Source organism: Coturnix japonica, chromosome 37 (genome assembly GCF_054131305.1).
Source record: "Coturnix japonica strain WE chromosome 37, WE-NBRP24, whole genome shotgun sequence".
Taxonomy (NCBI): Eukaryota; Metazoa; Chordata; class Aves; order Galliformes; family Phasianidae; genus Coturnix; species Coturnix japonica.
The window spans coordinates 2,379,104-2,950,489 of NC_140699.1; the positions used below are offsets into that span (position 1 = coordinate 2,379,104).

Genomic DNA, 571,386 nt, shown 5'->3' on the forward strand with positions numbered 1-571,386 from the left:
ACTGTCTGACTGGCCGAGCTCAGAGGGTTTTGATCACCAGCACAGAGTCCAGTTATAGACCTGTGTTCCCCGGGGTTTGTTGATGTGTCTGGTCTTGTTCAGTATCTTCACTGATGACCTTGATGAGGGGATAGTGTCCACGCTCAGTAAGTACACCTATGATACAAAGCTGGGAGGAATGGCTGACACACCTGAAGTCTGTGCTGCCATTCAGCAAGACCTGGACAGACTGGAGAGCTGGGCACTAATAAACAAGAAGTGGTTTAACAAAAGCAAGTGCAGAGTCTTGAATCTGGGAAGGAATAGCAGCAATTATCAGTACAAGGGCATGCAATGTTGTGTGGGCACATGGGTGTGCAAAGGAAGAACAGTGCTGGGATGGGCTGTGGTGGGCCGAAGATGCATAGTGGACCGAAGATGGTAGATGCAACTCTGGACCAAAAGTCATGCAGCAGCTCATGGAGTGTCACTGGACAAATCAGGCCGTGCGTTCTTTGTGAATCTCTAATTGTGATGGTTTATTGATTGACTGCAATCAAACTACAAGTACTGAGTTGGGCAGCAACTGAAACACCACGCACTGCAGCCGCTGCCTTGTGATGTCTCTCCTCTCAGTCTTTCAGCTGCAGCTTCTGCATCATCTCTGCTAGGCTGTTCATCGCTGCGGAGAACTGGAAAGAAACAAAGCAAGCGTAGAAGTAGGACAGAAACAATCTAGGGATATCTCATGAAGAAACTCTGACCAGTAAACATCCAGAATGGCCCCGTGTGGAACAGCACGTTCCTTTCATTCAGGTCACTGACACTACTTCCCAGGACACACTGCCTATGCTCTGTCGTGGAAAGGCTGTTTCAAAGGTTGCAGTGCCCGGCATGGCAAGCTTCTTTATCACAGCAAAACCTTCTGGCTGTTACCAACCACATCCTTCTCAAGACAGAGGAAGGCGTCCAAGCTCCCCATGGCAGCTCTCACTGACAGTGTCATTTCCTCAAACACACAGCTGGCTGCTTTTCTATTCCATTGCTTCCCTCAGGATTTTACCATCTCTTTCATATCTGACAGATGGAGGCACTGAGACCAACAAGAGAATGTGTGTCTGTGTTCACCAAGGACTCACCTCTATATGTGCAGCTCTCTGAGAAGCCTTTTTCAATTCCCTTCTCCTTTCTTTTTGTCGTTGTCTTCTTTCTATAAAGCAAGAATACCAATGAATTCATTTTGTTAACAGCAAAACTGCAGAAACATGGGTGCTGTGAAAACAAATGGCAGTCCAAAGACAAAGCAAATGGGACTAGGAAGCCTCTCAGACATTTCCAGGGGGACATACAGAAGACCACTGTGAAGTTAAGAGAAAGAGATGCATTTAGGTATTCTGGCACCTCACTGCCTTTGGACTTTGTAGCCTTCAACTCTTATCCCCTCTACAGAGAAGGAAAAAGCAAGTCCTAAGCAAACTCAATATGTTGCACTTCACCAGGACGGTACCGCAGCACCTTCTTACCTCCTTGCTTGGAGCTCAGTGCTAGGGCAGGCCCAGGGTGTGCTGCTGTAGGGGTGGCACACTGTCTCTGTTCTGCCCCCTGGCTCTTTTGGTAGCAGGCAACTGCGCTGCAGTCTGTTTCTCTTTGTCCAAACCCTTGCGTTTACACCCAGCCAGGATCTTGGAGACAGAGCTGGGACCTGCTGTTACAGGAAGCCCTCCAGCCTGAAGATGAGCTCCCTCTGAAAGCACTTCCTGCACCGCTTTCACATAGATGTTTCCATTTGGCTCCTGGTGTACATCTGTTATAATCAAGAAAGGAGAAGCAGTAAGATTTAAAGAGTGACCAAGGCTAATTTCTGTAGCAAAATGGGCTACAATACTAGGAAATCTCATCTTGCGTGTTCACAGTAGCGGATCTTAGGATCTTAGCTGAAGGGTGGGTTTGCATTTCAAATCTGGACAGGGAAGGTAGTTGTAAATCCCAGGGATGAAGACCTCAAGCAACACGCAGCAAAAGGAGTATGAAGAAAGAATGGACAGAAAGCCTAACTAGAAAGACATTGAATTAAACCCTGATGCCTGTTGTGCATCTGTACCTCTCTTGGGTTCCACGTCACAGGCTGCAGTCCTCCCCAGACTTTCTGCAAGGCTGCGCTTGGCTGGAAGACCACTTCTGTCAGCTTCTGGCAGAAAGGAACAAGAAACACTTGAAGAGCATCTCCTGGGAGGAAGATCTGAGCGCAGCCAACCACCAACTTCCACTCTTCAAGTGTAGTTCCTACCATCTGCCTTTTTGCTGCTACAGCATGGTGCCATTTCTGCAGTCAGCACAGATCTGCAGTGGACTTCCTTCACTCTTCCATCACACACACACCCCTTCATGCAGCCCTATTTAGAAATACCCACATTCTGGAAAATACAGACAAAAAAGAAACAGGCAGAAAAGCGGCACTAATACTTTGTCACTGGTGGGAATCTCCACAGAAAGTGCTGTGCTAAAGGTGTGAGGTTAAGGGATCATCACTATCAAGATAAAAGTCACAGCATGGAAGATTTAGCGAGGGCGTGCTGACTAGAAGGAAAAAACAACACTTACCTTGGAGCTTGTTCATTTTCTCTCCTATCATCAGATATCTTCTCATCATCTACGTAGCTCTGAGGTTGGCCAAAGCCTGTTACCATGAACTTTGCTAAATGCAACAGTGCTGTGGTTCAGAGATTTACACCAGCACATAGCATAGGAGAACTCCATAACCCAAGTGTCATGGGAAGAAGAAAGAGTAACTGTTACAATTAATTACGTTCACTAAATTGATAATTGTAGGCTTCTTGTCACACACTACTGCCTACAGCAAAACAGCACAGATGTTGACAACTGTGATTTCTGCATACAAGCAACCACTCGAGGCTGAGCACACTCTCCTGTCTCTTTGCCATGTCTAGAAAGACCCAGAAGAGCTCAGTGTTCTCTTGCTGTTAGTTTACATCCTCCAAGCACTTCCAAAGGCATGCTGCTCTGTAGAAAAAGCTGAGCTGCCCAGAAAGTTTGTGCAGGAAGAAGGCAGCAGTGTCAGTGCACGTCATCCTGGGGGATCTGAAAGCATTTGTGAAGAGAACAGGGAAAGAAGAGGGAAGAGAGCAAAACCAACAGGCACTAGCACTGCTGCCCACAGGGGGCGGGGCTTGAGGCAGGGCCTGTGCCAGAGGGGGGCCTGGCACAGTTAGGGCCAGCTCAGGGCCCAGAGCAGAGGGGGAGCAGGCAGAGGCAGGGCCTTGGGGCCCAGGATGGAGGAGGACCAGGCACAGCTGGGGCCAGCTCAGGGCCCAGAGCAGAGGGGGACCAGGCACAGCTGAGGCCACTGCAGGGCCCAGGTGAGAGGGGAACCCAGCACAGTCGGGGCTGCTTTGTGGCCTGGGCCGGAAGGGGGCCCGGCACAGCCAGGGCCCATCCCCCTTTTTTGCACATATGAAATGCTCCCAGCTGTGCTGCACAGCAGAACATCTTTCAATGGAGATGAAAGCCTGTGAAATGAAAGAATCCTTTCTTATTTCTTTCACATTTGTGTTTGTTGACTGCAGTTCCAACCAGGTGGACTCGCAGTGTCTTGCAAGTGACACCTGGAAGCAGGTACAGACTGGAGACACAGCACCCTCAATGTCCAGGTGAGTAACAGCAGCCAAGGAGGCCTTTGGGCTCTGCAGGGTCCAAGTGTGGAGCATTACACACAGGAACAGCTGAGTATAAAGACAGTGGCAGAGCTGCAGAGCTTGCCATAGTAGGGAGGCACAGTGGCTCAGCTCATTTCCCACAGTAACACAGGAAATAAGAGCCATGAGGGAAATGCAGATGCCTTCTGCCCCCATCAGAGGGGAGGAATGAGCTGCACTTCCACAGAGACATTCCTCTCACAGCCACTCACACCTCAGGTGTGGAGGGACGAGCTGGGGCTGCTGGTGGCAGCTGTGGAACACTGCCATCTGTGGTGCTCCATCCTACCTTGGAGGTGGGCATGTAGAGCTGAGGACCTTTGTCACTGCACAAATGACTGCAAGCAGAGATGTAGCAGAGGGAACATAAAGCATTTAATAACTTATCATACAAAGCAATGAGTAATAGAAATGACAGTATTTCCAACCATGTATGTAATTGGGAACCAATGATGAGCTGCACTTTTGCAATATGTATGAGCTAATTATCCGTATTATAAAGGTACACGCAGCCAAGGAATAAATGAGATTCGCTGATCATATGTCAATGACAGGTGTGGTCGTCTGCTTTTCTCCTGCCGTTCTGCAACAAATACCTATATACAAATTTAAGAACACAACGGAGTAACTGTTACTGTTTATTAACAACCAGTTTTAATAATACGATAAAAGTATGTCCTGAGAAAGGGGAACAAACACGCTTCTTCAAGGTTTTTTAGCTGTTCTGGATCTCAGCCGTCGCTTGATGATCAGATGATCACTTTCCTTCTTTTGTTCCTCAGATTCCTGAAGAAAACATTTCAAAAGTTACTCATCTTTTCACACAAGACTGACAAGCTCTTCTTGACCCACGCAAACATATTTCTTCCCCTAAATGGATTTCAGAATGGCATTTGCTTATTATATTTTATTCAGAAAACTATGGGATACCGAGATCATTTTAATGCAGCTTAATCACTCTGCCAGCTTCCTCTGCTCCATATGTGCGCGTAGCAGTACCTGCTAAAGGAGCGCTGCCTCAACACCACGTGCGTGAAGGCCAAGCACAAACAGACATTTTCTGTTGGGGTGACCTTCAGTGAGAACTGACAACTGAGGAGTGAGTGCGAGAGCAAACCCGGGCTCTGTGGGAAAGCATCTGGCGTGAGTCTCTGCTGCCAGCCTGCACTGCAGCAAGCACAGCCGTGGCTGCCAACTCTCACAGAGGGTGGATTAGGGATTAGAAAGTGCAGGAAGAGAAGACAAAGGCAAGGGCTGTGTGCTTGCAAGCCCTTGCTGCCTGCTAGGGTGCAGTCTTGTGTAACTTAAGTCTTGTGATTGGAATAACACCCACTACAGAGGGGTGTAAGATCTAGGAATATAAAGGTATGCTAAAGGATTCAGTAACTTTCTAGAATGAGAAATATGAGTGCAGACGATCAGCATTTCTCTCTAATTAAGATAGGTGATCTGACCTGTCCTTTATCTGGCATGTAAGGCCATGAGAGGTAGCACAGTGGATTTTGCTGAAGAAATGGGCCAAATTTGGTTGTCTGCTCCACCTTTTATCTGTGAATTGCATGCATAGCAAGGCAAGAGACCCCAAAAGATGGGCAAAGAAGGAAGACGGACATCAGTTTTTATGTTGGTGCGCTGAGCCTTCACATGGGATTCTTGCACTTTCCCAGCGTCTGAACGGGAGTCTTGATTTCCAGACATGGGAGCAGATTTCCCATGGACATGTGGCTCACGGCTGACAGAAAGGCTGGTGTCCATGCGAGGATGAGCTTTGCTACAGAGGCTCAAGGAGATGCGGCAGTAATGGCATGGCCCACCTCTTGTTCCCCTCTTGGCAGGCTCTCTGCCCTCTGATGAGATTTCTTTGGCTGGGGAACTGCACAATCACTTCTTCCTTACCCAGATGCTCTCCCAGAACTGGTTGCATCTGGCTATCCGTGGAACTTCCAACTTTGCTGGCAAATACATTCAAAGCTTCAGGAGGTAGGAGGGAATGCATATACAAACATACACTTATGTATATCCATTTGCTGCCTTGCAGGACAGTATCATCACAAGTGCTGTTTCTGTGGAAACAAGACTAAAAATACAGAATAACAGAAATTAGAGACTCATCTAACAAGTGTTTTCTATCCTGGACAAGGTTATTCTCATTTATATACTGTGCCTGCACATGTTTGCATGGAGACGGGGTTTCATTTTGTTTTGTTGGTGCTCTCATCTGCTCTTACATGCAGAGCCTCTCAGCAATAGTCCTGCTGTTATTTCTTCTGAAAAGAAATGCTGCATTGCATCAATATGTGCTGCTGAAGCACCTCAATGAGATCAAGAATTGACGTTAAGGATTCTTCCCCATCTCAGCTGCTTTGCAGTTGCGTCTCCAGGGCACTATAGCAGGTGCCCAAAGCAGGCAGCTTTTGCCCTTTGGCTCAGGGCAGCCACCTGCTTTGCTCCAGTGCTGGTGGTGTCGGAAGGGCACTGCAGGCACTGATCTGCCCTCACCTCACAGCTTTCCCAAACAGGCCTTTGGGGCAGCAAAGCACTGAAGCACCAACAGTGTGTTGTGTGAACCCCGTGCCCTTCCCCACTTGAGCTGCCCGGGCCCACTAAAAGCTTTAAAAACCCATGAAAGTGCTCTTGCAATTTGCATATAAGCAAGACTGCACTTCAGAAAATCTTACATTTTACTTCATAAACATAGGCATCTGCTGCTAATTAAAGTAGCAGCGTATAATTATACCCTTTCTTATTAGTAGATATAGAGTCTGACAGTTGCTTAGATACAAAATAAGCAACCACGGATTGTCTTCTGCACTTTAACAAGCAGAGAGAGCAGGAACAATAGAAATGTAAACTTATTCTATATTATCTCTGGTAAGTGCGCCTGGGAAAAATGTTTAATCTCATTGGTAGCTTGTAATTTTAGCTGTAAGGTTCTTCAGCAACCCCTCTGTTTTCCACAGTAAAATACCAACCAGTTGGTTCCTTGCCCTGTCCTTGGAGGTGTTCAAGACCAGGTTGGACGGGGCCCTGGGCAACCTGATCTAGTAAATGTGTATGTTTGGTGGCCCTGTTAGGCAGGGGGGTTGGAACTACATGATCCTCGAGGTCCCTTCCAACCCGGGTCATTCTGTGATTCTGTGGTTCCTCTGGGGAGAGCAGTGAAGCTCCTTGGGGAAGGTGTCGGGCAGGAGGAGTGATAGTGGAGCTAGTAGACACCATTTTTCAGAGAGCCCATCTTCTGGCTTTTTATTTCCAGGGAAGTAATGTCTGCTTCCTGATTAAAATAAAACCAGTGCAATCCAGGATTGTCACTGTAGACAGAGGCAGATAAACAGGAGCAAAGTGAACTGTGTGCAGAGCGTAGGTAAGGTTTTTAAAAGGCGGTGATGTTGCCAAATGTGGTTGCCTTATTTTCTAATGGGTTAAGTTTGCAGCCAAAGCAGCCCGGATGTGACAAGATGGATCTTCAAAGTCCTTACTGCTTCTCGTCAAAATACTCATGACGCTGTAGTGAAAAATCACTTCCCTGCCCCACTGAATATGTCAGCTGCATCCTGAGAGGCACATTGCAGTGCGTGACCTTTTCTTTCCTCTTGTTCTGCTAATAACCCCCAACTTTCCTTGCTCGCAAATCTAAAACTCTGTTGATACACCTACAGTCTAAGTGCTCTTGTTATTAAACTGTAGGGAAGGTAATCAGAGCAGCTAATGCCACGATAATCCCCCTGATCCATACTGTTATCTTTGGAGATATCAGAAATGATGCTGCCTGTAAAAGCAATGATGTATGTTCTGGTTAATTCTGCACTGGGAAACATTTGAAGCTAACCTTCAGAGTGTTACATGCTGGAGGCTGCAATGGGATTTCAATTGCCTTTCTTATTGACTAACAAAAAGTGCAATATTTCTCAGCAGAAACCACTGGCTTATTTCTAAAAAGTCATAGTGATAATAAGAAAGTTCATTTTGGGAAAGGTCCTTCTTCCCTCTGCAGCACTGTGACACCTAGGCAAAAGGCCAAGGCTCATAGGGATGGGCAGCAGCCTCCCTTCCTTCTCCCTGTGTGGGGCGTTAGGAGTTGAAGAGAGACATGAAGCTTCCCTTTGCGATGTCAGCTGGAGCAGAATTTTGGGTATGGCTTCCCGTGCTCTGAAGACAGATTCGGTGGGCTGTTGCTGTTCTCTCTTTTCTGAAGCATCACCAGTTTTAGGTTCTGCGTTACTGTTTTGGCAATGATGCCAAGGAGATGGCACAAACACTTTGCCAGCCTACTTGGTGCTTTCCAAGCTGGCCAGATCTACAGCATGGGCATTGCTGGCACACCTTCTGGTTCAAAGTTTTTCTGCTATGGCAGCACTGGGATGCCAGTAGAGAAAGGCCAAGGCAACTCTTTCTCTCGCTGTGCCAGTCCCTGGAAACCACCTTGCCACCTCCTCCCAGCCTGCACACAAACCAATTGATTTGCTCCACTCTCTGAGCCTCCTGGCAGCCCACTGTGAGCTGACACAAAGGAAGACCCACAGATCAAAAGAAACCAGCACAGAGACAAGGGGAAAGCATTACAGGAAAGCAAAGTGCTGCAGTGAAGTTCTCTTAGCATCTTTTTCCATCTCTGTTTTTGTTACTGGGCGATTTCCTTTTCATTCCCAGTGTGATAGAAACTTTATCATCCCAGTAACATTAATTTGCTAGATCCACCCCTCTCTGAAAGACTCCTGACAAGAGGACTGCATGGCAAACTCCTGTGCTCTCTGCCTCCCCATCGAGTTTCTCAAATATTCTGATGTTGTCTCAGAAGTGCCTTTCTTCTGCTGTTTTTGTTTCTCAGCATGAACTTTATGGTCCCCAGAGGTAGATTCAGAGCTTAAAGGTAAGTGAAATGCAATGTCACTGGGTGTGCTTCAGGCTCTTCCGCATGAAACGCAGAAACAACAATCTCTTCACCTCCTTCCAAGCATAACTAAAGCCCTATTTTCAGTAGGACAAACTCATGCAAAAATTCCATAAGGTTCTTAATAGAGCCAGCTGAGTTTGCTGCTCACCCTTTCAATCCGTGGGCATTTGACAATTGTGAGATGATGTTATTTTAGCGAGTATCTGACAAAGCATCTGGTAAATTTTGCCCCCCTATTTTTCAGGAAACCAGATTTCAAGGTAAGGTGATCTTAGAGGTTGCCTATTGCAGCCGTGCTTGACATTTTGGCTGCAGGCAAGACATGCAAGTGCACGGCTGTGCTGTGCCAAAAAGGTATTTCTCTTTTGTTCTTGGTGTGAAGTCTCATCTAACTCAAGTACAGGTGAAGAGGTTACCCAGTGTTAACAACAGTGGGCTTTCTCCGTGCCTGCTTGCAGGTATAGGTTCTACTAACAAACCATGGGAGACTCACATGTGGTAAGAAAAGCAACCTCCAATGAGCTTGCATAGTTTCTCTGTTCCTTACTATCTTGTTTTTTTCATGCACTTTTCATTACAGCTCCTTTTTTTGTACTTCACTGATCCCTCATCCTTTTTAGAAAGACTTTTTTTTTTTAAATAACTTTTAAAAATACAGCTTATAAGATGGGCTCCTCAGGCAGCACGCCTCCCTCGAGACAACAAAGTAGGCATCTCACACAGAGCCCTGAGAGGCTGTGGATGTCCTGCCCATCAGTTCACTGTTTGCTTTCCCATCACCCTGCTGAGGATTCTGCTACTTCAGTGATGCTACAGCAGCAAATAGACTTTGTCTGTTTTAGGCCTTCGCAAGGCAAAGGGTGACAGCTCCCAGCTGTCTGCACAGGGCTGCAGGAGGAGGCTCTTCATATGAGCAAGTGCTGCCCATGGATCAGCTGGTGCAGAAACATTGCTTCCACAGGTCAATGAGCTCTCTGTGCTGGCCAGTGTCTGTGTGGGCTGAGGAAAGGGGCCCAGGGGAGAGAGGCTGTAAGGTGGTTCAGTACCAGAATAGGAAAGGACGTCAGGGAGCATCATTTTGGCTGCACCTGGGGGCTCCTGTGTGGGCTGGTATAGGGCTGATACCACTTCACCACATGAAGGGGCTAGGCTGAGAGCCCCCACAGCAGATGTCTCTCCTTACATACACATTACAAGTTGCTGTAGATCCAGGAATGAGTTCCTAGTGCAATGTGTATGGTCTGGGAAGGAAGGTATCTGAGAGGTGGAAATGTAATCCTCCAGCAAGAGTGGAGGTAAAACATCAGTGTACCAAAGGGGTTTTGTACATCCCCATATATGCTGAAGCAATATTTAATTTGTGCTCTCACGAATGCACAGAGCTCATCAAAGCTGTAAATGCAATCAGCTTTTGTAAACTGACTCACAAGAAAGGAGGAAAACTGGGGACCTGGGAACTGCTCTGGAGACTCGGCATATCATCTCGATAAACTGCCGTTAGCATCAGTGCATCAGAGAGCCTAGAGCAGGGTCCTGTTGGCAGTGTTTCTCTATTGGCTATGGGATATCTAAGAGCTACAGCTAACTGATTCCTTGCTGTACCTCAGTGTATCTAGCATCTCCAGCATTAGCAGTATGTCTGCTAAAAGGCGTCTTGGAACAATCTGAAATACAATAAGTGCTGTTGTACAGAAAGCTGTTTTTGTGTCTGCAGTCCAGGCAAAACGGGTAAACACCTATACTGTCACAATGGGGTCATGTTGTTCCCTCAATAAAAAATAGGGTTTTCGCAGCATAGGTTGCTAAAATTTGCTAGTCACAGCATATTTGAAAAAGAGCCTCCAATTTCCCTGTTAGCTAGTGCTCTTTCTCTGCCATAAACAGTAATGCTCGATCAAACATCTTGATGCTGTTATAATGAGCTGTACCTAATACCTTAACGAAAACATCTGTGTAGGCTAAAAGGGAGAACAGACTTTCTGGCTCTCAGCAGATTTAGAGCTCTGTATCTGATGCAGTCCAGCCAGATAGTCTCTGTTCATATCTTTCCCTGTTGGCTTTCTTCTTTTCCTACATCTGCTCAGGTAGCACTGGGTGTCCACGACCAGTCACAAGTCACCAACCTATACAGATGTTCTGCTTAGGGCTGTGCCACCTGTGGAGAGGAAATCCAGCAGTGATGGGAGTTAGTGGTTTCTTTGCAAGCCCACCCCATGTGCCATGTTGTCCTGTTTTCCCCTTGAGTAGACCTTTGATTTCTCTTTTTTGCAGGCTGCTTTCAATATTCTGTTTCTCCAGATACTGGTGCCCTTCTCTTGCATTCTCTGTGTACCCCCATGCATGTAGTACCTCATGTAGTAGCACGTAATACCTCATTCATAAAATTTCCCAGGCACGCTTCTAGACCCAGATAGCAAGGGCATTTGTTAACTGAGACAGGATTTCAACCTGTGTGATGCAGTATCTGTGGAGTTGACAGAGCCTGCGGAAAGCTGACAAGAGATGATTTCATTCAACTGTGAAGCCTTGAACCATGAAGATCGCAGCGCTACTCATCCTTTCAGAGCACTGTCATCATTTGATAGATTAATCAGGGTTACTTAGCAGGGATGCTTACCTGGCAAGGCAATTCCTTAGCTTTTGTACCCCTTGAGTAAAAAACTCAAGAGCAATGAGCAGCTGCATCTGGCTCCAGCAGCACTATTAAACTTCAATACCAATGGAGTATTCAGTGAAGGGTATGAGGGCTTCATGTCTTACAGTTGATTTTTTTCTCCCTTGAAGATACCTCTGTATTTTGTCTTCGGTGAGGTGAAAATTTCACTGTAACCCGCATTGTTGCATCTGATAATATTTTCAGAGCTTTCTGCCTTAGTAGCCTTGAAGAAATTCCTGTCTCTGGTTTATATTTGCTATGAGCAGACCAGTGCATGTTACCATTGTTGTTTAAAGGATATTTGTGCTTCAAGACCTTTTGTGTAGCATCTCTTTCCAGCTTTGGAGTCAGACTTTCTGCTCCTCCCCTGCAGGTCTTCATGCTTCCTAAAGCGTGCCCGTGGGCACAAGATGAAGCACACACGTACCAGTGTCCTGAGGCTCAAATGCTTTCTGTCCTCAGGAAAGATCCTGAAAAGCCTTTTCCTAAGTGAAGCTCTGGCCCTTGTTTGGGTTGGCTATGAGCTGGCAGAGACAAGATCCTTAATGCTACCTGCATGCATGCTTAGATTGGATTTTATGGCTTGTGAGCCTTCCTGCAGCCCTCTGTGTGGCAGCCTGACATTTAGGCTTCTTTCTTCTTCCATCTTAAAGAGGGGTCAAAAGCAAGTTAGCTTTTTGCCTTCTTTCTTATCTGATCTGGTCTTTGTACCATGATCTGAGCTTTTGTCACCTGCGTGGACAGCTTATATTAACACTGATTTTAGTTTCCAGTCTTTGATCTGCTCTCTTCTAGCTATTAATCGTCTTATCTCGTTCATCAGTAAGACTGCTTTTCCCCTGAGGGGAGATATTCTCTTCCTCTGCCCCGTTTTCCTTTATATTACTGCTACAGCATGTTTGCAGTGCCTGAACTTGGCTCTGCATTGTATTTTCTCTAACTTCTTGCTTACAGATGCAGATTATCAAATAACATCCCATCTGCAAATGGACTCTTAATTTAAGCTTCATAGTATCTGAATATCACCACGCTGCAATCACATCAAGACTGAAGGGAGAAACACGTTTTGCAGAATGGCAGTGTTGTATTTCAGATTGGAGTCAGCCTCTTGTGAAAGCAGCCAACACTTTTGCTCCAACTGGAGCATACTGATGCTTCTCTTCTGTGACTCACTTGAGGCTGCAAATCTAGCTCAGTAACATCTTATTCTTGGTAACAGTGGTCTTCAGAATCCCTCCAGTTTTGGAAGGCTTGTATCACATTTTTTTTTCCCCAAGGACTGAGCCATAGGTGGGCTATGGCTTCTAGGCTGCAGACCTTGTGTATGTTTTTATAAACCTAAAGGAAAGAACTAATATCTTTCCTAAACAACTTAGTACAAGCTGTGCTACGTTACTTGAATACCCTTTCCAATTAACATCTTCTGTGTACAATTCTTGAACGGCCACTAATTTGTGTTTGCTCCATTTTAGTGTAGCACTGTTTAAGACATCAGTTTATTCATTTGATTAGTTTAGCCACAGCAGTGGCACTCCCAAATATACTTTTGTTCCACTGTCCAGGTAGCTTGTCAATGTGCATATTGTTAATGCTTTTGTTTTCTTCTTTGCTTTCCCTTCTTTTTTTTCCCTCCTGCAGTTGTGCTGCAGTCAGCCCTAGAAATATCTTGAAGCATAGATTTCTTCTCTGTGCTAATTCTTTAAATGCCAAAAAGTCTTCCTGCTTCCATATGGAGGCTTTTAAGCTTTTTCTTATGCAGAAAACAAACATTTTCTGACAGCTGCAGAGGAATTCAGCCTGCTCTGGCATTTCAATACAGACACCTTTTTGCTTGCTAGATAACCACTTTGGGATGAGAGGTAGTCTTAAAAGTAGAATTTTATCGAGTATTTCCTTCCTTTCTCATAACAAAATTCAAAGCCTTTGGTCTACAAATACATATGACTTGTACCTGCCTCACTGCTGCTGAGTGTTAGCAGCAGGGTGCAATGAAGCCCTGTTTTCCTGAGTTACAGAAGGTCTTCTCCACCTGCACAGAGGCTTTTTCACCTCCCGCTAGTGCTGTGCAGTGGGAATCAGGGCTCATTTGGAGCAAGTGTAGGTGACCTCTGGGTGCTCACAATGCAATGAAAATACAGTAACCCCAAATACAGAGCTTGCTGTACCTAACACATTTACTTTGCAGATCCCTTTGTTCAGATTCCTGTTGCACAGAGTGATATGCTTTATCCTGCATAAAGATGGGTCACGCTGCTCTTGGGAGTGCAGGCTGTACAACTTTCCACTCTCTTCTGAGAGCATCGTGCCTGACAAGTCTCTCTTCGATCTCGCTAGACCCTCAGTAGCTTCCAGATATCCAGACAAGAATAAATGCCAGGATGTTCTTTCATTCTTCATTGTCAGAAAGGATTGCAAGATCATTTTTTCTACAGACTGACTGAACTTGCTCTATCTATCCAAGCCTTTTCCATCTTCATATTAAATTACTTCCTCATATTTCTACATCGGGCTATGATGAGTACAGCATATGGGAAAGTTAATAATGAAAAAGCAAAGAAGTTAAAAGTAAATCTGGAGTTTTAAATTTATTCACGTTAAAAAGCCAAGTGCTACTTTAAAAATTATTTCCTATGTTTTCACAGTGTTATTTCAAAAAATATCTCCACTAAGAAAGCTAAAAATCAAATGTGAGTTGAAACTTTTTTAGTTTCATATGATGTTAATGAAGAATCTGGGCAAAACAACAAACTCTGAACCCAGATTGCAAAGTCTGTACAACCAAAGGAAACAAGGGGGGGTACCTACTGGGGGTGATGGCTGACAGGCAAACCGAGAAGAACGTGAACCCCAAGTACTTCAGCCAATAGGAAAAGGGGGAAGGGCTCACTACTGTTGGGGTATAATGATAAAATAGAGGCTGTGTCCCTCGGTACTTTGAGACATTCCACAGGGGAATGCCCCAGTGAATTCAAAATGAGAGAGCTGAAGATTCGCCTCTGTCTCTTTTTGGGATGATTGAATAAGCCTGCTGGAGCAGAAATTTTCCAAACAACTGGTTCAATGGTTCACCCACAGGTCTTAGGAGAATGGGAGGAAACTGGGGAGAGGCTTATGCATTTCTTTCTGCCTTTCTCTTGCCTGTGACACAGAGGTAGTACTGCAGCATGCAGAAAGGCTGCTCTGCTGAAGAGTGCTGAGCACACTGCCAGCTGCAAAAAATGTCATAGTGTGAGATTTAAACAAGAAAAAACAAATTAGTTCTCCTCACCCTATCTTGGAATTTTGAGGTGTCTGTGGGACTATTTTCTAAGGGCTGGAGGGCTGGAGGTTTGTGTTCTCTTCTCTCCTTTTGCTTTTTAAAAGATAGCTAAATTTCCTGTGGGATTATGTGGCTTAAAAAGCCGTAAGAGAGGGAAGTCTGAATCCTCGGGAGCAGTCATTGCCCTGCACAATGCAGAATGTGCAGGAAGTGGGTAGGAAGGCTGTTAGTGTACAAAGATTTGTCTTCGTGCATTTTCATCCTGTGAGGACTGTTCAAAAGCTGCTCTTGTTTAAGGCAATTGCAGAGATTATCATTGATGAAGAGTGATTTAACAGTTCCTAGGTGCCATACATTCACTGTGCTGGCAATCCGGGCTCTCCAACAGCCTCCCCAAGGGCGGGCCTACAGCTGGTAAGGACATGCTTAGAGGCGGCATTTTTTCTGACTACTAACTTGAAAAAGTGGTGAACTACTCCTTGGTGTGAGCAAAGGAGGGACATCAGAGAGTGAGGGTGGCTGCAAGACCCCTCCCAGTGCCATGCTGGCCCCTCTGCCCCAACAGCTATGTGAGGCCTCACCTGTGGCCTTTACCCACCCCTGCCCAGGCCCTGTTTCAGCCCTTCTGAGGTCTGCATCAAAGGATAGCTGCTACAGCTCATGCAGGTATGTGTATGTATGCTGTTTTGGTGGGTACCTAGCTCTGTTTAACACAAGTTTGGTTGGCAAAAGATGTCTGGGTGCCTCCTCTCTCGTGCTCCACCATGCAAGACTTGCGCTATGCAGGACACATGGCTGGAACTTGCCTGCTTGATGTGCTAAAGCTAGCCAAGTCTCTGTTGTGTCAGCTTTACAAGTCAAGAGGAGCTCCACCTGAGGCTTTCTTTTCCTTTCTCTGGCCAAGATATCTCAGCCCTGGAGCTGCCAGCTGGGGTGTGGATGGTAGCCGGTGTGCAGGACTCCACCAGAGCTCGCTGCTTGCTTTTCCCAATGTTAGCAGGGTGAGCTGAAGAGTTTGAAAGGAAAGAGGATAACTTCCTCAGTTGGAAACTAGGGGTGTTGGTAACTCTGGGAGTCCTTTCTAGCCTTGTATTTCCCATCCCCTTCCCCTGTGGGAAACCTGAAGGAGCAGAAGTAATCTACTTCCCGCTGCTTAGCTGTATTTATTTTCCACTGCCTGCCTCTCTGCCTGCAGCACCACTAATGTTCCCAAAGCACCTGAAGTCATTTATTTTCTACCTCTGCCTATGGCAGTGGAATTGCACCCTAGAAGGTTTTTCTTGAAGCCTTCTGGGCTTTGTTGGGTGCGCTCTAGGCATGTGAGAAAATAAATGGGCATAGAAGCAGTATGTGTTAAATCCACAGCGGGTGTCTAGACTGCCAAGGCTTGTATATGTTTTCACTTTTAATAAGTGTACATAGATATATTACTAAGTATCTAGTAGACAAACATACTCTAGATGCTGGAAACTTGCTGCTCCTATGGTCCTCACAGGAGCAGTTTGAACAGCATCATCTTCCCTTTATAAACACTGTAACATTTCTCTAAGAACTTAGATTACTTTTGATGCTCTCCATTTAATTAGGAAAATCTCTGCTTGTTTTACAATTTTTCTGGGTCATCCAAAGCCCTGTGTGAGAAAAGATGCTTGGATGTTGCTGGGGTTGTGCGGGTCTCCCTGCTCTGAACTGAGCTATGCATGCATAGACCAAGGTTCAGCATTTTGGTTAAGAGGAAAGGAGCCAGTCAGCTGCTTTTTCAAAGAATGATGAGGTTTAGAGTGATTAAATGTCTACAAGCTTCTAAGGTAACAAGGCTTCAATTCTTCTGTGATTATAAATGGCTGAGAGTCAAAATGGGACTATTTATTTCCATGAGTGACTGAGTAGGAAGTGCCTAGTTCATGCTGTGAATAACTTGTGTTTTTCCTCTTCTTCATTCCCTCGGCTTCTGATGGTCTCTTGCAGACGAACTTAGACACATTTCTATTAGCTGTCCCCAGCTGGTGTCACTGGCATCTCCTAGATCTACACCAGCAGTTTTTTGGCCTCAGTCATTAAAAAATACATGAGTAAAAATACAAGTCACTGGCTCCAAGGTGGACATAGTGAGCTAGGCTGCTTTCCCAATATCTAGCCAGTCTGCATCTAATGGTGAGCCTGCAACCAATAAAGTCCTGAGGAAGGCACATAAGATGTAAAGCCTTTCCCCTCTTATTTCCCTTGGACTGTTTTTCCCATCTTTCCTCATGTGTTTTGCTAGCAGAAGCACCTGTTGTTTGTCAGACAGCTACTTAAGACTTAGGCTGGAACAGGCACATGATACAGTCAAAACTTTTGTAATTTGAACTCCTATGTAACTTTCCTACTTACCACAGGGGAGATAAATCCTCTTACCCACCTGTCAGGTAGGCCCAACAGAGCAGCTGGAAAGAAGAAAACAAGCTGTGCATGACCATCCAATCCCTGCTGACCATTGCGGGTGTTGCTGGGAGCATGCTTTGCTTTCTCCTGTGTAGGAGATATTACCTGGAGCTTTACCTCTGGGGTCTTCCTAGGCACTCTGGAGCTGAAAAGTCCATTCTGCTCAGCAAAGTCATCAGAGGTGAAAAAAGCAGTTTGAGCAATTGATAGAGCTTAAAGTTACAGATGAAAAGGGAACTTCTCATCAAAGGCTTCAACTTTTTCTATAATGTTGCTGCCCCCAGGCTTGCTCTGCTGATGACTCTCTGTTGGCCTGTGCTCCTTGGGGTCATAGGAAAACTGCTTTGTCTGTTGAAGATGGGGGTGGAGGATGAGAAAATAATAAGTTGGTCTTTCTTTTTTCTTATTTTTTTCCTCTCTGGAATTGAAAAACATGCAGTTTTAGAAGACATTATGCCAGTCTGTTCCTGCTACGGAGCAAGATTAGTGTTGTATACAAATGGAGATGTTAGGAGAAAAATGTAATGCAAAACAATGTCTTGTTCCCATGCAAGCTAGAGTGGCTGCATAATAAATACAAGGCATCCAGTCTGTGTTTAACATGCTTTTTTGAAGCCATGAAAAAACCTTCAGTAAAAGTCTCCTAAAAAGCTATGAAATGAAAAAGTAGCAGCTGATTCTTATAAATGTTTCTTCCTGGAGGTTTATGTTTATCTTCAGTATTTTTGCTTAGGATTGTTTGACCCTCACACAGCCCTGTGCAGAGGGCATATATAAAATCAGAACAGCTCCATTTTGAAACACGTGGGGTGGCTTCTGAGCTCACTGGCTCTGCTGTAACTAACACTGCAGCACCTCTCTATCTCTCTCTTAAAACTGAGACATCAAAAATGTTTTCTCCAGCCTCCTTCTCCTGGCCACAATTCACCAACCTTGCAGAAGATGAGGGATAGCAATCCATGAACTTTACGGCTTCAGTGCTGGGGTTGTTCCTGGGCCAGCTGCTCCTCTGGGTCCTGCTGATGGTCAAGGTATGCATCTCTGGAAAAAGCTGGCTTCTGAAGCAAGAGGTATAGCATTGAGACCTATTTGAGATCAGTTCAAGTGCACTGATGAGCTGCAAAGCAATAAGGCATCCAGTAGGAACACGTAAGGTGGTATTTCAGCACTTGCCAAGGAAGGGCATTTATCTGCTATTAAGTCAGCACCCATCAGGATAACAACTAATTGAAACCAAAGGGACCGCTCACAGCGTAATATACCAGGCAACGTGAATAATGATAATACTATTTGGCCCTCAGTTAGTCATCTACAGTTTCCTTCTAGAGCTAGAGAGCTCTGGCTGTATCTCCTGCTGCTGCACGTGGGCTCTGTGTGGATTAATTTGTGCCTCTGAAGAGGGGTGACTGCTGCTCATGTCTGCAGGTGTTTGGCCCAATCTTACCCCTTCCATTTAAGAACTGAAAAATCAGTTATTTTTTTCTTCCTCCTTTACCACAAACTATCTGGGGTCTCTCAAGTGTCTCAAATAAATCTTTCTGATTTCTCTTTGTGCCTGCTAAATTATGGCATCTTTACTGCAGGATAACAAGCCTGGCTGCCTCCCAGCTGGTTTCTTTGCTGGTTGCCCAGCTGTTAGCCTGACCAGAAAGGTGACATGGATGTCTGTCACAACGCAGGGTTTGCCTTTTCTTTCACATTACTTATGTTGCTGTAAGTATACTTGATGAGGTTCAAACACATGAAGTCTGTGGGAATGAAAATTCCTTGTTATTGCCCATTAACATCTATGCAGGGAGACTGGTACTCAACAGTACCAGTGGATGGGGATTTTTTTTTCTTACTGCTGGGCTTGTTTCTTTTTGTAATATATCTTCCTGGAAACTGATTTTGGTTCTCCCGTTGCTGTCTCTGAACTTTAACAAGTAGACAGACTACTGAGATGGCTGCTGCTGCTGAACAATATTGGATGAGCAGACAGGGTTAGTGCTAAGTTTGGAACACACTCAGCATGTGCCCCTTGAAGTCTGGATTCTTTCCTGGGACTTGAGGTCCTTCTGTGGACTGCTGCTGTGGCATTGCCTCTGCTCATTAGATTTGATACTTCTGTAAGTATAGAAAGGTGGCTTACTGTTAATAAGCTTCTCTGTTAATCTCAAGCGTGTCCCCTTACTGTGTAAAAGCTCCTTGCAAACATAGACTTCGAATCTCATCTTGGCTGTGCTTCTTCGTTTCTGTTTGTGCCATGCATTGCAGTAACGTATCATTTTCTGAATCCTGCCAGGAAGAATGTCTGCTATTCTTCATAGTCTTCTTTATAAGATGGCTTCTGTAGTGTTAGTCCTTGCCTGCTCTGGGAAACAAATACTTTGCTGACAGTGTTTTTCACTGATACATCTTGCTGTACTATTTTTGAAAGCTGGTCTCGTCTTTGCACTTGGGCAATTCTCCCTTTAGAAAATGTGACAATGAAACCCATGTGGCACCTTTTGTTTTCGCCATAGCTGCTGATGAGTCATTGGTAGGAGACGCTCTCAATGAATTTTAAGTTTGCACAGCACCAAATGAAAGTACTTATTTGGACACTTCCAGTCGATGTTGTGCTCAAGCACAATAGCAGCAATTAACTTGAATGTGATTATTGTGAGGTCTGGTTTTGATCCCACCAAAGATGTCCTCAAACACATCCTGCACTGTGAGCTACCAGATCTGAGGGTGGGAGGGCAAAGCACAAGGATGTGTATTTTGGCCACTTCTGAAAACAGAAGCATCTGGATGTAGATTCTGTCTAAAGGTCTCACCCTGCAAAAATGTCAGCCATCATAGTACCAGATTAGATCTTCACTTAGCTCCAGTATGTTTATCAAACTGCAAGGTTTTGCTTCCCCCATTCCCCTGCTTCTGCAGTCTAAAGCTGCTGAGGAGTTTCATAAGAATATGTAGCTGTAGTTCCTGTAAATGGGTGAGAAAAATGAACTGCCAACAGTCGTATACTTTATCAATTAGCAGACTGGAGCTGGAAAAAAGAATTATGCCCACCTGTCCTCAACAGTTTCCTGTTTACTGGATTTATTGAGCCCATTCATCTTGACTGAAACATACATCTGGATATGCAGGACTGCTGCTTAATATGTGTGAAGCGGGGGATTTAAAAATCAATCATATTGAGGAGCAACTATTTTCAATCCTTCACTCTTTCACATTTCTGCCTTTTCATTGTGTTCTCCAAGCTGTGAAAGCTTTTAATTTCAGTGTGTTTGACTGACACCCCAGAGGATGTGACTCATGAGTTAAGGGATGGACAGGAAGTGTTCAGTGGTTTCTCAGTAGGGATACATCTGTCCTGAGGCAATTCTCCTTTTTAAGTGGCAGGGGGCTTTAGTGGGAAGAAAGGAGGTTTTGACTAGGAATTATAAAGGGTATCTAGTAGAGGCTTCTAAGAAAAATGCTCACATAAATTCTTTTAATTCTGTGCTAATAGGGACTTGTCAGTGAGCATCCAAAGGTAAAGTTTGGCCAAGTTTGATCAGCACAGAGAGCAGAAAAGGATGTGGCAGCCCAGAGTGCCTTCTTTCCCCAAGTTTCTCTGGTTGGAAGAGCCACTTCTCTGGTCTTGACAAGAGGTCTAGAAAGAAAAAGACAGATTCTGCCTACACTAGAAATAAAGCTATGCAATATGCCTACGTTCTGACACAGAGCTCCATGGGCAGTTTTCTGTGGGCAATTTCTTATTCTTTCCTTGCTTCTTTATGCTGTTCTCTTTGTCATGGTGTCAAGATGTCCTGTGGATTTTATGACTTGAATTAGCTCATGCTAAGTAATTTACCTGAATGTTAACTATATAATAACACAGGGGAGGTTCAGGTTGGATATCAGGAAAAGGCTTCAGCCATGGGGAGGCTGGGCACTGGAACAGGCTCCCCAGGTCAGTGGTCATGGCTCCAGACTGCCAGAGTCTTAAAAAGGTCTATTGGTCAGTTTAATCCTACAGCCTAAGCTGACTAGAACAAGATATGTTGCAACTATAATGAGTCTATTTATTTCAGTGTATTCTTATTTATTTATCTTTCTGTTCCATGGGTTCAAACTCAGCTATAGCCCTAATCTATTTTATATATGGTTTTCCCTGGTTTCAAAGTTTTGGTTCAGACCCCTAGGAAAGTGCAGAGAGTTTCTCCAGACAGAAATCCGTTCAGCTTTCTGATGTGTCATGGAAAGACTTTTTTTGGGTGCTCATATGTGGAGCCAGTGAAGCGTTTTGAAGCGTCCCTCACCTGCAGACCACTCTTCTGACTGCTTTGTGAGGGAGACGCTGGGTAAGGGATCTGTGAAAAGTAAAGCAGCTTGAAGCTTTTCTTGTGATCTTGCCAAGCGGGATAAATGGCTTCCCCATTTAAACAGGTCAGCCTCTAGGAGGTTTCTTTTCCAATTGGCTGCTGTGTTAGGGCACTCTGGGAAGACATTCTGTGATGTCTCGGAAAAGTTCAGAAAATGCATATAATGTTTCTCAGTCTTAAATTCTTTCATTACCATTGAAGGAACTTCTGGGATTTTGCTTTTTAATAAAAGAAGACTACAGGTGTGTAGGAATCAAACTTCATAAGCTTATGAACTTGAAGCAAATGAACGCATTTCCTCCAGTTTCCTATGGCTCTAATCTCAATAGGCTTTGATAATATAAGAACAGGGAAAGGACAGCTTGTGGTGATGGACAGTTTAATCTCACCTGCCTGCTGTGAAATACACTGGTCGATCTAGAGAACTGCAAAGTATAAATTGCCTTTTTAATACTGATAAACAATAAAGGGGTAAACAAAAACTTAAGGAAATATTACATCCTAATTGTAGTTATCTGCTGGGATCAACAAATCTGGTTCATCCCACAGCTTCTGCTGTTTATTGAGTCTCTCAGCCCCACAGTAATTATTTCCTTAGCCCTTAGTTTGTTTGTGCTGTAACAATGGCTTGAGGATGAGAAATTCTGTCCATGTTTATTATGCAACCAAAGCAGCTGACCAGCTAAGTATCTGTCTGATTTTTTTTTATCAAGGAGTTTGTAAGCAAACTTATAATCTAAATAATGCCCTGATGTAATGTAAAGAAAGGGAGGTGATGGATAATCCTCTACCCCTCTCCATCCCATTCCTTACAAGTCAATAAGCTGCATTCCGTGCTACTTCAGGCTGTTTGCATGGAAAAGAGGTAAAGAGGGAATAGACTGAAATTATGTAACTTGTTTAATCGTAGAATTATAGGGCTGGCAGCAATGCTTCAAGTCTCCCTCACACCCAGCCTTTACTTGTGCCCTCAGAAGAAGCAGGATCCTTTCAGAAACTCCGAGCTGAGTCTCGCCTCTCTATCACAAGGCAGAGATGGATCTTACCAGATTTTCAGGCTGATCTGATGAAAGAGAGATGGAAAAATGCTACATCCTGTCAGTTTACAATCAGGCAGCCTCCAGGTGCCACAGCTTGGGAGTACAAACACCATGAAGAGCATCTGTTTGAGAAGATCTAACACAGGGAAAGAGAATGAAATTGAGACTGGGCAGAATATCAGAGCAATGTTTCACAGCAGTGAGGACTACTGAGTATGACTGGGAAAACAGCAGAAATGATCTTAAGAGTGGGGTGATAACTATGAACCAACCCATGCACACTGCCCTGTAAAGGAGGAGGAGCTTGTTATCTGCCTGGTGGGGAAACAGTACATCAATTGGTTGTTTGCAGTCTAATGAAGGATCCAAGTGTGCTGCCCAAAGGTGGACATTTTCACTGATTTATGCCAGAGGAAGACTCCTGGTAGCACTTCAGCTCAGTCTGATTTCAGTGTGTTGCACTCATGTCTTATTCTAGTGAATTAGGCCAGAGTGGAGTCCTTTGTTAACATAGGGTGGTCAATTGTATTTTGCCTGTAAAGCTTTATTTTTTATGCCTTTTTCTCCTTTTGCTTCAGGATCCCAAGTCCCGAAGCATTTAGAAGAGCAGGCTCAGTTAGAAGCACTGTAAGGGCGGTGGAGATGTGTGGCTGCTTACAACTGTCATGGACAGATGTCACGGGAGCTCAGCATTTTGAACAAGAGACAGGCAGAGCTGTGCTGTCATGTCTAAGGAATATGATCCCCGTAAGAGGAATGATATCTGCTATCCTGTAGGGCATCATGTTGATGGGTGATGTTAGCCTCTGAACTGCTTTTCATGACACTTGAGTGGGTCACTGGTAGCTCCCCAAAGAATTAACTGCTGTGGTGAGGTGGGAAAAGATGTCTGACCTTGGATAGCTGGCCTTTGTGCCTCAAGCACAGCAGCTGGTGCCCTCCCTCTGCAATTGTTTTGTGGGAGTCTGGGAGGGCAGGCAGGCAGGCATGGAGACATCCCTTTCACAGAGCAGAAAGGGGCTTGTCTGGCTGTGCTTGTATGCTTGAAACGTGGAATGAACTTAAATATCCCCTTTAACTTTCTTAGAAGAAATCCCATTTGCATGTTACACCATTATTAGCAGAGACAATGGGACAAACACTGGTATCCTGTTAATTATGGGCATGCTAATGATATATACTTCTGCAGTCAAATAGCTCTGTAATTCTATTTCCTGTCTTAATTTTTGCTTTGCTGTTTGAAATGTTAATGAAGCCAGAATTCTCAAAGGTCATCCTCTGAATATATCGGCTTTTTTATTTTTTTATTTTTAATTTTGTTTCAGAACAATTTAAATGAGGTTTTGTTCTTAATGTTGCTAACAGTGTTAACTTTTCTGTTTAATTAATGAAGGTGTAGGAATATGCCTTGGCCCTGGTCAGCGAGCTAAATGAGAACAGCTCTGTGTTCTTCTCTAAACCATTCCCTGCCATTTTCTGCCCTGATATGTGTCCTGTTGCCCTGTTTCCCCCAGCAGCCCCTGCCTCTTTCTCTTCAAAGATGACATGGAAGAATAGTTAAAGGAAAAAAGAAAAAGAAAAAACAAGAACAAAAAAAAAACAACAGAAAAGTGCAAATTTAGCAGAACTGAGCATTGCATTTTCCACGAGGCCATTTATCATCCTCAGAAAGTTTAGGTTCTTCACAAATAATAAAGCAAAGAACTGGTAATTGCAGTTTTCGGCTAATTGGCAGAACTGTGTCATGCAAAAAGGAGAATTTCTACACTGCCTTTGCTGACGATACTTGAAGGTTGTTTTAAACTTTCTACTAAATTAAGTGATCGTCCCTTGTCCGGGTTCAATGTTAATCCAACAGGTGGGGTTTTCATTTGTTTTTAATACTCTTAGATGACGGGGAAGTGGCAAGTGTAAGAGGTTGTTTCCACCAACTCGATTTGTGTGATAAAGCTCTCCAGGTCTGTTGTATGCACCTTCATATTGTAAGCTAGGTTCTGCTTTCTTTTTCACTGGAAAGCAAATGGAAGCTCTGGGTTATTTGGTGCTTTTGTACATGACCATACAGCTTTTTGGTGCCTTAAATACCTCTCATGCAGCCAAAGCTTCTCAGTGGTTAGAAAATGCAGGAGCCGTTTGTCTGGCTTTTTTCAGTCTGAACTGCTGACAGTTTCCAGCTTTAGGAAGCTCTCACCTGGCTCCCAGTGTTTAAGTCTCTGATACAGTGGGGCTGAAAAGGAACTGGCCAGGGGGAGGATATGCAGGTATTTGTTTCTAATGAATTAATCGAAACTGGATCAGAAGGGAGTGGTGGAATTTTTAGCTAGCTAATCTATCAGCTGTACTTGCATGTACCTACAAATCTGTGCATGAGAGGCAAGCCAAGAGCTTCTGCAGTAAACTTGCTATTTTTCACATATTTAGATAGCGTGATCATCCTGCATGTGGAGGGCAAATGTGTGAGGGGAATTTTACCTGCTTCTAATATAATCAACAGAGAGTTTGCTTACTTCTCTCATACACCGTGAAGGTGACTTTGGTCTACCTCTTACATTTCTCACTTTACAACTGAGATTGTCAGTGTCTTTTAGCTTCACTGCCTAGGGCTGGATAGTTCCTCAAATATTATTTTACAGCAAGTGTTTCCACCTACAGCGCTGAATTTGCATGTTAGAGCACTTCAAGGGCAGCTTCCCAGCCTACAGACCCTGCTGTTCAGGTAGATAGAGGACAGTTAATCAAGTGTCTGAATGGAGTTCAGCAAGCTTTGCACAGGTATTCCTGGTGTGTCTCAGTGTCAAAATGGGGCAGTATTTACCCTGTGGTGAACAACCCTGGATGCAGATATAACAGCTGCTTGGGGAGGAGTCTGTGGCATTTGTAGCTCAAGAATACCCACTAGCTTAAAACCAGGGTTGTGGCCACATAAACTTCTAATCTAACACAACTGGAGAGACTATAAGCCTCTTAAACCAGCTTTTCCTGGTTTGTGGACATCACTTGTCCATCAGCCGTGGTAGTAGAACTGCCCCAAAACTGGGGAGGAGAACCATGCTACTGGTTAATGTCTCCTGCAACACTGCTGTTCTGGGGGGTGAGGCAGTTCGATTATCTGAATGCTTACTACACTGATATTGCCAACTTTTCTTTTTTTCCTATACTATTATAGATCTAATCATAAAGTCCAGCTTGTACCCAAAGCACTAGCACATCCATCAAGACGCATTATGTTCTCTAGGGCTTTTTATTTTTATTTATTTTTTTTAAATAAAGACTGTATATTTGGCATTATATAAGAAATCAGTTTTGAGAGAAGATTGATGTTTTCAGCAGATTTTGGTATTTTATGATATTTACAAAGCCCAGAGAAGTGCAGAGGGAGAAAAATATGACTAACTTTTCTTGAGTACTCCAAATAGTTAAATTGAAGTGAAGCTCTTTGTTGTTCCCCAGCAAAACAAAAACAAAAGTCTCTTTTGTTTTGTGTGGTAATTATGGATTTTCATGAGCACTCCCTGGTAATCAGGTTTAATGACACCAAACCCAAATCACATTATAGTCATTTTCCAAGGCTGTGTTGGAGACATGCCACATTAACCCAAAAGAACAAAGCTTTCGACGACAAGAAGAGTAAAAAGACAAAGGGAAGCAGCAAAGAAGTAAGATTTTTCTTACCTGTGACTGTACCCTTTGCACAATGTGATGCTGCACTAGAGGAATAAGCACTGATATAAATATTGGAGAAATAATGTTGTCCTTGGATATCTTGGGAATCTAAGGGATAAACTTGTGTAAGGATTTACTCTTAATTTTATCTTCTTTACTATCATGTCTATTTGATTAAGCTAATAAAAAAACCGTGCTGCAGGTTGCATTATGTTATTTTAATATGCTCTTTTTCTTCTTGCTTGCTAAGCCTGACTTAGCTCAGTTGTCGAGTGCCAAGGGTTATGGGTTAGACTGTTCTGTGAGCTCATGAGCTGCAGAAAAAGGTTGGGGATTGGTGGGTTGGAGGAACTTTCTATAGGAAACTAATGGGGGAATCTCATGTCTGCTGTGATGAGTAATGCTTTAGCAGATGCGCATGAAATGATGGAAATAGATCAACTGTACCACCACATTGAGCACTGAAAATAATTTTGGAAAGCCTGTCTATCCAGGCTATCCAAATAAAAACTTGATAGGAATTTCATTGCTGAGCTGAGGAGGGGATGTGGTCAAGAAGTAGGTAACTTAAAATTCATACAGGGAACATGCTTTAACATAAATGCATGTTTTGAGTTCTGGTAAGATATGAAGTGTGCACACTGGCACACTTGTATCCATTTTTCTATTATGTCATATGCACTTATTAGTGAAAACCTCCATGTAATTTTTAATATGTGCTGAGTGAGTAAGATAACTCTCAGTGTGAATTTTCCTGCACTATAACTTTTGCTTTCTGGCTTCCACAAAGCACCGTAAGGACTTCATCTGTAATTAGTGAGTTGTTCGCATTGCTGTAAAGTGGTAACCTGCTGTAGCTATTGTCTTCTTGGCTGTACACAACTTTCAAAAATATGGTCTAGGATGTCATTATTCTTTTCTTTGTGGTTCAGAAAAGGAATCCATTTTCTTTGATAAAAGACCCATTGATCTTTGTGATCTATAAATCATTCTTTCAAAAGAAGCCCTTTGAAATATCAATTCAAGGTATTCTCACAGAATATAACTTTATAGCTTTTTCTAGTGATGGAAGATAATCCTTGCGCCTATCAAAAAGGAAAATCCATACTATTTTTCATTGAATTTTGTGACTTTAGTTGAAGCTTTCTGAAGGCCCAACATTACCATCTCTAGCCTTGTATACCATATGAAGTCAAAGCCTTTGTGTCAAAACAGCATTTCCTTACCTCCAGCAGAGCTTGAGATAATTGAATTAAAAACAGGACTGTACGAAACAGCACTCCTTGCAGCACTGCAAAGGCTTAGCACCTTTCATGAGGAACACTTGTGCTGTGTGTGATTTCTTCCTATTTCTATTTTATTTTATTTTATTTTATTTTATTTTATTTTATTTTATTTTATTTTATTTTATTTTATTTTATTTTATTTTATTTTATTTTATTTTATTGTCTTTTAAGGAACTGGTTTTCCATTACTGTAAACTGCTTTAGGAGCCCTGATAAACTCTCTCCATAGGATGCGTTTCTTAGATGCCAGCTTGAAAGTGTCTTACATCCAGTGGAAATACCTGATCTTGCATAAACCTGTCCTGGACAAATCTGCCTCTACCAAGGCTACAGGCCAGGGTCTGCTAAGACTGTCGTATTTGGTGAAACAACTGGAGGGGAGGTGGTGAGTGAGTGGTGTCATCATGCTCTCACACCAGCTGTCAGTCCTGTAGCTATCAAGTTTTTTGGCATAAGGGTGCATTCATGTTTCTCCTTATGCAATAAAGGACTGAGACTTTTCTTTGTATAATCTGAAAACCATGGCCACATCTTCAAGGAAAGCACAATGTACGATAACAATGCTGGCTCTATTGCTAGTGGAGGCTAGAGAGCGGGCCTGGGGTGGCTGCCTTTCAGTGCTATAAGTAATGAGCAGTCCTTAAGTGAACAGTTTAGAATTCCTCAGAGACGTTCAGAAACCTGCTGCACAAACCAAGGAATAAACGCAATGCAGCTCTTTTACATAAATAATCCTTTCTGTTTCTAATCTTCTGATTTATTCCCGTGGTGGCATATTGTTTGCGGTGTTTATCTCAAGGGATTGCTATTGATCTCTATTGAAGTGCTGAGGAAATGCATTTATCTGCATGAACCTGTGTCACTGTAGAGGCGCTCTCTGTCTGAGTGTACAGTTCTCCTCTTCGTGGTGATCACGCCTTATCTTTATTTCTCTTTTCCCTCCTCAGTTTATCTTTTGGGTGGCTGGCGCAGAGCAGTGGAATGCTTGGTGTGGTTTGTGAAACTGATTTAGGAAGTCAGCAGTGCTTCTAGTCCAGATCTTACCTCTTCAGTCTGTGACCTGACTGTGGATATAATGTGATTTGGTTTGTTTTTTTTTTAATAACTTTCTCACAGAGACATCTATACTTCAAGCATGTTCAGTGAAATTGGGGCACTCAGTAGAGGAGGGGAGAAGATGGTAGTGAGGAAATACTACCCAAACTGCATCCTTATTGAAGCTAAATAGGGTATTCCCAAAGGTTGAGAAAAGGACCAAGATCTGAAAGTAGCTGGAGTGCCATGCAGAAGGGGGAGGATTTTGTAGCAAATGTGTCCCTCTGTCTGTATTCTCCTCTGAGAATGTGAGGTCTGAAGGATTCTTCAAAGAGCAGAGCCTTCATCACAGGGTTGTCTCGTCTAAAACTGCAGAATAGAGTGAGAAACCTCTTAGGTCTGGTCCTCAAATGAGAAGATTAAAGAGAAAACCACACTTCTATTTTTGTTCATTTGTCCTTCAACATTAGAAACAAGGCAAATGTTAGATTTCTGTTAATTTTTTTTTTTTCCTGTTATTTTTTTTTTTTAACCTGGCTTGTATTATAGGAAATGTCAAGGTAACTGACCAAAGCTTTGGTATCATTCCTATGGGTTTTCCTGCCCCTTGAAAAAGGCAACTGAGCAGTTTTTGTGAGACCTAACATCCTGAAGATCCAGATCCAGAGCAATCAGATATGTCTTTGCCCCATTGCACAGGCTGTCACAGCAGCTGGCTTCAGGGCCTTAGGCAAAAAAATCTCCTTGGTCTTCAGCAGGATGCTGTGGAAGGAGTCTGAACTCAGATGAGTTCCTTAAAATCACCCGTAGAGTTCTCCTTCACATTTCTGTAAGGAGTTCAGATGCCATTTCACTGTTCCTTGGGATAAGTCAGCTTTGCTGTGGAAATCAGTGAGGCAGGCCATATCCTTGCTAGTTGTTCTGCAGAACCAACCTGCTTGTTCCTGTTGGCTGGGTGAATGGGATTTTGGAAAGATGCTTTATGTCTTTGAAGTATTTTTCTGGTTAAATATTGTTAATCGTCAGAACTATTCAGTTCTTAAGGTAATTTGTGGGTTTCTTTTTTTCTTTCTTTTTTATTTTTTATTTTCTTTAAATCCATTAAAGGCATGAAATGGAAAAAAATCTTTGGTTCAAGATTATTCAATGTAATTAGAACAGTGTCACTCATCTTAGTAAAATCCTCTATAAAAGTGTTTGTTTTTTTTTTCCCGCTCTCGTTAAAACTTAAATCCATGATACATAGGAAAAGATACAAGTTATTGTTCATTTACTCTGTACCTCGCCATATAATATATTCCTAGAAATAGGAGGCTCTTGGTTTTAGTTTTATAAGTTGAATGCAGCTACTGCTACTATAGGTTGCTGCATGTATGGGAGGCCTGGAAGTGCTTTCTGCTGGTATCGGATTAACTACCTCTGTAATGTATGAAATCCTCATGTAAAGGATGGCTGTGCAAGAAGTGTGGCTGGGATGTGAAATATGGATTCACTGGACACCATTAGGCAAGGCAAGCTGCAACGCTATTATCTGCTTGTAGATTGTCTTTAATACCGGAATACATGTTGAGCATCCTTCTGGCCATCAACCAGATGCTGATTGTGACTTGTTGATTTCTCGATTCCAGCTTCAGCCATGACATTCCAGGCTATGAAGAATAAGTTACTCTTACTACCAGTGCTCGAGATGATAAAGAAACTGTTATTGTTTTTCTTCTTCTCTGCTTTTGTCTTTAATTTGATTGCATAAAACCTTATTTTTCATTTTCTATTTTGTTCCTGTAGATCTCATGGTTCAGTGGAAAAGAAATCATGGGATGCTGCTTCCTTCTGCAAGCTCATCACTTTAAATTTTGATCATTCGAGTTAGTATTATTTCAAGGACTGTTCATTAATTAGGATTTGGATTGCCAAATGTGACATTGTGCCTTGTGTAATCATGTATCAACATATCAATGACTGTGCTGTTCAGCAAACTCTAATAGCCATTTTGGGCAGATAAAAATTACAATAGAAATTAAAAGCAGATTTAAGTAGTTTTATGCTTATGCTTTATGCTTATGGCTGCATATATCTAAATTTTCCAAGTGTTTCATTTGATTATTCTGGACTCATCTATTATTATTGAAAGATTTTTTCCCCCCTTTTCTATGCTTCTCATGACTTTTTTTTTTTTTTTTTTAAGTATCACAATTTGTTCCTCTCTCTGTGTGATGAAGAGACCTCCTCCTAGTTTTCTTCACAAAAGTTTGGCTTGCTCTCCACTTGAATCCTAGGAATGAATTTCATTTGTAGCCTGAAGATCCATAATCATTCTTTGTCTACATAGCTCACACCCTGTCAGAGGCTGCTGTTTCTTACAAATTGCTGAATACCTGCAGTGTTTTGCCTTCTTTCTGTTTGTAATGATTGTGTAACAGCTTCCACCATTCCCTAAGTGCTATTACTGTAGTCTGTTCTCAGTTTGCTGTGCTCAGTCTTGCACTTCAGCAAGCCTTTGATATTTCCAGTTGTCCCATGTGAAGTCTCCAACAGGCCTGATTTTACCTACCAAATACCCATTTTCCTTGGCTTTGTGAGTTACCACTCATCTGACAGTCTCTTAGATGGAACTCTATCCCTGTTCCTTAGTGAGGTTGGTGCACCTGGCTGGATTGCCAAAGAAGTTTAAAATGAAACTATTATTTGGAGACATTTCTCCCGCTGTGCCATAAACTGAGGTTTCCCGTGAGCCCATGAGAGGTTATTAACAACAGGCAGTCATGGAAAAGTTTGTTTTGCAGGACACAAATAAGTTCTATGAAATATAGTCCAGTACATTATTATTACTGTGGAGCAAAGGAATCAGGTTTTATTTGTATGATCTGGAAGCTTTGGTTTTTGGCTGGATAGAATGACTGGAAGATACTGGGAGAAGCTAAATACCAGTAATAAACACTCTTCTTTAGTGCTTTGAGCTTGTATTATATTTTTCTGTATGTTTGTCTGTTTGATATGATTGTCATAACTCAAATCCATTTGTTCTTAGGTGTTTAGGAACTGCTGTGAGCAGCTACAAGTATCATCCATTTATTTGCTCTCCCACAGGAAGATGTGTAAGAATACGAAGTTGCCTGAAAGAGACCTTTCCTGAAGTACTGATTTTGGTTCTCACTCTACAATGTGACAAAGCCACCTTCCTAAGACCTTCATCTACAGGTAATATAACACCAGCTGAGTCCATGGTGCTGCTGTTAGATGCAGCCAAATTGAAAATGTATCATAACTAACAATGCACATTGTACATCAGCATACTGAATACATGCATATGACACAGTCTGTAGCTTGGGATCTCTGGATTCCACAGGTTGGAGTATTGGGCACCATCACAGGTTGTTTACTCACCTGTATGTAATGTATGCTCACTATTTAGCAAATATGATAAATCTGGTATCAAGTTCAATGATATGGTTGGTTGAGGGAATCAGGCTCAAAGAAGAAGAAATGGTATCAAAACCAGCTGTATTCTGAAGTGCTTTTGGGGTCCTACAGTTGATAGTTTCGGAAGTGCCCAAGCAGCAGGTTGTTTTTGTTTACTTTAAAGCTTGTTGCCTTCTGATTATTTTCTTTCTCTGGTCACTTTTTCTTAAAGGGAAATAATCTGAGTACCAGGTTTACCCACTGTATTTGTTTGTGCGTAGCTTATTTGCCTTGTTCATGTTTTTGCTTGAGGGGAATGTTGTCTTTGGACTGACTAGGTACTTAGGTATTTCTCCTATGTTAGACAAAATATTGTATCCTTTACAGGGTGGGGAGTGCTACCATTTAAGACGATGGAATCAGTCTGTTCCAAAACTGTTTTATATGCATTAGGATCAAGTTAAAGAAGTTTTTTTTTCTGTTGCTATGACCAAACTGTTTCGGTAGCTTTGGACCATTTGCATCCTCATCTTTATATATTGTCATTCTGAAGTCAGTGTTTTTCTACTGCAACACTGGAGCTTTTACAGATTTTGTATTGAGAAACTCTTCCTCAGTCTGGGAACGTATTTCTTGTACAGTCCAAATTATATTCACAAATAACTTGCCTTTGTGTGAGCCCCTACCACCTCCGTGCCTCAGCATGCACCGTACTTTTACAGGATGAATACATTAAAATGCTTAGGCATTCGCGGCTAACATTTGTTCTGTTTAATTGAAATAATTTCATCACCTTCTAAACTAAGCTTTTATGACACATCAAAACTTTGGAACATTCTCTTTTCAATTATTCATAAGCCTTACAATATATTTCTAAATTTCTAGTTTAGTTGTCTCAAATCATGTTTTTATGTTTTCTCATAACAGACTGCTCTTCATCTTAAGAATGCTGTCTAACCTCTAGCTTTCTAGAAAATGTGTCTCCTATGAGCTGTAGGATGAATACACAACACAATCCACTCCATTAAAATGCACACACCATAACAATGCTAAGCTTTTGATGCAGGAGTGCTTTCAAGAAACCCGTGTTTCTTTGTGCTATAACATGTCCATTGCTGAAAGTGGTCTAGTACCTAGAGCTGCCTAAATGAAGATTGTGTTGTAGCTCGACTATATTACAATGACAGTAAATGAAGGACATATCTTGTATTCACTTACCGTGTTTTTTTTTCCAATTTACTGAAATCATGGAAGTATTTATGGTTAGGTTACCTTAACTGAATGGTATATAAGCCCACTATATGGTGGTACATCTATTCTAAGAGTCTGTAATTGAATAAAGTAGGAAAACAGGGTAAGAGTTTATTGACAGAAGAGTGGTTCTGTGTTCACAGACTTCTGCACCATCTTGTCTTATTAACTGAAATGTTGTTTCCCTAGCATATAGCTGTTCTATGGTTGTCTTAATCATTTTGCTCTGTAGCCTCTAACAGCACCCTCAATGTGCTATTAGCAGCAGGGTCGTTCTGTAAATGAATAAGACAAAATATCTGTTTTTTTTTCCTTTTTCCGGTGAAATTTCTCTGCCTACACAAGTTCTGTGTCCCTGGGAGCTGCAAGGAGTCAATCTTTGGTTCAGGTTGGGAGGAGTTTTATTTCTTTTTTTTTCTTCCTCCTTTTTAAATGTAGTTCAGCCAGCCACTTGGAAGGTGAAGATAAGATAGCACTGAGGTTGTCTGCAGACTCAAGTCACGAGGACTTGTAGGCTTCTCTCTCTGCTCACAATATAGTGTTGCAGCGGGCACTTCTTGGGATCCATGATGAAGGTGTATATTTGATTCTAGTTTCAGTGCTTTTCTCTTGGTTTCTGAAGCTGTGTTCTTGCTAAGCAGGAAGGTGTTTTTGTAGTGTTAGAATTAGCAATCAGTGTTGGAACTAATACCTTTGCTGTGAGCTGGGCAAGAGCGCTTCAGAAATAGCGCGTGGTTGTCATTAAATGCAGTGAAATGCGGCAGTGTCTTCTAAAAAAATTAACTTCCAGGATTTCCTGTGGAGCTGACTATTTTCTTGATCTTCATGTAAGTGCTCAGAATTAGTGCTCATAAAAAGATTTTAGTACTAATCCTCCTGTAGGTTCCTTTGAAATACAGTGTTAACTTTTTTTTTCTTTACTCCCGTAAAAGTTCTTAATGTGCCTCCTACGCTTCTTTCAGTGAACACACAGCCTCTGATTTATTAATGCACAACGTGTCCCAGAAATCAGTTTAACTGATTCCCATCCATCATTCAGCACCATTTCTTCTATTATGTTACAGTGCGGGTGTCTTTGAAGCCCTATTTTGTATACACTGGGTGATAGTTCCGTCTAACTTTTCTGAAAAAGAGATAGAACTCACCAGTTTTATTATTTATGATTGAAGGGTGCATTAGTAAGAGCAGAGCCAGAAACCTACTTTCCATAAAAATGTTGAATACTGTTTTTCAGAAGCTGCCTTTCATTTACGCTTCTTAAGTTTTAGGAAATAAATTTAATGATCAAGAAAGGACTGACAACACCAGTTCAAACAATGTTTAAGGCCAGGTCTGTGTACAAAAGCAAGGTCTGCAATCATACATTGTGCATTACGAATTAATCTAAACCGGAAATGTTATTTCTTGAAGGCCTGGAGCAAAGACGATATTTATTCCAGGCAAGTACCTTCTGTTCTGCCATGTTGTGTCTGTCCATTGCTCTTAGCTGCCTGTCATCTCTGCTGAATGCAAAATACATTGATTGTCACTTCTGCCCTCTGACATTATTGAAGCCTAAATAGAAGGATGTAGAGCTAGTATTTGTTATGCTACATCAGCCATAACATACTTCCTGTACCAAAACAGTCTCGTAGTCTCTGATGTTCAAAAGTAAGCAATGTCAGGGAAACAAAGACAAGCCCATCACTTGGGGACTTGTTTTATTAGCCTCCTCTAGCTAAATACTCCCTGACCTACATCTGGAGCTTGTCTGCAATTAGGAAATAACTATGTCTGCTGTGTTGAGCAAATCAGGAGAGAAGCTCTCAAAACAAGTGAGCAGTGGGTTATGCCTAAGCTGGGGATATTTAAGGCAGAATCCTGAAGTTCACATTCAAGCACGGAAAGTGAGTGACGTGGTAACTTTCTGGTGCGCAATCCTACACCCTGGTCAGAAAGGTGACTGAAAGCAGCCCTCTGTGGGTTTGCTGATGGAAAAGCTGAGTTACCAGACTTTGATCCATAATCAGCACCATTATTCAATGAGACGGTTGGGATGGCCCATGTTAGAGTCAGGCAGTCTCTAATCTTTAAGTAGGAAGTTTGCAAAGCCTTGGATCAGTTACATTCTGAGTAGGAATAAGCTCTGTTTTTTTGTGGGGATTGAATATCAGTAAGACTCCACCAGCAGGGCTCCCCTTTGCTCCCACAGTGAGGTGGTGTCCACAGCTCTGTACCTTTTCCCACATTTCATGGTGTCAGTGTGGAATTTTTAACAATCAGCAGCACTTAAGTTAGCTAAGAGGCAGGCAGTGTGTTGGCACTGCCAAGAATGTCAGCAAGCAGTTTGTGGCCACCCCACATAATTGACACATCAGTGCGTTATTCAGAGTTTGCTCCGTACAAACTGTTAAACAATGAGTTAGGATTGCCAGCAAGGATAGTCAGTTTGGGAGTATGAAAATGTGTGCATCAGCATCTCTAAAATAAGAGAAGAAGAAGCAGCTTTGAGTCTGGGAAAGATTTACAGGTAGGCAGCACCCACTTGCTTTAGTTAAGACTGAAAGAGAAGAGCTGAAGGTGACCTGTAGGGGTATAAATGAAGCTGGTGTGTGTAGTAGCAGAATAGGGATTAAAAGACCTGAGGAAGGGAACTGACTATCAGTGTTTGCTAGTGAGGAAGAGGAACCTGCAGCTTTTGGATGAGTACAGAGCTCTTCACTATTCAGTAAGAACCCAAACAGATTGAATGCAGTTTCCTCCTTTCTGGCTAAACAAAGACTGATGGAATATTACAATAAACTTCAGCCTTTTACTGCTTTAGTCAGTATAAAATTATAGAGAACAGGTCAGCCCTGTGAGTGCAGAGGAAATAGGTCAGGGGTAAAGCATATGAACAATAGCATCTCCATTTTCATAAGATATATTATTCCTGTTTTGAGGCAGATTCCGGTCTTTGTGAAGTGCCAGAGGGCATCTGTTGTGAACTCTGGAACAGGTAGATGAATGGTGGCTGAATTTAACTAATATAAGGAAGCCTTCATTAACTAATGAACTGAATAAGTACAAAGAGAAACTGAGCTTGAATAACTCAGCTTCTCCTCTGAAAAGAAGAACAATGGCATGGAAATCAAATAACATACTCCTTACGTGGGAATAAATTTCTGGCCAATCAGTCCTTGATTTGTTTTCCAGGTTGTACCCGTGCTGGCAAGCTTCATTTCTCATGAGTTGCTGGTAGTTGCTGGCTCTGGGATTCGTGGGTGGTTTATGCCAGAAGGTGAGTCCCAGTCTTGGCATTTGAGCTCTGTGTTCCACATGCAATGTAGTTGTCAGCATTTGGGCTCATGACCTTATTCTGACTGACATATCCTGTCCTATGCCCTGGAAAACCCATATGTGCACAATCCACTGTGAAACAGAGTTCATAGAGAGGACACGTTATTCATATAAACCTTGTTTTGAAATCTTTGGTCTTTGCCCTTTACCTGTTTATCTGTAAGTTTATTTACAAGACTGCTCTGTGTCCATTTGTGTCTAGATGATAAGTGACAAAATCAGATCTCACTTAAGGCTTACACTTGTTTACTTCTAGAAGATGGTGTGATATAGGTGCTAGGAGAGGTGAATCTATTGCAAAACAAAACAAAAATATTTCATTCAAAATTGAGCTTAGATACTTTCTTCTTGTAGTTCAGACTCTTTTACAAGGAATACAAATATGCAATCAGGTAATAGTGCAATCAGTGTCCTAATCAAAGTCAGGGGTCACTTGCTAGATGATCTCTTCGTTTGACACAAGTAGTAGGTGGCCAGATAGATAGTAGAGGACAGGCAATTGCTATAGATAAAGAAACAATACAACCAAAATAAATTCAAACTTTTTTACTCTTATGACAGCAATATGAGTCATGCTGAAAAAACCTTCACAGCACACCTTTGTTTTGTTTTTTTTCCCCTGGTAAATATTTCAAAGGCTGAATATGAAATTTGGGTACAATTATTATTCCATTAAAAATAAAGATGTACTGCATCTGATTTCACTGTGTATCCAAACAGTTTTTAACATTTTTTTTTTTTTTTTCCAGAACAAAATTGCACCAAGTAAATTTGTGCTAGAAACTTGCACTTAACACAGGAAAGAAACATTATTTTCTGGGCTGAGTGTACAGATGCTGCTGCTTTGGTACACGTGAAGTTCTTTTGTGTTTTATAGTCAAGTGTGTGATTTTTTTTTTTTCCACGTGGATGTACTTTTCTTTTGAAATGCCATAAAAATGTATTTTCTCCACTTCCAAACAAAGATCAACAAGTATGTGATGCACTGACATGTCAGCAGTTACACAGGATAATTTTCCATGAAAAGGATGCTAATTAACTTGAATCAAAATGAATTTGAACTAGAACTTGCCTTCTGGTGGGTGAAGCATGTAACCAAAGTAATAGCCTATGAAAAAATGGGACACGTGTATGAAGGTTTTTCTTTTGTGGTGTGGCACTCAGGAAAATACTCTTCATGTTGTGGAATTTCACGGTGCAGTGGTTGGTTTCTCTCTATTTCATTCCCCATAGATACTCTTGAAGCAGAACTGCTGAGTCACAGCCTGCACCAGTGACGGAGCTCCTGGTGGGAAGGCAGGGCCTACCCAGGGGAGCTTAAGTGCATGTAATGTGTCTGAGTGATTGGAAGGGCTGGAGCCAAGATCTACCCTTTCCAACACCTCATTTGAGGGTTGGTGGTGAAGGTGAGGATATCTTGTTGGAGATTCCTGTATACCTGAGGCCTTCTCAAAGTAAGTAGCTACTTTTCTTTATTTCTGTGTCTGCTGTGTTTGAGCAAATCCTCACTTGTTGCAGCCTGTGATCTTGCTCCTCTGCTGTTGTAGTTGTGCTTTCTGTTGTGTTACAGCCCTAAATTGTGCTCTTAGTCTGTGGTAGCTCTATGGGCTTTTTCCAGACCTTATTTAAAAACAAATGGAAAATGGGCAAAGTGGGTGTGAGAGTCAGACGAAAAAGTTTGGGTTTCACAGTGTCAACAACATGTATTGCCTCCTTTGGATTCCTTGACAGGTGACAAAAGATCAGAATTTCTATATTCTTCGCTGCACTATTTGTTACAAGGCTATACTACAAAAGGAGAACTGTGGTTTCTTTTTCCTATTTCCATTTCTTTTCTTCCTGTTCATTAAACTTCTCTTTGTAGAACACAGTTTATCAACTGGATGTATATGAAAGGATGCAGCCTTTTCAGCCAGAAATTTGACTCAAGCACTGCTGTTGAGAGGAGAATGCCAGTTGTGCTTGACAACTTAGTACTCTGTTGAGTGTGGAGTAGCTTTTGATTAGTTTTAGTTTTAATGTAGGCATTCTGCAGGTGAGAGGAGGTTCATGTAGAATCAAGGTAAATGTTTTTGAAAGGTTGTTTCATTTGATCAAGCAGCAATAATAAACTTGCAATTGTTGCATATATATTTCTAGGCAAGTCAGTAATTTGCTTCCAAAGTGATTTGGTTATGTTTGGCCACTCGTAATGAAAAGCCTTATTCTGATTAATCTACAGCACATGTCAATTAATCTCTTGTGTAAGACTGAACTATAGTGCCTAATGTGGTTCTTCAAAGTGATAACCCTCTTATGCTTTGCTAAAAAAGTACTTGTCTTTGCAGTTCTGAAATAGATTAAATTAAATTTCACATTGTTGCTGTGAAGAGAGGAGGTAGGAAGAGCCCAGTCTCATAGAATCATAACTGGAAAGCAGTTTTGCTCTTCATGAACACTCTTGTAACCTCACTGTACTAACCTATGGGCAGAACCTAAAGGAAATGACATAAAATCCAATTTAACTTCAGACTCTTTCATTTTATAAGCAAGAAGAATTTGTGAATCTGCATAGATGCAATTGAACAAAATATGTAATGCAAGCCCTTTTTCATTGACTTAATTTAACCAATTTCAGCCACGTGTCAAATCACATGAGGGGGATGCTCTAGAAACTAGTAAAGTCACAAACCTCTTAACTAATCTTGTTGATGCTAATTTAAATTCTTGTAATAAATTTCTATTATAAAAATATCAGAGGGAAATAGGAAATGCTGGTACATAATGCTCAGGAGATATGAAAACTAGTCTGATTGGCTGGGAAACTTGTGCCTTTCAAAATTCCACACTTACGAGCAGTCCTATGAATGTTTTGGTCAGTTGCTGGCATTTAATGAAACCTGCAGAATTCATGGCATCTGTAAGAGTCCCACATTGCTTTAGTTGATGATGGGGCTTGGGCCAACAGGCTCAGTGTCTCTGGATGATGGATCTCAGGTTGAAAATCACTGTGCTCGCTCACCCTTCTGATCATCCTGGACGTCAGATTCATGGGAAATCAAAGTTGCTTTGTTATGCTCATTTCTGAATGGAAACGCTTTGCATGCCTCTCATGTCTACATCTGGGCTTTGGGTCAGATGCTTTGCACACTCAAGATTTCATTCAGTAGCTGTGGCAGAGTGCATCATGTTAGGTTTTCATTCGTCAGTCCTGGGTGCTTGAAACTGTAAGGAAGAGCCATTCTCACAATATGAGTGAGAAACCTGAAGTTGTGGGGTCCTCAGCGCATCAGCTGCAGCTGACTAGCTAGTTAAAGATAATCTGGTCTTTCTAATTTAAAAATGTAGTGTAAGATGATAAGTTAAAGGGAACACTGTTACGGTTGTACATGACGCTAGAATAGATTTGTCCTCAGTGCTGTTACAAAACAAGTCTCCACAAACAAATTTTAGTGTCTCATTAAAGACTGCTTTATTGAGAGCATAGTGAACAATGGATATTTAAGGTTATTTTTTGAGAGCAGAAATAATTTACGTTTAAAGAAAACTTTGACTTTATTTCTTGACCATCTTAAGCTATAAATCTTAAGCTGTGTTTTACTTGCTCTGTTATTACCAGAAATGCAGTGTAGTAAAACATGAAGTACTCAAAAAAAACCCCGCAAACATTATTGAAGTCTTATATGGGCACTTAATGTTGAAACATCTTTACTACCAGTTTATAGACACTTAAAATATCATTGTCCTATAAGGTCAATTGCTCTTGCAACTTCACTAATGGCAGTTACACTGCCTACCCTGTATTGCATTAAATCTTCGTGTACTTATTTAGAGTCATGTGCTTCTTCCACTTTCAATGCTCTTACATATGTTATAGGAATCAGAACTTTTAAAGCAGGCTTTTAAAAATCGGATGTAACTTTTAAATCATATGTGCCTTCCTTTTGTTTATTTCTAGAGCTGTTAGAGACACAAATGAAAATGCTTTTGTAATATAATTGATGTCTGACTATAACATGAATCTTGTCATATTCAACTTTTACCTCTGTTCTTGTACTTGTATCATTCTGCTCTTTTAGCAGAATTGAAGAGGATAGTGTCTGGTCTTGATAGCTTGGGATACAAAAAGGGATCTATGGCGAGTCCTAAATGAAATCATTTATCTGCTTTAAAACTATACTTCAAGGACTGTTATGCCTTCAGCAGAGATTTGCAGGGGAGGGGAAGAGATCAGAAGGAAAAACTGAAGCGATGGGTCATCATGACATACTTGCGTACAAGCATCAATAAATACACTTCTTAGGGGCAGTTGCTGGTACGTCTTCCTCCCAAATATGAGTACAGAGGTATGGTGTCTGCCAGCACCCACTGGGCAGCTCAACACACAGCTACATGCCACACACACTCAGGAGAATGCACAAAAGGTAATTTGTGTAGGCATAAATATATGTACCGAGAATATAATTCCTTAGGAGCAGGCAAGCTGATTGTTTGATTCAAATTGTTTCTTAATTGAAACACAAAACAGCTCCTCTTTAATCTTCAGAGTACTTGAAATCATGTCTAGCTGGGAATATATGAACAACAGTATATGAACTGCATCTCTGAGGAATGATGTCTTTACTTTTTTCCAGTAACAGATGCCATTTGGATTAACAAATAGGGATTCTCCTCACAGCAGCAGTATCTGATGGGGTTATCAAATTCTCTGAAACTAAAGAGAATGTGACAGTGACATCAATCAGATGTTATTGCTGCACATACAAATTCATTTGCTAGCCCAAGTGGTAGTTCATTTTTGTGCAGCTGGGAAATTCCTTTCAAGATTTGGTAATAGCTCAGCAGTGTGTATGAGTGGATTTGTATACATAAATGACATATATGGGTGCTGTGGCAGCAGTACAAAGCCATACAAATCTGGAGCTGTTTGTTCCTGATTTGAGGCTTTCCATCATCAGAGCTTTGTCTTTTTGGCCTGTGTTAAACATGGGGCGCATAACATCAAGTTGAAACTTGCCGTGGTAGATTCACAGATGTTTCACCTATGTATTTGTTAAATTAAATGTAGGTCTGTAGTGACAAATTTCAGTCTTGATTAAACCTACGTCGGATTATAGTCTGGTGCTGCAGTTTTCACGTTCATTTTGTAGTGGAGTAGGTATCAGGCTTAAAACCTTAACTTATATCCATAATATTTAGAGGATGTTCAACACTAGACTTCTGTTATAACATTGCCTTTATGGTTTTAAATGGTAATTGCCCTAGTGGCTATTTTATGCACTCAAGTATAAGTGCTCTATATGTGTATAATACCTGGATTTAACAGTTGTCTTTGTTCAGAGCCATATCAGGCATAGCAACAGCTCCTATGGGTCAAAAGCTTTTGCCTTTTGAATACCCTCAGTGCCTCTCTGAGTTGACCTTCTCTTAGGAAATAGGTTCACAATAGGGCTGAAACGTCCTGAATGCATTTCTCATTTCGTAGTGGAGCATTGCAACTGCTATGTCCTCTTGGGCTTTGAGCTTTGAAGAGCTCCTCTTCCTTATGGCTGCTTTTAGACAAGAAAAAATATGCCAGCAGACTCTATATCTGTGCGTTAGCACTCCATGTACTGCATTCACTTTCTGGGCTGTTGCATTAATTTCACAGTGTTTTCCAATATCTAGTAGCTCTGAATCAAAAGAATCTTGGTCTTTTCTGTTTCTAGCAGTTCTGGATTTAGAACAGTCTAGAAATTAAACGATGTCCTAATCTTTCCTTAGTGGCAAATGAGGGAAGAGTACTTGTCTGTGTGGGCATGGCCAAATTGTGGCACTGGGACTTACAGTCCTGATGTTAATCCATGGAGAGAACATCCTCCTATCCACACTGTTATTGGGCCATGAGAAATTAGTTTATTATGAACAGGATTTAGGAAAAAAAAATTAATGAAGTGTCATTAAAATATATATATATATATATATACACATATATATTTTTTCTTAAAGCACCCTGTAAAGTAAAAGCATGAATTCAGTTTGTTTGTGGAGTCAGAGGCATCTCGATATGTATTCGCACTTGTTAATGAAGGGGGACAGCTGCCTGGAGATGCAGAAATTGTAGTTGAAAGGAACTCTGAGAAACACTTATAAGTGTATGTCTATGTATTTTTAGATAGTCTTTTGTACAGATTTGTATCTATTCACTGTAAGAGAAACGCTATCCTTTTACAGTCTCCATTGAGTGGTATTGGCTTTGAAAGGTATATTCCACCCCTGCTTTGTTCACATATGCACATTATTTCTATTTTAAGGTTTGCTGTGAGTAAAAGCAATCACTGGGTAGGATTCATCTCCTTACAAGTATGTCTCTTTAGAGTCAGTGGAGATCACATCAGGACAGTCAGTAGATTCTCGAGTGCAATTCCTGCTATCTTAAAGCAACACTTAAATAGGTCAGATTAATTGTGCCTGAGAGGTTTATTTCTTTCCACTGATTATGGAGGGAGAGTAGATGTTTGTATCACAGTCATCAGCTCTGAAGCTCAGTGATGTGCATCCCACCTGTGGTGTCAGCACAGAGTGGTTCCTGCAGTGAGGTGCTTCCCATCTACTGGCCTCCCGCTCTGCATTTCTGTGGTTCTGCTTTCCTGCACACCAGTATGATTTTTGCCTTGACATTAGAGTTCATAGATGTGAAAATGTAGTCTCCAGATGTTTTAATTCTGCCTGTCAGCACAAGAACCACATTCTAAAACACTTCATTTGACATAATGCATAGGAGAGAAGTGGAGGTGCTGTAGGAGACTTTGTCAAATGGGTCCTTTGCTGTTACAACTAGGGCAAGTTAGCCCTGTTTTGAGCATGGTTGGATTATGCAACCTCCAAAAGCCTCTTCCAGTCTGGTTAATTCTATGACTCTTCATCCAGAGTTTTTCAAATTCATGGTTATTAGTGGCAGGTTTTAAGTCAGGCAATCTGTCTTTTAACAGGTCATAACATAGCAGCCAGTCTTGGGCCTGTACCTTGCTATCTGACCTATTCCTGGGGCTGGATGAGGAGAGCTGCCTGGATTTTCTCCATGAAGTTAGGCGGGATCTTCTGTAGGTACTCAGCAGAGCATTGCTTGGCAAACTTTTTTTCCCCTTTCCTTCCTCTACAAAGAATAAGTATATAGAATAAAGTGAAAGAAGATATTTTTCTGTTCTGCTAAGGCAATTTTGTAAGACTTGGCGTGAGTATCCTGGGAGTCTAAGCTAAAGATGGTGAACATATGGGAAAGCCCAGGAGGAAGCACAGAGTTTTAGTTTTCAAACCTTACTCTTGGATTGCTACAGTAATGTAATGAAAGGACATTAAATGAGCTGAAGTTATTAAACCCTAAAGGTTACAGAGTCCTATTGGGGGCCACATTCAAAATGTAATTAAACCAAGTCCAGATATTTTAATTTCTAGCTGGAGATTTACACAACATAAGTAGATTCTTCTTCCAATTCTAAACTTTATTGAAAATAAGCTTGTTAACTTGTTTATTTCTCTCTAGCAGTAACTGAATAGACATTGTTTAGAGCCACTTGGCTCTAGTAAAACAGTAGGTACCAGTATCAAAGAGTCATGGTTCAAATCAGATCATGTATCTGGGAAAACAGATGCTTGCACTCTGCTATTAAAGTCTCACTCCCCCAAAACCATGTAGTGTGCAAATGGTTATCCATTCTGATCCTCCAAGGCTCTCCCTGCCTGTTGTTCCAGATGGTCCATTGCTGGTATAATGCTCTCCATTACAGTGTGTGAGAGAACAATGGTCCTAGAACTGTTAATTCTGCTTATTAGGAATATAGGGTTACACTTATAAGAGGTTGTTTCCATCTAAAACATTCCGATTTCATTGTAAAATGAACTTGAGTGAGTTTAACTCTTCAAGAACACTATCTTTAAAAAACAAAACACAAGAACAACAACAACAAAAAGTTCACCAAACATGAACACCACCGAGAAAAATCCTTAAAACAAGCCAAAATCCAAAACCAAGGACATATCTTTATGGATTTGACTTGGCTTCCTATTGCTGGATTGGCTCAGCTTTTAGTAGTCCCTTCTCTCCTTCTGTCTGACTAGCTGCTCTTCTCTGAAGGAGTCGGATTGGCTCTGCTATCTATTTTCCTCAGGGAGAAAGCTGGCATGTGGTTCAGGTGCCTTGTGCTGCAGTTTGCAGGTCTGTGCTGGAAAGCTGACTCTTGAGATGACCTGGGTGAAAAAGAAGACGTCACTCCCTCTGCCCCACATCAGTTTATTTCTTCGACTAATTCTGTGACCTGTTTGGGCATTGTGACTCCAAACAAGTTTATTCATGAAACACATCTTGAGTGTGTCCTGTGACTGCCTTGGAGCTGGGAAGATGATTTGAGGGGGCAAGAAGCCAGCAGTCTGCCTTGGTGAGTTGTGCGCACACTAGCTAGGGTTTGAGTGACCTGGAATAATCAGGCACTGGCAAGGTATACCTGGGTGCTGTGAAAAGGTGTGGATTAGAATTCTTAAGGTGAGGGGAGACTCAGTCCTAAAACTCGCTCCTTGGTTGTTTGTCTTGACTGTTGGAGGCAACGGGCTGGCACTGAAAAAATGCTTAAGTTTTAAATTCAGAACCAAAACCTGCAGCAAGCCAAATCACCTTATTTAGAACTTACTAATTGCTTATAACTTTGCTACATCAGTGAAGACATTAGTTAGAAGCAATTGTGGGGCAAGGAGGAAGATAAGAACATGTTTTTAAGACTGTCTTAATATTCAGTCGTACTAAACAAGGTTGCTATGCTTGAGACAACAAGAGTAGAGGAGAACTGCTGAGAGTTGCTCTCCTGCTGGAAGGTGTTTGTGTTTGGAAGTACAAGCACTCTGCCCAAGAGACAGCGGGCTGCAGGCTGGCGTAAAAGCTGCTTCAAGGACAGAATCCAGTGAGAATGGTTTGTATGCAGGTGGAGGAGAACATGAACCTTGGGCACCACTCTCCCTTTTTTGTTTTGTTTCTCTACTCTGATAGGGTTGTGTAGGGCTGGGCTTCTTAGAGGAGTAACTGTATTAAAGACAGCAATTCCTGAAAAGGTCAATTTAGGATACCTTCGTCTTGATCGGTAAACAGACAAAAAAATAGATGTGTGAGTTTTGCACTTGAATCTCGATGAGCAGGAGGCATGTGGTAATGTGTGAGAAGAGCCTCAATGTGCAGAGCAGCCCAGAGAGACCAGTTCAGCAGCAGATCTGGATGTGGGAGTCAGACAACGCTCCCACATTAATTAATGAGGTGAGGAAATAGAATCACACGTTTTCCAAGTTTGTTCTCCAGAGAAGATTTATCTGGAAAAGCTTCTGTGTTGATTTAATGGAGATGTGCACACTATGAGGTGTTTGTATGAACAGTTCTGAGCTATTTGGATGCATGTCCCAAAAGCAGAGTAGGGCAAGCGGTGAGAAACTTCTCCCCTGCTTTTTTATTTGCTTACCTTATTTCTCACTGAACGAAGGTGCATTGGGTCTGAGGGCAGTGTCTGAGCCAGTTACTCCTCTGTCCTTCCGGGGTACAGTGCCAGTCCCTGCCTGTTCCCTGCCGGGTGTTTCCTGAGGGAAAACTGAATGAGGAGTGGGGAGTGAAGAACCTGTTTCCCCCAGGAGAGCAGCTCAGGGATTTGTATTGAAACAGGCCAATGATTGAGCTTAGTCCTTAACCAAAGTGTTAATGCTGGCAGCTTGCCTGCACAGTATAAAAAAAGAAGTAAAAAAAAAGGTAGGGGGAAGGATGAGGGTGAAGATGTGGATGGAAAAGAAAACACAGCAGCCTGTACAACCCATGCAAAAGGAACAAAATGAATGTGCTACAAGGAAGGCAAGCTTCCTGGGTGAGGTCAGAATGGAGAGGGGAGCAGGTCACAGGCACAAGCTTGAGAAGGTTAGCTTTGAAAAGCACTCCAATGGCTTTTTTCTGTGCTAGGGAGCAGCAGCTGTTGGTTGTGCCTCTGCTGAGGTTGAATTTTGATCTACTTCAAGCTGCAGTAAAAAAGATGCAATATCCTCTGCAAAATGCCTGCTGAGCACAGAGCTGGGTTTGCAGGGATTGCATGGGTAGATCAATCTATTGGCTTATTAGCTAAAATGATCAGGAATTGCATCACAATGGACTATCGATGTCCCATAGCAGCTGATGGCTCTGAATTCTCATCTCTTCTCTTTGAATATCTATTTTATGTATGCATGTATATATATATATACATACATACATGTATATAAATATAGATTTAAGTTTCTTCATAAATTTTTAGGATACAGTGCACTCATACCTTGTAACAGTTGTATCTTCTGAGATAATTGTGCCCTTAATTTTTTCTGCTGGTTGTTTCTTCTAGGCTTGCCATCTGTGGGACTGGCAGTCCTCAGTGGCTTCAAACATCCCAGTGAAATTTGATCTGATCTTTCCTTTTTCTTTGTCTAAACAAGCATGGTCTAAACTAGTTGGTTCAGGGTGCATGGCACACAGAGCATGCTTGACTGAGAGTTTCCAGGCAGGGTGAGGATCCTTATGAGGAAAATCCATTCTCTTCAGTGAAAGCTGCCTTCAGAGCCTGGGAGCCCTGGGACAACTGCAGCCGTGCCTTGCAGTAATCTGGTAAGCAAGAGAAAGATGAGGCTGATTGGAAAATAAACCGAAATGATACAGTATTTGCAATGGATAGCTTTCCTCCTATCTCTGCATATATTGAAAGTTTGTGCTATTTGATGATGCCTCTCCTTTCCCTACCAAATGTTTTACTGTTTTGCTGCTTGCTCTGAAGCTCTAGCAGAGACCTGCTGTGGTACCTAACTTCTAATCTGAGGGTCAGCAGGTTGGGCTCATTCAACAGCAAACTCTGTGGTCACTAAAGTGTCACTGATGCCATGTCCCGAGATACATCCCAGTAAGGTTTTCCAGAAGTGAAAAGATGACAGTTCTGACAAAGGCCGATGAAGTGGGAATTATCAAAGCAATGTAAAAGGGGAGTGTGTTCAATGAAGAAAAGAGAAGTTTCCTTTTGGGATTGGGGGAAAGGACTGAAATGAAATGAAGCTTTCTTGTAAATATAATAGAGAAACTATTTGCTGGCTTGGCTGAAAGACAAAGTTAGCATGAAGTAAACCGGACAATGAATTGTACAGACAGTTGGATAGGCAGGCCTTGGATTTCTTCATAAAGACCATTTCCTGTGTGTTGTTAATCCTGTTGATTTAAAAACAAAACAACAACAAAAGGTTTCCTTAATTGTCCAGAAGTTTGCTGGACCCAAACCTTGATGGTTATTACGTATTTTCCACAGATTGCACAAATCTAAGTTTAGTTTGGATGTCATTCTAGCTGACTCTTTTTCAGCCATGCAGTGGAATTTGAATGTGGGTTATTATAGTGGGTCCCTTTTTCCTTTACTGACAATTTTCCCAGCGGTGTAATCAGTCTGTGATAAGTTTTGATTCTGCGTTAACTCTTGTGAGATTGTTTTTATGGATTCATAAGGAATCAGACCTTTGGAACCTGCGTTAGCAGAACAGAAAAACTTTTCCTCTTGTCCTCTGGATGCAGAAACGTCGTGTCACCTAGAAAAAGTGACACAGTAATCACAAGCTGAATGTGAATTTGCAGAAGAGGGCTGTTGTATGGTCCTTAGCTTAGAACTGCATGATGCTTCTTCAGAAGGGAGACCCTGAGGAGGCGTTCAAAATGGAGTACTTGATATGCTTCATGTAAAAACCAATGCCTTAGTGGAAATCATGTGTTGCATTTTAATATTTCTGGTTTTGCTAAGGGAGAGGAGAAAAAAATAATCCAGGTTGCTATTTCTAAATGAGTTCTAGCAGTGACCCATACAGTCCACCTTCTTCTTTTACACAGGCACACAAGGGATCTCTCACAGTAAAGAGTGCTAAGTTTGCATGCTTAAATTTAAAATCCTGCTTAAATAGAGTTTAACTAAGACCTTAACTCTCTTGACATTAGACCTAATAATTATTAGGCAAAGCAAGTACTGTCTTTTATTTAACTAATGGGTAGAGTTGGAAGGAAAAAAAAGACAAGCTCCTGGGTGTAAAAGAATTTGTCTTTTTTTTTTTTTTTTTTCCCTCAACATCTCTTAGCGAGAGGTGGGGAGAATGAAGTATTTTCTCTTTCCATTCAGTGCTTTTCTTGCCCATGTCCTTGATTGACCATAACTCTGTTATATACTACATTATGAACTATTGCTGTTCTGTGGTTGTGTGATTAAAAATGAGAGAGGTCCTATTGGGGGAAGCTGCAGTCTGACTGGGACTAGACTCCATGGTGAGGTGCAGTAAGCAAAGGAGCAGCATCCGGAAGAGACAGTGAAAAAAGCATGTTTACAAAGGCCAGTTCTCCATGTGGTTTTGGTTTTGAAGACCAAGTACGTAATGCAGTAAGCTTCAGAAGCTATCAGCAGCTTCTCCTAGCTGACAATTCAGGTACTGGGGATAAAAGAAGTGATTTTGAAGGAACTGATGAAACTTGTGAGGTTACATGTTAACATCCAGTAGATGTGAGCTCCCAATTGCCAAGCTGGCCTCTGTGTTCTTTCATTTTTTGAGGCCTGTGGCAGATGTAGGAAAACATGAGGAATTCTGACCTGTGAATTAGGTTGGGATCTTTAATTAGGCAGGGAACACTTAGGAAAAAAATTGGCCTGAATGGGGATTTTTGAGCAATGAGCTGATTTGAGAGGTTCAGGTTTGATATCCTGCCAACTAAAGTTTTGCATTAATACTCAGGCCTCTCTTGCTGCGTGAAGTAGGATGGAATCTGTTTGGGTTTGCCCAGTTTAGCAACATTTTAACTGGTACAAAGCACATATAAACTGTCTGCAGGCTGCTCAGTGTCCCTGACTCATGCTGGATACAAGCAGCAGTTAAAGTTACAGCATCCCATTCTCCAGCTATGCCTGGTCTAACAGGGCAATATCTGCTTGAGACTAAGAATGGTGTGGGTCTTCCTGGCCAGTTGGAAGAAAGCTTTAGCACGCAAGCCTGGATGTGGAAACAGTCTCGTCTGCAAGAGTCTCATTTCCATTGTTCTGAGACCTCATTTTCTATAATGATGTGGAAACACTGCTAATGAATTTCAATTCATGTTCATCAGATCTCTTGGATTTGATCAAATATAGGCAGGTCTAGTATAAGACTCAGTTAAAGGGGATTTAGTTTCTCAATAGCAGGAGTTATGTTCTCCCTATTGCCCTGTATTATCCAGCATCAGAACTAAGCTTGGTAGAGCCTGTTGCAAAGGTGGAATGTGCTTAGCTTAAAAACTAGGTCAGGGTCTGAGTAGGCAGTGATTAATATCAGGGTTCAGACCATGTGTAACCCATTTCTGTGAAATATTTATATTCTCAAGAAGGATTTTATCATGGGAGGATTTCCCAGCAGGTTAGGCATATACCAATGTAGCCTTCATTTTTCATGCTGTGATTTAACTGGGTCTATTCAAGAAATGAGTAATTGCTACATCATTGTGATTTTTTGCTTTATCTTAGAACTGCAAGTTTACCTGTTGCCTACAGGGTTCTAATATGAACCTGGTGAACCACGAACGAAATGCTGTTTTGGAATGTAGCTGAAATTAAATCTTGATGTGGATCCTTTGCATGATTTCTAGAATAATGTTCTGCAGGGTATCCCATAACACTGCTGTGATTCTAACACTTGCCTGTAAGAATGTTTCCAATGGCATCCCTAACAGCGACTGGGAATCACTGTATGTTTTCATCTGAGATGTGTACTGACAAAACTTTTAGAAGAGTGTTTTGAGAATGTGATCATTTTCTATCACTTCTATTTTCTTGGAGTGTTTGCTGCTAACTGTGATCATAAACATAATAATAAGAAAGCAAGAGGATGAAAACTGAGACACAGGCAAGATCCACGTACTCTACCTGGTGCTAGTATTGCCTCGCTATGAGAATCATTGTTCTCATCAGCCACAGAAAATGTAGTTTAGTTTTGTCTTCTCAAGCTTATCTACTTTACGCAAGCAGCTCTAAGACACCAGGCTCTGTCATGCCTGGTATGCCTGGTAGATAAGTCTACTTCATGCAGTCATTTAAATTACAGTGCTTATCCCTTTCATAGCATAACGAGTCGTTTTTTCATCTTTGAAGTGCTTTCAGACTGTTTGCTCTTAGTTCACCTAACACCTGAGAGACAGTGACTGAGAAACGGAGGTTAAGGGGCTTGCTTCAGGCACAGAAACAGTTGGTGTCTGGGCTAAATTCAGGTTTCTGTACACTTGATTCCCATTCCAGAATTAGGAGCCTCCATTTAAAAGCCAACTAAAGCTTATATCTCCTTTTTGTTTCTTTACTTTTTTAAAGGGTAAAAACTATTTTGTTGCTCCACTGCAGCAACGCTAATGCAAGTTTTAATGTGGTAGCTGTAAGAAGGTATTTGTTACAGGTGACAGCTTAGAGTTTCTCATAATGACAGCTCCACACAAATAATAATCCAGTAGTTCTGTGTTAGGGTTGTCCGATGGCAACAAAATTCTGAGAATCAAAGGTATGGATGTAATTAGGAATCTTGCTAATGATTCTGTGCGTTTTTGTTTTTTCCTTCTCAATGAAATGAGATTCACACAGATTAATTACTACCTGCTATAAATAAACCCTGAGAATGGCAATCTGCATCGCAGTGGCAGAGGGTAGCTGTCATTTAATATATCACAGCTTTCCACGCACCTGTTCACCCGGTACTGTTCCTATGGCAACTACACTGTCACGGTTTGAACTAAAAATCCACCTGCGTCCGTGACAGGGGCCGTGGGCCCCGGAGGGGCCCTAGGCCGAAAGGAAAAAGTTAATTAGGAAAAGAAAACAGCGGCAACGATCTAAGGAGGCACACTTATTTACTAAATACTATATCGAAATACAGGATAACACAATAGAATACAATATAATTGAAAATTGAGCTAACGAATCAAGCGAAATAGGAGAGAGAATGAGTCCCGTAACCGAGAGGCCTACTGTGAATCTAGGCGAACGGTTGAAGGCTCCCACACACTGCCCTGAACGCCAGAACTCGAAAGACGTCAGTATGTTCTGCGACTGAGTTAATATAGAGTCCAGGTCCCGTGACCCATCGTGTTGTTCCCTGGGAGATGTAGTCTTCTTCTGTAAGTTGCAGATTCAGTAAAATTATTCATGCTTAATATGATGTTATGATGTGGAATACTGATAGCAAAAATTACAAAATTATTAAACCATGACATTCCACCCCTTATTCTACATCATTACATTATGTTTATACATACATACACACTCATATGTATAATTGTGAATAATCAGCAACCTTATTTTCCTCAACAATTTATATTTATTCCATACAAATCCCTAAGTTGAGAACAAAACTCTATAACCTAACCTACTATTTATTAATTTTGAGAAAATGGCAAAACTGCCAGAAAAAGGAAAACATGTCAGCGGTAGAGGGGAAAGGCAGCGCTAGTAGGGCGTCCCCCACATCAAGGTGCACTCATCCTTTCCCAGCCACCACAGCAGATTTCCTTTTGACTTATACTTCTTTCCATGTGTGCTCTACACATGCATGGCCAGTGCAGGATATAGAGTCCAGATGGAAAACTTGCTTACAGAATGCCTAATTAAGGTATATAGAGAAAAAGTGTTTCCTTAACATTAATCCACTCTATCTTAAGTCCTATACCTAATTGAACTATTCTGTACCTAATTGAAATATTTTCTGAGACTCTACCTATATATCTACAGGAAAATCATTGGCTGCACTCCCCCAACATCAAATTCCCTTGTGGTACACATTGGACATTCCCATTTTTGTCCATCACCCACCACGTGCACCCAGGTCCCTGGGCAAAGACAGTACCCCGGAGAGGTTTGCCCTTTCCAGATGCTGGAAGGACCCAAACCGTCTTTCCCAACACGCTCTTTATGTGTACTACAGGAACCTTATCTCCCTCCACGGTACGTAGGGAGCTGGACTGGTTAGGACCATTGCGATTACTAGATCCTCGAGTGTTGACCAACCAGGTGGCTTCTGCTAAATGGTTCTCCCAATTTTTATACGTTCCGCCACCCATTGCTTTCAACATAGTTTTCAACAACCCATTGAATCGTTCAATCTTACCAGAAGCTGGTGCATGATAGGGAATATGGTAAATCCACTCAATGCCATGATTTTTGGCCCAAGTGGTTACAAGGGAATTTTTAAAATGGGTCCCATTATCTGATTCAATTCTTTCTGGAGTGCCATGCCGCCATAGGATTTGCTTTTCCAACCCTAATATGGTGTTTCGGGCGGTAGCATGGGGTACTGCGTATGTTTCGAGCCACCCAGTGGTTGCCTCCACCATGGTGAGTACATAACGCTTACCATTGCGAGATCGTGGCAAGGTGATATAATCAACCTGCCATGCCTCTCCATATTTATACTTTTGCCATCGCCCTTCCCCCCAAAGAGGTTTCATCCTCTTGGCTTGTTTAATTATGGCGCATGTTTCACAATCATGAATAACTTGAGCAATAGCGTCCATAGTTAAGTCCACCCCTCGGTCTCTGGCCCACTTATATGTTGCATCCCTTCCTTGATGACCTGAAGTCTCATGGGCCCACCGAGCTAGGAATAATTCACCCTTGTTCTGCCAGTCCAAGTCTATTTGAGCCACCTCAATTTTGGCAGCTCGATCAACCTGATGGTTATTTTTATGTTCTTCAGTAGCCTTACTTTTAGGCACATGAGCATCTACATGGCGCACCTTTACAACAATGTTCCTTATTCGGGCAGCAATGTCTTTCCACAGTTCAGCAGCCCAAACAGGTTTACCCTTTCGTTGCCAATTATCATCTTCCCACTGTTGCAACCACCCCCATAAGGCATTTGCCACCATCCATGAATCAGTATAAAGATGAAGCATTGGCCACCTCTCCCGTTCAGCCACATCTAAAGCCAGCTGAACAGCCTTTACCTCTGCAAATTGACTTGATTCTCCTTTACCTTCAGTGGCCTCTGCAACTTGTCGTGTGGGGCTCCATACAGCAGCTTTCCATCTGCGATGCTTCCCTACAATACAACATGATCCGTCTGTGAATAGGGCAAATTTCTGTTCGTTTTCTGGTAGCTCATTGTATGGTGGTGCCTCTTTAGCACGTGATACCTCTTCTGTAGGTGGTATTTCAATTTTTTTACTCTCAGGCCAGTCCATGATCACTTCTAGAATTCCAGGACGGATGAGTTTTCCCATTCGAGCTTGTTGAGTAATTAATGAAATCCACTTACTCCAAGTGGCATCAGTAGCATGATGGGTGGAGGGAACCTGTCCTTTAAACATCCAGTTTATTACTGGCAAGCGAGGTGCTAGAAGAAGCTGAACCTCTGTCCCAACTACTTCAGAAGCAGCCCGAACCCCCTCATACACGGCTAAGATCTCCTTCTCAGTCGGAGTGTAGCGCTCCTCAGACCCTTTATATGCTCGACTCCAAAATCCTAGGGGTCGGCCTCGGGTCTCTCCTGAGGCTCTTTGCCACAAACTCCAGGTGGGACCTTTCTCTCCAGCAGCAGTGTAGAGGATGTTCTTCACATCCTGTCCCGTCCGTACTGGCCCCAAGGCCACGGCACGGGCTATTTCTTGTTTTCTCTGCTCAAAAGCCTGCTGCTGCTCAGGACCCCATGAGAAATTATTCTTCTTCCGTGTTACCTGATAGAGAGGGCTCACTATGTGGCTGTAGTTTGGGACATGCATTCTCCAAAAGCCCACTACTCCCAGAAAAGATTGGGTCTCTGTTTTATTTGTGGGCGGAGACATAGCAGTGATTTTGTCAATCACATCTGCTGGGATGTGACGACGTCCATCTTGCCATTTTATGCCTAAGAACTGGATTTCCTGGGCAGACCCCTTCACCTTGCTGCGCTTAATGGCAAAACCAGCTTTCAAAAGAATTTGGATTATCTGTTTCCCTTTCTTGGAAACCTCTGCTGCTGTATGGCCCCACACCACAATGTCATCAATATACTGCAAGTGCTCAGGAGCATTACCCTGTTCCAAAACAGCTTGGATCAATCCATGGCAAATTGTTGGGCTGTGCTTCCACCCCTGGGGTAAACGGTTCCAGGTATACTGAATACCTCTCCAGGTAAAAGCAAACTGTGACCTACATTTTGCAGCCAATGGGATGGAAAAGAAGGCATTAGCAATATCAATGGTGGCATACCACCTAGCTTCTTTTGACTCCAATTCATACTGGAGTTCTAGCATGTCTGGTACAGCAGCACTTAATGGAGGTGTGACTTCATTCAGGCCACGGTAATCTACCGTCAGCCTCCATTCCCCACTGGTTTTACGCACTGGCCATATGGGGCTGTTAAAAGGCGAGTGCGTTTTGCTAATCACTCCCTGATTTTCTAATTGGCGAATTAGCTTTTGAATGGGGAGCAATGAGTCCCTATTGGTGCGGTACTGCCGTCTGTGAACCACTTTGGTGGCAATTGGTACCTCTTGGTCTTTTACCTGGAGCAACCCCACAGCAGAAGGATCATCTGACAGACCAGGTAAATCTGACAGCTTCTTAACACCATTTGTGTTTACAGCAGCTATCCCAAAGGCCCATCGATACCCCTTGGGATCCTTGAAATATCCCATCCTAAGGTAATCGATTCCCAGTATACATGGAGCCTCTGGACCAGTCACAATAGGGTGCCTTCGCCAGTTTTTACCAGTGAGGCTTATTTCGGCCTCCAACATAGTCAATTCTTGGGAACCCCCAGTCACTCCATGGATATATATTGGTTGTGTCCCTTGGTGACTTGAGGGCATTAGGGTGCATTGTGCACCAGTGTCCACCAAGGCTTTATATTTCTGTGGTTGAGATGTGCCAGGCCACTTAATCCACACAGTCCAGTATACTCTGTTGTCCCTTTCCCCCCCCTGGCTGGGGGCAGGGCCCCTCTATTGTTTACCTCGTTGACTTGCAGCAACTGGAACTCTCCCCTTCTTGGAAGAGTTCACCTTGGTAGTTGTTTCACCTTGTAATTCTTTCACTCGTGCCTGAAGTGCAGAAGTGGATGAATTACACCACTTCTTCATGTCCTCCCCATGACTACAGAGGAAAAGCAACAAGGCAAGACGTGTAGTCTCATTGTTGATTCGAGGTGACTTATCATCATCATTTGCTTGAATACGAGGACGTCTCTTTTTAATGGTTGAGATTTTTGATGATACAGGTCGAGAGGAACTCATGTTGTTTAGCTTCCTCAATAGGCGATTGTGGAAATCCTGGTTTCCATCATCTTGTACCACCGTGGATTCATCTACATCAGGCACATTAGCCAATTTGTCAATAATATCATTTTGTGTTCCCTCCACTTCGTTTAACCTTTCCACAATTTTGACAATGGCTGAAGTATACAGATTAACTTCTGTGGCGCTTATAAATAATTCAAGTTCCTGAAGTCTGCCAATTAGTTCATTCACAAAGGGTTTCCTGTCCCCTTTGCCATATACTAATGCAAGTGCACTGGCATGCTTTTCTGGAGCTGCTTTTGTAAAGTCACGCCACATTTGTCGTGGAACGCGGACTGCTTCAGGATCATGTAATTGGTTTGGATCGTTACGATTGAACTCGGGGCTGTATAGCATTTCCACCAGAGCACTTTCTCTCAAAAATTGGATACCTTTCTCAATATCAGTCCATTTCTTTCTCTCAGGCTCCAAGTCCCGTTTAAAAGGGAATCTATCTCTTACCGCTATCAACATCCGCTTCCAGAGGGTGTAGGACCGATTTTGGCATGTGCCAATACCTCTGTCCACACGTGGGTCCCTGGAAATGCTACCCAGTTGGCGAGCTTCACTGCCATCGAGCCATGCACTGTTGGCACCATTGTCCCAGCAGCGAAGTAACCAAGTGACCATATTTTCTTTTGGCTGACGTGTGTAATCCTTTCTTAGATCTCGAATTTCACTCAGTTTAAAAGATCGATCAATAATGGTCGTTATACTTTGCTCACCTTTTGCTCTATCAAGCGTCCCAGGTGTTGATGGTGGCAACTGTGTTGATGAGGCTGCCCCATCTACAAGTTTGGACTTGAGAAATTCTCGTAAAGAAAAAGTAGCTTTTGGCTCCTCTTCTGACTCTGACCCTGTCCCTGATGCTTGTGTTATTTCCTCCAGGTAACTCTCCTTCTTTTTCCTCTCTCCTAACTTTCTCTGCTCCTCTAACTTCTTCTGCTCCTCTATCATCTTCTGCTCCTCTATCATCTTCTGCTCCTCTATCATCTTCTTATACCCCTCTAACATCCTCTGCTCCTCCAACTTCTTCTGGTCTTCTGACTCCCCCTGCTCTCCCGAGTCCCCTGAGTCTCCTGAGTCCTGCTCTCCTAACTCCCTCCGCTCTTCTAACTCCTTCTGCATTTTCTCTAACTGAGTTGAAACTTGTTTTGTCTTTCGCCCTCTTACAGGGGCAACCAACACTGTATCTGGTGTCCCCGATGGTTGGTCCAATTGGACTACATGTGCCCCTGGTAGTTGGATAAATACATTCAACTCACCCTGGAGGGCACATAGCTGGTCTCGGAGAGCGTTCCGCTCAAACTGGACGGCACCGAGCTCAGTCTGGAGGCTGTTGTAGTTGGACTGGAGAGTGCTGTACCCGAACCGGAGGACGTTATGCTCGGCCTGGAGGGCAGTGTGCTCAGTCTGGAGAGTGTTGAGCTCGGTCCGGAGGGCATTGTGCTCAGTCTGAAGAGCGTTATGCTCGGACTGGAGGGCATTATGCTCGGACTGAAGAGTGTTGTGCTCGGTCCGGAGGGCATTGTGCTCAGTCTGAAGAGTGTTGAGCTCGGTCCGGAGGGCATTGTGCTCAGTCTGAAGAGCGTTATGCTCGGACTGGAGGGCATTATGCTCGGACTGAAGAGTGTTGTGCTCGGTCCGGAGGGCATTGTGCTCAGTCTGAAGAGCGTTATGCTCGGACCGGAGGGCATTATGCACAGACTGAAGAGTGTTGTGCTCGGACTGGAGGGTGTCACAGTTGGATTGGAAGGCATCATGCTTGGCCTGGAGGGTGCCGCACTCAGACTGGACGGCATCATACTTGGACTGGAGAGTGTTGTGCTCGGTCTGGAGGGCATTGTGCTCGGTCCGGAGGGCATCGCGCTCAGTCTGGAGAGTGTTGTACTAGGACCGGAGGGCGCTGTGCTCGGACTGGAGAGTGTCGTGCTCGGACTGGAGGCCGCCGTGCTCGGACTGGAGAGTGTCGTGCTCGGACCGGAGGGCGCTGTGCTCGGACTGGAGAGTGTCGTGCTCGGACCGGAGGGCGCTGTGCTCGGACTGGAGAGTGTCGTGCTCGGACCGGAGGGCATCGCGCTCAGTCTGGAGAGTGTCATGCTCGGACCGGAGGGCGCTGTGCTCGGACTGGAGAGTGTCGTGCTCGGACTGGAGGCCGCCGTGCTCGGACTGGAGAGTGTCGTGCTCGGACCGGAGGGCGCTGTGCTCGGACTGGAGAGTGTTGAGTTGGGATTGCAGGGAGCTTTTCTCACCCCAAAGTTTTTCTGCGTCAGCTCTAAGATTCTCTTTCTCGTACCAGATTGAGTCTCGTTGGTACAGGAGATCTTTTCTCTCAGCTTCAAAAACTTTTTCTCTCTCTACCTTCTCATCCCAAAGTTTTTCTGCGTCAGCTCTAAGACTCTCTTTCTCGTACCAGATTGAGTCTCGTTGGTACAGGAGATCTTTTCTCTCAGCTTCAAAAGCTTTTTCTCTCTCTACCTTCTCAGTCCAAAGTTTTTCTGCCTCAGCTCTAAGACTCTCCTTCTCGGCCCTGAGACTCTCTCTCTCAGCTTCAAAAACTTCCCTCTCAGGAATGGTATTGACTAAGGCCCGATAAGCATTAGCTAGGCCCAAAATCATTTGTGCCTCCTGAGATCTGCCTGAGCCACAACATTCCTGCCTCAAATATGCAATCAAACTCTCAGGATTCTTCAAGTGTTCAGGAGTGAAGCTCCATAACACTGAAGATGTCTGTCCTTTGAGAATCTCTTCAAAGCCTCTCCACACTCCCTGCCACTCAGTATTCTCTGGTTCTAGAGAAGACTTCCTCCGGATGTTATAAATCCAGATACTGAGTGAGATTATTACAATAATCAACAGTAAGATCAGGGAGATTGAGAGTGTGGCCCACTGATCATTCAAAAACTGCATAAAGGATTCATAGAAAGAAAGAGGAGCACGCTTAAAAATCACCATTTCTGTATAATTAGTTGCATTAGTTGCTCCTTCTGGAGCTGTATACAGATACGAAGTGAGCATTGCTAACCATGCATTCAATCCATTATACAATTGTATAGCTCCATAAGAAAAAGTGGCTAGCTTAAACATGACCCAATATGTTCGGAGCGTCTCAAAAAAGGAACCAATGGCACACAGTCCCTGGTAAAACAAATTTAGTAGAGAAAACATTTTTTTTTCCTCCAATAGAGAGAAAAAAAAGTAAAAGAAAACAAAGCTCAGCAGTATTTATAAAATATACCGGAGTATTGGCAGTCCGCCTGGACTTTCAAGGTCAAGCTCGCAGGTGCAGAATCGCAAACACGAGATAGCTCCTTAACAGGGAAAAAACTCGTAGCTCTGTTAAAAGCTAAAAGAGCAACAGAAGAAAACACAGAAAAACAGCAACTCAATTTGCCCGCATTCTCCACCAAAATCTGTCACGGTTTGAACTAAAAATCCACCTGCGTCCGTGACAGGGGGCCGTGGGCCCCGGAGGGGCCCTAGGCCGAAAGGAAAAAGTTAATTAGGAAAAGAAAACAGCGGCAACGATCTAAGGAGGCACACTTATTTACTAAATACTATATCGAAATACAGGATAACACAATATAATACAATATAATTGAAAATTGAGCTAACGAATCAAGCAAAATAGGAGAGAGAATGAGTCCCGTAACCGAGAGGCCTACTGTAAATCTAGGCGAACGGCTGAAGGCTCCCACACACTGCCCTGAACGCCAGAACTCGAAAGACGTCAGTCTGTTCTGCGACTGAGTTAATATAGAGTCCAGGTCCCGTGACCCATCGTGTTGTTCTCTGGGAGATGTAGTCTTCTTCTGTAAGTTGCAGATTCAGTAAAATTATTCATGCTTAATATGATGTTATGATGTGGAATACTGATAGCAAAAATTACAAAATTATTAAACCATGACAGCACTGTAGACAGCTGGACTGTGGACTGCACTAGAGTAAGTCCTCAATTCTCTTTAAAAATCAGTGGAGAGGAGCTGGTGGTTCTCAAGGGTGATTCCTCTCACCCAGACACATACATGAGGGTGAGATGACGTGCAGAATACAAGTACTGTTGTCTCTTTACTGTCTTTGCAGCCAGCAGAGGTGGCGTAGATCTCTGCGTTACCAACACATTAAGAATTAAGTGGATCCTGGCTGACATGCTTTCTGTTCCTCCCTGGAGTTGGTGGGATTTCAAAGCATTCCGTTTGAAGTGAGGGCTGTACAACACTCACCAAACCCATCCCGAGCTGCCAGCGAGATGTGAAAGCCGTTCCGCATTTGTCCTAAACTTCAGTGGGCGGCGAATTGCATTGCTTCCACTTGTCAGGTGGAAAAGCCTCACTTCTGGGGGCTCTGACAGGAAGGAAGAAATATATGCATTCTTTTGATCTCTGTATAGAAATGCAGCGTGGAGATTTGGAACGAGCTGCTGTCTGGTGACATCCCCAGCTCAGTGTATCAGCTTAAATGCTGACTCCATCCAGATATCCGGATGTTTTTAAAGATCTTTGTTGTATTCATTTTTGAAGCTTTTCTAGGGCAAGATAGTTGGTTCTTCTTGCATTTCGCATGCAAAGCATCCAGTTTAAAATACAAATCAGTTTGAAAACAATCCTCTTTTTGCTTTTTTTTTTATATTAAAGAACTTTTAAAGCTTGGATTTAGCTTTTTAGGCTCATTAATATTCACAAACACTGCTTAGTTAAGCTTGCTTTAATTTCTCTGTGTGCTTTCTTAATAGGGATTATAGTGATGTTTGCATTTGCATGTGAGACTTTTACTATTGTGTAAATTATGGTCCTTATTATGGGAAAAAGAAAACTAAATCTACTTTGCTCCCTTCAGTTCTTTAACTCTTAATACCCCATGGGTGTGTTTCTTTTGTGCTTTCCTTATTTATCAGGTGGGTTTTTCAGTTCCCTTTGGGGTTCTAAGCCATCTTTCAGAGGATGAGGAGACTTCTGGTCTCCAGGGAGGCCTGTGACAGGGACCGAAGGATGTCTACCTCTAGAAATTACTGCTTGCTGTCAACCCTGCAAGAGCAAGAGAGCATGTATGGACACTGGGCTGCCTTGTGCTCAGCTCTGCCTTGCTGGAGATCCATGTGGATAGGAGTCAGTGAGTGCCCTGTCAGCAGGGCACGTGGTTGTTGAATTAGAAGCATTAATGTTGGAAAGACCACTAAGGTCATCTAGTCTACCCCCAAACTGTTCACTTAGCACTGGTTCCTGTCATATACCTGCAGGCCATAGGTGTTTGGTCCAGAAGCTGTCAGTGCACCAATGCAGTGCTAGTGCTGAGCAAACACTGCCTCTCAGCTGGGCTTCTCACCTTGGACTTGGTGCATGTGGCTCTTGGCAAGCAAGGAAGGTGGAAGAGAGAATAAGTGATCATCTCTGGGTAGGACCCAGACCACTGTCTGAGGATGCACAGGATGAGCAGCAGCAGCAGTTCAGTGCTTGGGATAACCCTAGGAAAGCTGCAGAACTCTTCTGAGGTGTACCAGCACTCTTTAAGCACTACTGTTGCTTATCTGAGTCTCTATAGCTAGAGCATGAAGAGAGTATTCTCTTTCCTTTCCTCCTTGAAAACCCCAAACTAACAAATCAGACACAGGGAACTTGTACACCTAGGAACGTTTCAAACAAAAAGAGCTTCATTTCCACTGGCTGTTGTGAATGGATGCACTTTGCATCTTCGCTTGGCATCTCTGACAACGTGTACTCTGTAATTTCATGCATCCCTGTAATTTATCACTCACGGTGTGGCTTGTGTAGCAAGAGATGCAACCATCTATAAATCAAATAAAATACCTTGCATAAGTAGTCCTTATATCTTTCTCATGTTATGTTTTCAGGAAAAAAGATGGCTTTTGGTTGGGTTTGCTGGGAATGGGGTTGTTCAGGTTTTTGGAGGGGGAAGCTGTTCTCTGGCAGTCACGTGTGACTTCTTTTTGCATTAGGAGTTGGCAGAAGTAACACATTAATTCACTAAGCAGTTCAGAGCAGCAGGTTCAGCTTCCTTCTGCTGAGGGAGAGTTCTAGTGCAACTCCTTGGGATGTTTTCTTTCCTGCATCAGCTGGAATGGGCTGCATGCTCCAAGCTGCAGAGCATTGATAAGCCTTTCAACTTCAATAAATAAACCCTGTCTGATGGATTTGGGTTTTTACATCCTCCTCATCAATATCTCTTGTTCCATCAGTCACAGGATGCAGCTTGTGTTTGTTCTGACTTATTCCAGCTTAAGAAATCTTGGGAAATGGTGGGGAAGAAGGGGGGGGTAATGGTTTCTGTATATTTAGCATCATGGAGATCTTCATCTGAAGCATTATTAGACTGTGCTGTCCTACCTCTGAAGGCAGCCTTTGCTGATTAACTCAGCAAATAATTAAGCACACGCACCCCTTAAAACTTCAGTTGTATGAGAGTTCTGCACGTTTTGGGGCATTTTTCTGCCCTTATGGAAGAGTAGCACGAGTTTTTCTTCTGCCTGTTCAGATGCTTTATGAAGCCAATTTGTAATACATATTACTCTGGGGACACTTGTAAATTCGGGTAATGTCTGTCTGTATGAACAGAAATTGTAAGTTTAGGAAGTGCAGCTTAACAGTATTATCAGCTGATCTCTGCTAAACTCCCTTTCCTACCTCTGTTCCATAAAATAATAGATATCTGACAGAGGTTCTGATGCTGATTCATTCTGTTGTTTTTTTCCTTCTGGTTTGCTGTTTAAATAGGCTCCAGCATACAGTGCGTAAACAGCTGTGCTGGAAAAGGCAGATCACTCGATCCTGTCCAGTTAGCGTGTGCCTTGCTGCCTCAGATCAGAGTGCTTTAGACAACTAAGATGAATATCAATGTTGTTTGAAAGATTTGGAATCAAAAGTAGAGAATTTGCCATAGGTTACCCAAGGTGTCCCTGCCTATAGCAGGGGATTGGAGCTACATGATCTGAAAGGTCCTTTCCTACACAAACCATTCTGTCATTTGATGCTCCAAGGCAAAGTAAACCTGCCAGAAGGTACCAACATTCTGAGGCTTAGTGCTGAGGTTCTGAGGAAACGAGGCTTTCAGAATTGCCATGCCATACAACAGCAGAGAAATGAAAGTGATGGAAGAAGCAGAATTGCCACATCTTTGCCTCCTTGTCTCCCACCATGATTCTACAAATGCTGTCTGTAGACCACAGCTAAGCACAGATCAGTCCTGAAGCAATGGCTGTTTATTCTGGTTAGTGTTTCTCTAGGACCAGCGCTCTGTTTTCACTGTCCTTGTGACAGTGGGATTTCAAGGGGAGAAAAAGAAAGTGTGGTCACAGTGTTAAGGGATTAATTACCTGACGTTTAATTACTATGAATTTCTGTAAGCGTGTAAATTGTGTTATGGCTTCCAGGTGTTAACTGTACCCACAGCATCTGAGCATGTGAATGACCATGAGGCACGTGAGATCTGCTGGTGCTTCTGTGGAACTAAACATAGCATCAGGGTCTGAGAATTCCTCTTGTATAGCTGACACGTTCATTTGTTATCGTGAAAGAAAAGAAGGGATGTAAGAAAGTGACTAACGATCTTATAAGAGCCATAAAAACATTCAGTTGCACAGATGTATAAGCTCTAAAGCTCAGTGCTGGTAAAGATGAGATTATTGTTTCTGAAAGCATGCTGAAATAATGCACTGTTTGCTTCTGAGGCTGTGCTAAGTCCCTTTGTGCCGTCTTGTTTTAAGAGATGAGAACTACTAAGCAACAGAATATTTTAGCTTTGTACTGGCAAGATTTTTCTGATTATGTAGGAAGGTAATCGCAAAATGGCTTTTTTGTTTTTGAAAGCAACAGCAGTAAAACATGTATCCAAAACAAAATCGTACATGGTTTGTTTTTTTTTCCTACATAGAATATAATTTTAAAGCACTCATTCAATGTGGAATAGTTGTCTTGAACAAGTCCTTTTTTTATGTAATATGCTCAGATCTGTGCTACTCTGTGGAAGGATCATTGGTCCCAAACATATTGCTCTGAGCACACTGCAGCTCTGTTTTGTGGGTTGGCCTGGTGAAGAGAACAACTGCCCAGGTTAGATATGTAACCTTTAGGGATGGGAGAACTGGACATGAGACTTCATTTGGGGTGGTGATGGAAGCAGGAGCTGTGAGATTGAAACAATGTGGTTTTATTTCGTCTTATAGTTAGGTGAAGTTCTTACAGCTCTGGACTTGTGTATGGAAGATTGAACAGATTAAGTGCTTTATTGAAATCCTCTTTGCATTCCCAATCATGCCATGGCAGTCACTTCCGCTAGAAACAGAAGAATAGTTCAAACTCAATCTAGGGCTTGTCATACCATAGGAAATGTTTGTTAAGAACAGTAGTGTTACGTTATCTAAAATGAGGCAATTTTAACATCATGTGTCTCTGTAGACTTGACTTCTCAAGCCATTTCCACAAAATTCTTCCTCACAAAACACAGAAGCTGGATAAAATGGGTCTTCAGTTCTCTGAGAAGCAAACTCCCTTTTGTGGCCCACTGAACCACATTAACATCCTAAGGGAGATCTTGTAAAACGCGTGATGCAACATGCTGTGTAAAACCTCTGAGGCCAATGGGTGTCAATCTAGCCTTTGCATATGATAATTGTGCTATTTTTGGTTTAGGGGAGGAAACCATTGCATATTTTCAGCTTTAATAGATCTGCTGGTTTCCCTTCTCTTTTCCTTCCTTTCTCTGTACTCTTTGCCAACACTTGATTTTCCAGCTGGAAACCTTGACCATCCTCTAGAGATGGAGCATCATTTCTGTCAGATCACAATGTTTCTTCAAAGATCTTTTCTTGCTTTGCCTGTGATTGTTGCTACTCCAGTGGTACAGAGGAATTAATAGAAGAGTAACAATATTGGATGAATCAACAAGCATGCTCTTGTTGGTTTGTTTTCTTCTAGAAATAAATCCTGGCATGTGAACATATAAACAATATTAGTGTAGGTTTTGTCTATATTAATCTCAGCAATGGGTACACTTAATAGTCTGGTTGTTTTCATCAGCAACCTTATTAGAACTGTTTTATTAAGACTGCTTTTCAGCTTTTTGGGGGTCTCCCTTTCATGTGTTCCTCTAAATCAAGGAATGTAGTCATTTTCTGAAGGATTATTGATCTGTATCTTCTTGCTTCTCTTTGCTCTTCTGCTTGTTTATTAAATCTCATGGAGCTTCCTGCTTGAATGTTAAAGCTCTTCATCTAACCATCAGGTTTCAGTAAATACTTTCTCATATGAGTTTTCCTAAGCTCAGCCACTGCTCTGATTTTTATTGAAGCAGTCTATCCCAGGATGTTTGGCTTCCCGTTTTCCGCAACAGCAAATTTATTACCTTCCTCCTATTTGCAGTGTTGAAACCATGGGGCATTATGTGATGATTAAGGACCGAATCACCCAAGGATGCCGCTCAGCTTCAGCAGTTTCTTCTCGTCCTTTTAAGACACAAAGTTCAGAAGGCTGTAAAGTGAACCATGTACTGTAACCATCCCTATAACTTGTTGGTTCCCAGGAATGAGCTGTAGGAGAGGCCATCTGCTCCCACACCTCCTGACAGGCACTTCTGCTCCTTCTTTACTTATTTTCTCTCTCTTACAGCTTAGAAATGGACTGTGACTGTTATCAAACCGAACAGATTTTAGCTTGCGCGTGTCTTTAAGAGATTCATCTCAAACACAGAGATGCGGAGGATGCAGCTCTCCCCCATCGTGTTCTGCTACAGCGTTTAATCACCCTTACTGTTAAAAAATGTGTCCTTCTAATCTGAAATTTTCTGGAACAGCAGCTGTGCATCTGACAGAGCAGTGCTTCATGATCTTCCCCTAAAGTGATCTAATAGTGTTTAACATCTGTGGACCACTTGGGGTTGCCAAGGTTTTACACACCCGCTGTGAGAGTGTTTGCACACAAAGGATGCCCCGTTTCTCTGCTGCTCTCGTGCACATCATTCTGGCAACTTCTTAAAAACGAGCCAACATCGCGGTATCTGCACAGCTATGCAGCAGATTTACTGTGCTTTAGAGTACCAGTGTTGATACATGTTTGCAATACTACTCATTCTTCATCCTTGTATCCATTCTGACTCCATCCTCTGCACTGTAGCAGTGGGAAGTATGTAGGATTAGCTGGTGGCACCGTTTGGGCAGATGCTGAGGACTGTCAGTAGTAGAGAAGTGGAATCCACACACATTGTGTGTTCTGGCTGGTGCTTCAGCTCACAACTTTGGTGGGTTCTGTGTGCGTTTGTTTGGCTTTGTTTTCTTAAACAAAGATCTCTTGTTACTCTGAAACAGATTTGCTTCGTGGTTGTTTGTGCTGCTTTCTATTGCTTTTCATAGACGAGAGTTCTGTTGGTACTCTGAGCTTGTTATCCACGGAGAGCTGTGTGTGTTTGGAGGCAGAAGAGAGTCTGTGCCTGAAGGTTGTGTTGTGTCCCTATGGCTTTTTGCTGTGCTCCAAATGGACCCCAGGGCAAGGCTGCATGGGACAGCACTGCTCCTCCTGGGACAGCTATGGGGAAGGGGCATGAGGGATGTGGGTAACACTGACCTGGGGGACAAATCTGGGGCTGGAGGTGCCGGCTGTGTCTGTTTGGGAATGTGGGGTGCAAGGGGAGGGTGCTGTGCTCAGCGTGAGAACAAAAATAGTCTTGTTGGCCAAGCTGGGCTGATGTTCTCTATGGGCTGTGTGGGCCTGGCTGCTTGAAGTCTTGCTAATTACCTTTGTGTGGCTTTTGGGATAATGCTGCTTCTAGAAGCATGGCCTGTAGTCCTTTATACTAAAATTTCTCCCTTGGTTCTTGCATTCTGTGCAATCAAGAGCTGTGTGTGAGCGCACTTGATCACAAGCATCTCACTGCTCCTAACCTTTGGTTGCTTGGTTTCCACAGCAGCATCTGAAAGCTTCTCTTGTCTTTCATCTGAAAGTTCGGCTTTGTATGAAAACCTGGAGGTTTATATTCATGCTGCCCCTGGAGCAGTGGGCTACACACACAGATCTCTGGGGGAGAGGATGTTTCAGGGACTATAATGGACTTGGGGGACACTGTGAGGGGAGTGGATGCTTGAATTAATTTCATGTTGTTTCAGGATACTTACCAGCCCATGTTCTGCAATGCTGCAGTGCTTCAGTGGTTGTGGGAGGGATGAGATTAGAGGAGCAGAAATTCAGATTATCCTTTCCTCTTAATGCTGTTATTAATTCTGGTCTGTATCGGAGTGGTCACTGTAATTATCTCTATACGCTGAGATTGATTTCTCCTTGTGCTCCATGGAGTAGAAGCTGGGCTTTCATGTAAATACATTGCAAACGTCAGACAAACTCAATATTGGTTATGAGCTGAGAGGACCTTTCCTCAGGCGTTGGTGTAAGACTTTGTACTTTGTTTTTACTCAATCTATCTGCCTCTGGCCTTCAAGTGAAATATGCTTGTCCTTCCTGCTCTCCATCTCCTGTAATCGTTCTTCAAGTGGAATCAGTTTTTTCAGATTTAGAAGCACTGCTTTGTTGGATACCAGTCCAGAACGTATTTAACTTGAAATTATATTATATTAAAGTTTAGTGAAGCTGAATCTCTCTGTTTATTTCTCTGCCAGTCAAATCAATATCCTTCATCTATTTGCTGATGGGGAGGCAGCAAAAAAGGAATCGTTGTGTAGGTGGTAGCGACTTGATTGGCACATGGTAGAAACAAACAGGTGAGAGATGTTTTCTTCTTTTGTTTCCCCACTTTGGAACTTTCAAGGAAAGGAAACAAGTTTCCCAGTAGGGTTTGAAGTGGTTCTTGCAATGATGCAGTTCTATCCCATGGGATAGATGTGGGGCACGTGCTTGCCCAGCTGGTGCTACAGGAGGCTCTTCTGTAGTGCAAACACTCAGGAGGGCAGGATTCTGCCCTCCCCAAGTCATCCCAATCAGATACCATTCATTCCTTCAGTGGCATGTGGATGTATGTGGAAAAAGTAGTGAGTTAGCTTGGAAAGGGAAGCGTGAGTGCAATGGACTGCTTCAATCTATTCCTCCTCATAAGAAATGCTAAGAAAGCCACTTGAATTTTTAAAAATGGAGTTGTAGAATTTCATTATTGCTCTTTTTGAGTCAATTAAAGCTGAAATACCACAGGCTGTGGAGCAGGGAAGGAGCCAGGGTGGAACTGTAACATGTGGTGACTGCAGTCACAGCACCCAGTGGAAATATTAGCAGAGGTTAAGATCTCAGAGTTGTGCTCGTGGTGCCCTAATTCTGCTTCCACAGAGGTCAGTGGTGAAAGGCTCTCTGGTGTAATTTAGAGCCAATGTAAGCTAATGAAGAACATTTTGACAAGTCCACGCTGCAGACGTTGGCCCCTGTAAGGCTGCAGTCAGCTCTGTAAGGCTGCCGTCTCTGAAGAGCTTGCACTCAACCAGCACGACAGTGGCTCGATCTTTTTTTGCATCTTAATTTAGCGTTTTAATTAGAGTTTGTAATGATGAGTGTGAGCTGGTGTGCTGGATGTGGCCTTGCTTTGCTTTCCCAGGTAAGAGCTGATTCTCGGTGGATGAGAGATCTGCATGCTGAGAAGGTTAATGCAGGGTTCGGCCCTTCATAGCTATGGCTGCAATGTAGATAGGAGCATTAATGGAGCAGGTTTATGCTCTATATGGGTTTTTTGGTTGTTTTCTATATGTTTCTGCCATTGGGTGAATCATGCAGGTCCTCTTCATTAAATTTAGTTATTACTTTTGTCTGTGAGTGTTTGGTGTTCAAATAACTGGGGGGAGGGGGAAGGTTACTTAAATATTTAGGCGCATAAAGCTGTCTTTAATATGCAGTCTACAGAACAAGAAAGCAAGCTTACAAAAGTATTTTACATTTACAATGGATTTATCTGTGTAATGTAATGGTGTTTATCTACTTCATGCAAACTCAGCTCTAACTGCATTCTATTGGAGAAGTCAGGCATTTAGCGGCAGCCGTATGGAAGCTGAACAGCAGCTCTGCACTGGGCTACTGCTTCCTAAGTCCATGTTTATCTTAGCTGAAGTTGGTTTTGCTTCTGATCCACGTAAGTGCGGAGCCAGCAAACTTTGAAGTGAAAATCAATCCGTTAATGAGCTCAGTTCCTGGTCAGAAACAATTATTTGTTTCTATTTTGGAACAGACTAAAGCTTGCAACTGCCTTCCTGTATGTTTGAAGCGAAGTTGCTGAGGTGGATTATTTTGTACTTTGTGAACTTGCACCAAATGTGTTTAATGAAGTTATACCTGGCAGACACATCTGACAGTGGTTTTATGAAGTTGGTGTTCATATACTATTGAAAAAAATAGTATGGAAATGCCAGACGTGTTTTCCAGGCAGATTCAGACATGGCTATTGATTCATAGATGCAGATACCTTCAAGTTCTGAGATGAGCTTCTGGCATGGATAGAGCTGTGTTAGAGACAGAGCAGAGGAGTTTTGCCCTTTCATTGGCAAATACACAGCCGGTAACAGCTCAGGCTCACTTGTGGTCCAGAAATCAATTATCAGGCTTTTACTCAGCTCTTTTGTAACTTCCTTTTCCTTAATAAATGATGCAGCTGCCCTGATGCCAGGGTTCTCAATAAGGGTGAGCATCCCTCTGCAGCAGTGGCTGCTTTCCCCGTGCCCCCTTTTGTGGTAAAGCAATGCAAGTAAATCTTGGTGTGTGCAATGCAAAACCTGTACCCTCTAGAAATATTTCCTTATTCATATAGACGTCCATTAGCTGCTGGTGGTACTTCAGGGCTACTATCAAGCTCAGGGCTACAGTGAAAACTCCAGGGCTGCTGGTCCTGATGCTTTCACTAGTCAGAACAAAGCTGGTAAAGTTTCAATCTGGGCTCAGAACTGTTGTTTAATCAATTTCTTATGAAGTTTGAAGCTTGCACTGAGACTGTATGCTTGCATGCTTATGAAAGACTAAATTAATTATGCTTGGCTTTCTTAGGCTTTTCTTTCTTGTATGTCTGCACTCTGGGTCCCACCAATGGCTTTTTGGTATTCTGGCCATTGAAAACCGAGTTTAAGTTCGGTTACTGTGAAGAAGTTGTTTGTCAATGTAATTGCTGTTAGCAGCTGGAGAAGAGACTGAAGTATGGATTATAGCTGCAAAGAAAAATACAAAGCTGAGCTGTTCTACATTGCAAAATAACCAGCCAAACCTTCAAACCAGGGCTGCAAAACGGTGGCAGCTGCTGCACTGGCACTGTGCTGCAGAGTGGAGCCTGCATAGATGTTCCCATCACATCAGCTGAGGATGCAGCTCCACATTCAGCTCTTTGCTCCTGTGAACAGAAATGTTAAAGGCTGTGGGGTACCAGCTGCGTGGTGTTGGGGGCTGTAGGCACTAAGGGAGGGGATACCCATTAGATGCCTTGTTTTAAAAGAGAAAAACTTTAATTTAGTATGGTCATGGGAGGATCCTGGCTGGCAGCACTGCAGCCAAATCCTGTTCTGAAATGTGTTGGTACAGACATAGAGTCGCTGCTTAAAGAAATCTTGCCTTTAACCTTTGGGATTTGCAGACCTTGCAAAGAAGGTAGGCTGCTCTTGTTAGCTTCTTCTGGCTAACCTGTTTTACACTCAAGTCTTTGCTGTGCAGTGGAAGGATGCTGTGTGCCCGTGGTATTGTTATAGCCTTGTAGTGTGTCTGCGCTCTAGTGCAGAGCTGCTCAAGTTCTTTGAGATCTGAACAGATCTTGAGCATAAAAGTGGTTTGTAAAGACCCATTCATAATACTGAGATGGAAGATGGCTTATCTTGAAACAACAGGGAACAGCAGCTGCCAGAGTCTCCATAGAGCACTCAATGGAAGGATTCAGCGATGTGTATTTTGTTGCTGTTTGCTTCTTTAAGAAGGCTTGAGCATCGTTCCTGCACACTCCATGACATTCCCCACCAGAACTGATACTAATTCTTCAGCAGATGAATTAAGCTCACTCTCAACTCAAATTCTCTCACCTGAAAGCAGAACTGTGCAGTTAAGATCTGGGAAAGACTTTGTATGTGCAGATAATTTACATCTACTTAAATGTGTGTTTAGGAACTGATGCCATATATCAGTGTCTAAAATCTCTGCTTTGTAGAGCATCTGGGCCTGGCCGTCTTATTTGTGAGCAAGTCGAATTGAATTAAACACATCTTTGTGCTCATGCAACCCTGGGCCATCAGCATCTGGGAAGGAACTGCTCCATTCTGCTCATCCTAATGCAAACAGCCCCTCCTGCCCCATCAGCCAAAGGTAGGCTGGGGAGAAGCCATGACTAGGAGTGCTGCAGCTCCAGGCCATCCCCAGGGGGTGCACTGGGTTGTGCCCTCCTGTGTGTATTTGCTTCTCTGCTGTTTCAGGGCATGAGCAGAGAAACTAAGCAATTCCCAGGGGATCTGTCTGGTTTTCCTTTTAGCAGACAAAATGCTTAATTTTTTTTTTTCTCCTGAAACCCTGGGGCATTGCAGACTGTAATTTACAGAAATTAGTATCTTCAACCAGAATTGGTTTAAGTCCGTGAATTTTGCAGAGCTCAAGGAAGCCATAATGCCTAAACAAACCAGTGCTGAGCTGAAAGGGGTTGAGGTTGGGATCAGTGGTGAGGTTTTCTGCAGTGTTGTTTGGGTTGGTCTCTTTCAAAAGGAACAATTTGATAGTGCGTGGTGCGTTTGTGTTCAAAGTGCCCTGCACACATCCCAAGTTAACCCTGCCAAAATCCTTTGCAGTGCTGTGGAATGAGGTCTTCTGAGGCTCTGAATGAGGGACCTGTAGTGCAGTGTCAGGCTGGAAGTTGTAAGGAACAGCTGTACTGGAGATGGAGTATTTGAAAACTCATGACTGTGTGCTGAAGCCACATCCAGCCCAAACAGACTGATTAATTTCCTTAATTTTTTTGACGTAATACTGCTGATATGGATGAATTTTGGATCCAGCCCCAGAAAATATCTGATGCATCTTACTGAGTTGTCATTGGTTTTGTTTTTCAGATTTATGTTTTTAGGGATGTGTCAGAGATGTACATCTGTCTACACAGCAGTTTCTAAATGCTGTGTCTTTTTGGAAATGACCTCAGGTAACATTTGTATTAAGAAACAGCTCAGCTTTGCCTCGCTGGTTTTGAAAGCTGCCTGTGTTTTCTTGCAGTTTTAAAAGCCCCGACAAACCTATCAATCCTCTTTATAAAGGAAAGAAAGATTGAAAATACAAATAAATTTTGTATGCCAGCTCTGGCGAAGTCGTAACAAGAAATGAATGTAGCTATAGGAAATGTCACTGTTTCTGATTTCTCTGATGTAGCCGTGGCTTGTAGATATAAATGTGTGCCCTTTGCTTGTTTATCACCTTTTATTCTGTAATCAGAAACAATGCCAAGCGTGTAACACAGCTGCTCTTTGCTGCTCAAGTGGCACGGGCTTTGGGAGAGGCACTGCTGCAGCACTCTGTTCCTTTGTGCCTGAAGGAGGAGCGATGGCAAATTATTGCAGATAGAGTGTTTTGCAAGTACAAGGAATCCCGTCTAATCCATAATTTAACCTTTGCAAGAAGATTGCTTCTGTGAGGATGCTACCTGGGCCCATCTCTGAGTTCTTCCCCTAAATGAAGTGGATGTTGCAGGAGCTTTAGTTGTAGCTTCAGTTTTTGAGGAGAATCTCCACTGATCTCTCATGGCTGCAAAGTTTTGGCCACTCCCTCTGCACTGTGTGCTCAACCAAAGCCACCTCCTGATTCTTACATTGATTTTGGGCAGCGGCTTCATTGAGGAAGTGAACTTCATCCTAAAGTAAGGGCCTGCTATGCATATAGGATATTGTTCAGCTTCTGTGTGCATAACATCCCTGGAAGGTGCACACAGCACAGCAATGGGAGATGAACCCTATGCTGAGCTCTGTGTGCCATCTGGGGGTCTGGTGGCCATGGCAGCCTTTCCCACTGTGTGGTCCCAATGCAGCAACCTGAGCACCAGCAAGGTCACAAGCTGAGCATGGAGGTGTTTGGCAGCAGCTGGCACAGACTGCTCCTCTGATCCTCATTGCTGTTCGTTTGCTGTTGCCTAAAACTGGGAAATGAACCAGGGGTTTTTGTACCTGTGCATCAGTGAGCTCTTTCAGCCTACAGAACAGTGACAGTATTGTGGCACTTTGAACCTCTTGTTTAACACTGACTCTGTAAACAAACTGAAGATTTCCAGTTGTGTGTATCAGATTGTTACACCCGTGTTGCTGTGGCCTGTTCTGCTACTCGTCACCTTTGCATCCTGTTCCCACTCTCAGGAAAGCAGCCTTCTCCTTGCATTGTCTTATGACCCAGCAGAAGTGTTTTCTGCTGTGTCTGGCTTCCTCTGGCACTGTAGCATCCCCACCTGCCTCCCCAGCCCCTCGTGCTGAACATGAGCTTAGTTCTCTTCTCCAAATTAGCTTTTGTCCTTATCTTTGCCATGCATTCCATTGATTAATCCAGAATGAAAATACAAATCACTGATGTTGGGCTTTTTTGTGTGTGCAACTCACTTAAAATGCATAAAAATCCATCAGAGGCAATGCAACATCTGTGCAGTTCTTTGTTAATGGCTATTTGCTGCTCTTGCAGTGCAGGAACAAAGGGACATCCAAGGAGTTTGGAAGGTAGCACATTGTGCATTTAGAACTGATTGAAAAAGAGAAGTGCACATTTTACTTGTGCCGTTCTGTCTGGAGGCGTTTTTGGGGAAGTAACTTGGCTTGGCGAAAGATCAGACGCTTCCTTGAAAATCCATGGTTAAATTATGTAGGATGGAGTTGGGGAAGAGATACAAAGCCACTGCCCCAGGGCATCAGCCTGCGCTCTGCTGTGGGTCAGGAGTTGTGGAAGGGTCCTTGATGCATCTCCTTCCCCGCAGCACCAGGGCTGAGCACGGGGCAAGTTGCTCCGTTGCTTTCATCCGATGTGTTACTCTTGCTTTCGTTTACCTAAGTACACCAATTAATTGGTCATAAAGTTGTTCAGGCTTTTCATTAATAGGGAACGTGAGTGATTTACAGCCCCTGGGAATAATCCATCAGATGAGCCGTGGAGCTCAGGCTGGCTGTTTTCAGAGAGAGGCTACGCGGCGATGCTGCTTGCATAGCAAGGAGTCGTGCTGCAGCCATTGGTATTCAAGGAGTGCTGCCCAAAGGGAATTTTTTAAAGATAATTATGACGTTTTCCTTCCCCTCTTCCTACTGCACTTTGCCGACACGATGTGATGGAGACATAGCGGCGTGGGCTCCCTCCCCTCAGTGTGCGTAGGGTTACTGTTCCCGCAGCACAGGGAGGCAGCCGCTGTGGAAGGGAAGAGCCTTCCTGGATCACAGCACTCATAAATATCAGATGGAACCAGCAGGAAGGAATTTAGGTTGGGAGTAAAATGACACAAAGCCCCGTGTTGGTTTTACGCAGGTGTGGGGAAGCCTGAACAATTATTCTTTCTGCACTGACAGTTGAATATTTCTTCCCTTTGCCTTACTGTGGTATTTCAGTTTCCTTGGCAACCAGGGTGGGTTTTTTTTTTTTTGCAGGCTGGCAAACCCTCCCAAGAGCAAATACAGGGAAGCAGGTGTTGGCCGTGGCTTTGCACATTGCTTGGGCTCCTCCAGCTGTGGTTCTATAGGATGCTCCTTGGGCCATGCCATGAGCTGAGTTCTGCGCGGCATCGCCGCGTGCCACCAATAGTGTTACCTGAAGGACTTAGGCTGCAGACTGTGCTGAAGTTATCAGCATTCCATTTTTCAGAGGGTGAGTTAAGTGTGCAGAAGGGCTGAGGAAATCACACCTTGGTTTTCTCGCAGAACGTGGTGCTGTAGTGATATTTTAGGAAGGTATTATTTCTTACCCGTTACCTGTGAGTCACCGTGGTTGCGAGCTCAGCCACCTCATTGCCTTGTGTCTTCCAGATCGTCTCATTGATCCCAATTGCTTCTAATGAGCTGCAGTAATAACCAGCACACCTTATCTTTGGATGCTAAGGAGTATAAAAACTAGCTAATTTAGATCTAACCAGCTTTAATTTAGATCTGTGCTTTGCCACTGGAATAAAAAGAATCTGGGCAACTACAGGCAGAGCTGTGCAGTTGGTTTTTAGCATGGATTCTGTTAGGAAAAGAACCACAAGCTTTTCTTCTTTTCTGCCTGCAGAGGCAAGGCTGAGGTGTCTTGATGCTTTGACCAAAGGGAGATAAAGCTCCTGCAAGCACCATGCTTGGTGCCATGTATATGCAAGGAACTCTATTGCATTTATGTGATTGCTGTGTTTGCACTCTGCGAGTTTCAGTAGGGAAGTGGGTTGTCTGGCCATGTCTCATTGACCACAACTAAAAAAAGCACAAGAGTAGTCACTAAAGAAGTTGATGCTTTGCTGCCAGGTGTAACGTCCCATTTTCTTGCTGATGAAAGGAGGTAAAACCAAACTGCCAGAGTTTAAAAAGGGATTCTTTTTCTCCTAGTACTATATTTGGTAGTAAGAAGACATGAACTGTAATGGAAATGTAATATGGCTTTATAAGCAACAGGTGAAATTAAGGAATTTCAGTTCTTAGTTAAGTGCTCACATTTCTTATGTTCCCCAGTTCCCTTCAGAGTTGAGCTAAAAGCATCCCTAGATAAGCAGCTTTCCAGACTATGGTGGGATGGGAAGTGCTCCAGATAACCCTACTTGGTGAAGTTGGATGTATCTGTTTCTGCTCCCAGGTGGATTCTGGTGGCGCAGAGGCCAGTGGGTGGGTGAGCTTTAAGGTGCTCAGATGTGAATGTTCTTCTCTGTTCATGCCTGATTGACAGAGCAAAATCTTAAAGGTCACACACTGCCCAAATGTAAATGTCTTCACTGACAAGCACATGTAAGTGGGGCCCGTACTCAGTCTCTTGTGCAATACTTTCATCTCTCGGTACGGTTGCTGTTTTGAGTAGTTGGTGTGTTCTGCAGGTCAGACTTCAGAGGAGTACCCAACTGTGAACGATTCCTTTAAATCAGTGCACCTGTCTGCACACCATGCTGCTGAAGCAGTATTTGTTTCTGCTACACCTGGAGGGCTCCTTCAGAGCCGGGAGCTGAGTCCTTTCCAGCAGTGATCATCTGAGTGTGATCCTTCTGGATGGTCTCACTCTGCTGTGCCACTGCAGCAGGAATGAGAGCTGAGGAGACAGTTGTAGTGCTCATCTGAACTGAGTCCACGTGCAAAACAAATCAGCAGGGCCCGTGGCTTCTCCCTACTGAACAGAAAAGAGATGGATTCAGGTACGGTGCCACTTACCCTCTTCTTCTTGAGAAGCATTCTGGTGCTCTCTCTACTCCTTCAGAGATTAAAGTGCCCCAAAATGAGCCCAGTCTGAGCACTCAGAACTGTGGGAGGATGCAGTGCTTGTTGTGCTGACAGAGAAACACTAATACAAACTGCTCCGTGTCTGGTTTGGCCACCTGCACAGAGAGCTGCTGTGGCTGTTCCTTATATGAGCATTTATAAAACCACTTTTGGGTGATGAGAAAATGAAAGCTGGGAGTTCAGCACAGCATTTGCTGTGTCCCTCTCCCATCACAGATTATTAATCCTCATAGGAGCAGCCTACTCTTTTAAAATAAAACCCAAAGAACAGCAACAATAAAGAACAGTGAGTCAAGCAGATGTTACAAGGAACAGGAAGAAGGGGAACATGCTGCCCTTCACTAATTATTGGAGTAGTGCTTAATATCTCACTCTTCTGTGGGCGTATGTTAGGCAGTGAGCTAAGGAGTACTCAGGGCTTTGATTTTTACCTGGAAGATGAACGCCCTTATTCTCAAGAGCATCGCGTTGGTGTGACTGTGCAGGGGGGAGGATGCAGAAAACCTGGAGTCAATCAAAGGACCCCCCAGACATTGTTCTGCTGTCACCTCTGCATCCCATAATGGTTCTGGGATGCTCTCTGACCTGCTGGCACCAGGAATCTCTGCACACTCAGCTGACACACAGCTGGGATTACAGAAGTGCATTGCCTGACTGTGAGCAATAACGAACAGTGAGCTTCGGGAAAACCTGACTAATAAGAGACCTTAAGCACACGTGGGTTTTTAAAGCTCTGTTATGTACCTTTAATCTTCCTGAAGATTATAGGGTGACAGGATTTTCTAGAAACGGGCAGGATTGTTAAAACAGTGTGCGGAGATCAGCTGTGAAATGACTACTTTTATCATAACCTCTCAACGAGACCTCTCTTTATGCTGTTGGGAGATAAGCGTAGGTTGTACCTGGGAAGTTATAATAAATGCTAATTGAGTTTAAGAATCTGTTCTAAAACTGCTGCTTTTTCTATTTCTAAGGAGGGGGAAAGAAAAAAAGGAGGGGGAAGAGGGTAGAATTGTGACTCTTTTGAATGGTGACTGAGCTAATTGACAAAACACGTTATTAGACTGTGCGCTGGAATGCTTTTCTGTGCTCTGTAATGGATCCCCCTAGTTTACAGAAACATGCTTTGTTTAGAAACAACCATGGCTGCATGAGATCTGGATTCACCCACCCGTATGGTTGCAAACACAAATACGTGAGGAATGAGGAGAAAAATTGCTACTGCTCTGTTTTGTAGCTGGTTCCATAAAGCTCACCCTGCTTGCAGCGGACACCAAGCTGCAGCTGGATCCTGCTGTCACCCAGCAGCACCAGTTCTCCTGGCTCTGCAGTGCTGCTGAGATGTGATCTCACAATTGTCAGTATAAGGCTGCACCTTTCTCTGTTTCCTTGATTTTTTTTAATCTGGGTGATGGGCAACAACTCTGACTCTTCTACTGACCGGGTAAGCTGTGGTGGGTGGGTATGTAGGGTGTATAGATAGCCTTTATTTAAATAACAAACACCAACAAACCCCGTCTCCCCAAAAAATATCACTTCCAAGGAACTTTAAAGAATAAATCCTGGCTCACCCCTTGGCATAGGAGATCAAGGACTAAAAAAGTGGCCTAGACACAAATCCTACTTGTCTAAAAGCTTACCAGATGTAGCCCGGTGGGCTGACCTGGCTCAGCTTCTTTGATGCAGCCTGATGCCTTCAACTTGACTTTCTAATGCTGTCCCTTTGCTCCCCTGAGAGATGCTTGCTCTTCTTTTCATCTCGTTTTCAGCTGTGACAGAGTGCATCCTTACTTTGCTAGAGCCAAGGCAGGTTTGTCCCTCCTAATAAGCAACAGACTCTGTTGTCCTTCTGTCTGTTGAGGTGTTTTGTTTAAGGCATCATCTTTTCACACTCCTCTGCCTCCTGCAGCTTCTAATTAATTTTGATAATGAGATACTTATTGCCACAAGAGTATTCAAAATGTAGGTACAATTAACTATTGGGAAATTGGCCCTCCTCCTCCATGGAGGAATGGAATGGCATTGACTATTCCTGGCAGTGACTTCTGTTTTCCATCATGGATGGAGGTCATTGCCAGGAACTGCACAGCTTCTTCCCTTTGGGTTTTGTGGCTGTTTCTGGAGCAGGTCCTGCTCCTGTCTGCATTCTGCCCTGGCTAAAGTGAAAGGAGCTGTGCCAAAGCTGCTTCCTGATGAAAGGAGCAGCGACACATTCCCCTGTGGGCCCTTACAATAGGCAGGGGAAAAAGCACTTGTGAAGATTCAGTCTTGGCCGTGTGTATGTAACAGGCAGTGCTCCTGCTTCTGACCCTCCTTCAAGTCACCATGCCATCCAAAGAGCTCTAGTGAGGCTGAGATGGCACTGGAAGTGTGTCCTCAGGTTGTGGGCTCTTCTGCCAGCAGTGCCAATAGCAAAGGAGCATGCTGCCTGCTGAATTACCCGTTTGACAGCTTATATGCACGTAAGCTGGTACTGGTGATTTATTTATTTACTGTTGGCTCTCCATGACCCCTCTACTGCAAATGTTGTATGACTGCAGCCAAGCCCCTCTGTAGGTCCCCATGTCCCTAAGAGCTGTGTTGGCAGCTAAAGGTGAGAGCTGGTGCCTACCCTTGACCTAATTCTGGAGCTTGTGTGTACAAATCCATCCCATAGTATTCATTCCCCCGGAGCAGACTTCAAGTAGAACGTCATTACGCATAAAACAGCAACTAGGGAAGGGAGAAAATATCAAAGGGCTGATGTTAATGCATGATGCAAAGTGCCATGTGCCACAGAAATTTAAGTACTCTGTGTAGCTATGGGGATTGAACTCGGTGCTTCAAGGCACAGCAGCATCCAGAAGCCAAGTTGGATGAGATCATCAACAGTAATGCATTCAAACCTCTGTAGGTTGAAAGCAGAAGGTGATGGTGTTTCAGGGGTTGCACGCTTCTGCTATCAGTAGGAGAAGCCCAAAGTGTGTTTTGTGGGGACATAGAAACCCTTAACCCACCTGCCTGACTGGCTGGAAATGGAATTGTGAAAGTCCAGGTCACTGCTCAGGGTGAAAAGAGCTGTTAAGGCTTAACATAGCCTGAAGTTGTACCTTCTGTGTTTGTGTCGGATAAAGGTGGGAAGAATCTGAAATCCTGTGCCAATTATTCATAGTGGTTATTAATCACCGATGAGGGTTGGGATCAGATGATCTTTAAGTTCCTTTCCAACCAAAGCTGTTGTATGATTCAAGCCATGCTATTGCCAGGCTGTGTGCATGAATGCAGTTTTGGTGGGGTCCTCCTTCACACAGTTTATACCTACAGATCATCAACTCTGTCATTTGTTAATTATTAACGTGATATCAAAAGCTTTTGTATTTTAAAAGCCACAGAAACCTTTGCTATTAAGCAGTACCTACCGCAACTTTGAAGTTCTTTGGTTCAGGGATTAACCATGCATAATCCTTTGGGTTTCTTTCTTTTGATGGTTAAAATGTACTAAGGACTGCTTCAAAGAGAAAGCAATGACGTGGCATGATAAAACAGCCACATTTAACTGTTTTTCCTGGTACAAACAGCAAAAACCTGCAGATTTGAGGTTGTTTGGAAGGTGTAATAAACACTCTCTGATGACATATGAGGCTAAAGGTTACTCAGCTTTCTTATGATGTTACATTAGGAATCCTGATGAGCCATTTCCACAGAGGGAAACTACTCATTACACAGAAGAAAGTGCAAATATGGGAGGTAATTTCTTGCATGTCTGTAGGGAAAGACAGGTGGTCTGCATTGAACAGAGGGGGAGGGCTGTCTAATGGAAGGATGAGTGGGGATGTCTGCCATTCAGAGCTTATCGGGTCAATGACGGAAATACTTTCCTGTTTTCTTTCTTTTCTGTTCATGTGAAGAAAATAGCAATACAGAATTCTTCAGATGTAATACTAGGAGGGTGGATATGCTCACTGAGGTACAGGGCAGTGGAATCTATTTTTACCTTAAATTGCAAGTACCGGACCAGAAGCATAGTGCTTTTTCAAGCTTATAAGCTCTCTTACAGAACTGTTTGCCACAAAAGAAAATATGAGATCTGTAGGTAATTGTATTTTGGATGCAAGATGTAGAAATCATTTGCAATTTCACATTTTACATTTCCATATGTTTCAAATCACAAGACAATGAGAACCGTGTTTGTAACTTATAGCAACCGTGTGAGATCATATAGTTGCCTCCATTCTAGGACAGGCAGAACAATTGGGAACCTATGCGTTGCATGTTGGTACCTTTTCAGCTTTTATGGCATGTAAATCCAGACATCCTTAGCTGAATTTGGTAACTTCTGTAACCTAGTTCTTATCAATAAGTATAGGATCTTATATGTGTGAGTCTGTCTGTATGCCTGTAATCTATAGTCACAGCCTGAGATCCCTAAACTTCAGCCATCTCTACTAGTGTTGCTATATTCCTATTTTCCTGATAATTAGCAATTAGAAATAATTAGAAACTTCAGACAAATTCAAAATAGGAATTAGTCTCAAGTAAATTCTTAGCAGTGGAGAAGTAGGTAGGACTGAGATGCCCAGATGGGGGCTGCACTCAGTGCTTCTCTGTTCTGCTCCAGCTGGTTCAAGTTTCTGGGAGGGGACAGGGAAGTGCTGCAATGAAGTCGTGGGAATGTGAAGAGGTGCAAGGCCGCACGTTAGAAAGTTTACTTCTAAAACCTCAGACGTTTGACTTCAGACATAGTGAGGGCTTGAGCAGGGTGTACCCCCCATGCTCCAATTGCTCCAAAAAAAGTTTATTTTGGACAGAGCACTTCAGGCTTGAACTGCTGTTGTGAGTTTGTGCAAGCAGCAATATACAGATGAAGGGCTTTGGAAGACCTCCACCCCATCTCTAGCTTCTTGATGCAGGATTGCTCTGTTTTTGATGTATGATTCCTTATTTAAGGTCATTGAAGCTAATGCTGCAGTCAGGTCTTTCATGATGGATGTTTTTCCTAAGTCTATTTCACCCACCTGATTGCATGGCCTCAACCAAAGAGGAAATAAGGCAAATGAGGCAAGGAAGCTACTGGAGATGGTCCTTTGGGTTGTGCTGAGCCTTTGAGCTCCCATTTATAACCTGCTGAAGTCACATCGATACCACCTTCCACTACCAGTCCCTCCCCCCCAAAATCAAATGCCCACCTCTTTTCCTTTTGTCTCTCCACCAAAAATTAACAAAGAGTTAAGTGTTATTTGGAAGTTCTTCGTCTCAAAGTGTTCTCTTAGCCATTTGTCTGTATGTTTCCAGGGTATCTGTGGCTAGGGAGTTTTAAACGAGTAGAGAACAACTCTGGTTTGACAGCTGTGTGCTTTGAAACAAATCTAGTTGATTACTTCTGCTTTTTTTTTTAGCTGAAGTTGACTACAGACATCAGTCCTTAGTGCTTTTACTTCAAAATATATGTATTTATTTCAAAGCTCGTGCTTATTTGCAATCCCAGCTTTGTACACAGTTGATTATTTTCATATTATTTCCCACTTGAATGAAAATCATCTCAGGCAGTATTACAGATTCAATTTTCATTGCTAGTGCACATCTGTAAATATATTTTCAGTGAATATTTGTACACATAGTTGAATGTTTTCTTTCTGCAAAGTGTGTGCCAGGAATGACTGTATTTAAGAGTCGTACACCTGGTATCAGTGTGATTAGAGGTAAGATTGCTCCCCAGTTTTAGAAGGAATTTACACTGCTTGCTCACTTGTTGCCATGGTGCCACTGGTTTTGTTTCTGTAAATGTAGGACGTGCTTTCTTTGTAAAGGGCCTGTGAGTTCACTATTGGCTGCTTGGAGTGCAGATTGCTTTAATCCTCATAGTTTAAACAGGCAAGTGTGAGGATGTAAATAGAATAGGCAGAGAAACATCTAAGTGGCTTACCAGAAAGAATCCTATGGATGCATCCCCAAAAGTTTCAGTTGTTGGCTCCAATTTGTGTTCATTCTCACTGCTTTGCTTTCTTCAAACACACAAGGCTAACAAGGCAGGTCCTGAGCCTCTCAGAAGAGCAAGAAGCAGTGTGACTTACTCTGGATGAGTGGTAGGCATTAGAGAAAGCAAGAAAATACTTTTAACATTCTCTGTCATTGTTTCAGGGTCTGAATGATTTGGCTGAAACAAGGCATCTGTGTCATGGAGCAAATATTCATCTGGTTCTACTTGTTGTGGAGGTGATGGGGGCAACTGAGAAACAGTGGAATGCCAGCAGTGTGAAGCAAACCTTCAACTCTGTCTTATCCCCCTGACAGCACATTTAGGTGATCGTATTTGTGACAGTGGATGAGGAATGGTAGAGCCTGATTTGTGTACGTGCTCCAAATAAAGTGCTGATTTCGGCATCAGCTGAGATGTGTTAAAAGTAGTGGTATTTTTATTCCATCCTGCTTTAAGTCTGACCGTCAAGAGCACTTGGGTATTTTCTGCAGTGTTAGGAAAAACATTGTACTTTGTGCTACCTGCTGTCTGTGCTCCAGGGTCTATTAAGGGCTACCGAGCTCGAGGGCTTGAGGTTTGGTTTGCTGGTTGCAGAACAAAGTGAGAGAACAGCTGATGGTTCTGTGTGTGGTTGTTGCTCTGTGGCACAGAAAGGTTGGCACCTGTAATGAAGTATGGATGTCTAAACAGTACAGTGCACACAGTAAATAAACTTTGGTCATCTGAGGGTGAACTGACCAAAGCTCTGCAAAGCAGGAAAAAGTAGATTTGCTTTGGTTTTTTTTGTTTTTTGTTTTTTTTTTGTTCTTCTTTTGAACACACTATTGCATAATAGTTTGATTTGTGGGAAATGTTTGAGAAATAGAGAATCTTCCCTTTTCCAGGTACTTGTGGGCTGTCTGTGAGAAGCAGCAGCTATAGCACTCATGTCCTGTGGTGCAGAGCGGGCCCATATGTCTTCACCTCTGGGGGGAACTGATGCTGTTTACTGTGAAAGATAGTCTCTTGTTTTCCTCTAGAATAGTCAAATCCTCCTCTGAGGAATCCCTAAATTACAAGATCAAATCATTGCTTGGATGCACCGAGCGTGAGGATTCTGCTTGAGAAGCACAAGCTTCTTGAATTGCTGCATTGTGCAAAGGGAGAAGGAATCCTGGCTTTCTGAACTGTAGCTCAGGTAATAAGGGAAGATGATCCTGATGGCCACAGCTTTTCAGTGCACCTGGTGCAGGGAAGAGCACTGTGGGAGAAGAAGAGGAAGAAGGATCCAAATGCTTCAAATGGAGTAGGACAGGGAAAAAAGCACAGTTTTCTCAGTTTATGTTAGAATATTGCTGTATACCAGAAGCACCAATGTGTTAAAATGCCCAGGTATTGTGCAATGGTTGCAGAACGGGCTCAGATAAGGCCTGGTGCTTCTGGGTTCTGTTTCACAGCACTGGAGAGTTCATACTGCAGTATATATCTTGCTTGTTATTTACCAACCATCCTTTTTGCAGTCCTAGAAAATTTATCAAGTTAACTCCCCTCTCTCCCACACACAGTTTTAGTATGTCCACTTGTATGGGAGAGAAAATGCAATTAAACCCTTGCTTTTATCATGGTGTTATTAGGGTGAGAAAGTGCTGACAAGGCCTCTGCCTTCAAACTTGCTTCAATCTAATTGTTCTCCATTTGTGGTTCTATAGTTGACTTTTTAACTGAGCTTTTCCTCCCCTCAAATTCAACTTGAGCTGCATTTTTTCAACATAATAATGTTGCTTAAAAGGAAGGGGGGGGGGGGGGGCACAAACATGGCTCTGTAATTTTGTCTTCATTTGAACTCTTTATGATGTTGTTGGCATTGGGAAAGAAGATGGAGGAGTGTGGAAGGGGTTGATGGAGGAGGTGAAACTCAATGCAGCTACTCCTGTTGATAAAAGGTGGTAAAAGGTGGGCAGATCCAGGCTCTGGTCAGCTCAGCATAGCAGCAAGAGCTGGGGGGAGAAAATAATGGTTGTTGCAGTAGTAGATAACATCTTCAAGCAGTATTAATTCAATTGGAAGGCTGTAATAAAACCATTTATTTTCAAAAAATACCAGCAGAGGCCAGTTGTGTTTTCCTCATATGCAGAGCAGTTGTCAAAGGAGGTCATCAAAATGATGATTCCTCGTCTGCCCTGCTTCTTATGTCCTTGACTATTTTTATTCACTGTTTTCATAGCTAGCACATCCTGCTATGCAGAGTTCTCTGCAAATAAGCCCAAATTAAAAGTCTATAAATATTTATTTTTCTCCCCGTGAAGCAAAAAGATTTTGCGTTGCTTTTATTACAGCATTATCCTTGGTGTCAGGTAATCTATCTGAAAAGATATAAAAAGAGAGTCACACTTAGAAGGCTTTTTCACGTTCTTGAAACTGAAGGCAAATATTGACTCTGCTTTTCCCTCTAGAAGAGAAATCTGGTTGTTTTTGTATATAGGCTTCTTATCTAAGATTCAATTTGAAGGGGAAGTGACTTTGCTGCTTTTGTCAATTAGCAAGTCAGCAGTTTCAGAACTTACATGTGATTTTAACATAGTTACCCGAGGATGCATTTGAATTTGGTGTAGATACACTTATTCCACATTATGAAATTGTTTCTAACATCGTTTGCCTTTCAGAGAATTTCAAACCTAAATTGCAAGTGAAAGCTTTATAGTTACAGGCGCTGAAAGTTTGCTCACTCGTGAATGCAAACATGACGGCGGGGTGTGTGTGTGAATGCAATCTGATAGCAGAAAGCAAAGCATTGCATTCTGCAGTTGGACTCCGTTGTGTCAGAAGCGTGAACGGAGATGTGTGTTCCACCAAAGGGAGGACTTATGGTCTCTTTGCTAATCTGCAGAGCATTGAGTCCGCTTGGTGTGTCAGCTGCTGGGGAGTTCTGTTAGGAGTTCAGTGAAGGAAAAAAGAGGGAACACAGATGGATGGAAGTCTATGCTTGCTTCTATGTTGGAAATGCATCTGCCTAAAAAGAAAGTATATGAATGATACAGGATCATAGTGTTTATTTTGTTTCACATGCCCTGTGAAAAAGGGGAAACAATAACCCTTTCTTCGAAGGCAGTATTTATCTTGAAAGTGCCTGTTTGCTGTTGGACGGTGAGCATTTGAGGTCCCTAAAGAAGTTAAAGCATCCATTACTTTCTGGTTTTCCAAGAGTAGCTGCACAGAAAGTAGAACATTACTTTTATAACCTGTCTTCCTTTATAGATTGATGGATAATGGTGGTATTGTGAACTTTCAGTCAAGGTTTTGCTGAGCCTTTTGTGTTTTCCAGGTAAGGCAGATGTGCTGAATGAGAACAATGTTACAAAGAAAAATTAAAATACTGAATGTCCTAAAATAGCTTAACAGGGAAAGATGATACACAAGTCTTAGGACTCTAAGTTACTTCTATCTCTATTCAAGGATTGTCAAACTCTCTACAGTCTGCATCCCTGAACTGTGAAATATTCAAGGGGGAAGTCACCAAAGCAGATACTTGGAGCCAGGTGTTTAGAAAGCTGGCACCGTCGTGAATGGCCCAATTCAAATTGGGTGTATAGATAACAACAGATTTTATTTTTACTATACTGTAGAAGCTAAACCATATTTTAGAAACTGAATTATGCCTGTAGTCCTTCAGTTCTCCCCCTTTAGCCTTCTTACAAGGGCTTTATTCAGTGACCCTACAGGAAACCAACATTTTAGTAGATAAATTAGTGTTATTCTAGAAACAAATCTCAGGCTGGTATTTGGATTCCTAATTCTCAGCCTCCCAGCATACTACCAAACCTTGGTTATCTGGGGAACCCATTACTGATTCTTTAAAGCATGCAGTGTATTACAAATTCCAAAGAAATGAAGAGGTTTAGCACAATAACATGAATTTGTTCAAATCCTGACCATCATTTAAGTCTCTGGGGTGCTCTGATAATACAAGTGCATAGAAAGTTGCATATTCAGCTGGGTATAGTTTTCATCTCTGGCAAAATGAAAAGGGTTTGGATATTCATTCCAGGAGACATTTTTGAAAAGGACTTGTGATTGATATCTTAGTCAAAAAGACTTAAGGCTCTTGGAAAACACTTTATACTTGTCCAGAAGACACTGGTGCTGAAAGGCAGCAATTTTAATAATTTAGAACATTAAGAACATAATCATTTATAATCCAGCAGTGTCTTTGTACATGTCTGTGTTCTGAGGGGTTTCAAGCAGATAATACTTATTTGAAAGTCATACAGAAAAGGAACATGACTTAAAAATCTTAAGAAGAGATAATGATTAGCTCTGTAATCTGTTTTGCATCTCTTTTGAAAACGTTTTCAGTGTATCATGCTAGACAGTGGTGTGTGTGTGTGTGTGTGTATAAAATAGCTTAAGAGTTCATGAAGGCTGCAAAGGTCATTAAAATCAGGTGAAGCTTTCTCCATCTGCTGTAGGAAATCGCATGTTAATGGGCAGAATTAGGTGACCTTTGCAGGAGCCTGGAGATACGTGAAGCTATTTGGAAATTCTACAGCGAATGAAACAAACAAGATCACCTGCTAGATGTATTTATTTCTCTGTGTGCAATCTCTCTTTCTGAGAAAATCTTGAATGACTAATAGTTGTTTAAAACTGGGTCTAGAGGAGCCTTATAGAAGGTTTTAAGCTCACTGGACTGATTGTCCTTGCACATAAATGTAAGTACATTGTGGACCATTAAAGTGAGTAATCATCAGATGTGTCTTATGCTTCTTATTGACACCATCACAGTTGGTAAGCAATGGAAGTCTTGCTTGCATTAACATAGGCAGATGATATGAAGAATCTTGCAGTATTTTTATTGTAACAGGAGGACTGTGCTCCTCAGCAGAAGGCTTCATTTCCATCACGGTTCCCCAATTCTCAGTCTTCTATCCTGGGGGTGTTAAGAATAACCATTTAACTTGGACGGCTCTGTAATGGAGGACTGTGGAAATGGAGAGGATGATGATAATGCATTCCATTGTGATTTAGTAAAACAGCCTTAAAAAAGGGCTTGAGTTTCTGTGATGTGGTTTTGTTTCTCTTATAGAACACCCCAGATGTTACCATAGTACCATGTTGTTGTGCTATAAAACAAGGTAGATATTTAATGTTTTCAACAGGGTTCTGTGGCTTGCTTCCTAACCAAGCACTCTCACTTGGTGTCTTCAGCCAGTCGCTCTTACATGAAAAACAGGTGATTAAACTGTTACTTAACAGATGATTTCTATTTTCAAAACAGAAAAACAATACTTATTATCAATCCACATATAAAAGACGGGGAGTGAACTTCCTGACTTTTACAGTTAGCAAAAACAGGGTATTATGGGTATTCTTAACTATGTCTACATGTATTACATATACATATATATTATTATTTTATGTAAATGAACTTTTAAAGCCACTTTGAGAAATAACATGCTTTATAAACATAGTGCGTGTCAGCATTGTTGTAAAATTACACCCTAGTCTCCATGAATGAAGACCTAAGCTTGAAGTAGCTGATAATGTACTTATGAGTTACTAATTTCTAAGTCATTGATGTTTCATGTCAAAACAGTAACTTAAGATTTGAAAAAGTCAAATAGAAACTTGTTAAATGAAGGGTTTAGAGCAAGTATACTTGTTCCTTTGTTTCTCATTATTCCTTTCCTATCTATTAAATACTGCATCAATTTGACAGTACTGGAAATCAGAATCTATTAAATAATTACCCAGTTTTAGCAGTACCAGCGTGACAGTCCACTGACTTTATCTAAGAGATTAAATCAAGTAGTCAAAACCTTTACTGTCATAAACTCTGTGGGACTGGATGGGTGAAAGATTGGCTCAAGCTGGTACAAATTTTTTCAGTCACTACTGAATCGCGCAGTGTTGATTGCTACAGCCAGATAAAGATTTAATTTAGATCAGAAGTATTTGGAAACATTCATAAAGATCCTACAAGATAGAGTTTATGAGGGAACCAGTGCATGGGCATACTGTTAGACTGGATGTATCTTTAGAGAAGAAATATATTAAATGGCTGAGTCTGTGACTAACCTGAGTGTTGTTAACTTTGTGTATACCTTTCTTCTATATGAGGAGTTGGCTAAAGGAGTAAAGGATGATTCTTGAGATCTAACTTCTTTTCACTGATGCTCCTGATGTAAAAGCAATGGATGTGTAATCCATAAGCACTCACGGACGCGCAGTTGGAAGAGAGTAAATTAATCATACTGGAGGAACGAAAGCTTTGAAATGGGGTGAAATCTAAATTGGATGTAATTTAGTATTGCAGTGTGTAAGGTCATGCATGTCCGGATTAATTAGATTCTTACTTAAAGATAGAGAATCAGCTGAAAGTGACAAAAAACTGCTGGAGCATTAATAAAAGGAGATTGAGGTGAGTGAGAGATTTGTCCTAACGCAGGGAACGAATTCCTGTAAGGAAGGATGGTAAAATAAGAATGCTGTTATGCAGATAAAAAGTAACTTAATTTGGCATGTTCTGTACAACTTAGGTGCTCCTTTAGAGGAAGGATTAATTCAGAACATTACAGATGCAAAGAAGGGCTATGAGGATTATTGGTAAAACTGACAACTTTCCCTGTGAGAAGACCACAAGAGTGTGACTTTATTAATCCGGAAAGACAGTGGCTCCTCATGGAAATACACAGAAAGAAAGGAAAAATAACAGAATGCTCTAAACACTCCAGATTGCTCTATTTTTCTAATGGGCACCCCTTCACTGACCAGGTCACCAAGTTACACATCCAGAAGCATCGTGGTAGGATGGCTTAACATCTTGGTGCTTTCCTCTTGGTGAGGTAGCTCAGGTTTGCTTTCTCCCATCGTGTAGGTAAATGTAAACTTTGTTCTCACATCCCCATCTCTTGTGTTCAGGAGAGTGTAGCCTGTGCAAGTCTGAAGATACCATTCTCACAACAGTGTTTTTTGATGAGGTTTTTTTTTCTTGATGTGGAAGCCTCACTCTAGAGCAGTCTGAGAACTTTTACTGAAGTGAAACAGTGTTTTGTACAAACCCCTTGAGACTTAGAAGTATATTCTTTTCTACATCGTTTTGTCCTCCCTATGGTGCCCTCTGTCGAGCCTTAAAAGGCCACGTCAAGATGATCTCTGGTGACAGCAGCAAGAAAAAGTGATGATACCAATGGATGCCATGCCATTGGCTATAGTCCTCTTGAGAATGGCTTGATATTTTCTACCTCAATCAGTACAGGTAGAGATGATCAGGTAATTAAGCTGGATTTTCTGCTAATAGATGATGTAATTTTTATTCCTGGCACTTGACTCAAGCAATAATTGCTTAGTCCTTCATTAGTTGCTGCTGTCATGCATGCAGTATTCCCAGTGGCTACTGTCAACTCACTCTGAAGAAAGAAAAGGTCTCTACTTATTCTTGTTTTCAGTGTTGAGTGTAATCAAATTCACTCAGTGTTCGTGATGCCATCCAATCTGCAGAAGAAGCGTTACGTCAATTAGCTCTGTGTACAGCGTGAAGACTGTGTGATTCTGTGAGGAGTGGGATCGCTGAGGTTGGAGCAGTGTTTTTGGAAGTTGGTGACATAATTATAAGTCAGGTCAAATATATTCCATAAATCAATGTTCCCAGCTGTCCTGCACTTGAATGCAGATGATTTATGGATATAAAATCTCTCAGAGGAGGAGGGAAAAAAAAGAAGAAAGGGGAAAGATTTCATTAAAGTAAAACTTGAACTACTCAAAACGATTTGGTATGATCTTTACATTTGAAACCAAGCCCATCGCCTTGATTCTTTTTAGTCCTTATGCTAATAAAATGATAACTGCTAGTTAAATATTGCTCTTCAAAGTCCATGTTAATTGTGGTAACAGTTCTGGGAAATTCTATTAGTTTCTGCCACAGATAAGTGTTTTCAGAGGTAGTTAAATAACATCTTTATTCCAGCTGGGACCTCATTGTCAGGTTTCTCTTCATTAGATAATCTTAAAATAGCCTTAAACTACTAGAACTGCTGCAATACAGTCAAGTATACCGATTCTTTTTCTCCCTGAGAGACAGTTCTTCACAAGGAGAGGGAAAAAAAAAAAGTACTGTTGGCTGATAGCCTAGTGAGAAGTCTATCTTGTCCCAAAGTGCAGAATGTGATTTAAAACAGTTATGCCTCCTGGGTACAGCCCGACAAGCGCTGTCACTTACATGGGAAAACAATACGCTGTAATCCCTTTCTCATCACTAAAGTGTCAGTTCAGCACATGAGGTAAATGCCATCTCTGCAAAGACAGCGTCACTGTCCTGTGCTTGTATGGCTTTGTGTAAGGGCAAAAATCACCCCATCTCTAAGTATCCCCAGGAAAGTAGTAGCCAGCTGTCGGAGTGCGGTTCAGCTGTAGAAGCATCACAAACGTGAAGGTTCTGAAAATGGTTGGGTAGATTCATGGGGAAAGAACAACTGACTTGAGAGAGGCTTGTTTGGGGCTGGGAAGGAGTTTTGAAGAAGATCTGTTGTGTGCATGTCCTATTTCTGCATCTTTCCCAAGTGACGTCTAGCAGATGTCTGACCTTTGGTCTGACGTGCTGCTGTCACTCTTCTGTTTTGGAAGCAGCATGAAGTGCTCTGCTGTCTTTTCCTTCTGCCAACCTCAGATATGTGCAGGTTCAGGCGATTATGATGGAACCCAGGGGCATCAACAAAGGTCTGATACGGTACCATGCTTGTTCTCTTAGGCTAGGAAGTGCATGAATAACAAATGGAGATACCTGACTAGCTTATTTTTGTCACTATTGTGCTTGATGTGATATGCTAAAACCTGCATCTGAAGCCTGAAAGATCTTAAGTTGCTTTTTCTTAAGAGAAGGACCATGGGGCAAACGCCAAGAAAGCATTACCTTCATTTCTTACATTTTTGGCAGTAGTGCCTTACGTGTTCTTGCTAACTGAAGTATCAATGGAGTTACAATGTGGTTCTAATTTAATGGGTATATTTAGTACCAATTCATTTGATCAGAAACTGAATCTAATTTCTGAGTTAATATTATCATTGTAATGTTTTGAAGCATTATCTATTTAATGAATCAGATTCTACACAATTACTTTAAAATTACAGTGTCTGGCATGAAAATATTATTGAAGAACACTGAGTTGATTTGAATTTTTACACTCAATTTTAACTGCATAGCTGAGATCTTTAGGATGGCGCTTTCATCTCTGCTTCTGAGTATCTGCACTTTCACCTGGGGACACTGGGAATGCATTACATGTTAATGAGGTTGCCTGTGTCATCTTGTAAAGCGAGTGCATGCAGTTGTGTGCATAAATACCCTTTCCTCTACCAAAATCAAGTGGGAGAGAAATTTTTTAGGGCTTGATGGTGTATGGATAGAACAATATCGTAGAGTAAGTGTTTGTCTAATTAACAGAGGCAGCGTTGTTAGACCTCTACTGTAAAGAGAAATTCTGTAAGCAAAGGGATTTACTTTCTTAGAGTGATGCAAAGACTTCTTCCAGAATTAGACTTCAGCAAATGAGCTTTTTCTGCATCTGAGTCGCACCTGTGAGCCAGAACTATTTCAATGTAGGAACAGTGATGAAATCTTTGACTGCAGAATTGTTTTGTATTGCACTCTATGTAGAAAACGTCACAAAATCCTTGTAGGTTACTCAAAGGAAATATTGATGTATTGTGACCTACTGTATGTTAAATGCTATTCAGACCAGGTTCTAAACTTGGATCTTTAGGTGCCTTTCCCTGGGCCATCTCAGCTGTACCAAGTATGTTTGCACTAGAGCATGAAGCACAGGTTAGACCTGTGTGCACTTGGGATAAGAAGCTCAGGGTACCTGGTTCGTGTCTCTCAACTCAATGACACAAGGTTTAAACCGTGACCAAATATGACAGCAAAAGGTTTCCTGCTAGAAATTGGCTGTTGAGTATCTTGAAAAGTAATTGTGTTGATGTTCTGCCTTTCATATCTTGGGAAGAGGTGCTTTAAACATATAATGCTTCCTGGCATGGTTCAAACTGATGCTATTTTAAGAAGTAGGAACGGAGGAATTCAGAAAATCCTCCTTTAGAAATAGTTTCAATTTAAAACGTAGCATTCTAAGTTTCAGACTCAAAATGGAGAAGATCCATCCCAGAAATGGGAGGAAGGCTTTGGATGAGGGCATACTGTTTATTATTTTTCTGCTACCATTCAGGTTTTCTATAACAACAGCACAGCCGGAACCCATTTTGAAATGAAATGCGTAGTGAACTTAAAACATTACAAATGAGCCCATTTGTGCAGTTTGGAATTCCTCTAAAACCAAGGATCTGAGCGGATAGCATTGAACTGTTCTCAATCTTCTATTAGCAAATGATTTTCTGCATCAGAGGATGAAGGAGAAGCTGTTTTCTCCCTTAGTGGAACTGCCTTAGTATTACATGGCTGATGGTCATTATTTGAGATTACCTTTGCTTTGTCTCTGGTTGCAGCTGTTTCAGGACAACACTGTGCGGTGAGATGTGCTCTGGTGGCCTCCTTTTTAACACAATATGAGCTGCTATTAGAGAGTTGCATTTGTGTTAATGCCTTTAATTTTTTCTCCTTTCCCCTGCTGTCCTTCTCTAATACACAGTTTAGGAGCCAACAGCTGTGTCTCTGCTAAATGCGTGTTCTGGGTCTGGCACTGCAAGTTGAAGATTCAAAGCTGTAATTAGAGGGGCACTTTAGCATTTCTGCTCACATACCTAAGTTGGATATTTGGTTAAGCAGAAAGGGAGCTCTATATATTTTCAGGGACTCGTTTGCTATCAGGCAGGGATCTAGTCTTTCCTGGCACCTATCTGTGTTTTGCTCTTTGGACAAAGATATTTGTGCTACAGGCTAAAAGTAAGCAAATCTTCCCATGATTCCCATGTTTGCAGTGTGCTGCAGAGGATAACAAGGCTCCTGGTGCTGTTTGCCCCCACTGTACTATGATTCTGGAAGGCATTTCTGTTATTACAGTGCAATTGGGGCACTCAAGAACGTCAAAATGTGTGAAAAATAGAAAATAAATGGACTTAAAAAAGAAAACAAAAATCAAGTAACAGATAATTAACTTTTGAGTCCAGCTGATTGTTGGTGCCTTGGCCATCACTCAGCTGACCAGACTTTGCAAGGTCTTTCGCGTAGTCCATCCAGCATTTGACATCCTGCCCCCAGCCTGACTGCAGGGCACCTGAGAACAGAGCAGCTGGCTCACTGCTGTTATTTCAAGGCCTGAGTCTCTCCTGACACATTAAATGAAGATCATGATGCAACTGAAAACAGTTTTAAAAACACATCTCCTACTATCCTTGAACCCTGCACTTTACATGTAAATTGAAACTGCTGGCAACAAATAAGAGAGTATTTTATGGACCTCAGTCTATGGAAGGTGCAAACTCATAGCTGCAAAAATTGATAGACCTCAATAAAATTTATTTATGCAGCCAAACACTCGGAGTAACTTCCAATAAGCACAGAATTAAATTTAACAAGATATGTCAATTGCAACACTCATTGCAAGTTATTATTATTGTGATATGAGCCAATGAGATTCTGTCTGAACAGGTTATATCCATTTTTCTAGGTAACTCTCTGGTATTTGACTGGTATGCAGTTGAGCTATTACATTTTATATACACCAGCTTAAATATCAAGAAGCAATCTTTGGAGATCTATGCCACGCTGGATGCTTAAATTGCACGAGTGCTTCAGAAGCAGTTTAACAAAAAAAAATCAGTATTGATCAGAAAGAATCAAACTAGGATGTGGCTCTGGGCATCCTGGTCTGGTGGCTGGCGACCCTGCACATAGCAGGGGGGTTGAAACCGGATGATCATTGTGGTCCTGTTTAACCCAGGCCATTCTATGAATCTATTCAGTGAACCTATGAAACTATTGGATTTAAGTTTCTAGAGGAAAACTTTGAAACAGGTATTTTTAAAATTACCTGTATGCGGGCACAATCTGTAATCAAATCATGACTACCTTGTCTTTATGCATGCTGTATGTAGCTTTCTATGAGTATAAAATGGAGGGGTGGTCTTTGGATCATGCTAGGTGTTAGTGGAGGTTGGCTCTGGAAATGTGGTGAAGGATCAGTGAATGTCAGATGCAGAGAGAATTAGAGAGGTCATTGCAGACTGAATGACAGCAACTACCACAGAGAAAAGGAGTTATTTATTTCACTTGGGAAAAGCACTGAGGTAATAAAATGCCTTCTGAAAATCTCAGCTTAATTTTTTGCTCTCTAAAAGTGATAAAAATCTGTTTCAGTTACTTTTGATTGCAACCAGATTGCGTTTAACTGCTTTCCTTTTTCACTGTTGTGGCAGTTAACATGATTTCTGTTCCATTGCCAGAACTCACAAGGACAGTAGCTTAGAAGTCTTCAAAGAAAGCATCTCAGCTACAAGGAGATCCTCCTTGGGATTCCTGATAGTCCATCTTTTTGTTTTCATTCATCGCCATGCACAATATGAGTGAACCGATGACTGCTGCTTGTTTGAAGCTCTAACATACTAATTCTAGGCTTATTAAAAAAATTAAATAAAAAAGCTAGGGTTCATAATAGAATAAAGAAAATAAGTGCAAAAGAGCTACCTTCAGGCAGCTTTTCCGCTGCCTTAGTGGATGGGGAAAGTCATAGATATGTAATTTAAATGACTCTGCAGGCTGAATATCTAGCTATTCAATGTGACATTATAAAATGCTGAAATAAAGTCAGTCAGTAGAGCGTTCTGACTGATCCAAGAGCTCCAGTGGAATAGCTGATGTAGAATGTGGTTGTAATGCACCGTACACATAACATTAGATAACCCCATTCAGATTTACAGAGTTACCAGACCCAGCACTTTTCAGATGCTGGAAGGAAAGAAAAGCAACGTTACTGAATGTTGAATATTAATTTTGGAATATAAATCTGTATTAGGAGGAAAAAGGTGGCTGTGGAACTTAAAAAGCAGAAATTGGAGCCAAGTAAAACTTGGTTATATTTATGGTACAAAAATAAAGTCAAGTAAAGCGCTATGAATTTGCATTTTAAAAAAGGAATCTTAATTTTATCATACTGTGAATAGCACAGAAGCCTCCTACAGGAGTGGAAAGCTACCTGACTAATGAATTAAAAGGATATGATTAACTGGAAGTGTAACAAAAGCCATTGGGGAATGTCTATTTAAGAATGTTTCATGATTTTGAAAACCTGTGTTAATCTTGGAAGTTTAATTACATGAAGATAGGCCGGCCCGAAAACTTCCTGCAAGTTAATCCTGGTGTTTCAGCAGCCTGAAGCTAAGCTTCATTTGCAAAGCCTGGATTCCTTGAGAGCCAGCTCATGTGCCATGCTGGGTGAACTGACTTGGTGCTGTAGCTTAAAACAACATTGGGTTTATAAACGTGTATATATTTAAAGCAATTCAACGTTACAATTGGAGAATAGATAAAACCTCCCTTGCATATGTCCAAACCAACTAATACTTTGTGTTGAAAGTAAGATGGAAAGGAAGTTAATGGATCTCCACTGTGGCAGATGAATCCACCCCATGACAGTGAGGACTGATATGGCAGCAGAGAACCAACAAGTCATTGTACTTGTAGGGGAAATGAATGTGTTTGAAGCACTGGAGAAATCATTGGTGTTTCCTCCTGAAGCCCAAAATTTCTGGATAGCTTGAGAAATGCAGCTCTGTCAACACAAGACTTTGAAGGGTAAATGTGGATTTGCATTTCACAGTTGTGTTATCTGAATTTCTGTTAGGTATGAGCTCAAGCAACTGACATAAGAAAATTATACCTTGTTTTATGCTGGGGAATCTGCTCCTTAATTTCTTCTGGTGTAGACCCTCAGGTGACTGAGGGACAAAAGCTTTCCCTGCAGTTTAAAGAGAAGCATCTTCCTCATATTCTGAATATATGCAGCGAACACGTGGTAGGTTTTGAGATGGTAAAGGCAACTTTTCTCTTTACAAAAGTCTTTTTCTTGAAAAAACAGGTAATATAGAAGTAATTCAGGAAAATAAGGAGGTATTGATTGAAATTAACCAGTTACAACAGTAGATTGATAAGATGGCAGAAGGATGATTTTCTGAGGAATGAGCCTTTCTGAAACTTCCTATCTTGTACTATGCAGAATCACAAAGCTTATCACTTCTAGGCTGTTACACATGAAACTAATGATGACTCAAGTGACAAGCACCCTCTGCCTTCTCTTTGGTATGATGCCTGTTGAGAGCTGAGGTCACTGGACAGTGCTCATCAGAAATAGGTCTGTCGAAGTTGGATCTGTTCAGCTTAGCATTTCTGGTTGCTTGTACGTGTATTTCTGATGACTTCTGTGTTAACCTTTCTGGATGGAGTAGAAGGTATATGAAGTTGTAGCTACCATCCCTGATGAAAGAAAACTCAATAGCCCTTGAAAAGATTTACCCTGTCTTAAATGAAGTGGCTCAACACAAAGTTGATTTGCACACCCTGTGCTACATGAAGTCTGCAATCTTAGAAATTTATTACAAATGGATTCTTGTAAGACAAATCGTGTGGAATAAATTGTTTTTCTAAGGAGCCAAATGCAGCTCTTTCAGTGAAGTATAGACAAAAATTATTGATCAGAGAGCGTTGTTTGGTTTTGTTTTAATTTCTGGAGTCTTACAATTCCCAAGCACTGTCTCATTCTATGACCATCTGTTTCTTCCTGAACTCTCTTCTTATTTTGTGAGGCTAAGAATGAAATGAATCAATTTCAACCCATTTTCAGAACAAGTATTCCAGGGAAAAAGCATTGGTTGGAATGGTGTGTGCTGTTATAATTTCTATCCCCAAAGCAAAGGCATGGAAGGTGACAAACGGCACTATTGAGGTTCTTGCTCTCTTCCCCCCCTCCCCACACTGGGAATGTTGTAAATGCCTCATTGAACTGTCTGAGGGTGTGTTATTTTCAGTCTGTATCTAGAAATACAGGATAACCAACGAGGCTTCTCCCATTAGTATATTTCTTTATCCCTCTTTAGAAGTATTGTTTTTTATCTAGTGAGTCTGTGAGAGTTTGACATTGGATGACTTTATAAAACATTCTACTAATTGGATTTGTTAAAATAAATAAATCAAACACTAATTGGAATGTGCCCTGCCATTATTTTTGCTTACTGAATTAGATATAATGGTGTGAAGTCCTTTTTATCATATTTGTGCACTTATTTAAACACCCCCCTGGCGCACACTTCTGCAAATTCAATTATATATTCAAAGGAGGCACTCAATTTATGCAAGGCTGGTTTACATTTAATCCGGGGGCAAGACTCAGTAACTGATGATAGGTCTGTTCAAGATTAATTAGCATCACTCAGATGAGCAGTGGCATTGTTACAAGCCTGCAGTGTAAAACAAGGGATATTTAATCTGTCCTGTGTGAGCTGTTATTTGCTTCAATATGACCCTTTTCAGGAAGGGAACGACTTCATCCTTTTTTGGCTTTCATTTTGTGTGAAAAGAGATGGTCAACACCACATGCATTATCTTAACAGTATCAGAGTCATCTCAGTTTCCTTTCTTTTTTTGCCCTACTTAGCAATTGTATTTCTTCACTTAATTTTTAGCTGATTAATGGAAAGATTCTGGTTTGCATCCCGAAATCCTTAGCCCTGTTAATTATTAACGAAGACACCAAACCTTATTTTGGTTGGTGTGCAAGTGCTTTACTTTTCCTCTGAGCTGCTTTGTGACGCTGTGGGTAGAGCTGTGACGTGCAAACCTAGAATCTAAATTCACTTCATGATATCTTTTATAATGAATTATCTTCTCTCTGTTAATGAAAATCCCTGTTCTGCAGTCAAGCAGTTTTGTTTCAGCAGTGGCTGATTTTGTATTAAGATGGAACTTATCTATGTGGTTTTTCTTCTCTTGTTATGTTCCTGCAGAGCTGTAGCTTTTAGGTATCCATACAGGTGATGTCTTAGGAAATAGTAAATATTAAGCTTGTGCTGCTGCCAGTGAAAGGAACTCACCTGCAGGTTTCAGCCTACTATGCCATTTTGGAGTCGCTATCCCTACTTAAGTAGGCATTTAAAGTCCGTAATTACATTTTTTTGTTTAGACTGAAATTAATCAGTGGGGAGTAATTGAATTTCTAAGGACCTGGCAATGAGCTGCTCATGTAGCAGAGCGGATGGCTCCATCCCAGCAGGTTAGCGCTTGTGCAAATGCCACGTGTGCCTTCACCTTGCTGCCTTGCCATCTTGCTTGGGAGCTTGTTCTCACGCACACACACTTGAACATAACAGCACACTCATCAGTTGGGTCAGCAGTATTCCCCAGAAGAGGCAAGATGCTGTGCTTCTCTTTAAACTCTCTCTTCTCCCCTTATGCACGGTTTGCTCTGCTCAGAGCCTGCTGCAGCCTGGACCAGGCTGTGGGCTCCATGGGCAGTGGGGTGCTGCTGGTTGCATGGATGGGGTGATCCTATTTGATCTGGTGGCCATATGCATGGATTAAAGTAGAGTTTGGTGCTCTAAATATCTGCAGTGGGTGTCTATGAGTGGGGGCTGGCAGCAGGGCACCTCTGGGAGGAGAAGGCAGGGCTGTGCTAGGCTGGGCATGACCACTTCCACAGGGCACAGATTGTTTGAGAAAGAGCTTTCTTGCTCACGGGTGATCATGGCTGCGTCCCAACTAGGTCCACTTTTAGTTCTTGTCCCTTTTGCCACTCTCTAGCACAAAGCCGACAGGTGCTTTCCTCTTCTTGATCACCAGGATTGAGCCGTTGTGTGCTCCCTGTGCAGCCACTCTGCTTATCCGAGCATTGAGAATCGACTCCAATGCTTTTTTTCCCCCCTGTCCTCATTTCCTGCAAATTCACCTCTCCAAATTCCAATTCTGCTTCCAGTAAATTAATCCATCTGGTTTATTGCCTTGTCACTTTGCATTTGGTGGTTCCTCCACTAACTTTTCTTTCTTCAGAAATGTAGATGTGTTTGCAGCTGCTTTTAAGGCTCTCCATGGTTTATCCTTTCTTATCCAATCTCACCACACGGGTTAGCCTTGAATTTCATTCAAGGCACTTTCAAGCTTCTTAAGGTGTTGTCTCTTATCAGTGGAAACTCCCAATTAATTTCCAGAAGCTCTCACTATCCTTGTTCAGCTTGCCCTCCAACTTCACCCGCCTCTGTGTACATAAAACAATCTATTTGGCTAATTGTATCTGTATATCAGCAATTAGGTTCCCTGTTAAATAAGGACTTCTACCCTGTATTTTGTTGTCGTCTCATTTTGCTTCTGAGACTATCAGCACCTGCGTAATTTTCTCTGTACGCGAGTCCTCGTACAATTGCATGTCTTGATCAGAGTATTTATTTGCAACTCCTTCAAAGGAAGAGCTGAGAGACAGCACCACTTACTGTACTGTAGCGTGCTTTAGAGAGGTGTTGTGTAAATGGAGTTTGTCTGAAGTCCTCCTATTAGAGTGAATCTATTAAAACTAGAATGCCCTGCGTGGAGACGGAGAGCAGAGTATTTGATATTGTCTCTTGTGCCTGCTCGCTATGGGAGAAGGTGATTTTTGGCTGCATTGCATGCTTCTCACAGACAATCCAGAGCACCTGTTTTTTCTGTCAGACATTTTAATAAGCACATTTAATATTTTAAACTTGAACTTTTTCACCTAAATTAAATTAAAACTTGAGGGAAACAGCTGAAGTGCGGTCCTGCTCATTTTGACAGCTCTGAAAGCCTCACAAGAACTGTAAATTTAAAGCAAAAACTACTTTTAAATGCTGTAGGAAATACATTTGCAAGGTCTCTGCTGGAGCAGGCAAGGCTGCAAGGGTCATAAAATCTGCTAAACTCAGAACTATTTATATTAAAATTACACAACATAACAATTTTTTTCTGTTACAACAAGCTTAATCTTTAAACTTGAACAACACCGACTACGGTCAGGTACTCTATCCAACAAATCCTTCAAGCGTGTGCTTCAATAGGAATAATTTGTGTGAATTTTGACATGAATTTTTAGAAAATCATTTGTGGTTGGAGTGCACTTTAAGTCCTTTAGCAGAATAAGGATTGTATGAGGAATTTTGATGTAACTGAGATGGGTTTGGTCTTCCTTGGGACACGTAGAGAAAAAAAACACATGTTAAAACTAAAGAATGCTTAAATGACCCACTGCTGGGTAACGGTTATTGAATTGAAACCAGAGATCACTTGTGTACTTGCTATTCGTTGTGCATGTGTAGGGAATGCAGCCTGTGGGAAGGTAAAGAGCCGGGAACGTCTCTGTGCATATAACTCTGATTAGTGTCAGGAGCAATTGGCAGTTTGGCTGGCACAGCAAGATCGTGTAGCCCTGAGCAGTGCTCAGTCCCTGCAGCTCCAGAAGTGTTAGATATGTCCAGCTGACTTTGGAGTAACTGCCCAGAGATTTCTCCTTGCTTCTGTAAGAGAAAACAAAAGCAGAGCAGTGACACTGTTGTCATAATTAAGGTCAAAACCCAAACACCCAAATTACCTCATGTAATAGAGCCAGTACTACAATATGTTTGGCAAACCAAGATGGGGAGATGTGAGGAATGTACCTGAGGCAATGGAAGGGGAGGTTCAGCAGTGTAGTAATGATCCACTAGTACTAAATGGGGATAAACTAATTGAATTAGTTTGCCTGACACACGAGCATGTGTTGAAATATATATTTTTCCCCCACCGTCAATGCATTTATCTTGATTTGTAAGTGTTCAGGCAGCTGCCAGGTGGCAGTGAACCACATTCAAGTATTTCAGGAACCGGAGTAGGAAAGATCACTTAGTCAACAGTCTGGAAGGTGTGAATGCCAGTTTCTATCCACTTCTTGTTATTCTCCCATTGTAGAGAAATTAAAGGCTTACACTGTGAGGTCCAGTTCTGAAAGGCCTGGAGAAGTAGTCATGTGTCACATAGGACTTTGTGTTATTAAGCATAAGAGGTGGTTGCAAGGAAGGATGCAAGTTCTCAAAGTGCAACCCAACCCAGTGTAATTTGAATCTCAAGTGAAATCAAGCGTGTATTGCTGTAGTATAGGGATACTTTGCTTGTCTTTGCCATTTGGGTTCTTTCTTTCTCTTATTTCTTTAAAAAATCTGACCTGGAGGTTTCTGTAAATACCAGCACTGGGACCCAAATGCGTGTGCTTGTTATGTGCAATTGTCCGTGAAAATGTTAAGAAAATAGGTGGAAATAAAGGGAGCTGATGGAGGAGAAGAGCAGCAATGTGAGAAGAAAGACTTCTAAGGGATACAAAAAGGTTGAACGTTCAAAACTGTTTTCTGGATACCTTCTCTGCTCTCTGAAATATATTATACATGACTTGTTTGTTCCCCAAATTTCTCCCTATGTAAACCTAGGTGTGAGAAATTAAATGATTTTAGTGTCATGATTATGTATAATATTAATGCAGGAATGTATGTGTTTTTCTTGCTTTTAGGTGGTTGTTCCTTTGATGAGCACTACAGTAATTGTGGTTATAGCGTGGCCTTGGGAACCAATGGATTTACCTGGGAGCAGATCAATACCTGGGAAAAGCCAACGATGGATCCTGCAGTCCCAACTGGTGAGTGAGAAGCCTCAGCAGCAGCAGAGGTGTTACTCTGTGAGGATCAGCTGTTAGCCCTGAACAGATTACTGACATATATTGTGAGCACATCATAACACCACTGTCTTTTCAGTATTCTCTGAAGAGTTCACAATAATGATAACTTCCAGTGGTTTTATTTCTTAATGGAAACTAACATTATATGTTGGTGTATATGGCATAAATCCCACAGAATGCTTTGTTGACCCTGAAGAAAAGCATATTTTAGGAGAAGGCGCTATATTTTTCTGAAAACCATAGTTTGTGCTTTTTTGGCAGTTGAAATAGCTGAAGTCCCTGCTCTAAAGCAATTGACACAATGGCAAACAGAACTGGCCAGCCAACTTGACTGCAGTCTTAAAGTATTTGTTCCAGTTAATTGATTGCACTCTGACAAGCATGAACTACTTGGCAGAATTAACATCTTGTGTTGTTGTTGTGGTATTTATATGACTGTAAATTATTGGGCTAAGAAGCCTGAAATTGCCAGGTGCCTGTTAAGGGAAGCACAGAGAGCTGATGTAACAATAGTTCCCTGCTGTAGCCGTGGAGAGGCAGGCTGGTGTTCATCCCTGTGTGTTAAAGCTATTAAAAGAAACAAAACAATAAGAAAACTTGTTTGTTTGTTTGTTTTAATTACAGCCTAGATTGGAAACTGTTAGTAACTGAATCTTTCATAGCATGTGACTTGTAGGACTATTTGTTTAGACTCTGGTATCCCAAAAGTTAATTCTGAAAGTTACGTCTCTGGTCTTGTCTGTAAGAATGCATTTCATTATTCTGAATGTGTTCTCAATGAGGGCAGTTTTATTTCTACATCTCCTCACCTTCAGCTCTTGTGTGTGTCACAGTCCCTGTTCATGGTAGACCTAACTAGGGAGAGATGGCAGTTATTTGAATTTACAGATCTCAGAATGATCTGAAGGAATAGGAACAGACATAGCTGTGATGCCATCTGGAAGGCAAGGAATTAATGGGAGGGCTTGTACTGGAAAAGTTCAGTACTTTGCTAACTCCAGATGTGAAGGAAAAATCTATCTTCCTGGCTTCCATCTGAAAGTGTTTTATCATCTGAAGATGCTGGGTCTGTGGAGAAATTGATAGGCAGTCAACAGGCTGGGATGGCAAACAAACCCCAGAATAGTGCAGTGTGTTTCTTAACAAGGCCTTCAGAATTGATTTTCCCAATTAAGAAGTAGATAGAGATGTGTGTGGTTCTTTCTCTTAGTGCTGTGTTCCATATTATCAGGTAGCACTAATAGTTAGATCCATAAAAGTGTTAGAGCAACTGCAAATTAATGACAACGACAACAAAAAGCAACATAAAGAAATGCAGATATCTCAATTGTATGGAAATACAGAAGAGGGAAAGCTTCTAACAACTTATAGTGTGCTGATATTGAAACGCCATTTAAGTGAGCTTAAAGGGTATGAGGGGCAATGACAAAGTGCTTCGCTTTACTAATTGTTTTCTCAGTACTAGTCATGCAGAGCAGAAAGTCAAATCAGTAGGTAGGAAAATAAGGTTGACCACAGCAAATGTGTACAGAACACATTTCTCCACTAACAAAAATATGTTTTCAAAAGCTGTCCAAATGATGCTAACGTCGAGGTAAATTATGGTGGTCAATTAAACTGCCTTAAGCTTGCAGAGATGCTAGCGCTATTACTGGGAGTCTGTATTGCTGGATGGAATCTTAATGCATATGTTGTTTGTATTGGTTACTTGTTTGAAAGTCTGTTTTGTGAGAATAAAGGATTACTTAAAAATCATCTAGTGGCAAAGCCAGCCAAATAAACTGATGAACAGCATGTTCCACTCCTACAATCAGAGACATCTTTAAAGCCAGAGTACCAGAACATTTGGTGATTGACTTTCTATTTTGTTTAATTTATCCACAGCAGCTGAAAGCAGCAGGGTGGAAATCCATCGAGTTTGCAAGGGTGTCAAAGGTGGTAACAGTGGTTGGAATAAGCAACTGTGGCCAACTGGAGGCAGGAAATCTCTTTTAGCATGGGCAGGAGCAACAGGAGTGCAAGAATGCATAGAGTTGTGAGCAGTAATGTGTGTTTTCTTGATCAGGATGCTGTTTTAGGCACTATGCAGTTCTTGTGTGACTGGAAACAGCATAAAATACTGTATTGTGAAAGTGGTAAAGCATGAGTGAGCAGACATTAAATTGGTTCCACGATACTAAACAAGTCTGCAGCGCAACCTGCTGGGAGACGTTGGCAGAAAAGCGTGGCCTCACCCCATCCTGGTCAGCCCACATTAATGTTGCTCTCAGAGCTATTTCCTTGTTTAAAATGTCGGCTTTCATAAGCACCAGCTTATGAAAGCTGGTCCCTTTGAATTGAACTAAGTCACAGAATTCCATCCTCCTGAATACTAATGATAACATCTAGTGCTTTTTACAGTCCTTTTCATCGTTAGATCTCAGAGTGCTCTTCAGAGGAGGTCAGTATCATGAATGAGAGCCTGAGTCTGTTATACCATGTAATTCTCTGCTCAGACACTGCTGCAAAGGTCTCTGCTCAGGGATGACTTCCTATTTTTATTTATATTATTTTGAAATCCAAGTGTGCTCCTCAAAGGAGGGGGACAAAAAAAAGCACAATTAAACTGCTCTATTAGCCATGTAAAAGTTTGTAGGCAATTTGTTTTACACCACTGCTAGCAAATAAACTGTTTGTCGTGAATTCTGTGGTTAATTCCTTAGGGCTGGAAACTGTGTTAATTGGAGGATTAAGAACCAGATGTTTGTTGTTTCAAATAAACGTTTCAGACAACCTGAAATAAATGAATTTGTAGGTATCTAGTCCCCAGACTTTGGTGCAACTCTTTCCACCTCCTTGCACGATAGCAGGAGCGATTATAACAGAATATTCCATAACAGATGGGTGTTTACTTAAGCTTGAATTTCCTCAGTGATGAGTATTCTACAGCCTCTGGGCTACTTGTTCCACTCTTTGAGTTATAAAGGTTCTCAGTACTCATCTTCCATTTTCCCTTTTATGGCTTAATCTCATTATTTTTTTCTCTATCTATGACTAGGAAGAATAATCAGTTGTTGCTCTCTTTTATTATCTCTGACGTAGCTGTGTGAGGTTAAGTCTTTGTTTCCCAGGACTAAGTATGACCCAGTGCTTTTAACCTCTTTTAATTCAGAATGTTTTGCTTCCTTCTCTCTATTTAATGCCTTCAGTCATTACCTTCTTATCTTTTTTGGGTATTTGCCTAAAGCTCTCTTATCAAGCTGGGGTTTGATACACTGTATAAGAGTCTTGGCAGGATGTGTGGCTGTAATTCTGTTCCAGAAGTTTAGACTACAGTACGTAGTTATATCCTGCTCCTTGTATTTGCTTGATGCAGTTTTTATTCTTTCTTTCCCCGCAAATAACTAGTCTTTATGTGCTTATGTATTAGATGATTTGAGATGAACATGGGGGTCTAGTCTGTGTTGAATGACAGAAGATGCTTCCTTGCTGATAAAAAGGCCTGAGCTGTTGTGTATATCAGAGGCAAAAGCTTGGTTCATGGAACAAGTTCTTGTGTTAAAACTAAGAAAAACACTGGCTTTACTTTGCATGTTATGACACTGCAGCATTCCAGGAACCCTGCACCTGCCTACCCTTGCAGCATTTGTGAGAATATATTAATAATGGAAGTATTTAACATTTAGCATTTGCATGTTCAAAGTATTTTACTGGCATTTACTAATTAACTCCAATGGAGACCTTGCTGGGCTGACTAGACTGGAGCAATTACTTTAATTGTGTTAAATACAGTCGTCCTCTGAATGCAAAGCTATGGTACAATGTGCCTTTGTGCATCAGTGTTAGGCTGGCTGTTAATCTGCTGGTTTGGCTGTGTGAAGTTTGGTGGAAAGCAATCAGCACACAGCAGTTTGAAGGTCTGGCCTCATCTTCCCAACTGCTGATTTCCTTTCATTTATACAAACTGGCACTTAGTGTAAGTGCTAGTTTACTTTGTATGTATGTGTGTGTGTATATTCATAGTTATCCTGTAAAGATGAGCAATATCGCTGCTGTTTTGGGCTGAATCAAGTAGACATTGTGTTTATCTAAGAAACAAATTTAGATGAGCTTAGAGCTGAATTAAAAGGTTAGAAGAAATCAGAGCATTCAGAATTAGCACTGTGGCATTAGTGTGTCACTTACCGAGTGCAGGCAGCTTACCTTTCCTCACACCACAAAAATCAACAAGACCCATTATCAGCCAGCAGTATTTTCATGCTAGAAATGGATGCATTGTTATCTAAGGGTTGAACTCACTTGAAATGTGTAACCGACAGTTTGGAAGCTGCAAATGTTTGTGGAAAATGCCACGAGTACATAATTTTGTGGGTTTTCTTGTGTGTATTTATGTTGTGCTTCTCAAATAGCTGCTAAGTAGCATTGCACCACAGATATGGAAGTGTGCATGTACTGCATTTGCACTCTTGCTGTTTACAGCTGAGCTAAAGCATTTGAACTGTTTCACAGTGCTTCAGAAGACAGAGTATGGTAGTACCAAGAGACTGCAAGCTGCCCTATTGGTTTAAACCCTAATGGCAAGTGCAACATTGAAATAAGAGGTTCACTCTTCAGAGATGGCAGTCAGCATTTGTCCTATAGTCTTCACATGAATATGGAGAAGGGTTCTGTGCTGACACCTTATAATTGTGGATGTTTTGAGATAATGGTAAGGTTAAGACACAAACATGTCCTGTGAACTTCCGTATGTGAGTTGGTATTGCATGACACAATGAAATGAACCTAACTTGAGAGGTGCTTGGTGTTTGAATTGCATTGCTTCTCTTGAACTTGTGGATTTTTTCTTTTCTCTTGCAGCAGAGATAAGGGATGGGGACTCTTCTCTCATCTAATTGGGCGTGTACTTTTGTTCCAGTAGCTGGAGGGCTCACTAAGCTTCTCACTGAAAGAACAGAAGGGTTATCATCATTAGCATTGCTTCATGAAATAACCATTTAGCAAGTGAACATCATAGGCATGATGTATATCTGAATACCAGATGGCTAAATTCTACTCCACTGAACTGAGTGAAGTTTTATGTTTCTCTAATAGGCCAAATGCTTTCCTGTGTCACCTTCTTCTTTGCAGCGAGTGGCACTGTGAAGTTAGTGTGAATGAATAATTGTGGAACAGCTTTCTTTGGGGAAGATGATAAACTTTCCATCTATGCCTACACAGAAGACTGACAGGATTGTTCAGTTTCATTCAGAGAGGAGTGATGTGCAGTCAGTGTTAGCCTACCCAAAGAACAGAGGACCTCTGTACACACATCAGGCATTTCTAGTTTTATTTCTTCAAGGCTAGAGTAAACACCAACGTGAGTTAGACTCAGCTTTTTTAAGTTTGAAAGGCAGTGCAGTAGAATTAACATTTTCCTGTGTCAGAGTGGATTAATACTTGCTTACAAGAAAATAAACAAACTTGTTAAAGGAATAAATTAAAACCCAATTGTGTCTATGATGAATCATGATCCAATTTTGTCTGAGAGGGGAGAAGGAAAATTGGCTCAGCTGTCTATGTATTGTTTCTCCAAAAAGTATTTTTTGTGGGGGAAAATTACTAAGAATGAGTGAAATATGTTTGTTCCCACTCTCTGACTTCCATAGGAGTAAATAGATTAGCCTGGGGACTGGGGACTGAACTCAAAGTAATTTCTCAGCTTTTAAGGTCTGAGCAAAAAGGGATCTGTGGAGACTTTTCACAGTGCATTTTAATTCTGCTCTTTACCATCTCACTTAGTGTCTGTATTTTGGGGTTGGCTTTTATAGTAACAATTGTAAATAATTCTTCTGAATTTTCATCACTAACTTAAACTGACTTGAGTCTGGGGGGATGATTTACATCTTTCCCCTGATTTTATTTTAGGTAAGTGTACCTAAGAATGCTTAGAATTGGGAAAATGAATGATTTTCATCCATACAGCTGTTTATCCATACAGCTTTGGGATGGACAGAACATTGTAAACAACTAGAGGGAACTTACTTTGAACTGCACCTTTTAAATTGCTCACACTTATGCTATCTATCGGGTCTCCCCAGAAGCTATTACTGCAGCTGATTCTTTAATAGCCGCTTGCAGCCCAGTGTTAGTATTTAGCTTTCCCTCAGAGGAATATATTGTCATCCATATTTTTTTTATTTTCTCTGGTCTAGGTTATCTGTAAGTAAATCATACCTGCATTACTATATAATTTGCTTTTCAGCCAAGGGAAACTAGCAGTGAAGACCATGAGCAATTACTTCTGTTGCACACAATTGCTTTCAGGAAGGCAAATCTAAGCAATTAGTCTTGAGGGTGATTCGTACCAAATATTAGATTTCTATCTGGTGTTCCTGTATTCTAAAACCAAGTAGATTTCTTCTGTGGTTAGACCTACTGATTTTGGGTGGACCATAAATAGTAATGAATTAAAGTACGTGTGAAATTACAGACTTGTAAATTAACAATCTTGCGCTGAAAAATAATAAGCATAAGTCAGCCAACTACTCTGTGATGTTATATGCAGGAGAAGTTGATTTAATTAAGAACTCTTAGCTCTCCAGAGGCTCGCTTCTGAAGGAAGCTACATCCCGGTTATTAATGTTTTGTCAGTCCATTGTGAAATAGAATCTTTCCTTATGCGTCGTTGTGAGAGGTCAGAAGAAGCTTCCATGTAGTTGGCACTTTGGTACTGTCATCTTGCTTAGCAAGGGAGCGTAGTTTGCTCTGAACATGCACATATCAAGATAAATCAAAGAGGGTGGAAAGAATGACTTCTAGGAAGGCCTTTTAATGACCGTGAAGGAAACATGTAGGGAATGCATGTAGTTACTGCAACTTGATGTGTTAAATGGTACGTTTGAACTGTTGTGAGTCTATTTCTGATCCTTTTCAGTGGAAAAAGTCAGAAGTGGGACTGTTTGTGAGTGCCAGGACCTTTCCATTATCACCATTAGAGAGACCATGACACTTAAAAAGCAATGCCATAACATCGTTCAGCATCATGCTAGGAGGAAGGACAAGAAATCCATTGTTATACATGTTTATCTTCCATAGTTCCAGGCATATTCATTTTTCTCAGAACCTGTTGGCTCTGTCAGGAACTGATGTTTTTCAGCATCTTAGATTAGGAACAATGCAGACTATGAGGGCGTGCTGTCCACGTGCCATGGGGTAGTTGTTTGAGAGCCAAGTTAAGGCGCTGTATAACCAAAGTAATGGAAAAACGTTTCTAATTTAAAACTTGAAAATGTTAGAGAGTTGGAAAGAAATGTTTCTTTTCATGTTAGGTTTCTTCCAAGTGGATAAATACGATCTAGTTTAAATGCCACAGAAGTTAATATAGTTGTGTTAAAATAAGGCTAGCGTAGAAAACGAGTTTACTTATCCTGTGACTAAGATCTTTTGTTTTAAGTAGTTAATTCTATAGCTTCCTATAACAAAGGGAAGATTGATAGTTTTATACTCCACTTGTTAGAAGGTTTGGAGCAAGAAAAGAAGTGCGCTATAGGAAGACGAGCAAGATGTGTGAGTAGGAAGAGGCCCGGAGAAGGTCTTTCTGGTGAAGCTGGTATAGTAAAACTGATAAATGTGAAAGTAGTGGCTACTAAGGAACAGAGGAAAAACAATGACTAAGGTCATCTAGAGAAGGTAGACCCAAAAAGGAATAAGTCTGAGAGAAGAATGACCTGAGCAGTCTGTATGGACAGATGGCCAAAGTCAAGATAGATTAGATATGAATAAGATATCTTTGGATAAGATTGTGAATGAGGAGCGAACGTTGAAAGATAAGGATTTACGAAAGGAAATGCTGAGGAAACAGTAGGCAAAATTACATCTCAGAAGTGATCAGAAAGCAACAGAGGAAAACCTTGGAGGCATTCAGAGCAGAGACTGAATGGAATACAGGAAAGGCAAAAGGTTTAGTCAAGGTCCAGTCCATCATCTGCTTTTATAGCAGAGTCTTGGGCAGTTCTCTATGGGTGTTCAGCTCCTCGCAGCTGCTTAACACCAAGTCAGTGGAATTTTCCTGAAGTCCTTTGAATTTAGTGGATACTGGATACAGTCACTGAAGGGTACTGTATGTTGTAATGATTGTCTGACTAATGCAGTACTTTTCCTGTTTTATTTCTTCCCAGTAAGCTCATCTTTCTACTTTTATTATTACTATTACTTCTCTCACAAAACCAGACTCAGCATCAGAGCACAAAGCTGTATTGCGGTATCTAAGATTCCAGTGTCATTAATTATTTAACTTTACCATAGGCCTAATTTGTTGTGTAGTGAAATAAGTGAAAGCCTTTCCACCAACCTCAAAATAAATGAGATGAGATTTCATAATAGGCAGAGTACATAATCTAGGCTTTTAAATACTTCAGTCCTTAAAAGGATGCAGGTTGTTTGGATTGAATGGTAATAACCTCAGTTAAGTGATCCTGCTGAGAACTGTGACTACTAAGAGCCCTAAGTCATTTTTTGTTCTTAGGAAATACCAGCATTTCCCATTTCCAATAGTAAATCTTTAGTGCATGTAATTCAGCACATAAAAGGAAAAAAAAAAGAAAGGTCTGTTTTCCTGAAAGTCATTTGTGTGTGTACAAAAAGAAGCTGATAGCAACAGCTTTCGCATATTCTCATGAGAAAAAATAATGTATGCATCCCTTGCATTAGGCAATCCAATGCCTTCTATAGCATTCACCTCTTTCAGAAGGAGTGGGAACTGTTGCAGTTGTATTCCTTTGAGATGAAAGTTGTAATACTACAAATTATCGCTTGTTTTCAGTATGGACTAGAAAAATAAATGCAATTTATGCTTTTAAATGTGGAAAATTAAGCAAAATAAAGCAATTTTATATGTTTGAGGATCTTTTCAAATGAAAAGCTGCACTCAGTGAATTCTCATCAGTTCCTTTTCTCACTGTCGTGTTTCACGATGTGAACTCTGAATTGAATGAACAGCTGCAGTAAAATGGTACCAGTCAAGTCACAGGGAGTTGAGACATTTCAGGCTGTGACACAGCCCTTTGGAGCTCTCATTTACCTTGAGAAATGGTTGACTTTTAGCATAATGTCTTCAGTACAGCTCACAAATAGAGAGGTGCCAAGCCCTTATTTGCAGTACTTATACTTAGTACTAAGAGTCAGCCTTGTACAAACAGAACAAAGACTCTTACTATCACTATTAGGGGTTTATATTTCTAATTGTGGAAACAGATTTTTTTTTCTCCTGGTCTTCCCCTTCAGTCTTACTTACAGTGCAAACATGAGAGTTAATATGAAGGAAATGGCAGAGTTGATCTTAAGGGTGTTTTAGGGAAAGCAGAATAGGAAATGAAAGACATGGCTCAGGTGTCTAAAAGCCTTCTTAGTTCACCTGAAATAAGGCTATTCTTCACATTAAAGATCTGACTGTATCCCTTTGATCCTTGAAAATGCCACCTACTGCAGCGTATGGATGTTGGCTGAGCCAGGATGCAGTTTCAGCTGATGTCTTGGTCCAGTCTCATGGCTGTGCCTCTGTGCACACAACAGAAGCAGTGGGCAGAAACATGCTGAAAGCACAAACAGAGGGGCAGTGAGTGGCCGGCACTCCTCAATATCCTGAAATAACAGACCTGATTAATTTGAAGATTTTTCAGAACAGATCTTCTTTTAATCTGTACAATTACAGTGGTGAAGGTTGAGCTGTGAGGAATCTGGGCAGTACAGCTGAGGTTGCCTTCTTGCTCACCCTGAGCCAAACTGATCAAGCTACAATAACTTAAATTAAGTTCTTGTTATACTTGATGCAGCGTAGGCTGATTGAGTGAAGATGCACCACAGCCTTCATTACGTGCTCTCATGGCCAGTCTGATTACTCCATCTGACCATAGCAGACAAATATCTTTCACCCTTTCCATTTTATAGGTTTAAGCTGTTTAGTAATAGAGGGAATATTAAAAAGAGGAATCATAACCAGATCGTATTTTAGCTTAGTTCTCATTAGCTGTTCATCTAGAACACATTGCATAGGACAATCTTCTGGAGTGTGTCTAATTGCTGCAACATGGTAATTTAATGGGAACACATTTTTATAAGCTTGTTTAACCGCATCTGTGCCAACTGACCTCACAGCTTGGTGTGCAGTGATGCAATGCGAGCAACTAGCCTTTAAATGTAGGGTCTTATTTGTATGGCCCCTTTTGAACTTCATTCACTGTTGTGCCTTTTCTAATGTGGCATCTAGCATCACTGCAGTATCTGAATTCAAAGTGTTCATCCTCCATCCCACTCATCATCCACAAACGTTTGTTCTTCAAGATAACTTTTAGGTCCTTAGAGTCTTATCCCTTACATTTTTCCTTCTATTCTTTATACTGTGAGCGTTTCTTTTCCTAAAATGTTCTTTGTCATAATTTGTCTAGGAACCAAGTTTTCTTGTTGTCTGGAGTGTTTTTACATGGCAGCAAACAAAGCAGCTCTCAGAACTCTGTGGTCCTTCAGCCCATCCCAGGAAATACACCATTTCTGTGCATCTGTCTCAAAACCTTGTGACTGTTTCTGTTTTTCCCTCGATTCCTTCTTCATTGACCTCAGGCTTCCCTGTTACTCACAGCCTCAAGTCCAGTGGGCCACACTTGATTCTTGTAGGCTGCCTAGAAAAAAAGGTATGTGCATTCTGTTGCAGCTTGGCTGAATTGGTACAGAAATCATCCCTCAGCCTTTTACCCTTTAAGTGAGAAACAGGGTTTTAAAAGCTAATTTGCTTGTTTTCATGGCACGATCTTAATTCTACAAGGGAGAATAGATGATCTAATCTAATTTAATTTTGCTCTTTGAGAAGGAGGGAGATCACTTGGCCAGCTGCTGCTCTGAGCAAACATGGAGCATGTAGGCTACAAGATAAGCTTTGAACTCTATCAAGTCTCTCGGCAGTATATGCTAATGTGCGCTGTTGGGAGATTTCTGAAACTTTCTCTTCTGATTGTATTAATTAGCGTGCCACTCCAAACCAACAAAGCAGTTGGAATGAGCTGTAACTCTGTAAAACAAGTGAGTGCTGTTACACATAGGGCTTCCTCTGTCCCTGATGCTTTAGTGTGTTGGCAGTGTGGACTATGAAGATATATATTTGGCCTGATTTATGGAGTATATCTATTTCATCTCTTTCTAGAACTTTAAGCATATTTTAGCACTTTAATCTTTTCCATTCAAGCTGTTCATTTGTTAGAAAAGTGTACATGCCAATCTTGCATCAAAAGAGAAACCCTTTTCTTCGCAAATATTTAAACATTTAACATGAGGTAGGAAAGCATCTCTGAGTATCAATAGCAATACTAAATTTCTTTCTGCACTGTGACAAACCCCCTGAAAAACCAAGGCCTCTACAATTCAGGGCCTCAGAGTTCTTCAACTAATCTTCCCCAAGGTGGATTTGTTCTTTTTTGTAATCTGATGTTTGTCAGGGTGGAATAAGTTTATCAGTACTGGCTGTTGAATCTTTGTATGTAATAAGACACAGAGATGTTCCTGTATTCTTTTATCTTCCTCCATGCAGTAACGGTCCATGCAGTTGACAAAGACATGACTTTATTCCAAAAGACAGAGCAAACCAAGGCTTGGAATATAGGAGATAATTCCTATAACTTAAATGTATAGAAGTCCATGCTTGTGCCAGCAGAGGAGTTAGGGTTATAGCACTTGGGAGCTCATACTGCTTGCTGTGTATAGCAGCTTAAATAAGACATAAGATGAGAAGCAATAGTTTGTGAGATAATGTCAGGGAGTATCATAGTGTACAGTACATTAAAGCTGTATCCCCATTTGGGGAGTTTATTACTCTATGAAATTGTGAACTTTACCTGTTTCACTGTAGCCTTGTTTGTTTTTTTCCCCTTACATCATCTTTAAGATGTTATTTCACGTGTGCGGTCTAAATCAAGTCATTACCTTTCTCATCTCATGTGAGGTCTTGACAAGTGTAGGTTCTGCCTATGGCTTCACCTCTAGCCTGTCCTATTGCTGAACTTGAAATAGCAAAGTCTGCAGGTTTTAACTTCTGTTTCATACCCATAAAGAAAGAGATGAAAACATTTAGCTAAAATCATTATATCATTGCTGTGTGAACTGGTTACAAACTGTTGTTTGGATCTAAGTACAGTTCTGGGAGAGCCTTCCCTGTACTATTGCTAAAGAATTCTTTAGGCTTTCGTATTCTATTCAGCTCCCTCTTTAGCTTTGTTTCCCCTTGTCGGATAAGTACTGATAAAAACTCACCAACAGCCTCCCTTTGAAACAGAGGTCATACCTCCCATAGTTAAAATAAAGCATTGCATCAGTTCCTTCACAAGGACTCTATTCAAGCTACTTCTTTATGGGGGAGAAAGAAGCTACTAACATTGTTATCAGAAATCAACTCTTTCCTCATGTTGAAATTAACCTAATGATTCTCCCATATTACTTCAGTTAAAAGAATATGATCAATGTTGGGCTTCCTTGGTCACACTTAAAGCTTTATTTTTTTCCTCAGAATCTCAGATATCAGATTTAATCCTCCTACCTGCACTTCTTGAATACTTTTTCGTTATTCCCAAAGTAAAAGCAATAAATAATTTCCTTTATGTTAAATATATTTAAAGCTGCCTTAAGCTCAGATAGGAAATCTAAGAAACATCTCTTGGTGCCATATACGTACAGTATGACAGCCCATCCAGAATTCATCTGGCTATGACAAATTATTTCCACAGGCATGAATGCAGTGTCTTTTATGCATGTACTCACATACTACTGCTTAACTTGAGAAAATGATAAAAGCATATCAACTTTAGAGCCTACTCAATACTTTACATAGTAGATATTTATAGGGCATCAGCTATGCTTTTTCATTCACTTAACCTACGCTTACTTCTGGAACTGTGTTGCCTATGTAGTTGCTTATTTGCTTGATTTAAGAGATGTCACCCTTTTCTTTTGTACCTTGCTCACAAGGCACAGCTGGACCACAGCTGAGCTTTCTTGTGCATCTATGATAGGAGTGTCATCCCGCTGTAGAATGATTACAGGGCTTGTAGAACATGTACCCAATTTGCAACTAAATGATTTTTGTCTGCTATCACATCGTGCTGCAGCTTGAGATCCAACCACCAGTCTACATTTTTCCTCCCTATTTACATCGTCATAAATTATAATACTTATTTTGCCAACCAATTCCGTTATCAAAAATACACACATGTCATCTTTCTTGCCTTTGGATGTCTAACTGAAAGTTTGCTATGAAAACTGTTACCCTGGGCAGTGTGGTCATTTCTGCTATGTTTGTTTACTTTTGTTTCTATTGTTAAGGCAGTAAATCAGTAGTGTGGTGGCTGCTGTTATACTGCGAAATCCCCAAATCCTTAAACAGAAATGATGTAATCCCAACACAAGAAGTGCTAAGAAAAGAATGCGTAAGTGTGGGTAGGCACATTGGCTAATTAGCTCAAGTGCATAGGAGAATTCAGCTCACTTTTGAGTAGCTGGACATGTAGGGCTAACAGCGATTGGATGTTTTAGTGCAGAATCAAAATGCTTCATTGCAGAGTAAGCCATGTTTTCCATAGTCTTTTCACCACAACTTCAGGACACTTAATAGTTCAAAGCACTGGACTGTAAAAACTCTGTAAATGAGTCTTTAAAAGTTAGAATGAAAACAGGGGGATGGTGGTACAACCACAACAGTAGTCAGTCAACATTGCAGTAGTGCAGCCTTACTGAATTGCTGCCAAGGAATGTAGATTAGGAGCCATTCTGTTTTAAAAGCTTCAGCTAAGATAATTAATTGCATTTATTTTCAAGGTGATGTCGTGCTTGTTTGTGGGAATGAGCAACAGAGAATTAGAAAAAAAAACATGGAAATTTCATCAGTGATTACCAAAGCGATAGTGATTTACTAATTGCCTTTTGCTGTTTCCTGACAGTTTGTATCTCTTATAAGCGAAACAATCTGCCTCCAGTCACTGAAAACATTTGTGTGTTGAGAGATTAGGATAAATATACCACAAGTAATTGTTTAGTTGTAAATTTGTTCTTTTCCCTTTGTGGGGAGTTGGATTTGCCTCCTGTCTTCTGTGGGAAGTGCAAATACTTACCCTGTAACCCTTAAAGTGTGCTCAGAAGACCCTAAGCAAGATTTTGGCAGAACAGAATGTAGCCAGGAGCAAAAATCTCCTTCCAGATGTGGTGGAACGGAGCCCTGGCAAATTCTTTGCTCTCCTGGTTTTGGCTCTGGGAAATTCTTGAGAGCTGCGGTTAGCATCAGTTAAACAAAGACTGCAGACTGATGCAGGTTCTGTATGTTGTCCCCATGTTGCTGCTGTTGCTTCTTAAAGGTCTTTCCCCTCCATAGCCCTGTGTGCTTCAGCTGGGAGTTGGAAGGCAGATGCAGCTACATGACTGTATTTGCACTGTGTGAGCGGGGGCTGATCTAGGGCAGTATTTTCTGCATTTTTCCTTCTCTATGCTCTGGTATTTCTTTGCCAGCAGTGTGTGGATAGCACATTAATCAATATAATGAGATTTATGTGGTTCTGTTGAGTTCTGTAGGAAAACATATTGAACGTAGATTGAATGATGGAAATGAAGGCTCAGACAAATGTCTGACATATGCGTTTCTTCAGGCATTTCAGAGTTTAATACGCAAATGGGAAAGGTGTTGATTTTGTGACCCTTTGTGAATTGGCAGATCTAGATCCACAGAGGCAGAGATCCTTCTGCTGCCATCAGTAACTCAGTTCCTGAGTGTTTAATAAAGTGCAACCGAAACCTCTGGATAAATAAATAAGTACCTCGTACTGCAAATCAGTAACTTCTATAGTAAAACCATATTCACAGGTTTTTGCTATGTGACTGTATCCTTTTTTTCCCCCCATCCTGAAATAGTTTTTTTCTAATTAAAACTAATGTAAAAGTGCAGACAAAAGTAGTGAAATGCCATATGAAGCTGCCCCATAACCATGGGCCAGGCCTATCTTTCTCACTGCTGTAAGAACAATACGGTTCTGTGTTTGTGCTGATCTTGAAATCATCCTGCAGTACTTTGCAGTCTGAAACAAATGAAAATCACCATACATTGTTGCATGGCAGATCCCATAAACAGCAGGTCTGAACGACAAGTGTGTAGTGTAATGGGATAGGAATAATTCAGTGAGAAAGCAAAAAGCCTCCTTTAAGGAATGCTTTTTGGAATATCAAAAAACCCAACCAACCAACCCTACCCACAGCCTTTGTGCACAGCGTGTGGTTACTTTCATGCACAGAGCTGGGCTGTGTGAGCAGGGAGATGACAATCCTGAGCCTGGATGGACAACCTGGACACAGTCTTCCACTTTGGATGCTGTATGTGAACTGAACCTGGTCTGCTAGAGATGTTAATTAAGTTGTAAACCTGTGGAATGGATTCCAAAAAAGCCAGACAGTTGGAGCATATAAACAGGAGGGGCAATGGCTAATTACAAGGGTGGACAGTGATAGGACAGGGAGGAATGGTTTTAAACTGAGACAAGAGAGGTTTAGGTTGGATATTAGGAGGAGGTTTTTCACCCAGAGGGTGGTGATGCACTGGAACAGGTTGCCCAAGGAGGCTGTGGATGCCCCATCCCTGCAGGCATTCAAGGCCAGGCTGGATGTGGCTCTGGGCAGCCTGGGCTGCTGGTTTGTGACCCTGCACATAACAGGGGGTTGAAACCAGATGATCATTGTGGTCCTTTTCAACCCAGGCCATTCTAAAATTCTATGATAAAAAGGGGTATATTGATGGAAGACGGCTGGTAGATTTGCTTCATTTTCCCATGGTTCCTCTGCTATTGTTCTTGAGGAGCAGAAGGGAGTGAAATGGAAGTAGTCCTCTGGTTCTCTATTACAAGCCTGTGTATTGTCTGTGTCACCTTAAGTGGTGGAAGAAATCTGTAACTACTCAGGACACCCCCTAAACTCTGTATTCAGCACTTACTTGTTTTAATCCCAGCAGTTGCTTAGTTGCATTTAAAGCCCCCGGGCCCCATTGAGTTAACTGTTGTGACTGTCACCAGGTTGTTTTTCTTTCCTGCCCAAATGAGATGTCTCCCCTGAAAATAACATGAGTCTCACATGCAGAAAGCACAGCTTTCAAATGTTAAACCAGATGGCAATTATCCTGAATTAGTCTCTCATTTGCAATGCTCTCATTTTTTTTGAGGTCTTCTTTTTTTTTTTCCTTTTCTTTTCTTTCTTTTTTTTTTTTTTTAAACTTAAAAACAAAACAACAACTAAAACAACAGCAAAAGCAACCCTTCAGCCATTTGCGATTATTCTTGTTTGGTATTTAAAGACTTGTTTACTTTTAATTGGTTGCCAAAGTCACGTACTGTTTTTGATACAATGGAAAGGCAATAGAATCTTTCTGGGGACAAGATTTGTACTATGACATTCAATGGCAAGGATGTACATGAGGGACATGGTTCTAATCTATATGGAACAGTAAACATCAAGTACTTAACTGGAGAATACATGCTTTTACATTTGGACCATCTACATTATTTCCCTCCAAATACTATGTTGGCTATATACCATATTTCTCTGCTTTCAGAGCTTTTGTTTTCTAAATTACATTTAGAGCTATAAAACAGAATGCAAGCAGAAGGCAGGAGACTCCTTGTAAGCTTATTTAACTTACTGATATGGACTGAAGATGGGTTTGTGGAATTTCTAGCTCTGAAAATGGCCGTCAGAAAGCTTTGATCTCTCTCCCACCTTCAGTCAGGTCGTACTGTTCCAGGAGTAAATCTGAAGATACAAAGCAATTTCATTTTCATTTTGAAGTCATTTAAAACAGAATTGGGCCTTTTTTTTTTTTTTTTTTTTTTTTTGTGCAGTGAGATGAGTAATGTATAATTCTGAAATACAAATACTGATTTCTCATATGTGGGCTACTCCAAAAGTAATGCCTCCTATTTTATGATGCTGGCGTGCAACATCAGAGGTGTATGTTGGTGGGATGGCAGCAGAGGTTGAACCTTCCCACAAATATCCTGTTAAATTTTGTTGCTGTGTGACAGATGGCAGCAGAGGGTCAGTCTGACAGAACGGTGTTGACATGGGAGTATGTATGAAGCAGAGGTTTGGAACTGAATTCCTCCATGTGGAAGAAATGTTACCCATCAACATTCATTGACATTTGCTGAAAGTTTATGGAAATCAAACAGTGCATGTTGGCACAATGGGGTGTGGGGTAGAGCATATCAGCAGCATGGAAGACAAGCCTCATTCTGGACAGCTGTCACACCATGGAATGAAGAGTGTCTCCATCAGCTCATCTGCGTGAATGAGCAACTTGAGAACTGTGTACAGAGCTTAATATCATCTTCAGTGTGTTGGAAGTGATGGTGACTGTGTTAAAATATTGGAAAGCCTGTGCCAAGTGGGTCCCAGAAATGCGCACACAGGAACAGAAAGAGCACCATATGCAGGTTTGTCAGGACATATTGAACCACTGTGAGGATGAAGGTGACAGTTTTCTGGATCGCATCATTATCGGTGACAAGATGTGGCATCACTGCTACAAGCTAGAGTCAAAATGGCAGTCTGTGGAGGAGTGATGTGAATTCTGCATCGAAGAAAAAGCTCAAGATGCAGCAGCCCTCAGTGGGTAAAGAAACATACACTGTCCTTTGGAATAGGAAAGGGGAGGATCCTTCTGGAGTACCTGGAAACTGGACAAACCATCAATTCTGACCATTACATCATATCTGAATAAGCTGAAAGCTTCAACTTCTGGACTCTGCCAGAGACAGTCTCAGTTTTACAAGATAACACAAAGCCACATACCTGTTTAGGGACCATGGAATATGTTGCCCATCTTGGTTGGACTATCCTACTGCACTCACCATATAGTCTGGATTTGGCTCCCTCTGACTTCCATCTGTGCAGGGTGATGAAAGATGGGCTGTGTAGACAAGATTTTTCTAGCAGCAATGCCATCATAGCAGCTGGGAACCACTGGGCCATCTCTGCTGGTGCAGATTTTGACATGCATGGCATGCAGGCTTTTTCTTGTCCATCACTGGTGAAATTGCACAGTGAATGACTATGTTGAAAACGAATGTTTTATAGGTGAGAATTTGCTCTAACGAATGGTGATATTATGCTCTTTGTATCTGTTGTTGTTTCTGTGGAAATAAATAGGAGGCATTACTTTTGGAACAATCTCTACATAAAAAGTCCCAGGTATCCATATAGTTTCTTTGCAACGAAGTAATCTCTTATGGATCAGATAAGAAGAAAGCTGCTCCTTCCACAAAATCATTCTGCCTTTGGTAGTTGCTGTGTGACCACTTAGGGGTTTGGAGTGCAAAGTGAAACATTCAAGGATTGCTTTATTCCAGTATGTTTAGGATTACTTTTTCCAGCATGTAAAAGACACAGATATTCCTGTGTACATTCTGAGTTCTTTAAAAAAAAAATACAACCATGTATTCCGATGCTGAATATGCAGAATATACTGAATAGCTTTAGTTGATACTTGGAGGCAGTTAGAATTTTTTCTTTATCAGCTGAAAAATCTCATAGAAATCTGCAGAGTGTTCAAGGAATTCAGGTACTTCAATCCCACCCTCATATATATAACTCAGTGTTTTGAAATGTAAATCCTACTGGTATCTTAAATATACATATATATTAAGTACTTCAGAGAATGTTACCTATAAAGCATTTATTTGTAGCCATGGACTGTTTTAAGTATGTGCAATAAGATACCATGTACTGCTAACATAATTCCTAATCATATTGTAAGAGCCCGCAGACAGGTTTCTTATATCACAATCAGTGTGTTTTATAATGCATTGTTCCCCAGGGCTCGGTGCTGGGGATGCTTCTATTTAACATCTTTATTAATGATCTTGATGAGGGGGTTGAGTGCACCCTCAGTCTGCAGATGATGCCATGTTGGGAGGTAGTGTTGATCTGCCAGAGGGGAGAAAGGCACTACAGAGGGACCTGCATAGGCTGGATTGATGGGACAGGGTAAACTGTATGAGTTTCAATAGGGCCAAATGTCTGGTCCTGCATTCTGGTCTTAACAACCCCAGGCAACCCTGTGGGCTTTGGGAGGAATGGCTGGAAAGCTGCGTGATGGAAAGGGACCTTGGTGTGCTGATGGACAGTCAGCTGAATATGAACCAGCAGTGTGCACAGGTGGCCAAGAAGGCCAATGGCATCCTGGCTTGTATCAGGAGTGGTGTGATGAGCAGGACTAGGGAAGTCATCCTGCCCAGTACTCTGCACTGGTGAGGCCTCACCTCGAGTGCTGTATTCAGTTTTGGGAACCTCAGTAAAGAAAGGACACTCAGGTCCAAAGAAGGGCAACAAAGCTTGTGAGGGGTTTGGAGAACGTTGCCTACGAGGAGCAACTGAGGGAACTGGGGCTGTTTAGTCTGGGGAAAAGGAGGCTGAGGGGAGACCTTATTGTTCTCTTCCAATACCTGAAAGGTGACTTCCAATCTAGATGCAGAGGGAGATATTAAATGCAAGAAGAGAATAGTTGTTGAATTGAATCTTGAATCAGGACCGAGTAGGCAACATAAACAGTGTATTTAGTTCTGTATAAGGCTGGAGATAAAAGGATAATGACCGTAGGAGGAGGAAAGAGAATTGCATCAGCCTCTGGAATGAAGGTTCTTGTTTGTGTGCATTAAAGGAACTATTATTATTCCATAGAAATATCCATGGAGATCTGAAGTAACTATGTGAGCTGGGATTAAGTATATGTATTAGGTCTTCGTAGCATATGGAGTTGTCAAAATGATCAGTCCTAGAACTGGTCTATGGAATCTTCTGACATATGAAAATGTAGCAGGGTGCTGAAAATACAGACCCAGAGTGTTTAAAGAAAAGAAAAAATGGTATTTATAATCAAAAGAAGGAAAAAAGGATCAGAATTTGTTCCTGCCAAGAGATTAGGACAAGAATTGATTTGTGATTTCTGGACAAATGTAAGGAAATAAAACACAAAAAGCTGAAAAACAACAGTGTAAGTACAAGCACACAAAGGCAGTAATAGAAAAAAAAAAAAGGGGATTATAAAGGATAAAGCTGATGCCTTTAATGCGCTGCTTGGCAGTATTAAAAGCACAATGAAAAGCAAACAAATTCTGCAGTGGATACACAGAAGTAGTGAAAAGCCAAAAGGTATCTTCATAGCTGCTGGATGACTGTACTTAGTGGAGCTTACCCCATTATAGAGAAGCTGTTAGAAGAGAGATGAGGATTCAGCAAAGGTCAAACTGAAGTGGTCTGGGGTCCTGAGGATCTGAAAGTATTATGAGAGAACAGGAAAATAATATTTTAATAGCATTTAGAAAACAGAGAAGGAAAGTGATCAACAGAGGGCCTTGTTGAATTATAAGAATGTGCTTGGAATAAAATGAGCAGATGCTACAAGAATACTTGAGCTGGTGATGCATTTAGGAACAAGGAGCTGTGAACTAAAAGTGAGAGGGGGCCATGCACATTAATTTAACCACATTTCCTTAAAGAGTAATGCATCAAATAGACTTTCAAGAAGAGTAGGGTAAATGCTCCAAGCAATTTTAAAACATTAGCTAAGTTTTAACTTTCAGAGTGTGGGGAGAAAAGTGGTTTTCCAGCAGCCCTTCAGTCCCCCATAAAAATTTTCCAGACTTGCTTTGAAAAAGAGCTTTATACATCTAACTCCTCCTAACATCACTGGAATGGAGTTAGAGAGTAGAGAGTAACTGACTACTGGGATTGTTCATGAAAGTCCAGGCTAAAGAGTGAAAGAAGAGGAGGATACTGAAGTTATGTGGAAAATGAGCATCCAGTTGACCTTGCTGTTTAGCTGGACCTTCCCCCAAAGTCTCTGTTGCTTGACAGTTTTACACATGAAATACTCTATTTCTTTTTTCTTAGTAGACGCTCTTCTGAAGACACAGACATCTCAGCCCAAAAACAGCTTCTGCAAATCGAAGTTAGTAAGCACTCTGGATTGTTTGCACCTTGCTCAATATCTGCAGCAGTTAGACTTTTGGAACAAGAACACAGAATCTTCTCTAAAAAGCTAGAGATGAAGTCATTCTCCAGTGGAATAAAAGCTTCTAGTGAAACACGCTCATTTTAATTTAAGATGAATGAGATTGAAACTGTATTGCCTCAAGATAATTTCCGGCTGCACTGTTGGTCAGTCCTAGCTCTTTAGCACTTATAGCTTGGTTAACCCTTCTAGTTCTTCAGAGATTGCATTAATCCTGTTTTTTTACTCAGCCTTCCCCAGGCACAGAACTTTATTAGGGAAGAACAATATGTATTGCTGTGCTAGTGACTGAACAACGCACAGCAGAGCTGAAGGCAAAGGATCCAAACCACATTTCAGCTTTGTCCACATTTAGTTCAGTATGTAGAGCATCATACACAGTACTACTATTTTTTTCTGTTTTCTGCTATATTTTTAATTGATGACTTGCTCTAATTATACTACTAGGTGTCAATTTAAACTATACTCATCATCAAAACAAAGTTTGGTACGTTCTGTATTTGACAAGTCATGTTCTCGCTGAACAGTCGTATTTTGTGGATTTTTTTGGTGTTACTTTGACTAAAAAGCAGTCTGCTCATTAGCTTGCCTAGATACTTGCTGCTCTAACAGGTCAACATTTTCAACACCTTGGTTGTGCAGGTGATGTTTTTCAGACTCTAAAAACATTGCTCTGTCCTGAAGCAATGATTTTTGTCTTGGTCGAGTGAGAATTTCAGTAGTTATCATGGTAAATAGAACTAAGTTATAAATATGGATTTTTGCATCTGAAAAAAAAACCCAGTGTTGCCAAACGAATTCTTGCAGGCAAAACCTAAATACTTATTTTTATTCATGAAGCCATCAGTTTTTCCAAAAGGTATGCTGCAAATGCACATATTGAAATCTGTGGGAGGGTTCTATCAAGCATGCAATTACTACAGCGTGAAGTCAGTAATATTTGATAGAGACTGAAAACTGGTACCGTCAGTGACCCAGTTCTTTGGACAATGGCAATGGGAATATCTTCCATCTTCTGCACCCTTCCCATTGACGTGACTCTGGTGGTGGGTATTCTGTTGTTTCCCACAGGTGATGTTCACAGATTAAATTGATCTTGCTCTGAGGTGATATCCAATGTAAACGTTCTTTTCTGTTTCATCGTATCTCTTTGGAGGATTGGTTTACTGCAGGAAGAAATGTCAAAGTTCTTCTATCAATCAGGCAAACATCATCTCTTCTGTCAGGAATTTGCTCAGTTTGGTCCTGTATATGGTGAACATAGAAGTGCACTTGTTTCTCCCTGGAATTTTTAGTTTTGGAAAGTCCTTCAGCAGGGAGTGCTGCTTAATCACTCAGTGTGACTTCGTCTCTTCTAGGTAGGCTTTTGGTGAAAGCCAGGATGAATGAATTGGTCCTCAGAATAATTTTTAAGGGAAAAATTGGATGTTTACCGCTACATGGCATGAACTTCATGGTGCCTCTTTGCCATATGATGTCTACCAATTGGCGTGAGGTTTTAATTCCCAATTAACTAGAAAAGAAATACACTTGAGAAGTGTTGAAGGTTTGTGCTTGCTTTGAGGCAAATGATCTTTGCAGATAATGAAGGCAGCATTGTATCCTTACAGCAAATTGAAGTGGAAATTTGTGGGCTTTTCTGATTGTGTGGTTTTGTTGCCATCATTTATTTCTTGGTTGTTTTTCTTTTCCCCTCTTAACCAATAGGCCAGATTTCCACATGGTGCTTTAGTTCTCTTGGAGCCTGGCTGGTTTTTATCAGTTGAGAATTTATGTCTTGAAGGGAGTGCCTCTATCAGATGTACTTGTTTTCCCAAGGAAAGAACTTCCCATTCTGCAACCTGCCTTCTCATTCCCAGTGCTTTTCAAACGTTGTAATATCTTAGCACTTTCTAAATGTTGCAAAGGATTTGAATAACTTCTACTTCAGCATATGGTATGTATCATCAGTGTAATCCACTACAGGTTCTGAGAGCTGATAGCAAACTGCATGAGAGAGTCTATGCGGAAAGTAAATGAGATGGGGAAGAACTTTAAATATGAAATTAGAGCAACAGTGAGATAAATCAATAAAACCCATTTAAAACATTAGGATAAAGTAATTTGCTTTGAATGCTCAGGAGAATTTACTATCTTGTGTTCAGTTTGTATCCCATGTTTACTTAATTTTGTCTTCTGCCTGTTTGTAATGGGTTTTTTCTGTGTTTTTTTAAAATTTTTTTTTGTTTTTTATAACTGCGCATATTTGAGGTAATTCAAGTAATGAGAGAAATTGATACTTGCAGTATAAAAATGACTGTCCAGGTGTCTTGGATGGCATTGAAACCAGTTCTGGAAGTAAACAAGTAACATTCAGGATGTTAGTTCTTCTTCACCTGCAACTTATTCTGCATATCTTGTAGAGAAACTGATGCTTCAATTTACTGTGCCACCTGGACTCTTTTACTTTGTGCCTTAAGCAGAAAGACTCTGTACTCTCTGGAGCTTTGTTATACCTCATGCTGTACTTTCTGATGCATCAGCTCATGGAGAGAAGATAATGGCACAGAGTTGTTGGATTTTTTTTTTTCCATTCCAGTGAAAATGCTTTCATTTAATTTGTGAATGTTTCTGTCACTCCACTTAAAGCAATGTTCGTGTATTTGGTTTTGCACAAAAGGTGGAAACGCTGCCTAGTTTCTCTTCACAACCTCAGTCCTTGACTTCAGCAAACCATCAGAGGCTGAATTCCTCTTACAGCAACAGCTGCAGGAATTAGGAATTTTAGAGGGTCACACTTTATCACATGCAAGTACAGTGTGTCTTGCTTCACTGGAGCTGGACTCTCGTAGATTTAATTGAACTATGTTGCCGTTGGGTTTTTTTTGGTTTTTTTTTTTTTTACTGCTGCTTGGTCTCACTTTATTGGATATCTTAGCCATAGCTGTTAAAAAGCAACATTAGAGCTGAGCAAAAAATAAAATTGCAGAAGAACAAAATGTTACAGGAGGCAGATATCCATGTGTGTTTTATAGAAATAGGACTTAGGTTGCCAGAGGCGTTGTTTGTGACTTTATAGCCAAGTTGAATGCTCTAAACCATGTACAAAACTAAAAAGTGACATGATATAATGCAAGATTTAAAGATGTAGACAAGCACAGAGTTGTTTGTCTTGTCCTGAAGTGTAGAAAGGACCTGTGGTGTTTGTGGAAGGAATCACCTTGGATGGACATATTTAACCCTTAACAGCTTAATCTTCTCATGCTTTCTCAGCTGTCTCTGTTGAGACATGGGCTACATGACAAGTTTAATGTTTTAAACAGCTATTTAGAAATGTATTAGAAATTACTTGAGAAACTATTATGTAGGTTTTAGAACAACACCAGCAATACATGCCAGCAGTTGTTTTCAAATGGCCATTAAGCAAAACTTCCACGCTTGATCACTCTTTTTTTGAGCTGACATGGTGCTTTTGATGTTGCTATGAGATGATGATGGTAGAGATACTTGCAATGTAGACATGCTGCTGTCTAAAATCCCTAAGGATTAGAAGAGCAGTTGAGGCCAGTTTCTTACTGGGTCTCTGTAGCTTGCTTGAGGCCCACGGCTTAAAGAGTCCTTGAAGCAGATTTTGCTTTGAGCACTAAATAAAACATTTTCTGTCACTGTTTCAGACAAGAAATTCCTTAAAATAAAAATACTTCTAAATAATTTACAGGTTATTGAGGATATATCTTCCAAATTCAGAATGTTTACGAGTAAAATAAAGCACTAATCATACTAATGTTTTTAAATTGAAATTCTTTGAAGGCAGAGCTGTCCGCATACATTGGGAATATGGTTGCTGTGCTTTTGTTACCTATGCATCAGTGGTTATATATTTTTTTTCAGTTTGAGTCTGCTATTATGATGAGGCTTCTGTCTGTTTTCTGCATCTAAAGGAAAGGATTGGTTCAGAATATTGAAATACAGAGGTTTTGTTTTTTTTTTTCCTGCAAATCTCTCACAACTGGTACAGTCCAATCAAAATCAGCTTTCACGCTGTGTCTGGTGTTGCTGCCAAAGGCTGCCTGCCCTGGGCTGATGTTGATGTTTCTCTTCCACTTCTGAGAGTGTTTGTCATATTGTCTCAATCAGGCCAAATGAAGTACAAACTGGAAGCAAGAGAAAGATTGGGAAATCAGTTGTGGTGTGAATGAATATGTTTGGGGGCTCTTGGGGGCTGAAGCTTGGAGACTGGGGCAAATGGGTGCTATTGAGAACTGCATTGCCTACCTGGAGGAAAAAAAGAGCTGTATGGTGTTTGCTATTTATGTTGGAAGCAGTTGTTCCTTGCTCATTAAAGGCTCAGTGATCTGATCCAGAAATAGACTTTGTTGCTTGGAGGCACGAGTTGTGATGAGTAGAAATGAACAGTGAGTAACCCATCAGCTGAAAAATGCCACAAACAGAATCCAAACTATTAGAAACCCCAAGAAAATTCATAGGTGTCAAGTTAGGTTTGTGAATAATTCATAAATAACAGTTTCCATGTTACAGAGTAAATCACTCAGGAAATTCTGCTCACCACCGTCTCATAGTAGTGACTTCTGAGCTAGTATAGTTGGTACGTTTATTATTTCTTTTGTTTGTTTCAAAACAATATCTTTATGATTAAGTTAGCTGAATAGCTGTGCCAGGATTGCAGCTGGCATCCATTCTGCTCTGCCAGCATTTCACAAGGAGCACCTCCATGACCTGTTGTTGAACAGGTGACCTGACAGGAAAAAGAATCTTGTTAATGACATGATAGCCTTTGACATTGCTTCCTCAAAACCCCACTTTCATGTGTGCTGAAAGAGCATTGCAAAGCATTTCCAATCGTATTACAAGGGTTTGCAGAGCAGAATGGTGTGGAAAGGTGATCCAGAATGGGGAGATGGTAAAAAGGGCTGGGATTCTAATGCAATGTTTCAGCATTTTTTTTTTCTGTAGACTTGCTCCCCTCTTTGAAAGACATTTCATACTAGTAGAATGTCAGTGATTTTATTCATTCTACCAAGCATATGATCACCCTTGCAGAGATCAATGTTCCTCTGACTAACAGTTTCATCTTTGCTTTGTTTTTGTGTCACTGCTATAAGCAGAACATCCGGCCTTATGGGACAAGGAAGGCATCTGGCTTCTTGGAAGAGGCAGCAGAACAACTCAGATTTTGCTGCTCTGAAAGTAATGCCTCCTGTTTAGTTCCATGGCATCTGCAACAGTTCCTCGCTGCCTTCCATCCCCCCTTCTTGGCTTTCTGTGCCCAGCGCTGAGCACAGGCCGTGCCCGCAGCCTGCCCTGGGCTGCTGTGTGCCCAGGCTCCTACCCAGCACTGAGACCTGGACTGGGCCCTCACCCTGTGTGGCAGAGCCATTCCCACTGGGGAGAGCAAGAGGGGACATGGGAGTCCCCAGGCAGACCCTCAAGTACCCACATGGAGAGGCACAGACTGTTTTTGCTTTTTTAAGAATTGCTCAGGTTTTTATTGTTATTACTTTGTGTTGTCCTTTTAAATCAGTTGTGGCCCAGTGTTGAAACAAAAGTCCCAATGGAGCAACTGCGGTGGACCTTCATGCTGCCCTTGAGCCCTTCTTCCCGTCCAAAGCCAAGTCCTCTGCTTCTCCAAAGGAACAGCCGCCTCTGTAGCTTCTGTGCCAGCGCCTGGAGGCCGCAGGGAGCTCGGGGCCGTCCGCTGGACTCCTCGTGCTGTGGTGGTGCAGCAGCTGAGAGGACACCAGTCCCAGTCCTGCCCTCTTGTCAGGGCTCAGCTGGAGGCTGCAGAAAGCTGAAAGCCATCTGTTGGACTCCTTGTCTTGTCCCGCTGCAGCAGCTTCTGGGACAGCAGTGCCAGTCCTTCCCGTCTCCTCAGAGTTAGGGGAAGAAGAGGTGAGAGGTCTTGGGGAAGGCTGAGGATGGAGGGCGGGGAAGAAAGGGCGGCAGGGAGCAGCAGCTGGTGCAGGGGCTCTCTGGCGGATGGTGCCATTTCAACGCCAAGATGGAAATGGAGAGCCCCTGGTGCGCCGCCGATGGATGTAGCAGCGTCTCCAGGCAGACACGATGTTGGGGTGTCTGCCCTGCCTCGATGGAGGTGGATCCACCTCCATGGGCTCTTCCTCCAGAGGGATGTCCACCTCCATGGGCTCGACGCTGCTGTCTGGTGGATCGACATCCATCGGCTCAGGTTTGCTGCTGCTTCCCTGAAGCCGCCGCTTCTTTGGTGGAGGAGGATCCATCCTCCTCCACGAGGGAAAACACAAAAGGTGGGAAGGGACTTTATATGTTGCTCCTTGGGCCACAAGGGTGCCACCAAGTTGCGAGTCGACTAAGGACTGAAGTTCTGTTGTCAGGGTCCCTGTATTTATAGCGGTTGTCAGGGAGTTGGTTTGTGACATCAGAAAGCTGTAGCAGTGTGACCGTTAGAATGTCCCATGGTGACCAAAACATGGCTGTGTTGGGCGTGGGGAGGCAGTGGCCTGAGAGCAGCCATAGTTTTCAATGGGGATGGAGGGTGCATATAATCTGAAAGATGAATAGAAATAAAACCAGCTCACAGTAATAAAAAGACAAGCCAACAAACTTTGAGGCAGTGTGTGCTATTGAGATCCTTCAGTCATTTGCATGAGTTCTGGGTACAGTGAAGCACATTTGAAACATTTATATACCAGTGCACACAGCAGGTGGAAGTAGGTAGAGCAGCTGGAAGTCTTGGCACTGTCCCACAGCTGCAGTGTCATTGGCATTAGCAAAATGTGTTGGGAAGAGCCCTGTGCCTGTTGTGTCATGATGGATGGTTACTGGAACTTCATCAGAGACAGGCAGGGCAGTTGTGGGAGAGGAAGTGAAGTGTTGCCACCCTTCTGGGATGATGACACTGATGATGTATTCTTTAAGGACCTGAGAGGTACCTGTGCATCAGGTGCTCTTGTCCTTACAATGACTTCAACTTGCCAGATGTTAAGGGTGAATATGACACTGCTGGTATAAAACAAGTCCAGGAGAGTCCTAAAAATGGCTTGATGGTAATTTCTTGGTACAGGTTCCGTGGGAACCAATGGGGAATGGTGCTTGTAGGTTTGTTGCTTTTAAACATTGAAGTTGAAGTTTCAAATCCTTGGTGGCTGGTGGGAATTTGTCACAAAAGTTCAACCCAGGATATCAATACCACCAATATCTGCCTCTGATGTCCTGGGCCAACGTAATAAAATAGGAGGCCTTACTTTTGGAGCTGTTCTCAGAGCTTGCATTGAATAGGATGAGCTTGGATTGTGACCTTTGCTTCTGAAATCCTCTGCATCCTCTGGTAGCATGTCAGAACTCAAGAGTAAGCTGTTGATTAGATTTTTAACAGATAGGAGTTTAAGTCCTTACTGAGCTGTGTGGAAGATGTAACATGGCTGTAAGCAGTGATACGACACGTAAACAGAATCAAGAGCATGGGGATCATTTTGTAACCTCTAATTCCTGAGGGAATCTCGAACACATCCTTCCAGCAAGCACAAGTCATGGCTGCTGTAAATACTAGGGTCTGCTTTGTACAAAGATTCAAGTAGTGCATAAAAGCATTCTGCAAATATATGTATTTTGTTACGTTAATCAGTGTGGAAGGTCGTTGTGTGTGTGTATGTTCCATGTGTTAACAAGGTGAGGCAGAAGCCCCAAAGAAAATAGAAAATCAAGTCTATGAATTATCTTTTTGAAATTAGACAGTGTCAGCCTTGAAAGTTCTTCTTGTAAATGTAAATAATGGGACTTGGTTATTGTTATCCCTAATGATTTATTCATCAAGTAGAAAAATACCTGTATTGACAGTGCAAGATAAATCCATGCTTCTTCACAAACCGGTGACCTAACAGGAAAAATAATTTAGTTAATGCCAGGATAGCCTTTGACATTGCTTCCTCAAAACCCCACTTGCATGTGTGCAGAAAGAGCAGTGCAAAGCATTTCCAATCGTATTACAAGGGTTTGCAGTGCAGAGAGGTGTGGAAAGGTGATCCAGAATGGGGAGCTGGTAAAAAGGGCTGGGATACTAATGCAATGCTTCAGCATTTTTATTTTTTTTTTTCTGTATACTTGCTCCCCACTTTGAAAGACATTTCATACTAGTAAAATGTCAGTGATTTTATTCATTCTTCCAAGCATATGATCACCCTTGCTGAGATTGGTGTTCCACTGACTAACAGTTTCATCTTTGCTTTGTTTTTGTGTTACTGCTATAAGCAGAACATCTGGCCTTATGGGACAAGGAAGGCATCTGGCTTCTGAGAAGAGGCAGCAGAACAGCTCAAATTCTGCTGCTCTGAAAGTAATGCCTCCTGTTTAGTTCCATGGCATCTGCAACAGTTCCTCGCTGCCTTCCATCCCCCCTTCTTGGCTTTCTGTGCCCAGCGCTGAGCACAGGCCATGCCCGCAGCCTGCCCTGGGCTGCCATGTACCCAGGCTCCTACCCAGCACTGAGACCTGGACTGGGCCCTCACCTTGCGGGGCAGTGCAATTCCCACTGGGGAGAGCAGAAGGGGACACGGGAGTCCCCAGGCAGACCCTCAAGTACCCACATGGAGAGGCACAGACTGGTTTTGCTTTTTTAAGAATTGCTTAAGTTTTTATTGTTATTATTTTGTGTTGACCTTTTAAATCGGTTGTGGCCCATTGTTGAATCAAAAGTCCCAGTGGAGAAACTGCAGTGCACCTTGGTGCTGCACTTGAGCCCTTCTTCCCATCCAAAGCCAAGTCCTCTGCTTCTCCAAAGGAACAGCCGCCTCTGTAGCTTCTGTGCCAGCGCCTGGAGGCCGCAGGGAGCTCGGGGCCGTCCGCTGGACTCCTCGTGCTGTGGTGGTGCAGCAGCTGAGAGGACACCAGTCCCAGTCCTGCCCTCTTGTCAGGGCTCAGCTGGAGGCTGCAGGAAGCTGAAAGCCATCTGTTGGACTCCTTGTCTTGTCCCGGCGCAGCAGCTTCTAGGACAGCAGTGCCAGTCCTTCCCGTCTCCTCAGAGTTAGGGGAAGAAGAGGTGAGAGGTCTTGGGGAAGGCTGAGGATGGAGGGCGGGGAAGAAAGGGCGGCAGGGAGCAGCAGCTGGCGCAGGGGCTCTCTGGCGGATGGTGCCATTTCAACGCCAAGATGGAAATGGAGAGCCCCTGGTGCGCCACCGATGGAGGTAGCAGCGTCGCCAGGCAGACACGATGTTGGGGTGCCTGCCCTGCCTCGATGGAGGAGGATCCACCTCCATGGGTTACTCCTCCAGAGGGATGTCCACCTCCATGGGCTCGACGCTGCTCTGTGGTGGATCGACATCCATCGGCTCAGGTTTGCTGCTGCTCCCCTGAAGCCGCCGCTTCTTTGGTGGAGGAGGATCCATCCTCCTCCACGAGGGACAACTCGGAAGGGGGGAAATGACTTTGAGTTGCTCCTTGGGCCACAAGGGTGTCACCAAGTCGCGAGTCGACTAAGGACTGATGTTCTGTTGTCAGGGTCCCTGTATTTATAGCGGTTGTCAGGGAGGTGGTTTGTGACATCAGAAAGCTGTGGCAGTGTGACGGTTAGAATGTCCAATGGTGACCAAAACATGGCTGTGTTGGGCGTGGGGAGGCAATGGCCTGAGAGCAGCCATAGTTTTCAATGGGGATGGAGGTTGCATATAATCTGAAAGATGAATAGAAATAAAACCAGCTCACAGTAATAAACAGACAAGCCAACAAACTTTGAGGCAGTGCATGCTATTGAGATCCTTCAGTCATTTGCATGAGTTCTGGGTACAGTGAAGCACATTTGAAACATTTATATACCAGTGCACACAGCAGGTGGAAGTAGGTAGAGCAGCTGGAAGTCTTGGCAGTGTCCCATAGCTGCAGTGTCATTGGCATTAGCAAAATGTGTTGGGAAGAGCCCTGTGCCTGTTGTGTCATGATGGATGGTTACTGGCCCTTCATCAGAGACAGGCAGGGCAGTTGTGGGAGAGGAAGTGAAGTGTTGCCACCCTTCTGGGATGATGACACTGATGATGTATTCTTTAAGGACCTGAGAGGTACCTGTGCATCAGGTGCTCTTGTCCTTACGATGACTTCAACTTGCCTGACGTTAAGGGTGAATACCACACAGCTGCTATAAAACAGGTCCAGAAGAGTCCTAAAAATGGCTTGATGGTAATTTCTTGGTACAGGTTCCGTGGGAACCAATGGGGAATGGTGCTTGTAGGTTTGTTGCTTTTAAACATTGAAGTTGAAGTTTCAAATCCTTGGTGGCTGGTGGGAATTTGTCACAAAAGTTCAACCCAGGATATCAATACCACCAATATCTGCCTCTGATGTCCTTGGCCAACGTAATAAAATAGGAGGCCTTACTTTTGGAGCTGTTCTCATAGCTTGCATTGAATAGGATGAGCTTGGATTGTGACCTTTGCTTCTGAAATCCTCTGCATCCTCTGGTAGCATGTCAGAACTCAAGAGTAAGCTGGTGATTAGATTTTTAACAGATAGGAGTTTAAGTCCTTACTGAGCTGTGTGGAAGATGTAACATGGCTGTAAGCAGTGATATGACATGTAACCAGAATCAAGAGCATGGGGATCATTTTGTAACCTCTAATTCCTGAGGGAATCTCGAACACATCCTTCCAGCAAGCACAAGTCATGGCTGCTGTAAATACTAGGGTCTGCTTTGTACAAAGATTCAAGTAGTGCATAAAAGCATTCTGCAAATATATGTATTTTGTTACGTTAATCAGTGTGGAAGGTCGTTGTGTGTGTGTATGTTCCATGTGTTAACAAGGTGAGACAGAAGCCCCAAAGAAAATAGAAAATCAAGTCTATGAATTATCTTTTTGAAATTAGACAGTGTCAGCCTTGAAGGTTCTTCTTGTAAATGTAAATAATGGGACTTGGTTATTGTTATCCCTAATGATTTATTCATCAAGTAGAAAAATACCTGTATTGACAGTGCAAGATAAATCCATGCTTCTTCACAAACAGGTGGCCTAATAGGAAAAAGAATCTAGTTAATGCCAGGATAGCCTTTGACATTGCTTCCTCAAAACCCCACTTGCATGTGTGCAGAAAGAGCAGTGCAAAGCATTTCCAATCGTATTACAAGGGTTTGCAGAGCAGAATGGTGTGGAAAGGTGATCCAGAATGGGGAGCTGGTAAAAAGGGCTGGGTTTATACTGCAATGCTTCAGTTTTTTTTTTCTGTAGGCTTGCTCCCCTCTTTGAAAGACATTTCATACTAGTAAAATGTCTGTGATTTTACTCATACTGCCAAGCGTATGATCACCCTTTCTGAGATCAATGTTCAAGTGACTAACAGTTTCATCTTTGCTTTGTTTTTTTGTCACTGCTATAAGCAGAACATCTGGCCTTATGGGACAAGGAAGGCATCTGGCTTCTGAGAAGAGGCAGTAGAACAACTCAGATTCTGCTGCTCTGAAAGTAATGCCTCCTGTTTAGTTCCATGGCATCTGCAACAGTTCCTCGCTGCCTTCCATCCCCTCTTCTTGGCTTTCTGTGCCCAGCGCTGAGCACAGGCCGTGCCCGCAGCCTGCCCTGGGCTGCTGTGTGCCCAGGCTCCTACCCAGCACTGAGACCTGGATTGGGCCCTCACCCTGTGGGGCAGAGCCGTTCCCACTGGGGAGAGCAAGAGGGGACACGGGATTTTCCAGGCAGACCCTCAAGTACCCACATGGAGAGGCACAGACTGTTTTTGCTTTTTTAAGAATTGCTCAGGTTTTTATTCTTATTATTTTGTGTTGTCCTTTTAAATCGGTTGTGGCCCAGTGTTGAAACAGAAGTCCCAGTGGAGCAACTGCAGTGCACCTTGGTGTTGCCCTTGAGCCCTACTTCCCGTCCAAAGCCAAGTCCTCTGCTTCTCCAAAGGAACAGCCGCCTCTGTAGCTTCTGTGCCAGCGCCTGGAGGCCGCAGGGAGCTCGGGGCCGTCCGCTGGACTCCTCGTGCTGTGGTGGTGCAGCAGCTGAGAGGATGCCAGTCCCAGTCCTGCCCTCTTGTCAGGGCTCAGCTGGAGGTTGCAGGAAGCTGAAAGCCATCTGTTGGACTCCTTGTCTTGTCCCGGCGCAGCAGCTTCTAGGACAGCAGTGCCAGTCCTTCCCGTCTCCTCAGAGTTAGGGGAAGAAGAGGTGAGAGGTCTTGGGGAAGGCTGAGGATGGAGGGCGGGGAAGAAAGGGCGGCAGGGAGCAACAGCTGGTGCAGGGGCTCTCTGGCGGATGGTGCCATTTCAACGCCAAGATGGAAATGGAGAGCCCCTGGTGCGCCGCCGATGGATGTAGCAGCGTCGCCAGGCAGACACGATGTTGTGGTGCCTGCCCTGCCTCGATGGAGGTGGATCCACCTCCATGGGTTCCTCCTCCAGAGGGATGTCCACCTCCATGGGCTCGACGCTGCTCTGTGGTGGATCGACATCCATCGGCTCAGGTTTGCTGCTGCTCCCCTGAAGCCGCCGCTTCTTTGCTGGAGGAGGATCCATCCTCCTCCACGAGGGACAACACAGAAGATGGGAAATGGCTTTGAGTTGCTCCTTGGGCCACAAGGGTGTCACCAAGTCGCGAGTCGACTAAGGACTGATGTTCTGTTGTCAGGGTCCCCGTATTTATAGTGGTTGTCAGGGAGGTGGTTTGTGACATCAGAAAGCTGTGGCAGTGTGACCGTTAGAATGTCCCATGGTGACCAAAACATGGCTGTGTTGGGCGTGGGGAGGCAATGGCCTGAGAGCAGCCATAGTTTTCAATGGGGATGGAGGTTGCATATAATCTGAAAGATGAATAGAAATAAAACCAGCTCACAGTAATAAACAGACAAGCCAACAAACTTTGAGGCAGTGCATGCTATTGAGATCCTTCAGTCATTTGCATGAGTTCTGGGTACAGTGAAGCACATTTGAAACATTTATACACCAGTGCACACAGCAGGTGGAAGTAGGTAGAGCAGCTGGAAGTCTTGGCAGTGTCCCACAGCTGCAGTGTCATTGGCATTAGCAAAATGTGTTGGGAAGAGCCCTGTGCCTGTTGTGTCATGATGGATGGTTACTGGCCCTTCATCAGAGACAGGCAGGGCAGTTGTGGGAGAGGAAGTGAAGTGTTGCCACCCTTCTGGGATGATGACACTGATGATGTATTCTTTAAGGACCTGAGAGGTACCTGTGCATCAGGTGCTCTTGTCCTTATGATTACTTCAACTTGCCAGATGTTAAGGGTGAATACCACACAGCTGCTATAAAACAGGTCCAGAAGAGTCCTAAAAATGGCTTGATGGTAATTTCTTAGTACAGGTTCTATGGGAACCAATTAGGAACGGTGCTTGTAGATTTGTTGCTTTTAAACATTGAAGTTGAAGTTTCAAATCCTTGGTGGCTGGAGGGAATTTGTCACAAAACTTCAACCTAGGATATCAATACCACCAATATCTGCCTCTGATGTCCTGGGCCAACGTAATAAAATAGGAGGCCTTACTTTTGGAGCTGTTCTCAGAGCTTGCATTGAATAGGATGAGCTTGGATTGTGACCTTTGCTTCTGAAATCCTCTGCATCCTCTGGTAGCATGTCAGAACTCAAGAGTAAGCTGGTGATTAGATTTTTAACAGATAGGATTTTAAGTCCTTATTAAGCTGTGTGGAAGGTGTAACATGGCTGTATGCAGTGATATGACACGTAACCAGAATCAAGAGCATGGGGATCATTTTGTAACCTCTAATTCCTGAGGGAATCTCGAACACATCCTTCCAGCAAGCACAAGTCATGGCTGCTGTAAATACTAGGGTCTGCTTTGTACAAAGATTCAAGTAGTGCATAAAAGCATTCTGCAAATATATGTATTTTGTTACGTTAATCAGTGTGCAAGTTCGTTGTGTGTGTGTATGTTCCATGTGTTAACAAGATGAGAGAGAAGCACCAAAGGAAATAGAAAATCAAGTCTATGAATTATCTTTTTGAAATTAGACAGTGTCAGCCTTGAAAGTCCTTCTTGTAAATATAAATAATGGGACTTGGTTATTGTTATCCCTAATGATTTATTCATCAAGTAGAAAAATACCTGTATTGACAGTGCAAGATAAATCCATGCTTCTTCACAAACCAGTGACCTAACAGGAAAAATAATTTAGTTAATGCCAGGATAGCCTTTGACATTGCTTCCTCAAAACCCCACTTGCATGTGTGCAGAAAGAGCAGTGCAAGGCATTTCCAGTCGTATTACAAGGGTTTGCAGAGCAGAATGGTGTGGAAAGGTGATCCAGAACGGGGAGCTGGTAAAAAGGGCTGGGTTTATACTGCAATGCTTCAGTGTTATTTTTCTGTAGGCTTGCTCCCCTCTTTGAAAGACATTTCATACTAGTAAAATGTCTGTGATTTTATTCATTCTACCAAGCGTATGATCAGCCTTTCTGAGATCAATGTTCAAGTGGATAACAGTTTCATCTTTGCTTTGTTTTTGTGTCAGTGCTATAAGCAGAACATCTGGCCTTATGGGACAAGGAAGGCATCTGGCTTCTGAGAAGAGGCAGCAGAACAACTCAGATTCTGCTGCTCTGAAAGTAATGCCTCCTGTTTAGTTCCATGGCATCTGCAACAGTTCCTTGCTGCCTTCCATCCCCCCTTCTTGGCTTTCTGTGCCCAGCGCTGAGCACAGGCCATACCTGCAGCCTGCCCTGGGCTGCCGTGTGCCCAGGCTCCTACCCAGCACTGAGACCTGGACTGGGCCCTCACCCTGTGGGGAAGAGCTGTTCCTACTGGGGAGAGCAAGAGGGGGCACGGGAGTCCCCAGGCAGACCCTCAAGTACCCACATGGAGAGGCACAGACTGTTTTTTCTTTTTTAAGAATTGCTCAGGTTTTTATTGTTATTTTGTGTTGTCCTTTTAAATCGGTTGTGGCCCATTGTTGAAACAAAAGTCCCAATGGAGCAACTGCGGTGGACCTTCATGCTGCCCTTGAGCCCTTCTTCCCGTCCAAAGCCAAGTCCTCTGCTTCTCCAAAGGAACAGCCGCCTCTGTAGCTTCTGTGCCAGCGCCTGGAGGCCGCAGGGAGCTCGGGGCCGTCCGCTGGACTCCTCGTGCTGTGGTGGTGCAGCAGCTGAGAGGACACCAGTCCCAGTCCTGCCCTCTTGTCAGGGCTCAGCTGGAGGCTGCAGAAAGCTGAAAGCCATCTGTTGGACTCCTTGTCTTGTCCCGGTGCAGCAGCTTCTGGGACAGCAGTGCCAGTCCTTCCCGTCTCCTCAGAGTTAGGGGAAGAAGAGGTGAGAGGTCTTGGGGAAGGCTGAGGATGGAGAGCGGGGAAGAAAGGGCGGCAGGGAGCAGCAGCTGGCGCAGGGGCTCTCTGGCGGATGGTGCCATTTCAACGCCAAGATGGAAATGGAGAGCCCCTGGTGCGCCGCCGATGGATGTAGCAGCGTCGCCAGGCAGACACGATGTTGGGGTGCCTGCCCTGCCTCGATGGAGGTGGATCCACCTCCATGGGTTCGTCCTGCTGCGGGATGTCCACCTCCATGGGCTCGACGCTGCTCTGTGGTGGATCGACATCCATCGGCTCAGGTTTGCTGCTGCTCCCCTGAAGCCGCCGCTTCTTTGGTGGAGGAGGATCCATCCTCCTCCACGAGGGACAACATAAAAGGTGTGAAGGGACTTTATATGTTGCTTTTTGGGCCACAAGGGTGTCACCAAGTTGCGAGTCGACTAAGGACTGATGTTCTGTTGTCAGGGTCCCTGTATTTATAGCGGTTGTCAGGGAGGTGGTTTGTGACATCAGAAAGCTGTGGCAGTGTGACCGTTAGAATGTCCCATGGTGACCACAACATGGCTGTGTTGGGCGTGGGGAGGCAATGGCCTGAGAGCAGCCATAGTTTTCAATGGGGATGGAGGTTGCATATAATCTGAAAGATGAATAGAAATAAAACCAGCTCACAGTAATAAACAGACAAGCCAACAAACTTTGAGGCAGTGCATGCTATTGAGATCCTTCAGTCATTTGCATGAGTTCTGGGTACAGTGAAGCACATTTGAAACATTTATACACCAGTGCACACAGCAGGTGGAAGTAGGTAGAGCAGCTGGAAGTCTTGGCAGTGTCCCATAGCTGCAGTGTCATTGGCATTAGCAAAATGTGTTGGGAAGAGCCCTGTGCCTGTTGTGTCATGATGGATCGTTACTGGCCCTTCATCAGCGACAGGCAGGGCAGTTGTGGGAGAGGAAGTGAAGTGTTGCCACCCTTCTGGGATGATGACACTGATGATGTATTCTTTAAGGACCTGAGAGGTACCTGTGCATCAGGTGCTCTTGTCCTTACGATGACTTCAACTTGCCTGACGTTAAGGGTGAATACCACACAGCTGCTATAAAACAGGTCCAGAAGAGTCCAAAAAATGGCTTGATGGTAATTTCTTGGTACAGGTTCCGTGGGAACCAATGGGGAATGGTGCTTGTAGGTTTGTTGCTTTTAAACATTGAAGTTGAAGTTTCAAATCCTTGGTGGTGGGTGGGAATTTGTCACAAAACTTCAACCTAGGATATCAATACCACCAATATCTGCCTCTGATGTCCTGGGCCAACGTAATAAAATAGGAGGCCTTACTTTTGGAGCTGTTCTCATAGCTTGCATTGAATAGGATGAGCTTGGATTGTGACCTTTGCTTCTGAAATCTTCTGCATCCTCTGGTAGCACGTCAGAACTCAAGAGTAAGCTGGTGATTAGATTTTTAACAGATAGGAGTTTAAGTCCTTACTGAGCTGTGTGGAAGATGTAACATGGCTGTAAGCAGTGATATGACATGTAACCAGAATCAAGAGCATGGGGATCATTTTGTAACCTCTAATTCCTGAGGGAATCTCGAACACATCCTTCCAGCAAGCACAAGTCATGGCTGCTGTAAATACTAGGGTCTGCTTTGTACAAAGATTCAAGTAGTGCATAAAAGCATTCTGCAAATATATGTATTTTGTTACGTTAATCAGTGTGGAAGGTCGTTGTGTGTGTGTATGTTCCATGTGTTAACAAGGTGAGACAGAAGCCCCAAAGAAAATAGAAAATCAAGTCTATGAATTATCATTTTGAAATTAGACAGTGTCAGCCTTGAAAGTTCTTCTTGTAAATGTAAATAATGGGACTTGGTTATTGTTATCCCTAATGATTTATTCATCAAGTAGAAAAATACCTGTATTGACAGTGCAAGATAAATCCATGCTTCTTCACAAACAGGTGGCCTAATAGGAAAAAGAATCTAGTTAATGCCAGGATAGCCTTTGACATTGCTTCCACAAAACCCCACTTGCATGTGTGCAGAAAGAGCAGTGCAAAGCATTTCCAATCGTATTACAAGGGTTTGCCGAGCTGAATGGTGTGGAAAGGTGATCCAGATTGGGGAGCTGGTAAAAAGGGCTGGGTTTATACTGCAATGCTTCAGTGTTATTTTTCTGTAGGCTTGCTCCCCTCTTTGAAAGACATTTCATACTAGTAAAATGTCTGTGATTTTATTCATACTGCCAAGCGTATGATCACCCTTTCTGAGATCAATGTTCAAGTGACTAACAGTTTCATCTTTGCTTTGTTTTTTTGTCACTGCTATAAGCAGAACATCTGGCCTTATGGGACAAGGAAGGCATCTGGCTTCTGAGAAGAGGCAGTAGAACAACTCAGATTCTGCTGCTCTGAAAGTAATGCCTCCTGTTTAGTTCCATGGCATCTGCAACAGTTCCTCGCTGCCTTCCATCCCCTCTTCTTGGCTTTCTGTGCCCAGCGCTGAGCACAGGCCGTGCCTGCAGCCTGCCCTGGGCTGCCGTGTGCCCAGGCTCCTACCCAGCACTGAGACCTGGACTGGGCCCTCACCCTGCGGGGCAGAGCCGTTCCCACTGGGGAGAGCAAGAGGGGACACGGGATTTTCCAGGCAGACCCTCAAGTACCCACATGGAGAGGCACAGACTGTTTTTGCTTTTTTAAGAACTGCTTAGGTTTTTATTGTTTTTATTTTGTGTTGTCCTTTTAAATCGGTTGTGGCCCAGTGTTGAAACAGAAGTCCCAATGGAGCAACTGCAGTGCACCTTGGTGTTGCCCTTGAGCCCTTCTTCCCGTCCAAAGCCAAGTCCTCTGCTTCTCCAAAGGAACAGCCGCCTCTGTAGCTTCTGTGCCAGTGCCTGGAGGCCGCAGGGAGCTCGGGGCCGTCCGCTGGACTCCTCGTGCTGTGGTGGTGCAGCAGCTGAGAGGACACCAGTCCCAGTCCTGCCCTCTTGTCAGGGCTCAGCTGGAGGCTGCAGGAAGCTGAAAGCCATCTGTTGGACTCCTTGTCTTGTCCCGGCGCAGCAGCTTCTAGGACAGCAGTGCCAGTCCTTCCCGTCTCCTCAGAGTTAGGGGAAGAAGAGGTGAGAGGTCTTGGGGAAGGCTGAGGATGGAGGGCGGGGAAGAAAGGGCGGCAGGGAGCAGCAGCTGGCGCAGGGGCTCTCTGGCGGATGGTGCCATTTCAACGCCAAGATGGAAATGGAGAGCCCCTGGTGCGCCGCCGATGGATGTAGCAGCGTCGCCAGGCAGACACGATGTTGTGGTGCCTGCCCTGCCTCGATGGAGGTGGATCCACCTCCATGGGTTCGTCCTGCTGCGGGATGTCCACCTCCATGGGCTCGACGCTGCTCTGTGGTGGATCGACATCCATCGGCTCAGGTTTGCTGCTGCTCCCCTGAAGCCGCCGCTTCTTTGGTGGAGGAGGATCCATCCTCCTCCACGAGGGACAACATAAAAGGTGTGAAGGGACTTTATATGTTGCTTTTTAAGCCACAAGGGTGTCACCAAGTTGCGAGTCGACTAAGGACTGATGTTCTGTTGTCAGGGTCCCTGTATTTATAGCGGTTGTCAGGGAGGTGGTTTGTGACATCAGAAAGCTGTGGCAGTGTGACCGTTAGAATGTCCCATGGTGACCAAAACATGGCTGTGTTGGGCGTGGGGAGGCAATGGCCTGAGAGCAGCCATAGTTTTCAATGGGGATGGAGGTTGCATATAATCTGAAAGATGAATAGAAATAAAACCAGCTCACAATAATAAACAGACAAGCCAACAAACTTTGAGGCAGTGCATGCTATTGAGATCCTTCAGTCATTTGCATGAGTTCTGGGTACAGTGAAGCACATTTGAAACATTTATACACCAGTGCACACAGCAGGTGGAAGTAGGTAGAGCAGCTGGAAGTCTTGGCACTGTCCCATAGCTGCAGTGTCATTGGCATTAGCAAAATGTGTTGGGAAGAGCCCTGTGCCTGTTGTGTCATGATGGACGGTTACTGGAACTTCATCAGCGACAGGCAGGGCAGTTGTGGGAGAGGAAGTGAAGTGTTGCCACCCTTCTGGGATGATGACACTGATGATGTATTCTTTAAGGACCTGAGAGGTACCTGTGCATCAGGTGCTCTTGTCCTTATGATTACTTCAACTTGCCAGATGTTAAGGGTGAATACCACACAGCTGGTATAAAACAGGTCCAGGAGGGTCCTAAAAATAGCTTGATGGTAATTTCTTGGTACAGGTTCTAGGGGAACCAATTAGGAACGGTGTTTGTAGGTTTGTTGTTTTTAAACATTGAAGTTGAAGTTTCAAATCCTTGGTGGCTGGTGGGAATTTGTCACAAAAGTTCAACCCAGGATATCAATACCACCAATATCTGCCTCTGATGTCCTGGGCCAACGTAATAAAATAGGAGGCCTTACTTTTGGAGCTGTTCTCATAGCTTGCATTGAATAGGATGAGCTTGGAGTGTGACCTTTGCTTCTGAAATCCTCTGCATCCTCTGGTAGCATGTCAGAACTCAAGAGTAAGCTGGTGATTAGATTTTTAACAGATAGGAGTTTAAGTCCTTATTGAGCTGTGTGGAAGATGTAACATGGCTGTAAGCTGTGATATGACATGTAACCAGAATCAAGAGTCTGGGGATCATTTTGTATCCTCTAATTCCTGAGGGAATCCCTAACACATCCTTCCAGCAAGCACAAGTCATGGCTGCTGTAAATACTAGGGTCTGCTTTGTACAAAGATTCAAGTAGTGCATAAAAGCATTCTGCAAATATATGTATTTTGTTACGTTACCTTGGCTATTTCATCATCCTGAGCAAAGTAAGTGTTTTGGCATAGATATTTGTTGACTCCAGTAATTAAACAGCTGTGGTATGAGGAGTGAATTCAAGAAATCCAAGCCCTGTCAGTGCAGCCACCTTTGACCAAGGTGCCTTGGTTCTGTTGTCTCCCCCGAATAGAACAGAATGGTTCAGTTGGCAGGGACCTACTTAAAATGCTTCTTGGCCTCTTTAGGGATGCAACAAATTTGTGAGGGCATTGGAGTGTCTCTTGAATACTGAAATGCCCAGGGCGTCAGCATCTCTGTAGGAGGCTTGTTCTAATGTTTGGCCACCCTTGTCATAATGGAATCTTTCCTTGTATCAGCTTTGTGTACTGAAAACTGTGCATTGTAGGATATAGTTCAAGAAGTTATTAGGGATAGTCTGGACTACAGTTGCTGAGAATAGAAAAATACAACATCAAATGTGTATCTTCAGTACTACTTATGATTTATGGGAGAATGTTCACTGCAGCAGAGGCCTTTGCAAGCTGCCCTGGAGGCTGGGTGGCAAGGCCTGCCTTTCCTTGTCTTGACGTTCCCATGTCCTTCTGCATGTAATGCTCATCCACTATATGCTGAGGAAGGAAAACAATGTTTTAGAGAGTTATCTTTTCTATGAAAATCTGTTTTCGTGTTAGATATGGTTGGAAAATCAGCTCACTCTAATTCAGAAGGAGAGAAAAACTGTGTAATACATTTTCAATGGTCATGTTTGCATAATATATGCAATGCATAATCTTTCTTTCAGTTTTTTTCCTTAGGTCTTTGAGGTAAGCTTTTCTTCATGCTTTGGTGACTTCCATTGCTAAAAATGAGACAACACTTCTGGTAAAGGTTAAGAAAACCTTCAGAGCCTTATTAAGGCTTGTACCTTGACTGATCTGTAGAGCATCTTAGACGTCAAAGTAGTAAGAACATCTTCAAAAGATTGATGAGTAATTAAAATCCACGCCTTTTCAGAGCTGCAAATGCGTTGCTATACCAAAGGCTTTACATGCTACAAGCATGTCTACAATTGCCATACAACTGTGTGGTTGAATGCATGAAATCATGTCATGCAGCACATGTATGGGTTGAGAATGCAGAAATCAAGATGTACCAGGCTTTTGGAAATCATAATTGTTGTACTTCACGTGATTTAAAGGTATCTGGAGCTGTAGGCAGCGTGAATGCCGTATTTAAAGTGCTGTGCTTTCACTGACATTGTCAGAGTTTGGTAAAAATCCTTAGTTGTGTGTACCCTTATGGCACTGGTACTATCTGGAATTTTAGATACTTCTGGATATTTTATTTCTAGCACCATTGCATATGACATAGAGTCATTTGGTAGTTTCCTAAATGGAAAGAAGCTAAAATCTACTATTGTATTGAGCCATATTGAAAATACTACGGAAAAAATAAGTGTGCTCATGGCCAAGAGAATTAGAGTAAGATGAGCAATATATACTCTTCAGCTCTTAACAAACTGTTTGATAGGCAAATTGTTGCATGCTGAGTCTAAGCGGTTCTGTGAGCAGGAGGAAATCATCCTCCACTGTTCTACCAAATTAGCACCCTGGATGGAGGCTGTGTGAATGCAAAATAGAAATGGAGCAAATGATCTCAGTTCTTGTTAATTCCTTTATGCCTTATTGTAAATAGAACAACTAAAATCTTGAACTGTTTAAAGTAAAAGCGTTCTGAATAGAATACGTTAGGAGGAAATTAAAACAGGATGGAATTCAGAAAGATCTCTTGGAGGAAAGTTTGCACTCAGCATACGGTATGTGTTTCACAGCGCTGTGAAATCAGACTTTCATCAAGTTATCTATGTTGAAAATGTAAACCTTCAGCCTGTTACCAGTTTTAGTGGAATATGCTGAGCCTTTGCCTTACTAGGGTGAAACATAATTGCATGTCCTCAAAGCACAAGCTGCAAGTGGTACACATTCAAAATGGAAAGATGTGTTTTAAATGAACTGTCTGTAGGTTTGGAAATTGGATTCTTCCTTTACAGTATGAGGAGGCAAAATAGCAAAGGAAATTGTCAGGCAGCAGGACTGCTCAAATTCCATTCCTCTGGGGGCTCACATCATGGTGTTCTGAATACCAAAAGTAAGAGGAAAGACTAAACAAATGGAAAAGAGCTTGGGGTTTGTGTTTATTTATTTATTTGTTTTTAAATGTAGTTTTTATGTTTATATCACAAGCAGCAGTTGTCTGTTTTGGGTACTTTTCCTCCCCAGCTGCTGAAAATGATACGGATACAGAGCCAATCTGAGCATGGACTGTGTTTTAAGCTGTTTTCATTTTTACTGCTCTTCTAGACAATGTTTTTTTAATGTAGTATATTCTCTATTCCTTTCAGTTCAGAGCTGGGAAGGGAACAGCTCTGTGCGTGTAACAACACTGGGCTCTTGACGTTTGGTTGCAGTACCTCCATGTTGTTGTGTATCGCTGGCTCAAAGATGGTAAACTTCAGGCAGTATTCCACAGTCAGCTTTTGGGTACTGGGCTCTGCATTCCAGTGCGTCTCAGTGCTTTAACAAGTAACTACAGAAGACAGTTTAAATGCTCTTAAAAAATAAAACTAAAAACTGAGTAATCTTGATTGCTTGAGAAATGCATGTGCTATCCAAACACAATACCACTGCCTTGAAAAACTGATTAGCCCGATGATCCAATAGGCTACCTGTACGTACACTGACATTTAAAGGAAAATCTAATGGGTTTCATGAGGTTGCTCACCATGCTGCATTTTGTAGATCAGCGCTCCTTGTGAATGGCAGCTGTGAGCAAGCTAAGCAAGTTATTTCAATTGAGCATCCATAAAACCTCAAGAGTAGAAACACCGTTGCATGGCTGTCAGAAATGCTGAGCTTATTTTAACAATCGTTCCCCTGGGGTATGAACTTCCTAATTTATTCTGTAAGTCTTCACCTGTGGGTAGACTGCCATCCCAGTGCCTGTGGGCAGAATAATGCATGCTGACCCTGCTGTAGCACACATAGAGTTATGCTGCTTGCAGTCAAAGTGAAAGTGGCCTCTAGAAAGGGAAGAAGTCCTAAGATCCCTCTGATATTTTTACTATGTGTTTGCCTATGTAACTGCCTATGTTTTTGGATCATGTTATAAGCGTAAGTAATGCTAATAAATACAAGTTTAAAAGTGATACGTTTTATGTTGTACATGATCACCAGAGGAAAAAAAACTGACTTACGCATTTTGAGGCATTTTCTTATTTCTAAAATGGAGCAGAATGTGGATGCTAGAGAAATCTCCATCCCAAAATCTCTGCCAGGGTGTTGACTTGAGAGCTTCCTGCAGCTGCAATAATAGAGTTCAATATATTAAATCAGGAGGCATAGAAATAGGATTCCAGAGTACATTTCTGTAATAGAGATTAATGGGAAAACTGAAAGCCTGAAAGCTTAATTGTGTCCCCATGCTTGGAATGCTAGTTTGTTTGCATGAATTTGTGGAAATTCTAGTTAGCTCGGTGTAAGTCCTACAGAAATTGCTCATTTGTTTGCAAGGCCACGAGGAGCAATTATTTTTCAAAGATAGATAATCCTACTCAGAAAGATGCTTGTTAATAATTTGGCCCTGATCCTGATCGTGCTGAGTTCAGGAGGAGCTTTATTTGTCTGCTTAATTTAGAGCAGTATCAGAACCTGAGAAAACCGCTCAAGTATGTTTTAATTTGAGTTCTTTCTACCTAAAGTGTTTACAGCCTGTTTCAACAGCGTGCTCATGGAATGGTAAGGGGGAGCTTTGCCTATGGAAAAATCTGTTTCCTTTTGAACTCATGCCAGTACTGAAAACTTCCTTCATGTTCTAAAAATACAACTGAATTTTTCACTTTACCTCTTGGCCATCTTAAACGTTCTGCTGTAATTGCCCAGCCCTCCATTCAAGTCTCGATACTTATGTTGTTTCAAGGCTGTCTCGCACAGAGTTTTAGGTTTTTTTATCTTGCTGTTCCAATTGAAGAATTAAGAAGGGTTATGTGTAGGAAACCATGCTACCGTTTGTCCTTACACTGAAGTAAGTTTATTCAAGCGTTGCTACATTTGGTGGCATCTTTGAAGACTGAAAGTATGAACTAAGAGAGATTGTTAGGGCTGCCATGGAATAAAGCAAATAAGTCATAGAATCATAAAAGATGACTTGGTGTCATCTGCAAACTTACTGAGAGTGCACTCAATCCTCTCATCCAGGTCATCAATAAAGATCTTAAACAGGACAGACCACAGTACTGAACCCCTGGGGAGCACCACTAGTGCCTGGTCACCAGTTGGATTTAACTCTGTTCACCACCACTCTCTGGGCCTGGTGTTCAGCCAGTTCTTTACCCAGCAAAGAGGGTACTGATGCCAGCCATGGGCTGCCATTATCCTGAGTGGTCAGGTACCCATCTGCATCCAGTAAACGATGGAGATTCTCATTAGCCCTTCCCCAAGAATAGAGAACTCTACCATTGCGGGATTGCTCTGCATAAGACAGCTCCTGGCCTCCACATCTCCATCAGTTCTTCTGTTTGTGAACACCAGGTCTAGGAGTGCACCTCCCCTGGTAGGCACTCTTACCAGCTGTGAAGTTTGTCTTCCATAACTTCTAGAAGCCTCCTAGACTGTGGGTCTAGATTAATGTGCAGCGTTATATTTCCAGTATTTATCAGGGGAAGTTAAAGTCCTCAATGAGAACAAGGGCTGGCAATCATACAGCCTGTGCCAGCTGTTCACAGAAATGCCTTGTCTGTCTCTTCATCCCGATTAGGTTGTCTTTAACAGACCCCCACCTGGATGTTCGCCCTGTTGGTCTTCTCCTGGATCCTTACCCACTCAGATTCAATCTTATCATTGCTGTCCCTTTGAAGATAAAAATAACATTCCACTTTAAAAAATAATTAAATAATAAAAAGAGCCTATTAAGAATAACTTTGAGGTCTAGTACAGACACTTGAAATTGGGGTAGAAAGATAATTTCAGACTAAGGTAATAAGAGATTCTAAGTTTATTTAAATCTCCTGGCTGCGGGAATTGAGGACTGATGAGTCAGCTAGAATCAGAATATCAGTAATTGGGTTCTTTTTTAGGTACAGAAATCTACACTTCAGGTAACCTAACTGATTACTTTGCACTAGCATTATTTTTTTTTTTCTCTTGGGAGGTGTGGGGGGAGGTTTTTTTTCCTTCTTTGATTCTTGGTCAAACAACCACTTGTGGTTTTAGTAACAAACAAGAAAACTTCATAATTCTCTGAGGAATTTTTTAGGGGAAGGACTTGATTTGCTAATGTGCTTTTTCACAGCTGCTTAATTGGCTACTGAAGAGAAGAGCCAGGAGTCTCTTTCTTTAACATAAAGAAAAAGAGATGATCCTAGAAAGCTTGGAGGTAAAAACGATTAAAACAATAACAAATAGATGAATCCACTTAGGTGAATCCAGCATGACAGACTAACCAGCAGAGCACTATGACGTTCTAATTTACAGAAATTTCTTCAATGCCAGTGTAATAATGGATTAAAAACTGGATTTACCAGGGATTTCAAAGCTTTTGAAATACCTCCCGAGAGTTTATTAAATAAAGTAATCCTCATGGGAGGGTTAAAATTCTGTTTGGGATTTGAAGGCTACTGAAGATAGAAAATAGTCAAATGTGGCAGAAGGTTAACAAAGGATTGCCCAAATGACTTTCCTAATAGCATATTAAACTGCATTCTGTAAGAGGAAGCGAACAATTAAATAAGTAGCATGGCACTGACTGCAAAATTTGTTGAGAACTGTGAGGAACTTGAGCTGAAGGAAGAGCTGGCATACTTGGGTGTTTAGAGGCTCTGAGGATTTCTCAGCAAAGTTATGAACTATTTACGTCACATTCTGAACATCTCTGTTTGTGTACATTTAACCCTTCTGTCACTTCTAGCTCCATGTGTTTAACCAAAGTGCCAGGACTTGGTGCAGTGTTTGTTATGTGGTTGCTAAATAATGCTCTTCATTTAAGTGGGGTCCCGGTGGCGTCAATTCATGGCTACATTAACCAGTTATTTTGGTGTGGCTGGTACAACATTTGAGTTACCTTCTGGGGATAAAGGTGGATTTAGGTTATGTCAAAGAACTTAGCAGGTAAAATATTGGAAGTTTTCACCCAAAAAGTGGAATAAACTCAGTCTGTATCACCTGCGGAGCTTGGAATGGATGTTGCACAGCCATGTTTCTCAGCAGGGAAGAGCATGGCCAGAAAATGTGATTCAGTTAATGCTATTAATTTCTAATCAAAATCTAACATTGTGTGTATAACGCTATTAGGTTCTAAATGAACTGCAGTCCACAGGGCATAAATGTATACACACTTTTGGGCAATTTAGTAAAAATAAATAAATTCACACAGGCGTCCAACTGGGCTCCAAAAACCACATGTGAATAATAGCCTCTGTGGATGTTAATAATCTTGTTGCTGCTTACTATCAAAAAGACCATGAAGTGAGTCATGATCAGCTATTGCAAACTATGCACATTGAGTGTGCTGAGCGTACTTGTTTGACTAAAGCACAGGGATGTGTCCTGTGGCTCAAAGGCAGCTTCTTTTAAGCTACTCAAAGAAAAGCTTTGTTATTGAGTACAGCTGTCAAGTTGAGTAAAAATGTTTGTCAATATTCAGTAACTATTGGGCTTTTACTTAGGCTTCTGTGTAGTGATTGATCCAGTTCAGTAATCGTTAATTGCAACTGCATGGTTTGGGACTTTTTATGAGCACAAATATTGCCTTGTGTTCTGAGCCAGCCACCTATTCATCCTGTTACTGAGAAATGTCTTCTGCTTGGATTAAACTAGTATTTTATTGTGGAGAGTTTAAACCTTCTCTGAATGGTAGTGTTAGTCAAGGCAGTATTTCATTTTCTCTTCCTGAGGCATAAATAATGTTCAGCTAGAAAATGACCACCCTAAGAGGATAACATGCTTGGAAATGAGGATGGTGACTCTTCTGCTTAGGTTGCTGTAATTGTACCAGGGGTTATGATAGGCAAACAAACATTGCCTGTTTAAAAGAAAAAATCTGGTTTAATTTAGTTCCCATGGGAATGAGCAAATCACAGTGATCACAGCTGGTAAAGGTGTGGGCTGAAATGACTGAGGCTCCTTTTTGCTGTGCCAATACGCCTCCACAGTGGCCTGCATGAACCTCTGCTTTTGCAGTTTAGAGCTGCTCCTTTTGAGAAATTCTTGCTCTGCCATACAGTGTGGTGACTTGTGAGATGGGCTTCATTATTTTCTGAATTCTCTCTGCCAAACTCCATCGTTGGCTGCACTGCAGTAAACCCAGAATAGCATCACTGACTTAACAGCAATTAACACTTTCTGTTAAAACCAAGCTCCGTGAAGTTGGGAGTTTGTTACAAAAATAACTCACCAGCCAACCTTTGTCATATTCTGAGTTGAGAGTTGTGGTGCTGATCTCTTAAGTGTGTAAATAAGTGACCATATGGTCAGAACTCTGTTACGTAAAAACAAACTCCTTAAGAAACAATTCCTCTTCAGACATTGTTTGCTGCAGTTGCCTTTTGGCATTGCATTTAATATGTGTTTTCTGTCACAAATACAGACGGTAATAATCTCTCCGCGGTTGCCTGGTGAATGTTACATAGACAGACATATGGAAGTTTTACACAAGTTGCAGAGGCCGTAAAAGTTGGCCAGCAATGGAGCTGCATGCCTGCTAATGAGGTATTTGGTTCTGGCTGGCGTACAACACACTTCTTATGCTTTGGAATGACATAATAAATTATTTAGCCATTTGTCTTTAATGATTAAGCAAAGATAGAATCCAGTGTATTGAAAATAAGACTGTGCTTGGATTACTTGGAATCTAGTACCTTCTAATAGACTAATAGTTTTGCTAAAATACTTCTGGTAGCCCTCATGCCAACTCCAAAGGTTATTCCAAAGTTCCTTTTGGAAAATACACAAGTGTTGAGGTCCAACTTGCATGGCCATTTAGAATTTTTATGAATTGCAACAGCAAGAAAGCCAGGAGTCTATGAACATGTGCTCCAGATGGCTGTCTTATGGGGCACTGGAAACAGGCAGTGGGTTTTGTCTGATGCAGAGTTAGGTGCTGTGGAGCATCTGAGAACCTTGAGCTCCAGCAGCAGGGTAAGTGTCTGGTGGTGTTCCATCTCAGTGGCCTTAGATGAGTGAAAGTAAAGTAAACTAAACCAAGCCGTTCTGTGAACCTTGAGCCATCCATCCGCGCACCTCTCAAATGAGGCTGCATCTAACAGATGTCTGCTGCATACTTGAAGAATGAGGCATAACGGAGTTTGCAGTCATCTTTTAGAACGTGTGTAGAGGAGAGAAAAAATGTGTTCAGAAGCAAACCAGAAATGAGAAACACTGTAAATACAAAGTAAAAGTAGAGAATAAAAGTGTATTCTAAAGAGGGGCTGTTGTTTTTGAATGACTTTGACTGGTCTGACATTGTATCTGAACAGTGCAGGATAGTTGCTCTGTGCAGGTAGTTACAAGTTGTTATATCATGTCTGTTGGCCGTTACTTGTATATGAAACATTCAGACAAAACAGCTTTCAAAGCCAGAAAGAAATTATGTTCCTGGTTTAGTGCATACTGTGTCTGTTCAGGCGTATCAAAGCCTGTTGCCATTGGCTGTCCCAGTCCAGAGGGGCAGCAGAGCTTCCCTTTGCCTTGCTGCCCTTCCTCCAATAAGAGCTGATGTAGCATTAGCTGTAATGTACTCATTTAATTCTTTAATGACTTGTAATCAACAACTGAAAACATGCTTTCCTTGAGCCTTGGTTGGAGAGACCTTTATTTTTAGCCATTGAGTTGTAATGAGATGGGGAATTTTATTTTTAAAGTAAGTTCCATATTTGTAAGCAAAGCTATGAGGTGCACGTTCTAAACAGCAATTACTTGTTCAGAAAAATCTGTACTGACTGCTACCTCTGAACTCATTTGTTGTTGGCATTTCCTCACGAGAGCGTTCTTTAGCATCTGTCTGTAAATTATGCTCATTACACAAGCATTTGCATGCCTGGAACCTAAATAAATGGTCAGTGTGTTTTCAGAGAGTGGGTCCGGGGGTTCTACACTGAAATGCTGCGTTTCCCATGAGTGAGAGAAGCACTTGGCAGCAGCCAGTTGGCCATGGGTTAAATCAGGTGAAGAAGATATTTAGTATTCTGCTGAACTCTGAGCCTTCTTGGAACTACATTTGCAAGAGGCTTTGAGGCTTACTAATGTCCCTACAACTCATTCCTGTGGGCCTCTCTTTCAAGGCTCAGCTGTAATAAAGCTCTTGAGTGCTGAGAACAAGATTTGCAATGTCTTTAAACATAGATATTATGCTGAGTTACGGCTATTCCCTCTATTTTGCTTATTTGCCCATTTAATAACCTATGCCTTATTAAGTGTTTAAATCAGTTCTCTACATTTTACCGAAGTGTTAAGGTAGTAATTGATAGGATGAATAGTAATCAAACTACTGGAACTGAAAATCAACAATAACTCCTCATGGTTTTAGTGTATATTTTCATGCGATTTAAAAAATGATGATGCAAACAAGAAGGTATAATTAAAATCAAAGAGACTTCTGATCTTTTGATTGTAGAGACACGTGTTTATTATTACAAGATTCATTTATCTGATAAACTGGGGTAACTTCATTGCTAATGGATCCTTTTTTTGCAGTACTGCAAAGCAATTCATACTGTATTTATAAATAATGGAATAAGGACAGTCTCAAAGCATGCTACAGCAGTGACCTTAGCAACAATGAATGAAGGCAGTGAATCCATTAAAAAGTTGTTCGCCATTGAGATTTATAGAATAGTTTGTGATTCCACAGCACTGTTTGCTTCTCAGGAACAGGCTGATGGCTGTGACAGTCACTCTTTCAATAAATAAACATTTACAAAACATGGAAAGACAATTCTGAAGATGACTGTGGAGCATTGCGGTACGCAGAGCATTTGTAAGGTACATGTAACACATGAGCGATGGCTTTCATCTGGGGTCTGATACCAAGGATTTTTGCTTTGTAAATTAAAATTTGAGGGAAAGAGGTGATTGGAGCACAGATGTTATTCCAGCAAACACCAGCTGCCGGTGTTCTTCCTCTGGTTGATGATGGAAGCAACTTGCTTGTGAGGCTTGAGTGGTAAGCAATAGCACTGGACAGCATTGTGCACCTTCAAGTGTGAAATTTTATCATGAGTCTTTGTGATAAATCATCCCTATTACAGACCAGGGCTGTTAGATGGCACTGCTTTCAGGATTCATCTGATGGAGGCTTAGATCGAGGTTCTTTGGTTATCAGAGTTGTAGTTAAGTATCACTACTGTGTTTGTGCTCCATACAGATGTTAGTTAACCTCTAAGTGCTGATCTTCCACTGCATCTAGCAGTAGTTTGGGTACAGGTATACCTGCATTGAGTGCATAGCTGCTTGGGACTGCTCTGGGCTGGTGGTGAGGCCACAAAGTCCCTCTGCTAATAAGAGACCCTGCTTCAGAAGGGTCAGTGAGGCGACAGTGCCACAATCTTCACATCCTTTCAATGAGTACAGCAAATATTTGTAGTCGCTGAAGCAATATGTAATCAGTCTTGTTTCCAGAGAAGATTTATCTTATAAAAACCCTCAGCAACATAATTCTTTTCACGACATAAATATCCAGAAGAAAACGTCTTTACAAATAAAGGCTGTCTCTTTAAAAAATATTTTCCTATTATCCAACAGTTTCCCAAGTGAATGAATTGTCCTCATGAATTATATGGGACTGAACTTGCAGTTTATATTCCTGTTTATCTGTGAATCAAGCTCTTTCTTATTCCATGGCAGATTAATTCAGTGTGGCCCACATTTGAGAGATAAAACCCACGGGTCTGATTTTGTCCTAATATTTGAAGAAGGGATAGCAGCTATGAGATACGCCTTGTTTAATTCTGAGTTTGTACAAGCGCTGCTCGCTGTGGTTCATCAGTCAGGAGAAGAGATTTCTGAGCCTTCTTCAGCTGTTATTACATGTAGCTGAGAAGGGCAGGGGTAGAAAAATGAGGAAAGTACAATGGTAACTTTTTGTGAAGAAGAACTGTGAATTTCATGGTTTTAACTTTAAGCAATTATATGGAAATACTTTCTTTCTTTTTTGGTTTTGTAAGATGTGAAGTTACCAGAGCTCTCTTGGTCCTGTAATTCAACTGCAGAAGAAGTGCTATGAAACTACGGAGACCAGAGTCAGGACAAAGCTTCATGTGTTTCCAGGTCAGGGTGTTGTTATGGTCTGGGCTGGTGGTGGTAGCTGTGGAGGTGTGCACTGGTTGGCTGGCAGTAATTGGTGGCATCTCTAGTTTGGCATAAACTATGGGAACAGTTGATACAGTAAAGGGTAGGACCACCATCCAGAGGGGTAGAGGCAGGCTGGAAGAAATACTGTGAATGTGGACGTAGACTAGTCAGGTAGAGGGCAGCCTGAATATAAGTCATCAGCATGTTCTGACTGCTGATGCCATCCTGGGCTGTATTAACAGGGACCTAGCCAGCAGACAAATAGAAGTGGTCCTTCCTTGCTTGCCACTCATTAGATTGCCTTTAGCCTATTGTGTCCAATTTCGGGTGCCCCAACATCACAGACTCTGATGAAAGGGAGGGAGGAAAGTGAAGGCCACCGAGTGAGTGGTCAGGGCAGGAGCCAGCACCCTGGGACAAGAGGTTGAGGAGTGATGACATTGTTCAGGCTCGGGCAGGAAAGATTTGGGGGGGTCCTGGGAGCAACACCTCAGTGCCTCCAGGATGGGGTAGAGTCATTACTGCACTGAGTGGCTGGAGGGTGAGAGACAAGGGGTATGGGCTGAAATGAGAGGTTATAGGGGTGACAAAAAAACAACCTGAGGGCAGCCAAGTACTGGAGCAGGTTATCCAGAGGGACTGGACCATCTGGGAGGCTTTAGAGAGTCAGTGGGGAGAAGAGATGACCCTGCTCTAAGCACAGAAATGGACTAAATATGATGCCTTAGATATTACCTGAGGCCCCTTCTGACTGAAATTATTTCAGGTTGCTTCATTCCATGCTAACAGGGTCAGGTGTCAGGCCCTTCCTTTTTGAGGGTAGAGTTGTTCTTTGGTAACCAGAAGCACTGTGTCTGAAAAAAAAAAGTGCCTGTGCTGTGATGGAGCTGCTGGAAAAGCAGATTGATGTACTGGGAGAAAGAGTTTGCTGTTTCAAAGAAAGTTCTGTACTTTCTGATTTGGGTTCTCAGGGTTTCCGAAGGCTGTTTTTGCAGTTGAGCATTTTGACAGTTTTCTTTTCAAGTTTACATTCAGTCTTTAATGGTTGCTGTAATTTTACTTTTAAACAGCGCAGTTCTTCAAAGGCAGCAGTGAAAGAGCATCAGCTGAGGTCTGTCTGGTGATCATGAGGGGTTCTCAGTGGCTCATTTCTTCAGCTGTCATTTGTCAGAACACACTCATGTAATCTTAATGAACAATGTGCAAAGCCATTAAAAACTCAATTACGGCTTTCTTTTTTACTGCAGACGTGAGAAAATGCAATCATAAAGTGCTGATGTGTAAACACAATAGCCACCATCTGCTACAGAGCAGCATTTCAGCTCAAAAAGAGGGTATATGTTGCAGATGCATCAATAATAGGAAGCTTATCAAGGCATCATTATGCACCAAGCAGGGGAAAAATTGAAATTTATGGCCAGCTAGAGAGCTCTTCATGGTTTAATTCCCCAATTTTCGGTGGTATGTTTAATAACTATAAGAGAGTGCCTTTTTATGTTCACTGTCATTTGAATGGATTTTTAAAAATGAATTTATTTACCATCTTTCTTTTCTCCATGCTTTTGACTGATCTGAACGCAGCACATTTGGTTTTAGTTATTCAGGAAGGTGGCAAAGCCAGCAAGATATTAACTGATGTAACCTGTTGGTTCAAGAGCACTAAATTTAATTGACCTCATATTCAGCTCCTTTAATGAGCATTTACTTCTGTGTCCAATAGAAACAGAACAACCCAACAACTTTCACACAGCAGAGATCATTTCTTCTCTTCAAACTTTCCCATTTCAGTGTCTATTTGATGACATTTGAACTTTCCAGATGGAGGTAAACAAAAACAGCACTCAGTGTTTTTTTCTGCTCTCATTACTGTTCAAAGTCAGTCCAAATCAGAGTTTCTTCAAGGAATCTTTTGTTTTATACACATTCATGCCTGGAGAAATTTAAATAGGTTTTCAGTCATTCATTGATCAATAATTTCTGTTTGTGACACGTTAATGCATTCCCTAGTTCTTTATATGAGTGAGAAATGTGACAAATGGCTTGTTGGTGCCAGACCCGCTTGTACCTCTTTTATTTGCACATACAGGCCTATAAATTCAAAAGAAGTCCCATCAGCTTCAATTCTGCGCTCATGTTAAAGAAGTCTGTCAGGCTCTGAATCGCAATGTGTCAGTTTTTATTACAGCTAATAAGGCAAAACACGCTTGTCCTTAAAAGGCTGTTCTGAACTCTGTTTGTTTGTTTACTTATTGCTGATCTCAGAGCTACTGGTAAGCAATGCGTCCTGCCCAGAATAGCTTTAGTGGCATGGACAGGTAGTCAGTGCATCCCAGCTGCTGGTCCAGGAGCACACAGAGCAACCTTTGGAAGGTCCTTGAGGGTAGGGGATGGGTTATGCATTCAGGTTCACAGTGCAAGAAGGGAAATGAGAATCACATACAGCTAGGTTTGTTTGGAGGGTAATTTGTGGTAGAGGGTATAAATTATTCACAGCAGTGAGATTTTGTGAGATAGCAACGTTCTTGTACCCACTGTCAGTCATGGCATGGGTGAAGTTTAATAATATCCCCTCCTAAGGGCAGGCTTGGGGTGTTGAGCACCAACTTGACCTGGCAGGAAAAGACCTTCCTGAGGCAGCTGCTATTTGAGGTCTCTGTGGAAGTAAGAGCAGGTAGAGACACCAGATGGCACAGTTAAAGATGGGAGCAGCACCAGTAGTGGAATTTTTTTTTATCTTTTTCACAATCATGTAAAACAGTCTCTCCCCTCAGGACTTTACTGGAGACAGTTATGATCTTAGAGCCTTTTCTCTTGTATTTCTAGGCATGCTATGGGGTGTGGGTTTTTGTTTCTAAGGCATCCAGAAATGAGAACCAAGGCTGTGAATAACATGCAAATGGCAATGATTTTTTTTTTTTTTTTTTTTTTTTGGTAAGGCTATTCTTCCCATAACGAAGGCTGATTATTTTATTAAGTGTTTTTTTGCTTGATGGATATTTCACTCACTCACGTTGTGTCAGTCTCTATGTACAGGCTCTATACTCCAGAGTTATTGTACAAAAGGCCATTGTCGTTCTGCAAATAGGGTATGATTCATTTTTGGTGGGTGTCAAAAACTAAAATTGTAATTATTGCTTTGAACTTTTACTAAAAGCTGATGTTTTTCTCCCAGAGGAATGCTCCTTATTTTCATACGTGAATCTGTAAAAGTGAAATCCTCCTTAAGTCTTTCTATCATTGAAACGCCTGCTCGATGTAGTACAGTTCAGGACCCTGTTGTGCTGGGCACTGTATAGCTTCAGAGTAGATCTTTAGGGCAGGGATCCATCTACTATCCAAATAGATAAGGATTTCCAAATAGGGAAAGGATGAGGAAGACACCCAGAAGTGAAATGATGTGTGCTAAGATCTGATCAAAGATGGAACAGAAATGAATGACCTCTTCTTTACTGAATGTTTGCTTTGGCTGTAGCATCACCCCTGTATCTTACCTGTTGGAAACTGTGCTTCCTGGTCATAAATTATCCCAGGTGATACAGTCTGAGCCCAAATCTCAGATTGCCACTATTTTAGTTTATTTGGGTGGATCAGAAGATTAGTGCAGCACTCAGTGAGAAACTAACTGACGAAGGGGGTTTTGAGTTTGACTGAGAGCAGGAGTGAATCAACAGAGAATGTTTATCAGTCTCACCTTACAGACTTTGATTATTAGAGAAAAAATTGAAGGCTTGGATTCAGCTTTTCTGTTTCTTGAGCTCTTTACTGTGAATTTGGAATCTCTGGATTGGGGGCCATTGGGATTTTTAACCTATCCAAATGAAAGATCGGATCGCTAGAGAGCACCTTACTGTAGCTTTTTTGCTTGTACCGCCTCATCCCCAGCTGTGCCTGCACTGTGCTCGAGTTTTCCAAGGTCTCAGGAGCGTGTGTGATTTCTTGTGAAAGATGCACTTTCTTCTGCATCCGTGCTTTGCAGTCCTTTACAAAATGTATACACATATCACATAAACAGAAACAAACCAACAAACCACCAAAAGCAGTTTTGTGTGAGGAAGTGGCTGGTATCTGGTGGCTTAAAAGAAAATAAAATAGAATATGTATGGCTGTCCACTGGACAAAACTGATCATAATGTTTATCTGGCTCATCTGAGTGTCTGTCAAACTGCTGTGGCACGGAATTGGGGAAGTCAATAGGTTAGAAGTGAGGCAAGGCTTTTCAAACACAGTGTGCTGTGAACTGCAAGAGGCCAGTAGAGAAATACATTTGTAGCATGACTTGGCAGCTGCAGCAGGACTCTGAATGTCAAGAAGGCTGCATTTGATTAAAAATTATTATGCCTAGCTGCTGACACATAGATTTTTTTTTCCCCCGGATCTTGGTATTTTCTTCAGCTTTTTCTGTGAGTGTCTGCACACACATAAAGCAGATCCCTTAAACAGAATTGAATCAAATAACTCTCATAATGTTTTTTCTTATTGCTAACATTTGTCACCTTGATGCATCTGTAAAGAGATGAGTTGAGACACAATGTGCTGTAAAATAACTGCTTGATGAATCAAAACATGAGTTCAACATCCAGTGCCATGGTTAATATGATGCAAGCTTCAGGGTTAACAAACTCATAAATTGCCTTAGTATAGATTTCTCTCCTAAAATTCAGCCGGTCCTTCCTTCCTAGAAGTGTAATTGTCCTTGTTGCTGTATTGCTAGTTGAGATGTTGCTCTTGTGCTAACAAGCCTAATTCATCTAGGCTCTGTACACTGGGTTTTCTTAACACCTTGCTGCTTTCCAAAGCTTGTACCACCAAGATACAGTGTTCCCGGGTACAGATTGGCACTAAGGTGGTAGAGACCATGCAGGCAAATGCCAGCTGAGAATGTGATCTTTTATAGCATTCTTTTGTGTTGAATGTGCCTTTGGGAAAGTAGGTATTTGGGGCTGTACGCTGTAGGAGAGCCCTGTGGCTTCTTGGAAGGTAAATATGACTTTGTTTAGGGTGACTCTTTTATTGCAGTGTTATAAAACAATAAAAGCAAAGTTGTATTTATAATTTCTAAGTTATCTAATTAAGGCGGTTATAGTTGGCCATGAATCTATTTGTATTTATACCCTGTAATTTAGATCTCCTTTCTTTTCTGTTACCTAACAACTAGCATAAAATAGCTAGTTTGAGTTCTTAGGAGGAACTGTTTTGTTTGCTGGCTTCTAAAGGAATCATTGACTTTTCTAGGGAATCTGCTTTAACTGAAAGAGCTCAGCAGATGTTTAGTATTCATTCTTTTTTCCCTTGTCTGTGTACAGGCTCCTTCATGATGGTGAACAGCTCTGGACGGGCATCCGGGCAGAAAGCTCACTTACTTTTGCCCACGTTGAAGGAAAATGACACACATTGCATCGATTTCCATTATTACTTGTCCAGCAGAGATCGTTCGAGTCCTGGCTCTCTGAATGTCTACGTGAAAGTGAACGGAGGACCACAGGGCAATCCCATATGGAATGTCTCAGGGGTTGTAACAGAAGGATGGGTGAAGGCAGAGCTTGCCATCAGTACTTTCTGGCTGCATTTTTATCAGGTATGAGTTCACAGTATTTCTCTGTCTGTTTCCATTGAGTGTCTGGCTGGGTGTGAGCTATGAGCTGTTGTTAGCAATAAGTCTTCTGAAAATTAAATACAGCTTTTTTTCCCCGCATTTTTTTTTTTTTTTGCATCAGATAGAGTTTTCATATGACAGTTTTATAGCAAGAGATGATAGAGACATCTTGACTTAATTCTTCTCACCCTTTTTCTTTACATATGTTCTCAGGTCACAGAGGAAAAGCTGGGCAGGTGAAGTAAATTATTGGAAAGTTAGAACCCACTTATGTATCATGAAATATGCATGTAAACGGACTTGGATTGGCACTTCCCATGCACACAATGGACTCATATACTCCTTGTTAAGCAGTGAAGACATGAGAACTCTTATCTTCTGATTTTTATCGTTTTACATTCAAGGGAAAAAAAACAGTGCCTGGGAGGTAATTGCACCCTACACCTTGCAGGAAAAGGAGAAATACATATTATAGTGTAAGAAAAAAGAGCATGAGTGAGATGGGAATTACAGTAAAACAAACTATGAAAAGGCATTGAATGCTCTACGGATAGAAAACAGTAGGAAGAAAAGCTTTTTTTTTTTTTTTTTTTTAAATAACTGGGTAGTAGGTCTGTAAAATCTGAGCTAAAGTAGAACACTTTAATGTTCTGCCTCCAAAAAGGAGCCAAGGATTTCAGCAGAATAGATAAGAGCACACTGTACAGGGTGAAGGGGAATATGGGATAAAGAGATGCAAATGCACTGGAAGTGGTGTTTTAAGGGCTGTGCACAACTTGTCACTCGCTCTGAAATCATATTAAAGTGATCGATACTACTTTCATATTAACATCAACCAGAATCTGCTTCGTAGTAGGTGCTGTACAGAGAGAACAGAAATGATCTTTCACCCAGGTAATCAGTGCTTGAAAAACCTGGAAAAGACAGTCTGATCTCAAACTACGAGATCCAACTGTTAGATATACCAATACCAGACTTCCTGAACCTCATTACATCTTTTGCAAGTTTTTTTAGAGGTCAGGTTTGCTTTTCCCGAGGAAGAAAATCCTTTAAATCAAAGAAGAATTTTGCACCGCTGTGCAAAAACGAAGAGCCTAAAGGCAGCAGTGACTGCCTGGGAGTGGTTCCTGCCCAGAAAATGCAAATGTTCTCTCTCTTTTTCTCTCCCTCTCCTGAGCCTCACCTTTATGATGGATAAAGTTCTAATTTCCCTCTGCTAAAGTATGGCTCTTAAAATGTTGTCAGGGATCTGATAGTCTGCTCTGTCCTTGGTCCCTAATTTTGTCCATTGGTTTCTGCAATCTAGTGACTCTCTATGTTTAAGGAAAAAAAGAAAAAAAGAAAGAAAACTTTAAGCTCTCAAAAGTGGGGGGGAAATGCAATCATGGAATTTTATCAAAATTACTGTTGGTTACATCGTAACACTTGTGGCTGAAGGAGTCCAGAGGTGGCATGGTGATAAAAGCTTCTGTGTACCGATGCCTGGGGAACGTCTCATTGACACTCACAATCCAGATTATGCTGTGAGAGTGTTATTTGTCAACTTTAAATCAAAACTGCACGCCCGGAGAACAGTTTGTGCAGAAGAGGCCTGAATGGATATTCTGTATTTCAAAAGTACAAGGTAACACAGGGGGGAAAAAAGTATTTCTCCTAAATAATGAAATCTACGTCAAGAAAAATGTTTATTTTCTTAATACCCAACAATTACACCATCAGTAATGCACTGTGTGCATTGAGAAATCTGAAGCCAACTGCCCAGGATGCAAGGTATTGACAAGTGCCCAGAGCTTTGGAGGTGTGAGTAGCAGCAAACCAGTGCTAGGCCTATTGCCAGAGGGTCGTGGTTTGGGTCTGGCAATTCTGCACAAGGGTTGTATGAGTCACCTACATCCAGAAGCACTCTGCTGAGGTATTAATGTGATGGTGGTAGAGGTTTATCAGCTCTGCCCATGAGTTAGTTGTGCCTGGATTCCCAGTCTGCGAGCGTTTGTAGTGTAGTGAGAAAAATCTATAATAGCTCTAGGAGAAAGGTAAGACGTGTGCTCTTGAATTACTGCATGCCACGAGGATTAACTTAGTCCCAGAATGCACTGAGCACAGCACTACAGTCTGCCAGGAAGGGGTGTTTTGATGTACTGATCCTGTGTACTGTATTGATCCATGCCTGAAGAAGTCTGTCGTACCACGACAGATGAGCCACGCTACATCACTAACACAGACATTGCTGGTAGATAGCAGCAGTGAAATGTGGGTTTGTTTATGGGTAAGGAAACATGAAATGAATCTTGGTATTTGCAGTTCTCAGGAGCATTTAAGAATGTTGAAGAGCCAAACTTTGCATTTGCGAATTATATTAATTTCTGAGAACTTCCAAAAATGTTAAGTATTAAACACTTGTTCTTCAGCCCAGGTGCTTCTGCTCTGCCCACTGTGACAGGGCTGAAGTGGTGCAAAACTGTATAAAAGGGTGAGAACAGTGTGGAAATCTGAACTGAGAAATAAAGAGATCTGAGAGTAGAGTTAAAAAGGTAATAAAATAGCTGTCCAAACAAAGCAGTGTGAATTGAGACCCTCTGCTCTTGTCAGTGATTTTGGCAGCAATGTGAAGATTAAATCTATGGTCTTTTTAGAAGCTGACACAGCTGCTACCGACTCAAGGTTTAGGTTATTTTGTGCTCTATTAAAGACACTGAACTGTGTCACTAATTAACAGAGGTCAGTCCGCTATGTGTTTGTTTTTACCTCAAAGAAGCGGGGAATTATTCTTTCCAAGTTCTTGGCTTTCAGGAAATTGAGGTAGTAATTCAGCAAAGCTTGTAACTTCTCAGCTATAAGATAAGCAAAGTAAAGTTTGGTGGCTATGAAGGCGCAGTTTAATCCTAGTCTGAAGGGAGTCACAGTAATTGCTGTGTGACCTTAGCAGTAAGTGCCGTGTTTATCATGAATGAATTTTCATTTATCAAATAAATTGTCATTTCCATACTGAGGACATGCATTCTATTCCTTGTTTATACAGTCCTTAGAAAGTATTCTTGAACACAGGAAACATTTATTGATGGTTTGATCATCTTCCAGATATTTGCTACCTCCTCTTATCCTTCGGACAACCTATTTTTTGCCCACCTTCATCTGCTGCAGAACTCTGTTTATATTGCTAGCACCTGAGCTTTTCTTACTTTGTTTTTTCCCCTTTATTTCTTTATTCTACCTGTTTTTATCATGGCATTTTTCTAAAGGGCTTATTTCAGGAGTGCTCCCACTTGGAATGCTTTGAACTGAGGGAGTAGATCTTAAGATATCATGGGAATATAAGTAGAAACTAAATTATGGAAGCCCAAATGCAAAGCAAAATGATTAATGGCAACCTGATTATGAAGTACATGCTGCTCCACTTTTGTAGCTTGAGCTGTGGTGGTCGGCATTCAAAAAGCTGAATCTTTTGTTGAGTTACATCTTCCAATGGAGGAGATGAAGAAAAGGCTCAATAGTGACAGGCTAGGAATGCCAAATTTTATTTAAAGTGGGAATAGCAGTGTTGAAGACTGGCTTTTAGTAGTTAACAAACTTAATGGTGTTCCGGTAATGATTTTGATAGTCACGAATTATCCTGCAAAAACAGTGGCTGCTGCAGTAGTAGTAACTGTGCCAGCTGAACACATTAATTAGCTTTGTCCTTGTAAACTTTACAGCATTTAATACTGTTTTTTTCCTGAATTTTATTTTGCTTATTTGGCAATAGTTAATTAGTTTGAATTTTACCAGTCTCCCAGAGTCCCCTTGCCCTGCCCCAAACTCTTTGCACACAGTATTTGTATTGTACTTATAGAACACTTCAAATCAGATGTAATTGCACACGTGTGTAATTGGTTTCTTTGCTCTTCCAAATGGAAGCAGTACATAGTTCTCACTAATCCTAATTAATATTGCTCTTTTTGTTATCTGTGTCAAATTGATTTTCTGTCTTTGACATGTGTCTTCATGCTGTATTGCATAGGTACCCCTTTGTTATTAATGATAAAATGCTTTGAATGTATCAGACATTGGAATAGGAGTGGAATGTGGTGACTGGCCAAATGACTAGTGCAGTTCTTTCTAAGAAAACCTTTTCTTTGTATTTCAGGTGATATTTGAATCTGTCTCTTTGAAAGGACATCCAGGGTACATAGCTGTGGATGAAGTCAGAGTTCTTGCCCATCCATGCAGTGAGTATTCTTTGTTCTTCTAACCATCTCAATGCGTTAAATACCAGGCTTTGCAGTCTATAATACTGGGCTTGGCAGTCTTAAGTTGTGACTTATCCAATAGTGCCAACTGTAAAATCTCTTCTGTTTTGGTATCCCCCAAAACAACTAAAGACAGCCAGCCTTGTGCAATTAAATAACTTGACAATTTGTGCAAAAGGCAAAGGTGCTCTGATTCGGTCACTTGTGCCAGGATGTTTGTGGAAGTTTCTCATTGTAGAAGAGTCACAAGAACATAAAACTCTGTTTTGTTGTTTCGGAATTGTTCTGCTGTAGGAAAAGATCTAAATGTTTCTGATAATGTCCTGCGTGATTAACTTAAGGAAATAAGACAAATTGGTTCGATATATAAAGTAGTAAAATAAGAAAAGACATATCCTAAAGGTATCTCTCAAAAGAAAGGTTTTTGATTCTGCATGAGTTATTTAATAAATAAATCTCATTTAGACTTACACAGCAACGAAAACTAATGCAGGTTCATTACACTGTTCAGAAATATTTGTTCTGTTTCTCTTACCTTAGCTGTACTATGCCCAGCTTACATTTTTCCAGCATAGAGAGACATTAAGCCTCTACATTTGTGTGCGCACTTCTTTGGTTTCTCTGTGCATCTACCGAGAGGCTCAAGGACTTTTGTATCCCTACACTGTGTATGGAGCATACAGATTTTTAACAGCTTTCATGTTCATTGATGAGTTTAGACATATCTCTTTAAAATATAGTATTTTTAAAAAGTAATCCATAATAAATTAATGTCTTTTAGTGCTTGAATTATTAATTGTTATGTAGCAGATTAAATTGAATTTATGGGTGATACTTTGGCTTATTATATTTAGGTTTGTTTATAACTTTGATGCTGTAGTATTTCCAGGTGGCCTGATGTCCTTTGGGAAGGTAGCCCACCACCCCCATCAGGTTGGAGCTTTAACAGCCCCTTTCACTGGTTCTTAGTTTCAGTAAATGAGCAGCAGCTCTTCCAAACAAAATTCTGTGGGTGAGGTTCACCCATTTTATTTCAAAGAATAGCAACCATTCGCAATGTGAGGTACATGGCTCTGCTCAAGTTTAACAGGACATTTCTGATAACTGCAGTATGGTTAATTGCAGTTTAACTGAATTATATTTGTATTTACCATGTGCTTGTTCCTCGGGCCTTTGGGTGTATTTACTTCATTAAGAAATACTTACAATCTGTGTTGACCAGATGTTGCTGATAACTGGCAGCCTCCAAACAAATCCCCCAAATGATGTGTATGCATTCCAAAGCATGTTTGGTGGTGACTGATCCCTTTACTGGGAAAGAGGCCACAGAACCAACTGTGAGGCAAAGACAAGAAGGTTATGGGATTAAAAAATATATAGCAACCCCAAATCCTGCTTGGTGAATTATTAAAACTGATGTTTAAAACTCCATCTCCAAGTACATGCAGGTTCCTCTGGAAAATTAAATGCAATCTTGGTGACCCAAAGCTGGAATTACTCAGACTATATCCAGTGCATTTGAAATCAGTTGGCAACCTGCAGTGTGTGCAGGTCCCTACAAGCTATGAGTTCTCTGCAGTCTTTGCAAATACTTCTGTCTGATTCCCAGTGTTGTCTTTGCTGTTCAGTAGTGACACTGTACAGACTTACTTTGCCCCTCGGGTTCATTTTACAATTGTTAAAACTCAAAGCACAGGAATGAGGAAGCTTCTGATTGAGCCTGAATGGCACTTGAAATTATTGGTGTTATGTTTTAGTTTTGAGGCTGGTGTGGCTATATGTGCCTGATTTGGAGCTCACTCATACCTGAACATAGGCAGAAGTCACTCCTAAATAGCCTGCAAGCAGCACATAGTACTTGCTTTGCTGCCTGTCACCCAGAGGTGGTTTACCAGTTGGCTTTGACACGCTGCTCTGACCCCTAGAAAGCACGATAGTACAGAATCCCTGCACTTTGCTTGAGTTGTCAGCAAACTGGGCATATGGAGAATGTGGCACAGGAATTAGATAAAAACCTCTGACGTAGCATGCGGGCAAGGGTTTTCTGTTCATGTGCCTGTAGTAGACAACCATCTATTTGCCAGGCTTCCTGCACACACATGCCTACATCTTCTGAACCTATTTAATTCCAATAGAAAAATGTAGGTTAGTTTGTGCTCTGAAAATATGTAATTCCTTGGCTACTTATATCCAAAAGGTAAAGATGAAGTTGAAAAATGCTGACCCTTACTGTATTAGAAGGCTGTTGTGTGTCCTACTCTGAGAGTATTTGGTTGGTGCACAAACTTCCTTCTGAAGCCCAGCAAGCACAAAGCTAATCAGATGATCTTTTTCTGCTGTCACAAAATATGTTGGTGATATCAGCATTTGGATGTTGGTGGTTTAGTGTTGAACGAATACTGAATTTATTGTCATCAAAAAGCAGATATTGGCGTTATTAACCAGTGCAGCAATCCAACACTTATCAGTAATATCAATGTTTCATTTAATATCAGTGATTTTATATCAGCGGCATTGTTACTCCACAGTTACAGGATGTATTTGATAGTCAATACAATTGAAAGGAGAAAATTCTTTATACAAATTTGTTTTGGCCAGCCACACTTGACAACCTCAATTTCATTTCATTTTGCCCTTGGTAGAGCCACAGTTTCCTAAAGAGAAAAAATGTTCTCAGTTACTCTTAATAGAAGGGAGTAACAAATTGTTTTGGTGACCATGAAAGATCTGTAAGATCCCCTTGCTCTGCACCAAGTAGCTCAGTACTGAGGGACAGCTTTATTTTGCTAAATCTCTTTGTCAGGAGTAGGATGACTTGCTTTGTTCTGATATCTGTGTTGGTGTAACACAATCGCTGCCTTGCTCTACCCTTCCTATTCTTTGCATTTCTTGTTAGGAAAAGCACCTCATTTCTTACGGCTTCAGAATGTGGAGGTTAATGTGGGACAGAATGCGACATTCCAGTGCATTGCCGGGGGGAAGTGGTCCCAGCATGACAAACTCTGGCTTCAGGTAAAGTGATGCAATTTTTTCAAGTAAAATAAATAGACAGAGGACAGCAGGGTGGTGGGGCAAATGTTTATCATCAAAATCCTTTAAGAACTGCCTTGAGTTGTTTCCAGATCAGAATTCAAGATGATAAAATGCAGAACTGTGCTTCAGAAGATGGAAAAAGTGGCCAGCAAAATGTTAGTTCTAAACATACATCTTCAGACCTGTAAGCACTCCTTCATAAAAAAGAAAAGGCAGAACAGGTGCAATAATCCCTCCCTTCTGCTTAATTTTTGGTCTTCTTTCCTTTTGCCCTCCAAAAATATTGTTGACAAAGGCTGAGGGAAGTATGTTGAGATGAAAACATTCCTTAAGGTATGTTATAAAAGGACAAAGCCAGTTTGTACTCATTTTGTTTCTTCCTCCCAGTTTCCGTTGGCTTTTGCTCTGCATTGGCTCTATATTGATAGCAGAATGTTCCTCTGGTTGCTCACTAAATGACCAAAGAGTTCCTTCTCTTTGTGTCTATTTTCATTCTACTGGTTGGACTTCAAAAACTGTGTTGTGCTATTCACGTAGTGACAAACTTAAGTGATTTTCAGTTCTGGAGTTAGAAATGGAGCTTTTAGCAAACTGGAAGGGTGGAGTGCTGTTTGCCAGTGAAGGACAAAGTTATTACTTGTGCCCTTTGGAGTACTTGGCTCTGTGGAGTTCCAGCATTGCCATATTCTATACTAGAGTTCTTCTGGAGACTTTGAAGATAGTTGAGTTGAAAATTGTTTGAAATTGGTAATCACAGCCTGAACCTCTGATTAATCAGCTGAGGCAAATGTTAGGTCAGCTGTGGGAGCACAGGTGAGACTAATTTAGCTGTGGTCCCAGAAGGGGTGGAGCTTGACTCCACCTCCTCTAGACCTCATTTAAGGGCTGACCACCACTGAGGCAGTATCTCTTGGAGATTGCTCCCTGGTGGAGGTTGCTTCAGCATTTCCCAGCGAAGGCATCCATATTAGTGAGTTTTTCCTCATAAATAACCTTCTGAATATCTGTTACCATCTTTGTATCATTCCACCTTGCACTAGTCTAAATACTCAGGCAAGAATCAGTTTACTAATGGTGTAAACAAAAATTAATACCGGGAAAAAGATTGTGTTGGTGAGAAATGTGGTTGGTGTTCTGTAAAAATAACAGTCATTCTAACTGTACATTATTAAAGCTGTTATCTTAAAATATAGCTTTTAGCCTGAAAATTATTGGCCTATGTTGTACTTTTAGCATTAACAAACATATTTTGGCTTATTCTATATCTTTTTTTGAATTATTTCTGTGAAATCTTTCCACGGAAAGATTATATGTGTGTGAAAAAACTTCTGATCTGAAGCACTGTGAACCTTTTTTCCAAAGAGAAGAAGGGATTTGGGAGGAAATCATCATTGGTAGGGGGATCCTGGTTTCCATTCTTTTAAACTGGAGGATTTAATGAAAACAGCCTTGGAAATACTTCCCAAAATTGATTACTGGAAACTGGCACAATGACTCTGTGTTTTCCATTGAGGTTTCTAATAAAATAGACCAACTGAGCAAGTTCAGGTGTTTATGCTGATTTCCAGTTAATTCATCATCTGTCACTTTTCCAGTTGGGAAAATGCTGCATGGCATTGGTGGAGAAAGATTTATTGAGGATTGCTGGACATATAAACATTGCTGTTCATCCAAGCAATGTATTTAAATTGTTCTGGAAACAAAGTTTTATGCCTGAAAATGACAGGTTTATAAAATCTGTTCACTTATAGTATTTTCACAGGAGTACAAAATGCATTCATTTGTAGTATTTTCATGTCCTGGATAAGCTTCTGGATATACCCAGTACAAATAGTCTTAGCTGTCACTCTCCAGGCTTTTCAGTATACATAACACATCAAACGCACAAAAATATGTCAGAATTTAAGTAGATACAAAAAACTTAAATATATAAGAACATTTAAGCCCACTACTTCATAAAACCCAGAAAGCCTGTAAATTTTTCAGGGACGTTACCAGCTGTCTTTTCCTGAATGAATTGTACTCGTACAAAATCTAACCTAGTGAAGGTCTGAGCAGTTTTAAGAGTAACGAAGAGTGAATAATTTGTGTGCCTTTGTGATGTGAGTTGTTTTCATCTGTCTCCACAGCAGTGGAATGGGAGGGACACAGCATTAATGGTTACTCGAGTCGTCAACCACAGGCGTTTCTCTGCTACCGTCAGCGTTGCTGACACTTCGCAGCGCAGCATCAGCAAATACCGGTGTGTCATTCGCTCAGATGGAGGATCTGGAGTTTCAAATTATGCAGAACTAATAGTGAAAGGTAAGTTGTATTAATACAGCAACTTGGTGTTAGTTGAGCGTTTCCTCCTGTGTCAACTGTGTGTAAAATTTGACGTCCTATTGGGCCTTTCTTTCTTTCAATCCTATTAGATTCAAGTAGGAAAAATGGGTAAAAGTGACATGAATTTCAATCATTTTCTTAAAACAAGTATTTGAATCAAAGCTTTATCTGAATACAGCCTTCTTCATGAGCTCTTGAAGTAATGTATGGTAGCTGTGGATAATTTTAATGCAGTCAGCAGAATAGTTTATCTGTCAGTCAGCTTCATCTGGCTTGCTTTACATTTCATCAGACACAAATAATCCTATGGTAGTGTTGCATGTCAGAAGAGTCTGTTCAAGACTGTTGGGTGCAGGTGATCTGGAATGATTCTGTTGATGTCCTGAAGCACACAGTACAGATATCAGTAGCTCTTAATGGAAGCTGGAGGTTTCAGCTCTCTTATTAACTGTGATTCAGGAGGTGATGCTGTGCCTGACACGTGCAAGGTGGTATTTGCTTAAGAACATCCATGATGCACGGAATGAAATGCTATTTACTGCGCTGCTTTATTAATGTTACCCAAGCTGCACCACAAGGATGCTCACTGTGTCTTAGGAGAACAAACCAGAAGGTGACAGTCTCCCCTTAGACTGCTTTAGTGTCTATTGAAGGCAATACTGATGTGGGTGGAAGGAATCTTCTCAGAGAATATAGTTTTATTGATCAAAACTTTTGTACGTTATGGAGATAGAGGACTGTTGGAGACATGAGATCACTTTGTTCTACTGTAGTACTTTTTTAGCAACTTTTTCTGTCACTTAGCACTAGCACCTTCACAATGTTTTAAATATCCAATGTTGTAGATATTCAGGCTACACTGATCATGAAGAGAATGTTCAGATTAGGTGCGAAATGCTTTTAATTCCCACCAAATTATCTACTATCTCACTTGTTAGAGGAGTTAACTTATGATTAAAATGAAATCGAGTTGCCAAAAGCAGCATATTGGTACTGTAAAATTGCTAAGTAGAGGGAAGGCAGTCTTCCAGAGCAACCAATATTAGAGTATGCAGAGTTGGGCATGTGCCTGACACTTTCATGTTTAACAGTATGAGGAGGAGAAAAATAGAAGAGTGAGTTGTAAATGTGAATGGCTGGACATCCAACATGATGGACATTGGTAGACTCACTGCTGAATTACCCAGGCAGACACCTAGGCAGAGAAACTTGAGGAGAGGAATATTGTTATGGGAAGGCACACTCCTCTGCTCTGTGCTGCTGTATTAGTAAGCAGGCAAAGTTAAGTGGTTCATTTGAGGTTAGCTTGATGCAGCACTGTGAAACACTGGGATTGCATGGATGAGTACTTCTAGTCTGGCTAATTTTAGCGTGGGTAATAGCAAATTCGCAACACATATATACAGACTGAAATGAAAGCAAATTGGAATTGTTTAATTCTGAAGAGATGTTTATTGAATTGCAGTAATGTACTTGGGTATACATTAAATTAGTCTGTAATTGAAGTTCTGCTCAATTGATAGTCCTGTCCCTAAACCTACTAAATCCAAGCTAATTCTTTGCCTCACATGCTTTTTCCCAGTTAGCTGAACATAAAATCATGTAGGATTTTTTCAACAAAGGTCAAGGTTGAAAAAACTATCTATATATCTTTCTCATGTGAAGATCTGTTTGCTTCCCTTAGCTGTAAGATATTTTATTACAGCAATGAGAAAGTGATTTACAGTTCTTGATGCTGCATAATTTAGTAGACACAGATTGAGGAATCTTTATTTGAAATACATTTACTACCTCAACACTTGAAATTGGAACCGTAGATACTTCTTTCAGCAAATAAACCAGTGATATTAAACACAAACCAGCCCCTTCGGTTGTCATACGTGACTATGTGGACATTATATTTCCAATACTGAGAATGCTAGAGAACTGCCACTGCAGAGCTGTTCACTGTCTGTGCAAATACCTTCTGTAAGTGGCAGTAAATCTATTCTTCTCTTTGCACTTCAGAATCGTAATCACAAAGCCTGCAAAACCCATCATTTCCATCTGCACACCTTACCATCCTTTGGTGCTCCTCTGGAAAATAGCTCTCCTCTATTTCTTAACTTTCACAGTCTCTCATACAGTAATTTTGTGTAGGGCAGGCTTCGAGTATCCTAGAGCTTCTACATCTTGCTGTACTGATCGCATGCAGATGGAATGCTTCTAGTCCGTAATTTTCTTTTAAGTAAAAGCTGCATGGCAGTTATCCATATTCTGAAATAAATGCATATTTTGCTTGTGTAAAGATTGTTTAAAATACTACAAAACTGTCCAGGATCTGAACACGTGAGATCTGTATTAATGATACAATTCGAGTGTCCTTCCAGAAAGCCTCTTACTTCATGTGGGAGTGTGAATAACATTTTAAACTGTGCGTGTGTTTGTATTGGCAAGTTGTTTGCGATTTATTTTTCTGATCCATTTCAGGTAGTTTGAGTGCCCAAATTAATGAGTGGTAGAAATTTATAACTTCTTTTTTCTTGAACCTGTTTGTTTTTGCAGTCTTGGCTCACCAGCAGGTCCCTTGAGATCATTTTATTGCTACCTGATGATTTTTATGAGATCTGTTCTATGCTGCCACAACAGGAGTTGCAGTATGCGACAAAACCCCTTTACAGACCTCTCAGGATATGTTCTTTTTCCCTTCAGTTTTGCCTTTGTTGATTTTTATAGTGTTTGATTACTCAACACAGATGTAAGACAGTCTGTTCCTTAGCTGAGTGGCTTTCTGTCATCCATGTGATGTTTGGGACAGCTCATCTGTTTATCAGTCACTTTTTTCTTGAGGTTTTCAGACATGAAGCTGATACTTGCAATGATGCCAGAGGGAGAGGTGGGTTGTTGTTTTTTTCCCCAGTGTTGCTTACTGTTTTTTCTCTAATTCTTTTCTGGTCTGATGCCTGTCAAGACAACAAATAACAATAAATAATTATGCATTAAGACAAAATACCTATGTATGTGGTTAAGTTGCTTCAGTATTAAATATATAGAGATATACCTTGCAAATTCACTATTAAAAATTATGAAGTAGACAACCTCTACCTGCATTTTGACCAGTCTCAGTATGTACCATTGGAGTTGTATCCAGAGTAGTTTCAATTAATTATTAAGCTTCAGGAAGAACTATTAGGAAAAAGAACTTTCCAAAGCCTAAAAAAAATAAGAAATAAAGATATGTCTCGCACATCTGATCCAGGCTGGATCTGGCCATAGAGATGTTGCATCAGGCCCTCCATAGGTCTGCTTGGGTGAAACAAGTGGGAGTGTAGATATGAAAGTATATTATATGGCATTATGCATGTACTGCAGATTAGAGCTTGCATCTGGACTGAAAATACAATTGACTTCAATGTACTTCCTTAGGATGACATTGTTATGGGGGCCTGTAGTGACAGGATGAGCAGAAATTGCCCTCTTCCAGTTTAAAGCTGATTTAGATGTGATATCAGGGAGAAATTCCTTACTGCGAGGCTGGTGAGACACTGGCACAGGTTGCCCATTGAGGCTGTGGATGCCCCTTCCCTGCCGTCATTCAGGGCCAGGCTGGATGGGGCTGAGCAACCTGGGCTTAGAGGGAGGTGTCCCTGCCTACAGCAGGGGGTTGGAAGGAGGTGATCTTAAAGGTCCCTTCCAACCCATTCTTTGATTCTGTGACCATAAACTCCATAGTCTTTCACTTCATATTCATCCACAGTACATGTATAATTTTGTACCTTAGGATACTGGTATGAAAAGTACTCATTAAATGTATCATAATACCCTTGCCATCACAAGATAATATAGCAACTATTGCCATAACAGTACTCAGATCCCTGGGCTGGGGGTACTGATAAGAATAGTAGCAATGTTGCAGTCATCTTCTTTTGCCTGAGAGTAGCTGGAAGATCCTAACCTGGCCCCTCACTTGGAGCCATTTAGGTGAGAAACTCATCTATGGTCGGAAATAAATGCTTTTTAGATTTCACTGTTAAAATATTTTTTTATAGTGTGCAGAAATTCAGATAGGAATTTTCGTGCCTCACGGCTATTAATCGGGCTCATCCAGGTTGTGAAAGTTGCTGAGTAGATTTGAATTCATCTGCCTGAGTAATATGCATTAATCAAGGTCCTGCACGTTATCACTTTATGAACAGGGAAGCATCTCTCGTTGGCACTGTCAGCGGTATCAGGAAAGCTGTGATGGGGAGGGCTTTCCTCAGGCTTCATGCTCTCACACTCTCATGTTCTCTCTTTGCCTTTTTACACAACTGGATTGTCTGCAGAGTTAATGTGTGCAGCACCAGGAGAAGTTAAGTGTAGATTTGATCGGGTGTGTGTTAATGTTGCTCTTTTGGATTACCACAGAGTGTATGTGTGGATGTGAACCATTTGTGAAGGTTATGAAATTAGTGAACATGAGAAACTGACTTTGTGGTTGCGGGGTGCCTGAAGAAGCTGCTGCCATTCCTTTATTCCTCTGTAGTCACAGTGATGTAGGGAATGCAATGCTCCAAACCCTGGTGTTCAAATCTGGCTAATAATTACTCGAACTCTTCACTCTGTTTTAATCATCTAGTTTGGTGTTGTCCAATAGCTATTGCTTTAACTCAGATCTAATCATTGGATGTCTGTGTGCTGAGAAAAGGGGAGATGAGATTTTGAACACTCATTCCCTCTCACTGAGAGCTTTGCTTCCTCTCCTTTCACTCTGCCTTAATAGCTTTTGGAGGAGGGGAGAGCGCTGAGGACAAAGCCGTTGTTTCATAGAAATAGGCAGTTAGAAAGAATGATACGTGTTATTTCAAAAGAAAATATTTCCTTCTCCTTCTGTTTAACCTCCAAAATAGAACTGGAAATGAAGCCTTTCTTGGGAGCTGATTGATAGACATACATGATATTATAGACTGGATCCATTTTTCAGAGCTGCACTGTGCAATGTGGACTTGCAGTCGTGTTGCCATGTTTGTATTCCTTGTTTTCAGTGTTTACGTTAGCCAAGGATGTGTGAATTAGAATGGGTGTTTCCGGGAAGAATACAAAGCTACAGCTGTGATACAAGGACATTTCCTAAGCTAGTTGTTGACAGTTCAGGTCTCCAATTTCTTTTCTTTCTGCCATAGCTCTTCAATTTCTAAGCTAAGCAAGCAGAGATTGCTGTATGAACTTTATCTTCATTGTAGGCACTTGGGAAATGAATACAACTTTCCTGTCACAGCACTGATTTGAGTTTCAGGAACTATCAGTGTTGTGCATATAGGAAAGAAATTGGAGATTGGGATGGGGGCAAGGCTGGGCGTTGGAGGGGGGGGGTGGAGGTTGGTGGTGTTTGATTTGTTTGTTTTCCTCCTAGAGATGCATTAAGGAGTTATGTTTTAATCCTGACTGAGCATGGTAGACAAGTAGGCATGGGATTGAGTTCCTTAGGATTGTTCTTAATATGCATGTTTCTAAGCGTGATGCTCATGATGTATAAAGTTCTTAACTGAATACAAGATAAAATGCAATAACAAGTAGAAAAAAAAAGAATACAAAACAATCTTTTTGAAGTGAAGGAGCTTGAGTAAATCCTTGTGCTTTCTGAGTGTGGTTACCTGCAGCCTCCCTGATGTATCTCAGGAACCGGTTGTGATGGTGCAGGGAGCAGACGGCTCATGTGAGCTGTGGTTCTGCTGGCTGAAAGCCATGGGGCAAGCAGTCCTCACCAGTCTTAGGCAGAGAGAGCTGTTACAGCTTTGTAGGAGCAAGAAGGCTTCTCCCAGGGTTATCATCTTCTCTCTCTCTAGAAGAGGACTCTAGAAATAGCTAGGAATGATTAACTTAGTAAAAGGCTTGTTTGTTTTTAGTTTTGTTTCTTTAAATCTTTCCTCTCAACTTGACCTGAGTAACTGCAAGATTTGTTGTGGGAAGAAGCCTTCTTGCTGCTTTTAAGTAAGATAATGTTATGAATGTATTGAATGTATGAAATAATTGTGCCCTGTCCTATACCCTCTTACCTGCCTCTACCAAACAGAGGAGAGGAAATCTCCAAAGAGCAAAAGTAATGAAAGGAAAAGCATTGCTGTGTGATAGACTTTGTCATCTCACTAGACTGCCCTGGCATTCCTTGACTTTTCCATCAGCTATTCATGTAGACCTGCATATTTCTATATAACCTTATTCTTCTACCTGCTGTTCTGAGAAGTGTCTCCCCACATCAGACAAATACAAAGGATAAAGTGGGAATCGAAGTAAATAAATGAGCTGTTTAATCATAACAATTTCAATCTTAGTATGTTAAAATTGCCAAAACAATTTACATAAGGTTTTGGTCTTCAGATAAAAGATGTGGTCCAAAAGTTGGTGGAAATAATATGTTGTTTTTTGGTTAGTGTTCCAGTAAACATCTACCTATTAGCTTCCTATTGTAGAGAAAGCTCCCAACAAACAGTTCAGCTGGTGGAAGGAGGGAAGCTTGCAAGAACAAATGAATGTGTTTCAGTCTGCCTAGGATTACACTCATGCTTGAAAAGTACAGACAAGGTAATTTCGTATATTTCATGCTGCCTTACATCGTGGAGGAAGATAGCAGTAATGCAATTTTCAAGTATCTATTGCTGCTGGGGCGTACAGCGTATTAACTTATGTTGAGGGACTTTCACTGCTGGAGGCTTCTGTTGTTCTGTAGTATTCATATGACAGTCTGTAGTCTTGCTAATACCAATTCTCATTTGTTTATTTTTAAAGGGATGGGAGGGGTAGCAGTTACTTGGCCAGTGTTGTTTATTGTCCCCATTAGCTTTCTTGCTTGGTGGCTAAAATATAGTCAAAATACAAAATTGTCCCTTTGTTAATTGTTCTGCAATCTATGCTGCTGTTTATAGTAGGGTTTGATCCTGCTGGGTTATGCCTGTAGTTGATATTTGGCAGTCAGAACACACAGCCCTCTCCGTGCCCATTTAAAATCATCAGAAAAGTTGAAGGCAGCTGCAAAGAAATTAATTCAGGAGTGCTGCTATCGGAAGGAAAAAAAGCATCAAATGCTAAGGAGATATCTTAAAAGCCTTTGCTAGCTGGAAACGTTCTTGCAGTTAGGATAGCTTGGCAACTCAGACGATCAGATGTACACCATGCAAAATGTATCTGGAACTTTCCATTGTTCTTTGTTTCTTTCCAAGGTACGGTGTTTTCTAACAGCTGATTGCTTGTGATGCTCATATGATATTACAATTCAAAATGACGCCCCCCCACCCACCTTATGACTCAACTATGAAATTTAGCAGAAGGTTTGAGTCACATGCGTCGTTAACTGTCTCTCTTCCACTCATCTTTCTTCTGCCTCTTTAATTGTAGGGAAGTTATTAATGAACTTTCAAACCTCTTGGCAAATGGAACCTAGAACTATTCTTAATTTGCCCATGCTGTGGTTACAATCCTGTTAAGTGCTTTTAATTCAAGAGAAGGCACTTGAAGTACCATCTGTCATTGTACTGGATATTGGTGAGGAGTCTGGTATGACTAGGAGACCTTTGACACTTGTTAGATATAATTGGTGGATATGAGCTGTTATCTCCGCAGGAAGGATATCCTTTCTACATCAAAATATCTTTTCTGTTGCAGGAGGGGGGAAAAAAAGCCCAAAATTGTAGTGCTATACTTAATATGAAATGTGGGCAAAGATTCATTAGATTTCTCAGTGTGCAATGGTCATTATTAATAAGAGAACCTGTCAGAGTAAACTGGCAAAACAGCACGGATTCCATTTATATGTGAGAAATGGTTGAATTTCAAATGAAGGGAGTAAACTCATTCTATTGGGATGCAGGTGCCTCAGATCATGATGACTGGAGATTGTAGGAAGTTTGTGGTGCTAGACACACAGAGTGTAAGGAAGCATAGTTACTGAGCTCTTTCAGGAATGCAGTAGTTACTGCAGCTAATAGGCTTGCTGCAAAAGTATTACATTTGCTACTGGACAACTGAATGAAGTCAGGTGTGCTGAATGGAGGCCCTTCAGCCAGCTTCTGTTAGATATTGAGGGAAACAGGGCTTTTAAAGTTCACACAGTATTTGCCTCTGAATGATGGAGCTGAACTGCTTTGCATTCAAAGCCGGCAGAACTGAACTCCAGGGAGAAGCTGGGTGTTGGTTACGTTAACATTCGCCCTATCCAAATGAAAAGATTAAAGAGCATTTTTCAGCGTTAGGGAAGGAATGCTCACTCTGCAGTCAGCTCCCACTCAGCTTCGAGATTATTGGAGGTAGGAAAATATCTGAAGTTGCAGTTTTGCATTTAGATTTTGCAGTCCCACTTCTTCCCCCCTGCTCCACTGAGGAATTTATCTGAGCCAATGATTTCCCAGCATCCATGGTAGCTGTCAGGTGAGGAAATGCAGATCCCAGATGATCACCAACAAACCCCAAAACCTGTTGTGATGCTTTTCAGCTTTGATCTGATGTGTTAATCTTCTGCCATGATAAATATCACCACTTGTTGCCCTCCTTTACTGGTGCTGGGATGCTTTGCTCACTTCACATCCTTCCTGTTACTTCTGCCCTGCTGTGACTTTGAGAGATGCCTTCAGATGTAGGGGCAGAAACCTGCTGAGCAGCAGTTAAGTAGTGTGATTGCAGCAAGCCCTGCCTCTATTGTAATCCTTAGCCTATGGATTTGAGGGCAGAAAAAAAAACCAAACATCAACATAATATGAAGTTTCTTGGCTTTGTACAGACTAGACCTATCTCTCTACAGGTGAGATTTCCCTCCCGAGCATCTCTCACTTCTCTTTCTCGGCAGGAAACTTTCTATCAGTGCACGTTTGTATGTGAGGAGGATGCAAATAGCTGCACGACTTAGGCTCTCTCTCTTTGGATCCTATAAATCAGTCTTTGCGTGTGCTTTACTGTCCTATTTATGAGCCTGCAGCTAATACTGAATCACATGGCAGACTACAACTTACAAACTGCTTGTTCCCTCAGCAGGATACAGACACAAATTAAAATGGAAAAGGGTTGAATTGCTTATTTCTTTAATTCTCTCTTTTGTTTCTGCTGTTTCTAAGTTTCTGACTGGCCCCTGTGAGCAGTGCTGAGAAGATCTTATTCCCTCTTACTTGGCATTATGGTATTATTCAGTCCTTTGTTCCAAACTCAGTATTTCTCAGTATTTTCCATGGTTTTGAGGCTGGAATTCTCAATATAAGCACTTTTGTGTTTCCTCTTGCATTTTCTTTTGCCATCACTCTACTACTTAGTCTTCCACATACCTTTGTCTACTTGTTGAGCCTTGCCAAATCACTTACTTCTGCTTCCTTGTGTGTGTTATGGATGAACTTCTCTCAAGTCTCAGCAAGGAACCTTAAGCATTGGTAGAGGCAAGCACTTGGGCAATGGAATTACTGCTTACCCCTGGGTAAGGGCTTCCACAGTGATGCTCCCAAGAACTACAGGAAGACACAAAAAGCATCAGCTGAGAACAGCATAAGAGCATGAAAAAGTAATTCTGAAGTTTAAAACTGTACAGTTGGTGATGTGTTCTGGGAGACAATTATTTCAAGTGGTTTGTGTACACTAAATCAGCAGCCTTCCGTATTTACTGCATTTACGGCTGTATGCTGTACGATCTGTTTATAAGTAAAAAAGTAAGGTGTCTATCCTTAGTGAATCCACTGCACATCTCTGTATCAGTTCTTATGCTTTTATATGCACCTGCTGCTTCTCTTTCCTGTTAGCTGCTCTCAAGAGGAGCAACTCAAATGACAGGCCATAATGTTATCCACTCATTGACTTGTCTGTCCACATCAAAATGTTTTGCTGCAGACAAGGTGATAATTTCCCTTACATCAGTCAAACTTCTGTCAGTAAGATCAGACAAATGTCCCTCTGGTTGCTGCAAGGTATATTTATCCTGTTTCCAGTCTGAACAAAGAAAGGAGCAGTAGGTAATTCTGGTGGAACGGAATAGAGCAAATTACTGATAATTGACAAGTAAGACACTTGAGTTGCTAGGGTTACTCCAGAATAGGAGAGGTTTATGTATAATTACAACAGTTCAGTTCCTTGCGTGGGACTGCACTATTGATTCCCCTTGCTTTAGATATGTTTGTGAGAAAAGCAAAAGAGAAAAGCCAGTGTATTTCAAAACAAGTAGTGAGAGTGTTGTACACAAAATGTTCTTTCATTTTGGCTCCTCCATTAAACTGAAATTCCTTGGGCACTAAGCCCAAGAGTTCAGAGTGACATTTGTAAGGTTACGGTCTTCTATACGTTCTTTCTCTTGCCATTTGTGTCCAACAAGCCAAGAGTCCAGACAGTTACATCACAAATTGAGAGGAGAGTTCAGTTAGTAGTTGGATGTGTGAGGTGTTTATATCTTTGGGGACAAATGAGTCAACTTTTCTGATCAAACTATGATTTGATAGTGTTCTACATCAAAATGTGTAGAAAAAAATAAACAAAACCCAAATAACAGATTAGTAGAAAGCGTGAGAGAATCTAACTTAAAACATAACTATTGATTGTTCCATGTGTTCTTATTGTCCCATCTGCTGTTGCAGAATCTGTCATGATTTAATCATCTTAAAAGTTCATTTTTAGGATAGAGATGTCTTAGTCATATATATCTGTCAAGTCTTGACTATGTGGGCAATTCTGGGATTCACCAGTGACTCTCTTCAGTTGTTTTCTCTTGAATATTACATAGTGGTTATTTGAAAAAGATGTAATATCTGGAGACCTACACTGCTGTTTTTTTGTGTTCTTTTTAATTTTATGTTTTCTGATGCTTTATATATGTCTGGTCTGGGTGGCAGCTCTGTTTACTAATACTGCTTCCAAATTGATTCACACATTTCCTGTGCCTTTTGATGCTTGAAGGGAAAAACGTGTTCTACGTACACAGCAGTGAATCAGTTTGGGTATTTACTCTTGTAAATAGATGGAGACAGGAGACAAGCTTTCGCCAAACTCAAAGGCAGTGGATCTGGTGGTATTTATAATTCTAGGAAGCTTTCAAACAGGAATGTGATGGTTGGCTGACAATGGATGGCATCCAGTCTGCCAAAGCTGAGTTATCTGAACTTGAGCAGATCTTTCTCTCAATGGCTTCAAAGGCATCTGCCTTTCAGGGTGAACTGTGTAAGAGACTGAGGCACTTGTTCTCCAAGGCCATTTCATTAGATGACTGGAATTCATCCTCAGGATAGCTATACTTGTACAAGTTAATGTGCATATCATTTCGAAAGCGGCTGTAGCTTTAGGCACAGCAGGCTTAAAATAATCTCTGTAGTTAGGACAGTGGATGCCATCATACTGGAGTACAAGCACAAGTACAGATCTCACTCCACATTGTGTCACACGTGCAAAAGTAAGCATTTACCATATTGCAAATCTAAGCCTATATTTGTTAACATGCATGCAAAAATGAACCCAGGGGACTTTAAGATGATATCTAACTAAATGATTGTGCTTGGGGCCCTGAGGCTAATGGCATAAAATGTGGCAGTGCATTAAGATCACTTAGCTGAAATAGCACCTCAAACAATTTATATGTTAAATGAGTTGTCACATATCTTGCTGGGATCTGCAGCCCTCTTTTCATTATATGCATTAATATATTCCTGTTTGGAACCATCCTTTTTTTTAGGGGGGGGAGGAGGGGGGGGGATGAGGTGGGGTGGAAAAAAGGGAGTATTCAATAAAACCCCACTGGGTTCAATTTTCAAGAAAATTAACAAATGCCAACTTAATTAGTGTAATAAAATTGTGAAGGATGGGGTGTGGTTAATATTGCATGAAATACGTATCCAAGAAGAAAAAGCAAATGGATTTTTGTAGGAATGCATGTTTGGATCCATCTGCAGTTTATAATAGATGTTTTGTTCAGATCTACACAACAGAAAGTTGAATTAGTGTAGCAGGTGTACGTTTTTTGTTTAAATACACTGATTGGCACCTGCTTGCCCCTGCATCCCCTCCTCTGCTCTTATTAATGATCAGTATCCTGTTAGAGTGAGAAAATTCACTTTTCATTCAGTTATATACAATTCATTTGCACTGACAATTGTTTTGAGATGGAACATACTTCAGCAGATTTGAGCAGCAATGCTAGTCAGTGCCCACAGTCTGTAGTTGTGGTGGTTGTCCTTAGCTCTGTGGGGCTTTATATGCACTTAAATCCATACTTTCTTCTCTTATTCTTCTGAATGTCTGCTACGACCACAGCATTCTGAGTTACTTATTGTCCTCCTCTATCTGTCCTCCATCACCTCATTTTTCTTATTTCACTCCTTCAGTCCTGTCCTTGCCTCCTAATCAGGAAAACACACCTTTAACCTGTTGCTAATGCCCTTAGAAAACAATGATGCTGTTTGGATCTTTGCATAGACATGCTATGGTCTGTATCAAGGGAAAATAAGTTTTTCTCCTGTTCCCAGACACAACTTGGAAGGAAACGTACTTAAATCATCTCTGTCACACGTGTTTCTGTGAAGCAGGAGGGCAAAACATGATACTTTCTAGATTAATACTGCTGTTAGTCAAGGTCGTTGTATCATCCATCAAGAGGCTAATCCTGCTGGGTAGGAAGGTTTGAATTTTCCAAGTCTTTCCAAGTGAAAGGCAAGCAGACCATTAGCATAGTGCCTGGGATATCTCTGTTCACATCAGTTATAGGCAATTAGTGTTTTATTTTCCAACTGAACAAACAATTTCAAATATAATTAGTCAACAGAATGTCTTTCCTGTTCTTTAAATGCAGCCTTAGGGAGTGTTGGTTTCAAGCAGGTTAAAGTTCTTATTAGATCAGCTGGAATGTTGTAACAAGATTTATTTTGGTGCTGTATGGTAGAAAAGAAAAAAATCACTGAGAACAGCTTTTTCTTTGTGACTTTTTAGGAGAGAAAAAAAAGCCTACAGGAAATACTGCTGCCACTTGTTTCAGATAGGACTTTTAGGGACTTGAGATAGAACTTTTAGGGCTGTGAATGTCCTTGCAAGATCTGGGAAACCCATTCCAGAAATTATTTCACTCTCCAAGGAAGTGTTTGTTGATCCCTATTGTGGGCCACACAAATGGGAAGGAATGCCATGTACCCACTGAAATAAAATAATAACACTTTTACATTGGTTGTAAATTGCAGATATAATCATGCGTCCTTTTCCGTTATCTGGAAGCAGTGTGTTCCTTTAAAAGCTTACTAATTTTATTTTAGAAAGGGAACATAAGTATCTGACTCACTCTCTCATTCGTCTGCCGTAGAAAATGCCTTCTCTTCAGTATTCAAGGCATCTAACAATACTTATTCACGTGCCTCTTGTTTCTTTAATAACTAAATAAGCATTTCTGAATAAGTACCATTAAACCAATTAGCACAAACATCTATTGTATTGTTGTCGATAAAGGAATAGCCTGTATTTACTCTTTCTGATTCAACCCTTCCTCAATTAATAAATATCTTCTGAGGAGTCCGTGCTAGTAAATCTCCTTTGACCTCTCTCTTCTGCTGTACCAAGGCCATGTGTAAGCGCTTCCTTGGGAAAGGAGTTTAGTTCTTACTCTATGTAAGCTAAATAAGCATCACTGAGTTTGAGTTACCTCACAGCCTGTGGCTGTTTTCCTGTGCCCACTCCCAGGTTTGGGTGGCATATTGGCTCTGGTTTCTCATCTTCGTTTAGTGTGATGGAAGACCCCAAAGTCATCCATTGGACATGGCTGCTCATACTCTGCTCCCTGCGTGCTTGATGTCACCCACCTGTCTGACTACGTATTGCTCGTCATGCCCAATGAGTTTTATGAGTTTTTACATACATCCAGAAAGCCATCTTTTCCTATTAATGCAATTTATATCAATGTGTATGAAATAATAATATTTTGTATAATTTTGCTCACTTATAGTTACACCTAAGCATTGTTAGTTATTTTTCTGAGTGTATTAATAAGGAAAACATTGGTGTACAGAATAGTTTCCCTCAGTTATCCCAGTGGCAAGGCAATTAGTGCATCTCTGCTGGCCACTGACTTGAATCTTGCATGGTTGTAGTGCTTTTATTCACAAGCTGTCACTGTTATTCTCTAATCTATCTAGTTCACAGGGAAATAAAGTATGCCATCTTTCGGGATTGCGTTGGAAATGGAAATAACGAATAAAAGATATTTAGTTTAAAAAAAAAAAAAAAAGTAATGCCTAAACTAAGCTGTAGCCTGATTCTTCAGGGAGAAAATAAAATACCTGCTGACAGCTCTTACCATAGTGACGTTCTTGCTTCTGTCAAAATATCAGACGCCCCATCATTTCCATTGGCATTTGCAAGACTCTTTAAAGAGATGCATAGGAAAGCAGAATGTTTTGATGGGTGAATTTTTCAGTTGGAATCCCTTTCTGTAGCCACTGTTTCAATTGAAAAGAATTTTTTTTCTGTCTGCATGCACTCAGTTTGATTAGAGAAGGTTTGGGAGCAAGTGAAGTTGAAGGGCAGATAAGATATTAAAATTCAGCAAAGTGTAAGTTTTTCCACCTGTTGTGCAACTGGACAGTGAGAACTTCTGCTATTATTAGAGAAAAAGAGATATTTATAGTGCAGATGAACTGTGGGACCTGGGATGCGCTGCTCATCACTTGGGTATCTGTGTGTTATTTACAAGCGAGTGAAATTCCTCCTTTACAGAGGTGTAAGGCAGAGTGAAGGACATAGCAATGTCCACTTTGAGATAAAGATAATTGCTCAGCATTCAAGACCTCCTCCTTTCAGGTTCTGGTGCTTCTAAAGAAATATTAGTCTTATCTCCCTAGGATGTGTGTGCTTATTTCTGACGCTTGTGGAGAGCGGCCCACACTATCTGTGTTGTGGTTAATCTCATCTGATTAATAGAGGAGAAGTCAAACATCTGATGTAATTGGGACTGAGGCACTGAGCACAGGTGTGTGAGCTGTCATTGAAATAGGAAGATGGATGCCTATGGAGAAATAAGCCTTTAATGTGTCATTTAGTACTGCAGTGTTTTCTTGTCTGCTTAGCTTTTCTAGATATGGGGCAACCACAATCCTTCTAGTTACAAGAAAACAGCATCCTGTGATTTCGTAGCAAAGTGGTTGTTTGTGACTTTCTTTCCTTGGAGTATAGATTCCTTTACTGAGTTGGAAGAAGGCTCCCCTTCTTTTTTCCAGACATATTGCCTAAATAGGAGGGATGGTTATATATATATACTGTGCCAACAACTAACTGGTACTGGGGCAGGGTACACACTTGATAGCTGGACGTCCATGCTTAGTACCTGGTGCTGACAGAAAGGATGACAGACTCAAATACAGTGTATTAAGTAGTAATCTGCCTAACTTCATCTACTCTTTGTCAATAATAAACCCCATAGGACACCAATTTTTTTTTTGTCCGTGTCCACACACATGGCAGAGAGAGGATGAAACTATGGAGAAATAGGAGCAAAAGAGGCAAAAATGAGAAAGTAATTCCCTGTCCAATTACCCTTATCCACACCGCTGTTGTTTGCAGTCACTTTGTCTGGCTGTGTCGTGCTGATTGGCAAAGAGCTGCAGACAGGGTAAGAACAAGTCCATTGCAAATAGGTCTGCATGACTCCAATTCATTGGAAATTTTCATTTAATACTTACTAAGTATTAAACTTTCTTTGCTTCTTACTTCCTTGATGAGATGGACTGGAACATAAATGCAGTCAGCTCTGTGTTTATTGTAATGTGGCTTTTAAAGGAAATAACAGATCATGGGTAATTATATCCCTCCTTCCTCATCTCTGTTCTTCAGAAGCGATTTAGGCTGCCTCATTATAAGCCCTGTTTTCTTTACTCTGAGAGCTTCCTTAGGAGCTTTGCTTTCTGTTTGGCACCTCTGCAGTGTGGAAGTCACCTTTTTACTTCATGGATTTTTTTGTGTGTGTGTTTTTAACAAGAAAGGTCAATAGGGCTGGTATTTTAGAATGCATAGTCTTAGGTAATGAGTTTGGGAGACTCCTCTGTGCTTTTGAAAAAGGAAAACCATTTTAACGCTTTCCTTCACATTGCTGGCATAGTGCAGTTTTTGACAGCTGCTCCTTTACTGTGATTGCCAGATTTGCCTTTACTGTACTTACCAGATTTGGTGATGTATATTAAAGGCTAAACATTCTGATCTCTCAATCCAGCCGTTGGGAAAACCATTACTTAAAGAATGATGTGATGACAACAACTGCAGTAACAGGACCTGTCATTACATTTAAAGACTAAGAAGGAACCGTTGCTGCAATATCAAATGCATACTTTTGTACCTCACTGGTTCATCAATTGAATATGTGTTCAGTTTATTGTTCAGCTTATTAATGGAAGTAAACAACCCCCTAAACCTTCACACTGCATTATGAGAGGTACTGAGCTCTGGCAAACAACTGGAAAAGATAACCCATTAAACAAGCTGGCCTTAAAACTGCCTATAGCAGGCATGAATCCTGGAGCATACCTGGCAGTCCCAAGTTCCATGTGTTGAACGAATGAAAGAAGCCCAGTTCTTTGCACCTCTGTGGTTCTGTATGGGTGCACTCAAGGTTTGCACCAGGTCTTTTTTGTTTGGAAAGGTGTCTTGTCAGATGAACAAATATCACCATATAATGGATGTGTAGGTGGTGATTATAGGATGAGAAACATCTAACTTGGGTGATAAAGTATGTGCCTCCAGCTGTGAAGTGACTGAGCAGGGAATATTTCAATGACTGAATCCTGAATGCTTTATGTTGGTAGGAACCATCTACTTCCTTGGGAAGAGGAGGAAGAAGAGTTCTTAGAGCCCCAAGAGTGAATCCCTGTTGTTTTTGTTAGCTTGGTATGACAAAAGGAATTCAGTGGTGTTTAATATAGGTGGGATTAATTATTTACTAAGGCTGGATCTATTTGGTTTTAATGTGGATGCGCTTATGTGGATTAACCAATAACTATAAAGACCAGGAAAGCAGGAATAGCACAAACCAGGTCTTCCTTGATGTACTTTTATTTTATTTTTAAGCTAAAGCACATCAAAAGATTTATGTCTGACAGAGTGAATTTTTGTGTGTTAGTGCACCATCCTGTCCTGTTGTTGGAAAAAGAAGAGACTGTAAATGTAAGTGTATTGCATATTCACTTTGCAATTCTTCTTAACTGTTCCCTGAGTGGCTTGTCGTTTGAGCAATCATAAATGATCCATGATCACATTTGCCACTGCTCCTTCCAACAAATGAAGCAATAGCAGTGTACCCTGTAAATCCCGCAATACAGATGATCTTAGAGTGGAGGTAATGAGAAGATATTTTTCCAAGTATGAACCGTATTGCTGCTTCTTTTTTTTAATCAGCATATACATCTGTATCTTGTCTAGCCGTGATTGTGTTCAACTGTTGAGTTCAAACATCACTTAATCAAGATTCTCAGTCCTTTATTGACATGACTTGTTAAGTTTGCTTTGAAATAGGCTTTGTATAGGAGAGTTGTGGTGTCTGTTTAAGTGCTTGGTTGAGTCACTGCATTTACCTTTTGTGTTAAATTACTCTATGGGTAGTTCTACTAATAATTTGTAGCAACATCCTGAAAGAAATACAAGGAACTCAGGTCTGCCAACTAATTCCTGCTCACATGCAGCTGCTAGGCATTTTTTCTTGTTTACATACAAGATAATAGTGCCTTAAGATTTATTTCATAACGGCTTCTGAGATGCATATGCTGTTATTATCTACATAAATTTCTTTCAGTGAGAGATCTCTTATACAAACAACTAATTTTAATGTCCAGGCACTTTCAACTGAGCAATGAAGAATGAAGTAATTCCTTTTAGCTGATATCACATTAGGACATCTTTCTTACTTTCTTAATTCCAGTGATTTGAAAACAAGATAGGCTGCCCAGAGGCAAATGAGCTGGTAGTGCTGCTGCTCTTCTACCTGAGCTCTATTGCAGGAGCTCATTGTCCTGCAGAGGTAATAGGTAGGTAGATTTTCATCGTTGTGTCTTTGAAGTATGGTTAATATGAATCATTAGGATCATCATAAATCTGTGCTGTGATTTCTGAAGAAAGGAATTGGGTGCAAGGCAGTGGTAAATTAACCTAGCCGAGTAATTAATTGTATCAGATGGAAATTTCAAATTCTCCACTTTCGTATACCTGTCCTCCTTTCATGTGGTTAACTGAGGTCTCCCGAAGGATTACACTGATTGAAGAGCCAGATAACTGCTGTTACCAGAAGTGTGAAGGAGGCATTGAACTCAATGAATCAAATAAATGAAGGGATTTGTAAGGCACAATTCAAGTAAAAAGCACTTCAAAGATACTTGAAAAGGCCACATGGGTCAAGTTAGCTAATTGTGGATCTTAACCTATGCGCTACATTCTGGCCCAGATTTGTGCATACCTGTGGGGGTGGGCCATGGGAACAATGCGTGTGCTGCTTTCTTCATGGTCTGTTACGTTGCCTGCTGTCTTTATAAAATTAAAGCTTACTGAAAGCTTTTGCATACCATACACTGGTAAGGCTTGTCTTGTTGAGATTATTTTTCCCTTGTGTTAGCTAATATAAGATTTCTGTTTTTATTTTTATAACCTGAATGCTTTCAAGGAGCTGCAGGTCTTCTCTGTGTTTTTGCAAATTCCTTTTAGGAAGTACTGAGGTAGATCTGTCCAGTTACCCCTACAGCTCTCAAAATGCAGAGTGCTGGATTTCCTGGGGAAGGAGTTGCAATTTTCCATACTGGTGTGGCAGAATACGAGGCTGTCATGGCAGCTAATTAGATGGGAGAGGCAGTGCTGCTTTTTTCCCCTCATGCTCTTCCATGTTATGGTAATCTCTTATAAAGAAGCACCTTAAACTGTAGTGGTTAAATTTAATAACTGTCTGTAAAAGTCATTTAGCTGTAGAAATCCTTTGCTATGGAGCAGAGCTTATTTACAGCTTCCTGTGTGCTCGTTCCCTTTATAAAACAGTGGGCAATGTTCTGTTGTAAGTACACCTTTGTTTAGGAGAAGGTATGAAATATCAGGACTGTGATTTCCATGAGATAACAAGATTGTCTAAATATTAAGCAATGAATTGTGAGGACTAGAATCCAGAATTGGTACCACAGGCAGTTAAGAGTTGTAAGTGAAAATTGCGTTGGTTGTGTAATGGATTGGCAGCTAACACAGTACTTGAAATTCATTTGGCATTTACATGCACGGTAAATTCCAAACGAGCTCCTAAGAACCCTATAAAAAGAAAGAAATGCATGTGTGGACTGCTAGTCCCTCCCTGTAATCCTCATAGTATCAGGTTATCATCTGTGCATCATCGGGAGTTTTTTAATGCATGTGCAGAGATGAGTTACATTCCCAGTTATAATACATTTCCAACACCATCAGAGGAAGTAGACTGTTGTTATCTTCTCATCTGATGCTTGCACTTTCCACATGAATTTATCTCAGTTTTTCTGCCCTGCTGCTTTTATGCAGTGAATATTGGTAGATCCCAAGAAAATACAGCCACGAATTTTATTACCAATGAAGTGATTGCCCAGCAGATCGCATTCACACTGGCAGCTTGTGACAGATGTATATATAATGGTCCTAAATCATTGCATGGATTCACTGCGTTCTGTGTTTTACTTGAATAAGTTTCAATAACAGTTATCCAAATAAATTAAAATGCCGCTGTCAAGATCACCAGCAGGAGCTGAAGGCATGGACAAAACATATTAAATATCCAATTCCTTGTGGAAAACCTGTGAAATAAATTTTGCTGAATCTGAAAGCGGCAGATTCATCTCCGCTGTTCGTTTTTCTTCTCTCACTTTTATTAATCAAGTCAACTTGTAATTGAGCTTATTCCAGAAGGTTGCTTACAGTTCTGGGTCTGGTTCTGTATCTGTTCCATCAGTCCTGGTTTACTTTTTTTTCTGAATTATAACTAATTTTCCTGGAAGTTATATACTATGATACTTTATCTAGGGTTTCCAATACCTACAAATGAACATAGCTTCTCAGAAACTCCAGATAGATTTGACTGCCACAGTTATTTCCTTTTATAAAATTATTGCCTAGTTCTTAGAATTGGGGTTTTATGTGATCTTAAAACTAAAAATCTACTGACAACTCTATTTTAGACTCTCGTATTTTATCTTAGTGCCCCAGAGATGCCAGTTCTGGATGTTGTCAGTGCGTGCCTAGTGGTTTGAGTAGCTCCCCATCCACTTCCTTTGTCTCCAGTCACTTCTTATCCAGTTGGCAATGGCTTATTTTGACTCCAAGCTGCTGGCTCTGCTTCTCCCTGTGCTTGCTGGGGAGCTGAGCCAGACCCTCAGGGGCCGGCTTCACTCCACTGCCTTGCTTGCAACCACTGTCTCCAAGTAGCATCCTTTCCACCCTTTCCTGTCAAACTCTCTTATAATCTCCTATTTCCCAGCACCCCAGGACTTACTCATTAATTCATGCTGGAGCAAAAAGTAAAGGAAGCTGTGCAATGGCTTCTTTTCTCTTGACCTCACTTTCAACACTTGGTCATCACAGTTTCTGACAACCAGCGGGGTGCTCAACATTTATCTGTACTCACATTCATAGATCTGTTGGTGTTGAAACATTTCTAGAAAGCATCAACTCTTTCTACGTAGCTGACAGTGGTTTTCGTATCTCTCCAGGCACATTATAGCCACCTGTTCAACAGACTAAGTTCATCAAATCATTTTTAATCATGTTTGTTGGGCTGTGGAGCTGTGCCAGGGTCCTACTAAGCAACAAATGGGTTCAGAGCAGGCACAGCACAGATACTGCTAGAAAATAGTTCCCTCTGGTGCTTATCTTCTTACCAGCTTGCCTATGAAGGGTAAGAATTTATCAATATTTCAGATTACTCGGGGACAAAAGAGCAGGAACTTGGCTTATTTACCTCACAGTGGTAACTCCATTTATTTTGCATTTGTACCAGAGTAAACTAGGGAAGAATTAGGCACAGAGCCAAGTCATCTTTGTGTTTCTTAAATAATCAGCCAATTCTGCAAGGAGTTATGCTGATGAATATTTAACGAGTGAGAGGATCAGATGCTATTCGTTAAAGCCAAATATTATACCATAATCCATATCTTCCTGTTCTCAACCAGGAGATGTTTTTAGGGGTATGCTTTGAAAAGAACTCTGAGGAATGCAATCTAACCGGTGCTTACAAAGCAGTAGATTTTGCTGTGCAAGTACTTTGGGTAAGATTTGACCTGTAGTGTTTTACTCTAGCTCCTCTAGGGTGCATGATTATCTGCAGCAATTCACTTGTGATTAGACACTAGTCTAAGAAATAGAGGGTTTTCTATTGCACTGGAGGGAGATCTCATCAGGTATTACCCGCAGTTTGTTTGGACACTAGGTTTCTGCTTGTGCAGATAGAAAGTAGGAAACTGAACTTTTAACTCAGTATAATCAGGTCTTATCCATTCATATAATAACAGGACAGTTCTAAATGTTTTCTGTTGCTGCTCTTTGTTACAGTACCTGTGTTTCAGTGGCATAGTGCAATGCTGCTTCATGTTGAGAGGCATTAAGAATCTGAGAGTTTCAGCAGGTACATGGCAGGTATTACTGACAGTAATAAAAGTGAATTTTGACCCAGTGCCTCATAATTACATAATGAGAAAATTGCTGACTTTTTTAGCACAGATGTTCATGATTATGTAAATGACAGCTTATGGAGGACTTGTCTGCTTAAAGTTCTCCATTGATCTGCATCAGCAGGAGTTCCACACGTACAAAGTAATGGGCAAAAAGAAACCCCTTATGTACCCTAACTCAATTTTATGTACGTACCAAAGGCTGAAATAATCAACATATGGCCTTTGCTGTGTTGCTTCAATGTGAATGACAGCTTGAGAGTTCACAGCCTACCTTTCTAAATTCTGTGGCTTTTTTAATGAAACCTGTTTTTCCATCAGTGACTCAAATGGATCTAAATTAATGACTTCTCCACTGAGTTAAGAAGTACAGACCTTGTACAAAGTGATAAACGTCCCTTACTGAGGAAAACATATTTTTTTCCAGTCATCATTTTCATCTAAGCTAGGCATAACACTTTTTCATACTGAATAGTATGTTGGTCATTTTGCATTTTAGTTGCTGATTCTTCACATTCACAGGATGACACATTGTTCAGGCTGCTGCTAATTACGTATTAGCTATTAAGGTAATTGGCAGCTCTCAATTTAGCTGTTGTGATTACAAAGTACTTGGTAACAGGATGATGGTGCGAAAAGGTTCCAGCCAGTCTTCCTGCTGGGAGTCAGTGCTGCTCCTGTTCTCCTGTCTGTGTGTACAGGTATGAGCCTGGTGTAGAGTTTCATCTGTGCAGTGCTTATCACCATAACACAGATAGTATGGCAGTGCAAACGTGTGCAGGTGTGTAGTCATGTATACATGTGTAATCCACTCCTCTCTGTCAGCAGTGGTCTCAAATCACACTTTGGAATAATGTAGTGTTTAATCAGATCTTGTTTCGGCCAGAAGGCATGTGTGAACTGCTCTTTCTTGATGATTCTTGACCTGTTTGATGGCCATGCTTAGGGAGTGTTGCTATTAGAAGCTGACAGATTGTATATCAAAGCTTGTGTACCACAGCACATCATCTTGAAAGGATGAGTCGCTGTGACCTGAATCCTTTGAAGTGTTTTTGAGATTGTAGTTTTTGGTTGTTGTGGGTTTTTGTTTGTTTTCAAAGCTGTCTTTGCATGTCTTAACAGATTTTCCCTTCTGTTTTTAGACTTCGCTGAATGTTTGTCTGTAGGGAACTAAACTATTTGGGAAGCACTCAGCTCATTACATCAGTACATTCAGGTAGATTCTGAACCTACTCAGGATTGCCCAGGTTCAATTTGCATGGGTAGATGGAGTAATAATGTACTTTAAGCAGAAAACTCTGGACAGAAAAGTGTCCTTCAGTGAACAAACTACTAATAATCTGATGAGTCTTATATGCAGATGGTTCTCAGACACCTGCAGATTCTGTTTAGGTAAGATTTGTAGCAAAGTGAATATTCCATCCATTAGTTCCTCCATAAATCATTTTAGTCTATCATTTTATATCATTGGAACACACACTTTTATAATGGAGATTTTATTTGGAGGAAGTTGATTTGAGGTCATGCAGGAAGTGTGTGAAACTTGATGCGACGTGAATGAGAAATAGCATCTTCTCAAGAAGGACAGGGTTCTGTTGCATAAGCTCAAGTACAAGATCTTGTCTGTGGAGGACACAAGTTGTCTTAATACTAATTTTGCATTGACTTCTAGATACAGTACACTACATCAAAACCTGCTTTAGCTCTTCTACAGTTACAGTCTGTATTCCAGGAGCCATGACCAAATAAGCTTCCAGGTTTGTCTGGTTATAGGAGATCTTGTTTCAAACTAACTCCCTCAGTGACAACAGGACAAGCAGTGAACATGTACTTACTGAAAGAGTTTATTAACTAATTACAGACATCCTTGGGAATACTGGGAGACTGCTTGACAAAAAGCCAAAGCACACCCAAACCAGTAAAATGGCAGCACCTTTTTTGGGATCTTGGATTTCTGCTGGTCTTCAAGTCTAAAGGAAATATCCTACCAGCCTTCGCTTAGTTGGACTATTAGATTTATTGATGTGGTCTGGCCTCTTGGTTAGGGAGCTGCACTCTGTGTTTGGGACATTTTCTCCATTGTGCTGCAGCTGAGGAAATTACCAGCTCTTACTTCTCATCCCCTGTAATTTCTCTGCGATTGGCTGCTCACTCAGTTGGTAGCTCTAAGAATAGTTGGGTAGAAATGTCATTCATTGTTCACCACTGTAGATTGCTGTCTTAGACCTTCAATCTCTTTTCTTTAATGGCTACAAAATAGATTCTTTCATACACAAAAGAGATTTTGAAATGCCTCTTTTATACTTTTTCAGGGGGAAGTTTATGATACAGGGTGAGACTTTTTAAATAAAATGGGGATTTATCAGGCCTGAAAATCCCGGTGTCAACAGGCGCAGTTTCCCAAGTGCAGTGCTCTATTAGAGCTGTACACCTATGATAGGTTTCAGTGTTCATGGGTCCCCATGCCACAAACCAAGCCCTTCTGCAAGAAATTCTTTGTTTTATTCACATGATTAACGTAAGTAGCAGATACATAGAAAACAAATTGAGTGCAGTTTGTATCATCTCTGAAATAACGTGGCTTTTAGGGCTGTACGGATATTGTCAGGCACTTTTTGGACTGTAACATTTCAGCAAGGAGAAGGTCTTGGTCTGAAGCCCCATTTAACTTACATTAAGATTACTTGGACTAGACAGTGAAAGTGGTTTTTTGAAGAATTCCTTATCTTGTTGGAGTGTATTTGGGGTTAATAGGACCGACTCTCAGGTATTCTGTTAGGTACATTCAGAAGTAGAAAGTTTGTTCTTCATGGAAATAAAAACAACAACACCACACATTGGAAATCATAAGTACTAATACAAATAACCAGTTTGGGGAATATTTCTTGGTGTAATAGGCAGATTTCTTTCTTTCTGGCTGGTATGAAGTATGTACAAGAGTCTGGCATATAAGCTAAGGGTGGAAAGAGATCCCTTTATGATCTGGATGTCAAAATGGAGCTTCATGGTGTGCTATTAGGACACACTTGGACTTTTTTACACTTTGCATGAGTATCTTTCACATACTTTTCAGAGGTGGCTGATGGTAAAGGGCAGTGGGATGTTTTAATTCCCCAATTTGCCTTAAACGAAATGAAAAAACCCTGCCTGAGGCTTTTCCTGCAAACCTAGCAGGTTGCTATGGATTAAACTACTTAATCAATCTGGACAAACTGTTCCATGCTGCTCATAGTAGTCAATACCACCAGTCACTTGCCATTTCAGCAGCTTAGAGACAGACAATCCTTCATTCTGCAGACAGAGATGTGCCAGAAAGCCAAAGTTGCTAAATAGCCTCTCTAGAAGAACCTATAAAATCTTGTTGTCTCCATCCTTTCCCATCATCATAAGCTAGTAGCATAGCAACTGATGAAGCTGCTTGAACTTGAGTTGACCTGAAATTACATGTTTCACGGTTTATGTGTTTACTACTACTACTGCCTTTCTACTTTTTTGTGCTTGTTGAATTTACATTTGCAGTCCCTGTGGGAGATTAGCAGCTTGTTCATGCAGAAAGCTGAAATAGATTTAATAACACATGATATATGAGCTTAAGTAGCGCCCAGAGTTAGAAGCATGAGATAGAGCTAAAGCTGGCCCTGACTACTGGCTGTTGAGAATTCCTTGTTTTTGAATGGGATGTGGATGCAGTTTTCAGTATCTTTGTACAGAGTAGTTGCAGCCATAAGAAAGGAGACTTCATCTGTCTTGGATATGAAAGTTACCTTGAACATTGTCTGAAATTGTCCATTTCTCTCCATTGACTATAGAGGGAACTTGAGATGATTAGTACAAGCTTGAATATATAGAAGCTACACATTAAATTTTAGAGTATTGCCATCAGTTCATGGATATGTAAGTTCTTAACACATAGGAGTGTGTTGTGTTGAGTCTCTCGTGAAAGATGTCCGTAACAAGAATGGTATTCCATAATAGTGTCATTCCATAAGCAACAAGGAGCATGATGCTGTTTCTCTTGTCATGATGTCATTGTGTAGCTATTCTGTGGTTGAGAAGATCACACAAACATTAAAAATGAGTTAAATGGCCATTACTCGCAACCCTGGGGAGCTTGATGCTCGCATAGATTAGCTGGAGACTGCCTGTGCACTCCTATCTGTGTAAAGAAAGGTTGCCTTCTAGCACTCTGAGAGCACAATACTTATGAGTGTGTCTTGCTACAGTAGTGGAGGTTTTTGATTCTTTTGATACAGTTGTGTCTCGTCAATACTGAGCCATTAGGGAGCCTTGGGAGAGTCTACAATCACCTTCTTTTTTCCCTCTTTTACACTACAAATGATGACTCAAAGAGAAGCATTCAGTTCTAATCTATGTGGGTTCTTGTAATAAGCTTTACAATTAGAGCAGTCTTCCATCTAATTCACTTAATTTACGCTGGGAAATGAGATACTGTTCAACTAATCCGATGCTATTTTCTTCTTTATTAGAGAATGAAAGCATCCTTGGAGGCTCTGGTGGGATTCAGATTAAGCTTCTGAGAGACAAACAGTATGAAAGGCTAATGAAATAGCATGCTATGGTAATTCCCAATCAGTATCCGTGCCCCACTCCTTTAACCTATAACAGAATTAGGAGAAGAGTTGGTAGGGGGTGATGGACTGTACCAACTCTTTCTGGTCTCAGGGTAAGTTCATAAATCTCTGTTTAATAGGATGACACTGATAAACTTTGTTAAGTAGGGTTTGTTCCACCTGTCTTATCTGGTGACTGCAGTGCTTTCAAAAAGGTTTCAAGAAGTTTTCTGAATTATCTTACCTCTTAACAAACTTCATTGCATTCCCCTCTTTAAACCCAGGCAGCTCTGTTGCTTAATTTAGAACAGACATATTCAAATCACTGAGGAGTATTTCCACTGCTTTTTAAGGGGGAAATGTATAGAGAGTGTGTTCCTCATTCTCATCAGGCTGCAAGTTCTTTAGAACAAAAGTACTACACCTACCCTGCTGTGAGATGTAAAGGATATAATTCCATACGTTTTGACTATTAGCTCTTTGGGAGTGTCAGAAGATGAGCATCTTGTCAAATATTGGTTATCTTGCTCCAATAGCTTCTTTTTTCTTTCTGTGATTACAGTTACTATCCCCAGAGATCTGCTCTGCTCTTGTTTTATTGCCATTGCGTTGAGTTTTTTGACCACTTTGTTTAGTTCTTTGACACCATTCTGGATCGCATATGTTTTCTCCCCTGCTTCTTCTACATATGGGCTTTGTTTTACTGCTTTTTATTCTCTGTATGATCTCCTGTACTTGTGCCTTTTCAGCTCTCACTTCTGTCCTTCTCAGCCAGATCGCTGTGATTGCCTTGCTGTCAACTTGCAATTCCATTTCTACACAAAACCTCCCACTTTCCACCTTTCCCACTGTAAATACCAACAACCTTTTGTTTCTTATGCTTTTGGAAACTAAAGCATTTCCTAGCTTAATCTGTCACATAGATCTGCACTGTATCTGCTCCTTCTGCTTCCCCATGACATTGATGCCAGTACTTTTGACCGAGTCTTCTACAACTTCAGTTTTTGGGAAGGAATTCCTGCCTCATGACGTGGTGGACATTGGCTAATATTTGTAGGTGACCTTTTTGTTGTAAGACAGGAGACAGTTGATCAAATCATGATGTTGTGTCCAGTCCCTTGCAGGCAGAGATATTAGCCGTGAAAGCAAAAGTGAGAAGCAGATGACATGCTATGACGTGTGGTCTGTATCATACCGTACTGAAGCTACTTACTGTGTGCTAGTAAATTCTGCATTGGAAGGAGTATCACATGGAAAGGACTGACATTAATTTGCTAATGCATTAAACAATATGGCAGCATCTAATTGCATCTCCCCAGTTACTACTCCAGTGTCCTGGATCTTTAGCTAAGTACCAGCCTGCCAAGTTCCCATTCTTTCTGTAAGTCTTTGATTGTTACGCACATAAAAATCTTCTGATTGTTCCCAGGAATGGCTGCAGTGTTGATCTCAAGAGGGCCAACGAGACACCTGCACACCCGCTGGGCCTCTGCATGCAGTGCAGGAGTGCTTGTGAAGGATGAGAAGTGAAATGTTTGTAAGGGTGGTGATTGCAGGTTGGGACTGCTGTGTTGGGATACAAATGGGATAACGGGATACAAAACCAGCTTCTCGCAAGAAAGGCTTTTGCATCCTTAGGATGTATGAATCTTTGTTCTGTAGACTGTAGAAACCCGGCATTGTCTTCTCTCTCTTCCGTGGATTTTTGCTTTAATTAAATATTCAGAATTATTGATTTTAGAGCTGGTTCTGGGCACTTTTCTTTGAGAGTAGGCAGACTGGTGCAATTTACCCATGCAGGTGAATTAATGAATCACTTTATTAACGCCACTGGCACATTTCTTCCAACACAGTTGACATATGCCATTGCTGTCAGCCTATTGCATTACCGAGAGACTGATTTGAATGTCTCTCTTATAGACAAAAGAGCTATTAGTACCGTGTCTGTCAGTGCAGTGAAATGGTCTCATGCTAAATTTCGTCAAATCCTCATGCTGTTTCTTTGTGCAGTTAATGGAACTGGAAGTTCAGACAGTCACTGGAAAGCAAAATTCAATGGCTGCATTTATAACAGTAACGTGCTCTTAATAAGCAATATAAATACCATGATTCAGAGCTTAAAATGCTCATTACAGGGGTGTAAAAGTAGAAGGAGTCACACAGATGCTGTTCAGACATTTACATGACTGGCTCGAAGCTGTCATTACAAACAAGGTGTGCAACACAGCTGTGCTAAGGTGACAGATTTATCTTCAAGGACAGAGGTACGAAAAATCCCAACAGTGGCACTTCAATGTGTTGCCACTTCATTTCTTAAAACAGCTGGGTTTGCATTCTTAAATGTAAATTTAATTATGTACATTCTCAGTAGCCACTGTTTGTGGCTGTTGTGCCAAAAAACACACAATTATGTTCTGTTCTGCAGTTTTTGTTTTATTAGAAGAAAAAGGGTTCTAAGAAGCTTGACATTTGCCTTCTGGCCTCATCTTTACCCGTTTCACCTGCTCAGTGAGGATGCCGTGAGAAAATTGTGGTTACAGTTCCTATTAGTAGGGGAATAAGCAATATCAGGTTTGGAAACACAAATCCTGCTTGTCCAGCAAATAGCAGCTCCCCATCCTCAGCTCTTTAACCGCCAAAGAATGAAAAGCACTGTGTGTCTTTGAGCTTGTAGTTGGAGCCTGTGCTCTTGGCTGTGTGCATGTGGGTCTGGGCAGGCTGCAGCTGTCTTGCTGCTCTTTGGGATTTCTGGCTACAGACAGGACATGTACTACTGATGTTACAGGATATCAAGCACTGTGACAGGTATAGACTGGATGGCTCAGGCAGCCTTGTAACAATAGGGGTTCTTTTTTATCTTAAATCATCTCTTGGCCAACATGAAAATGCAGGGTTGATTTTTTTCTAATGCCTTTCTCTTATGAATTGTATCACAGTAGACAGTGAAAACAGTTCTGATGTTTCAGTATTCAATCGGCTATTGACATTTCTAAGCTGAGTTCTTGCATTTGGTGCATTTTTAAGTTCAGGTGGAGACTCTGGTCAGCTGGAGGTTTGTCCTGTGAAACTACTTGGGATGATACAGATACTGGGAGACTCTTTTAGGGAGCTTGGGAAGTCCTTACGTAGTACTATGTGCTGTAGAAAATCAACATGTAACTCTTCTGTTCTTATGCTTTGCTAGAAGTAGACTTGGAACTGGTTTTTGAGTGTGACAGACCTTTGGGCTGATCAGGTTGAGCTGATGTTGTGTTCCCATGTGTATGGCTGTCTATGGAAGCAGGGCAAGAAAAAGTATCCAGTATTAACTAACTCTCTGTAAAGCCATCAGCTACTTTCCCTTTTGTTTTACTCTCAGATCAGTCTCTTCTATCCCTGTTTAAAAAGCAGCAACATTCCATGGCTTCAGTTTTGCCAATTAATTTTCTTGAATCTTTTGTAATTGATGTAAGCTGTTCACATAATTCCCTTCTGTCATGAGATACTTGCATGAAGTCTCAAAACACCAAAAAGCAAAAAACAGCCATCTAATTGCAACAGCAACCCCAAAAAATAACATCAGCAGCGTGCCAATTTGGCATAGAACGTTTTTTACTTTATTATAGAAATCAGAAGCTCTGATTTAGAGCAAAGCAACAAACAAAAAAACCCCTCAACATTCTCCTGTTTTCACGTCTCAATTTGAGACAGCTTCTTTGGCAGTTCCTTTCTGGTGCCTGGGAGAACAATGGAGGTTTTCTAAAGGTCTCTTGGTAGAGTTTGCCCTTTTCCTCTGGACAGATCAGGGATGTCATGGTGATGGAACTTCAGCCTTCTTTCACAAGGATTGATATAGCAAGATCTCAGCTGTGCTCCTTTCCAGCTTCGTGCTCAGGTCTTTTTCTTAGTGAGGGGATTATTGCTTTCCATCTGGGATTGCAGTGGTTTAGAATAGGCAATAAGCAAGGGCTTGTTCAGGAATCGCCTCTCTTTTTTCTTAAAGATGATACAAACTTTCAGACAGAATTAATGCAAGTGACATTCACTGCAACATTTAAATAGCTCATTGGTTGTCCTAGTGGGTATTACCTCTTCTATGATTATCTCCATATGGAATATAATCAACAGTTTCTGTTTGTATTTATTAATGGATAATAAAATTAATGGCTTTAGCTCTGTTCCAGTTAGGCTGAGTGTGTTTCTTGCAACTGTATTTTCAAACATTTTTTGCCGTGTCTGCTTCCTCCTATGCTTCTGCCAAAAGGGAGTTTTTCCCTCAGTTCTATTTGGCTTTTGAACAGGCTGCTTAGTTTTCAGCAATCTCATCTTGCTTTTTCACACAGGGGTTTTAGATGTGAGAGGTAAGTTGGGCTGAAGTTGGCAAAAAAGAGTTCAGAAAAAGCACTCTGTGAAATAATCTTAATGTACCTCTGGGTGCATTTCCGAGATGAAAGTCATTGCTGATTGGGGAGTATTTGTCACACTGCTGGGAGAACAACTACATGCCTTTTACTTGAATGATAGTCAATCTAGTACATTTTACAGTTGCTTACACATTGGTCATCTACTGATCTACTACTTAAAGGATTACCCAGCACCTCCTATGAAGATAACTGTAGTTTCTTTCACTGCAGCAATCAAAATCTGTAACATTTCATGTTTTCATTGGGAGCTCCATTAAAAGCTCCAGAACTGTTTAGACCTCTACCAAGGACTGATGGACCAGCTGCTTCCTGCCACGTTTCTAACAGACTTGTTGATTTTTTCCAACATAACATTTTCTTACATCATCTTTATGGGAGAGAAAAAAAGTAGCGTGTTGAAGGTGTCTCCAGCAAATAATTTGTCTTCTATAATACCGTTTTCCTTCGCGATTGATCTCAACGGACAGAGCTTAGCAGTCTTCTATTGACTTTCTCCATCTTTTGGTCCACTTTACAGTGTTTTACCACTGAACTATACAGATAACTGGAAAACTAAGTATAGAACATAAACTCTGTTCTCATTTCAAGCTTTTTCACCCATGCTGCATCCAGTGCTTTGTCACGGAGCACTCGGTTCATCCTCTTTTCTCTCCCTCATTTTGGAGCCTTTTGAGCTCAATTAAAGCAATTGCTTAGAATTGTCAGGTAGAGAAGTATTCCAGTAGAAGGGTAGAGATACCCAGAAGCGGTTGTCCAAGAGTAAAATGGGTGCTGTATGTGAAGTATTTCTCTTCTTATGGAGGGCAGAAGAGTACACCCTGAATTCCATCACTGACTGCATAATTGGAACTACTTTGTGTGCAGGGTAAAATCTGTGCATGTTCAGTAACTATTTGGGGCTTGTACTATGTCTTTTCTTTTCTTGAACCCTCATTTTTGTGTCCATCCTGGGACTGGCATTCAGGCTAGATGCCGTCCCAGTTGCAGCAGCCCAGTTCCAGGTGTGCTCTTCCCTGCAGTGTCTGCAGGAAGAGGGATAAAGGCTGAAAGGGAGCAACATGGTGGACAAAGCTTGCTATATAAAATATGGGCTGGATGGATCAAATGATGATTAAAATACTGCTGATTGCAATTACATGTGTACAGACCCAATCTGTTTCCCTGTTAATCGAGGTTGCAGAAAGGTTTTAATTACAAAAGGAAGCTGTTAGCATGAGGCTGGTCATCTGTAACTGACAAGTGAGTTTAGTTATAATGGCCAAAAAAAAGGTCCTGGTTTATGTTCTAGTTGTGCTAAATAGTGAATAACTAGTTAAGATCACTTGCAATAGTTTGGCAAAGAGTGATATTGAAAAGTAGCTTCCTGTCCAGTTGGTGCCAGTAGGAAAGAGCCCATTATGTGCAGTGAGGTGTTACTGAGTCTTGAAAAATTGCAATTACATCTGCTCATCTTTGCTCCTTCTGTTTGGAAAATGAGAACAACAGTTTCAACTCCTAATATTCCATTATTCTGCAACATCTCTTCCTCTAATGTTATTAGAGAGACAAAAATGAAGGGGTAGATGAAAATGGAAACCCTGTTTTGGCAGAGGTGGAGGGGAGGTGGTTTAGATCTGTCCTGAAGTAGGCAGGGAAGTAATGCTGGATGCCATCTTAATTTAAATTGCTTTGGCAATATTAGTTTCTAAACTTGCTAGACAAGACTTTAATGTCTGGTTAGCAGGACAAACTGTTCTATTAATTAAACTCAGGCCCATAAATCTGTTCTAACTGGCAATCAAATCCCAGAGTAACCTGGATCATGCTGTTGTTGAAGCATCACCAGCTCAGGAGAATGATGCTTAATATTTCATTTGTCTTGTGCTCAGCTGTAATGTGACTTTGCAAGATGTCATTTTTTGCACTGGGAATAAAAATCAGTGAGTCCATCTTTTAATGCTCTTGCACCAAGAAAAAAGCAATAAACAATTTAAGATTTATAATGATGTGATTTTTAATGATAATGTATCAACATGCATTTCTTGAAAACTAATTATTTTATTTTTAGAGAAATAACTTTACTGCATAGCTGATTGTGATTAGATAGCCAGAGGAGGTGAATTAGGTAACGTTTTAGTTGGTACTTTTGTATTTACGCTGGTTTCTGTATATTTGTTTCTCTTCACTCAGCAGATGTTAACCTGCAAAACTTCTCCAGAGGGGAAAGTGCTCTGGTCCTCCATCCCGTGTTGCTCCATCTCCTTTCTTCCCCATTCCCGTGGTTCTGCCCTCTTGCTGTTTTCTGTGCTCAGTGAGGAATCAGCTGTGGGAGTTGCAGAGTAATTCCCATAGGGCTCTAAAATTAATGTCGTGATGTAACATTCATAGGTTTCTTTTTTTCTCAGAGAGAAATGTCCTTTTCGTTGCCTTGTTTTCACAAGAGAATAGGTTTTGTGTCCTCTGGGCTGAAGGCAAACTGCATTAGAGTGTGGCAGAGCAAAAGCTAAATGAAATTAATGAAATTGCTCATAATCTTGCACAGTTCAGCTCGGGTTTTCAAAACCACAAAGCATATGCTATTCATGTGGCTTCCAATACCCAGGTGTTATTTCCAACAGAGGGGGATGATCAGGCAGGCAGGGCTCAGGAGACCATCAGTGGCTTTTGTCACAAGGTGCTGCTGAGATATCAGTGCTTGTCTTTGCTTTTCTATCACAGAGGTTATATTCAGTGGCTGAGTTCCTCGTGATGCTTCTCAGACATCTGGGCACTCTTCCAAGTCTCACACAGACTTTATTTGGGTACTTCTGCTCATGAAATTAAGCAAGTTCACAGTCAATCCTTGGTGCCTTTGATTTTTTTAGCTCTGAGCTATCAAAGCTCTCAGTCAGTTTTAGTGGTGCCTGGAGTGCAGGACCACTGAAAGATCCCCAGTGTTTGTAACTGCAGTACCTTCTCAGACAAATAGCCAGTGCTTTCACTGCAAATCTGTCCTATTTTTCATGTATGTTTGCCTCTATAAAACTTCAGAATGAACAAGTGATTTGAGTTTTCTGCTCTTTGCTAGTTGTGTCATTTTAAGCACTACACAGGTGTGCTCAATCTGTGTTATTTAAGACTTCTTTTCCTCCTCCTATGTTCTATTGACTGCCAGTATGTGTATGCGTAAAGGAGGAAATAAGTACAAACCTTCTGTTCTTTTAAATGTATGACTGTTGTGCTTTATATTTTCAGCAGAAGTTGCTTTGTAAGCACTGTATTTTTTGAAGTGGTGTTTCTGCATTGGTAATGCTACCAGTTGCATTAATACAGCAGTGCAAGGGGCAATAACTTCAAAACAAATATAGTGCCTTTTTATTGTTTTATTTCTGTAAAGCAATAAATACTTTCATAAAAAGAATATTCCAAATGAAAGATTTGGTAAATAACAGGAAAAATTCAATAACTAACAATGGACTGGGGGCAGACTTGCTTTACAGGTACATAGTGGAAGGCCTCAGGCCTCTCATGATTTCTTTTTGTCTACAGAACCCCCAACTCCTATTGCTCCTCCTGAGCTGCTGGCTGTCGGAGCCACCTACCTGTGGATCAAACCCAACGCCAACTCCATCATCGGAGACGGGCCCATCATACTGAAAGAGGTGGAGTATCGGACGACCACTGGGAACTGGGCAGAAACCCACATTGTGGACTCTCCCAATTACAAACTGTGGCATCTGGATCCAGATGTGGAGTATGAGATCAGAGTGCTGCTGACTCGCCCTGGAGAAGGAGGCACGGGACCACCTGGACCACCACTCACAACAAGGACAAAATGTGCAGGTAGTGTTTCTGCTGCTTTCCAGTACTGCATGGATGTTTTGGTTTGCTTACTGATGCATTAACAGACAGGACTTTACCTGTCCTTCTTGTAGATGTGCTTCTTTGGAGATCTGAATGAACTTTATGGATTTTGATATGCTGTAGGCATATTTTGACTTTTTATCCATGGACAAGTGTTTGAGAGTGTTGTTTTTATTCATGCAGTGTGTTTGCTTGCAAGACTTTCTTCCACAGGGTATGTCTGCTTTCTGTTGAAACGGACAAGCAAACGAGAGCTTTTCAACTGATTCTCCAGTAGGCAAATAGATCTTAGGACTTGACTATTATCACATTTTCACCCTGCAAGTTTATAGCAAAATATGTGTTCTTCTTAAGTAGAAGCAGTTCAGTGTTGGCTATTCTGTGCAACAGGGATAAGCGGTAAGCATTGAATTGTTAGAATATATTTCTGTATTCTATTTGATTGTGCTGATTGTTCCTCTACCTTCTGACAAAGAAACCTATTTGAACACTGCACAGTGTCTTCCTTTTTGCTTTTCATATTGGAACAGATCAGTTTTGATCCAAGGTTATGAAAAATCTTTCTAAAGCATTTTGGACTTATCAGTTAAAATTAAAGGATCACATTCTTCATGTTTCAGGTATATTCATCCCATTTTCATAAATGGATCACTAATGGAAATCAAGAATAGTGCTCCTCACTGTCTCTCACAGCATAAGTATCCCTAGCATCATCCTCTTCCTTTGCCAAAGAAGCCTGGCAGGTTGAGAGTGCAGGGCAGAGCTGGGGGCACATCCCTACTGCCTTTGCTTTTTGTGTGGCTTATACAGCAGTGAACATCTGGAGTCTCTTTGAGAAGTTTTGATTGGTAAAAAAAATAGAAAGGAAACTTTAGCATAAGGATTTGGCAGTTGGGTGTTTGCTATATTCAGCACTTATACATTGGCAGAAGACAGATGTTTGGAGGCTTTACTTCAGTGGTATGGATGTTCTGCTGGCCTCTTTGGGAAATGGCATGTGCTGTGCTTCCAGCTGTCCTCATTCACTAGTGTTGTGGTCACGTCGGTGTCAAATTTTCTAACCTTCAGCAGAAATAACCTGGCACAGTGCATCTCCATGTGGAATTATGACATGCTGAGGTTGGGTTTCTTGCAGCTTTGCAGGCCAACTTTCTGCGACAGCCAAACTTGCAAGCCTGTCTGGTAATACTTTCTAGGTAATACAGGATTAAAAAAAAAAGTGGTTAACTTTGTGCATTATGACGGCTTGTACAGGAACCCAAATTGCTCAATTTCTTGCTCTGATTATCAACTGATGTCATAAAGGATGATGTAGATAATCTATTAAAATTGGCTAAGTGGTGCTACTTGCTGTTTTCCGTCCTAGTTTGCTAATGAAAATCTTACTGGAGAAGGTCATTCTGTTAATATATGTTGCAATTTAGAGCTTGTTAAGGCTGATGATGGTGGCATTTATGTTTTGTTTAGGGCACTGGGTGGGGGAACTTGTAGCGATCTTTATGGACTCGAAGGAAGAGACCTCCCTACTGTCTGAAGATGTATGCCTTCTAGAAAGGGCTAACTGAAATGATAGACAAGAAAACATGTGGTATTTCCTGATTTTCATATGTGGTGGCAGGACTACAAAATAACCTATTTCTGGTATAATTATACAAAATTTTCATAGTAAAGGCTTTCAGAAATGTACTGAATGAAGAAAGCAGCGCTACCTCCTTGGTTTTCCTTACAGCACCCAATGAATGACATCAATTGAAAGAGAGTTGTTGTTTTCTAAATAGTTCAGTGATGAGCAGTTCCACTTTTTTTTCAGCCCATTATTTTCTTTTGTCATTGTGTTTTCTTAGCAGGGAGGGAAGTACCAAACTCCCACACATTTGTATGTCATCAGTAAGTGGTGAAATGGTCCTGTTTTATGTTGTTTGTAATGAGTCTTGCTTTAAATAAACAGAAATAATACAAAGTTTTTATTAAACTAGATAATATCTTATTTTTTATAACTTATATATAATATATATAATGTATATAATTTTTTATAATTTCTTTTTTTATCCCACTGGTGGAGCTTTTGCTTTCACACAGGATGGTATTGCAGGACTTCATTTATATTTGATATTTAGAAATGATACTGAGAAGTAAGTCCTACCTTGCTTTCTTCCAGGAAAAAGCCAGATGCAGGGAAAGGGCAAACCCTGCCCTTGCAAATAAATGATTATTTTTGTTTGTAGTTTGTTTCCATAGGCTGTGATAGGTCCTGACTTGGGGTATGAGAAGGTTAAATGGTCTGGCAGTGCATTGGCAGTCACAGGGAAGAGACAAGAGAACAAGAGAAAGACTGTTGGAGGTTAAAACCAGACACAGGGTTGAGGAGCAGTTAGAGGAAAGGATGATATCAAATGTTAGGTTGTTTTCCCCCCAAAAATAATAGGGAAGGGATAATAGGGTCAAAATAATATGTCTGAACACAGCTCCCAGTAATGATCTGTTCAGCTCAGCACCATCTTCTGAGTGAACTGAGCAACCAAAGCATCTGTTCATGGTAAACACTGAGTTTTTACAGTTTCAAAAACATTTTGTATTTACCTTTAAGGTGATAACTCCCCTTAAATGGGAAACGTTACCTGTTGATGTTGGAAAATAACATTTGGGGTTACTTACTTATGTTTCTTGTCTGTTTTTATTGGTAAATGTTGTAAGGGACTTTCTATTCTTACTGCACTAGACAAGGCACAAGGCTCAGTGGCACATGTTCCGTTCGTGTTTGGTTTTTGCTATATTCCCCAAAAAAAAGGCTTGTATAGCACAATGAAATGAGTTGTTCTTCTCTTGATAGCTTCTGTTCCCAAGAGCCACAGAGCCCTGCAGGTGAGCTGCTGAGGATGGCACAATCTTACATCTGTGTTTTGATATGTGGATCCCACAAAGCCTGTGGGACTTGTACCTGTTTGAGCGACTCTGTCCGTGAGCTGCAGCGTTTTGTTGATGATTGAAACTCTGCTTTCATTCCACCTCAATAGCCTTTGGCATGGCAGCTGGAGAGATAAGAATAGACTTAGGAAATATGATATTCCTTTTTCTTGATCCCCAGTTGGTGCTTGGAAACAGTCTGATGGTGTTATTGAAAAATAGGGACTTCATCTTAATGGCTTATGTCCTTTTACGAGAGATGATGACTTTCTCTGTCTAATTGATTCAATAGATAACGCACGTTTCTTGGTTTCTCCTTTTTCCCTCCTCACTTCCTAATTTTTGGGGAGCAGAAGAACAGCATCTATCCTTTAAATAACAGCAAGAAAGGGCGTAGTGTTTCCTGATGACATGCATTTTGTGGCTGTCGACGTGCTGGAGTGGAGCAATTTCCTCATCTGTCAGGTTTTAATTTCTTGTAGCCCATAATAGGTACATTCAGACCTCCTGGACAGTGCAGACATGGTGTCAGTTTGAAGAGCTGAGTTCCATAGGAAGAAGTTGTTTCTGTTTTGTCTTTGTGCTGCTGGTGCCAGGGGTGTCCCAGGCAAAAGGTGTCTCTTGGAGGAGCTGCCAATACCAGGTTAGAGATGCACCAGCTGTGGAAGTGTGGTCAAAGCAAAGTGACACCTTTCAGAGAACAGAGGATTGATTGTATGTAACTAGGAGTTATGGACACTAGAAAGGAACTGAGGAAAATGCCATCAACCAACTGTGTTGTCTGAGCTGTAACAAGGTGATGACTTACAAGGAACAGAAAGAATCTGGGAGCAGGAAGGGGTGTAATTAAATGGTGAAATGAGAAGCAGGATGCTTCACAGTACAGGACTCTTGAAGAGCCAGATTGGAGTATGACAGGTTATGTGGATAGGCTTGAGAAGCCCAGCCAAAGTTCAGGCAGTACATTCAGTGCATTGGGAAATGATAGTGTGCAGAGGAGAAGCTGGGATTTACTGTGGGAGTTCATCAGCATGGCACAGATCTAAGGCTTGCTTCTAGCAGCTCCCGAGCCTAGCAAAGCGTGTCTCCTTTTGCCCTGAATCAGGACACATGTGGTGAGGAAATTTCTTTATCCTGATCCTGCAGGAGATCAGCTTTTGTCCCAAGGCGTGTGGATTGACTACCCTTATCTTAGTCTGCATAAATACTTTCATGAATGTAGAAGCAGTCATGATAGGGTTTTGGTCTGGAGGTTTTTTTCCAGTGGGATTTTGCTCATGATGGATTTAAATTCTAGGGATTTATTTCATTTTATCTGCAAAGGCAGTTTGTTATCCTGAAGTGGTTATTTTTATTTATTAGTCTGAAGTCTATTTATTCATTTCCACATCCCCCTGTTTCTGCTTGGTGCCATTGGTGTTAAATCTAATGACTTTCTACAGTGGTGTTTGAATATAGCACTACAGAATGAATATAGCACCATATTCTGAGTGGGCTGGCTGGCCAGCCTTTCAGAAAGGCATGAGGCTTTCATGGTAAGAGGAGGAGATCTTGCTGGGGATGGGACAGCATCTCTTTCCCAAAGGAACAGAACCTACCTGGCACCTGTTTCCATGCCAGCTGTGTTGGGACGCTCTTGATATTCCTTGTCTCTCAAGTCCCATCTGGGTTTCACCCTGAACTGACAGATCTGAAGAGGCGGAAATGCAGAGGGGGGAGATAATGGCTCGATTCTCCTTTTTAAGCTCACTTAAAGTAGGGAGAGCAACAAAACAAGCGGATATTTGGCGCGCTGATGGCTTCTTTCCGCTTTGCTTTCGCAGCTTCATTTTAGCATCCTCGATTTGAGGGTCTCTTCACCACACGATCCTAAAAGTGCCATTGCACAAAATGGTATTCAGGGGTTTGTGTGCAACCAGAACTGCTGTACCAACATCACCATTTTACACCAGTTGAAAGTCGGGCCCATGATTTGCACAAAAAAAAAAGGGCCGGGAGTGGGGTTGTGGTTTTTTTTCCTGATTGTCACTCAGTCCCCTGCTAAAAGCAATTTATGGAAATTGCATGGTGTCTTTTAGTCTTCAGTTAAGTGCCATCTCTCGTAAAATTTCATCCCTTATTACCATATTATTACTGCTTCTCTGCCTTTTTGAGGGTGCGATGAGATGATCATTTCCAGATGTTGCTTTATACGAGAGTGAAAAGCCCAGTTAGTGAGAGGAAACTGGAACGGAGAACACTGTGTGTGTTCCTGCTGTGCCTGTGGGAAGCACTGAGCTTCCACTGGGGAGTGACCCAAGAGAGGAGGCTGTTTTTCCTCTCTATACAGTTCACATTGTGAAATGACAGACCCCACACTTGCAAAGCATTCATGAAGCTCTGTGTTTGTGTAGTCATGAACCTACCTTTGTCCTGGGACTAACGCTGCTTCCTGCTTACGCTTCTCTTTCTGCTTTTCTAAAGGCAGCTGAAAAATAAATGCCTTTTCATTTTGATGTACGCGAGTCTGCATGAAAAAGCACCCAAATAATAACAGATGCTTAGGGTTTGTATACCAAAAGTGCCCAATTTTAAACATTTCATAGAATAAAAGGCACTTTAATTGGCTTTTTTAGAAGCTCCAGCATGTAACACAAAAGCAAGGTAGGGGCTGAACTGAATAGAACACTGCATCTTTAGCCTCGCTTTACTCTTTTAACCCTGAAATATTTGTGAAACATTTAGAAAGTGTTTTGTTCCATACATTGTCAATTGTTTTACATTGCCGTGAATATTTTACCCTTTTACTTTTTCCCCACTGGATGTTGAAATATTAAGGTGAGTGTGGCTTCCTGCCCAGTGCTCTCCAGCTTACCCCTATCAGCTGGGATGGTGCACAGCTTATGAGAGAAGCGGGGAAAAAAGAAGTAGAAAACCCAAACTGAACATAGAAATACAACTGATCCCTACTGAGGAGAGCCAGCAGGTGGAGTATGAGAGTACAGAGCCTTTTATGTGCTGGTGTGTGAGTTCACCTTCATAAATACTTTTCATTTTCATTTGGATCTCACCCTGGTTGAGCTTGAAAGTTCGTTGTGGGTTTGTCTGTTTGCATGGGTTTTTAGCCCCTCTTTTGTTCGTGGATGCTTCTATGATCCATTACTTTATGGCATCTGAATATGACAAAGCCAGGAATGAGCTAGACTTGTCCTCCCTCCTCAGAGGGTGCCAGAATCCCTCTGTATCTCAGTTTGCATTTTGCAGGTGGAGAAGCAAAGACCCCGAGCTCCACAGTCTTTGGATTGTGGTGCAGTTTGTTTGCCATGGGATTGATAGGAGACGGAAGCTTTGCTGCCATCTTAATTCTTTGTTATTCCACTGAGCTCAAAGTAAGTGAAAGGGAATGCTTTCACCTCCTTTAAACTTAATCTATAAGCTTTTAGCTTATAAAAGCTTTTTATTGTGATTTAATAAAAGCTGTGCTTCTAAAGCATGTTTAGTAGTAGACTGTTTTTTGACTCTAGACATTTTCATGTAGGCCATAGCTGTGACCATATCAAAGTATTCAGATGCTGCTGGAGAGGCGTACAGGCCTGAGCATCATAATCAGCCTGACAGTTGTTATTACAATGTACTTCATTCAACATCCACAAATCCTCCCCTTAGCTGCCAATAATCCTTCAAGTATTAAACTAAAATCTTGGTGCAGAAACCATTGGAAAGGGATTTACGTGGAGAACCACAAGTGCCAAAATAACAAACTCTGAAACCTTAACATAACAGATTTCTCCCTGTGGCACTTGGAAAATTTTTCCAGCATTTACTAGAAAATGAAGAATAATGCAGGAGGGAAGGAGTCCTTGAATATATCCAGATCTCCAGAAGCTGATTTGTGAGTAAAGGAAGGGTGAAGAAACATATTTGGTGAGCTTGAAAGATTATTTATCAAGGAAGGCTATTTATCGAGGAAGTCCATCACTTTGGAGATGAAGTCTTAGAGTGATCTATTTGTCCAACGTGGAATTTTTAAGGTACGTTTGGTTTAGCAATGCTTGTAATAGGTAAGTTGTTAGTACTGAGTTATTTTTAACAGAGAAGGGAGTGAGGCAAAGAAACAGGACATCAGCTACAAGGCAATGAACGCTGCACCAAAGGCAATCTCAGGTACCAAATACTGTATGTGCTGTGATCATTGTGAGCGTGGATACTCAGTCCTCCACAGGTTATTGTCTTCCTTCTAAATCACCCTAATTTCAATGAAGAGAACATGAAACACAGACATGAAAGCTGAATTTTGACCTGGCCTAAAACCCACAGAGTTAAACTCAGCCCTCTGTGCGCTGCCTGTGCTCCTGCTTGTTCCAAAGTGGTTTTCAGTCACTGCTGGTTTCAGTTTGTGCTGTGCATGTGTACTGCAAATACCTGCCTTCTTCCTACCTCCTCTCAAAGGTTTGTGCAATATATAGCTTTCCCTTGATCCAGCTGGCACAGCAGAGCAAATATTTACTTCTTTTCCCACAGAAGCAAATAACCTCAGTGTAAAAGAGCTGGAATTGCATTCTGTGCAAACAGGTGAGCAAGCAGTACAGCATGTTACAGCCTATCAGGAGCTGAATCTCCCAAAGCTCCTGCACTGCTGCAGCACAGCAGGGGTGCAATCTCAGGCTGCAGGCAGTTCCTTGTATTGCAGGGCTGCACCTGGGGGCTGGGGGCATCAGCAGCATCACCCTGTTGTTGCTGCCTTTTCTTTGGGACACTGGGGGTCCCTTGGGAGTAGAACAAGGAGGTTTTAAAAGCAAGCACTTGTTGAAAGAGGGGAAGGCACTGCATTGTTTAGGTTGGATATCAGGAAAAACTTCTTTACAGAAAGAGCTGTTAAACACTGCAATAGGCTCCCCACGGAGGTGGTTGAGTCACCATCCCTGGATGTGTTTAAAAACCATTTGGATGTGGTACTCGGGGACATGATTTAGTGGAGGGTTGTTAAGATTTGGGATAGTACGGTTAGGTTATGGTTGGACTTGATAATCTTTAAGGTCTTTTCAACCTGAGCAATTCTACCATTCAATGATTGCTTAGATGTGTTAAGCAAAGGGTACGTTTCCAAAAGTGCAATGGAAGAACCTAAAATGAAAGCAGTGGGGGGATATTCTCACTGTACTGAAAAACACTCTAAAAATTGGTTTCAAATCACAGGCTGTTTTCTGGGGATGTGTGTGTTCTGAGCTGAATCACTTCAGTGCTGAGTTTCTTTGTGCATGAAAAGGGTTGTTGTGGTTTTTTTTGATGTTGTTTTTCCTTCTGATTGGAGCCGTTTGCTACAAAATATTTACGTTCACCTGAAATTTTCTCAATCATTTCACTCAGAGACAGTAATTAAAAATGAAGAATGTTCTCCTCGCGTTCATCCTTAAGCCATGTGATCCTCCAGTAACCCTGAGATCCTTGGATCTTGTTTTCCTATGCATGTGGCAAGAGAAAGTTAAAGTAATAGGAGTTATAAAAACACAGAACATACCTGAGTCTTAACTGTAGATGACACGGATGACAGTGGAATGAACAAATGTAAAGTCAGTCTGCATATGTGCAGTGAAACTTAGTTTGTCTAGCAAAATATCTCGGTGGTGTTTGACTTGCAGTTTGTGTGGCCACCATAAATATTGGCGTATGTGCAATTGTGCACATGTTGGAAGTTTTTGCATAAGAAAAATGCTGGGTGAAGTTGGTAGGTGTTGGATTGAATCTGCATTTAAATATCCTAAAGAATACTTTGGCTTCATGAAAATAATTATTTTAAAGAATGGATAATGAATTTTGTTTTTGCAATGCACTTGCCTTCATTCACAGCATGAAAAATAACCCTGTGTATAATTCTGCATTTCTTTGTCCATAATTGCTGCATTGATTCCTCAGTTTCAGATCTGGAAGCGGCAGTATCCACAGAAGTACATATGGAATCATATAAACAGTGAGATAGAACGGATTATGAGGCATTATGCTATTCACGTTATAGATATATTATGTATTTTGTTTCCTCACAGGAGTAATAGGAAGATTAACGTTAGAGCAGCATGATGCTACAGCTCAGCTTGCGGGAGACACCAGAGGTTTCTGGTGTTGCATCTGAGATGTAGAACTATGCATTTGTATTTCAAGCCAAAGCAGCAGCCGTGCTCTGGGAAGCAGGGCCCAACAGCTGTGGGGCAGGCACTCTTTGTCACTGCCATCCAGGAACAGGTCTGTGACCTGGACACTCCAAACCTGGTGCTGTGGCCGAAGCTCTGCCCTGGGCAGTCTGTATTGGAGGTGGGGGATTCCTCTGAACCACCAGCTGGGGGAATTCAGGGCTTCCAGCTATTTCGTTGGGAATGGCCCATCATTGGAAGTGCTTGTGACAGGGTTTTATAAAAGAAATCTCAAGCAATTGCTGCTATAAGAATATGGAGATTTAGACATCCGTATGCATTTTTGTTTTCTCCTGTCTCTGTCTCTGCCTCAATTCTAAACAAATTCCTGCCTGTGAAGCTTTCATCTAATTCAACCTTTCCTTTCAAATAATATTTTCTTCTATCTCTGATTTCTGAAATCAGACTTGAGTTTTCTCTTACATGCCTGGAATCGATGCCCTCCGGTCCCTGCAAACAGCTTGCCTGCACTCGGTGATGGTTTTCTCTCTGCTGGAGTGCCTGTCTTCAGTTAGCTGTCCCACTTGGCACGGTCACTTTTATCTGTTTAACCATTGACAGTTTGATTGCTCAGACCTTTCCAGTTGTCAGCAAACCTTAACAGTTACCCCCTTATACCAACATCTGTTTGACCATATATTTTCCATTTCAGGTAAATAAAACCAGGTTATCCTCCCTGGGGTTAAGGGGGAAAAAGATATATCCAAGAAGGCATGATTAAACTGCTGCCTGAGTGACAGACTTCATAAACATCATGAAGAAATCTCCAGTATTCTCCATTGCAGGACAAAAATGGCCATACTTTGCATGGCAGCTGCATGGGATTCATGAAATGCCATTGCCTCAGATAATGTACTTGAATGTGTTGACAGCTTTGAAACCTAAATACCTTAAAGGGTTTATGAAAAAAAATCCTACCTTGGGTTGTCCCCTGGGTTAAGGACTGGGGCACTGGTGGTGTATCACCTTCAGCATTTCCTTTCAATTGGTCTTTCTCAAAGGAGTCAGGCTGAAAAATAGCAAATTGTAGCCTGCAGCCGTCCATCTGTTCCCTCCTGAGAGCACAAGGACAGTGTGAGATGCTCTGGGCACCCTTCACACAGCTGCAGGTTGCCTTCTTGTGTATTCAGAGCATGGAAGGAACAACAACGTGATCGGATTCTGGGCAGCAAAGCTGAGCGATTCCCAGATTGTGTTGACAGGTCTATCCTTAAAAACCCTTTCTGCTTTGCTTTTGTGATTTTTATGACAGTTCTAGTACCATTGGTCCAAAGAGCTTGAAAATTTTGGAGTCAGAAACCATCTATCTGATTCGCCACTCCCTGCATCCAACAACCTCAGGAAAACTGGTCTGGTTTTTGTTTTTAAACCTTCTTTTTGCTTATGCTTTCATGTGTATTTAACAGTCATAAATGGATGTTTTGTTCTCCATGCAAAAACCACAGGCATTGAGCTGTGCCTCCAGGCTGCCATCTACATGCATCCTCTCTTCTGCATTGCTCCACTTCAAGACTGAATACATTTCCACAGTGGTAAAACCAACAGCTTTTCTGTCTAGAAGGCAAGTTGGGGGGCAGGCTTCTAAAAACTGCTTTGTTGGTTCTGCTGCCTGTTTGTCCTCGAGTCCAGCCCCAAAAGAGTCAGCAGGTGGTGGGATGTGCTGCCCCGGGACTGTGCTATTTGTTTGCACTGCAGGGCTGATGGCAGAGGGTCTGGTATTTGCTCCTGCTGTCTCTGTAGAGCACCAGGAGCATCTTTGCTGCACTGCTCTTTACCTGGTCGCAATTAACTCAAACAATTCCTTTGAGCTTCCTGGGCTTCTTGCAATGCTAATTGCCAAGTCATGTAGCTTGCAATAATTTTAGCTCTACTTACACTAAAATATTATCCTAGACTATCTAGGGAGCCTTATTCTGTGTAGTATGTTGTCTGCTTGAAAGGAAGCGTGGGAGCTCAGGAACTGTGCCAGTCAGTGTGATCTGCAAAGCTTTACGTTTCCTACACTGCTGAGACAACATATGGGTGTCAAGATGTACCATACTAGAGAGACATTTATAAGGGGAGGTTTGACATGAAGCTTCAGAACAGCACAGCTTCTTGGCAGCCTTTGCATTGCATTATACCAATGTATATTTATTTTTTATATATATACAGAGCTATTATGGTATTAATATGCAGTGCTGAATTTAGTGGAGAAGAGCAGTGATGTCTGGAATGCTGTTGAGTTTACTGCAGATACAGCAGTGCTGGGCTGAGTGCTGCTCAGCTTTCACATTAACATCTCTTGCTTCTGTTTCCATTATTTTCTTTAAATTTTATTATCTCTTTTCCTTCCGCTGAAAAAGAAGTATTTTTAAATTTCAGAGTTGAGCTGATGCTTCATCCTCACGGGAATAAGAGCTCACCTTCTCCTCCCTCCAAGCACAGTCTCAGATCTCTGCTTTCTTTAAGCACTGTGCCAGCTTTCAGCTCTCGAGTGCCTCCTTGCTTTGACTGCTGTGTCAGGTGGGTAGTGCGTGAATTCCAGGTATTGTCCTAGGAGGATGAAGCATCACGGAATGGGGGTTTTTCATCCCTCATACTGTGTCATCTGCAAAGCCTTTGGGTTATATTTAAGCTCCTTAGGGCCTTGCATGTCACTGGAAAACACCACGTTTTCAAATAATCAAACTCTTATAACATTCCTTAGATACGGTTTTATAACTCCAGGTCAAATTGCCCGAGAACCTAAATTTTAAAAATTATCTGTGTGGGGAAAGGCAAAAAACCTCTGAATAAAATGTGTGGCAATTAAACATCTAAGCAATGTCACTTGCTTAGTAGCAGCTTTGTGGAAGATCTCATTATTTGATACCATATAGAGTATCCTTTGTAATAACAGAAGCTGGAGACATCATGCTCCTGCGGTGTGTTGTATTGATGCATGTTGTCTGTGTGCATAGAAGTGCTCAGTAGAAACTGCAGTCCTGTCTTTTTGTGCAGTGGGAACCTGAACTGGACCCAGGGCTCCAAAATACTGATGTAATACTAATAAATGTAGAAGGAGATGTGAAATGTGGTAAGAGCATCATTGAATTGCATCAGACTTTGGCAACTGGATGGATGCACTTTGTGCCCTTCTCCATCCTTGAATGTGCACGCACAAAAAGTGGGTGAGCAGCCATTTCTGTGACAAAACTTGAAGACTGAAGGCTTCTGTTGTTTTTAGTGTCGCTGAGGCTGCACAAAAGAGGAAGAATCTTCTAATTCTACCCAAGTCTAAATACTGGTGTTTGGTTGGTGTTCTGTCGAATGGATGGGGCCAAGCTCTTCTTGGTGTTGTGTAGCAATAGGACGGGGAGCGATGGCCTCCTTAATGTTGAACATAGAAAGTCCAGTACTAACGTGTGGAAGAACTTCTTTATGTAAGGGTGATGAAGTGCTGCGGCAGGCTGCCCACAAAGGTTGGGGAGTCTCCTATGGAGTTATTCGAGGCCTGGCTGGATGCCCATCTGTGTGACCTATTGTAGGGAACTGCTGTAGCAGGGACTGGACTCAATGATATCTTGAATCCCTTTCAACCCCATGAGCAACAAAACATTTCCATTGTAGGGATGTTAAGCTTAATATTTAACGGGGAAAGTAAGAAATTTTCTATTTAACTTTCTGTGTGAATCAGTACCAAGGAGCAATTTTCTGTATATAATATCTGTAAGTATCTATCAGTAGCTTGCAAATGTTTGATCAATTTCTTTCTGGCCTGTAGCCCATTCAGTGAGTCTGTAGCATTGAGCGTTAATAGTGTATATATATATAGTGTATAGTGTAATATATGAAGTGCATTAAGAGTCCTTTTCCTTGCTCCCTGGATGGGACTCGTTGCAGGGCCAGCAGGCTGTGGCCTTCCTCTGCTCTTCAAACACAGCCTCTGACATCCAAACAGCAAATGGAGCAGCTTCCTTCCTGTCCCTGCATGCCATACAAAAAATAGTTTTAGTGAAAATAAGTGATCTAGTTTAGGTTCTAAATACAGAAATAAACAAGTCTGTGGTAAATGAGGTTTCAGCTCTGGGTTCTCGGTTACTGTTTCTGCTATCCTGAGATGAGACAAAATGAGGTTTCATCTGGTGCAGTCACTGGCAGTTTGAAGCGTTAACTGCTGTGGAAGAAGATTTGAAAGGCAATTTCCCTTCTCAATTTTCTCCTAAGTCATTAAAATTCATCTTTGGTTCTTGAAACATCCAGATTCTGTTCCGCCTTGTTATCTGGATTGGAGATCTTACGATTGTTCGCTGCATTGAATATCCCTTAAATATATAGCAAACTGTTTGACACCGTTTTACAAATCGTCTGTGATTCTACAGATTTATCTTTAGAAGTTTAATTTTTTCCCTGCCAAATGAACGCTAATCTCGCAATGATCTGAGCTTAGTACTGCTGAAACCTGAAGCTTCCTCGTTGCTTTCATTACTTATTAGCATGATGCACTGCTGCGGCACTTTCTTGGAACTGTTCTTTCTTCAGGTTGGACCCACTCTTGACTCCTCAGCCCTTTCGTTTAATGTGTTTTGCTGTGATGCTGACGGCTATTGGCAATAAAATGAATGGAGAGAGGAAGCAGAGTGCACAGTTCACTCATCCATGCCTCAGAGCACCTATTTGGGAAGAGACCTGGAGGAAGTTTGTCTTAGAAGTGCAGAGGAGTATAAAAATAACTGTGTCACCATATTTGAATTTAAAATAACTTTTTTTTTTTTTAATTCAAAAAAGCTCATGGCAGGAGTTGTCAGGCTGTGGGTGTCAGAAGGGGATGAATTTGCGTGAGCGGAGGCTAGAAGAATACATAGGACTTCCTGCATATCTTTTCTTTAGGAAGCTAGTGGGAAGGGAATAGCCTTTTGTCATGCTCGTGTCACATTTTATTTTAGCTTAAGACTGATGAGAGAGGAGAAGAATCTGGCTGTCAAGATCAGCCTGTCTCCTCTTGCCTGCTTTGTTCCTCCAATCCTCAGCTTCCACTCCTTGCAATGTGCAGCAGAAACAAAGCTCCAGCTAATCCAGGCATTCAGCTGGCGATGCTCACTGCCCTGCTCATGCTACTGGCTTTTAGTGAACGCGATGATGTGCCTTATTCTTGTCTTCTGAAGGTTACTCTAAACCATGTTTGTTTCTACTCGTTATGTTCAGCTCCGCAACTGTTTTAAGTATGGACATTCTAGGGTGCGCTGATTCGCCTGGGATTTGGGAGCTGGATTTTTTCTGTCTAGACAACAACCTTGACAAATGATCATTTCAAAAAGTTAAGGTTAATGACAACACACTTTTCAAGGTGCTCCAATAATAAATTACTACGAAGTGAAACATGGGCACACAGTATGTATTTATATCCCAGTTTTGACACCTCTCGGTCATAGAAGAGATTGGCAACTCTTCTGTTTGTCAAGTACAGCGGGAAAGAGAGGGGATGAAGAGATTCATCTTGTTCTCTGAAGTTACTTCTCGTTTCAAGGCAGACACCAAAAGAGAAGGTTAAATGAATGGCGAGAACCTCTCTTTTCCTTTCATTCTTCAGCTGTGCCTGTGATTGTGCGCCGTGCATCAAGTAGCCAAAGGCCCTTCTGAAAACTCTTTTCATGTGAGAATGATGCCAGACAGAGCGCTTGTGAAATAATTACAGAAAATGAGTGTTGATGCATGTTTTGACTGTGCTGCAGAAGTAATTCTGTCTTCTCTAGCTGAAGTAATTACATTTGTTTCTAAATAGAGGAAAAAAATGGTAATTGTAAAAAAAAAAAAAAAAAAAAAAAGATAATAAAATTAATAATAATAATAGATCCAAATTCTACTTTATGTAGTGGCAGATAGTTGGGAAGCAAAAAAAGTAATTGTTATATTAGTGGAGTCATTGTTGTGTGTTATTCATTGAGTGAAGTACTGTTATTAAACACATCGAGTCGTGAAGGATTTGTGGGTTTTACGGAATAGTTTGCCTGATGGTTGTTGCTTTCTGTAGCTTTATCGAGAATCAACGTTTTTACATTGTGCTTGGTTAATACTAGACAGCATAGAATGCTGCAGGAACTCGTTAGCTGCTATTACTTTTTAATCTTTTTAAAGGCAAAGATGATCTTCTGTAGTTTCAACTAGAGTTTTCACCAGGGGAGGAGCAAGATTGTCACTTGTAGTTCTATACCTGCGAAGTTTCTGCTCCATGCACATGGCCAGGGGTGAGGCTGTGCTGTCCTTCCTTTTGGACTGGGCTGGGACTGCCCTGTCAGCAGCACTGCTCTCAGCCCTCCAGCAGAACAAGCCTGCAAGTTCTGCCACTCAGTATCTATTTCACCATCTATCTTTTCAAAGAGATAAAAAGTGTGTGTGGTTCCTTGAGACTCGGCTCCCTGAGGTTTTGGTGCAAATCAAGTGATGTAGACCTTACAGCCTTCAGTAAGGACAGAGGTTTAGTGTGTGTTTGGGGTGGGCATTTCAGGAGCACTCCGGGGAGAATCCCAGGCTCTAGAAAACTGCTGAGACTTCTTGATGCTGTGTGCTGTTGGTTTTTCTGTCACAGATGTGGCCTTGCAAGCAGCACATGTATGCTGAGTCTGTTGGATGTACTAGAAATCTTGGTGGTTTCAGAAATGCAGATGACCCAGGTCTCAATGGGCTCAGCGTTGCTCACAGTTTAGTGTGATGGACACGTAATTCTTCATGCTTTGCTGGTGCGTGGTTTTCTTGATTTTATCTTCTGTCTTTCACATTCAGGGAAGCCTTGTTCTATTGACCTTAACTGGAAATTGGACTTCCACTGGAAATGGGGATAAAACCTTTTGAGATAAACTTTGGCTAGACTTTTGCCCAGCATACTAGAGTCCTGTTGGCACATATCTGAAAGCAGAGTTGGACATCTGTAATGCAGATTGCATGTTACTGTGAGTTGTTTAATGAGAGAATTTGAATTGTTGAGTGTATTGTTAAATTTAGAAGTTAGTGAAAGGAAATACAGTGGAACGTTGCTCTACATTCTTAATGAGGCACCTGATACTCTGTTCAATATTAGTTAATTTACTAGTTTCCTGAAGAGACTTCTTAATCTCTTCCTAATGCCTGTACTCAATCTGACAGCATTCATTTACATAGCTAGTGTTTGATTGCATGTATTTAACAGGTGCACATCACCGTAGAGTCATGGACTGAAATAGCCACACATCAGCAATGGATTTAACCGAACACTTTTGGTGCTTCTGAGATATGTGATGAAATTCTGCATCTCCCAGTCGGTCACAATCTGGAAAACCTGTCTGTGTAAAATCATATAACGTGGTTCCAGCATTAATGCTGTGGACTTGCTTTGTGTTTCAGTATTCTATCCATAGATTTGCCACCTGCTCTTTGCATGGTGAGCTGAGCAGCAAAGTAGGCATCAAGCCTTGATTCCACACTGCTAGCAAGGCAACTGAGATGTCAAATAAAGAATAAAGGCCACTGAAATTAACAGGGTTTAATGTCCTCCAGGGATGAATTCTATTTGCAAGGCGATTCTTTCCGTTTTTAAGGGAGAGCTGTCAAAAATGATGCGGGGACCCTACCTGCTTTTTTGAGAGCAGGGTAGAGTCACGGGAGCTTTGTTTTGGTGTAAAATCTTGATGAGTTAACCAAAAGCACTGTGCAGACTCTCACACAAATTGTCCCTTAGTGAGTCATGAAATTATACTCACTTTTCATTTCTATTTTTTTCTTGCTTGTGCTGGAAAGCTTTGGATGACACACGATGCTGTCAAGGCTGTCAAAACTTCATACAGTATATTTCAGCTAAAAGAAAAACCCACAAAACCAACCTCTGGTGTGAATGGGAAGAAGGAGAACCTGGCAAGCTCTCTGACATCAAGGAATGAGAAGGGCGTTGAGAGATTTCTCCCTATCCAAGATCATAAGCAACATATGTTCAGTATGGTGATTTTTTTGCTATATATATTTTTTTTCTTTGATAGTAAAATACAACTACTCTCTTTTCACTACAATGTTTGATGCTTGTGAAATGAAGATCACTTATTTGTGCTAGTGTAGTTTTGATGGGGATGAACTGGCTGTGCGGCTGCTTTCAGGTCAATGGTGGTAACACAGAGCTGTGGACTGGCAGGACTTGAGGTATGAAGCCTGTTTGTGGGGTCTTGTGAAAGCCCACAGACCCTCTTGGAAGTACCATTCCCATGCTGAACTTCAATAACCCCAACATCTGCTGGGAGGGCAGCATGGCAGGATATGAACAGTCCGAGAAGCTTTTGGAGTGCAGCAAGAACAATTCTATGAAAAAGATTAGAACTTGAATCATTTGGTAGGTGATTGTTGGAACTGGATGCTCTTTGAGGTCCTTTCCAGCCCAGGCCTTTCTAGGAGAAGTTAAAATGAGTTTGTTCCACCTGAAAACGTGGGTCTGGAGGGGAATGGTGTCTGATTGCTGTAGCTGTTATGTGAACTGTAATAGAGAGAACACAGTGAAATCATCCTTTTGATGCACAGGGAGAGGATCAGAAGAATATATCTGTTGAATTTTGAAGTTGAATGTAACTTTGAAATTCTGTTTTGGATGTGGAGTTGTTGGACCAGATGACTTGCAAAGGTTTCCCCCAACCCGAATGACGTCAGGATTGGCTTTTTTCCCTCTTTGGCTTTTATCCCTCTTCATCACAACCCTTACTGGGTTATAGAACAGCTTCTCTTGTCCTTTAACTGACACTTTTCATTTACTGTTCCACTTATTCAACAAATTCTGCCTTCTGACCAGGAGTGTGTTACTCTTGATTTTTAATGTTGCTGCACCAGCTATTGGCTGGTGTTGGTGGTGGGGGGGGAAGGATGAGGAAGCTGCAAACTAAATCAAGGACCAGAGGACTTTTAGTCAAGGATTCAGGAGAACAGGGGAAAAAATGCGACTTTAAGGTCACCCTGTGAGGGGATTGTTGTTCTGCAAAAGCCAGCTGTTCTCCCATGGGTGCTATGAACAAAGGCCTTGCTGCATGCAGAACTGATGGAGAACTCTTTCTGCAAATACCTTCTTTACGCTGTTCTTCATGTAACTTTATTGTGTTTTTAACTCTGAGGTAACAGCATTTTGTGTTAACTCTATTATGCCACGTTTATAAATTGCCAGAGCTCCCAGATGTATCACAAACTACCAAAAAGCAGCAGCATGAGAAGTGTAGTGATTTTACTCAGTGGGGAATTGCAGACACTGGACTTTGAAAGACTTCATTTAAGGGAAAAAGAGATCTTCAAAGCTGGCATTTCCCAAGTAAATAAGGCTTCATCTTTGATATGCCCGCTTCGTGCTCCCTCGTTGGTCTAGAGAAAGATGTACCTTAAATCAAAGTGGACAACTGAGAATGAAAGCTGATAAAAGATTATAATAACAGAAAGGAATCCCTGACAAAAGAAAAGACAAAAAAAGAAAGACATTGTGCTATCTGTTACAGCAAGCGTTTGTCAGGGTGGATAGCTCATGTACAGTCTAGACTGAGATTTCTTTGGGTGAACTTTTATCATGCGCTCAAAGCTCTGCAGGGTGATGTGAAAAATCATGGGGCAAGGGAAGTCCCCAGCCATAGGTTCTCTGTCACCTTGGAGACTCCATAATGTTACCATTATGAAAGAAAAATCACTGCTGGGCTGGTGATGGTTTTGCTGAGCAGGCAAGTACCCAGTATGTATAAGCACATGGATGAGGATTCAATAGCCTCATATTTTATGACTGAAATCAGCATGATTAATATTTAGCAGAGCAATAGATCCCTGACCTTGAACAGCCCTGCACAGGCCATCATTACAGACTGGCCATGGAGGAGGCAATAGCACTTCACTAATGGAGAGCATTTGTCACTTTTAGGGAAGTTTGTTTGAGCTCCCAAACTTGGGCATTTCAAACTACTGAAAATTAAGATTAAACCAGTCTGGAGCTGAGTTCTTTCTCCAAGAGCTTGAAGATGATGCTGGTTTGGGATAGGGAAGTGTTTCTTGTTTTAACATGTTTCCATGGCCATCTTGGCAGGACGGCACAGTCATTGGTGCAAGACTGAAGCACATGTTGTGTATTGGTGCAGTGCTGGGGCTCAGTGATGACACTCATAATCTCTTTTTCTCTTACAACCTCAGAACAGGGAGTGCAGAAGGGATTGCCAGATACATGGGGCAAAGAATCTGCCCTTCTAGGGGTACAGGATGTTGGTGGTGATGTGAGGTACAAGAGCAGGATGAACACAGGTATATCTAAATAGTCTTTTGGAAGCTTGCAGTGCGGGGAGGACCTCTCAGTTTGTTTTACCTGCCCTGGGACCACTGCCAAGTGCTATCTCTAATGGACTGAAGGGGCAGAAAGTGTCCTTGCTGTCTTTGTGACTTGGTTTCTTTGCCTGTAAGCACTGGATGTTTTGTAGGGTTGGTTCAGCTGGAAGGCTGAGTTGTTGGAAAGCCTGAAAGGACCTGGAAGTCACTGGGGAAATAAAGAGTTCATTTCATTTTCCCATCTGTAAAACAAGGATTAGCAATGCTGCTTTGCATAGTGTTTTTTTGTTTATTTTAGGTACTGCAATTGTAGGAGCCCTACGATATCTGTAGCACATTGCCATCCTCTCTTTGGTAAACAGCAACAAGATGTTACCCCAGTTATCCTGGTGCACTTAACAGTGTTTACAGTGTGCTTCAGCTGGGTGCTGCCTTCATGTTTGTTCCCTGCCTGATCTGTGTAGTAGTGTTGCACAAAGGATGCTGAGGCAGACTGAAGTGCAAAAAGATCTTCTAGTGGCATCTGTTGTTGCCATCAGGTCTTTCTGAGGGATAAAACTAGAGAAAGGACAGTGAGCCTTCCAGTGGCAGCTGGGAGGAGAAGTAGTTCAGTGCTTCCATGGTCATGGAAATGATGCAGTTTCCATCAGGATCTTCTTAAAGTCACCGCTGGTTGCAGCCAAGTGGGTTTGTGTTGGCTGGAGCACTTCAGGGGCAGGAGGTGCTGCCTACTGGGAGCTGCTAAGGGCAGGTCCGGTCCTAGCACTGCCTGGGTTAAGGCACTTGGGATGCTGTGTGCTGCTACATGTGTCTCAAGTGGGCTTTTGCCCCTCGTGCTGGGGGCATAGGCCTCTTGTCAATGAGGATTTTCCATAGCATCTGCTTTCCTTGCTGGGAATTCAACAGCAGAAGGTGGTGATATGAAATATCCCATCTTCCAGATAAACACGTTGATGACTTCACAAGTGAAACACGGTGCCAGGTTCTGAAGCAGGAGAGCACACGGTGCTGCAAAGAGTAGGATTTGGCAGACCCTCCGATAAATACTGTGACTTTGCATGTTGTAGGTAATGGCCCTGCAACAAATTATCTCTGATAAAGCAGGGCTGTAGTAGCATGGGTAGATTCCCACTACTGTCCTGCTGCTTGTAGACATCCTTGAAGAACCATTCTCACATCAAATACTTTCGGAGTCCTTTGTGCTGAACTGCAGCAGAACTGTGCTGTGCACGGTCCTGCGAGTGACATGATGGCTCATTTTGTCTTTACAGTCAATGCCAAATGAATAAATAATGTTCTGCCACTTACTATAAATAATGCCCTATTTCCACTATGAAACCACATGCATCCTGCAGAACTCTGACACACCAAGGCCACGGAGCTGCTTCTGCAGAGGTGCTTTGCTGGGCTGGCAGAAACGATGTGTGTGTGGCTTCAGGCATAGAGTCCGGTGGCCCTGCTCTATCTGACAGCCACTCAGTTCTTCTGGAAAAGAAACTGAAGATAGAAAGTCAAGCAGTGACAGGGTGAGCATTGGCTGGGGGCTGGAATTCACCAGCTGCTAAATGAACAGCGAGGAGCAGGACGGCTCCATTAGGGAGAAACATCACACAATATGCTGTGCTTAAAATGTGTCGTTTCATAGCAAATGTTACCGTTTCTGTGTGTCAGTCCTGTAATAGATTTACGTGAGCAGCCTTTGGCAGGTGCTGAGTTCTGTCCAAACCCATGGAGATCTTCAAGTCTGGTTTACATGATCAGATCTCACTAAGGATGCAAATCATCAAGGATGGCACTTGGCAAATTCTGGGGCACTGCATAAATAATCTCAAGGCAGAATATGTTACAGGTGACGCTCATTAATATGCTGCAAAGCTGGGGATTGAACCTACCTGACATGAGATGTCTTGGGAAATAATCTCTGGCTGCGTTGTTCCTGATCAGTCACATGTGGCTTGTTAAAGCAGTTGGAAAAAACACCAGACTGATATGTTCTGCAAGCAGAACAACTTGTGTGAGCAGCAAGTTTTTCACCCAGAGGGTGGAGATGCACTGGAACAGGTTGCCCAAGGAGGCTGTGGATGCCCCATCCCTGCAGACATTCAAGGCCAGGCTGGATGTGGCTCTGGGCAGCCTGGTCTGTTGGTTGACAGCCCTGCACACAGCAGGGGGTTGAAACCAGATGAGCATTGTGGCCCTTTTCAAGCCAGACCACTCTGTGGTTCTATAAGGGTTTCTATGGGGAGGGATGGTCTCCATGACCATTTAGGTGTGAGGAATGACCCAGCATTATTCTCAGCCTGCTAATGTTGTTAAACCAAAGTATGTGCACAGCTACAGTGTGCTGAGGAACATGGAGGTTGTAAATGTGTTTGTAAATGCTTTGCTTTAATTGTATAAATAACGTTTCGCAGGGAGAAGTAAAGAACCATAGGCTGAAGCAGCCCTAACAGTCATATTTCTCTTACAGGGAACTGACAAGTTTAAATGTCAGGGCCATAATAATAATTAATTCAAAATGCTTAATTATCATTTTGTAGCCAGTTTTCCTCTCTGTGCCACAATGCCAGGCATAAATTGCCTGCTGCTGAAATGTGGCTACCAGGAGAAGCCACGGCAGGCATTTTAATGTTGTTTGGGAACGTTATATACTAACCAGTAGCTTGAGGTACGAGGGGGGGGAGGCATCTCTTAACTCTCCATTTTAGTGCACATAAAGGCAGCACGCTGATGTATCCCCAGCTCCAGAGACTGACCTCCCCATGCTGGATGTTGCACTAGGGATGAGTTTTGGTGCTTACATGTGTTTACAAAGGCAGACAAATGCTTCAGTGCCCTGGGCTTTCTGCTGTGTGCTTTGAGTAAGAGAATTTGTCAGCAAACAGTGTGGCATACTCCAAGAGAGCAGGGAAAGCAATTATCTTCCCTGGCACCCTCAGTTCCAAGCCCAGCAATATTGAGGGGCAGGGAGCTAATTGCTCCATCTGTTGCTTTGGGTCTTTGGGAAGGAGCCGGGTCTGTCTGCCACACCCCATGGAAGCTCCAAGTGTCATTGGCTTCATTAGAGCCCACACGATTTTCATTGCATCGCTGCGTTAGCCTGGGTTTTCTGTCAGACTGGGGTCGATGAGGTTTGTTTTCAATCACAACTTGTGTTGGATGCATTTTTTTCTGCCTGGTGGTTCAGTTGCGATCATAAACCAAAGTTCTTTGTGCCTGCAAACCGCTGTGCAGAGATGCATGTTGGTGTCTGTGCAAACTTTAGTGGCCCAATATCACAGCGGCATTTACAACAGGATGCTCAGTACCCGGGTTTGTACTTAGGGTCTGTTTTACTTAGTGGTAAAAAAGAAAATGGGCATTGGCTCTTCAGGTTCTGTATTGGTCCTGCAGTGCTTTCCTGTCCTCATTCATGTATATGATGCTCTGATACGCATTAGCATTGGTTTGTACATTTATGAACTGTTTTTGTACGCTGGGATGGCAGTCACATCAAGTATAGCAGAATAGCAGCCGTTACAGGTACAGCAGTACTGAAATAACCTGAGATGGAAGAGACCTGAGAGGACTGTGCTGCTTCTGATGGTGAGGTCTCAGTTGTGTAGAAAGCCGAGCTCTTCTGTGCTGTGCCCAGCTGAGCTTTAGTCTGCTGAAGGGGGGTGGGTTTGCCACGAGGCTCTTGTACAGATTGCTTTTTAGTTGCCTCTTGCTTTTTGTTGCTTACATTATGCATACCCCCAAACTGGAGGCAGTGCTGCTGATTAGCTCATCAGGCGCGCAAACTGTGCAGCACCGCACTTTGATCTTTGCTGTATTAGAGATTTAAATGATAAAGCAAGCCTGATTTTCTGTTGAGGAGTCAGAAATAAAAAGCACAAATTTAAAGAGCCCAGGAGTCTTCCCAGTAGGCTAACATTCTACTTAAAGATATTTTATATGGCAATATGTTCCCGCTAAATATCTCTCCAAATACCATCGTTAGCCTTCCATCCAGAGCCACGCTGACATGCTGCTTTCAATCAGACCCAGGCTGCAGAGGATGTCTGAACAGAAAGCAAACCTGAAGCTGAAAGTTGGAGCTTTCAACCCACCTGACTGGCCCAGAAGAGCCCAGGGAGCAGTTCCCTATGATCCACTTGGTTATGGGACAGCTGCACTGGGAGCCTCCAGAACAGCTCTTCTTTGCTATTCCACTGCTCTGCCCCTCTGTGATGGCAGCAGCAGCTCACAGAGTTTGCTTATCCCTGTCTTAGTATCATCACAGCTAGAGACAGAAAGCACCTTAACACAAGGAGCTGGTAGCACGGGTCCATGTCATACATCCTTATCTGCAGCATGCCCTGCAGGAGCCATGTCCATTACACAGGTGAAGGTGAAAAGGCTTATTTGACCTCAGTGACCTCTTCATTTTTTGTAGTTCATGAGGTTGAGAAAATAATGTTACATTGCTTATGTTACATTGCTTATCTTTATTATTAAGTTTTAGAAGTCGCAGCTTATCTCAGCCTGCTTTTTAGACAGATGCTGCTGTTTTCCACTGAAACTGTTAGGAGTGCAAAGATCAATGCTTTCGAGTTGGAGTAAAGGTGATTGAACATGCTACAGGAGAAAAACAAAACCAGGTTTGCATTCAAGGCTGCTGTTTGAAGAATTGTTAGCTGTAGTAAGTGATATTGATTCATTCTTGGAGATGCAAGTTTGGAAAGAGCTCTTTTCTTCTTGCACCTCTTGCAGAGGAGAACAGAGGGACATTCCCCTCTTCTCAGCACCCAGCTGCAGGAGTGAAGCTGAGCTGGCTCAGTGAGTGACACGACTGCTGCATCTTCATGGCTCCTGAGCAGCAGCTGCAACTTGTTCTGTTCCAAAGTTCCCAAGCAAGTCTGGGATGCAACATTTGTTTAAAGCTTAATGAATGTGTACGGTCTGTAGTACTAAAGAGCCTGGGAAAATCAGCATTAAAACAAAAAGCAAACAACAAAACAAAAAAAGGCCAGAAGATGAAATAATTACCTAAAAAGCAGCTTGTAGATGCTAGAAAAATATATCTCCCATTTTCTTCTATGTGAAATTTTGCAATCTCAATTCTGTTTCCTGAAGACCCATGTACTTATTGGGTGCTCCAGCAAGAAGCTCAGTGAGGAACATGAGGCTGAAATGCTGCTCCTTGCTGCCTGAGCTGCCCCTGAAGAAGGCTGAAGCATCCCAGACAAGTGTGCAGAGGTGAAGGAGGATTTCTTCCTGCTGTTGCTCATGGGCTTGTTTTGTTGCCAGCTTCCACATGAGTCAGAACAGAATCCTCTCATTTCACTTCCAGAGGTCAACAGAAGCAAAAATCTGAGGCAGTAGCAGTCCTTGGTTGGATTTTTGTAGCTCAGCATGTAGCAAACGTGAGGAGGACGTGCTTGTTCCCCCCTTTTAAAAACAAATAAAGAAGTCTTAGGTGCTTTTGCATTGCATGAAGGTTTATTTCCCAGGTAAAAACCATACATCCTAGAGAACACTTTGGTGTACACCATGGCTTGCTGAAGAAATAGAATGGGAAGACAGAAGGCATATGCAGACAGGCATATGCGTGCATGCATGCATTCACGTGGACTATAACAGTTCATTTCATATACATGAAAATCAGTGACACGTAGTAAATGTGACCTGACACACTGCAGATAACTGTGTGATTTGGTGGTGTTCCATGTTCTGAAACTTGGAACCATTGTTGTAAAGAGATTTTGGAATATGGATGATGTTGGCAGAGCACACCCTGGCTGTTTGATTGGCTCAGAGACCGTTGCCAACCAAGTGATAAGAGGAACTGCATCAAAAAGTTCAGTTCCTGCATGAAGCTTGAAAAATACAAAGGTGCAGATAATTCCACATTTATCTGCTTTAAATTTTGATTCATTTCCCTAGCTGTTCTGTTGATGGAAAACTGTGTAATCTGCATATAGGCCTGCAAAGAGAAACTCAATGATTTTACAGAGCTTTTGGGAGAGCTTAAGCATCAGGCCAGTAGGAGAAGCACAGGCAGCTCTGCTTCCTTGCATGTGGGATGAGGGCCCTGCCCCTTGTTTCACAGCACTCATGTGCTCCGTGAGTGGCATTAAAGACCCACATCAAGGCTTTTTTTGTTTTGCTTTGCCTTGCCCTCCCCATGGGTTATTTGAAGTCTGCTGGGACCAGGCATAGTATGAAGTGCCCCATGGCTGCTGAGGACTGTGTTCTGGTTGGGGGGAAAAGAATGTTCTGCTGCATGGCAGAAGGGGAAACAGCATCTTCAGGAGCACCCCTTGGTTTGGGTAGGATTGTTGTCCTGTGACCCCATTAATTACCTGCATGCAGCCACCCACCTTGACTTTATGAAGCCCCCGTGTGTATATAGCTTGAAGAATTAGGCTGTATTTGCATCTATGAGATGACAAGAAAACCAGAAAAATATAGAAATCCTTTTAAATGCAGTATTGGTAACCATTTTTTCAAAACAATTCATGGAGTTGTAGCTCATCCTCTATTTCTCAATAGGAAACCCCAAGTGATCCCAGGTTGGCAGCCCTGGATCTGTGAGCATTCCTTTTAGTTTCCAGAATGAAATTTAAATGGGAAATGAGCTTGGTGCTGGATGGTGTGGGGACAGATGGAAGAGGAAACGCTGGCAGAAGGAAAAAAATACCTTGACTATGTCAGTACAGGCGAATGTGCAGCACTGCAGCGCTCATACAGTGCAGTGATGGAGCCATCAGTAATGGGAATGCACAGAACAACAAGGCTGGGGAGCAGCAGATTTCTTTTTCGCTATTAAGCCTATAAACCTTTAGGCTACTTCCTATTAAGGCCATGCAATAAAACATTCCCAGCTGTTTCCAGAACACATTTTGTGGCAGTGACCACAGCAATATAGTATGAGTATTGGCTGCATTTTATAGAGGCTTCTGGAAGTATGAGATACTTGAAAAATACACTGGAGTAATGCTTGAAAACACTTAGGATGTGCCCTCAGGCCACTGCTATAATGTTGGGACTGCTTGTTTCTTTCCTATATTGTTAATCTTTCCTTTTTCTGCGTGCTTGGTTCCACGCCAGTCCTGCAGGATAGGAAATCAAAGTGTCACCAATGACGGAGCTGTCTGAAGGTGAGTGTGCACTGCTGGGTGCTGAGCATCCCATCAGCACCTTCCTGGCTCTGGAACTAAAATGTAGGAGTGCATTTCCATAGCTCGAGCATAAGGTGGCTGAAGTCAGATGTGTTTTGATGAAGAAGCCCAATTGAATTGCATTGCCTTATTCTTCTCAAACGCTTTGGTTAGAGTGAGCAGGCATTTAATCGCCCTTGTGGGTCACTGCTTCACACTGTTTCCTTTCCCATCCATCCCTCGAAGTCACTGCTGAGTTTCAAACCAGGTTTTTCCTTTTCTCTGGTGTTACACGTTCAGCTACGCAGCCAATTGTGGTTTGTTTCCATATCTTGTTCTACATCTCTCCTAGTGGTTTCATTTCATGCTTTAATTAGAAGAAAGGAGCACATCAGTTATTTTCAAAGGAACCGTTGTTAGGTGGAAAAAGCATTTGCTGCAGGTTCATTGCTTCATAGTTTTGACCCTTATACGCTGTTTGATTTAAACAGTTATTCATCAGGGAAGATGACAGCTAGCTCCTGAGTGCTTGAGGGTGCTGCAGGTATTGCACTGCTGATCTCTGTGTGTCCTGCAAAACACCGTGAATGGTGTCTGAAGGATGAAACCAACAGGATCCTGCTTCTAAAAGCAGCAGAAATTAATAAAGAGCTGTTGGAGTGGGTCCAGAGGAGGGTCACTAAGATGATCAGGGGGCTGGAGCACCTCTCCTGTGAGGAAAGGTTGAGGGAACTGGGCTTGTTTAGCTTGGAGAAGAAAAGGCTCCAGGGAGACTTCATTGTGGCCTTCCAGTACTTGAAGGGAGTGTATAAACAGGAGGGGGAATGGCTTTTTGTGAGGGTGGGCAGCGATAAGACAAGGAGGAATGGTTTTAAACTGAGACAGGGGAGGTTTAGGTTGGATCTTAGGAGGAAGCTTTTCACCCAGAGGGTGGTGATGCACTGGAACAGGTTGCCCGAGGAGGCTGTGGATGCCCCATCCCTGCAGGCATTCAAGGCCAGGCTGGATGTGGCTCTGGGCAGTGGCGACCCTGTACATAGCAGGGGGGGTTGAAACCAGATGATCATTGTGGTCCTTTTCAACCCAGGCCATTCTGTGGTTCTATAATGTCTATTCCTAATGTGTTTTTTTAAGACTTTCCCACATAAAATTCTATAGCAGCGATAAAATATACAGTGATATGAAAACACTGAATATAGAGGGTAATAGAAAAATTAAATATTTTGTGAGGTCCTTCCCCATCAGGGATAACTAGATATCACTAGTCTGTCTGAACTTCTAATCAATATGAAATTCAATTTGGAAGTGGATAAAAGAGCTAACAACTTCTTTGCAAAGAGAAGATAATACATCTCAGTTCAGCGAACATACACCATTCTGAAGTACAGCAAAAATGTTTGGGCAGTAGAAAAAGATGGGAAAAGCATCCCTGAGTGGTGTTTGCATAACAGAAAGGCGCTGTTAGAGTCTTCCAGTGCTTCATGGGGAGTGAAGACCTCAATGAATACAGTATGTAGGATGAGGAAAGGCTGATCTCTGGCATTTGTGGTATCAAATAGAGATGAGGGTCTTATTTTTTACCTAAATAGCCTCAGTAATGTTACTGGTGTTCTAAATTCAGCTGCAGAACAGTGACTGGAGCTCCCCATGCTGCCCCATACAGACCCAGAGCCCAAACCAAACCACTGGGCACACCCAGACTGCAGAGGATAAAATGCATCATCAACACAGCGCTGTTTCTTGTGCACAGGGATATTGTTTGGATGCCATCTGAGGGCTGCTGGTCACAGAGTTTACTTGTTCAGGTCATCGGTTACATCTGTGAGATTTTATTTTGCCTTTCATTGTGTAAAACCCAGAAACTGGGTTATAAGTAAGTGACACCTGAGCTCATGATCTGTGATATGTTGGAGGAACTGCATTTGCGGAAATTCTTCCTCAGAAGATCCCCCAAACATTTGCCAACAGATGACTTTGTTCTCTTGGCTCTTCAGTGAGGTTTAAATGCTATCATGAGGCTCAAAGCCTCGATGGTTGTGAGGGCAGTTTGCATAGAGAGCATTAACAGGTAGCTAACCTTTCCCACTGCAGCTCATTATAGGTGCAATTAATGCTCAGGTTTCTTCATAGCTACGATATAAAAAATGTCAATAGTGTGCAATAGCTGGTTCTGTGCTGTGGAAGAGGTGTGTGTGTAAGAAAGGAAAATGCATTGCTTGGAAAGGGAGCGCAACAGAAGTCAATGGGCAGCATTTCAAAGTAGAGAGTGGTATCATTTCAGGGGTTGTTGGATTTGGGGATTGGAATTAATTTCTGACCAAAAATGCTGTTTGTGGGTGGTTTTCTTTGGTTGTTTTTGTGTTTGCTTTTAAAATGTTTTGAGCAGTGAACTTTCCCAGTGTGAACTAGAAAAGGGGCAAACAGAAAGCAATCTTAATATTGTTTAGGCTGTGATAGATGTGTAAATATTTTATAAAACCATGGCCAGCCAACAAGCAAATATTCTGTCTGCCCATTGTGACTAATTAGAAGATGGCTGAGCCTTCTAATGCCACAGTGCCTTCAAATACAATGCACAAGCAGAGTAGCAAAGCACCATCCGTTATTGACTCATATTGTTTTATGCTTTTACCTTTGTGCTGTATTGCTGCAGATGAGATTAGACGTCAGTCTGCTCAAACAGAAATCTAATTGAACTTCTTGATTTAGTGCCTCGTTCTAATAACGTTGGAATAGATGGACTAAAACTTTGTTATTGCTCCCTATATATTTAAAATTAAACAAACAATAAAAAAGCAGGCAGAATCTGGATTTTATAGCTGTAGCCTTTGGCAAGAGCAGTGTATGCTTCTATAAATTCTGTTTGATATTGTTGGATCTCTTATGTGACAGCAGTGTTGAAATGAAAGAGTATTACTGCAGAGAACCCAGGCACGAATAACACACCAGCCCGGCGGTGCTCAGATACAGAGGGGCGGCTACAGCTTTGAAACCAAGGTGTTCATTTTGTTTTCCTTCCTGGAGGATGAGTACAAATGTGTTTGGATGCCGCTCATTTGCAGGCAGGAACTTGGTTGTTCACACCACCCCCACTGTCTGTTTTGTTCCGTTTCGTTTTTTCATTTCTCTATAAATGAATTGCTAGAGGGAAATTTGGCCAGAGAAAATGTTTTTAGATGCCTTTGAAGATGTAAAAACAGCAAACGGAACGTGCTGTGGCATAAACATCGAAGATCTGCCCAGGAGGAATCAAAGGATTTTTGTCAGTCTATCAGCTTGCCCATAAGCTGCAATGCTTCAACTGCTGTATGTTTCCTCATGCAGGGCACCTCGCTATTGATTTTGGTGCCACCCATGCATGAAAAGATGCATGGTACATTACAACTGCAAAATTCTACCTCTCATTTCTACACCAGCAGTTCTCCTAAGTGATGTCAGCTCTTCTTCCTTGGGTCCCACACTTCTAAGAGTTCGGGGATGCAGCTGGCAGCCCTCCTTTCTCTGAGCTGGGAATAAGGCAGCAGGTCTTGTCCCAGAGCTGCTCTTGGGTGTTGTTAGCAACCTTCGGCCCTAAGAGGGATTGGGGAGTTGCATTATTAGTGTTAATCTCGTAGTGCTACTGTATGTAGGCAGAAAATGCTTTATGCCAATATACTCGCATTTTATGTCTCTGTTTCTGTTCTGCATACTTGTGCTGCATCAGGGCAGTCAGGTATTAATAACAGTGCTAATGGGACACACACATTTTATTCCTTCCAGATTAGTATGAATACTTTTCCCTAAATGGCTTTTCAGATAGAGGAAAAGTTAACTCTGTGCAGATGAGCTGGTATTGGTTACTAATGTAGTTTCCTTCTGGTTTTGATGCAGTGACCTCCCAGGGCAAAGTGAGAGATTTTTCTCAGTGGAATGCAGAGTGAATTCCTTTGCATTGAACCTGAGGTGTTAACAGTGCAGGTTCAAATGTTCAAAGAACATTGAAATTCTGTCTCAGCAATCCCTAATAACTCTCTTTGGATGTGTTCTTAACTACTGGGTGTTAGAAGGGGTTGGTGCTTTTTGCTTTAATTATCTTCTGTGAGTTAAGGAGAAGTTATGCAATAGCCTCTTATTGCTATTTATGCCACTAGTTCCATTGTGATAAGATCCTGTTTTTGAAGAGTAGAGCAAAAACGAGGCATTTCTGGGTGAAGTCTTTCATTTGGAACCATGATTAGGACTTCTTGAGAGCCTCCCGGTTTGGTGCATCCATGTAAGGCCGTGGCTGCATCCCACAGCCAGCAGCAAATCCCTGCCATGGAGCACTGCAGAGTTTGGGCACCGATACCTCCTGGGGCAGAAGACAGAGTCCAGCCTGGCACTGTAGGAGAATGTCAGCCCAGAGCACAGTTTGGAAGGAAAAGCCAACTGCTTGAACATCATGTATTTTCTCTTCAGGTATTTTTTTTCCCTTTGGATAATTTTCAAATTGCCATAGTTAGTCTCTGTGCCGGTTGCTCAGGTTTCCATGCCTGCAGCGCCACATACGCAATGTCAGGGGAAGTTGTTGATGTTGAATTGATAAAAGAGTGAAAAGAAGAAAAAGAACAGCTTTGACAACCTGACAGTAAAATGCCAGTTTAATTGCTGTGCCCTCTAAACTGTGCTGCTGGCTCTAGTGTGGTGTCCCTGCCAGCTGGGCCTGCAGAAGCAATGAGTGGTTTTATCCACCGGTTCTGTTTCTTTTCTAAATGAGAAAATTTCTCTTATGTTTCCCCACATGCACCTTGCCCAGGAGCTGCTCGGTCCATTTAACACCTCTCCTTTGGCATTAATTGAGCTAGGAAGGTGTGATAAATGGAAAGCATAGTCTGTTTGCTTCCTTTCCGCTCTTGCAGTCATCCAAGACTGGCCCATTATAGTGATTCCCTTTGTCTGATGTTCATGTGAATGCTAACTGATGGTTAGGTGCTCTCTCTAGTTGCACTTCTAGCTACTGGAATTGAAGACCTTATTTCCTTTCCCTTGGATCACACCAGCAGCTTTTCTCTTGTCTTATGAATTCTTATTGCTTTCAGAGGTGGAGAAGTAATATCCTCGTCCACTAGGTGAGAAGTACGTGGGAGTATTTACAAGTGGAAAGATAGAATGAGATTGGTTCCTTCTGTCAAGCTAGATTAGTAGGACGCATCTTCCCAACGGAGCTGGAGCACTGCAGGGTGTCCCTCTGCTGCCCAGTGCTGCACACAGGCTGTTTAACAAGTTTTCCATTGCTTTTCTGAGAATGATTAAAAAGATGGGAAGTTTTGCAGTCAGCTGGTGCTCCCGTAAGCAGGAGCTACACATTTATCTTCTCGTGTTGAGTTTTTCCGTGGGAGAACTGTAGATATATAACAAATCTGATGGACATCTGTATTTCACATTATGAAATACCTGATTTTAGAATGGTTTGCTAAAGACAGAAGAGCAATTCTGAACGTAGCAGGGCTGCTCAGACTGTTTGCGGAGAAGTATCAGTTTTAAAACTGGGTTCTGTTGCTGAGTTGGCATTGTATGTCAATTGTTTATTCACTTCTTGTGAGATAGGAAGCCAATAGAGTATATAAAGTGAATGAGGGAAAGATCACCACTTCCTATGCTGTGCTTCGGTGGGGAAAAAAAGCACTTAGAATATTTTGTTCTGCTCTAAGAAATAAGACATAGAAATAGGAGGTCTCAAACACATGAATACCCACATGTGCAAGGTCATGTTGTGCACTGCTGTGCCTGTCCAGATGGACAGAAGTTGGTGTCAGGCTATGGGAGTGCAATGACAAACTTTAGTACTTAATTGTAGGCTCTGCAACTCGGTGTGTTTGGGGAGTATATGTTTATTTCTAGGAGGAGGAAAAAAGGCTTAGTGCCTGTTGGTGTGAAATAGTCAGCAGTTTCTGTCTGTGAGAGGACTTCATAATAGCAAATGGGCTGCTTCTGGAATGGGGACTCAGTCGATTTCTTATTATTGGTTTTTAATTTTATGGTACATTCATGCATTTCCTCGTGCCCTGGAGGAGGCTGCTTATTGCCAGGACCTTCTTTTTACTCTTCTTTGACAGGCCAGAAAGGCGCTTTTATAAATCTAAGTTCATTATCCAAACACAAGTGTAATTATTAACACGACAAAGCTAAACTCAGAGAAAATGCAGCTCATTCAAGGACTGTTTCAAAGGATGCCCACTGGGTCAAACCCAACAGATCAAACATCCTGCAGCACTGTAAGGATTAGGTGTCAAACTGCAGGATATCAAACTTGCTGTCCTACGGTCCCGCATTGCAAAGTGAATTATCTTGAGCCGATCAAAGAACACCTCCCCCCTCTCATGCTTACTGCAGTGCTTGGAATGAAAAGCTTCTTAAGAGTAGTTTCCCAAGGTTATGTTTCTTCACTGCTGTGTATTGAAGAGGGATGCATGTTGTGTGTTTGGGAAGAGTGGGGCAGTGGTAGGAAAGAGGCTGATAAGATAAAATGCAAACCCCACGTTGTTCAAGGGGTGTCACAGATAATGTTCATGTCTCAAAGATATCTGGAACTTTGGAGACTGAGAGCACAGGTGGCAGAGCATGGTGATGGTCGGTGGTGTTTCTGCTGTGTGTGTCTTTATGCAGCCTTTCTCATCTGCTTTTGCCATTATTCTGCCATATCGGATGCTCAGAAAGGTGCATGGGCTCCTGTGTGAGGCACAGGCAATACATTTGGTTTTAGGGACTGCTTCCAGTTCTAGCAGAAGTGTCATGTAAAACCAGGAACTCTTCTCTTGCATATGATTAATAAAATAGAAAACATTGATTGATTATATTTCCAGCACAAACATGAGAGCTTTTGATCCAGTTAGCCAAAAAAAACCCAACAACACCAAAACACCAAACAAACAAGCAAAGAAAAACCCCAAACTAAACAAAATCAAACACCAGAAAAATGCTTATCTGTAAATATTAGAGTTGCAGTGGCTGGTCTGAGGTAAGTTACTGCCTCCAAAGTAACAGCCCTATTTGTAGTATTGCATTTCAGCTTTCCAGAACTCTGAGAGTCACTGAATCGTTCAGGTGGAAGAGAACGTTAAGATCATTAAGCTGGTTCTAAATGTGGGTCTTAAAATAGTGCAGGAAGAGAAGAAAGATGTTAAAATATTCTTTTACGCTGTAACTCAGTTCATTTTGTCTGGATCTGAAAGCTTGATGTTGTAGATGGGGAAGATCGTTTCTAATAAGCTCCAGCTGGTCGCCTGGTTTGGGGATGGGATTCAAGGAAATGGGAGAGGAGAGGAGAATGATTCCCTCTCTCCTTAAGCCGCTCCTACATGGTCTGGCAGGTGGGAATGTGGCTCGTGGTTGTTTCCCCTCACTCATTACTATGAGATACTGGTTATCTTCCTCCCTATTTTATCAGCTTCCAGATGTGACTGTGGAGTACATGAATTGTTCCATGCCTCAAAGTCTAAAATGATACATCTGATCTCTCAGGAGAGTGAGCTGTTATCTAGGAAGGAAGAAAACAAGCACAATGGACAAACCCCAAAAGCTCATCAACCAAGGGCGACATTTCTGGCAGCCTGTGTTTTATGGCAGGTTGCTTACAGCAAAGTTTTTGGGCTCTTGTAGTAGATTTCATCTCTTCTACCTCTATTGTTGGCTTGTGAAGTACCTGCAGCAAATCCTAAAAAGATCGCAGTACTCAGACTGCTTTTGCAAATGTAATGCAAAAAGGCTCCTATGAAGAAGTGGCCTGCAGGTGTTTGGGGAACAAGACAGCATTATTAAAAATGGAATAATTAATCTCCCAAGGCTTGTTGTATGTTGCTTTTACAGTCAGCTGTTGTTTCTAGGCAAGCTTCAGATGCTGCAATCAGTACTTGAAGTCTGTGGAAAACTTGCAGTACGGTGTGTATCTGTTCAAGTGTGTGTGGAATGGGCTGAAATGGTCTCTGCCACCCTTCTTACCCTATGAAAAAACGATGCCTGTTGTCCCAGAAGCAGGTCAGTCTGGACAGCCACATCTTTGCATGCTAACCCTGAATCTTTTAACCTCTGTCAGGGACAAACTTTGTTTTCCATCATAACTTTCAGCTGTTGAGCCGAGTTCCCCTTACCATTGTTATCTCTCAATTGTAATAAGGCATTAATAAGGCTGCAGCTGAAGAATCAAATCCAGTATTGGATGTTGCAAAGTAAGACCTGGAAAGCAATAGGAAGAGCCCAAGGGAAAGCATTAAGAACAATCAGAGGTCTGGAAGGCAAGATTAATCATTAGGGTGGTTTTGTCTGGAGAACAGCATGTAAAGCACATAGTGTTCTTCAAGAACATTAAAGGAAAGAAGAGAGTAATTTATTTCCCATGTCTATAGTGAGCATAGAGAGATGCAGTCAGGTTAAATGGCAGCTTTGCAGTTTGACCTAACATTAATGTCTATAAGCCAAAGCTTGGTATAGTTTCTGCTTCAAGATCCATTTGGCAAAGGTAACAGCTGTGCTCCGAAGTATAATTCGGTATCATGCAAGAATGGAACATCAACAACAAAAATAGAAATTATTTATCTAAGTAAACTTTTTTTGGTAGTAATGCTTAGAGTTGTGTGTTTATGATTAAATGCCTAATTAAATATGAGCATCTCACCTTGATAATTAAGCAATAAAGACACATCAAGCAGTGCATTTCAGGGTGATTATAGTCTGCCTTGGGTGTTACTATAAGGCATGAGGCCAAAGATTAAGTGGCTTAAACCACCTGAGAAATTCATTAATATCTAGTAATTTCCTGCTTGGAGTGTTTTGTTGCTATTGAGAACCAGATTCATACATAAGAGCAAGGAAAGCAGGTCTTAGAGGGGAAATTTAGGTAGTGTGGTTAGAAGTGGCTGAAAGCCATAAGGCTCTCAAAGCAGTAGGTACATGTGGTGTTAGCTTATATTCCTTATAAGAATAGAATGTACACAAATGCATATGTATCTTACCTGCTTTTTCTGTTTGACTTCTCTTAATATATTCTAAATCACTCAGTAGCCCCTATGACTTCATGGAGCTCTGTGCATGTCAGTGCATTAACCTTGACTGGATTCTCCAGGTACCACTTTGAGATAAACATTAGGCAATAAAGCATATTGTGGCTGGTATTAAGCAGAGAAGAGTGCTGAATGTTTAATAGGCTTGTGATTCCATGTGTTAGCTTCATAAAATAACCTACATCGGAGTCCTTCCCCTTGCATCCACCAGAGAGCTTATATTAGTGGGGTTATGCTGGCTTTACAGCACAGAATTATATATGTTGATGTTGTTATTTTTCCTTTTCATCATCCAGGCTTTATGTTCTTCACTTACCTTCTTCAAGCATGTTCTAATTTTGTTTTCTAATTACTCCAACCAAGTCCATTCCCTTGCCAGCACCAATACCTGCGTACAACTGGTTGTCAGTGGGGACTTGGTGAGAGCCTTCCAGCTGGTAGTTTGTGTGCCATCCAATCTGTGATGCCTGTTTATTTTTGCTTGGATGAAATATAATTGCTCCTCGGGTTGACATTGATAAATGGTGTTGACTGGAGTGTGTTCTGATTGCTTCAGTGAATGATGTGAACCATGTGCTGATTTTTGACTGTTAAACAAACATCTCCTTGGAAGACAGTAGATTATTAACCTCTTGCAACGACGTGCTAATTAGCCACTATAAAAATGGGAGAAAACAGAGTCTTATGCTCATTGGTGTTCAGTGGGGATAAAGTTTCTTGAAGTTCTTGGTAAGATCAGCAGGAAACATGCAGCAGTCGGTTTGTGCTCCCAGAATAGGAGGCACCCTTAATTTTGATGCTGAATATTAGAGAAAGAAGTGAAACTAATTTATGTACCACGGGAACTTCTGAATTGAATCAAATGGATTCTGAATCCTGTATTTTGCTGCTTTCTAAAGCAAAACTGGCATATCTCAGCACAGATGTAATTGCTGTTTCAGAATTAGAACTGAGATTTGGGCTGCAGTAAATGTCTCCGGTTACATTTTGGCCCAAGTCCTTCATTTGAATAAACAAACTTTAGAAGGGTTTTGGGAAGTGATTGAAAGGGATAGATTAGAATTTCCCTGCCATTTCCAATCAGAAATACCTTCCAAGCTCTCTGTTTCTGTCCGCACTGTTTGAAATATCTGACCCTTTCTCTAGTGGTTCTGCAAACATTCTGCCCAGCTCTCATCCCATCTCCCCCCATGCCTGTTTGATAGATTTGTTTCCTCATCATTTATTTGTGACATTTGTCTATGCTTCCTCATTGTCCCCACATAATGCACAAACTTTGGCATTAAAATTCATTTTCAGATACTTCTTTTTCACAGTATTTTTGGATGCTGAGTTCAAAAGGAGGACAAAAAGAGGCAGGTAGCTGCCTGCTTCCCAGCATCAATGACTGCTGGACCTTAGGGGTCTTAGAGGCACATAGAATCTTACAACCATAGAATGGCCTGGGTTGAAAAGGACCACAATGACCATCTGGTTTCAACCCCCTGCTATCTGCAGGGTCACCAACCACCAGACCAGGCTGCCCAGAGCCACAACCAGCCTGGCCTTGAATGCCTCCAGGGATGGGGCATCCCATCTCATCTCATGTTCTGCTTGAAGCATGAAGAGATGCGAAGGGAAGAAGCTGCATTCATGAACACGCTGTTGTAATCCACAGGTATCTTCAAGATGCTGCAAAGTTGGAAGGATTAGAAATAATAGTACTCCAAATGCTCAGGGAACTGGAAAGAGACGTGGGTTGTGGAGAGGTAATTAGATGTACGTGTTGTGCCTCTATTGGCCAACATCTGGGCAGAGAGTGAAAATTAATAATTTACACATTTGTAAACATTGAGAGGGAAGAAGAATTTGGGATGACACCGAGAATATGGCTATGAATAGTTGAATGGAAATAAAGAAAGCAAAAGCAAAATAATAATTATAAACCTCAGTCTTGGGAAATGTATTAGAATTAGTAACCTCTGCCTGGGGCATTTAAGATTAGAACGGAAATTGCAGTGCCAGCTCATTTCCTACAGCATGCTTTACAGAGACAGAGGACATTATCTTAATGATCTGTGGTCCTGAGGCAGAGCTAATTTAAATTTCATGTTTGTGTAAGTGTAATGTTTTGGAAAAGAGGATCATTTATATTTTTCTGTCACTTTTTCTGATATCGGGTCTTAGATATGAACAAACGTGTGAGCGTTTGTGTTGATGGGTTAGAAGGATGCCAGTTCAAAACGTGTTGCTTCAGGAGGAGTGGTTGTCATACAGAACCTCTTGCATGGAAACAGAATGGATGTGGTGGATGATTGGAGCAGTGTGACAGCACATGTCTTGTTGTGCTTGTTCATTTTACAACAGGTTTTTAGTTAAAAGGCCTTGAGTAACAGGTGGCCAAAAAAAAAAAAAAGTCTAAGGAAAAGCTGTATTTAAAAGGAAATCTGTTGTAAAATAGTTCGGGGACTTCTGATCACGATGTGATTGATCTCACTGGGACTTGCTCGAAGAATTTCAGTCTTTAATCCTCTCTGGTACTGACCACTCTATTGATCACACTCATTGAAGGCCAATCACAGGTCAGTAGCTGCTAATTTACAAATGTGCTTTCAGTCTCCAGACCTCATGAAACTCATTTGGATGCATTAGATAACGAGCAAATCCGAATGCCTTTAGTTTGACTGACAGAGAAATCTCCAAGGCATTGTACAGGGACCATAAAAAGCACCTGTGTCAGAATGCCAGTGCACGCTTTTTTACCCTCCTGTTTGCATGGACTCCTTAAGGCCCTTTTTGATGAAGAAATAATTAATGTATTGCTTCCTAACCCCGATTTCCTTCATCTCTTTGGTCGTGTTTCTGATGTAATGATCTCAGTACCATCTCCACAGCACCCATCCAAGCTACAGTGTTTTTCTGTTGCTTTGGGAGAAAGGCGAGGACTTGAGACCTGTTTCTTGTTTCAGTTGCTCAGTGTATCCCAGAACAGCCCCCATTTACATTCTTTAGTCTGTAGCATAATGTGCATACAAGTTCTTATAATCTGGATGCAAAGTAAACTGTGAAAGTAGATGGAAATAAATGTGTTCAGCTTGCATTCAAATGCAAAGCTATTCAAGACCAATACCATAGTACAAATTGCATACAAGCAAACCAATGCATTCCTGTTTAGTAAGGGAGATTTCAGTGCTATTCTAACACTGCCTACCATGGCAGGGCAATTACACAGCAACTAACCACCCTCCCCTGAGTGCCTGTTCTGTGAGCCTGAGCATGTAATTGAAAAAGCCACAAGTACATTGAAGAGCCACCTGTTTCCTCTTAGGATTATTTAAGGATGTAAATATCTCACTTCAGAAAATCTTAAGAACACATGCAACTATTTGCTGATTCACGAACAATTTATCTCCAAGGTTACCTACGCTAGGACAAAAAGAAAAGGATGTGCAGCAATTGTACTAAAACACAATCCAAAATGGTTTGAAAGCAGCAAGGAAACCTCATAACCATGACAGCGGTTCACACTGTAGGGCTCATCCTGTGCTCCTTCAGCACAGGCATTTCATTCCTGCCCTTCTCTTCCTTACGGCAAATTAAAGTCTATCAAGATTGAAGATGTGTTAAGAGCATGTTCCAACGAAGAGAAGCCAGTGGTGGCTGCTGGTGCCAGGGACGATCAACTTCCTCTTCTTCTTGAGCAGCTTAAAGCAAAATGGATGCCCTCTGCACTGAGATCAAAGTGTGTTTTCAGTGTTGGCAATGGAAACCCAAAGAGAGCAGCTGGTTTGAAAGGAGTTTGTCAGCAATTATATGCACCAGGTCTGTGCTAAAGGGCAAACGTACATTTCTGACAAATGGGACCATTCTACTTTTGAATAACACTTCTGGAAGTGCCTTTTGAAAAGCTTCCCATCTTTTATAACCATGTGAGATTCTAAATAGGTCAGTATAAGCATATCAGCTACGACTATCAGCTGACAAAAGCCTTGCCTGGAGTGGACAAAATGACATCCAGATACAGAACTCAGTCCTTGCTATTGCAAGCATTGAGAATGAACTAAAGCAGAAGTTTGCTAAAAATTCAAAGATAGAAATGCTAAACTAAACAACTGCTGATACATTCATGGAAGGAATACCAAGGTTTGTTTTAATGTTTAGAATTCAATGGCAAATTTAGAACTTGGAGCAGCAAGTGGGGGGCTGCTCCGCCAGGGCTGGGAGTGGGGAAGGCCCTGAGCCTCCAGCAAGACGCTGGCACAAACCAAGCATCACCTCTGCTTCCTATGCAGGTGTTCATTCATAAAAATACACCTTCTGAGACTGAAACACAACAGAGAGAAGCTCACAGCTCTGCTATCTTTAATGTGTAAGGGTTGCATCTACTTAGCTTCAGCTGTTTGCCATCAGCATGAGGTACTCATCAAAGAAAATCCTTTCTATTCCCATTTGATTAATACTGCAGTTCTGGACTGGGAAAAGGAAGTTTTGAGGTAGAAGCAGTCTGTCACTAATGAAAGAGAGCAATTTCCCTTTGTCTTTGCTTGGCTATAGATGATCTCTGTGAGCACTGATATTCAGGTGTCAAATTGGATAAAGCCAGGCTTACTCTGTCATTCTGTGCTCCTGAACACAGCTGTTGTGGCACAAGTTCTTTCTCAGTGGTTCTTTTCTATACGAGGGGATAGACCATGCTTGTGGCTGTGTGGGCCTCACCTTAGTACCATTGACAAGCTGAACCTGGAGTCATTATTGGTATTCCAGTTGCTGAGGCAGAAATCCAACTCTTGAATAGCTCTGGGACTGGGGTGTTCTATTCCTGTTGCATCTGATCCAGCTGCGGGATGTTCCCAAACTGACTGACATTTTGCAAGAGATTCAAATGAAACAGAAATATCACATCACAGCAATCTTTGTGTCAGGGTAAGTTGGAAGCTTTCAAGTGTGAAGCAGAATGGCTGCCTCTTTATTGTATCCGTGGGCCAAAAATTTCTTTCCTGCTCAAGGATTTTTTTCCTACTGGATATAGGTAGAAATTGAAGGCCAGGACACGTGAGTGTTCCCTTTTCTCATGTCACGGCTATTGATGAATAGCAGACCTAAGATGTTTTTAGTATTATCCTGTACTCCATTTAAAACTTAGGGGTTGGAAAAGTAGGAAAGAGATTTGTATGCACACTGTAAGCAGAGCAGCTTCCATCACACTGCTGCTTCAGATGTGGAATGATGGGATGTGAGCTCCTCTTCTCAGGTTGCCTGATTAGCAGACCAGGATTAACTGACAGGGCTGACTTTTTATCACAGTGACGTACAAGATTGGAAATGCCAAAGATGTATTCTTATGTAAAGGCTGGTATTTCAGCTCATGAGCTAAGTAAGACTGATTTATGGTTATTTCTACCTGGGTATTAATTTCTGCCTATAATAGAAGCACCAGATGTGTTCTGTCCACTGCTGCTGAATGCAGCTTTATTTCACTTCTCAAAGCCATCTCCTAGGAAGTTGGATTTGTCATATCTTGGATAGGAGGATTATTATCACAAGCACAATAACTCTGTGGCTGAATATTTCCTTTCCTCCGTTTCTAGTTCTTTCCTCAGTACTTGTTCTCTGATGGTTTGTTTGCATATTTACTGCATATCCATGTTTTTTACTGCTCTCTGGTGTTACTGTCTGTGGGTTTTGCGGTTATCCAAAGGTGATTTGTAAATGACCTGTTGGACACATAGCCCAGAAGAGCCTGGGATTCAGCAGCAGCTCAGAAACCAGCATTTACTGAGTTGGTACTTGCATTGCAGCATATGTGGCTACTGCAGCCTATTTCAATGGCTACACTGCTAAGGATGCTCAACCCATGAACTTCAAAGCTCAGCTGGATATATACATACATACATACATACATACACATATATATATGTATGTATGTATATATCCAGCTGACCTTTATATATATTATATATATATAAAGGAAGTAGGTAAGAGTGCTTAATGGGTGACAGACATGTTGCTTTGTCCTCTTATGTCTGAAGATCCAAATTTCCTTTGAGGAAGGAGAGAATGCAGGATGTTCTGTGCTTGTGTAGGGGGGTCTCAGTCCTATAGCAGAAATTGATAGTTTAGATTCTGGCTTAGGAAGTCAAACCCATCCGCTGTTCGTGGGTTGCTGTAATGAACAGGTCGTGTTAAGGAAAGAAACTACGGCATGGAGCACGTTTCTTTTAATTACTGTCCACTTTGAAACGTGTCAGCACGTGTTCAGCGCCTCAGCTGGGAGGAGCTGCGTCTGCCTCGAGGGCGGGGACACGGGTTGGGTGCAGCTCCCGCAGCGGTTCCTGCTGCTGCCGTCGGGCGCTGACAGAGCCGGGCAGCCCTGCAGCCCGAGGCCCGGCCGCACATTGGATGCGGAGCCGCGTCCGGGCGGCTGCGGCGGTTATTGAGGCTGCGGAGGCCGCGGCTCCGTGCCCGGTGGGGGCCGTGCCGGGAGATCATCACCGCCCTTGTCCCCCCTGGGCCTTCTGGGCCCAGCACCGAGCACAGGCCGTGCCTGGGCAGACCCTCAAGTACCCACATGGAGAGGCACAGACTGGTTTTGCTTTTTTAAGAATTGCTCAGGTTTTTATTCTTATTATTTTGTGTTGTCCTTTTAAATCGGTTGTGGCCCAGTGTTGAAACAAAAGTCCCAGTGGAGCAACTGCGGTGGACCTTCATGCTGCCCTTGAGCCCTTCTTCCCGTCCAAAGCCAAGTCCTCTGCTTCTCCAAAGGAACAGCCGCCTCTGTAGCTTCTGTGCCAGCGCCTGGAGGCCGCAGGGAGCTCGGGGCCGTCCGCTGGACTCCTCGTGCTGTGGTGGTGCAGCAGCTGAGAGGACACCAGTCCCAGTCCTGCCCTCTTGTCAGGGCTCAGCTGGAGGCTGCAGGAAGCTGAAAGCCATCTGTTGGACTCCTTGTCTTGTCTTGGTGCAGCAGCTTGTAGGACAGCAGTGCCAGTCCTTCCCGTCTCCTCAGAGTTAGGGGAAGAAGAGGTGAGAGGTCTTGGGGAAGGCTGAGGATGGAGGGCGGGGAAGAAAGGGCGGCAGGGAGCAGCAGCTGGCGCAGGGGCTCTCTGGCGGATGGTGCCATTTCAACGCCAAGATGGAAATGGAGAGCCCCTGGTGCGCCGCCGATGGATGTAGCAGCGTCGCCAGGCAGACACGATGTTGTGGTGCCTGCCCTGCCTCGATGGAGGTGGATCCACCTCCATGGGTTCCTCTTCCAGAGGGATGTCCACCTCCATGGGCTCGACGCTGCTCTCAGGTGGATCGACATCCATCGGCTCAGGTTTGCTGCTGCTCCCCTGAAGCCGCGGCTTCTTTGGTGGAGGAGGATCCATCCTCCTCCACGAGGGACAACACAAAAGGTGGGAAGGGACTTTTTGAATTGCTCCTTGGGCCACAAGCGTGCAACCAAGTCGCGAGTCTACTGAAGACTGATGTTCTGTTGTCAGGGTCCCTGTATTTATAGCGGTTGTCAGGGAGGTGGTTTGTGACATCAGAAAGCTGTGGCAGTTGTGACCGTTAGAATGTCCCATGGTGACCAAAACATGGCTGTGTTGGGCGTGGGGAGGCAGTGGCGCTGGTTTTGAAGGAGGATGAAGGGTGCATATGATTTGAAGTGTGAAAAGAAATAAAACCAGGCTCACTGGTGATAAACCATGGGAGAAGTCTCCAGAATTTTAGGGATTGTGTGTTACTGAGATCCTTCCGACATTTCCATGAGTAATAGGGTACAGTGAAGCACACTTGAAATGTTTATACACCAATTCACAGTAGGTGGAAGTAGGTAGAGCAGCTGGAAGTCTTGGCTCTGTCCCATAGCTGCAGTGTCATTGGCATTAGCAAAATGTGTTGGGAAGAGCCCTGTGCCTGTTGTGTCCTGATGGACTGTTACTGACCATCAGTGACAGGCAGGGCAGTTGTGGGAGAGGAAGTGAAGTGTCATCTACCATAGGCCACCAGCCTGGGATGATGACACTGATGATGTATTCTTTAAGGACCTGAGAGGTACCTGTGGATCAGGCACTCTTGTCCTTATGGTGACTTCAACTTGCCAGACATTAAGTGTGAATACCACACAGCTGGTATAAAACAGGTCTAGAAGAGTCCAAAAATGGCTTGTTGGTAATTTCTTGGTACAGTTTCTAGGGGAACCAATGGGGAATGATGCTTGTAGGTTTGTTGCTTTTAGACATTGAGGTTTATGCCCTGTTCATCCCTGGAGATGTCCAAGGGGGTACGACTTATTTGGGGCTTGGCTTGTGCTTACCGTGCTCTATAGAACACTGTTCCGAAAAGAGAGAGTTTCCGAGCTGAGGTTCAAGCCAAAAAGTGAAATCCCCAAGTCAATTTTGATCAGTCACAGGAGGCACCAGTAACAATATCAGTTGCCCCTGTGGAAGGCAAGAAATGGAAATGGATGTCCTCACGTCTAGAATGGAAAAAAGAAGTGGAGGAGGAGTCAACAGAAGATCCAGGTGACAGGTTTGGATCAGCACCGAGAAAGGCAAAAGGAAAAGTGGCATGAAGAAGAGAGTGATGAGGAGGAAATCTCTATTACTGTTTGTCGACCCCTGAAGATGACTGAAATCCAAGGCGTAAGAAAGGAGTACACACGGCACCAGAATGAATCTCTTGTTACCTGGTTGCTTCGCTGTTGGGACAGCTGGGACGGTAGCTGGTTGTGATGTGACAGTCCCTTCCCCATATTCTGGAAGAATCTTAGTGTAATACAGTGGGTGTAGACAAAAAGGCGTAGGTTATATAAGGATGTGTCTGTTTCAATAAATCGCCATTTTGCCACTTCATCTCCTTGGTGTCACTTGGTAATTGGCCTAGCTGCTGCTTCAGTTGAAGGCGAGAGATCGTAAAGAAATTAATGATCATAAAGCCTTCATGTGTATCATTAAAATTCTCAGCTATTAGACACAAACGCTTTCCAGATCGAGCAAGGAACAACAGTACAATTGCACCACGTGTTTCCTTGTGGTGTTACCTATGTGCCCACAGAGAAGACATGAGGAAGTGGCATGACCAGCCTACTCCTGTACTATGAGCACGGGTGAGGGAACTACAAAACAGTCCAACCACCAGTACGGCTGCTCCAGTTATCACAGGTAACCAATAGAGGGGCCCTGCCCTCAGTCAAGGGAGTGGAAGGGATAATAGAGTTTATTGGACTGTGTGGATTTGATGGCCTAGCACATCAGAACCACAAAAATATAAGGCACTGGTGGATACCGGTGCACAGTGCACCCTAATGCCCTCCAGTCATGAAGGGACAGAATCAATCCATATTTCTGGATATCTCTCAAGAATTGACTGTGTTGGAGGCTGAAATAAGCCTCACTGGTAAAGACTGGAAAAACCATCCTATGTGAGTGGCCCAGGGTTTCCGTTCATACTTGGTATTGATTACCTCAGAAGAGGGCATTTCAAGGATACTAAGGGGTATCACTGGGCCTTTGGAATCGCTGTTGTAGATACGGACAACATTAAGCAGCTGTCATTTTTACCTGGCCTGTCAGAGGACCCGTCTGTTGTGAGGCTGCTACGAGTAAAAATAAAAGAGCAGCAGGTACTGATTGCTACAAAGACAGTGCACAGATGGCAGTATCGCACCAACAGGGATTCCTTGCTCCCCATTCATGATTTGATTCGCCAGTTGGAGAATCAGGGAGTGATCAGTAAAACTCACTCACCTTTTAACAGTCCCATATGGCCAGTGCGTAAAGCCAGTGGAGAATGGAGGCTGACAGTAGACTACCGTGGCCTGAATGAGGTCACACCCCCATTGAGCGCTGCTGTGCTGGAGAGCAAATAATTCAAATTCTTCTATGAGCCAGTTTTGCTATTAAGTGAAGCAAAGTAAAAGGGCCTGCCCAGGAAATTCAGTTCTTAGGTATAAAGTGGCAGGATGGATGTCATCACATCCCAACAGTGATTGACAAAATCACTGCCATGTCTCCACCAACTAGCAAGAAAGAGACACAATCTTTCCTGGGTGCAGTGGGCTTTTGGAGGATGCATATTCCAAACTACAGCCTCATTGTAAGCCCCCTTTATCAGGTGATGCAGAAGAAGAATGATTTTGCATAGGGCCCAGAGCATCAGCAGGCTTTTGAACAGATTAAACAGGAGATAGCCTGTGCCGTGGACCTGGGGCCAGTACGGACTGGACAGGATGTAAAGAACATCCTCTATACTGCTGCTGGAGAGAAAGGTCCCACTTGGAGTTTGTGGCAAAGAGCCTCAGGAGGGACCCAAGACCAACCCCCGGGACTTTGGAGCTGAGCGTACAAGGGGTCTGAAGAGTGCTACACTCCAACTGAGAAGGAGATCTTAGCCACGTATAAGGGGGCTCGGGCTGCTTCCGAAGTAGCTGGTACTGAAATGCAGCTTTCTGGCACCTCGACTGTCAATGATGAACCGGATGTTGAAAGGGGAGGTTCCCTCCACCCATCATGCTACCGATGCCACCTGGAGCAAGTGGATTGCACTGATTAGACAACAAGCGCGGATGGGGAACCTCAATCGTCCAGGAATTTTAGAAGTGATCATGAACTGGCCTGAAGATAAAAAGTTTGGAACATCACCAGGAGAAGAGGTGTCATGTGCTAAAGCGGCCCCACCATACATCGAACTACCAGAAAATGAAAAGAAATATGCTCTTTTCACTGATGGATCATTTCATATTGTAGGGAAGCATCAGAGATGGAAAGCTGCTGTTTGGAGCCCCACACGACAGGTTGCAGAGGCCACTGAAGGTAAAGGAGAATCAAGTCAGTTTGCAGAGGTAAAAGCTGTCCAGCTGACCTTAGATGTGGCTGAACGGGAGAGGTGGCCAATGCTGTATCTTTATACTGACTCATGGATGGTGGCAAATGCCTTATGGGGGTTGTTACAGCAGTGGGAACAAAATAACTGGCAACAGATGTGTAAACCTATTTGGGCTGCTGAACTGTAGAAAAACATAACTGCTCAAAAAAAAGATATGATTGTAAAGGTGTGTCACGTGGATGCACACTTGCCCAAGAGTTGGGCTATTGCAGAACAACAAAACAACCATCAGGTAGGTCGAGCTGCCAGAATTGAGGTGGCTCAAATAGACTTGGACTGGCAGAACAAGAGTGAATTATTTCAAGCTTGATGGTTCCATGAGACCTCAGGCCATCAAGGAATGGACATAACATATAACTGGGCTAGAGACTGAGGGGTGGACTTAACTATGGATGCTATTGCACTGGTTATTCATGACTGTGAATCATGTGCCATAATTAAACAAGCCAAGAATATGAAGCCTCTCTGGGGGGAAGGCCAAGGCAAAAGTATAAATATGGGGAGGAGTGACAGGTGAATGACGTCACCTTGCCAGGATCTCATAATGATAAGTGTTTTGTGCTTACCATGGTGGAAGCAACCACTGGGTGGCTTGAAACATACGCAGTACCCCATGCTACTGCCAGAAACACAATATTGGGTTGTTAGAAACAAGTCCTATAGAGACATGACACCTCAGAAAGAACTGAGTCTCATAATGGGACACATTTCAAAAATTCCCTTAATAAATACTCGGGCCAAAGTTCACGGCATTGAGTGGATTTATCATATCCCCTACCATGCACCAGCTTCTGGTAAAATTAAAAGATACAATGGGGTGTTGAAAACTACGTTGAAAGCAATGGGTGGTGGAACACTGAAGCACTGGGAAAAGCATTTGCATGTGGTGCAAGGATGCTGTTAAAGTTCATATCCCACATGTGCCCTGTGTCTCATCACAGGATGTGGGGTGTGAGAAGGGCCCAGTCTGAACAAGCAGTCAATCCCAGTGAAACTCTGAACTTCAGATCTCTCAGTTCCATTGCCCTCCTGTGCACACTCTCCCATAGTTTGATGTTCTTTATGTTCTGCATTGCCCAGAAGTGCACCCAGTGCTCCAGGTGAGGCTGTAGCAGTGCAGAGCAAAGAGGGACAAACCTTTCTCCCACCCAGCTGGCAATAAATTGCTTGATGCACTTTAGGGGACTGTTGGCCTTCTTGGCTGGCTGGGCACACTGCTGACTCACTTAAAATTTTATGTTGAGCAGGACCCCCAATCCTTTTCAGTCAGACGTCTCTCATGTGTCCAATATACAGACAGTGTTTATGTCCAGGTATACCCAGGTGCACAATCAGGCACTTGTTCTTGTTATACTTTATGCACTTGGTGCTTAGTACCAACTGGTACCCAGTTCTCTGACTTGTCCACATCTCTCTGCAAGTCCTCTCCACCCTCAGTGGAGGCAACAGCACCTCCTCATCTGGTCTTAACAGCAAACTTGCTCAGAACATCTTCTAGTCCTGCATGCAAGTCATCTGCATAAACATGAAAGGAAAGTGGCCCCAAAATGGAACCCTGGGGAACTCTGGAAGTGACCATCTACCAGCCCGATGGAACCCACTGACTATAATCCTTTGGGACAGAACTACTGGCCAACTGCTCACCCACCACTGCTGGTGAACCTGAAAGGCAAAATGTCAGCATGCTGGGACAAACAGAGAAACACCAATATGGTTACATATAGCTGCGTCAATTTATTGCCCGAAAAGCCATGATTTTAAAGGAGACAGACAAGGGTGTCCAAAAATCACACACGCTAATTGGAGGAAAGCTACTGCAATAACAACCCTATAACCCCCCTTCAAAGCCACGAGCCATTCATTCTTTTCCTAGAGATGTCCTTGGTTCTCATGCTGTTTATCCTGCTCCGCAGCTGCTGCTCTGTGAACTCCTTATCTCAATCCATGGCTGCTGCTCTGTAAAATTCTTCTTGTATTACAACACACCACGTTCTGTTTCTGTCTAGCTGTATGCAGGAATTTCTGTCCAGAAGGGTGCTGGAGAAATAGTATCAAAAGCTCTACTGAAATCCTCAAGGATTACATCAACTGCCTTCCCTTGTTCAGCTCAATGGATAAAGGTATCATAAAAAGACCTGAAATTAAATAGGACCTTCCCCTCTGTATCTTGTGTTGTCTGTGACCTGTCCTTCAGTTGTTTTTCCATAACTCCCACCATCATTTTCTCCAAAATTTTACCAAGCACTGTAGTGAGACTGACAGGTCCATAGTTGCCCGTGTCATTTTTCTTGCTCTTCCTTACAATGTGACAACATTTGCCAGCTTCCTGTCAACAGGTATGACCCTAGATTTATTAGATGCCATTGAAATGCAAGCCCAGAGCATGCTAAAGTGTCATCACTGCAAGAACATAGATGTGCCATAGCTTTGCAATGCCTTGAAATCCAGACTATGCCACAGATGGAGCAGAGAGGAAAATCTGCCTCTTCTGTTCTGAGCTCATCCTTTCGATAAGCTGAATATCACTATGTACTCCATGGGATCAGGTGCAAAAGACACACTGGGTGCCCTAAGCATGGGGCTGCAGTGGTATTTAGGATGGCCAAGAATACCTCCCTTCTGGCCCTCAGCTGATGCTCCAGAAGGAGCTGTCTATCTCATAGATTTTCCGTCACAGTTTACAAGCACTAGCACAAAACTAGGATCACCCAAGGCACCTTGGGCATCACTGAGAGACTGTGTACGAGCAGTGCAGTCGCTGTGGAATAAAAACCAAGGATTCAGATGAGGGACTCACACACAGACACCTCACTGTGCACATCTGAACTCAGCGAGGTGAACTTGCAGCTCCCGTGGTTCTTTGAAAAACTGATCCCAATTCAGCCCCAGGGTTTCCATCTGAGGATGAGATGCCTAACGCTAGAATAAGGATGGGATGGTCTGTTGATAACAGGACAAATGGAAACGGATTTAAATTAAAAAGGGGAGACATAGGTTAGATGTGAGGAACCTATATTTTTACACAGCAACACTGGAAAAAGTTCCCCTTAGAGGCTGAGCATGATGATGGATGGGATCCTGGTTTTACTCTGGGTTTACCCTCACGTCAATCCAGGTTTCTACTCATACTTTTCTCTAGGTGAACTCTCTCTTTACTCAAGGTTTTACTCACAGTTTACCATCAGGGTGTGTGATCGGGAGATGGGCTGGTGGAGTGACTTGCTGGCATCCCCGAGGGAAGGCTGCCAGGCAGATACCCCCAGAAAAGTGGTTGACTCCCTGCCCTGTCACAGTCAGACAGACCTGACTGATGAGGAGGGTTGGAAGAGAGTCCCAACTCAACATCACAGGAGCCCCCCCATGCCTGCCTAGCCCTCGACCCCTGATCCATATAAGCAACAGGTTTGACACTCTGAAATCTGAAGGAGATAAGAATAGGGAGGCAATGGAGGATCTGCCTAGGAGGGAACCTAATGCAAGGCAGTCACTACCAAGCCTTGTGACTTCCTCTGCCATGAAAGAAAGAAGGGTGGTCGTGGTGGGTGACTCCCTTCTCAGAGGAATAGAGGGCCCCATTTGCAGACTGGACCCGAGCCGTCAGTAAGTCTGCTGCCTTCTTGGCTGCAGGTCAGGGACATAACAAGGAAACTCCCAATGCTGGTTAGGTCCACTGATTATTTTCCACTACTCATAGTTTAGGTGGGCAGTGGTGAAATTTCTTAGATAAGACTACAAACTATAAAAAGAGATTTCAGGAATTTAGGCCATTTAGTTCACAGAGTGGGAGATCAAGTGATTTTTTGTTCTATACCTTCAGTGGCAGTGAGGGACACGGAGCAGGCTTGGAAAGCAAAGCAATGAACAGTTGTCTCAGAGACTGGTATTGAGCCAGAAACTTTGAGTTCTTTGATCACAGGGCAGTTTACTTGGCCCATGGTCTGTTATCCATGAATGGAACCCAACTGTCTCAAAGGGGGAAGTGAATCCTAGCACAGACGGTAGCGGGGCTTATCGAAAGAGCTTTAAACTAGCTACGATGGGGGAGGGGACAAAACAGGGCTTACCAGATATAAGCCTAGGGAAATGCTGTTTGAACTGGGAGAGAGGCAGATGCCTCAGCTGAAGTGCGTCTACACCAACGCACGCAGCTTGGTCAACAAGCAGGAGGAGCTGGAAGCAACTGTGCATCCGAAAAACCATGACCTAGTTGCTATTACCGACCCATGGTGGGACCACTGCCATGACTGGAGTGCTGTGATGGATGGTTACAAGCTCTTCAGAAGGGATAGATGAGGAAGGAAGGGTGGTGGTGTGGCCCTTTATATTGAAGAGAGTTTTGATGTTGAAGAGCTTGGGCTTCAGAATGAAGTGCATGTTTGTAAGGATCAGGAGAAAGGCCTGTAAGTGTGACATCTTGCTAAAGGTTTCTTATAGACCGCCTAATTGATGGGTGAGGCATTCTATGAGCAGCTTACTGAAGTCGCAAGATTGCCAGCACTCATTTTCTTGGGAGACTACAACTTCTCTGATATATGCTGGGAATATAATAAATAGCAGAGGAATCAGTCCAAGAGGTTTATAGATTGCATGCAAGACAGCTTCCTAACTCAGCTGGTATGAAGTCCTACCAGGTGTGGTTCCTTGCTAGACCTGCTCTTCACTAACAGTGAAGGACTGGTTGGAGTTTAGAAGGTTGGGGACTGTCTTGGGCAGAGCAACCATGAAATGGTAGAATTCTCTATTCTTGGAGATGTCAGAAGGGTGACTAGCAAAACTACTATCCTGAACTTCTAGAGGGCGGACTTTGACCTGTTCAGGACACTTGTAGCACAGGTAACTTGGGAGTCGCTTCTTATGGGTAAAGGGGTCCAGGAAGCCTGGACACTCCTCAAGATGGAAATCTTAAAGGCACGAGATCAGGCTGTCCCTGAATGCCATAAGGTGAGCCATAGGGGAAGAAGACCAGTGCAGATGAACTGGGAAAAACTATTGAGACTCAGGAAGAAAAAGAGAATCTACGCCCTCTGGAAGAAGGGACAGGATACTTGGGGAGATTACAAGGAAGTTGCTAAGGTATGCAGGGAGGAAGTTAGGAAGGCACATTACTTCCCTGTCCCTTAATCCATGCCCAGAGCTTCTCAGCCATGTCACTGCCAACTGTAAGCTCCATGCAGAGTTCAAGTGGGACACAGAGGGCACAGCCTTCTGCTGTGTGGATGCAAGTGTTGGTGGAACCAGATGGGACAAAGCCCTCCCACCATGCCCTCGTGGGAAAATGGCCACCCCAAGAATGGCAGTCTGCCTCCTCCATGACCCCATCTGAAATGCTCCTGCACTGATTGATTATAGGGCTTTAAACCAGGTCCAAATGGGGAAGGGTGGGGAACTGGATGTGACAGAGAAGGGCTGAGGGATGATGTTGGATTTGGAGATTGCAGAGAAAGCCTCTGAGTTGTTCCATAGGACTGTGTGAGGATTCCTCAGAGAAGGTCTTACTGCCAATACCCCATCCTAAATCTTACTGTGTACCCTCTGGGGGTAACCCCAACCTGCTGCTGCCCAAAATTGCCTGTAGACCAGTGCGGGTAGCATGAGAAATAAACGGGACAACTCAAGAGAAAACCACAGAGCATTTCCTTTCATGCAGGCTTCTGCTTCTGAGCAAGGCCCTGAACACCAGTACCACAGTGTAGATGCAAGACCCAGACAGGCTAAATCAAAACATGCTTCTGTTAGGGGATGCTTTCTGAAGAGTCTTTACGCTAATGAGACAACCGCAAACATTCACTCAGCGAACTCCAAATCTCTGTGCCTTTGCGGGCCTAGGGTCTTGTTTGTCTCACAGAGACATGGTGGAATGGTTCTCACCTCTGAACTGTAGCAGAGCAGATACCAATTCTTTATGATGGATGGCCAAGAACAATTAGGAAAGGCTGCTGCCATCTGTGAGAGTGCACTGAGCTCTGCCTGGGGATGGCAGAGGAGCCAGCTGAGAACTGATGGAAATGGCTCAGAGAGGAGAGCAGCAGATTCTGTTCCTTGCTTCCTGATCAGGAAGGACAAGAGGAGGAGGGGGACAGGCAGGTATCTGAGTTACAGCTGGGATGGAATTGTTTTCTTCAGGCTGCCTACTATGGTGCAGTTTTTTGTTTCTAAGAGAAAAACAACGGTGATAACACTCTGATGTTTACAGCTGCTGCTAAGCAGCATTGTACAGAGCCAAGGCCATGGTCAGTGGAGGGCTCAAGGAGCTGGGAGGGAACAGACTGCGCACAGCTGACTGGAAGTGGTCAAAGGGACATTTTGTAGCACCTGACAGCAAGCAGAAATTGTATTGAAAGGGGTGGCAGTTTATCTCACTCTCTTCTCTTCCCAGTGCCCAACTGAGCATCAGTCTGGTGATGCTGAGCAAGCGCTTGTGCATCAGTTGTTACTACTGCATATAAATGGATATATAGTGATAACTATTACACCTCTGCTTTTATCTCTTTTTTCAAATTGCTTTGTTACAACCCACAAGTTGTACTTTTTTTCCCCAATTCTCTTCCCCATCCCACTGGGAATGGGACAGTGCACAAAGCACTGTGTGCTGCTGAGCCACATGCTGGATTCAACAACCACCATCATTTTGGTGCCCGATGTGAGACTCCAACGATTGAGATAACAGCACATCTGTCCTGAGTGAGTTAACACAGGTCTTTGTGGGAGCTGGAGAACTGCAGGCCATTATGCTGATTGTTTCCCCATTTGTGGAGCTTTTTGAGTCTTCTCATGAAGCTGCATTGCACAGCTCCTTGCTTGCTGCTTGTTTTCCTTGCTGTACTGTTTGCCAGCTCTGGGGGCTGGATTAGGGTATTTATTTTGGTATGCTGTTTGACTCTGGTTTATATCATGATAAAATTGGCAGCTGACAAAATGAAGTTTTGTGCACATTCATCTCTGATGTCATCTTTGAGTTATGGAAGTTATACTGTTGATAAGATTAGTAATTACACCCTTGACTTGGACTCCTCAGGGAGTCTTGCTACGGAGGAGAGAAGGGATGACACTTTCCAGTAGTCCCTCAGACTCACTCTCACTTCTTTTTGTCCTGGAGATTGACAGCTAGTTCCAATAGCTCTTGAAAATTTTGACTATCCATGGGATGCTTACACCAGCACACTCCCACTGTTACGTGTCATTAATGTGTTTCAGCTTATGTTTCAGATTAAACAGTTATTCAGAAATATCAGTGAGAGATCTGCCCCAAGGTGAGAAGGCTCTGCATGGCAGGGGGTGTGGGATGGTCTGGGCAGCTGTCTGGAGCGGTGGGCACCCCCAGGGCTTTGGAACTTCATCTCTGAGCAACTGCAGGATCCTGAGAAACTGGTAGAATATTGGGGGCAGGTCTGCTGTGGCTCTGGTAGCCCCCAAGAAACACACATGACTGCAGTGTGCCAGATCCAGAGAGCTGGAAATGCTGACAGTGCTGCAGCCTCTGCAACTCTTGGCACAGACCCTGCAGCAGCTCCAAGGTTTTGCCACATGTCCTGCGCTTGCTCCATGCTCTGGACAGATCCCGCTGTCACTCATCCCCTCATAATGAGCTCTGCAGTCACTCCTGCAACAGGTCCTGTAGCTGTTCCAAGTATTGCTATAAGAAAATGAAACAAATTCCTCCCGAGAGGTGCACTGTGGTATTGTACAGGAGGTACAGCCCTGTGGTCACTCCAACGCCTCCAATGAGCCCAGTGGCTGCTAAAACTTCAATCTCAGGTCCTGCGGTGATTCCAGCTCTGGCAATGAGCTCTGCAGTTGCTCCAACTCCTGCAACAGCCCAACAGTCACTTCAGTTCCTACAGTGAATACTATGGCTGTTAAAACCCCTGCAACTAGTTCTGAACTTGCAAACAGAAAAACATAAGAATTAGTTCATATATGTTTGCAAATGCATATATTGTATATGTGTGAAAATATACTAAATATATTATATATGTATAAATACATTTGTCAAAACTATTATCCTTTTCTTTTTCTCTTTTTTCTTCTTCTTTTTCTTCTTTTTCTTCTCTCTCTCTCTTTCTTTTTCTTTTTTTTTTTTTTTCCTCTTTTCTCTTTATCTCAACCCATAAACCTTTAACCACAGCACTGCCCCGAGTCTCTTACTGATCTCCTTGGGACTATTCAATCTGATCCGGTCACACACTGAAGAGCCTCAGAAGATCCCGAGGTCTTCTCAGGGAGCAGCTCCTGAGGTACATTCCTTACACCAGCTTTGAAAGAGGCCTCCAGTTCTCTGGGCCTGCTCTGAAGGAGCCCTCTTGTTATGGCAGTGCTAGCAAGGAGTCCAGCCCTGACACAGCTGTTCGTATTGCCGGATACTGACTGCAGCCCTGATTGCTGCTGTAGAGGCAACAGGACTGTCGTGAGACACACAAGACCTTCAGGACTGCACAAATGAGAGGGCCTGAGAGCACTGTGGTGGTGTAAAGAGATCAGAAATGAAAAGAGCACGTTGAGCTGCTGTCTGCGGCTGTACCTCCCCAAATCCAGACAAAGTAGGAAGAAAGAAGAGCTAAGTAAAAGTCTATTTTGAAACATTTTTAGGTATATTTTAACGTATTCGGGGAATCTGGTTATATGTTTACATGAGCACTTGGAGTGAAAAAAATGCAAATTAAGTAGGAAAGAAGTGAAATAAATTTTTATTTATAAGTTCAATAACATTTTATTTTTTTTTGCACGTTGCGATATCTCACATAATCAAACAATAAAAGATGCATAAAAAATAAAGAACCATCACTGGGAATCCTATGAGGAAGTTGTGCATTTTATGGAAGCTGGAATAGTGCTTATTGCAACACCTTCCTGAGAGCGTGCTTGATCTCCCTGTTCCTCATGCTGTAGATAATAGGGTTCAGTGTTGGAGGAACCACTGCATACAGAAGTGCCACTGTCATATCCAGGAGTGGGGAGGAAATGGAGCGGGGTTTCAGGTAGGCAAAAGAAGCAGTGCTAAGAAATAGGGAGACCACGGCCAGGTGAGGGAGGCACGTGGAGAAGGCTTTGTGCCGTCCCTGCTCAGAGGGCATCCTCAGCACAGCCACGAAGATCTGCACATAGGACACCAATATGAAAACAAAACACCCAAAGGCTAAACTGGCACTGAAAAATAGAAGCACAACTTCCCTGAGATAGGAGGCTGAGCAGGAGAGCTTGAGGATCTGGGGGATTTCACAGAAAAACTGGTTGACAACATTGCCTTTGCAGAAAGGCAAACAAAACGTACTGGCAGTGTGCAGCAGGGAATAGAGAAGCACAGTGCCCCAGGAAGCTGCTGCCATGGTGGCACAAGCTCTGCTGTCCATCAAGGTCCCGTAGTGCAGGGGCTTGCAAATGGCAATGTAGCGGTCATAGGACATGATGGCGAGAAGGAACAACTCTGCTGACATGAAGAAGACATAGAAAAAGATCTGTGCAGCACATCCTGCATAGGAGATGGCCCTGGTGTCCCAGAGGGCGTTGGCCATGGCTTTGGGGAGAGTGGTGGAGATGCAGCCCAGGTCGAGGAGGGCCAGGTTGAGGAGGAAGAAGTACATGGGGGTGTGCAGGCGGCGGTCGCAGGCTACGGCTGTGCTGATGAGGCCGTTGCCCAGGAGGGCAGCCAGGTAGATGCCCAGGAAGAGCCAGAAGTGCAGGAGCTGCAGCTGCCACGTGTCTGCCAACGGCAGCAGGAGGAACTCGCTGATGGAGCTGCTGTTGGGCATCTGCTTTTGTTCCTTGCCTCAGAGACCTGTTCAGAGTGCAGAAGATAATGACAAATCCAGATGATTCTCAAAGACATTCCTCCTACTATACTATGAAATGTTTTCATTCTCCTATGACAATATTCATTTAGCAACTCTAATTGAATTTAACTTCATTAAGTTCACCATTCTATAAGCAGAAAAAGCACATGGAGCTTTAACCTTCCTTTCATCTTCTAATCTTATCCCATTTCCCTGGACTTTTTCATCTGTTTCGTGTCTCATATCTTTACCCTCACTGCTGTTAAAATCCTCAGTCCCAACCTTTGTGCCCTTCACTTTCTGTTCTGGAAACATGCCTATTTGCAATATAGGTGCATTATTCTTGTCAACAAAATTGATAATTTCAACTAGTTCCACCCTTGGAAAGGTTCCTTTTTCTTGAAAGGAGAGGCTGAAAACACTTCACGTGTGACAGTTCACATAACAAGCAATTGACTGAAGAAGAATTGGGAGTCTCAGAGTTGTGTTTATGTTTGACAGACTCTTAGACTTCTGCTTCGAATCCTTCCCCCTTCTGTCCAAACAAGAAATAGAAAATTGCTACCTTGGCTCTCCTCTTGCAAAGTACCCACAGAAACTTTCAGCTGTGCAGTGGAGATCCCCCTGCCCCAGGCAGCAGCTGTGGCAGCACAAGCCCTGCTAGGGGGCTCCTTCCCCCCACACGTCTCCCCGCAGCGCCCTGGGCAGCTCCCCGGGCAGGCTGAGTGCTGAGCCTGGCAGGCGGCAGAGTCCCATACCCGGCACACAGCCCCTGGGGCACAGCAGGGACCCTGCTCTGCAGGACAGCCCTGGGCACACACCTGCAGCCCCAGCTGCACAGCCTGCAGCCGTGCTGGGACACGTAGCCCTCAGGGCTGTGCTTTCATACTGCAGTATGGAAGCCCTCAGGTAAGCAGAAGGCTTTTTCCACTGTAAAGAAACATTCATTGCCTGAAGCTAGATCTGCTTCGGGATGTTCCAGATTAAGTTAACCCTCTATGAATAGCAGCTGCATTACCTACTGCAAGGGACTTACTGTGTCATGGCCTGTGAGCAATGTTCCTGAAGTGAGCTCACAGCCCGCTCACACCGCACACATCCTGTAAGCTCTCTCCTATTTCTCTCGTCTCTGTCTTTCACCTGCCGGCTGTGTGTGCACAAGAGCTGCTCCTGGGCACAGCTGTCTCTCTACAGCTCTGCCCACTTTTATGAGCTCCCTGTGTCCCAGGAGCGCGGCCAAGCTCAGCAGCAGAGGATGTCAGTTTTATCCTTCCCGCTCATTTCCCCCGTGTTGTCCCTGGGTCCTCGTGGCCATCAGCTCCTGAAAGACAACAGTATCATAACGGTTCTTTGAAATCTGCTGAGTTATCCACCAGTCATTTCCTGACATCTGGTGAGTCCTGCTTGAGAATGTTTGATGAAACAAAAAGGGCAACCAGACAAGGACAAGGAGGGTTGAGACAGCTTCTCTGTGCAGGGCAGTGATCCAGCCGAGGCAGTGCAGGCGCCTCATCCCTAGATGGAAACCCTGGGGCAGAAATGGGATTCAGCTCCCCATAGACCCTTGGGAGCTGGGATTCCTCTATTTCAGCTCAGATGTGCACAAGGAGTTGCACAGTGCTGTTTTAATACCTTCTTTAAACAGAACTATAAACAAATAAACAGTAAATGTTTGCTGGATTCTTCCTATTTAAACTCTCTCCAGGTATCTCTCCATTTTGCTGAACAAGTTCTGATAACCTGAAATAGATAACAGGAAGGCACAAGGCACAAGATGCTCTTTAGGTTAGAATGGGTCCCAGGGCTCATTTGCTGCTGAGTCCATCAACCACCAGTGCAGAGAGAAGTTTGCACAAACTGCTCAAGAAGACAAAGTCAGAAGTAACAGTGAAGTTTCTTGGAGTATTAATGGGCCCACTGAGGGCCATTACCAAGTAAGCTTCCCAAGGCACTATTTAGAGAAGATAATTGGAAGCCATGACAACAGGCTGGGAAAGGCACTCGCATGCTAAGAAACCTCTCCTTTGCCTTACGAAGCAGACAGGTCAAGCCCTGATTGCAAAACCAGAGGTAGGGAGATCCTGTCTCTCATGTTGGCTCAAGGCACTTCCTGGGGCAGTGAGTTGGAGGTCTATATGATGTTAAGTGAAAGACATGGGAATGGAAGATCCTAGGCTCTGCATGTGGTGCAAGGATGCTGTTAAGTTCATATCCCACATGTGCCCTGTGTCTCATCGCAGGATGTGGGGCTGTAGCAATGCAGAGCAAAGAGGGACAAACCTTTCTCTCACCCAGCTGGCAATAAATTGCTTTATGTGCTCCAGGGTACTGTTGGCCTTCCTGGCTGCCTGGGCACACTGCTGACTCACTTCCAATTTTATGTTGAGAAGGACCCCCAATGCTTTTCAGTCAGACCTCTCTTATGTGTCCCATATCCAGTCAGTGTGTATGTCCAGGGTTGCCCATACCCAGGTGCACAATCAGGCACTTGTTCTTGTTATGCGTTATGCACTTGGTGCTTAGTACCAACTGATACCCACTTCTCTGACTTGTCCACATCTCTCTGCAAGTCCTCTCCAACCTCAGTGGAGGCAACAACACCTCCTCATCTGGTCTCATCAGCGAACTTGCTCAGAACATCTTCTAGTCCTGCATGCAAGTCATCTGCATAAACATGAAAGGAAACTGGCCCTAAAATGGAACCCTGGGGAACTCTGACAGTGACCATCTACCAGCCCAATGGAACCCACTGACTATAATTCTTTGGGACAGAACTGCTGGCCAACTGCTCACCCACCACTGCTAGTGAACCTGAAAGGCAAAATGTCAGCGTGCTGGGTCAAACAGACAAACACCTATATGGTTACATATAGCTGCGTCAATTTATTGCCCGAAAAGCCATGATTTTAAAGGAGACAGACAAGGGCGTCCAAAAATCACACACGCTAATTGGAGGAAAGCTACTGCAATAACAACCCTATAACCCCCCTTCAAAGCCACGAGCCATTCATTCTTTTCCTAGAGATGTCCTTGGTTCTCATGCTGTTTATCCTGCTCCGCAGCTGCTGCTCTGTGAACTCCTTATCTCAATCCATGGCTGCTGCTCTGTAAAATTCTTCTTGTATTACAACACACCACGTTCTGTTTCTGTCTAGCTGTATGCAGGAATTTCTGTCCAGAAGGGTGCTGGAGAAATAGTATCAAAAGCTCTACTGAAATCCTCAAGGATTGCATCAACTGCCTTCCCTTGTTCAGCTCAATGGATAAAGGTGTCATAAAAAGACTTGAAATTAAATAGGACCATCCCCTCGGGATACTGTGTCGTCTGTGACCAATCACAGAATTGTACTTCAGGTGTTTTTCCATAACTCCCACCATCATTTTCTCCGTAATTTTATCAAGCACTGGAGTGAGACTGAGAGGTCCATAGTTCCCCTTGTAATCTTTCTTGCTCTTCCTTACAATGTGACAACATTTGCCAGCTTCCTGTCAACTGGTATGACCCTAGATTTATTAGATGCCATTGAAATGCGAGCCCAGAGCATACTAAATTGTCATCAGTGCAAGAACATAGATGTGCCATATCTTTGCAATGCCTTGAAATCCAGACTATGCCACAGATGGAGCAGAGAGGAAGATCTGCCTCTTCTGTTCTGAGCTCATCATTTCGGTAAGCTGAATATCACTACATACTCCATGGGGAGAGGTGCAAAAGACACACTGGGTGCCCTAAGCATGGGGCTGCAGTGGTATTTAGGATGGCCAAGAATACCTCCCTTCTGGCCCTCAGCTGATGCTCCAGAAGGAGGTGTCTATCTCATAGATTTTCCGTCACAGTTTACAAGCACTAGCACAAAACTAGGATCACCCAAGGCACCTTGGGCATCACTGAGAGACTGTGTACGAGCAGTGCAGTCGCTGTGGAATAAAAACCAAGGATTCAGATGAGGGACTCACACACAGACACCTCACTGTGCACATCTGAACTCAGCGAGGTGAACTTGCAGCTCCCGTGGTTCTTTGAAAAACTGATCCCAATTCAGCCCCAGGGTTTCCATCTGAGGATGAGATGCCTAACGGTAGAATAAGGATGGGATGGTCTGATGATAACAGGACAAATGGAAATGGATTTAAATTAAAAAGGAGAGGCATAGGTTAGATGTGAGGATCCTATTTTTTTACACAGCAACACTGGAAAAAGTTGCCCTTAGAGGCTGTGCATGCCCGATGGATGGGATCCTGGATTTACTCTGGGTTTACCCTCACGTCAGTCCATGTTTTTACTCATACTTTTGTCTAGGTGAACTCTCACTTTACTCAAGGTTTTACTCACAGTTTACCATCAGGGAGTGTGATCCGGAGATGGGCTGGTGGAGTGACTTGCTGGCATCCCCGAGGGAAGGCTGCCAGGCAGATACCCCCAGAAAAGTGGTTGACTCCCTGCCCTGTCACAGTCAGACAGACCTGACTGATGAGGAGGGTTGGAAGAGAGTCCCAACTCAACGTCACAGGAGCCCCCCCATGCCTGCCTAGCCCTCTACCCCTGCTCCGAATAAGCAACAGGTTTGACACTCTGAAATCTGAAGGAGATAAGAATGGGGAGGCAATGGAGGATCTGCCTAGGAGGGAACCTAATGCAAGGCAGTCACTACCAAGCCTTGTGACTTCCTCTGCCATGAAAGAAAGAAGGGTGGTCGTGGTGGGTGACTCCCTTCTCAGAGGAATAGAGGGCCCCATTTGCAGACTGGACCCGAGCCGTCAGTAAGTCTGCTGCCTTCTTGGTTTCAGGTCAGGGACATAACGAGGAAACTCCCCATGCTGGTTAGGTCCACTGATTATTTTCCACTACTCATAGTTTAGGTGGGCAGTGGTGAAATTTCTTAGATAAGACTACAAACTATGAATAGAGATTTCAGGAATTTAGGCCATTTAGTTCACAGAGTGGGAGATCAAGTGATTTTTTGTTCCATACCTTCAGTGGCAGTGAGGGACACGGAGCAGGCTTGGAAAGCAAAGCAATGAACAGTTGTCTCAGAGACTGGTATTGAGCCAGAAACTTTGGTTTCTTTGATCACAGGGCAGTTTACTTGGCCCATGGTCTGTTATCCATGAATGGAACCCAACTGTCTCAAAGGGGAAAATGAATCCTAGCACAGAAGGTAGCGGGGCTTATTGAAAGAGCTTTAAACTAGCTATGATGGGGGAGGGGACAAAACAAGGCTCACCAGAGATGAGCCTAGGGGAACGCTTCTTGAGCTGGGAGAGAGGCAGATGCCTCAGCTGAAGTGCGTCTACACCAACGCACGCAGCTTGGTCAACAAGCAGGAGGAGCTGGAAGCAACTGTGCATCTGAGAAACCATGACCTAGTTGCTATTACTGACCCATGGTGGGACCACTGCCATGACTGGATTGCTGCGATGGATGGTTACAAGCTCTTCAGAAGGGATAGATGAGGAAGGAAGGGTGGAGGTGTGGCCCTTTATATTGAAGAGAGTTTTGATGTTGAAAAGCTTAGGCTTCAGAACCATCAAGACGAGTGCATGTTTGTAAGGATCAGGGGAAAGGCCTGTAGGTGTGACATCTTTTTAATGGTCTCTTATAGACCACCTAATCAAGATGAATTGATGGGTGAGGCATTCTATGAGCAGCTTACTGAAGTCGCACGATCGCCATCACTCATTCTCTTGGGAGACTTCAACCTCCCTGATATATGCTGGGAATATAATAAATAGCAGAGGAATCAGTCCAAGAGGTTTATAGATTGCATGCAAGACAGCTTCCTAACTCAGCTGGTATGAAGTCCTACCAGGGGTGGTTCCTTGCTAGACCTGCTCTTCACTAACAGTGAAGGACTGGTAGGAGTTGAGAAGGTTGGGGACTGTCTTGGGCAGAGTGGCCATGAAATGGTAGAATTCTCTATTCTTGGAGATGTCAGAAGGGTGACTAGCAAAACTACTATCCTGAACTTCTAGAGGGCGGACTTTGACCTGTTCAGGACACTTATAGCATGGGTCCCTTGGGAGTCGCTCCTTATGGGTAAAGCGGTCCAGGAAGCCTGGACACTCCTCAAGATGGAAATCTTAAAGGCACGAGATCAGGCTGTCTCTGAATTCCATAAGGTGAGCCATAGGTGAAGAAGACCAGTGCAGATGAACTGGGAACAATTGTTGAGACTCAGGAAGAAAAAGAGAATCTCCATCCTCCAGAAGAAGGGACAGGATACTTGGGGAGATTACAAAGAAGTTGCTAAGGCATGCAGGGAGGAAGTTAGGAAGGTACCTTACTTCCCTATCCCTTAATCCCATGCCCAGAGCTTCTCAGCCATGTCATTGTCAACTGTAAGCTCCATGCAGAGGTCAAGTGGGACACAGAGGGCACAGCCTTCTGCTGGGTGGATGCAAGTGTTGGTTGAACCGGACGGGACAAAGCCCTCCCACCATGCCCTCGTGGGAAAATGGCCACCCCAAGAATGGCAGTCTGCATCCTCCATGACCCCATCTGAAATGCTCCTGCACTGATTGATTAAAGGGCTTTAAACCAGGTCCGAAGTGGGAAGGGAGGGGAACTGGATGTGACAGAGAAGGGCTGAGGGATGTTGTTGGTGTTGGAGATTGCAGAGAAAGCCTCTGAGTTGTTCCATAGGATTGTGTGAGGATTCCTCAGTGAAGGTCTTATTGCCAATACCTCTTCCTAAATCTTACTGTGTACCCTCTGGGGGTAACCCCAACCTGCTGCTGCCCTAAAGTGCCTGTAGACCAGTGCGGGAAGCATGAGAAATAAACGGGACAAATCAAGAGAAAACCACAGAGCATTTCCTTTCATGCAGGCTGCTGCTTCTGAGCAAGGCCCTGAACATCAGTACCACAGTGTAGATGCAAGACCCAGCCAGGCTAAATCAAAGCATGCTTCTGGAAGGGGATGCTTTCTGAAGAATCCTTACACTAATGAGAGGACCACAAACATTCACTCAGCGAACTCTAAATCTCTGTGCCTTTGCAGGCCTAGGGTCTTGTTTGTCTCTCAGGGACATGGTGGGATGGTTCTCACCTCTGAACTGTAGCAGAGCAGATACCGATTCTTTATGACGGATGGCCAAGGACAATTAGAAATGGCTGCTGCCGTCTGTGAGAGTGCACTGAGCTCTGCCTGGGGGTGGCAGAGGAGCCAGATGAGAACTGATGGAAAGGGCACAAAGAGGAGAACAGCAGATTGTGTTCCTTGCTTCCTGATCAGGAAGAACAAGAGGAGGAGGAAAAGCAGGAATATGAGTTACAGCTGGGATGGAATTGTTTTCTTCAGACTGCCTGCTATGGTGCAGTGTTTTGGTTCTAGGTGAAAAAAAACGTTGATAACACTGTGGTGTTTACAGCTGCTGCTAAGCAGCATTGTACAGTGCCAAGGCCATGGTCAGTGGAGGTTTTGTAGCACCTGACAGCAAGCAGAAATTGTATTGAAAGTGTTGGGAGTTCATCTCACTCTCTTGACTGCCCAGGGCCCAGCTGGGCATCAGTCTGGTGGTGCTGAGCAAGTGCTTGTTCATCAATTGTTACATACAATTCCATATCAACAGATACATAGTGACAACTATTACTCCTCTCCTTTTATCTCTCTTAGTAAATTGCTTTGTTACAACACACAAGTTGTACTTTTTTTCCCAGTTCTCCTCCCCATCGCACTGGGAATGGGGCAGTGCACAGAGCACTGTTGCAGCTGACCCGCCTGCTGGGTTCAACCACCACCGTCATTTTGGTGCCTGATGTGAGTCTCCAAGGGTTGAGATAACAGCACATCTATTCAGAGTGAGATAACACAGGGCTTCGTGGGAGCTGGAGAACTGCTGGCAGTGATGCTGATTGTTCCCTTATTTGTGGAGCTTGCTGAGCCTTTTCATAAAGCTTCAGTGCACAGCTCCTTGCTTGGTGCTTGTTTTCCCTGCTGCATTGTTTGTCAGCTCTAGGGTCTGGAACAGGATATTTATTTTGCTATGCTGTTTGACCTTGGTTTATATCATGATAAAATTTGCAGCTGACAAAATTAAGTTTTGTACATATTCAGCTCTGAGTTCATCTTTGGGTTTTGGAAGCTATTTTGTATATCGTCTATATTTCTTCACTGATGATCTGGATGAGGGGATTGTGTGCACCCTCAGTAAGTTTGTAGAGGATACCAAGTTGGAAGGGAGTGTTGATTTGCCTGAGGGGAGAAGGGCATTACAGAGGGACCTGGATAGGCTGGATCTATGGGTCAAGATTAATGGCGTGAGCTTCAATGGGACCAGTTGTTGGGTCCTGCATTTTGGTCACAACAACCCCAGGCAACCATATAGACTTGGGGAGGTGTGGCTGGAAAGCTACCTGATGGAAAGGGACCTTGGTGTGCTGATGGACAGTTGGCTGAATATGAGCCAGCAGTGTGCCCAAGTGGCCAAGAGGGCCAATGGCATCCTGGCTTGGATCAGGAATGGTGGGGTGAGCAGGACTAGGGAAGTCATCCTACCCCTGTACTTGGCATTGGTGAGGTTACACCTCGAGTACTGTGTTCATTTCTGGACAGCTCAGAACAATAAAGTCATGGAGGTACTGGAGCAGGTCCAGAGAAGGGCAAAGAGGCTTGTGAAGGGCTTGGAAAATCAACCCTATGAGGAGAGGCTGAGGGATCTGATGGGGGCTTACAGTGAGAGTGGGGCAATTCTCTTCTCACTGGTGACAAGTGACAGGATGAGGGGAAATGGCCTCAAGTTGTGCCAGGATAAGTTCAGGCTGGACGTTATAAAACACCTTTTTACAGAAAGGGTAGTTAAACACAGGAATAGGGTCCCTAGGGTGGTGGTTGAGTCATCGTCTCTGGATGTGTTCAAGAGCTTTATGGATGTGCTGCTCAGAGATATGATTTAGCAGAGGGTTGTTATAGTTAGTGTACTATGGTTAGGCTGCGGTTGGAATTGATGATATTCAAGGTCTTTTCCAACCTGGGTAGTTCTATGATCCTATGATTCTATGAAGCTTGGAAACTTCTGACGTGATAACCCATATCCAAGAACTTGTCCTGTGCAGGGTCTCACAGGGAATGATGAAGAGGGGACGTGACAACCAACGTGCAAATCAGCTGCTGCTGCTGGCCTGTCAGAGGCACTGACAGATGTGAGCCTGAAAACACAGACCCCAGCCAGGAGACCAGGGATGGCCCGTCAGCTGTTGCAGGCTGAAGTCACTGCACAGTTTGATGAATAGCTATTTGCTTCCTGCTGGACTGTGGGTTTCTGAGCACATCCAACCCCAAGACCTCCATAAATGTCTCACAAGAAGGAGGACAGACAAAGTCACTGCACATCCTTTATTCTGTTAAGGTTCACAAAGAGCCTGGTTCATTATATACAGTGTCTCTGGGCTACACAACAAAGGCACAAGATAAGAGGAATTTATTTCAATAATTATATTTTAGCAAAAAAAACCCCAAACATTTAATACATTACAAATATAAAAATTGATCAAAACTAAATAAAACAAAGTGTTTGCAACAGTAAAAAGCTGCATTACTTGTCATGAATTAGAAAAGATGGGCAGTTCAATGTTTTTGAAACACATATGGACATCGCTTTCCTCACTGCATCCTTGACTTCCTGGTTCCTCATGCTGTAGATAATAGGGTTCAGTGCTGGTGGTACCACTGAGTACATAACTGCCACCATCAGGTTCATGGATAGAGAGGAGACAGAGTAGGGATTGAGATAGGCATAAAAGCCAGAGATGATAAATAGGGAGACCACAGCCAGGTGAGGGAGGCACGTGGAGAAGGCTTTGTGCCGTCCCTGCTCAGAGGGCATCCTCAGCACAGCCATGAAGATGTGCACATATGACACAACTATGAAAACAAAGCATCAAAGGCTAAACTGATACTAAAAATGAGAAACACAACTTCCCTGAGGTAGAAGGCTGAGCAGGAGAGCTTGAGGATCTGGGGGATTTCACAGAAAAACTGGTTGACAACATTGCCTTGGCAGAGAGGCAGTGAAAACGTACTGGCAGTGTGCAGCAGGGAATTGAGAACCCCAGTGCCCCAGGCAGCTGCTGCCATGGTGGCACAAGCTCTGCTGTCCATCAAGGTCCCGTAGTGCAGGGGCTTGCAAATGGCAACGTAGCGGTCATAGGACATGATGGCGAGAAGGAACAACTCTGCTGACATGAAGAAGACATAGAAAAAGATCTGTGCAGCACATCCTGCATAGGAGATGGCCCTGGTGTCCCAGAGGGCGTTGGCCATGGCTTTGGGGAGAGTGGTGGAGATGCAGCCCAGGTCGAGGAGGGCCAGGTTGAGGAGGAAGAAGTACATGGGGGTGTGCAGGCGGCGGTCGCAGGCTACGGCTGTGCTGATGAGGCCGTTGCCCAGGAGGGCAGCCAGGTAGATGCCCAGGAAGAGCCAGAAGTGCAGGAGCTGCAGCTGCCGCGTGTCTGCCAACGGCAGCAGGAGGAACTCGCTGATGGAGCTGCTGTTGGGCATCTGCTGTTGTTGGGCTTGGAGTCCTGTTCAGAGTGCAGAAGATAATGACAAGTCCAGACCATTCTCAGAGACAGTTCTGCTGTACTGTGAAATGTATTCATTTACCTTTGGATAATTTTCATTTAACTCCATAACTTCAATTTATTTTCGTGAGCTTCACCATCACTACAGAAGTAGAAGATTAAGGAGCTCTTACTTTTTTCTCATTTCATAATCATATCCCAGACTCCTGAATACTTTCCTGTTAGGTGCCCTTTACTCATCACATATTTTTACTCCAGCTTCTCTTAGACCCCCAGCCCCAGCCTTTTTGCACTTCAATATGTCTTAGACAAATATGCCTGTTTGCAGGGTAAGTGCAATATTAAAGTCTTCAGATAACAACAAACTGATTCTTTCCTTTTAGAAATGAGAGGTTGAAAGCACAACCTGTGTCACTGTTCACAAAACAAGCAATTGATTGAAGAAATACTTGTGAGTAACATAGCTGTGTTTTAAATTTTACAGCCCCTATTCCATTTCTGCCTCCAGTCCTTTCTGCTTTCCCTCAGAAAAATAATTGCAAAATCCCTGCCTGCGCTCTCCTCTTGCCAAGACCGTTCACAAACATTCTGTTGAGCAGTGGAGCTGTGATCCCCTGCCCCAGGCAGCAGCTGTGGCAGCACAAGCCCTGCCGGGGGCTCCTTCCCCCCACACGTCTCCCCGCAGCGCCCTGGGCAGCTCCCCGGGCAGGCTGAGTGCTGAGCCTGGCAGGCGGCAGAGTCCCATACCCGGCACACAGCCCCTGGGGCACAGCAGGGACCCTGCTCTGCAGGACAGCCCTGGTTACCCACCTGCAGCCCCAGCTGCACAGCCTGCAGCCGTGCTGGGACACGCAGCCCTCAGGGCTGTGCTCTGATGCTGCAGCACAGAAGCCCTCAGTTGGAGCAGAAAGCTTTTAACATAGTAAAGAATCATGCGGTGCCTGCAGCCAGATCAGCTATGGGGTGTCCCAGATTGGTGATCCCTCCAGGAAAAGTAGCTCCATTGCCTACTGCAAGACACTTACCATGCTGTGGTCTGTTATCAATGCTCCAGCAGTCAGCTCACAGCAGGCTTACACTGTGTGAACTCTGTACGCTCCCTCTCCCTTCTCTTCTATCCTCATGTCAACTGCTGATGAAGCCCCAGCCTTGCTGTGCTGCGCACAAGAGATGCACCTTGGCACATCTAAAACATTGCCCACATTTATGAGCTCCCTGTATCTGAGGAGCCCAGTGCATATCAGTAACAGATTATGTCATTTTTTATCCTTCCCACTCATCTCCCCTGTGGTGTCCCAGGGTCCTCATGGCCAACCGCTCCTGAAAGACAACAGCCTCATGACAGTACATTAAAGTCTGTTGAATTAAACACCAGATTTCTAGTGGTCAGTGACTAATTCCAGACATGTTCTGAGTCATCCCAGAGAGTGTTTTCTCAAAGAGGGCACTCATACAAGGACAGGATATCATAGAATCATAGAATCACCAAGGTTGGAAAAGACCTAAAAGATCATCCACTCCAGCTGGTCACCTATCACCAAGAGCTCCCACTAATCCATGTCCCTCAACACAACATCCAGTCATTCCTTGAACTCCTCCAGGGTCAGTGAATCCACCACCTCCACACTGGGCAGTCCATTCCAGGTCCCAAAGTTCAGGACATGGCATTTGGTCTTGGTGAACCTCATCCCATTGGCTTCAGCCCAGCTCTCCAGCCTGTCCAGATTCCTAAGCAAGGCCTTGCTAACTTCAGGCACATCCACACTCCCAGCAGAGCAGAGACCCCATGTATCACGCAGTGTTATTCTGCTAACCAACAGAAGAGGCAAGTCTTTCTCTATGCTCCATCTGTTTCATACTCCAGAGTTCAAGGCACTGCAAAGCTCTGGCACATCTATGTTCTTGCAATGATGACACCTTAGTATGCTCTGGGCTCGCATTTCAATGGCATGTAAATAAATCTAGGGTCATACCAATTGACGGGAAGCTGGCAAATGTTGTCTCATTGTAAGGAAGAGCAAGAAAGATGACAGGGGCAACTATGGACTTGTCAGTCTCACTCCAATGCCTGATAAAATTATGGAGAAAATGATGGTGGGAGGGACTGATTGAAAAATCACCTGAAGGACAATTGTGTCATTGGTCACAGCCAACACAAGTTCCCGAGGGGAAGGTCCTGTTTAACTATAGGTCTTTTTATGACAATGTTAGTGAATTGGTTGACCAAGGGTTGACAGTTGATGTGATCCTTCAGAATTTTAGTAGAGCTTTTGAGACTATTTCTCAAAGCACCCTTCTGGACAGAACGTCCTGCATACGGCTAGACAGAAACAGAATGTGGTGGGTGAGATGTTGGCTGGTAGGTCAGGCCCAAAGGATTAGAGTCAAAGGGTTCCAACAGGCTGGTACATGGTCACTAGCAGGGTTCCCCAGAGCTCCATTTTAGGGTCACTTCTCTGTCATGTTTTTGCGAATGACTTGCATGCAAGACTTTTTGTTGACGTTCGCTGATGATACCAGATGAGGAGGTGCTGCTGCCTCCACTGAGGGTGGAGAGGACTTGCAGAGAGATATGGACAAGTCAGAGAAGTGGGTACCAGTTGGTACTAAGCACCAAGTGAATAACGTCTAACAAGAACAAGTGCCTAATTGTGCAACTGGGTAGGGGCAACCCTGGACATAAACATAGAATGTATAAGGGACACTGGAGAGTGCTCTGACTGAAAAGGACAGGGGGTCCTGGTCAAAATCTAATTGAATGAGAGTCAGCAGTGTGCCCAGGCAGCCAGGAAAGCTAACGGTCCCCTGGAGCACATCAGGGAATTTATTGCCAACTGGGTGAGGGAAAGGGTTGTCCCTCTTTGCTCTGCACAGCTACAGCCTCACCTGGAGCACTAGGTGCACTTCTGGGCAATGCAGAACATAAAGGACATCAAGCGATGGGAGGGTGTGCACAGGAGGGCACTGGAACTGAGAGATCTGAAGTTCAGAGTTTCACTGTGATTGACTGCTTGTTTAGACGGGGCCCTTCATTCACACCCCACATCCTGTGATGAGGCACAGGGCACACGTGGGACATGAACTTGACATTATCATTGTACCCAATGCAGAGCCTGGGATCTCTGTCCCCATGTCTTTCATTTAACATCATACAGACCTCCATCCCACTGCCCCAGGAAGGGCCCTGAGCCAACATGAGAGACAGGACCTCCCTGCCAAGAGTTTGAATATCAGGGCTTGTCCTGTTTGCTTCTTAAGACAAAGGAGGATTTTCTTAGCATCAGAGCCACCATGCCAGTGCCTTTACCTGACTGGAGTCATGGTTTACAATTATCTGCTCTAACTAGTGCCTTGGGAAGCTTGCTTGCTAATGGCCCTCAGTGGTCCCATTAATACTCCAAGAAACGTCACTGTTACTTCTGACTTTGTCTTGCTGAGTTCTTTGTTCAAACTTCTCTCTGCACTGGAGGTTGATGGACTCAGCATCAAATGCGCCCTGGGGCCCATTATGACCTAAAGAGCCTCTTGTGCCTCGTGCCTTCCTGTTGTCTTCTTCAGGTTTTCAGAAGTTGTTCAGAAAAATGGAGACAGCTTAAAGAGCAAGAATCCAAAATGCAGTTATTGTCTATTTATTTATATTTGTTTTATACAAGAAGTAAAAGAAGCACTTTGCAACTGATGTCAATCCAGGATGCCCCCAATGAGTTCTATTCTGTTTCTGTGTGGGCAAAGTTCCTCCTCAACCTCCCCACTTCACTTCTATTCACATTGGCCCAATGGGATTTGCATCACTTTTCCTCACATCACTCTTCTCCTCTGCTGTCACCCACTCAGTGTTAAACCTCCTTTGTATAAACTCCCACTGGCTTTCCACAGAGAACCAGCTGCACATGGAAAAGGAAAGAATTCTCTTTATTTATGGCCAACTAACACAAGGAAAGGTGGTGCAATTGAATGAACAGTAAAACAGTGATCATCTGCATGCCATGTCCAAGGTGCTTCTATTGAGGTTTATCTTTCATAGGGAATATTTGCACAATAAATCAGTTAGACACAGATAGGATGGGATAGATAGAATCACGGTGAAGGAGTTGACAACAGACTTTTGAGGAATGGAGCAAATTCCAGTAATCTCCCTGGGATAGATCAGCCAGGGAGTTGGGAGGTATCAACTTAAAACTGAACAGGACTCGTGAGTATTTCAGAAATTGAGATGGGTTAACACATTCTTATTGATTTCTATCTTTGTCTTGAAATCTTTTTTTCACTGTTACTGACATTAATGAACATCTTTCAGAATTCATGCTTTTTAAAGCATGAAAAATTTAAAAGAGAAAGGGAAAGGGAAAGGGAAAGGGAAAGGGAAAGGGAAAGGGAAAAAGAAAGAGAAAGAGAAAGAGAAAGAGAAAGAGAAAGAGAAAGAGAAAGAGAAAGAGAAAGAGAAAGAGAAAAAAGGAAAAATAGAAAAAGGAAATGGAGAAGAAAATGAATGAAGAAAAAGAAAAAGAAAGAGAAAGAGAAAAAGAAAAGATAAGAAGGGATAGATAGTAGAATCACGGGGAAGGAGTTGACAGCACAGTCCATCAGACTTTGGCGAGATGGAGCAAATTTGAGCCATCCCCCTAAAAGTCAGAAATCAGACAGATAATTGGGAGGTATCTGACTGAACAAAGAGCAAGGGATGGGGAAATCTGGCAGGCTGTGGCAGGAGCGTGTGTCTAAATGACCTGCTGAAAACAAGCCTTTAACCACGGCCATTTATTTAGGAGAGCTGGAGACACCTGGAGGATGAGGGACATCAAATAGGCAGCAGGGAAGTGCAGCTGCGGGCGCCAGGATTTAGTCACAGGGCATTGGCACTGGCACCACTGTGTGTGTCCCTGAACCTGAAGGCATCTGTTTCCTGAAAACTCATTTCTGGAAAACATCGTAGTTTCAAAAAATAAAAAAAATAAAAAAAATAAAAAAAAAAGAGAAAAAATAAAAAAAAAAAAGATTCATATTCACAACTTAAAATGGAACAAGACTCATGAGAATTTCTCATATTGAAAAGGGTTAACACATTTTCATTGATTTCGATCTTTGTCTTCAATTCTTTGTCTCAATTTTATTGACATAAATGTACATGTTTTAAGCTTCATAATAAAGCCTCAAAATAAATAAATATATAAAGATATAAATAAAGAGATCCTTTTGTGTCTTCTGCTTGGCCTGATGCCCCTTTGACCTTCACAGTTCTCACCAGACCTTCCATGCTGGAGAGTATGAGATCCAGCAGAGAACTTCTTCTCTTTGGTTCCTCCATGGCTTGGTCAAGAATCTGACATCTGTGCTCTCCACGGATCTGCTGGATGGCACATGCCCTGCTGTGCTGTCCCTACAGCAGATACTGCAGTGCAAAATGCTCCCAAAGGTGACAACGGCCTGACAACATGAGACTTCCATCTGTCTGCAGAGGGCACCTTCCACTTGCTCTCCATGATCAAGGAGCCAGGAACAGACACAGCGGGAATCCAGGATAAATAGATAGGATAAATAGAGCAGGAATGAAAAGAGCACGTTGTGCTGCTGTCTGTGGCTGTACCTCCCCCAGACCCATTCAAAGTAGGAAGAGAGAAGAGATAAGGAAAATTCTATTTTGAAAGCTTTTTATTTATCTCTTAACCTATTCAGGGTATATTTTTCCATGTTTACATGAGCTCTTGGAGTGAGAAAATGGAAAGTAGGTAGGAAAGAAGTGAAATAAATTTTTATTTATAAGTTCAATCACTTTTTTTTTTTTTTTTTTTTTTTTTTTTTTGCAGGTTGCTATATCACACACAATTAAACAATCAAAGATTCGTAAAACATAAAGAACCATCACTGGGAATCTTGCGAGGAAAATGTGCACTTTATTGTAGCTGGAATAATGTGCATTGCAACACCTTCCTTAGAGCGTGCTTGATCTCCCTGTTCCTCATGCTGTAGATAATAGGGTTCAGTGTTGGAGGAACCACTGAGTACAGAAGTGCCACTGTCAGATCCAGGAGTGGGGAGGAAATGGAGCGGGGTTTCAGGTAGGCAAAAAAGGCAGTGCTGAGAAATAGGGAGACCACAGCCAGGTGAGGGAGGCATGTGGAGAAGGCTTTGTGCCGTCCCTGCTCAGAGGGCATCCTCAGCACAGCCATGAAAATCTGCACATAGGACACCACTATGAAAACAAAGCACCCAAAGGCTAAACTACCACTAAAAATGAGAAACACAATTTCCCTGAGGTAGGATTCTGAGCAGGAGAGTTTGAGGATCTGGGGGATTTCACAGAAAAACTGGTTGACAACATTGCCTTGGCAGAGAGGCAGTGAAAACGTACTGCCAGTGTGCAGCAGGGAATTAAGAACCCCAGTGCCCCAGGCAGCTGCTGCCATGGTGGCACAAGCTCTGCTGTCCATCAAGGTCCCGTAGTGCAGGGGCTTGCAGATGGCAACGTAGCGGTCATAGGACATGATGGTGAGAAGGGACAACTCTGCTGAGAGGAAGGAGACAAAGAAAAAGAGCTGTGCAGCACATCCTGTGTAGGAGATGGCCCTGGTGTCCCAGAGGGCGTTGGCCATGGCTTTGGGGAGAGTGGTGGAGATGCTGCCCAGGTCGAGGAGGGCCAGGTTGAGGAGGAAGAAGTACATGGGGGTGTGCAGGCGGCGGTCGCAGGCTACGGCTGTGCTGATGAGGCCGTTGCCCAGGAGGGCAGCCAGGTAGATGCCCAGGAAGAGCCAGAAGTGCAGGAGCTGCAGCTGCCGCGTGTCTGCCAACGGCAGCAGGAGGAACTCGCTGATGGAGCTGCTGTTGGGCATCTGCTGTTGTTGGGCTTTGAGTCCTGCTCAGAGTGAAGAAGATAATGACAAGTCCAGACCATTCTCAGACACACTCCTCCCGCTGTACTCTGAAATGTTTTCATTTACCTTTGGATAATTTTCATTTAACTCCATAACTTGAATTTATATTCATGAGCTTCACAATCCCTAAAGAAATAGAAGATTAAGGAGCTCTTAATATGTTCTCATTTCATAATCATATCCTGAGCTTCTGAATATTTTCCTCTTTGGAGCTGTTTACATGTCTCATATCTTCACTCCAACTGTTCTTAGTGCCCCCAACTCCAGCCTCTTTGCACTTCAATATGTTTTAGTCAAATATTCCTGTTTGCAGTATAAGTGCAATATTAGAGTTTGCAGAAAACAGCAAAAACTTAAACTGATTCTTTCCTTTTAGAAACGAGAGGCTGAAAGCACAACCTGTGTGGTTGTTCACAAAACAAGCAATTGATTGAAGAAATATTTGGGAGTAACATAGCTGTGTTTTAAATTTTACCTCTATAAGCCTCTATAAGATTTCCACCTCCAGTCCTTTCTGCCTTCCCTCAGAACAAGATATGAAAAAACCCTTCCTTGGCTCTCCTCTTGCAAACGGCCTTCACAAACATTCAGTTGTGCAGTGGAGCTGTGATCCCCTGCCCCAGGCAGCAGCTGTAGCAGCACAAGCCCTGCCGGGGGGCTCCTTCCCCCCACCCGTCTCCCCGCAGCGCCCTGGGCAGCTCCCCGGGCAGGCTGAGTGCTGAGCCTGGCAGGCGGCAGAGTCCCATACCCGGCACACAGCCCCTGGGGCACAGCAGGGACCCTGCTCTGCAGGACAGCCCTGGGCACCCGCCTGCAGCCCCGGCTGCACAGCCTGCAGCCGTGCTGGGACACGCAGCCCTCAGGGCTGTGCTTTCATACTGCAGCACAGAAGCCCTCAGCTGTAGCAGAAGTACAGAAACATGCAGTGCCTGCAGCCAGATCTGCCATGGGATGTCCCTGATTTGGTTAACCCTCTATGAAAGGAAGCTGCATGGTCTGCAGTGAGACTTACCTTTTCATGTGCCCACAGCCTGCTCACACTGTACACATCCTGGAAACTCTCTCCCCTTTCTCTCCTCTCCTTCTGTCACCTGCAGGCTGTGCTGTGCACAAGAGCTGCTCCTGAGCACAACTTTCTTTCTGTAGCACTGCCCACCTTTATGAGCTCACTGTGTCCCAGGAGCCCGGCCCAGCTCAGCATCAGAGGATGTCATGTTTTATCCTTCTCACTCATCTCCCCTGAGATGTCCCTGCATCCTCTTGGCCAACAGATCCTGAAAAACAACAGCATCATGATTGTACATTGAAATCTGATGAATTAAACACCAAATGTACGGTGGTCAGTGACTGATTTCAGACCTGATACCTGAGATCCTGTGATGAAACAAAATGGGCATACAGGCAAGGACAGAGAGAGGCAGACTTCCCCTGTACACGGCAGTGATTTAGTTGAGGCAGTTCAGGAGTCTCATCCCTAATGGGAAACCCTGGGGCTGAAATGGGATTCAGCTCCCCATGGACACACAGTATCGTTGGGATTCCTCTGGTTCAGTTCAGAAGTGCACAAGGAGTTGCCTGCATGTGAGCTCCTGCTCTGAGTCCTCGGTCCTTCAGCAGGGAGGCAGTTGCTCACACACAGACACTGGGTGATGACCAAGGTGCCTGGGCTGCTCCTGATGTGTGCCAGTGCTTATAAAATGTGTGGGAAATCCCTGGGACAGACACCTCTTTCCTGAACATCAGCTGCGGGACAGAGAGGGAACAGAGGTATTATCGACCATCCTGAATGACAACAGACCCCAGCGTTTAGGGCACTTCATTCTGCCTTTGTCTCCAACTCCACTGAGAATGCAGAGTTACACAGCTGACTAAATGGATGAGCTCACAAAAGAAGAGCCAGATCTTTCTCTGTTCTCCATCTGCGGCATATTCTGGAGCTCAAGGCAACACAAAGATAATATACGTCTTTATTCTTCAACAGACATAACCTCAGTTTTCGGTGGGCTCTCAAGTGAATGGCTTCAGAAGCAGCCTAGTGTCTCTGGGCTCTCCCTCACATTCACATGCAGCTGTAAATGCAGCACAGGGTTTTCAGGAAAGCCATGCCCATGGTGTGTCTGTGCTGCTGTGTCAACTCCAAGATCCACAATGGATCTAAAGCCTGTGTGCCACCTTCTTCACAGTAATACCATAGATGAGCTATCCAGTCAGGCTCTGTCCAGTGATGCTTTCCAATGAGTATGTTTACTTCTATATTTTTGCACTAATGAGAACAACAAAACTTGAGGAGCTGGAAATCTTTGTAGAGTTACATGCCTGAGCTCTTGTTGGGACCACAGTGGTACAGTTGAATGGCTTCTACAACTGCACTGTAGCACAAGGGGCATACAGGGGTAGCACTGGGATATACATTCTTAAGGATGGATTGGTGAGGAGACAAGGAAAAGAGAGTGCACTGAGCTCTGCCTGGGGGTGGCTGAGCAGCCAGGCCAGAGCTAATGGAAATGGCCAATGGAGGAGATCAACAGTGTCTGTTCCTGTCTTCCTGATCAGGGAGAGCAAGTAGAAAGTGCCCTCTGCAAACACATGGGAGTACTCATGTTGTCAGGCCATTGTCCCGTTTGGGAGCCTTTTTCACTCCAGTATGTGCTGCAGAGACAGCACACCAGGGCATGTGCCATCCAGCAGATCCGTGGAGAGCACAGATGGCAGCTTCTTGACCAAGCAGTGGAGGAACCAAAGAGGAGAGGTGCTCTGCTGGATCTCATACTCTCTGGCAATGAAGGTCTAGTGGGAATTGTGAAGGTGAGAGGGGCATCAGGCCACATGCAAAAGACAAATGGATCTAATTTTATTTATTTATTTGTTTGTTTGTTTGTTTGTTTTGAGGCTGTAAGATTAAAAGATGAACATACATGTCAATAAAACTGAAACAAAGAATTGAAGACAAAGAATTCAATGAAAATGTTTTAACCCTTCTCATCATGAGAAATTCTCATGAGTCTTGATCCATTTTTAGTTGTAAATATGAGAATTTGTGGGGATTTTGTGTCTTCTTCTTTTTTTTTTTTTTTTCCCTATATTTCAAATGCCTTCAGGTACAGAGACACAGACAGTGGTGCCATTGCTATTGCCCTGCGACTAAAGCCCAGCGTCCACCGCTGCTCTTCCCTGCTGCCTATTTGATGTCCCTCATTTTTCAGGTGTTTGGAGCTGTCCTGAATAAATGGCCGTGGTTAAGGGCATGTTTTCAGCAGACCATTTGGACTCACGCTTCTCCCACTGCCTGCCATATTTCCCCATACTTGTTCAGTCAGATACCTCCCAATTATCTGTCTGATTTCTGACTTTCAAGGAGATTACTTGAATTTGCTCTGTCTCTCCTAAGTCTGATTGACTGTGTTGTCAAATCCTTCACCATAATTCTATCTATCCCTTCTTATCTTTTCTTTTTCTTTTTCTCTTTCTCTTTCTTTTTCTTTTCCTTTTTCCTTTTCTTTTTCTTTTTCTTTTTCTTTTTCTTTTTCTTTTTCTTTTTCTTTTTCTTTTTCTTTTTCTTTTTCTTTTTCTTTTTCTTTTTCTTTTTCTTTTTCTTTTTCTTTTACTTTTTCTTTTCCTTTTTCTTTTCCTTTTTCTTTTTCTTTTTCTTTTTCTTTTTCTTTTTCTTTTTCTTTTTCTTTTCCTTTTCCTTTTTCTTTTCTTTTTCATTTCTTTTTCTCTTTCTTTTTCTTTTCCTTTTTCATTTTCTTCTTTTTTCTTTTTCTTATTGTTTTTATTTTTCTTTTTTTAAAAAGTACAATGTCTAAAAGATGTTAATTAATGTCAGTAAAAGTGAAAAAAAAGAGTTGAAGACAAAGATATAAATCAATGAGAATGTGTTAAGCATTCTCAATGTGTGAAATACTCACAAGTCCTGTTCAGTTTTAAGTTGATACCTCTCAGCTACGTGGCTTATCTATCCCAGGGAGATTACTGGAATTTGCTCCATCTCCCAGAGTCTGATGGCCTCTGTTGTCAACTCCTTCACTGTGATTCAATCTATCCTATCCTACCTCAGTAAAAATCATTTCTTTTAAAAGTATTCCATATGAAAGACAAACTTCAATAGATGCAGCTTGAACATGGCATGCAGTTGATCACTGTGTTTTACTGTTCATTCAATTGCATCACCTTTCCTTCCATTTGCTGGCCAGATAAAAAAGAGAAATCTTTCCTTTTCCATGTGTATCTGGTTCTCTGAGGAAAGCCAGTGGGAGTTGGTGCAAAGCAGTTTTAACACTGAGTGGATGAATGCAGAGGAGAAGAGTGATGTGAAGAAAAGTGATGTAAGTCCCATAGGTCCATTGTGAGCAGAAATTGGGTAGGGAGGTTGAGAAGGACCTTTGTCAACACAGTAACAGTACAGAACTCATTGGGACATCCTGGATTGGTATCAGTTGCACAGTGCTGCTTTAAACCCAGCTATAAATAAAGAGACAATAAATTTATAATGGATTCTTTCTCTTTAAGCTCTCTCCAGATATCCCTCCTTTTTGCTGAACAAGTTCTGATAACCTGAAGAAGATAACAAGATGGCATAAGGCACAGGAGATTCTTTAGGTTATAATGGGCCCCAGGGCGCATTTGATGCTGAGTCGATCAACCTCCAGTGCAGAGAGAAGTTTGCACAAAGTGCTCAACAAGACAAAGTCACAAGTAACAGTGAAGTTTCTTGGAGTATTAATGGGCTCACTGAGGAACATTAACAAGCAAGCTTCCCAAGGGACTTGTTAGAGAAGATAACTGGAAGCCATGACTACAGGCAGGCAAAGGCACTGGCATGCTAAGAAACCTCTCCTTTGCCTTACGAAGCAGACAGGTCAAGCCCTGATTGCAAGACCAGTGGTAGAGAGATCCTGTATCTCATGTTGGCTCAAGGCATTTCCTGGGGCAATGGGTTGGAATTTTGTATGATGTTAAATGAAAGACATGGGGACAGAAGATCCCAGGCTCTACATGTGGTGCAAGGACGCTGTGAGGTTCATGTCCCATATGAGACCTATGTTTCATTGCAGGATCTGAGAAGGGATGTGAGAAGGGCCCAATCTGAACAAGCAGTCAATCCCTGTGAAACTCTGAACTTCACATCTCTCAGTTCCAGTGCCCTCGTTTGCACATTCTCCCAGAGTTTGATGTCCTTTATGTTCTGTGGTGCCCAGAAGTGCACCCAGTGCTGATAGTGAGGCAGTAGCAATGCAGAGCAGAGAGGGACGATCCTTTCCCTCACCCAGCTGGCAATAAGTTGCTTCATGCACTCCAGGGGACCGTTGTCTTTCCTGGCTGCCTTGGCACACTGCTGACTCACATTCAGTGTGATGCTGACCAGCACCCCAACCCTTTCCAGTCAGACTCCTCTCCAGTGTCCCATATCCAGTCAGTGTGTATGTCCAGCGTTGCCCCTACCCAGGTGCACAATCAGGCACTTGTTCTTGTTATACTTTATGCACTTGGTGCTTAGTACCAACTGGTACCCACTTCTCTGACTTGTCCATATCTCTCTGCAAGTCCTCTCCACCCTCAGTGGAGGCAACAGCACCTCCTCATCTGGTCTCATCAGCAAACTTGCTCAGAACATCTTCTACTCTTGCATTCCAGTCATCTGCATAAACATGAAAGGAAAGTGGCCCCCAAATGGAACCCTGGGGACCCCGACAGTGACCATCTACCAGCCTGATGGAACCCACTGACTATAATCCTTTGGGACTGACCTACTGGCCAACTGCTCACCCACCACATTGTGTTTCTGTCTAGCCATATGCAGAACATTCTGTCCAGAAGGTTGTTGTGAAAAACAGTATCAAAATTTCCACTGAAATCCTCAAGGATTACATCAACTGGCTTCCCTTGGTCAGCTAAACGGATAACTGTGTCAAAGAATGAGCTTAAGTTAAACAGGACCTTCGCCTCACAAACATGTGTTGGCTGCGACCAATGACAGAATTGTCCTTCAGCTGTTTTTCCATAACTCCCACCATCATTTTCTCCATAATTTTACCAGGCTCTGGACTGACAGGTCCATAATTGCCCATGTCATCTTTCTTGCTCTTCCTTACAATGAGACAACATTTGCCAGCTTCCTGTCAGCTGGCATGACCCTAGACTTCTATAGATGCAATTGAAATGACAGCCCAGAGCACACTAAGGTGTCATCATTGAAAGAAAGTAGATGTGCCATAGCTTTGCAATGCCTTGAACTCCAGAGTATGCCACAGATGGAGCAGAGGGGAAGATTTGCCTCTTCTGTAGTGAACTCATTCATTTGGTAAGCAGAATAACACTACCTGATACACGGGGACTGTGTCTCTGCTTTGCTCTGCTCAGCTCACAGGGCAGCGGTGCAGGGTGCTGCTCTCATGTCAGTGCAGGTAAACTCACTTTAACCCTTTTTCCTCTGTAAATGCTTCCTCTGTTTCTATGCTCAGATACACTTCCACATTCCCTCAAGTACACTTTCATGTATAATTAACAATTACACTTTCTTATACCATCAAAACAGTTTGTCAAACAGTACAGTTCTTCAGTTCACATAAACTCCCTTAATACAGTCTGTATTCTTCAGTTATAAACACTGTGCCACAGAACCAGCACTGACTGAACCACCTCCCTCACACACTTCCTCGCAAGCAGTACATAGTATTACATAAATGGGTTGACATTCATTGGTCGGGTGGAATGTACACCTCTCCTCAGGACCATCTTATTAATCTACAGAGTACAAACTCCTGTCTTCTTACATACAAGCAGAAAGTACTTATGAGTGGACAGACAACACAGTCTTTCACTTTGTCCGTGTCTGGCCATTTCCCTCACAGGAGGAAGGAAACATGGATCGGGACTCGGCACTCACCCTGCAGCTGTTCTGTGTCTCACTCACACCACACTCACTCTGACATTTAGATCAAAAACCATGGTTTATTCATACTACACAATGCTGACAACGTTTTCTAGCTGGAATCTTAATAACACTCATACTCTGGTCAACCAGTTGCAAATGTTAATGTTTTTCCCAGAGTCGGCTTGACACACAGTACCAAACACTTAAAGCAGATGATAATATTGAACATACAACCTATAAGCCCCATGATTACACCTTGGAGAACCCAGGCTACCATTTGACAGGCTATCCCCTATATCCCATACCTGTAGGAGAGACCAACCTAGGTCCCTCCTATTGTCAATTACCTGGGAGAGAGTATTTGTTCTTGTTTCCATTCATATGACATACAGTTCCCTTTCATAGGAACTCACCCAAGGAGCCTTCCTACCCAGCTGGCAACCAAAGCCATGAGCTCACCTCCCTGGGAGCAGCACGTATGGCTGTAAACTGTGTAGGATGTCTCCTCAAGACATATGGGCTCCACTTACCATACACATACCTGGTCCAAATATGGGTGGTCCTTGTCTGTCCCTGCAGTGATCAGGTGAGGAAGGGAGTCCTTCAGAGAAATCTCAGGGTGCGCCAAAAGTGTCTCCCTCTCAGCTGGTCCTGCAGCGAACAGAGCTGGTCCCACCTGGGCCGCCAAATTGACTGCAGGAATTGAACTCTATAACCTCTATAACTGATACAGTCTCCCATGACATACTTATACCAAAGTTGAGGAAGTATGGGATAGGTGAGTGGACAGTGAAGTGGGTCGAGAATTGGCTGACTGGCAGAGTGCAGAGGGTTGTCGTTGGCGGTGCAGTGTCTGGCTGCAGGGCTGTAACTAGCGGCATCCCCCAGGGGTCTGTGCTGGGTCCAGTCTTGTTCAACATCTTCATCAATGACCACCCTCAGCAAGTTTGCTGATGACACGAAGTTGGGAGGATTGGCTGACACACCTGAAGGCTGTGCTGCCATTCAGCGAGACCTGGACAGGCTGGAGAGCTGGGCAGTAAGAAACCGGATGAGGTTTAACAAAAGCAAGTGTAGAGTCTTGCACCTGGGTAGAAATAACTGCATGCACCGGTACAGGCTGGGGGATGAGCTGCTGGAGAGGAGCTCTGCTGAGAGGGACCTGGGCGTCCTGGTGGACGACAGATTAACCATGAGCCAGCAGTGTGCCCTTGTAGCCAAAAAAGCCAATGGCATCCTGGGGTGCATTAAAAAGAGCGTGTCCAGCAGGTCGAAGGAGGTGATCCTCCCCCTCTACTCTGCCCTGGTGAGGCCTCATCTAGAATATTGTGTCCAGTTCTGGGCTCCCCAGTACAAAAAAGACAGGGATCTCTTGGAAAGAGTCCAGCGGAGGGCCACTAAGATGGTGAAGGGCCTGGAGCATCTCCCCTATGAGGAGAGACTTAGGGAATAAAAGCACTGGAACAGGCTGCCCAGGGTGGTTGTGGAATCTCCTTCTCTGGAGATATTCAAGACCTGCCTGGATGCCGAGCTGTGCAACATGGTGTAGAGAACCTGCTTTGGCTGGGGGGTTGGACTCAATAGTCTCTGGAGGTCCCTTCCAACCCCTACAATTCTGTGATTCTGTGAATATCAGTGGGGTGGTTTGGATGGGGAAAGACGACCCCTTTAAATGACCTTTTGTCAGGGCATGTCCTGGGATTCCTAGGATCCTCAAAATGCAGCACTGCTTCTGTCACTGAAAAATGGGGCCCTGTGTGGGACGGAGGGAGGGTCCATGAGTCCCTGGCCCACCTGACTGAGTATTTCCATGGTCTTAGCAAAGACATACTTACAGCTTGAGAATGACAGTTAGCTGCGTTCATGGTGGCATGGCCACTGCTGATGGCCTTGAACTGTCTGAACATAACTGAAGAGGCTCAGGCTGATGCAAATCAGCTATTGAATGATAGTGTTGAAAAACTGGAAAGACAGGTGGCAGTTTTGATGGGGAAAAAACCTAATTCAATCATTCTCCTATGGAAGATCAGGAACATCTCTCTGGAAGACCATGGGGACCCTGTACAAGGGAATGTGTATAAAATGGACTCTGTAAATGAAGGCACTAAAAGGTCAGATTTTGAGGTTCCATTTGGACTAGATCTATTTGAGATCTGACTGATTGTAACCCATAAATGAAAAAAAAATGCAGGATAGGCTGGTGGGAGTGCCTTGACCAGTGTCCAACCCCCAAACCCTGCTGCCCATAATACAGCAGCTGAACTGATGGATATAGTACAGTGGTTTAGACAGAAACCAAGAGAGCATGCCAGCATAGCTGCTCTGGTTATGGGACATGGAGGCAGAAAGCGCTGTGGTGAATGGACTGGAAATTTCAAAACTGACATCCATTACTACTCACCCTGCCCTCAGGCAAAGACTGTATGCTCTGTCCAACATAATGAGGATAGCCATTTGATCAGTGAATGATTTATGGCTGTGTGTCATATAACATGGCCAAATAAGAATGACATACCATTAAATATGAGCCTGTAGTCCTCTATGGAGGACTAACAAAATTATATTAGAGAATTAGGCATGAAAGAGGCAATCTATGAAGATGATTTTGAGAGCCCAGTCAATAAATTTTTCATCAGGAACGAGGGATCTCATCCTACAGCCATCACCTTTACATCAGTATGGGTCTATGTTATCCATACTGAACCCCCCAGTGGTCCTCAGATGCTGTAATACAACAGGCTGCCCAATTGATGGGGAGACAAGAGTGCCTACGGCCAGATGCAGGCTCTGAATGGTGGTGGAAAGGTCAGAGAACCATCTGCTGCCATGACTTAGGTGTCTAGCCCCTAAGGTAATCCAGTCTGGACCCATTAGGGTCTTGAGACAACAAATGTTTAAAGACCAGATTAGAGCAGGAGTTCAGTTTAAAAAGATCAATGGACAGCATAATCAGGAAATATCTGTTAAACAGGCCCAAGCACTGAGTATTTTCAGTCCAACCTTTTCAGCCAAACTAGATGTGAATGTAATTCAAGAAGGGTCTGGATGGGGGCTCTGGCAGAGCCAGAGTTCTTTGTGAACCCCTATGAGGTTTTGGTCACAGGTTTGGCATGGAGCAGAATAAAGATACATCACAGTTGAAAAGCATTTATTGGCTACCTATTCTACACTACAGGTGGTAGAACCAGTAACTCAGATTTCAGAGGTTATCGTTAAACAACTAGGCCAGTCCAGGGGTGGGTAAAAGATCTAACACACATCTCTATGATGGGGGTGGCCCAATGACAAGCAGTGGTGCGCTCAGTTGTTCTGCTTGCCTGCTCCTCAAGGAGTTAGGAGAAATCTGTGCCTGTTGCGTGTTCGAGTGCATGCGCAATGCCATGTGGAGGGCTTATCGCAATAAAGATTGGCGGATTTGCTGCGTAGACCGGTCAGAACTCAGATCTGCGTTGTGCTTCCTGAGGCACCAAACGCCCAACAGTGGCAGTTCCGTGTATTGGCCAGCAGGTGGCAGCAGAGACCACGGAAAGAACGTCTGCGGGACAGACCCTGGGGATCCGTTCTCTTTTGATTATAGGGGAAGAACACAAAGATGGAAGAGGAGGGAAGGGGGGAAAAAAAAAAAGAAAAAAAGAAAAAACCAAACCACAGCAAACAAATAAAAACTTCTCCAAACGTAGCAAACTTGAATGTCTGTCAATAAATAAATGAGTAATTGAATTGATGTCCGTTCCCCCCCCACCCCCCCCAACTTCTGAGATGAAAAAACACCTGGTATCAATTGGACAGATGCACACAGTGAAGCCAGGGATGGTCTGAAACGCAAAGCAGCTGAGCAGCTTTTAGAAGAAAACAGAGTAGTAACAACTTCTGTACCTACATTCACCACTCTGAGATCCTGTCTGGGTCACCCAAGGCTTGTAAATAACCACTGGGTCGGTTCTGATGTCGAGTGATTTGTTGTCAGTTCTCTCATGGTTCTCCGGTCAGTTCTCCGGTGCCAGGATCTGCCACAGGGCATTCTGACCACGGGCATCATGTTTCTACGCTGCCGCCTGCATTTAACAGGCAATGGGACTGCCCAGCATGTGCAAGGCAGCACCTCTTTCACACCACCAGAATGTTTAAGGCTGTTGGGATTGTTGTTAGCGTCCCATTAACACTGAGGCTAGAGATACCCTAAGGATTGACATTACTATTAGCATTACTTTGATGGTGCCCTATCTGGGTCATTTCCAGGGGATGTCAGGAGTAAGGCACAGTGTCAGGAGAAAAAGAACAGACTCTGTTACTTTATAAACGTGATAACAGAGAGTGTTCATTGGAAAAAATACAACTCTTAAATAATACAAAGCATGCTTCTGATTGGATGCAGGTATCATCTGGGCTCTGATTAATATTACTCTTAAGGTAAAGATTATTGTTACCTTAATGATTGTTTTTTGGATTATGATCAGGGTTAAGGTTCCTTTTGCTACAAACTTCTAGCATCATTTTTGTTGTTACATTTGGAGTTAGAGACGATTTTAGAATCAGGGTAAGGGTTAGGATTAGAGTTACATTGCGGGTTAATGCTGTTATCTTTACAGCTCCTGTGAGGGTTGGGGTCTGGGTCAGGTGATTAAAAATGAAATGAAAAAAGAATTAAAGAATATATTGAAAGCTTCAGATTTCCTTAATCTTTGTGGAAATCATATAATGTGCAACTCAGATCTACCTCTTCGTGCAGTGACTGCCTGTAAATTTGCTGGAGCCTAATATAATATGGCCTTGTGCTTTCCGCTAACTCACCTTCATTTCATTTTCATTACATTTGCTTGGTAGTCAGATTTTGGTGTGTGGATATTTTAAAACAATCTAACTGACATTGGCAAAAAATTAAAAATAAATTAAAAAATGCACGACAGCATCAATTGTATCAATTTTTATAGATAAGATAAAGAAGAGCAGTTTCCCTTAGTTTTCTGTGCCTCTTTACTTTCTTACCCTCTCCCCTTGTGTGAGAAACTCTCAAAGTCAAAGATTTCTGGTTAGGCAAAGATGGCAGCGATAGCAGCAGTGCTTATTCATTATTGCAATACTGCGCGCACATCCCCTATTGGCAAGGGAGAAACTGCACACCAGTCAGTGAAATCAATTCTGTTCTGTGCCCTAAACCCAATGCAGGTGATGCTCTCATGGCTCTCATTGGTTGAACATCTCAGGCTCACAGACTCCTCAAGACTGTTGCTAGGATTCATTTCCATATAAGGTCAATTACCAACCTCTTGTTTTTAGGTCTGCCTTGTACTTTTCTGCGGAGAGAGAAGGGCAATGTTTCCAAAAGTCAGTACATTCATTCTGTGCTGTGCTGGGCTCTACCCACCCTGCGTATTTATCTTGTGCTTGTCTCAATTCTACCCATGTCAGAATGCCCCCAGTCTGAACTTAACTCTGTTCAGCAACTTTCTTGGTGCAAAAACTACTTATACAGCTGTTTTACAAGAGGGTTATACATTCAGTTAGGGCCTACACTATGTACTGAAAATACTGGAAACTTCCACTGCAAAAACACAATTTACCTCTCCCATCTGTGCAGCCTTGCAGACCCAGAGCACGCCAGGTTATTTCTGCTTTCATAGCATTTGCATGCTGTAGGGTGAGCAAAAGGTTCTGCTGCTTGATTCTTCTGCAAGAGCTGCCTACCGGCAAATGGTTGCAGGGATGGAGGATGTGACAGAAAGCATTTGTCTCCACAAGAGCAGAGTTACATTCAGTGCAGAGTGTGAGAGTCAGGTTGGTGTGGAAAAGCACTGACACGCTGGGGATGATGCAGTGCTCACATGTCTAACACTCACAGACATTACTGTCAGAAGGACGGTGCTGTGATGTGCTTCTACCTTTGGCAGCCCCTGGAGAAATGCTGTGGCACACAGAACACCTTTGTATTGCACTGACTGCTGCCATGCAGCATGGATTTAACACACCAAATCCAGAGGAGCATGACTGCATCTAACTTCCCTGAGAAAAACTACTGTAGCTGAAGAGATGAGGAGGCAGCTGCTCATCTGCAGAACAAGCAGTACTGCCAGACACTGGGCCAGGTGAGCACCTCCTGCTGCAGCGTGATGATGACAGGGCTGGAGATGATCTGCAAAGCCAGCTTCAAAGTGGGAGACATGAGTCAACATGGCAGGAGGACAGAGGTGTTAGGGAGCAGCCAAGGCATCAAGGAGTATCAAAAGGCTTTAAAAGGTATCACAAAGCGACAGCCAGGAAGACTGGGATTATCATGAGCAGCAACCTGGATGCTAGATATTATTTGCTGCCATACAAAATGGTAGAGATCTTGCTGCAGACATCCCAAAGCCAGGCAAAATGGGAACCCAGAGCTCTGCCTGCACAAACCCCACAGCCATAGCGTTGCAAGCTGAGCTGCCTTGCTGTTTGTTGCATTCATCCCAATCCCTGTGAATGAAGACTCGGAATGCAGTCGAGGTGATGACTGAGCATGTAAGTGACTTAATTCAATAAAAGACAGGAGGGCTTGAGAGGTCAAGGGTGAAGATGGGACTCCTCTTGTCAAGATGAGAGTGGCTCAGAGCTGGTGCTGCTGCCTGGTGCCTGGGACTGGCAGCCTGACTCTAAGTCCCCATCTAAGATGCTCAGCTTCACCTCACTGATGCTGACCTGCTCCTGCATGGTGGTGCTGCTGCTGGGGCACTCGGGCTGTGCTTGGGATGGGCAGCACTGCAAAGGCGCTGGGTCACAATCCAGGCAGGTGACTGTGGTGTCTGGCAGGCTCAGGTCAGGAGCTTCAGCAGAGCCAGGAGATATGAGAGCATGAACATGGATGAGCCCCTTGTGTCCATCACTGTTACCATGTGGAAGGCTGTCATCCGAATTGCAGCGATTCGTGCTTAAGAAGAACTCCCCATTGATGGAAACACACTGCACATCACTACTTGGTTTGGATCTTTGGGGTTGACAAGGGATCGAATCACCTAGGAAGGCATAGAAACACAAGGGTTAGTGTCAAACGTTTGCAAGTTGAATCATGAAACGTTGTTGATACTTGGTAATAGAGTGGCGTCAGGAAGAAGCAAATAGGCTTCAAGCAACAGAGGCACTGTCTTGCAAGTGATCCTCGTGCAGGTCCAGCTCGTGTGTTGTTTCACTGTAATCCGCTTCTTTGGGTCTACCTAGTGGGCAGCAGCACTCGAGCTGTTACTGATATCATTGAAAAGAACTGGAGACAATTGTTCTATTCCTAAGAGCTTCAAGGTGCCTAGAAGCACAAATAGAAACCAGCAGTATTTCATCACTTCACCAAAAGGAAGGTCAAACACCTGAGCTGTGAAGAGCAGTTACAGAACCTATGCATAAGATCACACCAGACATACTTTGTTCTAACAACAGTTATGGCATATAGTCCATTTCCTTCAATATTCCCAAAATGAAATGATGTGGAGCATTACAGGGAAAGAAACACTGCACACAGACACTATGACCCTGATTATACTCAAGCAGCAGACTTAAAACAAGTCAGAGTTTTAGATTCCAGGATATTTCAGGACCTATCATGTGTGAAATTCAGTTACACAACAGTGCCTAGGTGCCTGCGTTTCAAGCAACTTTCAGATCACAGCCATGTAAAATAAAAACAAATTCAGTGCAGAAATAGCAAGCCTGTACCTTAATACTCATGAGATTATCCATTTTTTACAGCACTCTGACTAAGTTCTAAAACTTGCTCATCCCAGTTCACTTCAACAAGTTCCACCAGTTCAAGCAACGCAGTTCTGAGATCCTGTGTATGTTAGGCAGATAGAATTGAACAGTGCAGGAATAATCTCTGACAGCTTTAAGAGCTCCGTTCTGCTTACAAACTCTCAGTCCAAAACTATTCGCAGTTTTAAGGCAATGAACACCTGAAGCAGTTGGATCATCTGCCATTTGCCGCATTATGCTTCTTGGCATCATGATTAGCACGAAGGGTTTTCTGCTGTCCTGCAGAGATGGACAAAGTCCTGCTTACAAATGGACCAAGTTTCAGTGTACAGCAGAGTTTGTACCAGACTGAAAAGCCACGTCATTCAATTCATGTGCTCAGGTTGTTATGCACTCCGAAAGGAAACAGAACTAACTGTTGGATTCTGAAGGCAATCTGTGGGGTCCTACATTACCTCCTGATTCTGGAAGAGGAAATTCTAATAGCAAATGCAGAACTTTGATCTTTGTAGACATGAGAAGAGCTGGCATTTAGCAACATTCATTTCAGGGAAATCAAATCATGTGTCTATATTTTTACTACAGATAGTATAGGGAGCAGCCAGTTGAAGAACCAGATACAAAAAATCCAGCCCATTGGCAGGAAAATACTTCTCCTTAAATTCTGTATGCTATCATGGTATAGAATCAGGCTACAGCGCCACATAGGCCAACCAAGTGTAGAACCAAATCCACAAAATACTGGTAGACAAAGCAGCAAAAACAGGGACAATATTCAGCAGACAGGCCTTTCTACCCACAGCTCAGCATGTTCTGCCATCCGAAAAGCAAGGCCTCTTGTCAAGCTCAGCTATTTCCCTTCTCAGTGTATTCTAGCACAACTGATACCCACTGGTATCCTCCTGTAGAGTGCCATCATATTGTCATCATCCAAAGGGAAAACCCACACAGCAGAGCATACAGCACTACACCCATGCTCCAAATATCCGCCTGAAAAACTAAAAGACAAGCTTACAAACCTGAAGCACCTCAAATGGCTTCCTGACAGACTGGATTGTCTGCCCTTGCCAAAGCCCACATATAGCCCATGAAAAGCTGGCTCTTTCCCTCAGGAAAAAAAAACCTTATCGTCCCAGAGAAAGCATATAACCCTCATTCAATTGCCCTTCCACTCAGCTTAGAGCCCTACTAAAACCAGCACCTTCACCTTAGCTCATCACACTGCTACAGTTCCTTTTACAAGGATTTCACTGGCAAAAATGAAATCAAAGCAGTCACGAGGGATTTAGCACAGTTACGTGTTACTGGCTACGAGAGCTGTCAGCACAGTCACCTGTCAGGCTTTGCTGCTGTTCTCTTTATGTAGAGGCACAACAAGGTTCAGACACCTCACAGTGCAGTTCTCACTTTGACTGTAAAGAAAAAGGAGGCTTGAAAAGCAGTGTGTGGAAAACAAAGAAACAAGAATTAGAACAACAGTGGGGCCATGGCACTTGTAGGAATTGCTCCGCCTGTAACAGCAGAGCGATTCAAGAAGGATGAGGGCATTGCAAACCAGACCAGTTTGGACAGATTAACAACTGCAAGTAGTGGGTTCCAAAATTCCAGACATGAAATCAAAGCTGGAAAAACTCTTCACATTTTCATCTCTCAATTTTTAGTTCATTGTGCATTACAACGGAAACAATTCTTCACATACAACTTGGAAGCTAAAGACAAGTCTGACAAAACAGACTGCACAGAAATGATGGATAATTAACAGAGCAAATTGCTCTTTCAAACACTTAGTAATAGAAAGAGATCTCTGAAGTTGCTGTTCTGTAGAGCACCAAAGCAGACGCTTGAGGCAGTTCAGGATTAGCCTGAGACAAACCAGCCAGCTGTGTGAACTGAGACCAATTGCACTTCTTCTATTTTACTTTCATTCTATGTGACCTCACTAAGCAAATATTGTCTAAGACCATGAGTATCACATAAATGTGCAGATCTCAAGCTGCTCACTTATCTAGTACCCTTGGCATGATGCTTTATTTTCCTCAGCTATTCATCTAGATTGTGTCTGTTGATTGCGCAACAACAGCCTGTTGGTCTCGATTACCTGTGAGAGGCTCTAAATTTGGCCAGGAAAAATCATTTGAGGATAAGTAATTATCTGGGACTCAGTAAGGCAGTCTTCCCATGCTTTCATAACAGCCGAGATACACACACACACAAACTCGTGGAACCCCACTGCTTTGCACAATGCTGTGCACACTTACATGTGTCATGCACTGATTTCCCAGCCAGTCCTCGTAGGGTCTCTTACTTAGGACGGGAGTGCAGGGGAGCAGCCAGAAGCTGTTTGCATTCCCTGCTGTCTGCTGGGCAGCTTTGCTGGAGATGCTTGGGTTGCTTTGCTTTTCCTTGGGAGGTGGGAAGGAGCTTTGGGTTGGAGGCACATCCCGTGCCAGAGCATCTCAATGGCACGTGTGGGGCACTGATCTGCAGCAGATGAAGGGGAGGAGGTCCCAGCACAGCCCTGCACCATGCTCTGCCACACTGGGCAGCTTGTTCCTGGCTCAGCAGCGCCATCAGACAAGGAGCAGGGAAGGAAATCAAGGATGGGGGGTACCATCAAACGCAGTTAGTGCATGCCTGTGCAAGACAAACAGACCCAGAGCTTGCGGGTTATTCCTGCTTTTGTAGCATTTGTGTGCTGTAGCTGAGCAAAAGGTTCTGCTGCTTGAATCTTCTTCTGCAAGAGCCACCTACCGGTAAATGTCTGCAGGGATGGAGGATGTGACAGAAAGCATTTGTCTCCACGACAGCGTAGTTACACTTGGTCTAGAGAGTGTGAGAGGCAGGCAGCACTGCCTGATGTTGGTCAGGGCGAGCTCCTCCTGCCACAGCGCGATGATGGCAGGGCTAGAGATGATCTGCAGGGACAGCTCACAGGTGAGAGCCAGGAATGGACACGGCGGGAGGACAGAGGTGTTAGGGAGCAGCCACGGCATCAAAGAGCATCAAAAGGCCCTGAAAAGCATCACAGAGCTACAGCCGGGAAGCTTGAGGTTTTCATGAGCAGCATCCAGGATGCTAGAGACTATTTGCTGCCATACACAACGGCAGCAGAGCTCTCGCTGCAGGCATCCCAAAGTCAGGCAAAATGGGAACACACCCAGAGCTCGGCCGCACAAACCCCACAGCCAGAGTGTTGTAAGCTGAGCTGCCGTGCAGTTTCTTGCACTCATCCCAATCTCTGCGAATGATAACTCCGAATTCAGTCAAGGCGTTGACTGAGCACGAGCGTGCCTTTATTCAATAGGAGAAAGGAGGGGGTGTGAGGTCTGGAGGAAAGATGGGACTCATCCTCTCTTGTAATCATGAGAGCTGCTCAGAGACCGTGCTGTTGCCCGGAGCCTGGGACCTGTGTCCTGATTCTGTGCCCCCCTGCGAGATGCTCGGCTTCTCCTCGGTGATGCTGACCTGAGCCTGCATGGTGGTGCTGCTGTCGGGGCACTCGGGCTGTGCTTGGGCTGGGCTGCACTGCAGAGACATTGAGTCCAGGCTGGTGCCTGAGGTGTCTGGCGGGCTCAGGTCAGCAGCTTCAGTAGGGATTGGATGAATGAGCGCTTCAACGATGATGACCTTCTTCTCTTGATAGCTGATGTTATACGGAAGGCTTTCATCTGAACTGCAGCATCCTGTGCTTAGTAACAACTCTTCATTGATGGAAGATGCGTCATCGTAACATGCCCTGCGTCTTGGGGATATACAAGGGCTCGGGTCACCTAGGAAGGAGCAGATGTACAGCAGTTAGTGTTGAACGTTCACAAGATGAACCATGGAGATTCTTGACATTTGGCTATGTAGTGGTGGTGGGCAGAAGCAAATAGGCTTCTAGCAACAGTGTCACTGTCTTGAAAGTGATCCACGTGCAGGTCCAGCTCTTGTGTTGACAAGAGACTCATTTGGGAAAGACAGGTGTCAACTGAAGATGTCAGGCACGGGCTTGAACGCCAGAAGGATGTACAAGCCCACTGAAAGCATGAATTCTACCTGTGTTGCTGACAAGCAGTGTTTTGTAAGCTGGACTTGCACCCTTACCTGCCAGGACCAAGACTTCAGCTTCAGAGGGCTCCCTGGCACTGCTTTGCAGTTGGTGTTTGGCCACAGGGGATGGTTTGCCCAGGCAGAAGCAGGAACACCAACTGCCAGCTGCTGACTCTGCCCTCTTACTGGGAGAACTCAGTCTGCAGAGAAAACAGAGCATGCTGTCAGACGTGGTGCAGGGTGAGGGAAGAGCTGCACCGAGCCCTGGCCAAAAGTTGCCTGTTCTGGGCACTGCCTGCTTTCTGCTGAAACACAGCTTAGAAACGCCCTCTGTTTCAAACAGCAGAGGATGCTTCCATTCCTACAGCTCAGCCCTCAAGTCCTGAAGGCTAAATACCTCTCAACGATGTCAAGCAGGGACATGGATCCGGAGAATGTTGGAGGCTCAGGCTGCTTTGCTCTCCCGGGGCTGGCTTCACCAGGGAACGAAGGCCGTTGATGAGCTTGCCCCATTTCTTTGGCTCTGCGCAACAAAACAAAGAAACCAGTTCATTTCAGGCCTGGCTCGGTTGGACGAAGCTGAGCGCAACGCATTCGACAGAGCATGTAATAACGGGAAGAACATTCCCAACAAGGACACGCAAGAATGGATTTTCCCCATCCCTGGAGGTGCCCAAGGAGATTACTGTAGTTCTCTTTCTAAGCTTGCTGAACTTGGGCATAAACAAACCCCCTGAAAGTAACGTTCTGACCCTATTTGACTAACTCGCGTTGTCAAATGTAAATTACGCACCTGGCTTTGGCAATGAATTGAGGAGGGAATCGGGAACTTTTCCGCTGATGAGTTCCATGCACTCACCAGGGAAAAGCCCAACCTGTAATTAGAACAAAAAGACAGGTGAGCATTAGCCTGAGCCCAGAGCCAAAGGGAAGGTCCACTGACAGTGGCACAGGGCAACTGTTTGCATCCAGCAGCCATCCGTTGCAGGCAGAGCACCTCCAACCTGAGATTCCCAACTCTACTGAAGTTGTGCTCTCTAGTCAAAAACGTGTGCCTACCTCAAAGCCACGCTTGCCTCTCCACCAGGGGCTCAGCCTGTTGATATGTCCTCATATCAACAATGCTCACCAGATCTCCGACCTGCAAGAGATTGAAACATCAGTCCCAGATTCAGCAAATCTGGTAGGAAAACAAAGCAGAAAGGACTGCCCTCTTCTATGCACGACAACACGGAACGCCTGGAACTGCTTACCTCCAGAGAGAGCTCATCTGGCCCCTGGGCGACGTGGCTCTTAATAACATGGGCTGCCGCAAACGCTGGTACGTTTAAAGATGACATAGCATGCACCAGCTGTGGCTTCTGCATGTTATCAGCCTGCAAAACAGAGCACAGGCCGTGGTCAGGAGCTGAGGACAAACCAGGAGGATTTCAAGGTGAGGAGCACATCTGCAGAGAAAGCTGCAGCAAATGCGCTCCGTCCTTATCAGGAGCACTTCAGAAGGAGCTGCACGTCTCATAGCTCTGGAGCAGCACTTCTTCCCCACCCTTCACTACTCCAAGAAGCTCCAACAAACTTCTCAGAAGAAATCCAGGCCAGCACAGACCTGGCAGACCAGAACCAAGTGCAGCTGGTGGGACGGCAGTGCCCACTCCTTGCTTCCACCCTGCTCCAGCAGGTTAAGGAGTCTGAGCCTCACTGGCCTTTGACAACTCAAGACTTCCAGCACCTCATGCCAACATTTCTCACTAAGATACACCTCAGGCATTGAATTCTCTTCTCACTACCTCCTCCCAGTCCTCCCCTAGGAACAGAAACCATTTAGATTCTACAGCAAACTACAGCATCTACCCTGCAAGAGCACGCTGAACCACCTGCAACAATGAAACATCGTTTTGGAGAGTGGGTCGGAAAACACACCTTTAGACAGCTGTCTTCCTGTAGCCAAAAGGAAACCAAGTAGCAAAAGTAGAGTCCAGCCTGAAACATGCCCATGCTACTAGCCCAGGTTTCTCACAGTCAGTGCAGAATCCATCCTGTTCTTGAGGTAACAAATGACCAGTGGGTCTCCTCTTGCTCCACCCCTTCTCCTTCAAAGCCAGAAAAAGAAAAACAGGTAGAAGAAAACCCAGACGTACCTTTCCACACAAAGAGCAGAAAGTGGAACAGCAGTTGTCTCCTTCCTGAGACATGGCGGGGAGCATCCCAGAGGAAGCCCAAGTTCTTTGCTTCTCTCCACAGGGACTTCAAGCACTTTTGGCAAGAGCTGCTTTGGTTCTTTCTTCAACTGCTTCCATCACCAGAATCTCCTTTGGAAAAGGAACCCGAATGAAAGAATCAGCAAATGAAAAAGAATGACCAATAACCACTTTCCCAGCTTTCTCCTGACATGCAATTTAGACCCCCAATTCGGGCAAGGTCTTAAAATCAGCTGGTTACAAGAACTGTCCCAAAATATATCCAGCTTCTGTACAGCTGCCGTTATTTCTGACAGCGAGTGTAATCATAGAATCATAGAATGGCCCGGGTTGGAAGGGACCTCAAGGATCATGAAGATCAATCACCTCCCTGTCCCTGCTGGCCATCCCTTCTTCTGATGGAGCCCAGGGGACCATTTGCTCTCTGAGCTGCAAGAGCACGCTGATGGCTCACGTTCTGTTTTTCATCCACCAGGACCCCCAGGTCCTTCTCTGCGGGGCTTCTCTTAAGGACTGCTCCTCCCAGGCTGTAGAAATGCCTGGGATTCCTCCAGCCCAAGTGCAAAACCTTGCACTTTGCTGTGTTGAACCTCATTAGATTCACCTAGGCCAACCTCTCGGTTGAGCTCCCTCTGAATGGCATCCCTTCCTTCCACTGCATCAGCCGCACCACTCAGCAAACAGCAGAGGGTGCACTCCATTGCATCATTGGTGTCTCTGATAACCATGTAAAAAAGCACTGGTCCCAAGACAGACTCCTGGATGACACCACTTGTTATCGGCCTCCACCTGGACATCAAACCATGAATCACCACCCTCTGTCCTCTACAAAACCTCTTTGTCTTCTACTCCTGCTGCAGCTGCAATGGCTGCACCAGCATGACTCACGTGTTTGACAATCCTCCAGCTCTGGCCTAGCCATGCACAGCAGCAGTCCGTCTCCCTCCCAGCTCACTCACCAGTGTGCTGCTGTGCCCCAAATTCAGTGCAGCAGCATTGAGAGCAGGCAGCACCCATCACCCTCCTCTAACTCTCTCTGCCAGCTGCGATGAGGACTGACACAGCACGCCCACCCCAGCCCAGCTTTTCTGCTGAGACACCTCCCAGCAACCACCCAGCACCAATCCCAGTTGCTGCAAGCTGTCTGAGAGCCTGCTGGAGTGCACTGACAATAACTTTGTGGGCCAAGCATTAAGCACACCAAGCAGAAGGGAAGCATTACTGAACATGGTGCACAGCAGGGGTTAAGACTGGAGGTGGTCAGGGCTGTAGTGACCATGCCCTCCTAGAGTTCCTCATCTCAAGGAATGCAGGCCTGGCAAAAAGCAAAGTCAGGACCCTGAGCTTCAGGAGAGTCAGCTGCAGGCTGTTCAAAGAATTCTTGCATGAGAGACACTGGAAAACTGTTTTTAGGGGTAAAGGAATGGAAAAGAGATGGTAACTTTCTCAGAAAACCTTACTCAGAGCTGGAGCTCTGAGCTCCATCCCGACCACACGAAACACAGCAGAGGAGGCAGGAAAGCAGCATGGCTGAACCTGCTGGTTACAGGGAGCAACAAGAAGGAAATGGAGAAACAGCAGAAACGGAGACATGCAGCCTGGTCGCTTTGGTGGCCTTCTACAGTGGAGTGACAGCATCAGTAGGGAAAGGAAAAGCAACTGACATCACTCAGCCAGACTTTTGCAAGGCCTTCGATGTTGAGCAAGTTTCCTGTTAGAACTCAGTGTGAACAAATCTACCACTGAGCAACACCCTGAGCCCCCACTCACCTCAGCAGAGGTCAGCCTGCACCCCAGCCTTCCGCCTATTCTGCTCCATTGATGGAAGCACACCGGGCATCATTGCTACTCACCCGACCAATGATGATAGGGGCAGAAAAGGGAATTCCTCTTTACCTTTCAGATGAAAAATTGATGACTGTGTGGAATCTTCCCAGTACAGCTGCGGGGCCTTCCTTTACTTGTATCCTGCTGCTCCGTGTCACAGTGGGAGAGCTGCTCTGGCCTCTCCTCTCAGCCTGTGCCTCCTGCAGTGTGAGCAGCTTTGTGGATAGAGGAGACACCCACACAGACTTGGGCCTGGATGGAGAACTGTGCCCTACAACATAGGTACATTTACATCATGCTCTTTTCCTTGTGTGTGAGCAATCCTTGCTCTTTTCAGATGGTACTATGAGCGTGTGACACCCCAAACACATATTTAGCATCTGTCCATATTATTAAGGCTCTCGTCAAGGCAGTTATTTCAGCCTTCTGAGGGGTAGTCCCCACGGCTGATGGTTGTGCTTCCATTCCCTGCTCAGTAGCAGTTACTGCATGTCCTGCCTTAAAGCCTCCTTGTCTCACAAAACTGCAGCTGCTGGTAAACCAGGCGTCTTCTGCATCTTCTAAGGGTTCGTCCTTCAGCTCCGACCGACTGGATGTAATGTGCAGCATCAGTTGTTTCAAAGCAGTGATGTCATCCTGGTTCTCCACCAGGGGAGTTCCGCTAAGGAAAGATACTGGGTTGGCAATAGTAGTTACAATTATTTCTATATCACCCTGCTCTACCAGGATTTCCTGGTATTTCGGGAATCTTTGGGGTGAAAGCCAATGTCCCCCTTTTGCTTCCAATACAGTAAACACTGCATGAGATATTAAAACTGGTATCCTTTGGCCCAGTGTAGATTGATGGGCTTCTTGAATATTGAGCACCAGTGCACCCTGGATATCCCTTACTCACTTCAAGCTGTTTCAAGTTTACCATCAGTCCGTAGCTGTGTATCCATGGTCGGCACCCTCCTGTCATTCCTGGCAACGTATGGAGTTCCTTGGCAGTTTGCAGCTCAGGGGTTGAGCAGATGGCTTCTTTCTTGGCAGTCCTTAAGGTTCAAAGTCCAGCTGTCATCTCCTATCCCAAATACGTCACTTGCTGCTGAGTTAGTTGTGCTTTCTGTCAACCAAGAAACTCAGCAAACTCTCAGTCTATTGTACACAGTCCTTTTGTTGCTGTGGCACCCACGTGCTCCAGTGAAGTTCCACCCTAGGATGGAGGATTCCAGGTCTCAGGCTCACGAGTTGACCAGTTCTCAACAATCATTTAGCTGTTCTCACAACCCTGGGTAACACTGTCCAGGTTCACTGAGTCTCTTCTCCCTCTATTAGGGAGAACAGATACACGCAAGTACTCGTATGCTATCATGAGGAATCCAGTAGGTTACATTTAATTTAGAAGCATGATGCAATCAAAAGCTCGCTTAAATAAAAGCATACCCTTTTCTTTCACTCAAAATAATAGCCCAGAAAAAAATAAAAACAAAACAAAACCCTCATCATAATTGTTAAAGAAATTATCTACTAGATCTCGATGGAGAGTGGAGACACATGCTAGTTTTAGGAACACAGTGCTTATCTCATTATCACAGAATCACAGAATCACAGAATCACAGAATTACCCGGGTTGGAAGGGACCTCAAGGATCATGTAGTTCCAACCCCCCTGCCTAGCAGGGCCACCAAACATACACCTTTACTAGATCAGGTTGCCCAGGGCCCCGTCCAACCTGGCCTTGAACACCTCCAAGGACGGGGCATCCACAACCTCACTGGGCAGCCTGTTCCAGGACCTAACCACTCTTCTAGTAAAGAACTTTCCCCTAACATCCAACCTAAATCTTCCCTCCTTCAACTTAAAACCATTTCCCCTAGTCCTGCTATTATCAGCCCTTTCGAAGAGTTTACTCCCTTCCTGGGAGTAAGTTCCCTTCAGGTATTGAAAGGCTGCAATGAGGTCACCCCGCAACCTTCTCTTCTCCAGGCTGAACAAACCCAACTCCCTCAGCCTGTCCTCATAGGGGAGGTGCTCCAGCCCCCTGATCATCTTTGTGGCCCTCCTCTGGACCCTTTCCAAAATCTCCATATCTTTTTTGTACTGAGGGCTCCACACCTGGACACAGTACTCCAGATGGGGCCTCACAAGAGCAGAGTAGAGAGGGACGATCACCTCCCTATCCCTGCTGACCACCCCTCTCCTGATGGAGCCCAGGATCCCATTTGCTTTTCGGGCTGCCAGAGCGCACTGCTGGCTCATGTTAAGTTTCTCATCTATCAGGACCCCTAGGTCTTTTTCAGCCGAGCTGCTCTCAAGGACAACTCCTCCCAGCCTGTACAGGTGCCTGGGGTTCTTCCGGCCCAAGTGCAAAACCTTGCACTTTGCTGTGTTGAACCTCATTAGGTTCACCCGAGCCCAGCTTTCCAGCCTGTCAAGGTCCCTCTGAATGGCATCCCTTCCCTCCACCGTATCGACTGCACCACTCAGCTTGGTGTCATCAGCAAACTTGTTGAGGGTGCACTCCATTCCCTCATCGATGTCATTAATAAAGATGTTAAAGAGCACCGGTCCCAAGACAGACCCTTGAGGGACACCGCTCGTTACCGGCCTCCACCTGGACATAGAGCCATTGACCACCACCCTCTGTCTGCGGCCTTTCAACCAATTGCTTATCCATCGAGTTGTCCACCCATCAAATCCACCTCCCTCCAATTTGGAGATGAGGATGTGATGGGGGACCATGTCAAAGGCCTTGCTCAGGTCCAGGTAAATGACATCGGTCGCCTTCCCTTCATCCACCAACGCCGTCACTCCATCATAGAAGGCCACAAGATTAGTTAAGCATGACCTTCCCCTGGTGAAGCCATGCTGGCTGTCTCGGATCACATGCTCGTTCTTTATGTGATCAAGCATGTTGTCCAGGAGGATCTGTTCCATAATCTTCCCAGGCACAGAGGTGAGACTCACCGGCCTGTAGTTACCCGGGTCCTCCCTGCTCCCCTTCTTGTAAATGGGAGTGACGTGACCCTTCCTCCAATCATCCGGGACCTCATCTGACAGCCACGACTTCTCAAATATGATGGAGAGCGGCTCAGCAACCACCTCAGCCAGCTCCTTCAGGACCCTGGGATGCACGCCATCTGGCCCCATAGACTTATACTCATTCAGTCTAAGGAGGCACTCTCGGACTTGCTCTACCCTTACAGTGGGGAGGGATTTACCTCCTTGGTCCCCACATAGAGGTATGGGGGTGCAAGACTTAGGGACGTGAAAAAGACTAGAATCCTGGCCACCAGTGAAGACCGAGGTGAAGAACTCATTCAGCACCTCAGCTTTCTCTTCATCTGTTGAAGCCATTTCTCCTTTTAAATTTACCAGAGTAGGTACGCCCATTTTGGCCTGTCTCTTCTGGCCAATGTACCTGTAGAAGGTTTTCTTATTGTTTTTCACGTCCCTCGCCAAGTTCAGTTCTGCCTGCGCCTTGGCTTTCCTGATCCCACGTCTGCAAGTTCGGACGGCATCCCTGTATTCTTCCCGGGTGACACAGCCTTGTTTCCAGAGCTTGTACACCCCTTTCTTCACCCTCAGTTCTCTTAGCAGGTCCTTGCTGAGCCATGCCGGTTTTCTACCTCTCCTGCCCACTTTCTTAATCAGGGGAATGGAGACCTCTTGTGCTGCCAGGAGGGCATCCTTGAACAGTAGCCAGCTCTCCTCAACGTCCTTATCTTTGAGGGCAGCGTGCCAGGGGATCTTGGCCAGCATTCCATTGAGAAGCTTGAAGTCTGCTCTTCTAAAGTTGAGCATCCTGGTCCTGCTCTTTGCCAGGCCCACATCGCTTGAGATCACAAACTCAACCAGGGCATGATCGCTGGAGCCCAGGCATCCTCCAACCTTGACGCCTTTGATGATCTCCTCAGCGTTGGTGAGCAGCAGGTCCAGCAACGCTTGACCTCTGGTCGGTCTGTCCAATACCTGAACCAGAAAGCTATCATCAATGGATTCCAAGAGCCTTCTGGAGCTCTTGCAGCTCGCCGTGTGGTTTTCCCAACAGATGTCCGGATGGTTGAAGTCCCCCACCAGGACAAGAGCCTGCGAGCTAGATGCCTCACGCATCTGGAGCAAGAAAGCCTCATCAGCAGCCTCCCCTTGATCAGGTGGCCTGTAGTATACCCCTAATACCAGCTGACCTTTATTAGTCCCATCTCTAATCCTAACCCACAGGCTCTCAACCTGTTCTTGACTGTTTCTCATGGGGAGCTCCTCACAGTTTATCCAATCTCTGACATAAAGAGCAACTCCCCCACCCTTCCTACCTCGCCTATCTCTCCTAAAGAGCCTATAGCCATCGATGGTAGTATCCCAATTGTGGGAGTCATCCCACCATGTTTCTGTGATAGCAACAATGTCATAATTTTCAGAGTGCATCACAATTTCCAGTTCCTCCTGCTTGTTACTCAGGCTCCGTGCATTAGTATAAAGGCACTTCAGCCGGGCTGTCCGTCTCACCACCTTCATAAGTGATCCAGGATCCGCTAGAACAGCAGCATCCCCAGCATCCCCCTGCCCTACTCCCTCCTTTTGCACTCTGCAATCATTGCCCACGGAGTTTGGTACAATCCCTTGAATGCACCGTTCAACCCCAGTAGCCCTTATTTTGCCCCCTTCCCCCTTCGTTCCTAGTTTAAAGACCTATCAATGAGTCCCGCTAATTCTTCAGCTAATACCCTCTTACCCCTCAGGGACAGGCTGCTTGCATCAGCAGCCATCATTCCAGGTGCAGTGTAGATTGCCCCATGGTCAAAATAGCCGAAATTCTTGTGTCTGCACCAGCTCTTAAGCCATCTGTTTAAGAGATGGGTTTTTTGGATCCTCCCTGTACCTTTTCCTGACACCACGGGCATAGAAGAAAAGATCACCTGCACCCCAGCTCCTTCAAGTATTCGCCCCATTCCCCTGAAGTCTTTCTTGATGGACCTCAGGCTTTCCTTGCCAGCTTCCTCACTGCCAGCCTGAATTATTAAAAGTGGGTAGTAGTCTGAAGGATGAATCAATCTAGAAATTTTCTTTGAAATGTCCCTGACCCGTGCCCCAGGAAGGCAGCACACTTCTCTGCGGGTAGGGTCAGGCCGGCATATAGGGCCTTCTGTTCCTTGCAGAAGGGAGTCACCTACAACAATCACCCTTCTGTCCTTACGTGTAGAAGCAGTCTTGAGGCTTCGGGGTGACCGCTTCACCTGAGGCAACCTCATGGGTGCACCTGTTTCCATACTCTCACTAGTCCCCCCCTCAAGTTCCAGGGCCTCAAACCGGTTTCGCAGAGGCACCTGGGGAGCCGGGGATGGTCGTGATGGAGGATGCCCCTTCCGTCGAGCAGGTACCCGTTTCCACTCCTCCTCCCTTCTCAAGTTACTGCTGGGGGGAACAGAGGACAGGGGGCCAGCTGCAGTGTTGCCAGCTGGCTGGTTCCCCTTTACCACCTGTTTGTGAGGTGGCAGGGGCTGACATGCTCCATTAGGAGCCTCGACTGTGTGCTGAGAACTTGAGGCTGAGAGGGACTGACACCACCAGTCAATCTCCCTCTCACACTCTTTTATAGTCCTCAGCCTCTCCACTTCCTCCTTCAGGTCAACTACGAGGCTGAGAAAGTAGTTCACCTGGTCACAGTGAACACAATCACTGCCTCCCTCACCCAGCACTGCAAGGGCCAGGCTCTGGCACTCAGTACAGCCAGAGACCTGCACACCAGCATCTTGGGTTGGGGGCTCAGTCTGAGTTTCCTCAGACATTTTGGCAGCAGTCTTACTATAAGGCGTGTGCAGGACCTCAGTCTGGGTCTCTGCAGTCTTCTTGGTTGCTGCCTCCCGTTTCTGTGAGATCGGGACCCTTGTCTTAGCCTCCTCAGTATTTCTGGCAGCAGCCTTTCGCCGGGGAGCACCCATGTCGGAGCAGAATACTTACCAGAGCTGAAACAGGAAGTCAAGAGGTGCACGAGCCCCACCTCTTCCTGACTGTTTCTGGTGGGCAGCAACTAGTCGCTGCCCTCCTTGTGCCCGTTTAAATCTCCCTCCGTAGGCAGGGAACGCCCACACGCTGCGTCAGCGGCTGCGTCAACTGCTCCCTGAGAGCTGCCGGGCTTCTCCTCTACCCGGGGGTTCCCTGCTTGAAGGAACCGTCCGAGATCCCCCTTGACCACGCGGTCAGCCGCTGCTGATCGGTCCGGGACGGCTCCGAATCAGGCGACTTCGGCGATCAGAAATTTACATTGTAAATTTTTGGGTGAATGCATCTCAAGGCATGCTCCTTGTGAAACTGTGAGAACCGCTTGCAGTGCACTGTCAGATGTACAGGATGGCAGCTGTATGTGCTGTGACCAAATAAACCCCACACTGAAACCTTTCAGAATTTTAGGACCTACAAGTATTCCATTCATATTAAAAGTAAAAAATTCCAAAGCTACACATGTTCTAGGTTTCCATTTGTTAGATACAACATACCTTTGGAAGTAGGCGCCTGAAAGGATATGCCTTCTACTTGCTTCTCTGTCTGGCTCTTCGAAAAGAAGGCCTTTGGAGCAGGAAATGCAAAGGGCAGCTCATTTCTTAACGCTGACTCTGCATCAACATTCTCTGTGTTTGCACGCTTCTTAGATGCCACTTTTCTTGTCACTGGAGTTGACAGTGTGAATTCCATATCACCCAGTTGAGTATCATGCCTCGAATGGAGCCAGAGACGGAACAAAAGGTTTTCCAGTGCTGCAAATATGGCCTCACAAGAGCTGAGCAGGAGGGGACAATCAACTCCCTCTCCTGCTGGCCACCCCTTTTTCAGTGCAGCCCAGAACACACATGGATCTATCTTTTCCATACGGATATTCCCATCTGTGTACATATATATACCACACCTACACCCCCACAATCTGCTACAACTCCATAGAATTTTCAAGGTTGGAAAAGACCTGGATGATCTTATGATCTTATGATCTCAGATCTTATGATCTGATCTTATGATCATCCAGTCCAACCATCACCAATACTTCCCAGTTAAATCACATCCCTCAACACAACACCCAAACTTTTTGTGAACTTCCCAGGGTTGGTGACTCTACATGAGAGAAAAGGGCACTCAGATAAGGGATTCTGCATTTGCTATTAGCAGAGGTGGGATGAGACCGAGCACTGCCCCAGCTCCTGGGATAACGCAGAAGGGCTGAGACCTTCCAGCTGCTTCCACCCAGGGTCACACAGCAAAGCCGACCCTGCAGGAGTCTGCATCATTCTTTGCATGGCATTGCTAAGAGGAAGATCCCCCCCCTACCCTTGGCTCTACACTCCAGCTGCTGTCTGCCATCTGTAAAGCCACCACAGCTCTCCTACTGGAGTTCCCATCTGCACAGTGACAGCTTGGTTTCTTCTTACTGTCAAAGCAGCCACAGCCTCAGTGCTTCTAAAATCTCCCCTTTTCAGCTGATTTCCTCTTTCTAGTGGCTGGGCAATTCCTCCCTCTCACAGTCATCCCTCTGTCCCACTCTGTGCCCACAGACCCACAGAGGGCACACAGAGCCAGCCCTGTCCCAGCTGCTGCTGCTTCACATCTGACAGTCTCAGGAGCTGAGATCCAGGCCGAGACAGCACTGCCCAGACATGGTTTGTAGGACGTTTGTGATAGGAAATAGGGAGGTTTGTGATTAAACCTGCCCCCTAAGGAGGAAGGCAATGCTGCCTGCAGCCCCAGCAGGCATTACAAAACATCCCCATTTACAGGAGGGTTTTAAATAGCACAGTTCAGGAACTACAACTGCACAAATTCCCGCATGCCCTGCAATAAGTTTGGGAATGGACAAGGTTCTACCACCTGTGCAATGCCATCGAAATAACAACCATCCACCTGTAAACCTCCATCCTCTCCCCTGCTGCACAAAGGGAAGCTCAACAGCAGTGCACAAATGTCCCAGCAATGTCTGAGCACTGCTCTGTGCATCCCAACCTGCTCATCCCATCCCCTCCTGGCTGGGCAGCAGGATTGGGGTGGCACATTGCAATGGGCACAGAGGAACATGGAAGCCCCACACATGTGAGGAAGGGGCTGGCTGTGCTCCACACTCACGTTATCAGACGTGATTTGCCCTTCTGTGGGGAGCCTCTGCTCTTTCCCAGCTCATCCTCCAGCGTCTGGGACTCCAGGATCTCATTCAGGCTGTTGTTGGCTGCGGGGCAGCTCCATGAAGAGCCGCCCCTCCACCGACCGGCACACAACAGCCGCTCCCACGCACTGCGGCTCAGCCAATCGGAGCCGGCGGAGCTGCCGCTGCCCGATGGGACCCCCCCCTCCACATATTGACCCCCCAGACGAGGAAGAGGAAGAGGAGAGCGACGAGGAGCTGCCGCAGGAGCTGACGTTGGGGCGGGGGGGCAACGCGGGGGGGGATCGGCAGTGGGGGGTGGGGGAGGGGGTGGGGCAGCATTACCCCCGGACCCCGTGGACCCCCCCCCCCCCCAGCCAAAGTGCTGCTCTCCGACCCCCGCGGGCTCTTTGTGCAGCCGCTGCCCTCCAGTTATAGGACCCCCCCCCCCCCTATATTGCGCTTTGCTCACCCCCACCCCCCAACTCCGGAACCCCCCCCCCACTCACCACATCGCCCCCTACCCCCCCGGGTGGGGTTATGGGGGGTGGGGGTGGGGTCGACGATGTGCCGTAAGCCGCGCCGGGGTCGTGTGACAAACCCCCCCCCCCCCCCATCAAGATGAATGGGGAGCTGTCGGGGGGGGGCTCAGCCGTAAGGATAAAGCGGGGGGGTTAATGACGGGGGGGGGCGGTGCTATAGGGAACGCAACTAATCTAAGCCCCCCCCCTCCACATTAACACCCCATTGTGTGTGGGGGTGGTGGGGGTGGGGCACACAATAACCCCCCCAAAGGCCAAACAGCCCCAACCCCCCCCCTCAAAGCCGCTGCCTTACGCTGTGCCCCCCCTGCATGAAGGGCCCCCCCCCCATCGATTGAGCCCCCCCCATCCCATCTATAGTTGAGAGCTATGCTTTTTGTAACCCCCCCCTTTTAAAGCCCCCCCCCCCCAATGTTGTGCACGTTGTGCTGCCCCCCATGAGCCCCTGACCCCCCCCCTTAAAAGATGGGGTGTGGGGGGGTGGTCTCGGACCCCCCCTCCTTTAAACGATGGGGTGGGGGGGCGATTGTCGCTGCCCCCCCCCCCCCCACCAAAATGGACACCCCCCTTTTAAAGGATGGGGTGGGGATGGGGGGGAGGTGAAGGTGGTCTCAGCCCCCCCCCCCAATAAAACGGACCCCCCACACCTTTAAAGGATGGGTGGGGGTCAGTTACGGGCCCCCCCCGGCGCTGTGTGTGTATGTGGCCCCCTCCCCGTTTTGCCCCCCCCCGTGTCGGAGTGTGCTGGGAAAGGATCTCTGTGTGGAGACTGCTTCTACTAGAGGTAGTTCTGTAAGACTGTTATATAGAGCTGTGCAGGGGCTGTAAATCTGTCTGCAGAGGGTGATGATCAGTTCCAAGTGTCTGCAGTCAATGCGCATGGACAGAGCCCGTCTCTGGAATTCCCAGGGAGCGTGCACCTTGGTAAGCACAAAAACCCCATGAGCAGCTGTGTTAGTTCCCTAAAGATGTTTCCTTTGACTTTAAGGATAGTAGTGCATTAACACACCAAAGGCTTTCCTTTATTCCTTGTTCTCCTATCTCCTATCAACTTCCAGCTACCACTGAAGTGATACAAGTTCTGTTTCTGTGACAGAGACATGAATATCCTTATCTTTTGATATCTCACATGTGCAAGAGGCAGAACTTTCTGTAACAGATCTTAAGCACAGAAGTGCTTCTTCCAGCACTCATGCAAAGGGAGAAGTAGAAATGTACCTATGATTTAATCTTCCATTTCTAATTGAGATACCAGACTTGCATCTAAAGAGCATTAAGACATACATGTTGTTCTTCCTCAGACCCAGTCCTGGCTGTGAAATCCCCCCTAACAACTGGTGAAGCTGTAGCTGGAGGGGATGCCATGTTTACTATTGACCTTACAACAATGTGTTGCAGCACTTGGTACCTCAGTGGTAAAGTCTTACAGGAAAGCGAGACCTGGATCATCAAGAGAACCCAAACTACTCCCAGCCTAATCATAAAGAACGTCACCAAGAACGATGATGGAGCAGAAGTGAAATTTGTTGCCCAAAATGTTGATGTCAGCAGCAAGATGAGAGTGAGAGGTATTTGCTTTGATCCTTCTCCTTTCCTCTTACAGTCAAAGCATAGTTGCTGTGATCTGTTGATTAGAACTGGGGCTGCAGGCATTCACTGACTGTACCAAATACCTGAAATTGCATCCCATGGACTGACGTGAGTCCTGGTAATGACCTAAACATGATAGCACTGAGTGTAGGGTAAGCCAATCTACCCAGCTGCTTGGTATCTGAACCAGATTGCTTCATGCCAGCTGATGAATGTCTGCAGTTCACAGCTACTGGCCAGTGCATTCAGTCAGCAGGTTTACCACTGCATCACCATAGAGCAGTACTTTCAGCTGCAGGTTCAGACAGCCTTTCTGATTGCACTGGAATAGTTTAGAACTAGGGGAGCAATCATTCCAATAATATCTCTATCAATCAGCTTTGCATGACAAAATAGAGCAAATAAACATTCATTATGGGAGGACTTGTTTGTCATTGGGTGGAAACCTCTGCAGAAGCATGTTTAGAGCATTCTTAATCAGTAGAAGGAGATGTTTGGTTGATTTTTACTTAGTATATCTGGCAAGAAGACCAAATGAAATATCTTGAATTGCTCAGCACTGACACAATGATGAGTGCAGGTACAGAAGGTGATACTTTTTCAGAGATCTTGCAGCAAACATTGACCACGTTAGCCTGATATCAATTGAAATAACGAGGCCTTTGCTCCTGACAGGTGCTGCAGTGAGATTTACCAATAAGAGCAAAGATGTAGAAAAGATCTGCGCTCGGCTGCGTGAGGAAGCCAAACTGCAGGCTGAGCTTTCAGACACAGGTGCTACTGTGGAGTGGATGAAGGATGGGAAGGAGCTCAAGGCCAGTGAAAAATATGAACTGCAAATTGTGGGGAAGAAACACACCCTGAAAATTAACAACGACTCAATGGATGATGCTGCAAGTTATCAGTGCATCTGTGAGGGGGATAAAATGCTCTATCAGCTTTCAGTGAAAGGTATGTGATAGTCTGGGCTGTGCTCTTCCGGCCCAGGGCCAGCAGACTGCATTCACCTGACTCCCCGACAGTCCAGCTGTTGACAGACAGCATCTGGGGTGTTTTCAGTGGCTGTTTTGACTTGAACTGGCCAATCTGCTTTGTAGAGCCATTTGATTTCTGTGTTCTGTCCTGTGATTCGTCCCTAAGATATAGAGGAAATCAAGGGAAAGATAGGAAAAAGAGCATCCCAGCCTTCCTGCTCTTCTCTCAGGGTGGCCACGAGAGATGATGTCAACAGCTCTTTTTGTAGCAGTGATCCAAAATGTAGAAAACACCTGTGAAGAGTCACAGGAACTAAATTGATGGAGAGCAGAACTTCCTGCCAAGGCTTGTCAGCTAGTCTTAATTTTGCTTTTCTTCTCTCTCTTTGTCATGTTAGCATAATATTTCATACTGGCAGGTCTGCCCACAGAATTAACTGGCACAGGCTGCCCAGGGAGGTGGTGGGATCCCTGGAGGTGTTCAGGAGCTGTCGAGATGTGGCCCTGATGGATGTTATCAGGGGGCATGGTGGGGTGGGTTGGGGTTGGAATCAAAGGAGGACCCCCATGTATTTCATCAGGAAGCACTACTGGTAATAAGACCTTTGGAGCAAATCCTGGTAGGGCCACGCTCAGCTGGTCCAGTCCGGAGGCTGTTTCTCCTTACTGCAGTATCTGCAGTGAAAACCAGCAGCTGCTTTTGTGTGGCTGAGCTCACATCCAGCAGTGGTGAGGGGACTACAATGATAAGAGACAGTTCCTGAAAAAATGAATGAAATTTGACTGTATGATAGGACGGAGTTAAATGTATTGACAGGATCTCAGTCATCCCAGTGTACATCAGCTGGCTCTCGAGCTCCTAAATGCAGGCATTCTGTAGAACGTTGTTGAATTTGTATTATACATGCGTGTTCTTGGAACTGCAGAACAAATGCATGCATAATCCAGACTTTGATTTTAGCAGCTCTGACTGCGCTGTCTCAACAGACCCAACTCAGTTGTGTGCGCTTTTTGAAATGATATGTTAACAAGAAGTTGGAAAACAAGCTCAATTACCCTCAGTAAAATAGGACCGTGGACTTAGGCTTAAACTTTTGGCTAAGACAGTGGTGAGATTTTGAATCTTTGAAGTCAATTATTCCACTGTGTGTTAATAGGGGCCAGTTTTATCATCTAACTTTTGCACTCCAATTAATTTCCATAAAGGAATTCTGTTTTTCTTTTCAGTCCTAAGTGATATCTCCATCTTTTAGGCTCGATTTGTTTGCCAGGGGGTTACAGTGCAGTAATAGATACCCCCTCCATTGATTTCCTTCTAGTTTGCTTGTTCCAATTCTTTCCTCAGTTTTCCTATTTTAGACATTTTCTTGAAGCCTTGGGCTTCTTCCTTTGGCTCTGTCCCCTGTACAGTGTATGTCCTTCAACTTGTGGAGATAAGGTAATCTGGTACGTGGTTTATAAAAGCTGCCAATTTGCCAGCTTCTGAATTAGAATCTAGCAATTAGAACTAGGATTAAACGTGCACGTTTGATCTTATGATAAATGAATGCCTCATGGTCACCAATGTCCCCGCAGTTCTTTACCATCATATGTATTTTTTGTCTTCATATTTTGTTTCAGCACTGGCAGACTTCATAAACAAAGAGACAACTGGAGGAGTAATCAGGGCCGTTGCTGGAAAACAAGCAGAATTTGTTTCTGAGACCTCTGAAGCCAATGTCATGGTGAAGTGGTACAAAAATGGCAAAGAAATCACGACCAGTAAGAAATTCACAATGGAAGATAAAGGGAAACTGCATAAGTTTGTGGCTTCAGCTGTAACGAAAGAAGACGAGGGAACATCTGCAAAATTGGAGATGACACTCTGATTTTTGATTGGAAAGTCTCAGGTAAGTTTGTGAGGCAAACATGGGATCACAATCCATGTAAAGCACTTCAGACTTAATTCATTTTATTTGTCCAGCCCTGTGGGTTTCCAGTATTTAGGACAAAGATTGCATAGCTCTATTGAAGCAATTCTGACCTTACTGTTGTCCCTATGCAAATCCACAGGATGAGCAAATAATGTAACTGTGTTGTGATGAATTCAGGACAGCCTTAGCTCCAACTGACGCTGGAGTCATGACTTGAGCCCTGACATCTGGGCTTCATTCTTCTAGTTCATGAATTGCCTCAGCACTTACATCATCTTTAAACCTCTGACTGAAATGGTCCTAAGTTTCATAGTTTCATAGTTTCGTGTGGGTTGGAAGGGACCTTAGAGATCATCGAGTCCAGCCCCCGGGATTCGAGCCTCTGTGTAGCAGAGCGGCACTTCTACCACTTGCACCACAGGGGGGATTCGAACTCCGGGCCCCAGTGTTGCAAGGCGGCGTCTTTAGCCACTGCGCCACCGGGGCACACCGGTTCTTAGCATGGGAATCCAGTCTCCTCTTTGGACAAATTAAACCCCATATTTGGAGAGTTCAGTGTCTCCTGCTGTACCCGAAGGACGTTGTGATCTCTGAGGTGTCTCCCTGAGGTGCTGTAAGCACAGCCATTAGCTCATAGTACAAGTAAAGCACTGTCAGGTCAAGCCTGGAGGAGTAATGCTTGTCACTGACCTGTTCCTGTTCAGGGTGGAGCTGGAGGGTAAAATAACACAAGAAATTGTCATTGATATTCAATATCTGTGAAATTCAGCTGGCTGCATTCACAGAACCTGGCGTTAAGATCTGTTTTCTGGTTTATATCTTGAGCCTATTTTCCATAACCCAGTCCTCATTTATGAACTGAAGCTCTACTGAAAGCCTTTCGCTGTGTATGCTCATGCTGCAGTGCAGCGCTTGTGACCTTTAACAGCACATTCACGTTCCTCTGATCAGAGGATCCTTAAGGTTGATTAAGACCCTCTAGTCTGACTGCTCACCCATCACCACCATGATGCTCACCATCAGCTAGCTAAAAACTCAGCAGAGATGATAGATCAAGCCCAACACTGGATTTGGGATGGCTAGAGAATCCTAAGATATTGAAGGATTGCTTGCAGGTGGTGTTGGCTCAGGTATTCACCCTGCATCCCACCTCCCGTTCTGTTTGGTTGAGAATCATGCATTCTGCAATTTCACTTTGTAATTCAAAGACCCTGGCTTTATCTGTTGAAAAACTGATCTAAAACAAGCCAAGAAGACTCCTTTGGAACTGGTTGATGCAGAACAAAGGCATCCCCAAGGGATAAGTTGCGCTGTTTGATGAACATTATTGGATGAGAGCTAAGCTAAGATTTAAAAAGTTCTGGGGCTGTCTCTGAGCATCAAATCCAGAGGAAGCCTGCATGATTCCCTGAGAATGGATACCTCCTACTTTGGTGTTGGGTTAAGGGAACACTAGCAGTAACTCCTATCACAAAATGTCACATGGCTCAGACAAAATGCCATCAAGAGGGCTTAATTAGGAGCACCAAATGGTCACAAGATGGTCTTAGGGCAGGGAAGTAATCTATCTATGTGATATTGGTTGGTGCTATTAGTTATTAACAGCTTGACTCTAGAGGGACTGTTCTTCTTTGGTCACCTAGTTTTAAAAGAATAGATGTCTCCTGTCTATTACAATTTTTAACGAGTTATTTCTTCACTGACGCCATAAATGTGCCTGGCATAGCAATTGGCCTTGGTATATTCAGTGTCTGAAAACGACAGTTGTTGCTCTAAGAAATGCAATACTAAGCTTGGTCTGCCTGTAGCTGACAGCCATCAGCTTGCTCCTCAGGCAGGTTCTGTCTGGATGCAATGAAGGGCATGAAATACTGATGTGCTCATCAAACGCTGCTTGTTAGCTTAGAGACAAGGTGTTGAATAGGTTTGTTCATGTATTGCAAACATGTTACTTCATTTTATTAAGTAAAATGAAGCTGCCTTCATTTTAGCTTCAGAAGAACATGTGCAGAATACAGAATTGATTAAAAGAAATAAGAACTGTCTGCATAGAACTTACTCTTTCCTTACACAGGAGAATCAAGCACACGTTTGTATGTGAGTACCTCCAGAGGTGAAACTCGATCACCCAAATGTAATGAGCAGAGACATTACAATCAGTTCTAACTGTATCTTAATGCTGTGCTGAATAAGCCTGAGTCAGGATGTAAACCACTTTCTCTTCTATTCTTCAGATGAAGCCATTAATTTTGTCAACAAGCCCAAAACGACTCCAGAAATATCAGTCAGTCCTTCTGAAGACCTGGAGCTGGTGTGTGAGGTGTCAGCTGCAAGCAGAGCTGTCGTATGGAGAAAGATCAAACAGAGGTGAAGCAGGACCAGAGGACAAGCATCATCTCCCAGGGGACGCACCGCAAGCTCATGGTCAAAAATGTGACCCTGAAAGACCAAGGGAGCTACAGCTGTGAAACAAAAGATGACAAAGCAACATTCCAAGTGAAAGTCAGAGGTGAGAAAATGCTTGGAATCCCAGAGATAAAGGAATGCTTCATTTTGTGTGTCTTGCATTTGGAGGATCAACTGACAGCCTCTCTGGTGCAAAACATTTTGGCTATAGGACTTTCTTTGTCATCTAGTGTCATAGCAACACTTTTCTACATGTGCTTTTCCATCCAGGAATGAATTACTGCAACAAACCATAGGCAAGGAGGGTAACTTGTGCAGCTCTTGTAGTCAGCTTGTGTCTGCAGGGTTACAGTGCAAGAGCACACGAGGCATGCAAGGAGTGAGAAAAGGGGAGGTGTTTGAAGAGATCTGGTTACAAAATTTGAATGACACAATGAGGTGGAAAATGCCAATAATCAGACTCATAAATGGCCTGGGTTGCAAAGCCCCACAGTGCTCATCCAGTTCCAACCCCCTTCTTCCTATGTGCAGGGTTGCCAAGCAGCAGCCCAGGCTGCCCAGAACCACATCCAGCCTGGCCTTGAATGCCTGCAGGGATGGAGCATCCACAGTCTCCTTGGGCAACCTGTTCTAGAGGGCCGTTCCCTTCCGATTTACTGGAAATGTAGAGAGACATCAGAAGAAAAAAATATAAGGGAGGAGGTTCAGCAGTGCATGCAGGTGTTCTAAATCACATGTCCAAATCTGCTATCAGACTGCGAAATGTTTAGATTTATGATATGATGTGATATGATATGAAATGATATGCTTATCATTTCCCAAGGCAAAATAGAGGGGAAAGCATTTTCCTGTCTTAATGAGGCATCACGATGCTCCCTGTGAAGTGCAAGTATAGTGAAAACGGGGAACTGGAGTTAGCTCTGCAGCAGACTACAGCAAAACGGTGTGACTGTTGTGATGTACCTGCAGAGAAAGAAGACGTGTTTGCAAACAAGGACAAGGTACAACAGGAGGTGAAGGCTGTACTGACTCAAAATGCCACGCTGAGCTGCAAGGTGGCCCAGGAGAAGATGGAGGTGAAGTGGTACAAGGAGGGGAAACTGATCACCTCGAGCAAGAAGTTCAGGGTGGAGTCAGAGGGCAAACAGCGTCGGCTGGTGGTGAGCCAGGTGGAGAAGAAAGATACAGGGGAGTACAGCTGCGAGGCTGCTGGCCAGAAACTCACCTTCAAGATTCATGTAACTGGTAGGAAACACATTTTGGTTGATATTCTTTGATTATTCCATAGTCTGGCTGTGGAAATGTCTGTGTGAACGTGTCCTCTTGATTCTGCCATGAAACTGTTTTGGGGAGGATGAAAAGAAATGCTTACAAACGTGCAGCTAAAATGATTATTTGTTTTTAACAGTGTTTCATCCAGCTCTTCCCCTACGACTACTTTTATAATGAGCTGTCCATGGATGTCCAACTGTGATTTGTACAATGTGCAACACTGCTCTACCAGTTGATATTTCAACAGTAGTAGTTACAGTTCTCTACTGTGGCTGCACTGAGGTTTGGTTGTTGGTGTCCTAAGAACTTTTAGTCAGAGGCATTGCACTTGCCTTTGGTTTGTTGAATCCCATGTTGACGACCATTCGTTCCATGTTCTGTAAATGTAATGACCAGTCATGAATCCATTGATACCTTTCTAATTGTACGTTTCTCATTAGTCTGAGAGTTTAGCACGGAGGCAGATCTCTCACTCCAGCTGCAGTAGAGATTGCTCTGGTGTCAGTATATTATGCACATGATCCGGTAAATTTTAACTTAGACTCTAGATAGCCATGGGCACATCAGCTGCATTCTGAGTGACCATTAGTGAGCTGGCTGATGACGAGGGTTTGTCTTCTGTTTTATTTGTAGCTTCACTCTGCTGGTTTTTGCTCGTAAGTCAGCTTGTTCTCTGTTAACTTTACAGTTCTTGTCTTGTATTCTGAGCTGATCAGGACAGGGAATCTGTTTTCTCATCTTCTTTCTTATGGCAGTGAACACATTGGAGCTTAATCCTGGTCAAGGTTTGGCATTTGGTCAGCTATGTGGAGGAGCAACTGTACTGGGAGTCTACTGCCTTTCTGCTCACGCAGACCTGGTGTCCTTGCAGGGCATAGCTTGCGTTCTGTTCCCTTGTAAAGGTTGCAGTCTTTGCTCTCTCCATCTTGGGGCATTCTGCTCCTTCAGTCCCTGGTGTGCAATATATCTCTGCTCCTGTAGTAGACAGTTTTGCTGCTGCCTGTGGTGTAGACCCTAAACCATCAGCTCTTACTATTCCCACACCACGTGGATGTGATTCTGGGGCCTTTGGATCTGTTCCGTGAGTTGTGTAGCTCATGCTTTTGGCTCAGGAAACTGGCAGTTTCAGCAAAGAGTGGATTACAGAAAGGGTAGATTTGGGAGTTATCTGTCAGAGAAAATGAAATATGAACGATGACAGAAAGACTATGGCAACAGCTGGAATCAACCAAGTTAATCCTCAGCAGCCAAAGCCAGCCCACGTCTTATTGCAGAGGTGTAGGGAGAAAACACAGCAATGTAGTGCTTTTACACTTTAATTTTGCTAGCTGAGGGCTATTATTAGCTGTTTGCCTCAGAAACCAAAGGTTTTCTGTCCTCTTTCAGACCGGATGAGCTCATGGCTGCACAGGGTAATGTAATACCTCCTCCTCTGCCACGCTTGGAGAGTGCTTGCCTAGCTACTGTTGCTGTATTTCTTATGTATTTCTCACTGTAACATGATGTGCAAGTCCAGCCCTCACTGCAAAATGATGTGGTGTGAAAGTCAGGAGGGATTATGAGTACTCTTGGAGTGGTTGGCTCTTTCACTACAGAAATCCTCATCTTACTAGCTTCTCCCAAAGTGCAATGGCTTTCTGAGTCTTAATTTGTCCTCTTACCATTGCACTCAGAAAGATTTTCAGGGTTCCTCTACCCCAGGGTTCCACTGGTAGCACAGAACAATCCCATTTTAAGGACATGTTGAATGTTAGGTGCTGAGTGTTGAGCATTACGGGATGCAGATTAGACCTTCTTGCTTAAAAGAAACAAGTGCTGTACACCTTGGAAACCTATAGAAAACTAGACTAAAAAGGGCTGATTCTGCCATCTCATTATCTCAGTATTTGTGGTGCACGCTGAAATCCTTATTTGAAGTGGGCCAAAGCTCCATTGCATTTGTGAGAAGTTTTGCATCACCTGGTTGGTCTAGGCCATGTTTGTTGTCTTGCTAATGAGGAAGCCTTCTGATCTTCATCAAATCATTGCGGTTGGAAAAGACTACAAAGATCCCCACATCCAGCCTCAACCCATCCCACCATGCACACTGCCCACGTCCCTCAGTGCCACATCTCCATGGTTATTGAACACTTCCAGGGATGGTGACCCCACCACCTCCCTGCAAAGCTGTGCCACCACATCACCATTCCTCTTCAGAAGAAGTTTTTCTTAACATCCAACTTGAACCTTCCCTGAAAATCATCAGTCAAAACAGGGGCTGTTGAAGATGGGCGGAGATAATGATGCTTCTGCAGTCAATACAAGCAGGGAGGTCAAATGTAGAGTGTATCAACTGCATTCTTGCATTGGCTTGCTGCCCTGCTCCCTCACCTTCAGTGGACTGCAGTGCTGGTGGTAGAGCTGTGGTGTGAATCCTGGGATTGCACGTACTGCAACGGTCAGCAGCACAGGAACTTGAGCTGAACTTACCCTCCTGGGCAGCTGCTGCCACTCAGAATTCAGACAGCATGCAGAGGAGAAAGTCATGAAGGAAGGGAAAGGGATGGCAGCAGAAGGCTTCACAGAGTGACAGTAGGGAGGAAGGAGATAGGGGACAGGTCATGGAAGGGTTTGCCATGACTGCTGGGGAGCAGGAGCCTTCCCGGTCACCTGAGCTGGGTATGCCTGAATATGCTTGCATGAATGATCTGAATGAGTGGTCTTCCATGTCTCCACTGCAAATAAAAGGCAATGTCAATCCCTCTCACACCTGCTAGTCCTGCATTCATGCTTGGAGCCTCTGTCTTGGTATCAGCATCAGGACCCTGGGATCTTTCCTGGGACCCAAACAAGCATAGGAAGCTTATTCAAAATTGCTCTGCTGTTAGAAGCTGGCTAGCACTAGAGAAGTCCATGATGTAAGTGCGTCAGAAATATTCTGCACTTCTACAGCCTTTTGTAGGGCAAACCATGGAATAGAAATGGAAGCCCATTTATTTAGGGTTTATCTGTTCTCCCACGACTCAAATAGGAACTAGCATGAACGCTCTCAGCAACCAGTTGTTGGTAAAAGGAGAATCAGATAAAACAGTCATTAAAGTAATCAATAAAAGATTCAATGTATCAATCGATCCACTTAGCAAAGTGATTAACTGAATCACCTTAACTGAAGTGTGTATGCCTAACTAATTACACTTGCTATCTTTCTGATGCTAACTCCATTTGTTGACACAAAGGGTAAGGTGGGCTTTAAACACTTTCTTCTATATGTGTTAGGTATTAAGAGGAGATGACCTCAGCCAGTTCTCTGAAGAATCAGGGGTTGCTGAGAGTAGAAAACCATGATTTATGCATAAAACTGAGCTACAAAATCTAATGTAGGCGAAATATTCACCATATTAAGGGCTATATCATTACCATAGGGTAGAGTCAAAAGATGGTTTTCTGCTCTTAAATTTCTATGGTTTCCTGATCTTGAGGTCTTCATAATTGAGCTGTATTTGGCTGATCTCCAGTGCAGAGTGGAGCAATATCAAAAAGACAGACAGATGAAGAGCTGTCATTGTCTTCATTAGAAGAAATCTGAAAATTAGGAGTTCCAGCTGATAGTAAAGACTACCCAGAGGGATGGGATGACCATAGGGACTGAGCTGAGATGCATTATAATGTGTGATAAACACTGTAAAGCAGTGTTGCTCCAGGAAATGGTCCAATACAACATAGAAGCAACTTTTAATGTCTTCCAGTCACAAGTTGCTCATATCTAATGTATATTTTACCCAATGTTTTCCAGTTCCAGAAGCAGAGGATGCCTTTATCAACAAGCAGAAGGTGCAGAAGGAGGTGAAGGCTGCACCAACAGAAAATGCCACGCTGAGCTGCGAGGTGGCCCAGGAGAAGACGGAGGTGAAGTGGTACAAGGAGGGGAAACTGATCACCTCGAGCAAGAAGTTCAGGGTGGAGTCAGAGGGCAAACAGCGTCGGCTGGTGGTGAGCCAGGTGGAGAAGAAAGATGCAGGGGAGTACAGCTGCGAGGCTGCTGGCCAGAGACTCACCTTCAAGATTCATGTCACAGGTAAGACAGGTGTTGTATGAAATACAGCAGAGAACAGTAAAGTAAAATCTAGTTTCCATTATACAGTGATCCAGGTGCAGTAGTCTGTGCTGAGGTTTTTTCCCTATACTTGACTGCCTGGGTTTGTAGAAAGTATTTGGTTTTAGTATGGCACAAAGACCTGTTTCAGTCTGTAGAATAATAATTACTGATATATGTACAGTGGAAGCAATATTCAAGATATTATTCAAATCTCTCCAGTGCCTGAGATCCCAAACTGTAATTCTTGTTCACCTAAACATTTGACTAAGATAAGTATGTGCAGTGAGGCTGGAGTGCATGTTCTACGTGCAGCCTTTCGTGGCAGGAGAAGCAGGAACTTCTCCTAGTAGTACACTGCCTTTTTACTATGCCTTTATGTTGGAGGCTGCATCTGGATAGGTGAGTCTGCTACTCACAGTAAGAGACCTGGTAGAGCTGACTATTGCCAGAGCTCAAAGTAAGATAGATATCTGCAAATCACACACAAAGAACAAAGGACTGCATTGGTGAGCATATTTCTTTTGTGCCTTTGACAGTCACAGTTGTGGCATTGGTAGAGGCCATGAGGAGTCTTTTCAGGAAGCCAGGAGTACTGTTCTGGGTCATGAAAAGGCAGCCAGTGATTTGACTATCACATGTTTATGTGTTTTGATGTTTCACAGTGGGTCTTAAGCAAAAGGAACTCAGGTTTTGGTTGCCTGCAGGACAGATGTTCTTTTGGGTTCAATATGTTTGCATAGTGACTTGCAACCATGGGACTGGTGTTCAAGGACCCTCTTGGTTCCTTCAGTTCCTAGGTTCTTTCTTGCCTAGATTTGACACTTTGTTTCAACAGAAGAGCTGATATTCTCTATGAAGGCTATTAGTTTGGGCACAAGTGGTAACCTAAACCTGTTCCAACCTGTACATACAAACCCGCAAGTTGGTCTCATTTCAGTCCCTCAGTCAATACTTTTTCTTTTCTTCCCTCAGAGCCAAAACCTGTGTTTATAAACCAGGAGAAGGTGCAGAAAGAGCTGAGTGCTGCCCTGGCAGCAAGTGCCTCCCTCAGCTGTGAAGTAGCACAGGATCCAAGCGAAGTAAAATGGTACAAGGATGGAAGACTGCTTGCCTCCTCCAGAAAGTTCAGAATGGAATCTGTGGGCAAAACACGGCGTCTGGTTGTGGAGCAGCTGGAGAAGAAAGATGCTGGAGAATACATCTGCGAGGCTGCTGGCCAGAAGATGACCTTCAAGTTGGAAACAACTGGTGAGCATTCGCTTTGGGAGCACTAAGCAGCTGTTTATGTGGCTTAGAGGAAGACTGGCTGTCTTCTACCCTGTGGGCATGGAACAGCCACAGTTCCCCCTGGAACAATATCAATGACCCACACCACTAATTGGATTCTCCTTTTTAATGTAGTGGTAGCGAGCTGAAAACCTGGCTGTGGAATACTTCTGACTAAGGAACTTCTACTTTAATTTCTAGGTGCACTGAATTACCCTCTAGAGTATCTTTCTGAATATATAAGCAACCACGGGTGACTATGATCCTGATTTATATCTCGGTTCAGGATTACTGTTTCAGTTAGGTTAGATGAATAGCTCCAGAGAAGATAGGGAAATACAGAAGTTCACTGATACCACGTGTCAGAAGAATGCAGCTCAGTGCTGGGCAGTTTGCTGCTTCATTCCCTTTTACAAGTTGCACCCATGGCTGGAAAAGACCACTGAGATAGCTGAGTCCAACCCCTGCCCACCCTCACTGGACTTACTAACCACGTCCCCAGTGCCACATACCCGTGGCTCTTGAGCACCTCCAGTGACTGTGGTATATCAGCGTGGTTGCTTCAGTTGTGTGAGTTTTCAGACACTGGCTGTTGTTCTAGCGAGGCAAAAAACCCAAACTGATGGAACAGTGTCTATACAGGAAGCAACTGGCTGTCCTGATGGCTGCCAACAGTTTTGCACAAGGTGTGTCATGCAAGCCTGCATGAGTCTGGTTTAAAAACTTGCTGTTCTGATGGAAGGAGAGGATGTTGGTACAGGATAACTGCGGGATTTGTGCTCTCCCGACATCCAGTAGCAATCACAGCTTATTGTTGCTATAGAAAACAGCTTCTATGTAGACAAACTAAGTTAGTTCCAATAAGTGGCTGAAGCCCTAAGTGATCCAAGGTGAAGCATGATCCAAACTGGAATTTAGCTAATTGTAGTAGGGAATCCAAGATGAGTTATTTAAAATATGATTCCTCCATCTAAAACAGCATTGAACTCTTACCCTGGTTTATGATAGAAGTGAGAGTTTAACAGCAGAAGTCTGAAGTTATGCTCCATATTTCTCATCACTGAAGAGAATATTTGAATATATGAATTCCTTTGGCTATGTTAGAGTTCATAATGCGGTCAGCTGATGTTCTTTAAATGCTTGGAGTCTAGCAATGTGGGGAAGTGGACTGCTATTTGCTGTTGAGCTTTAGGCTGAGAAGCCTGATTTTAGAGGACCGTGGACTTCCCCTTTCCCTTCCCCTCTCCTCTCCTTCTTCCTGGACTGATCCCGCATGGTTTGAGAATGAGTTCAGAGCAAGGTAAATGAGGAATAGCCATGTGAAAACCTGTTGTTTTAGTGCACTATAAAAGACACTTAGTCAAAGGACAAGTGTGTGTTCCAAGCTTAAGATTACAGGAGATCCTAGAAACAACTCAGCTGCTCAAACCTGTAGTCTGGCTGAATATTTTATTGTCAGTTATGGTCAGGAGGAGATGCTTGAGTAAGACAAATAAAAGGTCATGGGTAACTTGGTCCTTCTTGTGATATACTTCTAGGCTTTCATCGGGGAAAAGCTTAATTAGTCCAAATCATTCATCGGGGAGGCTCACTGTGACAGGTACTGGTTGGTGCAAGGTGTCATTATCTGCTCTAGTCCCAGATTACTTTAACAGCAGAACCAGCTTCCCTTCCAGCTGCAAAGAATGTTTTGCATTCGGCCATTACCACCAGAGTATCCCTCAAATATCAAGAGGATTTTTGGAACGTTATTGTCCCTAGCACATGTAATGATAATGTGCTCAAAACAATAGTTTTTTTTGTTGTTAATTACAAGTTCTAGTAAGCATGGAGAGTAGGCACTGCCTTTCATTATTCCTTACGCCAGATGCTCCTAGAGACCTCATTCCCAACTAAATCCACATCCTTCTTTCTCCTTCTCAGAATTGCCTGTGAAAATCAGCAAACCATTGGCAGACATTAGCGTCACTCAGAAGGACAAGGTCACATTTGAGTGTGAGCTGTCCAGGCCCAAGGTGGACGTCAAGTGGTTCAAGGTATGGCATGTAATGGTATTTTCCTTTCTGACTTCTCTGGAAATGAATGAGAGCCTTTAATTTCACTTCCAAGGGATGCGAGTCTGAGCTTTTGCTTGATAGCTTTTGCATTGCTCTCTTTTCTTAGTGCTCTTTTACTTGCCCAGATCAGCACTCTTTGTTATTATGTCCTGAGTTCATTTATCAAGTAGAAATGGAAGTTTGCTTTGGGTTTCTTGTGAACTCCTGAGGTCTTGCTGCACAAAATATTGTTGGTTGGAGTACAGTCTTGAGCTTCAACTCTAACACAGAAATTCTCAGCCGGGATTTTGTAGCCTTGTTGTGAACTGGGTTTTAGGGTGAAATCTGAGTTTTCTTTGCACCTGACAGTGTGAGAATTTGCTCTGGCCCTTTGTGTACCTCCCCGGTGCTCAGCTGTTCCTTCCCTTACTTGGGGATAACGTCATTTATTCAAGGTGATGTCCAAATGGGCTTGTTAACAGTCCTCCGCAGTGCTTTAAGCTGTCATAGGTCAGCCAGAATTTATGCAAGTTCTATAGCCATTCCTACATGTTGAAAACACTGCACTGTGCTTAAGCTTCAGCATATGTTCCAGTAAGCACAGTTCCATTAATTCTAGGGGAGTGGGTGAATTAAGCATAGATCTGAAGGCTCCCTTTGCTCAGTGCAGAGATGGAAGGACTCATGGAGATCTGATTTGATATTTTCCTTTCTAGGATGGGAAGGAGCTCCGTCAAAGGAAAAGAAGTGGGCATTACTTCCCAGGGAAATAAGGGAAGTCTTATTATTCACTAGTGTGAATTTGAAGATCAGGGAACATACACGTGCCAAGCAGCTGAAGACAAGACATCAGCTACCCTAAAGGTTCATGGTATGTTTAACTGAAAGAGCAAATAAATCCTACTGTGGTATTTTGCACCACAGGAAGAAATGCTTCATGTGCAGTTTGGGCACTTCTTGGTTAGTCCTTTTGGATACCTTTCTCTTTCTTCTTTATGCTCAAGACAGATTTTCCCTCCATGTGTTGCATTGGTTAAACCCCAGTTTGTAGCTCATCACCAGGCTCTGAAGCATCAGACTGGTTACTGAACACACGGGTCTGCTGTGCCCTGGTAGATTCCACCTTCCTAAGGGACGTCTGAAAGGATGCTTTTTTCTGATTTCCTACTAGATGCTGTCCTCATGTGGCCACTTGGGTTCAGTGTTAGCATGAACATGAACATCTGTCCTGTCCCATGACTTTGGTGATCTCTCATTTTCTCTCTCAGTCTGCAACCAGGTTGGGTTGCTGTTTCAGTACTGGCTGTTTTATGCAGGAACTCTGCTCCTGAGGTTAATCTAAGTTGTATCCAGGCCCTTCAGAAGGAAAGGGAAATAGCAGCACAGAAATATGGTCTGATTCTGACATAAATAAGTGCAGACCTGGAGAGTTAAAAGGGATTGTGTGATGTTCAAGGGATTTTGAAGCAAAGATGTCCCCTAGGTAAGATTTGTGGCTGACATTCCCCATACACTGTGGGCACACAAGCTAAGGAGAGACTAGTGATGAGCATGCAGAGAAGCCAATGATTCAGACAGGTTTGTAGTGACACAACACTGTAGAGTTCTGTCTAGTTCTCCTTGGCATAGTTTGGAAAATGAAGATGAGGAGATTGGTGGTAACCAATATGGCTTCCTCAAATTCAAGCCATGCCTGCCAAACTTGGTGGCCTTTCATGATGGAGTAACAGCATCAGTGGATAATGGGAGAGCAACTGACATCATCTACTTGGACTTGTGCAGAGCATTTGATCCTGTCCTGCATGACATCCTGGTCACCAAAGTGGAGAAAAATGGTTTTGATGGATGGACCAGTTGCAGGATAGGGAACTGTCTGGATGGTCACACTCAGAGAGCTGCAGTCAATAGCTCAGGGTCCAGGGGGAGGGTGTTGTTGGGACCAGTGTTATTTAACATTTTTGTAGGCAACATGGAGAGTGGAATCAAATGCAGCCTCAGCAAGTTTGCAGATGACACCAAGCTGAGCGGTGCTGTTGATGTGCTAGAGGGAAGGGATGCTACCCAGAGGGACCTGGACAGGCTGGAGAGGTGGGCCCTTGGCAGCCTCATGAACTTGAGTGTGGCCAAGTACAAGGCCCTGCACCTGGGTCAGGGCAATCCCAAGCACAGGCACAGGCTTAGAGGAGAATGATTTGAGAGAAGCCTTGACCCTGAGGAGAAGAGATGGTCTGGAGGGAGGTGTCCCTGCCTATAGCAGGGGGACTGGAACTAAATGACCTTAAAGATTCAGTCAGTTCTATTGTTTTTCTACCCTTAATTTTGCTTGAAAGGTTTTAGAATAAATGAGATTCTGGTTTCCATGAAAACTGTTTGCAGGGAGCTCCATTGTAGCTAGTAAGTCTGTCTTTAAGTTCAAGGGCAATAATGCATTGACTGTGTTGAAGAGAGAAATGACTCAGGAATGGATGATGGTTTAGAATAAAACATAATCCTACTTATTTTCTATGCAAATATGCGTAAGGAAAAGATGCTGCACTCAGTTCTGGAAATATCCTGACAAATATATCTCTAGTGTTTCACAGCTGGAGATATCAAGATTGTTAAACCACTGGAAGATGTGGAAGTGAATGAATATGGGAGTGCATCTTTTGTCTGTGAGATTTCACACGATGAGGTTCAGACCCAGTGGTACAAAGATGACAACAAGCTGAAGGCTGATGACAACATCAGAATGCAACAAGATGGTAGGGTGTAAGCGGGGGGTCTTTCTCCTGAGTGGGGGGTGGGTTGGAGATCAAGCATATAAGACATCTGAAATGAAGTGAAGAGGGTTCAGAAGCGAGTTCCCCTTTTGTTTTGGGACTGAGGTTTAGGTGGAACAAGTGACATGGTGGGATGCTTAGTGTGGGAAGTGTGATGCTATCCCACCATCCCACACTGCTGGGAGCAGGTAGGAAATGAGTGCAGTTATTTCCAAAGTGGGGGTGAACAGGGCAGTCAGTTCACCTCTCCAAAGAGGTTTTGTCTGACAGTGAGTGTGATCCTTCTGTATCAGATACTTTGAATTTGACGGTGGCCGCATTTGATCAGTCCTTGTAGAAGCCATGTTTAGATTCTGCTTTGGTCTGCTCCATTTCCAGTTCAAAGTCGTTGGACACTAAATGAGACAGCTGCATCTCAGTAAAAGATGTGTTTGAATAGCTGTGATGTGCTTACTGTTCAGATTTACAGAGCTGAGGTTTTGTCCTTGGCTATAGCAAAGAAGTCAAATCAGGTGAAATTAATTGTATTTCTGAACTAGACAAGTTTAAGTTTGGTAGCACCTAAATTTGGTGCGGTTTGTCATTGATTTCATCTGAAAGAAACTTGCAGGCTTTTTATCTGCTGTTGTCCCCAGCGTAAGATTATCCATTCACATCCTAAAGTACTTGTTATATTTTCAACTCACTCTTATTTGAATAAAAGCCTCAACAATTGGGAGCAATTTAATAAGCACAGAACAAGAGCTGGACCTTGCATTTGGTAGATACTGTACAGTATTACTTCATAGAAATGTAGTCAATGGCATTCCCTATAGACAATCGTTTGTTTTATCTTTAGAGTCGTTCAAAGAACCATTGTGAACTTGACATTAATTGGAATGGAATACACGCAAGAGACTTTCCTCTTCTTCCAATTGTCCTCATCCTTTCTTCTCTTCCACCCCTGCTTTGCAGATTACCATATAGAAATCACCAGGAAGTTGGAGGACAAGACAGCTTTGGAACGTCATTCTGTCATCCTGTCCTGTGACTTCAGGCCTTCTCCAAAGGTTGTGAAATGGTTCAAGGGCCGCACACCCATCGAGCCCTCTGAGAAGTACAAGATCAAGAGGGATAAGCATTCAGTAGAGCTCAGAATTCTGAAGCTGAAGCCCGATGATGCTGGTGTGTACAAGTGCAAGGCAGGAATTGCAGAGACTGAGGCCACGCTGACAGCTGAAGGTATGAGCAGGGAGGGTGGCCTCTTCCATGTCCTATTTCACCTCAGATTTCTCTTCTTGAGGTTGACTTCTGCCGTTCTCTCCTGCTAACTTTATAAATGTATTATCTTCACATAGATGATTACACAAAGATCATCTAGTCCAACCATTCTACCACATCCCAGTATGATTTATAGTAACAGTGGTAACAGTTCACCTTGTTTCCCCACAGCCCGCAATGTAGAAGTAACGAAGCACCTGCAGGATGTAGAAATTGAAGAAGAGAGCTCTGCTGTCTTCTCCTGCGAGCTGTCCCATGATGACGAGGACGTGGAATGGTTCCTGAATGGCAACCTCCTTTACACCAACAATTACAATGACATCAAGAACGTTGGCAATTGCTGCACACTGACAATGAAGCAGGTTAAGCCTGAGGATGCTGGCACAGTGACAGTGAAGTCAGACAAGGTGTCAGAAAGCGCACCTGAAGGTGATAGGTGGGTCTGATCACACCCCTCCTGGATGTAAGAGATGCTAAGGAGCCCCAGTTCATTCTATTGTGCAGCAGTCCTGCTTCTAAAGCTGACCTCTCTGGGGTGACAAGTCATCAGAGGCTTTCTTCCAGGGGAAGGTTCCATTGCAGCAGATATCAAGGAAGGAGGATGGTTTTGGTGTCCTGCCAAAGCATTCCATTGCTTTTTATCATCATTTTACTTAACACAAGGAGAGTTACAGGAGCAATTTCTTTTACTGCTTCAGTAACATGCAGTGTCAATGCTGTTGTCTCCAAGGATTTATGACTGAAGGAGAGATCATTCAGTGTGTGTTTTGCCTCTGGGATGACTAATGACCAGGCTGTGAGCAACCTGATCTAGCTGTGAATGTCCCTTTTTATTGCAGGGGAGCTGGGCTAGATGGCCTTTAAGGGTCTCTTCCAATTCTAAGGAACTTGTGCCTGAAGTGCAGAAGTGGATGAATTATACCACTTCTTCATATCCTCCCCATGATTACAGAGGAAATACAACAAAACAACATGCATGGTCTTACTGTTGTCATTTGCTTGAATACGAAGACGTCTCTTTTTTATGCTTGAGATTTTTGTTGATATGGGTCAGGAGGAACTCACACTTTTTAGCTTTCTCAATAGGCAAAAAGTTCCAGTTGCTGCAAGCCACCGAGGTAACCAATAGAGGGGCCCTGATCCCCCTTGTGCCATCGGGATGCTCTGGCACGGGATGTGCCTCAAATTCAAAGCTCCTTCCCACCTCCCAAGGAAAAGCAAAGCAACTCAAGCATCTCCAGCAAAGCTGCCCAGCAGACAGCAGGGAATGCAAACAGCTTCTGGCTCCTCCCCTGCACTCCTGTCCTAAGTAAGTGACCCCTCGAGGACTGGATGGGAAATCAGTGCATGACACACGTGAGTGTGCACAGCATTGTGCAAAGCAGTGGGGATCCATGTGTGTGTGTGTGTGTATTTGTGCATGGATGGTGTTGTACACACATTTGTGTCCATGAGTGTACAAACCAGTGGTGTTGCTCAGGTGTGTGTAGGTCTGTGGGTGTGTGTGCAAGGACGAGCATGCACATATATGTACGTGCACAGGGGTGTGCAGAGTGTTGGAGCTGCACAAGGACATTGTGGTACCGGTGTGTGCGTGCACTTTGGGAGTGAAAGGAAGGGGTTACACATGTGTGAGTGTGTGTGCGCACAGGGCTGCACTAAGGGATGTGGTTGTGTGAGTGTGTGTGAGCACATAGTGCGTGGATGCGGTGGCACAAATGTGTGCTTGCACAGGGCTGTGCTGAGGAGTTGGGCTGCACACAGGTGCACACAAAGGGATGTTTGAACCCTTTGCCCCTAAGAACAGTTTTCCAGTGTCTCTCGTCCAAGAATTCTTTGAACAGCCTGCAGCTGACTCTCCTGAAGCTCAGGGTCCTGACTTTGCTTTTTGCCAGGCTCGCATTCCTTGAGATGAGGAACTCTAGGAGGGCATGGTCACTACAGCCCTGACCACCTCCAGTCTTAACCCCTGCTGTGCAGCATGTCCAGTAATGCTTCCCTTCTGCTTGGTGTGCTTAATGCTTGGCCCACAAAGTTATTGTCAGTGCACTCCAGCAGTCTCTCAGACAGCTTGCAGCCAGCCATGCTGATTTCCCAGCCTGACTGGAATCCCCCAGCAAGTTGAGAGTCAGTGAGCGCGGTGCTTCTGGTAGCTGCAGTAAGCAGGGCCCATCAACAGGCTCCCTTGACCAGGCGGCCTGGAGCAGACCCTCACCTCCAGAAGCCCATTATTGGTTCAGTCCCGAATTTTACCCGCAAGTTCTCAACGTGATCGTGGCTGTTCTTAGTCCTTTGCAGTCAGCTTCTTCATAGAGAGGGCAAATACCTTGCCCTCCGGAATTCCATAGTAACAATCATGTCTCCTTTATGTCAGGTGAGGTGTTTTTTGTTGTTGTTGTTTTTTGTTTGCTTGTTTGTTTGTTTTCCATTTTCTAGGTAGAAAATTTAATTTCTGAGCCAGGAGAAGAAGAAGTGCAACATGTAACAATCTTCCTGGCACTGTGCAGTTTGCATGAGTAGCCAAGTGCTCCTCAGGTAACGTGTGCTGCAGAGCTGACCTTGGTGGCAGGGGTTGTGTCTTCATTTTCTTCCTGTCATGTGGGAACATAAGAAGACTCTTCAGAGCAGGAGCTGCAGAGCAAGATGAGCGGCATGAGAAGGTAAGGCTAGGAACCAAGGACACCTCCAGAAAGAACAGAAAAACTAAGTCATTTAAGATGCATGATGGCCGTGTGATACTGTCCGTGACTGGAGGAGAAGCACATGGCTAGGAATGACTGATGGCTCTGGTGGGATGAGTGCCTACGTGCGCCGTAAAGGAGAGTTTGTGGGATGTTCTGTGGACATGTGAAGGCTGTGGGAAAGTTAAGAGAGAAAACGTGTGAATTCACAGAAGTGGTATTAGAACCTGGAATAAACCATTTGGATCACTCACATCTGAGTCCGTGCCAGATTGTCGCACTGTCAGAACCTGAGGCCTGGGATTTTCCTTTAGTAGTGCCAACTGCCTGTTGTAAATGAGAAAAGATATTACTAAACATAGCTTCCCTCCTTGTAGTTTTGATATTTCTGTCTTTGCATTCCTTTAGCACCCAGGGTGTTGATGCAGCTGCACAAATCCGCTGTACTGTCCTCCTGTTTTGCATGGAAGAATGGTAAAATAGCAATCTCTGGGTGAAATTTTGTTCAGGCGTTTTCCTTTCTGTGCCCCTAGGAAGCAATGGCTTGGAAATGGCAGTGCCGCCTGGGAACCCACACAGCAACCCAGTATCTCATTGTCTGGGTCTGTGAAAAACCACAATGATGACAACAGATGTTTCAATTCTGTCTGTGCTGTCAGTGCAGCCCTGAGGAGCGGTGTGGGCATGGCATGGCAGGGAGAAGGGATTTCACTTCCAATGGGAAAGTGCCTGTTCATGTGTTGGTATGTAACCGCTCCATGGCCTGCTCCATGTGCTTCTGAATGGGCAGCTCAACTTTTGTGTCACTCAGCCACCTGTGGCAGAGGTCAGGATTAGTGCCTTTCAAGGAGCTGAGAAGCATTTCTTGCTCAAGTCCTGCTTCCAAGCTTAACCACCTACAATGAAGTAGATGTCGTTTTTCTGGTGTCCTTCAATTCCGTGTCCGCATTTTCCCAAAAGCAAAAGAATTTGGAGTTAACCAGCTGCAGTGAAGTGAGCGATTTCAGTGCCTATTTCTGATGGTGGCAATGAGTTCAGAGGTCACACTTAATTGACGGTGCCTGTTTCCATTCTGACAAAGGCTGTAGTTTCAGCTGACTTCCCGAGGCTGCCATGTGTGGTGGTGACACAGCCTTGGGCTTGTGCGTTTGCATGACTCCCACCTTTCCTTTCTGTGTCTTGCAGGTCAGCTGGTGCTGGAAGCGGCCGGTATCTGAGTAGGAATGAAGGTGAGTGCAGGAGCAGCTGCTGAGGGGAGGAAGGAAGTCCATGCTAATGAGCTCTGAAGCATCTGCAGGTCCAGTATGAACGGAGGCAGCAGTGATGCAGGGGGCTCCCCAGCAGGAAGCTGTCTGATCCAAATGCTTGCTGAGAGTTTGGAAGCCCAAGCCCTTATGGTCTCTGTAAGGGTGGCTAGTAAAAAGATGTTAACCAAGATGGTGGTAAATAGTCAAAGGTTGTTAGCAAAGGAAAACTCACCAATGTCGATGTTTTGACCAGAAAGCTGAGGCAGTCTCAACTGGGGAGCAGTCTCCAAGAGATTCTGCCTTAGTGGTGGTCAGCCTTTAAATGAGGTGAGGTCTCAGAAGAGGTGCAGTCGAGGTCCACCCCTTCTGGGAGCACAGCTAGATTACTCTCACCTGTGCTCCCGCAGCTGACCCAACACTTGCCTCAGCTGATTAATCAGAGTTTCAAACTGTGATTTCCCATACAGTCTCTAAGCTGAAGGCAGCATCTCCTTCATCTGATGGTGGTGTGCCTGAGTGAGGGAGTGATCCAAGCTGGATGCAAAAGAGTCATCTTAATTTCTCTGCTATTTTACTTCAGATGACACCTATTGGGTGTTGGTTTCTTAAAATTTGGATCTAGGAGGTGGTCTCTTCCTTTGCTTCTGGTGAAAGCACAGAAGTGCAGCAGGAGTAGAAGACAAAGAGGTTTTCTTGGTGACAGCAACACCGATTATTTGATTCAAATGTGTAACTGATGTAGATGGTGAAGAACAGATCTGCCTCAAAGACATGCTTGATCACATAAGAAATGAGCATGTGATCCAAGACAGGCAGCGTGGCTTTAGCAGGGGAAGGCCATGCCTAACCAATCTGGTGCTCTTCTATGATGGAGTGACGGCATTTGTGGACAAAAGGAAGGTAACAGATGTCATTGACCTGGACTTGAGCAAGATCTTTGACATTGCCCTCCACCACATCCTTATCTCTAAACTGGAGGGATGTGGATTTGACAGGTGGACCACCTGGTGGATAAGGGATTGGTTGAAAGGCCACAGACAGAGGGTGGTGATTCATGGTTCTATGTCCAGGTGGAGGCCGATAACAAGTGGTGTCATCCAGGAGTCTGTCTTGGGACCAGTGCTTTTTTACATGGTTATCAGAGACACCAATGATGCAATGGAGTGCACCTTCTGCTGTTTGCTGAGTGGTGCGGCTGACGCAGTGGAAGGAAGGGATGCCATTCAGAGGGAGCTCAACCGAGAGGTTGGCCTAGGTGAATCTAATGAGGTTGAACACAGCAAAGTGCAAGGTTTTGCACTTGGGCTGGAGGAATCCCAGGCATCTGTACAGCCTGGGAGGAGCAGTCCTTAAGAGAAGCCCCGCAGAGAAGGACCTGGGGGTCCTGGTGGATGAAAAACAGAACGTGAGCCATCAGCGTGCTCTTGCAGCTCAGAGAGCAAATGGTCCCCTGGGCTCCATCAGAAGAGGGGATGGCCAGCAGGGACAGGGAGGTGATTGATCTTCATGATCCTTGAGGTCCCTTCCAACCCGGGCCATTCTATGATTCTGTGATTACACTCGCTGTCAGAAATAACGGCAGCTGTACAGAAGCTTGTTTTTTCTTTCTTTTTCTGGCTTTGAAGGAGAAGGGGTGGAGCAAGGGGAGACCCACTGGTCATTTGTCACCTCATGAACAGGATGGATTCTGCATTGACTGTGAAAAACCTGGGCTAGTAGCATGGGCATGTTTCAGGCTGGACTCTTCTTTTGCTGCTTGGTTTCCTTTTGGCTACAGGGAGACAGCTGTCTAAAGGTGTGTTTTCAAACCCACTCTCCAAAACCATGTTTCACTGTTGCAGGTGGTTCAGTGAGCTCTTGCAGTGCAGATGCTGTAGTTTGCTGTAGAATCTGAATGGTTTCTGTTCCTAGGGGAGGACTGGGAGGAGGTAGTGAGAAGAGAATTCAATGCCTAAGGGGAGGGGAGATCGGGGATTGGTGGGAGAGGGAGCCAATAGGAGGGAGAGAGGAGTTGGGCGCAGGGTGATGGTAACACCCCTTTGTGATGTCATAATGCCCCTTTGTGACGTCATAATGCTTCTTTGTGATGTCATAATGCCCTTTGTGATGTCATAATGCTCCTTTCTGACATCACGATGCCCCTTTGTGATGTCATAATGCCTCTTTGTGACGTCATAATGATCCTTTGTGACGTCACGATGCCCCTTTGTGATGTCATAATACCCTTTGTGACGTCATAATGCTTATTTGTGATGTCATAATGCCCCTTTTTGACATTATAGTGCCCCTTTGTGACATCATAATGCTTATTTGTGATGTCATAATGCCCATTTGTGACATCATATCACCCCTTTGTGATGTCATACTGCCCCATATGAAGTCCAGGCAGAGTCAAAACTTATGGATCTGCACGAGGATCACTTTCAAGACAGTGGCTCTGTTGCTTCAAGCTTATTTGCTTCGTCCTGCCGCCACTCTATTACCAAGTATCAGCAACCTCTTGCATGATTCAACTTGCAAACGTTTGACACTAACCCTTGTGTTTCTGTGCCTTCCTAGATAATTCGAGCCCTTGTCAACCCCAAAGATCCAAACCAAGTAGTGATGTGCAGTGTGTTTCCATCAATGGAGAGTTCTTATTAAGCACAAATCGCTGCAATTCGGATGACAGCCTTCCACATGGTAACAGTGATGGACACAAGGGGCTCATCCACGTTCATGCTCTCATATCTCCTGGCTCTGCTGAAGCTCCTGACCTGAGCCTGCCAGACACCACAGTCACCTGCCTGGATTGTGACCCAGCGCCTTTGCAGTGCTGCCCATCCCAAGCACAGCCCGAGTGCCCCAACAGCAGCACCACCATGCAGGAGCAGGGCAGCATCAGTGAGGTGAAGCTGAGCATCTTAGATGGGGACTTAGAGTCAGGCTGCCAGTCCCAGGCACCAGGCAGCAGCACCAGCTCTGAGCCACTCTCATCTTGACAAGAGGAGTCCCATCTTCACCCTTGACCTCTCAAGCCCTCCTGTCTTTTATTGAATAAAGTCACTCTCATGCTCAATCATCGCCTTGGCTGCATTCCGAGTCTTCATTCACAGGGATTGGGATGAATGCAACAAACAGCAGGGCAGATCAGCTTGCAATGCTATGGCTGTGGGGTTCGTGCAGGCAGAGCTCTGGGTTCCCATTTTGCATGGCTTTGGGATGTCAGCAGCAAGATCTCTACCATTTTGTATGGCAGCAAATAATCTCTAGCATCCAGGTTGCTGCTCATGATAATCCCAGTCTTCCTGGCTGTCGCTTTGTGATACCTTTCAAAGCCTTTTGATACTCTTTGATGCCTTGGCAGTTAGATGCAGTCATGCTCCTCTGGATTTGGTGTGTTAAATCCATGCTGCATGGCAGCAGTCAGTGCAATACAAAGGTGTTCTGTGTGCCACAGCATTTCTCCAGGGGCTGCCAAAGGTAGAAGCACAACACAGCACCATCCTTCTGACAGTAATGTCTGTGAGTGTTAGACATGTGAGCACTGCATCATCCCCAGCGTGTCAGTGCTTTTCCACACCAACCTGACTCTCACACTCTGCACTGAATGTAACTCTGCTCTTGTGGAGACAAATGCTTTCTGTCACATCCTCCATCCCTGCAACCATTTGCCGGTAGGCAGCTCTTGCAGAAGAATCAAGCAGCAGAACCTTTTGCTCACCCTACAGCATGCAAATGCTATGAAAGCAGAAATAACCTGGCGTGCTCTGGGTCTGCAAGGCTGCACAGATGGGAGAGGTAGATTGTGTTTTTGCAGTGGAAGTTTCCAGTATTTTCAGTACATAGTGTAGGCCCTAACTGAATGTATAACCCTCTTGTAAAACAGCTGTATAAGTAGTTTTTCCACCAAGAAAGTTGCTGAACAGAGTTAAGTTCAGACTGGGGGCATTCTGACATGGGTAGAATTGAGACAAGCACAAGATAAATACGCAGGGTGGGTAGAGCCCAGCACAGCACAGAATGAATGTACTGACTGTTGGAAACATTGCCCTTCTCTGTCCGCAGAAAAGTACAAGGCAGACCTAAAAACAAGAGGTTGGTAACTGACCTTCTATGGAAATGAATCCTAGCAACAGTCTGGAGGAGTGTGTGAGCCTGTGATGCTCAACCAATGAGAGCCATGAGAGCATCACCTGCATTGGGTTTAGGGCATAGAACAGAATTAATGTCACTGACTGGTGTGCAGTTTCTCCCTTGCCAACAGGGGATGTGCACGCAGTATTGCAGTAATGAATAAGCACTGCTGCTATCGCTGCCATCTTTGCCTAACTAGAAATCTTTGACTTTGAGAGTTTCTCACACAAGGGGAGAGGGTAAGAAAGTAAAGAGGCACAGAAAACTAAGGGAAACTGCTCTTCTTTATCTTATCTATAAAAATTGATACAATTGATGCTGTCGTGCATTTTTTTATTATTTTTAATTTTTTGCCAATGTCAGTTAGATTGTTTTAAAATATCCACACACCAAAATCTGACTACCAAGCAAATTTAATGAAAATGAAATGAAGGTGAGTTAGTGGAAAGCACAAGGCCATATTATATCAGGCTCTAGCAAATTTACAGGCAGTCACTGCACGAAGAGGTAGATCTGAGTTGCACATTATATGATTCCCACAAAGATTAATGAAATCTGAAGCTTTCAATATATTTCCCCTATAATCAAAAGAGAACGGATCCCCAGGGTCTGTCCCGCAGACATCCTTTCCGTGGTCTCTGCTGCCACCTGCTGGCCAATACTATGAACTGCCACTGTTGGGCGTTTGGTGCCGCAGGAAGCACAACGCAGATCTGAGTTCTGACCGGTCTACGCAGCAAATCCGCCAATCTTTATTGTGATAAGCCCTCCACATGGCATTGCACACGCACTCGAACACGCAACAGGCATAGATTTCTCCTAACTCCTCGAGGAGCAGGCAAGCAGAACAACTGAGCGCAGCACTGCTTGTGACTGGGCCACCCCCATCATAGAGATGTGTGTTAGATCTTTTACCCACCCCTGGCTTTTTTGGCTACAAGGGCACACTGCTGGCTCATGGTCAATCTGTCGTCCACCAGGACGCCCAGGTCCCTCTCAGCAGAGCTCCTCTCCAGCAGCTCTTCTTTCTGCTTACACAAGGAAGATAGTCTTGTCAATGCAGAGAAATGAATCACAGAATCACAGAATGACCCGGGTTGGAAGGGACCCCAAGGATCATGAAGCTCCAGCCCCCCTGCCTGGAAGGGCCACCAAACTTCCATGTTTACTAATGAAATAAATGAAATAAATGACAAAATTTCCTTTCAGAGAGTTGCATTCACACCTTGACTTAGGTTTGTACAGCTTGGGCATTTGGTCAGACGTGTACTGAAGTCAGGTTTTTCTTTGATTGAGAAAGCATTGAACTAGTTCCTCATTGATGTACAGTTCCTTAGAAATGGAGTAGTCCCCACTTCAGACCAGCTCCTACTGGATCCCATTTCCTGAGAGTCCCCCAAGAAATTCTGGAGGAATCAGTTTGCTTTCTAATCTACCAACTGTCTGATACTTTCAACACCTTGAATAAATTGCCAGTTGCTGACTTGTTTCTTTTTGTAAATCTGTTGATGCACGCACAAAAAATGGATCAGAGCACGGGGTCTTATCTGGAGATGGGAAAACAATTGGATAAACAGAAAATTGTTATTTGCAAGTTTTGCAGATCTGTAAGTGGCTTTTCAAGAGATTGTACCACTTCTGCACATTGATTGTCTGACAGTTTCCCTATGATTTTACTTAAAAATGAAGAAGCAATGAAAAGCTCTGAACTCTGTGGGTGTGCATGGCTGGCTCTGCCCTTCTCATAGAGGAGAAAATCAACATTTTCACCCCTGGTTCCTACACTTAGATAAAATCCCCTCCACTTACCTGCAATTTTCCTATGTGTGGAAACAGCCTGACCTCAGATGGGGTGAAGCAGCTTCTATTTGTCCTTTCCCATTATTGAGGGAATAATCTGTATTCTTTTATCGTAAGAAGAAAGGAAATTTTGGATGAGGGAAGTACCTACAACATGTAGAGACTCTTAGGAAACAGAAAAATAAAAATAATAAAAAAATAAAAACAGTATCACAAAGAAAATCTTGAAAAGAGCCAAATAATAAGGGAAAATAGCTGACTGCTGCAGGTGCACTTTGAAGACCCACAACAGAGGAAGCTGAGGTCTCTCCTTCTTGTCCCTTCACTGTTTCTCAGTGTGCCTCATTGTGCCCAGGCGATGGCTTTTTTTATTATTTTACTTCTGTTATTACAGCAATTCACCTGCCAAAGAATTTAATTTGCTATGGAACTATATAGAATATCAGAGGAAAGACAGTGACAGTGCATGGACCCCCTTCTCTCTCCTCCTGGTATCTACATGTGCTGGAGAACTTCGCTTTTACCATAATATGCCTTGAAAGTGTTTGCAGCCTCATGATCTTTCTGGCTCTGCACAAACCTGCCTTCTCCAAGAGATTTTACTTTGAGATGTTGATGGCAGCTTGTAGTTTCCCCTTTTGGGAACCCTACTTGTCCTGGGCATCCTGATGTCTGAGTGGAGTCAGTCCTTGCTCTACAGCATCTTTCAACACCAAATATGCTGACCCCACTGCCAAGAGAACATTTCCTTGTAAAAAGCAACACAAAGAATTGAAGTCAGGGGTCATATTTGATATGGTCAATAAATCCATCCCTGGCTGACTTTCTTTATTAAGTTTCAGACATTTTTAATGAAAGAGCTATAATCCCTGTAATAAATTTTCTCTTGGTTTTCTATGTATTCAGATCTTAGTCTATGAAGAAGTAAAAGTGAATACAACTGAATTTACCATTGAATTGTAATATTTATTTCTTCTTCTGGTAGTATGTAGCAAATCATCTGTGCCTTACTGACTTCCCTTACTGACTGTGTTGCTAAATATCCTAATGGAAATCTCTTTTATTTGTATTTCTTTCTACTTTCCCCTGTTAAGGATTTCATGGCTGCTCTCAGGTCACCGTGGAGCCTTTTGTACTCCAGGCTGAACAGCCCCAGCTCTTTCAGCCTGTCCTCATAGGAGAGGTGTTCCAGCCCTTGAATCAGTTCTATGGCATGTATCAGTGACCTGTACATGCTCCAACAGGTCCATGTCTCTCCTGTACTGAGGACTCTGCATCTGGATGCAGTACTCCAGATGAGGCCTCATCAGCACAGAGTAGAGGGGCAGGATCGCCTCCTTTGCCCTGCTGGCCGTGCTTCTTTTGATGCAGCCCAGGATATGGTTAACTTTCTGTGCTGTGAGAGCACACTGCTGGCTCATGTTCAGCTTCCCACCAACAGGAACCCCAGGTATTTTTCGCCAGGACTTTGCTCAATCCTTTCAGGCATTTCCCTTCCACTGAAAGCTTGATCCAGGATCTTGCCTTGTTCATGTGCACGGTGCTTTCTCACTTCATTGTGTGCACGGGGATTTCCCAAATAAGTCCAGATTTGCAGCATTTCCTTTCCAAAAAGAATTGAAGGTGGGGAATAAAGTGGGGAGGAGATAGATAGATTCCAGCTGTATCTGCTGATCCATCTTTGCCTCATAGCAGGAAATAATCAAACACCTGTCTTAGTTCCTGGTGCTGTTCAAAGAGGAGCTCCTCATGAAAGATGAATTTCTTCCTCAAGTTCTATTGATCACAGTACCGGTCTGTTTATCAGTGTTCTGTTTTGGACCCCTCACTATAAGAAAGATATTGAGGCCCTAAATCTTGTCCAGTGAAAGGCAACAAAGCAGTGAAGGATCTGGAGCAAAATTAAGCTGGGCAGTTCTTTTTTTTTTTTTTTGAGAACCAAAGCAATAATATTTTTATTTTGTTTATTTATTTATTGCTTACATCCCACTGAATGCAGCAAGAATATTCAGAAATATAAGTGTGAGGTGCCACTTCTCTCTTGCTGGTGCAAAAGCAGATCAAACCTCTGCACATCAGGAGCAAAAAGAGACAGATTTTGCAGAGCACTCCATAGCTGGGACTGCAGGAGGGCTCAGCCTGCTGTGCATAGCAAAGTTTCTCTTGTGTCCCTTGTCTCACTGCAGCTTTAAGGAATTCCGGAGGGGAGCTGCCTTAATAGCAAGTTGTACCACTTTTAAAGCTACATTTGTATCGCTCACACAGCAAGAGCTCTTGTCACATGGAAGCCATCGAATGAAAACACTGACGTGGCAAGAGAATAAGGCGAGATAATGAGAAATTAAGAGCATGAAAAGTAAATGCTCTAGAAAAGCTGACACTTCATAACACTTCAAGTGAACACTTGCCTGAATTTCAAAGTCGACCGATAAAAAATTATTTGCTTTTCTTATGTAACAGAAATAAAGAATTCTGTTTGGATAGGAAAAGATTCCACTAGGCTGCAATTTACGTATGGATGCTCAATATTTAAGGAAATTGATTCTTTTACTTTGTAAAAGTGCTGTGCGTCACAGGGCAACCATGGGTCCTGTGATCCATCCTGCCCAGCCCCACAGCACGGGGCTCAGCTGTGACCCAGGAGCAGCCACCATCCTGTCCATGGCAGGGTGACCCTGCGCATGCCATCGTGCCCTCCACCAGGCCATGGAAACTGCATTTTCTTCTTCCCCCCCCCATCCCCAGAATGATAAAAGACAGACTCCATCAAGTCAATAGAGATGCTCCTGTTTCAAGGTGTGCAGAAATTCCCACCCTGCAGTGGTTTGAACAAGGACTGGTGACACGAAACAAACAGGGCTGCAGAAAGCAAAAAGAAATTGGTCTGTGCTTTATGGGGCACATCCTGGAGCTCCTCTGAGATCCGAGTTCAGCACCAATGGGATCATGCAGAGAAATCCTTAAGTCCGAGTTCAAAAGTCGTTTCTTCAGTGACCAAAGGGAAGTGAGAGCGCATAAGGAGAGAATACCACTCCCAGGGCTCAACGCAGCCATTCCCCTGCAGCATTTGAAGCACGGACTCAGATGTGAATGATCCAAATCCTTTATTACAAGTTCTCACATCCATTATAAACCTTCACAAGTTTTTTTTTTTCTAACATATCCAATCAGAGCCGTGAGTCCCTTCTTCTCCTTCCAGAGGTGTCCTTGGTTCTCAGGCTGTTGATCTGGCTCCACAGCTGCTGCTCTGAACAGCTTTTCTTGTATTCCCACATTCCCCCACGAGCCCAGCGCGGGGCAGGGCAGGATGGAGCAGGGGATGCTCCAAGGGACCACAGGAGAGGTAGAAGAAAGCTCCAGTGTGAGACCAGGGCCTCGTCGGCCCCCTGAGCAGAGAAACATGAGCAGGGCAGCTGGAGAGGCTGCGTCCTCATTGAAACTCCTGGGCTGAGCCTTCAGCCTTCTGAAGGGCTCCAGCCATGCACCATCGTTCTCTGTAGGATTGTCCTTCAGGTGTGCAGCCGTGGGGGAGTCGTGCAGGATCACGAGGGTCCAACCCGTCCACACTCCGCTCCTGGCACAACCATCTCCATCCTCACCCATCTGCAGCCCTTCCCCACCCCACTGCAGAGCAAAGTGGGTACCCAGGGAAGAGCAGAGGGTCAGCAGACGTTGCAGTTGGGATTCAGAGATCTCTGCAGGGAAGCTCAGGGTGAGCCAGGTCAGATGCGCAGCTCCGGCTGCTGCACAAACAAAAGAGAGTGGATTTCAGAGTCTTGCTGCCAAAATGCTCCCCAAGAACAGCAGGGGATGCTCAGCGCCAGGGAAGAGGGGACCCTGCATGGGGATATCCCAGAGAGCGGGCAGGGGACAGACTAAGACAGCAAGGTGAGAGGAAGGCACTGAGGGACCAGAAAGCTGCAAGATCCCCTCTGCCCTCTTCGCCCTCCAGGCTCCTGGCCCCACTCAGTGCAAACCCACCCAGGCCCAGGGATGACAAGTCAACACAGGGCACTCTCACCTCCTGCAGGATCTGGGGAGCACCAAGCCCGAGGCTCACCTGGAGGCAGTGAAGATGTGCTTGGAGTTGGTGCAGATGGCGTTGATGGGGCTGCCCTTTGATCTCCCCAACTGGGCCGAAGTTATCCATGTTCCAGACTTTGATCACGCCTCCTTGGTACGCACTCAACAACATGGGGCAGCCAGGGATGAAGGCCAGGGTACAGACCCAATCTTTGTGTGCTCTTGGGATTTGCTGTAGGTACATGGCAGAGCAGAGATCACAATCAGCCTCATGCACTCAGCTGCAGGGCTGCAGATCATCCACTGCTGCCCCTGAGTCAATCCAAATCACCAAGCTGGACGCAAGACTTGGGGCCTGAATCCTCTTCTCAGAGAGTAACATAGCAACTGATGCTCCAAGCCTATGTCCCAAGGGGAAGTGGCAGTTCTGGGTGCCCTTCAGTACACACCCATAGGCACACAGAGCCACTTGGCACACACACTGCCAGATCCCCAGGCTGCCTTTCCAGGATAGCAGGACCTAGACCAGGTCCCTCAGCCTTCCTCCTTCCACACTTCCACATACCCTCGATCACAATTCCACATACCCTCTATTACACTTCCACATACCCTCAGTTACACTTTCTTATACCATCAGAACAGTTTGTCCCATTCAAACACCTTTAATACCATATAACGTTCCCTTAGCAATCCGTATTGTTCAGTTATAAACAAAAAGTTACTTTCTCTTTAACCCTTTTTCCTTTGTACATGATTCCACTATTTATACCCTCAATTAATGATTCATACTGCATGTGATGTTATGATGTGGAATATGGACAGCAACAGCACAAAACCATGACACAGTGTTACCGACCCAACAGGCTCCGACCTTAGAGCCGCTCAGGGCTTTGCTAGCAGATCTCAGCAAGGAGGCTCCCACCTCCGTCTTCGGCACTCCATGGGAAGATTGTCACACGGGGTCACTGAGCTGCAGCAATACAACAGGGCTGGCAAAAATGTTCTTGGTTGGTGTGAGAGAACCTGAGCTGGGGCTCATCCAAGGAGATTCAGCGATCACAGCTTCTAGTCCTGCACTTCACACATAGCTCCAGGCAACAGCAAATTAACTGTCCCTAAACACTGCAAAAAGAGGATGGATCCAATTGGATGGCCCCTGAGATAGACAAAACTCAACACCCAACACAAAACACAGTCCTCTCACCTGCTGGTCAGCAAACAACAGAGCACAACACACACCAGCATCCAGGACTCGTGCAAAAAAAGAAGAAAAAGAAATTGCTAGATGGTGTTTCTCAGAAACACAGAAGCACAAGCCAACTGGAAGATAGCTGCAATTATTCTTGAAAACAATGTCCTTTGTTATCTTGATGTGGCCAGTGTTGAGCGAAGCAAACAAAGTCAACCCGATTTTCTTACATTCAGATTAATCTGCAAGGCACAAAGTAATAAAGGTATGATTTTTATTAATAAACTGAGTGTTAGCAGCTGTCAGAAGAATGAATGCGTCACACACAGAGGTAAACTCCCACAGCAAAACTAGATGTAACATTTCCTATCTGTGTTTCATCCTCACAGGAAAAGCCTTTCTTCGCAAGATCTCCTGGAAGAGAGATGGTAAGAGACATGAAAACTGAAGGATCCGAGCACAGCTCTCCAGTAGCTCCCTCTGTACGTAGATGGTCGCAGAGACAAAAGGTCAAGTCCACTTTTGGAGGGAGCTTGGTGATGTTTACCACTAACGTTACACCACCTTCAGGTAAGTCTGCTCGCTTTCACATCCTTACAAAAGTGCATGAAATGGATCAGCATCCGCTTCTTTGGTTGACTGTTGCTTTTACTCTGAGGTCAAGTGATACAGGCTTTGCTGGTGATCTTCTCTACTCTATTGCTGTGGGTTTTTAAAATTACTATTTTTCCGCTTCAAAACATGCAACTTTGGCACTGTTTTCCCATTTCCAACAATGCAGTGAAATCCCGGTCTCATCTGGATGACAATAAGATGAACCACACTGCATTCTGAAGAGTACAAAACATGCTTGCTCTCTCCTTGGTTCTTGTGCACGGGGACACTAACACCAATTCAGTTCAAAGGAGAAATTTCCTCCAGTGACTCTTGTCCCCATGTCTTCCTTCATCTTCCATTATTTTGTTGTTGTGTTGCTGTTATTAGTAGTATTAGAAACAGTATTGTTGTTAATGAAGAGTCTAATGTCATCAAAGAAAGTTTGCAGAATCCTTTCTAATCCGGTTTTGAATTGCAAACTCAAAAGCAAAGATCTTGAATTCCGGATTCCTGGCTCTCCAAGACATAGGCAAAGAAAATGTGTTTCTTTGTCTTTTTCCACATGACACTTATGTCCAGGCACACAGCACTATAAGCAAGCAGGAGCTTTGCTGCCCAGCATTCCGGCTTTGCAAAAGCTAGAATAAACCACAACTTTTCTGCTTGCTTGTTTAAGTTCCAAGAACTCATATGAGGAGTTACAATTTAGTCAGTGTAATTATGATCAGTTCTGCATCTGTGTGCATACGTGCTGCTCTCTAGTGGTCATATTCTCCAGATCTTCCTTCCAAAGGCTTTCAATTGTGCTTTTCAATTTAATTAATCGCTAACTACAGACCCAGTTCTAACCAGCTTGGTTCCTGTTCTTTCTTCCAAGATGTCTGTGCTCCAAGGCTCCCGCTGTTGTTCAGGGGGTCTGTCTTGCGTGACAGGAACACATGTCCCAGCAACGTTGCTGTACAGGTGTCCTAGCAACGTTAATGAACAAGAATTATCCCTCAGAAGGCTATGCAGGACCAGCGGAAAAGTGCTGGGAGCCTTCTCCGTGCTGGTGCCGCCTTCTGCCTTTGGTGTCTCAGCTTCTGGATGGTCTCAGATGCCATAGAACAGACTGTCAGATGGGGGTCATCTTCCAAAGGCTGAAGGGCTGCAACAGAAGGAAACAGAGCAGAGATGGGACCCCCAGTCTACAGAGAGCCACCAGCTTCCACTCTGGGCCTTGCCAGCCCCACTCCTTGCTTTTCCTGGCCAGGAGGAGCACGGGAGACTGACGGGTCAGTGGAAGACACTGCTCAGGACTGCCATGAATGCTCCTCTGCCCCTGCAGCATTTCCTTGCAGCAGGGCAAAGCACACCTGCATGCTGCCCAGCTCTGCCCCCAGCCCCAACACACACAGCACTGCCCTCACTCACCACTGCAGAGTTCATTCAGCATCTCCTCACTCTGCTCCCTGGCGTGCTTCCCAATCAGCCCTAGGGAAAGAGCTCTGTCAGACACCCACTCCCCAACATGCTGCCAGAAGCTCAGACCCCAACCCCGCCAGCCCAGCTGCTTCCCCTTCCATGCTGCAGGCAGGGACGGCACCTGAGGGGGGACCTGAGCAAGGCACCCACTGTGGCTACCGGCACGGGCAGGCTGTACCTGGGGGCTTCAGGGCTGTGCCTTCCTGCCAGGGCAGGGCCCAAAGAGGGACGCAGGGGTTGGGCTCACCAATGAATCTGACAGCCTCGCATCGCAAGGAGGCCTGAGAATCCTCCAGGTATGGCAGGCTCTGCTGCAGGTACCCTTCCACTCCCTTTCTGTCCTGCTGCAGCTGAAGAAGAGAACAAGAGCATGGGGCTTGCAGAGCAGCCACAGCTGCTGCTGCAACCCCTCCTCCAGCATCCCCTTTCCCCCAGCAAAAAGGTGGGGGCTGTGAGATTGTCCTCACCAAACACTTCATGATTCCCCACTGCGTTCTTCTGCTGGGTCTGCTGCTTGAGCTCCTTCCACTTCAGGAACTTTGCACAGGACACAAGGGCTTCCCCAGATGCCTGCAGAACAACAGATGCAGGGACATGGCACCACACACACAGACACACATCCCAGTGTCTGAATGCTTGCTGAACTTGCTCTCAATTGCACATCACAGCTGAACTGTCAGCACACCACTGCCTGCACACTGCTCAGCTCTGAAATTCGTACCTGTGCTACGCTCAGGGTCTCGTCACTCATGTGAAAGAGCAGAGGGTGCAGGGCCCTGCGCACGATCTTCTTCATGCTTCCCTTCTGAGACCACAGCACAGCATCCATCACATCCATGAAGAGGCGGATGGAACCTTCTCGCACTTCAGATGATGCCTGAGGGAGAACAGGAGGACCTCAGACCTCAGCAGCACACTCTCACTGCCCATGGTGAGCATGAGTGTAGGCTGAGCCCCAGCACAGGGGCCTGACATCACCAAGAACAACCAAGCTGCACTAGCAGGGACACGGCCAGCAGTGCTACAGAGCCCACAGGACATGTCATTCCTGAGAGCCCAGAGAAGGAAAGAAAGGAGAAGACACTCCTGTCAAGCACCCACCCGCAGAGCTCAGCCTCCCACAACAGACTTACGTGATTAAAAAGAGGCAGGATCTTCTCAGCCAGCTCCAGAGCAAACGGACTGGCATGCCTCTTCCCCAGATGGTGCACTGCATTCCTGAAGATATTCAGCACCTTCACAGTAATGGCTGTGTTGGCAAACAGCAGGTTCTCCATGACGCCTGGAAGCAGGGCCCGGATTTCAATTGCCTGTACAAAACACACAATTTCCTTTCCATCAGGAGGACAGATGCCAAGGCACAGTGTTGCCCATTGCCCCAGCGCCAGGCTGTCAACATGAGGCCTTCGTTTGACAAGGTCCTGCTCACCGTCTCAGGTCTATCAGACAGCAGCACGAGACGTCTGAGCACCAGCCAGAGCACTGGCAGGCTTTCCACATTCAGAAGCTTCTGGAGCAGTGCTGGCTTACACAGCTCCTTCACCAGCTCTTCAGTGGGAGGCATCGCCTGAAACCAACACAGCAGTGAGAGGCAGGCAGAGGCAGCAGGACATCCTGCACCCTGCAGCTCCTGGCTGCTCTGGCAGCTCAAGGCAGGGCACTAGGGAGACACAGCCCAGCCTGAGCTACCAGTGCTCTGTAGGAGAGCACGGTGCATTGTCCAGTAACTCACAGTCAAGCGAAGGAGGCCCAACTCCTCTGTGCTGATGCTCAATATCTCACACAGCTGTTGGTCCTGTAGAACACTGCTGAGCTCATCCCAGATCCGCTTGGATGCTTCCAGCAGGGTCAGCACACTCTTCAGTATGTCCAGGGTAGTGCTATAAACAGAGAGCAATGCTGCGTCAGCAGGGCTGCCTTAGCCACAGCACCATGGCTCAGGCAGGAGCCTGATGGGGGGCTCTGGGCTGCCATGGTTGGTATTGGCTGCTGCAGCCCTGAGCTGCCCACCAGCACTGGAAAGCACAGTGGGATGGAGGGCCTGCTCCTTGGGATGTCCTGCAGCTTTCCTTGGCTCTGGCAGCCAGACCATTTCTGAGCCCTGCTCTTCACATGGAACAAATGTGTGGGGCTGTCTGGGCTGATACCTGTCATTCTGTGGGAGGTCGGTCAACACACTCCTCAGCACATCCCTGGGAAACTGGACGGTCAGCATATCCAGCACTGAGAGCAGGATCTGCTGAACTGATGTGCTCTGGATCTTCAGGTTGGCGTGGATGAATCCCAGAATCTCTGGCACCTGTTGTGAGAACACAGGGAGACTGCTGCTGCCACTGGACTGCAGCCATTTGCCTCCCAGGCTGTGTTATTACTGCCCTTCCCACAGCTCATTGCTGCCTTCAAATGGCTTCAGTTCCCAAGAGCTGTGGCGGGCAGGGTTGCCTCACTCTGCTTACATCCATCAGCCAGGTGCCAGGGTTTCTCCGAAGCACATCCAGCATAGTCTCAGCCCACTTCTTCTCATCAAAACCATAGTCCCCAATGATCTTCTCCAGGGTTACAAGGGCAATGTCTGTCCTCTGAGAAGGGGCAAGGTTTTTTCCAAGGGGCTGCAGTAAGAAGGAAAAAAGGAGGGAAGGCACGTTAAACAGAATGAGAGAATAGCATCTGGAGCAGGATGAGCACAGGCAAAAGGAAGGATAAAGACCCTCCCTTCATGTCAAAAGCATTCTGAGGGTTCACACCTGAGCCGCAGCTTTTCTCACAGGTACACAATTTTCATGTCTCCTTACCTGCTGCCAGAAACTGCTGGTCATGAAGCCACTAAGCTTCCAGATGCGCCCCAAAGCCCTCTCACACACAGCCTGTGTCTTGGAGATGCTGAAAGGCAGCAGCACCTGTGAGGAGAGGAGCTGCTGGTTAGCCTGGGAGCTGCTGATGCCCACTGCAGGTCTGCTGAGCTCCTAGCTGGAATCACAGCATCCATCCAGGCTTCCCCTGAGCTTAAGCCAAGCCCATCATGGGGCTACTGCCGCCAGGGTCCCTTGCTGGCTCCAACTACTGCCAGTGCCGTTTCCATGGAGTGGGATAAACTACTAGAAGGGAGCTGTGGGGGCAGAACTTCACAATAGACAGACCTCCAAGATTCCCTGCAGCCGACTCTTGACACTGGCAATGGGACAGACATCTAGCACAATCTGCAGCATGTCGTCCATAGCTTCCAGGGTCTGTAAAGAGAACAGTGGGTTGTGGAAGTCTTTCAGGGTTCCCTTTCATACCCAGTAGACTGCTGTGAACCCCTCTGGCAGCCAAGGAAGGATACCCACAGATCTGTGCACAGGGGCACCCTGCAAGGCTGCTGCACTCAGAGCAGGCTACAACACAGGGTGTTTGCCAAGCCCAAGGCAAGAGTGAGAGGGGTGAGGGCAAGCAAGGCTGCTACCTTGTCCCACAAACATCTTGATAGATCTCTGGACACAAGTAATGCAAGCGGCAGCCCAGAGGCATGGGGTCAACAGTAGATTGCCCAGTACATACCTGGTTGTAGAGGGAAATGTTCAAGGCCCTGGCTGGAGGAAGATAGAAGACGATGCTGCAGCACACCTTGAAGAGATGGAGTATTTCTTCCTCTGTAACTGCATTAACTGTGCTGCAATTAGAGAGACACTGATGCTAGGAGCGGTGCCTGGGTGCTGAGGCAGGACTGGAACAGGTCCTCCCCTGGGCAAGGCTCCCTGAGAGGGATGGGGAGCCCTGCCAGGAGGTGCCTCCTCCCCTACGGGGCTGCTCTGGGTCAGAGGACAGTCCTGATGTCACCAGCTTTGGGGCGAGGGCCAAGACTTAGTGGGGAGCTGCATCAGGGCCACCAGGATGGTGCCTGGGGGATGTGCTGGCAAAAGCAGGGGCTGGGCAGGTACCTCAAGGCAGCAATGGTGTTCATGCAGCAGTATCTCAGGCCGGTGCTCAGCTGCTCCATGGGCTCCTCACGCAACAGAACCTGCAAAGCACAATCAGGATGGCACCTGGCAGCTGCCAGCACCCAGCAACAGCAAACCTGCCACCGGCCGCTAGGGCCTGAGTCGCCCCAGTGGCCCTTGACAAACACTGGCACACTGGTTCATGCTGTCCACCTCCACTGCTGAGCTCTCAGCAGCACCTGGAGTCCCATCTGGGGCACTTGGGTGTCTGTGCATCATTTCCCTGCCTCCCTCTCCCCCTGTCCTGTCCTTCTCACAGGGTGCAGCTACCTGGGTGCCATGTCCCCTCACCTCAATCTTCTTGCACTGATTTTTCAGCAAGCAGAAGATATCATGGCTCAGTGTGAGGCTCGTCTGTCCAGCCATGCTGCACAGTATACAAATGGAATTGAGGAACTGCAGCTTCTGCACCAGATCCTGGCAAGCACACAGAGACCGAGGAGTGTGAGTGGGGACAGCCATGGCCAGGGGGACCAGGCGTTGCGGGGTGTGGAGCAGCACAGGACAGCTGCAGGACAGCAGCAGCTCTGCCCGGCCATCAGCCCTCCTGCAGCCTGAAGGCAGAGCCAGAGGGACCGTCTGGAGATGCAGGTATAGCCACGATGGAGATGGCTGCTCTTACCATTTCCATGCTGATGGTGTTGGCTTGGATGAAGTCCACTGCCTCCTGTTCCACATCAGACAGAGGCAGCAATTCAGCATCTGAGCAAGGAGAGAGAGCAGTGCTATAGAGGGGCCAAAGGCAGGCGGGAGCAGAAGGAGCTCTGCCCTCTCCGGCCCTGGGCTCGCTCCCCTGGCACAGTCTGCCCGTGACAAGGGTTCCTGGTGTGGAGCAGGGGGCACTCGCTGCCCCAGCCCTGCCCACCCCGCTTTAGAACCTCACTCACCAGCATGCAGAGGCATCACCTCCGTAACTTGGTAGGGCTCCGCTGGAGATCTTCTGTCCTGGGGAGCCCCACTCTCCTCCCCGGCCATGCACGCGACGCCCATCACAGCAGCTGTGACATGCTGGAACAGAACGGAAACACATTTCTGTTTTCTGTATTCACACAGCACAGTATGGGTACAATTCGTCAGAACTACCCTCGCATACCCTGCGGCAAAACCATGTGCGGGGACAAAATGTGGCACGTACCTGGCAATGAGATCACTTCAAGCTATCTGCAGCAGTTCCTTGTCGCTTTGCTCAGATGGAATGAGAGCAAAAGCTGCACCGAGGCAGTGGGCGGAGGGTGAGGAGAGGAGAGAGAAAGAGCAGGTCAGTGAGCAGGGCTAAGACATCCATGGAATAACACACACAGCACAACCGTCCCATCCACTTGCTGCAAGACATGCTGAGTCTCAGGCTACGTGATGCCTGTCCACCCAGCAACTTTACAATGCTTCCACTACTGAGCAAAGACAATGGAAGAAGCACGGGACAGGTGCCAACTTTACTGATACCCCCTTTGGAACGTGTGTACAGGCAACCCTGCAACTGTCACCACAGAGCAGGCAGCGCCTCAGGAGGAGCCAGGAGAGCCTGTGGCAGGGCCCTCTGGCACCAGCCCACCTGAGGGGACCCAGCGAGCCCCGAAGAGGAAGGCCGGCGACTCACAGGCCTCAGCACCATCAAAGAAGAGGCCAACCCGCCGGCAGCAATAGAAGAGCCCATGGGGCAGCTGAGGAGGCTGGGGCCAGGCAGCACCTGGGACACACACTGGCCCCAACGGACCCTTGTCATCACCGTCCAATTCAACCTCAAATAGAAAACAGAAAGACTGCAAACCATAAATTAACATTGAAAAAAATTGAAAAACAAAGACCCACATCAGCCACACAGCAGCTCCTGCCCCATAGATCTAACTTACATAGAGAAAACCATCACTGCTCTTAAGATGTTTTGCAAGCAGGTGAAGCTTGATTGAAGTGTGGCTGTGAAGCTTTCTGAGATCCCTGCCCCCTAGTTTTTCTACGCTTTTTGTTTGCCTTTTTCGATACAGTGAGTTGCTCTTAATTGTGGCTGTGTCCTTTGCCACGAGTATACCACTGAGCACACGGTTATTTTGAGCTCCTCTTCTTCCAGTGGCTTGGATGAGCAATTCTGAGAGATATGCAGAACTGGGATGGCTGTGCTGCTGCTTCCTCCTCCGTCTCACCTGTGTTTTTCCCTTGCAGGGCACAGTTCTCTGGCAGGGCCCAAGTCTGTGTGGGTGTCTCCATCCACAAAGCTGCTCACCGTGCAGGAGGCACAGGCTGAGAGGAGAGGTCAGAGCAGCTCTCCTGTTGCAACACAGAGCAGCAAGATACAAGCGGAGGAAGGCCCCGCAGCTGTACTAAGGAACTTGGATGCAATCATTGATTTTCCATCTGAAAGATAAAGAAAGAGGAATTCCCTTTCCAGCCCCCATCATCATTATTTGGGTGATTTTTATTGGTTTACTTTTTGTCCGTTACATCTCCAAGGACTCAGCTTACACACAGTTGCCCTACGGGCTCAGTGGAGCCACACAAGGGTGCATTTCCTTCCTGGTTGGGCAGGCAGTCACGAGATGCAGAAAGCCACACTGACGTCTATCCTGGTCTGTGTTGGCTGTACCTGGAAACACTGGGGTTTTCCAGATTTCAGGGCCACACACCTGAAACCAATTGTGCTTCTCCTGTAAGCAGAGCTGTTGGTCAGACTTGCAGGCACTACAAATTAAAGATGGCAGTGAGCTGAGGCCGAGGAGGTGTTAACGTAAGAGTCAGAGATGCTTTTGAGCTTCCCTTATGGCTGCACCATTCCTCAGAAAGCAGTTACGCCTGCCAGCTCCTGTCCTGTTCTGCTGTGGAGACTTTACTCACATGGTCTGCATCTTGATTGACATGGTTGAGAGGAATGTAGCCAGCAGGACTTGAGGGCTGAGCTGTAGGAATGGAAGCGTCCTCTGCTGTTTGAAACAGAGCGCGTTTCTAAGCTGTGTTTCAGCAGAAAGCAGGCAGTGCCAGGAATGGGCAACTGTCATCAAGGGCTCGGTGCAGCTCTTCCCTCACCCTGCACCACGACTGACAGCATGCTCTGTTTTCTCTGCAGAATGAGTTCTCCCAGTAAGAGGGCAGAGTCAGCAGCTGGCGGTTGGCGTTCCTGCTTCTGCCTGGGCAAACCATCCCCTGTGGCCAAATGCCAACTGCAGAGCAGTGCCAGGGAGCCTTCCGAAGCAGAAGTCGTGGTCCTGGCAGGTAAGGGTGCAAATCCAGCTTTCAAAGCACTGCTTGTCAGCAACACAGGTAGAATTCATGCTTTCAGTGGGCTTGTGCCTCCTTCTGTATTCCTGCGTTCGAGCCCGTGCCTGACATCTTTGGTTGACTCCTGTCTTTCCCAAATGAGTCTCGCAAGCTGCTTGAAACCTGCTTGACAGGCAGCACCAAGCCTTTGCCTCCTTGGATAGTGAAAGTTTGACGCTAAATGCTGTGTATCTACTCTTTCCAGGTGAATCCATCCCTCGCCAACACAGGAACCCACCAGCAATTTGCAATGATGCACGTTGTGCTTCCATCAATGGAGTGCAGTTAGGATGCATGAGTCACTGCAGTTCCAAGGACAGCCTTCCAGGTGACAGCACTGATGGAAAGAAGGAGCTCTGACCTATTCAGTTTTGGGCCCCTCCATGCAAGAAAACCTTACGTTTCTGGAACGTCTTCAGCTAAGAAGGTAGTGAGGGGTCTGGAGCAAAACCTTACGAGGAGAAGCTGAGGGAACTAGGATTGTTCAGCTTGGAGAAGAAGAGGCTCAGGAGAGACCTTATAACTCTCTATAACTTCCTGAAGGGAGGTTGTAGTGAGCTGGGGTTTGGCCTCTTCTCTTGTGTAATCACTGATAGAACTAGAGGGAATGGTTTTAAGCTGCGCAAGAGAAAATTCAGGCTGGACATTGCGAAACATTACTTGTCGGAAAGGGTATTCAGGCATTGGAATGCACTGCCCAGGGAGGTGGTGGAGTCACCGATCATGGCAGTGTTCAAGAAACATTTGGATGTGGTGCTGAGGAATATGATTAAGCCGGGAAGTATTGGTAATGGTTGGACCAGATGATCTTCTAGGTCTTTTCCAACCTTGATAATTCTGTGATTCTGAGCTGAGAAGCTTGTCTTGCTCAAGTCCTGCTTCCAAGCTTAACCACCTACAATGAAGTAGATGACAATTTTCTGGTGTCCTTCAATTCCATGTCCGCATTTTCCAAAAGAAGGAGGTAACCAGCTACAGTGAAGTGAGCAATTTCAGTGCCTATTTCTGATGGTGGCAATGAGTTCAGAGGTCACACTTAACTGATAGTGCCTGTTTCCATTCTGACAAAGGCTGTAGTTGCAGCTGACTTCCCGAGGCTGCCATACATAGTGGTGATGCAGCCTTGGGCTTGTGCGTTTGCATGACTCCCACCTTTCCTTTCTGTGTCTTGCAGGTCAGCTGGTGCTGGAAGCGGCCGGTATCTGAGTAGGAATGAAGGTGAGTGCAGGAGCAGCTGCTGAGGGGAGGAAGGAAGTCCATGCTAATGAGCTCTGAAGCATCTGCAGGTTCGGTATCAGAAGAAGCAGAAGGGATGCAGAGGGCTCCCCAGCAGGAAGCTGGCTGATCCAAATGCTTGCTGAGAGTTTGGAAGCCCAAACTCTTATGGTCTCTGTAAGGGTGGCTAATATAAATATGTTAACCAAGATGGAGGAAAATAGTCTAAGGTTGTTAGCAAAGGAAAACTCACCAATGTCGATGTTTTGACCAGAAAGCTGAGGCAGTCTCAACTGGGGAGCAATCTCCAAGAGATGCTGCCTCAGTGGTGGTCAGCCCTTAAATGAGGTCTCAGAGGAAGTGGAGTTGAGGTCCACCCCTTCCAGGAGCACAGCTAGATTACTCTCACCTGTGCTCCCGCAGCTGACCCAACACTTGCCTCAGCTGATTAATCAGAGGTTCAAACTGTGATTTCCCATACAGTCTCTAAGCTGAAGGCAGCATCTCCTTCATCTGATGGTGGTGTGCCTGAGTGAGGGAGTGATCCAAGCTGGATGCAGAAGAGTCATCTTAATTTCTCTGCTATTTTACTTCAGATGACACCTATTGGGTGTTGGTTTCTTAAAATTTGGATCTAGGAGGTGGCCTCTCCCTTTGCTTCTGGTGAAAGCACAGTAGTGCAGCAGGAGTAGAAGACAAAGAGGTTTTCTTCGTGACAGCAACACCGATTATTTGATTCAAATGTGGAACAGTGATGAAGATGGTGAAGAACAGATACACCTCAAAGACATGCTTGATCACATAAGGAATGAGCATGTGATCCAAGACAGTCAGTGTGGCTTTAGCAGGGGAAGGCCATGCCTAACCAATCTGGTGCTCTTCTATGATGGAGTGACGGCATTTGTGGACAAAAGGAAGGAAACTGATGTCATTGACCTGGACTTGAGCAAGATCTTTTACATGGCCCTCCACCACATCCTTATCTCTAAACTGGAGGGATGTGGATTTGACAGGTGGACCACCTGGTGGATAAGGGATTGGTTGAAAGGCCACAGACAGAGGGTGGTGATTCATGGTTCGATGTCCAGGTGAAGGCTGATAACAAGTGGTGTCATCCAGGAGTCTGTCTTGGGACCAGTGCTTTTTAACATGGTTATCAGTGACACCAATGATGCAATGGAGTGCACCCTCTGCTGTTTGCTGAGTGGTGCGGCTGATGCAGTGGAAGGAAGGGATGCCATTCAGAGGGAGCTCAACCGAGAGGTTGGCCTAGGTGAATCTAATGAGGTTCAACACAGCAAAGTGCAAGGTTTTGCACTTGGGCTGGAGGAATCCCAGGCATTTCTACAGCCTGGGAGGAGCAGTCCTTAAGAGAAGCCCCGCAGAGAAGGACCTGGGGGTCCTGGTGGATGAAAAACAGAACGTGAGCCATCAGCGTGCTCTTGCAGCTCAGAGAGCAAATGGTCCCCTGGGCTCCATCAGAAGAGGGGATGGCCAGCAGGGACAGGGAGGCGATTGATCTTCATGATCCTTGAGGTCCCTTCCAACCCGGGCCATTCTATGATTCTGTGATTACACTCGCTGTCAGAAATAACGGCAGCTGTACAGAAGCTGGATATATTTTGGGACAGTTCTTGTAACCAGCTGATTTTAAGACCTTGCCCAAGTCGTGAGTCTTAATTGCATGTCAGAAGAAAGCTGGGAAAGTGGTTATTGCTCATTCTTTCTCATTTGCTGATTCTTTCTTTAGTGTTCCTTTTCCAAAGGAGATTCTGGTGATGGAAGCAGTTGAAGAAAGAACCAAAGCAGCTCTTGCCAAGAGTGCTTGAAGTCCCTGTGGAGAGAAGCAAAGAACTTGGGCTTCCTCTGGGATGCTCCCCACCATGTCTCAGGAAGGAGACCAACTGCTGTTCCACTTTCTGCTCTGTGTGTGGAAAGGTACGTCTGGGTTTCTTCTGCTTGTTTTTTCTTTCTTTTTCTGGCTTTGAAGGAGAAGGGGTGGAGCAAAGGGAGACCCACTGGTCATTTGTTACCTCAAGAACAGGATGGATTTTACATTCATTGTGAAAAACCTGGGCTAGTAGCATGGGCATGTTTCAGGCTGGACTCTTCTTTTGCTGCTTGGTTTCCTTTTGGCTACAGGGAGACAGCTGTCTAAAGGTGTGTTTTCAAACCCACTCTCCAAAACCATGTTTCATTGTTGCAGGTGGTTCAGTGTGCTCTTGCAGTGCAGATGCTGTAGTTTGCTGTAGAATCTGAATGGTTTCTGTTCCTAGGGAAGGACTGGGAGGAGGTAGTGAGAAGAGAATTCAATGCCTGAGGTGTATCTTAGTGAGAAATGTTGGCATGAGGTGCTGAAAGTCTTGAGCTGTCAAAGGCCAGTGAGGCTCAGACTCCTTAACCTGCTGGAGCAGGGTGGAAGCAAGGAGTGGGCACTGCTGTCCCACAAGCGGCACTTGGTTCTGGTCTTCCAGGTCTGTGCTGGCCTGGATTTCTTCTGAGAAGTTTGTTGGAGCTGCTTGGAGTAGTGAAGGGTGGGGAAGAAGTGCTGCTCAAGAGCTAAGGCTCGGCTTGATCATTTTGGATGGATTTAACCATGGTATCTGAAGACATAGTTTCCATCAGAATGATCCCAGCATTGTGCAAGTGTCTCAGCTGAAGCCCCTGAGCAGATGTGTGAGACCACCCGCCTCCTCCAGATGAGCCATAGGAAAGCTGACTGTGCCCAGTAATTACAGCTTCTGCAGATTGAATGTGCTTCCAAGTGTTTTCCTTAGTGATCAATCATGTCCCAGCACTCTGATATTCCATCTCTGGCACAATCTGGAGCATCTCTGCAATCCTTGGGTGCCCATTCCCACCAGAGTTTCTTCCTTTCTCTCTTTAGAATCAGTGTGGTGCAGTTCCCTGTGTTTGTGAGCAGCAGCCAGCAGGCTGCAAGAGATCCAATGGCAGCTTTCAGCACACAGAGGGATGTGATGGGGACAGACTGTCCTTAGTGCCATGCAGAAGGGAGTTTTTACCGTCCTCTATCAAGAAGTATGAAAGAATAGAGTTTGAATGATACTTGTGAGCAGGTGCTGTGCTGTAGGGGATGTCAGGTAACCATTAATTTGGGGGTGCAGGAAGGAGCAGTGAAAGTGATGTATTAGTTTGTGTTTTGACTGTTGGAGTGCAGTTCCATTTTTGGGAGCAAAACTATGGGCTAAGATGGAAAACAGAAGGGAGAAGGCTGATACCTGGATAGTGGGCTGAGCTTTGGTGACTGCAGCCATCTGCAGTAGAAGTTAGAAGTTTTGCACAGTGGGGTTCAGAATGGGAGCTGATGATGAATGGGAGCTGCTCGAGGGACAGACTTCCACATACAAGTTCCAGTGCCTCAATGACTTTCTTGTAGCGAGGAGCCCAAAACTGAACATAAGACTTGAGGCACAGCCTCTCCAGTGTTGAGTCCAAGGGGATGATTACCTCTCTGCTCCTGCTGGCCACACTATTTCTTATACAGGCCAGGATGCCGTTGGCCTTCTTGGCCACCTGGGCACACTGTTGGCTCATGTTCAGCTGAGCATCGACCAACAGCCCCAGGTCCATTTCCTCTGCACAGTCCTGCAGCCACTCAGCCCCAGGCCTATAGCGCTGCATGGGGTTATTGTGGCCAAAGTGCAGGACCTGGCATTTGGCCTCACTGAACCTCATCCCATTCACCTCAGCCCAGTGAGGTTGATCCAGCTTATCTAGATCCCTCTGAAGGGGCCTCCCTTCCCTCAGGCAGATTGACACCAGCTCCCAGACAAAAGACAAAAAGAGAAGAAAGCAGAAATGAAGAAGGCTTCTCTGAGAGCTGCCCCTGCACCTGCAGAGGTGAGTCCTTGTTATGGACAGACACAGCTCTTGTTGTCAGGGCCTCCATCTGTGAGACATGAATGAGACTGTAAAATCCTGAGGGAAGTGGCGTCCTGTTTCTGCACTTGCTTTGTTTCTTTGCAGTGTTTGAAGTGTTACACAAAATGAAGGATAAATCTCTAAAGCAGGTGGTCGGGATGCTGGCATGATGATGTTATTTATGTAATTAGTGCTATTATTTTGTAGTATGTTAGCAGTTTGCTAATAAACAAAAAACAAGGGGGGGTTGGAGGGGTCGGTAACAGAGGAAGGGGTCCTGGTAACAGAGGATGCTGAGAAGGCGGAAATACTGTATGCTTTCTTTGCTTCTGTCTTTAGTGAAAAGGCATTCCCTGAGGAATCCCAGAACCTGGAGGTTAATGAGAGAGTCTGGGGAATGGGAGATTTCCCTTTAGTCAGGGAAGAGGTGGTCCGTGAGTGCCTAGGAAACATTAAGGTCCATAAATCCATGGGACCTGATGGGGTGCATCCACGGGTGCTGAGAGAGCTGGTGGAGGTCATTGCTGAGCCGCTCTCTGTAGTCATTCAGAGGCCTTGGAAACTGGGGAGGTGTCTGAAGACTGGAGGATGACCAGTGTCACTCCGGTCTTTAAAAAATGGTAAGAAGGAGGACCCAGGTAACTATAGGCCAGTCAGCCTCACCTCTGTCCCAGGGAATGTGATGGAACAGCTTGTGCTGGATGCCATCTCCAGAGAACTGGGAGTAAAGCAGGTTATCAGGAGTACTCAGCATGGGTTCACCAAGGGGAGGTCGTGCTTGACCAACCTGGTGGCCTTTTATGAAGATGTCACTGGCTGGGTGGATAGGGGGAGAGTGGCAGATGTAGTCTACCTTGATTTCAGAAAGGCTTTTGATATTGTCCCCCATGACATCCTTATAACAAAGCTGAGGAAGCATGGAATAGATGAGTGTACAGTGAATTGGGTCAAGAACTGTCTGACTGGCAGAGTGCAGAGGGTTGTCATTGGTGGTGCTGAGAGGGGATTTGATCCAGGTTTATAAATACCTGAGGTGTGGGGGCCATAGTGGCACGGCTGGTCTCTTTTCAGTAGTGCGTGGGGACAGGACTAGGGGTAATGGGGTGAAACTTCTGCATAGGAAGTTCCGCACGAATGTGTGCAAGAACCTCTTTACAGTGAGGCTGACGGAGCACTGGAACAGGCTTCCCAGGGAGGTGGTGGAGTCTCCTTCTCTGGAGATATTCAAGACACGCCTGGACACCTACCTGTGCAACGTGGTGTAGGGAACCTGCTTTGGCAGGGGGGTTGGACTCAATGATCTCTAGAGGTCCCTTCCAACCCCTACAATTCTGTGATTCTGTTGGAATGTGGGAATGCAAGAAAGAATATTCTGAGCAGTAGCTGTGGAGCGAGATAAATGGCACGAGAAAGCAAAGCTGAGAAGTAAGGAAGGCTCCAGAAGAGAAAACAAAGTCCAATAGGGCATATTTAGAGACAGGTGAAGAACCCTTGAGTGCACTGAGGAGTACTAGGGTGCTCTGGAATGTCTCTTGGGCTCCCTACAGCACACATACTTGCTCTGGGGCATGTCTGGAAGTCTGTAGAGCTAATTGCGGGGCCCTGAGAAACCTCTGGGGCACATTAGGGGGCACTGGCTTCCATGTGAGTGTTTCCAGGTTCCCAGAAGTCAACAGGGAAGCCTTTGGAGACCCCTTGGGAAGACTCAGTGGGGCCCTAGAGTGATGTAGCAGCTTGTGTTGGTTGCATCTCCTTGGCAGGGAAGCGATTTCCCTGGTGGGAGCTGACTGACTGGGAGGTGATTCCCTTGGTTTAATTAATTTAATTACCTGGAATATAATTAAATAACACTGTTCAGCATTCAATCAAGATTATATTTTTCCAAAGTACTTCAGTCATGCATCTGTAGCAGCTTTGCTAAAATATATTGAGTTTATTCAAAATTCCAGTGATGCTCCTAAAGCACTTGAAGTGCATTTGAGGTGGCGAGTGACAAAACAGCTCTGAGAGAATCATCATCAAATCAGAACATTGGAACGGTAACTAATAGCAGAGATTCTGATAAGAATATTTAAATTTTCAAATGACCTTTTTCTAAAGTTGTATTTCACCAAGTTTCATCAATATGCACACTGAAGAGCTGACTTGCTATGTTTCTTTTTATAAAAAATCATGTGTTACAATTGAGAAAAGAAGGTATAGCATGTAACATTCTCCAAGTAAAGTGCAAAAAACATTTCTTCACAGTTCCAATTAATGTCTTATGTTTTGTTCAGACTCACTAAATGATGTATTTCAGGGTACATCACATGGGAATATAAGAAGACTATTCAGAACAGGAGCTGCAGAGCAAGATGAACAGCATGTGAAGGTAAGGCCGGGAACCAAGGACACAGCTTTTGTGTCACTCAGCCACCTGTGGCAGAGGTCAGGATTTCAGCAGGGATTTCTGCAGACGTTCCTTGAACACCCCCAGGGTGGGTGACTCCACCACCTCCCTGGGCAGTCCATTCCAGTGCCTGGCCACCCTTTCTGAGAAGTAATATTTCCTAATGTCCAGCCTGAACCTCTCCTGCCGCAGCTTGAAAACATTCCCTCTAGTTCTATCAGTAATGACACGAGAGAAGAGGCCGACCCCCAGCTCACTGCAACCTCCCTTCAGGAAGTTATAGAGAGCAATGAGGTCTCCCCTGAGCCACCTCTTCTCCAGGCTGGACATTCCCATCTCCTGCAGCCTCTCCTCATATGGCCCCATTGTGCTCCAGACCCCTCACCAGCTTTGTTGCCCTTCTTTGAACACGTTCCAATGCCTCAGTGTCTTTTTCTCAGTGAGGGGCCACAAACTGGATGCAGAATTCGAGTTGTGGCCTCACCAGTGCTGAGTACAGGGGGACAGTCACCTCTCTGCTCCTGCTGGCGTCACTGTTTCTGATGCAAAATGTATGTAAGTGTCACATGTGTGACATCCTTCTTGATGGAGTTCTGTGACTGGAGTTCAATGGATTTGAGAGCTGACTTGAAGCCTGTGGGCATCACCCAGGAGTTGGGGTGAGAGGATGAGGCGTAGGAACAGGAACCTCTTTGGTCGTTATTAACTCCCAACTTTTTGGTCAGGAATCTCTGTGTGTTTCTTTATCATGTAAAGAACAGAGTCATTGTGCAGCTTGTGAATGAATTGATTCACGCCTGCTGATTGGTGCTGTTCTCTACAGGGAGCTGCAATGGAAATGGACACTTGTGGTCCACTGTCCAGCCCCCTCCCGTGTTGGATTTTCTGGGCTTTGAGACACGTCTTCCAGATGCACTTTGTGTTATTTCTGATGTGTTGACCTGTTGAGCTCCAGCCCCAAAGGAGGATTCAAGTACTACCATTGGGAATGTAGTATTTCTTGCTAAACAGAATTCGTGTGCACCCTTGTCTTTCGTCTGCACAAAGGATCTTGTAATCATCTCTGTCTGTGTTTCTTTTAGAGCCAGAGATGGAGCAGAGAGGAACACAGACTTGGGTGAATCTTCATTCAGGAGCAGGGACATGTCATGCTCATCTGAGGTGTCTGGCTGACAGCAAGAGCAGAGAGGTAAGTTTCATAGGGTCGCATGCCCATTTTATTTTATTTTTCATTCATGATGCATAGAGGCGTTCCCCAGACAAAGTGAGCATTTCTCAACTGGACTTTCTAGAAATGGGCTAGGCAGTGAAAATGGGTTTGAAGCATTCCTAAGAGCCCCGCAAGAGAATGCTGAGAGTTAATCTGGCACCCTCCTTTGGAAACGTCCGTTGTCTGTCAGCTCTTCAGCTGTGCCCTAACACCTCCCATTGCGCTGCCACACCAGGATAGAATTCCAAGCCCACACTGAGTCCTGGAATGTTGTGGTGCCGTGTTGGAATCAGACGTGACCACGTGGTCTTGGCTCCCCGCCTTGTGGGGGGTCATGGTGGACCAGGCTGTTGGCCGTTGGTGATGTCATAAGCGGCTGGAATGAGGGGAGGAGCGGTGCGTTCTGTGTTCCTTTGTGGGTGAGCTAGTGGTCGGAGTGGTTGGTTGTCTTGTTGGTCTTGTGCCTTTTGTGCCGTTAGTTAGTTAGTTTTGTTAGTTAGTTAGATTTGTTAGTTAGTTAGTGTTGTTAGTTAGCGTTGTTAGTTAGTTACTGTTGTTAGTTAGTGCCGTTAGTTAGTTAGTTCCGTTAGTTAGTTAGTGCCTTTAATTAGTTAGTGCCGTTAGTTAGTTAGTGCCTTTAGTTAGTGGCTTTAGTTAGTATCTTTAGTGCTTTTTCTTCTCACTGTCGTGTGCAGCAGCTTGTAGGTAAGCTGAGCTGACGTGGGATGGATGGGTGGGCAGTGAGGTGTTGAGAACTGCTGGCTGTCGGAGCTCACAGCACCGTATTGCTTACTCTTGACCATCAGACGTAATTTTCCCCGGTACACACGTTCCAAAGGGGGTATCAGTAAAGTTGGCACCTGTCCCGTGCTTCTTCCATTGTCTTTGCTCAGTAGTGGAAGCATTGTAAAGTTGCTGGGCGGACAGGCATCACGTAGCCTGAGACTCAGCATGTCTTGCAGCAAGTGGGTGGGACAGTTGTGCTGTGTGTGTTATTCCATGACTGTCTTAGCCCTGCTCACTGACCTGCTCTTTCTCTCTCCTCTCCTCACCCTCCGCCCACTGCCTCGATGCAGCTTTTGCTCTCATTTCATCCGAGCAAAGCGACAAGGAACTGCTGCAGATAGCTTGAGGTGATCTCACTGCCAGGTACGTGCCATGTTTTGTCCCCCCGCATGGTTTTGCCGCAGGGTATGCGCGGGTAGCTCTGAAGAAGTCTGTCCATACTGTGCTGTGTGAATAGAGAAAACAGAAGTGTGTTTCTGCTCTGTTCCAGCTGTTCACACTTGCTGTGATGGGTGCTGCGTGCAGTGGGATCAGCCGTGAGCCTGAGTTGGCGGCGACGGAGGTACAGTATGAAGCTCTGGCCAGTCTTTTTTCCCTGTGTTGAGCCATTAGAAGGAGCTGCAGGTGTACTCTCCTGCAGGAAAGAATGGGCCAAAAAGGGCCTGGCCACCTGTCTGTGCCAGTGCCATTGCTGATTAGTCTGGGTAGAGAGAGATGCATCTTTGCATGGCCTGGCAATGCACGCCAGAAAGGGAAATAACTGTGATGAGACGTGCAGCTCCTTCTGAAGTGCTCCTGATAAGGACGGAGCGCATTTGCTGCAGCTTTCTTTGCAGATGTGCTCCTCACCTTGAAATCCTCCTGATTTGTCCTCATCTCCTGACCACGGCCTGTGCTCTGTTTTGCAGGCTGATAACATGCGGGAGCCGCAGCTGGTGCGTGCTATGTCATCTTTAAACGTACCAGCGATTGCGGCAGCCCATGTTATTAGGAGCCACGTCGCCCAGGGGCCGGATGAGCTCTCTCTGGAGGTAAGCAGTTCCAGGCGTTCCTTGTTGTTGTGCACAGAATTAGTATAGAGTGTGAACGCCTCGGGAATACTCTCATATTTTGTGTCGTAGAAGAAGGCTTTTGTTTTAGCTGTGCTGAAGCTGGGATTGATGTTTCAATCTTTTGCAGGTTGGAGACATCGTGTGCATTGTTGATATGCCACCAAAGGAGATGAGCCCCTTTTGGAGAGGCAAGCGTGGCTTTGAGGTAGGCACACATTTTTGACTAGAGAGCACAGCTTCAGTAGAGTCGGGAATCTCCGGTTGGAGCTGCTCTGCCTGCACAGGATGGCTTCTGGATGCAAACAGTTGCCCTGTGTCGGTGTCAGAGGACCTTCCCTTTGGCTCTGGGCTTGGGCTAATGCCCACCTGTCTTTTTGTTCTTATTACAGGTTGGTTTTTTCCCTGGTGAGTGCGTGGAACTCATCAGGGGAAAACTGCCCGAGTCCATCCTACATTCGTTGCCAAAGCCAGGTGCGTATTTTACATTTGACAATGCGGGTTAGTAAAATGGGGTCTGAACGTGGCTTTCAGGGGGTTCATTAATGCCCGAGTTGAGCAAGCTTAGAAAGAGAACTGCATTAAGCTCCTTGGGCACCTCCAGGGATGGGGAAAATCCGTTCTTGCGTGTCTTTGTTGGGAACATGCTTTCTGTTGTTACGTGTTCTGTTGAATGTGTTGCACTCGGCCTCGTCCAACCGAGCCAGGGCTGAAATGAACTTGTTTTTTTGTTTTGTTGCGCAGAGCCAAAGAAACGGGGCAAGTTCATCTCCTGCCTTCGTTCCCTGTTGAAGGCCTGCCCCAGGAGAGCGAAGCAGCCTGAGCCTCCAACATTCTCGGGATCCATGTCCCTGCTTGACATCATTGAAAGGTATTTAGCCAACAGGACTTGAGGGCTGAGCTGTAGGAATGGAAGCATCCTCTGCTGTTTGAAACAGAGCGCTTTTCTAAGCTGTGTTTCAGCAGAAACCAGGCATTGCCCGGAACAGGCAACTATTGGCAAGGGTTCGGTGCAGCTCTTCCCTCACCCTGCACCACGACTGACAGCATGCTCTGTTTTCTCTGCAGAATGAGTTCTCCCAGTAAGAGGGCAGAGTCAGCAGCTTGCAGTTGGCGTTCCTGCTTCTGCCTGGGCAAACCATCCCCTGTGGCCAAACGCCAACTGCAGAGCAGTGCCAGGGAGCCCTCTGAAGCTGAAGTCTTGGTCCTGGCAGGTAAGCATGCAAATCCAGCTTTCAAATCACTGCTTGTCAGCAACACAGGTAGAATTCATGCTTTCAGTGGGCTTGTACATCCTTCTGGCATTCAAGCCTGTGCCTGACATCTTCAGTTGACCCCTGTCTTTCCCAAATGAGTCTCTTGTCAACACAAGAGCTGGACCTGCACGAGGATCACTTTCAAGACAGTGACACTGTTGCTAGAAGCCTATTTGCTTCTGCCCACCATCACTGCATAGCCAAATGTCAAGAACCTGTTTCATGATTCATCTTGTGAAACTTTGACACTAACTGCTGTGCGTCTACTCCTTCCTAGGTGACCCGAGCCCTTGTATATCTCCAAGACGCCAGGCATGTTACGATGCAGCATCCTGTGATTCCATCAATGAAGAACTGTTACTAAGCACAGGATGCTGCAGTTCAGATGAAAGCCTTCCGTATAACATCAGTTATAAAGAGAAGAATGCCATCATCGTTGAAGCTCTCGTTCATCCCATACCTGTTGAAGCTGCTGACCTGAGCCTGCCAGACTCCTCAGGCACCAGCCTGAACCGAGTGCCTTTCGAGGACAGCCCAGCCCAAGCACAGCACGAGTGCCCCGACAGCAGCACAACCATGCAGGCTCAGGTCAGCATTACAGAGGAGAAGCCAAACATCTTGGAGGGGGAGGTAGAATCAGGCCAAGAGTCCCAGGCTCCGGGCAACAGCACGACTTCTGAGACACTCTCGTCAGACAACAGAGAATGAGTCCCATCTTTCCTCCAGACCTCACACCCCCTCCTTTTTCCTATTGAATAAAGGCACGCTCGTGCTCAATCAACGCCTTGACTGAATTCTGAGTTTTCATTCGCAGAGATTGGGATGAGTACAAGAAACAGCAAGACAGCTCAGCTTGCAACGCTCTGGCTGTGGGGTGCGTGCAGGGACACTGTAACCATACAGGGAAAGGCTTCCACTGCTTCCTCAAGCTGTAGTCCAGCCCTGCTACTGCTCTGTGGCACAAAGCCCTGAGGGATGTTCCATATTGTTAACCTAAGTGAAGCCAGCTTCATGCACTGTGTTTTGTTGTTGCTGGGTGAGAGGGGGATGCACGTTGGTGAGAAGATGAGCATTGCTGGATCTGCCACGAGTGTCCCTTCTGCCTCTAAGAATATGTCCTAAGTAGGATGTGAACACTGCTGGCACTTCCTCATTGCACGTGCTTGGAGGATCTTCAGTTCTTGCACATTCAGGATGCCTGTCAGTGACTACGAGGAAATTCTCAAGTACTAGGAATTCCATGAAACAGTTGGAACGGGTAAGTGTCATCTTTGTACAGAAACAGCACGCCTAACAGTCTGTCTCACCACTCTAGAATTAATCTGAGAATAGATTAACAGCTCTTGTCAGTTCTCTAAGTCAGGTTTCATTTGTATAAATTTGGAATTCGTTTTTTAAACCAGTTGGAAATTGTAATATTATATTAGAGAAGAATTCACACTCAACTTTAAGCATCTGTGTTTTGATTTGTAGGTGGTTTTGCCAAGGTAAAACTCGGGCGGCATCTTCTTACTGGTGAAAAAGTTGCACTAATAATCATGGAGAAAGTTACTGTAGTGGTAAGCCAAAAGGCATTTAAATATGATAATATCTTCTGTTGGAGTTGTGGAGTTCTCAAGAACACGGGGGCAGGTGGGATGGTACATACGAATGCAGCCTACTGGGCCCATTGCCTTTTGAAAGATGCTGTAGAGCTGGAAAAAGTTTAACAGAGCACCACAAATCTTGTTGCTGGTTGTTCAGAGGGCAGTATTCTCTGGCTTTAAAATGGAGGAAGTTATTACATCATTACATTACATTACATTATTGTTACATTATTACAGCAACTTTACCAAAATGCCAATGAAAATGCTGAATGTTTTACTTTTCATTTTTCACAGCTCTGTTTCAGAATTTCTATGGGAGTGATGTCAGTCATTGCTGAGTTGATGTTGAATTGTGTACTGTCCCATATGTGCTTGTTCTGTTCCACAGCAGTCAGATGTGGTACCTGGTATGTCACAGTAGTTAGCGATTTCATCGCTTGCTTTTATGGTCTCTTAAGGATGACTTGCCTCATGCTAAAACAGAAATTGATGCCATGAAGAACTGAAGTCATCAACATGTTTGCCCATTGGATCACGTAAGAGAGACATCAAAGAAATATTTATAGTCATAGAGGTAAGAAATAGTTTCTGCTTTCTGTGCTGTCTTTCTTACTTATCTTTCTCTGATACTCTCTAAATGCATTTTCAGATAACCTTATCTTACAGGGAAGCTGTTTGATTGCATTGTTTCTAAGGACCGCCTTTTGGAAGAGGAAGCTCCAGTCTTTTTTTGACAGACTGTTTCAGCAATTGCTTCTGTTCACAGTCAGGGTTATGCCCAGAGACCTCAAACCAGTGAGCCTGAACTGCAGTCAGTCTTCCATAAATAATAATGAATGTGTTTTTATTTTTCTGTTGGCAGAGAGAGTTACAGTACTCCACTCCATTCCAGTGGACTGCAGGAGAGAACTGAAGGGGGGAGAAGTAACACAAAGTAGAACTCATGGGTTGAGATAGAATTATGTACTGAGATAGAGTAAAGAATAATAGTTATGATGAATGCAAAAGCAATTGCTCACCACCTACCAATCAGTGTCCAGTTAGCCTCCTAGTAGTGGAAGAGATTTACATGAAGTTCTACCCCCTTCAAAACTCCTTCCACAATATGTCATATAGTATGGAATATCCTTTGGCCAGTTTAAGTCAGCTGTCCTAGTTCTGTTCCTTCTCACTTCCTTGGGCTCTCAGCTGAGATTGACTGTGGCTCTGTACAACGCTGCCTGGCAGCAACTGTAAGCATCACTGCGCTATCTCCATTGTTTCTCTAGAATGAAAACGTAGTATTATATCAGACACTGAAGAAGATAATTCAGTCCCAGCTGAAACTCAGACAATAACTTGTGCTTAGGATTCTTTCCCTACAGGAAATGTTAGATATTTATTGCTATGTGGTACTGTGTTCTGTAGCTGAGCTGGATTTTGTTATCCTTGAAGAAGTATCTTCCTCTGAAAGGGGAGTAAAACATGATGCTCCTAATGAGCGGAGCAGAGACACAGATCTGATTTGAGTGTTGGTTTCACATTTTTGTGATGCTCTTTGCTGCAGTTTGTATCTAGAGAGAAGCCCTTGTGGTGTCAGTCTGTTGTGTAACCTGCTCTAGTTTTGTGCCTCAAGGAAGAGTGATCCTTTAAACAAATGGTGGCTGTACAGAGAGGGTATGGGGTGAGATGCATTCCTCTGGCCCCATCCAATGGATTTTCTGTCACAAAGATCATTCTCCCCAGCTTCTCTTCTCTGAGTGGGAGCTTCAGCCCCCTGCACAGGCTGGAGGTCATCCATAGAACTTGCTTCAGAGTTTGTTTCAGGTTGTTATCCTTCCTGGCCAAAAACCAGATACAGTATTGTAGATGTGGTCCAGTGAGTGTTGAAGCAGGAATGACTTGTCCTGGTCTGGTTGTGCTGCTTTTTAATGCAGCTGATGATCTTGTTGTACTTCTTTTCTGTCAGAGCACACTGCTGGCTTGCATTCAGCCTGTGGTCTCTCACCACTTGTCCTCCTAGTCCCCAGGTCCTTTCCAACAGATACAAGCTAGTATTTCCCACCTGGGATATTGGAAGATGGGAACTTGCCAGCAGTCAGTGAAGATCTCTGAGACAGCGAGAGCGAGCGAGCTTTGAGTAGACTGGGAACCACTGTCCACAGCAGGAAATAAGAGAAGAGAAAAGATGTTTCCTTGGGCATTTGGGTGGAAATCATTCCTGACTGCTTTCTCATCCACCGGGAAAATCTGCTGATTGACAATTTGAAGCTGATAGACTTTGGACTCTGTGCAAAGCCAAAGGTAAGAGTATCTGTTAAATCAAATACAGTGTGCCCCCAAGTAATGCATGTTTGACCACCGTATGCAACAGGGGCTTGTCCAAACAAACTCCTTAAAATCAAGCTGTTTCTGTGGCTGACATGTCATTGCATCTTGTTTGGATTGGCCTGAACTGTATGAGAGTGGTTAACAGATTGCTCAGAAGCACAGGTAGATAATTTTCTCTAGCTAGACTCCCTGTTTTCATAGTCTAAGCTGTAGATAATCTTGTAGGTATATCACCTGTCTTATGCAAGGGTCTGTAATAGGAGCATGGGGTTGGTGTGCCTAAGGAACCCTCTAAGGAACTGCATGTAGGATGAGATTGTGGATAGAATAAAATGACTTTTGCAGGTGACGTACAAATCCTGTGATTGCATATGCTTGAACTGAATTGTTTCTTGATCTTCAAACTGATTTCCAGAATCCTTTATTAACATGTAAGATGGGTGCTGGTAAGAAAGAATGGGAAGACTGCCTTACTGATTCCAAGAGAATTACTTGTCCTCAAATGATTTTTCCTGGCCAAAGTTAGAGCCTCTCACAGGTAATCGAGACCAACAGGCTGTTGTTGCACAATCAACAGGCACAATCTAGATGATCAGCTGAGGAAAATAAAGCATCATGCCAAGGGTACTAGATAAGTGAGCAGCTTGAGATCTGCACATTTATGTGATACTCATGGTCTTATACAATATTTGTTTAGTGAGGTCACATTGAATGAAAACAAAATCTAAGATTAATGAAAATATACAAAGGAGAAGAAGCCTCTGAGGCTTCTGAAGTGTTATGACCAGAAGACATAAACTCTGTTTTTGAAAGAGCAGTTTGCTCTGTTAATTATCCATCATTTTTGTGCAGTCTTTTTTGTCAGACTTGTCTTTAGCTTCCAAGTTGTATGTGAAGACTTGTTTGCACTGTAATGCACAATGTACGAAAAATTGAGAGATGAAAATGTGAAGAGTTTTTCTATCTTTGATTTCATGTCTGGAATTTTGGAACCCACTACTTGCAGTTGTTAATCTGTCCAAACTGGTCTGGTTTGCAATGCCCTCATACTTCTTGAAAAGCTCTGCTGTTAAAGGCAGAACAATTCCTACAAGTGCCATGGCCCCACTGTTGTTCTAATTCTTGTTTCTTTGTTTTCCACACGCTGCTTTTCAAGCCTCCTTTTTCTTTACAGTCCAAGTGAGAATTGCACTGTGAGGTGTCTGAACCTTGTTGTGCCTCTACATAAAGAGAACAGCAGCAAAGCCTGACAGGTGACTGTGCTGACAGCTCTCGTAGCCAGTAACACGTAACTGTGCTAAATCCCTTGTGATGGCTTTGATTTAATTTTTGCCAGTGAAATCCTTGTAAAAGGAACTGCAGCAGTGTGATGAGCTAAGGTGAAGATGCTGGTTTTAGCAGTGCTCTAAGCTGAGTGGAAGGGCAATTGAATGAGGGTTATATGCTTTCTGTGGACAATAAGGTTGTGGTGCTGTTGGGGTGGGTCCAGAGGAGGGGCCACTGTGATGATCAGAGGGTTGGAGCAGCTCTCCTATGAGGAAAGGCTGGATTGTGGCTCTGGGCAGCCTGGTCTGGTGGTTGGCGACCCTGCACATAGCAGGGGGTTGGAACTGGATGATCTTTGAGATCCTTTTCAACCCAGGCCATTCTATGGCTGTACAGTTCCATACTGGAACAAATATAAAATGCTAACTATGTAAAACATGGAGTCAAACCTGTGTGATTTGTCCACACCAGGAGGTGATTAGAAAACAATTTTTTAAGCTACAAAGCTGCTTGCATGAAAGGAAAAGAAAACAAAACTACAAGAAAAAGGGAAAACCTTTCTTCCTGAAAATAGGAAGAATAATGGACCTGACATGAAATTTGGGTGAAGCTGCCTGATTTTATGAAGCTATTCCCATTATTTTCTTGGTGCTGTGTTTCCCAAATGAGTGGTTTCTGGCTGTGCTGCAGCACCAGTCTGCATGTGAACATCAGCTCTATTCACCATCTGGGAAGATTAGGACTTCCCTTCTCCCACCAGCACCACTGAATTACAGTTACTCAGTGGTTAAACAAAGGAATCCTTAAAGAAGGGTTTACAGCTGTCGTGTTATCTGAAGTGCTTGGGGCATTCTGATGCTATTAAGCTCTATGTATTAACAAGTTCAAAAAGAAAAGGTAGGCATCTGATTGTTGTGACAGTTTCTAAGTGATTTGGAAAGCTGTACAACCCAACCACTCCTTCTATTTGATGGAGGTGACAAAGCTCAGTTTAATTTCTGACTGCTGTTTAAATCCTGAAGCTGGAGCTGGTTCCTGGAGCAGAAAAAGCTCGGAAGCTGTCCCTCCTACAAGCAGGCACCTCTGAGCAAAATATGACATCTCGATTTCTGATGGTAAGGTCAGGAGATCTGATTCCAGCGTCTAGCTTTCGGCTTCATGCTATGTTAGTGGGACCTTTGGCATCTAGCACTGACCAACAGCAACTGACAGGCTGGTAACAGTGCACCCCAAAACAGTTATGTGTCTATTTATGTTATGAGGGAAAATTGCATTGCATTGAGATTTCCTATTTTTACACTTTGCAGATCTAACTCGCTGCTGGAAGAATCCTGTACGCCTTGTTCACACCATTTTCAATGAGCTGGATGAGTCTGTTGTTGGCATTTTAATACCATTTCCCAGGCAGGCAATATGTATGGAGTATTTGGCTCTCTCTACAGTCATGAATGTTTGAGTATCTTCAACATGTGGCTCATTGCTTCCATTTCAGGCTGCCCAGAGAAGCTGTGGGTGCCTGTCCTTGGTGTTGAAGGCGAGGTTGGATGGGTGATGGGCAGCCTGAGCTGGTTAGTGGGCAGCCAGCCCATGGCAGGGTGTTTAGAACTAGATGATCTTGAAGGTTTCTTCCAACCCAAGCCCTCCCGTGATCCTATGATTCTGTGATTTCATTCAGGTTTATTGAGATGAGATGAGTTCTCCTAAATGCGCTGTTCTCCATATGATTATAATTGGAGTCTAGATGGATGACTTAAACCAGACATGTCAGTGACAAGCATTACTCCTCCAGGCTTGACCTGACAGTGCTTTACTTGCACTATGAGCTAATGGCTGTGCTTACAGCACCTCAGGGAGACACCTCAGAGATCACAACGTCCTTCGGGTACAGCAGGAGACACTCAACTCTCCAAATGTGGAGTTTAATTTGTCAAAAGAGGAGACTGGATTCCCATGCTAAGAACTTAGGACCGTTTCAGTCATAGGTTTAAAGATGATGTAAGTGCTGAGGCAATTCATGAACTAGAAGAATGAAGCCCAGATGTCAGGGCTCAAGTCGTGACTCCAGTTGTCTGTTTATGAAGTTTGCCAGTGCTGAAACAAAATATGGGCACACAAAATATGTACGATGGTAAAGAACTGCAGGGACATTGCTGACCATGAGGCATTCATTTATCATAAGGCCAAACATACACGTTTAATCCTAGTTCTAATTGCTAGATTCTAATTCAGAAGCTGGCAAATTGACAGCTTTTATAAACCACGTACCAGATTACCTTATCTCCACAAGTTGAAAGACATACACTGTACAGGGGACAGAGCCAAAGGAAGAAGCCCAGGGCTTAAAGAAAATGTCTAAACTCGGAAAACTGAGGAAAGAATTGGAACAAGCAAACTAGAAGGAAATAAATGGAGGGTGTTTTATTACTGCATTGTAACCCCCTGGAAAACAAATCGAGCCTAAAAGATGGAGACAACACTTAGGACTGAAAAGAAAAACAGAATTCCTTTATGGAAGTTAATTGGAGCGCAAAAGTTAGATGATGAAACTGGCCTCTATTAACACACAGTGGAATAATTGTAGTCACCTCACCACTGCTGGATGTGAGCCCAGCCACACAAAAGCAGCTGCTGGTTTTCACTGCAGATACTGCAGGAAGGAGGAACAGCCTCCGGACTGGACCAGCCCCACACCCCCCTGTCCTCCCCGCACTCCCCATCAGCCCATCCCACCTCAGTGCTGCCTCTGTCTCTTCTCTCCTCTCCCCGTCCCAGCGCCGGCCTCCCCCGGCCTCCCATTGGGCAGCGGCAGCTCCGCCGGCTCCGATTGGCTGAGCCGCAGTGCGCGGGAGTGGCCGTTGTGGGGGGGGCAGAGGGGGATGTGGGGCTGCAATGTGTCAGCGTCTGGAGCACAGGTGAAGGCAGCTGAGCTGTGTGAGCAGTTGTGTTTGAGTCTGGCTGCAGCTCTCTTAGACCCCACTGAAGGGCTGAGTGCCACTGGGAAAGGATCTCTGTGTGGAGATTGCTTCTACTAGAGGTAGTTCTATCAGACTGTTCTATAGAGCTGTGCAGGGCCTGTAAAAGGAGCTGAGGGGGACTGTAGGGGGGATATGGGGCTGTGGTGGGCCATAGGAGGACTAGGGGCTCTAGGGGGCTGTGAGGGTGTGTAGGGGTTGTGGGGAGCTATTGGAGGATATGGGCAGGTATGGGGCTTTAAGGGGTGGTGTATGGAGAGATAGAGGGTTGTGGGGGCCTTAGGGTGATATGGGGCTACTGGGGGCTGTCGGGGACTGTGGGGAGGAATATGAAGTTGTAGCAGATTGTGGGGGTGTAGGTGTGGTATATATATGTACATCTATGGGAATATACATATGAAAAAGATAGATCCATGTGTGTTCTGGGCTGCACTGAAAAAGGGGTGGCCAGCAGGAGAGGGAGGTGATTGTCCCCTCCTGCTCAGCTCTTGTGAGTGGGACCTATGTTAGTGGGACCTTTGGCATCCAGCATTGACTAACAGCAACTGACAGGCTGGTAACAGTGCACATCAAAGCAGTTATGTGTCAGGATGGGTCAGGAAAATTATATGGCATTGAGATTTCCTGTCTTTGCTCTTTGGAGATCTAACTAGCTGCTGGAAGAATAATGTACGCCATGTTCACACCATTTTCAATGAGCTGGATGAGTCTGTTGTTGGCATTTTAATGCAATTGACCAGGCAGGCAATATGTATGGAGTATTTGGCTCTCTCTACAGTAATGAATATTTCAGTGTCTTCAACGTGTGGCTCATTGCTTCCATTTCAGGCTGCCCAGAGAAGCTGTGGATGCCTGTCCTTGGTGTTGAAGGCGAGGTTGGATGGGTGATGGGCAGCCTGAGCTGGTTAGTGGGCAGCCAGCCCATGGCAGGGTGTTTAGAACTGGATGATCTTGAAGGTTTCTTCCAACCCAAGCCCTCCCGTGATCCTATGATTCTGTGATTTCATTCAGGTTTATTGAGATGAGATGAGTTCTCCTAAATGCGCTGTTCTCCATATGATTATAATTGGAGTCTTAAATTATAATTGGGTGACTTAAAGCAGACACCATACCTTCTGATGGCCAAAATGAAATGAAATCAATCCTTTACTGTGTCAGTAGTCTGTAACTAGAGCCCATCAGGTAATTCCCAGCCTCCTGCCTGTATCAGTGGCTGCACACGGTGAAAAAGTCTGATGGGATTTTAACCTCTAAAATGTTCCAAAGCAACCAGAGGGTGAATATATTCACTATGCAAATACCTGCAGGAATAAGCTTGTCATGTATGTCCTCAGGTACCACAGTAGTTAATGGTGGGACTCAGTAGGTCATGCTGAAAGTTGAGTCTGCTGATCTTGAAGGTCTTTTCCAGCCTACACGACCTTATGCTAATATTTCTGTATTTCTTTCTGTTCAGCTCCCAGAAAACCTCCCACCCAGCCCCCAGCTGACCCCGTGGTGAAAAATAAAACAGAAACCTCAGTGACGCTGGCATGGTCCCCTCCGAAGATGCAACGCCCCATTCCAATCGATGGCTACATTGTGGAAGGCAATAAACTAACTGGCTTCACGTGGGTGAGGTGCCACGAGTCTCATGTCCCCGTCCCAGAGTTCACGGTGAGCAATCTGTCTGAAGAGGCTGATGATCAGTTCCGAGTGTATGCAGTCAATGCGCATGGACAGAGCCCGTCTCTGGAATTCCCAGGGAGCGTGCACCTTGGTAAGCACAAAAACCCCAATGGAAATGGGTCAGTGTGAGCTGAGCAGCTGTGTTGGTTCCCTAAAGATGTTTCCTTTGACTTTAAGGATAGTAGTGCATTAACACACCAAAGGCTTTCCTTTATTACTAGTTCTCCTGTCAACCTCCAGCTACCACTAAAGTGATACAAGTTCTGTTTCTGTGACAGAGACATGAATATCCTTATCTTTTGATATCACACATGTGCAAGAGGCAGAACTTTCTGTAACAGATCTTAAGCATAGAAGTGCTTCTTCCAGCACTCATGCAAAGGGAGAAGTAGAAATGTACCTATGATTTAATCTTCCATCTCTAAATGAGATACCAGACTTGCATCTAAAGAGCATTAAGACATCCATGTTGTTCTTCCTCAGAACCAGTCCTGGCTGTGAAATCCCCCCTAACAGCTGGTGAAGCTGTACCTGGAGGGGATGCCATGTTTACTACTGATCTTACAACAATGTGTTGCAGCACTTGGTACCTCAGTGGTAAAGTCTTACAGGAAAGCGAGACCTGCATCATCAAGAGAACCCAAACTACTCACAGCCTAATCATAAAGAACATCACCAAGTATGATGGTGGAGCAGAAGTGAAATTTGTTGCCGAAAATGTTGATGTCAGCACCAAGATGAGAGTGAGAGGTATTTGCTTTGATCCTTCTCCTTTCCTCTTACAGTCAAGGCATAGTTGCTGTGATCTGATGATTAGAACTGGGGCTGCAGGCATTCACTGCCTGTACCAAATACCTGAAATTGCATCCCATGGACTGACGTGAGTCCTGGTAATGACCTAAACATGATAGCACTGAGTGTAGAGTAAGCCAGTCTACCCAGCTGCTTGGTATCTGAACCAGATTGCTTCATGCCAGCTGATGAATGTCTGCAGTTCACAGCTCTTGGCCAGTGCATTCAGTCACCAGGTTTACCACTGCATCACCATAGAGCAGTACTTTCAGCTCCAGGTTCAGACAGCCTTTCTGATTGCACTGGAATAGTTTGGAAGTAGGGGAGCAATCATTCCAATAATATCTCTATCAATCAGCTTTGCATGACAAAATAGAACAAATAAACATTCATGATGGGAGGACCTGTTTGTCATTGGGTGGAAACCTCTGCAGAAGCATGTTTAGAGCATTATTAATCAGTAGAAGGAGATGTTTGGTTGATTTTTACTTAGTAAATCCGGCAAGAAGACCAAATGAAATATCTTGAATTGCTCAGCACTGACACAATGATGAGTGCAGGAACAGAAGGTGATACTTTTTCAGAGATCTTGCAGCAAACATTGACCACGTTAGCCTGATATCAATTGAACTAACGAGGCCTTTGCTCCTGACAGGTGCTGCAGTGAGATTTACCAATAAGAGCAAAGATGTAGAAAAGATCTGCGCTCGGCTGCGTGAGGAAGCCAAACTGCAGGCTGAGCTTTCAGACACAGGCGCTACTGTGGAGTGGATGAAGGATGGGAAGGAGCTCAAGGCCAGTGAAAAATATGAACTGCACATTGTGGGGAAGAAACACACCCTGAAAATTCACAACGTCTCAATGGATGATGCTATAAGTTGTCAGTGCATCTGTGAGGGGGATAAAATGCATGAGTTTGCATGATGAGGCTCTTCATCATCTTCTGCTTGCTTGTCACCCTTGTTGATCCATGGAGAAACAAGAAAGGCCTAGAGTAGTGTATGCACTTTGGCATTGGAGAGCTTACTTAATTGCCTCTTCTCAAAGAACAAACTCCAGAGAGTCATGGAGACATCTCCAAACAGAATTGAATAATGGGACTAAATTGATGGAGAGCAGAACTTCCTGCCACGGCTTGTCAGCTAGTCTTAATTTTGCTTTTCTTCTCTCTGTCATGTTAGCATAATATTTCATACTGGCAGGTCTGCCCAAAGAATTAAATGAATTAGCTGATGGACGTTTCCATGTGCTTTGCACTGTAATGTGACTATCAAATGAGTAATCAATGCTGTTATTTTAAAATCTGTGTTGGCAAGCTGTATGACAAACAGCTGCTGTTGGTAGCTTGGTTACTGCAGAATCAGCCTTTGTATCTCATAGATAGGGAAGAGACCCTTAAGGGTCAGCTAGTTGGACTCCCTTGCAATGAACAGGGGCACCGCAGCTCCATCAGGTGCTCTGAGCCCTGTCCATCCTGACTTTGAACATCCTCAGGCTCACAAATCTTATACCTATGCCACACACTCGCAGTATTTCACCATTCAGCATCACCACTTGTATCTTCTCTTGCTGTAAATCAGAGCGAGCTGGTAAATCATCTGCTGTGCGGGTCAGCTGTGTCTCTCCCATGGGCATCACGTGGCTGCTGGGAGGCTCTGAAGAGCTGCAGCCAGAGGTGTGTCACCCGCTGGGCCTCGTGCCCAAAGGAGCCCACAGGAAAGTGTTGTTGCAGTTTGTCATGCACTGCACTGCCATGAGACTTGACGTGCCAGACATCCTCTGACACGTGAGCTCCTGCATCCAGGCAGGACATCTGAGACGTCTCCTTCAGCCTGACGTGGCTGCAGTTTCACACTGGTTTTACTAAGGAAGGAGAAGGCACGTGGATGAAACTCTTTTCCTGCTCTTCTTGGCATTAGCTCATAGTACAAGTAAAGCACTGTCAGGTCAAGCCTGGAGGAGTAATGCTTGTCACTGACCTGTTCCTGTTCAGGGTGGAGCTGGAGGGTAAAATAACACAAGAAATTGTCATTGAAATTCAATATCTGTGAAATTCAACTGGCTGCATTCACAGAACCTGGCGTTAAGATCTGTTTTCTGGTTTATTTCTTGAGCCTATTTTCCATAACCCATTCCTCATTTATGAACCGAAGCTCTACTGAAAACCTTTCGCTGTGTATGCTCATGCTGCAGTGCAGCTCTTGTGACCTTTAACAGCACATTCAAGTTCCTCTGATCACAGGATCCTTAAGGTTGATTAAGACCCTCTAGTCCGACTGCTCACCCATCTCCACCAAGATGCTCACCATCAGCTAGCTAAAAACTCAGCAGAGATGATAGATCAAGCCCAACACTGGATTTGGGATGGCTAGAGATTCCTAAGATATTGAAGGATTGCTTGCAGGTGGTGTTGGCTCAGGTATTCACCCTGCATCCCACCTCCCGTTCTGTTTGGTTGAGAATCATGCATTCTGCAATTTCACTTTGTAATTCAAAGCCCCTTTCTTTATCTGTTAAAAAACTGATCTAAAACAAGCCAAAAAGACTCCGTTGGAACTGGTTGATGCAGAACAAAGGCATCCCCAAAGGACAAGTTGCACTGTTTGATGAACATTATTGGATGAGAGCTAAGCTAAGATTTAAAATGTTCTGGGGCTGTCTCTGAGCATCAAATACAGAGGAAGCCTGCATGATTCCCTGAGAATGGATACCTCCTACTTTGGTGTAGGGTGAAGGGAACACTAGCAGTAACTCCTATCACAAAATGTCACATGGCTCAGACAAAAAAGCCATCAAGAGGGCTTAATTAGGAGCACCAAATGGTCACAAGATGGTCTTAGGGCAGGGAAGTAATCTATCTACGTGACATTGATTGATGCTATTAGTTCTAAACAGCTTGACTCTAGAGGGACTGTTCTTCTTTGGTCACCTAGTTTTACAAGAATAGATGACTCCTGTCTATTACAATTTTTAACTCATTATTTGTTCACTGATGCCATAAATGTGCCTGGCATAGCAATTGGCCTTGGTATATTCAGTGACTGAAAGCAACAGTTGTTGCTCTAAGAAATGCAATGCTAAGCTAGGTCTGCCTGTAGCTGACAGCCATCAGCTTGCTCCTCAGGCAGGTTCTGTCTGGATGGAATGAAGGGCATGAAATACTGATGTGCTCATCAAACTCTGCTTGTTAGCTTAGAGACAAAGTGTTGAATAGGTTTGTTCATGCATTGCAAACACGTTACTTATCTGCCTTCATTTTAGCTTCAGAAGAACGTGTGCAGAATACAGAATTGATTAAAAGAAATAAGAACTGTCTGCATAGAACTTACTCTTTCCTTACACAGGAGAATCAAGCACACGTTTGTATGTGAGTACCTCCAGAGGTGAAACTCAATCACCCAAATGTAATGAGCAGAGACATTACAATCAGTTCTAACTGTATCTTCATGCTGTGCTGAATAAGCCTGAGTCAGGATGTAAACCACTTTCTCTTTTTTTCTTCAGATGAAGCCATTAATGTTGTCAGCAAGCCCAAAACCACTTCAGAAATATCAGTCAGTCCTTCTGAAGACCTGGAGCTGGTGTGTGAGGTGTCAGCTGCAAGCGGAGCTGTCGTATGGAAGAAAGATCAAACAGAGGTGAAGCAGGACCAGAGGACAACCATCATCTCCAAGGGGACGCACCGCAACCTCATGGTCAAAAATGTGACCCTGAAAGACCAAGGGAGCTACAGCTGTGAAACAAAAGATGACAAAGCAACATTCCAAGTGAAAGTCAGAGGTGAGAAAATGCTTGGAATCCCAGAGATAAAGGAACGCTTCATTTTGTGTGTCTTGCATTTGGAGGATCAACTGACAGCCTCTCTGGTGCAAAACATTTTAGCTATAGGACTTTCTTGGTCATCTAGTATCATAGCAACACTTTTCTACATGTGATTTACATCCAGGAATGAATTACTGCAACAAAGGGGAGTACAGCTGCGAGGCTGCTGGCTAGAAACTCACCTTCAAGATTCATGTAACTGGTAGGAAACACGTTTTGGTTGATATTCTTTGATTATTCCCTAGTCTGGCTGTGGAAATGTCTGTGTGAACGTGTCCTCTTTATTCTGCCATGAAACTGTTTTGAGAAGGATGAAAAGAAATACTTACAAACGTGCAGCTAAAATGATTATTTGTTTTTAACAATATTTCATCCAGCTCTTCCCCTACAATTACTTTTATCATCAGCTGTCCATGGATGTCCAACTGTGATTTGTACAATGTGCAACACTGCTCTACCAGTTGATATTTCAACAGTACTATTTACACAGACGTCCTTTTCTGCTCCAAATCTACACCAGCCATGGGAGAGGGAGTAGGTGAGCATCTTCCTCCATTAGCTTGATCTAAATCTGACAGCTTCATCCAATCCAGGGCTTCTCCAAGACCTTTGAAAATTCTGTTACTGTTGAGGAGACAGCAGGCTTCTGGGCTTAGGTTAGAATATGGTGCCCTGTTGATGGGTCCTGAGAGTGTCCAAGCCTTACATAGAGAAAACCATCACTGCTCTTAAGATGTTTTGCAAGCAGGTGAAACTTGATTGAAGTGTGGCAGTGATGCTTTCTGAGATCTCTGGCCCCTAGTTTTTCTAGGCTTTTTGTTTGCCTCTTAAGATACAGTGAGCTGCTCTTAATTGTGGCTGTGTCCTTTGCCACGAGCATACCTCTGAGCACACAGTTATTTTGAGCTCCTCTTCTTCCAGTGGCTCGGATGAGCAATTCTGAAAGATATGCAGAATGGGGATGGCTGTGCTGCTGCTTCCTTTTCTGTCTTAGCTGTGGTTTTCCCTTGCAGGGCACAGTTCTCTGCCTGGGCCCAAGTCTGTGTGGGTCTCTCCATCCACAAAGCTGCTCACCGTGCAGGCGGCACAGGCTGAGAGGAGAGGCCAGAGCAGCTCTCCTGTTGCAACACGGAGCAGCAAGATACAAGTGGAGGAAGGGCCTGCAGCTGTACTGAGGAACTTCAACGCAATCATTGATTTTCCATCTGAAAGATAAAGAAAGAGGAATTCCCTTTCCAGCCCCTACCATCATTGTTCGGATGATTTTTATTGGTTTATTTTTTGTCCATTATATCTTTGAGGATTCAACTAACACACAGTTGCCCTATGGCCTCAGTGGAGCCACACAAGGTGCCTTTCCTTCCTGGTTGGGCAGGCAGTCACAAGATGCAGAAAGCCATGCTGGCGTCTATCCTGTTCTGTGCTGGCTGTACATGGAAATCTTGGGGTTTTCCAGATTTCAGGGCCATGTGCCTGAAACCAATTGTGCTTCTCCTGTAAGCAGAGCTGTTGGTCAGACTTGCTGGCACTAGAAATTAAAGGTGGCAGTGAGCTGAGGCCGAGGAGGTGTTAACGTAAGAGTCAGGGATGCTTTTGAGCTTCCCTTATAACTGTACGGTTCCTCAGAAAGCAGTTACACCTGCCAGCTCCTTTCCTGTCCGGCTGTGGAGCCTTTGCTCACATGCTCCGAATCTTGCTTGAAATCATTGAGAGGAATGTAGCCAGCAGGACTTGAGGGCTGAGCTGTAGGAATGGAAGCATCCTCTGCTGTTTGAAACAGAGGGTGTTTCTAGGCTGTGTTTCAGCAGAAAGCAGGCAGTGGCGGGAACAGGCAACTATTGGCAAGGGCTCGGTGCAGCTCTTCCCTCACCCTGCACCACGACTGACAGCATGCTCTGTTTTCTCTCCAGACTGAGTTCTCCCAGTGAGAGGGCAGAGTCAGCAGCTGGCAGTTGGCGTTCCTGCTTCTGCCTGGGCAAACCATCCCCTGTGGCCAAACACCAACTGCAGAGCAGTGCTAGGGAGCCCTCTGAAGTAGAAGTCTTGGTCCTGGCAGGTAAGGGTGCAAATCCAGCTTTCAAAACACTGCTTGTCAGCAACACAGGTAGAATTCATGCTTTCAGTGGGCTTGTACCTCCTTCTGGCATTCAAGCCTGTGCTTGACATCTTTGGTTGACTCCTGTCTTTCCCAGATGAGTCTCACAAGCTGCTTGAAACCTGCTTGACAGGCAGCACCAAGCCTTTGCCTCCTTGGACAGTGAAAGTTTGACGCTAAATGCTGTGTATCTACTCTTTCCAGGTGAATCGATCCCTTGCCAATACAGGAACCCACCAGCAAGTTGCAATGATGCACGTTGTGCTTCCATCAATGGAGTGCAGTTAGGATGCATGAGTCACTGCAGTTCCAAGGACAGCCTTCCACGTGACAGCAATGATGGAGAGAAGGATGTTTGACCTATTCAGTTTTGGGCCCCTCCCTGCAAGAAAACCTTGCGGTTCTGGAACGTCTTCAGCTACGAAGGTAGTGAGGGGTCTGGAGCACAAACCTTACGAGGAGCTGCTGAGGGAACTAGGATTGTTCAGCTTGGAAAAGAGCAGGCTCAGGGGAGACCTTATAACTCTCTATAACGTCCTGAAGGTAGGTTGTAGTGAGCTGGGGTTTGGCCTCTTCTCTCGTGTGATCAGTTATAGATCTAGAGGGAATGGTTTTAAGCTGTGCCAGGAAAGATTCAGGCTGGACATTAGGAAATATTACTTCCCCTAAAGGGTATTCAGGCATTGGATAGCACTGCCCAGGGAGGTGGTGGAGTCACCGAACATGGGAGTGCTCAAGAAACGTTTGGATGTTGTGTTGAGAGGTATGATTTATCCGGGAAGTATTGGTAATGGTTGGACCAGATGATTTTGTAGGTCTTCTCCAACCTTGATAATTCTGTGATTCTGAGCTGAGAAACTTTTCTTGCTCAAGTCCAGCTTCCAAGCTTAACCACCTACAATGAAGTTGATGTCGTTTTTCTGGTAGCCCTCAAGACAGTGTCCGCATTTACCCAAAATCAGGAGGTAACCAGCTGCAGTGAAGTGAGCGATTTCAGTGCCTATTTCTGATGGTGGCAATGAGTTCAGAGGTCACACTTAATTGACGGTGCCTGTTTCCATTCTGACAAAGGATGTAGTTGCAGCTGACTTCCCGAGGCTGCCATACGTGGTGGTGACGCAGCCTTGGGCTTCTGCGTTTGCATGACTCCCACCTTTCCTTTCTGTGTCTTGCAGGTCAGCTGGTGCTGGAAGCGGCCGGTATCTGAGTAGGAATGAAGGTGAGTGCAGGAGCAGCTGCTGAGGGGAGGAAGGAAGTCCATGCTAATGAGCTCTGTAGCATCTGCGGGTACGGAACACAAGGAGGCAGCAGTGATGCAGGGGGGCTCCCCAGAAGGAAGCTGTCTGATCCAAATGCTTGCTGAGAGTTTGGAAGCCCAAGCCCTTATGGTCTCTGTAAGGGTGGCTAGTAAAAAGATGTTAACCAAGATGGTGGTAAATAGTCAAAGATTATTAGCAAAGGAAAACTGACCAATGTTGGTGCCTTGACCAGAAAGCTGAGGCAGTCTCAACTGGGGAGCAGTCTCCAAGAGATTCTGCCTTAGTGGTGGTCAGCCTTTAAATGAGGTGAGGTCTCAGAAGAGGTGCAGTCGACGTCCACCCCTTCTGGGAGCACAGCTAGATTACTCTCACCTGTGCTCCCGCAGCTGACCCAACACTTGCCTCAGCTGATTAATCAGAGTTTCAAACTGTGATTTCCCATACAGTCTCTAAGCTGAAGGCAGCATCTCCTTCATCTGATGGTGGTGTGCCTGAGTGAGGGAGTGATCCAAGCTGGATGCAAAAGAGTCATCTTAATTTCTCTGCTATTTTACTTCAGATGACACCTATTGGGTGTTGGTTTCTTAAAATTTGGATCTAGGAGGTGGCCTCTCCCTTTGCTTCTGGTGAAAGCACAGATGTGCAGCAGGAGTAGAAGACAAAGAGGTTTTCTTGGTGACAGCAACACCAATTATTTGATTCAAATGTAGAACTGTGATGAAGATGGTGAAGAACAGATCCGCCTCAAAGACATGCTTGATCACATAAGGAATGAGCATGTGATCCAAGACAGTCAGCGTGGCTTTAACAGGGGAAGGCCATGCCTAACCAATCTGGTGCTCTTCTATGATGGAGTGACGGCATTTGTGGACAAAAGGAAGGAAACTGATGTCATTGACCTGGACTTGAGCAAGATCTTTTACATGGCCCTCCACCACATCCTTATCTCTAAACTGGAGGGATGTGGATTTGACAGGTGGACCACCTGCTGGATAAGGGATTGGTTGAAAGGCCACAGACAGAGGGTGGTGATTCATGGTTCTGTGTCCAGGTGGAGGCCAATAACAAGTGGTGTCATCCAGGAGTCTGTCTTGGGACCAGTGCTTTTTAACATGGTTATCAGTGACACCAATGATGCAATGGAGTGCACCCTCTGCTGTTTGCTGAGTGGTGCGGCTGATGCAGTGGAAGGAAGGGATGCCATTCAGAGGGAGCTGAACCGAGAGGTTGGCCTAGGTGAATCTAATGAGGTTCAACACAGCAAAGTGCAAGGTTTTGCACTTGGGCTGGAGGAATCCCAGGCATTTCTACAGCCTGGGAGGAGCAGTCCTTAAGAGAAGCCCCGCAGAGAAGGACCTGGGGGTCCTGGTGGATGAAAAACAGAACGTGAGCCATCAGCGTGCTCTTGCAGCTCAGAGAGCAAATGGTCCCCTGGGCTCCATCAGAAGAGGGGATGGCCAGCAGGGACAGGGAGGCGATTGATCTTCATGATCCTTGAGGTCCCTTCCAGCCCGGGCCATTCTATGATTCTGTGATTACACTCACTGACAGAAATAACGGCAGCTGTACAGAAGCTGGATATATTGTGGGACAGTTCTTGTAACCAGCTGATTTTAAGACCTTGCCCAAGTCGTGAGTCTTAATTGCATGTCAGAAGAAAGCTGGGAAAGTGGTTATTGCTCATTCTTTCTCATTTGCTGATTCTTTCTTTCGGGTTCCTTTTCCAAAGGAGATTCTGGTGATGGAAGCAGTTGAAGAAAGAACCAAAGCAGCTCTTGCCAAGAGTGCTTGAAGTCCCTGTGGAGAGAAGCAAAGAACCTGGGCTTCCTCTGGGATGCTCCCCACCATGTCTCAGGAAGGAGACCAACTGCTGTTCCACTTTCTGCTCTGTGTGTGGAAAGGTACGTCTGGGTTTCTTCTGCTTGTTTTTTCTTTCTTTTTCTGGCTTTGAAGGAGAAGGGGTGGAGCAAGGGGAGACCCACTGGTCATTTGTTACCTCAAGAGCAGGATGGATTTTACATTCACTGTGAAAAACCTGGGCTAGTAGCATGGGCATGTTTCAGGCTGGACTCTTCTTTTGCTGCTTGGTTTCCTTTTGGCTACAGGGAGACAGCTGTCTAAAGGTGTGTTTTCAAACCCACTCTCCAAAACCATGTTTCATTGTTGCAGGTGGTTCAGTGTGCTCTTGCAGTGCAGATGCTGTAGTTTGCTGTAGAATCTGAATGGTTTCTGTTCCTAGGGGAGGACTGGGAGGAGGTAGTGAGAAGAGAATTCAATGCCTGAGGTGTATCTTAGTGAGAAATGTTGGCATGAGGTGCTGAAAGTCTTGAGCTGTCAAAGGCCAGTGATGCTCAGACTCCTTAACCTGCTGGAGCAGGGTGGAAGCAAGGAGTGGGCACTGCCGTCCCACAGGCTGCACTTGGTTCTGGTCTGCCAGGTCTGTGCTGGCCTGGATTTCTTCTGAGAAGTTTGTTGGAGCTGCTTGGAGTAGTGAAGGGTGGGGAAGAAGTGCTGCTCAAGAGCTAAGGCTCGGCTTGATCATTTTGGATGGATTTAACCATGGTATCTGAAGACATAGTTTCCATCAGAATGATCCCAGCATTGTGCAAGTGTCTCAGCTGAAGCCCCTGAGCAGATGTGTGAGAGCACCCTCCTACTCCAGCTGAGCCATAGGAAAGCTGACTGTGCCCAGTAATTACAGCTTCTGCAGATTGAATGTGCTTCCAAGTGTTTTCCTTAGTGATCAATCATGTCCCAGCACTCTGAGATTCCATCTCTGTCACAATCTGGAGCATCTCTGCAAACCTTGGGTGCTCATTCCCACCAGAGTTTCTTCCTTTCTCTCTTTAGAATCAGTGTGGTGCAGTTCCCTGTGTTTGTGAGCAGCAGCCAGCAGGCTGCAAGAGATCCAATGGCAGCTTTCAGCACACAGAGGGATGTGATGGGGACAGACTGTCCTTACCGCCATGCATAAGTGAGTTTTTACCGTCCTCTCTCAAGAAGTATGAAAGAATAGAGTTTGAATGATACTTGTGAGCAGGTGCTGTGCTGTAGGGGATGTCAGGTAACCATTAATTTGGGGGTGCAGGAAGGAGCAGTGAAAGTGATGTATTAGTTTGTGTTTTGACTGTTGGAGTGCAGTTCCATTTTTGGGAGCAAAACTATGGGCTAAGATGGAAAACAGAAGGGAGAAGGCTGATACCTGGATAGTGGGCTGAGCTTTGGTGACTGCAGCCATCTGTAGTAGAAGTTAGAAGTTTTGCACAGTGGGGTTCAGAATGGGAGCTGATGATGAATGGGAGCTGCTCAAGGGACAGACTTCCACATACAAGTTCCAGTGCCTCAATGACTTTCTTGTAGCGAGGAGCCCAAAACTGAACATAAGATTTGAGGTGCAGCCTCCCCAGTGTTGAGTCCAATGGGATGATTACCTCTCTGCTCCTGCTGGCCACACTATTTCTTATACAGGCCAGGATGCCGTTGGCCTTCTTGGCCACCTGGGCACACTGTTGGCTCATGTTCAGCTGAGCATCGACCAACAGCCCCAGGTCCATTTCCTCTGCACAGTCCTGCAGCCACTCAGCCCCAGGCCTATAGCGCTGCATGGGGTTATTGTGGCCAAAGTGCAGGACCTGGCATTTGGCCTCACTGAACCTCATCCCATTCACCTCAGCCCAGTGAGGTTGATCCAGCTTATCTAGATCCCCCTGAAGGGGCCTCCCTTCCCTCAGGCAGATTGACACCAGCTCCCAGACAAAAGACAAAAAGAGAAGAAAGCAGAAATGAAGAAGGCTTCTCTGAGAGCTGCCCCTGCACCTGCAGAGGTGAGTCCTTGTTATGGACAGACACAGCTCTTGTTGTCAGGGCCTCCATCTGTCAGACATGAATGAGACTGTAAAATCCTGAGGGAAGTGGCGTCCTGTTTCTGCACTTGCTTTGTTTCTTTGCAGTGTTTGAAGTGTTACACAAAATGAAGGATAAATCTCTAAAGCAGGTGGTCGGGATGCTGGCATGATGATGTTATTTATGTAATTAGTGCTATTATTTTGTAGTATGTTAGCAGTTTGCTAATAAACAAAAAACAAGGGGGGGTTGGAGGGGTCGGTAACAGAGGAAGGGGTCCTGGTAACAGAGGATGCTGAGAAGGCGGAAATACTGTATGCTTTCTTTGCTTCTGTCTTTAGTGAAAAGGCATTCCCTGAGGAATCCCAGAACCTGGAGGTTAATGAGAGAGTCTGGGGAATGGGAGATTTCCCTTTAGTCAGGGAAGAGGTGGTCCGTGAGTGCCTAGGAAACATTAAGGTCCATAAATCCATGGGACCTGATGGGGTGCATCCACGGGTGCTGAGAGAGCTGGTGGAGGTCATTGCTGAGCCGCTCTCTGTAGTCATTCAGAGGCCTTGGAAACTGGGGAGGTGTCTGAAGACTGGAGGATGACCAGTGTCACTCCAGTCTTTAAAAAATGGCAAGAAGGAGGACCCAGGTAACTATAGGCCAGTCAGCCTCACCTCTGTCCCAGGGAATGTGATGGAACAGCTTGTGCTGGATGCCATCTCCAGAGAACTGGGAGTAAAGCAGGTTATCAGGAGTACTCAGCATGGGTTCACCAAGGGGAGGTCGTGCTTGACCAACCTGGTGGCCTTTTATGAAGATGTCACTGGCTGGGTGGATAGGGGGAGAGTGGCAGATGTAGTCTACCTTGATTTCAGAAAGGCTTTTGATACTGTCCCCCATGACATCCTTATAACAAAGCTGAGGAAGCATGGAATAGATGAGTGTACAGTGAATTGGGTCAAGAACTGTCTGACTGGCAGAGTACAGAGGGTTGTCGTTGGCGGTGCTGAGAGGGGATTTGATCCAGGTTTATAAATACCTGAGGTGTTGGGGCCATACTGGCACGGCTGGTCTCTTTTCAGTAGTGCGTGGGGACAGGACTAGGGGTAATGGGGTGAAACTTCTGCATAGGAAGTTCCGCACGAATGTGTGCAAGAACCTCTTTACAGTGAGGCTGACGGAGCACTGGAACAGGCTTCCCAGGGAGGTGGTGGAGTCTCCTTCTCTGGAGATATTCAAGACACGCCTGGACACCTACCTGTGCAACGTGATGTAGGGAACCTGCTTTGGCAGGGGGGTTGGACTCAATGATCTCTAGAGGTCCCTTCCAACCCCTTCAATTCTGTGATTCTGTTGGAATGTGGGAATGCAAGAAAGAATATTCTGAGCAAAAGCTGTGGAGCGAGATAAATGGCATGAGAAAGCAAAGCTAAGAAGTAAGGAAGGCTCCAGAAGAGAAAACAACGTCCAATAGGGCATATTTAGAGACAGGTGAAGAACCCTTGAGCGCACTGAGGAGTACTAGGGTGCTCTGGAATGTCTCTTGGGCTCCCTACAGCACACATACTTGCTCTGGGGCATGTCTGGATGTCTGTAGAGCTAATTGCGGGGCCCTGAGAAACCTCTGGGGCACATTAGGGGGCACTGGCTTCCATGTGAGTGTTCCCAGGTTCCCAGAAGTCAACAGGGAAGCCTTTGGAGACCCCTTGGGAAGACTCAGTGGGGCCCTAGAGTGATGTAGCAGCTTGTGTTGGTTCCATCTGCTTGGCAGGGAAGCGATTTCCTGGTGGGAGCTGACTGACTGGGAGGTGATTCCCTTGGTTTAATTAATTTAATTACCTGGATTATAATTAAATAACACTGTTCAGCGTTCAATCAAGATTATATTTTTCCAAAGTACTGCAGTCGTGCATCTGTAGCAGCTTTGCTAAAATATATCGAGTTTATTCAAAATTCCAGTGATGCTCCTAAAGCACTTGAAGTGCATTTGAGGTGGCGAGTGACAAAACAGCTCTGAGAGAATCATCATCAAATCAGAACATTGGAACGGTAACTAATAGCAGAGATTCTGATAAGAATATTTAAATTTTCAAATTACCTTTTTCTAAAGTTGTATTTCACCAAGTTTCATCAATATGCACACTGAAGAGCTGACTTGCTATGTTTCTTTTTATAAAAAATCATGTGTTACAATTGAGAAAAGAAGGTATAGCATGTAACATCCTCCAAGTAAAGTGCAAAAAACATTTCTTCACAGTTCCAATTAATGTCTTAGGTTTTGTTCAGACTCACTAAATGATGTATTTCAGGGTACATCACATGGGAATATAAGAAGATTATTCAGAACAGGAGCTGCAGAGCAAGATGAACAGCATGTGAAGGTAAGGCCGGGAACCAAGGACACAGCTTTTGTGTCACTCAGCCACCTGTGGCAGAGGTCAGGATTTCAGCAGGGATTTCTGCAGACGTTCCTTGAACACCCCCAGGGTGGGTGACTCCACCACCTCCCTGGGCAGTCCATTCCAGTGCCTGGCCACCCTTTCTGAGAAGTAATATTTCCTAATGTCCAGCCTGAACCTCTCCTGCCGCAGCTTGGAACCATTCCCTCTAGTTCTATCAGTAATGACATGAGAGAAGAGGCCGACCCCCAGCTCACTGCAACCTCCCTTCAGGAAGTTATAGAGAGCAATGAGGTTTCCCCTGAGCCACCTCTTCTCCAGGCTGGACATTCCCATCTCCTGCAGCCTCTCCTCATATGGCCCCATTGTGCTCCAGACCCCTCACCAGCTTTGTTGCCCTTCTTTGAACACGTTCCAATGCCTCAGTGTCTTTTTTGCAGTGAGGGGCACAAACTGGACACAGAATTAGAATTGTGGCCTCACCAGTGCTGAGTACAGGGGGACAGTCACCTCTCTGCTCCTGCTGGCATCACTGTTTCTGATGCAAAATGTATGTAAGTGTCACATGTGTGACATCCTTTTTGATGGAGTTCTGTGACTGGAGTTCAATGGATTTAAGAGCTGACTTGAAGCCTGTGGGCATCACCCAGGAGTTGGGGTGAGAGGATGAGGCGTAGGAACAGGAACCTCTTTGGTCGTTATTAACTCCCAACTTTTTGGTCAGGAATCTCTGTGTGTTTCTTTATCATGTAAAGAACAGAGTCATTGGTCAGCTTGTGAATGAATTGATTCACGCCTGCTGATTGGTGCTGTTCTCTACAGGGAGCTGCAATGGAAATGGACACTTGTGGTCCACTGTCCAGCCCCCTCCCGTGTTGGATTTTCTGGGCTTTGAGACACGTCTTCCAGATGCACTTTGTGTTATTTCTGATGTGTGACCTGTTGAGCTCCAGCCCCAAATGAGGATTCAAATACTACCACAGCAGTCCATTGGGACTGTAGTATTTCTTGCTAAACAGAATTCGTGTGCACCCTTGTCTTTCGTCTGCACAAAGGATCTTGTAATCATCTCTGTCTGTGTTTCTTTTAGAGCCAGAGATGGAGCAGAGAGGAACACAGACTTGGGTGAATCTTCATTCAGGAGCAGGGACACGTCATGCTCATCTGAGGTGTCTGGCTGACAACAAGAGCAGAGAGGTAAGTTTCATAGGGTCGCGTGCCCATTTTATTTTATTTTTAATTCATGATGCATTGAGGCGTTCCCCAGACAAAGTGAGCATTTCTCAACTGGACTTTCTAGAAATGAGCTAGGCAATGAAAATGGGTTTGAAGCATTCCTAAGAGCCCCGCAAGAGAATGCTGAGAGTTAATCTGGCACCCTCCTTTGGAAACGTCCGTTGTCTGTCAGCTCTTCAGCTGTGCCCTAACACCTCCCATTGCGCTGCCACACCAGGATAGAATTCCAAGCCCACACTGAGTCCTGGAATGTTGTGGTGCCGTGTTGGAATCAGATGTGACCACGTGGTCTTGGCTCCCCGCCTTGTGGGGGGTCATGGTGGACCAGGCTGTTGGCCGTTGGTGATGTCATAAGCGGCTGGAATGAGGGGAGGAGCGGTGCGTTCTGTGTTCCTTTGTGGGTGAGCTAGTGGTCGGAGTGGTTGGTTGTCTTGTTGGTCTTGTGCCTTTAGTGCCGTTAGTGCTGTTAGTTAGTGTTGTTAGTGTTGTTAGTTAGTGTTGTTAGTGTTGTTAGTTAGTGTTGTTAGTGTTGTTAGTTAGTGTTGTTAGTTAGTGCCTTTAGTTAGTACCTTTAGTTAGTGCCTTTAGTTAGTGCCTTTAGTTATTGCCTTTATTGCCTTTTTCTTCACACCGTCGTGTGCAGCAGCTTGTAGGTAAGTTGAGCTGGCGTGGGATGGATGGGTGGGCAGTAAGGTGTTGAGAACTGCTGGCTGTCGGAGCTCACAGCACCGTATTGCTTACTCTTGACCATCAGACGTAATTTTCCCCTGGTACACACGTTCCAAAGGGGGTATCAGTAAAGTTGGCACCTGTCCCGTGCTTCTTCCATTGTCTTTGCTCAGTAGTGGAAGCATTGTAAAGTTGCTGGGTGGACAGGCATCACGTAGCCTGAGACTCAGCATGTCTTGCAGCAAGTGGATGGGACGGTTGTGCTGTGTGTGTTATTCCATGGATGTCTTAGCCCTGCTCACTGACCTGCTCTTTCTCTCTCCTCTCCTCACCCTCCGCCCACTGCCTCGGTGCAGCTTTTGCTCTCATTCCATCTGAGCAAAGCGACAAGGAACTGCTGCAGATAGCTTGAAGTGATCTCACTGCCAGGTACGTGCCATGTTTTGTCCCCGCACATGGTTTTGCTGCAGGGTATGCGAGGGTAGTTCTGACGAATTGTACCCATACTGTGCTGTGTGAATACAGAAAACAGAAATGTGTTTCCGTTCTGTTCCAGCACGTCACAGCTGCTGTGATGGGCGTCGCGTGCATGGCCGGGGAAGAGAGTGGGGCTCCCCAGGACAGAAGATCTCCCGCGGAGCCCTACCAAGTTACGGAGGTGATGCCTCTGCATGCTGGTGAGTGAGGTTCTAAAGCGGGGTGGGCAGGGCTGGGGCAGCGAGTGCCCCCTGCTCCACACCAGGAACCCTTGTCACGGGCAGACTGTGCCAGGGGAGCGAGCCCAGGGCCGGAGAGGGCAGAGCTCCTTCTGCTCCCGCCTGCCTTTGGCCCCTCTATAGCACTGCTCTCTCTCCTTGCTCAGATGCTGAATTGCTGCCTCTGTCTGATGTGGAACAGGAGGCAGTGGACTTCATCCAAGCCAACACCATCAGTATGGAAATGGTAAGAGCAGCCATCTCCATCGTGGCTATACCTGCATCTCCAGACGGTCCCTCTGGCTCTGCCTTCAGGCTGCAGGAGGGCTGATGGCCGGGCAGAGCTGCTGCTGTCCTGCAGCTGTCCTGTGCTGCTCCACACCCTGCAACGCCTGGTCCCCCTGGCCATGGCTGTCCCCACTCACACTCCTCGGTCTCTGTGTGCTTGCCAGGATCTGGTGCAGAAGCTGCAGTTCCTCAATTCCATTTGTATACTGTGCAGCATGGCTGGACAGACGAGCCTCACACTGAGCCATGATATCTTCTGCTTGCTGAAAAATCAGTGCAAGAAGATTGAGGTGAGGGGACATGGCACCCAGGTAGCTGCACCCTGTGAGAAGGACAGGACAGGGGGAGAGGGAGGCAGGGAAATGATGCACAGACACCCAAGTGCCCCAGATGGGACTCCAGGTGCTGCTGAGAGCTCAGCAGTGGAGGTGGACAGCAGCACCAGTGTGCCAGTGTTTGTCAAGGGCCACTGGGGCGACTCAGGCCCTAGCGGCCGGTGGCAGGTTTGCTGTTGCTGGGTGCTGGCAGCTGCCAGGTGCCATCCTGATTGTGCTTTGCAGGTTCTGTTGCGTGAGGAGCCCATGGAGCAGCTGAGCACCGGCCTGAGATACTGCTGCATGAACACCATTGCTGCCTTGAGGTACCTGCCCAGCCCCTGCTTTTGCCAGCACATCCCCCAGGCACCATCCTGGTGGCCCTGATGCAGCTCCCCACTAAGTCTTGGCCCTCGCCCCAAAGCTGGTGACATCAGGACTGTCCTCTGACCCAGAGCAGCCCCGTAGGGGAGGAGGCACCTCCTGGCAGGGCTCCCCATCCCTCTCAGGGAGCCTTGCCCAGGGGAGGACCTGTTCCAGTCCTGCCTCAGCACCCAGGCACCGCTCCTAGCATCAGTGTCTCTCTAATTGCAGCACAGTTAATGCAGTTACAGAGGAAGAAATACTCCATCTCTTCAAGGTGTGCTGCAGCATCGTCTTCTATCTTCCTCCAGCCAGGGCCTTGAACATTTCCCTCTACAACCAGGTATGTACTGGGCAATCTACTGTTGACCCCATGCCTCTGGGCTGCCGCTTGCATTACTTGTGTCCAGAGATCTATCAAGATGTTTGTGGGACAAGGTAGCAGCCTTGCTTGCCCTCACCCCTCTCACTCTTGCCTTGGGCTTGGCAAACACCCTGTGTTGTAGCCTGCTCTGAGTGCAGCAGCCTTGCAGGGTGCCCCTGTGCACAGATCTGTGGGTATCCTTCCTTGGCAGCCAGAGGGGTTCACAGCAGTCTACTGGGTATGAAAGGGAACCCTGAAAGACTTCCACAACCCACTGTTCTCTTTACAGACCCTGGAAGCTATGGACGACATGCTGCAGATTGTGCTAGATGTCTGTCCCATTGCCAGTGTCAAGAGTCGGCTGCAGGGAATCTTGGAGGTCTGTCTATTGTGAAGTTCTGCCCCCACAGCTCCCTTCTAGTAGTTTATCCCACTCCATGGAAACGGCACTGGCAGTAGTTGGAGCCAGCAAGGGACCCTGGCGGCAGTAGCCCCATGATGGGCTTGGCTTAAGCTCAGGGGAAGCCTGGATGGATGCTGTGATTCCAGCTAGGAGCTCAGCAGACCTGCAGTGGGCATCAGCAGCTCCCAGGCTAACCAGCAGCTCCTCTCCTCACAGGTGCTGCTGCCTTTCAGCATCTCCAAGACACAGGCTGTGTGTGAGAGGGCTTTGGGGCGCATCTGGAAGCTTAGTGGCTTCATGACCAGCAGTTTCTGGCAGCAGGTAAGGAGACATGAAAATTGTGTACCTGTGAGAAAAGCTGCGGCTCAGGTGTGAACCCTCAGAATGCTTTTGACATGAAGGGAGGGTCTTTATCCTTCCTTTTGCCTGTGCTCATCCTGCTCCAGATGCTATTCTCTCATTCTGTTTAACGTGCCTTCCCTCCTTTTTTCCTTCTTACTGCAGCCCCTTGGAAAAAACCTTGCCCCTTCTCAGAGGACAGACATTGCCCTTGTAACCCTGGAGAAGATCATTGGGGACTATGGTTTTGATGAGAAGAAGTGGGCTGAGACTATGCTGGATGTGCTTCGGAGAAACCCTGGCACCTGGCTGATGGATGTAAGCAGAGTGAGGCAACCCTGCCCGCCACAGCTCTTGGGAACTGAAGCCATTTGAAGGCAGCAATGAGCTGTGGGAAGGGCAGTAATAACACAGCCTGGGAGGCAAATGGCTGCAGTCCAGTGGCAGCAGCAGTCTCCCTGTGTTCTCACAACAGGTGCCAGAGATTCTGGGATTCATCCACGCCAACCTGAAGATCCAGAGCACATCAGTTCAGCAGATCCTGCTCTCAGTGCTGGATATGCTGACCGTCCAGTTTCCCAGGGATGTGCTGAGGAGTGTGTTGACCGACCTCCCACAGAATGACAGGTATCAGCCCAGACAGCCCCACACATTTGTTCCATGTGAAGAGCAGGGCTCAGAAATGGTCTGGCTGCCAGAGCCAAGGAAAGCTGCAGGACATCCCAAGGAGCAGGCCCTCCATCCCACTGTGCTTTCCAGTGCTGGTGGGCAGCTCAGGGCTGCAGCAGCCAATACCAACCATGGCAGCCCAGAGCCCCCCATCAGGCTCCTGCCTGAGCCATGGTGCTGTGGCTAAGGCAGCCCTGCTGACGCAGCATTGCTCTCTGTTTATAGCACTACCCTGGACATACTGAAGAGTGTGCTGACCCTGCTGGAAGCATCCAAGCGGATCTGGGATGAGCTCAGCAGTGTTCTACAGGACCAACAGCTGTGTGAGATATTGAGCATCAGCACAGAGGAGTTGGGCCTCCTTCGCTTGACTGTGAGTTACTGGACAATGCACCGTGCTCTCCTACAGAGCACTGGTAGCTCAGGCTGGGCTGTGTCTCCCTAGTGCCCTGCCTTGAGCTGCCAGAGCAGCCAGGAGCTGCAGGGTGCAGGATGTCCTGCTGCCTCTGCCTGCCTCTCACTGCTGTGTTGGTTTCAGGCGATGCCTCCCACTGAAGAGCTGGTGAAGGAGCTGTGTAAGCCAGCACTGCTCCAGAAGCTTCTGAATGTGGAAAGCCTGCCAGTGCTCTGGCTGGTGCTCAGACGTCTCGTGCTGCTGTCTGATAGACCTGAGACGGTGAGCAGGACCTTGTCAAACGAAGGCCTCATGTTGACAGCCTGGCGCTGGGGCAATGGGCAACACTGTGCCTTGGCATCTGTCCTCCTGATGGAAAGGAAATTGTGTGTTTTGTACAGGCAATTGAAATCCGGGCCCTGCTTCCAGGCGTCATGGAGAACCTGCTGTTTGCCAACACAGCCATTACTGTGAAGGTGCTGAATATCTTCAGGAATGCAGTGCACCATCTGGGGAAGAGGCATGCCAGTCCGTTTGCTCTGGAGCTGGCTGAGAAGATCCTGCCTCTTTTTAATCACGTAAGTCTGTTGTGGGAGGCTGAGCTCTGCGGGTGGGTGCTTGACAGGAGCGTCTTCTCCTTTCTTTCCTTCTCTGGGCTCTCAGGAATGACATGTCCTGTGGGCTCTGTAGCACTGCTGGCCGTGTCCCTGCTAGTGCAGCTTGGTTGTTCTTGGTGATGTCAGGCCCCTGTGCTGGGGCTCAGCCTACACTCATGCTCACCATGGGCAGTGAGAGTGTGCTGCTGAGGTCTGAGGTCCTCCTGTTCTCCCTCAGGCATCATCTGAAGTGCGAGAAGGTTCCATCCGCCTCTTCATGGATGTGATGGATGCTGTGCTGTGGTCTCAGAAGGGAAGCATGAAGAAGATCGTGCGCAGGGCCCTGCACCCTCTGCTCTTTCACATGAGTGACGAGACCCTGAGCGTAGCACAGGTACGAATTTCAGAGCTGAGCAGTGTGCAGGCAGTGGTGTGCTGACAGTTCAGCTGTGATGTGCAATTGAGAGCAAGTTCAGCAAGCATTCAGACACTGGGATGTGTGTCTGTGTGTGTGGTGCCATGTCCCTGCATCTGTTGTTCTGCAGGCATCTGGGGAAGCCCTTGTGTCCTGTGCAAAGTTCCTGAAGTGGAAGGAGCTCAAGCAGCAGACCCAGCAGAAGAACGCAGTGGGGAATCATGAAGTGTTTGGTGAGGACAATCTCACAGCCCCCACCTTTTTGCTGGGGGAAAGGGGATGCTGGAGGAGGGGTTGCAGCAGCAGCTGTGGCTGCTCTGCAAGCCCCATGCTCTTGTTCTCTTCTTCAGCTGCAGCAGGACAGAAAGGGAGTGGAAGGGTACCTGCAGCAGAGCCTGCCATACCTGGAGGATTCTCAGGCCTCCTTGCGATGCGAGGCTGTCAGATTCATTGGTGAGCCCAACCCCTGCGTCCCTCTTTGGGCCCTGCCCTGGCAGGAAGGCACAGCCCTGAAGCCCCCAGGTACAGCCTGCCCGTGCCGGTAGCCACAGTGGGTGCCTTGCTCAGGTCCCCCCTCAGGTGCTGTCCCTGCCTGCAGCATGGAAGGGGAAGCAGCTGGGCTGGCGGGGTTGGGGTCTGAGCTTCTGGCAGCATGTTGGGGAGTGGGTGTCTGACAGAGCTCTTTCCCTAGGGCTGATTGGGAAGCACGCCAGGGAGCAGAGTGAGGAGATGCTGAATGAACTCTGCAGTGGTGAGTGAGGGCAGTGCTGTGTGTGTTGGGGCTGGGGGCAGAGCTGGGCAGCATGCAGCTGTGCTTTGCCCTGCTGCAAGGAAATGCTGCAGGGGCAGAGGAGCATTCATGGCAGTCCTGAGCAGTGTCTTCCACTGACCCGTCAGTCTCCCGTGCTCCTCCTGGCCAGGAAAAGCAAGGAGTGGGGCTGGCAAGGCCCAGAGTGGAAGCTGGTGGCTCTCTGTAGACTGGGGGTCCCATCTCTGCTCTGTTTCCTTCTGTTGCAGCCCTTCAGCCTTTGGAAGATGACCCCCATCTGACAGTCTGTTCTATGGCATCTGAGACCATCCAGAAGCTGAGACACCAAAGGCAGAAGGCGGCACCAGCACGGAGAAGGCTCCCAGCACTTTTCCGCTGGTCCTGCATAGCCTTCTGAGGGATAATTCTTGTTCATTAACGTTGCTAGGACACCTGTACAGCAACGTTGCTGGGACATGTGTTCCTGTCACGCAAGACAGACCCCCTGAACAACAGCGGGAGCCTTGGAGCACAGACATCTTGGAAGAAAGAACAGGAACCAAGCTGGTTAGAACTGGGTCTGTAGTTAGCGATTAATTAAATTGAAAAGCACAATTGAAAGCCTTTGGAAGGAAGATCTGGAGAATATGACCACTAGAGAGCAGCACGTATGCACACAGATGCAGAACTGATCATAATTACACTGACTAAATTGTAACTCCTCATATGAGTTCTTGGAACTTAAACAAGCAAGCAGAAAAGTTGTGGTTTATTCTAGCTTTTGCAAAGCCGGAATGCTGGGCAGCAAAGCTCCTGCTTGCTTATAGTGCTGTGTGCCTGGACATAAGTGTCATGTGGAAAAAGACAAAGAAACACATTTTCTTTGCCTATGTCTTGGAGAGCCAGGAATCCAGAATTCAAGATCTTTGCTTTTGAGTTTGCAATTCAAAACCGGATTAGAAAGGATTCTGCAAACTTTCTTTGATGACATTAGACTCTTCATTAACAACAATACTGTTTCTAATACTACTAATAACAGCAACACAACAACAAAATAATGGAAGATGAAGGAAGACATGGGGACAAGAGTCACTGGAGGAAATTTCTCCTTTGAACTGAATTGGTGTTAGTGTCCCCGTGCACAAGAACCAAGGAGAGAGCAAGCATGTTTTGTACTCTTCAGAATGCAGTGTGGTTCATCTTATTGTCATCCAAATGAGACCGGGATTTCACTGCATTGTTGGAAATGGGAAAACAGTGCCAAAGTTGCATGTTTTGAAGCGGAAAAATAGTAATTTTAAAAACCCACAGCAATAGAGTAGAGAAGATCACCAGCAAAGCCTGTATCACTTGACCTCAGAGTAAAAGCAACAGTCAACCAAAGAAGCGGATGCTGATCCATTTCATGCACTTTTGTAAGGATGTGAAAGCGAGCAGACTTACCTGAAGGTGGTGTAACGTTAGTGGTAAACATCACCAAGCTCCCTCCAAAAGTGGACTTGACCTTTTGTCTCTGCGACCATCTACGTACAGAGGGAGCTACTGGAGAGCTGTGCTCGGATCCTTCAGTTTTCATGTCTCTTACCATCTCTCTTCCAGGAGATCTTGCGAAGAAAGGCTTTTCCTGTGAGGATGAAACACAGATAGGAAATGTTACATCTAGTTTTGCTGTGGGAGTTTACCTCTGTGTGTGACGCATTCATTCTTCTGACAGCTGCTAACACTCAGTTTATTAATAAAAATCATACCTTTATTACTTTGTGCCTTGCAGATTAATCTGAATGTAAGAAAATCGGGTTGACTTTGTTTGCTTCGCTCAACACTGGCCACATCAAGATAACAAAGGACATTGTTTTCAAGAATAATTGCAGCTATCTTCCAGTTGGCTTGTGCTTCTGTGTTTCTGAGAAACACCATCTAGCAATTTCTTTTTCTTCTTTTTTTGCACGAGTCCTGGATGCTGGTGTGTGTTGTGCTCTGTTGTTTGCTGACCAGCAGGTGAGAGGACTGTGTTTTGTGTTGGGTGTTGAGTTTTGTCTATCTCAGGGGCCATCCAATTGGATCCATCCTCTTTTTGCAGTGTTTAGGGACAGTTAATTTGCTGTTGCCTGGAGCTATGTGTGAAGTGCAGGACTAGAAGCTGTGATCGCTGAATCTCCTTGGATGAGCCCCAGCTCAGGTTCTCTCACAACAACCAAGAACATTTTTGCCAGCCCTGTTGTATTGCTGCAGCTCAGTGACCCCGACAATCTTCCCATGGAGTGCCGAAGACGGAGGTGGGAGCCTCCTTGCTGAGATCTGCTAGCAAAGCCCTGAGCGGCTCTAAGGTCGGAGCCTGTTGGGTCGGTAACACTGTGTCATGGTTTTGTGCTGTTGCTGTCCATATTCCACATCATAACATCACATGCAGTATGAATCATTAATTGAGGGTATAAATAGTGGAATCATGTACAAAGGAAAAAGGGTTAAAGAGAAAGTAACTTTTTGTTTATAACTGAACAATACGGATTGCTAAGGGAACGTTATATGGTATTAAAGGTGTTTGAATGGGACAAACTGTTCTGATGGTATAAGAAAGTGTAACTGAGGGTATGTGGAAGTGTAATAGAGGGTATGTGGAATTGTGATCGAGGGTATGTGGAAGTGTGGAAGGAGGAAGGCTGAGGGACCTGGTCTAGGTCCTGCTATCCTGGAAAGGCAGCCTGGGGATCTGGCAGTGTGTGTGCCAAGTGGCTCTGTGTGCCTATGGGTGTGTACTGAAGGGCACCCAGAACTGCCACTTCCCCTTGGGACATAGGCTTGGAGCATCAGTTGCTATGTTACTCTCTGAGAAGAGGATTCAGGCCCCAAGTCTTGCGTCCAGCTTGGTGATTTGGATTGACTCTGGGGCAGCAGTGGATGATCTGCAGCCCTGCAGCTGAGTGCATGAGGCTGATTGTGATCTCTGCTCTGCCATGTACCTACAGCAAATCCCAAGAGCACACAAAGATTGGGTCTGTACCCTGGCCTTCATCCCTGGCTGCCCCATGTTGTTGAGTGCGTACCAAGGAGGCGTGATCAAAGTCTGGAACATGGATAACTTCGGCCCAGTTGGGGAGATCAAAGGGCAGCCCCATCAACGCCATCTGCACCAACTCCAAGCACATCTTCACTGCCTCCAGGTGAGCCTCGGGCTTGGTGCTCCCCAGATCCTGCAGGAGGTGAGAGTGCCCTGTGTTGACTTGTCATCCCTGGGCCTGGGTGGGTTTGCACTGAGTGGGGCCAGGAGCCTGGAGGGCGAAGAGGGCAGAGGGGATCTTGCAGCTTTCTGGTCCCTCAGTGCCTTCCTCTCACCTTGCTGTCTTAGTCTGTCCCCTGCCCGCTCTCTGGGATATCCCCATGCAGGGTCCCCTCTTCCCTGGCGCTGGGCATCCCCTGCTGTTCTTGGGGAGCATTTTGGCAGCAAGACTCTGAAATCCACTCTCTTTTGTTTGTGCAGCAGCCGGAGCTGCGCATCTGACCTGGCTCACCCTGAGCTTCCCTGCAGAGATCTCTGAATCCCAACTGCAACGTCTGCTGACCCTCTGCTCTTCCCTGGGTACCCACTTTGCTCTGCAGTGGGGTGGGGAAGGGCTGCAGATGGGTGAGGATGGAGATGGTTGTGCCAGGAGCGGAGTGTGGACGGGTTGGACCCTCGTGATCCTGCACGACTCCCCCACGGCTGCACACCTGAAGGACAATCCTACAGAGAACGATGGTGCATGGCTGGAGCCCTTCAGAAGGCTGAAGGCTCAGCCCAGGAGTTTCAATGAGGACGCAGCCTCTCCAGCTGCCCTGCTCATGTTTCTCTGCTCAGGGGGCCGACGAGGCCCTGGTCTCACACTGGAGCTTTCTTCTACCTCTCCTGTGGTCCCTTGGAGCATCCCCTGCTCCATCCTGCCCTGCCCCGCGCTGGGCTCGTGGGGGAATGTGGGAATACAAGAAAAGCTGTTCAGAGCAGCAGCTGTGGAGCCAGATCAACAGCCTGAGAACCAAGGACACCTCTGGAAGGAGAAGAAGGGACTCATGGCTCTGATTGGATATGTTAGAAAAAAAAAAACTTGTGAAGGTTTATAATGGATGTGAGAACTTGTAATAAAGGATTTGGATCATTCACATCTGAGTCCGTGCTTCAAATGCTGCAGGGGAATGGCTGCGTTGAGCCCTGGGAGTGGTATTCTCTCCTTATGCGCTCTCACTTCCCTTTGGTCACTGAAGAAACGACTTTTGAACTCGGACTTAAGGATTTCTCTGCATGATCCCATTGGTGCTGAACTCGGATCTCAGAGGAGCTCCAGGATGTGCCCCATAAAGCACAGACCAATTTCTTTTTGCTTTCTGCAGCCCTGTTTGTTTCGTGTCACCAGTCCTTGTTCAAACCACTGCAGGGTGGGAATTTCTGCACACCTTGAAACAGGAGCATCTCTATTGACTTGATGGAGTCTGTCTTTTATCATTCTGGGGATGGGGGGGGGAAGAAGAAAATGCAGTTTCCATGGCCTGGTGGAGGGCACGATGGCATGCGCAGGGTCACCCTGCCATGGACAGGATGGTGGCTGCTCCTGGGTCACAGCTGAGCCCCGTGCTGTGGGGCTGGGCAGGATGGATCACAGGACCCATGGTTGCCCTGTGACGCACAGCACTTTTACAAAGTAAAAGAATCAATTTCCTTAAATATTGAGCATCCATACGTAAATTGCAGCCTAGTGGAATCTTTTCCTATCCAAACAGAATTCTTTATCTATTTCTGTTACATAAGAAAAGCAAATAATTTTTTATCGGTCGACTTTGAAATTCAGGCAAGTGTTCACTTGAAGTGTTATGAAGTGTCAGCTTTTCTAGAGCATTTACTTTTCATGCTCTTAATTTCTCATTATCTCGCCTTATTCTCTTGCCACGTCAGTGTTTTCATTCGATGGCTTCCATGTGACAAGAGCTCTTGCTGTGTGAGCGATACAAATGTAGCTTTAAAAGTGGTACAACTTGCTATTAAGGCAGCTTCCCTCGGGAATTCCTTAAAGCTGCAGTGAGACAAGGGACACAAGAGAAACTTTGCTATGCACAGCAGGCTGAGCCCTCCTGCAGTCCCAGCTATGGAGTGCTCTGCAAAATCTGTCTCTTTTTGCTCCTGATGTGCAGAGGTTTGATCTGCTTTTGCACCAGCAAGAGAGAAGTGGCACCTCACACTTATATTTCTGAATATTCTTGCTGCATTCAGTGGGATGTAAGCAATAAATAAAGAAATAAAATAAAAATATTATTGCTTTGGTTCTCAAAAAAAAAAAAAAAAGAACTGCCCAGCTTAATTTTGCTCCAGATCCTTCACTGCTTTGTTGCCTTTCACTGGACAAGATTTAGGGCCTCAATATCTTTCTTATAGTGAGGGGTCCAAAACAGAAAACTGATAAACAGACAGGCACTGTGATCAATAGAACTTGAGGAAGAAATTCATCTTTCATGAGGAGCTCCTCTTTGCACAGCACCAGGAACTAAGACAGGTGTTTGATTATTTCCTGCTATGAGGCAAAGATGGATCAGCAGATACAGCTGGAATCTATCTATCTCCTCCCCACTTTATTCCCCACCTTCAATTCTTTTTGGAAAGGAAATGCTGCAAATCTGGACTTATTTGGGAAATCACCGTGCACACAATGAAGTGAGAAAGCACCGTGCACATGAACAAGGCAAGATCCTGGATCAAGCTTTCAGTGGAAGGGAAATGCCTGAAAGGATTGAGCAAAGTCCTGGCGAAAAATACCTGGGGTTCCTGTTGGTGGGAAGCTGAACATGAGCCAGCAGTGTGCTCTCACAGCACAGAAAGTTAACCATATCCTGGGCTGCATCAAAAGAAGCACGGCCAGCAGGGCAAAGGAGGCGATCCTGCCCCTCTACTCTGTGCTGATGAGGCCTCATCTGGAGTACTGCATCCAGATGCAGAGTCCTCAGTACAGGAGAGACATGGACCTGTTGGAGCATGTACAGGTCACTGATACATGCCATAGAACTGATTCAAGGGCTGGAACACCTCTCCTATGAGGACAGGCTGAAAGAGCTGGGGCTGTTCAGCCTGGAGTACAAAAGGCTCCACGGTGACCTGAGAGCAGCCATGAAATCCTTAACAGGGGAAAGTAGAAAGAAATACAAATAAAAGAGATTTCCATTAGGATATTTAGCAACACAGTCAGTAAGGGAAGTCAGTAAGGCACAGATGATTTGCTACATACTACCAGAAGAAGAAATAAATATTACAATTCAATGGTAAATTCAGTTGTATTCACTTTTACTTCTTCATAGACTAAGATCTGAATACATAGAAAACCAAGAGAAAATTTATTACAGGGATTATAGCTCTTTCATTAAAAATGTCTGAAACTTAATAAAGAAAGTCAGCCAGGGATGGATTTATTGACCATATCAAATATGACCCCTGACTTCAATTCTTTGTGTTGCTTTTTACAAGGAAATGTTCTCTTGGCAGTGGGGTCAGCATATTTGGTGTTGAAAGATGCTGTAGAGCAAGGACTGACTCCACTCAGACATCAGGATGCCCAGGACAAGTAGGGTTCCCAAAAGGGGAAACTACAAGCTGCCATCAACATCTCAAAGTAAAATCTCTTGGAGAAGGCAGGTTTGTGCAGAGCCAGAAAGATCATGAGGCTGCAAACACTTTCAAGGCATATTATGGTAAAAGCGAAGTTCTCCAGCACATGTAGATACCAGGAGGAGAGAGAAGGGGGTCCATGCACTGTCACTGTCTTTCCTCTGATATTCTATATAGTTCCATAGCAAATTAAATTCTTTGGCAGGTGAATTGCTGTAATAACAGAAGTAAAATAATAAAAAAAGCCATCGCCTGGGCACAATGAGGCACACTGAGAAACAGTGAAGGGACAAGAAGGAGAGACCTCAGCTTCCTCTGTTGTGGGTCTTCAAAGTGCACCTGCAGCAGTCAGCTATTTTCCCTTATTATTTGGCTCTTTTCAAGATTTTCTTTGTGATACTGTTTTTATTTTTTTATTATTTTTATTTTTCTGTTTCCTAAGAGTCTCTACATGTTGTAGGTACTTCCCTCATCCAAAATTTCCTTTCTTCTTACGATAAAAGAATACAGATTATTCCCTCAATAATGGGAAAGGACAAATAGAAGCTGCTTCACCCCATCTGAGGTCAGGCTGTTTCCACACATAGGAAAATTGCAGGTAAGTGGAGGGGATTTTATCTAAGTGTAGGAACCAGGGGTGAAAATGTCGATTTTCTCCTCTATGAGAAGGGCAGAGCCAGCCATGCACACCCACAGAGCACAGAGCTTTTCATTGCTTCTTCATTTTTAAGTAAAATCATAGGGAAACTGTCAGACAATCAATGTGCAGAAGTGGTACAATCTCTTGAAAAGCCACTTATAGATCTGCAAAACTTGCAAATAACAATTTTCTGTTTATCCAATTGTTTTCCCATCTCCAGATAAGACCCCGTGCTCTGATCCATTTTTTGTGCGTGCATCAACAGATTTACAAAAAGAAACAAGTCAGCAACTGGCAATTTATTCAAGGTGTTGAAAGTATCAGACAGTTGGTAGATTAGAAAGCAAACTGATTCCTCCAGAATTTCTTGGGGGACTCTCAGGAAATGGGATCCAGTAGGAGCTGGTCTGAAGTGGGGACTACTCCATTTCTAAGGAACTGTACATCAATGAGGAACTAGTTCAATGCTTTCTCAATCAAAGAAAAACCTGACTTCAGTACACGTCTGACCAAATGCCCAAGCTGTACAAACCTAAGTCAAGGTGTGAATGCAACTCTCTGAAAGGAAATTTTGTCATTTATTTCATTTATTTCATTAGTAAACATGGAAGTTTGGTGGCCCTTCCAGGCAGGGGGGCTGGAGCTTCATGATCCTTGGGGTCCCTTCCAACCCGGGTCATTCTGTGATTCTGTGATTCATTTCTCTGCATTGACAAGACTATCTTCCTTGTGTAAGCAGAAAGAAGAGCTGCTGGAGAGGAGCTCTGCTGAGAGGGACCTGGGCGTCCTGGTGGACGACAGATTGACCATGAGCCAGCAGTGTGCCCTTGTAGCCAAAAAAGCCAGGGGTGGGTAAAAGATCTAACACACATCTCTATGATGGGGGTGGCCCAATCACAAGCAGTGCTGCGCTCAGTTGTTCTGCTTGCCTGCTCCTCGAGGAGTTAGGAGAAATCTATGCCTGTTGCGTGTTCGAGTGCGTGTGCAATGCCATGTGGAGGGCTTATCGCAATAAAGATTGGCGGATTTGCTGCGTAGACCGGTCAGAACTCAGATCTGCGTTGTGCTTCCTGCGGCACCAAACGCCCAACAGTGGCAGTTCCGAGTATTGGCCAGCAGGTGGCAGCAGAGACCACGGAAAGAACGTCTGCGGGACAGACCCTGGGGATCCGTTCTCTTTTGATTATAGGGGAAATATATTGAAAGCTTCAGATTTCATTAATCTTTGTGGGAATCATATAATGTGCAACTCAGATCTACCTCTTCGTGCAGTGACTGCCTGTAAATTTGCTGGAGCCTGATATAATATGGCCTTGTGCTTTCCGCTAACTCACCTTCATTTCATTTTCATTAAATTTGCTTGGTAGTCAGATTTTGGTGTGTGGATATTTTAAAACAATCTAACTGACATTGGCAAAAAATTAAAAATAATAAAAAAATGCACGACAGCATCAATTGTATCAATTTTTATAGATAAGATAAAGAAGAGCAGTTTCCCTTAGTTTTCTGTGCCTCTTTACTTTCTTACCCTCTCCCCTTGTGTGAGAAACTCTCAAAGTCAAAGATTTCTAGTTAGGCAAAGCTGGCAGCGATAGCAGCAGTGCTTATTCATTACTGCAATACTGCACGCACATCCCCTATTGGCAAGGGAGAAATTGCACACCAGTCAGTGACATTAATTCTATTCTATGCCCTAAACCCAATGCAGGTGATGCTCTCATGGCTCTCATTGGTTGAGCATCTCAGGCTCACAGACTCCTCCAGACTGTTGCTAGGATTCATTTCCATAGAAGGTCAATTACCAACCTCTTGTTTTTAGGTTTGCCTTGTACTTTTCTGCGGACAGAGAAGGGCAATGTTTCCAACAGTCAGTACATTCATTCTGTGCTGTGCTGGGCTCTACCCACCCTGCGTATTTATCTTGTGCTTGTCTCAATTCTACCCATGTCAGAATGCCCCCAGTCTGAACTTAATTCTGTTCAGCAACTTTCTTGGTGGAAAAACTACTTATACAGCTGTTTTACAAGAGGGTTATACATTCAGTTAGGGCCTACACTATGTACTGAAAATACTGGAAACTTCCACTGCAAAAACACAATCTACCTCTCCCATCTGTGCAGCCTTGCAGACCCAGAGCATGCCAGGTTATTTCTGCTTTCATAGCATTTGCATGCTGTAGGGTGAGCAAAAGGTTCTGCTGCTTGATTCTTCTGCAAGAGCTGCCTACCGGCAAATGGTTGCAGGGATGGAGGATGTGACAGAAAGCATTTGTCTCCACAAGAGCAGAGTTACATTCAGTGCAGAGTGTGAGAGTCAGGTTGGTGTGGAAAAGCACTGACACGCTGGGGATGATGCAGTGCTCACATGTCTAACACTCACAGACATTACTGTCAGAAGGATGGTGCTGTGTTGTGCTTCTACCTTTGGCAGCCCCTGGAGAAATGCTGTGGCACACAGAACACCTTTGTATTGCACTGACTGCTGCCATGCAGCATGGATTTAACACACCAAATCCAGAGGAGCGTGACTGCATCTAACTGCCCTGAGGAAAACTACTGTAGCTGAAGAGATGAGGAGGCAGCTGCTCATCTGCAGAACAAGCAGCACTGCCAGACACTGGGCCAGGTGAGCACCTCCTGCTGCAGCGTGATGATGACAGGGCTGGAGATGATCTGCAAAGCCAGCTTAAAAGTGGGAGACATGAGTCAACATGGCAGGAGGACAGAGGTGTTAGGGAGCAGCCAAGGCATCAAAGAGTATCAAAAGGCTTTGAAAGGTATCACAAAGCGACAGCAAGGAAGACTGGGATTATCATGAGCAGCAACCTGGATGCTAGAGATTATTTGCTGCCATACAAAATGGTAGAGATCTTGCTGCTGACATCCCAAAGCCATGCAAAATGGGAACCCAGAGCTCTGCCTGCACGAACCCCACAGCCATAGCATTGCAAGCTGAGCTGCCTTGCTGTTTGTTGCATTCATCCCAATCCCTGTGAATGAAGACTCGGAATGCAGCCAAGGCGATGATTGAGCATGAGAGTGACTTTATTCAATAAAAGACAGGAGGGCTTGAGAGGTCAAGGGTGAAGACAGGACTCCTCTTGTCAAGATGAGAGTGGCTCAGAGCTGGTGCTGCTGCCTGGTGCCTGGGACTGGCAGCCTGACTCTAGGTCCCCATCTAAGATGCTCAGCTTCACCTCACTGATGCTGCCCTGCTCCTGCATGGTGGTGCTGCTGTTGGGGCACTCGGGCTGTGCTTGGGATGGGCAGCACTGCAAAGGCGCTGGGTCACAATCCAGGCAGGTGACTGTGGTGTCTGGCAGGCTCAGGTCAGGAGCTTCAGCAGAGCCAGGAGATATGAGAGCATGAACGTGGATGAGCCCCTTGTGTCCATCACTGTTACCATGTGGAAGGCTGTCATCCGAATTGCAGCGATTTGTGCTTAATAAGAACTCTCCATTGATGGAAACACACTGCACATCACTACTTGGTATGGATCTTTGGGGTTGACAAGGGCTCGAATTATCTAGGAAGGCACAGAAACACAAGGGTTAGTGTCAAACGTTTGCAAGTTGAATCATGCAAGAGGTTGCTGATACTTGGTAATAGAGTGGCGGCAGGACGAAGCAAATAAGCTTGAAGCAACAGAGCCACTGTCTTGAAAGTGATCCTCGTGCAGGTCCATAAGTTTTGACTCTGCCTGGACTTCATATGGGGCAGTATGACATCACAAAGGGGTGATATGATGTCACAAAGGGGCATTATGACGTCACAAAGGATCATTATGACGTCACAAAGAGGCATTATGACATCACAAAGGGGTATTGTGACGTCATAGAGGGGCATTGTGATATCACAAAGGAGCATTATGACATCACAAAGGGCATTATGACATCACAAAGAAGCATTATGATGTCACAAAGGGGCATTGTGACGTCACAAAGGGGAGACATTATGTCATCACAAAGGGGCATTGTGATATCACAAAGGAGCATTATGACATCACAAAGAAGCATTGTGATGTCACAAAGAAGCATTATGATGTCACAAAGGGGCATTGTGATGTCACAAAGGGGCATTGTGACGCCTCAAAGGGGCGTTATGATGTCACAAAGGGGCATTATGATGTCACAAAGGGGCGTTATGACGTCACAAAGGAGCATTATGATGTCACAAAGGAGCATTATGACGTCACAAAGGGATGTTACCATCACCCTGCGCCCAACTTCTCTCTCCCTCCGACTGGCTCCCTCTCCCACCAATCCCCGATCTCCCCTCCCCTTAGACATTGAATTCTCTTCTCACTACCTCCTCCCATTCCTTCCCTAGGAACAGAAACCATTCAGATTCTACAGCAAACTACAGCATCTGCACTGCAAGAGCACACTGAACCACCTGCAACAGTGAAACATGGTTTTGGAGAGCGGGTTTGAAAACACACCTTTAGACAGCTGTCTCCCTGTAGCCAAAAGGAAACCAAGCAGCCAAAGAAGAGTCCAGCCTGAAACATGCCCATGCTACTAGCCCAGGTTTTTCACAGTGAATGTAAAATCCATCCTGCTCTTGAGGTAACAAATGACCAGTGGGTCTCCCCTTGCTCCACCCCTTCTCCTTCAAAGCCAGAAAAAGAAAGAAAAAACAAGCAGAAGAAACCCAGACGTACCTTTCCACACACAGAGCAGAAAGTGGAACAGCAGTTGGTCTCCTTCCTGAGACATGGTGGGGAGCATCCCAGAGGAAGCCCAAGTTCTTTGCTTCTCTCCACAGGGACTTCAAGCACTCTTGGCAAGAGCTGCTTTGGTTCTTTCTTCAACTGCTTCCATCACTAGAATCTCCTTTGGAAAAGGAACACTAAAGAAAGAATCAGCAAATGAGAAAGAATGAGCAATAACCACTTTCCCAGCTTTCTTCTGACATGCAATTAAGACTCACGACTTGGGCAAGGTCTTAAAATCAGCTGGTTACAAGAACTGTCCCAAAATATATCCAGCTTCTGTACAGCTGCCGTTATTTCTGTCAGTGAGTGTAATCACAGAATCATAGAATGGCCCGGGTTGGAAGGGACCTCAAGGATCATGAAGATCAATCGCCTCCCTGTCCCTGCTGGCCATCCCCTCTTCTGATGGAGCCCAGGGGACCATTTGCTCTCTGAGCTGCAAGAGCACGCTGATGGCTCACGTTCTGTTTTTCATCCACCAGGACCCCCAGGTCCTTCTCTGCGGGGCTTCTCTTAAGGACTGCTCCTCCCAGGCTGTACAGATGCCTGGGATTCCTCCAGCCCAAGTGCAAAACCTTGCACTTTGCTGTGTTCCACCTCATTAGATTCACCTAGGCCAACCTCTCAGTTGAGCTCCCTCTGAATGGCATCCCTTCCTTTCCACTGCATCAGCCGCACCACTCAGCAAACAGCAGAGGGTGCACTCCATTGCATCATTGGTGTCACTGATAACCATGTAAAAAAGCACTGGTCCCAAGAACTGGTCCTGAACACCTCCAGGGATCCCACCACGTCCCCGGGCAGCCTGTGCCAGTTAATTCTGTGGGCAGAACTGCCAGTATGAAATATTATGCTATCGTGACAAAGAAAGAGAAGAAAAGCAAAATTAAGACTAGCTGACAAGCCTTGGCAGGAAGTTCTGCTCTCCATAAGTTTAGTCCCGTTATTCAATTCTCTTTGGAGCTGTCTCCATGCCTCTCTGGAGTTTGTTCTTTGAGAAGAAGCAATTAAGTAAGCTCTCCAATGCCAAAGTGCATACACTACTCTAGGGCTTTCTCGTCTCTCCATGGATCAACAAGGGTGACAAGCCAGCAGAATATGATGAAGAGCCTAATGCATTAACAGTGTAAAAAAAAAAAAAAGGCAATTGTTGCTGGGAAGAAGGTGCATTTGCATTTGTGTCATCTGCAGAGGGTACTGCAGAAATGGAAAGTCTTCCACTGGAGCAAACAAAGGGCTCTCATTTATTGCAATCAAGGCCCAGCGTGTGGATCTCAGAGATCAGACCTACACCCTGCAGCAAAACAGAGACCTGCATGGGAAAGTTCAGTTTCTCCCTACATCTGTGTAAGAAAAAGCCCACCATGGAATGACAGCTAAGGAAACATCCCTGTGACTCTTCACAGGTCTCTTCTACACTTGGGATTACTGCTACAAAAAGAGCTGTTGACATCATCTCTCGTGGCCAACCTGAGAGAAGAGCAGGAAGGCTGGGATGCTCTTTTTCCTATCTTTCCCTTGATTTCCTCTATATCTTAGGGACGAATCACAGGACAGAACACAGAAATCAAATGGCTCTACAAAGCAGATTGGCCAGTTCAAGTCAAAACAGCCACTGAAAACACCCCAGATGCTGTCTGACAACAGCTGGACTGTCGGGGAGTCAGGTGAATGCAGTCTGCTGGCCCTGGGCAGGAAGAGGACAGCCCAGACTGTCACAAACCTTTCACTGAAAGCTGATAGAGCATTTTATCCCCCTCACAGATGCACTGACAACTTCCAGCATCATCCATTGAGACGCTGTGAATTTTCAGGGTGTGTTTCTTCCCCACAATGTGCAGTTCGTATTTTTCACTGGCCTTGAGCTCCTTCCCATCCTTCATCCACTCCACAGTAGCGCCTGTGTCTGAAAGCTCAGCCTGCAGTTTGGCTTCCTCACGCAGCCGAGCGGAGATCTTTTCTACATCTTTGCTCTTATTGGTAAATCTCACTGCAGCACCTGTCAGGAGCAAAGGCCTCGTTATTTCAATTTAGATCAGGCTAACGTGGTCAATGTTTGCTGCAAGATCCCTAAAAAAGTATCACCTTCTGTTCCTGCACTCATCATTGTGTCAGTGCTGAGCAATACAAGATATTTCATTTGGTCTTCTTGCCGGATTTACTAAGTAAAAATCAACCAAACATCTCCTTCTACTGATTAAGAATGCTCTAAACATGCTTCTGCAGAGGTTTCCACCCAATGACAAACAGGTCCTCCCATCATGAATCTTTGTTCTATTTTGTCATGCAAAGCTGATTGATAGAGATATTATTGGAATGATTGCTCCCCTACTTCTAAACTATTCCAGTGCAATCAGAAAGGCTGTCTGAACCTGGAGCTGAAAGTACTGCTCTATGGTGATGCAGTGGTAAACCTGCTGACTGAATGCACTGGCCAGCAGCTGTGAACTGCAGACATTCATCAGCTGGCATGAAGCAATCTGGTTCAGATACCAAGCAGCTGGGTAGACTGGCTTACCCTACACTCAGTGCTATCATGTTTAGGTCATTACCAGGACTCACATCAGTCCATGGGATGCAATTTCAGGTATTTGGTACAGGCAGTGAATGCCTGCAGCCCCAGTTCTAATCATCAGATCACAGCAACTATGCCTTGACTGTAAGAGGAAAGGAGAAGGATCAAAGCAAACACCTCTCACTCTCATCTTGCTGCTGACATCAACATTTTCGGCAACAAATTTCACGTCTGCTCCACCATCATTCTTGGTGATGTTCTTTATGATTAGGCTGTGAGTAGTTTGGGTTCTCTTGATGATGCAGGTCTCGCTTTCCTGTAAGACTTTACCACTGAGGTACCAAGTGCTGCAACACATTGTTGTAAGATCAGTAGTAAACATGGCATCCCCTCCAGGTACAGCTTCACCAGTTGTTAGGGGGGATTTCACAACCAGGACTGGTTCTGAGGAAGAACATGGAATGCTCTTTAGATGCAAGTCTGGTATCTCATTTAGAGATGGAAGATTAAATCATGGGTACATTTCTACTTCTCCCTTTGCATGAGTGCTAGAAGAAGCACTTCTGTGCTTAAGACCTGTTACAGAAAGTTCTGCCTCTTGCACATGTGTGATATCAAAAGATAAGGATATTCATGTCTCTGTCACAGAAACAGAACTTGTATCACTTTAGTGGTAGCTGGAGGTTGATAGGAGATAGGAGAACTAGGAATAAAGGAAAGCCTTTGGTGTGTTAATGCACTGCTATCCTTAAAGCCAAATGAAACATCTTTAGGGAACCAACACAGCTGCTCAGCTCACACTGACCCATTTCCATTGGGGTTTTTGTGCTTACCAAGGTGCACGCTTCCTGGGAATTCCAGATACAGGCTCTATCCATGTGCATTGACTGCAGACACTCAGAACTGATCATCAGCCTCTTCAGACAGATTGCTCACCGTGAACTCTGGGACGGGGACATGAGACTTGTGGCACCTCACCCACGTGAAGCCAGTTAGTTTATTGGGTTCCACAATGTAGCCATCGATTGGAATGGGGCGGTGCATCTTCGGAGGGGACCATGCCAGCGTCACTGAGGTTTCTGTTTTATTTTTCACCACGGGGTCAGCTGGGGGCTGGGTGGGAGTTTTTCTGGGAGCTGAACAGAAATAAATACAGAAATATTAGCATAAGGTCATGTAGGCTGGAAAAGACCTTCAAGATCAGCAGACTCAACTTTCAGCATGACCTACTGAGTCCCACCATTAACTACTGTGCTACCTGAGGACATACATGACAAGCTTATTCCTGCAGGTATTTGCATAGTGAATATATTCACCCTCTGGTTGCTTTGGAACATTTTAGAGGTTAAAATCCCATCAGACTTTTTCACTGTGTGCAGCCACTGATACAGGCAGGAGGCTGGGAGTTACCTGATGGGCTCTAGTTACAGACTACTGACACAGTAAAGGATTGATTTCATTTCATTTTGGCCATCAAAAAGTTTGGAGTCTGGTTTAAGTCATCCATCTAGACTCCAATTATAATCATATGGAGAACAGCGCATTTAGGAGAACTCATCTCATCTTAATAAACCTGAATGAAATCACAGAATCATAGGATCACGGGAGGGCTTGGGTTGGAAGAAACCTTCAAGATCATCCAGTTCTAAACACCCTGCCATGGGCTGGCTGCCCACTAACCAGCTCAGGCTGCCCATCACCCATCCAACCTTGCCTTCAACACCAAGGACAGGCACCCACAGCTTCTCTGGGCAGCCTGAAATGGAAGCAATGAGCCACATGTTGAAGATACTCAAACATTCATGACTGTAGAGAGAGCCAAATACTCCATACATATTGCCTGCCTGGTCAATGGTATTAAAATGCCAACAACAGACTCATCCAGCTCATTGAAAATGGTGTGAACAAGGCGTACAGGATTCTTCCAGCAGCGAGTTAGATCTGCAAAGTGTAAAAATAGGAAATCTCAATGCAATGCAATTTTCCCTCATAACATAAATAGACACATAACTGTTTTGGGGTGCACTGTTACCAGCCTGTCAGTTGCTGTTGGTCAGTGCTAGATGCCAAAGGTCCCACTAACATAGCATGAAGCCGAAAGCTAGACGCTGGAATCAGATCTCCTGACCTTACCATCAGAAATCGAGATGTCATATTTTGTCAGAGGTGCCTGCTTGTAGGAGGGACAGCTTCCGAGCTTTTTCTGCTCCAGGAACCAGCTCCAGCTTCAGGATTTAAACAGCAGTCAGAAATTAAACTGAGCTTTGTCACCTCCATCAAACAGAAGGAGTGGTTGGGTGGTACAGCTTTCCAAATAACTTAGAAACTGTCACAACAATCAGATGCCTACCTTTTCTTTTTGAACTTGTTAATACATAGAGCTTAATAGCATCAGAATGCCCCAAGCACTTCAGATAACACGACAGCTGTAAACCCTTCTTTAAGGATTCCTTTGTTTAACCACTGACTAACTGTAATTCAGTGGTGCTGGTGGGAGAAGGGAAGTCCTAATCTTCCCAGATGGTGAATAGAGCTGATGTTCACATGCAGACTGGTGCTGCAGCACAGCCAGAAACCACTCATTTGGGAAACACAGCACCAAGAAAATAATGGGAATAGCTTCATAAAATCAGGCAGCTTCACCCAAATTTCATGTCAGGTCCATTATTCTTCCTATTTTCAGGAAGAAAGGTTTTCCCTTTTTCTTGTAGTTTTATTTTCTTTTCCTTTCATGCAAGCAGCTTTGTAGCTTAAAAAATTGTTTTCTAATCACCTCCTGGTGTGGACAAATCACACAGGTTTGACTCCATGTTTTACATAGTTAGCATTTTATATTTGTTCCAGTATGGAACTGTACAGCCATAGAATGGCCTGGGTTGAAAAGGATCTCAAAGATCCTCCAGTTCCAACCCCCTGCTATGTGCAGGGTCGCCAACCACCAGACCAGGCTGCCCAGAGCCACAATCCAGCCTTTCCTCATAGGAGAGCTGCTCCAACCCTCTGATCATCACAGTGGCCCCTCCTCTGGACCCACCCCAACAGCACCACAACCTTATTGTCCACAGAAAGCATATAACCCTCATTCAATTGCCCTTCCACTCAGCTTAGAGCACTACTAAAACCAGCATCTTCACCTTAGCTCATCACACTGCTGCAGTTCCTTTTACAAGGATTTCACTGGCAAAAATGAAATCAAAGCCATCACAAGGGATTTAGCACAGTTACGTGTTACTGGCTACGAGAGCTGTCAGCAGAGTCACCTGTCAGGCTTTGCTGCTGTTCTCTTTATGTAGAGGCACAACAAGGTTCAGACACCTCACAGTGCAATTCTCACTTGGACTGTAAAGAAAAAGGAGGCTTGAAAAGCAGCGTGTGGAAAACAAAGAAACAAGAATTAGAACAACAGTGGGGCCATGGCACTTGTAGGAATTGTTCTGCCTTTAACAGCAGAGCTTTTCAAGAAGTATGAGGGCATTGCAAACCAGACCAGTTTGGACAGATTGACAACTGCAAGTAGTGGGTTCCAAAATTCCAGACATGAAATCAAAGATAGAAAAACTCTTCACATTTTCATCTCTCAATTTTTCGTACATTGTGCATTACAGTGCAAACAAGTCTTCACATACAACTTGGAAGCTAAAGACAAGTCTGACAAAACAGACTGCACAAAAATGATGGATAATTAACAGAGCAAATTGCTCTTTCAAAAACAGAGTTTATGTCTTCTGGTCATAACACTTCAGAAGCCTCAGAGGCTTCTTCTCCTTTGTATATTTTCATTAATCTTAGATTTTGTTTTCATTCAATGTGACCTCACTAAACAAATATTGTCTAAGACCATGAGTATCACATAAATGTGCAGATCTCAAGCTGCTCACTTATCTAGTACCCTTGGCATGATGCTTTCTTTTCCTCAGCTGATCATCTAGATTGTGCCTGTTGATTGTGCAACAACAGCCTGTTGGTCTCGATTACCTGTGAGAGGCTCTAACTTTGGCCAGGAAAAATCATTTGAGGACAAGTAATTCTCTTGGAATCAGTAAGGCAGTCTTCCCATTCTTTCTTACCAGCACCCATCTTACATGTTAATAAAGGATTCTGGAAATCAGTTTGAAGATCAAGAAACAATTCAGTTCAAGCATATGCAATCACAGGATTTGTACGTCACCTGCAAAAGTCATTTTATTCTATCCACAATCTCATCCTACATGCAGTTCCTTAGAGGGTTCCTTAGGCACACCAATCCCATGCTCCTATTACAGACCCTTGCATAAGACAGGTGATATACCTACAAGATTATCTACAGCTTAGACTATGAAAACAGGGAGTCTAGCTAGAGAAAATTATCTACCTGTGCTTCTGAGCAATCTGTTAACCACTCTCATACGGTTCAGGCCAGTCCAAACAAGATGCAATGACATGTCAGCCACAGAAACAGCTTGATTTTAAGGAGTTTGTTTGGACAAGCCCCTGTTGCATACGGTGGTCAAACATGCATTACTTGGGGGCACATTGTATTTGATTTAACACATCCTCTTACCTCTGGCTTTGCACAGAGTCCAAAGTCTATCAGCTTCAAATTGTCAATCAGCAGATTTTCCCGGTGGATGAGAAAGCAGTCAGGAATGATTTCCACCCAAATGCCCAAGGAAACATCTTTTCTCTTCTCTTATTTCCTGCTGTGGACAGTGGTTCCCAGTCTACTCAAAGCTCGCTCGCTCTCGCTGTCTCAGAGATCTTCACTGACTGCTGGCAAGTTCCCATCTTCCAATATCCCAGGTGGGAAATACTAGCTTGTATCTTTGGAAAGGACCTGGGGACTAGGAGGACAAGTGGTGAGAGACCACAGGCTGAATGCAAGCCAGCAGTGTGCTCTGACAGAAAAGAAGTACAACAAGATCATCAGCTGCATTAAAAAGCAGCACAACCAGACCAGGACAAGTCATTCCTGCTTCAACACTCACTGGACCACATCTACAATACTGTATCTGGTTTTTGGCCAGGAAGGATAACAACCTGAAACAAACTCTGTGGATGACATCCAGCCTGTGCAGGGGGCTGAAGCTCCCACTCAGAGAAGAGAAGCTGGGGAGAAAGATGTTTGTTCAGGGTGCAGAGGAACCTCATGGCAGCTTCTCAATGCCTACGGGGTGGGGAGAGGGGGTGCGTATGAAGATTGACTGAGGCTCTGGCCAGCAGGTCACGATGGGATTGTGACAGGAAACAGTCATACACCTAAACAGCAGACTAGATAGAAGGAAATAGCTTTCCAAGCACTGAACATATTACCCAGAGAGAACATGCAGCCTCATCCCTCGCAGAAAGTGATGATGAGAGTGGGAAAAGCTCTTGAGAAACTTGGTCTCACGATTCCCAGAGCAGCAGGTTCAGGCACAAATCTCTACAAGTCACCTCCACACCCAGTTCCTGTCCAAGCCCATAAATCCATCAGCTTCTCAGCTGGAAGCCAGTTGCTTCTAAAACATACAGACAATGATTCATTTTTCAGAGGGGAAAGGTTCCTTAGATAGAGGGATTTCATAAGATGCCTAGGAAAATGCTCGTGCTGTAATGATTTGCTTTACTGAGTGATACCAGCAGCTTACAAAATGCCAAGCTCTAACCTATTGGTGAGGAAATATTCAAGCCTTCCAGTACCTAACCTGTGCTTCAAGACTTCAGTGACAGAAAATCCATTGGATGGGGCCAGAGGAATGCATCTCACCCCATACCCTCTGTATAGCCACCATTTGTTTAAAGGATCACTCTTCCTTGAGGCACAAAACTAGAGCAGGTTACACAACAGACTGACACCACAAGGGCTTCTCTCGAGATACAAACTGCAGCAAAGAGCATCACAAAAATGTGAAACCAACACTCAGATCAGATCTGTGTCTCTGCTCCGCTCATTAGGAGCATCATGTTTTACTCCCCTTTCAGAGGAAGATACTTCTTCAAGGATAACAAAATCCAGCTCAGCTACAGAACACAGTACCACATAGCAATAAATATCTAACATTTCCTGTAGGGAAAGAATCCTAAGCACAAGTTATTGTCTGAGTTTCAGCTGGGACTGAATTATCTTCATCAGTGTCTGATATAATACTACGTTTTCATTCTAGAGAAACAATGGAGATAGCGCAGTGATGCTTACAGTTGCTGCCAGGCAGCGTTGTACAGAGCCACAGTCAATCTCAGCTGAGAGCCCAAGGAAGTGAGAAGGAACAGAACTAGGACAGCTGACTTAAACTGGCCAAAGGATATTCCATACTATATGACATATTGTGGAAGGAGTTTTGAAGGGGGTATAACTTCATGTAAATCTCTTCCACTACTAGGAGGCTAACTGGACACTGATTGGTAGGTGGTGAGCAATTGCTTTTGCATTCATCATAACTATTATCCTTTTCTCTATCTCAGTACATAATTCTATCTCAACCCATGAGTTCTACTTTGTGTTACTTCTCCCCCCTTCAGTTCTCTCCTGCAATCCACTGGAATGGAGTGGAGTACTGTAACTCTCTCTGCCAACAGAAAAATAAAAACACATTCATTATTATTTATGGAAGACTGACTGCAGTTCAGGCTCACTGGTTTGAGGTCTCTGGGCATAACCCTGACTGTGAACAGAAGCAATTGCTGAAACAGTCTGTCAAAAAAAGACTGGAGCTTCCTCTTCCAAAAGGCGGTCCTTAGCAACAATGCAATCAAACAGCTTCCCTGTAAGATAAGGTTATCTGAAAATGCATTTAGAGAGTATCAGAGAAAGATAAGTAAGAAAGACAGCACAGAAAGCAGAAACTATTTCTTACCTCTATGACTATAAATATTTCTTTGATGTCTCTCTTACGTGATCCAATGGGCAAACATGTTGATGACTTCAGTTCTTCATGGCATCAATTTCTGTTTTAGCATGAGGCAAGTCATCCTTAAGAGACCATAAAAGCAAGCGATGAAATCGCTAACTACTGTGACATACCAGGTACCACATCTGACTGCTGTGGAACAGAACAAGCACATATGGGACAGTACACAATTCAACATCAACTCAGCAATGACTGACATCACTCCCATAGAAATTCTGAAACAGAGCTGTGAAAAATGAAAAGTAAAACATTCAGCATTTTCATTGGCATTTTGGTAAAGTTGCTGTAATAATGTAACAATAATGTAATGTAATGTAATGATGTAATAACTTCCTCCATTTTAAAGCCAGAGAATTCTGCCCTCTGAACAACCAGCAACAAGATTTGTGGTGCTCTGTTAAACTTTTTCCAGCTCTACAGCATCTTTCAAAAGGCAATGGGACCAGTAGGCTGCATTCGTATGTACCATCCCACCTGCCCCTGTGTTCTTGAGAACTCCACAACTCCAACAGAAGATATTCTCATATTTAAATGCCTTTTGGCTTACCCCTACAGTAACTTGCTCCATGATTTTTAGTGCAACTTTTTCACCAGTAAGAAGATGCCGCCCGAGTTTTACCTTGGCAAAACCACCTACAAATCAAAACACAGATGCTTAAAATTGAGTGTGAATTCTTCTCTAATATAACATTACAATTTCCAACTGGTTTAAAAAACGAATTTCAAATTTATACAAATGAAACCTGACTTAGAGAACTGACAAGAGCTGTTAATCTATTCTCAGATTAATTCTAGAGTGGTGAGACAGACTGTTAGGCGTGCTGTTTCTGTACAAAGATGACACTTACCCGTTCCAACTGTTTCATGGAATTCCTAGTACTTGAGAATTTCCTCGTAGTCACTGACAGACATCCTGAAATGTGCAAGAACTGAAGATCCTCCAAGCACGTGCAATGAGGAAGTGCCAGCAGTGTTCACATCCTACTTAGGACATATTCTTAGAGGCAGAAGGGACACTCGTGGCAGATCCAGCAATGCTCATCTTCTCACCAACGTGCATCCCCCTCTCACCCAGCAACAACAAAACACAGTGCATGAAGCTGGCTTCACTTAGGTTAACAATATGGAACATCCCTCAGGGCTTTGTGCCACAGAGCAGTAGCAGGGCTGGACTACAGCTTGAGGAAGCAGTGGAAGCCTTTCCCTGTATGGTTACAGTGTCCCTGCACGCACCCCACAGCCAGAGCGTTTCAAGCTGAGCTGTCTTGCTGTTTCTTGTACTCATCCCAATCTCTGCGAATGAAAACTCAGAATTCAGTCAAGGCGTTGATTGAGCACGAGCGTGCCTTTATTCAATAGGAAAAAGGAGGGGGTGTGAGGTCTGGAGGAACGATGGGACTCATTCTCTGTTGTCTGACGAGAGTGTCTCAGAAGTCGTGCTGTTGCCCGGAGCCTGGGACTCTTGGCCTGATTCTACCTCCCCCTCCAAGATGTTTGGCTTCTCCTCTGTAATGCTGACCTGAGCCTGCATGGTTGTGCTGCTGTCGGGGCACTCGTGCTGTGCTTGGGCTGGGCTGTCCTCGAAAGGCACTCGGTTCAGGCTGGTGCCTGAGGAGTCTGGCAGGCTCAGGTCAGCAGCTTCAACAGGTATGGGATGAACGAGAGCTTCAACGATGATGGCATTCTTCTCTTTATAACTGATGTTATACGGAAGGCTTTCATCTGAACTGCAGCATCCTGTGCTTAGTAACAGTTCTTCATTGATGGAATCACAGGATGCTGCATCGTAACATGCCTGGCGTCTTGGAGATATACAAGGGCTCGGGTCACCTAGGAAGGAGTAGACGCACAGCAGTTAGTGTCAAAGTTTCACAAGATGAATCATGAAACAGGTTCTTGACATTTGGCTATGCAGTGATGGTGAGCAGAAGCAAATAGGCTTCTAGCAACAGTGTCACTGTCTTGAAAGTGATCCTCGTGCAGGTCCAGCTCTTGTGTTGACAAGAGACTCATTTGGGAAAGACAGGGGTCAACTGAAGATGTCAGGCACAGGCTTGAATGCCAGAAGGATGTACAAGCCCACTGAAAGCATGAATTCTACCTGTGTTGCTGACAAGCAGTGATTTGAAAGCTGGATTTGCATGCTTACCTGCCAGGACCAAGACTTCAGCTTCAGAGGGCTCCCTGGCACTGCTCTGCAGTTGGCGTTTGGCCACAGGGGATGGTTTGCCCAGGCAGAAGCAGGAACGCCAACTGCAAGCTGCTGACTCTGCCCTCTTACTGGGAGAACTCATTCTGCAGAGAAAACAGAGCATGCTGTCAGTCGTGGTGCAGGGTGAGGGAAGAGCTGCACCGAACCCTTGCCAATAGTTGCTTGTTCCTGGCAATGCCTGGTTTCTGCTGAAACACAGCTTAGAAAAGCGCTCTGTTTCAAACAGCAGAGGATGCTTCCATTCCTACAGCTCAGCCCTCAAGTCCTGTTGGCTAAATACCTCTCAACGATGTCAAGCAGGGACATGGATCCCGAGAATGTTGGAGGCTCAGGCTGCTTCGCTCTCCTGGGGCAGGCCTTCAACAGGGAACGAAGGCAGGAGATGAACTTGCCCCGTTTCTTTGGCTCTGCGCAACAAAACAAAAAAACAAGTTCATTTCAGCCCTGGCTCGGTTGGACGAGGCCGAGTGCAACACATTCAACAGAACACGTAACAACAGAAAGCATGTTCTCAACAAAGACACGCAAGAACGGATTTTCCCCATCCCTGGAGGTGCCCAAGGAGCTTAATGCAGTTCTCTTTCTAAGCTTGCTCAACTCGGGCATTAATGAACCCCCTGAAAGCTACGTTCAGACCCCATTTTACTAACCCGCATTGTCAAATGTAAAATACGCACCTGGCTTTGGCAATGAATGTAGGATGGACTCGGGCAGCTTTCCCCTGATGAGTTCCACGCACTCAACAGGGAAAAAACCAACCTGTAATAAGAACAAAAAGACAGGTGGGCATTAGCCCAAGCCCAGAGCCAAAGGGAAGGTCCTCTGACACCGACACAGGGCAACTGTTTGCATCCAGAAGCCATCCTGTGCAGGCAGAGCAGCTCCAACCGGAGATTCCCGACTCTACTGAAGCTGTGCTCTCTAGTCAAAAATGTGTGCCTACCTCAAAGCCACGCTTGCCTCTCCACCAGGGGCTCATCTCCTTTGGTGGCATATCAACAATGCACACGATGTCTCCAACCTGCAAAAGATTGAAACATCAATCCCAGCTTCAGCACAGCTAAAACAAAAGCCTTCTTCTACGACACAAAATATGAGAGTATTCCCGAGGCGTTCACACTCTATACTAATTCTGTGCACAACAACAAGGAACGCCTGGAACTGCTTACCTCCAGAGAGAGCTCATCCGGCCCCTGGGCGACGTGGCTCCTAATAACATGGGCTGCCGCAATCGCTGGTACGTTTAAAGATGACATAGCACGCACCAGCTGCGGCTCCCGCATGTTATCAGCCTGCAAAACAGAGCACAGGCCGTGGTCAGGAGATGAGGACAAATCAGGAGGATTTCAAGGTGAGGAGCACATCTGCAAAGAAAGCTGCAGCAAATGCGCTCCGTCCTTATCAGGAGCACTTCAGAAGGAGCTGCACGTCTCATCACAGTTATTTCCCTTTCTGGCGTGCATTGCCAGGCCATGCAAAGATGCATCTCTCTCTACCCAGACTAATCAGCAATGGCACTGGCACAGACAGGTGGCCAGGCCCTTTTTGGCCCATTCTTTCCTGCAGGAGAGTACACCTGCAGCTCCTTCTAATGGCTCAACACAGGGAAAAAAGACTGGCCAGAGCTTCATACTGTACCTCCGTCGCCGCCAACTCAGGCTCACGGCTGATCCCACTGCACGCAGCACCCATCACAGCAAGTGTGAACAGCTGGAACAGAGCAGAAACACACTTCTGTTTTCTGTATTCACACAGCACAGTATGGACAGACTTCTTCAGAGCTACCCGCGCATACCCTGCGGCAAAACCATGCGGGGGGACAAAACATGGCACGTACCTGGCAGTGAGATCACCTCAAGCTATCTGCAGCAGTTCCTTGTCGCTTTGCTCGGATGAAATGAGAGCAAAAGCTGCATCGAGGCAGTGGGCGGAGGGTGAGGAGAGGAGAGAGAAAGAGCAGGTCAGTGAGCAGGGCTAAGACAGTCATGGAATAACACACACAGCACAACTGTCCCACCCACTTGCTGCAAGACATGCTGAGTCTCAGGCTACGTGATGCCTGTCCGCCCAGCAACTTTACAATGCTTCCACTACTGAGCAAAGACAATGGAAGAAGCACGGGACAGGTGCCAACTTTACTGATACCCCCTTTGGAACGTGTGTACCGGGGAAAATTACGTCTGATGGTCAAGAGTAAGCAATACGGTGCTGTGAGCTCCGACAGCCAGCAGTTCTCAACACCTCACTGCCCACCCATCCATCCCACGCCAGCTCAACTTACCTACAAGCTGCTGCACACGACGGTGAGAAGAAAAAGCACTAAAGATACTAACTAAAGCCACTAACTAAAGGCACTAACTAACTAACGGCACTAACTAACTAAAGGCACTAACTAACTAACAGAACTAACTAACTAATGGCACTAACTAACAACAGTAACTAACTAACAACAGTAACTAACTAACAACGCTAACTAACAACACTAACTAACTAACAAAACTAACTAACTAACAAAACTAACTAACTAACGGCACAAAAGGCACAAGAACAACAAGACAACCAACCACTCCGACCACTAGCTCACCCACAAAGGAACACAGAACGCACCGCTCCTCCCCTCATTCCAGCCGCTTATGACATCACCAACGGCCAACAGCCTGGTCCACCATGACCCCCCACAAGGCGGGGAGCCAAGACCACGTGGTCACATCTGATTCCAACACGGCACCACAACATTCCAGGACTTAGTGTGGGCTTGGAATTCTATCCTGGTGTGGCAGCGCAATGGGAGGTGTTAGGGCACAGCTGAAGAGCTGACAGACAACGGACGTTTCCAAAGGAGGGTGCCAGATTAACTCTCAGCATTCTCTTGCGGGGCTCTTAGGAATGCTTCAAACCCATTTTCACTGCCTAGCTCATTTCTAGAAAGTCCAGTTGAGAAATTCTCACTTTGTCTGGGGAACGCCTCTATGCATCATGAATGAAAAATAAAATAAAATGGGCACGCGACCCTATGAAACTTACCTCTCTGCTCTTGCTGTCAGCCAGACACCTCAGATGAGCATGACGTGTCCCTGCTCCTGAATGAAGATTCACCCAAGTCTGTGTTCCTCTCTGCTCCATCTCTGGCTCTAAAAGAAACACAGACAGAGATGATTACAAGATCCTTTGTGCAGACGAAAGACAAGGGTGCACACGAATTCTGTTTAGCAAGAAATACTACATTCCCAATGGTAGTACTTGAATCCTCCTTTGGGGCTGGAGCTCAACAGGTCAACACATCAGAAATAACACAAAGTGCATCTGGAAGATGTGTCTCAAAGCCCAGAAAATCCAACACGGGAGGGGGCTGGACAGTGGACCACAAGTGTCCATTTCCATTGCAGCTCCCTGTAGAGAACAGCACCAATCAGCAGGCGTGAATCAATTCATTCACAAGCTGCACAATGACTCTGTTCTTTACGTGATAAAGAAACACACAGAGATTCCTGACCAAAAAGTTGGGAGTTAATAACGACCAAAGAGGTTCCTGTTCCTATGCCTCATCCTCTCACCCCAACTCCTGGGTGATGCCCACAGGCTTCAAGTCAGCTCTCAAATCCATTGAACTCCAGTCACAGAACTCCATCAAGAAGGATGTCACACATGTGACACATACATTTTGCATCAGAAACAGTGACGCCAGCAGGAGCAGAGAGGTGACTGTCCCCCTGTACTCAGCACTGGTGAGGCCACAACTCGAATTCTGCGTCCAGTTTGTGGACCCTCACTGAGAAAAAGACACTGAGGCATTGGAACGTGTTCAAAGAAGGGCAACAAAGCTGGTGAGGGGTCTGGAGCACAATGGGGCCATATGAGGAGAGGCTGCAGGAGATGGGAATGTCCAGCCTGGAGAAGAGGTGACTCAGGGGAAACCTCATTGCTCTCTATAACTTCCTGAAGGGAGGTTGCAGTGAGCTGGGGGTCGGCCTCTTCTCTCGTGTCATTACTGATAGAACTAGAGGGAATGTTTTCAAGCTGCGGCAGGAGAGGTTCAGGCTGGACATTAGGAAATATTACTTCTCAGAAAGGGTGGCCAGGCACTGGAATGGACTGCCCAGGGAGGTGGTGGAGTCACCCACCCTGGGGGTGTTCAAGGAACGTCTGCAGAAATCCCTGCTGAAATCCTGACCTCTGCCACAGGTGGCTGAGTGACACAAAAGCTGTGTCCTTGGTTCCCGGCCTTACCTTCACATGCTGTTCATCTTGCTCTGCAGCTCCTGTTCTGAATAGTCTTCTTATATTCCCATGTGATGTACCCTGAAATACATCATTTAGTGAGTCTGAACAAAACATAAGACATTAATTGGAACTGTGAAGATATGTTTTTTGCACTTTACTTGGAGGATGTTACATGCTATACCTTCTTTTCTCAATTGTAACACATGATTTTTTATAAAAAGAAACATAGCAAGTCAGCTCTTCAGTGTGCATATTGATGAAACTTGGTGAAATACAACTTTAGAAAAAGGTAATTTGAAAATTTAAATATTCTGATCAGAATCTCTGCTATTAGTTACCGTTCCAATGTTCTGATTTGATGATGATTCTCTCAGAGCTGTTTTGTCACTCGCCACCTCAAATGCACTTCAAGTGCTTTAGGAGCATCACTGGAATTTTGAATAAACTCGATATATTTTAGGAAAGCTGCTACAGATGCACGACTGCAGTACTTTGGAAAAATATAATTTTGATTGAACGCTGAACAGTGTTATTTAATTATAATCCGGGTAATTAAATTAATTAAACCAAGGGAATCAACTCCCAGTCAGTCAGCTCCCACCAGGGAACTCGCTTCCCTGCCAAGCAGATGCAACCAACACAAGCTGCTACATCACTCTAGGGCCCCACTGAGTCTTCCCAAGGGGTCTCCAAAGGCTTCCCTGTTGACTTCTGGGAACCTGGAAACACTCACATGGAAACCAGTGCCCCCTAATGTGCCCCAGACGTTTCTCAGGGCCCCGCAATTAGCTCTACAGACATCCAGACATGCCCCAGAGCAAGTATGTGTGCTGTAGGGAGCCCAAGAGACATTCCAGAGTATGCTAGTACTCCTCAGTGCGCTCAAGGGTTCTTCACCTGTCTCTAAATATGCCATACTTGACTTTGTTTTCTCTTCTGAAGCTTAGTTCTCAGCTTTGCTTTCTCATGCCATTTATCATTCAGTTTAGAGATTATTTTAACTAAAATATTTTAATCCACCATATTTTCTGAAAACTAAGAATTGATCCCGCTCAAGGAAACAGAAGAGAAAAACATCACCCACAGGCTGCAGATATTTACCTCGACTTCTCTACATGCCATCCCCAGTGTGCTTTTCAACTCACCTTGCACAGTGACCCTGGCTTTTGTTTCAGAGTCCTCTGTCTCACAGGTGTACTCCCCGCTGTCCTTGGCGGTAGAGTCATGGATGATCAGAATGGCCCCAGTTCCCTCCTGCTGCAAGTCGTACTTCTGGCTTTTTCTGATTGCTTTGCCATCCTTGTACCACCTGATGTTCACATCTGGTTTCGACAGCTCACGGCTCAGGCTGATGTCCTGCCCTGCTGCTGCTGTCTTATCCTCCAGCTGTTTTGTTACCTCAGTAGGTTTTTCTGAAAGAAAACATGCTTTTTGAGTAACATACACTTAGGGTAGGATGCCTCTCTCAAAATACACGCATCTACATGCTGGAGATAAGTTAGAGAGGCACTTGCAACAGACGCCATCCTACAGCCAGCAGTAATCTGTAAAGTACAGACAATAGAATTCCAGGCACCATTAATTCTCTCTTAAATCTACCCCATTGAGGATGATGAACCATGTCTGAAAACTGCCTCTTCCTTCTCTCCACTGATCACACTGGGAGCCTCAGATGATGCTCTCAGATGCACATGTTCTAGATAGGAATTTGTTGTACAGCTAGATGATGTGAAGGCCATCCCTTCAGCTTATACTTAGAGGATATTGCTCCCACAGTTCCCTCAACAGATCATTCCTGATTTACTGTTAATGGAACAAGCTGTAGTGAGATGCCCATTTCCAACACTACCCCAGTGCTTTGGGTAGTTCTCACATTTGTGTCAAATGGTTCCTCCTTTTACTTATTTTTAAGAGAAATTCTCAGTGCTTCAAGGTTCAAGTAGAAGGTTGCTATTCACTTTAACCATATTATGAGTTAGCTCTCATGACAATCTTATCAGAAGACAGTTGAAGGAATCAGACCCCAGAATCTCTCCCATCTCATTACCTTTCACAGACAGAGAGGCTTTGGAGGTTAGACCACGGGCAATAAAAACGACTTCCCCAGAGTCAGTAGGAGTCACACTTTTGATAAGGAGAGTCTCTTACCAACCCACGTTAGAAGCTTTAAATCGCCCACCACTTTCCACTCTGCTTCCATTCAGTGTCCACTTGAACTCATCAATGCTTTCATGGGACAGAATGCATTCAAAAGTGCAATCTTCTACCTCCTGGATTTCACTGTTTTTCAGCCGTTTGCTAATGCCAATATTCAGCTCTGGAAGATAAGAGATAGGTTAGTATGAGGTTTAGATGGAGAAAAGGCATTCGTGACCAATGTGAGTAGCAGTACTGGTGTGTAACTCAGGATTTGCAGATCATGGCTGCGTTCCTCACTGATGTATTCTCTAAGACATTCTCCACTCAGAATTACCAGAAAGCTATAAAAAAAAAGAGACGTGAATCTCTTGGCTTTGCTCTGGAAGAACTACAAGGAGAGCAGCTCAGTCCATGGAGCACAATGAAGATTCAATGAGCTACAGAGGGAAAAACCTAACAGAGAGGACAACTCTAGGATGCTGCGTGAGAAAAAGGGTTTTGCCTACGACAAGACATTAAATGTTTCTATTAGCTAATTTGTTACCATCCTACCCCTACTGGTGTTCAAACCATTTCTCCATTTTAGGGATGTTTAGAAAGGAAACATTTCCAGGACATTCTTGACGTTTTTTGTGATTTTCATGGCAAAAGGAGATACATTTACTTCAAAAGCAATGGGAATTTTCCAGACATCACTGCGCTAAATTGCAGAAATACTGTTCTATTGTAGAAACTATTAAGGCTCGTGGGGGAATAGGTGTAAGACATAGTGACCACACTGAATGTGCTTTTAGCACTCCTTCACTTTCCACAGTACTTACCCTGAACGCCGACATTTGACTTGGCAACATCAGTGCCAATATCACAGGTATAGAAACCTGCATCTGGCTTCTCGAGGTCATGGAGAAGGAGACATAGAGTCTTCCCAGACTGTAGCAGCTCATACTTGTTGCCAGAAGTGAGCACATCACCGTCCTTTTTCCTCACTGGTTTGACCTTCTCTTTAGAGACTTCACATTCCAATTTAATCACACCCTGCTCCTCACCAAAAACATCATCCAAGGACTTCATGAAGACAGCAGGCTTCTCTGCAATTAAACAGGCAAAACAGAACAACGTGATACAGAAGTTGAGACATTTCCAGTTGCTTTCAGCTTTTTAAGGAGAGATCAATAAATCTTTACCAGTACTGACAACACCAATATAGAACCTAAAGCGGTTTCATGTCTCTTGACAGAATGCGCTTTAAGGAATTCTGAACTAATCAGTAGGAGAATACAGGGAACAGGAGGGACAGCCTGCATTGCTGTGGGTGGGACTGATATCATATGAAGTTATTGGGATGCAGCTCTTCTAAAGCTGGAGAGCTGGCATTGCCCTCACATGGAGCAGAGCTCATACAGCAGGCCACAGGATTAAGAGGATAAGCTGATCTCTCCCTGCAGTCATAAATCCTTGGAGACAACAGCATTGACACTGCATGGCACTGAAGCAGTAAAAAAATTGCTCCTGTAACTCTTCTTGTGTTAAGTAAAATGATGATAAAAAGCAATGGAATGCTTTGGCAGGACACCAAAACCATCCTCCTTCATTGATATCTGCTGCAATGGAACCTTCCACTGGAAGAAAGCCCCTGATAACTTGTCACCCAGAGAGGTGAGCTTTAGAAGCAGGATTGCTTCACAATAGAATGAACTGGAGCTCCTTAGCATCTCTTACATCCAGGAGGGTTGTGACCAGACCCACCTATCACCTTCAGGCGCGCGCTTTCTGACACCTTGTCTGACTTCACTGTCACTGTGCCAGCATCTTCAGGCTTAACCTGACTCATTGTCAGTGTGCAGCAACTGCCAACGTTCTTGATGTCATTGTAATTGTTGGTGTAAAGGAGGTTGCCATTCAGGAACCATTCCACGTCCTCGTCATCATGGGACAGCTCGCAGGAGAAGACAGCAGAGCTCTCTTCTTCAGTTTCCACATCATGCAGGTGCTTCGTCACTTCTACATTGTGAGCTGTGGGGAAACAAGGTGAACTGTTACAAAAATAAAAACCTTAAGAAGAGAAATCTGAGGTGAAATAGGACATGGAAGAGGCCACCCTCCATGCTCATACCTTCAGCTGTCAGCGTGGCCTAAGTCTCTGCAATTTCTGCCTTGCACTTGTACACACCAGCATCATCGGGCTTCAGCTTCAGAATCTTGAGCTCTGCTGAATGCTTATCCCTCTTGATCTTGTACTTCTCAGAGGGCTCGATGGGTGGGTGGCCCTTGAACCATTTCACAACCTTTGGAGAAGGCCTGAAGTCACAGGACAGGATGACAGAATGACATTCCAAAGCTGTCTTGTCCTCCAACTTCCTGGTGATTTGTAAATGGTAATCTGCAAAACAGGGGTGGAAGAGAAGAAAGGATGAGGACAATTGGAAGAAGAGGAAAGTCTCTTGCGTGTATTCCATTCCAATTAATTCCATGTTCACAATTGTTCTTTGAACCACTCTAAAGATAAAACAAACAATTGCCTATAGGGAATGCCATTGTCTACATTTCTATAAAGTAATACTGTATATTATCTACTAAATGCAAGGTCCAGCTCTTGTTCTGTGCTTATTAAATTGCTCCCAGTTGAGGCTTTTTTTCAAATAAGAGTGAGTTGAAAATATAACAAGTACTTTAGGATGTGAATGGAGACTCTTACGCTGGGGACAACAGCAGATAAGAAGCCTGGAAGTTTCCTTCAGATGAAATCAATGACAAACTGCATCAAATTTAGGTGCTACCAAACTTAAACTTGTCTAGTTCAGAAATACAATTAATTCCACCTGATTTGACTTCTTTGGTATAGCCAAGGACAAAACCTCAGCTCTGTAGGTCTGAATAGTAAGCACATCACAACTATTCAAACAGATCTTTTACTGAGATGCAGCTGTCTTATTTAGTGTCCAACGACTTTTAAAAGGAAATGGAGCAGACCCTCCAGAAAACACACAATATTTCAAAGACTCCAGTGAAGGAAGACTGTACGTTAATTTAATTAATTCTTCATCTTCATGATGTAAATCAAGCCAGGATACATTACCTCTGATGAGCAGATTGGCTGTGGATTTGGATTTGCCAATTGAGAACTGAATGGTGCCTGTCATATCAGTGGTGGTTTTCGGTATGGTCAGCCGGTGGATGGTGCCTTCTTGCTGCATAATCAAGTTTCTGCCAGCCTGTAAGATTTCTTCACGCAGATACCACTTGGGAGGTTTCATAGAAGGAATGGATATCTCGCATTCAAATTTGGCTTCTTCAGGCTCAGTCACATCCTCATCACACAGCTCCTTTACTAGATTAATGGATTGCTCTTTAAGAAGGATGGAACAAGAGAAAGCAGAGATTTAGAAGGAATATAAAAAACCCATACATTATCACCCTACTTACTCATGTCAGCATTACTGCGCATGAACACTACACCTATCAGCTCAAAATGCCTTAAAACATCATTAAAAAAGTAGTAGAAAGAAAGGAAAGTTGTTAAGAAGTCAGACAATAAGACTGACAACCTGAAGAGAGCCCAGATCTTCTGATTCCCAGTCCAACATCCAAATCAAATCATGACCTTCCCATCTCGATATCAAACTCCTCGCATTACGAAATGGAATAGAGGATCAGTGAAACACAGACATTGATAATTACTTTGGTTAAATACAGCAACATAGCTCTGAACAACAAGTTTTCTCCTAGTAAAGGTCTCTGTAGCTCAAATGTAATGACTCTACTTAGGAGAAATTCATTTTCCAGGATGTTCTTGCCCTTATAATTGTAACAGTGGCAAAGCTGGGGACTGAACTCTTGAGTACTGTGCTAACTCAAATGTCTCCCTTTTCTTTACCACACTTAACATCATATATATACCCTAACATTGTATATATTAAAAAAAAAACACAACCTGTGCTCATTTCAAACATACAGAGAAGATGAAGAAAAATTCAAGCTATGTTTTTATCCCTCAACGTTCAAACACAAATCTGAAGTCGAAAGGTAGAAAATCAACTTCCTAAGAAAATCGCCTGTTTTACTTAGCAAAGTAAATCCCAAAAGACAAGCTGGATATTTTGTGGGCAGAAAGGCAGGTAGGTTGGAGCTTTTATTTCTGTGAAAGGTCATGGTGGTGTTTAACTTCCTTGACATTAAAGCAAAGGATGTTAGCTGGTTTATAACATAAGATAATTTAAGCAAAATCGTCATCAGAAGCATAATTACCTTTCACTGTAAGATGGGCACGAGATTCTGCCTTTTCTGCTACAGATTTGATTTCTGCGGCATCCTTGACTTGGACACGTGTGTAAGTCAGCGAGCAGGTCTTTCCTGAAGCAGAGAACCACAGAGTCACTAAGGCTGGAAAAAACCACTAAGGTCATCTAGTCCAACCGCCAACTCATCCCTACCAAACTGTGCTCTTGAGAGCAAACCCACAACTACACTTGGCTTCCTTGAGCAAAGAGCTCTGAGGCACATGGCCAGGCTGAGCATCATCCATCTGGTTTCACAGCATCACTGCCTGTTCTCTCATGTCAATGAAACCAGCCATTCCCCCACATCCACATCCCACCAAAGCTGCTTAGTGTTCCCAAAGCAAATGCTCACCAGTTGTTTCCAACTTGAAGGTCATCTTCTGGCCAGCAGCCTCGCAGATGTATTCTCCAGCATCTTTCTTCTCCAGCTGCTCCACAACCAGATGCCGTGTTTTGCCCACAGATTCCATTCTGAACTTTCTGGAGGAGGCAAGCAGTCTTCCATCTTTGGATCATTTTACATAGATTGGATCCTGTGCTACTTCACAGCTGAGGGAGGCACTTGCTGCCAGGGCAGCACTCAGATCTTTCTGCACCTTCTCCTGGTTTATAAACACAGGTTTTGGCTCTGAGGGAAGAAAAGAAAAAGTATTGACTGAGGGACTGAAATGAGACCATCTTGCAGGTTTGTATGTACAGCTTGGAACAGGTTTAGGTTACCACTTGTGCCCAAACTAATAGCCTTCACTAGAGAATATCAGCTCTTCTGTTGAAACTAAGTGTCAAATCTAGGCAAGAAAGAACCTAGGAACTGAAGCAACCAAGAGGGTCCTTGAACACCAGTCCCATGGTTGCAAGTCACTATGCAAACATATTGAACCCAAAAGAACATCTGTCCTGCAGGCAACCAAAACCTGAGTTCCTTTTACTTAAGACCCACTGTGAAACATCAAAACACATAAACGTGTGATAGTCAAACCACTGGCTGCCTTTTCATGACCCAGAACAGTACTCCTGGCTTCCTGAACAGACTCCTCATGGCATCTACCATTGCCACAACTGTGACTGTCAAAGACACAAAGGAAATATGCTCGCCAATGCAGTCCTTTGTTCTTTGTGTGTGATTTCCAGATATCTATTTTACTTTGAGCTCTGGGAATAGTCAGCTCTACCAGGTCTCTTACTGTGAGTAGCAGACTCACCTATCCAGATGCAGCCTCCAACATAAAGGCATAGGAAAAAGGCAGTGTACTACTAGGAGAAGTTCCTGCTTCTCCTGCCATGAAAGGCTGCACGTACAACATGCACTCCAGCCTCACTGCACATACTTATCTTAGTCAAATGTTTCGGTGAACAAGAATTACAGTTTGGGATCTCAGGCACAGGAGAGATTTGAATAATTACTTGAACACTGCTTCCATTGTACATATATTACTAATTATTGTTCTACAGACAGACTGAAACAGGTCTTTGTGTCATACTAAAACCAAATACTTGCTACAAACCCAGGCAATCAAGTATAGGGAAAAAACCTCAGCACAGACTACTGCAACTGGATCACTGTATAATAGAAACTAGATTTTACTTTACTGTTCTCTGCTGTATTTCAGACAACACCTGTCTCACCTGTGACATGAATCTTGAAGGTGAGTTTCTGGCCAGCAGCCTCGCAGCTGTACTCCTCTGCATCTTTCTTCTCCACCTGGCTCACCACCAGCCGACGCTGTTTGCCCTATGACTCCACCTTGAACTTCTTGCTCCAGGTGATCAGTTTCCCCTCCTTGTACCACTTCACCTCCATCTTCTCCTGGGCCACCTCGCAGCTCAGCGTGGCATTTTCTGTTGGTGCAGCCTTCATCTCCTTTTGTATCTTGTCCTTCTCTGTAAACACGTCTTCTTTCTCTGCAGGGACATCACAAGAGTCACACAGTTTTGCTGTAGTCTGCTGCAGAGCTTACTCCAGTTGCCCGTTTTCATTATACTTGCACTTCACAGGGAGCATCGTGATGCCTCACTAAGACAGGAAAATACTTTCCCCTCTATTTTGCCTTGGGAAATGATAGACATATCATTTCATGTCATATCATATCATATCACATCATATCATATCATATCATATCATATCATATCATATCACATCATATCACAAAGCTAAACATTTTGCAGTCTGATAGCAGATTTGGACATGAGATTTAGAACACCTGCATGCACTGCTGAACCTCCTATCTTATCTTTTTTTCTTCTGATGTCTCTCTACATTTCCAGTAAATCAGAAGGGAACGGCCCTCTAGAACAGGTTGCCCAAGGAGACTGTGGATGCTCCATCCCTGCAGGCATTCAAGGCCAGGCTGGATGTGGTTCTGGGCAGCCTGGGCTGCTGCTTGGCAACCCTGCACATAGAAAGAAGGGGGTTGGAACTGGATGAGCACTGTGGGCCTTTGCAACCCAGGCCATTTATGAGTCTGATTATTGGCATTTTCCAGGTAATTGTGTCACTCAAATTTTGTAACCAGATCTCTTCAAACACCTCCCCTTTTCTCACTCCTTGCATGCCTGGTGTGCTCTTGCACTGTAACCCTGCAGACACCAGCTGACTACAAGAGCTGCACAAGTTACCCTCCTTGCCTATGGTTTGTTGCAGTAATTCATTCCTGGATGGAAAAGCACATGTAGAAAAGTGTTGCTATGAGACTAGATGACAGAGAAAGTCCTAGAGCCAAAATGTTTTGCACCAGAGAGGCTGTCAGTTGATCCTCCAAATGCAAGACACACCAAATGAAGCGTTCCTTTATCTCTGGGATTCCAAGCATTTTCTCACCTCTGACTTTCACTTGGAATGTTGCTTTGTCATCTTTTGTTTCACAGCTGTAGCTCCCTTGGTCTTTCAGGGTCACATTTTTGACCATGAGGTTGCGGTGCGTCCCCTGGGAGATGATGGTTGTCTTCTGGTCCTGCTTCACCTCTGTTTGATCTTTCTTCCATACAACAGCTCCGCTTGCAGCTGACACCTCACACACCAGCTCCAGGTCTTCAGAAGGACTGACTGATATTTCTGGAGTCATTTTGGGCTTGTTGACAACATTAATGGCTTCATCTGAAGAAAAAAAGAGAAAGTGGTTTACATCCTGACTCAGGCTTATTCAGCACAGCATGAAGATACAGTTAGAACTGATTGTAATGTCTCTGCTCATTACATTTGGGTGATCGAGTTTCACCTCTGGAGATACTCACATACAAACGTGTGCTTGATTCTCCTGTGTAAGGAAAGAGTAAGTTCTATGCAGACAGTTCTTATTTCTTTTAATCAATTCTGTATTCTGCACGTGTTCTTCTGAAGCTAAAATGAAGGCAGCTAAGTAACGTGTTTTCAATGCATGAACAAACCTATTCAACACCTTGTCTCTAAGCTAACAAGCAGCGTTTGATGAGCACATCAGTATTTCATGCCCTTCATTCCATCCAGACAGAACCTGCCTGAGGAGCAAGCTGATGGCTGTCAGCTACAGGCAGACCAAGCTTAGTATTGCATTTCTTACAGCAACAACTGTTGCTTTCAGTCACTGGATATACCAAGGCCAATTGCTATGCCAGGCACATTTATGGCATCAGTGAACAAATAATGCATTAAAAATTGTAATAGACAGGAGCCATCTATTCTTTTAAAACTAGGTGACCAAAGAAGAACAGCCCCTCTAGAGTCAAGCTGTTAAGAACTAATAGCATCAATCAGTATCACATAGATAGATTACTTCCCTGCCCTAAGACCATCTTGTGACCATTTGGTGCTCCTAATTAAGCCCCCTCTTGATGGCATTTTTGTCTGAGCCACGTGACATTTTGTGATAGGAGTTACTGCTAGTGTTCCCTTCACCCTACACCAAAGTAGGAGGTATCCATTCTCAGGGAATCATGCAGGCTTCCTCTGTATTTGATGCTCAGAGACAGCCCCAGAACTTTTTAAATCTTAGCTTAACTCTCATCCAATAATGTTCATCAAACAGTGCAACTTGTCCTTTGGGGATGCCTTTGTTCTGCATCCACCAGTTCCAACGGAGTCTTCTTGGCTTGTTTTAGATCAGTTTTTCAACAGATAAAGAAAGGGGCTTTGAATTACAAAGTGAAATTGCAGAATGCATGATTCTCAACCAAACAGAACAGGAGGTGGGATGCAGGGTGAATACCTGAGCCAACACCACCTGCAAGCAACCCTTCAATATCTTAGGAATCTCTAGCCATCCCAAATCCAGTGTTGTGCTTGATCTATCATCTCTGCTGAGTTTTTAGCCTGCTGATGGTGAGCATAATGGTGGTGATGGGTGAGCAGTTGGACTAGAGGGTATTAATCAACCTTAAGGAGCCTGTGATCAGAGGAATGTGAATGTGCTGTTAAAGGTCACAAGCGCTGCACTGCAGCATGAGCATACACAGCAAAAGGCTTTCAGTAGAGCTTCAGTTCATAAATGAGGACTGGGTTATGGAAAAGAGGTTCAAGATAGAAACCAGAAACCAGATCTTAACGCCAGGTTCTGTGAATGCAGCCAGTTGAATTTCACAGATATTGACTTTCAATGACAATTTCTTGTGTTATTTTATCCTCCAGCTCCACCCTGAACAGGAACATGTCAGTGACAAGCATTTCTCCTCCAGGCTTGACCTGACAGTGCTTTACTTGCACTATGAGCTAATGGCTGTGCTTACAGCACCTCAGGGAGACACCTCAGAGATCACAACGTCCTTCGGGTACAGCAGGAGACACTCAACTCTCCAAATGTGGAGTTTGTCAAAAGAGGAGACAGGATTCCCATGCTAAGAACTTAGGACCGTTTCAGTCATAGGTTTAAAGATGATGTAAGTGCTGAGGCAATTCATGAACTAGAAGAATGAAGCCCAGATGTCAGGGCTCAAGTCGTGACTCCAGTTGTCTCATTGTTTATGAAGTTTGCCAGTGCTGAAACAAAATATGGGCACACAAAATATGTACGATGGTAAAGAACTGCAGGGACATTGCTGACCATGAGGCATTCATTTATCATAAGGCCAAACATACACATTTAATCCTAGTTCTAATTGCTAGATTCTAATTCAGAAGCTGGCAAATTGGCAGCTTTTATAAACCACGTACCAGATTACCTTATCTCCACAAGTTGAAAGACATACACTGTACAGGGGACAGAGCCAAAGGAAGAAGCCCAGGGCTTAAAGAAAATGTCTAAACTTGGAAAACTGAGGAAAGAATTGGAACAAGCAAACTAGAAGGAAATAAATGGAGGGTGTTCTATTACTGCATTGTAACCCCCTGGAAAACAAATCGAGCCTAAAAGATGGAGACAACACTTAGAACTGAAAAGAAAAACAGAATTCCTTTATGGAAGTTAATTGGAGCGCAAAAGTTAGATGATGAAACTGGCCTCTATTAACACACAGTGGAATAATTGTAGTCACCTCACCACTGCTGGATGTGAGCCCAGCCACACAAATGCAGCTGCTGGTTTTCACTGCAGATACTGCAGGAAGGAGGAACAGCCTCCGGACTGGACCAGCTGAGCGTGGCCCTACCAGGATTTGCTCCAAAAGTCTTATTACCAGTAGTGCTTCCTGCTGAAATACATGGGGGTCCTCCTTTGATTCCAACCCCAACCCACCCCACCATGCCCCCTGATAACATCCATCAGGGCCACATCTCCACAGTTCCTGAACACCTCCAGGGATCCCACCACCTCCCTGGGTAGCCTGTGCCAGTTAATTCTGAGGGCAGACCTGCCAGTATGAAATATTATGCTAACGTGACAAAGAGGGAGAAGAAAAGCAAAATTAAGACTAGCTGACAAGCCTTGGCAGGAAGTTCTGCTCTCCATAAGTTTAGTCCCGTTATTCAATTCTGTTTGGAGCTGTCTCCATGCCTCTCTGGAGTTTGTTCATTGAGAAGAAGCAATTAAGTAAGCTCTCCAATGCCAAAGTGCATACACTACTCTAGGGCTTTGTTGTTTCTCCATGGATCAACAAGGGTGACAAGCCAGAAGAATATGATGAAGAGCCTCATGCATACTCAGTGTAAAAAAGAACAAGGCAATTGTTGCTGGGAAGAAGGTGCATTTGCATTTGTGTCTTCTGCAGAGGGTACTGCAGAAATGGAAAGTCTTCCACTGGAGCAAACAAAGGGCTCTCATTTATTGCAATCAAGGCCCAGCGTGTGGATCTCAAAGATCAGACCTAAACCCTGCAGCAAAACAGAGACCTGCGTGGGAAAGTTCAGTTTCTCCCTACATCTGTGTAAGAAAAAGCCCACCATGGAATGACAGCTAAGTAAACATCCCTGTGACTCGTCACAGGTCTCTTCTACATGTCAGTGCTGAGCAATTCAAGATATTTAATTTGGTCTTCTTGCCAGATTTACTAAGTAAAAATCAACCAAACATCTCCTTCTACTGATTAAGAATGCTCTAAACATGCTTCTGCAGAGGTTTCCACCCAGTGACAAACAGCTCCTCCCATCACGAATGTTTATTTGTTATATTTGGTCATGCAACGCTGATTGATATTATTGGAATGATTGCTCCCCTACTTCTAAATTATTCCAGTGCAATCAGAAAGGCTGTCTGAACCTGGAGCTGAAAGTACTGCTCTATGGTGATGCAGTGGTAAACCTGGTGACTGAATGCACTGGCCAATAGCTGTGAACTGCAGACATTCATCAGCTGGCATGAAGCAATCTGGTTCAGATACCAAGCAGCTGGGTAGATTGGCTTACCCTACACTCTGTGCTATCATGTTTAGGTCATTACCAGGACTCACATCAGTCCATGGGATGCAATTTCAGGTATTTGGTACAGGCAGTGAATGCCTGCAGCCCCAGTTCTAATCATCAGATCACAGCAACTATGCCTTGACTGTAAGAGGAAAGGAGAAGGATCAAAGCAAATACCTCTCACTCTCATCTTGCTGCTGACATCAACATTTTCAGCAACAAATTTCACTTCTGCTCCACCATCATTCTTGGTGATTTCTTTATGATTAGGCTGTGAGTAGTTTGGGTTCTCTTGATGATGCAGCTCTCGCTTTCCTGTAAGACTTTACCACTGAGGTACCAAGTGCCGCAACACATTGTTGTAAGATCAGTAGTAAACATGGCATCCCCTCCAGGTACAGCTTCACCAGCTGTTAGGGGGGATTTCACAGCCAGGACTGGTTCTGAGGAAGAACAACATGGATGTCTTAATGCTCTTTAGATGCAAGTCTGGGATCTCATTTAGAGATGGAAGATTAAATCATAGGTACATTTCTACTTCACCCTTTGCATGAGTGCTGGAAGAAGCACTTCTATGCTTCAAATCTGTTACAGAAAGTTCTGCCTCTTGCACATGTGAGATATCAAAAGATAATAATATTCATGTCTCTCTCACAGAAACAGAACTTGTATCACTTTAGTGGTAGCTGGAGGTTGATAGGAGATAGGAGAACTAGGAATAAGGGAAAGCCTTTGGTGTGTTAATGCACTACTATACTTCAAGTCAAAGAAAACAACTTTAGGGAACCAACACAGCTGCTCAGCACACACTGACCCATTTCCATTGGGGCTTTTGTGCTTACCAAGGTGCACGCTCCCTGGGAATTCCAGAGACGGGCTCTGTCCATGCGCATTGACTGCAGACACTCGGAACTGATCATCAGCCTCTTCAGAAAGATTGCTCACCGTGAACTCTGGGACGGGGACATGAGACTCGTGGCACCTCACCCAGGTGAAGCCAGTTAGTTTATTGGGTTCCACAATGTAGCCATCGATTGGAATGGGGGTTGCATCTTCGGAGGGGACCATGCCAGCGTCACTGAGGTTTCTGTTTTATTTTTCACCACGGAGTCAACTGGGGGCTGGGTGGGAGGTTTTCTGGGAGCTGAACAGAAATAAATACAGAAATATTAGCATAAGGTCATGTAGGCTGGAAAAGACCTTCAAGATCAGCAGACTCAACTTTCAGCATGACCTACTGAGTCCCACCATTAACTACTGTGGTACCTGAGGACATACATGACAAGCTTATTCCTGCAGGTATTTGCATAGTGAATATATTCACCCTCTGGTTGCTTCTGAACATTTTAGAGGTTAAATTCCCATCAGACTTTTTCACTGTGTGCAGCCACTGATACAGGCAGGAGGCTGGGAATTACCTGATGGGCTCTAGTAACAGACTACTGACACAGTAAAGGATTGATTTCATTTCATTTTGGCCATCAGAAGGTATGGTGTCTGCTTTAAGTCACCCAATTATAATTTAAGACTCCAATTATAATCATATGGAGAACAGCGCATTTAGGAGAACTCATCTCATCTCAATAAACCTGAATGAAATCACAGAATCATAGGATCACGGGAGGGCTTGGGTTGGAAGAAACCTTCAAGATCATCCAGTTCTAAACACCCTGCCATGGGCTGGCTGCCCACTAACCAGCTCAGGCTGCCCATCACCCATCCAACCTCGCCTTCAACACCAAGGACAGGCATCCACAGCTTCTCTGGGCAGCCTGAAATGGAAGCAATGAGCCACACGTTGAAGACACTGAAATATTCATTACTGTAGAGAGAGCCAAATACTCCATACATATTGCCTGCCTGGTCAATGGCATTAAAATGCCAACAACAGACTCATCCAGCTCATTGAAAATGGTGTGAACATGGCGTACAGTATTCTTCCAGCAGCTAGTTAGATCTGCAAAGAGCAAAGACAGGAAATCTCAGTGCCATACAATTTTCCTGACCCATCCTGACACATAACTGCTTTGATGTGCACTGTTACCAGCCTGTCAGTTGCTGTTAGCCAGTGCTGGATGCCAAAGGTCCCACTAACATAGCATGAAGCCAAAAGCTAGACGCTGGAATTAGATCTCCTGACCTTACCATCAGAAATTGAGATGTCATATTTTGCTCAGAGGTGCCTGCTTTTAGGAGGGACAGCTACCGAGCTTTTTCTGCTCCAGGAACCAGCTTGAACTCCAGAATTTAAACAGCAGTCAGAAATTAAACTGAGCTTTGTCACCTCCATCAAATAGAAGGAGTGGTTGGGTGGTACAGCTTTCCAAATAACTTAGAAACTGGCACAACAATCAGATGCCTACCTTTTCTTTTTGAACTTGTTAATACATAGAGCTTAATAGCATCAGAATGCCCCAAGCACTTCAGATAACATGACAGCTATAAACCCTTCTTTAAGGATTCCTTAGAGTAACTGTAATTCAGTGGTGCTGGTGGGAGAAGGGAAGTCGTGATCTTCCCAGATGGTGAATAGAGTTGATGTTCACATGCAGACTGGTGCTGCAGCACAGCCAGAAACCACTCATTTGGGAAACACAGCACCAAGAAAATAACAGGAATAGCTTCATAAAATCAGGCAGCTTCACCCAAATTTCCATCTGATCATCACAGTGGCCCTCCTTTGGACCCACCCCAACAGCTCCACATCCTTCCCAGGCCAGGACACAGTGCTGCAAATAGGGCCTCACAAGAGCCGAGCAGGAGGGGACAATCACCTCCCTCTCCTGCTGGCCACCCCTTTTTCAGTGCAGCCCAGAACACACATGGATCTATCTTTTCCATATGTATATTCCCATAGATGTACATATATATACCACACCTACACCCCCACAATCTGCTACAACTTCATATTCCTCCCCACAGTCCCCGACAGCCCCCAGTAGCCCCATATCACCCTAAGGCCCCCACAACCCTCTATCTCTCCATACACCACCCCTTAAAGCCCCATACCTGCCCATATCCTCCAATAGCTCCCCACAACCCCTACACACCCTCAGAGCCCCTTAGAGCCCCTAATCCTCCTATGGCCCACCACAGCCCCATACCCCCCTACAGTCCCCCTCAGCTCCTTTTACAGCCCCTGCACAGCTCTATAGAACAGTCTGATAGAACTACCTCTAGTAGAAGCAATCTCCACACAGAGATCCTTTCCCAGTGGCACTCAGCCCTTCAGTGGGGTCTAAGAGAGCTGCAGCCAGACTCAAACACAACTGCTCACACAGCTCAGCTGCCTTCACCTGTGCTCCTGACGCTGACACACTGCAGCCCCACATCCCCCTCTGCCCCCCCCACAACGGCCACTCCCGCGCACTGCGGCTCAGCCAATCGGAGCCGGCGGAGCTGCCGCTGCCCAATGGGAGGCCGGGGGAGGCCGGCGCTGGGACGGGGAGAGGAGAGAAGAGACAGAGGCAGCACTGAGGTGGGATGGGCTGATGGGGAGTGCGGGGAGGACAGGGGGGTGTGGGGCTGTGGGGGGGCAGAGGGGGATGTGGGGCTGCAATGTGTCAGCAATGTGTCTTTTCTTCCCTCAGAGTTATGATGAATGCCAAAGCAATTGCTCACCACCTACCAATCAGTGTCCAGTTAGCCTCCTAGTAGTGGAAGAGATTTACATGAAGTTATACCCCCTTCAAAACTCCTTCCACAATATGTCATATAGTATGGAATATCCTTTGGCCAGTTTAAGTCAGCTGTCCTAGTTCTGTTTCTTCTCACTTCCTTGGGCTCTCAGCTGAGATTGACTGTGGCTCTGTACAACGCTGCCTGGCAGCAGCTGTAAGCATCACTGCGCTATCTCCATTGTTTCTCTAGAATGAAAACGTTGTATTGTATCAGACACTGAAGAAAATAATTCAGTCCCAGCTGAAGCTCAGACATCCTTCATTATCTTGTGCTTAGGATTCTTTCCCTACAGGAAATGTGAGATAATTATTGCTATTTGGTACTATGTTCTGTAGCTGAGCTGGATTTTGTTATCCTTGAAGAAGTATCTTCCTCTGAAAGGGGAGTAAAACATGATGCTCCTAATGAGCGGAGCAGAGACACAGATCTGATCTGAGTGTTGGTTTCCCATTTTTGTGATGCTCTTTGCTGCAGTTTGTATCTCGAGAGAAGCCCTTGTGGTGTCAGTCTGTTGTGTAACCTGCTCTAGTTTTGTGCCTCAAGGAAGAGTGATCCTTTAAACAAATGGTGGCTATACAGAGGGTGTGGGGTGAGATGCATTCCTCTGGCCCCATCCAATGGATTTTCTGTCACTGAAGACTTGAAGCACAGGTTAGGTACTGGAAGGCTTGAATATTTCCTCACCAGTAGGTTAGAGCTTTGCATTTTGTAAGCTGCTGGTATCTCGGAGTAAAGCAAATCATTACAGCACGAGCATTTTCCTAGGCATCTTATGAAATCCCTCTATCTAAGGCTACTGGAAGGCACTCTGAACAAAGATCATTCTCCCCAGCTTCTCTTCTCTGAGTGGGAGCTTCAGCCCCCTGCACAGGCTGGAGGTCATCCATAGAACTTGCTTCAGAGTTTGTTTCAGGTTGTTATCCTTCCTGGCCAAAAACCAGATACAGTATTGTAGATGTGGTGCAATGAGTGTTGAAGCAGGAATGACTTGTCCTGGTCTGGTTGTGCTGCTTTTTAATGCAGCTGATGATCTTGTTGTACTTCTTTTCTGTCAGAGCACACTGCTGGCTTGCATTCAGCCTGTGGTCTCTCACCACTTGTCCTCCTAGTCCCCAGGTCCTTTCCAACAGATACAAGCTAGTATTTCCCACCTGGGATATTGGAAGATGGGAACTTGCCAGCAGTCAGTGAAGATCTCTGAGACAGCGAGAGCGAGCGAGCTTTGAGTAGACTGGGAACCACTGTCTACAGCAGGAAATAAAAGAAGAGAAAAGATGTTTCCTTGGGCACTTGGGTGGAAATCATTCCTGACTGCTTTCTCATCCACCGGGAAAATCTGCTGATTGACAATTTGAAGCTGATAGACCTTGGACTCTGTGCAAAGCCAGAGGTAAGAGGATGTGTTAAATCAAATACAATGTGCCCCCAAGTAATGCATGTTTGACCACCGTATGCAACAGGGGCTTGTCCAAACAAACACCCTAAAATCAAGCTGTTTTTGTGGCTGACATGTCATTGCATCTTGTTTGGAATGGCCTGAACTGTGTGAGAGTGGTTAACAGATTGCTCAGAAGCACAGGTAGATTATTTTCTCTAGCTAGACTCCCTGTTTTTGTAGTCTAAGCTGTAGATAATCTTGTAGGTATATCACCTGTGTTATGCAAGGGTCTGTAATAGGAGCATGGGGTTGGTGTGCCTAAGGAACCTTCTAAGGATCTGTATGTAGGATGAGATTGTGGATAGAATAAAATGACTTTTGCAGGTGACGTACAAATCCTGTGATTGCATATGCTTGAACTGAATTGTTTCTTGATCTTCAAACTGATTTCCAGAAGCCTTTATTAACATGTAAGATGGGTGCTGGTAAGAAAGAATGGGAAGACTGCCTTACTGATTCCAAGAGAATTATTTATCATCAAATGATTTTTCCTGGCCAAATTTAGAGCCTCTCACAGGTAATCGAGACCAACAGGCTGTTGTTGCACAATCAACAGGCACAATCGAGATGATCAGCTGAGGAAAAGAAAGCATCATGCCAAGGGTACTCGATAAGTGAGCAGCTTGAGATCTGCACATTCATGTGATGCTCATGGTCTTAGACAATATTTGCTTAGTGAGGTCACATTGAATGAAAGCAAAATCTAAGATGAATGAAAATATACAGAGGAGAAGAAGCCTCTGAGGCTTCTGAAGTGTTATGACCAGAAGACATAAACTCTGTTAAAGCAAACGTTTCTCTCTCTTTTTTGTGTTCTTCCAGGGAGGCCTTGATTACCGCCTGAACACATGCTGTGGAAGCCCAGCTTATGCAGCACCAGAGCTAATCCAGGGCAAAGTGTCTATTGGCTCAGAGGGATGTAGAGCGGTGTTTGTTTTCCCCTCTTTCCCTTCCCTCTGCACAAAGCATTGAAAGGCAGTGGAGCTCAGGTAGGCTCTCTTGGTTTCCCTTCTGAATTCTGCTAGGTTGCATTGCTTGGTAGCTCTCAGAAGCTGTCAGTGGCCACAGACTAGAAAAGTGCAATTGGTCTCAGTTCACACAGCTGGCTGGTTTGTCTCTGGCTAATCCTGAACTGCCTCAAGCGACTGCTTTGGGGCTCTACAGAACAGCAGCTTCAGAGATCTCTTTCTATTACTAAGTTTTTGAAAGAGCAATTTGCTCTGTTAATTATCCATCATTTTTGTGCAGTCTGTTTTGTCAGACGTGTCTTTAGCTTCCAAGTTGTAGGTGAAGACTTGTTTCCATTGTAATGCACAGTGTACTAAAAACTGAGAGATGTCTGGAATTTTGGAACCCACTACTTGCAGTTGTTAATCTGTCCAAACTGGTCTGGTTTGGAATGCCCTCATCCTTCTTGAATCGCTCTGCTGTTAAAGGCGGAGCAATTCCTACAAGTGCCATGGCCCCACTGTTGTTCTAATTCTTGTTTCTTTGTTTTCCACACATTGCTTTTCAAGCCTCCTTTTTCTTTACAGTCCAAGTGAGAATTGCACTGTGAGGTGTCTGAACCTTGTTGTGCCTCTACATAAAGAGAACAGCAGCAAAGCCTGACAGGTGACTGTGCTGACAGCTCTCGTAGCCAGTAACACGTAACTGTGCTAAATCCCTTGCGACGGCTTTGATTTCATTTTTGCCAGTGAAATCCTTGTAAAAGGAACTGCAGCAGTGTGATGAGCTAAGGTGAAGATGCTGGTTTTAGTAGTGCTCTAAGCTGAGTGGAAGAACAATTGAATTAGGGTTATATGCTTTCTCTGGGACGATAAGGTTTTTTTTTTCTTGAGATAAAGAGCCAGCTTTTCATGGGCTATATGTGGGCTTTGGCAAGGGCAGACAATCCAGTCTGTCAGGAAGCCATTTGAGGTGCTTCAGGTTTGTAAGCTTGTCTTTTTGTTTTTTGAGGCGGATATTTGGAGCGTGGGTGTACTGCTGTATGCTCTGCTGTGTGGGTTTTCCCTTTGGATGATGACAATATGATGGGACTCTACAGGAGGATACCAGTGGGTATCAGTGGTGCTAGAATACACTGAGAAGGGAAATAGCTGAGCTTGACAAGAGGCCTTGCTTTTCGGATGGCAGAACATGCTGAGCTGTGGGTAGAAAGGCCTGTCTGCTGAATATTGTCCCTGTTTTTGCTGCTTTGTCTGCCAGTATTTTGTGGATTTGGTTCTACGCTTGGTTGGCCTATGTGGCACTGTAGCCTGATTCTATACCATGATAGCATACAGAATTTAAGGAGAAGTATTTTCTTGCCAATGGGCGGATTTTTTGTATCTGGTTCTTCAACTGGCTGCTCCCTATACTATCTGTAGTAAAAATAGAGACACATCATTTGATTTCCCAGAAATGAATGTTACTAAATGCCAGCTCTTCTCATGTCTACGAAGAGCAAAGTTCTGCATTTGCTATTAGAATTTCCTCTTCCAGAATCAGGAGGTAATGTAGGAACCCACAGATTGCCTTCAGAATCCAACAGTTAGTTCTGTTTCCTTTGGGAGTGCATAACAACCTGAGCACATGAACTGAATGACGTGGCTTTTCAGTCTGGTACAAACTCTGCTGTACACTGAAACTTGGTCCATTTGTAAGCAGGACTTTGTCCATTTCTGCAGGACAGCAGAAAACCCTTTGTGCTAATCATGATGCCAAGAAGCATAATGGGGCAAATGGCAGATGATCCAACTGCTTCAGGTGTTCATTTCCTTAAAACTGAGGATAGTTTTGGACTGAGAGTTTGTAAGCAGAACGGAGCTCTTAAAGCTGTCAGAGATTATTTTTGCACTGCTCAATTCTATCTGCCTAACATACACAGGGTCTCAGAACTGCATTGCGTGAACTGGTGGAACTTGTTGAAGTGAACTGGGATGAGCAAATTTTAGAACTTAGTCAGAACGCAGTAAAAAATGGATAATCTCATGGGTATTAAGGTACAGGCTTGCTATTTCTGCACTGAATTTGTTTTTATTTTACATGGTTGTGATCTGAAAGTTGCTTGAAACGCAGGCACCTCGGCACTGTTGTGTAACTGAATTTCACACATTATAGACCCTCAAATATCCTGGAATCTAAAACTCTGACTTGTTTTAAGTCTGCTGCTTGAGTCTATTCAGGGTCATAGTGTCTGTGTGAAGTGGAGTGTGTGGGGAGATTGTTGCTGCAGATCCTGAGAAGTTGCTGTGTATTTGCAGACAATGGCTGCTGTTGGTCACTGGGTGCCCCTGTTCCTCTGCAGAACAGCTGTGCTGTGCATGCAGCACAGCATGCTGTGCACGCCATGGAACTAGGAATCAAGAAGAGATAGAAGCTTGGCCTTGATGGCACGGGCTGTGTGTATAATCAGGAGGGGTGTTAACTCTTTGAAAGGGCTGATAATATCAGGACAAGGGGAAATGGTTTTAAGTTGAAAGAGGGAAGATTTACGTTGGTTGGTAGGGGAAGTTCTTTACTAGGAGAGTGCTGAGGTCCTGGAACAGGCTGCCCAGGGACGTTGTGGATCCCCCATCTGTAGAGGTATTCAAGGCAAGGTTAGATGTGGCCCTGGACAGACAGGTCTAATAAATGTGGAAGATAGGTGGCCCTACCAGGCAGGGGGAGTGGAGCTTCATGATCCTTGAGGTCCCTTCCAACCCGGGTCATTCTGTGATTCTGTGTTCCCCAGATGCCTCTTGGAAGTCATCAAGTCTGCCTCAGTGCTGACCACCAGTGCACTGTCCCCATGGGACTTAATGAGACACTTGGTGTCTCTGGCTGGGATCTGCTCGGTGATAAACATGGACGCGAAGAACTTAGCAATTGTGTGGGCTCCAAACCTCTTAAGGTAAACTTCTTTTTCCTTTTCAACACGATGCTTAGTTCTGCTCTCCTCCAACCCCAGGGGAACAATTTCTAGATGACAGTTTCTACTCACTTGTTTAGCTGGGACTGCTGTGTCCCTGATCATCCAGGATAATTTCGTCAGTGGCATCACTGTTTGCCCACTGCGGAAATCTCCGGAGCCCAGTTTGACAGCTTTTGGCTACAGAAATTCAGAGTTGGGGAAATGATCTTGGGGAAATGACTTGTAAGATCTGCCTTTTCTTCAGATCCCAGCAGAGCCAATCTCCCTGCGCCAGTGAAGCTGCCTGCATGGAGCTGCAGACCCAGTCAGCTGTTGTGGAATTCCTCATCAGCCACGCAGATGTCCTCTTCTGCTCCAAATCCACACCAGCCTTGGGAGAGGGAGTAGGTGAGCACCTTCCTCCATTAGCTTGATGTTGATCTGACAGCTTCATCCAATCCAGGGCTTCTCCAAGACCTTTGAAAATTCTATTACTGTCGAGGAGACAGCAGGCTTCTGGGCTTAGGTTAGAATACTGTGCCCCGTTGCTGGGTCATGAGAGTGTCCAAGCCTTACATGGAGAAAACTATCACTGCTGTTAAGATTTTTTGCAAGCAGCTGAAGCTTGATTGAAGTGTGGCTGTGAAGCTTTCTGAGATCCCTGCCCCCTAGTTTTTCTACGCTTTTTGTTTGCCTTTTTCGATACAGTGAGTTGCTCTTAATTGTGGCTGTGTCCTTTGCCACGAGCATACCACTGAGCACACGGTTATTTTGAGCTCCTCTTCTTCCAGTGGCTTGGATGAGCAATTCTGAGAGATATGCAGAACTGGGATGGCTGTGCTGCTGCTTCCTCCTCCGTCTTACCTGTGTTTTTCCCTTGCAGGGCACAGTTCTCTGGCAGGGCCCAAGTCTGTGTGGGTGTCTCCATCCACAAAGCTGCTCACCGTGCAGGAGGCACAGGCTGAGAGGAGAGGTCAGAGCAGCTCTCCTGTTGCAACACAGAGCAGCAAGATACAAGCGGAGGAAGGCCCCGCAGCTGTACTAAGGAACTTGGATGCAATCATTGATTTTCCATCTGAAAGATAAAGAAAGAGGAATTCCCTTTCCAGCCCCCATCATCATTATTTGGGTGATTTTTATTGGTTTACTTTTTGTCCGTTACATCTCCAAGGACTCAACTTACACACAGTTGCCCTACGGGCTCAGTGGAGCCACACAAGGGTGCATTTCCTTCCTGGTTGGGCAGGCAGTCACGAGATGCAGAAAGCCACACTGACGTCTATCCTGGTCTGTGTTGGCTGTACCTGGAAACACTGGGGTTTTCCAGATTTCAGGGCCACACACCTGAAACCAATTGTGCTTCTCCTGTAAGCAGAGCTGTTGGTCAGACTTGCAGGCACTACAAATTAAAGATGGCAGTGAGCTGAGGCCGAGGAGGTGTTAACGTAAGAGTCAGAGATGCTTTTGAGCTTCCCTTATGGCTGCACCATTCCTCAGAAAGCAGTTACGCCTGCCAGCTCCTGTCCTGTTCTGCTGTGGAGACTTTACTCACATGGTCTGCATCTTGATTGACATGGTTGAGAGGAATGTAGCCAGCAGGACTTGAGGGCTGAGCTGTAGGAATGGAAGCGTCCTCTGCTGTTTGAAACAGAGCGCGTTTCTAAGCTGTGTTTCAGCAGAAAGCAGGCAGTGCCAGGAATGGGCAACTGTCATCAAGGGCTCGGTGCAGCTCATCACTCACCCTGCACCACGACTGACAGCATGCTCTGTTTTCTCTCTCCAGACTGAGTTCTCCCAGTAAGAGGGCAGAGTCAGCAGCTGGCAGTTGGTGTTCCTGCTTCTGCCTGGGCAAACCATCCCCTGTGGCCAAATGCCAACTGCAGAGCAGTGCCAGGGAGCCTTCCGAAGCAGAAGTCGTGGTCCTGGCAGGTAAGGGTGCAAATCCAGCTTTCAAAGCAGTGCTTGTCAGCAACACAGGTAGAATTCATGCTTTCAGTGGGCTTGTGCCTCCTTCTGTATTCCTGCGTTCGAGCCCGTGCCTGACATCGTTGGTTGACTCCTGTCTTTGCCAAATGAGTCTCGCAAGCTGCTTGAAACCTGCTTGACAGGCAGCACCAAGCCTTTGCCTCCTTGGATAGTGAAAGTTTGACGCTAAATGCTGTGTATCTACTCTTTCCAGGTGAATCCATCCCTCGCCAACACAGGAACCCACCAGCAATTTGCAATGATGCACGTTGTGCTTCCATCAATGGAGTGCAGTTAGGATGCATGAGTCACTGCAGTTCCAAGGACAGCCTTCCAGGTGACAGCAATGATGGAAAGAAGGAGCTCTGACCTATTCAGTTTTGGGCCCCTCCATGCAAGAAAACCTTACGTTTCTGGAACGTCTTCAGCTAAGAAGGTAGTGAGGGGTCTGGAGCAAAACCTTACGAGGAGAAGCTGAGGGAACTAGGATTGTTCAGCTTGGAGAAGAGGAGGCTCAGGAGAGACCTTATAACTCTCTATAACTTCCTGAAGGGAGGTTGTAGTGAGCTGGGGTTTGGCCTCTTCTCTTGTGTAATCACTGATAGAACTAGAGGGAAAGGTTTTATGCTGCGCCAGGGAAAATTCAGGCTGGACATTGCGAAACATTACTTGTCGGAAAGGGTATTCAGGCATTGGAATGCACTGCCCAGGGAGGTGGTGGAGTCACCGATCATGGCAGTGTTCAAGAAACGTTTGGATGTGGTGCTGAGGAATATGATTAAGCCGGGAAGTATTGGTAATGGTTGGACCAGATAATCTTCTAGGTCTTTTCCAACCTTGATAATTCTGTGATTCTCAGCTGAGAAGCTTGTCTTGCTCAAGTCCTGCTTCCAAGCTTAACCACCTACAATGAAGTAGATGTCAATTTTCTTGTGTCCTTCAATTCCATGTCCGCATTTTCCAAAAGAAGGAGGTAACCAGCTACAGTGAAGTGAGCAATTTCAGTGCCTATTTCTGATGGTGGCAATGAGTTCAGAGGTCACACTTAACTGATAGTGCCTGTTTCCATTCTGACAAAGGCTGTAGTTGCAGCTGACTTCCCGAGGCTGCCATACGTAGTGGTGATGCAGCCTTGGGCTTGTGCGTTTGCATGACTCCCACCTTTCCTTTCTGTGTCTTGCAGGTCAGCTGGTGCTGGAAGCGGCCGGTATCTGAGTAGGAATGAAGGTGAGTGCAGGAGCAGCTGCTGAGGGGAGGAAGGAAGTCCATGCTAATGAGCTCTGAAGCATCTGCGGGTTCGGTATCAGAAGAAGCAGAAGTGATGCAGGGGGCTCCCCAGCAGGAAGCTGTCTGATCCAAATGCTTGCTGAGAGTTTGGAAGCCCAAACCCTTATGGTCTCTGTAAGGGTGGCTAATATAAAGATGTTAACCAAGATGGTGGTAAATAGTCAAAGGTTGTTAGCAAAGGAAAACTCACCAATGTCAATGTTTTGACCAGAAAGCTGAGGCAGTCTCAACTGGGGAGCAATCTCCAAGAGATGCTGCCTCAGTGGTGGTCAGCCCTTAAATGAGGTCTCAGAGGAAGTGGAGTTGAGGTCCACCCCTTCCAGGAGCACAGCTAGATTACTCTCATCTGTGCTCCCGCAGCTGACCCAACACTTGCCTCAGCTGATTAATCAGAGGTTCAAGGTGTGATTTCCCATACAGTCTCTAAGCTGAAGGCAGCATCTCCTTGATCTGATGGTGGTGTGCCTGAGTGAGGGAGTGATCCAAGCTGGATGCAGAAGAGTCATCTTAATTTCTCTGCTATTTAACTTCAGATGACACCTATTGGGTGTTGGTTTCTTAAAATTTGGATCTAGGAGGTGGCCTCTCCCTTTGCTTCTGGTGAAAGCACAGATGTGCAGCAGGAGTAGAAGACAAAGAGGTTTTCTTGGTGACAGCAACACCGATTATTTGATTCAAATGTGGAACAGTTATGAAGATGGTGAAGAACAGATACACCTCAAAGACATGCTTGATCACATAAGGAATGAGCATGTGATCCAAGACAGTCAGTGTGGCTTTAGCAGGGGAAGGCCATGCCTAACTAATCAGGTGGTCTTCTATGATGGAGTGACTGCATTTGTGGACAAAAGGAAGGAAACTGATGTCATTGACCTGGACTTGAGCAAGATCTTTTATATGGCCCTCCACCACATCCTTATCTCTAAACTGGAGGGATGTGGATTTGACAGGTGGACCACCTGGTGGATAAGGGATTGGTTGAAAGGCCACAGACAGAGGGTGGTGATTCATGGTTCGATGTCCAGGTGAAGGCTGATAACAAGTGGTGTCATCCAGGAGTCTGTCTTGGGACCAGTGCTTTTTAACATGGTTATCAGTGACACCAATGATGCAATGGAGTGCACCCTCTGCTGTTTGCTGAGTGGTGGGGCTGATGCAGTGGAAGGAAGGGATGCCATTCAGAGGGAGCTCAACCGAGAGGTTGGCCTAGGTGAATCTAATGAGGTTCAAGACAGCAAAGAGCAAGGTTTTGCACTTGGGCTGGAGGAATCCCAGGCATTTCTACAGCCTGGGAGGAGCAGTCCTTAAGAGAAGCCCCGCAGAGAAGGACCTGGGGGTCCTGGTGGATGAAAAACAGAACGTGAGCCATCAGCGTGCTCTTGCAGCTCAGAGACCAAATGGTCCCCTGGGCTCCATCAGAAGAGGGGATGGCCAGCAGGGACAGGGAGGCGATTGATCTTCATGATCCTTGAGGTCCCTTCCAACCCGGGCCATTCTATGATTCTGTGATTACACTCACTGACAGAAATAACGGCAGCTGTACAGAAGCTGGATATATTTTGGGACAGTTCTTGTAACCAGCTGATTTTAAGACCTTGCCCAAGTCGTGAGTCTTAATTGCATGTCAGAAGAAAGCTGGGAAAGTGGTTATTGCTCATTCTTTCTCATTTGCTGATTCTTTCTTTAGTGTTCCTTTTCCAAAGGAGATTCTGGTGATGGAAGCAGTTGAAGAAAGAACCAAAGCAGCTCTTGCCAAGAGTGCTTGAAGTCCCTGTGGAGAGAAGCAAAGAACTTGGGCTTCCTCTGGGATGCTCCCCACCATGTCTCAGGAAGGAGACCAACTGCTGTTCCACTTTCTGCTCTGTGTGTGGAAAGGTACGTCTGGGTTTCTTCTGCTTGTTTTTTCTTTCTTTTTCTGGCTTTGAAGGAGAAGGGGTGGAGCAAGGGGAGACCCACTGGTCATTTGTTACCTCAAGAGCAGGATGGATTTTACATTCACTGTGAAAAACCTGGGCTAGTAGCATGGGCATGTTTCAGGCTGGACTCTTCTTTTGCTGCTTGGTTTCCTTTTGGCTACAGGGAGACAGCTGTCTAAAGGTGTGTTTTCAAACCCACTCTCCAAAACCATGTTTCATTGTTGCAGGTTGTTCAGTGTGCTCTTGCAGTGCAGATGCTGTAGTTTGCTGTAGAATCTGAATGGTTTCTGTTCCTAGGGGAGGACTGGGAGGAGGTAGTGAGAAGAGAATTCAATGCCTGATGTGTATCTTAGTGAGAAATGTTGGCATGAGGTGCTGAAAGTCTTGAGCTGTCAAAGGCCAGTGATGCTCAGACTCCTTAACCTGCTGGAGCAGGGTGGAAGCAAGGAGTGGGCACTGCCGTCCCACAGGCTGCACTTGGTTCTGGTCTGCCAGGTCTGTGCTGGCCTGGATTTCTTCTGAGAAGTTTGTTGGAGCTGCTTGGAGTAGTGAAGGGTGGGGAAGAAGTGCTGCTCAAGAGCTAAGGCTCTGCTTGATCATTTTGGATGGATTTAACCATGGTATCTGAAGACATAGTTTCCATCAGAATGATCCCAGCATTGTGCAAGTGTCTCAGCTAAAGCCCCTGAGCAGATGTGTGAGAGCACCCTCCTACTCCAGCTGAGCCATAGGAAAGCTGACTGTGCCCAGTAGTTACAGCTTCTGCAGATTGAATGTGCTTCCAAGTGTTTTCCTTAGTGATCAATCATGTCCCAGCACTCTGAGATTCCATCTCTGGCACAATCTGGAGCATCTCTGCAATCCTTGGGTGCCCATTCCCACCAGCATTTCTTCCTTTCTCTCTTTAGAATCAGTGTGGTGCAGTTCCCTGTGTTTGTGAGCAGCAGCCAGCAGGCTGCAAGAGATCCAATGGCAGCTTTCAGCACACAGAGGGATGTGATGGGGACAGACTGTCCTTAGTGCCATGCAGAAGGGAGTTTTTACTGTCTTCTATCAAGAAGTATGAAAGAATAGAGTTTGAATGATACTTGTGAGCAGGTGCTGTGCTGTAGGGGATGTCAGGTAACCATTAATTTGGGGGTGCAGGAAGGAGCAGTGAAAGTGATGTATTAGTTTGTGTTTTGACTGTTGGAGTGCAGTTCCATTTTTGGGAGCAAAACTATGGGCTAAGATGGAAAACAGAAGGGAGAAGGCTGATACCTGGATAGTGGGCTGAGCTTTGGTGACTGCAGCCATCTGCAGTAGAAGTTAGAAGTTTTGCACAGTGGGGTTCAGAATGGGAGCTGATGATGAATGGGAGCTGCTCAAGGGACAGACTTCCACATACAAGTTCCAGTGCCTCAATGACTTTCTTGTAGCGAGGAGCCCAAAACTGAACATAAGACTTGAGGCGCAGCCTCTCCAGTGTTGAGTCCAAGGGGATGATTACCTCTCTGCTCCTGCTGGCCACACTATTTCTTATACAGGCCAGGATGCCGTTGGCCTTCTTGGCCACCTGGGCACACTGTTGGCTCATGTTCAGCTGAGCATCGACCAACAGCCCCAGGTCCATTTCCTCTGCACAGTCCTGCAGCCACTCAGCCCCAAGCCTATAGCGCTGCATGGGGTTATTGTGGCCAAAGTGCAGGACCTGGCATTTGGCCTCACTGAAGCTCATCCCATTCACCTCAGCCCAGTGAGGTTGATCCAGCTTATCTAGATCCCTCTGAAGGGGCCTCCCTTCCCTCAGGCAGATTGACACCAGCTCCCAGACAAAAGACAAAAAGAGAAGAAAGCAGAAATGAAGAAGGCTTCTCTGAGAGCTGCCCCTGCACCTGCAGAGGTGAGTCCTTGTTATGGACAGACACAGCTCTTGTTGTCAGGGCCTCCATCTGTCAGACATGAATGAGACTGTAAAATCCTGAGGGAAGTGGCGTCCTGTTTCTGCACTTGCTTTGTTTCTTTGCAGTGTTTGAAATGTTACACAAAATGAAGGATAAATCTCTAAAGCAGGTTGTAGGGATGCTGGCATGATGATGTTACTTATGTAATTAGTGCTATTATTTTGTAGTATGTGAGCAGTTTGCTAATAAACAAAAAACAAGGGGGGGTTGGAGGGGTCGGTAACAGAGGAAGGGGTCCTGGTAACAGAGGATGCTGAGAAGGCGGAAATACTGTATGCTTTCTTTGCTTCTGTCTTTAGTGAAAAGGCATTCCCTGAGGAATCCCAGAACCTGGAGGTTAATGAGAGAGTCTGGGGAATGGGAGATTTCCCTTTAGTCAGGGAAGAGGTGGTCCGTGAGTGCCTAGGAAACATTAAGGTCCATAAATCCATGGGACCTGATGGGGTGCATCCACGGGTGCTGAGAGAGCTGGTGGAGGTCATTGCTGAGCCGCTCTCTGTAGTCATTCAGAGGCCTTGGAAACTGGGGAGGTGTCTGAAGACTGGAGGATGACCAGTGTCACTCCGGTCTTTAAAAAATGGCAAGAAGGAGGACCCAGGTAACTATAGGCCAGTCAGCCTCACCTCTGTCCCAGGGAATGTGATGGAACAGCTTGTGCTGGATGCCATCTCCAGAGAACTGGGAGTAAAGCAGGTTATCAGGAGTACTCAGCATGGGTTCACCAAGGGGAGGTCGTGCTTGACCAACCTGGTGGCCTTTTATGAAGATGTCACTGGCTGGGTGGATAGGGGGAGAGTGGCAGATGTAGTCTACCTTGATTTCAGAAAGGCTTTTGATATTGTCCCCCATGACATCCTTATAACAAAGCTGAGGAAGCATGGAATAGATGAGTGTACAGTGAATTGGGTCAAGAACTGTCTGACTGGCAGAGTGCAGAGGGTTGTCATTGGTGGTGCTGAGAGGGGATTTGATCCAGGTTTATAAATACCTGAGGTGTGGGGGCCATAGTGGCACGGCTGGTCTCTTTTCAGTAGTGCGTGGGGACAGGACTAGGGGTAATGGAGTGAAACTTCTGCATAGGAAGTTCCGCACGAATGTGTGCAAGAACCTCTTTACAGTGAGGCTGACGGAGCACTGGAACAGGCTTCCCAGGGAGGTGGTGGAGTCTCCTTCTCTGGAGATATTCAAGACACGCCTGGACACCTACCTGTGCAACGTGGTGTAGGGAAGCTGCTTTGGCAGGGGGGTTGGACTCAATGATCTCTAGAGGTCCCTTCCAACCCCTACAATTCTGTGATTCTGTTGGAATGTGGGAATGCAAGAAAGAATATTCTGAGCAGTAGCTGTGGAGCGAGATAAATGGCACGAGAAAGCAAAGCTGAGAAGTAAGGAAGGCTCCAGAAGAGAAAACAAAGTCCAATAGGGCATATTTAGAGACAGGTGAAGCATCCATGAGTGCACTGAGGAGTACTAGGGTGCTCTGGAATGTCTCTTGGGCTCCCTACAGCACACATACTTGCTCTGGGGCATGTCTGGATGTCTGTAGAGCTAATTGCGGGGCCCTGAGAAACCTCTGGGGCACATTAGGGGGCACTGGCTTCCATGTGAGTGTTCCCAGGTTCCCAGAAGTCAACAGGGAAGCCTTTGGAGACCCCTTGGGAAGACTCAGTGGGGCCCTAGAGTGATGTAGCAGCTTGTGTTGGTTGCATCTGCTTGGCAGGGAAGCGATTTCCGTGCTGGGAGCTGATTGACTGGGAGGTGATTCCCTTGGTTTAATTAATTTAATTACCTGGAATATAATTAAATAACACTGTTCAGCATTCAATCAAGATTATATTTTTCCAAAGTACTTCAGTCATGCATCTGTAGCAGCTTTGCTAAAATATATCGAGTTTATTCAAAATTCCAGTGATGCTCCTAAAGCACTTGAAGTGCATTTGAGGTGGGGAGTGACAAAACAGCTCTGAGAGAATCATCATCAAATCAGAACATTGGAACGGTAACTAATAGCAGAGATTCTGATAAGAATATTTAAATTTTCAAATTACCTTTTTCTAAAGTTGTATTTCACCAAGTTTCATCAATATGCACACTGAAGAGCTGACTTGCTATGTTTCTTTTTATAAAAAATCATGTGTTACAATTGAGAAAAGAAGGTATAGCATGTAACATCCTCCAAGTAAAGTGCAAAAAACATTTCTTCACAGTTCCAATTAATGTCTTAGGTTTTGTTCAGACTCACTAAATGATGTATTTCAGGGTACATCACATGGGAATATAAGAAGATTATTCAGAACAGGAGCTGCAGAGCAAGATGAACAGCATGTGAAGGTAAGGCCGGGAACCAAGGACACAGCTTTTGTGTCACTCAGCCACCTGTGGCAGAGGTCAGGATTTCAGCAGGGATTTCTGCAGACGTTCCTTGAACACCCCCAGGGTGGGTGACTCCACCACCTCCCTGGGCAGTCCATTCCAGTGCCTGGCCACCCTTTCTGAGAAGTAATATTTCCTAATGTCCAGCCTGAACCTCTCCTGCCGCAGCTTGGAACCATTCCCTCTAGTTCTATCAGTAATGACACGAGAGAAGAGGCCAACTACCAGCTCACTGCAACCTCCCTTCAGGAAGTTATAGAGAGCAATGAGGTCTCCCCTGAGCCACCTCTTCTCCAGGCTGGACATTCCCATCTCCTGCAGCCTCTCCTCATATGGCCCCATTGTGCTCCAGACCCCTCACCAGCTTTGTTGCCCTTCTTTGAACACGTTCCAATGCCTCAGTGTCTTTTTTGCAGTGAGGGGCACAAACTGGACACAGAATTAGAGTTGTGGCCTCACCAGTGCTGAGTACAGAGGGACAGTCACCTCTCTGCTCCTGCTGGCATCACTGTTTCTGATGCAAAATGTATGTAAGTGTCACATGTGTGACATCCTTTTTGATGGAGTTCTGTGACTGGAGTTCAATGGATTTGAGAGCTGACTTGAAGCCTGTGGGCATCACCCAGGAGTTGGGGTGAGAGGATGAGGCGTAGGAACAGGAACCTCTTTGGTCGTTATTAACTCCCAACTTTTTGGTCAGGAATCTCTGTGTGTTTCTTTATCACGTAAAGAACAGAGTCATTGTGCAGCTTGTGAATGAATTGATTCACGCCTGCTGATTGGTGCTGTTCTCTACAGGGAGCTGCAATGGAAATGGACACTTGTGGTCCACTGTCCAGCCCCCTCCCGTGTTGGATTTTCTGGGCTTTGAGACACGTCTTCCAGATGCACTTTGTGTTATTTCTGATGTGTTGACCTGTTGAGCTCCAGCCCCAAAGGAGGATTCAAGTACTACCATTGGGAATGTAGTATTTCTTGCTAAACAGAATTCATGTGCACCCTTGTCTTTCGTCTGCACAAAGGATCTTGTAATCATCTCTGTCTGTGTTTCTTTTAGACCCAGAGATGGAGCAGAGAAGAATACAGACTTGGGTGAATCTTCATTCAGGAGCAGGGACACGTCATGCTCATCTGAGGTGTCTGGCTGACAACAAGAGCAGAGAGGTAAGTTTCATAGGGTCGCGTGCACATTTTATTTTATTTTTCATTCATGATGCATAGAGGCGTTCCCCAGACAAAGTGAGCATTTCTCAACTGGACTTTCTAGAAATGAGCTAGTCAGTGAAAATGGGTTTGAAGCATTCCTAAGAGCCCCGCAAGAGAATGCTGAGAGTTAATCTGGCACCCTCCTTTGGAAACGTCCGTTGTCTGTCAGCTCTTCAGCTGTGCCCTAACACCTCCCATTGCGCTGCCACACCAGGATAGAATTCCAAGCCCACACTGAGTCCTGGAATGTTGTGGTGCCGTGTTGGAATCAGATGTGACCACGTGGTCTTGGCTCCCCGCCTTGTGGGGGGTCATGGTGGACCAGGCTGTTGGCCGTTGGTGATGTCATAAGCGGCTGGAATGAGGGGAGGAGCGGTGCGTTCTGTGTTCCTTTGTGGGTGAGCTAGTGGTCGGAGTGGTTGGTTGTCTTGTTGTTCTTGTGCCTTTTGTGCCGTTAGTTAGTTAGTTTTGTTAGTTAGTTAGATTTGTTAGTTAGTTAGTGTTGTTAGTTAGCGTTGTTAGTTAGTTACTGTTGTTATTTAGTGCCGTTAGTTAGTTAGTTCCGTTAGTTAGTTAGTGCCTTTAGTTAGTTAGTGCCGTTAGTTAGTTAGTGCCTTTAGTTAGTGGCTTTAGTTAGTATCTTTAGTGCTTTTTCTTCTCACCGTCGTGTGCAGCAGCTTGTAGGTAAGCTGAGCTGACGTGGGATGGATGGGTGGGCAGTGAGGTGTTGAGAACTGCTGGCTGTTTGAGCTCACAGCACCGTATTGCTTACTCTTGACCATCAGACGTAATTTTCCCCAGTACACACGTTCCAAAGGGGGTATCAGTAAAGTTGGCACCTGTCCCGTGCTTCTTCCATTGTCTTTGCTCAGTAGTGGAAGCATTGTAAAGTTGCTGGGCGGACAGGCATCACGTAGCCTGAGACTCAGCATGTCTTGCAGCAAGTGGGTGGGACAGTTGTGCTGTGTGTGTTATTCCATGACTGTCTTAGCCCTGCTCACTGACCTGCTCTTTCTCTCTCCTCTCCTCACCCTCCGCCCACTGCCTCAATGCAGCTTTTGCTCTCATTTCATCCGAGCAAAGCGACAAGGAACTGCTGCAGATAGCTTGAGGTGATCTCACTGCCAGGTACGTGCCATGTTTTGTCCCCCCGCATGGTTTTGCCGCAGGGTATGCGCGGGTAGCTCTGAAGAAGTCTGTCCATACTGTGCTGTGTGAATAGAGAAAACAGAAGTGTGTTTCTGCTCTGTTCCAGCTGTTCACACTTGCTGTGATGGGTGCTGCGTGCAGTGGGATCAGCCGTGAGCCTGAGTTGGCGGCGACGGAGGTACAGTATGAAGCTCTGGCCGGTCTTTTTTCCCTGTGTTGAGCCATTAGAAGGAGCTGCAGGTGTACTCTCCTGCAGGAAAGAATGGGCCAAAAAGGGCCTGGCCACTTGTCTGTGCCAGTGCCATTGCTGATTAGTCTGGGTAGAGAGAGATGCATCTTTGCATGGCCTGGCAATGCACGCCAGAAAGGGAAATAACTGTGATGAGACGTGCAGCTCCTTCTGAAGTGCTCCTGATAAGGACGGAGCGCATTTGCTGCAGCTTTCTTTGCAGATGTGCTCCTCACCTTGAAATCCTCCTGGTTTGTCCTCATCTCCTGACCACGGCCTGTGCTCTGTTTTGCAGTCTGATAACATGCGAGAGCCGCAGCTGGTGCGTGCTATGTCATCTTTAAACGTACCAGCGATTGCGGCAGCCCATGTTATTAGGAGCCACGTCGCCCAGGGGCCGGATGAGCTCTCTCTGGAGGTAAGCAGTTCCAGGCGTTCCTTGTTGTTGTGCACAGAATTAGTATAGAGTGTGAACGCCTTGGGAATACTCTCATATTTTGTGTCGTAGAAGAAGGCTTTTGTTTTAGCTGTGCTGAAGCTGGGATTGATGTTTCAATCTTTTGCAGGTTGGAGACATCGTGTGCATTGTTGATATGCCACCAAAGGAGACGAGCCCCTTTTGGAGAGGCAAGCATGGCTTTGAGGTAGGCACACATTTTTGACTAGAGAGCACAGCTTCAGTAGAGTCGGGAATCTCCGGTTGGAGCTGCTCTGCCTGCACAGGATGGCTTCTGGATGCAAACAGTTGCCCTGTGTCGGTGTCAGAGGACCTTCCCTTTGGCTCTGGGCTTGGGCTAATGCCCACCTGTCTTTTTGTTCTTATTACAGGTTGGTTTTTTCCCTGGTGAGTGCGTGGAACTCATCAGGGGAAAACTGCCCGAGTCCATCCTACATTCATTGCCAAAGCCAGTATAAAATGTATAAAATGTATAAAATACATTGCGTATTTTACATTTGACAATGCGGGTTAGTAAAATGGGGTCTGAACGTGGCTTTCAGGGGGTTCATTAATGCCCGAGTTGAGCAAGCTTAGAAAGAGAACTGCATTAAGCTCCTTGGGCACCTCCAGGGATGGGGAAAATCCGTTCTTGCGTGTCTTTGTTGGGAACATGCTTTCTGTTGTTACGTGTTCTGTTGAATGTGTTGCACTCGGCCTCGTCCAACCGAGCCAGGGCTGAAATGAACTTGTTTTTTTGTTTTGTTGCGCAGAGCCAAAGAAATGGGGCAAGTTCATCTCCTGCCTTCGTTCCCTGTTGAAGGCCTGCCCCAGGAGAGCGAAGCAGCCTGAGCCTCCAACATTCTCGGGATCCATGTCCCTGCTTGACATCGTTGAGAGGTATTTAGCCAAAAGGACTTGAGGGCTGAGCTGTAGGAATGAAAGCATCCTCTGCTGTTTGAAACAGAGCGCTTTTCTAAGCAGTGTTTCAGCAGAAACCAGGCATTGCCAGGAACAGGCAACTATTGGCAAGGGTTCGGTGCAGCTCTTCCCTCACCCTGCACCACGACTGACAGCATGCTCTGTTTTCTCTGCAGAATGAGTTCTCCCAGTAAGAGGGCAGAGTCAGCAGCTTGCAGTTGGTGTTCCTGCTTCTGCCTGGGCAAACCATCCCCTGTGGCCAAACGCCAACTGCAGAGCAGTGCCAGGGAGCCCTCTGAAGCTGAAGTCTTGGTCCTGGCAGGTAAGGGTGCAAATCCAGCTTTCAAAACACTGCTTGTCAGCAACACAGGTAGAATTCATGCTTTCAGTGGGCTTGTACATCCTTCTGGCATTCAAGCCTGTGCCTGACATCTTCAGTTGACCCCTGTCTTTCCCAAATGAGTCTCTTGTCAACACAAGAGCTGGACCTGCACGAGGATCACTTTCAAGACAGTGACACTGTTGCTAGAAGCCTATTTGCTTCTGCTCACCATCACTGCATAGCCAAATGTCAAGAACCTGTTTCATGATTCATCTTGTGAAACTTTGACACTAACTGCTGTGCGTCTACTCCTTCCTAGGTGACCCGAGCCCTTGTATATCTCCAAGACGCCAGGCATGTTACGATGCAGCATCCTGTGATTCCATCAATGAAGAACTGTTACTAAGCACAGGATGCTGCAGTTCAGATGAAAGCCTTCCGTATAACATCAGTTATAAAGAGAAGAATGCCATCATCGTTGAAGCTCTCGTTCATCCCATACCTGTTGAAGCTGCTGACCTGAGCCTGCCAGACTCCTCAGGCACCAGCCTGAACCGAGTGCCTTTCGAGGACAGCCCAGCCCAAGCACAGCACGAGTGCCCCAACAGCAGCACAACCATGCAGGCTCAGGTCAGCATTACAGAGGAGAAGCCAAACATCTTGGAGGGGGAGGTAGAATCAGGCCAAGAGTCCCAGGCTCCGGGCAACAGCACGACTTCTGAGACACTCTCGTCAGACAACAGAGAATGAGTCCCATCTTTCCTCCAGACCTCACACCCCCTCCTTTTTCCTATTGAATAAAGGCACGCTCATGCTCAATCAACGCCTTGACTGAATTCTGAGTTTTCATTCGCAGAGATTGGGATGAGTACAAGAAACAGCAAGACAGCTCAGCTTGCAACGCTCTGGCTGTGGGGTGCGTGCAGGGACACTGTAACCATACAGGGAAAGGCTTCCACTGCTTCCTCAAGCTGTAGTCCAGCCCTGCTACTGCTCTGTGGCACAAAGCCCTGAGGGATGTTCCATATTGTTAACCTAAGTGAAGCCAGCTTCATGCACTGTGTTTTGTTGTTGCTGGGTGAGAGGGGGATGCACGTTGGTGAGAAGATGAGCATTGCTGGATCTGCCACGAGTGTCCCTTCTGCCTCTAAGAATATGTCCTAAGTAGGATGTGAACACTGCTGGCACTTCCTCATTGCACGTGCTTGGAGGATCTTCAGTTCTTGCACATTTCAGGATGTCTGTCAGTGACTACGAGGAAATTCTCAAGTACTAGGAATTCCATGAAACAGTTGGAACGGGTAAGTGTCATCTTTGTACAGAAACAGCACGCCTAACAGTCTGTCTCACCACTCTAGAATTAATCTGAGAATAGATTAACAGCTCTTGTCAGTTCTCTAAGTCAGGTTTCATTTGTATAAATTTGAAATTCGTTTTTTAAACCAGTTGGAAATTGTAATGTTATATTAGAGAAGAATTCACACTCAACTTTAAGCATCTGTGTTTTGATTTGTAGGTGGTTTTGCCAAGGTAAAACTCGGGCGGCATCTTCTTACTGGTGAAAAAGTTGCACTAAAAATCATGGAGAAAGTTACTGTAGGGGTAAGCCAAAAGGCATTTAAATATGATAATATCTTCTGTTGGAGTTGTGGAGTTCTCAAGAACACGGGGGCAGGTGGGATGGTACATACGAATGCAGCCTACTGGTCCCATTGCCTTTTGAAAGATGCTGTAGAGCTGGAAAAAGTTTAACAGAGCACCACAAATCTTGTTGCTGGTTGTTCAGAGGGCAGAATTCTCTGGCTTTAAAATGAAGTTATTACATCATTACATTACATTACATTATTGTTACATTATTACAGCAACTTTACCAAAATGCCAATGAAAATGCTGAATGTTTTACTTTTCATTTTTCACAGCTCTGTTTCAGAATTTCTATGGGAGTGATGTCAGTCATTGCTGAGTTGATGTTGAATTGTGTACTGTCCCGTATGTGCTTGTTCTGTTCCACAGCAGTCAGATGTGGTACCTGGTATGTCACAGTAGTTAGCGATTTCATCGCTTGCTTTTATGGTCTCTTAAGGATGACTTGCCTCATGCTAAAACAGAAATTGATGCCATGAAGAACTGAAGTCATCAACATGTTTGCCCATTGGATCACGTAAGAGAGACATCAAAGAAATATTTATAGTCATAGAGGTAAGAAATAGTTTCTGCTTTCTGTGCTGTCTTTCTTACTTATCTTTCTCTGATACTCTCTAAATGCATTTTCAGATAACCTTATCTTACAGGGAAGCTGTTTGATTGCATTGTTGCTAAGGACCGCCTTTTGGAAGAGGAAGCTCCAGTCTTTTTTTGACAGACTGTTTCAGCAATTGCTTCTGTTCACAGTCAGGGTTATGCCCAGAGACCTCAAACCAGTGAGCCTGAACTGCAGTCAGTCTTCCATAAATAATAATGAATGTGTTTTTATTTTTCTGTTGGCAGAGAGAGTTACAGTACTCCACTCCATTCCAGTGGATTGCAGGAGAGAACTGAAGGGGGGAGAAGTAACACAAAGTAGAACTCATGGGTTGAGATAGAATTATGTACTGAGATAGAGAAAAGGATAATAGTTATGATGAATGCAAAAGCAATTGCTCACCACCTACCAATCAGTGTCCAGTTAGCCTCCTAGTAGTGGAAGAGATTTACATGAAGTTCTACCCCCTTCAAAACTCCTTCCACAATATGTCATATAGTATGGAATATCCTTTGGCCAGTTTAAGTCAGCTGTCCTAGTTCTGTTCCTTCTCACTTCCTTGGGCTCTCAGCTGAGATTGACTGTGGCTCTGTACAACGCTGCCTGGCAGCAACTGTAAGCATCACTGCGCTATCTCCATTGTTTCTCTAGAATGAAAACGTAGTATTATATCAGACACTGAAGAAGATAATTCAGTCCCAGCTGAAACTCAGACAATAACTTGTGCTTAGGATTCTTTCCCTACAGGAAATGTTAGATATTTATTGCTATGTGGTACTGTGTTCTGTAGCTGAGCTGGATTTTGTTATCCTTGAAGAAGTATCTTCCTCTGAAAGGGGAGTAAAACATGATGCTCCTAATGAGCGGAGCAGAGACACAGATCTGATTTGAGTGTTGGTTTCACATTTTTGTGATGCTCTTTGCTGCAGTTTGTATCTCGAGAGAAGCCCTTGTGGTGTCAGTCTGTTGTGTAACCTGCTCTAGTTTTGTGCCTCAAGGAAGAGTGATCCTTTAAACAAATGGTGGCTGTACAGAGGGTATGGGGTGAGATGCATTCCTCTGGCCCCATCCAATGGATTGTCTGTCACAAAGATCATTCTCCCCAGCTTCTCTTCTCTGAGTGGGAGCTTCAGCCCCCTGCACAGGCTGGAGGTCATCCATAGAACTTGCTTCAGAGTTTGTTTCAGGTTGTTATCCTTCCTGGCCAAAAACCAGATACAGTATTGTAGATGTTGTCCAGTGAGTGTTGAAGCAGGAATGACTTGTCCTGGTCTGATTGTGCTGCTTTTTAATGCAGCTGATGATCTTGTTGTACTTCTTTTCTGTCAGAGCACACTGCTGGCTTGCATTCAGCCTGTGGTCTCTCACCACTTGTCCTCCTAGTCCCCAGGTCCTTTCCAACAGATACAAGCTAGTATTTCCCACCTGGGATGTTGGAAGATGGGAACTTGCCAGCAGTCAGTGAAGATCTCTGAGACAGCGAGAGCGAGCGAGCTTTGAGTAGACTGGGAACCACTGTCCACAGCAGGAAATAAGAGAAGAGAAAAGATGTTTCCTTGGGCATTTGGGTGGAAATCATTCCTGACTGCTTTCTCATCCACCGGGAAAATCTGCTGATTGACAATTTGAAGCTGATAGACCTTGGACTCTGTGCAAAGCCAGAGGTAAGAGGATGTGTTAAATCAAATACAATGTGCCCCCAAGTAATGCATGTTTGACCACCGTATGCAACAGGGGCTTGTCCAAACAAACTCCTTAAAATCAAGCTGTTTCTGTGGCTGACATGTCATTGCATCTTGTTTGGATTGGCCTGAACTGTATGAGAGTGGTTAACAGATTGCTCAGAAGCACAGGTAGATAATTTTCTCTAGCTAGACTCCCTGTTTTCATAGTCTAAGCTGTAGATAATCTTGTAGGTATATCACCTGTGTTATGCAAGGGTCTGTAATAGGAGCATGGGGTTGGTGTGCCTAAGGAACCCTCTAAGGAACTGCATGTAGGATGAGATTGTGGATAGAATAAAATGACTTTTGCAGGTGACGTACAAATCCTGTGATTGCATATGCTTGAACTGAATTGTTTCTTGATCTTCAAACTGATTTCCAGAATCCTTTATTAACATGTAAGATGGGTGCTGGTAAGAAAGAATGGGAAGACTGCCTTACTGATTCCAAGAGAATTACTTGTCCTCAAATGATTTTTCCTGGCCAAAGTTAGAGCCTCTCACAGGTAATCGAGACCAACAGGCTGTTGTTGCACAATCAACAGGCACAATCTAGATGATCAGCTGAGGAAAAGAAAGCATCATGCCAAGGGTACTAGATAAGTGAGCAGCTTGAGATCTGCACATTTATGTGATACTCATGGTCTTAGACAATATTTGTTTAGTGAGGTCACATTGAATGAAAACAAAATCTAAGATTAATGAAAATATACAAAGGAGAAGAAGCCTCTGAGGCTTCTGAAGTGTTATGACCAGAAGACATAAACTCTGTTTTTGAAAGAGCAATTTGCTCTGTTAATTATCCATCATTTTTGTGCAGTCTGTTTTGTCAGACTTGTCTTTAGCTTCCAAGTTGTATGTGAAGACTTGTTTGCACTGTAATGCACAACGTACGAAAAATTGAGAGATGAAAATGTGAAGATGTTTTCTATCTTTGATTTCATGTCTGGAATTTTGGAACCCACTACTTGCAGTTGTTAATCTGTCCAAACTGGTCTGGTTTGCAATGCCCTCATACTTCTTGAAAAGCTCTGCTGTTAAAGGCAGAACAATTCCTACAAGTGCCATGGCCCCACTGTTGTTCTAATTCTTGTTTCTTTGTTTTCCACACGCTGCTTTTCAAGCCTCCTTTTTCTTTACAGTCCAAGTGAGAATTGCACTGTGAGGTGTCTGAACCTTGTTGTGCCTCTACATAAAGAGAACAGCAGCAAAGCCTGACAGGTGACTGTGCTGACAGCTCTCGTAGCCAGTAACACGTAACTGTGCTAAATCCCTTGTGATGGCTTTGATTTCATTTTTGCCAGTGAAATCCTTGTAAAAGGAACTGCAGCAGTGTGATGAGCTAAGGTGAAGATGCTGGTTTTAGTAGTGCTCTAAGCTGAGTGGAAGGGCAATTGAATGAGGGTTATATGCTTTCTGTGGACAATAAGGTTGTGGTGCTGTTGGGGTGGGTCCAGAGGAGGGGCCACTGTGATGATCAGAGGGTTGGAGCAGCTCTCCTATGAGGAAAGGCTGGATTGTGGCTCTGGGCAGCCTGGTCTGGTGGTTGGCGACCCTGCACATAGCAGGGGGTTGGAACTGGATGATCTTTGAGATCCTTTTCAACCCAGGCCATTCTATGGCTGTACAGTTCCATACTGGAACAAATATAAAATGCTAACTATGTAAAACATGGAGTCAAACCTGTGTGATTTGTCCACACCAGGAGGTGATTAGAAAACAATTTTTTAAGCTACAAAGCTGCTTGCATGAAAGGAAAAGAAAATAAAACTACAAGAAAAAGGGAAAACCTTTCTTCCTGAAAATAGGAAGAATAATGGACCTGACATGAAATTTGGGTGAAGCTGCCTGATTTTATGAAGCTATTCCCATTATTTTCTTGGTGCTGTGTTTCCCAAATGAGTGGTTTCTGGCTGTGCTGCAGCACCAGTCTGCATGTGAACATCAGCTCTATTCACCATCTGGGAAGATTAGGACTTCCCTTCTCCCACCAGCACCACTGAATTACAGTTACTCAGTGGTTAAACAAAGGAATCCTTAAAGAAGGGTTTACAGCTGTCGTGTTATCTGAAGTGCTTGGGGCATTCTGATGCTATTAAGCTCTATGTATCAACAAGTTCAAAAAGAAAAGGTAGGCATCTGATTGTTGTGACAGTTTCTAAGTGATTTGGAAAGCTGTACCACCCAACCACTCCTTCTGTTTGATGGAGGTGACAAAGCTCAGTTTAATTTCTGACTGCTGTTTAAATCCTGAAGCTGGAGCTGGTTCCTGGAGCAGAAAAAGCTCGGAAGCTGTCCCTCCTACAAGCAGGCACCTCTGAGCAAAATATGACATCTCGATTTCTGATGGTAAGGTCAGGAGATCTGATTCCAGCGTCTAGCTTTCAGCTTCATGCTATGTTAGTGGGACCTTTGGCATCTAGCACTGACCAACAGCAACTGACAGGCTGGTAACAGTGCACCCCAAAACAGTTATGTGTCTATTTATGTTATGAGGGAAAATTGCATTGCATTGAGATTTCCTATTTTTACACTTTGCAGATCTAACTCGATGCTGGAAGAATTCTGTACGCCATGTTCACACCATTTTCCATGAGCTGGATGAGTCTGTTGTTGGCATTTTAATACCATTGACCAGGCAGGCAATATGTATGGAGTATTTGGCTCTCTCTACAGTCATGAATGTTTGAGTATCTTCAACATGTGGCTCATTGCTTCCATTTCAGGCTGCCCAGAGAAGCTGTGGATGCCTTTCCTTGGTGTTGAAGGCGAGGTTGGATGGGTGATGGGCAGCCTGAGCTGGTTAGTGGGCAGCCAGCCCATGGCAGGGTGTTTAGAACTGGATGATCTTGAAGGTTTCTTCCAACCCAAGCCCTCCCGTGATCCTATGATTCTGTGATTTCATTCAGGTTTATTCAGATGAGATGAGTTCTCCTAAATGCGCTGTTCTCCATATGATTATAATTGGAGTCTTAAATTATAATTGGGTGACTTAAAGCAGACACCATACCTTCTGATGGCCAAAATGAAATGAAATCAATCCTTTACTGTGTCAGTAGTCTGTTACTAGAGCCCATCAGGTAATTCCCAGCCTCCTGCCTGTATCAGTGGCTGCACACAGTGAAAAAGTCTGATGGGATTTTAACCTCTAAAATGTTCCAAAGCAACCAGAGGGTGAATATATTCACTATGCAAATACCTGCAGGAATAAGCTTGTCATGTATGTCCTCAGGTAGCGCAGTAGTTAATGGTGGGACTCAGTAGGTCATGCTGAAAGTTGAGTCTGCTGATCTTGAAGGTCTTTTCCAGCCTACATGACCTTATGCTAATATTTCTGTATTTATTTCTGTTCAGCTCCCAGAAAACCTCCCACCCAGCCCCCAACTGACCCCGTGGTGAAAAATAAAACAGAAACCTCAGTGACGCTGGCATGGTCCCCTCCGAAGATGCAATGCCCCATTCCAATCGATGGCTACATTGTGGAACGCAAGAAACTAACTGGCTTCACGTGGGTGAGGTGCCACGAGTCTCATGTCACCGTCCCAGAGTTCACGGTGAGCAATCTTTCTGAAGAGGCTGATGATCAGTTCCGAGTGTCTGCAGTCAATGCGCATGGACAGAGCCCGTCTCTGGAATTCCCAGGGAGCATGCACCTTGGTAAGCACAAAAACCCCAATGGAAATGTATCAGTGTGTGCTGAGCAGCTGTGTTGGTTCCCTAAAGATGTTTCATTTGACTTTAAGGATAGCAGTGCATTAACACACCAAAGGCTTTCCTTTATTCCTAGTTCTCCTATCTCCTATCAACCTCCAGCTACCACTAAAGTGATACAAGTTCTGTTTCTGTGACAGAGACGTGAATATCCTTATCTTTTGATATCTCACATGTGCAAGAGGCAGAACTTTCTGTAACAGATCTTAAGCACAGAAGTGCTTCTTCTAGCACTCATGCAAAGGGAGAAGTAGAAATGTACCTATGATTTAATCTTCCATCTCTAAATGAGATACCAGACTTGCATCTAAAGAGCATTAAGACATCCATGTTGTTCTTCCTCAGAACCAGTCCTGGCTGTGAAATCCCCCCTAACAGCTGGTGAAGCTGTACCTGGAGGGGATGCCATGTTTACTACTGATCTTACAACAATGTGTTGCAGCACTTGGTACCTCAGTGGTAAAGTCTTACAGGAAAGCGAGAGCTGCATCATCAAGAGAACCCAAACTACTCACAGCCTAATCATAAAGAAATCACCAAGAATGATGGTGGAGCAGAAGTGAAATTTGTTGCTGAAAATGTTGATGTCAGCACCAAGATGAGAGTGAGAGGTATTTGCTTTGATCCTTCTCCTTTCCTCTTACAGTCAAGGCATAGTTGCTGTGATCTGATGATTAGAACTGGGGCTGCAGGCATTCACTGCCTGTACCAAATACCTGAAATTGCATCCCATGGACTGATGTGAGTCCTGATAATTACCTAAACATGATAGCACTGAGTGTAGGGTAAGCCAGTCTACCCAGCTGCTTGGTATCTGAACCAGATTGCTTCATGCCAGCTGATGAATGTCTGCAGTTCACAGCTCTTGGCCAGTGCATTCAGTCAGCAGTTTTACCACTGCATCACCATAGAGCAGTACTTTCAGCTCCAGGTTCAGACAGCCTTTCTGATTGCACTGGAATAGTTTAGAAGTAGGGGAGCAATCATTCCAATAATATCTCTGTCAATCAGCTTTGCATGACAAAATAGAACAAAGATTCATGATGGGAGGACCTGTTTGTCATTGGGTGGAAACCTCTGCAGAAGCATGTTTAGAGCATTCTTAATCAGTAGAAGGAGATGTTTGGTTGATTTTTACTTAGTAAATCCGGCAAGAAGACCAAATGAAATATCTTGAATTGCTCAGCAGTGACACAATGATGAGTGCAGGAACAGAAGGTGATACTTTTTTAGGGATCTTGCAGCAAACATTGACCACGTTAGCCTGATCTAAATTGAAATAATGAGGCCTTTGCTCCTGACAGGTGCTGCAGTGAGATTTACCAATAAGAGCAAAGATGTAGAAAAGATCTCCGCTCGGCTGCGTGAGGAAGCCAAACTGCAGGCTGAGCTTTCAGACACAGGCGCTACTGTGGAGTGGATGAAGGATGGGAAGGAGCTCAAGGCCAGTGAAAAATATGAACTGCACATTGTGGGGAAGAAACACACCCTGAAAAATCACAACGTCTCAATGGATGATGCTGTAAGTTGTCAGTGCATCTGTGAGGGGGATAAAATGCATGAGTTTGCATGATGAGGCTCTTCATCATCTTCTGCTGGCTTGTCACCCTTGTTGATCCATGGAGAAACAAGAAAGGCCTAGAGTAGTATATGCACGCACTTTGGCATTGGAGAGCTTACTTAATTGCTTCTTCTCAAAGAACAAACTCCAGAGAGTCATGGAGACATCTCCAAACAGAATTGAATAATGGGACTAAATTGATGGAGAGCAGAACTTCCTGCCACGGCTTGTCAGCTAGTCTTAATTTTGCTTTTCTTCTCTCTGTCACGTTAGCATAATATTTCATACTGGCAGGTCTGCCCAAAGAATTAAATGAATTAGCTGATGGACGTTTCCATGTGCTTTGCACTGTAATGTGACTATCAAATGAGTAATCAATGCTGTTATTTTAAAATCTGTGTTGGCAAGCTGTAAGACAAACAGCTGCTGTTGGTAGCTTGGTTACTGCAGAATCAGCTTTTGTGTATCTCATAGATAGGGAAGAGACCCTTAAGGGTCAGCTAGTTGGACTCCCTTGCAATGAACAGGGGCACCGCAGCTCCATCAGGTGCTCTGAGCCCTGTCCATCCTGACTTTGAACATCCTCAGGCTCACAAATCTTATACCTATGCCACACACTCGCAGTATTTCACCATTCAGCATCACCACTTGTATCTTCTCTTGCTGTAAATCAGAGCGAGCTGGTAAATCATCTGCTGTGCGGGTCAGCTGTGTCTCTCTGTCACGGGTTACTTAGATTTACCTATGCCCGTGACAGGGGAAGCCACCCCACGCCCCCCCCCCCCGGGGCCCGGAAAGGAGGGGGAAAAGGGGAGTGGGATAAAACAGCGACAATCTAAGGAGGAAAAACTTATTTTACTAAATATGATATCGAAATACAAGATAACACAATATAATATAATTAAGGCTAACAAAATCGAACGAAACAGAGAGAGTGAGTCTCCGAAAACCGAGAGGCCTACTGTGAACTCTAGGCGACACGGCTGGAACGCTTCCCACTCTCCGAGAAGTTCGAGAGAAGAAGGAGCGCACTCCAGCCTGGGAACGAGATTATATAGAGTCCTGGTCCCGTGACTTATTGTTACTCCTGTTGTTCTCTGGGATATGTAGTCTTCTTCTGTGGACTGCACATTCAACAGAAGTATCCATACTTGACATGATGTTATGATGTGGAATACTGATAGCAAAATTACAAAATTCAAAACCATGACATTCCACCCCTTATTCTACATTATTACATCATGGTTAATATATACATATATATACATATATATACACGTATGTAAAATTGTGATAGCTAAATAGCAGAATTGTATGTAACATAACTAAATGTACAACTATAACTAAAATACACTACACATGCAAACATATATATATATATAGATACATAAAATTATTGACTGCACTCCCCCAGCATCAAATTCCCTTGTGGCACACATTGAACATCCCCATCCTTCTGCATTACCCACCAAGTGCACCCAGGTCCCTGGGCAAAGACAGTTCCACGGATAGGTTTGCCCTTTCCAGAAGCTGGAAGGACCCAAACAGCTTTTCCCAACATGTTCTTTACATGTATAACAGGGACCTTATCTCCTTCTACAGTGTGTAGGGGGCTAGATTGACTAGGACCATCACGATTGACAGATCCTCTAGTATTGACCAACCAAGTGGCTTCTGCCAGATTCTTCTCCCAGTGCTTAAATGTTCCACCACCCATTGCTTTCAACATAGTTTTCAACAACCCATTATATCGTTCAATTTTACCAGAAGCTGGTGCATGGTAGGGAATATGATAAATCCACTCAATGCCATGATCTTTGGCCCAAGTATTTATAAGAGAATTTTTGAAATGTGTCCCATTATCAGATTCAATTCTTTCTGGGGTGCCATGTCGCCACAGGACTTGTTTCTCAAGACCTAATATGGTGTTTCGAGCAGTAGCATGGGGTACTGCGTATGTTTCAAGCCACCCAGTGGTTGCCTCTACCATAGTGAGTACATAACACTTACCACTGCGAGATCGTGGCAAGGTGATATAATCAACCTGCCACGCCTCCCCATATATATACTTTTGCCATCGCCCTTCCTCCCAGAGAGGTTTCATCCTTCTGGCTTGTTTAATTATGGCACATGTTTCACAATCATGAATAATCTGCGCAATAGCGTCCATGGTTAAGTCCACCCCTCGGTCTCTGGCCCACTTATATGTTGCGTCTCTTCCTTGATGGCCTGAGGTCTCATGAGCCCATCGAGCTAGAAATAATTCGCCCTTATTCTGCCAATCCAAGTCGATTTGAGCCACCTCAATTCTAGCAGCTTTATCTACCTGATGGTTGTTTTGTTGTTCTTCAGTAGCCCGACTTTTGGGCACATGTGCATCCACATGACGCACCTTTACAACCATATTCTTTGTTCGGGAAGCAATGTCCTTCCATAGTTCAGCGGCCCAAACAGATTTTCCCCTCCGTTGCCAGTTATTTTGTTCCCACCGCTGTAACCACCCCCATAAGGCATTTGCCACCATCCATGAGTCAGTATAAAGATACAGCATTGGCCACCTCTCCCGTTCCGCAACATCTAAGGCCAGCTGGACAGCTTTTACCTCCGCAAACTGACTTGATTCTCCCTTACCTTCAGTGGCCTCTGCAACCTGTCGTGTGGGGCTCCACACAGCAGCCTTCCATTTGCGATGCTTCCCTACAATGCGACATGATCCGTCAGTGAATAGGGCATATTTCTTTTCATTTTCTGGTAATTCGTTGTATGGTGGGGCCTCTTTAGCACGTGATACCTCTTCTGCTGGTGATGTTCCAAACTTTTTATCTTCAGGCCAGTCCATGATTACCTCTAGGATTCCTGGACGATTGAGGTTTCCCATTCGCGCTCGCTGTGTAATCAGCGTAATCCACTTGCTCCAGGTGACATCGGTAGCATGATGGGTGGAGGGAACCTGTCCTTTGAACATCCAGTTCAGCACTGGCAGTCGAGGTGCCAAAAGGAGCTGTGTTTCAGTCCCGACTACTTCGGAAGCAGCCCGAACCCCCTCATACGCGGCTAAGATCTCCTTCTCAGTTGGAGTGTAGCACTCTTCAGACCCCTTATATGATCGACTCCAGAATCCCAGGGGTCGGCCTTGGGTCCCTCCTGAGGCTCTTTGCCACAAACTCCAAGTGGGGCCTTTCTCTCCAGCAGCAGTGTAGAGGATGTTCTTTACATCCTGTCTAGTCCGTACTGGCCCCAGGGCTACAGCACGGGCTATCTCTTGTTTAATCTGTTCAAAAGCCTGCTGCTGCTCAGGGCCCCATGCAAAATCGTTCTTCTTCCGCGTTACCTGATAAAGGGGGCTTACAATGAGGCTGTAGTTTGGAATGTGCATCCTCCAAAAGCCCACTGCACCCAGGAAAGATTGTGTCTCTTTCTTGCTAGTTGGTGGAGACATGGCAGTGATTTTGTCGATCACATCTGCTGGGATGTGACGACGTCCATCCTGCCACTTTATACCTAAGAACTGAATTTCCTGGGCAGGTCCTTTTACTTTGCTTCGCTTAATAGCAAAGCCAGCTTGTAGAAGAATCCGGATTATCTGCTCTCCTTTTGTGAAAACTTCTTCTGCTGTATCGCCCCACACAACAATGTCATCAATGTACTGCAGGTGTTCAGGAGCACCACCCTGTTCCAGTACAGTTTGGACCAACCCATGGCAAATGGTTGGGCTGTGTTTCCACCCCTGGGGCAAACGGTTCCAAGTATACTGAATGCCCCTCCAGGTGAAGGCAAACTGTGGCTTGCATTTTGTGGCCAAAGGAATAGAAAAGAAGGCATTGGCAATGTCAATGGTGGCATACCATTTGGCTGCTTTTGACTCCAGCTCGTACTGGAGTTCCAACATGTCCGGCACAGCAGCGCTCAATGGGGGTGTGACCTCATTCAGGCCACGGTAGTCTACTGTCAGCCTCCATTCTCCACTGGCTTTACGCACTGGCCATATGGGACTGTTAAAAGGTGAGTGAGTTTTACTGATCACTCCCTGATTCTCCAACTGGCGAATCAAATCATGAATGGGGAGCAAGGAATCCCTGTTGGTGCGATACTGCCGTCTGTGCACTGTCTTTGTAGCAATCGGTACCTGCTGCTCTTTTACTCGTAGCAGCCCCACAACAGACGGGTCCTCTGACAGGCCAGGCAAAACAGACAGCTGCTTAATGTTGTCCATGTCTACAGCAGCTATCCCAAAGGCCCATCGATACCCCTTAGGATCCTTGAAATGCCCCCTTCTGAGGTAATCAATACCCAGTATACATGGAGCCCCTGGGCCAGTCACAATAGGATGTTTTTGCCAGTCTTTGCCAGTGAGGCTTATTTCAGCCTCCAGCACAGTCAATTCTTGAGAGCCCCCAGTCACTCCAGAAATATGGATTGATTCTGTCCCTTCATGACTGGAGGGCATTAGGGTGCACTGTGCACCGGTATCCACCAGCGCCTTATATTCCTGTGGTTCTGATGTGCTAGGCCATCGAATCCACACAGTCCAATAAACTCTATTATCCCTTTCCCTCCCCTGACTGAGGGCAGGGCCCCTCTATTGGTTACCTGTGATGACTGGAGCAACTCCACTGGTGGTTGGTATGTCTAGTAGTTCTTTCACCCGTGCTCGTAGTGCAGAAGTAGGCTGATCATGCCACTTCCTCATGTCTTCTCCACGGTCACGTAGGTAGCGCCACATGGAAACACGCGGTGCAATCGTACTGTTGTTCTTTGCTCGAGCTGGGAAGCGTGTGCGTTTAACAGCTGAGACTTTTGATGATGCAGGTGGGGAGTAGGACTGGACTAGTTTGATCAGATCCTTCATTAGACCTGGTGGCCCGTACGAGGATTGACCTTCATCAGTTGTTTCTGATACTATTACGGGATCATTACAATTAGTTGATGGAAACAATTTCTTGCACATTTCATCTACTCGGTTTTCTAGCCGTGAGATGGCAGAAACTGCGGCATGCAGTTGGGGGAGCTGCTGATCGGTGGTTTGAAGCATTATAATCAGCTCAACAACTCGGGGCCATCTGTCCACGAATCCTTTAGATCCTGATACCAATGACTGTGCAATTCTCTCTGGTGCTGTACTTGTGATTTTCTGCCACATGTCAGGATCGGCCCTCACTCTCTCAGGGTCAAGTTCGCTTGGATCAGGGCTGTACAACATTTTCGCCATGGCCAATTCCCTCAGGCGCTGAATACCTTTTTGGACGGTATTCCAACTATCAAATTTAGGCTTCAAAGCATCCTTATAGGGGTACCTTTCTCTCACGGCTTCTAACAGCCGCAACCAGAGAGTGGCAGCTCCATCCGAACATCTGCTAATCCCTCTGTCGATACCTGCATCTTGGGCAATGCTTCCTAGTTGGCGAGCTTCATTACCATCTAGAGACAAGCTGTTGGCCCCGTTGTCCCAGCAGCGAAGCAACCAAGCAAGGATACCTTCATCTTGACGCCGTGTGAACTCCTTTCTTGAGCCTTGGGTTTCAGTCAGCTTCAGAGGTCGACAATAGGCGATTTCCTCCTCATCATCAGTCTCTTCTTCATGCCTCTTGGTTTTTGCCTTTGCTTTTTTCGGTACTGCTCCATGCCCGGCACCTGGGTCTTCTGCTGCCCCCCCCTGTGCTTCTCCTTCTTTTCGTTCTAGACGCATGGACACCCGTTTCCATTTCTTGCCTTCCACAGGGGCAACTGATATTGCTACTGATGCCTCCTGTGACTGATCAGAATTAACTTGGGCTTGAATCTCAGATCGGAAACTCTCTCTCTCCAGAATAGTATGATACAAAGCACGGTATGCATAAGCCAAACCCCACATAAGGTTTACCTCCTTAGATCTCTGACCCAAATACTCACTTAATTTCTTAGGGTCCCTTAGGTGTTCAAGAGTGAAATCCCATGACACTGCGGGTCCCCATGCTTCTAAGACTTTTCCTAAACCTTTCCATATTCCCTGCCAGTCATCATTCTCTGGTTCTGGAGGAGACTTCCGCATAGAACGAATGCATAGGAACATATATGCATGCATTGATAGTGATAACATGAATGCAAGTATGAACCCTATCTCAGTTATTGAAAAGCGTGTGGAAATCTGAGAGTACAACCTAAATAAAAAGGGTTTTTTTAGCCTGTACAATGAATTAAACATGGTGGTGTTTGTAAAATTGCCTGTTCCATCTGGGATGCAAGTATTTGTAAAATTGCCTGTTCCATCTGGGATGCAAGTGTTTGTAAGATTCACAATTCCATCTGGGGTGTAGATGCCAAAATTCTGACCATACCACATCTCGTAAAAGTACCAGGCAGGTGTCTCCATCAGTATCCACCTTATTAGGCTATATATCTGCACAATTCCACAACACCAAATTATGGTGTTAATAGTTGACCAATACTTTAAGAAGATCATAATTGCTTTCAATCCCTTAAACAGAGCAACTGGGATGAAGAGTGGATTCATAGCTGGCAGGCTCTGTAAAAGTCAGAGCTAGCTAGCTTCGCTCTAAGGGAGAAAGAAATCCCTTTGTTTTCTACACAAAAGTTAGATAGCAGTGCTGAGAATGTGCAGCAGCCCTTAATGTTGACAATTTGTCTGGTATTTCAAGGTCACGTTCTCTGTGAGCAGCTACGGAAAGATAACACTCCCAACACTCCCGTAACGAAGCTCTTTAAGAGCAAAGAGAGAGTTGTTCTAAAAGCTAAAAAGCTCTATGCCCGCATTCTCCACCAAAAAATCTGTCACGGGTTACTTAGATTTACCTATGCCCGTGAGAGGGGAAGCCACCCCACGCCCCCCCCCCCGGGGCCCGGAAAGGAGGGGGAAAAGGGGAGTGGGATAAAACAGCGACAATCTAAGGAGGAAAAACTTATTTTACTAAATATGATATCGAAATACAAGATAACACAATATAATATAATTAAGGCTAACAAAATCGAACGAAACAGAGAGAGTGAGTCTCCGAAAACCGAGAGGCCTACTGTGAACTCTAGGCGACACGGCTGGAACGCTTCCCACTCTCCGAGAAGTTCGAGAGAAGAAGGAGCGCACTCCAGCCTGGGAACGAGATTATATAGAGTCCTGGTCCCGTGACTTATTGTTACTCCTGTTGTTCTCTGGGATATGTAGTCTTCTTCTGTGGACTGCACATTCAACAGAAGTATCCATACTTGACATGATGTTATGATGTGGAATACCGATAGCAAAATTACAAAATTACAAAACCATGACACTCTCCCATGGGCATCACGTGGCTGCTGGGAGGCTCTGAAGAGCTGCAGCCAGAGGTGTGTCACCCGCTGGGCCTCGTGCCCAAAGGAGCCCACAGGAAAGTGTTGTTGCAGTTTGTCATGCACTGCACTGCCATGAGACTTGACGTGCCAGACATCCTCTGACACATGAGCTCCTGCATCCAGGCAGGACATCTGAGACGTCTCCTTCAGCCTGACGTGGCTGCAGTTTCACACTGGTTTTACTAAGGAAGGAGAAGGCACGTGGATGAAACTCTTTTCCTGCTCTTCCTGGCATTAGCTCATAGTACAAGTAAAGCACTGTCAGGTCAAGCCTGGAGGAGTAATGCTTGTCACTGACCTGTTCCTGTTCAGGGTGGAGCTGGAGGGTAAAATAACACAAGAAATTGTCATTGAAATTCAATATCTGTGAAATTCAGCTGGCTGCATTCATAGAACCTGGCGTTAAGATCTGTTTTCTGGTTTATTTCTTGAGCCTATTTTCCATAACCCAGTCCTCATTTATGAACCGAAGCTCTACTGAAAGCCTTTCGCTGTGTATGCTCATGCTGCAGTGCAGCTCTTGTGACCTTTAACAGCACATTCAAGTTCCTCTGATCACAGGATCCTTAAGGTTGATTAAGACCCTCTAGTCCAACTGCTCACCCATCTCCACCAAGATGCTCACCATCAGCTAGCTAAAAACTCAGCAGAGATGATAGATCAAGCCCAACACTGGATTTGGGATGGCTAGAGATTCCTAAGATATTGAAGGGTTGCTTGCAGGTGGTGTTGGCTCAGGTATTCACCCTGCATCCCACCTCCCGTTCTGTTTGGTTGAGAATCATGCATTCTGCAATTTCACTTTGTAATTCAAAGCCCCTTTCTTTATCTGTTAAAAAACTGATCTAAAACAAGCCGAGAAGACTCCGTTGGAACTGGTGGATGCAGAACAAAGGCATCCCCAAAGGACAAGTTGCACTGTTTGATGAACATTATTGGATGAGAGCTAAGCTAAGATTTAAAAAGTTCTGGGGCTGTCTCTGAGCATCAAATCCAGAGGAAGCCTGCATGATTCCCTGAGAATGGATACCTCCTACTTTGGTGTAGGGTGAAGGGAACACTAGCAGTAACTCCTATCACAAAATGTCACATGGCTCAGACAAAAAAGCCATCAAGAGGGGGCTTAATTAGGAGCACCAAATGGTCACAAGATGGTCTTAGGGCAGGGAAGTAATCTATCTACGTGACATTGATTGATGCTATTAGTTCTAAACAGCTTGACTCTAGAGGGACTGTTCTTCTTTGGTCACCTAGTTTTACAAGAATAGATGACTCCTGTCTATTACAATTTCTAACTCATTATTTGTTCACTGATGCCATAAATGTGCCTGGCATAGCAATTGGCCTTGGTATATTCAGTGACTGAAAGCAACAGTTGTTGCTCTAAGAAATGCAATGCTAAGCTAGGTCTGCCTGTAGCTGACAGCCATCAGCTTGCTCCTCAGGCAGGTTCTGTCTGGATGGAATGAAGGGCATGAAATACTGATGTGCTCTTCAAACGCTGCTTGTTAGCTTAGAGACAAGGTGTTGAATAGGTTTGTTCATGTATTGCAAACACGTTACTTATCTGCCTTCATTTTAGCTTCAGAAGAACACGTGCAGAATACAGAATTGATTAAAAGAAATAAGAACTGTCTGCATAGAACTTACTCTTTCCTTACACAGGAGAATCAAGCACACGTTTGTATGTGAGTACCTCCAGAGGTGAAACTCAATCACCCAAATGTAATGAGCAGAGACATTACAATCAGTTCTAACTGTATCTTCATGCTGTGCTGAATAAGCCTGAGTCAGGATGTAAACCACTTTCTATTTTTTTCTTCAGATGAAGCCATTAATGTTGTCAGCAAGCCCAAAACCACTTCAGAAATATCAGTCAGTCCTCCTGAAGACCTGGAGCTGGTGTGTGAGGTGTCAGCTGCAAGCGGAGCTGTCGTATGGAAGAAAGATGAAACAGAGGTGAAGCAGGACCAGAGGACAACCATCATCTCCAAGTGGACGCACCGCAAGCTCATGGTCAAAAACGTGACCCTGAAAGACCAAGGGAGCTACAGCTGTGAAACAAAAGATGACAAAGCAACATTCCAAGTGAAAGTCAGAGGTGAGAAAATGCTTGGAATCCCAGAGATAAAGGAACGCTTCATTTGGTGTGTCTTGCATTTGGAGGATCAACTGACAGCCTCTCTGGTGCAAAACATTTTGGCTATAGGACTTTCTTGGTCATCTAGTATCATAGCAACACTTTTCTACATGTGATTTACATCCAGGAATGAATTACTGCAACAAAGGGGAGTACAGCTGCGAGGCTGCTGGCTAGAAACTCACCTTCAAGATTCATGTAACTGGTAGGAAACACATTTTGGTTGATATTCTTTGATTATTCCCTAGTCTGGCTGTGGAAATGTCTGCGTGAACGTGTCCTCTTTATTCTGCCATGAAACTGTTTTGAGAAGGATGAAAAGAAATGCTTACAAACGTGCAGCTAAAATGATTATTTGTTTTTAACAATATTTCATCCAGCTCTTCCCCTACAATTACTTTTATCATCAGCTGTCCATGGATGTCCAACTGTGATTTGTACAATGTGCAACACTGCTCTACCAGTTGATATTTCAACAGTACTATTTACACAGACGTCCTTTTCTGCTCCAAATCCACACCAGCCATGCGAGAGGGAGTAGGTGAGCATCTTCCTCCATTAGCTTGATCTAAATCTGACAGCTTCATCCAATCCAGGGCTTCTCCAAGACCTTTGAAAATTCTGTTACTGTTGAGGAGACAGCAGGCTTCTGGGCTTAGGTTAGAATATGGTGCCCTGTTGATGGGTCCTGAGAGTGTCCAAGCCTTACATAGAGAAAACCATCACTGCTCTTAAGATGTTTTGCAAGCAGGTGAAACTTGATTGAAGTGTGGCAGTGATGCCTTCTGAGATCTCTGGCCCCTAGTTTTTCTAGGTTTTTTGTTTGCCTCTTAAGATACAGTGAGCTGCTCTTAATTGTGGCTGTGTCCTTTGCCACTAGCATACCTCTGAGCACACAGTTATTTTGAGCTCCTCTTCTTCCAGTGGCTCGGATGAGCAATTCTGAGAGATATGCAGAATGGGGATGGCTGTGCTGCTGCTTCCTTTTCTGTCTTAGCTGTGGTTTTCCCTTGCAGGGCACAGTTCTCTGCCTGGGCCCAAGTCTGTGTGGGTCTCTCCATCCACAAAGCTGCTCACACTGCAGGAGGCACAGGCTGAGAGGAGAGGCCAGAGCAGCTCTCCTGTTGCAACACGGAGCAGCAAGATACAAGTGGAGGAAGGGCCTGCAGCTGTACTGAGGAACTTCAACGCAATCATTGATTTTCCATCTGAAAGATAAAGAAAGAGGAATTCCCTTTCCAGCCCCTACCATCATTGTTCGGATGATTTTTATTGGTTTATTTTTTGTCCATTATATCTTTGAGGATTCAACTAACACACAGTTGCCCTATGGCCTCAGTGGAGCCACACAAGGTGCCTTTCCTTCCTGGTTGGGCAGGCAGTCACAAGATGCAGAAAGCCATGCTGGCGTCTATCCTGTTCTGTGCTGGCTGTACATGGAAATCTTGGGGTTTTCCAGATTTCAGGGCCATGTGCCTGAAACCAATTGTGCTTCTCCTGTAAGCAGAGCTGTTGGTCAGACTTGCTGGCACTAGAAATTAAAGGTGGCAGTGAGCTGAGGCCGAGGAGGTGTTAACGTAAGAGTCAGGGATGCTTTTGAGCTTCTGATTTTCAGTTTTGAGCAACTGTACGGTTCCTCAGAAAGCAGTTACGCCTGCCAGCTCCTTTCCTGTCTGGCTGTGGAGCCTTTGCTCACATGCTCCGAATCTTGCTTGAAATCATTGAGAGGAATGTAGCCAGCAGGACTTGAGGGCTGAGCTGTAGGAATGGAAGCATCCTCTGCTGTTTGAAACAGAGGGTGTTTCTAGGCTGTGTTTCAGCAGAAAGCAGGCAGTGGCGGGAACAGGCAACTATTGGCAAGGGCTCGGTGCAGCTCTTCCCTCATCCTGCACCACGACTGACAGCATGCTCTGTTTTCTCTCCAGACTGAGTTCTCCCAGTGAGAGGGCAGAGTCAGCAGCTGGCAGTTGGCGTTCCTGCTTCTGCCTGGGCAAACCATCCCCTGTGGCCAAATGCCAACTGCAGAGCAGTGCCAGGGAGCCCTCTGAAGTAGAAGTCTTGGTCCTGGCAGGTAAGGGTGCAAATCCAGCTTTCAAAACACTGTTTGTCAGCAACACAGGTAGAATTCATGCTTTCAGTGGGCTTGTACCTCCTTCTGGCATTCAAGCCTGTGCCTGACATCTTTGTTTGACTCCTGTCTTTCCCAAATGAGTCTCACAAGCTGCTTGAAACCTGATTGACAGGCAGCACCAAGCCTTTGCCTCCTTGGACAGTGAAAGTTTGACGCTAAATGCTGTGTATCTACTCTTTCCAGGTGAATCGATCCCTTGCCAATACATGAACCCACCAGCAAGTTGCAATGATGCACGTTGTGCTTCCATCAATGGAGTGCAGTTAGGATGCATGAGTCACTGCAGTTCCAAGGACAGCCTTCCACGTGACAGCAATGATGGAGAGAAGGATGTTTGACCTATTCAGTTTTGGGCCCCTCCCTGCAAGAAAACCTTGCGGTTCTGGAACGTCTTCAGCTACGAAGGTAGTGAGGGGTCTGGAGCACAAACCTTACGAGGAGCTGCTGAGGGAACTAGGATTGTTCAGCTTGGAAAAGAGGAGGCTCAGGGGAGACCTTATAACTCTCTATAACGTCCTGAAGGGAGGTTGTAGTGAGCTGGGGTTTGGCCTCTTCTCTCGTGTGATCAGTTATAGATCTAGAGGGAATGGTTTTAAGCTGTGCCAGGAAAGATTCAGGCTGGACATTAGGAAATATTACTTCCCCTAAAGGGTATTCAGGCATTGGATAGCACTGCCCAGGGAGGTGGTGGAGTCACCGACCATGGGAGTGCTCAAGAAACGTTTGGATGTTGTGTTGAGAGGTATGATTTATCCGGGAAGTATTGGTAATGGTTGGACCAGATGATTTTGTAGGTCTTCTCCAACCTTGATAATTCTGTGATTCTGAGCTGAGAAACTTTTCTTGCTCAAGTCCAGCTTCCAAGCTTAACCACCTACAATGAAGTTGATGTCGTTTTTCTGGTAGCCCTCAAGACAGTGTCCGCATTTACCCAAAATCAGGAGGTAACCAGCTGCAGTGAAGTGAGCAATTTCAGTGCCTATTTCTGATGGTGGCAATGAGTTCAGAGGTCACACTTAATTGACGGTGCCTGTTTCCATTCTGACAAAGGATGTAGTTGCAGCTGACTTCCCGAGGCTGCCATACGTGGTGGTGACGCAGCCTTGGGCTTGTGCGTTTGCATGACTCCCACCTTTCCTTTCTGTGTCTTGCAGGTCAGCTGGTGCTGGAAGCGGCCGGTATCTGAGTAGGAATGAAGGTGAGTGCAGGAGCAGCTGCTGAGGGGAGGAAAGAAGTCCATGCTAATGAGCTCTGTAGCATCTGCGGGTACGGAACACGAGGAAGCAGCAGTGATGCAGGGGGCTCCCCAGCAGGAAGCTGGCTGATCCAAATGCTTGCTGAGAGTTTGGAAGCCCAAGCCCTTATGGTCTCTGTAAGGGTGGCTAGTAAAAAGATGTTAACCAAGATGGTGGTAAATAGTCAAAGATTATTAGCAAAGGAAAACTGACCAATGTTGATGCCTTGACCAGAAAGCTGAGGCAGTCTCAACTGGGGAGCAGTCTCCAAGAGATTCTCCCTTAGTGGTGGTCAGCGTTTAAATGAGGTGAGGTCTCAGAAGAGGTGCAGTCGAGGTCCACCCCTTCTGGGAGCACAGCTAGATTACTCTCACCTGTGCTCCCGCAGCTGACCCAACACTTGCCTCAGCTGATTAATCAGAGGTTCAAGCTGTGATTTCCCATACAGTCTCTAAGCTGAAGGCAGCATCTCCTTGATCTGATGGTGGTGTGCCTGAGTGAGGGAGTGATCCAAGCTGGATGCAAAAGAGTCATCTTAATTTCTCTCCTATTTTACTTCAGATGACACCTATTGGGTGTTGGTTTCTTAAAATTTGGATCTAGGAGGTGGCCTCTCCCTTTGCTTCTGGTGAAAGCACAGATGTGCAGCAGGAGTAGAAGACAAAGAGGTTTTCTTGGTGACAGCAACACCAGTTACTTGATTCAAATGTAGAACTGTGATGAAGATGGTGAAGAACAGATCCGCCTCAAAGACATGCTTGATCACATAAGGAATGAGCATGTGATCCAAGACAGTCAGCGTGGCTTTAGCAGGGGAAGGCCATGCCTAACCAATCTGGTGCTCTTCTATGATGGAGTGACGGCATTTGTGGACAAAAGGAAGGAAACTGATGTCATTGACCTGGACTTGAGCAAGATCTTTTATATGGCCCTCCACCACATCCTTATCTCTAAACTGGAGGGATGTGGATTTGACAGGTGGACCACCTGGTGGATAAGGGATTGGTTGAAAGGCCACAGACAGAGGGTGGTGATTCATGGTTCTGTGTCCAGGTGGAGGCCAATAACAAGTGGTATCATCCAGGAGTCTGACTTGGGACCAGTGCTTTTTTACATGGTTATCAGTGACACCAACGATGCAATGGAGTGCACCCTCTGCTGTTTGCTGAGTGGTGGGGCTGATGCAGTGGAAGGAAGGGATGCCATTCAGAGGGAGCTCAACCGAGAGGTTGGCCTAGGTGAATCTAATGAGGTTGAACACAGCAAAGTGCAAGGTTTTGCACTTGGGCTGGAGGAATCCCAGGCATCTGTACAGCCTGGGAGGAGCAGTCCTTAAGAGAAGCCCCGCAGAGAAGGACCTGGGGGTCCTGGTGGATGAAAAACAGAACGTGAGCCATCAGCGTGCTCTTGCAGCTCAGAGAGCAAATGGTCCCCTGGGCTCCATCAGAAGAGGGGATGGCCAGCAGGGACAGGGAGGCGATTGATCTTCATGATCCTTGAGGACCCTTCCAACCCGGGCCATTCTATGATTCTGTGATTACACTCGCTGTCAGAAATAACGGCAGCTGTACAGAAGCTTGTTTTTTCTTTGTTTTTCTGGCTTTGAAGGAGAAGGAGTGGAACAAGGGGAAACCCACTGGTCATTTGTCACCTCATGAACAGGATGGATTCTGCATTGACTGTGAAAAACCTGGGCTAGTAGCATGGGCATGTTTCAGGCTGGACTCTTCTTTTGCTGCTTGGTTTCCTTTTGGCTACAGGGAGACAGCTGTCTAAAGGTGTGTTTTCAAACCCACTCTCCAAAACCATGTTTCATTGTTGCAGGTGGTTCAGTGTGCTCTTGCAGTGCAGATGCTGTAGTTTGCTGTAGAATCTGAATGGTTTCTGTTCCTAGGGGAGGACTGGGAGGAGGTAGTGAGAAGAGAATTCAATGCCTAAGGGGAGGGGAGATCGGGGATTGGTGGGAGAGGGAGCCAATAGGAGGGAGAAAGGAGTTGGGCGCAGGGTGATGGTAACACCCCTTTGTGATGTCATAATGCCCCTTTGTGACGTCATAATGCTTCTTTGTGATGTCATAATGCCCTTTGTGATGTCATAATGCTCCTTTCTGACATCACGATGCCCCTTTCTGACATCACGATGCCCCTTTGTGACGTCATAATGCTTCTTTGTGATGTCATAATGCCCTTTGTGATGTCATAATGCTTCTTTGTTACATCATAATGCCCCTTTGTGACGTCATAATGTCCTTTTCTGATATCATAATGCCCCTTTGTGACGTCATAATGCCCCTTTTTAAAGTCATAATGCCCCTTTGTGACATCATAATGCTTATTTGTGACGTCATAATGCCCCTTTGTGACATCATATCACCCCTTTGTGATGTCATACTGCCCCATATGTAGTCCAGACAGAGTCAAAACTTATGGACCTGCACGAGGATCACTTTCAAGACAGTGGCTCTGTTGCTTCAAGCTTATTTGCTTCGTCCTGCCGCCACTCTATTACCAAGTATCAGCAACCTCTTGCATGATTCAACTTGCAAACGTTTGACACTAACCCTTGTGTTTCTGTGCCTTCCTAGATAATTCGAGCCCTTGTCAACCCCAAAGATCCAAACCAAGTAGTGATGTGCAGTGTGTTTCCATCAATGGAGAGTTCTTATTAAGCACAAATCGCTGCAATTCGGATGACAGCCTTCCACATGGTAACAGTGATGGACACAAGGGGCTCATCCACGTTCATGCTCTCATATCTCCTGGCTCTGCTGAAGCTCCTGACCTGAGCCTGCCAGACACCACAGTCACCTGCCTGGATTGTGACCCAGCGCCTTTGCAGTGCTGCCCATCCCAAGCACAGCCCGAGTGCCCCAGCAGCAGCACCACCATGCAGGAGCAGGGCAGCATCAGTGAGGTGAAGCTGAGCATCTTAGATGGGGACTTAGAGTCAGGCTGCCAGTCCCAGGCACCAGGCAGCAGCACCAGCTCTGAGCCACTCTCATCTTGACAAGAGGAGTCCTATCTTCACCCTTGACCTCTCAAGCCCTCCTGTCTTTTATTGAATAAAGTCACTCTCATGCTCAATCATCGCCTTGGCTGCATTCCGAGTCTTCATTCACAGGGATTGGGATAATGCAACAAACAGCAAGGCAGCTCAGCTTGCAATGCTATGGCTGTGGGGTTCGTGCAGGCAGAGCTCTGGGTTCCCATTTTGCATGGCTTTGGGATGTCAGCAGCAAGATCTCTACCATTTTGTATGGGAGCAAATAATCTCTAGCATCCAGGTTGCTGCTCATGATAATCCCAGTCTTCCTGGCTGTCGCTTTGTGATACCTTTCAAAGCCTTTTGATACTCTTTGATGCCTTGGCTGCTCCCTAACACCTCTGTCCTCCTGCCATGTTGACTCATGTCTCCCACTTTGAAGCTGGCTTTGCAGATCATCTCCAGCCCTGTCATCATCACGCTGCAGCAGGAGGTGCTCACCTGGCCCAGTGTCTGGCAGTGCTGCTTGTTCTGCAGATGAGCAGCTGCCTCCTCATCTCTTCAGCTACAGTAGTTTTTCTCAGGGCAGTTAGATGCAGTCACGCTCCTCTGGATTTGGTGTGTTAAATCCATGCTGCATGGCAGCAGTCAGTGCAATACAAAGGTGTTCTGTGTGCCACAGCATTTCTCCAGGGGCTGCCAAAGGTAGAAGCACAACACAGCACCATCCTTCTGACAGTAATGTCTGTGAGTGTTAGACATGTGAGCACTGCATCATCCCCAGCGTGTCAGTGCTTTTACACACCAACCTGACTCTCACACTCTGCACTGAATGTAACTCTGCTCTTGTGGAGACAAATGCTTTCTGTCACATCCTCCATCCCTGCAACCATTTGCCGGTAGGCAGCTCTTGCAGAAGAATCAAGCAGCAGAACCTTTTGCTCACCCTACAGCATGCAAATGCTATGAAAGCAGAAATAACCTGGCATGCTCGGGGTCTGCAAGGCTGCACAGATGGGAGAGGTAGATTGTGTTTTTGCAGTGGAAGTTTCCAGTATTTTCAGTACATAGTGTAGGCCCTAACTGAATGTATAACCCTCTTGTAAAACAGCTGTATAAGTAGTTTTTCCACCAAAAAAGTTGCTGAACAGAGTTAAGTTCCGACTAGGGGGATTCTGACATGGGTAGAATTGAGACAAGCACAAGATAAATACGCAGGGTGGGTAGAGCCCAGCACAGCACAGAATGAATGTACTGACTGTTGGAAACATTGCCCTTCTCTGTCCGCAGAAAAGTACAAGGCAGACCTAAAAACAAGAGGTTGGTAATTGACCTTCTATGGAAATGAATCCTAGCAACAGTCTGGAGGAGTCTGTGAGCCTGAGATGCTCAACCAATGAGAGCCATGAGAGCATCACCTGCATTGGGTTTAGGGCATAGAACAGAATTAATGTCACTGACTGGTGTGCAGTTTCTCCCTTGCCAATAGGGGATGTGCGCGCAGTATTGCAGTAATGAATAAGCACTGCTGCTATCGCTGCCAGCTTTGCCTAACTAGAAATCTTTGACTTTGAGAGTTTCTCACACAAGGGGAGAGGGTAAGAAAGTAAAGAGGCACAGAAAACTAAGGGAAACTGCTCTTCTTTATCTTATCTATAAAAATTGATACAATTGATGCTGTCGTGCATTTTTTTATTATTTTTAATTTTTTGCCAATGTCAGTTAGATTGTTTTAAAATATCCACACACCAAAATCTGACTACCAAGCAAATGTAATGAAAATGAAATGAAGGTGAGTTAGCGGAAAGCACAAGGCCATATTATATCAGGCTCTAGCAAATTTACAGGCAGTCACTGCACGAAGAGGTAGATCTGAGTTGCACATTATATGATTCCCACAAAGATTAATGAAATCTGAAGCTTTCAATATATTTCCCCTATAATCAAAAGAGAACGGATCCCCAGGGTCTGTCCCGCAGACGTCCTTTCCGTGGTCTCTGCTGCCACCTGCTGGCCAATACTCGGAACTGCCACTGTTGGGCGTTTGGTGCCGCAGGAAGCACAACGCAGATCTGAGTTCTGACCGGTCTACGCAGCAAATCCGCCAATCTTTATTGCGATAAGCCCTCCACATGGCATTGCACACGCACTCGAACACGCAACAGGCATAGATTTCTCCTAACTCCTCGAGGAGCAGGCAAGCAGAACAACTGAGCGCAGCACTGCTTGTGATTGGGCCACCCCCATCATAGAGATGTGTGTTAGATCTTTTACCCACCCCTGGCTTTTTTGGCTACAAGGGCACACTGCTGGCTCATGGTCAATCTGTCGTCCACCAGGACGCCCAGGTCCCTCTCAGCAGAGCTCCTCTCCAGCAGCTCTTCTTTCTGCTTACACAAGGAAGATAGTCTTGTCAATGCAGAGAAATGAATCACAGAATCACAGAATGACCCGGGTTGGAAGGGACCCCAAGGATCATGAAGCTCCAGCCCCCCTGCCTGGAAGGGCCACCAAACTTCCATGTTTACTAATGAAATAAATGAAATAAATGACAAAATTTCCTTTCAGAGAGTTGCATTCACACCTTGACTTAGGTTTGTACAGCTTGGGCATTTGGTCAGACGTGTACTGAAGTCAGGTTTTTCTTTGATTGAGAAAGCATTGAACTAGTTCCTCATTGATGTACAGTTCCTTAGAAATGGAGTAGTCCCCACTTCAGACCAGCTCCTACTGGATCCCATTTCCTGAGAGTCCCCCAAGAAATTCTGGAGGAATCAGTTTGCTTTCTAATCTACCAACTGTCTGATACTTTCAACACCTTGAATAAATTGCCAGTTGCTGACTTGTTTCTTTTTGTAAATCTGTTGATGCACGCACAAAAAATGGATCAGAGCACGGGGTCTTATCTGGAGATGGGAAAACAATTGGATAAACAGAAAATTGTTATTTGCAAGTTTTGCAGATCTATAAGTGGCTTTTCAAGAGATTGTACCACTTCTGCACATTGATTGTCTGACAGTTTCCCTATGATTTTACTTAAAAATGAAGAAGCAATGAAAAGCTCTGTGCTCTGTGGGTGTGCATGGCTGGCTCTGCCCTTCTCATAGAGGAGAAAATCAACATTTTCACCCCTGGTTCCTACACTTAGATAAAATCCCCTCCACTTACCTGCAATTTTCCTATGTGTGGAAACAGCCTGACCTCAGATGGGGTGAAGCAGCTTCTATTTGTCCTTTCCCATTATTGAGGGAATAATCTGTATTCTTTTATCGTAAGAAGAAAGGAAATTTTGGATGAGGGAAGTACCTACAACATGTAGAGACTCTTAGGAAACAGAAAAATAAAAATAATAAAAAAATAAAAACAGTATCACAAAGAAAATCTTGAAAAGAGCCAAATAATAAGGGAAAATAGCTGACTGCTGCAGGTGCACTTTGAAGACCCACAACAGAGGAAGCTGAGGTCTCTCCTTCTTGTCCCTTCTCTGTTTCTCAGTGTGCCTCATTGTGCCCAGGCGATGGCTTTTTTTATTATTTTACTTCTGTTATTACAGCAATTCACCTGCCAAAGAATTTAATTTGCTATGGAACTATATAGAATATCAGAGGAAAGACAGTGACAGTGCATGGACCCCCTTCTCTCTCCTCCTGGTATCTACATGTGCTGGAGAACTTCGCTTTTACCATAATATGCCTTGAAAGTGTTTGCAGCCTCATGATCTTTCTGGCTCTGCACAAACCTGCCTTCTCCAAGAGATTTTACTTTGAGATGTTGATGGCAGCTTGTAGTTTCCCCTTTTGGGAACCCTACTTGTCCTGGGCATCCTGATGTCTGAGTGGAGTCAGTCCTTGCTCTACAGCATCTTTCAACACCAAATATGCTGACCCCACTGCCAAGAGAACATTTCCTTGTAAAAAGCAACACAAAGAATTGAAGTCAGGGGTCATATTTGATATGGTCAATAAATCCATCCCTGGCTGACTTTCTTTATTAAGTTTCAGACATTTTTAATGAAAGAGCTATAATCCCTGTAATAAATTTTCTCTTGGTTTTCTATGTATTCAGATCTTAGTCTATGAAGAAGTAAAAGTGAATACAACTGAATTTACCATTGAATTGTAATATTTATTTCTTCTTCTGGTAGTATGTAGCAAATCATCTGTGCCTTACTGACTTCCCTTACTGACTGTGTTGCTAAATATCCTAATGGAAATCTCTTTTATTTGTATTTCTTTCTACTTTCCCCTGTTAAGGATTTCATGGCTGCTCTCAGGTCACCGTGGAGCCTTTTGTACTCCAGGCTGAACAGCCCCAGCTCTTTCAGCCTGTCCTCATAGGAGAGGTGTTCCAGCCCTTGAATCAGTTCTATGGCATGTATCAGTGACCTGTCCATGCTCCAACAGGTCCATGTCTCTCCTGTACTGAGGACTCTGCATCTGGATGCAGTACTCCAGATGAGGCCTCATCAGCACAGAGTAGAGGGGCAGGATCGCCTCCTTTGCCCTGCTGGCCGTGCTTCTTTTGATGCAGCCCAGGATATGGTTAACTTTCTGTGCTGTGAGAGCACACTGCTGGCTCATGTTCAGCTTCCCACCAACAGGAACCCCAGGTATTTTTCGCCAGGACTTTGCTCAATCCTTTCAGGCATTTCCCTTCCACTGAAAGCTTGATCCAGGATCTTGCCTTGTTCATGTGCACGGTGCTTTCTCACTTCATTGTGTGCACGGGGATTTCCCAAATAAGTCCAGATTTGCAGCATTTCCTTTCCAAAAAGAATTGAAGGTGGGGAATAAAGTGCGGAGGAGAGAGATAGATTCCAGCTGTATCTGCTGATCCATCTTTGCCTCATAGCAGGAAATAATCAAACACCTGTCTTAGTTCCTGGTGCTGTGCAAAGAGGAGCTCCTCATGAAAGATGAATTTCTTCCTCAAGTTCTATTGATCACAGTACCGGTCTGTTTATCAGTGTTCTGTTTTGGACCCCTCACTATAAGAAAGATATTGAGGCCCTAAATCTTGTCCAGTGAAAGGCAACAAAGCAGTGAAGGATCTGGAGCAAAATTAAGCTGGGCAGTTCTTTTTTTTTTTTTTTTTTGAGAACCAAAGCAATAATATTTTTATTTTATTTCTTTATTTATTGCTTACATCCCACTGAATGCAGCAAGAATATTCAGAAATATAAGTGTGAGGTGCCACTTCTCTCTTGCTGGTGCAAAAGCAGATCAAACCTCTGCACATCAGGAGCAAAAAGAGACAGATTTTGCAGAGCACTCCATAGCTGGGACTGCAGGAGGGCTCAGCCTGCTGTGCATAGCAAAGTTTCTCTTGTGTCCCTTGTCTCACTGCAGCTTTAAGGAATTCCCGAGGGGAGCTGCCTTAATAGCAAGTTGTACCACTTTTAAAGCTACATTTGTATCGCTCACACAGCAAGAGCTCTTGTCACATGGAAGCCATCGAATGAAAACACTGACGTGGCAAGAGAATAAGGCGAGATAATGAGAAATTAAGAGCATGAAAAGTAAATGCTCTAGAAAAGCTGACACTTCATAACACTTCAAGTGAACACTTGCCTGAATTTCAAAGTCGACCGATAAAAAATTATTTGCTTTTCTTATGTAACAGAAATAGATAAAGAATTCTGTTTGGATAGGAAAAGATTCCACTAGGCTGCAATTTACGTATGGATGCTCAATATTTAAGGAAATTGATTCTTTTACTTTGTAAAAGTGCTGTGCGTCACAGGGCAACCATGGGTCCTGTGATCCATCCTGCCCAGCCCCACAGCACGGGGCTCAGCTGTGACCCAGGAGCAGCCACCATCCTGTCCATGGCAGGGTGACCCTGCGCATGCCATCGTGCCCTCCACCAGGCCATGGAAACTGCATTTTCTTCTTCCCCCCCCCATCCCCAGAATGATAAAAGACAGACTCCATCAAGTCAATAGAGATGCTCCTGTTTCAAGGTGTGCAGAAATTCCCACCCTGCAGTGGTTTGAACAAGGACTGGTGACACGAAACAAACGGGGCTGCAGAAAGCAGAAAGAAATTGGTCTGTGCTTTATGGGGCACATCCTGGAGCTCCTCTGAGATCCGAGTTCAGCACCAATGGGATCATGCAGAGAAATCCTTAAGTCCGAGTTCAAAAGTCGTTTCTTCAGTGACCAAAGGGAAGTGAGAGCGCATAAGGAGAGAATACCACTCCCAGGGCTCAACGCAGCCATTCCCCTGCAGCATTAGAAGCACGGACTCAGATGTGAATGATCCAAATCCTTTATTACAAGTTCTCACATCCATTATAAACCTTCACAAGTTTTTTTTTTTCTAACATATCCAATCAGAGCCATGAGTCCCTTCTTCTCCTTCCAGAGGTGTCCTTGGTTCTCAGGCTGTTGATCTGGCTCCACAGCTGCTGCTCTGAACAGCTTTTCTTGTATTCCCACATTCCCCCACGAGCCCAGCGCGGGGCAGGGCAGGATGGAGCAGGGGATGCTCCAAGGGACCACAGGAGAGGTAGAAGAAAGCTCCAGTGTGAGACCAGGGCCTCGTCAGCCCCCTGAGCAGAGAAACATGAGCAGGGCAGCTGGAGAGGCTGCATCCTCATTGACACTCCTGGGCTGAGCCTTCAGCCTTCTGAAGGGCTCCAGCCATGCACCATCGTTCTCTGTAGGATTGTCCTTCAGGTGTGCAGCCGTGGGGGAGTCGTGCAGGATCAGGGTCCAACCCGTCCACACTCCGCTCCTGGCACAACCATCTCCATCCTCACCCATCTGCAGCCCTTCCCCACCCCACTGCAGAGCAAAGTGGGTACCCAGGGAAGAGCAGAGGGTCAGCAGACGTTGCAGTTGGGATTCAGAGATCTCTGCAGGGAAGCTCAGGGTGAGCCAGGTCAGATGCGCAGCTCCGGCTGCTGCACAAACAAAAGAGAGTGGATTTCAGAGTCTTGCTGCCAAAATGCTCCCCAAGAACAGCAGGGGATGCCTAGCGCCAGGGAAGAGGGGACCCTGCATGGGGATATCCCAGAGAGCGGGCAGGGGACAGACTAAGACAGCAAGGTGAGAGGAAGGCACTGAGGGACCAGAAAGCTGCAAGATCCCCTCTGCCCTCTTCGCCCTCCAGGCTCCTGGCCCCACTCAGTGCAAACCCACCCAGGCCCAGGGATGACAAGTCAACACAGGGCACTCTCACCTCCTGCAGGATCTGGGGAGCACCAAGCCCGAGGCTCACCTGGAGGCAGTGAAGATGTGCTTGGAGTTGGTGCAGATGGCGTTGATGGGGCTGCCCTTTGATCTCCCCAACTGGGCCGAAGTTATCCATGTTCCAGACTTTGATCACGCCTCCTTGGTACGCACTCAACAACATGGGGCAGCCAGGGATGAAGGCCAGGGTACAGACCCAATTTTTGTGTGCTCTTGGGATTTGCTGTAGGTACATGGCAGAGCAGAGATCACAATCAGCCTCATGCACTCAGCTGCAGGGCTGCAGATCATCCACTGCTGCCCCAGAGTCAATCCAAATCACCAAGCTGGACGCAAGACTTGGGGCCTGAATCCTCTTCTCAGAGAGTAACATAGCAACTGATGCTCCAAGCCTATGTCCCAAGGGGAAGTGGCAGTTCTGGGTGCCCTTCAGTACACACCCATAGGCACACAGAGCCACTTGGCACACACACTGCCAGATCCCCAGGCTGCCTTTCCAGGATAGCAGGACCTAGACCAGGTCCCTCAGCCTTCCTCCTTCCACACTTCCACATACCCTCGATCACAATTCCACATACCCTCTATTACACTTCCACATACCCTCAGTTACACTTTCTTATACCATCAGAACAGTTTGTCCCATTCAAACACCTTTAATACCATATAACGTTCCCTTAGCAATCCGTATTGTTCAGTTATAAACAAAAAGTTACTTTCTCTTTAACCCTTTTTCCTTTGTACATGATTCCACTATTTATACCCTCAATTAATGATTCATACTGCATGTGATGTTATGATGTGGAATATGGACAGCAACAGCACAAAACCATGACACAGTGTTACCGACCCAACAGGCTCCGACCTTAGAGCCGCTCAGGGCTTTGCTAGCAGATCTCAGCAAGGAGGCTCCCACCTCCGTCTTCGGCACTCCATGGGAAGATTGTCACACGGGGTCACTGAGCTGCAGCAATACAACAGGGCTGGCAAAAATGTTCTTGGTTGGTGTGAGAGAACCTGAGCTGGGGCTCATCCAAGGAGATTCAGCGATCACAGCTTCTAGTCCTGCACTTCACACATAGCTCCAGGCAACAGCAAATTAACTGTCCCTAAACACTGCAAAAAGAGGATGGATCCAATTGGATGGCCCCTGAGATAGACAAAACTCAACACCCAACACAAAACACAGTCCTCTCACCTGCTGGTCAGCAAACAACAGAGCACAACACACACCAGCATCCAGGACTCGTGCAAAAAAAGAAGAAAAAGAAATTGCTAGATGGTGTTTCTCAGAAACACAGAAGCACAAGCCAACTGGAAGATAGCTGCAATTATTCTTGAAAACAATGTCCTTTGTTATCTTGATGTGGCCAGTGTTGAGCGAAGCAAACAAAGTCAACCCGATTTTCTTACATTCAGATTAATCTGCAAGGCACAAAGTAATAAAGGTATGATTTTTATTAATAAACTGAGTGTTAGCAGCTGTCAGAAGAATGAATGTGTCACACACAGAGGTAAACTCCCACAGCAAAACTAGATGTAACATTTCCTATCTGTGTTTCATCCTCACAGGAAAAGCCTTTCTTCGCAAGATCTCCTGGAAGAGAGATGGTAAGAGACATGAAAACTGAAGGATCCGAGCACAGCTCTCCAGTAGCTCCCTCTGTACGTAGATGGTCGCAGAGACAAAAGGTCAAGTCCACTTTTGGAGGGAGCTTGGTGATGTTTACCACTAACGTTACACCACCTTCAGGTAAGTCTGCTCGCTTTCACATCCTTACAAAAGTGCATGAAATGGATCAGCATCCGCTTCTTTGGTTGACTGTTGCTTTTACTCTGAGGTCAAGTGATACAGGCTTTGCTGGTGATCTTCTCTACTCTATTGTTGTGGGTTTTTAAAATTACTATTTTTCCGCTTCAAAACATGCAACTTTGGCACTGTTTTCCCATTTCCAACAATGCAGTGAAATCCCGGTCTCATTTGGATGACAATAAGATGAACCACACTGCATTCTGAAGAGTACAAAACATGCTTGCTCTCTCCTTGGTTCTTGTGCACGGGGACACTAACACCAATTCAGTTCAAAGGAGAAATTTCCTCCAGTGACTCTTGTCCCCATGTCTTCCTTCATCTTCCATTATTTTGTTGTTGTGTTGCTGTTATTAGTAGTATTAGAAACAGTATTGTTGTTAATGAAGAGTCTAATGTCATCAAAGAAAGTTTGCAGAATCCTTTCTAATCCGGTTTTGAATTGCAAACTCAAAAGCAAAGATCTTGAATTCTGGATTCCTGGCTCTCCAAGACATAGGCAAAGAAAATGTGTTTTTTTGTCTTTTTCCACATGACACTTATGTCCAGGCACACAGCACTATAAGCAAGCAGGAGCTTTGCTGCCCAGCATTCCGGCTTTGCAAAAGCTAGAATAAACCACAACTTTTCTGCTTGCTTGTTTAAGTTCCAAGAACTCATATGAGGAGTTACAATTTAGTCAGTGTAATTATGATCAGTTCTGCATCTGTGTGCATACGTGCTGCTCTCTAGTGGTCATATTCTCCAGATCTTCCTTCCAAAGGCTTTCAATTGTGCTTTTCAATTTAATTAATCGCTAACTACAGACCCAGTTCTAACCAGCTTGGTTCCTGTTCTTTCTTCCAAGATGTCTGTGCTCCAAGGCTCCCGCTGTTGTTCAGGGGGTCTGTCTTGCGTGACAGGAACACATGTCCCAGCAACGTTGCTGTACAGGTGTCCTAGCAACGTTAATGAACAAGAATTATCCCTCAGAAGGCTATGCAGGACCAGCGGAAAAGTGCTGGGAGCCTTCTCCGTGCTGGTGCCGCCTTCTGCCTTTGGTGTCTCAGCTTCTGGATGGTCTCAGATGCCATAGAACAGACTGTCAGATGGGGGTCATCTTCCAAAGGCTGAAGGGCTGCAACAGAAGGAAACAGAGCAGAGATGGGACCCCCAGTCTACAGAGAGCCACCAGCTTCCACTCTGGGCCTTGCCAGCCCCACTCCTTGCTTTTCCTGGCCAGGAGGAGCACGGGAGACTGACGGGTCAGTGGAAGACACTGCTCAGGACTGCCATGAATGCTCCTCTGCCCCTGCAGCATTTCCTTGCAGCAGGGCAAAGCACAGCTGCATGCTGCCCAGCTCTGCCCCCAGCCCCAACACACACAGCACTGCCCTCACTCACCACTGCAGAGTTCATTCAGCATCTCCTCACTCTGCTCCCTGGCGTGCTTCCCAATCAGCCCTAGGGAAAGAGCTCTGTCAGACACCCACTCCCCAACATGCTGCCAGAAGCTCAGACCCCAACCCTGCCAGCCCAGCTGCTTCCCCTTCCATGCTGCAGGCAGGGACGGCACCTGAGGGGGGACCTGAGCAAGGCACCCACTGTGGCTACCGGCATGGGCAGGCTGTACCTGGGGGCTTCAGGGCTGTGCCTTCCTGCCAGGGCAGGGCCCAAAGAGGGACGCAGGGGTTGGGCTCACCAATGAATCTGACAGCCTCGCATCGCAAGGAGGCCTGAGAATCCTCCAGGTATGGCAGGCTCTGCTGCAGGTACCCTTCCACTCCCTTTCTGTCCTGCTGCAGCTGAAGAAGAGAACAAGAGCATGGGGCTTGCAGAGCAGCCACAGCTGCTGCTGCAACCCCTCCTCCAGCATCCCCTTTCCCCCAGCAAAAAGGTGGGGGCTGTGAGATTGTCCTCACCAAACACTTCATGATCCCCACTGTGTTCTTCTGCTGGGTCTGCTGCTTGAGCTCCTTCCACTTCAGGAACTTTGCACAGGACACAAGGGCTTCCCCAGATGCCTGCAGAACAACAGATGCAGGGACATGGCACCACACACACAGACACACATCCCAGTGTCTGAATGCTTGCTGAACTTGCTCTCAATTGCACATCACAGCTGAACTGTCAGCACACCACTGCCTGCACACTGCTCAGCTCTGAAATTCGTACCTGTGCTACGCTCAGGGTCTCGTCACTCATGTGAAAGAGCAGAGGGAGCAGGGCCCTGCGCACGATCTTCTTCATGCTTCCCTTCTGAGACCACAGCACAGCATCCATCACATCCATGAAGAGGCGGATGGAACCTTCTCGCACTTCAGATGATGCCTGAGGGAGAACAGGAGGACCTCAGACCTCAGCAGCACACTCTCACTGCCCATGGTGAGCATGAGTGTAGGCTGAGCCCCAGCACAGGGGCCTGACATCACCAAGAACAACCAAGCTGCACTAGCAGGGACACGGCCAGCAGTGCTACAGAGCCCACAGGACATGTCATTCCTGAGAGCCCAGAGAAGGAAAGAAAGGAGAAGACGCTCCTGTCAAGCACCCACCCGCAGAGCTCAGCCTCCCACAACAGACTTACGTGATTAAAAAGAGGCAGGATCTTCTCAGCCAGCTCCAGAGCAAACGGACTGGCATGCCTCTTCCCCAGATGGTGCATTGCATTCCTGAAGATATTCAGCACCTTCACAGTAATGGCTGTGTTGGCAAACAGCAGGTTCCCCATGACGCCTGGAAGCAGGGCCCGGATTTCAATTGCCTGTACAAAGCACACAATTTCCTTTCCATCAGGAGGACAGATGCCAAGGCACAGTGTTGCCCATTGCCCCAGCGCCAGGCTGTCAACATGAGGCCTTCGTTTGACAAGGTCCTGCTCACCGTCTCAGGTCTATCAGACAGCAGCACGAGACGTCTGAGCACCAGCCAGAGCACTGGCAGGCTTTCCACATTCAGAAGCTTCTGGAGCAGTGCTGGCTTACACAGCTCCTTCACCAGCTCTTCAGTGGGAGGCATCGCCTGAAACCAACACAGCAGTGAGAGGCAGGCAGAGGCAGCAGGACATCCTGCACCCTGCAGCTCCTGGCTGCTCTGGCAGCTCAAGGCAGGGCACTAGGGAGACACAGCCCAGCCTGAGCTACCAGTGCTCTGTAGGAGAGCACGGTGCATTGTCCAGTAACTCACAGTCAAGCGAAGGAGGCCCAACTCCTCTGTGCTGATGCTCAATATCTCACACAGCTGTTGGTCCTGTAGAACACTGCTGAGCTCATCCCAGATCCGCTTGGATGCTTCCAGCAGGGTCAGCACACTCTTCAGTATGTCCAGGGTAGTGCTATAAACAGAGAGCAATGCTGCGTCAGCAGGGCTGCCTTAGCCACAGCACCATGGCTCAGGCAGGAGCCTGATGGGGGGCTCTGGGCTGCCATGGTTGCTATTGGCTGCTGCAGCCCTGAGCTGCCCACCAGCACTGGAAAGCACAGTGGGATGGAGGGCCTGCTCCTTGGGATGTCCTGCAGCTTTCCTTGGCTCTGGCAGCCAGACCATTTCTGAGCCCTGCTCTTCACATGGAACAAATGTGTGGGGCTGTCTGGGCTGATACCTGTCATTCTGTGGGAGGTCGGTCAACACACTCCTCAGCACATCCCTGGGAAACTGGACGGTCAGCATATCCAGCACTGAGAGCAGGATCTGCTGAACTGATGTGCTCTGGATCTTCAGGTTGGCGTGGATGAATCCCAGAATCTCTGGCACCTGTTGTGAGAACACAGGGAGACTGCTGCTGCCACTGGACTGCAGCCATTTGCCTCCCAGGCTGTGTTATTACTGCCCTTCCCACAGCTCATTGCTGCCTTCAAATGGCTTCAGTTCCCAAGAGCTGTGGCGGGCAGGGTTGCCTCACTCTGCTTACATCCATCAGCCAGGTGCCAGGGTTTCTCCGAAGCACATCCAGCATAGTCTCAGCCCACTTCTTCTCATCAAAACCATAGTCCCCAATGATCTTCTCCAGGGTTACAAGGGCAATGTCTGTCCTCTGAGAAGGGGCAAGGTTTTTTCCAAGGGGCTGCAGTAAGAAGGAAAAAAGGAGGGAAGGCATGTTAAACAGAATGAGAGAATAGCATCTGGAGCAGGATGAGCACAGGCAAAAGGAAGGATAAAGACCCTCCCTTCATGTCAAAAGCATTCTGAGGGTTCACACCTGAGCCGCAGCTTTTCTCACAGGTACACAATTTTCATGTCTCCTTACCTGCTGCCAGAAACTGCTGGTCATGAAGCCACTAAGCTTCCAGATGCGCCCCAAAGCCCTCTCACACACAGCCTGTGTCTTGGAGATGCTGAAAGGCAGCAGCACCTGTGAGGAGAGGAGCTGCTGGTTAGCCTGGGAGCTGCTGATGCCCACTGCAGGTCTGCTGAGCTCCTAGCTGGAATCACAGCATCCATCCAGGCTTCCCCTGAGCTTAAGCCAAGCCCATCATGGGGCTACTGCCGCCAGGGTCCCTTGCTGGCTCCAACTACTGCCAGTGCCGTTTCCATGGAGTGGGATAAACTACTAGAAGGGAGCTGTGGGGGCAGAACTTCACAATAGACAGACCTCCAAGATTCCCTGCAGCCGACTCTTGACACTGGCAATGGGACAGACATCTAGCACAATCTGCAGCATGTCGTCCATAGCTTCCAGGGTCTGTAAAGAGAACAGTGGGTTGTGGAAGTCTTTCAGGGTTCCCTTTCATACCCAGTAGACTGCTGTGAACCCCTCTGGCTGCCAAGGAAGGATACCCACAGATCTGTGCACAGGGGCACCCCTGCAAGGCTGCTGCACTCAGAGCAGGCTACAACACAGGGTGTTTGCCAAGCCCAAGGCAAGAGTGAGAGGGGTGAGGGCAAGCAAGGCTGCTACCTTGTCCCACAAACATCTTGATAGATCTCTGGACACAAGTAATGCAAGCGGCAGCCCAGAGGCATGGGGTCAACAGTAGATTGCCCAGTACATACCTGGTTGTAGAGGGAAATGTTCAAGGCCCTGGCTGGAGGAAGATAGAAGACGATGCTGCAGCACACCTTGAAGAGATGGAGTATTTCTTCCTCTGTAACTGCATTAACTGTGCTGCAATTAGAGAGACACTGATGCTAGGAGCGGTGCCTGGGTGCTGAGGCAGGGCTGGAACAGGTCCTCCCCTGGGCAAGGCTCCCTGAGAGGGATGGGGAGCCCTGCCAGGAGGTGCCTCCTCCCCTACGGGGCTGCTCTGGGTCAGAGGACAGTCCTGATGTCACCAGCTTTGGGGCGAGGGCCAAGACTTAGTGGGGAGCTGCATCAGGGCCACCAGGATGGTGCCTGGGGGATGTGCTGGCAAAAGCAGGGGCTGGGCAGGTACCTCAAGGCAGCAATGGTGTTCATGCAGCAGTATCTCAGGCCGGTGCTCAGCTGCTCCATGGGCTCCTCACGCAACAGAACCTGCAAAGCACAATCAGGATGGCACCTGGCAGCTGCCAGCACCCAGCAACAGCAAACCTGCCACCGGCCGCTAGGGCCTGAGTCGCCCCAGTGGCCCTTGACAAACACTGGCACACTGGTGCTGCTGTCCACCTCCACTGCTGAGCTCTCAGCAGCACCTGGAGTCCCATCTGGGGCACTTGGGTGTCTGTGCATCATTTCCCTGCCTCCCTCTCCCCCTGTCCCGTCCTTCTCACAGGGTGCAGCTACCTGGGTGCCATGTCCCCTCACCTCAATCTTCTTGCACTGATTTTTCAGCAAGCAGAAGATATCATGGCTCAGTGTGAGGCTTGTCTGTCCAGCCATGCTGCACAGTATACAAATGGAATTGAGGAACTGCAGCTTCTGCACCAGATCCTGGCAAGCACACAGAGACCGAGGAGTGTGAGTGGGGACAGCCATGGCCAGGGGGACCAGGCGTTGCGGGGTGTGGAGCAGCACAGGACAGCTGCAGGACAGCAGCAGCTCTGCCCGGCCATCAGCCCTCCTGCAGCCTGAAGGCAGAGCCAGAGGGACCGTCTGGAGATGCAGGTATAGCCACGATGGAGATGGCTGCTCTTACCATTTCCATGCTGATGGTGTTGGCTTGGATGAAGTCCACTGCCTCCTGTTCCACATCAGACAGAGGCAGCAATTCAGCATCTGAGCAAGAAGAGAGAGCAGTGCTATAGAGGGGCCAAAGGCAGGCGGGAGCAGAAGGAGCTCTGCCCTCTCCGGCCCTGGGCTCGCTCCCCTGGCACAGTCTGCCCGTGACAAGGGTTCCTGGTGTGGAGCAGGGGGCACTCGCTGCCCCAGCCCTGCCCACCCCGCTTTAGAACCTCACTCACCAGCATGCAGAGGCATCACCTCCGTAACTTGGTAGGGCTCCGCTGGAGATCTTCTGTCCTGGGGAGCCCCACTCTCCTCCCCGGCCATGCACGCGACGCCCATCACAGCAGCTGTGACGTGCTGGAACAGAACGGAAACACATTTCTGTTTTCTGTATTCACACAGCACAGTATGGGTACAATTCGTCAGAACTACCCTCGCATACCCTGCGGCAAAACCATGTGCGGGGACAAAACATGGCACGTACCTGGCAGTGAGATCACTTCAAGCTATCTGCAGCAGTTCCTTGTCGCTTTGCTCAGATGGAATGAGAGCAAAAGCTGCACCGAGGCAGTGGGCGGAGGGTGAGGAGAGGAGAGAGAAAGAGCAGGTCAGTGAGCAGGGCTAAGACATCCATGGAATAACACACACAGCACAACCGTCCCATCCACTTGCTGCAAGACATGCTGAGTCTCAGGCTACGTGATGCCTGTCCACCCAGCAACTTTACAATGCTTCCACTACTGAGCAAAGACAATGGAAGAAGCACGGGACAGGTGCCAACTTTACTGATACCCCCTTTGGAACGTGTGTACAGGCAACCCTGCAACTGTCACCACAGAGCAGGCAGCGCCTCAGGAGGAGCCAGGAGAGCCTGTGGCAGGGCCCTCCGGCACCAGCCCACCTGAGGGGACCCGGCGAGCCCCGAAGAGGAAGGCCGGCGACTCACAGGCCTCAGCACCATCAAAGAAGAGGCCACCCCACCGGCAGCAATAGAAGAGCCCATGGGGCAGCTGAGGAGGCTGGGGCCAGGCAGCACCTGGGACACACACTGGCCCCAACGGACCCTTGTCATCACCGTCCAATTCAACCTCAAATAGAAAACAGAAAGACTGCAAACAATAAATTAACATTGAAAAAAATTGAAAAACAAAGACCCACATCAGCCACACAGCAGCTCCTGCCCCATAGATCTAACTTACATAGAGAAAACCATCACTGCTCTTAAGATGTTTTGCAAGCAGGTGAAGCTTGATTGAAGTGTGGCTGTGAAGCTTTCTGAGATCCCTGCCCCCTAGTTTTTCTACGCTTTTTGTTTGCCTTTTTCGATACAGTGAGTTGCTCTTAATTGTGGCTGTGTCCTTTGCCACGAGCATACCACTGAGCACACGGTTATTTTGAGCTCCTCTTCTTCCAGTGGCTTGGATGAGCAATTCTGAGAGATATGCAGAACTGGGATGGCTGTGCTGCTGCTTCCTCCTCCGTCTTACCTGTGGTTTTCCCTTGCAGGGCACAGTTCTCTGGCAGGGCCCAAGTCTGTGTGGGTGTCTCCATCCACAAAGCTGCTCACCGTGCAGGAGGCACAGGCTGAGAGGAGAGGTCAGAGCAGCTCTCCTGTTGCAACACAGAGCAGCAAGATACAAGCGGAGGAAGGCCCCGCAGCTGTACTAAGGAACTTGGATGCAATCATTGATTTTCCATCTGAAAGATAAAGAAAGAGGAATTCCCTTTCCAGCCCCCATCATCATTATTTGGGTGATTTTTATTGGTTTACTTTTTGTCCGTTACATCTCCAAGGACTCAACTTACACACAGTTGCCCTACGGGCTCAGTGGAGCCACACAAAGGTGCATTTCCTTCCTGGTTGGGCAGGCAGTCACGAGATGCAGAAAGCCACACTGACGTCTATCCTGGTCTGTGTTGGCTGTACCTGGAAACACTGGGGTTTTCCAGATTTCAGGGCCACACACCTGAAACCAATTGTGCTTCTCCTGTAAGCAGAGCTGTTGGTCAGACTTGCAGGCACTACAAATTAAAGATGGCAGTGAGCTGAGGCCGAGGAGGTGTTAACGTAAGAGTCAGAGATGCTTTTGAGCTTCCCTTATGGCTGCACCATTCCTCAGAAAGCAGTTACGCCTGCCAGCTCCTGTCCTGTTCAGCTGTGGAGACTTTACTCACATGGTCTGCATCTTGATTGACATGGTTGAGAGGAATGTAGCCAGCAGGACTTGAGGGCTGAGCTGTAGGAATGGAAGCGTCCTCTGCTGTTTGAAACAGAGCACGTTTCTAAGCTGTGTTTCAGCAGAAAGCAGGCAGTGCCAGGAATGGGCAACTGTCAACAAGGGCTCGGTGCAGCTCATCACTCACCCTGCACCACGACTGACAGCATGCTCTGTTTTCTCTCTCCAGACTGAGTTCTCCCAGTAAGAGGGCAGAGTCAGCAGCTGGCAGTTGGCGTTCCTGCTTCTGCCTGGGCAAACCATCCCCTGTGGCCAAATGCCAACTGCAGAGCAGTGCCAGGGAGCCTTCCGAAGCAGAAGTCGTAGTCCTGGCAGGTAAGGGTGCAAATCCAGCTTTCAAAGCACTGCTTGTCAGCAACACAGGTAGAATTCATGCTTTCAGTGGGCTTGTGCCTCCTTCTGTATTCCTGCGTTCAAGCCCGTGCCTGACATCGTTGGTTGACTCCTGTCTTTCCCAAATGAGTCTCGCAAGCTGCTTGAAACCTGCTTGACAGGCAGCACCAAGCCTTTGCCTCCTTGGATAGTGAAGGTTTGACGCTAAATGCTGTGTATCTACTCTTTCCAGGTGAATCCATCCCTCGCCAACACAGGAACCCACCAGCAATTTGCAATGATGCACGTTGTGCTTCCATCAATGGAGTGCAGTTAGGATGCATGAGTCACTGCAGTTCCAAGGACAGCCTTCCAGGTGACAGCAATGTTGGAAAGAAGGAGCTCTGACCAATTCAGTTTTGGGCCCCTCCATGCAAGAAAACCTTACGTTTCTGGAACGTCTTCAGCTAAGAAGGTAGTGAGGGGTCTGGAGCAAAACCTTACGAGGAGAAGCTGAGGGAACTAGGATTGTTCAGCTTGGAGAAGAGGAGGCTCAGGAGAGACCTTATAACTCTCTATAACTTCCTGAAGGGAGGTTGTAGTGAGCTGGGGTTTGGCCTCTTCTCTTGTGTAATCACTGATAGAACTAGAGGGAAAGGTTTTATGCTGCGCCAGGGAAAATTCAGGCTGGACATTGCGAAACATTACTTGTCGGAAAGGGTATTCAGGCATTGGAATGCACTGCCCAGGGAGGTACTGGGGGCCCAGGCAGTGTTCAAGAAACGTTTGGATGTGGTGCTGAGGAATATGATTAAGCCGGGAAGTATTGGTAATGGTTGGACCAGATAATCTTCTAGGTCTTTTCCAACCTTGATAATTCTGTGATTCTGAGCTGAGAAGCTTGTCTTGCTCAAGTCCTGCTTCCAAGCTTAACCACCTACAATGAACTAGATGTCAATTTTCTGGTGTCCTTCAATTCCATGTCCGCATTTTCCAAAAGAAGGAGGTAACCAGCTACAGTGAAGTGAGCAACTTCAGTGCCTATTTCTGATGGTGGCAATGAGTTCAGAGGTCACACTTAACTGATAGTGCCTGTTTCCATTCTGACAAAGGCTGTAGTTGCAGCTGACTTCCCGAGGCTGCCATACGTAGTGGTGATGCAGCCTTGGGCTTGTGCGTTTGCATGACTCCCACCTTTCCTTTCTGTGTCTTGCAGGTCAGCTGGTGCTGGAAGCGGCCGGTATCTGAGTAGGAATGAAGGTGAGTGCAGGAGCAGCTGCTGAGGGGAGGAAGGAAGTCCATGCTAATGAGCTCTGAAGCATCTGCGGGTTCGGTATCAGAAGAAGCAGAAGGGATGCAGGGGGCTCCCCAGCAGGAAGCTGTCTGATCCAAATGCTTGCTGAGAGTTTGGAAGCCCAAACCCTTATGGTCTCTGTAAAGGTGGCTAATATAAAGATGTTAACCAAGATGGAGGAAAATAGTCAAAGGTTGTTAGCAAAGGAAAACTCACCAATGTCGATGTTTTGACCAGAAAGCTGAGGCAGTCTCAACTGGGGAGCAATCTCCAAGAGATGCTGCCCCAGTGGTGGTCAGCCTTTAAATGAGGTCTCAGAGGAAGTGGAGTTGAGGTCCACCCCTTCCAGGAGCACAGCTAGATTACTCTCACCTGTGCTCCCACAGCTGACCCAACACTTGCCTCAGCTGATTAATCAGAGGTTCAAGCTGTGATTTCCCATACAGTCTCTAAGCTGAAGGCAGCATCTCCTTGATCTGATGGTGGTGTGCCTGAGTGAGGGAGTGATCCAAGCTGGATGCAGAAGAGTCATCTTAATTTCTCTGCTATTTAACTTCAGATGACACCTATTGGGTGTTGGTTTCTTAAAATTTGGATCTAGGAGGTGGCCTCTCCCTTTGCTTCTGGTGAAAGCACAGTAGTGCAGCAGGAGTAGAAGACAAAGAGGTTTTCTTGGTGACAGCAACACCGATTATTTGATTCAAATGTGGAACAGTGATGAAGATGGTGAAGAACAGATACACCTCAAAGACATGCTTGATCACATAAGAAATGAGCATGTGATCCAAGACAGTCAGTGTGGCTTTAGCAGGGGAAGGCCATGCCTAACTAATCAGGTGGTCTTCTATGATGGAGTGACTGCATTTGTGGACAAAAGGAAGGAAACTGATGTCATTGACCTGGACTTGAGCAAGATCTTTTACATGGCCCTCCACCACATCCTTATCTCTAAACTGGAGGGATGTGGATTTGACAGGTGGACCACCTGGTGGATAAGGGATTGGTTGAAAGGCCACAGACAGAGGGTGGTGATTCATGGTTCGATGTCCAGGTGAAGGCTGATAACAAGTGGTGTCATCCAGGAGTCTGTCTTGGGACCAGTGCTTTTTAACATGGTTATCAGTGACACCAATGATGCAATGGAGTGCACCCTCTGCTGTTTGCTGAGTGGTGGGGCTGATGCAGTGGAAGGAAGGGATGCCATTCAGAGGGAGCTGAACCGAGAGGTTGGCCTACGTGAATCTAATGAGGTTCAACACAGCAAAGTGCAAGGTTTTGCACTTGGGCTGGAGGAATCCCAGGCATTTCTACAGCCTGGGAGGAGCAGTCCTTAAGAGAAGCCCCGCAGAGAAGGACCTGGGGGTCCTGGTGGATGAAAAACAGAACGTGAGCCATCAGCGTGCTCTTGCAGCTCAGAGAGCAAATGGTCCCCTGGGCTCCATCAGAAGAGGGGATGGCCAGCAGGGACAGGGAGGCGATTGATCTTCATGATCCTTGAGGTCCCTTCCAGCCCGGGCCATTCTATGATTCTGTGATTACACTCACTGACAGAAATAACGGCAGCTGTACAGAAGCTGGATATATTGTGGGACAGTTCTTGTAACCAGCTGATTTTAAGACCTTGCCCAAGTCGTGAGTCTTAATTGCATGTCAGAAGAAAGCTGGGAAAGTGGTTATTGCTCATTCTTTCTCATTTGCTGATTCTTTCTTTAGTGTTCCTTTTCCAAAGGAGATTCTGGTGATGGAAGCAGTTGAAGAAAGAACCAAAGCAGCTCTTGCCAAGAGTGCTTGAAGTCCCTGTGGAGAGAAGCAAAGAACTTGGGCTTCCTCTGGGATGCTCCCCACCATGTCTCAGGAAGGAGACCAACTGCTGTTCCACTTTCTGCTCTGTGTGTGGAAAGGTACGTCTGGGTTTCTTCTGCTTGTTTTTTCTTTCTTTTTCTGGCTTTGAAGGAGAAGGGGTGGAGCAAGGGGAGACCCACTGGTCATTTGTTACCTCAAGAGCAGGATGGATTTTACATTCACTGTGAAAAACCTGGGCTAGTAGCATGGGCATGTTTCAGGCTGGACTCTTCTTTTGCTGCTTGGTTTCCTTTTGGCTACAGGGAGACAGCTGTCTAAAGGTGTGTTTTCAAACCCACTCTCCAAAACCATGTTTCATTGTTGCAGGTTGTTCAGTGAGCTCTTGCAGTGCAGATGCTGTAGTTTGCTGTAGAATCTGAATGGTATCTGTTCCTAGGGGAGGACTGGGAGGAGGTAGTGAGAAGAGAATTCAATGCCTGAGGTGTATCTTAGTGAGAAATGTTGGCATGAGGTGCTGAAAGTCTTGAGCTGTCAAAGGCCAGTGAGGCTCAGACTCCTTAACCTGCTGGAGCAGGGTGGAAGCAAGGAGTGGGCACTGCCGTCCCACAGGCTGCACTTGGTTCTGGTCTGCCAGGTCTGTGCTGGCCTGGATTTCTTCTGAGAAGTTTGTTGGAGCTGCTTGGAGTAGTGAAGGGTGGGGAAGAAGTGCTGCTCAAGAGCTAAAGCTCTGCTTGATCATTTTGGATGGATTTAACCATGGTATCTGAAGACATAGTTTCCATCAGAATGATCCCAGCATTGTGCAAGTGTCTCAGCTGAAGCCCCTGAGCAGATGTGTGAGAGCACCCTCCTACTCCAGCTGAGCCATAGGAAAGCTGACTGTGCCCAGTAATTACAGCTTCTGCAGATTGAATGTGCTTCCAAGTGTTTTCCTTAGTGATCAATCATGTCCCAGCACTCTGAGATTCCATCTCTGGCACAATCTGGAGCATCTCTGCAATCCTTGGGTGCCCATTCCCACCAGCATTTCTTCCTTTCTCTCTTTAGAATCAGTGTGGTGCAGTTCCCTGTGTTTGTGAGCAGCAGCCAGCAGGCTGCAAGAGATCCAATGGCAGCTTTCAGCACACAGAGGGATGTGATGGGGACAGACTGTCCTTAGTGCCATGCAGAAGGGAGTTTTTACTGTCCTCTATCAAGAAGTATGAAAGAATAGAGTTTGAATGATACTTGTGAGCAGGTGCTGTGCTGTAGGGGATGTCAGGTAACCATTAATTTGGGGGTGCAGGAAGGAGCAGTGAAAGTGATGTATTAGTTTGTGTTTTGACTGTTGGAGTGCAGTTCCATTTTTGGGAGCAAAACTATGGGCTAAGATGGAAAACAGAAGGGAGAAGGCTGATACCTGGATAGTGGGCTGAGCTTTGGTGACTGCAGCCATCTGCAGTAGAAGTTAGAAGTTTTGCACAGTGGGGTTCAGAATGGGAGCTGATGATGAATGGGAGCTGCTCAAGGGACAGACTTCCACATACAAGTTCCAGTGCCTCAATGACTTTCTTGTAGCGAGGAGCCCAAAACTGAACATAAGACTTGAGGCACAGCCTCTCCAGTGTTGAGTCCAAGGGGATGATTACCTCTCTGCTCCTGCTGGCCACACTATTTCTTATACAGGCCAGGATGCCGTTGGCCTTCTTGGCCACCTGGGCACACTGTTGGCTCATGTTCAGCTGAGCATCGACCAACAGCCCCAGGTCCATTTCCTCTGCACAGTCCTGCAGCCACTCAGCCCCAGGCCTATAGCGCTGCATGGGGTTATTGTGGCCAAAGTGCAGGACCTGGCATTTGGCCTCACTGAACCTCATCCCATTCACCTCAGCCCAGTGAGGTTGATCCAGCTTATCTAGATCCCTCTGAAGGGGCCTCCCTTCCCTCAGGCAGATTGACACCAGCTCCCAGACAAAAGACAAAAAGAGAAGAAAGCAGAAATGAAGAAGGCTTCTCTGAGAGCTGCCCCTGCACCTGCAGAGGTGAGTCCTTGTTATGGACAGACACAGCTCTTGTTGTCAGGGCCTCCATCTGTCAGACATGAATGAGACTGTAAAATCCTGAGGGAAGTGGCGTCCTGTTTCTGCACTTGCTTTGTTTCTTTGTAGTGTTTGAAGTGTTACACAAAATGAAGGATAAATCTCTAAAGCAGGTGGTCGGGATGCTGGCATGATGATGTTACTTATGTAATTAGTGCTATTATTTTGTAGTATGTGAGCAGTTTGCTAATAAACAAAAAACAAGGGGGGGTTGGAGGGGTCGGTAACAGAGGAAGGGGTCCTGGTAACAGAGGATGCTGAGAAGGCGGAAATACTGTATGCTTTCTTTGCTTCTGTCTTTAGTGAAAAGGCATTTCCTGAGGAATCCCAGAACCTGGAGGTTAATGAGAGAGTCTGGGGAATGGGAGATTTCCCTTTAGTCAGGGAAGAGGTGGTCCGTGAGTGCCTAGGAAACATTAAGGTCCATAAATCCATGGGACCTGATGGGGTGCATCCACGGGTGCTGAGAGAGCTGGTGGAGGTCATTGCTGAGCCGCTCTCTGTAGTCATTCAGAGGCCTTGGAAACTGGGGAGGTGTCTGAAGACTGGAGGATGACCAGTGTCACTCCGGTCTTTAAAAAATGGCAAGAAGGAGGACCCAGGTAACTATAGGCCAGTCAGCCTCACCTCTGTCCCAGGGAATGTGATGGAACAGCTTGTGCTGGATGCCATCTCCAGAGAACTGGGAGTAAAGCAGGTTATCAGGAGTACTCAGCATGGGTTCACCAAGGGGAGGTCGTGCTTGACCAACCTGGTGGCCTTTTATGAAGATGTCACTGGCTGGGTGGATAGGGGGAGAGTGGCAGATGTAGTCTACCTTGATTTCAGAAAGGCTTTTGATATTGTCCCCCATGACATCCTTATAACAAAGCTGAGGAAGCATGGAATAGATGAGTTTACAGTGAATTGGGTCAAGAACTGTCTGACTGGCAGAGTGCAGAGGGTTGTCATTGGTGGTGCTGAGAGGGGATTTGATCCAGGTTTATAAATACCTGAGGTGTGGGGGCCATAGTGGCACGGCTGGTCTCTTTTCAGTAGTGCGTGGGGACAGGACTAGGGGTAATGGGGTGAAACTTCTGCATAGGAAGTTCCGCACGAATGTGTGCAAGAACCTCTTTACAGTGAGGCTGACGGAGCACTGGAACAGGCTTCCCAGGGAGGTGGTGGAGTCTCCTTCTCTGGAGATATTCAAGACACGCCTGGACACCTACCTGTGCAACGTGGTGTAGGGAAGCTGCTTTGGCAGGGGGGTTGGACTCAATGATCTCTAGAGGTCCCTTCCAACCCCTACAATTCTGTGATTCTGTTGGAATGTGGGAATGCAAGAAAGAATATTCTGAGCAGTAGCTGTGGAGCGAGATAAATGGCACGAGAAAGCAAAGCTGAGAAGTAAGGAAGGCTCCAGAAGAGAAAACAAAGTCCAATAGGGCATATTTAGAGACAGGTGAAGCATCCATGAGTGCACTGAGGAGTACTAGGGTGCTCTGGAATGTCTCTTGGGCTCCCTACAGCACACATACTTGCTCTGGGGCATGTCTGGATGTCTGTAGAGCTAATTGCGGGGCCCTGAGAAACCTCTGGGGCACATTAGGGGGCACTGGCTTCCATGTGAGTGTTCCCAGGTTCCCAGAAGTCAACAGGGAAGCCTTTGGAGACCCCTTGGGAAGACTCAGTGGGGCCCTAGAGTGATGTAGCAGCTTGTGTTGGTTGCATCTGCTTGGCAGGGAAGCGATTTCCGTGCTGGGAGCTGATTGACTGGGAGGTGATTCCCTTGGTTTAATTAATTTAATTACCTGGAATATAATTAAATAACACTGTTCAGCATTCAATCAAGATTATATTTTTCCAAAGTACTTCAGTCATGCATCTGTAGCAGCTTTGCTAAAATATATCGAGTTTATTCAAAATTCCAGTGATGCTCCTAAAGCACTTGAAGTGCATTTGAGGTGGCGAGTGACAAAACAGCTCTGAGAGAATCATCATCAAATCAGAACATTGGAACGGTAACTAATAGCAGAGATTCTGATAAGAATATTTAAATTTTCAAATTACCTTTTTCTAAAGTTGTATTTCACCAAGTTTCATCAATATGCACACTGAAGAGCTGACTTGCTATGTTTCTTTTTATAAAAAATCATGTGTTACAATTGAGAAAAGAAGGTATAGCATGTAACATCCTCCAAGTAAAGTGCAAAAAACATTTCTTCACAGTTCCAATTAATGTCTTATGTTTTGTTCAGACTCACTAAATGATGTATTTCAGGGTACATCACATGGGAATATAAGAAGACTATTCAGAACAGGAGCTGCAGAGCAAGATGAACAGCATGTGAAGGTAAGGCCGGGAACCAAGGACACAGCTTTTGTGTCACTCAGCCACCTGTGGCAGAGGTCAGGATTTCAGCAGGGATTTCTGCAGACGTTCCTTGAACACCCCCAGGGTGGGTGACTCCACCACCTCCCTGGGCAGTCCATTCCAGTGCCTGGCCACCCTTTCTGAGAAGTAATATTTCCTAATGTCCAGCCTGAACCTCTCCTGCCGCAGCTTGGAACCATTCCCTCTAGTTCTATCAGTAATGACACGAGAGAAGAGGCCAACTACCAGCTCACTGCAACCTCCCTTCAGGAAGTTATAGAGAGCAATGAGGTCTCCCCTGAGCCACCTCTTCTCCAGGCTGGACATTCCCATCTCCTGCAGCCTCTCCTCATATGGCCCCATTGTGCTCCAGACCCCTCACCAGCTTTGTTGCCCTTCTTTGAACACGTTCCAATGCCTCAGTGTCTTTTTTGCAGTGAGGGGCACAAACTGGACACAGAATTAGAGTTGTGGCCTCACCAGTGCTGAGTACAGAGGGACAGTCACCTCTCTGCTCCTGCTGGCATCACTGTTTCTGATGCAAAATGTATGTAAGTGTCACATGTGTGACATCCTTTTTGATGGAGTTCTGTGACTGGAGTTCAATGGATTTGAGAGCTGACTTGAAGCCTGTGGGCATCACCCAGGAGTTGGGGTGAGAGGATGAGGCGTAGGAACAGGAACCTCTTTGGTCGTTATTAACTCCCAACTTTTTGGTCAGGAATCTCTGTGTGTTTCTTTATCACGTAAAGAACAGAGTCATTGTGCAGCTTGTGAATGAATTGATTCACGCCTGCTGATTGGTGCTGTTCTCTACAGGGAGCTGCAATGGAAATGGACACTTGTGGTCCACTGTCCAGCCCCCTACCGTGTTGGATTTTCTGGGCTTTGAGACACGTCTTCCAGATGCACTTTGTGTTATTTCTGATGTGTGACCTGTTGAGCTCCAGCCCCAAATGAGGATTCAAATAGTACCACAGCAGTCCATTGGGACTGTAGTATTTCTTGCTAAACCGAATTCGTGTGCACCCTTGTCTTTCGTCTGCGCAAAGGATCTTGTAATCATCTCTGTCTGTGTTTCTTTTAGACCCAGAGATGGAGCAGAGAGGAACACAGACTTGGGTGAATCTTCATTCAGGAGCAGGGACACGTCATGCTCATCTGAGGTGTCTGGCTGACAACAAGAGCAGAGAGGTAAGTTTCATAGGGTCGCGTGCCCATTTTATTTTATTTTTCATTCATGATGCATAGAGGCGTTCCCCAGACAAAGTGAGCATTTCTCAACTGGACTTTCTAGAAATGAGCTAGGCAGTGAAAATGGGTTTGAAGCATTCCTAAGAGCCCCGCAAGAGAATGCTGAGAGTTAATCTGGCACCCTCCTTTGGAAACGTCCGTTGTCTGTCAGCTCTTCAGCTGTGCCCTAACACCTCCCATTGCGCTGCCACACCAGGATAGAATTCCAAGCCCACACTGAGTCCTGGAATGTTGTGGTGCCGTGTTGGAATCAGACGTGACCACGTGGTCTTGGCTCCCCGCCTTGTGGGGGGTCATGGTGGACCAGGCTGTTGGCCGTTGGTGATGTCATAAGCGGCTGGAATGAGGGGAGGAGCGGTGCGTTCTGTGTTCCTTTGTGGGTGAGCTAGTGGTCGGAGTGGTTGGTTGTCTTGTTGGTCTTGTGCCTTTAGTGCCGTTAGTGCTGTTAGTTAGTGTTGTTAGTGTTGTTAGTTAGTGTTGTTAGTTAGTGTTGTTAGTGTTGTTAGTTAGTGTTGTTAGTGTTGTTAGTTAGTGTTGTTAGTTAGTACCTTTAGTTAGTACCTTTAGTTAGTGCCTTTAGTTAGTGCCTTTAGTTATTGCCTTTATTGCCTTTTTCTTCACATCGTCGTGTGCAGCAGCTTGTAGGTAAGTTGAGCTGGCGTGGGATGGATGGGTGGGCAGTGAGGTGTTGAGAACTGCTGGCTGTCGGAGCTCACAGCACCGTATTGCTTACTCTTGACCATCAGATGTAATTTTCCCCTGGTACACACGTTCCAAAGGGGGTATCAGTAAAGTTGGCACCTGTCCCGTGCTTCTTCCATTGTCTTTGCTCAGTAGTGGAAGCATTGTAAAGTTGCTGGGTGGACAGGCATCACGTAGCCTGAGACTCAGCATGTCTTGCAGCAAGTGGGTGGGACGGTTGTGCTGTGTGTGTTATTCCATGGATGTCTTAGCCCTGCTCACTGACCTGCTCTTTCTCTCTCCTCTCCTCACCCTCCGCCCACTGCCTCGGTGCAGCTTTTGCTCTCATTCCATCTGAGCAAAGCGACAAGGAACTGCTGCAGATAGCTTGAAGTGATCTCACTGCCAGGTACGTGCCATGTTTTGTCCCCGCACATGGTTTTGCCGCAGGGTATGCGAGGGTAGTTCTGACGAATTGTACCCATACTGTGCTGTGTGAATACAGAAAACAGAAATGTGTTTCCGTTCTGTTCCAGCACGTCACAGCTGCTGTGATGGGCGTCGCGTGCATGGCCGGGGAGGAGAGTGGGGCTCCCCAGGACAGAAGATCTCCAGCGGAGCCCTACCAAGTTACGGAGGTGATGCCTCTGCATGCTGGTGAGTGAGGTTCTAAAGCGGGGTGGGCAGGGCTGGGGCAGCGAGTGCCCCCTGCTCCACACCAGGAACCCTTGTCACGGGTAGACTGTGCCAGGGGAGCGAGCCCAGGGCCGGAGAGGGCAGAGCTCCTTCTGCTCCCGCCTGCCTTTGGCCCCTCTATAGCACTGCTCTCTCTCCTTGCTCAGATGCTGAATTGCTGCCTCTGTCTGATGTGGAACAGGAGGCAGTGGACTTCATCCAAGCCAACACCATCAGCATGGAAATGGTAAGAGCAGCCATCTCCATCGTGGCTATACCTGCATCTCCAGACGGTCCCTCTGGCTCTGCCTTCAGGCTGCAGGAGGGCTGATGGCCGGGCAGAGCTGCTGCTGTCCTGCAGCTGTCCTGTGCTGCTCCACACCCCGCAACGCCTGGTCCCCCTGGCCATGGCTGTCCCCACTCACACTCCTCGGTCTCTGTGTGCTTGCCAGGATCTGGTGCAGAAACTGCAGTTCCTCAATTCCATTTGTATACTGTTGTCACGGTTTGAACTAAAAATCCACCTGCGCCCGTGACAGGGGGCCGTGGGCCCCGGAGGGGCCCTAGGCCGAAAGGAAAAAAATTAATTAGGAAAAGAAAACAGCGGCAACGATCTAAGGAGGCACACTTATTTACTAAATACTATATCGAAATACAGGATAACACAATATAATACAATATAATTGAAAATTGAGCTAACGAATCAAGCAAAATAGGAGAGAGAATGAGTCCCGTAACCGAGAGGCCTACTGTAAATCTAGGCGAACGGCTGAAGGCTCCCACACACTCCCCTGAACGCCAGAACTCGAAAGACGTCAGTCTGTTCTGCGACAGAGTTAATATAGAGTCCAGGTCCCGTGACCTATCGTGTTGTTCCCTGGGAGATGTAGTCGTCTTCTGTAAGTTGCAGATTCAGTAAAATTATTCATGCTTTATATGATGTTATGATGTGGAATACTGATAGCAAAAATTACAAAATTATTAAACCATGACATTCCACCCCTTATTCTACATCATTACATTATATTTATACATACATACACACTCATATGTATAATTGTGAATAATCAGCAACCTTATTTTCCTCAACAATTTATATTTATTCCATACAAATCCCTAAGTTGAGAACAAAACTCTATAACCTAACCTACTATTTATTAATTTTGAGAAAATGGCAAAACTGCCAGAAAAAGGAAAACATGTCAGCGGTAGAGGGGAAAGGCAGCGCTGGTAGGGCGTCCCCCACATCAAGGTGCACTCATCCTTTCCCAGCCACCACAGCAGATTTCCTTTTGACTTATACTTCTTTCCATGTGTGCTCTACACATGCATGGCCAGTGCAGGATATAGAGTTCAGATGGAAAACTTGCTTACAGAATGCCTAATTAAGGTATATAGAGAAAAGTGTTTCCTTAACATTAATCCACTCTATCTTAAGTCCTGTACCTAATTGAACTATTCTGTACCTAATTGAAATATTTTCTGAGCCTCTACCTATATATCTACAAGAAAATCATTGGCTGCACTCCCCCAACATCAAATTCCCTTGTGGTACACATTGAACATTCCCATTTTTGTCCATCACCCACCATGTGCACCCAGGTCCCTGGGCAAAGACAGTACCCCGGAGAGGTTTGCCCTTTCCAGACGCTGGAAGGACCCAAACCGTCTTTCCCAACACGCTCTTTATGTGTACTACAGGAACCTTATCTCCCTCCACGGTACGTAGGGAGCTGGATTGGTTAGGACCATTGCGATTACTAGATCCTCGAGTGTTGACCAACCAGGTGGCTTCTGCTAAATGGTTCTCCCAATTTTTATACGTTCCACCACCCATTGCTTTCAACATAGTTTTCAACAACCCATTGAATCGTTCAATCTTACCAGAAGCTGGTGCATGATAGGGAATATGGTAAATCCACTCAATGCCATGATTTTTGGCCCAAGTGGTTACAAGGGAATTTTTAAAATGGGTCCCATTATCTGATTCAATTCTTTCTGGAGTGCCATGCCGCCACAGGATTTGCTTTTCCAACCCTAATATGGTGTTTCGGGCGGTAGCATGGGGTACTGCGTATGTTTCGAGCCACCCAGTGGTTGCCTCCACCATGGTGAGTACATAACGCTTACCATTGCGAGATCGTGGCAAGGTGATATAATCAACCTGCCATGCCTCTCCATATTTATACTTTTGCCATCGCCCTTCCCCCCAAAGAGGTTTCATCCTCTTGGCTTGTTTAATTATGGCGCATGTTTCACAATCATGAATAACTTGAGCAATAGCGTCCATAGTTAAGTCCACCCCTCGGTCTCTGGCCCACTTATATGTTGCATCCCTTCCTTGATGACCTGAAGTCTCATGGGCCCACCGAGCTAGGAATAATTCACCCTTGTTCTGCCAGTCCAAGTCTATTTGAGCCACCTCAATTTTGGCAGCTCGATCAACCTGATGGTTATTTTTATGTTCTTCAGTAGCCTTACTTTTAGGCACATGAGCATCTACATGGCGCACCTTTACAACAATGTTCCTTATTCGGGCAGCAATGTCTTTCCATAGTTCAGCAGCCCAAACAGGTTTACCCTTTCGTTGCCAATTATCATCCTCCCACTGTTGCAACCACCCCCATAAGGCATTTGCCACCATCCATGAATCAGTATAAAGATGAAGCATTGGCCACCTCTCCCGTTCAGCCACATCTAAAGCCAGCTGAACAGCCTTTACCTCTGCGAATTGACTTGATTCTCCTTTACCTTCAGTGGCCTCTGCAACTTGTCGTGTGGGGCTCCATACAGCAGCTTTCCATCTGCGATGCTTCCCTACAATACGACATGATCCGTCTGTGAATAGGGCAAATTTCTTTTCGTTTTCTGGTAGCTCATTGTATGGTGGTGCCTCTTTAGCACGTGATACCTCTTCTGTAGGTGGTATTTCAATTTTTTTACCCTCAGGCCAGTCCATGATCACTTCTAGAATTCCAGGACGGCTGAGTTTTCCCATTCGAGCTCGTTGAGTAATTAATGAAATCCACTTACTCCAAGTGGCATCAGTAACATGATGGGTGGAGGGAACCTGTCCTTTAAACATCCAGTTTATTACTGGCAAGCGAGGTGCTAGAAGAAGCTGAACCTCTGTCCCAACTACTTCAGAAGCAGCCCGAACCCCCTCATACACGGCTAAGATCTCCTTCTCAGTTGGAGTGTAGCGCTCCTCAGACCCTTTATATGCTCGACTCCAAAATCCTAGGGGTCGGCCTCGGGTCTCTCCTGAGGCTCTTTGCCACAAACTCCAGGTGGGACCTTTCTCTCCAGCAGCAGTGTAGAGGATGTTCTTCACATCCTGTCCCGTCCGTACTGGCCCCAAGGCCACGGCACGGGCTATTTCTTGTTTTATCTGCTCAAAAGCCTGCTGCTGCTCAGGACCCCATGAGAAATTATTCTTCTTCTGTGTTACCTGATAGAGAGGGCTCACTATGTGGCTGTAGTTTGGGACATGCATTCTCCAAAAGCCCACTACTCCCAGAAAAGATTGGGTCTCTGTTTTATTTGTGGGCGGAGACATAGCAGTGATTTTGTCAATCACATCTGCTGGGATGTGACGACGTCCATCTTGCCATTTTATACCTAAGAACTGGATTTCCTGGGCAGGCCCCTTCACCTTGCTGCGCTTAATGGCAAAACCAGCTTTCAAAAGAATTTGGATTATCTGTTTCCCTTTCTTGGAAACCTCTGCTGCTGTATGGCCCCACACCACAATGTCATCAATATACTGTAAGTGCTCAGGAGCATTACCCTGTTCCAAAACAGCTTGGATCAATCCATGGCAAATTGTTGGGCTGTGCTTCCACCCCTGGGGTAAACGGTTCCAGGTATACTGAATACCTCTCCAGGTAAAAGCAAACTGTGGCCTACATTTTGCAGCCAATGGGATGGAAAAGAAGGCATTAGCAATATCAATGGTGGCATACCACCTAGCTTCTTTTGACTCCAGTTCATACTGGAGTTCTAGCATGTCTGGTACAGCAGCACTTAATGGAGGTGTAACTTCATTCAGGCCACGGTAATCTACCGTCAGCCTCCATTCCCCACTGGTTTTACGCACTGGCCATATGGGGCTGTTAAAAGGCGAGTGCGTTTTGCTAATCACTCCCTGATTTTCTAATTGGCGAATTAGCTTGTGAATGGGGAGCAATGAGTCCCTGTTGGTGCGGTACTGCCGTCTGTGAACCACTCTGGTGGCAATTGGTACCTCTTGGTCTTTTACCTGGAGCAACCCCACAGCAGAAGGATCATCTGACAGACCAGGTAAAGTTGACAGCTGCTTAACACCATTTGTGTTTACAGCAGCTATCCCAAAGGCCCATCGATACCCCTTGGGATCCTTGAAATATCCCATCCTAAGGTAATCGATTCCCAGTATACATGGAGCCTCTGGACCAGTCACAATAGGGTGCCTTCGCCAGTTTTTACCAGTGAGGCTTATTTCGGCCTCCAACATAGTCAATTCTTGGGAACCCCCAGTCACTCCATGGATATATATTGGTTGTGTCCCTTGGTGACTTGAGGGCATTAGGGTGCATTGTGCACCAGTGTCCACCAAGGCTTTATATTTCTGTGGTTGAGATGTGCCAGGCCACTTAATCCACACAGTCCAGTATACTCTGTTGTCCCTTTCCCCCCCCTGGCTGGGGGCAGGGCCCCTCTATTGTTTACCTCGTTGACTTGCAGCAACTGGAACTCTCCCCTTCTTGGAAGAGTTCACCTTGGTAGTTGTTTCACCTTGTAATTCTTTCACTCGTGCCTGAAGTGCAGAAGTGGATGAATTACACCACTTCTTCATGTCCTCCCCATGACTACAGAGGAAAAGCAACAAGGCAAGACGTGTAGTCTCATTGTTGATTCGAGGTGACTTATCATCGTCATTTGCTTGAATACGAGGACGTCTCTTTTTAATGGTTGAGATTTTCGATGATACAGGTCGAGAGGAACTCATGTTGTTTAGCTTCCTCAATAGGCGATTGTGGAAATCCTGGTTTCCATCATCTTGTACCACCGTGGATTCATCTACATCAGGCACATTAGCCAATTTGTCAATAATATCATTTTGTGTTCCCTCCACTTCGTTTAACCTTTCCACAATTTTGACAATGGCTGAAGTATACAGATTAACTTCTGTGGCGCTTATAAATAATTCAAGTTCCTGAAGTCTGCCAATTAGTTCATTCACAAAGGGTTTCCTGTCCCCTTTGCCATATACTAATGCAAGTGCACTGGCATGCTTTTCTGGAGCTGCTTTTGTAAAGTCACGCCACATTTGTCGTGGAACACGGACTGCTTCGGGATCATGTAATTGGTCTGGATCATTACGATTGAACTCGCGGCTGTATAGCATTTCCACCAGAGCATTTTCTCTCAAAAACTGGATACCTTTCTCAATATCAGTCCATTTCTTTCTCTCAGGCTCCAAGTCCCGTTTAAAGGGGAATCTATCTCTTACCGCTATCAACATCCGCTTCCAGAGGGTGTAGGACCGATTTTGGCATGTGCCAATACCTCTGTCCACACGTGGGTCCCTGGAAATGCTACCCAGTTGGCGAGCTTCACTGCCATCGAGCCATGCACTGTTGGCACCATTGTCCCAGCAGCGAAGTAACCAAGTGACCATATTTTCTTTTGGCTGACGTGTGTAATCCTTTCTTAGATCTCGAATTTCACTCAGTTTAAAAGATCGATCAATAATGGTCGTAATACTTTGCTCACCTTTTGCTCTATCAAGAGTCCCAGGTGTTGATGGTGGCAACTGTGTTGATGAGGCTGCCCCATCTACGAGTTTGGACTTGAGAAATTCTCGTAAAGAAAAAGTAGCTTTTGGCTCCTCTTCTGACTCTGACCCTGACCCTGATGCTTGTGTTATTTCCTCCAGGTAACCCTCCTTCTTTTTCCTCTCTCCTAACTTCCTCTGCTCCTCTAACTTCTTCTGCTCCTCTATCATCTTCTGCTCCTCTATCATCTTCTTATACCCCTCTAACATCCTCTGCTCCTCCAACTTCTTCTGGTCTTCTGACTCCCCCTGCTCCCCTGAGTCTCCTGAGTCCTGCTCTCCTAACTCCCTCCGCTCTTCTAACTCCTTCTGCATTTTCTCTAACTGAGTTGAAACTTGTTTTGTCTTTCGCCCTCTTACAGGGGCAACCAACATTGTATCTGGTGTCCCAGATGGTTGGTCCAATTGGACTACCTGTGCCCCCGGTGGCTGGTCAGATTGGACTACATGTGCCCCCAATGGCTGGCCAAATTGGACTACATGTGCCCCTGGTAGTTGGTTAAATACATTCAACTCACCCTGGAGGGCACATAGCTGGTCTCGGAGAGCGTTCCGCTCAAACTGGACAGCACCAAGCTCAGTCTGGAGGCTGTTGTAGTTGGACTGGAGAGTGTTGTACCCGAACCGGAGGACGTTATGCTCGGCCTGGAGGGCAGTGTGCTCAGTCTGGAGAGTGTTGAGCTTGGTCTGGAGGGCATTGTGCTCGGTCTGAATTGCGTTATGCTCGGACTGGAGGGCATTATGCTCGGACTGAAGAGTGTTGTGCTCGGTCCGAAGGGCATTGTGCTCAGTCTGAAGAGCGTTATGCTCGGACCGGAGGGCATTATGCACAGACTGAAGAGTGTTGTGCTCGGACTGGAGGGTGTCACAGTTGGATTGGAAGGCATCATGCTTGGCCTGGAGGGTGCCGCACTCAGACTGGACGGCGTCATACTTGGACTGGAGAGTGTTGTGCTCGGTCTGGAGGGCATTGTGCTCGGTCCGGAGGGCATCGCGCTCAGTCTGGAGAGTGTTGTACTCGGACCGGAGGGCGCTGTGCTCAGACTGGAGAGTGTCGTGCTCGGACCGGAGGGCGCTGTGCTCGGACTGGAGAGTGTCGTGCTCGGACCGGAGGGCATCGCGCTCAGTCTGGAGAGTGTCATGCTCGGACTGGAGGGCGCCGTGCTCAGACTGGAGAGTGTCGTGCTCGGACTGGAGGGCGCCGTGCTCGGACCGGAGGGCGCTGTGCTCGGACTGGAGAGTGTTGAGTTGGGATTGCAGGGAGCTTTTCTCATCCCAAAGTTTTTCTGCGTCAGCTCTAAGATTCTCTTTCTCGTACCAGATTGAGTCTCGTTGGTACAGGAGATCTTTTCTCTCAGCTTCAAAAACTTTTTCTCTCTCTACCTTCTCATCCCAAAGTTTTTCTGCGTCAGCTCTAAGGCTCTCTTTCTCGTACCAGATTGAGTCTCGTTGGTACAGGAGATCTTTTCTCTCAGCTTCAAAAGCTTTTTCTCTCTCTACCTTCTCAGTCCAAAGTTTTTCTGCCTCAGCTCTAAGACTCTCCTTCTCGGCCCTGACACTCTCTCTCTCAGCTTCAAAAACTTCCCTCTCAGGAATGGTATTGACTAAGGCCCGATAAGCATTAGCTAGGCCCAAAATCATTTGTGCCTCCTGAGATCTGCCTGAGCCACAACATTCCTGCCTCAAATATGCAATCAAACTCTCAGGATTCTTCAAGTGTTCAGGAGTGAAGCTCCATAACACTGAAGATGTCTGTCCTTTGAGAATCTCTTCAATTCCCTGCCACTCAGTATTCTCTGGTTCTAGGGAAGACTTCCTCCGGATGTTATAAATCCAGATACTGAGTGAGATTATTACAATAATCAACAGTAAGATCAGGGAGATTAAGAGTGTGGCCCACTGATCATTCAAAAACTGCATAAAGGATTCATAGAAAGAAAGAGGAGCACGCTTAAAAATCACCATTTCTGTATAATTAGTTGCATTAGTTGCTCCCTCTGGAGCTGTATACAGATATGAAGTGAGCATTGCTAACCATGCTTTCAATCCATTATACAATTGTATAGCTCCATAAGAAAAAGTGGCTAGCTTAAACATGACCCAATATGTTCGGAGCGTCTCAAAAAAGGAACCAATGGCACACAGTCCCTGGTAAAACAAATTTAGTAGAGAAAACATGTTTTTTTCCTCCAATAGAGAGAAAAAAGTAAAAGAAAACAAAGCTCAGCAGTGTTTATAAAATATACCGGAGTATTGGCAGTCCGCCTGGACTTTCAAGGTCAAGCTCACAGGTGCAGAATCGCAAACACGAGATAGCTCCTTAACAGGGAAAAAAACTCGTAGCTCTGTTAAAAGCTAAAAGAGCAACAGAAGAAAACACAGAAAAACAGCAACTCAATTTGCCCGCATTCTCCACCAAAATCTGTCACGGTTTGAACTAAAAATCCACCTGCGCCCGTGACAGGGGGCCGTGGGCCCCGGAGGGGCCCTAGGCCGAAAGGAAAAAAATTAATTAGGAAAAGAAAACAGCGGCAACGATCTAAGGAGGCACACTTATTTACTAAATACTATATCGAAATACAGGATAACACAATATAATACAATATAATTGAAAATTGAGCTAACGAATCAAGCAAAATAGGAGAGAGAATGAGTCCCGTAACCGAGAGGCCTACTGTAAATCTAGGCAAACGGCTGAAGGCTCCCACACACTCCCCTGAACGCCAGAACTCGAAAGACGTCAGTCTGTTCTGCGACAGAGTTAATATAGAGTCCAGGTCCCGTGACCTATCGTGTTGTTCCCTGGGAGATGTAGTCTTCTTCTGTAAGTTGCAGATTCAGTAAAATTATTCATGCTTTATATGATGTTATGATGTGGAATACTGATAGCAAAAATTACAAAATTGTTAAACCATGACAACTGTGCAGCATGGCTGGACAGACGAGCCTCACACTGAGCCATGATATCTTCTGCTTGCTGAAAAATCAGTGCAAGAAGATTGAGGTGAGGGGACATGGCACCCAGGTAGCTGCACCCTGTGAGAAGGACAGGACAGGGGGAGAGGGAGGCAGGGAAATGATGCACAGACACCCAAGTGCCCCAGATGGGACTCCAGGTGCTGCTGAGAGCTCAGCAGTGGAGGTGGACAGCAGCACCAGTGTGCCAGTGTTTGTCAAGGGCCACTGGGGCGACTCAGGCCCTAGCGGCCGGTGGCAGGTTTGCTGTTGCTGGGTGCTGGCAGCTGCCAGGTGCCATCCTGATTGTGCTTTGCAGGTTCTGTTGCGTGAGGAGCCCATGGAGCAGCTGAGCACCGGCCTGAGATACTGCTGCATGAACACCATTGCTGCCTTGAGGTACCTGCCCAGCCCCTGCTTTTGCCAGCACATCCCCCAGGCACCATCCTGGTGGCCCTGATGCAGCTCCCCACTAAGTCTTGGCCCTCGCCCCAAAGCTGGTGACATCAGGACTGTCCTCTGACCCAGAGCAGCCCCGTAGGGGAGGAGGCACCTCCTGGCAGGGCTCCCCATCCCTCTCAGGGAGCCTTGCCCAGGGGAGGACCTGTTCCAGCCCTGCCTCAGCACCCAGGCACCGCTCCTAGCATCAGTGTCTCTCTAATTGCAGCACAGTTAATGCAGTTACAGAGGAAGAAATACTCCATCTCTTCAAGGTGTGCTGCAGCATCGTCTTCTATCTTCCTCCAGCCAGGGCCTTGAACATTTCCCTCTACAACCAGGTATGTACTGGGCAATCTACTGTTGACCCCATGCCTCTGGGCTGCCGCTTGCATTACTTGTGTCCAGAGATCTATCAAGATGTTTGTGGGACAAGGTAGCAGCCTTGCTTGCCCTCATCCCTCTCACTCTTGCCTTGGGCTTGGCAAACACCCTGTGTTGTAGCCTGCTCTGAGTGCAGCAGCCTTGCAGGGTGCCCCTGTGCACAGATCTGTGGGTATCCTTCCTTGGCAGCCAGAGGGGTTCACAGCAGTCTACTGGGTATGAAAGGGAACCCTGAAAGACTTCCACAACCCACTGTTCTCTTTACAGACCCTGGAAGCTATGGACGACATGCTGCAGATTGTGCTAGATGTCTGTCCCATTGCCAGTGTCAAGAGTCGGCTGCAGGGAATCTTGGAGGTCTGTCTATTGTGAAGTTCTGCCCCCACAGCTCCCTTCTAGTAGTTTATCCCACTCCATGGAAACGGCACTGGCAGTAGTTGGAGCCAGCAAGGGACCCTGGCGGCAGTAGCCCCATGATGGGCTTGGCTTAAGCTCAGGGGAAGCCTGGATGGATGCTGTGATTCCAGCTAGGAGCTCAGCAGACCTGCAGTGGGCATCAGCAGCTCCCAGGCTAACCAGCAGCTCCTCTCCTCACAGGTGCTGCTGCCTTTCAGCATCTCCAAGACACAGGCTGTGTGTGAGAGGGCTTTGGGGCGCATCTGGAAGCTTAGTGGCTTCATGACCAGCAGTTTCTGGCAGCAGGTAAGGAGACATGAAAATTGTGTACCTGTGAGAAAAGCTGCGGCTCAGGTGTGAACCCTCAGAATGCTTTTGACATGAAGGGAGGGTCTTTATCCTTCCTTTTGCCTGTGCTCATCCTGCTCCAGATGCTATTCTCTCATTCTGTTTAACATGCCTTCCCTCCTTTTTTCCTTCTTACTGCAGCCCCTTGGAAAAAACCTTGCCCCTTCTCAGAGGACAGACATTGCCCTTGTAACCCTGGAGAAGATCATTGGGGACTATGGTTTTGATGAGAAGAAGTGGGCTGAGACTATGCTGGATGTGCTTCGGAGAAACCCTGGCACCTGGCTGATGGATGTAAGCAGAGTGAGGCAACCCTGCCCGCCACAGCTCTTGGGAACTGAAGCCATTTGAAGGCAGCAATGAGCTGTGGGAAGGGCAGTAATAACACAGCCTGGGAGGCAAATGGCTGCAGTCCAGTGGCAGCAGCAGTCTCCCTGTGTTCTCACAACAGGTGCCAGAGATTCTGGGATTCATCCACGCCAACCTGAAGATCCAGAGCACATCAGTTCAGCAGATCCTGCTCTCAGTGCTGGATATGCTGACCGTCCAGTTTCCCAGGGATGTGCTGAGGAGTGTGTTGACCGACCTCCCACAGAATGACAGGTATCAGCCCAGACAGCCCCACACATTTGTTCCATGTGAAGAGCAGGGCTCAGAAATGGTCTGGCTGCCAGAGCCAAGGAAAGCTGCAGGACATCCCAAGGAGCAGGCCCTCCATCCCACTGTGCTTTCCAGTGCTGGTGGGCAGCTCAGGGCTGCAGCAGCCAATACCAACCATGGCAGCCCAGAGCCCCCCATCAGGCTCCTGCCTGAGCCATGGTGCTGTGGCTAAGGCAGCCCTGCTGACGCAGCATTGCTCTCTGTTTATAGCACTACCCTGGACATACTGAAGAGTGTGCTGACCCTGCTGGAAGCATCCAAGCGGATCTGGGATGAGCTCAGCAGTGTTCTACAGGACCAACAGCTGTGTGAGATATTGAGCATCAGCACAGAGGAGTTGGGCCTCCTTCGCTTGACTGTGAGTTACTGGACAATGCACCGTGCTCTCCTACAGAGCACTGGTAGCTCAGGCTGGGCTGTGTCTCCCTAGTGCCCTGCCTTGAGCTGCCAGAGCAGCCAGGAGCTGCAGGGTGCAGGATGTCCTGCTGCCTCTGCCTGCCTCTCACTGCTGTGTTGGTTTCAGGCGATGCCTCCCACTGAAGAGCTGGTGAAGGAGCTGTGTAAGCCAGCACTGCTCCAGAAGCTTCTGAATGTGGAAAGCCTGCCAGTGCTCTGGCTGGTGCTCAGACGTCTCGTGCTGCTGTCTGATAGACCTGAGACGGTGAGCAGGACCTTGTCAAACGAAGGCCTCATGTTGACAGCCTGGCGCTGGGGCAATGGGCAACACTGTGCCTTGGCATCTGTCCTCCTGATGGAAAGGAAATTGTGTGCTTTGTACAGGCAATTGAAATCCGGGCCCTGCTTCCAGGCGTCATGGAGAACCTGCTGTTTGCCAACACAGCCATTACTGTGAAGGTGCTGAATATCTTCAGGAATGCAATGCACCATCTGGGGAAGAGGCATGCCAGTCCGTTTGCTCTGGAGCTGGCTGAGAAGATCCTGCCTCTTTTTAATCACGTAAGTCTGTTGTGGGAGGCTGAGCTCTGCGGGTGGGTGCTTGACAGGAGCGTCTTCTCCTTTCTTTCCTTCTCTGGGTTCTCAGGAATGACATGTCCTGTGGGCTCTGTAGCACTGCTGGCCGTGTCCCTGCTAGTGCAGCTTGGTTGTTCTTGGTGATGTCAGGCCCCTGTGCTGGGGCTCAGCCTACACTCATGCTCACCATGGGCAGTGAGAGTGTGCTGCTGAGGTCTGAGGTCCTCCTGTTCTCCCTCAGGCATCATCTGAAGTGCGAGAAGGTTCCATCCGCCTCTTCATGGATGTGATGGATGCTGTGCTGTGGTCTCAGAAGGGAAGCATGAAGAAGATCGTGCGCAGGGCCCTGCACCCTCTGCTCTTTCACATGAGTGACGAGACCCTGAGCGTAGCACAGGTACGAATTTCAGAGCTGAGCAGTGTGCAGGCAGTGGTGTGCTGACAGTTCAGCTGTGATGTGCAATTGAGAGCAAGTTCAGCAAGCATTCAGACACTGGGATGTGTGTCTGTGTGTGTGGTGCCATGTCCCTGCATCTGTTGTTCTGCAGGCATCTGGGGAAGCCCTTGTGTCCTGTGCAAAGTTCCTGAAGTGGAAGGAGCTCAAGCAGCAGACCCAGCAGAAGAACACAGTGGGGATCATGAAGTGTTTGGTGAGGACAATCTCACAGCCCCCACCTTTTTGCTGGGGGAAAGGGGATGCTGGAGGAGGGGTTGCAGCAGCAGCTGTGGCTGCTCTGCAAGCCCCATGCTCTTGTTCTCTTCTTCAGCTGCAGCAGGACAGAAAGGGAGTGGAAGGGTACCTGCAGCAGAGCCTGCCATACCTGGAGGATTCTCAGGCCTCCTTGCGATGCGAGGCTGTCAGATTCATTGGTGAGCCCAACCCCTGCGTCCCTCTTTGGGCCCTGCCCTGGCAGGAAGGCACAGCCCTGAAGCCCCCAGGTACAGCCTGCCCATGCCGGTAGCCACAGTGGGTGCCTTGCTCAGGTCCCCCCTCAGGTGCCGTCCCTGCCTGCAGCATGGAAGGGGAAGCAGCTGGGCTGGCGGGGTTGGGGTCTGAGCTTCTGGCAGCATGTTGGGGAGTGGGTGTCTGACAGAGCTCTTTCCCTAGGGCTGATTGGGAAGCACGCCAGGGAGCAGAGTGAGGAGATGCTGAATGAACTCTGCAGTGGTGAGTGAGGGCAGTGCTGTGTGTGTTGGGGCTGGGGGCAGAGCTGGGCAGCATGCAGCTGTGCTTTGCCCTGCTGCAAGGAAATGCTGCAGGGGCAGAGGAGCATTCATGGCAGTCCTGAGCAGTGTCTTCCACTGACCCGTCAGTCTCCCGTGCTCCTCCTGGCCAGGAAAAGCAAGGAGTGGGGCTGGCAAGGCCCAGAGTGGAAGCTGGTGGCTCTCTGTAGACTGGGGGTCCCATCTCTGCTCTGTTTCCTTCTGTTGCAGCCCTTCAGCCTTTGGAAGATGACCCCCATCTGACAGTCTGTTCTATGGCATCTGAGACCATCCAGAAGCTGAGACACCAAAGGCAGAAGGCGGCACCAGCACGGAGAAGGCTCCCAGCACTTTTCCGCTGGTCCTGCATAGCCTTCTGAGGGATAATTCTTGTTCATTAACGTTGCTAGGACACCTGTACAGCAACGTTGCTGGGACATGTGTTCCTGTCACGCAAGACAGACCCCCTGAACAACAGCGGGAGCCTTGGAGCACAGACATCTTGGAAGAAAGAACAGGAACCAAGCTGGTTAGAACTGGGTCTGTAGTTAGCGATTAATTAAATTGAAAAGCACAATTGAAAGCCTTTGGAAGGAAGATCTGGAGAATATGACCACTAGAGAGCAGCACGTATGCACACAGATGCAGAACTGATCATAATTACACTGACTAAATTGTAACTCCTCATATGAGTTCTTGGAACTTAAACAAGCAAGCAGAAAAGTTGTGGTTTATTCTAGCTTTTGCAAAGCCGGAATGCTGGGCAGCAAAGCTCCTGCTTGCTTATAGTGCTGTGTGCCTGGACATAAGAGTCATGTGGAAAAAGACAAAGAAACACATTTTTTTTGCCTATGTCTTGGAGAGCCAGGAATCCAGAATTCAAGATCTTTGCTTTTGAGTTTGCAATTCAAAACCGGATTAGAAAGGATTCTGCAAACTTTCTTTGATGACATTAGACTCTTCATTAACAACAATACTGTTTCTAATACTACTAATAACAGCAACACAACAACAAAATAATGGAAGATGAAGGAAGACATGGGGACAAGAGTCACTGGAGGAAATTTCTCCTTTGAACTGAATTGGTGTTAGTGTCCCCGTGCACAAGAACCAAGGAGAGAGCAAGCATGTTTTGTACTCTTCAGAATGCAGTGTGGTTCATCTTATTGTCATCCAAATGAGACCGGGATTTCACTGCATTGTTGGAAATGGGAAAACAGTGCCAAAGTTGCATGTTTTGAAGCGGAAAAATAGTAATTTTAAAAACCCACAGCAATAGAGTAGAGAAGATCACCAGCAAAGCCTGTATCACTTGACCTCAGAGTAAAAGCAACAGTCAACCAAAGAAGCGGATGCTGATCCATTTAATGCACTTTTGTAAGGATGTGAAAGCGAGCAGACTTACCTGAAGGTGGTGTAACGTTAGTGGTAAACATCACCAAGCTCCCTCCAAAAGTGGACTTGACCTTTTGTCTCTGCGACCATCTACGTACAGAGGGAGCTACTGGAGAGCTGTGCTCGGATCCTTCAGTTTTCATGTCTCTTACCATCTCTCTTCCAGGAGATCTTGCGAAGAAAGGCTTTTCCTGTGAGGATGAAACACAGATAGGAAATGTTACATCTAGTTTTGCTGTGGGAGTTTACCTCTGTGTGTGACATATTCATTCTTCTGACAGCTGCTAACACTCAGTTTATTAATAAAAATCATACCTTTATTACTTTGTGCCTTGCAGATTAATCTGAATGTAAGAAAATCGGGTTGACTTTGTTTGCTTCGCTCAACACTGGCCACATCAAGATAACAAAGGACATTGTTTTCAAGAATAATTGCAGCTATCTTCCAGTTGGCTTGTGCTTCTGTGTTTCTGAGAAACACCATCTAGCAATTTCTTTTTCTTCTTTTTTTGCACGAGTCCTGGATGCTGGTGTGTGTTGTGCTCTGTTGTTTGCTGACCAGCAGGTGAGAGGACTGTGTTTTGTGTTGGGTGTTGAGTTTTGTCTATCTCAGGGGCCATCCAATTGGATCCATCCTCTTTTTGCAGTGTTTAGGGACAGTTAATTTGCTGTTGCCTGGAGCTATGTGTGAAGTGCAGGACTAGAAGCTGTGATCGCTGAATCTCCTTGGATGAGCCCCAGCTCAGGTTCTCTCACACCAACCAAGAACATTTTTGCCAGCCCTGTTGTATTGCTGCAGCTCAGTGACCCCGTGTGACAATCTTCCCATGGAGTGCCGAAGACGGAGGTGGGAGCCTCCTTGCTGAGATCTGCTAGCAAAGCCCTGAGCGGCTCTAAGGTCGGAGCCTGTTGGGTCGGTAACACTGTGTCATGGTTTTGTGCTGTTGCTGTCCATATTCCACATCATAACATCACATGCAGTATGAATCATTAATTGAGGGTATAAATAGTGGAATCATGTACAAAGGAAAAAGGGTTAAAGAGAAAGTAACTTTTTGTTTATAACTGAACAATACGGATTGCTAAGGGAACGTTATATGGTATTAAAGGTGTTTGAATGGGACAAACTGTTCTGATGGTATAAGAAAGTGTAACTGAGGGTATGTGGAAGTGTAATAGAGGGTATGTGGAATTGTGATCGAGGGTATGTGGAAGTGTGGAAGGAGGAAGGCTGAGGGACCTGGTCTAGGTCCTGCTATCCTGGAAAGGCAGCCTGGGGATCTGGCAGTGTGTGTGCCAAGTGGCTCTGTGTGCCTATGGGTGTGTACTGAAGGGCACCCAGAACTGCCACTTCCCCTTGGGACATAGGCTTGGAGCATCAGTTGCTATGTTACTCTCTGAGAAGAGGATTCAGGCCCCAAGTCTTGCGTCCAGCTTGGTGATTTGGATTGACTCTGGGGCAGCAGTGGATGATCTGCAGCCCTGCAGCTGAGTGCATGAGGCTGATTGTGATCTCTGCTCTGCCATGTACCTACAGCAAATCCCAAGAGCACACAAAGATTGCTTCTGTACCCTGGCCTTCATCCCTGGCTGCCCCATGTTGTTGAGTGCGTACCAAGGAGGCGTGATCAAAGTCTGGAACATGGATAACTTCGGCCCAGTTGGGGAGATCAAAGGGCAGCCCCATCAATGCCATCTGCACCAACTCCAAGCACATCTTCACTGCCTCCAGGTGAGCCTCGGGCTTGGTGCTCCCCAGATCCTGCAGGAGGTGAGAGTGCCCTGTGTTGACTTGTCATCCCTGGGCCTGGGTGGGTTTGCACTGAGTGGGGCCTGGAGCCTGGAGGGCGAAGAGGGCAGAGGGGATCTTGCAGCTTTCTGGTCCCTCAGTGCCTTCCTCTCACCTTGCTGTCTTAGTCTGTCCCCTGCCCGCTCTCTGGGATATCCCCATGCAGGGTCCCCTCTTCCCTGGCGCTAGGCATCCCCTGCTGTTCTTGGGGAGCATTTTGGCAGCAAGACTCTGAAATCCACTCTCTTTTGTTTGTGCAGCAGCCGGAGCTGCGCATCTGACCTGGCTCACCCTGAGCTTCCCTGCACAGATCTCTGAATCCCAACTGCAACGTCTGCTGACCCTCTGCTCTTCCCTGGGTACCCACTTTGCTCTGCAGTGGGGTGGGGAAGGGCTGCAGATGGGTGAGGATGGAGATGGTTGTGCCAGGAGCGGAGTGTGGACGGGTTGGACCCTGATCCTGCACGACTCCCCCACGGCTGCACACCTGAAGGACAATCCTACAGAGAACGATGGTGCATGACTGGAGCCCTTCAGAAGGCTGAAGGCTCAGCCCAGGAGTGTCAATGAGGATGCAGCCTCTCCAGCTGCCCTGCTCATGTTTCTCTGCTCAGGGGGCTGACGAGGCCCTGGTCTCACACTGGAGCTTTCTTCTACCTCTCCTGTGGTCCCTTGGAGCATCCCCTGCTCCATCCTGCCCTGCCCCGCGCTGGGCTCGTGGGGGAATGTGGGAATACAAGAAAAGCTGTTCAGAGCAGCAGCTGTGGAGCCAGATCAACAGCCTGAGAACCAAGGACACCTCTGGAAGGAGAAGAAGGGACTCATGGCTCTGATTGGATATGTTAGAAAAAAAAAAACTTGTGAAGGTTTATAATGGATGTGAGAACTTGTAATAAAGGATTTGGATCATTCACATCTGAGTCCGTGCTTCTAATGCTGCAGGGGAATGGCTGCGTTGAGCCCTGGGAGTGGTATTCTCTCCTTATGCGCTCTCACTTCCCTTTGGTCACTGAAGAAACGACTTTTGAACTCGGACTTAAGGATTTCTCTGCATGATCCCATTGGTGCTGAACTCGGATCTCAGAGGAGCTCCAGGATGTGCCCCATAAAGCACAGACCAATTTCTTTCTGCTTTCTGCAGCCCCGTTTGTTTCGTGTCACCAGTCCTTGTTCAAACCACTGCAGGGTGGGAATTTCTGCACACCTTGAAACAGGAGCATCTCTATTGACTTGATGGAGTCTGTCTTTTATCATTCTGGGGATGGGGGGGGGAAGAAGAAAATGCAGTTTCCATGGCCTGGTGGAGGGCACGATGGCATGCGCAGGGTCACCCTGCCATGGACAGGATGGTGGCTGCTCCTGGGTCACAGCTGAGCCCCGTGCTGTGGGGCTGGGCAGGATGGATCACAGGACCCATGGTTGCCCTGTGACGCACAGCACTTTTACAAAGTAAAAGAATCAATTTCCTTAAATATTGAGCATCCATACGTAAATTGCAGCCTAGTGGAATCTTTTCCTATCCAAACAGAATTCTTTATCTATTTCTGTTACATAAGAAAAGCAAATAATTTTTTATCGGTCGACTTTGAAATTCAGGCAAGTGTTCACTTGAAGTGTTATGAAGTGTCAGCTTTTCTAGAGCATTTACTTTTCATGCTCTTAATTTCTCATTATCTCGCCTTATTCTCTTGCCACGTCAGTGTTTTCATTCGATGGCTTCCATGTGACAAGAGCTCTTGCTGTGTGAGCGATACAAATGTAGCTTTAAAAGTGGTACAACTTGCTATTAAGGCAGCTCCCATCGGGAATTCCTTAAAGCTGCAGTGAGACAAGGGACACAAGAGAAACTTTGCTATGCACAGCAGGCTGAGCCCTCCTGCAGTCCCAGCTATGGAGTGCTCTGCAAAATCTGTCTCTTTTTGCTCCTGATGTGCAGAGGTTTGATCTGCTTTTGCACCAGCAAGAGAGAAGTGGCACCTCACACTTATATTTCTGAATATTCTTGCTGCATTCAGTGGGATGTAAGCAATAAATAAAGAAATAAAATAAAAATATTATTGCTTTGGTTCTCAAAAAAAAAAAAAAAAAAGAACTGCCCAGCTTAATTTTGCTCCAGATCCTTCACTGCTTTGTTGCCTTTCACTGGACAAGATTTAGGGCCTCAATATCTTTCTTATAGTGAGGGGTCCAAAACAGAACACTGATAAACAGACCGGTACTGTGATCAATAGAACTTGAGGAAGAAATTCATCTTTCATGAGGAGCTCCTCTTTGCACAGCACCAGGAACTAAGACAGGTGTTTGATTATTTCCTGCTATGAGGCAAAGATGGATCAGCAGATACAGCTGGAATCTATCTCTCTCCTCCGCACTTTATTCCCCACCTTCAATTCTTTTTGGAAAGGAAATGCTGCAAATCTGGACTTATTTGGGAAATCACCGTGCACACAATGAAGTGAGAAAGCACCGTGCACATGAACAAGGCAAGATCCTGGATCAAGCTTTCAGTGGAAGGGAAATGCCTGAAAGGATTGAGCAAAGTCCTGGCGAAAAATACCTGGGGTTCCTGTTGGTGGGAAGCTGAACATGAGCCAGCAGTGTGCTCTCACAGCACAGAAAGTTAACCATATCCTGGGCTGCATCAAAAGAAGCACGGCCAGCAGGGCAAAGGAGGCGATCCTGCCCCTCTACTCTGTGCTGATGAGGCCTCATCTGGAGTACTGCATCCAGATGCAGAGTCCTCAGTACAGGAGAGACATGGACCTGTTGGAGCATGTACAGGTCACTGATACATGCCATAGAACTGATTCAAGGGCTGGAACACCTCTCCTATGAGGACAGGCTGAAAGAGCTGGGGCTGTTCAGCCTGGAGTACAAAAGGCTCCACGGTGACCTGAGAGCAGCCATGAAATCCTTAACAGGGGAAAGTAGAAAGAAATACAAATAAAAGAGATTTCCATTAGGATATTTAGCAACACAGTCAGTAAGGGAAGTCAGTAAGGCACAGATGATTTGCTACATACTACCAGAAGAAGAAATAAATATTACAATTCAATGGTAAATTCAGTTGTATTCACTTTTACTTCTTCATAGACTAAGATCTGAATACATAGAAAACCAAGAGAAAATTTATTACAGGGATTATAGCTCTTTCATTAAAAATGTCTGAAACTTAATAAAGAAAGTCAGCCAGGGATGGATTTATTGACCATATCAAATATGACCCCTGACTTCAATTCTTTGTGTTGCTTTTTACAAGGAAATGTTCTCTTGGCAGTGGGGTCAGCATATTTGGTGTTGAAAGATGCTGTAGAGCAAGGACTGACTCCACTCAGACATCAGGATGCCCAGGACAAGTAGGGTTCCCAAAAGGGGAAACTACAAGCTGCCATCAACATCTCAAAGTAAAATCTCTTGGAGAAGGCAGGTTTGTGCAGAGCCAGAAAGATCATGAGGCTGCAAACACTTTCAAGGCATATTATGGTAAAAGCGAAGTTCTCCAGCACATGTAGATACCAGGAGGAGAGAGAAGGGGGTCCATGCACTGTCACTGTCTTTCCTCTGATATTCTATATAGTTCCATAGCAAATTAAATTCTTTGGCAGGTGAATTGCTGTAATAACAGAAGTAAAATAATAAAAAAAGCCATCGCCTGGGCACAATGAGGCACACTGAGAAACAGTGAAGGGACAAGAAGGAGAGACCTCAGCTTCCTCTGTTGTGGGTCTTCAAAGTGCACCTGCAGCAGTCAGCTATTTTCCCTTATTATTTGGCTCTTTTCAAGATTTTCTTTGTGATACTGTTTTTATTTTTTAATAATTTTTATTTTTCTGTTTCCTAAGAGTCTCTACATGTTGTAGGTACTTCCCTCATCCAAAATTTCCTTTCTTCTTACGATAAAAGAATACAGATTATTCCCTCAATAATGGGAAAGGACAAATAGAAGCTGCTTCACCCCATCTGAGGTCAGGCTGTTTCCACACATAGGAAAATTGCAGGGAAGTGGAGGGGATTTTATCTAAGTGTAGGAACCAGGGGTGAAAATGTTGATTTTCTCCTCTATGAGAAGGGCAGAGCCAGCCATGCACACCCACAGAGCACAGAGCTTTTCATTGCTTCTTCATTTTTAAGTAAAATCATAGGGAAACTGTCAGACAATCAATGTGCAGAAGTGGTACAATCTCTTGAAAAGCCACTTACAGATCTGCAAAACTTGCAAAAAACAATTTTCTGTTTATCCAATTGTTTTCCCATCTCCAGATAAGACCCCGTGCTCTGATCCATTTTTTGTGCGTGCATCAACAGATTTACAAAAAGAAACAAGTCAGCAACTGGCAATTTATTCAAGGTGTTGAAAGTATCAGACAGTTGGTAGATTAGAAAGCAAACTGATTCCTCCAGAATTTCTTGGGGGACTCTCAGGAAATGGGATCCAGTAGGAGCTGGTCTGAAGTGGGGACTACTCCATTTCTAAGGAACTGTACATCAATGAGGAACTAGTTCAATGCTTTCTCAATCAAAGAAAAACCTGACTTCAGTACACGTCTGACCAAATGCCCAAGCTGTACAAACCTAAGTCAAGGTGTGAATGCAACTCTCTGAAAGGAAATTTTGTCATTTATTTCATTTATTTCATTAGTAAACATGGAAGTTTGGTGGCCCTTCCAGGCAGGGGGGCTGGAGCTTCATGATCCTTGGGGTCCCTTCCAACCCGGGTCATTCTGTGATTCTGTGATTCATTTCTCTGCATTGACAAGACTATCTTCCTTGTGTAAGCAGAAAGAAGAGCTGCTGGAGAGGAGCTCTGCTGAGAGGGACCTGGGCGTCCTGGTGGACGACAGATTGACCATGAGCCAGCAGTGTGCCCTTGTAGCCAAAAAAGCCAGGGGTGGGTAAAAGATCTAACACACATCTCTATGATGGGGGTGGCCCAATCACAAGCAGTGCTGCGCTCAGTTGTTCTGCTTGCCTGCTCCTCGAGGAGTTAGGAGAAATCTATGCCTGTTGCGTGTTCGAGTGCGTGTGCAATGCCATGTGGAGGGCTTATCACAATAAAGATTGGCGGATTTGCTGCGTAGACCGGTCAGAACTCAGATCTGCGTTGTGCTTCCTGCGGCACCAAACGCCCAACAGTGGCAGTTCCGAGTATTGGCCAGCAGGTGGCAGCAGAGACCAAGGAAAGGATGTCTGCGGGACAGACCCTGGGGATCCGTTCTCTTTTGATTATAGGGGAAATATATTGAAAGCTTCAGATTTCATTAATCTTTGTGGGAATCATATAATGTGCAACTCAGATCTACCTCTTCGTGCAGTGACTGCCTGTAAATTTGCTAGAGCCTGATATAATATGGCCTTGTGCTTTCCGCTAACTCACCTTCATTTCATTTTCATTACATTTGCTTGGTAGTCAGATTTTGGTGTGTGGATATTTTAAAACAATCAAACTGACATTGGCAAAAAATTAAAAATAATAAAAAAATGCACGACAGCATCAATTGTATCAATTTTTATAGGTAAGATAAAGAAGAGCAGTTTCCCTTAGTTTTCTGTGCCTCTTTACTTTCTTACCCTCTCCCCTTGTGTGAGAAACTCTCAAAGTCAAAGATTTCTAGTTAGGCAAAGCTGGCAGCGATAGCAGCAGTGCTTATTCATTACTGCAATACTGCGTGCACATCCCCTGTTGGCAAGGGAGAAATTGCACACCAGTCAGTGACATTAATTCTGTTCTATGCCCTAAACCCAATGCAGGTGATGCTCTCATGGCTCTCATTGGTTGAGCATCTCAGGCTCACACACTCCTCCAGACTGTTGCTAGGATTCATTTCCATAGAAGGTCAATTACCAACCTCTTGTTTTTAGGTTTGCCTTGTACTTTTCTGCGGACAGAGAAGGGCAATGTTTCCAACAGTCAGTACATTCATTCTGTGCTGTGCTGGGCTCTACCCACCCTGCGTATTTATCTTGTGCTTGTCTCAATTCTACCCATGTCAGAATGCCCCCAGTCTGAACTTAACTCTGTTCAGCAACTTTCTTGGTGGAAAAACTACTTATACAGCTGTTTTACAAGAGGGTTATACATTCAGTTAGGGCCTACACTATGTACTGAAAATACTGGAAACTTCCACTGCAAAAACACAATCTACCTCTCCCATCTGTGCAGCCTTGCAGACCCAGAGCATGCCAGGTTATTTCTGCTTTCATAGCATTTGCATGCTGTAGGGTGAGCAAAAGGTTCTGCTGCTCGATTCTTCTGCAAGAGCTGCCTACCGGCAAATGGTTGCAGGGATGGAGGATGTGACAGAAAGCATTTGTCTCCACAAGAGCATAGTTACATTCAGTGCAGAGTGTGAGAGTCAGGTTGGTGTGGAAAAGCACTGACACGCTGGGGATGATGCAGTGCTCACATGTCTAACACTCACAGACATTACTGTCAGAAGGATGGTGCTGTGTTGTGCTTCTACCTTTGGCAGCCCCTGGAGAAATGCTGTGGCACACAGAACACCTTTGTATTGCACTGACTGCTGCCATGCAGCATGGATTTAACACACCAAATCCAGAGGAGCGTGACTGCATCTAACTGCCCTGAGAAAAACTACTGTAGCTGAAGAGATGAGGAGGCAGCTGCTCATCTGCAGAACAAGCAGCACTGCCAGACACTGGGCCAGGTGAGCACCTCCTGCTGCAGCGTGATGATGACAGGGCTGGAGATGATCTGCAAAGCCAGCTTCAAAGTGGGAGACGTGAGTCAACATGGCAGGAGGACAGAGGTGTTAGGGAGCAGCCAAGGCATCAAAGAGTATCAAAAGGCTTTGAAAGGTATCACAAAGCGACAGCCAGGAAGACTGGGATTATCATGAGCAGCAACCTGGATGCTAGAGATTATTTGCTGCCATACAAAATGGTAGAGATCTTGCTGCTGACATCCCAAAGCCATGCAAAATGGGAACCCAGAGCTCTGCCTGCACGAACCCCACAGCCATAGCATTGCAAGCTGAGCTGTCTTGCTGTTTGTTGCATTCATCCCAATCCCTGTGATTGAAGACTCGGAATGCAGCCGAGGCGATGATTGAGCATGAGAGTGACTTTATTCAATAAAAGACAGGAGGGCTTGAGAGGTCAAGGGTGAAGATGGGACTCCTCTTGTCAAGATGAGAGTGGCTCAGAGCTGGTGCTGCTGCCTGGTGCCTGGGACTGGCAGCCTGACTCTAAGTCCCCATCTAAGATGCTCAGCTTCACCTCACTGATGCTGCCCTGCTCCTGCATGGTGGTGCTGCTGTTGGGGCACTCGGGCTGTGCTTGGGATGGGCAGCACTGCAAAGGCGCTGGGTCACAATCCAGGCAGGTGACTGTGGTGTCTGGCAGGCTCAGGTCAGGAGCTTCAGCAGAGCCAGGAGATATGAGAGCATGAACGTGGATGAGCCCCTTGTGTCCATCACTGTTACCATGTGGAAGGCTGTCATCCGAATTGCAGCGATTTGTGCTTAATAAGAACTCTCCATTGATGGAAACACACTGCACATCACTACTTGGTTTGGATCTTTGGGGTTGACAAGGGCTCGAATTATCTAGGAAGGCACAGAAACACAAGGGTTAGTGTCAAACGTTTGCAAGTTGAATCATGCAAGAGGTTGTTGATACTTGGTAATAGAGTGGCGGCAGGACGAAGCAAATAAGCTTGAAGCAACAGAGCCACTGTCTTGAAAGTGATCCTCGTGCAGGTCCATAAGTTGTGACTCTGCCTGGACTTCATATGGGGTAGTATGACATCACAAAGGGGTGATATGACATCACAAAGGGGCATTATGATGACACAAATAAGCATTATGATGTCACAAAGGGGCATTATGATGTAACAAAGGGGCATTATGATGTCAAAAAGGGGCATTATGACATCACAAATAAGCATTATGATGGCACAAAGGGGTATTATGACGTCACAAAGGATCGTTATGATGTCACAAAGAGGCATTATGACATCACAAATGGGGTATTGTGACGTCATAAAGGAGCATAATGACATCACAAAGGGCATTATGATATCACAAAGGAGCATAATGACATCACAAAGGGCATTATGACATCACAAAGAAGCATTATGATGTCACAAAGGGGCATTGTGACGTCACAAAGGGGAGACATTATGTCATCACAAAGGGGCATTGTGATATCACAAAGGAGCATTATGACATCACAAAGAAGCATTGTGATGTCACAAAGAAGCATTATGATGTCACAAAGGGGCATTGTGATGTCACAAAGGGGCATTGTGACGCCACAAAGGGGCGTTATGATGTCACAAAGGGGCATTATGATGTCACAAAGGGGCATTATGACGTCACAAAGGAGCATTATGATGTCACAAAGGAGCATTATGACATCACAAAGGGATGTTACCATCACCCTGCGCCCAACTTCTCTCTCCCTCCTATTGGCTCCCTCTCCCACCAATCCCCGATCTCCCCTCCCCTTAGGCATTGAATTCTCTTCTCACTACCTCCTCCCATTCCTTCCCTAGGAACAGAAACCATTCAGATTCTACAGCAAACTACAGCAGCTGCACTGCAAGAGCTCACTGAACCACCTGCAACAGTGAAACATGGTTTTGGAGAGTGGGTTTGAAAACACACCTTTGGACAGCTGTCTCCCTGTAGCCAAAAGGAAACCAAGCAGCAAAAGAAGAGTCCAGCCTGAAACATGCCCATGCTACTAGCCCAGGTTTTTCACAGTCAATGCAGAATCCATCCTGTTCTTGAGGTAACAAATGACCAGTGGGTCTCCCCTTGCTCCACGCCTTCTCCTTCAAAGCCAGAAAAAGAAAGAAAAAACAAGCAGAAGAAACCCAGACGTACCTTTCCACACACAGAGCAGAAAGTGGAACAGCAGTTGTCTCCAGCAGTTGTCTCCTTCCTGAGACATGGTGGGGAGCATCCCAGAGGAAGCCCAAGTTCTTTGCTTCTCTCCACAGGGACTTCAAGCACTCTTGGCAAGAGCTGCTTAGGTTCTTTCTTCAACTGCTTCCAGCACCAGAATCTCCTTTGGAAAAGGATCCCTAAAGAAAGAATCAGCAAATGAAAAAGAATGAGCAATAACCACTTTCCCAGTTTTCTTCTGACATGCAATTTAGACTCTCAACTCTGGCAGGGTCTTAAAATCAGCTGGTTACAAGAACTGTCCCACAATATATCCAGCTTCTGTACAGCTGCCGTTATTTCTGACAGCAAGTGTAATCACAGAATCATAGAATGGCCCGGGTTGGAAGGGACCTCAAGGATCATGAAGATCAATCACCTCCCTGTCCCTGCTGGCCATCCCCTCTTCTGATGGAGCCCAGGGGACCATTTGCTCTCTGAGCTGCAAGAGCACGCTGATGGCTCACGTTCTGTTTTTCATCCACCAGGACCCCCAGGTCCTTCTCTGCGGGGCTTCTCTTAAGGACTGCTCCTCCCAGGCTGTAGAAATGCCTGGGATTCCTCCAACCCAAGTGCAAAACTTGCACTTTGCTGTGTTGAACCTCATTAGATTCACCTAGGCCAACCTCTCAGTTGAGCTCCCTCTGAATGGCATCCCTTCCTTCCACTGCATCAGCCGCACCACTCAGCAAACAGCAGAGGGTGCACTCCATTGCATCATTGGTGTCACTGATAACCATGTAAAAAAGCACTGGTCCCAAGAACTGGACCTGAACACCTCCAGGGATCCCACCACCTCCCCGGGCAGCCTGTGCCAGTTAATTCTGTGGGCAGAACTGCCAGTATGAAATATTATGCTATCGTGACAAAGAAAGAGAAGAAAAGCAAAATTAAGACTAGCTGACATGCCTTGGCAGGGTGTTCTGCTCTCCTTAAATTTATACCCATTATTCAATTCTCTTTGGAGCTGTCTCCATGCCTCTCTGGAGTTTGTTCTTTGAGAAGCAATTAAGTAAGCTCTCCAATGCCAAAGTGCACACACTACTCTAGGGCTTTCTCGTCTCTCCATGGATCAACAAGGGTGACAAGCCAGCAGAATATGATGAAGAGCCTCATGCATACTCAGTGTAAAAAAAAAAAAGGCAATTGTTGCTGGGAAGAAGGTGCATTTGCATTTGTGTCATCTGCAGAGGGTACTGCAGAAATGGAAAGTCTTCCACTGGAGCAAACAAAGGGCTCTCATTTATTGCAATCAAGGCCCAGCGTGCGGATCTCAGAGATCAGACCTACACCCTGCAGCAAAACAGAGACCTGCGTGGGAAAGTTCAGTTTCTCTCTACATCTGTGTAAGAAAAAGCCCACCATGGAATGACAGCTAAGGAAACATCCCTGTGACTCTTCACAGGTCTCTTCTACACTTGGGATCACTGCTACAAAAAGAGCTGTTGACATCATCTCTCGTGGCCAACCTGAGAGAAGAGCAGGAAGGCTGGGATGCTCTTTTTCCTATCTTTCCCTTGATTTCCTCTATATCTTAGGGACGAATCACAGGACAGAACACAGAAATCAAATGGCTCTACAAAGCAGATTGGCCAGTTCAAGTCAAAACAGCCACTGAAAACACCCCAGATGCTGTCTGACAACAGCTGGACTGTCGGGGAGTCAGGTGAATGCAGTCTGCTGGCCCTGGGCAGGAAGAGGACAGCCCAGACTGTCACAAACCTTTCACTGAAAGCTGATAGAGCATTTTATCCCCCTCACAGATGCACTGATAACTTGCAGCATCATCCATTGAGTCATTGTGAATTTTCAGGGTGTGTTTCTTCCCCACGATGTGCAGTTCATATTTTTCACTGGCCTTGAGCTCCTTCCCATCCTTCATCCACCCCACAGTAGCGCCTGTGTCTGAAAGCTCAGCCTGCAGTTTGGCTTCCTCACGCAGCCGAGCGGAGATCTTTTCTACATCTTTGCTCTTATTGGTAAATCTCACTGCAGCACCTGTCAGGAGCAAAGGCCTCGTTATTTCAATTGATATCAGGCTAACGTGGTCAATGTTTCCTGCAACATCTCTGAAAAAGTATCACCCTCTGTTCCTGCACTCATCATTGTGTCACTGCTGAGCAATTCAAGATATTTCATTTGGTCTTCTTGCCGGATTTACTAAGTAAAAATCAACCAAACATCTCCTTCTACTGATTAAGAATGCTCTAAACATGCTTCTGCAGAGGTTTCCACCCAATGACAAACAGGTCCTCCCATAATGAATGTTTATTTGTTCTATTTGGTCATGCAAAGCTGATTGATACAGATATTATTGGAATGATTGCTCCCCTACTTCTAAACTATTCCAGTGCAATCAGAAAGGCTGTCTGAACCTGGAGCTGAAAGTACTGCTCTATGGTGATGCAGTGGTAAACCTGGTGACTGAATGCACTGGCCAAGAGCTGTGAACTGCAGACATTCATCAGCTGGCATGAAGCAATCTGGTTCAGATACCAAGCAGCTGGGTAGACTGGCTTACCCTACACTCAGTGCTATCATGTTTAGGTCATTACCAGGACTCACGTCAGTCCATGGGATGCAATTTCAGGTATTTGGTACAGGCAGTGAATGCCTGCAGCCCCAGTTCTAATCAACAGATCACAGCAACTATGCCTTGACTGTAAGAGGAAAGGAGAAGGATCAAAGCAAATACCTCTCACTCTCATCTTGCTGCTGACATCAACATTTTCGGCAACAAATTTCACTTCTGCTCCATCATCGTTCTTGGTGACGTTCTTTATCATTAGGCTGTGAGTAGTTTGGGTTCTCTTGATGATGCAGGTCTCACTTTCTTGTAAGACTTTACCATAGAGGTACCAAGTGCTGCAACACGTTGTTATAAGGTCAATAGTAAACATGGCATCCCCTCCAGGTACAGCTTCACCAGTTCTTAGGGGGGATTTCACAGCCAGGACTGGTTCTGATGAAGAACAACATGGATGTCTTAATGCTCTTTAGATGCAAGTCTGGGATCTCATTTAGAGATGGAAGTTTAAATCATAGGGACATTTCTACTTCTCCCTTTGCATGAGTGCTGGAAGAAGAACTTCTATGCTTCAAATCTGTTACAGAAAGTTCTGCCTCTTGCACATGTGAGATATCAAAAGATAAGGATATTCATGTCTTGTCACAGAAACAGAACTTGTATCACTTTAGTGGTAGCTGGAGGTTGATAGGAGAACTAGGAATAAGGGAAAGCCTTTGGTGTGTTAATGCACTACTATCCTTAAAGTCAAAGGAAACATCTTTAGGGAACCAACACAGCTGCTCAGCTCACACTGACCCATTTCCATTGGGGTTTTTGTGCTTACCAAGGTGCACGCTCCCTGGGAATTCCAGAGACGGGCTCTGTCCATGCGCATTGACTGCAGACACTCGGAACTGATCATCAGCCTCTTCAGACAGATTGCTCACCGTGAACTCTGGGACGGGGACATGAGACTCGTGGCACTCACCCACGTGAAGCCAGTTAGTTTATTGCCTTCCACAATGTAGCCATCGATTGGAATGGGGCGTTGCATCTTCGGAGGGGACCATACCAGCATCACTGAGGTTTCTGTTTTATTTTTCACCACGGGGTCAGCTGGGGGCTGGGTGGGATGTTTTCTGGGAGCTGAACAGAAATAAATACAGAAATATTAGCATAAGGTCATTTAGGCTGGAAAAGGCCTTCAAGATCAGCAGACTCAACTTTCAGCATGACCTACTGAGTCCCACCATTAACTACTGTGGTACCTGAGGACATACATGACAAGCTTATTCCTGCAGGTATTTGCATAGTGAATATATTCACCCTCTGGCTGATTCTGAACATTTTAGAGGTTAAAATCCCATCAGACTTTTTCACCGTGTGCAGCCACTGATACAGGCAGGAGGCTGGGAATTACCTGATGGGCTCTAGTTACAGACTACTGACACAGTAAAGGATTGAGTTCATTTCATTTTGGCCATCAGAAAGTTTGGAGTCTGGTTTAAGTCATCCATCTAGACTCCAATTATAATCATATGGAGAACAGCGCATTTAGGAGAACTCATCTCATCTCAATAAACCTGAATGAAATCACAGAATCATAGGATCACGGGAGGGCTTGGGTTGGAAGAAACCTTCAAGATCATCCAGTTCTAAACACCCTGCCATGGGCTGGCTGCCCACTAACCAGCTCAGGCTGCCCATCACCCATCCAACCTCGCCTTCAACACCAAGGACAGGCATCCACAGCTTCTCTGGGCAGCCTGAAATGGAAGCAATGAGCCACATGTTGAAGATACTCAAACATTCATGACTGTAGAGAGAGCCAAATACTCCATACATATTGCCTGCCTGGTCAGTGGTATTAAAATGCCAACAACAGACTCATCCAGCTCATTGAAAATGGTGTGAACATGGCGTACAGGATTCTTCCAGCAGCTAGTTAGATCTGCAAAGTGTAAAAATAGGAAATCTCAATGCAATGCAATTTTCCCTCATAACATAAATAGACACATAACTGTTTTGGGGTGCACTGTTACCAGCCTGTCAGTTGCTGTTGGTCAGTGCTAGATGCCAAAGGTCCCACTAACATAGCATGAATCCGAAAGCTAGACGCTGGAATCAGATCTCCTGACCTTACCATCAGAAATTGAGATGTCATATTTTGCTCAGAGGTGCCTGCTTGTAGGAGGGACAGCTTCCGAGCTTTTTCTGCTCCAGGAACCAGCTCGAGCTTCAGAATTTAAACAGCAGTCAGAAATTAAACTGAGCTTTGTCACCTCCATCAAACAGAAGGAGTGGTTGGGTGGTACAGCTTTCCAAATAACTTAGAAACTGTCACAACAATCAGATGCCTACCTTTTCTTTTTGAACTTGTTAATACATAGAGCTTAATAGCATCAGAATGCCCCAAGCACTTCAGATAACACGACAGCTGTAAACCCTTAAGGATTCCTTTGTTTAACCACTGAGTAACTGTAATTCAGTGGTGCTGCTGGGAGAAGGGAAGTCCTAATCTTCCCAGATGGTGAATAGAGTTGATGTTCACATGCAGACTGGTGCTGCAGCACAGCCAGAAACCACTCATTTGGGAAACACAGCACCAAGAAAATAACAGGAATAGCTTCATAAAATCAGGCAGCTTCACCCAAATTTCATGTCAGGTCCATTATTCTTCCTATTTTCAGGAAGAAAGGTTTTCCCTTATTCTTGTAGTTTTATTTTCTTTTCCTTTCATGCAAGCAGCTTTGTAGCTTACAAATTGTTTTCTAATCACCTCCTGGTGTGGACAAATCACACAGGTTTGACTCCATGTTTTACATAGTTACCATTTTATCTTTGTTCCAGTATGGAACTGTACAGTCATAGAATGGCCTGGGTTGAAAAGCATCTCAAAGATCATCCAGTTCCAACCCCCTGCTATGTGCAGGGTCGCCAACCACCAGACCAGGCTGCCCAGAGCCACATCCAGCCTGCCTTTGAATGCCTGCAGGGATGGAGCACTGCAGGGCTGGGCTGAGGGCACAGCCCATCCACTGCAGGGTCACTGGGGAGCCCTGAACGAGGGCCAGGACTGGGGGCCTGGATGGGGTGCTTGGGCTCTGCACACCAAGCAGGGCACACTGCACCATCCCATCCCATCCCATCTCATCCCATCCCATCCCATCCCATCCCATCCCATCCCATCCCATCCCATCCCATCCCATCCCATCCCATCGCATCCCATCCCATCCCATCTAGCTCAGCAACAGCTAGAAACACTGCTGCGTTACCAACACTGTTTTTCTCCTAAAGCCGAAACAGAGCACCAGATGCCAAGAAGGGAAAATCAACTCCGTCCCAATGGAGACCAGAACATGGTTTAATTTGACAGGGGGGGATGCGGGGATGGACTGAAGAAGGACTCCCGGATCCCAACACTGCAGCTGTGGCAAACACACACAGTGAATACAAGGGCTCCTTCCAGACCGAACCTGCCCAAGGACAGTGACGGCTGTGGGGCTCTGGGGCGAGCCCAGGGCAAGAGGAGGGGTTCTATGTGGAGGCGGATGGAACGGGGTGAGATCACAGCCCCGTTACAATGGGCTTTGACCACCAGGAGGCAGAGCTGGAACACGAGGCTCATTCGCCGCTGTTCCTCGCTGCGAGATGGAGCAGAGACCCCCACTCCGAGTTCGAGAGGCTTGGCCAGAGAGGCGCGGAGCATCCCGCACCCCCACGGCCCCGCAGGGGCCCGGCGAGGTGCATGGGGTGCAGCCCCAGCAGGGGCCCGTGGGCTCAGCTGAGGATCCTTTTGCCTCCGTCGTGTCACCTCAGGACGAGGATCCCCTGAGCTACATCGACGCCTGCTGTGCATGCAGACCGCAGGTAGTGTGCACTCTGTGCTTCCATGGCTGCCCCTGCCCGGCTGTGCCCAGAGGGTGCCGGGGTCCCCCGATGCCAACCCCTGTAACTCCCCTCCTGTCTCAGACACAGGAACAGAAGCTGCGCTTTCTGGCCTGCGTCCGCACTGCCTGCACAGCTGCCATCACGGACAGCGTGGTCCACAGCCAGCTGTGTGACTACGTGCTGAAGGTGGTGCTGTGCATTGAGGTAATGGAGCACTGCAGGGCTGGGCTGAGGGCACAGCCCTTCCACTGCAGGATCACTGGGGAGCCCTGAACGAGGGCCAGGACTGGGGGCCTGGATGGGGTGCTTGGGCTCTGCACACCAAGCAGGGCACACTGCACCATCCCATCCCATCCCATCCCATCCCATCCCATCCCATCCCATCCCATCCCATCCCATCCCATCCCATCCCATCCCATCCCGCTGTGCCCACAGGCGCTGCTGCAGGAGGAGCCCGCCGAGCACCTGGACACGGAGCTCCGGCAGCAGGCCATGAGCACCATCGCCGCCATGAGGTACTGCCCCAGCACGGCTTTGCCAGCGTGGAGGCATTGGTCCCAGCCGGGGCCCTGAGCGGGACAGGCTGCAGGGCACAGGGTGCTGAGCGGAGCATCACACCTCTGCCCTCTCTCCCCTCGCAGTGGAGCATGGCTGCTTCCAGAGGAGAAGAACGGTCTCCTGCGTGCCTGCCTCGGCAGCGTCCTCCACCTCCCTCGCTACGAGGACGACGCGGACCTGGATGCGGCACTCTACGTGGAGGTGCGCATCAGCTGAGCCCTGGGGACGCTTCCTGGGCACCAGCACCCGGGATGCCCCTCTGCTGCCAGCAGGACGCAGCAGGGCAGGCCGCCCTGACCCCTGTCCTCCTTTGCAGACCATGGAAGCCCTGCACCACCTGCTGCAGGTGCTGGTGAGCAGCGCTGGCCGCTTTGTCCTCGTGGAGCTGCAGAACATCATGGAGGTTTGGATGTGGCAACACTGGGGTTTGCGGGGATGGTTCAAGGCCACAAAGGAGGGATCCACACGAGGTCCCCCCAGGGCCTGCTGCGGGCAGGGGGTGCTGGCCCAAAACTAGCCCGTGTGGTGTTAGAGGGATGGGTGGGGAGCAGCGGGAAGATGGCAGGGCTGCAGCAGGACAGGGACGCAACCACCCACCCCGCTGCAGCTGGGGAGCAAGGGGAAGGACGAGTGCCCCGTGCTGTGGGCACAACAGCAACTTTTCTCTCCACAGCTCCTGCTGCCCTTCACCACGTGCCAGCTGGCGGCCGTGGAGGAGAGGGCTGTGGTGTGCATTGCCAGGCTGCTCGCCTTCAGCAACACCTGCGTCTTGCCTGAGGTAGGGAGTCCCGGCGCGCTCAGCTCTGGGACCACATCCTGGCTCCCCAGCCAGAGCCCACCTGTGTCCAGGCTTGCACAGAGCCTGGGCTGGGCCCTGCTGCCCACTCAGCCGTGCTGCCTCTCTCCCCAGCTGTGCACCTGCTTCGTTGGAACCGCGGTGTTCCAGCACAAGTGCCAGGAGAACCAACGCTTCCCCGTGCTGGGAAAGCTGGTCGGACACCTCATCCTGTCCTGCACTTCCACGGATGACAGGACCAGAGATGAGGCGATTAATGCTGTTCATCAGCTTTTCATCTTCATCGCTGCCCCAAGTGAGAGGAGTTGTGTTGGGCTAGGTCCCTCCAGATGCCCAGACCCCTCACTGACACCGTGTGTGCTCCTGTCCAGGACTGCCATGGCAACCGGAGGAGCGCACAGTACCACAGCTCTGGGACAGCCAAACTTCGCTCCACCAGGAGGTTTCCCGTGAGGACAGAGCCAGAAATATCTTCGAGGTACAAAGAGCAAACCCTGAGCCCACAGGAGAACCCAGGCCTGCAGTGTCAGGAAGAGTGCACGCACTGTCCCCGAGCAGCCCTGGTGCCTTTGGGGCCCTCACGCTTCATATCCCTGGCATCACCCAGCACAGCCTCTGCTCCCAGTTCTCCTGGGACACCTGCACAGCTGAGCAGCCAAGCAGAGGATAAGTCATCCCTCCTCTCCTCCCTCCCACAGGTCCTTCTGAAATACCTCCTGTACCCTGAAAAGGTCAACATTTTACTCACAGCCATTGAGAGCATGAAAGCACCGAGCCTCCACAGCACCCAGCTGGCTGCCCACATGGTGGATGTGCTCGCAGGAGAGGCTCGCTTCCCTCCACAGCAGGTGGGAACCTGCTGCTGCCTCCGCTCCAGCCCTGGGGGCTCTGCTCCATCCCTGGCACTGCGCTTGGCCGGCAGGCAGCAGTGGGGATGGCAGCAGGGCCCTGCTCTGGTGCCATCCCATTCTCACCCATGCTCCCCCCCTCCAGGTGCAAAAGATTGTGAAGGCGATCCACAGCAGCCTGCCTTCCATCAAAGCCAAGCCAGCTCTTGAAAGCCTGAGCAGGGCCTTGCTTGTGCTGGCCAGCAAATTCCCAAAGGAGATGGTCACCAGCCTGCTGGTCTGCTCTCTCACCTGCTCCAGGTATGGGGCCACAGCCCTCAGGGCTCCTCTCCCCCCCCCTCCCCACCCCACGGCCGTCAGCCAGGCAGGAGCAGCCACGCTGACAGCCCTGGGGACCTGCAGAGTTGTTGTCACCATGTGGAGGGAAATGCTCTCGGAGTCTTCAACCGTGAAGACGGTGCTGCAGGAGGTGTTCCAAGTGCTCATAAACCACACTCTGCAGCACACCTCCCCATTCATCAAGGAGAGGCCACGTGTCCTTGCCCTGGCCGTGAGTTCCTCATTCACCCAGCTGAACCCCAGCTGAGTCCCCACTCCCCTTCCCTGTCCACCCCCGAGCCTTCTTCCTGCCCTGGGATGCATCCATAGACCTGCCTGGGGCTCTGGGGGTCTCCCTCCCCCCCCCTCCCTTTCTCCATCCCTACACTTCTAAAGACGGGATGGAAACCCAGGGGACAGGGCAAGAATCATATCCGGGTGCTTTCTGCAGGCAGCAAGGATCCTACCAGAGATACTCCAGCTGCCTCTGGTCCTCAAGGAGGCTGAAGCCATCTTCCCCCAGCTCTTCCCAGCCCTTCTCCTGCAAGTGTCCTTCACCACGGAGCTGACGCTGCAGGAGGTGGAAATCTTCTGGGAGGGGCAACAGCAGCACCAGCTCACTCCCATCAGGTGCCACATCCCCGTCCCCCTGCTGCACCCAGGGACCCGGTGCTGGGGCTCCTGATGTGACTCGCACCCTTCTCCACCTGCAGGTCCGCGGTGCAGTCCTTGAAGGTGCTGCTCTGCAGCGTGGGCCTCCAGAAGCAGATGGAGGCCATCCAGGAGCAGGGGGGCTGGGACGCGCTTCTCAGCACTGTGACCCACCTCCAGGGTGTGCAGGTGGTGGCCAGGTGGGAGCCCTTCCTTGTGGTGTCACGGGGGTCCCCAGTTCTCAGCCAAACTGCAGCCACAGCACCAGAGCCTGTGGCCCCTGCAGCAGTGGCAAGAGGGCTGCACAGCCAGAGCTGCGTCTGCCTGGTTCAGGGCTCACGGTGCCTTCTTATCCCTGCAGGGTGATGAGGGAACTGCCTGCTGCTCTGCGTGACCCCATCTTCCAGCAGCTGGTTGAGCTGCTCAGCACCAACTTCTACTCCTGGGATATGGTGGCCATGGTCTTCCTCGTTGAGGTGAGCAACAGCTGCAGAAGCAGAGAACACTGGAGGCTGCAAGGCCACTGGCAGCACGAGCCCTGCTGCCTCCCTCGGGGCCTGCTGTCTTTCCCCAAGCTGACTGTTAGATCCAGCACTAAGAGCCACGTGTGTTGTTGCAGATGCTGGAATGCATGGACCTCAGCAAAGAGCTGCACCGCATCATAGGAATCTTTGCCCACTATCTGCAGAGCAAGAGGGTGGGCATGCAGCAGCTGGTGCTCAGGGGCATCCTGCAGCTCAGCAAGAGGCAGGACACGGTGAGCAGGGGTGGCCAGGAATGCCACAGGTTGGGCTGGGCCTGCCATGGGGCTGTAGCGGGGCCATGTACAACTCGGCAACTCTTCAGGCAGTGAGGAGCTGGTGCGCTCTGCCCACCCCATCACTGCCTGCTATTCAGGGCTGGTACTGGAGTAGCCTTGCCCTCATTACACTTGCTGCCGTACCTAAAGGATGGGGTGTTTTTCCCCACAGGCAAGGACAATGATCATCTTCCTGCCGTGCATCATGGAGCAGCTGCAGGATGCAGATAGTGACATCCGTGCCACGGCCCTACCAATATTCAGCAACCTGCTGCACCTCCTGAAGGAGGTTAAGCTCAGCGTCATGGCTCTGGAGCTGGCCGGCAAGCTCCCAGCTCTGCTTAACGATGTAAGGATGATAGGGAGTCCAGCACACGAGGGATGTGGCTGCCAGCCCAGCGTGCCCATGCCTGCTGCCTTGTGACAGCGCACCAGGGGACTTTCCTGGCCGCTCACCAGGTTCAGGCACTGCGTGGTCCTGGGCAGACTTTCCGCTGGGCAGAGCTTGCACACTTTGGAGCAGTTCTGAGGGCATCCTCAAGATCTGCATCCTCTCAGCTCGGAGATTTTGCCCCCACTTCACTGGTGGTGCTGTCCCTGCTTGCCATGGACTTGGAGCTGCTGACACAGATGTCCTTCCTTCCTCCTCCACAGGAGTCCGGCACGGTGCGTCAGCTCTCCATCGACTTCTTCCTCAAAACGCTGAGCTTCGTGGAGGGCCAAGAAAAGAGGAAGATGCAGAAGACGGTGTGCAAGAACCTGGTCCTGCTGTATCTACACCTGCACGATGAGGAAGAGAACGTGTCCAAGGTGGGAATCAGGTTCATCTGGGGGAGGGTGATGCTGCTCCCGTGGTGCCCCCCATACATCAAGAGTACTGCAGCCCACAGCAGCATCAGCCCCTGCTGCTGCATCCTCCCTGCAGAGGGGCTCTGGGGACACGGGCTCTGCGGCTGCTCGGGCTGCGGTGCTATCTCAGCTCTTTGGCAGGCCTCCCAGAAAGCCCTCCTTGGTGCTGCACGGTTCCTGCGCTGGAGGAAGCTGGAGCACCTGGTGCAGACAGAGCAGTTCTGGCAGATCAGCGACTGCATGGTGTGTATGCGCAACAGTATGCCCATTCCCACACCCCAGGACAGGGTCGGGACCAGCCTGCACTGACCTCACATTCTTCCCTCTTCAGCTGACCAAGAGGAGGAGACAGAGTGCAGCGCAGGACTACCTGGGCGACTGCCTGCTCTACCTGCAGAGCCTGCAGGAAACCCTGCGACTGGAGGCCGTGAGGTTCATCGGTGAGCCACGAGGCTGAGCTTCCCCCATCCCCGGCCCTCCATGCTGCACCCACGGAACAGCGGGGGTCGCTGACGGGGCTTTGTGTTCGCAGGGCTCTTAGGGCGGCACATGAAGGATGAGCAGCGGGCTGACAGAGAGCACATCTACCAAAGTAAGCCAGGGAGTGGGATGTTGGGGCAGCCAGCAGGTGACATGCCTGTCCCTCGCTCCCTCCTGCCAGAGGGGAGAGCTGGGTCATCATGCCTCTCTGTTCCTCTTATCGCAGGCCTTCAGGGAATGAAGCATGACCCCAGTCCAGCTGTCGCTTCCTTGGCCCTTCAGACGCTGAAGATCCTGAAGGAAACGAGGCCACATCCACAAGGAGCCACTGGGCAGCTCTCCACCAGGCTCCGTGGCACATGGAGGAGGTGGCGCTCCTCCCGGGCAGACAGCTGAGCGCCCTGCAAAGCTCCCAGCATCTCCTGCCTGCTGCTCAGCCCCACTCCTCGGGCACATCACTTCCCTTTGCCCCATCGCCCGCACAAATTGTGCTTTTGGAAAGTAAATGGGAGTCGTTAGGACTGGCCCTAGTATCCAGTTTTCATAGTGACTGGGCCCGTGTGCTGCTTTGTAACCTGTTATACTGCAGATAACAGCGGAGCGACATAATGGGAGAATTTCTAGCATTTCCAATGCAGTCTCAGGAACTGCAATTATTAGGCATTATCCAGGTTATTATCCAGTGTGCTTCTATTTTATTAATAAATTGGATGTGAATCAAATAGGATCTAATGTTACCAATGCTGGAATCTATGGGAATAGGCATTTGATGTGTTAGTAATGCTGGTTACAATGCTGTTAGCCTACCAATGAGCCTTTTCTAAATTGGAGAAGACAAAACCTGGACAGAAATCTCGGGTGAAGGTGATGTTCCTGTATCATAGTGTGATCACTTCCTTTCAGCCCGCTCATCAGGATTTGTAAACTATGACCGTGCATCACTTGAGACAAAGCTGTTGGGTGCACCTGGGCTGGAGTCAGGGAGGTCACAAGTACCTGATGGGGGCGGTCACATGTACCGGTATATACTATTTGTTGCAAGGCATTAAATTCGTTCTTTTGGCATTACGCACTGTGTGTGAGTCTCATCTGTTCCCCATGTGCGGAGGCACGGTACTTTCACACGCAGCCTTGACTTGTCGCCGGATTTGGAGGCGACAGTTAAGAAAACATTTCTAACAGAACCAAACATTTCTAACGGTACCACAGTGATACCAGAAAGCATTTCACCCCGTCAGCTCTGTCCATTGGTACCAACTCCTCACTGCCATTGGAAGTGAAGATGCTTCTAGAGCTGTCTCAGGACCTGTGGAGTTTGCTATGTGATGACAGTGAAGTCTTCATGCTGTACGTCTCAGCACACTCGGCATTTCCTGCTCCACTCAAACCATGTGAAGGGAATGCTGGTTGTTACAACGTGCTGCTCGTATGCTCTGAAGTCACATCTTAGACCAGCAATACGACATGGCGCCCTTAGGAAACAAAATTCAATGCTTTATTGCTTCTGAGCATTGACATTTTCAATAAATTAAATCAACACAAAGGTTTATAACAAACACAAAAAGGAGCAACCAGATGAAAAACCTCGTTGTAAGAAAAAGCAGCATTTTTTTAATCCAAAAGCAAGAGATCCAACACGCACAAACCCAGAAGGAAATCTCATTCAACATACACAACGTTCCACTTTGCAGAAAGGCGAGACAAATCTGCTCATAACTGCACTGATCACCTCAGGTAGGAACAGAACAGCAGTGAAGTCAATGATATTTAACTCTACCTTCTGGAACTTGGACGTGACTGTAATTCACAGCTGTTGTTCGGCACTGCTCAAAAACCCACCACACTTCTGTCTAGAGAAAAGCTTCAGAGCATTTCTGACAAGCTAATCGATTCTCTCCTTACATGAATGATGCTGACAGAAGTAAACTCAGCCAGCTTGGACTTGGACACGCTGCATATTCCAGTAGCTTCCCTGCAAGTACCAGAACTGTCTGTTTAATGCTTCTCACTTCAGGGCACCGATAACTCAGGTTTTTCTGCGCTGCATTACGTTCCACTTTGGTACTGGTTTCGTGCTTGGTCCTCGCTCCAGTGTTTGCTTCAGGTTTTGGTTCTGGTTTTTGTTTTTCAACATCAAACCATTTCTTTGCTAACTTTTTCAACAGCCCACCATCCTCAATAAGGGTATTCTTAATTACATGTTAATTAAGACGTAAGCCATACAATGCCTTCATATATGTCTCCCTACCAGTAAGAATGGGAGCTCCCCACATTAATTCTGGCCATCAGTTCATGTCAGGCAGGTGCACTACAGACCTTCATCACCAACGAGGCTGTTGGAAGAAAAGCTAAGAACGAATGATGCATGAAGAGAAAATTACTCGGCTCTCTTTCACTGTACAGAGTAGTTTAGTCAGCAACCACTTATACTGTCACTATCAATACTTCCAACAAACTCATGTGGAAACCTTCATCCAGGCAGACCCGTGCAAAGAATACAACCCTCCATAATTGCAGCCACGAACAAGAATTATTCTGCCCACGAGCATTTCATGTTCCTTTCTTCATATACTGGGAGAGGAACTGGCTTCTGACAAAGTGGACCAGCTTGGTCTCTGTGCAGAACATGGTAATGGTGGTAGCTGCAAAGCACAGCGCCCCAATGCTGATGTGAATCAGCCTTGACATCCAACCCTTATCGCAGCAGAAGAATGCCTAAAACAAAGGAAACCAGCAACTGAAGGAAAACCAGTTGGCACAAGGTAGGCCAGCTACATACATGATAGATGTTGTTGTTTTATTCCCCCTGCACTGCTTTTTTATTTTTTTAACCGAATCTTTAGTGACCATTTCTTTGCACTATCACCATCAATTACCAAGAACTAAGAATGTGGATATACAGATGGCCAGCAGAACTGTCTGACTCATTAGGTACACAGTTCTCTGCCACCTGGAGAAGGCAAGCAGGCACACATCTGAAGATCAATATAATTGCATGTCTTTGTTTCATTTTTAATAGATCTATACGCAGCCTTGCAAGATGTAATGGAAATCTCCAAGGCTATGGTTGTAAGCCTTTCCTGTTGATAATATTTCTTTCCTTCTGGTAATGAAGCCATCTGACAAACCTCCGCAGTGAAAGGAACATCCCGAGGCAGATACTTACCTCTGAATAAACAGTAATTCCTCCACTTATGACATAAGCGAGTATTAAAAACGGTGAGGGAAGCAAGCCTGTCAAAGGTCTGTAGGAGCTTTCCTTGAAGTACTCATAGATGTACTGGATGCTGTGAGCAATGCGAATACCCATATGAAAGCAGTTGGCAAGGATGAAGCCAACACTTCCGTGCCAGCGGGTCAAGAAATAAGAGATGCACAGGAACACGAAGGACAAGGCCAGCATAACAAAATTGTACCTAGGAAGAAGAAACAATATAAACAACATATGCAGTTGCACTATTTAATTACTAAACTCATTTTCAGAAGATAAAAATCCATTCGCTTTCTAAAACATGGGAGCAACAACTCCTGTCATCTGCTAACAGCCGGCAAGGCTGAGAAAAGAAATGCAGCACAAGAATGAAAAATACGTTGAGTAAACTAAACCAACAACTACTTTAAGTGAAGGAAATTCTATCCTACTATTCACCTGTGCATTCACTTCAGAAAACCTACTAACAATAATTAGCAGTATCAAACACTGAGGACTTTTTCCTTCTCTATTCGGTACTGAAGAACAATAACGCTCAATAGGGTGACACTTAGTCCTGCTCCAAACAGTGGCTTTAAAGAGAAGATCACACTTGGAAAGGGGGACAAAAGCAGTCCTTGCACATCTAAAAAGAATTGCTCAATTGCTAAACTGCTAAAAGAGGATCTCTTTTAATTAATGACCTAAAAAAAATAAAGGCCTAATTAATTTGGAACAGAGCTGTAATAGACAACAGCCACAGAAGTGAAACAAGTCCGATGGCAGCCATCAGGTTGCAGTGCCAACACACCACAACAGAGAACCAAGAAAACATCCAGGCTGCAAAACATCACAGGAAGTCATCTTGTCCAGAGCTCTCCTCAAGGCCGATAAACCACTGAACTCATGTCATCCCAAATGTGATCTATAGAAACTGTGACTGAGAAGTTTTAACAGCTGCAAGACTTTAAGGAGTTTAACATAACAGTCCACCTTAAAAACTGAAGCTTCTATTCACGTACATGTACAGAAAATAAGACTTCACATTAAATTACTTTCCCAGTTTGCTGTGTATTAAAAGCTAATAACCTTGTCAGTTCGGATCCTTTTTACCCAAAGGTTTAAACTAAAGCTTTTACATCGAGGTCTGCACACAGTCCTTAAAACGACTGCAAAAAGAAACTGCCTTCTCAGTAACAGAAAAGCATTTCCAAGCGAATATCCAAGCAGAACAATTGTTCCCCATTTGCATGCTTAACTCCATGCAAATCACACACAGATGCACTGGGGGTACTCCTCACCTGTCCACTTCTTCTTTGCACATCGAAGCAAACGTGAAACATTCTGTTACTCCATTGACAGCAAGAAATAGGACATACAACGAGTAGCACCGGAGAAGATCGGGACCTACAACAAAATAAAGACAGCAGCATTACAAGGATAAAGAGATCATTATTTCTTTTATAAAGCCACAGTTTCATACTCCACAACAGAAGCTGTAACATTATCACCGATGATAACAGCAACTTCTGTGTCCCTTTGAGAAGCTTCTGGTCTGGACATCTTGACAAGATGACAAACAGAATAAACAAAGCAAGGGGAACCCAAACACAAAGTACAAGGCGGCAGCAGCTATTAATGTAACAGACAAGATCTCCTCCACAAAAGTGGTGGTTGTATTTATTGGGCCATAAGCTGGTACACGTGACACAAGTCAGGAAAAGCCAATGCTTTATCCTTCCTTCCTTGTAAACCTCCTAATATTGTTAAAAAAACTGCTGGGCTACATTCCAGCCTCTGCAAGCATCCCTGCAGGTAACTTTGGGAGCTGTGGTGCTACAGTTGGAATATTCTAAATGCATGCATCTACAGGAGGGCAAAGCAATCAAATAATTCTACCAGAATGAGGCTACTTGAAGCTCCTTTTAACCTGAGCTGATTTTTTTCAGACAGAAAGCTGACCGAGCCAAGAGCTCAGAACAGAGCTGAGAAACAAAAAACACAGCTAAAGCTTTTTACCTTTTCCAGAACTGAGCATTGAACCTCCATAAATATCCAGAGCCAGCTGAGAAAAGGCACATCCAAAAACAACAATGGTAAGGCCAATCAGAAGCACCAGCTTCAACAGCAGTTCTAACACATTCGAAGCCATAGCAACATCATCCTGGAGAAAAAAACAGAAACAAAACAACAAAACCCAGCAGTCAATTACACGAACTAGAACCAGCACAACTGCTGCTGTCACCAAGAGAAACTGTTCCAGGGGGAAAAAGTCCACTGGCACAATGCAAGGCACAGCCAAGACTATTTTTTGGTATTGACACACCTACACACTTGGTCCTGGCTTCCAGCTGTGCTCAGGTATTCTTATTCTCTTCCGTATTATATGCAGAACTCTCAACAAAGATCAGCCATTGACAGCTCTGTTTCAGGGCTTAAGGAAAGGGGCAAACAGCAGCCAGTAAATAGCAAAGAAAAGCACAGCATTTGCCCAGGGCCACAGCCTGAATCACCAAAAGGGCCACGTCTTCATTGTTACACTGGACTACAAGTTTCGCCACAGCATAAGGAGCCACTTGTGAGTTCTGTACATGGTAAGATGCAGCTGCCCACACCCCTCATGAGGAGTCAAACCTCCTGCCAGGTGCACGGGATAAGCCCACACACAAACACACTCCACGTCAAACACACACACAGGTACACCTCTGTCAGCCTACCATTAACGTGAGACACGACACTTGGCTGACTGGGACCTTCCTATCTGACCAAGAATTTCTTCTAGAGCATACAGAAACCTCTCCTTCATGTAACCATCGTTACTGCGCAAACAATCCCAAAGCTCAGCCAAAACACAGCTGTCTTCCTCTGGAAAGGGCACCCTCTGAAGCGCTCAATGCTTACCAGCCTGTTGTATTTTCAAGTCAGTCAAATATTGTCAAGTGCCACTTATTTGCTGGAAAGAGATTGAACCTACAGTAATTGCCTCAGCACAGCTGCACAGACATGGTGCACAAGCACCATGCTGTTGGAGTAGAGGATTTTAACTTCAATTACCAGACAATGCAGCATTATGTCATTGCACCTCGTAACTCCTACTTCGCTACCTTTTTATCCATTTGCTTTTTGTCCAGACTCCTTCGGCATGGTCTCCACTTCAAGTTTCTTTCCAAATATCTTTACACTCAGTAATTTAAACACACGTCAGTCACACTCCTGATACAATTGATCTCCAACAGAAGGTAAGCATTTCATGTGGAACCAATACTAACAAACGTACCTGCTTCTGATCCTTTACATTCTTCCCTCTTTCCAATACTTGAGCGAAAAAGACATAAAAACTCTCTTCAATAGGCAAAAAGATGAACCTGGCCACCAGCGACCCGAGATTATTCACGATATCATACACACCTTCACAAACAAAACACACCAACAAGCTGTCACTTTTTTTCTGGCACAAATTCCTATTCCACATTTCTGATAAACAAAGAGAGAACCAGTGGAACTTAATGCAGCATTAGAGCAAATCTAGCAATAGCCCCAGACACCCCCAGGCAGCCCCTTCAGTTCTTACTACAGAGGAAGATAAAAGATCCAGATGCAAGAGAATCAGCCTGTGGCGCAGCCAGTGCTGTCACCTGAACTGCTGCTGCCATTCATTACTCTGTAAGGACACTGCTTTTATGGAGCACATTCAGTTGGAGATGTGATGCTACAAACAACAGTGTTCCTGCTGTAACAGCTAACAGACTGCAAAGGAAGACAACAGGGCCAAGAAAATGAAGAGAAGGAACTGCAATGTATCAGATACTATGCTGCCTCCTTCCAAGTTTTTAAAACAGAAACAAGACGCACAGCAGAAGAGGCACAACTGCCAAGTTTTGATCCAAGGGAGAAGCATTCCTTAAATCCACGACCCTCAAACAAGTTGCTCTGGTTTTGTTTCTTGTTTTTTGGTGTGTGTTATATTTAATAACCATTTACCCATCATTCTCTGAAATGCACCTCAACGTCCCAGCGCCACTGAAATCCTCCAACATTTTCATGTTATTTTCAAATGGTTTCTAATATTTTCAGTATTTTCAGAAGCAGACAAAAAGGAGCAACTAGAAAATGATGTCATTGTTGCACAGCATCGCCACACTCACCCTGATCGCCAAAGTTTATCACATTCAGAAAAGTCATCACGTATCGCTCACCTGAAGTTGAAAACACAGAAGTAAGGACAAACCCCCACATCTCTCCCCGTGTGTGTCCAGGCCCTGCTAACAGGACGCATTCCAGAGACATGTCCAGCAGGACGGTACAGTTCTGATCCTCCACAAACCTTCCGTAACTGCACCTGGGTTGCCAACACCTGCTGGTGCCGCTCTGACCACCATCCCCTCCCAGCCTTCCCAGGATCCTTGTCCATTTTGTGACCTGTATCCACTTTCCTTCCCCCAGCATTCCCACACATCGAGCCTCACCCTCTGTCAAAATCTGCTTCAGGAAGGACTGTTTGAAGAAGCTCCAAGTCAGCCATGCTTCCTTCCAGTTAAGGAAAGCCTGCAAAATCAAAGAAGCAGCGTCACCCTGGTCTGGCTGACTTTCTCCCTTGTGGAAAATCACCATCTTTGCAGATACACAAAGGAACTGCATAAGTTTTCTACAGAGTAAATCACTCAACAGTAACCAGAGAGGGGGAAAAGTTGTTTAGCAGACCAATATAACTCTGCCCCTCACAGTACTGTACATCTTTCAGTGCTCTTCAAAGCACTCCTGCAAGCCTCACAAGACAGAACTGCCTTCATGTCCTCAATCTCTCAGTCTCTTCCTCATCTTTGCCTTTTCATTTCTTTCTTTGCCCCATTTCCTTTTTGGAGGACATCAGAGATCTGAGTATCTGCAGGACGCTGTGCACCACCACGTTCTGTCTGAGGAGAAGTTGAAGTACCAGCTCTGTAAGACAACCCTGGATTCTCTTCTACCTGATACCAGCTCACTCCCTTTAACACTGTAAATGTTCCATCTCCAATCAGCAGATGAGGCAGCCAACGAGGCCCAGAAACAAAGAGCTCCAGGTTCACTGTGGTTTTCTGACAAGGATTTGAATGCAACAACTGTGAATGGAATTTTATGCAACCATGCTTCCTAACCAGCCATGGTGTCCAGGAGCAGAAATAATCTCTCAGTCACTCCATCAACTCCAGTTTTCAAAGCGCTCTCGTCAAAGACTTAAGAATGAACTGTGTGACCCACCTTATCCGCCATCCAGTTAGGTAACAGGCCTTTCATTCTTGTAATCGGAAATGACTTCTTTGTTGCTTCAGGAGACCCCAAGAACTTTGCAAAACAAACCACATAGCACAGCACCAGAACACTGGTGTACAAAAGCTGGAAAGACAAGGAAGGAAAAAAACAAAGAATGAGTGAGAACTCAGTGAGAAGTGAAGGCAGTTCTTCCTCCTGTCAACTCTGAACCTAGCTGAAGGCGTTACTGTAACTCCCCTCCCCACACACAGAGTACTGTTGATTTAAATTCATTTTAATCAGCAGATCAGCATCACAGCCCTCTGCCCTCAAGAACAGCTAAAGCACACACAACGTAACAACCTTATTCACAAAATGTACCTTTAGGCACACAACAAAGGTGCCCATTAAACTGACTGGGCTCAACGCGCCAAGTAACGTCTATCACCAAAATCCTTCACATTTAAACCCTCACCTCGGAGGAACATTCTCTCACCTCCTCAGTGTTATCTAGCAGGTTAAATGTCACAGACAGCAGCAAAGAACATTTCAGAGCAAGAATTTATATACAGAATACAGGAAACTTACCTGAGCCAAGGAAAAAATGTGAAGGCCCCATTGCGGATAAAGGATGACTAAGATAACTGTCAAAGTGCATTTTGACACTATCGAAAGGCTTTCAGCAATTACCTTCAAGAAAGAGAAAATAGACAACGCTCATTTTTGCCAGCTTAACCACCTACAGGAAGGCAAAGCACTCCAGTTTCACACACACAACCCACAAAGGACCTGTAAGGCATTCACAGTCAGTGTGGCTACCACAGTTCTGCTGCTGCATTGACCACCTCACGCTGCAGCATCTCTGCACATTCTCAAGTCTTATAGGGCACTTTTCCCCCATCACACTGCCCCGCTCCCTTGTGTGGGACCCACATGGGAGTAAATCCTGCTTGGCACAATCGTGACCCCAGCTGCTGCATTTCACAGCCTCACACCGACAGTGAAAAGCAGAAGTGTGGAAGGCGTCTGTGCCTCCCTCTGAGCAACACTTGTGATTATACATTTAATGAGCATTAGGGAGGTAACTTCTAAACAAATTAACTTCCTTTTTTAAACAGGAGCAAATTAACGTTACAAATACATTATGACTACATCGTACAGCACGAAGCAACCCATAGCTTCATTTGTTTTTTAAGCACCCCTGAACATGCACAGATCCAGTTCAGGAATCTGGTCTTCATTTCCATTACGTCACTTTTTCAGCACGAAGTTTCTCCGTCCCACACAGCCCTATGCTCACAGCTTCCCTACTAACCTTAAGCCTTACAAACAGGTGAGCCTGGGCTAAAACCCAGAATGGCTCCCCTAGAAGCTCAACAACTGCAGAGAGGCCAAACGCCACCACGCCAGCCTGATAGTGAGGAACCACGGATGGATCCAGAACTTCAAGTACGTGCAGCCAGACGAAGCCCAGGAAAACAGACCAGAAGACACCAAGAGGGACTCTAAAAAGTTAATGTAAAAACAGTCAGGTTTCCTTCAGCAGAAAAAAGAACAAGAGAAAATCTGATTCAAATTTCCCACGCTGCTGTACTTTACGTATGTCGAAAGAGATCAGACAAACTCATTGCTATTGTAGCTACAAGTTTTGGTGTAAAACCTGTCAGTGCGAGCTACTACTTGCAGCTATGAGTCTGATAGCCCCAATGTAACTGTTACAGTGAGCCTTCCAGGCAACGGCAGTGGAGTCAGCAGAAGAAAACATGCATGGCATGCAGTGCAGACACGGGCTGCAGACACGGGCCGCCTCGTGCAGGTCCCGCTGCAGGACCCGCCGCCTCCTCCAGCCGGAACCAGGAGTGAGCTCTAAAGCAAAGCGGAGCCGCTCTCACGTCAGCCACAGCAGGTTGATGGTCGCGGCCCAGCTCCGCTCCGCGCCGCCGCTCAAGCAGGCCCTGCGGAACGCCTCCCTGGCCAGGAACACCGCGGTGGAATAGAGCAGCGTCAGCCTGCGGGAGACACGACGGGACACGGGGTCGGCCCCGCTCCGTGCCAAGGAAACCCGGCCACCAGAGGCGGTTCCCGGCGGCTCCCATTGCCGGGGCAGCGCGGCGTCACCTCACGCTGACGACGCCGAGGAGCTCCCTGGACAGGTAGCGCAGCGTCAGCGCGTTCAGCCCGAAGGTGACCGCCCGGAACAGCACCTGCGGGGGAACGGGGGAGGAAAGCGCTGCCGGGGGGCCGGGCCGGCTCCCGCGGGCGCCGCCCAGGAGGGCGAGGAGCGGGAGGAGGCGGGGCTGGGGGTCCCGGGTCGGCCCGCACCTGCAGCAGGGCGCTGGACGAGGCCAGGCGGGCGGTCTGACGGAGAGCACCGACGGCCGCCATGACACCGAGCGACCGGCCGGAAGGACGGCGTCGCGCCGCGATGACGTCACGAGGGGGCGGACGGCAGCAGAGCTGAACCCGACCCGTGTGCTGCCTGTCAGCAGGTGGCGGCGGGGTGACACAGCGGGGTGTGCAGCGATACAATGTACGGCCTCAGTGTGCGGGGAAATGGCAGCCAGAGGCGTCCAGCTCCACTTGTGAATGTGGATGGAGCACAAGCAGCGCGTGTGAGCGCAGTGATGTGGTGCATTGCAGCACTGGGGGCACGGACAGGAAAGAAAAGCCCCAGATCAGGCCATGCAGCTTTTAGCAGCGCCGCATTCGGCTCTTGTTCTTTGCTGGCCAAAACACGGAGCTGCTGGTAGTGACAGTGCTGAGACACGGCGCTTTGTAGCTGACACTGCTCCACACAACTGTGCTGTTGTGCTCTTTGCACCCGGTGCAGTTCCCATGGAAATAAACGGCAGGCATTACTTTTGGAGCAGCCCGTACAATACAACTTCACCACCTCATTTTATCTGTGCCTTATCATCCTACCTAAAATGTACGACTCTTTTCTGAGAATCCAATAGTACCGAAGGTTCATCGTAAGAGACACTTCAGGAGTCACCTCAGGCTGTTCTAAGCGGTAGAACACTCCCATCGCATCCTGAGGAATGTGGAGAGGTTCAAAGAAGAGGCTCTGACCCCACGTCTGAGGCTAAACCAGCACTGACATCCTCCGTGCACACCATACTCCTAACATTCCATGTCTGATGTGGAGCAAACTCCTGTCCATCCGCACACAAAACCTGATGCGATCAATTATGCTGAAAGCACAATACAGAAAGCAAAAACCTGTTCTCTGTCTGTGGCGAACCTGAAATCTTTCCAACAGAAACAGAGCCCCACAGCATCCCTATGGGAGCAGCAAGGCACAAATGCCACTTCTGACTACTGCAGTGACACCATACCCCGAGCCTGTGACTTGAATCACTTCATCCTCTCACAAACATTACATTGTACAGAACGAAACCCCGTAATGTTGTCAGTAACGTTTCCGAAGGGTATATGCAGGTTCACTGCAGCCTAGGAGAGAGCTAGCCAGGAAACCATGAAGTCAGCCTTGCTTTTTTTATTGAATTATGGCAGTTTTCCAGACCTTTGTGTGATTATTAAAACAAAAGAGAGAACTGTGGTGCTTAACAATGAGATCAGATCAGCGGAATGTGTAATTTGCAACAGGGGAGGCCCAAAATCAGACTTGCCTTGTTAAACCATACAGATAAAAGGGTGAGCAGCCCTTTTCACTGTGCAACACTGGGTTTTTCAACCAAATCCATGTGAGGCTGCTATGAGCTTTGCGTGTCATTTTCTTGAAGCACATGACGACTCACCAAAAAAAAGTGAACTCATTCAGTCTGCTGGCTGTTTTGCAGCCCAGGCTTACATTTGGTCCCTTTTTACCTCTGAGCCAAAGTCTAGCATCGTTAGCAAGAGGCCAAGCTAAGACATTTACTTACACGCAATACCATTTAACCACGTTAATAATGCAGGACATCAGGTGGTTCCAGCTGGGTAGTGCAGTGAAGACATATCAGCTATTTGCTCAGAACTGAACTGAGAAAACAGAACACTTCATCTTTGCTATCACCATCGTTACTGTCCGTGTTCTACACACAGAAGGTGTGCCCACGTGAAGAACACGCTCTGTGCTAACTGTGGGGCACAGCACACTCCTCGGTGGCTGCTCCTGCATTGCTGAAGGAAAGCAGTCTTTGTTAGCAGATCTTTTGCTTGGAAGACAAACCAAACAGTTACTTACACCAGAACACAGTAAAGCAAAAAGAATAATAAAGTTACTTGAAAAGTGATGGTGCAGAATGGACAAGGGAGAAATGCTCAATACTTGCAGAAGTAGAAAGAAAGGTCCTGAAAACAAGGGAGAATTCTGGCATCACTTATTTTAAAAGAATGGTGACTCAGTATTTAGAAAAGAGGTCAGCCACTGGATTTCACAACCACATGTGGAGAGCACTACAGAGGAAACTGGATGGGTCTGCCAAAGCAGTCAGTGTAGGGCCGAGAGCTGCCTCCCCCACACACACCGAGGTGGATTCAAAACAAAAAAACACAGAACTCTCCTCTGCAACTATTTCTGAAGTGTTTGACCAGCAGAGTGCAAAAACCAGCAGCACTGAACTGCTACAGGGACCGAAATGTGCTGACATCACCAGAGCCAGGTGGGCAAATCCGAGACAGCTTCGTGTGTTACTGCCCATCCTGTACCCAGCTGTGCATAAATAGAAAATGTCAGTCTAACTATTCCAATGCAGTCTGTAAGGTGAACAGACAACACGTGGAAAAGAAGGACTTCCCAGTCTTCTCCTGGAAGTGAATGAGAGGAATTTTATGGACAACAAGGAAAGCATATTGATAGTCAGAATGCTTGTACAGCACATGCATGCTATAAACTGCACTGTATTCCACGATACTGTCTCATCCTTGTTGCTCTCCTCTGGTGTTTTCAGTCTGGGTAACGTCAACTGAAGCAGCACACCTTACAGCACACACCGACATAACTAAACACAAGTCACAAATAAGGGAGAAGTGGAGCAGATCATTCCTTTATAAGATTAAAAAACCATCCTGGGGATTTTCTTTGAAACTTATGCCATGCGGTTCCTGAACTTCCTTTTCATCCCAATGGTTCCCAAACACTTTGTCCTTCACAAGACCGTCTTCCCCCCCTGGGGAAAACACAGCATTTCCACTGCTCAAGCATTACAGCTGGAAGGCACAGGACAGGAATTAAAGCACACTTCACTAAGTGAAACTGTTAACTGCATTTAGAGACTGAAATAATGCAGAAAGCCTAAAAGAATGAATGTCCTCTCCTTGCAGAAATGGATGGAGGTTTCAAGAACCAAAGCTCACCATCTGTCTCCCTTTCTGTCACTGAAAGAGCACGCCAGCTCCTTCATAGCATGCCTCTGATCCTCTCGTTTTCCAAGGCAAAAACCTAAGAATGACTCTCACAGGACTCATTAAGGCTGCTCCCCCCTCCAAGCAAAGAGTAAGCACAAGTAGAACTCTGCACAGTGCTCCCAGGAGATGCATGGGAAGACATGTACTGAGGCAGCCAACGCAGCTACTTTCACCTCTCTGGGAAACAGACTGAAAAAGCTGAGGCTGAAAGGACAAATGATGTTTTCAGTTTACTGCTTTAACTTCTCAGCTAAACAGCAAGGATGAGCTGTCCACAACTACGAGCAGTTTTGCTAGTAATTCACATGGCCACTCACTGGAATGAGGGACGCGCTGCTTAGTGACTTGTGTATAGAAGCAGGGAGCACACACATGTCATACAGCACAGGGGTTTAACAGCCAGTATCCTTACGGTGCTTTTTGAAAGCAGCCAGGACAGTCAGGTCACAAAGATCACAGCAGTCTTGACTGACTGATCTTCACTCACAGAGGGGTTCTTGAGATCTTTCCTGTTGCATTATAAAACGATGAGCATCAGAGCTCACACGTACACCTGCACAGTAGAAAGTACCCAACGTTCATTGAAGTCATCCAGGATGCACGCAGCATTCAGAGATTCCTGGTCCTTTTACATACCCACAAAGCACTGTGTACTTCGAAGACAAGGAAGTGGTGTACAGACACACACCTGTGATTGCTTGGCCCCACTGATGCTGTTAGCAGCCAGGTTTGATCAGAGGCTGAGCAGTCAAAAACTCTTTCAGAATCTTATCCACCATCCTCTCTTCAGCTCCCCTGCTGGAGCTGTTTTCACATCCGTGAAAATCTATTAAACTCTAATGTTTGCTTTTGTAACAAAGTCCTCCAAGACTGCAAACAGCCTTCCTTTTCTCTCCCTTTTTACTGTTTAATAACTTGTACAGAAATAGCCATGCTGCAGATCTGACAAAAGCCAACCCACCACAAACCGTGAAACAAACATGCACATAAAAACTTGGGGCAGGGGAGGAAACCCTCCAAAAATCCACAACCTATTTGAGACTTTATAAAGACTCCTCCCAGCCTCACCATGGGGTGTTTGGCCTCAGCCCACCCCCCACAGAAAATATTCTCTTTTTTCCCCTTGTGAGAATACTGACAAATGTGGGTGGCAGCCTGGGGCTCTTCTCCTGGCTCACAGCATTGCCCAAACACACACAGCCCGCCTCCATGCTAAAGTAAAACTGCAGCATTAAAATATTTCTGCGTGTTGCATCTGTTCTCACCACCCACAGTCTTGCTCCTGCCTTGCTGCTCTTGCCTACTGGCGTGAGTATTCCAGCTTTAGATAGAACTGTTTTAGGGATACAGGCCAAGAAGGTTAACGACAGTTAGCTTTTGTTGTTTGGGTTGAATATGGTTAAAATCTGTGCCCACACCCAGTATTAATAAACAGGCTCAGTCCGTGGCAGTGGACAGGTTCATCCCTGCAGAAGAGAACTGCCAAGTGAGTGCCAGCAACTACTCCAAGTCTGTGCAGCACCGCCTGCAGAAAGTGCTCTGTACTCTTCCTTACTGACGTTCTTGGGTTGGATGTCTTTGGGAAAGCTGCCTGTTTTCTGTGCTAGGATGACCGAAATCAAGCAGCTTTCGACTTCCAAATCCATCCACAGTCCAACTAAATCTTGACAATGAGAAGTCCCTGTTCTATAGCTCTACTACATGGACACTCAGCTGCTGGTCCAAACGTGGCACTCTGAAATTATGCAGGTTCTCAAGCAGCTCTACAATTACTGGAAAGTTAATTCCAGAACTGCTGCAGTGAATTGTTTTTAGCAGCTATTAACCTATGTAAATGTCCATCTGTTCTGATTCCTTTCCACTGCTGAGTGTCCAGTGTCTGTTTTGTGATTTGAAGGTGACTGAACGTTACAGTCAGCTGTGAACAGGAAAGGTAACGGGTCACTAAAGCACACAGAAAGTCAGCATCGTTTGTAAGGTGGAAATGAAAAACCATAGTCTTCATTCTGATAGTCCCTCTCACTACCAGCCTTTATTACTGCTGAAATGAGAAAATCAGACTAGAGGGAAAGTTGTAATTAATGGAGTGGAATTAATCCAGGTCACTCTATTACTCTGGCTTTGCACAAGGGTAACTCTACTCCAGTAACTTCAGCTGAGTTTTTCTGGCACAAACCCACTGTAAGCAAAAGCAAAATTTAGCCTCTCGTTTGTTCTCATTAGGCTCCTGGCCCTTAAGCATCAGACTGACTGGAAACAGTTTACAGCCTTCAAGTTAGAAAGGAGAAAAATCTGACTAACAAGAAAAACACAAGTGTGCCAAATAAATATGGTACTGTTTTATAGACTACAGGATCAAAAAGATGCAGAAACACTTGTCTTAAAAGAAAGGTGACAGGGCTTAGCAAGAAAGCACTCTTAATGGCTATAGCTGCTACTGAAACTGCTGCCTCTTGTCACTAATCTTGGGCAAACTGCTTTTTTTTTCTTTCCTCTTAAATGGAAACCATAATCCTGCTATGAAGCAGAGCAGCCACGAATTAAGAGTTTTGGTAGCTATTATAAAAGGTTAGATTTTATGACAGATAAGACAATATTTCTGAGGTTTCTTAAAGCATGACTGTGATGAGAATGACGATAAAAGCACCCCGTGTATCAGGGTGAGCACAGGAGACATTACATATTTTGCAGTCTAAAAGTAGCAGAAAGCTTGTTAGTTTTGAAGTGACTTGGAAACAAGCTGGCTCCATTTTGCAAAGGTTCCTCCCTGTGCTGCCAATCACAGCCTTAGACTCCTTTTCTAGGTCTCTGTCTCTTTATTAGAGCAAATAGGAAGCGACAGTAATGACACCAATGATGGATGCAGTATCTGCGATACAGTTTTCTCCCATTTCTCTCCAGGGATTGGGCTGATTAACAAATCTGAATTTGTGTTTGCAGTCACGGACTATTTATGGGGCTTGAGAACGTCAGCAGTCATGGAACTTCATACCATATATTTTTCATCACCCCTTTTTTTCCCAGAGCAAACAGCCTGTTCAGGAATGACCACGGTTTTGACTGTAATCATTCATCTAACTGCTTATTTGTGCCTATTTGTCCCAGACACATAGAAAGGCTTGGATTGGAAAGGACCTTAAAGATCATCTCGCTCCAAACCTCCTGCCATGGGCTGGGTTGGTCTCCACCCCTTAGTTCAGGCTGCCTATCCAACCTGGCCTTGAAGGCACCATTCGCCTCCAGAGATGAGGCAGAGATGTGGGACGTGCAGAGGCCAATCCTCACCTGCATCGGTTAGGGTCAGTTCAACTCTTGCACAGCAGCCAAATCACTGGTTCTAAGATACAGACTTGCTCTTAAAAAAGCTTGTCTTGCCACAAATCTTTAGTTCTGAATAAATAGAGAAGCTATTTAGAGCTAAAACTAGCATTTGCATAGCCCTGCAAAGACTTCAGCAGAAGCCGGTATCTGAGAATAGGAACAAAACGTAAAACATGTTTGAAAGAAGGATGGCCATTCTCAGAAATAACTCAGCAGAGAGCTAAAATAAACCACACCCCATGGCAATGGTTAGCTAAAATATTCTATCCTATCTTTTATTAACTGTAACAAGAACAGACTAAGAACTGCTGACAATACACACATTTTACAGAGAAAACGGGTACCATGAGACATAAAGGACAGTGACGCTGCAGGCCAGGACAGCACTTGTGCTGTTCCTGAGGATCACAGCTCACATGGTTCTGTTTTAGTAAGGCTATAAGTCACTGCATCTCTCAAATCTCTCTCTGCTGGACTGCGTTTCTATAGAGGATTCTTTGTTTGCACCTGGATGTGTTTAAGAGCCGTCTGGATGTGGTGCTCAGGGATATGATTTAGCGGAGGGTTTTTAGAGTTAGGGTACTGGTTAGGCTGCGGTTGGACTTGATGGTCTTCAAGGTCTTTTCCAACCTGGGTCATTCTATGATTTTCTGGAGAAGCGTGTTTGTCCCAACTGAACTTCACATTCATTTAGTCCACTTCCCCGTTCCTATCCAAGGAAGGAACCATCGAGTGTCTTTAACTGTTCTACCCCAGTGCAGCACCCAGGGCGCACTCCCAGGTGGCTTATTTCACTGGTAACCTTACACCTGCTGAAGATCTTGTTGATACGGCAGCATTCCCTGTATTTCCTTTTTCTGGAAGAACTGGCAGAGTGAAACTAACATAAACAAACTCTTGCACCGAGACACCGGCAGACTGGCTTAGCCTGTAATTTGTTTTCTTGCACTGTTCCTCCAGGATGACTGCATAGCTATTTGCAATACCATAAAAAGGTACAAGAGACCAAGCCCTGCCCTTCTCGGTCAGTCATGACCCAGTAATTTGTGGTGGCAACTATCCTAGTATAGTAGGAGGGATGCAACGGCACCATGCTTAGGTGTTTCATGTGTGCCAATAAAATGGAGCAAGCATAATGTTATCTGGAGCAGGAATAAGAACGGTCACTGTCAGGGCTCAGCTCCAGCAAGTCTTCCAGCTCATTAATCACGTGCTCCCAACCCCACTGTAAAGACAGGTTCTTCCCCCAGTTATTCTGCATTTAAATGCGGCCTTGTCTGTAGGTAATGTACAACCTGGGACTGTTCTACATGACGGAGATTTAGATACTACAAGGAAATTGTGCTTCTAAGACGTTTTCTTCTGCAAAACCATTAGCATGATTAGCATAAAACCCGTATGAGACCCCGCATAAAATCCAAAGCAAACATGTAGGGCAAATGAAATCAGTGCAGTAATACCATGGCTTACGTTTGCCCAGAAGGATTTCATTTTCTGCACCCTGAGCTGATGGGGCCGGCCCAGAGCAGGGCCATTGGGATGCTCAGGGGGCTGGAGCACCTCCCGGGTAAAGACAGGCTGAGGATGCTGGGCTTGTTCAGCCTAGAGAAGAGGTTCTGGGGAGTACCAATACTGATTTGCATACCTTTTAAGGCCTAAATCAGATGCTAAACACTACTGAAGTGCTGAAGATCTAAGACAACATCCCAAAAGTAGTTACTACCATTCATATGACTGAGAACAACTATTCTGCCAGGCAGGTGCTCAGTTGTTTTTCTTATTCTTCTTAAAAAGGGGAAAGAAGTACAAACCTTACTGTGAACACAGTGCTCCACTTCTGTCTTTGCTTCCAAACAAAGTGAACTTTATTTCCCCGGGCAGTTGATCTATCAAGCTTCATAGGTTCTTAATCGCACGTTAAACAGATGCTCTGTGATGCACTCTGCCTGGTGAAGCAGAACACCTACCCACTGTGGAATGTTCTCACTATATAGAAAGTGCTGTGCTAAGTAACCCGCTGGTTATTACCTCTGCAAACAGCAAGAAGCTGCTCCCTAATGCCAAGGGAAAAGATAGAAAGGGAAGAGCTACGTGACTATATAACAGAGAACCAGCAGAAAGCCATTAAGCCCCCTCACAGAGCTCCTGAAGCAGAAAGCTCGCTCAAAAGATGCAACAAAAGAAAGCACATGGAAGCCCCCGTTTGTCCTGAGCACACCTTGCACACTAACGTGTCACCCCGCTGACACACTGACTGAGCTTATGATCTCCAAGTGAAACACGGCCCTTCTATTCACATTTCTGTACCATCAGAAATGCCGATGATTTGTGTTACTTCTTAATTTCTGCCTCAAGCTTCTTCATTTATACTCTAAGCCGATGCAAGTTTTCCTTCCAGCAGGCTGTAGGCCACATTGTTCTGTATTAGAAGAGCATGATGAGTTTTATATGTTTTTATTCCAGTTACTGCAGAATATTAAGAAGGGTGAGAGCAAGAGGGCAAAATTCTCCCACCCAAATCTAAGCTGTCAGAATGGAGGGAAAAAAAAGGAGGAGGGGGGACTCTGTGATAATACTGTATGACTCAGAGGCTTTGCAAACCACCTTCAGAAATACGGCTGGGCAGGATGAAGGCTCCCTTCTCTTTCTCTGCTCCATTTACACATTCCCAGGACTTGCTGCAACAGGAAACACCAACATTTTCCTCCAAATCTTCAGGGAAAAAGTTTCATGTTTTTGCAGCTGTGCTGGTCAGAATGCCGCTCCCAGCAGCCCCTCAGCTCCCTCCTTAAACGTCCTCCCACTGCTCAGATTTCTTTTAAAATGATGGTGGAATCCTCACACAGGTTCCCAGCAGCACACACACACTGTTGTGATCCAGCAACAGGTAGCTCAGCTCCACCGCACCATGCTCCACTCCTCAACAGAACAGGGGGGAAATAGGATGGAGGAAAAGGAATCTCACAGGTTGAGGTAAGGACAGGGAGGTCAATCACCAGTTACTGTCACCGTCAAAACACTCAGCATAGACTGATTGCTGTAATTTATTACCGGCTGGTAACAAATCAGAGCAGTGAGAGCTAAAGCAAATGCAAACACCTTCCCCACATCCCCAGAGCATAGACAGCACTGCTCAGGCTCAGCTCAGGCCACCAGCACCACCCTTCTAGTCCTGGGTGGATCTGGCTCTGAGCTGAGCTGGGGCAGCTGCTGGAGACCACCAGAGGTCACTGCTGCAGCTGCCATCAAACCCTCGTCGTGCAGACCCTACATACAGACACAGCCCCATCTTTAAAAAGACACAACTTTGCTGTCTTGCAGTTGACAGAGCAGCTGCTATACAGCATTGCCAGAAGGAATCCAATGCAGCTCAGTGACTACAGCAAAAGACTGAACTTTTTTTTTTTTTCTATTTCTTTGCCTGTTTCAGGATCTGTAAGTTGCTGCAGTGCACGTGATCTGTCCAAAGCTGCAGATGGGAACAAAGGCTTTTTAATTTCCAGGTTGCTCACCTGGTGCAATCTACATTAGGAACTTTTAGAAGTTCCTCCGCAAAGCTGAGAGCATCACAGCAAATCTTCATCTCAACACCTACATAAAAAGAACAGTTTTCCTTTGCTCTCCCTGGCAACATTAAGCACATTTAAGTTGTCAGAGCTCACAAAACAGCCCTGAAATCTTCATCCAGCTTGTACTTTAATAAGAACAGAAAGACAGAGCAGCCCTATAAGTTCACTTACCTTGCCTGTAGCTGGGCACTGCCGCATACACAGCAAAAGGAAGAGGCTGGTCACTGGTTGAGAATATGAATACAGATGGGCTAAATTTAAGCAGAAGGGCCAATATTACAAGACAGCAGCAAGTGAGATACAAGTCCAGTTCAGCTCTTTTCCTGATAAGTACTCCAGCTGAATTAAAAAGACCAGCCAGCTGTATTATAGGATCACAATAGTGATGAAGTGCTACATGTGCATGTTAAATAGCTGCATTCGCACTTATAATGCTTGCCTAAGTACACACTTCCACAACAGTAGGGATACTCCAATATCTTAAAACATATGTACATATATGTTATTTTACAGCAATGAGACCGCACACAATATACAGTGCTAAGAACAGTAACATCCTTCAGTGCAGGTCTGCTGTTTGCAATGAACAGCTGGAAGCATTCCGCCTCCAGACTGGGCAGATCTCCCTTAGAAACTCTCACTGGCCAAGATTTGTCTTACAAGGGCTCAGAAACGAGAGCCGCCTGGGTTGGTTCTGTGTGTGAGCACAGCCCAGCAGCACAGCCCAGCTGTAACCTGAGGGCAGGTGTGGGACGGAACATTGCCCTCAGCAGCACAGAGCTGCCCTCACGCACCGATCTGCCTCACAGGTACTGAGACTGAAATAGCACACCCAGTATTTATAGGCCCACAGAGCACTCCAGGAGGGTTAGTCACCGTGTGTGACGATGGACACAGCCCTCCTCCGAGGTCTAAAAATAGGAGGCTGCAAAGGACTCCTGCAGCAGCTCTGCTGAGTGATGCAGTACTGCTCACCATCAGCAGGAACACTGATTAACTCGGGGTTCCCCTGCGGTTACTCAGTGATATTCAACTCCTGCACTCCTTGCACTGAGCACAGCTAAACTACTACGCAATTAATCTGCGCAACCCTTGATTCTAAACGAGGGCTGGTAACTCTTGCTGACAAATGCACTTGACAGAACTGCTTTCCTGGCACCCCCAACGAGCAGAACACGTTCTTATAAGGCAGAGGTGAGGTCAGCTGAGCCTTTTGTGTCACTTCATTCTTACTGTACACTCACCCAGCGTCAACAGCAAAACATGGCTTTGCAGTCTTCAAAGCAAAAGTGAACTCACTGGATGTGAAAAGCACCTCTGCAGAAATCCCCAAGGCAAACAGGTCAGTGTTAAACAGCTGCTGTTCAGAAAGAAAGCAGGACTGACAGAATGCTGGAAGGTACCTGAGGCGGCTGCACTGAATCTGTGCTGTGCACAGAGCTCTGAGAAAGACAGCATTCGTTCTGAATCCCTTCCAGCACACACCTACACTGATGCATTTATAAGAAGGAATTCAAAAAACACGACTTCTCTGTCCTTAACTTTCAACTGTACTTTTGAACTTTAGATGCTGGCTGAGGAAAATGCAGGTTTTCAGGACATTGCTCCACTCGGGACAGTGTCAAAAGGGCACAGACTTCAAGAACCTTTCCCACAAGGTGTGTCCCTTCCCGGGCTGTCCTCCGAAAGATGCACGAGAAACACCCACTGACCACAGGAGACAATAAATAGCCATAGGGACAAAGGTGACAGCTGTACAAACATACTTTCAATGCCAGGTTTATCCAGAGCAGCTAAACATTTGGTTCTTAGCCCTTGGGAGCCAACAGATACGGCCTGTCCTCACCGTATCCAAGACTAATGAAAGGCAGAGCGCTCCAACATCTGAAAAGCCAAACACGGAGTAAAACAAAGAAGGCGGCTCCTGCCTG

The 571,386-nt window shown here is 45.1% G+C and overlaps 13 protein-coding genes and 7 long non-coding RNA genes across 28 annotated transcripts; 11 read left to right on the forward strand and 9 right to left on the reverse strand.

Annotated features, from left to right (window-relative positions):
* Window positions 1-528: 528 nt before the first annotated feature.
* Window positions 529-1,777, reverse strand: LOC146754901 (uncharacterized). The gene is made up of 3 exons (XR_014938580.1): window positions 1,503-1,777; window positions 1,119-1,189; window positions 529-671 (listed from the first exon to the last, which is right to left on the reverse strand). It is a non-coding gene; the product is annotated as an uncharacterized LOC146754901 (long non-coding RNA).
* A 1,782-nt stretch (window positions 1,778-3,559) lies between these two features.
* On the forward strand, window positions 3,560-258,504 carry LOC146754902 (receptor-type tyrosine-protein phosphatase T-like). 4 transcript variants are annotated; one of them, XM_085526644.1, is made up of 11 exons: window positions 3,560-3,647; window positions 31,374-31,484; window positions 36,111-36,195; window positions 37,488-37,708; window positions 101,291-101,416; window positions 159,155-159,426; window positions 163,568-163,649; window positions 166,567-166,682; window positions 168,833-169,007; window positions 203,100-203,393; window positions 204,035-207,692. In XM_085526644.1, the coding sequence occupies exons 4-11, from the start codon at window positions 37,585-37,587 to the stop codon at window positions 204,055-204,057; spliced, it is 1,212 nt and encodes a 403-aa protein (XP_085382770.1). In that variant the 5' UTR covers window positions 3,560-3,647; window positions 31,374-31,484; window positions 36,111-36,195; window positions 37,488-37,584; the 3' UTR covers window positions 204,058-207,692. The 4 variants fall into 4 exon arrangements, with proteins under 4 accessions (XP_085382770.1, XP_085382768.1, XP_085382769.1 ...); XM_085526643.1 differs by lacking the exon at window positions 204,035-207,692 and adding an exon at window positions 257,848-258,504 and having other exon boundaries at window positions 3,561-3,647; XM_085526642.1 differs by lacking the exon at window positions 204,035-207,692 and having other exon boundaries at window positions 203,100-203,909.
* Window positions 258,505-312,357: 53,853 nt separating this feature from the next.
* On the forward strand, window positions 312,358-316,772 carry LOC146754903 (obscurin-like protein 1). Its single transcript, XM_085526651.1, has 3 exons — window positions 312,358-312,616; window positions 314,875-315,149; window positions 316,016-316,772. The coding sequence occupies exons 2-3, from the start codon at window positions 314,987-314,989 to the stop codon at window positions 316,321-316,323; spliced, it is 471 nt and encodes a 156-aa protein (XP_085382777.1). The 5' UTR covers window positions 312,358-312,616; window positions 314,875-314,986; the 3' UTR covers window positions 316,324-316,772.
* Window positions 316,773-323,523: 6,751 nt separating this feature from the next.
* LOC146754904 (obscurin-like) lies at window positions 323,524-327,738 on the forward strand. Its single transcript, XM_085526488.1, has 5 exons — window positions 323,524-323,695; window positions 324,412-324,566; window positions 326,268-326,439; window positions 327,412-327,678; window positions 327,725-327,738. Exons 2-5 carry the CDS (start codon window positions 324,564-324,566, stop codon window positions 327,736-327,738), a joined length of 456 nt encoding a protein of 151 aa, XP_085382614.1. The 5' UTR covers window positions 323,524-323,695; window positions 324,412-324,563.
* Window positions 327,739-341,128: 13,390 nt separating this feature from the next.
* Window positions 341,129-342,539, reverse strand: LOC146754905 (uncharacterized). Of its 2 annotated transcripts, none has more exons than XR_014938515.1 (3): window positions 342,456-342,539; window positions 341,622-341,816; window positions 341,129-341,301 (listed from the first exon to the last, which is right to left on the reverse strand). It is a non-coding gene; the product is annotated as an uncharacterized LOC146754905 (long non-coding RNA). The 2 variants fall into 2 exon arrangements; XR_014938514.1 differs by having other exon boundaries at window positions 341,129-341,304.
* Window positions 342,540-342,547: 8 nt separating this feature from the next.
* On the reverse strand, window positions 342,548-349,823 carry LOC146754906 (uncharacterized). Of its 2 annotated transcripts, XR_014938507.1 has the most exons (18): window positions 349,699-349,823; window positions 349,434-349,513; window positions 349,103-349,228; window positions 348,752-348,831; window positions 348,372-348,483; window positions 347,972-348,061; window positions 347,627-347,731; window positions 347,291-347,443; window positions 346,982-347,133; window positions 346,567-346,714; window positions 346,264-346,401; window positions 345,968-346,144; window positions 345,556-345,711; window positions 345,302-345,404; window positions 345,082-345,184; window positions 344,784-344,843; window positions 342,789-344,517; window positions 342,548-342,706 (listed from the first exon to the last, which is right to left on the reverse strand). XR_014938507.1 is itself a non-coding variant. In XM_085526524.1 (17 exons), the coding sequence occupies exons 1-16, from the start codon at window positions 349,799-349,801 to the stop codon at window positions 344,810-344,812; spliced, it is 1,860 nt and encodes a 619-aa protein (XP_085382650.1). In that variant the 5' UTR covers window positions 349,802-349,823; the 3' UTR covers window positions 342,548-344,517; window positions 344,784-344,809. The 2 variants fall into 2 exon arrangements, 1 of the variants encoding a protein (XP_085382650.1); XM_085526524.1 differs by having other exon boundaries at window positions 342,548-344,517.
* A 23,923-nt stretch (window positions 349,824-373,746) lies between these two features.
* LOC146754907 (myosin-binding protein C, slow-type-like) lies at window positions 373,747-375,561 on the forward strand. Its single transcript, XM_085526540.1, has 2 exons — window positions 373,747-374,396; window positions 375,094-375,561. The coding sequence occupies exons 1-2, from the start codon at window positions 374,192-374,194 to the stop codon at window positions 375,360-375,362; spliced, it is 474 nt and encodes a 157-aa protein (XP_085382666.1). The 5' UTR covers window positions 373,747-374,191; the 3' UTR covers window positions 375,363-375,561.
* A 2,251-nt stretch (window positions 375,562-377,812) lies between these two features.
* On the forward strand, window positions 377,813-380,308 carry LOC146754908 (uncharacterized). Its single transcript, XR_014938518.1, has 3 exons — window positions 377,813-378,798; window positions 379,274-379,610; window positions 380,171-380,308. It is a non-coding gene; the product is annotated as an uncharacterized LOC146754908 (long non-coding RNA).
* Window positions 380,309-383,054: 2,746 nt separating this feature from the next.
* On the forward strand, window positions 383,055-387,840 carry LOC146754909 (uncharacterized). 2 transcript variants are annotated; one of them, XR_014938522.1, is made up of 3 exons: window positions 383,055-383,515; window positions 384,465-384,588; window positions 387,758-387,840. It is a non-coding gene; the product is annotated as an uncharacterized LOC146754909 (long non-coding RNA). The 2 variants fall into 2 exon arrangements; XR_014938521.1 differs by lacking the exon at window positions 387,758-387,840 and adding an exon at window positions 385,346-386,388.
* A 1,650-nt stretch (window positions 387,841-389,490) lies between these two features.
* On the forward strand, window positions 389,491-390,770 carry LOC146754910 (uncharacterized). Its single transcript, XR_014938517.1, has 4 exons — window positions 389,491-389,736; window positions 390,109-390,181; window positions 390,309-390,429; window positions 390,615-390,770. It is a non-coding gene; the product is annotated as an uncharacterized LOC146754910 (long non-coding RNA).
* Window positions 390,771-390,868: 98 nt separating this feature from the next.
* On the forward strand, window positions 390,869-397,547 carry LOC146754911 (uncharacterized). 2 transcript variants are annotated; one of them, XR_014938509.1, is made up of 16 exons: window positions 390,869-391,025; window positions 391,296-391,375; window positions 391,644-391,755; window positions 392,066-392,155; window positions 392,396-392,500; window positions 392,684-392,836; window positions 392,994-393,145; window positions 393,413-393,560; window positions 393,726-393,863; window positions 393,983-394,159; window positions 394,416-394,571; window positions 394,723-394,825; window positions 394,943-395,045; window positions 395,284-395,343; window positions 395,610-397,338; window positions 397,421-397,546. XR_014938509.1 is itself a non-coding variant. In XM_085526526.1 (15 exons), the coding sequence occupies exons 1-14, from the start codon at window positions 390,951-390,953 to the stop codon at window positions 395,315-395,317; spliced, it is 1,626 nt and encodes a 541-aa protein (XP_085382652.1). In that variant the 5' UTR covers window positions 390,869-390,950; the 3' UTR covers window positions 395,318-395,343; window positions 395,610-397,547. The 2 variants fall into 2 exon arrangements, 1 of the variants encoding a protein (XP_085382652.1); XM_085526526.1 differs by having other exon boundaries at window positions 395,610-397,547.
* Window positions 397,548-405,635: 8,088 nt separating this feature from the next.
* LOC146754912 (rho GTPase-activating protein 32-like) lies at window positions 405,636-407,482 on the reverse strand. The gene is made up of 2 exons (XM_085526539.1): window positions 407,262-407,482; window positions 405,636-406,124 (listed from the first exon to the last, which is right to left on the reverse strand). Exons 1-2 carry the CDS (start codon window positions 407,326-407,328, stop codon window positions 405,703-405,705), a joined length of 489 nt encoding a protein of 162 aa, XP_085382665.1. The 5' UTR covers window positions 407,329-407,482; the 3' UTR covers window positions 405,636-405,702.
* A 7,529-nt stretch (window positions 407,483-415,011) lies between these two features.
* On the reverse strand, window positions 415,012-417,325 carry LOC146754913 (uncharacterized). The gene is made up of 3 exons (XR_014938519.1): window positions 417,244-417,325; window positions 416,643-416,758; window positions 415,012-415,307 (listed from the first exon to the last, which is right to left on the reverse strand). It is a non-coding gene; the product is annotated as an uncharacterized LOC146754913 (long non-coding RNA).
* An 8,744-nt stretch (window positions 417,326-426,069) lies between these two features.
* On the reverse strand, window positions 426,070-428,522 carry LOC146754914 (immunoglobulin superfamily member 22-like). The gene is made up of 3 exons (XM_085526489.1): window positions 428,498-428,522; window positions 427,015-427,281; window positions 426,070-426,356 (listed from the first exon to the last, which is right to left on the reverse strand). The coding sequence occupies exons 1-3, from the start codon at window positions 428,520-428,522 to the stop codon at window positions 426,070-426,072; spliced, it is 579 nt and encodes a 192-aa protein (XP_085382615.1).
* Window positions 428,523-442,053: 13,531 nt separating this feature from the next.
* On the forward strand, window positions 442,054-446,780 carry LOC146754915 (rho GTPase-activating protein 32-like). The gene is made up of 4 exons (XM_085526541.1): window positions 442,054-442,398; window positions 445,125-445,283; window positions 445,549-445,691; window positions 446,167-446,780. The coding sequence occupies exons 2-4, from the start codon at window positions 445,192-445,194 to the stop codon at window positions 446,367-446,369; spliced, it is 438 nt and encodes a 145-aa protein (XP_085382667.1). The 5' UTR covers window positions 442,054-442,398; window positions 445,125-445,191; the 3' UTR covers window positions 446,370-446,780.
* A 43,552-nt stretch (window positions 446,781-490,332) lies between these two features.
* Window positions 490,333-492,216, reverse strand: LOC146754916 (uncharacterized). The gene is made up of 3 exons (XR_014938516.1): window positions 492,133-492,216; window positions 491,299-491,493; window positions 490,333-490,981 (listed from the first exon to the last, which is right to left on the reverse strand). It is a non-coding gene; the product is annotated as an uncharacterized LOC146754916 (long non-coding RNA).
* Window positions 492,217-492,710: 494 nt separating this feature from the next.
* Window positions 492,711-499,717, reverse strand: LOC146754917 (uncharacterized). The gene is made up of 18 exons (XM_085526523.1): window positions 499,623-499,717; window positions 499,375-499,495; window positions 499,110-499,189; window positions 498,779-498,904; window positions 498,429-498,508; window positions 498,049-498,160; window positions 497,648-497,737; window positions 497,303-497,407; window positions 496,967-497,119; window positions 496,658-496,809; window positions 496,243-496,390; window positions 495,940-496,077; window positions 495,644-495,820; window positions 495,232-495,387; window positions 494,979-495,080; window positions 494,759-494,861; window positions 494,461-494,520; window positions 492,711-494,194 (listed from the first exon to the last, which is right to left on the reverse strand). The coding sequence occupies exons 2-18, from the start codon at window positions 499,475-499,477 to the stop codon at window positions 494,046-494,048; spliced, it is 2,034 nt and encodes a 677-aa protein (XP_085382649.1). The 5' UTR covers window positions 499,478-499,495; window positions 499,623-499,717; the 3' UTR covers window positions 492,711-494,045.
* Window positions 499,718-520,571: 20,854 nt separating this feature from the next.
* Window positions 520,572-527,203, forward strand: LOC146754918 (uncharacterized). 2 transcript variants are annotated; one of them, XR_014938508.1, is made up of 16 exons: window positions 520,572-520,650; window positions 520,921-521,000; window positions 521,269-521,380; window positions 521,691-521,780; window positions 522,021-522,125; window positions 522,309-522,461; window positions 522,619-522,770; window positions 523,038-523,185; window positions 523,351-523,488; window positions 523,608-523,784; window positions 524,041-524,196; window positions 524,348-524,449; window positions 524,567-524,669; window positions 524,908-524,967; window positions 525,234-526,962; window positions 527,045-527,203. XR_014938508.1 is itself a non-coding variant. In XM_085526525.1 (15 exons), the coding sequence occupies exons 1-15, from the start codon at window positions 520,576-520,578 to the stop codon at window positions 525,380-525,382; spliced, it is 1,800 nt and encodes a 599-aa protein (XP_085382651.1). In that variant the 5' UTR covers window positions 520,572-520,575; the 3' UTR covers window positions 525,383-527,203. The 2 variants fall into 2 exon arrangements, 1 of the variants encoding a protein (XP_085382651.1); XM_085526525.1 differs by having other exon boundaries at window positions 525,234-527,203.
* Window positions 527,204-542,842: 15,639 nt separating this feature from the next.
* Window positions 542,843-549,521, forward strand: LOC146754919 (maestro heat-like repeat-containing protein family member 7). The gene is made up of 21 exons (XM_085526543.1): window positions 542,843-543,474; window positions 543,577-543,699; window positions 543,931-544,010; window positions 544,137-544,254; window positions 544,370-544,456; window positions 544,727-544,831; window positions 544,964-545,144; window positions 545,221-545,327; window positions 545,548-545,697; window positions 545,843-545,997; window positions 546,100-546,247; window positions 546,467-546,645; window positions 546,729-546,866; window positions 547,028-547,142; window positions 547,286-547,423; window positions 547,638-547,814; window positions 548,120-548,275; window positions 548,456-548,557; window positions 548,646-548,754; window positions 548,847-548,906; window positions 549,021-549,521. The coding sequence occupies exons 1-21, from the start codon at window positions 543,256-543,258 to the stop codon at window positions 549,188-549,190; spliced, it is 2,817 nt and encodes a 938-aa protein (XP_085382669.1). The 5' UTR covers window positions 542,843-543,255; the 3' UTR covers window positions 549,191-549,521.
* Window positions 549,522-550,267: 746 nt separating this feature from the next.
* Window positions 550,268-559,634, reverse strand: LOC146754920 (man(5)GlcNAc(2)-PP-dolichol translocation protein RFT1-like). The gene is made up of 13 exons (XM_085526544.1): window positions 559,536-559,634; window positions 559,332-559,417; window positions 559,106-559,222; window positions 558,529-558,718; window positions 557,802-557,903; window positions 557,223-557,357; window positions 556,451-556,529; window positions 556,130-556,180; window positions 555,262-555,392; window positions 554,004-554,148; window positions 553,286-553,391; window positions 551,961-552,210; window positions 550,268-551,509 (listed from the first exon to the last, which is right to left on the reverse strand). The coding sequence occupies exons 1-13, from the start codon at window positions 559,596-559,598 to the stop codon at window positions 551,345-551,347; spliced, it is 1,620 nt and encodes a 539-aa protein (XP_085382670.1). The 5' UTR covers window positions 559,599-559,634; the 3' UTR covers window positions 550,268-551,344.
* Window positions 559,635-571,386: the final 11,752 nt, after the last annotated feature.

What these genes read in the sequence shown, in the direction of transcription:
- LOC146754902 (XM_085526642.1), top strand. Translation starts at nt 37,585, where the DNA reads ATGTGTCTGAGTGATTGGAAGGGCTGGAGCCAAGATCTACCCTTTCCA. An exon ending in ATACCTGAGGCCTTCTCAAA is followed by an intron (nt 37,709 to 101,290) that starts GTAAGTAGCTAC and finishes TCTTGCTTTTAG; the next exon opens with GTGGTTGTTCCTTTGATGAG. An exon ending in TGCAGAACTAATAGTGAAAG is followed by an intron (nt 169,008 to 203,099) that starts GTAAGTTGTATT and finishes TTTTGTCTACAG; the next exon opens with AACCCCCAACTCCTATTGCT.
- LOC146754903 (XM_085526651.1), top strand. Translation starts at nt 314,987, where the DNA reads ATGGAGAAAGATCAAACAGAGGTGAAGCAGGACCAGAGGACAAGCATC. An exon ending in ATTCCAAGTGAAAGTCAGAG is followed by an intron (nt 315,150 to 316,015) that starts GTGAGAAAATGC and finishes ATGTACCTGCAG; the next exon opens with AGAAAGAAGACGTGTTTGCA.
- LOC146754904 (XM_085526488.1), top strand. An exon ending in CATCAGAATGCAACAAGATG is followed by an intron (nt 326,440 to 327,411) that starts GTAGGGTGTAAG and finishes CCTGCTTTGCAG; the next exon opens with ATTACCATATAGAAATCACC.
- LOC146754906 (XM_085526524.1), bottom strand. Translation starts at nt 349,801, where the DNA reads ATGGGCGTCGCGTGCATGGCCGGGGAGGAGAGTGGGGCTCCCCAGGAC. An exon ending in ATCAGTGCAAGAAGATTGAG is followed by an intron (nt 348,832 to 349,102) that starts GTGAGGGGACAT and finishes TGTGCTTTGCAG; the next exon opens with GTTCTGTTGCGTGAGGAGCC. An exon ending in CTGGCACCTGGCTGATGGAT is followed by an intron (nt 347,134 to 347,290) that starts GTAAGCAGAGTG and finishes TTCTCACAACAG; the next exon opens with GTGCCAGAGATTCTGGGATT.
- LOC146754907 (XM_085526540.1), top strand. Translation starts at nt 374,192, where the DNA reads ATGTTTACTACTGATCTTACAACAATGTGTTGCAGCACTTGGTACCTC. An exon ending in CACCAAGATGAGAGTGAGAG is followed by an intron (nt 374,397 to 375,093) that starts GTATTTGCTTTG and finishes TGCTCCTGACAG; the next exon opens with GTGCTGCAGTGAGATTTACC.
- LOC146754911 (XM_085526526.1), top strand. Translation starts at nt 390,951, where the DNA reads ATGGCTGGACAGACGAGCCTCACACTGAGCCATGATATCTTCTGCTTG. An exon ending in AACACCATTGCTGCCTTGAG is followed by an intron (nt 391,376 to 391,643) that starts GTACCTGCCCAG and finishes CTCTAATTGCAG; the next exon opens with CACAGTTAATGCAGTTACAG. An exon ending in CTGGCACCTGGCTGATGGAT is followed by an intron (nt 392,837 to 392,993) that starts GTAAGCAGAGTG and finishes TTCTCACAACAG; the next exon opens with GTGCCAGAGATTCTGGGATT.
- LOC146754912 (XM_085526539.1), bottom strand. Translation starts at nt 407,328, where the DNA reads ATGCTCCCCACCATGTCTCAGGAAGGAGACCAACTGCTGTTCCACTTT. An exon ending in TCTGCTCTGTGTGTGGAAAG is followed by an intron (nt 406,125 to 407,261) that starts GTACGTCTGGGT and finishes GTGCCTTCCTAG; the next exon opens with ATAATTCGAGCCCTTGTCAA.
- LOC146754914 (XM_085526489.1), bottom strand. Translation starts at nt 428,522, where the DNA reads ATGAAACCTCCCAAGTGGTATCTGC. An exon ending in ACCTCCCAAGTGGTATCTGC is followed by an intron (nt 427,282 to 428,497) that starts GTGAAGAAATCT and finishes GTTTCCCCACAG; the next exon opens with CTCACAATGTAGAAGTGACG. An exon ending in CGCGCGCCTGAAGGTGATAG is followed by an intron (nt 426,357 to 427,014) that starts GTGGGTCTGGTC and finishes GTTTAATTGCAG; the next exon opens with AGAAGCCTGCTGTCTTCATG.
- LOC146754915 (XM_085526541.1), top strand. Translation starts at nt 445,192, where the DNA reads ATGAGACACTTGGTGTCTCTGGCTGGGATCTGCTCGGTGATAAACATG. An exon ending in TGGGCTCCAAACCTCTTAAG is followed by an intron (nt 445,284 to 445,548) that starts GTAAACTTCTTT and finishes CCTTTTCTTCAG; the next exon opens with ATCCCAGCAGAGCCAATCTC. An exon ending in AGCCTTGGGAGAGGGAGTAG is followed by an intron (nt 445,692 to 446,166) that starts GTGAGCACCTTC and finishes TTTCCCTTGCAG; the next exon opens with GGCACAGTTCTCTGGCAGGG.
- LOC146754917 (XM_085526523.1), bottom strand. Translation starts at nt 499,477, where the DNA reads ATGGGCGTCGCGTGCATGGCCGGGGAGGAGAGTGGGGCTCCCCAGGAC. An exon ending in GACCTCCCACAGAATGACAG is followed by an intron (nt 496,391 to 496,657) that starts GTATCAGCCCAG and finishes CTCTGTTTATAG; the next exon opens with CACTACCCTGGACATACTGA. An exon ending in TCCTGCCTCTTTTTAATCAC is followed by an intron (nt 495,388 to 495,643) that starts GTAAGTCTGTTG and finishes GTTCTCCCTCAG; the next exon opens with GCATCATCTGAAGTGCGAGA.
- LOC146754918 (XM_085526525.1), top strand. Translation starts at nt 520,576, where the DNA reads ATGGCTGGACAGACGAGCCTCACACTGAGCCATGATATCTTCTGCTTG. An exon ending in ATCAGTGCAAGAAGATTGAG is followed by an intron (nt 520,651 to 520,920) that starts GTGAGGGGACAT and finishes TGTGCTTTGCAG; the next exon opens with GTTCTGTTGCGTGAGGAGCC. An exon ending in GGCTGCAGGGAATCTTGGAG is followed by an intron (nt 521,781 to 522,020) that starts GTCTGTCTATTG and finishes CTCTCCTCACAG; the next exon opens with GTGCTGCTGCCTTTCAGCAT.
- LOC146754919 (XM_085526543.1), top strand. Translation starts at nt 543,256, where the DNA reads ATGGAGCAGAGACCCCCACTCCGAGTTCGAGAGGCTTGGCCAGAGAGG. An exon ending in AGGTGGTGCTGTGCATTGAG is followed by an intron (nt 543,700 to 543,930) that starts GTAATGGAGCAC and finishes CTGTGCCCACAG; the next exon opens with GCGCTGCTGCAGGAGGAGCC. An exon ending in TCAGCAAGAGGCAGGACACG is followed by an intron (nt 547,424 to 547,637) that starts GTGAGCAGGGGT and finishes TTTTCCCCACAG; the next exon opens with GCAAGGACAATGATCATCTT.
- LOC146754920 (XM_085526544.1), bottom strand. Translation starts at nt 559,598, where the DNA reads ATGGCGGCCGTCGGTGCTCTCCGTCAGACCGCCCGCCTGGCCTCGTCC. An exon ending in AATGCTCAGTTCTGGAAAAG is followed by an intron (nt 553,392 to 554,003) that starts GTAAAAAGCTTT and finishes ATTTTGTTGTAG; the next exon opens with GTCCCGATCTTCTCCGGTGC. An exon ending in TGCAAAGAAGAAGTGGACAG is followed by an intron (nt 552,211 to 553,285) that starts GTGAGGAGTACC and finishes TCTTCTTCCTAG; the next exon opens with GTACAATTTTGTTATGCTGG.